At 40.1% G+C, this 576,716-nt stretch overlaps 2 protein-coding genes and 1 non-coding gene across 3 annotated transcripts; 1 reads left to right on the forward strand and 2 right to left on the reverse strand.

Annotated features, from left to right (window-relative positions):
- The first annotated feature begins 202,216 nt into the window (after window positions 1-202,216).
- Window positions 202,217-452,002, forward strand: TTC29 (tetratricopeptide repeat domain 29). The gene is made up of 12 exons (XM_088827845.1): window positions 202,217-202,308; window positions 204,160-204,243; window positions 233,674-233,897; window positions 239,362-239,547; window positions 271,948-272,160; window positions 280,090-280,175; window positions 313,018-313,109; window positions 341,948-342,071; window positions 353,056-353,284; window positions 451,368-451,437; window positions 451,784-451,895; window positions 451,979-452,002. The coding sequence occupies exons 1-12, from the start codon at window positions 202,217-202,219 to the stop codon at window positions 452,000-452,002; spliced, it is 1,536 nt and encodes a 511-aa protein (XP_088683971.1).
- LOC129542914 (U6atac minor spliceosomal RNA) lies at window positions 432,305-432,433 on the reverse strand. The gene has a single exon (XR_008683178.2). It is a non-coding gene; the product is annotated as a U6atac minor spliceosomal RNA (small nuclear RNA).
- A 69,549-nt stretch (window positions 452,003-521,551) lies between the features above and the next one.
- Window positions 521,552-523,226, reverse strand: POU4F2 (POU class 4 homeobox 2). Its single transcript, XM_055405477.1, has 2 exons — window positions 522,942-523,226; window positions 521,552-522,493 (listed from the first exon to the last, which is right to left on the reverse strand). Exons 1-2 carry the CDS (start codon window positions 523,224-523,226, stop codon window positions 521,552-521,554), a joined length of 1,227 nt encoding a protein of 408 aa, XP_055261452.1.
- Between the last annotated feature and the right edge of the window lie 53,490 nt (window positions 523,227-576,716).

A 576,716-nucleotide genomic window follows, 5' to 3' on the forward strand; every position in this document is an offset into this window, starting at 1 on the left:
GAAGTCATCAACGTGCAGCCAGCAGAACTGCAGGCTGATCTGATTTGCTGTTTAAAGGCACCTCTCTCCATGGAGAATGAGATTAGATGGGGGCGATGGTTGGCTTTGGACCAGGGTTGCAGCATCCACAGAGTCAGATGTGTACCTTTCACCGTTCAGCAGCCATACTGAAGGGAATGGTTTGCATTTACATATTTTGGAATATTTCCTTTGGCTTTTTAAAAAAGACCTATTTTTCCCTTGGCTTTAATTTCAACTATTTACTGTATACTTTTGTATCATGTGCCTTGGTTCGTCTCCTGAAATAAATTTTGTGGAATGAGGATGGAGAGAAAGAGAGAAGAAAGAGAGGAGAGGGTACTTATGACCTGATGCCACTTTTAAAAAACACATTCGAATGTATGTGTGTCTCGGCGGTAAAGAATCTGCCTGCAAAGCAGGAGACTTGCAGGAGATGCAGCTTTAATCCCTGGGTCGGGAAAATCCCCTGGAGGAGGAAATGGCAACCCACTCCAGTATTCTTGCCTGGGAAATCCCACGGACAGAGGAGCCTGGCAGGCTGCAGTCCATGGGGTTACAAAGAAGCCAGACACAGTTGAGCGACTAAACACCAACAATGTACATATATTAATAGCTGATTTACTTTGTTGTACAGCGGAAAGTAGCCCAATGTTGTAAAGCAGTTATACTCCAATAAAAAAAATGACAAATTTTAAATTAAAAAAAATTTAAAATACATAACTTCTAAAGAACTGAAGGGTTTCTGTCATGGATGTGACCTGACTTGGGAGAAAGGTCATAGAGCAGACTCCATGGCACGTTTCCACCATCCAGTGCATTATCTTCTTGTTAAAGGTGTGACCTGGAGAGCCTTCCCATTTTAGTCCAGTCCCAGCTTACATCTTCTCTTAAACATCTGACCATAATTCAGAGAAACCTGTGTGTTTAAAGCTGGTGCAGTCAGAACAGTTTATCGAAATCAGAGTTCATCTGCTCTTTACCCAGCAAGGTGTGTCAGAGAGAAAGATTTGTTCAACCAGGTGATATTCAGCTGCATAATAGGCTAACCTGAGCCCTTTGAATTCAAACAAAAGAAGTTCTCAGCCTGATTGGAATTAACCCACTCTGACTTCTGCTTCATCTTCGCTAAAGAAGAGATGATATTGTTGGGCAGGCAGAGAGCCTGTTGGGTGTTAATGGGGGTGGGGTTCCATTTGGTCTCGCTTTTCTTAAACTATTAAGAAAGAACAAAAAACATTATTTCGAATGAAATCAGTTTCCAGGAAGAAGGGGAAAAAAAAAAACCCTGATAATTTATTATTAAAGAAAGAAATAGAGCCAAGGTGCAAAAAAGGCCTCCTCACATCTCCTGGCCAGGTGCTGTGTGCATATAAATGTTTCAAGTTAAGCTTTAAGATCAAGGGGAAGTCTGTAGGGAGCCTTGTTTCCTGGAGATCTGCTTGCTGGAGCTGCTCCTGAATACAGGCTGCCCATTTTTATTTGGTTATTAAGGATTAAAGGGGGCGACGATTCTGGAAAGGTAGTTCCTTGGTTTCCATTAACTTGGTACAAGATAGTGAAACGCAAGTGTCCAAGGGAGAATTTGCATATGTATTCAGGGCTATCAGCTCTCATCCTCCCTGCCATCCTGTGTGTATGTTTAACATGAAATTGCCCTTCCTTGAGTGAGCTCAAGCCAGAAAGCAGCGTTGCTGCAACGACTGAGAATCTCAGTGCCTCTCAGAAATCCTCCTGGTTAGCACAGGAGTGCAGAGGGAAGATGAAAAGAATTTCACATGAGATGGTGGTTGCTCGAGTTACCTCAGCAGAGCAGTCACCTCAGAAAGCAGCTGGCCCTTCCCAAGTTTGCTGGGCTTTCAGCGTCTCTGAACACACGAGTAGGGAGGCCACCCATCACTCCATATCCAGATTCTAAAATTTGGTTTGTTATTGCTTGTGTCGCAGCATGTCTCCCGAACTAAAGTGGGCCTGAAGTTACTTTTGTCAAGTGCCTAAGAAAGCTTAGTGATAAAGTAACATACACTTGAAGAGAAGGCTTTGCCACTGTGGTGGGTCATTTTGTTCCAAAGATCTCAGAGTTTGGGGTCATAAATGCTTATTGCAATAATAGTCTTTAAAATAAAAGTACCAGTGAGGAGATCTGCCATCAAAAAGAACAAAATAACCCCCCCCCAAAAAAAACACCAGTTCCTGATTTCAATCCACTCCTAGCAGAATGAGAACTCAGAGCTTATAAAGATTTACACTTTCTGTCATCAACATTTTTCATCCCCACGACAGCTCAGGAAATTCAGACATAAAGACCAATGGGCTGAGTCTAAGAGACCCAAATGGCTTGTCCCAGATCACGTGACTAGCAACTCATCCACTTTGGAATGGAACCTAGATATTTTGATTCTGATTCTTGTGGCTTTAATACTGCACATTCTTCTTCAATTATTCCCGGGTTTTGTAGCACAGAAATAGGCTGCGTAGTTTGAATAGTGAAAGATCAAAAAAAGAAATACAGATCTGGAGCAATGTCTCTTACTGACCATGTTTTTAATTGAAATTTGAGTGTGCTCAGGGCCTAATTTATTTTATGTTATCACTTGATAGTTTCATGTTCATGACTATCCACTATCATGGAGATTTTAAATGCGTGGGTGCTCAGTCATCCAGTTGTGTCAGACTCTTTGTGACTGCGCTGACTATAGTCTGCCAGGCTCCTCTGTCCATGGGATTTCCCAGGCAAGAATACTGGAGTGGGTTGCCATTTCCTCCTCCAGGGGATTATGCATCCATTACTTCCTAGTAATGAACACAGTTAAAGATTATAGACATGTAGTTTCACTTTGTGGTTATAGCAGTCATCTGCTAAAATGTGAACTGCTTCTGTTTGAGATGGAATAATAACCTAGAAATAAAAACCTAAAAATATTTTACTGCTATGCATACTAGTCCTTAGACCTCTGCAAGGTACTTGCTAGCTCTCTGCTTTTAAAATGTTTCTGAATGCTGCTGTTCCAGTCTGTGATATGGAGGTGTTAGAGAAATTCAGATTGAGAACAGGATTGCTCAGAGCAGTAGACAGTCCACTTTATTATCAGAATATATCTCAAGAAAAAGCCATACACAGGCATTTGACGGTGTTGGGTTTAGCCATGATCAGATGCAGAATCTGACTCCTTCTCTCAGTCCCACCAGCAGTGCCTTAATTTGTGGGTTTTTAAGGAGAAAAGATATGTTGCCTCACTCATCCATGCAACAAGTTTTCACCCCATTTCTACTGGGCATGGGGCACAGGCTGATCACCCAGAAGTCAGCTAGAGATAAGACCTCAAAGAGCTTTGAGTCGGCAGTTCCAGCGGCAAGTAGGAGGCTAGTGGGAAGCGGGCATTCTCAGTGGGCAGCCCAGGACCACTCAGCCCTTTGGGAAAACCCTGAAGAGTCAGTATTGTTTCAGCATGACCATCTCTGTTACTTAAATGTGATGGCAATAACTTATTTTCTACTGTAATTCTTGTTGCCGATGCACATGGTGAAAATTTCTTAAATAATTTACCAATTTTTTTGCTCCAAATTTTTTTTCCTAAATAGTATGAATTATTATAAGACAACTCTGTTTAGGGTTGAATTGTTGGGGGATGAGAATAAGAAAATACAGCTAACAGACAAACTAACAAAATGAAAGTCGCAACTTGTGTGATCTGAGAAACCCCAGGCTGCAAATTCTACCAGAGCCATGGATAGGTTCTCTTTAACTTGTTACTTTTTCAGGAACCTCTGTTTTAGTATTATAACAGCTTAGATCCCAAACACGGGATGGTTTAGAGTTCATTCCCATGAATTTTTATTTCTAGATATTTAAACAACTCTATGACAATGACCTTATCAGAGCAGATGATATTATGGCCATTATACAGAGGAGCAGACTGAGACTTAGGGATAGATTAAAGATACCAGTTAGTAGTAGAGACTGGAATTTAACTTCAAATCCAATCATTTTTCTACTTCCTACCCGGAATTCTAAATTAGGTCTTCAAAAATTTTGAATATTTAAAACACCCAATATGTCTAGTTAAGTAGCTATTTTGGGAACTAAGTGATCTTCGAGTCATCCTTCTCAGAACTGAGAGTGAATTCAGTTTTCCCAGGTTCAGAATAGAGGTGCCTTTGGGAAAATAAGTTTAAAGGTTGTGGGTCACCAGTCACTTTTGACTGGTAATTAAAAAAAATCAAACAAACCATCCGGCAGTTGTGTCTTAACTTCTTCCTGCTGCCAGTAGCTGGACCCATACACATTCAGACCTCACACACAAATGCCAATGTCTGCATATTCTCACTATGAAGAGGCGATTTCAGTCAAAGCAGAGAGAAATGAGGCTCTGCCTGTCTGTTGCAATAACATTAATATTATCTCTGTTCAGATGCTTTTAGAAGTACGAAGTTAAATGCAGAGCCCTGGAGATGCCTAGGAGCACACATGAGATAAGCATAACCATTCACGAAACACCTAAGAAACTGAAAATTTGCAGAATAAACTTCACCATGACTAAGTAGAATAACGTCGCCTTTTCCAACATGAGATTGACAGCAGGAAATAATGATGATGAGGTTAGTGTAGGATGTATTTGTGATGCAGAGATGTGGAAGATATATATATGTTATATATGTTCTTGGTCAGAATAAGCCATGATGTTATTAACTATCCATGTAAATTTAGGCTTGGGAAATAAAAGGCCTGAAATTTGAAGGAGGCAAATTCAGTCTGGCTATAGATAAGCTAAGGAAGAGTAGATACAAAATAAGTGTTCACTGCAGGTGCTTTGACAAGAAAATGTCATTCATATTAGTGGACAGCATTTCGGAATTTAGAGGAGCAGAGGGTCAGCTTTGCAACAAGAGCTTCAACTGCAGAATGGAATGTGCTGAGTAAAACTGGCTTGAGATGGACCTGGCAAAGGCAGTGTTGTTGGCCCCTGGGGACAGGGAAGAAAATGCTGGTGTTCAGTGGCCTACTGACTACTTCAATTCTTATCTTTTCCACTGCTGTTAAGTGAGAAAAGGATTTTACACACACATACACACATCTATATACATGCTTGCTTATTTATATATGTAAGACTTAACTTTTAATTAAAAAAATTTTTTAAGACAATTTTTTTTGTGTGTGCTCTTTTAGGTTCCCAGCAAAATTGAGAATACAGAGATTTTCCATGTACCCGATGTACGTGTGTAGCCTCCACCCTTATCAACATCCTGCCCCAGAGTGGTCCATTTGTCATCATGAATGAACCTACATAACTTATACTCACCCAAAGTCTGTAGTCTGCATGATGTTTCACTCGTGGGCTTGTACATTCTATGGGTTAGGACAAATGTGTAATGACATGTATGCATCATCATAGTATCGTACAGAGACTGTCACTGCCCTTCCCACCCTCTGTGCTCTGCCCATTAATTTCTCTCTACTCCCCTCCCTTCAGTTCCTGGCACCATTGGTTCTTTTGCTGTCTCCATACTTTTGCCTGTTTCCAGAATGTTGGAATTTTATGGTATGCAGTCGTTTCAGATTGGCGTCTTTCACTTAGTAGTATGTGTTTAAGTTTCCTCTGTGACCTTCGTGGTTTGATAGCTCCTGTCTTTCTTGTTGCTGTCCAGTCACTCAGTTGTGTTTGACTCTTTACAACCTCATGGACTGCAGCTCGCCAGGCTTCCCTGGCCTTCACCATCTCCTGGAGCTTGATCAAACCCATGTCCATTGAGTCCGTGATGCCATCCAACCATCTCATCCTCTGTTGTCCTCTTCTCCTCCTGCCTTCAATCTTTCCCAGCATCAGGGTCTTTCCCAGCATCAGAGTCAGCTCTTCGCATCAGGTGGCCAGAGTATTGGAGCTCCAGCTTCATTTCTTTCTAGTGCTGAGTAATGCTTCATTGTCTAGATGTATTACAGTTTACATATCTATTTACCTAATGAAAGACATTTTGGTTGCTTCTAAATTTGCCCTAAATATCAGTGTGCAGGTTTTGGTATAGGCAAAACTTTTCAACCCCTTTTGGTAAATGCCAAGAATGTACTGGATTGTACACTAAGAGTATGTTTGGTTTTGTAAGAAGCTGCAAAATTGCCTTCTAAATGTCTGTACCATCGTGCATCTCTACCATCAACGGCAGAAAGTTCTCGTGGGTCCACACCTCACCCGCATTTGGTATTGCCAGTGTTCTAGATTTTTGGCCATTTTAATAGGTGTGCCCCTGGATCTTATTGTTGTTTTAATTTGCTTTACCCTGATGACATATGACGTGGAGCATCTTTTTCTATGCCTACTTGCCATCTGTATATCTTCTTCGGTGAAGTGTTTGCTCAGCTTTTTGACTCATTTTTTAAAATTGAGCTATTTGTTTTCTTGTTCTTGAGTTTTGGAAGTTTTTTTGTATATTTTAAGTAACAATGCTTTGTCAGATGTGCCTTTTGTAAATATTTTCTCCCAGTCTGTGGTTTGTCATCTTGTTCTCATGATGGTTTCTTTCACAGAGCAGAAGTTTTTAATTTTAATAAAGTCCAGCCTGTTAATTATTTCATAGACCATGCCTTTGATGCTGTATCTGAAAAGTTATCACCATACTCAAGGTCATCTAGAACCTAGATGTTATCTTCTAGAAGTTTTATAGTTTTGCATTTTACATTTAGATTTGTGATCCATTGGGAATTAAGTTTTGTGAAGGGTATAAGGTCTGTGTCTAGATCTATCTTTTTGTATGTGGATGTCCAGTTGTTCCAGCACAGATGGACTATCTTTGCCCCATTGTATTGCCTCTGCTCTTTTGTCCAAGATCAATTGACTATATGTATGGAGTTCTATTTCTTGGCTCTCTATTCTGTTCCATTCATCTATTTGTCTGTTCTTTCACCAATAGCATACTGTTTCACTACTGTAGCTTTTTAATAAGTCTTGAAGTTGAGCAATGTCAATCCTCAGCTTTGTTTTTCTTCAATATTGGGTTGGCTCTTCTGGGTCTTTTATCTTTAATACAGATTTTAGAATCAATTTGTTGGCATCCACAAAACAGCTGGAATTTTGATTGCAATTGCATTGAATCTATAGATCAAGTTGGGAAGAAATGACATCTTGAATCTCCTTATCCATGAATATGGACTATCTCTTCCTTTGTTCAGTGCTTTGATTTCATTTATCAGGGTTTTACAGTTTTTCAAATATAGTTATTATTCCTGTTTTCCTAGCATTATACCTAAGTATCTCCTCTTTTTAGAGTAGTAATATAAATGGTATTTTGTTTTAAATTTCAAATTCTACTTGTTAATTGCTGATATACAGGAAAACAATTGACTTTTATAAATTAACCTTGTATTCTATCCTGAATAGAAGGACTATAAGCCCTTGTTAGTTCCAGGAATTTTTTGTTGTTGATTCTTCCAAATTTTCTATTAATACATAGATGATCATGTCGTCTGTGAACAAAGATAATTTTATTTCTTCTTTTCTAATCTGTGTATCTTTTCTTATCTTGTCTTATTGCATTAGCTAGGACTTTTAGTACGATATTGGAAAGCAGTGGTGAGAGGGGATGTTCTCACTTTTCCTGATCTTAATGGGAAAGTTTCTAATTGTTCATCATTATGTATAATGTTAGAGGTAGGTATTTTGTAAGTGTTTTAGATCAAGTTGAGAAAGTCCCACTCCATTCCTAACTTGCTGAGAGTTTTTAAAATCATGATGGGTATTATATTTTGTCAAAATTTACAGATATGATCATGTGATTTTTCATTTTTAGCCTATTGATGTGATGAATTATACCAACTGATTTTGGAATGTTGAACCAGCCTTGCCTACCTGGGATATATCCAATTTGATCAGAGTATATAATTAGTTTTGATATTGTAAGCATGCATATTTATTTAATTTTGCATTTACCTTTCTAACTATTTTTGTGTGTGTGTTAGTTCTAGAAGGTCTTGTAGGTCTTCACAGAACTGTTCAGCTTCTTCTCCATTAGTGGTTGGGGCATAGATCTGGATTACTGTGATAGTGTATGGTTTCCTTGGAAATGGAACAGAGATCATTCTGTCATTTATGAGATTGCACCCAGGTACTGCATTTTGGACTCTTTTGTTGACTATGATGGCTACTCCATTTCTTCTAAGGGATTCTTGCCCACTGTAGTAGATATAATGATCACTTGAATTAAATTGTCCGTTTAGTTCACTGAATCCTAAAAAGTCGATGTTCACGCTTGCCATCTCCTGTTGGACCACTTCCAATTTACCTTGATTCATGGACCTAACATTCCAGGTTCCTATGCAATATTGTTCTTTATAGCATTGGACTTTACTTCCATCAGAAGTCACATCTACAACTGGGCGTTGTTTTAGATTTGGCTTCAAATCTTCTTTCTTTCTGGAGTTATTTCTCCACTCATCTCTAATAGCATATTGGGGAGTTCATCTTTCAGTGTCATATCTTTTTGCCTTTTCATAGAGTTCATGGGGTTCTCAAGGCAAGAATACTGAAGTGGCTTGCTATTCCTTTCTCCAGTGGGCCACATTTTGTCAGAACTCTCGACCATGACCTGTCCATATTAGGTGACCCTAAACAGCATGACTCGTAGTTTCATAGAGTTAGACAAGGCTGTGATCCAAGTGGTCAGTTTGGTTAGTTTACTGTGATGGTGGTTTCCATTCTATCTGCCCTCTGATGGATAAGGATAAGAGGCTTATAGAATGTTCCTGATGGAAGGGACTGGTTGCTAGGGAATCTGGGTCTTGTTCTGATAGGCAGGGCAGTTCAGTTCAGATGCTCAGTTGTGTCCGACTCTTTGCGACCCATGAATCACAGCACGCCAGGCCTCCCTGTCCATCACCAACTCCCGGAGTTCACCCAAACTCATGTCAATCGAGTCGGTGATGCCATCCAGCCATTTCATCCTCTGTTGTCCCCTTCTCCTCCTGCCCCCAATCCCTCCCAGCATCAGGGTCTTTTCCAATGAGTCAACTCTTCACATGAGGTGGCGAAAGTTTTGGAGTTTCAGCTTTAGCATCAGTCCTTCCAATGAACACCCAGGAATGATCTCCTTTAGAATGAACTGGTTGGATCTCCTTGCAGTTCAAGGGACTCTCAAGAGTCTTCTCCAACACCACAGTTCAAAAGCATCAATTCTTCTTTGTTCAGCTTTCTTCACAGTCCAACTCTCACATCCATACATGACCAATGGAAAAACCATAGCCTTAACTAGACGGACCTTTGTTGGCAAAGTAATGTCTCTGCTTTTTAATGCTATCTAGGTTGGTCATAACTTTCCTTCCAAGGAGTAAGTGTCTTTTAATTTCATGGCTGCAGTCACCATCTGCAGTGATTTTGGAGCCCCCAAAAATAAAGTCTGACATTGTTTCCACTGTTTCCCCATCTATTTGCCATGATGTGATGGGACCGGATGCCATGACCTTAGTTTGCCGAATGTCGAGCCTTAAGCCAACTTTTTGACTCTCCTCTTTCACTTTCATCAAGAGGCTTTTGAATTCGTCTTCACTTTCTGCCATAAGGGTGGTGTCATCTGCATATCTGAGGTTATTGATATTTCTCCCGGTAATCTTGATTCCAGCTTGTGCTTCTTCCAGCCCAGCGTTCCTCATGATGGACTCTGCATAGAAGTTAAATAAGCAGGGTGACAATATACAGCCTTGACGTATTCCTTTTCCTATTTGGAACCAGTCTGTTGTTCCATGTCCAGTTCTAACTGTTGCTTCCTGACCTGCATACAGGTTTCTCAAGAGGCAGGTCAGGTGGTCTGGTATTCCCATCTCTTTCAGAATTTTCCACAGTTTATTGTGATCCACACAGTCAAAGGCTTTGGCATAGTCAATGAAGCAGAAATAGATGTTTTTCTGGAACTCTCTTGCTTTCTCCATGATCCAGTGGATGTTGGCAATTTGATCTCTGGTGCCTCTGCCTTTTCTGAAACCAGCTTGAACTTCTGGAAGCTCATGGTTCATGTATTGCTGAAGCCTGGCTTGGAGAATTTTGAGCATGACTTTACTAGCGTGTGAGATGAGTGCAACTGTGCAATAGTTTGAGCATTCTTTGGCATTGCCTTTCTTTGGGATTGGAATGAAGATTGACCTTTTCCAGTCCTGTGGCCACTGTTGAGTTTTCCAAATTTGCTGGCATATTGAGTGTAGCACTTTCACAGCATCATCTTTCAGGATTTGAATTAGCTCAACTGGAATTCCATCACCTCCACTAGCTTTGTTCGTAGTGATGCTTTCTAAGGCCTACTTGAATTCACATTCCAAGATGTCTGGCTCTAGATAAGTGATCACACTATCGTGATTATCTTGGTCGTGAATCTCTTTTTTGTACAGTGCTCCTGTGTATTCTTGCCACCTCTTCTTAATATCTTCTGCTTCTATTAGGTCCGTACCATTTCTGTCGTTTATCGAGCCCATCTTTGTTTGAAATGTTCCCTTGGTATCTCTAATTTTCTTGAAGAGATCTCTAGTCTTTCCCATTCTGTTGTTTTCCTCTATTTTTTTGCATTGATCACTGAGGAAGGCTTTCTTATCTCTCCTTGCTATTCTTTGAAACTCTGCATTCAGATATTTATATCTTTCCTTTTCTCCTTTGCTTTTCGCTTCTCTTCTTTTCACAGCTATTTGTAAGGCCTCCTCAGACAGCCATTTTGCTTTTTTGTATTTCTTTTTCATGGGGATTGTCTTGATCCCTGTCTCCTGTACAATGTCAGGAACCTCTGTCCATAGTTCATCAGGCACTCTGTCTATTAGTTCTAGTCCCTTAAATCTATTTCTCACTTCTACTGTATAATCATAAGGGATTTGATTTAGGTCATACCTGAATGGTCTGGTGGTTTTCCCTACTTTCTTCAATTTCATTCTGAATTTGGCAATAAGGAGTTCATGATCTGAGCCACAGTCAGCTCCTGGTCTTGTTTTTGCTAACTGTATACAGCTTCTCCATCTTTGGCTGCAAAGAATATAATCAATCTGATTTCGGTGTTGACCATCTGGTGATGTCCATGTGTAGAGTCTTCTCTTGTGTTGTTGGAAGAGGGTGTTCGCTATGACCATTGTGTTCTCTTGACAAAACTCTATTAGACTTTGCCCTGCTTCAATCTGTACTCCAAGGTCAAATTTGCCTGTTACTCCAGGTGTTTCTTAACTTCCTATTTTTCATTCCAATCCCCTATAATGAAAAGGACATCTTTTTTGGGTGTTAGTTCTAAAAGGTTTTGTAGGTCTTCATAGAACCATTCAACTTCGGCTTCTTCAGCATTGCTGGTTGGGGCACAGGCTTGGATTACTGTGATATTGAATGGTTTGCCTTGGAAACGAATAGAGATCATTCTGTTGTTTTTGAGATAGCATCCAAGTACTGCATTTCAGACTCTTTTGTTGACCATGATGGCTACTCCAATTCTTCTAAGGGATCCCTGCCCACAGTAGTAGAGATAATGGTCATCTGAGTTAAATTCACCCGTTCCAGTCCATTTTAGTTCACTGATTCCTAGAATGTCAACGTTCACTCTTGCCATCTCCTGTTTGACCACTTCCAATTTGCCTCGATTCATGGACCTAACATTCCAGGTTCTTATGTTATATTGCTCTTTACAGCATCGGACCTTGCTTCTATCACCAGTCCCATCCACAAGTGGGTATTGTTTTTGCTTTGGCTCCACCCCTTCATTCTTTCTGGGGTTATTTCTCCACTAATCTCCAGTAGCATACTGGGCCTCTACGGACCTGGGGAGTTCCTCTTTCGGTATCCTATCATTGCACCTTTTCATACTGTTCATGGGGTTCTCAAGGCAAGAATACTGAAGTGGTTTGCCATTCCCTTCTCCAGGGGACCACATTCTGTCAGACCTCTCCACCATAATCCACCCATCTTGGGTGGCCCCACATGGCATGGCTTAGTTTCATTGAGTTAGACAAGGCTGTGGTCCATGTGATCAGATTGGCTAGTTTTCTGTGATTATGGTTTCAGTGTGTCTGCTGTCTGATGCCCCCTCGCAACACTTACCATCTTACTTGGGTTTCTCTTACCTTGGACGTGGGGTATCTCTTCAAGGCTGCTCCAGCAAAGTGCAGCCACTGCTACTTACCTTGGACGAGGGGTATCTCCTCACGGCCGGCCCTCTTAACCTTGAACGTGGTGTAGCCCCTCTCAGCCCTCCTGTACCCTCAATGCTCAGTAAATCTTTAATCCAATTCTCTGTTGATGGGCAGGGCTGTTTTCCCTCCCTGTAGTTTGACCTGAGGCCAAACTGTGGCAGTGGTAATGGCACAAATGGTGACCTCCTTCAAAAGGACTTTTGCAAGCATGTCACAGCTCCTAGGACTGTTGTATTTAGTGTCCCTGACCCCATGGCAAGCCACTGTCAACCCATGCCTCCACCAGAGATTCCTGGACATTCACAGGAAAGTCTGGTTCAGTCACTTGTGGGTTCACTGTTCCTTTCTCCTGTGTCCTGGAGTACACAAGGTGTTTTTGTGCCCTACAAGAGTCAGTTTCCTAATTACTGTGGAGGTTTCACCGTCCTGTGGAAGTTCTATGATCAAATCCCTCTGACCTTCAAAGTCAGATTACCTGGGGGTTCTCAGTGCCTTTGCCAGAAAACCAGGTCAGGAAATCTATTGTGGGCCCTAGAACTTTCGTAACAGTGTGAGAACTTCTTTAGTTAACTGTTCTCCAGTTTGTGGGTTGTCTGCTCGGTGGCTCTAAGGTGGGGCTAATGGCGACCTCCTTCAAGAGGACCCATGCTACACACCAAGCACACCAGGTCTGCTGCAGCCAGAGCCCCTGTCCCCGCAGCAGGCCACTGCTGACCCGTGCCTCCACAGGAGACACTCCAACACTCAAAGAGATACCTGGAGTAACAGGCGTGTTTGGCCTTGGAGTACAAAATTAAGCAGCACAAAGGATAACAGAGTTTTGCCAAGAGAACACAATGGTCATAGCAAACACCCTCTTCCAACAACACAAGAGAAGACTCTATACATGGACACCACCAGATGGTCAACACCGAAATCAGATTGATTATATTCTTTGCAGCCAAAGATGGAGAAGCTCTATATAGTCAGCAAAAACAAAACCAGAAGTTGGCTGTGTCTTTGATCATGAACTCCTTATTGCAAAATGAGACTTAAATTGAAAAGAGTAGGGAAAACCACTAGACCATTCAGGTATGTCACAAATAAAATCCCTTATGATTATACACTGGAAGTGCCAAATAGACACAAGGGATTAGATCTGATAGGTGCCTGAAGAACTATGGACAGAGGTTCATAGCATTGTACAGTAGGTGATAATCAAAACCATCCCCAAGAAAAAGAAATGCAAAAAGGCAAAATGGTTGTCTGAGGAGGCCTTACAAATAGCTGAGAAAGAAGAGAACCGAAAGGCAAAGGAGAAAAGGAAAGATATAAGTATCTGAATGCAGAGTTCCAAAGAACAGCAAGGAGAGATAAGAAAGACTTCCTCAGTGATCAGTGCAAAGAAATAGAGGAAAACAATAAAATGGGAAAGACTAGAGATCTCTTCAAGAAAATTAGAGATACCAAGGGACTATTTCATGTAAAGATGGGCTCAATAAAGGACAGAAGCAATGTGGATCTAACAGAAGCAGAAGATATTAAAAGAGGTGGCAAGTATACACAGAGGAACTATACAGAAAAGATCTTAATGAACCAGATAATCGCAATGGTGTGATCACTCATCTAGAGCCAGATCCTAGAGTGCAAAGTCAAGTAGGCCTTAGGAAGCATTATTACAAACACAGCTAGTGGAGGTGATGGAATTCCAGTTAAGCTATTTCAAATGCTAAAAGATGATGCTGTGAAAGTGCTGCACTCAATATGCCAGCAAACTTGGAAAACTCAGCAGTAGCCACAGGACTGGAAAAGGTCAGTTTTCATTCCAATCCCAAAGAAAAGCAATGCCAAAGAATGTACAAACTACTATACAATAGCACTCATCTCACACACTAGCAAAGTAATGCTCAAAGTTCTCCTAAGTAATGCTCAAAATTCTCCAAGCTAGGGTTCAACAGTACATGAACCAAGAACTTCCAGATGTTCAAGCCGGATTTCAAAAAGGCAGAGGAACCAGAGATCAAATTGCCAACATCCATTGTTTCGTATAAAAATCAAGAGAATTCCAGGAAAACATCTACTTCTGCTTCACTGACTACACTAAAACCTTTGACTGTGTGGTTCACAACAAACTGTGGAAAATTCTTGAAGAGATGGGAATACCAGTCACCTTACCTGCCTCCTGAGAAATCTGTATGCAGGTCAGGAAGCAACAGTTAGAACTGGACATGGAACAACAGACTGGTTCCAAATAGGAAAAGGAGTACGTCAAGGTTGTGTATTGTCACCCTGCTTTTTTAACTTATATGCAAAGTACATCATGAGAAATGCTGGGCTGGAGGAAGCACAAGCTGGAATCAAGATCTCTGGGAGAAATATCAATAACCTCAGATATGCAGATGACAGCACCCTTATGGCAGAAAGTGAAGAGGAACTGAAGAGCCTCTTGATGAAAGTGAAAGAGGAGAGTGAAAAAGCTGGCTTAAAGCTCAACGTTCAGAAAACTAAGACCATGGCATCCAGTCTCATCATTGCATGGCAAATAGATGTGGAAACAATGGAAACAGTGACAGATTTTATATTACTAGGCTCCAAAATCACTGAAGATAGTGACTGCAGCCATGAAATTAAAAGATACTTGCTACTTGGAGGAAAAGCTATGGCCAACCCAGACAGCATATTAAAAAGCAGAGACGTTACTTTGCCGACAAAGGTCCCTCTAGTCAAAGCTACAGTTTTTCCAGTAGTCATGCATGGAAGTGAGAGCTGGATCATAAAGAAGGCTGAGCACTGAAGAATTGATGCTTTTGAACTGTGGTGTTGGAAAAGACTCTTGAGAGTTCCTTGGACTGCAAGGAGACCCAACCAGTCAACCTAATATTCAGGAAATCAGTCCTGAATATTCATTGGAAGGACTAATGCTGAAGCTGAAGCTCCAATACTTTGGCCACCTGATGTGAAGAGGTGACTCATTGGAAAAAACCTTGAGGCTGGGAAAGATTGAAGTCAGGAGGAGAAGGGGACGACAGAGGATGAGATGGTAGTATGGCATCACCAACTCTATGGACATACGTTTGAGCAAGCTCTGGGAATTGGTGATGGACAGGGAGGCCTGGCATCTGCAGTCCATGGGTTTGCAGAGTCTGACATGACTGAGTGACTGAACTGAACTGAACTTCTAACTTTATAAGGGAGAGGAGAATATTTCCTGAATATTTAAAAAGATCTAAATATCTGAAACTGTTGGCTTATGTCACAAACTGAATACAAGTTCTGCATTTTCTCATTGATTTTGATCTCTTTATTGAATTCTACAGGTAATGAGACTGGAAGTTTTCTTTTTGAACATGACGGTGGTGATCAGACTATCTGCAATCTTGTACTCACCTAAAATTTGAAGCTATGGCCAAAAATTATATTTATCTTATTTTTAAAAAGTACAAACTGTGTTTTTAGGAATATAATTTTAGGATTTCAAGTTACTAAATGAACTTAGTAAAGATTTCACTATCCTGCAATTCATGTCTTGCTTTTTATTTTCCATGTAAATAGGACCAACATACAGTTATTTCCAAATTAAGGAAGTTAGATACAGGCATCTAGAAGTTAGGAAAGCTGAGGTTCAGTCTTGATTTTGTATTAATACCTTAGCCACTATCTATTTATTGCATGTTATAGTTGGATCATTTCTTTTCCTCAGTATTGTGAAGTAGAAATAAAAGGATTAGTCACACATTACAGAATTTATTCAATGTCTATTGATTGGCAAATATATACCAGGGCTATAATAAATAGCAGGGATCAGAGATTAATAAAACAAGGTCTCTGTTCTAGCAGAGCTCACAGGTAAATGATGCAGGTGAGTAAGTAGATAAATAATTTGAGGCTCTATCTGAGATATGACTAGAGTTTTCTGAAAATTTAGAGGATAATAAATCACTGGTACTTCCCTGGTGGTCCAGTGGTTAAGAATCTGCCTACCAATGCAGGGGACATGGGTTCAGTCCCTGGTTTGGGAAGATTCCACATGCCTGGGGGCAACTAAGCCCCGGTGCCACAACTACTGAAATGCTGAGAGCCTGCAAGTCACAGCAAGAGAAGCCCCTGCAATGAGACACCGACACGCTGCAACTAGGGAGTAACCCCCACTTGGCACAACTAGAAAAACCTGTGCACAGCAATAAAGACTCAGCACAGCCAAAATAAATAGTAACATAAATAAATGTTTTTTATAAAAGAAACTCTGCCTTAGGGAGTTCCATTTGACTTGTGTCATGAGTACTTTTTGTACATGCTCGTCAATTCTCTTAAATGAAGCAAGGATTACTGTCTTCATGCATTTCACAAACCCTCTCCCCAAATGACTGAGATGTACTCCAAACCGACTGCCCCTCCTGTAATAATATGTATTGTTTTCAGTTTACAGAGCATTTTCTCATACAAGTCTTGACACGATGCCTATTGCTCGGATGTGATGCTCCTCATTTCACATGTGAGAAAGCTAAGCCCAGAAAGGTCAGTAATTTGCATGAGGCCCCATTCCATACAGTCTGGCTTTGAACCTGGGCTTCTTTCTGATTCCCTCAAACTGAAGTCTTTCCTCTTGTTTAACTCTGGTTAGCTAAATGGTAAAGTCTAACAGCAGTATTTCATTAAGGTTCCTGTTTAAAATGGAACATTATTCATTTCTGTTTCTATTGAAGAGATGGGCATTCATGGGCCCAGATACGCAGTCTGTTAAAATGAATTTAGGAACCGTTCTGCTGGGCAAGCCGGCTGTTCTATCCAACCCAGTCTAGTGTCGACAACAGAGGCCTCAAGGGGTTTGCCAGGAAAGGACGCAGTTTTCCTCCCTGACATTAACCTTAAAGGTTACGTGTACTCTCAGAAGCCATTTATGGCTCTGACATTCATAAATTTGGTCAAAACCTTTATGAATCCATTTATATTCCTTGCCTGTACCTCTTTTGTGGTAATGAGCTCCACGGGTTTATTATTTTCTTCTACAGTAATACTCCCTTTTATTTGTCCTTAACTCACCTAAGTGTGAAGAAGCTTTCCTCCTCTAGTGAGGAATTGAGGATTCGGAGAATTGAACTTGCATTTATTTGGCATCCGATCTCCCAAATTCTCTAGCACTTTTTTATTTTTTTCTTGAGCAAGAGTAAAGAAAATTGTGAATTCTATTTCTGTTGCAGAGGGACCAATATTTTATTTAAAGATTAAGAATCTATCTTCTGGCATATTTTCTGTGCACTTTTTGATGATGCTTAAACGTGCTCTGGAGTTCTCTTTTAGAATAACCTCATTTTGGTATTCGTAATACATTATTTGCATGTTGAAGGCAGTTCCGATCTGGGCCTAGGGAAGCTTGAGGAAATTTTTGTTCTAATCTACAGCCACTTTTGGAGAATAAGTATACAGTTTATTATGTTGTATGTATTTCATAACTGAGTATAACGGATATATTATAGAAGCTTATCACATAGGAGAAGAACACTGGCCAAGGTGTGAAGGATTTGTTGTTCCAGAACCATCTCTGGATTGTGGCCTCCAACTTTATAAAATTAAGGGTTGAATTAAGTGAATTTCAACACCTCTTCATACTTTAAAATTCAGAGTCCCCAGTTTCCTTGACTGTTGAGTTGCTGGTTTAACTGAACAAACCCAATCCTCTCTTCTCTAAGTCCCAACAGCTTCCCCAAAACTTCATCACGATTCATTTGCTCAAAGGCTTTTTAGTTCAGTTCAGTTCAGTTCAGTCACTCAGTCATGTCCAACTCTTTGGAACCCCATGAATCACAGCACGCCAGGCCTCCCTGTCCATCACCAACTCCTGGAGTTCACTCAAACTCATGTCCATCGAGTCGGTGATGCATCCAGCCATCTCATTCTCTGTCGTCCCCTTTTCCTCCCACCTACAATCCCTCCCAGCATCAGAGTCTTTTCCAGTGAGTCAACTCGTCGCATGAGGTGGCCAAAGTATTGGAGTTTCAGCTTTAGCATCAGTCCTTCCAATGAACACCCAGGGTTGATCTCCTTTAGAATGGACTGGTTGGATCTCCTTGCAGGCCAAGGGACTCTCAAGAGTCTTCTCCAGCACCAAAGTTCAAAAGCATCAATTCTTCAGCGATCAGCTTTCTTCACAATCCAACTCTCACATCCATACATGACCACGGGAAAAACCATAGCCTTGACTAGATGGACCTTGGTTGGCAAAGTAATGTCTCTGCTTTTTAATATGCTATCTAGGTTGGTCATAACTTTCCTTCCAAGGAGTGAGTGTCTGTTAATTTCCTGGCTGCAATCAGCATCTGCAGTGATTTTGGAGCCCCCCAAAAAAAGTCTGACACTGTTTCCACTGTTTCCCCATCTATTTCCCATGAAGTGATGGGACCAGATGCCATGATCTTTGTTTTCTGAATGTTGAGCTTCAAGCCAACCTTTTCACTCTCCTCTTTCATTTTCCTCAAGAGGTTTTTGAGTTCCTCTTCACTTTCTGCCATAAGGGTGGTGTCATCTGCATATCTGAGGTTATTGATATTTCTTCCGGTAATCTTGATTCCACCTTGTGCTTCTTCCAGACCAGCGTTCCTCATGATGTACTCTGCATATAAGTTAAATAAGCAGGGTGACAATATACAGCCTTGGCGTAATCCTTTTCCTATTTGGAACCAGTCTGTTGTTCCATGTCCAGTTCTAACTGTTGCTTCCTGACCTGCATACAGGTTTCTTAGATCTGATAGATAGAGTGCCTGATGAACTCTGGACGGAGATTCGTGACATTGTACAGGAGACAGGGACCAAGACCATCTCCATGAAAAAGAAATGCAAAAAGCAAAATGGCTGTCTGAGGAGGCCTTACAAATAGCTGTGAAAAGAAGAGAAGCGAAAAGCAAAGGAGAAAAGGAAAGATATAAGCATCTGAATGCAGAGTTCCAAAGAATAGCAAGGAGAGATAAGAAACCCTTCCTCAGCAATCAGTGCAAAGAAATAGAGGAAAACAACAGAATAGGAAAAACAAGAGATCTTTTCAAGAAAATTAGAGATATCAAGGGAACATTTCATGCAAAGATGGGCTCGATAAAGAACAGAAATGGTATGGACCTAACAGAAGCAGAAGATATTAAGAAGAGGTGGCTAGAATTCACAGAACTGTACAAAAAGATCTTCACGACCAAGATAATCACGATGGCGTGATCACTCACCTGGAGCCAGACATCTTGGAATGTGAAGTCAAGTGGGCCTTAGAGAGCATCACTACGAACAAAGCTAGTGGAGGTGATGGAATTCCAATTGAGCTATTTCAAATCCTGAAAGATGATGCTGTGAAAGTGATGTGATGATTGCTGCACTCAATATGCCAGCAAATTTGGAAAACTCAGCAGTGGCCACAGGACTGGAAAAGGTCAGTCTTCATTCCAATCCCAAAGAAAGGCAATGCCAAAGAATGCTCAAACTACCGCACAGTTGCACTCATCTCACACGCTAGTAAAGTCATGCTCAAAATTCTCCAAGCCAGTCTTCAGCAATAGGAACCGTGAACTTCCAAATGTTCAAGCAGGTTTTAGAAAAGGCAGAGGCACCAACATCTGCTGGATCATGGAGAAAGCAAGAGAGTTCCAGAAAAACATCTATTTCTGCTTCATTGACTATGCCAAAGCCTTTGACTGTGTGGATCAAAGGCTTTTAGATGGATCAAATACACTGTTTACTTTTCTCCATGTTGCCTATTTGTCACTTCATAGATCTCTTATTAAATGAAAAAAAAATCATAATTTCCCTACCCCACCCCTTTATAGAAATGATGAACTTTCCTGTAGATTATTCTCAAGTGATGGGTTTATTTTAGGTTCCACAAGCTAGTCTAGTTTGGAAGTAAGTCTTAAGGTCTTCTCTGGATCTCTTCTCTTCTAGTTGTTTGCCCTTGTAATTAATCAGCATTTCTCTTTAGGAGCTGCTATTGACAAGGGTAAATATTAACCAAAGGCTCTCCATTTGCATTTTTGAGTTTGCTCAAAATTTTAAGGCCCAGTGGTATCTATCCTAGCTATATTTGTTTGTTGACTAGAGTTGATCTTTTTTTTTTTGGCATTTGCTTCTTACTGGTTTTGCCATGAAGTGTACATATTGGATAAGAATTATTTTCTCCACTTTTTTCCAAATAGCAAATGCAGGGCTGTCAAGTTTTGAATCATTTGAATACATGACTCTACTCAGCAAATGGCACTCATCATCCTTGCATTTGTGACCAGGCATTCTCTACCTGGAGGCTCTGATACTTCCAGCACACAATTCATGCTGTGGTGAAAGCATGTGAACTCGTGGGCCCAACAATGTCATCTGTGAAATGGAGTCAGTGACACCACGTCCTAGGACTGCACGTAAGGAATGCACCTCTGACACACAGAGGGTATTTCAGTTTATGGATGTTTTCCTCCCTGATGCTTTCTAGATCTTTCCTCCCACCCTCCAACAATGCCAGTAGGAACGGACCACAGTGGCAGAGGAGTATGAAAGCCTTAGGACTCCAAGTCCAGAAGAATGGTTCAGATGAATGCTATGAAAATGATTTGTGAAAATATAAGTGGATTTTAATATGACTTACAAAATTGACCAGACTGATGGTCACTGTTTTTAGAAAAGTTGCTTTTTATGGTCAGATCGGCTCTAGTTGTCATCACTTGCTAGGCTCTTCTGCCTCTGCACCTATTAACTGCGATGATCTGAGTCTTTCTCTTCGATCACCGACTTTATTAGACTATAAAGCTTCGTCTGTCCAGGTTTGCAATCAGAGCCCCTGCTCCTTAAATGATTTCATTTGACAGTTGAGCACTTCTCCCAGCCTCTTTGTGCAGTCAGAGCATGCTTTCTACCACCTGCCCTAGGACAACCCTTAAAGGGGCGCTTAATCCCCTCTGTTCACCACCAGTGCTTGTCTCCTTTCTCTGCATCTTTGAATGGAGAGATGAGGGGGCTAGGAAGAGGGGAAAGAGGAAGCATAAATGCTGGCCAGATCTTTAGAAAATCCTAATTTTACATAGCATAGTATTTTGTAAAATTGGTCTCCTTTAGTGTTCCTGCCTGGAGAATCCCAGGGACAGGGGAGCCTGGTGGGCTGCCGTCTATGGGGTCGCACAGAGTCGGACACGACTGAAGCGACTTAGCAGCAGCAGCAGCAGTATCTCTAAAGTTAAAACAAAAATGTAACAGTTCAGAGATATCAATCAGAGAATAATGAATGGCTTCCTTACAGAAATAATAAACTATGTATTTATTCATAAAGATACTCCACTAATGCTAGAGGATTCATGAGGCTGATTTTTGAGTTTTAAAAAGCTTGAATCACTCCTTGAGGTTCCTGGTGCAAAGCATTTTGTAGAGACATTGGAGATTATAATCACAAATAAAACACAGATCTTCCCTTAGTTCCATTTATAGTCTGAGAAAAGAAGCTGAGCATAGACTTATATATCCTAATAAAATTAATATCAAGCCGGTAGCACAATAAAATTCTACATATCATACAGATGAAATGCTACCAGAATGAAACAGAGAGGGAAACCAACTGTGGGGTGGGGCTGGGGGTCTGGGAGATGAGGCTTTTAAAACTGAACCCTGTGGAAGGGATGAGATTTAGGCTGACAAATGGAGGGAAGAGCAGCAGTACTAGAAGAACTAAGTCATTGAGAGATGAGGTTAAATGTTCCCATGTTTGGGGACTTTCTCATGTTCCCCATTGTTTAAAACGATCTGGGGGGTGTGAGGGAAGAATTTGGTGGATGATGGGCCTGGAAAAACTGCCCAATTCTTTTCACCTTTATCTGGCTACTTTTTCTGAAGGTCATTGTCTCACATCCTTGAAGATTTTAGATCTCACACTCTAATTCAGAGAAGTCCAAGTTTTCCCTCATGGCACTTTATGATCTGCTAATCTAAATTCAACTGGGCAGGTTAACAGGGTGATAGCTCAGACATTGACTTCTGAACATTTCTTACTGGGGTATTTTAAAAATTGTTTTTTGTTCTTTTTTAACTTTCCCCCACAACCATAAGTTCATTTTCTAAGTCTGTGAGTCTTTTTCTGTTTTAAGGTCATGTACACATTGCTGTATTTAAAATGAATAACCAACAAGGATCTACTGTATAGCACGTGGAACTCTACTCAATGTTATGTGCCAGCCTGGGTAGGAGGGTGTTGAGAATGAATACATGTGTATGTATGACTGAGCGCCTTTGCTGTTTACCTGAAAGTACCACAACATGTTAATCAACTACACTACAAAGCAAAGTAAAAAGTTGAGTTACAAAAAAAAAAAAGTGGGTTTTTGTGACTAGCCAGAGGAAGCTGGCAAATTTAGGACATGATGGTATTTTATTTTATTATTTTTCTTAAAGAAAATAACTGATGTTATGCAGACAGACTGTTTAGGTTTGAATCCTGATTTCTAAATGCCATGCCTTAGTTTCTCTGAAGTGAAAAGTGAAAGTGAAGTCGCTCAGTTGTGTCCGACTCTTTGCGATCCCGTGGACTGTAGCCCACCAGGCTCCTCCATCCTTGGGATTCTCCAGGCAAGAATACTGGAGTGGGTTGCCATTTCCTTCTTCAGCGGATCTTCCCAACCCAGGGATCGAACCCATGTCTCCAGGATTGCAGGCAGACGCTTTAACCTCTGAGCCATCAAGTGGGTAGATAATAATAGGACCTATTTAGCATACGGTAAAAAGTGAAAAATCTGTTATTTCATAGAACAGGAAACCCAGAGGGAGGGCAGTTTTAGGGCTTACTCACAGTGAGCAAGCACTGCCTTGGGTTGGGCCGGTGTGGGCAGTGGGGCGGATCAGCTCCTTTCTATCTTTTTCTCTGCCATCCTTAGCAAATGGCTTGGTATCTAGGCTTCTCAACTAATGGTCCCAAGCTGACGGCTGCAGTTCCTGGTTTGACATGGCCATTTCCTGCTGGTGCATCTTCTGACCACTGAGGGAAATCTTTCCCGGAAATGCCCAGAAGACCACCTCTCCTTTACCGCTTCTCTAGGTAGAATATGCCTGCCTTGAATCAATTGCTGGCAAAAGGGATAATTGTCAGAGGCCAAGCTCCCTCCACTGGGGCTTGAGGAAGTACCATCTTCTCTGAGCTCTTGGCATGAGGGTGGGAAACAGGGAAAAATACTTGGACTAAGACAGCAAGGAGGAAGAGGAAGCATGGCTTTGGGGCTGGCAGCAGATTCTCTGCCTCATTTCCGCTGTACTGTTTGGAGGATTAAGTGGTAGAAAAGACCATTAAAATAATTAGCAAAGTGACTGACACATAATAAGCCCTCAATAAAATTTAGTGGTTATCCTCATTCTTATTGATATTTATTATTCATCTTAAATTTAAATAATTTAATATTATTTCATTTAAATGGATATTTTCTCTAAGAGATGTGGGCAGAATCACCTTTCTCTTTTTTAATACTTTTTTAAAATGTGGATCGCTTTACTGTCTTTATTGAATTTGCTACACTACTGCTTCTGTGTATTGGTTTCTTTTTTGGCCAAAAGGCATGTGGGATCTTAGTTCCCCAACCAGGGGTAGAACCCACACCCCCTGAATTGGAAGGTGAAGTCTTAACCACTGGACCTCCAGGGAGGTCCCTCATCTTTCCCTTTATAGCAGGTTTTATCTTAAAAAGTGAAAGTTCTAGTCTCTCAGCCCTGTCTGACTGTTTGCAACCCCATGGACTATATAGCTTGCTAGGCTCCACAGTCCATGAAATTCTCCAGACAAGAGTATTGGAGTGGGTAGCCATTCCTTTCTCCAGGACTGGTTTTATCTTCTGGGGTAGTAACTCTGATATTCTCTCAAAGATGCAAATGGGAATTCATCAGTTTCCCAATCTACCTGGAATGGCAGTGATTTTTCCTTCCAAGTACCTACTCTTCAGGGTATACAAGCTGTAGGTTCAGTCTGAGCCATATTGATAATGGTATTGTGCTGCTTATTAGCTGAGTAATCTTGAATTAGTTATTATGTGTCTTCATTGCTTCATCTCTAAATGAGTGTGAACTTGATACTTACCTCATTGGGTTCTTACGAACACTTAGTAAGTTAATTCATTTATAGCCACACTTCAAGGGTGCTTAGTATATAATAAGCAGTCAATAAATGTGAACTATAAGAAAGCGAGCATTGAAGGACTTATCATTTAGATTTTCAACCTGCCTCCTGGAGCATCATTATTGTTTTAGATTTATGCTCAATGCCAGGTAGATTTTGGCCTAACCTCACTCTGTCCTCATGAGTTTCTGGTGACAGTGCATAGGGGAAATAGAATGGACATAACCAACATTTGTTTGTATAGTGACTTGATCAGAGGATAAACAGCTATTTTTATTCTCAGTGCTTTTTGCAGTGAACAACAGAACTGTGGTCTACAAGGTTTAGAGAAACGGGTTTATTTCTGTCCCACAGCAGAATGGTGGTGCTGCCTAGTGATGAAAGAGATGCTTCACAGTCTCAGAATGATGAGTGCAGCTCCAGAAACACATTCTCATTCCAGCAGAAACAAGGGAAAGAAATGTTTTATTTTTAATGAGGAAAGTAAGTGCTTTCCCAGGATTCCCCCAACCCTCACCCCCATAAAATTCTCCTACTGTCCTAGTGGGCAAACCCAGGTGACAAGCCCATGTGAGCTTCAAGGGAAGCTGGGAAAATGAATATTCTGTTTTGGCAATTTCTAAGTTAGAAGCAGGTCAAGAGAGGATGGTGTTGGGAATGGTAATTGGGACAGCCAATCTACGATGTCTGCCATAACAGTTTTATTTATGCATTTGTTTGGCTGCCCCGGGTCTAGTTGCAGCATGCGGGATTTAGTTCCCTGATGAAGGATAGAACCCTGGCCCTGTGCATTGGGAGCACAGGGTCTTAGCCACTGGACCACCAGGGAAGTCCCATGCCATAACAGTTTTAAACGTTAGAGCTTCAAATCAATGCTTCGTGTTTTCACAAAGTCCAAGGCAGAGAAAGCAAAAGGACACAACTGAGTGAAGATATCACTGCTCTGTTGAAATGGCCCATCAGGTATCTTCTAATTTGTATAGTTGCTTTTAGGGGAAAAAAAAATTATCCATTTGGTTTGACCATGCTGGTTTTCCAGAGTCTTTTTCCTTTTCTATAATTTATTATGCAAACGAAAGAACACAAGGCCTGCCATTTGGCATGTGGGAGAAAAGCCTTAAGTTACCTTCTGTTTTAAATATAAAACATCCTCTTGGAGTCCTACCCTGTGGTGCTGGGAAGTCAGAGCCTTCCCCCTACTCACCAAGCTAGGCTCGCACAGCTTTCCAAGAAAGAGTCCATTTCCCATCTCTTGGTATTTGTAAACCCTCTCTTTGAGAAGAAAATGGGCTGGACTAGGAAGTCACATGAAGACAGAAAGGGGATCTAGGCCACCTCAGTAGTAAAAGATTAAGACATTTAAATTCATTTGGTTGAAAAGATAAATACAGATAAGAGTCCAGTAAAAAGGAACCAGATGCCCTGGGCCAGGAAGCAGACAGACAGTGGACTTGGTGGTCATCCACTGGGCCCTTCACCTCTGTTGGTGCTTGGTTCTGAGAAGCTGTAGGTGCCTGCCTACCCAGGGGCTTCACCCTAGTGCCGTGTGGTGAAGAGGAGCACTGGATAATGAGTACTGGGGAAGGTGGGGCAGGGGTGGGCAGAAAGGGTTTCAGGAGGGTGAGGAAGTGGATGGGAGGTGGGGGAGCCTGCAAGGCTTCAAGAGCTACATAGTCGGAAGGGCCTTGGTCCATGGTGCTCAGAAAACTTTTTCAAATATGCCGTTTGCTTTTAGAAAGAAAACTCTGAATACCTCTGTCCTTAGCAGTGGAACATCATGTTAAACTAGAAAATATATTTATTTAGAAAGAACAGAAAGAATGCTATTGACACCGCCTGGGCTGTCTGGCATTTTGCTAGAGCAGTGACATATTTTCTGTGATTCAGATCAATTCATTAAGCACGGGCTGAGTGTAGGTTACAAGCTAAGGTCTCTGCCAGTTTCTAAGTTTAATAAGGTGAAAAAGACAAGGGATAAACCTAGAGTGGTTTATATTATACCTGGGACTAATTTTTTGTCCTCCTGGGGACATCTGGAGATGTTTTGGGTTTTCATGACTTGGAGAGACCCTACTGGAAAGAGGTTGAAAAACTCTGCACTATCTTAAAGATACATGGGGGAAAAAATAAGAATAACTAGTGATATGATTTTAGAAGTGTACACAAAATAAAGAAGTGCCTTGAAGATAGGACCCAGAAATTCCATCCAGAGGAAGCCATGAAGGACATAAAAGTGATGTCAGGTTTTCAGTGAACCTTGAAGTATACTTAGGAGTCCATCAGGAGAAGGGGTGAGAGAGACCTCCTTAAGGGAACACATAAAGAAGAGAAAATAACACTGTAGGCAGAAAGATGTGCAAAAGCAGAGAGCCTCCAGATTGCATAATGTGAGAAGTAAGAAGTACTGGGAAATTATTCTGGGTGGGGTTGGCGGGGAGGCAAGAGTGCGTTATTACCAGCCCAGGAAGCCAGACTAAGAAGACTGAATCCAGTTCTATAACTGATGGGGGACAATTGAAGAACTTCAAGCCAATGAGTGACATAAGCAACATTTTAAGTGAGATAAGTAACTCAGATTCTGAAATAAATGTAAAAGGATTAGAGTGGGGCCCGCTTATTCTAGCCATGAGCATTCCAACAGGTCTTTCTCTCCATCTCTGTCCCTTTCTGCCTTTGTCTCTGCCTCTGTCTCATTCTGTCTCCCTCTCTCACCTTTAATGATATATCTCCAGAACCATCTATACTTTTATACTTTACCAAAATTGTTGGTTATCAACAAAGAAGTCTGGTCTAGAAGGAAAATAAAGTCAACAAGTGTCTAATCACCTGGGAGAATATGGAAGCATTGAGAGCTTAGAGATTTCTGTGAAGTCAAAAGAATAAAGTTTAACAGGAAAGAGACCATGAGAAAAATGATGAAGGACAGGAGGTTGTGGCTACAGTCACTCAGTCGTGTCCAACTCCTTGCGACCCCATGAACTGCAGAACACCAGGCTTCCCTGTCCTTCACCATCTCCCAGATCTTGTTCAAACTCATGTCCATTGAGTTGGTGATGCCATCCAACCATCTCATCCTCTGTTGTCCCCTTCACCTCCTGCCTTCAATCTTGCCCAGCTTCAGGGTCTTTTGCAGTGAGTCAGCTCTTCACATCAGGTAGCCAAAGTACTGAAGCTTCAGCTTCAGCATCAGTCCTTCCAATGAATATTCAGGACTGATTTCCTTTGGGATGGACTGGTTGGATCTCCTTGCAGTCCAAGGGACTCGCAAGAGTCTTCTCCAACACCACAGTTCAAAATCAGCAATTCTTCGGCACTCAGCTTTGCTTATAGTCCAACTCTCACATCCATATATGACTACTGGAAAAACCATAGCCTTGACTAGACAGACCTTTGTTGACAAAGTAATGTCTCTGCTTTTTAATATTCTGTGTAGGTTGGTCATAACTTTCCTTCCAAGGAGCAATTGCCTTTTAATTTCATGGCTGCAGTCAGCATCTGCAGTGATTTTGAAGCCCAAGAAAAGAATCTCTCTTTGTTTCCATTGTTTCCACATCTATTTGCCATGAAGTGATATGACTGGATTCCATGATCTTAGCTTTTTGAATGTTAAGTTTTAAGACAGCTTTTTCACTCTCCTCTTTCACCTTCACCAAGAGGCTCTTCAGTTCCTCTTCACTTTCTGCCATAAGGGTGGAGTCACCAGTTACAGAATATTAGAATTTAATGGCTTGTATGTAGAGCAGATCCAGGCAACACAAGGTGCCTAAGATATTGGTGAATGAAGCAGAGACAGTTGCCACTGGTTTTGAAGAGAGCAATGAGTCATTGGATTGAAGAGTTCACTGGCTTATTCTTGTGACCATCAAAGATGCCTGAGATGATGACAGGGCTTGAGGTAAAGATGAAGAATTTGAAGCAGGTGTTACATGTATCCATGAGCATGACGGAATGGTTGAAGACCACAGGGATGAGATGGGTAGAAGACATCCAGTGGCTTCACCTGCATAACGAGAAGGAATTTGACAACATATCAGGGGGAGTAACTCTCTTGAAATAGCAACAGGGAGTCAAGAATACCAGCTTAATACTTGATGAATAGTACTCAGGAGAATCACATGAAAAGCACCATCCTTAAGGGAGTGCCAGAAATCAAGAAGTTATTTGTGACGAAAACAAAGATGTTGGGACGTTTATTCAGCATGGAATGGAGGGTCTAGGAATCGCAGCTAAACTCCTTGAGAAAAGGAGCTGTGTATTATTCACATGCATCTCCCTATTGCGTGTAGTGTGACACAAAGTTAGTGCCCAATAAATAAATGAGCTAATTCCACTTGCTAATAATATAGGCAAGCTCAAAATTCCCCAAGTGAGAAGTATATAAACCGAGAACTTCCAGATATTCAAACTGGCTTTAGAAAAGGCAGAGGAACCAGAGATCAAATTGCCTGTATCCATTGGATCATAGAAAAAGCAAGAAAGTTCCAGAAAAATGTCTAATTCTGCTTTATTGACTACACCAAAGCCTTTGACTGTGTGGATCACAACAAACTGTGGAAAGTTCTGAAAGAGATGGGAATACCAGACTTCTTTACCTGCCTCCTGAGAAATCTGTATGCAGGTCAAGAAGCAACAGTTAGAACTGGACATGGAACAGCGGACTGGTTCCAAATTAGGAAAGGAGGATGTCAAGGTTATATACTGTCACCCTGCTTATTTAATTTATGTGCAGAGTACATCATGCGAAATGCCAGGCTGGATGAAGCACAAGAATCAAGATTTCCGGGAGAAATATCAGTAACCTCAGATATGCTGATGACACCACCCTTATGGCAGAAAGTGAAGAAGAACTAAAGAACCTCTTGATGAAGGTGAAAGAGGAGAGTCAAAAACCTGGCTTGAAACTTAACATTCTAAAAACTAAGATCATGGAATCCAGTCCCATCACTTCACAGAAAATAGATGGGGAAACAATGGAAAAAGTGAGAAACTTTATTTTCTTGGGCTCCAAAATCACTTCAGATGGTGACTGCAACCATGAAACTAAAAGACCCTTGCTCCTTGGGAAGGAAAGCTATGACCAACCGTAGACAGCATATTGAAAAGCAGAAACATTACTTTGCTGACAAAGGTCCGTCTAGTCAAAGCTTTGGTTTTTCCAGTAGTCATGTATGGATGTGAGAGTTGGACCATAAAGAAAGCTGAGCACCGAAGAATTGATGCTTTTGAACTGTGACTCTTGAGAGTCCCTTGGACTGCAAGGAGATTGAACCAATCCATCCTAAAGGAAATTAGTCCTGAATATTCACTGGAAGGACTGATGCTGAAGCTGAAGCTCCAATACTTTGGCCACCTGATGCGAAGAACTTATTCATTGGAAAAGACCCTGATGCTGGGAAAGATTGAAGGTGGGAGGAGGGGATGACAGAGGATGAGATGGTTGGATGGCATTACTGACTCAATGGACATGAGTTTGAGCAAGCTCTGGGAGTTGGTGATGGACAAGGAAGCCTGGCTTTCTGCCATCCTTGAGGTTGCAAAGAGTCAGACACAACTGAGCGACTGAACTGAACTGAACTGAATAATAAAATCACAGTTAGGTTACAGTGAATTCATAGGGAAATACTGGGAATGGAAATATATTATTCTTGAAAATTAACTCAATATCTTTTATAATATGGCAGATTTTGCTGAAAGATGCAGTATGTCTATGGTTCAGACTTTAGCTGACTCTCTGGAATACATATTTTTTCTCTAATAGAGTCAACTTCCAGAACCATTTGCTACTTGACTGTTTCTAAGAGGTGGCAATCACTTTTATCCAAACAATGTTTGAAAATAAGTATTCTGGTAGGCAAGGTTTTGGGTGTTTTGTGTATGTTTTGTTTTTTGTTGGTTTCTTCTTTTTCAGTATTATAAATTTGATAATTCAGGTTTGCCTGGTTGCACAATAAAACTGTTTCGGCATCATTATCTCAATGGAGAAATTCAAATGCCTCTAATAATGGATTATGGTAGGTAGGTGATCTGATTAGTAGCATCAAGTTAATCTGAAAAGTCATAAACTATTTAGCTGAATTTATCCAGATCATATGAAAAATGGGGAAAAAAAAGTTCTTGAATGATACATTCCAGGATTTTAAACATCAAAATTTTCTAGAAGGTTAAAATTATATATCAGTTAGGATCCTTTTCATTTTGAGTAAGCAGTAAATTCAAATTGAAGTGACCTCAATGTCTTACTGTCTCATATGAGAAGGAGGAGATAAGCTATGCTTGATTGATGGATTCCACATCTCAGGGATGTCACAGTAGATCTGGGTTCATTCTGTACCACCTTCTATCACAAGTCAGGAAATTCCTTTAGTATCACAGGAGGACCATAGCAGCTGTAGGCATAATATATATTCATTTATTCAACAGGCCTTCCCTGGTGGCTCAGATGATAGAGAATCTGCCTGCAATGCAGGAGACTCAGGTTCATTCCCTAGGTTGGGAAGATCTCCTGCAGAATGGAATGGCCACCCACTCTAGTATTCTTCCCTGGAGATTTCCATAGACAGAGGAGCCTGGCAGGCTACAATCCATGGGGTCGCAAAGAGTGGACACAAGTGAACAACCAACATTCAACAGTGATTTATCTAGTGAACTTTATGTGCCAATGTTCTAAGTAGTGGGGGTACGTTGGGACTATGTGGACTCAGTGGAATAAGTTGGCCATGATTTTCAGATAGATTTCTGATGTATTATCAGATAATATTCTCTGTTCTTTTCAAGATAACATTCCAATGGAAACTGAGACCAAAAAGAAGTGGGGTGATAGAATAAATATTTATTTCAAGTAATTAAATAGTAAAGAACAACGAAGCCAGGCTTGGTAATAGAGGCCATTGAAGGGCCTATTTTATAAATGGTTTTCCAGGGGATTTCTTTGGCTACCGTGGAAGACTTGAATGAAGGTAGGGAGTGTGCATGGGAACTTCTTAGGGAAGGGATTCCAAGCAAGCACAAAGCCCCTAGTGTTGTGGTGCGGTTGATGTTTGAGAAACAGCAGGGAGGCCAGTGTGGCTGAAAAGTGGTGAATAGGGAGGGGATTTACAGGACCTGAGATTGCCGAGGTAGGCTAATGTCAGATCCTAAGGGCTCTATAGGCCATGGTCCCAGGTGGTGCAGTGGTTAAGAACCCATCTGCCAATGCAGGAGTCACAGGAAAGGTGAATTCAGTCCGTGCATTTAAAGATCCCCTGGAGAAGGAAATGGCAACCCATTCCAGTATTCTTGCCTGGGAAATCCCATGGACAGGAGCCGGGCGGGTTACAGTCCATGGGGCCATGAACAGTCAGACACAGCTGAGCATGCACATACACACAGAATCTTTTATCATAAGATAAAGTCTGGGGAGAGTTTTAAGCAGGTAGGTGACATGATATATGTTTGTAAAGGATAGATTATTGCTGCTTCATGGAGAATTGACTGTAAAGGGGTGAGAGGAGAAATATGGGGTGGGGGGGTTGCTTATAAGCTACTGAAAGCAGTCCAGGTAAGAGGCGACTGGGTTTTGGTGGTGGAGAGAGGAGAAGTGGTCAGATTCAGGATATAATCAGATAACCATACTCATCAATATCCTGAGACTGGAACAAAAGAAACTTTCCTCCCCTGCTCCTTTTTATATTTGAGGAAAGGTTTTCGAGAAACTTCCCAGCTTATCTCTTCCTTCTCCTCATCTGTTTGAATGGTATCTTCTACCCAGATCTAAACCAATTTCCTGGCAACTGGGGTGAAACTAAAGTGTATGGATCAGATGGATAAAAATGTCCTTTATGTTACAGAGGGGTCTGGACTCACCTGGAGGACTGGTCTACCTGGAGGAGGGAAATGATGAATCTGTGGAGCTCAGTGTGAAATAAAAATGTGAGGCCCTTTGTTGAAAACTGGAGAATTTCAAGCTGGACTGCATGGCACCAAAACATTAAACCAAGTACAGGGTCCTTCTAGATATGGGGGCCTTGTGATGCTGCCAGTGAAGCTAGCCCTGGCTGTTAGCAAAGCAGTGACTTTGGGTGAACAACTAACGTTTTTGTCTCACATCGAAATTGTTTTTTGCGAGTAATTAATTGATCAATACACAATCTTGGCAGCAACATCAAGGCTTTCTTTCAGGTCATTGAGTTCTTGTTTATTGTCCTACTGGCCAGAAGGAGAAATTATTACCTGCTTGATATATCATCCAGCATTAAATTCCTTCTATTTGTATTCCCCTTTCACTGTCATATTGAGGTGAATCCCTTGTCCAAAATCTCAGGAACAGTGAACTCATGTTCTACTCCATTTCCTAACTTAATTCTAACTCCAATGCTTAGACCCTTTTGAGGTCTTGCCCCTCTCCTTAGAATGGATATGTGCTATTGTTTCTCTTTCCCTCTGCCTTGGGATTTCCAGCTATCTTTTTGTTTGTTTGTTTTGGCTGTGGGGCCTTTCTTGTCAAGGCAAGCAGGCTGTTGCCCCAAGGCATGGGAGATCTTAGTTCCTTGACCAGGGATCAAACCTGTGTTTCCTGCATTGGAAGGTGGATTCTTTTTTTTTCTTTTTCCTGAGATGACTTTATATCTTTACTTTAAAAAGGAAAAAAGCTTAAATTTTACTTCACATGACAGAGAAGAATTAATTTGAGATGGGTTAGATGGCTCAGCAGAGAAGGCAATGGCAAGCCACTCCAGTACTCTTGCCTAGAAAATCCCATGGATGGAGGAGCCTGGTAGGCTGTAGTCCATGGGGTCACTAAGGGTCGGACACGACTGAGCGACTTCACTTTCACTTTCACACATTGGAGAAGGAAATGGCAACCCACTCCAGTGTTCTTGCCTGGAGAATCCCAGGGACGGGGGAGCCTGGTGGGCTTACGTCTATGGGGTCACACAGAGTCAGACACGACTGAAGTGACTTAGCAGCAGCAGCAGCAGCAGCAGCAGGTGGCTCAGAAGGTAAAGAATCTGCTGCTTATAATGCAAGAGAGTTCGATCCCTGGGTGGGGAAGATTGGAGAAGGGAATGGCTACCCACTCCAGTATTCTTGCCTGGAGAATTCCATAGACAGAAGAACCTGGTGGGCTACAGTCCATGGGGTCCCAAATGAGTTGGACATGATTAAGCAACTAATTCTCTCTCAGAACCATAAGTCAAACCATAAGTCAAACCATAACATTATAGAAGAAACAGGAGAATATATTTGTAAAGTTAGTGTAGGCAAACATTTCTTAGGACACAAAAATATAGCCATAAACTAAAACTTGATAAAGTAGACTTCATAAAAATCAAGAATATTAACACCTCTTTATAATGGGTGAAAACATCAAAGAGATATTTCACAAGTTATAATCAGATTGGCTGTTTAGCACATAAATAGTTGCTCAATAGAAGGGGATGACAGAGGACGAGATGGTTGGATGGCATCACCAACTTAATGGACCTGAACAAATTCCAGGAGATGGTGAAGGACAGGGAAGCCTGGTATGCTGCAGTCCATGGGGTTGCAAAGAGAAAGACACAACTGAGCGACCGACAACAGTAGAATTAGTCATTGACAAATGCAGATTAAAACACAATGAGGTAAACTACACACCCACTAGAGTTACTACTAAACTTTTTAATATTTAAAAGATTGAAAATACCAAATAGTGAGGCTATAGAGCAAAGGGACCTCATACATTTGTAAAATAATCAAACCCTTTGAAAACTATTTGGCAATTTCTTATAAAATTAAATATATACCCATTCTCAAAATAAATTATACAAGGATATTAATAGCTACTTGTTGAGAGTTTAACTAAAGACAGCAGATTCTTAACTACTAGACCAACAGAGAAGTCTTAGCCCTGTTTTGACAATGCTTTGTGAGATCTTGCAGGATATTTACCTTTAAGAATGAACATTGGCCCCTGGCATTGTGACCAAGGGTTCCTGCAAGGCTTTTCTTCAGCACTCACAGATCCTCTTTCCAGATAATTTTGATTTGTGTGTGTTTTTTTTTTTTTAACTTGGTCACCCTGTTAGTAGGACATCACGGCTTCCCCAGTGACTCAGATGGTAAAGAATCTGCCTGCAATGCAGGAGACCTGGGTTTGAGTCCTGTGTCGGGAGGATCCCCTGAAGAAGGGAATGGCAACCCACTCCAGTACTCTTGCCTGGGAAATCCCATGAACAGCAGAGCCTGGCAGGCTATAGTCCATGGGGCCACAAAGTGTCAGACATGACTAAGCAACTAACACTTTCATTTTCCTGGAAGTACACACTACTTGCCACCTCAGAGGAATTCTTGACACTTGTCACTGAATATATTACTTTAGAGCTTCCCAGAATTTTAGCTATATGGTCATCACTTGTGGGATTTCACCACTGATGGGGACAAGGAAAAGAGGTAGAAAATGTCTCTGAAGAGTCAGTATTGCTACTTTAGAATAAGCAAATTGTTTTCCAGGTGGAAAGTGTGTAACTACTGGCCAGTATGTAGAACAAAAGAAATTGCACTTTGCTTTTTTCTTTAAGATTTTTTTTTTTTAATTTGGACCATTTTTAAAAGGTCTGTACTGAGTTTGTTACAGTATTGCTTCTGTTTTACATTTTTTGGGGTTTTTTTAGCCACAAGGCACATGGGATCTTACCTCCACCACCAGGAATTGAACTTGCATCCCCTGAGTTGGAAGGCAAAGTTTTAACCACTGGGCCACCAAGGAAGTCCCAAGAAATTGCACTTTAAATAGGCAAAATTTGGTTTTTGAGAGGAAAGACTGTCTTCCCTTTTAGCAGATGAATTTTTTTATATCTCTTGAAGGAGAGAACAACCAACTGCTCTGATGATTTAGATATTCACCGGTCAGAATAATTTGGATGTCACTCCCTGAAATCAGCAGTCTTTGATTTTTCTTCCCCCTTGGGTTAGAGCTCCAAGTGAAGGCTGTGGGTTCCCGGGACATTGTTCTTTTGGAATAGGGACAAGCCTGGTAGCTGCCAAGTCAGGGAGACCTCATTCTTGAGGTTTCCAATTGCCCGTGGAATTCAGTGCCCTATATGATCATTCTTGTGATCACCGAGGAATGAAAATTATCTCAATATGTTCACACATCTCTGGCAGCTTGTTTTTTTTTTCTGTAATTATTATCATTGGCCAATCAGAACAAAATATTTATAGAATCATATCTGTATTTTATTATTTTAAAATTTTTAATGAACTCTTTAAATTTCCTTCAGAAAATCAATGATGCCCACCCAACCACTTTTGCTTGGGTTAATTCTTTGCTTGGTCCTGAGTGTAAACCTCTAGTCTCAGCTGTCACTTATGACAAATTAGAGCTTCCAGGCTCACAAACACAGATCTTGCAGGTCACATGTCCCAGAGATGGAGAATGTGATTTCTCCCAAGGGCCAGCTCTGCAGACCCATTATATCATCTCACACTCTGAGTGAGTTTCCCCTTTCCAGACTTCCTGAGCACCCTTTGACTGTACAGCATCTTTGTCTCTGACCTCTAAACAGGGTCAGTGTTGTAACAGCAGAGAGAAAGCTTTCAGGAATGAACAAATGCTCAGAGAAATCAGGTAGCAGACTGTGTCCAGCATGGGGATCATTTCTGACAATGCTGATAGAGGAACTTCCACTGCAGCCCATTGATTTCCGTGTCAGGCAGATGAAAAGAAACATATTGATGAGCCTTTGTCGTTGCTTTGCCAAAGGTGTCTTGTCAGATAAAAGACCAATAGAGGAAACCAACTTAGGACAGGCCATCACATCAATTTTCTTGGTGCTGAAGGGAAGGGAATGAGCTATGATATTTAAACTAATCGATGCCTGTAAAGACATTCTTAAACTCTTACAATAAATTGTTTTGATTTGTTAAAAAACAAAAGAGTGGTCTGCAAAAAGGATAAAGGAAAATGGGCCACAGACGTTGAAATAAGAGATTTCCATTCACAATGACAATGAAGTTACAACATGTAAAAGCATTTTTTAATGTTTGCCCATATTGTGAGGCTTCCCTGATGGCTTGGCAGGTAAAGAATCCGCCTGTAATGCAGGAGACACAGGAGATGTGGTTTTGATCCTTGGGTGAAGACCCCCCTGGAGGAGGAAATGGCAACCCACTCCAGTATTCTTGCCTGGAGAATTCCATGGACAGAGCAGCCTGGCAGGCTGCAATCCAGAGGGTTGCAAAGAGTCAGACATGACTGAATGACTAAGTACACACACATGGGCTTATACTATAGCACGATAGTGTAAAACACTTTGTGGAATCTATTTTAACTTCCCAGTATTGGCTCCTGGAACTCACAGCTGAGAGCAAAGGCCACTATTCTGCATTCTGAAGTCAGAGATGATAACTTCAGGCTGGGGTGCCAATCATCTTTCTAAAAGGCTTGTTGAAAGATACCATTTCAGCAGTGTGTGTGTGCTAAGTCACTTCAGTCATGTCTGACTCTTTGTGACTCCATGAACTGTAGCCTGCCAGGCTCCTCTGTCCATGGAATTCTCCAGGCAAGAATACTGGAGTGGATTGCTTTTCCTCCTCCAGGGGATCTTCCTGACCCAGGGATTGAACCAACATCTCTTGAGTCTCCCGCATTGGCAGGTGGATTCTTTACCACTGAGCCACCTGCAAAGCCCTTTCAGTGGAATCAGAGGTCAACACTGTTTCTAATTTCTCTCATCCCACTCTCCACTCATGTTGTCTTTGTATATGTTTAGAAAACTGGAAAAGGGCCAGGAGATAACTTTCAGAGACCCTGTGATTTCCCTAAAGGAAAGAAGAAGGCACTTGCTGGTTTCTCCTCTGAAACCAAAGGGAGTGGAAGTGAAGATACTTCTTCACAATGTTTGCAGGTGTCAGTGAGAAACAGACACTCTTCCCCATGTGATCCATGTGATGTCTCCTAAGTAACAGGGCTTGCTGGCTTGCTGTGGTGTTTGCGGACTGGTGTACTGGAGAAGGAAATGGCAACCCACTCCAGTACTCTTGCCTGGAGAATCCCAGGGATGGAGGAGCCTGGTGGGCTGTTGTCTATGGGATCGCGCAGAGTCAGACACAACTGAAGCGACTTAGCAGCAGAAGCAGCAGTACTGAGAAAACATGGTAGAATTATAAAGCTGGATGAAGAAGGATGAATTGGTTCTCTTATTTCAGGGTTCCCATGAATGAGCTGGGAAAGGACGCAGAGTAGAGAGGAGGTGGGCAGGGATGCCCATGAACTTGCTGGGGGTCACTGCAGGCTGGGATGTGATATGGTGGCCAGAGAGGCTCAACTTTTGAAGATGTGTTTAGATTTCTCCAAGACTTGAGATCTCAAATAGACTATCATGTTATTTTCTTTAGTGAATTTTTTGCTAGCAGGGTCTAGAGACATCTTCCTACCCACTCCTACTTCAATGATCACAACTTCAGTTCAGTTCAGTTCAGTCGCTCAGTCGTGTCCGACTCTTTGTGACCCCATGAATCACAGCATGCCAGGCCTCCCTGTCCATCACCACCTCCCGGAGTTCACTCAAACTCATGTCTGTCGAGTCGATGATGCCATCCAGCCATCTCATTCTCTGTCGTCCCCTTCTCCTCCTGCCCCCAATAACTCCCAGCATCAGAGTCTTTTCCGGTGAGTCAACTCTTCGCATGAGGTGGCCAAAGTATTGGAGTTTCAGCTTTAGCATCAGTCCTTCCAACTTAGATTAGTGAAATTGACCACAGGAAAGCAACAGGAAGGGACTTCCCTCGTGGTCCAGTGGTTACGAATTCACCTTGCAACGCAGGGGATACAGGTTCGATCCCTGGTTGGGGAACTGGGATCCCATGTGCCACTGAGCAGCTAAGCCCATGCACAGCAACTAGAGAGTCTGTGCACCACAAGGAAATATCCCACTAGATTCAACTGAGACCCAATGCAGCCAAATAAATAAATATTAGAAAAGCAACAGAAAGTTTGCACTTGTGAAATATAGCCGCTCACATAAAAGAAGAGTAGTTTGGTCTAACAAAGGAAAGGACAGCCTATTTGCCAGGCACAGGGATGTCAGGAGACAGATCTCCCTCCCTCTTCCCTGTGCTAACACCAGAGGAAAAGTACAAGGAGGAAGGGGCCCTGCAAGCCACTGGAGACAAAGGCTGAGCAGACTTCATGGATCTGAGGGGGACAGCCTGCATTCTAACTAGGGACCGGTCTGGATCACGTGTGAATCGCTGAAGATGACAACAACGCTATGAGACTGGCATGAGAGATTGTCAGAGGGAAGAGAGTTGGCCGCACAACTGATAGAAATGACTGGAAAATAAAAATTTCCTTTCTTCAAACTCAAGGACTTCAGACCTCAAATAAACTATTAGGTTATCTTTAGTGAATTTTTAAGCTGAATAACTACAGGTTTAACAGGACAAGGAGATTTCATGTGCATCCTCCACAATGAAACCATCCTAAAATCACAACAGCAGCAGTGTAAATTCACACCTTGATGTAGGGAGGACTGGGGTGTCCTAGCTCAGAGTCAGCCTTCTTCTGCTGAACTCACATCTGACTGCTGGCCCAAGAGAACTCAGGTCAGATCGGACAAAGTGGCTGAAACTGCTAACCGCGGATCTGTGAATGAAATAGTTTATTTGTGTTTATGCCCAAAACTTTAAGGGTAGTTTGTTATGCAGGTAAAGCTATAAGATACATTATTATTTTTTAAAATTTATTATTTATTCATTTATTTTTGGCTGCATTGGGTCTTTTTTGCTGCGCACAGGCTTTTTCTAGCTGCAGGGAGTTGGGGAGACAGTGCTTGGGCTTCTCTTACTGCCGAGCGTGGGCTCTAGGTGCATGGGCTTCAGTGGCTGAGGCATGGGGCTGAGATGCCCTCCCCCGGCATTTGGGATCTGCGTTCCCCTCAACAGGGATCAAACCTGTGTCCCCTGCATTGGCAAGCAGATTTTTAATCACTGGACTGCCAGAGAAGCCCGATACATTGTTACTTGATGTTTGAAAATCATAAAACACCTGTAAAATAAAATCACCCCATTGTCTTATCTCCCTAAAATAGCTCAGCACTTAAGCCTTAGTCTGCTACTTACCCTTGGCCTGAATTCCAGTTGGGGATGCTCCTCTTACAGTTTCTGAGATGACATAGATATTCTGGCCAACAACACTTTTTCTAGCATGCATGCCCAGACAGTGCATGTGTGTACGCATGCATTCTCAGCTGTGTCTGGCTCTTTGAGACCCCCTTGAAGCTGTAGCCTGCCAGACTCCACTGTCTGTGGGATTTCCCATGTAAAAATACCAGAGCGGGTTGCCATTTCCTCCACCAGGGGATCTTTCTGACTCAGGGATTGAACCCACATATCCTGTATCTCCTGCATTGGCAGGTGGATTATTTACCACTGCGCCCCCTGGGAAGCCTCAGACATTCAGAATTCCTTTTTAAGACACTGGTGTCATTGAGCAATTGCTCGTGTTGGGTACCTTCCACACCAGTGCTTCAACTTCATGGGGATTTCATCCAATTTTCACCGCTTAGCCTTGTCCTTGGTTGGATCACACCTTGTCTCCTTCCTCTCTCTTTTCTTCCCATTCAAAACAACACTGTAGTTGGTTGCGCTAAATAGAGATTACATTCCTAGATGGCCAACCTGGGACCTTGAATATAAAGGTACCAATTTCAACAATCAAACAAAAACATTTACCAGCTGAGCAAACAAACGTAAGTACACTGCCTAAGAATTATTATCTTTATCAGGACAATGTAATATTCTCATTAAAGTATTTAGAAAACAAAAATAATTTCTGTTAAATAGCAATATGAAAAATAAAATTGTGATCGTAAAAGTCAATACATCCTAAAGAGTGAATATTTATATGTATAGTTCCACTCAGGTCAAACAAAATGAATAAAATACACAACCTAGGCACATCAAAGTTCAGAGAGAAAGTGACGTTGAACTCCAGATTCTAAACATGGCCAAACTACAGTGAATAGATGGGGTAGAAATGAAATAAAAGGGCTATAACAATGCACCAATAAAGAGAATAGGAATGAGGTCATTAGAGGCCCATAAACTTTAACACATATTTGAAAGATTGAGAGAAGGCAGAATCGTGGTTGTTGGTGCAGCAGGGCAGAGAAAGCCGAAGCCTAGAGTGTGGACAGAAGATTTATCCTTCAAGGGAGTTGCTTGTTACAAGTCTAAGGTGCCCAAACATTAATGCCAGTGGGCATCATGCTTGCCAAAACACAGATTGCTAGACCCCCACCCCACAGTTTCTGACTCAGTAGGTCTGAGGTAGAACCTGATAATTTGCATTCCTGATAAGTTCTCAAGTGGTGCTGCTGCTGCAGGTATGAGAACCACATTGGAGAACTCTGGATAATAGTCGTGGGTAGTTTTAGGACATTGAATCATCAGGTGTGATACAGGGCAAGCCTGAGATATAGGCCAGAAAACAGGGTGCTTAGCAAAGGCCTGTGTACAGGACAGTTAATTGCCTGATCAGCTCTTCAAGCTTATTCAGAATGCTAAATAATCAGGAATTGCCTCCAACAAGAAGTCCAGACTTTTTCGACTGAAGCTCGAGTGAAAAGGCCTGGTGGTAACTAGTCTGCACTGTTTGATTTTCCTACAGTGATAATGTATACTCATAGTGTTGGTCACTCAGTTGTGACTGACTCTTTGCTACCCCATGGACTGTAGCCCGCCAGGCTCCTCTGTCCATGGGGTTCTCCAGGAATACTGGAGTGGGTTGCCATGCCTGCCTCCAAGGGATCTTCCCAACCCAGGGACTGAACCTGGGACTCCCGCATTACAGGTAGATTCTTTACCATCTGAGTCACCTGGGAAGCCCCATATTCATGTAGGACTTGTGCCTTAAAAACCAGGTACGGATACTATACAGGGGTGGGATTTCACCCCAGTCTCCATCTTTATCCTGAAAGATCAAGGAATACGCTAAAAGAGCCTTCTTCCTTGAGAAAGAGGTTTTCACAAAATACACTTTTTTGGTCTCTCTAGAGAAATTTAAAAAGGAAAAGAAGACATCTTCACCCACATATGGAAGGGCACGTTTCTCAGTTCTGTCAAGAATCAGATTAGAGCAGGTACATACACGAATGATGAACCTCTTAATATCTGTTTATAATGAAAACTTCTGCTAGTAAGGGCTTGAGTAATTTAACTGCTCTATTTATAACTGTTTGTAATGTGTCTCAGAGCCCAGATTTTCTCACTAAAGTTGCATTATTTAGGGCTAGACAAGAAAGCTATAATTCATGAGACAATAATCATTTCCTCACTAAAAAATGAATGAGCACTAGTGTACATGAATGTGGGCTTATTATTTTAAGCAACTCAAGTCAAATCGTCACATCTTCAAATGATACTTTTGCTTCTAAAAATCCTCAGAGTTAACAAATGTTACTTTAAAAATGTAATTATCCAAATTCTGATCCACTCTAAACTGTATCCATGTTTCCTTGTGTAAATTTCAGTTTTCAGTAGGAGTGTCAATGGAAACCAAATATATATTTTCAAATAGGTTCTAGGAAAAGAATTTTGCCTCTCTGTAGTATGGAACCCTACTAGACCATGTTCACTGGCACCCAAGCTGACATCCAACAGAGCTGTTTTCCTTCCATGGGAGGCACCTTGCAAAACAACTCTTTCCAAGAATTTATGACAGAATCAGTTTGCACTCCAGACGTTTATGCTTTTCCCATATAACTTCATTCTGTTAGCCCATCAGCAGCAGTGTAATGAAAAATGGATGCCAAATACCATGTTGCCAAAATATCATAACTGACATAACGAAAGTCTAGTCTCTGCTGCCTCACTTGGCTGGATGACTCCAAGGAGTCTAAGGCTATTGGTGATCTGACTTGGTCTGTACTCTCAGGAGGGAAGAAGGGTCCTTAGTAGATGAAAGCTTTGACAGAGTACAAAAGAGAGAAAACGAAATAGCCTGTTTAAAAAAAAAAGAGGGGAGAGGGATTTTGTATGCCCTCTACCCCCAAACTCTCAGAGACAATTTAATGTAATTATCATAAGTATTTCTGTCTTTTTTCCAACCTGTGTGGACTTTTACATTGAAATCAGATTACTAATACTAAAATGAGAAATAGAGAATAGCGACTACTCTCCAGACTCCATTCAAAACTTTCAGGTATTCTTCCCTTTAATTCGCATAACTCTTGAGATGAGGGTTGTAAAACCTCATTTGACATATGATGATACTGAGGGACAGAGAGGGGAACTAGCTTGCCTAGAGTGAGGTCGCTATTAATAGTGGGAGTGGAACTCGGTCCCCAGTCGGTCAGATTCTGTCGCCCATGACTTGAATGCAGAGCTATGTGGAAAGCAGTCAATAGGATGCAAATGTCATACCAGTGAAAAACACTTTTAATCAATCACTTTGATATTTCGTGTGCTACAAACTAGCTTCTTATGGGTAAATCGAATTTTACCAGATGCAGGATGATTGATCATTCCTTATTGAAACAAGATGCCCTCATTTTGTCTCTTCCTGGGTCTGGTTTGATAAGAGCTAATTTGTAGAGGCATTGACAGCCAATGTTATCTCGTAACATCTAGGCTGTCCAAACCTCTAAAGCAAATACAGATCTTTCTCATGTCTAGGGTTACTTCATTTTTACAAAAGAGAAACTAAGACGTTTATTTAAATGGAAATAAGTTACTGGGTAAGCTACATACCAGAACCGGATTCATTTTGAAATTCTCTGAAGGATTTTGCTTGATATCAGCTTCTATTTTTTTTTTCCCTTAAAAAAATGTTATAGGCCAGTGGGCATTGTGTGTAGGGCTTCTGCCTCAGGAAAAGTGATACTAGTAATTGTGCCTGAAAAAAAAAAACCTTAATAAAGGGGTGAATGAATGAATGAACGTCCAGATTGTTTGGACAATAGCATGATTCCCAACTTTAGAAATTTCAGAGATAAAAAGTTTTTAAGGGTAAAAAATATGATAAAATTTAAATGGATTAGTAACCAATTCCCTCTTATGAGGTTCTAACGGCAAGTATACTGGGGTGGTTTGCCATTCCCTCCTCTAGTGGATCACATTTTGTCAGAACTCTCCACTATGACCCGTCTGTCTTGGGTGCCCTCACACAGCATGGCTTATAGCTTCATTGAGTTATGCAAGCCCCTTTGCCATGATAAGGCAGCGATCCTTGAAGGGGAGATAGTGAGGGATAGAGTCCTGGCGTGCTGCAGTCCATGGGGTCACACAGAGTTGGACATGACTGGGCGGCTGAACAACAACAACCAATTTTCATTTTACTTTCCTTTCTTGCTTTTTTTCTCTTGAAAAATTTTTACTCTTTATGTGAAAATTCTCTGATATTTACCAACTCTTTAGAAAATGCTCCCTCGCTAATTCTATAGACCAGCTTCTCTGCACTTTCCCAGGCGTTGCTGTCTTGTTGGGATTGATATGATTTCTCATGGTCCTGGGTAGGTAGCCTCAAAGCGTTAGTGTAGTTCCCTGAACCCTTCATTTCATTGGCAGGCAGTGGTGAGACCAGAACATATTCACTGTGAAATTGCTTCAAGGGAAAGTGTATTTACCTACCATATGATCCAGCAACTCACCTTTTGGAACATATCAAAAAGAAGCATAAACAATACCTTGTAAAGAAATCTGAACCCCTACATTCACAGCAACATCATTTATAATCACCAAGACATAGAAACAATCTTAATAAAGAAATAAAAATTGTAATATATATGTTATATAATTCCCCAAGAAGAAGAAATGCAAAAAGGCAAAATGGTTGTCTGAGGAGGCTTTACAAATAGCTGAGAAAAGAAGAGAAGTTAAAGGTAAAGGAGAAAAGGAAAGATATGTCTATCTGAATGCAGAGTTCAAAGAATAGCAAGGAGAGATAAGAGAGCCTTCTTAAGTGATCAATACAAAGAAATACAGGAAAACAATAAAATGGGAAAGACTACAGACCTCTTCAAGAAAATTAGGGAATATTACATGCAAAGATGGGCACAAGGAAGGACAGAAATGTTATGGACCTAATAGTACCAGAAGACATGAAGAACAGATGGAAAGAATACACAGAAGAACCATACAAAAAAGATCTTCATGACCCAGATAACCACGATGGTGAGATCACTCACCTAGAGCCAGACATCCTGGAATGCGAAGTCAAGTAGGCTTTAGGAAGCATCACTATGAACGAAGCTAGTGGAGGTGATGGAATTCCAGTTGAACTATTTCAAATCCTAAAAGATGATGCTGTGAAAGTGCTGCACTCAATATGCCAGCAAATTTGGAAACCTCAGCAGTGGCCACAGGACTGGAAAAGTTCAGTTTTCATTCCAATCCCAAAAAAAGGCAATGCCGAAGAATGCTCAAACTACCGCACAATTGCACTCATCTCACACGCTAGCACAGTAATGCTCAAAATTCTTCAAGCCAGGTTTCAGCAGTACATGAACTGAGAAATTCCAGATATTCAAGCTGGTTTTAGAAAAGGCAGAGGAACCAGAGATCAAATTGCCAACATTTATTGGAGCATAGAAAAAGCAAGAGAATTCCAGAAAAGCATCTACTTCTGCTTCATTATGCTGAAGCCTTTGACTATGTGGATCACAAAAAAATGTAGAAAATTCTTAAAGAGATGGAAATATCAGACCACCTTACCTGCCTCCTGAGAAATCTGTATGCAGTTCAAGAAGCAACATTTAGAACTGGACATGGAACAACAGACTGGTTCCAAATTGGGAAAGGAGTATATCAAGGTTGTATATTGTCACCTTGCTTATTTAACTTGTATAACATCATGTGAAATGCTGGGCTGGATGAAACACAAGCTGGAATCAAGATTACAGGAAGAAATAACAATAACCTCAGTTATGCAGATGACACCGCCCTTATGGCAGAAAGTGAAGAGGAACTAAAGAGCCTCTGAGTGAAGAGGTGAAAGAGGAGCATATAAAAATCTGGCTTGAAACTTAACATTCAGAAAACTAAGATCATGGCATCCAGTCTCATCACTTCATGGCAAATAGATGGAGAAACAATGGAAACAGTGGCAGACTTTATTTTCTTAGGCTCCAAAATCACTGAAGATGGTGACTGCAGCCATGAAATTAAAAGACGCTTGCTCCTTGACAGAAAAGCTATGACAAACCTAGACAGCATATTCAAAAGCAGAAACATTACTTTGCCAACAAAGGTCTATCTAGTCAAAGCTATGTTTTTTCCAGTAGTCATGTATGGATATGAGTTGAATCATAAAGAAAATGAGCATTGAAGAATTGATGCTTTTGAACTGTGGTGTTGGAGAAGACTCTTGAGAGTCCCTTGGACAGCGAGGAGATCTAACCAGTTCATCCTAAAGGAAATCAGTCCTGAATATTCATTGGAAGGACTGATGCTGAAGCTGAAGCTCCAATACTTTGACCACCTGATGGAAATAACTTATTTTTTGGAAAAGACCTTGATGCTGGGAAAGATTGAAGGCAGGAGGAGAAGGGGACAGCAGAGGATGAGATGGTTGGATGGCATCGTGACTCGATGGACATGAGTTTGAGCAAGCCCCGGGAATTGGTGATGGACAGGGCAGCCTATTGTGCTGCAGTCTATGGGGTAGCAAAGGATCGGATACGACTGAGCGACTGACCTGAACTGGATTCAGTCATAAAAAGGAGGGAATTCTACCATAGTGACAACATGGATGAACCTTGAAGTGTTTACGAAAGTGAAAGTTGCTCAGTCGTGTCCAACTCTTTGCGATCCCATGGACTATACAGTCCATGGAATTCTCCAGGCCAGAATACTGGAGTGGGTAGCCATTCCCTTCTCCAGGGGATCTTTCCAACTCGATATCAAACCCAGGTCTCTCGCATTGCAGGCAAATTCTTTACTAGCTGAGCCACCAGGGAAGCCCAAAAAAGGGGACACTGTGGCTGCATGGGTCAGGAAGATGTTATACTAAATGAAAGAAGTCAGACATTGGACAAAAATACTGTATGATCTCCCTTATACACGGGGTCAAAACCAAACAGACAAACAAAAATCCAAACCATCATAGAAAAAAGAAATCAGATTTGTGGTTATGGGGTATGGATGAGGGGAAGTTGGAGGAAGGTGGTCCAAAGCTACAAACTTGCCGTTAAAAGACAAATATGTAGTAGGGCTGTAATGTACAATGATAGATATGTATATTTTATGATATATAGGAAAATTGTGGAGAGTAAATCCTAAAAGTTCTCATCACAAGGAGATTTTTATTCTTTTATTTTTATGTTATGTTAACTAAATCCATTGTGGTAATCATTTTGCAATATATGTGAGATTAAACCATCATACTATACACCTTCAAATTCAAAGATTTTTTAAAACTGTGTTAAAAATTTGTGTGAAAATTAATTAATGTTCATTTCAGTGGCTCAGTCATGTCCGCCTCCTTGCAACCCCGTGAACACGCCAGGCCTTGGAATATTTCATGTGACGTGTAAGACTATCACCACGACAGCTCAGTCTGGTGCTCTGTGACAACCTAGAGGGATAGGATGAGGGGTTGGGAGGAAGGATCAAGAGGCAGGGGATACATGTATACTTATGACTGAGTCACAGTTTTGGACGACAGAATCCAACATTATAAAGCAATTATCCTCCAATTAAAAATAAACTGAAAAGAAGACTGTCACCCCAGGATACCCAATTTCACCTGTTTACTGACCAAATTCTCTGCTGCCTGACAAGCCTCCTCCCTCCTTTGCAGACTTTTCAAATTTTACATTTCCAAAATTTAAATAGCCATGTTTCCTCATTACATAAAGCTTGTTCTTTTATAAAGGAAAAATCCCAATGCTGTGTTACAATCACGTTTTGTGTGCTTTAGGCACAGTTTTGCATACCTTAAAAGATATACCTTTTGTGTGCCTTAGTGGTACACAGATTTGCTGAATTAAAGTATTTGCTAAAGTTAAAAGGTTTTCTACCTAAAACTTGTAAATAATGGTGCTGCCTATAGCTACAATGGGATGGGGATGATGTTCAGAGAATTGTCAGAGATGTAAATAACATACTTTCTGGCTAAGGGACACGAGAGCTCAATTTTTTCATTTTTTTTTTCCCTTCAATTTGTTCAAACTTATTTTTTTGTCGCTCATAACTCAAAAACAGTTTAATGGAAAAACTTCAAGTGCTATAAATATATTAGTCCTTGATGAGAACTCGAATGTAAGAATAATTTTACCAACACTGAATTTAAAGTTTTTTATTTATTGAAGGTTAATTTTTCTTTTCAAGAGAGAGCCCCATGAAGTCCCTATGGATAAAATCATTTCCACCAGGCATCTGGCAATATTTTCACTAATCTAAGGTTTCATTTTGAAAAACTAAAATGCCCAGTCCTTTCTTTGAAAGGACAAACTCTTCACCATAAAACAGTTTCCTGTGGGTCAAAGCTTGTCATATTTACTTCTGTGGAGTGGCAGGTTATCCCACAGGTTCTATTTTCATTTGCTCCATATAGTTCTGCTTCACCTTTGCTTGCAGATCTTTCTAGTGGAAGTCAGCAGAATGCCTCTGTCTGGAGAAATGTGTGTTGGCCAAAGGGAAAGATTGGGTCAAGTAAGAACCATGATGGCTACTAGCATTAGCGCCCTGCTGCTGCTGCTGCTGCTAAATCACTTCAGTCATGTTCGACTCTGTGTGACCCCATAGACAGCAGCCTACCAGTCTTCCCCGTCCCTGGGATTCTCCAGGCAAGAACACTGGAGTGGGTTGCCATTTCCTTCTCCAATGCAGGAAGGTGAAAAGTGAAAGTGAAGTCGCTCAGTCGTGCCCAACTCTTAGCGACCCCATGGACTGCAGCCCACCAGGCTCCTCCCTCCATGGAATTTTCCAGGCAAGAGTACTGGAGTAGGTTGCCATTGCAAAGCAAGGTCAGGCCCTATTCAGGGAGCAGATGCATTTTTTCTCAACTCTCCCATTCAGGTTAATCCTCTCCACCTCAGTGAGCAGGGAAGGTCAGGCTTTCCCCGCAAGAATGGCTGAGCCACATGCTCTGTGACTGAATGCGGTCTACCGCTTTTCCAATGCTTTCTCCAAAGAAGTGTAGGGTCTAATGGAGACTCTTGGACAGCAAGTAGGAAGGAAAATTGAAGTCACAGCTTTCAGGACAAGTGCTTTCTCTTCCCACACACACTGTGGATTGCTTAATGCTCACAAGAAGCCCATGGCCATAAAATTCCCTCCAGAAAGTCCCTACAAGGAAACAGAATAAACCACAACCTGCCCATTATGGAAGGCTAGTAGTCTGCCATTATGCTGCAGGAATGAAGGGCCTTTGGCTCCAGAAAGTCTCAGTCTTTTTTTTTTTTTTTTCAACTTGATTTGTAGAACTGCTGACCCCTTATCCCTAGGAAGAAGGAGATAATAATAAACAGGTAAAAGCTATCGTTAAGGCCAACCTTGCTCACTGATGATGTTTCCTCTACATTTCTCTTATTAAATGCTTTTAAAGCTGGCCACCAAATAGGTTTCGAATGCATTAAAACTCCTGCTGAAAGGATCAGCCTAACATAATATGGAAAAACGATAAAGAGCCATGAAATAGTGCTTTGGGTTTATTGGCTCAGGTGTGGAATCAACATCATCTTTGAGGTTCATGCTGCCATTATAAACTCTTCTTGTGGTAAGTAGTTCTTACCACAGTCAATGCAACTGGCAGACAAGATGTGCACTCTTAAGCTACACGACAAACAAAAGGGTTTTTTTCCTTCCCAGGAAAGCACACCTTCCCGTACACTGTTGTAATGATACACAGGCCTTCATCACCTGGGATGCCCTGTTTTGTCCGGACTATCTTGGTGAACATTTCTATCAGCATCAGTTAATTCTCAACCCTGTCTTGTGTTCCTATTTGGGTTCTTCCAGAGGATGAATCGAGGCTACAGAGCCTCTACTAGTACATTATTGGAAAGGATTCCAAATAGATTCGGTCACATGTGCTGCTGGTGGGGGTTGTGGATTGGAGAACTGTTCACTCCTAGCATTTTTGCACCTGAATGTGATCAGGGAGTCACCAAAAGTTGGTGGAAACAAGCAAATGGTTGTTGACAGCACAGCAGTAATAGTCTTGAAGCTCCAGTTGGGGAATTAGACTGGATTGGAAGAATAGCGGGGCTGACTAGGTCAAAGAGCAATGAACCTTGAAACAATTTTAAAAGCAAACAGATGAAGAGAATGAAGAATCCACCAGGAGATACACAGCCTAAAGGCAGACACACAGGGGTCTTAGCTATACCAAGAGGAAGTATGAACTACTGCCAGAAGTGAAGTGAAGTGAAGTCGCTCAGTCGTGTCCGACTCTTTGCGACCCCAAGGACAGTAGCCAACCGGGATCCTCCTTCCATGGGGTTTTCCAGGCAAGAATACTGGAGTGGGTTGCCATTTCCTTCTCCAGGAGGAGGAGGAAATTCAAACTGGCTGTGGACACTTTTTTCTCTTTTGGCAGGCAGTCAGAAGATACAATATTCTACAATGTATATTTGGGGACTTCTTTGGGAGTCCAGTGCTTAAGATACCATAGTCCCAGTGATGCAGGGGGCATGGGTTCGATCCCTGGTCAGGGAACTAAGATCCCAGTATCAAAATAAAATAAATAAATAAAAATAATACAATTTATATTTCAGCTAACAAGGCATGAAATTGGGTAAACAGATGAATAAGGATGAATGAATAAGCGCCTACCCAGTGGCTCAGTGGTAAAGAATCTGCCTGCCAATGCAGGAGCTGCAGGTTCAGTCCCTGGGTCAGGAAGATCCCCTGAAGAAGGAAATAGCAACCCACTTCAGTATTCTTGCCTGGAAAATTCTGTGGGCAGAGGAGCCTGGCAGGCTACAGTCCATGGGGCTGCAAAGAGACACTACTTAGCAACTAAATAGCAACAATATATATTTCAGCTGATGAGGCATGAAATTGGGTGAATAAGAACTTAACATTATTCGGTTTTGTAAAATAGTAACAAAAATTAGAAATTTCCAAAAAGAACTCAGATTTCCAATCCACTTCCCATCGCATGTCCCATGCCTTTTTGTGTTGCTTCTTGAGCCTATTTTGAATGTAGACTACTTATTTCTTCTCTTTGAAATTTTTAAAAATACATTGTAGATTTCAGTTTGCAGATATACATTTTTAGAAGTTTTGTGTATATTTGTAATAGGCTGTGGTTAAGTCTATTGTGGTTCTAGTGTTGCAATAAAAACAAAATACATTGACACAAAATTGTGCTATCATAGAATAGAAGGGAATTGTTTTATATAATAGTAGAAAGGAAAAGCGGAGAAGGCAATGGCACCCCACTCCAGTACTCTTGCCTGGAAAATCCTATGGATGGAGGAGCCTGGTAGGCTGCAGTCCATGGGGTCGCTAAGAGTCGGACACGACTGAGCGACTTCACTTTCTCTTTTCACTTTCATGCATTGGAGAAGGAAATGGCAACCCACTCTAGTGTTCCTGCCTGGAGAATCCCAGGGATGGGGGAGCCTGGTGGGCTGCCATCTATGGGGTTGCACAGAGTCGGACACGACTGAAGCCACTTAGCAGTAGCAGAAAGGAAAAGAGGGGGCAAAGGATGAGATGGTTCAGTGGATGTGAATTTGAGCAGACTCTGGGAGATAGGGAAGACAGAGGAGCCTGGCATGCTGCAGTTTATGGGATTGCAAAGAATTGGACACGACTGCTGCTGTTCATTGGAGAAGGAAATGGCAACCCACTCCAGTGTTCTTGCCTGGAGAATCCCAGGGACAGGGAGCCTGGTGGGCTGCCGTCTATGGGGTCACACAGAGTCGGACACAACTGAAACGACTTAACAGCAGCAGCAGCAGCTGCTGTTCATGGGGTTGCAAAGAATTGGACACGACTTCGAGACTGAACCACAAGATAAATGATGATACAATCCCTCTCCTTTTCTAACGCACAAATGGAAGCAAGCTGGTGACTTGGGCTTTTTGGATGTGATGAGTTTCTCATCCTACTCTCTCTTCTTTCAAAATAAAACTTAGGAAACACCTCTCAGAGAAACTAGGCAAAGCTGGGAAACTGTATCTACTTTCTCACTTCTGTCTTTATCACATATTTTTTGTTTTAAATGCTTACTGGTTCAACAGGAATTGAAGTGAAGGTCACCATGAATTAAATTTGTCATGATTCCTAGTAGTCTTTGAACTTAAACTTTCTGGTTCAGCTTCACTCTATATTAAAACTGAAATTGGCTTATAATTATTTTTTATACTCTTCTGATTTTGATTTAAACTTATACTAATCTTAAATTACTTGAGATTTTTTTCCCTCTATTGTTTTAAGCTTGGTGTAAATTGCCAATAGAATTACTTGGCCTTGACCTTTTGATATTGTTCTTTGTGTTTGTGTGGGATGGAAGTTATATTAATAGTTTTATCTACTGATTCAATTTCTTTAGTGATCATTAGTTATTTTAAGAATGTTTGTCTTTCTTTTTAAGTTAGTTTTGGTAGGTTATATTTTCCAAGAGGACAATTTCCTTGTCTAAGTTTTCAATTTTTTTAGCTTAAATTCATTTACAGACTGTTTCTTCTTTCTGCCCTCTTGAATGAGGAAAGATGCTATATTAGCTGGGATTCTTTTGTTAATAAATAATCAAATATGACTCCAGCTCTTTTATGTTATTTCTTGGAAGAGGGAAACGTACTGATTCCCAAGGCTGAAGTTCAGATGTGATTGGACCCAGTTGCTCAAAAGGGCATCCCTTGTGGCTCAGTGGTAAAGATTCTGTCTGCCGGTGCAGGAGACACAAGAGATACAGGTTCAGACTCTGGGTTGGAAGGATCCCCTGGAGGAGGGCATGGAAACCCACTCCAGTATTCTTGCCTGGAGAATCCCCATGGACAGAGGAGCCTGGTGGGCTACAGTCCATGGGGTTGCAAAGAGTCAGACACGACTGAGTACATGCAACAGTGCTCAAAAACTGTCATCAAGTATCAGATGTCATTTTTGAAAAATCTCTTGATCCTGCTCTTCTATATAGGCTTCATTCTAGACTACCCTTAATGGGAAAGAAATGTCCACCCCTAACTCCAGGCTTACATCCTAAACACTTATCTGCTCCAGAAATACAAGAATGATACCCCTTTCCCAACTTCTTCAGTAAAATGCCTCACACGTGAGGGATGTCCCTGGAGTGTGTGCATCTTTGATCGGTGAACCCTAGGGAAGTATGGTATGCTGTGCTGCTCTCAGTGGGAGGAAGAATGTATACTGATCAGGTTAAAGAAATGGATGTGCAGTGTATGTGCTCAGCAGCCAGCACCTTTCTCCTTCATCAACTTGCATTGCCTTCATGCTTCACTAAAGCGATGCTTACAAAAATGTAAGGCCTCCTGGAACTGCTTGTTGGCTACAGAAGAGTATATGGGTAATAGATGCTAGAATTTACTCCACTGAATTAACTTCTTTATTAAAAAAGTTAACAGTGAGCTTATACAATGAAGATGAGCCTAGGTGCAGTGGGAGTTGGAATTGCTGCTTTGGGAAATGGGAGAAGTTGATGGAAGACATGTGAAAAATTTACAAGTGGGGTTACAGATGGGAGTTAAGACTGCAAACCATACATTTAGAGTTATTTCAGCTTAATGTGTTTTGAGATGTTTCTCAAGCTCTGAGTGAATAAAATAATATTAAAATTGGATCATGTTGAGATTCTTATGGGGCTTCCCATGTGGCACAGAGGTAAGAATCTGACTGCCAAGGCAAGAGACTCAAGAGACATGGGTTTGATTCCTGGGTCAGGAAGATCCTCAGAAGAAGGAAATGGCACCCTATTCCAGTATTCTATCCTGAAAATATCCCATGCATAAGATATCTTTTCCATTTCTTTGAATTTTGTTCAATTTTCTTCATTAATATTTTATAGCTTTTAGAGTATAGGTCTTTCCTTGGTAGAGTTTATTCCTATTTTATTTTTGATGAGATTTTAAATAAGATTTTTTTACTTTCTATTTCTGATAGTTCATTATTAGTTTAGAAAAGCAACAAATTTCTGTATATTAATTTTGAATTCTACAACTTTGCTGAATTTATTTCCTAGTTCTAATGGCTTTTAGGTGGCAACTATAGGGTTTTCTATATAAAATATCACATCATCTGCAAATAGTGACAGTTTCCCCCTCCAATTTGGATGCCTTTTCTTTCTTTTTCTTGTGTGATTGCTGTGGCTAGGACTTTCGACAGAATAGAAGTGGTGAGAGTGGGCATCCTTGTCTTGTTCCCAAATATAGGGTAAAGGTTTTCAGCTTTTCACATTTGAGTATGATCTTACCTATGTGGTTGTCATAAATGGGTTTTATTATGTTGTTATTTGTTGACCATTTATACCATGAATGGATGTTGAATTTTGTCAAATGCATTTCTGCATTTACTGGGATGATCATGTGATTTTTATAGTTCCTTTTAATAATGTGATATGTTGATTGATTTGCAAATATTGAACCACCCTTGTGTCCCTGGAATGAATCCAACTTGATCATGGTGTATAATCTCGTTTATTTATTGTTGGATTGTGTTTGCTAATATTTTGTTGAAGTTTTTTTGCATCAATATTCATTAAAGATATTGGCCTGTAATTTTCCTTTTCTGTGTGATATCTTTGTCTGCTTTTGGTATTAGGGTAACTGTGGCCTTGTAGAATGCATTTGGGGGTGTTCTACCCTCTTCAATTTTTTGGAATAGTTTGAGGACAGTAGGTAGTACCTTTTTTTCCTACCAATTTGTGAAATCATCCAGTCCTAGACTTTTGTTTGCCATGAGTTTTTCCTTCATTATTACAAATTCAGTTTCACTACTAGTGATCAGTCTGTTCAAATTGTTTGTTTCTTCTTGATTTAGTTGTGGAAGGTTGTATGTTTTTAGAAATTTGTCAGTGGCTTTTAAGTTGTCCAGTTTGTTGGCATAAAATGTTTCATAATATTCTCTTATGGTAGTTCATATTCAGTGGAATTGGCTGTTATTTCTCTTCTTTCATGTCTAATTGTTTATTTGGGTCCTCTCTCTTCTTGGTGAGCCTGGCTAAAGGTTAATCAATTTATCTTCAAAAAACCTGCTTTTGTTTCATTGATTTTTTTTCTACTTTTTTATCTTTATTTCCTCTCTAATCTTTATTATTTCATTCCTCTGCTGACTTTGATTCTGTTTGTTCTTCTTTTTCTTTTTTCTTTAAGTTTGTAGGTTAGCTTGTTTATTTGAAATTTTTCTTGTTTCTTGAGGAAGACCTGCATCACTATAAATTTCCCTTTTAGAATTTTGTTGCATCCCATAGATTTTGGAGTGTTGTGTTTCCATTTTCATTTGTCTCAAAATACTTTCTGATTTCCTTTTTGATTTTTTCATTAGCTATTTTTTAGTGTGTGTTTTTTTTTTCTTTTTTTAGTATCACGTAATTTAGTCTTCATGTGTTCATTGTCTTCCCATTTTCCCTTCTATAATTGATTTCTGTCTTTATACCACTTTGGTCAGAAAAAAAATGCTTCATATAATTTCTATCCCTTTAAATTTATTGAGACTACTTTTGTGGCCTAGTGTGTGATTTATTCTGGAGAATGTTGTATGTACACTTAAAAAGAATGTATATTCTACTATTTTGGAATGTAATGCCCTCTAGGTATATATTAAGTCCAACTGGTCTATTGTGTCATTTAAGACTACTATTGCCTTATTGATTTTCTCTCAAGATGATTTATCCAGTGATCTAAGGGGGAGTGTTAAAGTCCCCTACTATCTTGCTATTATTGTCAATTTCTCCCTGTTAGTATTTCCTTTATGCATTTAAGTGATCCTGTATTAGTACTCTTGCCTGGAAAATCCCATGGATGGAGGAGCCTGGTGGGCTGCAGTCCTTGGGGTCGCTAGGGGTCAGACACAACTGAGCGACTTCACTTTCACTTTACACTTTCATACATTGGAGAAGGAAATGGCAACCCACTCCTGTGTTCTTGCCTGGAGAATCCCAGGGACGGGGGAGCCTGGTGGGCTTCCATCTATGGGGTCACACAGAGTCGGACACGACTGAAGTGACTTAGCAGCATGTTAACAAGTGTAATGTCCCCTTGTTATATTGATCACCATATCATTTTATAATTCCCTTCTTTGTCTTTTGTTATAACCTCTGGTTTAAAGTCTACTTTGTCTGATATGAGTATTGCTATCCAAAAATGGAAGATTATAGTTACTCACAGAAGTAGTTTCAGAAGCAAAAGCTGCCATAAAAGAATATTTACTTTTATCCTGGAATGTCATAAAGACAAAGGTTCCACTGTTTCTATTTATCTGAAGATCTTAAGACACCATTTTCATTAAATTTAAGTTTATTCTTATCCTGTTTTATTCAGATTATATTGTTTTAAAATTTCTTTTCCATGACAGATACATGTTGGTTGTTTTCATTATTATTAATTTCTACTTGGATGAGTCTCTGCACACGACCTGGTCATGCCAAGACAGAAGGGCTCAGACACTGCTCTCAAACTGTCTCTCCACTGTTGTTGGAGGTCAACATATACACACCTTAAAATGATTGCTGCTGCTGCTGCTGCTAAGTCACTTCAGTCGTGTCCGACTCTGTGTGACCCCATAGATGGCAGTCCACCAGGCTCCCCCGTCCCTGGGATTCTCCAGGCAAGAACACTGGAATGTGTTGCCATTTCCTTCTCCAATGTGTGAAAGTGAAAAGTGAAAGTGAAGTCGCTCAGTCGAGTCCAACCCTTAGCGACCCCATGGACTGCAGCCTACCAGGCTCCTCCATCCATGGGATTTTCTAGGCAAGAGTACTGGAGTGGCTTGCCATAAAATGATTAGAGATGTGCAGAAGGTCCAGAGGAGAAGAAAAAAAAATAATACTTAGCTCTTCCTAAGAGAGGCATTCACACAGGTGGTAGTAATTAACTTGGGTCTAAAAGAACAATAAAATGATAATAATCATAATAACATATATTTATACAGTCACAGTTATAAATGCCTTCATATATTAACTCTTCTTTAGTCTTCAGGGCAACCTTACGAGTTTAGGTTCTATTATTATTCTCAATTTACAGATGAGGAAACTAAATCGCAGTAAGCTTAAGTAACTTGACCAAGTTCATATAGCTAGTAAGCGTTGGCACCTGGGTTCAAACCAAGGCAGTCTACCATAAGCACTACCTGGCATCGGGCAAGTAGTTGTTTCCCAGGGAGACAAATACAGGAAAGCATAAGACTATGGAATGCTCTGGAAATCACAAGCAGTTCAGTATTGCTGGATGTAAGTTACATAATTGAAAGTAAAGAGGTAATCAGCGAGAAGGACATCAGCTAAGGGGATTTAGATATTAGTCTGTTGACCATGGGGATCATTGAACAATGTGCAGCCTATCTTAGAAAAACTATTCTGGGGAAAGTATGGAGAGATTGAAAGGAGGCAAAAATTAAAGAAAAAAAGAACTCTATTGAGTTTTTTGACAGATACCAGGGAAAAGTGATGAAGTGAACCAGGCCATTGCAGTAGGCAGTTAGTTTCCCAGGCTGCCTTGGACACATTCTTGCCATTTTTCCTCTCTAGATCTGTTCCCTGCCCTGAGCATCCTTGCTCTGTGTTCTTGAGGTCTAGAATTGGGTTTCTCAGATTTCCTTCCTTCCGGCTTCTGTGTAGCCATGGGAAATGGGAGACAACAGCTGAGAGTAAGGCAAAATCAAGGGCATTTCTTCTTTCTTAACACTGCTGCATCTTCAGGAACATTGCCTCTCCTCCATGGCTCCAGATCAGTTGGACAGCCGCGTCTGCCATGAGCCCAGGTCCCGCTGGAAGCCTTTGCCATGTCGTAGTTCTTGGTCAGAGGTCCCTGCTTCCAGCTGCTGACAGCACTCTCTCTTCTCTTCGTCTCCTCTCTCAGTTAACATTCCGTTCCGTTCCGTTCCTTTCCATCGCTCAGTCGTGTCCGACTCTATGCGACCCCGTGGACTGTAGCCTACGAGGCTTCTCCGTCCATGGGATTCTCCAGGCAAGAGTACTGGAGTGGGTTACCGTTTCCTTCTCCAGGGGGTCTTCCCGACCCAGGGATCGAACCCGGGTCTCCCGCATTGGAGGCAGACGCTTTAACCTCTGAGCCACCAGGGAACGCCTCACAGAGTTACAAAAGATTTTTGTGTGTGTGTGATGAAAAGAAGTATTTTAAAAAATCTTAAAATGTTTTGACCTTTGTTTAGGTAATTTAGATAATATGAAATTAGACCTTGTATGCCTTTTTTTTTCCTTTTTATTTATTTTTTTATTTTTAAAATTTTTATTGGAGGCTAATTATTTTACAATATTATATTGGTTGGTTTTTGCCATACTTTGACATGAATCCGCCCCGGGTGTACATGAGTTCCCCCTCCCAAACTCCCTTCCCACCTCTCTCCTCCCCTTATCCTCCCTCTGGGTCATCCCCGCATACCAGCCCCGAGCATCCTGTAACATGCATCAACCCTGAACTGGCGATTCATTTCACATATGATAATATACATGTTTCAATGCCATTCTCCCAAACCATCCCACCCTCACCCTCTCCCACAGAGTCCCAAAGAATGTTCTATACATCTGTGTCTCTTTTGCTGTCTCCTATACAGGGTTATCATTTGCATCTTTCTAAATTCCATATATATGTGTTAGTATACTGTATTGGTGTTTTTCTTTCTGGCTTATTTCACTCTGTATAATAGGCTCTAGTTTCATCCACCTCATTAGAACTGGTTCAAATGCATTCTTTTTAATGGCTGAGTAATACTCCATTGTGTAAATGTACCAAAGCTTTCTTATCCATTCGTCTGCAGATGGACATCTAGGTTGCTTCCATGTCCTGGCTATTATAAACAGTGCTGCAATGAACATTGGAGTACATGTGTCTCTTTCAATTCTGGTTTCCTTGGTGTGTATGCCCAGGAGTGTGATTGCTGGATCATATGGCAGTTCTATTTCCAGTTTTTTGAGGAATCTCCACACTGTTCTCCATAGTGGCTGAGCTAAAATCACCTAAAGAACTGAAGTACAAGTTGCAGCCAAGAGAATAAACTCTGTTTGAACTCTTGTCACTTTCTTAGCTCTTTTACAAATCTTTGAAGTTTTCATTAGTTATTTATCTGTCACTAGTGTTTTATTCTGAATGTCCTCAGGGAAGATGCTCTTATGTATTTCCAGAGAACTGTGAAAAGCCCCATTTATATATTATTGTCTCTTAATATTAGCAATATTATTGTCATAATGATCAGATTATGAGATTTTTTTGGAAAAACCTCAATTAGGAACACACTATTGGTTATTGTACCATTAGTAATCCTCAATAGGTGAACTCTTCAAAGGGCTTATTTTTTTATGTTTTCAAAAATTACTATCATAATGCCTGTTGTATGTAATATAACAATGTAATATAATTTGGTTATATTGTCATAATTCTAATACAGTATAATGCATTAAATTACAAAATCCAGCAGAAAAAAATGATTATAGAGACTGAATTTTGTCACAAGTTGGCATCATACTCTCTCAATCCTACTGTCACAAGTTGGCATCATACTCTCTCAATCTTACTATATATCTTTTATTTTTAATAACATTTGTGACTCTTCAATTAATGCATCTATTTATATAACATGTATTTTTATTAACAAGAAGGAAATCAAGTGCTGTGTTCTTCTAGGTTCAAGTTGTATGTTTCCTATAATTAGCATCTTACTATTATACAGGAGCTTGGAAATTAAAAAACATTTAAGTTCAACTCAGATGTGCACATGAAGAATATAGCTTAGAACAAAAATCTTGGAGAGTCACCACTTTTTTATGTGACAAGAGTCGCAGTAGTAAAGCAACTAATTGAAATTCTAGCTCTAGGGAAAGCCATTAAGGTTAACATACTTCTTCAGGGGAAAAAATATTCTTGAGGCAAAGGAATGCTTACTTGAAAACCTCATACAGTGTTTTTAAAAGAATCTGGATGTTAGTATTTTTTTTCTGATAGTCTTTAGTATTTCTCTCCTGATTTTTTTTTTTTTTTTTTTTTGGTGTGTGATTCCCTTTTACATTTCCTTGTTCTATTTTCCTTAGAAATATTACAGCAATTTGTACATTTAGGCCAAACAAATTGACACATTTGTCCTAAAAAAGCACTGCTAAGAGGATGAAGCTCATACAGAAGTATATACAGGCAAGAACTTTCATAGTTTGCTTTTATTCACATGATTTACTTTTCTTGTTTGAAGATGCTTTGCTCATGAGATCTTCTTGAGTTACTCATATTTTGTATATTTCCTCTGAGTGGATTTTCCCACCTCCCAAGAATTTTATTTCTTGTGAATTTCTTTGCCATTTTTACCACTATTTTACATTTTCACTTTCAAAATTCTCTAAGTGAACACAGTCAAGGACCCCAAACTGCCAACCATCTGAATTCTCAGAGCCCTAAATGTGTTATTGGATATCTTAGCCTGCAGAATTTGTCATCAGATGTTTTTCAGTTAATCCCACTAATTTGAAGCACTGGTTTTCCCTATTACCCTATACTTCAAGCAGACCTACCAGTGAGCCAAAAATACCATTAGATTAATATTAAGGCAACCAAAATCACATATAATTTTGTGTGTTCTATTTTTAGTCTTACACGTTTTTTTCAATGTCTCATTTTGTGTTTTAAATGGAACCTGCGGAAGTTGTAGCAAGTTCTTCCTTTGAAGACAGGCTGTCTGCACTCCCTCTAGTGATCCCACCATGTATAAACAGTATTTCTGTGTGTGTAGGAGAGAATTTCCCTAGAGGCTCACAAAACACTTAATGAAGTGCGAAGCACAAACATTTCATTACAACATATTGTGTATTTTTGCCTTTAATAACTACATTCTTCATCCAGGAACTCTCTATGGCTTTCAAAAATGAATTACAGTAGTATTATTTTCCTCAGAATATAGTTTCTCCATGACAGAAACAGCACTTTCCTAAACTATTGTATTTATTAGCAACCTGTTGCCCTTCGACACCAGAGCCGTTTTCATCGACCCCGATCGAGTGTGGATCATTTAAACTTCCTTTAAAAATTATTAAAATAGTTTTATGTTATTGGATTCTCTTTTTCTTCACTGTACACAGCACCACCGAAAACAAGGCATGGAGAGGGGAGTGTGAATTCGGGGAGGTTACCTGGAGTGGAGAGCTAGTTCTCCACTGCCAAAGAGCAAGCATTTAATTGAGGAGTGAGCAGATAGTGGGTGGGAGGATCTTTTCTGTGACTGAGCACAAAAGAGTCAGATAAACTCTGGATTCCTGCATTTTACTACTCCTGACTTAGGCCCCTTCAGAGGATCTCCCCATCTTCTGCCTTCTGTTTCTGCCTCTTCAAGGCAGCCTCCCATTGGCTCTCAGGTGATTAGGAAGCAACTAACCCTACTGACTCTGGTCCTGTAGCAGTTAACAGAAGCAGATCACTGTTGAACTCCATAACGCCACATGGACTTTGCAGAACGATCTTAAATGTTCACAGCATGTGTGTGTGTGTGTGTATGTGTGTGCCACTGTATCCCAAATACCAGCTTTTTTACAAAATTAAACCAAGGTAACAACAAAAAAGACCGCACGTGAACCTGTGGTGTGTGAGGAAGCTTGTCCTTTTGTATAGGTGTTTTTTCTTAATTTCAAATGCCACAGGATTTCTCAGATGAAGTAGGTTGTGTAATGTTTTCTATTTTCTTTAAAATCATAGCTGCATCTCATAGCTTCCCTAAATATTGGTTTCTACTGGTAGTCTGTTTATAGAGTTTTGAGAAAATTAAAAGGAAAACTCTGAAGATTATATAGAGTTTTACGGGCTTTAGGTAAATGTTTGTGCAACTGGATATTAAGCTAGCTTCCTTTCTTCCACAATCCTTTTTACTACAGTGAATTGCCATGGAACTTGGAAAAACAACCATCTTACCTCTCTCTTCTCTAACAAAGCAATATGTCAACTAAGCAAAAATATATTTTTACAGTTTCTTGAAATATTTCATTTGTGTTTGCTAGAATGGGAGAGTTTTTTATCCACCTTTATTTCTATTCGATGTGACCCCTAAAGCCGCTTTTGAATCTCTTAACAATCCTGGTGTTAGAGTGATAGGCAGCCATGAACTCATTAGGGAAGGCAGAAGGGATAAAACTTGTTGATAGTTGTGAACTTGGGGATGGCAATATTTAATGGCTGTTATGACTACAACATGAAGTAGTTTGCCTTTGGCCTATGATAGCCTTTCTGTTTATCAGTGAAGTGAGTTATCTAAATGTTGTTAACATCATTGATTTTTAACTCACCTTTAATTGTTAATAATTTATGTCTAAATTATCTTTAATACAAAACATCCATTTTTTTACTTTCTTGGATTTTTTCTTAGAAGGTAACCTTTTAAGAATGTTATCAAAATCTGTTAATAACTTATAAACGAAATTAAATAGGCCCTTGATAATGGTTCTTTCAGACAGATTTTGAATAGATGAAATAAGTAATTTCAGTGATTTACAAATCTACTATATATTACATCAATTAATGTAATCAGTTGTTTCAAGTTTAATTCTTTGGTCTGTAAACTTTCTTAAAAATACAATTTTTTTTTGGAGGCAGAAAGAACAATTTGTTCAAAATAACAATTTGCTATTTTTCTTGCATTAAGAACATCCAAGCAATTTTTCATCAGTGGTTAAAGAAAAAGTAGACAGTTGGTGATGAGGATCCTCTTTCTCTGCCACTTGCTTCTTATAGTTTTCAGTAAATAGAGTTTATTTTAAAGGTTGGTGTGTGTGTGTGTGCTCAGTCAATTCAGTCATGTCCGTCTCTTTACAACCCTATGGACTGTAGCCCACTAGACTCCTCTACCCATGGGATTTCCTAGGCAAGAACACTGGAGTGAGTTGCCATTTCCTCCTCCAGGGGATCTTGCCAATCCAAGGATCAAACGTGATCTCTCGTGTCTCCCACATTGCGGGCAGATTCTTTACTGACTGAGCCAAAGACTGGTAGTTTGGTGATTTAAATAAAACCCTTAAAATGGAACGTTGCGGTTTTACTAACTCTGGCTCCCTTTCCTTCACTCTCTTTGCCCCTATTCTGCATACCGTACTTGCCATATGTGCTCCATAACACACCCATTCATCCTGTACATAGTCATCGAGCACTGCCTGTGGGCAAACGGGAAACAAGGCTGAACAAGACAGGAGTTATGTTCTCAGTATGCCTGCTCGACATGGTGGATATTGTAGACTGGATCAGTGTTCTCCGTCCCAGTTCATGCTTTTCTGTATTACAGAGGATGGATACCTAGAAATAATAATGGATACCTAAAATAAACTCTATTTACTGACCTAGAAATAACATATCAATCAACTACAGATTCCCTTGTAGCTAGAATTCCATGTAGGCACTAACTTTCACTAAATTAACACACCCTACTTAAAACTTTGAAAATGAAAGTAGGTAACATTTTGGGGCTCATGTGTGGGGAGATTGGGAGAAGGCAATGGCAAGCCACTCCAGTACTCTTGCCTGGAGAATCCCAGGGATGGGGGAGCCTGGTGTGCTTCCGTCTATGGGGTCACACAGAGTCGGACACGACTAAAGTGACTTAGCAGTAGCAGCAGCAGTGGGGAGATTGAATGAAAGCATTTGGTTTTCCCAAGGCATTGGGAAATTTTAGACTCTGTTTTTTTCCTGGTAGGTGCCATGAACTGAGAGGAGGCAGTAGAAATGGAATTTCTATGCAAATGGTTTCTTTGGTGAAGACAAACAGTTCTTTTGGCTGCGTTGCTCCTTGGATGTAAATGATCCAAGTTTGATTCCCTGGTCCTGCCAGTAATTCTGTAAATTGTGTAATAATCTGTAATAGATGCCATTCTGTGTAAGCTCGCTGGAGTGGATTCTGTTGTCTGCATTAAAGTACTCCGACCTTTACACTATGCAGTTGGCAGATGTTGTGGGTATAGACTATTTTCATATTAAGTAAACATTAACTAGTGCTATAGAAAGGTGGGGATATGTATGTATGAGAGTTGAAAGGAAGAGATTATTCCTTGCTTGGGTGTTCAGAAAGAAAGAGTTATTGATTCTTGAGAAAGGTTTTGAAAACTTCTGGAATGGGGAAAACAGTACACCAATGAAGGAAGAGCACAGAATAAGATATAATAATAGGAATTAAGCTAGAACACAGACACATAATAAGCAACACACCTGTAATGAGAGAGTGAGATGAAATGTTAGAAAGATAAAAAAGAAAATAATGAGAAACTGACGTTTTTGTGTAGGATGGAAAAGAATCACTGATTGGTTCATTCATTTAACAATCATTTCTTAAGACGCTATCCTGTGCCAGACACTGCCAGACAGAACTCTGCCTCATTAGGATTAATCTAATAGTAAGCTAAACAATGAATTTTAGTGATAAGAGCACTTAACACAGGGAGCCAGAAGGCTTTTACCATAGTCTAATGACAGATAATTATCTGTGGCAATAGGAAGTTTACTATAGTTTTTACTGTCAACTTCTCTACAACTTCTTCAACTTCTGTTTTCTTTACACAGCACAATTTTTGACTTTATTATATTAGTTTAAAAGTTCCATTGTATGTATTGACACACACATGATGAGTTCTGGTTTGTTTATAACGTTTATGTATGCATGCTTTATCACCTCGCATGAGATTGCAAGTTCCCAATGAATAAATGACTCTGGTATTTTAGGCATACACTAGACACTTAATAAAAATCTCCAAATCTACATAAGATTTGCAGAAATTATCCGAGAACTCTGTGATCCCATAAAACCATATACAAGCTAGAGATTAGCACAGGTCACCCAGGCTTTTGTGATTCAAGAAAAATTGGCTCACACCTGCAGTGGAAGACCTGGCCTCCCTGAGAACCTCTGAGGGTCCTCATGGGACAAGTTTGAGGTAGATGAGAAAGGCTGAGATTACCCAGGTCTCATGTGGTCCCAGATTCTGAGTCCTCTAACTGTCCCAGTTTTGCATTCCCATCCCATGGTGAATAGAACCTCAACTCATTCCCTGACCCAAATGTCAATACCAGCCTTGATGTCAACTTACTGATGAGTTTGAGCCACAGATGGCTTATAGTAAAGTAGGCAAATGCTTTTCTGCTGGTTATTAAGAAGTTCTGTTTCTAACAGTCCTTTCGAGCACCTGACCTCTGTCACTCTTTCTCCAGTCATTTCTGTGTCAGATCCAGCTTCTTAACACGCTGCGGTCTTTTTTGGTTCTGTGGTGCTCGCCTTTCCGTCGAGTTTACTCCCATCTCCAGTCCTCATTAATTGTGTGAGTGGAACAATCTGATAATTTGTTGGTTTCCTACTCTCTCCTCCTTTTGCCATCCTCTTGGATTAAGTTAAAACCTAATTTCCTCACTCAAGGAATTTTACCAAAGAAACAGGGAACAAACCTCTTGTGTCATTTTATATAATGTATATTTATTCAGCTATGCAAGCAGTGACAGAGAATCCGTGTATTCCAGATTCTACTGTTGGAGGAGAACTTACATTCCTGTCAGGAAAAAGGATGTAAAACTGGGAGAATAAATTATGCTAATTTGTGAAAACCCATATAGACAGAATTAAAATGTCAATTGTTAAATTGTGATACATTCTTGAGTTCTGTCCCCCATTGGAAAAAGCAGTAAGGTAAGGTATTATTAAAAATTTCTTTCTTTTTTTAAAATTTTGTCTGAAACGGTAAGAAGTGAACCTCGCTTACTAGAATTCCATTAAGACAACATTGAAATCCTGAAATTTACAATAAGATGTAAATTTGTTTCAATGCCTTTAGAATTTTAAATTCTAAATATTAAAATATTTTGCTATGGATCAATCAAACTTTTGAAAATTTAAAAACTCTTCCAAAACATAGGATTTTAATGTATTAGATGGTTTAAAATAAACAAAGAGCTTTATGCCCTTGCCCATCTGTGAGTCAGAAATATATTGGCTGCTGCTGCTGCTGCTGCTGCTAAGTCACTTCAGTCGTGTCCGACTCTGTGTGACCCCATAGACGGAAGCCCTGGAAATCACAAATCAATTAACAAAGGCGTCAGAGATTTCTAAAGCAAGGGAAAGCATTCAATTAAGCCAGAAAAGCTTTATCCCTCTGTCTGATGAGTCTTCTGTGGCTGGTTCACATTGATACTCCACAAAACCTGAAAAGAGAACACCAGACAGTGCCAAATGAGCAATTTTTCTCTGACCTGCTCATTGGCTTCCAAATCTCCTTCTTTGTCTTATGAGAAAACAAGCCTCAGGCATCTTTCCTACTTTGGGTTAAATTCAGACTGTCTGTGATAGATGGTATGAGACCTGTCTCAATTTACTTCTCTCCACATATATGATACTTTCAGTTCAGACTTCTGACTACTTTAGATAACTTAACAGTCATTTATTTTAGAGCGAAAGATATATATACCTAGGGAGGGAAGTGGTCTCAAGCTCCCCTATTTTGAACTAGGGAAAGGCAATTCTCTAAGGCAGTTTTTAACATAGAGTTTGTCATATGCTTTTTCTGAATATGGAAATGATACATTTTCATTTTGGAAAATATTGAAAAAGAAAAAAGTAATTATACCCAGAAATGATCACTGTTATTATTTTTCTTTTACTCTAGTCTTAAAATACATTTAAATGTGTATAAATGTATATATTCTACATAAAAGAAATAAACATTTTTTATAGTATATTATGAGATCATTCTATGTTATTGGATATTCTCCTAGAGTATTAGTTTCATTGGCTAATAATATACACATATACCATAATTTCGGAGAAGGCAATGGCAAGCCACTCCAGTACTCTTGACTAGAAAATCCCATGGATGGAGGAGCCTGGTAGGCTGCAGTCCATGGGGTCGCTAAGGGTCGGACTTGACTGAGCGACTTCACTTTCACTTTTCACACATTGGAGAAGGAAATGGCAACCCACTCCAGTGTTCTTGCCTGGAGAATCCCAGGGACGGGGGAGCCTGGTGGGCTTCCGTCTGTGGGGTCACACAGAGTCGGACACGACTGAAGTGCCTTAGCAGCAGCAGCAGCAGCAGCATACCATAATTTATTTTAATTCACCCCACACTGTTACATATTTTGGGTTTTTTCCTGTTTACTGTTTCAAATCATGCTTCAAAAAAATGCACATGCTTGTGTATCTGTATGAAATTGCAGCCTTTTCATTATAAACAATACTGATAATCACAGTTTCTTCATCGAGAAATATGGTAAGTTTTTTAAGTATTTTCAATAAATAGTGCTCAGTTTTCCTTAAGAAATGCTGTACTGACAGTAGTGCAGGAAAGCGGGCATTTTCTTGGCTATTTTGATTGACATTGTTTACCTTAAGCTTGTTTATTTCACTTTTTATCATTTTTATGCTTTTTCCAGAGATTGCATAAATGGCATTATATTAGTTTTCTGTTACTGCTCTAACAAGTTACCACAGATTTAGTGGCTCTAAAAACTCCCATAAATTTATCATCTTGTAGTGTCATCTTATAGTTCAAGACCAGAAGTTTGAAGTGATCCCATGGGGCTAAAATGAAGGTATCAGTAGAATTCTAGGGGAGAATCAGTTTGCTTGCCTTTCCTTCTAGAGGCTGCCTGCACTCTTTGGCTAGTGGCTCCACTCCATTGTTAAAGCCAGAAAGGATTGGTTGAGTCTTTCTCCTAACACTGTCTCTATGGTTCTGATTCTTCTGCCTCTCTATCCCCATTTTATGAATCACTGTGATTATGTTGGCCTACCTGGATAATCCAGAATGATTTCTAGCTGATTAGCAACCTTAGTTCCATCTGCAACCTTAATTACCCCTTGCCTGCAACATAACATTCCATTCACCAGCTCTTGGGATAAGACATGGATATTTTGGGGTCATGTTATTCTGCCTACAACCTGTTTCATTTCTTACAAGGAAAAATACAGCATAGCAAAGAACTTTTAATGCATAGGTATACGTGCAATTTGAATTCTACATTCATATTACCTATATGCATATATATGTATGTATATGTAAATCATTTTATGTATACAAATGATCCCTAGCTTAGATGGTTCAACTTTCAATTTTTTGATTTTATGATGGTGCAAAAGTGATATGTACTTAGCAAAATCTGTATTCACAGTTTGACTTTTGATCTTTTACTAGGCTAGCGATATATGGTAGGATATGGTATAATCATCAAACCATCATGAGAAATACTGGGCTGGATGAAGCTCAACCTGCAATCAAGATTGCCAGGAGAAATATCAATAACCTCAGGTATGCAGATGATACCACCTTATGGCAGAAAGTGAAGAGGAACTAAAAAGCCTCTAGATGAAAGTGAAAGAGGAGCGTGAAAAGGTTGGCTTGAAGCTCAACATTCAGAAAACTAAGGTCATGGCATCTGGTGCCATCACTTCTTGGCAAATAGATGGGGAAACAATGGAAACAGTGACAGACTTTATTTGGGGGGGCTCCAAAATCACTGCAGATGCTGACTGCAGTCATGAAATTAAAAGGTGCTTGCTCCTTGGAAGAAAAGTTATGACCAACCTAGACAGCATATTCAAAAGCAGAGACATTGCTTTGCTAACAAAGGTCCATCTAGTCAAAGTTATGTTTTCTCCAGTAGTCATGTATAGATGTGAGAGTTGGACTATAAAGAAACCTGAGCACCAAAGAATTGATGCTTTTGAACTGTGGTTTTGGAGAAGACTCTTGAGAGTCCCTTGGACTGCAAGGAGATCTAACTGGTCCATCCTAAAGGAAATCAGTCCTGAATATTCATTGGAAGGACTGATGTTGAAGCTGAAACTCCAATACTTTGGCCACCTGATGCAAAGAACTGACTCATTTGAAAAGACCCTGATGCTGGGAAAGATTTTAGGTGGGAGGAGAAGGGGATGACAGAGGATGAGATGGCTGGATGGCATCACTGACTCAATGGACATGATTCTGAGTAAACTCCGGGTGTTGGTGATGGACAGGGAGGCCTGGCGTGCTGCAGTCCGTGGGGCTGCAAGGAGTCGGACACGACTGAGCGGCTGAACTGAACTGAACTGCTGGTATGATCACAACGGTATAGAGTTGATACACTGACAACCATTCTGCTTTTCACTTTCAATGCAATATTCAGTAATTACATGAAATGTGCAACATCTTATTATAAAATAGGCCTTGTACCGGATGATCTTGCCCAAGTGTAGGCTAATGTGGTGTTCTGAGGACTTTAACATAGGTGAGGCTATACTAAGATATTCAGTAAGTTAGGCACATTCGATGCGTTTTCAACTTACAATATTTTCAGTTTACAGTGGGCTTATCAGAATATAACCCCATTTTAAATCGAGGAGGATCTGAATGGTACTTCTGTATATATGGTTCTAGGCAAAATCCTTAAGCTTCCTTCTGGATAATTTCTCCATTAAAATTAGGACTCTGATACCAGCCCTTTCAACTTCACTGGAATGCCTATACATTTTGATAAGCAATAATGATAGGTGAGATTTACAAAGGAAATCTGGAATAGTCATTATTTGAAAAGAAATTGCTGCATTGGTATGTTCCATATTCCAGCACTAAAAAATAATGTTTTGGTTGTATTTTCTTGGCTTTTTTTTCTGTCATTGATGCCCTGAAGCAGCAGTACCCAACCTTTTTGTCACCAGGGACCAGTTTCATGGGAGACAGTCTTTCCACGGATCCTGGGTGGGGATGATTTCAGGATAAATCGAGTATATTACATTTTTTAAATTGGAATATAATTATTTTACAATGTTGTATTAGTTTCTGCTGTGCAAAAACACGAACCAGCCATGTGTATACATATATCCCCTCCCTCGTGAACCTCCCTCCCACCCTGCCCAACCCCATCCCTCTAGGTCATCACAGAGGACCGAGCTAAGGTCCCTGTGCTATACAGCAGCTTCCTGATACCTGGTGAGACGAATTGAAAGATTAGCATCAACATGTTAATATATACACAACCATGTGCATTACATTTAGCATGTACTTTATTCCTAATATTATTGAAACAGCTCCTCCTCAGGTCATCAGGCATTAGATCCTGGAGGTGGGGGACACCTGCCCTATGGGATCTCAGAGTATTTTCATTATTTTAACATTGCTTCCTGGCAAGGGACAAGCAATACATTGAATTTTGCAGTAGCCATTTGAAATATATTCAAATCCAAAGGTTTAAAGTGTATATTGCTTCTTTTGTGACTATTAAAAATAATTGTGTAACTTTCCATGGACAGGATACACCCCACTGAGATCAGTGATACTGTAGTCTACTGCAATATACCAGGACTGGAGCAGAGTGTCAACAAGAACCAGCCCAAATTAAATGAGTATGAGGAGACTTCCTGTAATAAGTTTTAAAGTGAAGTGATCAGAAATATTTTTCCCTTTAGCATATAGTTGAAAGGAAGGGCAGAAAAAGGGGAAAGCCAACCACCATGCCTCAACTTCACCAAGAAGCACTCCAAAGCAAGAGAGAACAGTCCAGACACAGTTTTAACACCTCTGGTTTTCAGAACACAGTTGGATGTAATGTCAACATCAAGGAACTGACAGAATGAAGCTAACTGGTGTGAGAAAAAAGATCCACCCCACTTCTTGTGAAGACGCTTCTAAATACCACTTGTCTAAACCTATTGATAAGCATGGATGCATTATTAATAAAGCCAGCAGTCTGCCTGGTGCTACTCAGATGGTTCAAGCATTTAGTAGGAAGCATTGCTGTGAAGTTCTGCACAAAATAATGACAGTGTCTGTCTTAAATCGAAACAAATGGCTGTTGCAGGCTCTGGGGAGGCTGGGCGGAAGCAGCTGCTTTCCAGAGAAAGGCAGAGGGCCACCACCTGCTGAAGACAGGCGGGCAAGCAGTGGTCCACTGAACATTGACTACTTAATAATTCAGGATAACAGGAACCCCTGGCTCTTCAAACATGGCACTGCCCCTTCATCATGGGCTTTTCATTCCCCTAATGAGCTCCTTGAAGAATGAGATGCTAAAATGTCTTCCAGCAATTCTCCAAAGACTGGGACTCTGCCATAATGGAAAGTTCTTTGCAACTAAAGGGTCTAATTTCATACTTTCTCTCTCTCTTTCTTTCTCTCTTTTTTTTTCCTTCTCCCTCCTTCTTACCCTCTCATATTCCCTTTCTTTCATTGTTTGTATTGAATATTTCTTCCATACTTCCATGGTCATCATAAGAATGCCAGGTAAAATACTAAGTCAAAGGAAAGCTTGAGAATCACTTTCTCCATAAACTTCTGATGGATTTTAAGTGTTAAAGTGTTAGTCGCTCAGTCATCCAACTCTTTGCAACCCCATGGACTGTAGCCCACCAGGTTCCTCTATCCACGGGATTCTCCAGGCAAGAATACTGGAGTGGGTTGCTATTCCCTTCTCCAGGGGAACTTCCTGACCCAGGGATTGAACCCAGGTTTCCTGCATTGCAGGCAGATTCTTTACCATCTGAGCCATGGATGGGACTTCCCTCTGATCCATTAATGGAACAAAGATACCTGGGTGGTCTGATTAGGTTCCTGTGAGAATCACTTGGAGAAGGTTGTGTGTTCCATGGGGCGTTTCTCACACTTGGAGACTTTCATAGCCAATCTTGAAGATGAATCCAACTTTCCTATCATGTCATGCCAAAGGAGAGAAACTCTTGGGCTCAGCAGAATGATTCTAGCCAACTGAACTGCCTGTGTTGTCACATATGAAGCCTGATTCTCATGACTCAAACAAATCAGAATTGCAAGAGAGAATTTGAGGTTTAACTGGTCACACCAAAGAAAAATAATGGCAAAGTGATCTTTCATTTATTTGTTGAATAACAGTTTCTTAGTTCTTCCCCCATCCACCTTTGTTTAACAAGGATTTATTGGACACTACGATGCATGAGGCATGAAACTGGGTTCTGGGAAAACAACAGTGATGAAGGCCCACCTCTGATCTTACGGGGTTTACACTCTCTTTGTGCTGTGTTTAGTCACTCAGTCGTGTCCGACTCTTTGCGACCCCATGGACTATAGCCCAGGCTCCTCTGTCCATTGGGATTCTCCCGGCAAGAATACTGGAGTAGATTGCCATGTCCTTCTCCAGGAGTGTCCCAACCCAGAGAACACTCTCCTTATGGATATACAAATAACAAACTAGTAAAAATATATAAAGGCAGGAATACTGACTGTGCCAAGTGCTTTGGAAGATGTAGCAGAGTTTCATGGAGGGTATAACAGGATTAGGGAAGGAGGTTCCTACAGACAAGAGTTGTGAGGGCAGTATCACAGAGGCGGTGACATTTTACCCTCGTGAGAAGGAACCAGCCATGAACGAAGTCAGATGACAGACTCTCCATGGAGAAGGAAAGCAGCTGTAGGAATTCTACAGGTCCTACCAGAAAGCTGTTATGTTGGGAGCAGAGTGAGTGAACAGGGTAAGGTTGAAAATATTTATCCTCAAGTACATGTCATTACATCATTACAGGATGTGACTTTCCCAATGTTCATTCTTCTCTCATTCATTAGTAACAAAGTCTTGATTTTTAAAAATAGTAGCATGTCTAAATAAAAGATTACATTTCCTGGCCTCTTTTGGTAAGGATGGTTGGTCAATGAGGTATAAGCAGAAGATATTCAGAAGTTGGGTAGGATTTCTGGGCAATCTTTTAAAGAGAATTGACTCAGCTAGAAAACATGACCTTTTGACCTTCCTTCCCTTCCTCTTTTTTCTCACCTGGAATTCAGGAGTTAAGCCCAAGCTCCGGCAGCCATGTGGGGCCATGTATCAATCTTGAGAATAAAGACTGTGATTAACAATAGTGGAGCACAAACTAGAAGAAGCAGACTTCATGTTGACTAGGGCACCTCCGTATTAGCCTATGAGTGCCTAGCCCCATAAAAGAGAAAAATAAACTTCTATTTTACTCCATCCAATTCAATTTATACTGAATTGTTACAGGCAACAGAATATAATTCTTTCAGAAACACCACACCTACTGCCTTAGACTCTACCTTTTGTATTCAAATACTGGTTATTGAAAGAATGAACATGTTTACTAGGAAAGAAGACATTGGTAAGATTTTTTTTTTTAAAGAAGTATTTTGAAAAGAGTTTTCTCGGTACTAATACTACTCTTGAAAAACTATTTTCAGAGATGATACATATATACATTCTTTCATCCTTTTAATGTTTAAAATGAGACAACTTGAAAGATCTTACAAGTAGAGAAATGAAAATCTCAAAATGTTCAATGAGCCAAGAGGGACTTTGTCAGTTCTAAATCCTTGATCTTTTGAGTTTAATGTGTTATTACTTGTTATAACTATTCTTCTGTGCAGGAATGAAAGTAGGTCATCTAGTCATATTTACCTTTTACCAAAGTCATTCCCAGAATTAGTTGTATAAAATAGTTTTTGAAAATTAATGGATTTTCTTGACTATGTCTTCCTTTTGATATTGTTAAACACCATACATCATCTTAGGACTTATGAACCCATGTTGTAAATGAGACCTCATCATGTTTATAGTCTTATGAAATACCATCCACAGTAGCAACGGCTACTGACAAATTTTTGTTCTCCATGTTTACCCAGAGAAAAGTAAAAATGTAAAGGTGGAAATATAATTGTTCTCCTTCAGTTGCCATTATTTGTCAAATGACATTTGAATTGCTTTACAATTCACCTGTTTATGGTTGAAGTCTCAGATAGCAAAGATTTGAGACATTTAAATGAAAATTCTTATAGAGAAAACCATTGACTTTACCAGTTTTGTTTAGTCAGGGGAAACATCCTTTGTCTACTGTTATACAATTTATTTGTTGAAAGGAGACGAAGCATAAAATCAATGTTGTTTAAAATTTAGGAAACTCATACTGAGAAAAATACCCCAAACCATCAGAGGCATGGTTATGAAGGTGACAAATCTGTGTATAACTAACTTTGGTTCAAACAAAGATGTGTCTGTGTGTTAGTTGCTCAGTTGTGTCCGACTCTTTGCAACCCCATGGACTCCTCTGTCCATAGGATTCTCAAGGAAGAATACTGGAGTGGGTTGCCATTTCTTTCTCCAGGGGATCTTCCCAACCCGGGGATCAAACCTGGGTCTCCTGCATTGCAGGCAGATTCTTTATGATCTGAGCCACCAGGGAAGCCCAAACCAAGATGGGATTAATTCTATAAATAAAGTGATGCTGAAACTCAAGGAGAAATTAATTATGAATATGGGAATCAAAGAAGGCTTCTGAGATGAGAGGGCATTTGATTGGAGTCTTGAAAGACAAAAAAGGGAATTCCCTGGTGGTCCAGTGGTTAGGACTCTGTACTCTCACTGCCTACCTTCTAAGATTTCAGAAGCCAGGTGGTGCATGCCCCCCAAAAGAATACAAAGATGATATTTTGAAAGCCTTCCGTTCGCAGACTGTGAGGGAGCCAGCCAGGCAGAGAGCAGCATATTCACAGAGTCTGGTGAGGTATAATGTTTGGTTAACTGGGGAGATGGGGAAAGGTTCGATTCTTGGAGGCAGGAAATGGGGGAGTAGACGTGGTTTCGGGCTTCGTGTGATTCTTCTTGAAAACCACACGTTATGAAGGATACAGAAATGGGAAAACCTCACTCAAATACCTGAGGGAAGAATGAAAAGGGAAATAGGGTGCTGGGCAAGAGAACAGCCCTGTTCAGGCAGGCAGCCACAGGCACTTCCAGTAGCAGTGAAACTGGAATGAAAGGAACAAGCCATAGATGGTTTGGGAAGGATCGTTGAGGCAGAGAGCAGAGCACAGTGTTTTTAAGAGATTGAAAATGCGTTGAGAGTTGATGGGGGAGTGGCAGGCAGTAAGGTTGGAGGAATGTGTAAGAATCAGATCACGGCCAGCTCCCTGTGCCATGTAAGGAGTTTGGGATTCACTCCGAGTGCACAGGGAACCATGGGAAGGACTTACTCCTGGAGATGGAAGGGTTTAGTTTATGATTTACAAGGTCATTAACTTTGGCCACCTCAGGCGACTAGTTGACTCACTGGAAAAAACTCTGATGCTGGGAGGGATTGGGGGCAGGAGGAGAAGAGGACGACAGAGAATGAGTTGGCTGGATGGCATCCCCGACTCGATGGACATGAGTTTGAGTGAACTCCGGGAGTTGGTGATGGACAGGGAGGCCTGGCGTGCTGTGATTCATGGGGTTGCAAAGAGTCGGACACGACTGAGCAGTCAACTGATCTGAACTGAACTGATTAATGAAGAACAGATTGGAGAGGAAGCAGAGAGCCATTGCAGGAATCTGAGTGAGCCATGGCCATGGTTTAGACTGAGAGACGGCCGTGAATATGAGAGATGTTTGGGAGGTAGTCAAATGTTAGTTGTTCAGTTGTGTCTGATTCCTTGCAACCCCATGGACTGTAGCCCACCAGGTTCCTCTGTCTATGCAGTTCTCCAGGCGAGAATACTGGAGTGAATATGCATTTCCTACTCCAGGGCATCTTCCTGACCCAGGAATTGAACCCAGGTCTCCTGCATTGCAGGCAGAGTCAAAAGGATTTACTAAAAAGACTGAATGCTTTGTCAGTGGAAAGAGAAGAATGAGGGGAATCAAGTATGACTCCCTTAAAGTCTTGGAACTCAAGTTATAGTGAAATTCCTCAAGTCATCAAATTCAGGAAGAGGTTTTTAAAGACGCTGGGAATTCCCTAGAATTTTCAAGATTCCCATTCTACTTAAAAATCATAAAACAATAAACAAAGATAGAGACTCCTATGTTATAAATGCCAGACCTACTTAAGTCATAGTCTCCCTTCAATGGACCCACTGCTCTAAAAATAAATTGTTTTTAATGAATTAATCTCCCTTAAAATCTAAAAGTGAATGTCCGAAAATAAGCATAGTACTTTGTGGTAGTTGTAGGTTAATTTTTGGTTTCTCTTGCCACACTGTTGAACATCTTCTTTAGCCAGTTACATTTTCTTGTTGATTCTGACAATTTATAGCTTAATCTCTTCTTTTTTCCTGATGCTAATGATGAAATCTGAGGTTATTGATATTTCTCCCGGCAATCTTGATTCCAGCTTGTGCATCTTCCAGCCCAGCATTCCTCATGATGTACTCTGCATATAAGTTAAATAAGCAGGGTAACAATATACAGCCTTGATGTACTCCTTTTCCTATTTGGAACCAGTCTGTTGTTCCATGTCCAGTTCTAACTGTTGCCTGACCTGCATATAGGTTTCTCAAGAGGCAGCTCAGGTGGTCTGGTATTCCCATCTCTTTCAGAATGTTCCACAGTTTATTGTGATCCACACAGTCAAAGGCTTTGACACAGTCAATGAAGCAGAAATAGATGTTTTTCTGGAACTCTCTTGCTTTCTCCATGATCCAGCGGATGTTGGCAATTTGATCTCTGTTGCCTCTGCCTTTTCTAAAACCTGCTTGAACATCTGGAAGTTCACGGTTCACATATTGCTGAAGCCTGCCTTGGAGAATTTTGAGCATGACTTTACTAGCGTGTGAGATGAGTGCAATTGTGCGGTAGTTTGAGCATTCTTTGGCATTGCCTTTCTTTGGGATTGGGATGAAGACTGACCTTTTCCAGTCCTGTGGCCACTGCTGAGTCTTCCAAATTTGCTGGCATACTGAGTGCAACACTTTCATAGCATCATCTTTCAGGATTTGAAATAGCTCAACTGGAATTCCATCACCTCCACTAGCTTTGTTCATAGTGATGCTTTCTAAGGCCCACTTGACTTCACATTCCAAGATGTCTGGCTCTAGGTCAGTGATCATGCCATCGTGATCATCTTGGTCATGAAGATCTTTTTTGTACAGTTCTTCTGTGTATTCTTGCCACCTCTTCTTAATATCTTCTGCTTCTGTTAGGTCCATACCATTTCTGTCCTTTATCGAGCCCATCTTTGCATGAAATGTTCCCTTGGAATCTCTAATTTTCTTGAAGAGATCTGTTTTCCCCATTCTGTTGTTTTCCTCTATTTCTTTGCACTGATCACTGAGGAAGGCTTTCTTATCTCTCCTTGCTATTCTTTGGAACTCTGCATTCAGATGCTTATACCTTTCCTTTTCTCCTTTGCTTTTGCTTCTCTTAAATATCAATAACCTCATATATGCAGATGACACCACCCTTATGGCAGAAAGTGAAGAAGAACTCAAAGCCTCTTGATGAAAGTGAAAGAGGAGAGTGAAAAGTTTGGCTTGAAGCTCAACATTCAGAAAACAAAGATCATGGCATCTGGTCCCATCACTTCATGGGAAATAGATGGGGAAACAGTGGAAACAGTGTCAGACTTTATGTTTTTGGGCTCCAAAATCACTGCGGATGCTGATTTCAACCATGAAATTAAAAGACGCTTGCTCCTTGAAAGGAAAGTTATGACCAACCGAGATAGCATATTAAAAAGCAGAGACATTACTTTGCCAACCAAGGTCCATCTAGTCAAGGCTATGGTTTTTCCCGTGGTCATGTATGGATGTGAGAGTTGGACTGTGAAGAAAGCTAATTGCCGAAGAATTGATGCTTTTGAACTGTGGTGCTGGAGAAGACTCTTGAGAGTCCCTTGGACTGCAAGGAGATCCAACCAGTCCATTCTAAAGGAGATCAATCCTGGGTGTTCATTGGAAGGACTGATGCTAAAGCTGAAACTCCAATACTTTGGCCACCTCATGCGATGAGTTGACTCAGTGGAAAAGACTCTGATGCTGGGAGGGATTGTAGGTGGGAGGAAAAGGGGACGACAGAGAATGAGATGGCTGGATGGCATCACTGACTCTGTGGACATGAGTTCGAGTGAACTCCGGGAGTTGGTGATGGACAGGGAGGCCTGGTGTGCTGTGATTCATGGGGTCTCAAAGAGTTGGACACGACTGAGTGACTGAACTGAACTGAACTGAATGATGAAATATTTATCTCCTGTGATGGTGGACAGATCAGTTGAATAACTGAATATTTCAAAACTAATTTTAAGCATCTAATTATTTTCCTACCAAGATTTTGACTGGTTTGTTATAAAGAGTGAATAAAAAAGATTTGTTGCCCTTCTCAGTTTTGCACTTGATTTGGTGGAATGATGTTCTGAGCAAATCCAAAAAGAGAAGAAAAGGATCCATATTGTGTGAGTGCCATGGCTTTACCTATGTAATTGCTTTTTGGCTAAAACCGATCTTTCGATAGTCTATCTGTTACAATCTCTGGCATGCACAGGTTTTTAAACATCTGAAAAGCCACATATCTTTTTGTTTTCAAATTTCAAAATAAAAGTTTTCAGAGCTCAGGTAAATGAGAAGGTCAGTAATGTTTTTCTTGATTACCGCTGTTCCACCATCTAGAAAGAAGAATTTCTTTTGAAAGATGTATTTTTAAGTGTCTTTCAAAGAAGTTTGGATGTGGGCTCCTGGTGGTGCCCAGGAAGTGAAATGAACCATAAATGAGACACATCAAAAGTAACTTACAAAGAACTTTTTTAATATTAAAGTGATGAATCAGAGCTCAAATTAACAAGTAAAGGAGTCCGCCTATATAATGAAAATCTTTTTCCAACATAACACTTCATTATAAAGGGAGTTTTTCTATAATAGAAGCAAGTGTAATTACATTTTTATATATAATTAGGACATTATTATCATTTCACCATATCAAAGTTCATTATAAGACATCTCCGATGCATTTTTCATAGAGCAAAAATAAAAAGAGAACAGGAGTCCTTCAATTAGACTCATATAAGGACATCCACAGAGACTGAGAGAAGCTGATCAAACAGCTTACTTAGCCCAAAAGGGACCAGGTAGAACCCACGTTGCTTTTATGACACAGAAGTTGCTTTTTTCGTATCCCATATAATTTCTAATTATGGTTTTTCACCCCGTTCGTATTCAACCATGAGAAATTAAAGGTGCAATGTTCCCAGCTGGTACCCAACTTTCCCCAATATTTCAAACTCTGCATCAGGGCTCCCTGGTGTTTACTGGGCTGTGTGGAATTCTTACTCTGCTCAACGCAAACACCTGTCAAACAGGAGGCAAGCTACAAACTGTTCTGTTTCACCAGTTTTATGAAAATGAAAAATGTTCCCTTCTTCCCTTGCCCCCATCACCTTGCAATATTTTTGGAAGATAATTAGTGTAGCTTCTAAAAAAATTAAAAAGTTACATATTTTTGGAACAGATAATCTAACAGAAATGTCTAGTTGAGTGTGAAAAATGTGTCGAGTCAGGATTTATAAGTGTGAGAGCAAATAAATTTTGACTTGTCAAAGTAGCATATTAACATGTTCCAAGTTAGTTAACACAGAATGCATTTTTTATACATGAGTTTACAGCAGATGTTGCTTTTGGTGCAGATGAAAATGATGAAGATAGCATGATCTGAGGAACTGACTTAGTACTGCAGCCTCAGAATTCCAGCTTTTCGGCTTATTTAAAGGCCACTCACTAAGAAATGCCCCGGTGAATTTATCATTTATGTTCAGCTTGGTTTTAAGATGTTCAGCCTCTTCTCTATATGCAGGATGTGTGGGATGTGCCAGAGAAAGATTTATCTCTGTCCTTCATGACTGGAACATGGGAAGGTCAGCACTACTGGTCCAGGGCATCCACTTTGTACAGACAGGGAAACTGAAGTCTACAAATTGCTGTTCCTGCCCCTAGAGCTGGCTTTCCCGTCTCCATGCCCAGGGACCTCTCTGTTCCGGCGCATTCCAGTGGCACTTATGTTTCTCTACAGTTCTCACAGTTTCATAGAAGATTTTTAAAAAATCAGTGTGTTATTTCTTCTGCACTAAATAACAGTTTTTGATTGTTTGTTGCTGCACTGCAAGGTATGTAGGATCTTTAGTTCCCCAACCAGAGTTTGAACCTGCATCTCCTGCATTGGAAATGAGGTATCTTAAATGCTGAACCACCAGGGGAGTCCTAATATATTTTTATTTTAGAGATCTTGTGTGTGTATATGTGTGTTTATGGTATACCACTGCAAACTTCCCGCCCTTTTTTTTTTTAGATAACGATTTGGTATGAATTGATATCTGTACACAAACAAAAGACATGTTTGCTATCTCCCAAACTAATGATTCCGAAGATATTTCAAGGATGCCAGATTTATAATTCTGAATACACATTTTTATTATTATTGTTAAACTATTAACAGAAATATCACAATTAATTGGACTTGCTGATGAACAGAATTTAAATAAACAGACAAATTATATATGATGGTTTTACCTGGGCTTTTTTGATCACTTCATTCTGTAATTTTGATTCTTCTGGGTGCATATTACTTCGTATAAAATTCCCATAGACTACATATCAAAATGCTAAAGAAGACTACAAATAAACTGGTCATTTATGGCAGAGATGAATCTGAAATAATGCCTTTATTATAAATCTAAGCACATCCCTTCTTAAAACAAATGGTAACTCACAGATCTTACAACTGTGAGTAACTCATTTGACCAGTCACTTATACAGCTGTAAGTACAGTTAGTCAGACATAGAGAATCCTGTTAGGAATTAACTTGTCTCCCTAATTTCTTTTTTTTTCTTAACTCAAATATAGTGATCAATAACTTCTCAGGGTCCTCACAATCCTGCCTGTAATCCTACCGTGTATACAGTTGTGTCATCATTGTCTTACAGATTAAATCTTTATCAAAAGTAGCAGCCAGTCTTTCTGTACTCAGATAGACCATCTGCTTATTCCTTTTGAATGTTTATGGAATTTGGTTCTAAATATTAGAATTTTCTATTAGAAATTATTTCTTAGAACCAGATGCTTTCTTCTTTCTCCATCCTAACCAAATTCTAAATGTTCAAATTATAATAAAATTAAGATGACAGTCTCTATGTAACAGTCTTAATATAACGGGGAAAATCTGTTTAAATACTTTCTTATTCCTTGCCTCATAAATTTAAAAATCTCAACGTTAGCACAGAGATATGTCACATTTTCCTCCAAATAACCTAAAAAAATATCATATTTCTGGCACATTATTTAAATATGACAAGTTAAAAGTCTACTTCCTTTTTAGCTAAAGAAATAAAATATATTAAAATAAATATAATATTAAAATAGCTAAACCATAGTCTGTTGAGAACAATCAACAGAATAGTGTGTAAATCAATTATTGGATTCATTTTATTAAATTTTTATCATATTATCAAACCATGGAGCTACTCCCTTATCTCATAATAAATAAATGTTTTGACAGAAAATGACTAAGTTTCTGTTGTGGACAGTATTGTCATCCAGCTGTGTTTCTGGGCCTGACAGCCTAAGTTTTGAGGCTGTCTCATATGAATTCAGCCTGCCAGTGAGGTGCCTTTGCACAAATTCGTGCGCATTCACTTGTAATTTGGTTCTGCATGCTCTGATTTTTTTGAGGTTCACATGCATTTGTTTATATATGATTCTTCCATTTGACTTTAGGCCTTTTGAGGAAAAGGAACTATATTTGCTATTTGATTTATACTTTTCCATGGTGCCTGGTAATGAGTTCTGCCCATCACAAATCTTTAGTGAATATTATTGAATCATTTTCTAACTGCTGATCACTATTATATGATGGGTTTTTGTTTGTTTCTTTTACTTTAGTTGTAATGGTACTGCTATCTCTCAAGTCAGCTGAAAACTTTCTTTTTCAGAACATATGCATTTTAAATATAGCAGTGTGTACATGTCGATCCCAAACTGTATAGCACAGGGAATTCTGCTCAATGTTATGTGGCAGCTTGGATGGCAGGAAGTTTGGAGGGAAATGGTTACCTACATATTTAAGGCTGAATCCCTTTGCTGTACACCTGAAACTATCACATTGTTAATTGGCTATACTCTAATTTAAAATAAAAAGTTAAAAAAGTTAAAATGAAAAATGTTATATATATTTCATTCTAAAAATATTTTTATAAAAGAATATTTTTAAAAAAATTTAGTGCTAATAAACTTGGGTTTATACATATTAAAAAAAAAAAAGAACATATGAATGCTGGTGGGAAAACTGGGACTGAAGGACTGTAATGTATTATAATGCCCCCACTGCCTTTGTGATAAATTCTAAGGATTCAGAAGTCTTTCTAAGGAAATGTCAAGTAGGTGCTTCTTATTTACTGCAGATGCATCTTTTCACAAATCAAAGGCAGCATAGGTTTCCCACTTTGCTTTCTGAATGCGGGGCTGGATGAAGTACTCTTTTAACCTATCAAAGGACTGATCCTGCGTTCAGAGTCTAAAGTTATGTGGATTCATATTTAATTATGTTGGCCAATTATTTTGCTACACTCACAGGATGGGGAAGGATGGTGACATAGAAGAGAATTCCCAAACCACATAAACTATTGCTATTCTTCCCTGCCATCACTCCCAGACCATCTACATACTCCTGTACCTTGTCTTTTTTTTTAAAATGAAACTTTCATCTGTGGAAAGAATAGCATTAACATAAAGTGCAACAGAAGGAAGCTGTATTTGGCATAGAGCAATATGCTGGAAGGGCTTGCAGTTTAGAAATGCAGTTTTTGCTTCTTCAGAAAGAAAAATTATTCATCTCATTATGTTTACAAGTGTAAAGCTCCAGACATGTTTTTACAGCGTTAACTCAAAACTGGACTGATTTAGTATACTTGGAAATGGGAACTCTGTTGTTTTTATTCTTTGGCTCCTTGAGGTTACTATTATGTAGTATTTTTCACAAAGAATGTGTGTATTATATTTGTATTTCTTTCTAAGTAGTGGCTATCATTGGAACAGCATTCAGGTGAAATGAAAAAGGTGCTTTGCGAAACTTAATGAAGTCACCAATTCTCAAGTCAGTATGTTACTTTCTTGTGCAAGAAACTAGAAATTTTATGAAGGATAAATATAAGTATCTAGATCTATTCCCTTTTTTTATTTCTGGCCCTAGATAGGGGGCCATTCATAAAAGCCCAGAATGATTTTAAGGTTTTGTTTATGGCTTCATGTTTAAGATAGAGTATATCCTGTTATAATTCTCCAAGTCAACTTCTAACTGTATTTCTCCTCTAGAAAATTAGATAAACAATAGTAAACTATCACTCACAGGGCAGACTTTTTTATTTGACTGTACAACCAAAGAAACATAGACTTAAAATGTTTTTTCTTCCATGAGATTTGTTCTGAAAAAGCTCACTCCTCAACTCTGCACCAAGGTGTATGCGTTTTGCAGTCATCGAGTTATCTGTTTATTCATGCCTGTATGAATGCTTTCATTCGGAGAGTTGCTTAAGGATTTACCACAATGCTAATAGCTCCTCTCATGGAGCTCCCAGCCTGGCAGTAAAGCTCACTAGACAAGCAGAAACATGAGGTTAATGCTTTCCACATTTCAGAAGCAGTGTTTGCTGGCTTTTCCTGCATCCTCCTCCAGGAGGGTTGCTTTGCCTGGGAAATTTGCCACAGGGTTGAAACACCACAGCAGCAGCGATTCTGGTGGGCAGAACCTCCTCTCCAAGAGAAAATGCAGCTCTGACTCCAATGTTGTGAGCTGCATCTCAAAGGCAGCTTGGACAGCTGTCATGGCCAGCTCATCTCTTGTCTTTTTCTGACCTCTTCTGACCTCATTTCATCCATAAGTAATGTCTGAAGTTTCATCCAGTGGCTGGTGCTCTGGCTTCAATAATGTAATTATTAGGGTCCCGCAGTCGACCAGTTGGCCAGATAAGCATGGAGTGCATCTCTCCCAGATGCCCTTGGCACCTGACAGATGGCGGTGTCAATCGTGTTTAAAGACCTTGTGTGCTTCGGTTTCCTTTTAGGTCCCTTTAAAGCTGTACCAGCCAAGTTGAGTGTGAGAGAGAAGGTCCAAACATCAGGGCTGAAATGAAGCTCAAAAACCACTGAGAAAAAATAGGGGGAAAGATACTTTGAAAGGACATGATACAGACTGGGGAGGAGGGCATAGATATGATTGGGTGTTTGTCTGTGAAACTGGTCCCAGCAATACCCTTTTCCATTCATTCTAGTCATCTTAACTCCAGTCCAGGATCCCATTCTCCCATCTAGCTATTAGGTATGATTAAGAAAAAGCCCCCCTCAAGACAGACACAACTTCTCGATTTCACTTGCCCCTTGGCAAAGTGTTCTGGTGCAGTGCCCAACCTACCCAACAGTCCCTGTCAGCCACACCCACCTAGTGTTTCTTTAGTAACATAAGCAGAAGGCAATGAATCTCCTCTCTTGTCTCATCACTCGTCCAAAAAGCCCAGGCCTGGAGAGTCATTTCTTGAAGCACATCTTCCATGTAACCACGTATACCTGCTCTGTGTGTGTCACATGAGAAGCCAAGAAATCAACATTCTAGGTGACCACCTAAATAACATACACTTAGTTTTATTTCTGCAAAGAGATGGAAGACTCATTTCCAAAAAGCACCAGAGGGTAGCATTTTTATCTGTTTACAATAAATTGACTACTTCCCTTCTCTCAAAATTAAAAAAGTAAATACATTTTACAATCCAGCAACTACTTTAAGCAAACACAGTGCTTTTTTTTTTTTTTTTTACAGTCTGGGGCGGGGGAGGTGTTGCATTCAGTTTTGTCACTCATTTTGAGTCATTCTTTTAGGAAAACAACATAAAGTTTATGTTCTCTTCAGTGCTCTATTTAGATGCTGTCTGAGGTAACGGAGGAGATAAGGCATAGCTGCCATCTGTGCTCACAAAGCTCATAGTGTAAGAGGGAAGACGAATGAGCTTCTTTCATGTATCTTATTAGACTCTTAGGCACTGAGTGCCGTTTACCTGGAAAGGAGCTTGGAATTCCCAGCAAGTTCCCTTGGAGCTGAAAGATAGCTGTGAGATTGTCCAGGAGGGACAGGGGACAAGGTGGTCACAGATGATAGAGATTTTGATGCTCAGCTTTGCTCCTCTAAGTTTCTCCATAGTGTATTTTGAATCCAGCCTCTTTTCTTCAGCTGACTGTGGTCATCACAGTCTGGAGAATCGCACATGTCCCTAACAGTCTCTTCTAGAGGGGCCATGTCCTTCCTTTCAGCCAATAATTATCACAGAAAAGACATCAGATTGTGTCACCCTTTTACTTTGGCGAAGCTTTCTGTTGGCTTTCTGTTGCCTGTGGTGTAAATTCTAGAAACCTTAGGTCAGTGTAGGAGGCCTGGTAGAGCCGGATTCAATGACTAATCTTAGGGCCCATCACGCTGTTCCTCTCGCTCAGCCTCCCTCAAATACAGCCTAAGCTCCGGCCATGCTGACGTCCTGCTCACCCGTGACTCCAGGTCTCAACCCCTGCTTCTCCTTCTCAGCTGTCCAGCTGGTACATTTCTCTTCAAACATTAAAGAAGCAGAACTCAGATGTGATCTTGCCCCATTTGGCCTGGCAGACTGTTCTTCCTTCCTGGGAGAACCCACGGCATTTCTTCATTCCTTTAAAAGATGATAGTACAGCTTTTCTGCTTCCACTGGACTATGAGGTCCTTGAGGGAAGGGGTTGTGTCTCACCCGACCTTATATCCTGGGGACCTAGGAAGATCCCCAGCACAGAGTGGCATACTGACAGACCCTCCTTAAATGAACAGATACATGAAAGAGAAATTGACTGTACCTTCTCCAAGGCCTTATGTCATCAATACCCTCCTTTTATTCATTGTTGAAGGGAGCTCAATGACTCATTGAGTCACTCCACGGATGTTTCCAGAGTGAGTGTGTGACCACCTCTGGCACACACCTCATTAAACGTCAGGCTACAGATGCATTGAATATAGCTACACAAAGTCAAGTTCAGAATATGAGCAGATGACTTCTTAAGCCCAGAACTTCTGTCCCTGATTCTCTCAGTTCCCGTATTATTAGCATCTGGGTCAGGTCCCTGTGTACAGAGCTGCTGACAGTCTTTATTTTCTTTATTATTATTTTCCTCTGGCTTGGAAGAAGTGCAGCCGTGCTGTTTGGCTGCTTGTGGTTCTGTGATGCCAAGATGTTTTAGAACAATGTTGTGATGCCTGGTCCACACCTTCTACCACTGAGACAAGCCCAGAAGTTAAATTATGAAGCAAACGTAAGCTTTGAAGAAATTTTTATTTAATCTGTATTCCCCTGTTTCATCTGCACATCCATCCAGCACAATCTGCATCATTATTAGCCACATCAACTTGCTAAAAAAAAAAAAAGAGAGAGAGTAAAAAGTAAGACATCTGTGTTATAGCATTAATATATTCAAAGGTTTTTACTTTCATCTTGCAGGCATTAACAGTGTGTAAATGCAATGTAAGCGCAACCTACAACAGCACAAAGTTAGCAGAAGGAAAATGGACTCGGGAGCCTAGCAAAAGAAGGGAGCCTACAAAAAAAAGCAAACAAGGGGAAAATAAAAGGTATGTCTGTGTGGAGGGGACAGCCAGGTTAGGAATTATGTAAAAAGCAGAGTTTTATCGAGAAATCAAGTATTTTGCCTATTGCTCTCACAGAGCCTTCTAATTGCCAGCACCATTTCTAAGGCACTGAGGCAACCCTCCAGCAGTGTGCTGAAGGTGTGTTTGTGCGGCTATGCCCTCTGGCTTGGCTGCCAGCCTATTTCCTTAGATCAGAGCCAGAAGGCAGACTGTTTTCGAATACCGATCACCTCACCCGGCCCTAATCCTTTGAGTTCCCTTTGGCATCTATTCCTTCTGCCAGTTCCCTCTTCTGTTCCTCTCTTTTCTTCTGAAGTTGACAACAAAGACATCCTCAGGGTCCTCCTTGATGTAAGACCACTCTTGATGTTATTACAGTGTGTTTTTTTTTTTTGTAACCTAAAGTTGCGCTACTTTTATATTCAGCTAGCACAATATTTGCACACCAGAAGATAAAGAAAATGTGAATATGTTATCCAGAGTGATCGTTCCTTTTTAATTTGTACCCCTCAGTGTTTTTTTGATGTAAACCCCTCTCCTTTCCCTGTCACTCATCTCCATACCTGATCAAGAACCCGAAGGTCTCTCTTTAGAGACGACGTTACTTCTATACCTTAAATTGGCCTGACCTGCCAGTTTTAATTTTAAAAATATGGCTGTATGCGATATGGATGAATATGGAATTTCTATGAAGCACAAAACTTTTGAACGGTTCCTGTCCTCTGTGATAGTGGGTTTTTAAAGGGAAATCTCCAAAGAGCTAATTAGTAGACAAGTAGAGCTCAGGCTGAACAAAGCTGAAAAGATAGCAGATAACTAAAAGGACCTGGCCATAGCTGACAAAAATCAAAGCCCTGACAGAGAGCTGGCAGTAACCTTGGGCTGCTAACTGACAGAGACAATAAAAAAAAACCCTCTGAACCTGGTGGAGAGTGACAGCCCCACTAGAGATTCTCGGAAGAGCACAGGATCTCCACCACAAGGAAGCAGGAATCTTCCAGCAGGCAGAACCCAAGGCTCTAGTTGCCCATCTCAACTCCAAAAGATGTGAACTGGCTCCGTTCCGACCGCCCCTTATGGAGGAGACAGAGAGAGAGGAGGCCCAGGAGCTTTTGAAAGTTGCTCAAAAAGTTTCAGGCTGGCCTTGAACTTGAGGGTGGAGTCGTGGGAAGGAAGAATGGGGTTGGGGTCAGCCTGAGATGGAGAAAGAGCCCCCCACCACCCCCCATCCGCCCCTTGGTTGTTGCCTGGGGCTCAGGCGGATGAGCGGTGAATAAGGGCTGAAGGGAAGCGCTGGCTGGGAAAAGCCAGTGCAGGCCAGGACTTAATGAGCCCAACAACCAACGAAATCCAGTCAGAAATACAATGAATGACTCTTGAAAGAAACTTGAGGCATGCCAGAGAAAAAAAGAAAGTGGGGATCAAGGACAAACGTCATGGCAAGGGCAAGAGTCCTTCTATGTTAGAACACAGAATTTATAAGAAGGGTGTGGAGCAGACAGCTGCAACTTCAAACCCCTCGAAGTGAGAAATAACACAAAAATGATGATCTTTTTAAAACCCTCTTTAATTCGCTAAGAAGAGAGAGGAAGCTCTGAGAGGCTGGTTAGTTTTAGGCACTAATGAGCCCGCTTCTAAAGTTCCAAGGGTGTAAAGGGTGGTAAGAAAGGATGCATCTGTTAACTGAGTGATCAGAAAATGTCTCTCTGCATTCATGAGATCCCACGATGTATTTCTGGGCATACAAATAATTTCTGTTTAGGGAGGAAGCCAAGCCCTAACAAAGTGCTACAGCTACGCGGAGGGAAAAAACTTGAAAGCAAGCACTTAAAAAGCGTTCTGCTCTGAAACCCAAATGCTAATATATGTTAGGTGATTTTCATTATCCCTAAAGAAGGTCTTAGTTCCAGACAAGTTCTTCTGGTTCTGTATTTATTCCTTTCTGAGATACTGAACTCTGAATCCGTTGCAGCCCTTGAAGACACGACCAGTGTTTGCAAACCCCAGGGACCTCATCTCAGAGGAAGCAAGCAGACCAGGTGAAAGCTTTAGAAGGATAAACCCGAGGGATGTTTTTAAAAGACAGGCATGTATTTAAAAAAAAAAAAGCATATAAAAATGCTTACATTCAGGGGAAATGTGTCTCAGTTATCTTGTTCAGACTCCAGTGTCTGCCATCATATACTTCAAAATGTTCATCATATTGATATAATTATATTTTTATGGTAAATATGATTATATGTACCATTCATCTTTAGCGTGTCTTTGAATGCTCCCTAAACTGCAGTCGTATTTCCACGAAGAATACATTGGATGAGTTAAGAAGCTTGGCTTGGCTCAGAATGAGTCTGATCTCAGACATTTGTTGGAATCTGAGCAATACTGACAGATAACTGATAAAGGTCTCCCTGAGTTAAGCAAATATTTGAAGACTTGGCTCATGGAAAATCTGCCCTGTATTAAACTTGGAGTAAAGAGGAATTTTTCTCTTTTGATTTGGGTTTGAGATTCAACATCAAGTTTGAAAAAATAAATGTATATCAGAACATGGTATTTTTTAAAATGGATCTGTTCCTATTCAGAGGTGAGAGCACAATCTCTAAAACAAGCTTTTAAAAAAATCATTTATAAAAACAAGGCAAGTAACTTAGAAGCTATTATAAAGCACAGCCTGGCAAACTGGCTTTTGTGGTCTCCTTAACTCATACCTGCAAGAAAAGTTGAGGGTTCTCTGTTTCATATTTAATAATTCAGGCATGATGGAACATGTAGTGAGTTATTTTCTCTAGGAATGGAAATAGATTTTCGGTGAGCCATTGTTAGGGCCAAGCCAAACCTCTTCATCCCAGACCATCGTACATGTTTGAGGTGTCTGCAGGATTCAGAATAATTGTAGGGAGAATCTGAAAGGATTTTGGTCTGTGGCTGTACAGATGAGGTTCCCAAGGCTCAGACGGGTTAGGAAATTGAAGCCACATGTTAAGCTGCACAGTGGCTAAGCAGAATTAGAATGCAGGCCTGATTCTCTTCACCATTTCATTGAGACACGTGAACTATACTGCTTTAGTCCCATCTGGCTTATTGATCTGCTGTGGTGTTAATCAATTACTGCTTTTTAAAAATTATAGATAAACTGTCCAAATATAAAGGCCTTAATGAGCATCTCAAGGTACAATATTATCTTACTGCTGAAATCCGCCTCCTACCTTTCTCTCCTGAAAGTACCTCTCTTGCTCTCTTAGTCTGCTTGGGCTGCTGTGACAAAGTGTCACAATGTGGGTGGCTTAAACAGCAGACCTTTATTTCTCAGTTCTGAGGTCTGGAAATTCTCCGGTGCAGGGTGCCAGCATGGTCAGGTTCTTGGGGAGGGCTTCCTGGCTGCTGTCCTGCAGTGGCCCCACATGGGGGACAGAGAACAAGCTTTCTGGTCTCTTCTTAAAAGGATACTCATTCCATCAGGAGGTTTCTTTGCTCATGACCTCAGCTAATGCTAATCACCTCCCAAAGGCCCTACTTCCAAATACCATCACACTGGGGATTAGGGTTTTAACATGAATTTAGGGGACGACACAAACATACAGTTCATAACACTGGCTATTGTCTGTGGTTCTTGCTTTTATTTATCTTCCTAAGATGTGTCCATTTGAGAAAACACGTCAGTTATTGATTTTTCCCTTCTAGCATGTATAGGGGTATCTGGCACATAGATACAATGATATCGGGCATGCAGAAGGTGTTCAGTAATAATTTTTGAATATGTGGATGAACCAGTTTTCAGTTCTTAGTAAAATCAGACAGTGGCTCACCTGCTTTTTAAAAAATAACTCTCCTTATGAATCTTAGAACTCATGAAAATGTCCCTAACAGGCTCCCTGCTTTCTCTCTCAACTTATGCCTTGCTGATCACCCATCTTACTAATTGGAACCTCTTCTAAGATGGATTGACTGATGCAAATGCTGAAAGTCCTTCGTCTCTGAAAGTGAGTGCTTGTTTGTGCATTTAAGTGGTTTTTCCTTTGTGGCTCCCTGTGACAAAATCTTGATGTATGTCACAGCAAAATGGAAGAAAGAGTGGGAAACACACTATCACATAGGCACCAATTATATATGCCTCCTTTACATAATATTGTACAGATTTTTTTTCTCTGAATTTCTTCAGCGGGAAATCTTTAATGAATTCTTCAAATTCTTCAGTGACTTTGAATAGATGCTTTCCATTCTTTTTCAGTCATCCAACTCAGCTTTTTTTTAACAGTCTCTGTGGCAGGACCCATGTATAATGCTATCAACATAAAATTATACAAATACGATATTTTCCCAGTCTTCACACACTGCAGTGAACTCATCTCAGCATTGACTTTCTTTTCCTTTTAGCTTAGAGAACAAAAATAATTTCTAAAGAACAATATGGCTTAAAAAAATAGGTTGGCCTGAATAGTAAAAGTTTTGCAGCTACCCTATGATAATTTCAATATCCTTTAGGGAAATTCTCAAAAGGTATCAATGTTAAATGCCAAAACATCTCTTAAAAATGACAGAAAGAACATTCAATATCATTATGTTAATATGGAGTGTCAGCCTTCACTCTAAGTAGACAGTGTAATCAAGGTCCATTATTTTCATGGTAGAAGCATAATCTTTCTTTCTTTCTCTCTCTCCTTTCCTTCCTTCCATCTCAATATATCATTTGAAACTATGGAAAAATCGTGTTTGAGATCTTTTAAATACATTTATTAATATAATTTTCTTTGCTACTTTTTAAACATTTACTTAAAGCCTTTTTTTTAAAGTCCATGTATTTCAATGGAGGATATGTTATACCAATCATTAAATTGCATTTAGAGATTATTTATAAGTGAAAATTTCTTATACTACTGATTGACTTTGGGGTAAGGATTCTTGATGGGAAATTTTTGTGTGTATTTTAATGTAAATGCTCCAACATTTCTACAAATTGAATAGATCACAAGGCAGTTATCTATTAAGTTGATGCTACTAAGGAAACTAAGACCTGTGGTTCTTAGAATAACTTTTGCGAGCTATTTAAAAGAATAATTTATTTATTTTTATGATGGATGGTATGTTTTTTCCTAGATATAGAAATGCAGAGAATCCTTTATGATCTTTTTTTAAATTTAATTTTACAAGGTTCTGCCTTATGAAACAAAATAAATAAATTAAAGGTCTTTAATATAAATTGAGTCTATATAATCAAATTAACTTGACAAAACTAGCTGAATTGAATAAAACAGTTATGCTCAGAACAACAAACTGAATTCAATCAAATGCTATTGATAAAAGGACTCTGCTTAATGAACTCTGTTTCATGTGTTTGTGTGTGCATGTGTGTGTACACATATCCACACATAAGTACAAATATGCATATGGAAGAGGTAAATAATCTCCAATTCCCAAAACAGTTCTTCAAAGTACATCACTTCTGAACACACAGCCCCAGAATATGTGGAACAGTCCGAAAAAGCATGGTAGAACAGCTTGTAGAACACAGCATGTAAAACAGTCTGGGAAAGCCTATTTAACGGGAATAGTGAATATTCACAGTGAAAATTTGAATATATCCTCTTAGCCAAAATTTACCTGTATAATTAAAAAAAAAAATTGTGCTTATGACTTGGTTTTGATTGCCCTTTATCATCTAAAATATGATTTATTAAGTTTCTACTTCTCTTTGTAACTGGGTGGGATTAAGAATGAAGTTTATAAACTGATGAGTTATTTATGTCTTGCTGCTGCTGCTGCTGTGTCACTTCAGTCGTGTCAGACTCTGTGTGACCCCACAGATGGCAGCCCACCAGGCTCCCCCATCCCTGGGATTCTCCAGGCAAGAACACAGGAGTGGGTTGCCATTTCGTTCTCCAGTGCATGAAAGTGAACAGTGAAAGTGAAGTAGCTCAGTCGTGTCCGACCCTTAGCGACCCCATGGACTGCAGCCCACCAGGCTCCTCCGCCCATGGGAGCTTCCAGGCAAGAGCACTGGAGTGGGTAACTCACTGTGGCTTTGCAGGTTTCTCCTTTCCTCGGTTATTTGTAAAACAATGATTCCAGTTAGAGATGGGAAATACATACACTCACAAAATACAAGGTGGCATAGACTGCTGCTTGTAATGGTTATATGAGATGCCTCCCAAGCTTTCCCACTTCTCAAAGACTGAACCATCGTAAATAGAATCCATTGAAAGACCTCCAGTTAGTGGCTCCAGATCATAGTGGTGTTTAAAGTTAGGACTGTTCTCTGAGAGCTACACTCTGTGTATATGTGGCAACAGTTTTCATCTTAACGTGCTTCAGTCAGTGCTTGATGATTTTCCCTCCCAACTTAATAGTTGGTGAGAGTAGACAGTGTGTTAAGTCAAGCTTCAGAGTTAAATTCATCATTTCCTGAGTCCCTGTTTATCCATGAGACCCATGTTCATGGTTCAGTTGCCTCTCTGAACATACTGATGAGAAATACACTGTCTCTTCTTTTTTGCCAATAGTCACAGAAAACTATTTAATGCTAACATTTTTTAAATTAATTAAAAAATAAAATAGCTTTCCAGTATAATAGCCTTTTAGTATGATTTCAAAGTTATTATTTTTTTTTAGATGAAGATCAATGTACCATGCTTTTCTCTAGGTAATGCTTTTTTTTTGTTTTATCATCAACTCAAGTGATGCATATATCACAGAGCTGACTAAATGCTCACCATTGTTGGGTGCACTCAGCACTGGATTGAAAGCCTTGTAAAAGCCAGCAGCTGTTCTATGGAAGGGGCAAATTATGCATGATGAGTGTCTAATTTGAGAACAACACAAAGCTCATTTCATCCAAACAGCACAAAGATTGATGTGACATACTCAATGTCTCTCTTATGGATTTTTTGATTGACCTCACTAAGATGAGCAGTGAATGAATGCCGCTCCCTACTCGTGGTTCAGAAACCAGGGAAGGTGGGTACATTTTCCTCTGGGAATGACTTCTGACTTGTTCGTGCTGCTGAGTGATTGATTCTAACTACCTTACTATTTAAATAGGAACTTCTTGGCTCAGTACTGAGATGCTGTACATTGAAACGGAAGGCCTATGACGCCTTTCCTCAATACCTCTGCAAAATACAAAGGTACTCGGTGGGGGTACGCTCATTGATGAATTCAGATAATCAACCATAAACTTTTCCTTTAATGACTTATCTCATATTTATGAAATATCATGGTTAAAATAAATATTTTAAACCTGACTAAATAGAAACATTACTGATCCCGCTGCCTTCTTTAAATCTCATAAATTATTTCAAAGAAGCAGCAGCTATTTGTACTTGACTTCTCATCCTCTGAGGCAGGAGCCATATACCACTTCAGAATCCAGAGGTCGATGTATACTATGCTGTCCTCTGTTGAACATTTCCATCTTGTGTATCACTCTGTCTCAAATGTCTATCCCAGGGCCTGGCACACAGCTGGCAATCAAAATGTTTTTGGTGAAGAAAACATGAATGGATGGAAATAGAGCAATTCTGGCCATTCCTTTGAGTTCTAATGACATGGCTAGGTAGTTGGATAGACACTTTCCATTTTTTATCACTATTTTTTGCCTTCTGCAGGAAATATAGCATCATATATCATGCATGGTGAGGTGAGACCCTTAGAGGGTTGAATCATTCAGATGATGTGTTATCATCAGGTAAGTGATAAGACCACTTGGAGGAAAGAATACATGTTTTTGAAGCAAACAGACTTAGGCTTATATCCCAAGATATTCCAACTCTCAGCCCCTGTGGTCCTTTATCTTAAAATATTCACTGTGAAAATTTTCTTAGAAAATGGATATACACTGTAGCATCACACCTGATTTATGGTAGATTGGGATTACATATCAGCTCCTTCCCAACTATTTATAGGTGATTGTTATATGGAGAATTTGAGGGAAAGAATTAAGAATGCATTAAAATATTAACCTTTCCTTTTAACTTCACGGTAACCTGTGAATGATGCGTCATTCTGTTTCCACTTACAGCTCTGGATAGTCTGTCCCCTGCTTGTTTGATCTCGTCTCTTTACAAAACACAGAACCTGGCTCTGGCCTCCAATGGACTCATCAACCAAATTAAGCATAGACATATAGACATAGATTTTCAGGAAGAAGACAAACAGTTACTTAAAGGAAATCAACACGAAACTCAGCTGGCCATATTAAACACTTACTGAATCCACCTGAGCTGCACTCACTCTCCTCTTGACAGGCTAATTGCAGGGGTGAGTTGTCAGGCTGGAGGGTGAAGTGATCACACAGATGGTGGAAGGGGGTAAGACAGGTGTTTGAGCAGACTCACTAGTCTGTCCAAGTCAATGATTTTCAATATATTGTTTTGCCCTACAAGCTCCGTTTTTTAATTCATATTGGTTCTGCAGATGACCACTAAGTAAACAGATACAAATGACAATAGAGTGTATTTAAATATTAAACATGACATTGACATGGGCTGATCTAACCACTGAGATTGTTAGATCTAACCATGAAATTGTACATGGCATACAAATATTAAACATGACATTGACATGGACTGATTCTAACCATGGAAAATGTACATGGTGTCCTCTTGTGATGAGAGGCTCTTAGTGTTTAATGCCATCATTGAGCATGGATTCTGAAAGCTACAAGCAGGTTTGGCTGTCAGAAGAGAACCACCAAATCCTAATCACCAGTCGTAATTCACAATTATCTGATCACTTATTGTTGCTGTTGTTCAGTCACTAGGTCATGTCCAACTCTTTGCCACCCCATGGACTGCAGTCCTTCTCTGTACTTCAGTATCTCCCGGAGTTTGCTCAAACTCATGTCCATTGAATCAGTGATGCCATCCAACAGTCTTATCCTCTGTCACCCCCTTCTCCTTCTGCCCTCAGTCTTTCCCAGCATTAGGGTCTTTTCTAATGAGTTGGCTTTTCGCATCAGGTGGCCAAAGTATTGGAGCTTCAGCTTCAGCGCCAGTCCTTCTAATGAATATTCAGGGTTTATTTCCTTTAGGATTGACTGGTTGGATCTCCTTGCAGTCCAAGGGACTCTCAAGAGTCTTCTCCAGCACCACAGTTCAAAAGCATCAGTTCTTCTGCACTCAGCCTTTATGGTCCAACTCTTACATTCATACATGACTACTAGAAAAACCATAGCTTTCACTATCTAGACCTTTGTCAACAAAGTGATGTCTCTGGTTTTAAATACACTGTCTAGGTTGCCATAGCTTTTCTTCCAAGGAACAAGCATCTTTTGATTTCTGGCTGCAGTCACCATCTGCAGTGATTTTGGAGTCCAAGAAAATAAAACCTGCCACTCTTTCTACTTTTTTGCCATCTATTTGCCATGAAATGATGGGACCAAATGCCATGATCTTAGTTTTTTGAATGTTGAATTTTAAGCCAGCTTTTTCACTCTCCTCTTTCACTTTCATCAAGAGGCTCCTTTGTTCCCCTTTGCTTTCTGCCATTAGTGTGGTATCATCTGCATATCTGAGGTTGTTGATATTTCTCCTGGCAATCTTGATTCTAGCTTGTGATTCATTCAGCCCAGCACTTCTGTTGGCATTAAAAATGCATTGTCTGCCCAAGTCTTCATCAACACTAGAAAGGAACAAGCCTGTGTAATAGTCCAGCTGATGTCAGTAGCTTTAAAGCAATATTTGGGGACATGGGAGGACAACTGGAAAGTGCATCAGATTGAATCTGGCTCTCCTGGAGAGACTGCCCCAACCCAACTGGCAACATTAGGTCAAAAGTCCTTGAGGATCCTGAGCTATTAGAAATCAGTTATTACACTAAGAAGCACAGATTTTTTTAAAGTTGAAATATAGTTAATTTACAATGTTGTGTTAGTTTCAGGTATACTGCGAGGTGATTCAGTTATATGTGCTGTGCTCAGTCATTTAGTCATATCTGACTCTTTACAATCCCATGGGCGGTAGCCTGCCAGGCTCCTCTGTCTGTGGGATTTTCCAAGGAAGAATACTTGAGTGGGTTGTCATTTTCAGCTCCAGAGGATCTTCCCAATCCAGAAATTGAATCCATGTCTCTTTGGCAGGCAGATTCCTTACCACTGCACCACGTGGAAAACCTTGATTCAGTGATATATATATGTGTGTGTGTATAATTTTATAGATTCTTTTCCATTATAGCTTATTATAATATATATATTCTTTTATAGATTCTTTTCCATTACAATATATTGAGAGATATTGAGTATAGTTCCCAGTGGGGTCCTTATTGGTTACCTATAATATTTTATATGTAGCAGTGTGTATATGCTAATCCGAAACTCCTAATTTATCCTTCCCTATCTTTCCTCTTTGATAACCATAAGTTGTTTTCTATGTCTGTGAGTTGATTTCTGTTTGTAAGTTCATTTGTATTGTTTTATTAGGTTCTACACATAAACGATATAATATGGTACCTGTGTTCCTCTGACTTGCTTGACTTTGTATGATAATCTCTGGATCCATCCATGTTACTGCAAATGGCAGTATTTTATTCCTTTTAATGACTGAGTAATATTCTATTGTATATATATGTACCACACCTTCTTTATCCATTCATCTGTCAATAGATACTTAGGTTAGAAGCACAGGTTTTGGATGCTGTTGTTTCAGAATAAAGCATGAGAGACTGGTGACCAGAATGAAAGAACATGTGCAGCTCACACATCAGGGGAGGGTGACAGGAGACTTGCTGCAAAGAAAGTGGTGTCAAGAAAGTCGAGAACCAAAGGTACTGTTTCCTTATCTCATACAGTGTCCTGGCCATGCTTCTCTTTCCTCCAGTTACATTCTTCCCTTCAGCCAGATTCCACCCTGACTATAAAGCACTGCGACTTAATAAGATTAAAGGGAACACCCAGATGTATCATAAATAGTATAAGCCATCAGAATTGTAAGTGAGCAATGCACATTTGATTTGCTGTCCAGCCTTTCTCACCTCGGGCACTGACAGCTGGCTCCTCCGCGTCTGGGTGCACTGCGTCGTCTTTCTCGTCACCCTGCTCTCTCTGCTGGGCGGTCTCAGTCATCTGGTGGGACCCCCTTCATTTCATCGTCTTCCTCCTGTGCTCATCCTCCTGCTCTCTGCTCTTCCCTTGCATCCTCTCCGTTTTCCCTCTTTGCTTTGCAGTTCTCTCTCTTGTTCTCCCGTTCCCTCTCAGCCTGGCCTGCCCCTTCTCTCCTGCTGCTGCGCCCCGCACTGATCTCTGGTCCACTCCTGCTCTGTGTTCTGCCTTCTTTTCTGTCTTCGCTCAGGGTTTCTCTCAGGAAACTCTGCTACTTTGCAAAGGAGAGAAGGAAGTGAAATTCCAAATTTACCCCGTTGCGAATGAAGCTGGTGTTTCTAACACAATCAAGAGAAAAAACCTCTTGGATGAGAGAGCCACAGTCCTACTTCCAGGAAGCAAAAACAAACTATTGAGTTGGCCAAAAAGTACATATGGATTTTAAAAGTTAGGATGGGTCTTTCTGTAAGATCTTAATATGAACTTTTCAGCCAACCCAATATGCTGACCAGGGATTTTTCAAGTCTCCATCAGCACACATTTCCCCCAAGAAGTTAGCCTTGTTCTACCACTAAAGCTCCTCCTTTGGATGAAGTTTTCCCTTCTTCTTTCCCTTCTTCATTACCAGATAGGGGGCAATTATTAGCATATTTTTTGATAAACTAATATCATCACACACACAGCAAACTCAAACAACCGTACAGTCACACGAGATCAGGGTTTTTAGGACTTAGAATGAAAAGGATGCTAGAAACATTTGAACAGCATGTTAGTTGGCAAGAGTAATTAGATACCACCTACCAAGAAGGAGGCTTTAGGGCAATACAATTAAGGAGTGGTTTCATGCTTGTGAGATGGAGAGGCAAGGCCAGAGTGAATGGAGTGAAGAGTGCCTCGGCTGTCCTCAGGGTCTCTGGGAAGAAGATATCAGGAGAGAAGGCCATCACCGCAATTCGGGGAAAACATTGTAAGTGGTGTCTACATTCTCTCTGGGCATATGGGGGCTTGGGACAAATGGGGACACTAGACCAGGTATGTGCAGCTTTGACAATGGAGACTGTGTTCACCCACTTGTGAATTTTAGCTCTCATATCCCGAAAGTCACAGAAAAAGGAATTTGAAGTCATTTCTGTATTCATGCATTTAACACATGATTATTAAGGCTTTGCTGTGTGCTCTACACTAGCTTTAACTTTTTGGCCATGCCACACGGCATATGGGATTTTAGTTCCCCAACCAGAAATCGAGCCTGTGTCCCCTGCGTTGGAAGCAGGATTCTTAACCACTGGACTGCTAGGGAAGTCCTTCAGTGCTGTTCTTGACAAGGAGAATACACAGTAAACTAAACAGAATTTCTGTCTTTACGGAGCTTATGCTGCAGTGAAGGAGACAGATAATAAACCCCGAAGCAAGTACATGAGCCACTACAACTATTACCACTGTTGTCATCACTACTACTGCCACTCCTGTACTGGAGTGGGCAGCCTTCCCTCCTCCAGGGGATCTTCCCAACCCAAGGATCAAACCCAGGTCTCCCACATTGCAGGGGGATTCTTTATGATCTTAGCTGCAAGGGAAGCCTAAGAATACTGGAGTGGGTAGTGTTTCCCTTCTCCAGGGGATCTTCCCAACCCAGGGATCAAACCCACGTCTCCCACATTGCAGGCGGATTCTTTATGATCTTAGCTGCAAGGGAAGCCTAAGAATACTGGAGTGGGTAGTGTTTCCCTTCTCCAGGGGATCTTCCCAACCCAGGGATCAAACCCACGTCTCCCACATTGCAGGCGGATTCTTTATGACCTTAGCTGCAAGGGAAGCCTAAGAATACTGGAGTGGGCAGCCTTTCCCTCCTCCAGGGGATCTTCCCAACCCAAGGATCAAACCCAGGTCTCCCACATTGCAGGGGGATTCTTTATGATCTTAGCTGCAAGGGAAGCCTAAGAATACTGGAGTGGGTAGCGTTTCCCTTCTCCAGGGGATCGTCCCAACCCAAGGATCAAACCCAGGTCTCCCACATTGCAGGCGGATTCTTTATGATCTTAGCTGCAAGGGAAGCCTAAGAATACTGGAGTGGGTAGTGTTTCCCTTCTCCAGGGGATCTTCCCAACCCAGGGATCAAACCCTGGTCTCCCACACTGCAAACCGATTCTTTACCAGCTGAGCCACAAGAGAAGCCCACTAATAATGATTATCAACCCTTATCTGATGCTTACAATTGGCCAAGCATGGTTCTGATTCTTTTACATAGATTCGCTCTCTTAATTCCCATAACTTTTTTCTAAGGTAGGTGCTAAAATAATACCCTTTTTTATAGATGAAGCATAAATAGATTAAGTAGTTGTGGTATGAAGGTCTTCTGGCCATAAGTGGAAGGGTAACGTAATGTCAGTGGTGAATATTATGAATAAAAAGTCAATACCTACTATCTACAGATGTGGCAGATGGAAGTAATGGAATGTAGAGAGGAACAGCGTAGCATTTGGAATCTGAGATCTTAGGCCAGTGTTCTGTATCTGAGACCTGTGATTTTTGGCAAAAAGTATTATTTATTTGGAACTTCAGATTTCTCATATGTTAAATGAAGATAAGGAAACTAGTTAGCAGGGTTTCTGCAAGCATAAAATAAGATTGTGCAATGATCAAACAGTACTTAGCACAGGCATAGCATTCAATATATACATAAAAATTTTAAAACGGGGCAAAAACAGAGTGAGGAGAAAGCAAATGGCTTGTGGCTGAATATATCTGGGTCAGGAAATAATTGTGTTTCCTTGAGTGAGTGAGTGAGTGAGTGAGTGAAGTCGCTCAATCATGTCTGACTCTTTGCGACCCCATGGACTGTAGTCTCTCAGGCTCCTCCATCCATGGGATTTTCCAGGCAAGAATACTGGAGTGGGTGGCCATTTTCTTCTCCAGGAGATCTTCCCCACCCAGGGATCGAACCCAGGTCTCCCACATTGTAGACAGATGCTTTACTATCTGAGCCACCAGGGAAGTCTGTCCTTTTCATCATAGGGGAATGGGATGAAAAAGTAGGAAGTCAAGAGATACCTGGAATAACCGGTAAGTTTGGCCTTGGAGTACAGAATGAAGCAGGGCAAAGGCCAACAGAGTTTTGCCAAGAGAATACACTGGTCATGGCAAACACCCTCTTCCAATAATACAAGAGACGACTCTCCACATGGACATCACCAGATGGTCAACATCGAAATCAGATTGATTATATTCTTTGCAGCCAAAGATGGTGAAGCTCTATAAAACCAGCAAAAACAAGACTGGGAGCTGACTGTGACTCAGATCATGAACTCCTTATTGCAAAATTCAGACTTAAATTGAAGAAAGTAGGGAAAACCACTAGACCATTCAGTGGTCCTAAATCAAATCCCTTATGATTATATAGTGGAAGTGACAAATAGATTCAAGGGATTAGATCTGATAGAGAGTGCCTGAAGAACTATGGATGGAGGTTTCTTAACATTGCATAGAAAGTGGTGATAAAAAAATAAAAGACATACCAAAGAGGAAGAAATGCAAAAAGGCAAAATGGTTGTCTGAGGAGGCCTTACTTCGTAAGCTGAGAAAAGGAGAAGCTAAAGGCAAAGGAGAAAAGGAAAGATATACCCATTAGCAGGGTTCCAAAGAATAGCAAGGAGAGATAAGAAAGACTTCCTCAGTGATCAGTGCAAAGACATAGAGGAAAACAATAGAATGGGAAAGACTAGAGATCTCTTCAAGAAAATCAGAGATACCAAGGGAAGATTTCATGTGAAGATGGGCACAATAAAGGACAGAAATGGTATGGACCTAACAGAAGAAAAATATATTAAGAAGAGGTGGCAAGAATACACAGAAAGTCTATACGAAAAATATATTCATGACCCAGATAACTACGATGGTGTGATCACTCACCTACAGCCAGACATCCTGGAATGCGAAGTCAAGTGGGACTTAAAAAACTGGAAATAGAATTGCCATACAACCCAGCAATCCCACTTCTGGGCATACACACTGAGGAAACCAGAATTGAGAGAGACACGTGTACCCCAATGTTCATCGCAGTACTCTTTGTAATAGCCAGGACATGGAAGCAACCTAGATATCCATCAGCAGATGAATGGATAAGAAAGCTGTGGTACATATACACAATGGAGTATTACTCAGCCATTAAAAAGAATGCATTTGAATCAGTTCTAATGAGGTGGATGAAACTGGAGCCTATTATACAGAGTGAAGTAAGCCAGAAAGAAAAACAACAATACAGTATACTAACGCATATATATGGAATTTAGAAAGATACAAATGATAACCCTGTATATGAGACAGCAAAAGAGACACAGATGTATAGAACAGTCTTTGGGACTCTGTGGGAGAGGACGAGGGTGGGATGATTTGGGAGAATGGCATTGAAACATGTATATTATCACATGTGAAATGAATTGCCAGTCCAGGTTCGATGCATGATACAGGGTGCTCGGGGCTGGTGCACGGGGTTGACGCAGAGGGATGGGATGGGGAGAGAGGTGGGAGGGGGGTTCAGGATGGGGAACACATGTACACCCATTACTGATTCATGTCAATGTATGGCAGAAACCACTACAGTATTGTAAAGTAACTAGCCTCCAATTAAAATTTAAAAAATTAAAAAAAAAAAAAGAGTAGAGGCTCTGCCTCGCATGGTGTTCTGTGATGACCTAGATGGGTGGGATGGGGGCGGGACTCAAGGGGAGGGGCTATCACCCTGCTTATTTAACTTATATGCAGAGTACATCATGTTAAATGCTGGACTGGATGAAGCACAAGCTAAAAATCAAGATTGTAGGAAGAGATATCAATAACTTCGGTTATGCAGCTGACACCACACTTATGTCAGAAAGCAAAGAGGAACTAAAGAGCCTCTTGATGAAGGTGAAAGTGGAGAGTGGAAAATCTGGCTTAAAACTCAACATTCAAAAAATGATCATGGCATCTGGTCCCATCACTTCATGGCAAATAGATGGGGAAACAATGGAAACAGTGACAGACTTCATTTTCTTGGTCTCCAATCACTGCAGATGCTGACTGCAGCCATGAAATTAAAAGATGCTTGCTTCTTGGAAGAAAAGCTAAATCAAGTCAGATAGAATATTCAAAAGCAGAGATATTACTGTACTATCAAAGGTCCATCTAGTCAAGGCTATGGTTTTTCCAGTAGTCATGTATGGATGTGAAAGTTGGACCATAAAGAAAGCTGAGCACTGAAGAACTGATGCTTTTGAACTGTGGTGTTGGAGAAGACTCCTTAGAGTCCCTTAGACTGCAAGGAGATCTAACCAGTCAATCCTAAAGGAAATCAGTCCTAAATATTCATTGGAAGGACTGATGCTAAAGCTGAAGCTCCAATACTTTGGCCACCAGCTGACTCATTGGAAAAGACCCTGATGCTGGGAAAGATTGAAGGCAGTAAGAAGGGATGACAGAAGATGAGATGGTTGGATGACATCACTACTTGATGGACATGAGTTTGAGCAAGCTCTGGGAGTTGATGATGGACAGGGAGGACTGGCGCGCTGCGGTCCATGGGGTTGCAAAGAATCAGACACAACTGAGTGACTGAAATGACTGACTGACTAAAGAATTAAGTAAGTCAGAAGACTAAGAAGAAATAGAGGAGATTCAGGTCTTTCTGAGGGAAGTGGACTCTTTAAAAAGATGATCATTTCTGGAAGAGGAAATGAAGGTGAGTAGCCTCTGAGGAGCTCAGGCTGTCTAGAAGAGAGCATCAGATCTCTAAACAGGGGTTGAACCTGGGCCTTCTGCATTCAGAGCACAGAGTCTTAGCCACTGGACCACCAGGGAAGTCCCTAAGAATTTATTAAAAAATAAACACAGTCTTTCAAACCACTTGATTTCTTAGTGCATATGAGAAGTATACTAAGTGAAAAGTTTTAGGTGAAGAGTTCCCACATATTTGTCATTAGCAATATTAACATGCTTCAGTTAAATGACCAAGTATATGTGACTCTTTTTTTGGAACACCTAGAAAATGCTTGCAGGTGGCTTGTGTCAGTAAGGCCAGCCTTGATCTAGCCTCCTTGGTCTACCAGATGTTCTGTGGGCACTTGTGAGCATTTTCTAAGTGAGTCAGACCTGGACCTTCCAGTTGCTTCCTGTCTTCTACTTTTTAAATTATAAAATTTATTTTATTTCCAGCCTTGGTCTCTGTATTTTCTCTTGATTCAAATGCTTGACAATTTTTAGTGTAATTTTCTGACACAAATAATGTGGAATGACTAAGTCAAAGTCACCATTGCAGATTCAAACTGTATTCATTAATATACAAATAATTCTTATGGTGCCCAGTATATATGTGTAAGCCTATTAATAGTCATCCCCAGTGTGAGTGATTGGCATTCTCCTCCTTTCTTTGAAAGACCCCATCGTTTGAGTGTGAAGCCATTGGGACATATGAAGATCAGCACTTTATAGAGTGTTGTGATTCACTCCGAGGAGTTACAATAATAGATTCAAAACAAAGACAACATACAAAGAACAAGATTCCTTAAAGGCTTCAGACACACATTAGTAGCTCTAGACAGGACTGATGGACTTGTAGGCAACACCTGAGCAAAAGTGATCCCCTTTTCAGTATAAAAGTCAGTTTCACACTAACTTTACAATTTTTTTTGTTGTTGTTGAGTTTCTAGCATATCAAAAGTATCATCCTCTATTTTTCAAAAAGTAGAGTACAATCTGTGAAATATTTTGAGCTTTGGGGGTTCAAAAAAAGAAGCATTCACTTTCCTTTCTCCCCTAAGTTTATTCGAGTCCACCCTCCAAGAGGGCAGTTACCTGAGTCAGCTCTGCCTCTCTCCCCACCAAGGCCGAAAGTGGGCTATGGAAGGGATGGTGGGGACACCCTGTTCATGAGTTGTGGGTGTTATTATCCTCTACTTTTTGTGTGTCATTACATTCTTTCATTAATTCAACAATTACTTATTCAGAACCTACTATGCCAGACACTGATGTAATCTATGGTTGACATGAGCTCACCAAATCACAGTGGGTTTTTTCACTGTTTCTTATGTAACCCTTTCAAAGAGAAAAACTTACTGTGAAATACCCACACCTATATTCTCCTGTCCTATGAAGACATAATCCTCTTAATATTTAAAAAAATTACACACAAAAATAAAGAATGATCCTTTGCTAGAAACTCAGCAAAAAGTATTGGGAAAATCTAATGTGAAATTGACTTTTTTTAAGTACTGAAAAGGCAATCTTTTTTTCAGATGTTGCCTACTAGAACTAGGGAGGCCGGATGTGGGTGTCCACCCATTCTAGTCCTTGTTTATATTCACGTGCTGCTCTCCTGCTGGAGGTACATCTGCTTCTCTTCCAGGACTGAAATTATGCTATTACAATATGTGTGTGCATGCTCAGTTGGGTCCATCTCTTTGTGACCCCATAGTCACTACAGCCCACCAGGTTTCTCTGTTCAGGCAAGAATACTGGAGTGGGTTGCATTTCCTACTGCAGGGGATCTTCCCGACCCAGGGACTGAACCCATGTCTCTTGCATCTCCTGCATTGGCTGGCAGATCCTCTACCACTGCACCAAAGTATTCTGAGGCAATGCGGAATAAAGGCCAGGCGCTCAGGTCTTGGAGGTACCCTTCATGGATTCCAAGTCTGATTCTCCACATGTGGCTCTGAGACTTTGAGCAATTTGTGTAAACTACAATTTGCTTAAATCTGTAATTCAGATTCTTCCTTATAAAGTAAAATTTCTTCATACAACAATTATCTGCTGTGCTCCTTCTCAGGGAAGGCTGCTGTTTTGGGGACTGCTGAGGATACAGCCATAAGCAAACTAGCTAAGTTCCCTGCTGCCGTGGAACTTAAGTTCTGGAGGGGAGGTAGACAATGCACAAATAAATATTAATATATACTGTCAAAAAGATAAGAGCTATGCAGAAAAATAAAGCATGGTAAGAGAATAAAGAGTACTGAGTGACTTCACTTTCACTTTTCCCTTTCATGCATTGGAGAAGGAAATGGCAACCCACTCCAGTGTTCTTGCCTGGAGAATCCCAGGGACGGTGCAGCCTAGTGGGCTGCCGTCTATGGGGTCACGCAGAGTTGGACATGACTGAAGTGACTTAGCAGCAGCAGCAGCAGCAAGAGAATAAAGAGTATTTAGATAGAGTCATCAGAACAATCTTCTCTTAGAAGATGATATTTGATCAGAGGTCTGAATGATGTGAAGAAGAAATCATGCATGTAACTGGTGCTTCTTTGATAGAAAGGTGCAGGTGCAATGGACCTGAGGCTAACGCATGCCTAAGATAATGATCAGTTCAGTTCAGTTCAGTCGCTCAGTCATGTCCAACTCTTTGCGACGCTATGAATCACAGCACACCAGGCCTCCCTGTCCATCACCAACTCACGGAGTTCACTCAAACTCATGTCCATCGAGTCGATGATGCTATCCAGCCATCTCATTCTCTGTTGTCCCCTTCTCCTCCTGCCCCCAATCCCTCCCAGCATCAGGGTCTTTCCAGTGAGTCAACTCGTCGCATGAGGTGGCCAGAGTATTGGAGTTTCAGTTTTAGCATCAGTCCTTCCAGTGAACACCCAGGATTAATCTCCTTTAGAATGGACTGCTTGGATCTCCTTGCAGTCCAAGGGACTCTCGAGAGTCTTCTCCAGCACCACAGTTCAAAAGCATCAATTCTTCGGCAATCAGCCTTCTTCCCAGTCCAAGATAATGATATTACTGATTAAATACAGTTGTTGGGAGGTTGAATGAGTTAATTGACTTAAGAACTTTAAACAGAGCCTATGTATAAATTTGCTGTTGTTGTTGACTTGCCAAGTAGTGTCTGACTCTTTCGCGACCCTATGGACAGTAGCCCACCAGTCTCCTCTGTCCATGGGGTTTCCTCCTTGATAAATGCTAGCTCTTAGTTTTCTAAGATTGCTATGTATATTCTGGCCCAGCTAGTGCAGGTCCCCACCCGGCTGGAGGCTACCATGGTGTTTGGGGACACTGCCACCTGCTGCTTCCTGCTGGCAAAACTAGTTTGTTCAGGTAACATTTGAGAAGCTGGTGCTGTATCTCACCTGAGGTTCACCCTTCCTTCTTCCCATGTCTTGGTTTCTGCTGGCCAGACATCCACCCAGCTCCTCACATCAATTCCGCCTTCTACTTTGCATAAGATTTCTATCGCCAGTACTGCCGATTCCACCTGCTGTGCTCCAATCCTCTCACCACAGGGATCCAGGATGATTGTCTGTAAGGTAGATGCCTTTAGACACAGGTGACTGCCTCCAGCTCCTGTTTCACTGGGGCCTGTGCTTTTGTCAAATGGCTACCTCCAGGTGGCGCTCGTGGTAAAGAACCCTCTTGCTAGTGCAGGCCACAGGAGACGCAGGTTCTATCCCTGGGTTGGGAAGATCCCCCAGAGGAGGAGTTGGCAACCCACTCCAGTACTCTTGCCTGGAGAATTCCACCGATGGAGGCAGCTGGTGGGCTACAGTGCATGGGGTCGAAAGAGTCGTACTCTACTGTGACACACACACACACCATCTTTGAGCAATAATCCCATAGAAGAATAAAGACACCCAATTATGATGGGGCTTATGAGACTATCCGCCTGCTCCAGGGATGCTCAGGTGGTCTCATGAAAGAAAAAGGGACCAGCTCCTAAAGAGCTGCCGCTGCTTCTGTGCACTCACCAATGGAGGCTTGTACCTGCTCCCACAGACTCGTGACATTCTGAAACACATCTGCTGAATTATCTGTGATTTGTCATTTTTAGAAAAATCACACTTCTGGGTGCCTACAATCTTGCCCGTAGTTGGAAAAGTGACAAGTGGTGAAAAATGACCTCCTAGTCACACCGTGGTCTCACTGTGCACACGATGATGCCATTCGGTGTACCTGGGTATTGGCAGAACTCGCTTAAGGAGCACATATTCTATGACCTTCTGTTCCAGTGCCCTCACATAACCCCCTAATGTGCTAGCCCATGCATGCATACTCAGTGGCTCAACTGTGTCTGACTCTTTGTGGCCCCATAGACTGTAGCCCACCAGGCTCCTCTGTCCATGGGATTCTCCAGGGAAGGATACTGGAGTGGGTTGCCATTTCCTCTTCCAGAGGATCTTCCCCACCCAGGGTTCGCACTCACATCTCCTGCATTGGCAGGTGGATCCTTTGCCACTGAGCCACCTGGGAAGCCTGCTTTCCCATGGTCAATCACAATAACATCAGCTACAGTGGATATTGTCAGCCTATTACAAGTTAGATGTTATGCTAAGACTTTTCATCTGTTATCTCATTTCAACCTCACAACAATCCTATGTAACCCAGGAACTCCATACATTGGTGGGCTATGAGATCACATCTCCCATTTGTCCCCAGGTCACAATCGTCTGGTGTGTACCCCTTGTCACTAGCAGATGTCCAGCATCTTTACCAGTGCTTCTCCCAGAAATTTCTTGAAACCCCAGGAAATTCCTCCCAGCCCCAAACCTGGCTCTCTATGCCATGTTGGTGTGCGCCTTGGCTACTCCTGGCGGTTTTGCTGGTCTCCTTTTCCTGTGCCAAGGATTGTTTCACTTAGGCAGCAGCTGTTGTTCCCTTTGACACAGCTCTGTCTCAACTGTAGGGTCAGATATCTCCCATATTTCCTTCTGTGATAGGGAAAGTTGAGCTGTAATATTTTAGCGAGATGCATGATGACTTTGGGGACCAGAATGGAACAATATATGGAAGACTTCAAATTGGAGGTATGATTGCTCTCCTTGGGCTCAAGACCCTCTGAGGCTCCTGAGATTCTGAGATGCAAGCCTCTACAATACAGTGATCTCCCAGCCCCTTTCTTCCAGCATGTTGCAGAGGCCAACTCATGTTGGCAAGGAGACTTCCTTGCAAATGTGTCTTGTACTCTGATTCCAAATTTCTTCTTCAGTTCTAAAGAAGGACAGTTATGGGGACAGTTATCCCCATTATCTGAAACGTAATCCATGGGCTCTCATTTTGCACTTCAGGAAGAAGAACAACTTGGTCCCTATGTGCAAAGTTTTGCCCTAAGCCTTACCCTCCAAAGGCAATGCATGAAAACACAACAAACCAACATCACGACATTTGCTGATTTCTGAGTTACTTCCTGTTGACTCACCTCCATTTGAGATACAAACAGAGACATTCAAATTGAGTTCCTGCATTCTCAGCCCAATCTCTCATAAACACAAGGCTGAGACTAGTGGCTATACTCCTTGGCACTTCCAGTTTCTGCTCCTCCTAAACCTCACCATTCATATAATCCCAGTGGATTCCCACCACAGCCCTATGGAGTCAGCAGTATTGGTGTCTCTTTGGCATTTATTATGCACAAACACTGATGAGATTGGAGCTATAATTAGGTCTATGTACCAGACAAGGAATACCAGGTTAGAAAGTTTAAACAACTCACCAGTGTGGTGGACACTTGTGCATAGCGCACATCCTGTGTTCTCCACGTTCCCTCATCCGATACTACCCTCTTGGTCAAGGGTAACTTACTACCCTTATGAACTCCTTGGGCATTTTGAGACAAGCTGGGACCTGGAACATAGGACTTTTTGCAGCAGTGCTTGCATCTGGACAGACATCTCCTCAAGCAACAAAATAGAAACTATAAGGGACTAAAAATAACTGCATCCATGTGCAATTAGGCAAATTATGGACAACAAGATACAAAAAAAAAGAAGAACACCCACACCAAAAAACCAACTGCCACTTTTGAAGTGTCGGGAGCAAAAGCAGGGTACTGCACACGACTTCTGCACACAACACTACCTAAGGGGTGGACAAGCCATCTAAACCAGCCCTCTGTCCTTGCCCCTGGACACACCCCTACCCTCATCCCATATAAGGAACCAGCTTGGTCCCCCTTGGAGAGCAAGCCAGGGAACCTGTTACTTGTTTTCATGCCCTCCTGTGGTCCCAGAAGCCCAAATAAAGCCTTGCCTGAATTTCCTGTCTGGCCTCTTATCAATTTCTATGGACTGGGGAAGGCCAAGGATCCTGACTGGTATCAATTTCAGTAACTACCACTGTGTCTAGTTTGCTTTCTGGCTTTGGAGCAGCCTATAGAGATATTCAAGCATGTCTCCAGGTCTATACCTCTGGACTAATCGCCAAATAATGCAAATACCACTTTTTCAAAACATGCCACCCTGATTTGTTACTCATGGACAACACAGCCCTCCTGCCTCAACCCTCGGTTCACTACAAAGACCTTTACAGACTCCTCAATCCAGAGAGACCTTCCTTGTCTGCACTGCAATAAGTACTTCTTTTTATTTTTCTTAAACCACATAACATGGTGTTTTGTTATTTATTACAAAAGGTCTTTATTAATCACTATGTATCACTGTACTTTGTTCCCTGTGCTTTTCATTTTTGTATGTGTTGGATTTGTCTTCCACGTAAAATTAGAACTCCTTTGAAGGTAAAGACCATGTCTTAAACTTCCTTTATGTTTTCTTTGAAGAATTTAATGTTATGGCAAGTTCATACAAAATGCTAAATGCATATTCGCTTGAAATGTTGTTGACAATAATTAACCCAAAAGAGGGAACTGATAGAGATAATTTATAATGTCCCTTGAAGTATGTGTTTTGAATTATTTTCCTACAGACAAAAAAATTCGTAAGTGCTACAAGTTGTTCATGACCATTTTAGAAGCAAGTAGTAAAGCCTTTTTATCTTTATTTTAAAAATTTCAAAGAGATGAATCTTACAGTTCATAGATAAATAGTGAAAGAAACATACACATGGTTTTTAATAACTTGAAAAAAGAGTTACAATATTTTCCTAAGGTTTCTAGGTAATAATTTCACACATTAATTGCTAGGTAGTCTTAGCTCAACATTTTCTAAAGTGTCTCTGGATGTCTTAATCATCCACTTTGTAAAAATATATTAAGAACGTGAGCCTTGCAATTATATATTAAAAGGGAGTGTAGCATTTTGGTTTGATTTTGGTGACAGTATTTGATGAAGGCAAATGCCACTACCTCCTTTTGAAGCATTTCAGTTTAATGAAGTTCCTTTTAACAAGTACTTACTAAAATATTGAATAAAAAGTTCAACTATCTTACTAGGTGGTTAGTGAAGCACTTCTCTTTCTGCCTTTTTGGGAAACTGTGCTGCTTTCTGATTATAAATGATCTATATTTTGTCTTATTTCTTAATGTTTCTGGAGTCTACGGTTAGGAAAAGTTAAACCTCCCTCAAGAACATAAACATATAAAGCCAAAGATTATCTTGCCACGGGCCATCACTCTGCCCTTAAATAATATGAATTTGATCAAAATCAGATATGAAGTAGACGACATTCACTGGAAAGTTTGCATTCCTTTTTCTGTTTTCTTAAAATTCCCAGAAACTTGTTTATTTCCATAAAGAGCCCATCATCTTCCAAACACATCAGCTTTTCTAAAGCTTTATTTAAATACCTCTGCCAAATGAAAGGCTTCTTTCATGCCATTTCAAGCCCTGAAGTACCAAAAGGGTAAATAACCCGAGTATCACTTTTGACTGACTTGACTTTGAAAGAGGCACAGGCTAGGTAAACAGTCACTCAGCCGCCAGACTCTTCCCTGCCGTTCTATACATCATCTGCTAATATTGGGAACAGTGATCAACACCTTAATTCACCGGATTAATGAGTTAGAGCCCACAGAAAAGGACAAAAACCCATAACTTTTCCACAAACTTAGTTAAATGTCAAGGTTTTTAAAGGCCTAGTTAGCAAGTATATTAGATGAGATATGTCAGTTTCCCAATTTACGACTCTGACTTGTCTCTTGTGATTCCTTATAGCCTCTAGCCATTCTCCTCTTACCTGAGGCATTCTCTGGCAAAAACCTGATGCTTCCAGTCATTCTGCATTCTTGTGTTCCTTCAAAAATAATTGGACAGGCACCTTTCCATAAACAATCATCATTAGTTATATACGGTACACAGATCCGAGCACCACACAAATAAGTTTCAATGGAATGTCTTGAGCCAAATAGTAGTAATTTGGTCTGCGTGTTACAGATGTGATTGACAGAGACTTAATGCACTTAGCACTTTTCCAGGAGGCTCTGAGCATCGGCTCCTTGATGCTCAGAAAGTCCTGCTCCCAGAAAAGTGACATAGACATTGACCATTGAGTTTGTTGCTATTCAATAGCCGGTCCGTTTCCAGCCTCTATGATTAAAGTCATTATAGGGACTGTCAGCGGTGGAAAGAAATGGAAACTGTCACAAGAAGCAGCTGTCTGAAATGCTCATGATTCCCTAATGTTTAACAGTTTGAAAGCAGGAAATTTTAAACTAATGAAGATCAACCTAAATTAGAAGCTGCAAGCTTCAAATATTTTCTGCTAGGTGGATGAACCCCACACCACCACCCCGACTTTTTTTTCTTTTAACCTTCTTGGGAAAATTCTGAAAAAAAAAATTAAAATAAACCTTTGTATGCATGACTACGAGTGAAGTTTACAACAAATATGAATTAACACCTTTCAAGGATCTGCTATTAGAAGCAGGCATATTCTACAAAAAGATTGAGGAAATAAATGTTGAAACTGAATAAAATACTGGTACATGATTGGAAAGGTTTGAGTCATTATTTTCATATTCAAAGACCATGATAACTTTAATATTTCCAATTTGACAATGATCCTGGACATGTTTATAAGTTGCTAACAGGTTTTTTTTCCGATATTAAAAATGGAAATTTCTGATGTAAAATAAGAATTTGTTGTGATTTTATAATATTCCACAGAGAGCTTTACAGACATTAAAATGATTTATCAGTTAAACACATTTTTTGAAATGTATTCACTAAAAAATGATTCTAAGAGTTTAGTACTACAAGTAGATTATCAGTGACTAGTCTAGCTCATTTTTTACTGTATTTAAAAACAAATGGCATGTCTGCAAAACTCACAGGCTGTAGGAGCTTGGAAGACAGGATGACTAATTATAATGCGGTATTCTGAATGAGATCCCCAGACAGAAAAAAAGACATTAGGACAGACTAGCGAAACTTGAATAAAACTTAGAGTTTAGCTGACCAGTATTAGTTCCTTAGTAGTGACAAATATGTAATAGCACTTAGAGTATGCCATGGGACATACTTAAACTACAAAAATAATTTGTTATTTATCTGAAATTCCAGTTTAACTGGATGTCCTGTACTTTATCAGCTAAATCTGGCAACCCAAATAGTAATGTAAGATAATAACATTAGGAGAAACTAGGTGAGAGGTATACTGGAATTTTCTCTAATGTCTTTACAACTTTTTTATAAATCTAAAATTATTCTAAAATAAAGTGTATTTACATTTTTAAAGAGCAATGGGGAAACATATAGCCATAAAAGGAAATTTGCTTTAATATTTTAGTTGGAGCATTTATATACCTAAGAAAGATTAAAATCTGACACCAGCCTAAACTTTTTTTTCAATATGTAAACAAGTTTACCCTTTAAAAAAATGTATGGTTTAACCCCATTTGTCAGTAAAAGGAGAGCCTAATAAAATAATGCTAACAGTAATATTCTATTTATTTTTCGTTCCTCACCTGCTATGCCCAGGTTTTGACATTAAGAATATTGTGTTTGATATTTTCTGCATTAAAAACCACTTTAGGCTTTGGTTCCATTTTACTCCCAGTCAGAAAGATCAGAAAAAGCTCAAGTCACACAGTGAGAAACTTTATCCACTGAATGAGACATTACCCATTCCACCAGACTGCAAATCAAAGAGTATCTCTTAGGCTGCTTAAAAATTCATTTTAAAATCTGATCCTGATTGTACTTTTATGGTAATTTCATACCATCAATCATCCTTTTACCTTTAGTCTCTGGGTCCACCGCTCTCCCCATAGATCTCATTCATTCTCCCTCATTATAATTCTTTAGGTGAGAAAACAGGAGAAGAAACCTTAACAGAAAATGAGGGAAAGATGTAAATTTCTCAAGGAAAGTCAGGTTCACTAAGAAGCAGAGCTAATGATATGTTCTGATCTTCCCTTTTATTGGTAATTAAAAGATGGGAGGAAAAAGGGACCCCAAAAAATCAGAAAAAAACCCATGTCTCCCATGCAAATAATATGTTTGTAATCTGCATTCGATTTTATTAATAGGCTTGATAGATTTAAGCTGTCAGCATTCTTACTTGTTTCTCTCATTGGATGTGAACAAAAGAAATATTTTTGAGACTCTCGAGCACGTCTCTTTCATTGTGTGATGCTTGCCTGCCCTTCTTTGGGGTTGCCTCCTTTCTAATTCTGTTTTTAGTAAACGGAATTATCAGAGCGTAGAATTATCAGCAGCAGCTCTGAACCACACAGGGCAGGCCCCTCTCTAGGTATACAGGTTCACACAGAGTTATGGGAAATCAATAACATAACTTTGGTTATTATTCTCCATTTGGCAACATACAGATGCCTGCTCCAGCTAACAATTAATCACTGGAAGGAAGTAGCGTGGGGCTGTGTATCAGCCAGAAAGTGCTCATGGCAAGTGAAATAATTTTTATCATTCAGTTTAAGTCAAACATTCATTCAGCCTTTTCAGCGTGATTCAATTTTCCTAACAATAAATGCTATATTTTGGCTCCATTGATTTGAATGCTGACTCTGGTGTAAAGTATATTTCTTAGAGCAACAAGAAATGTAGCAGGTAATAAACTCAGCAGTGAGCTCAGCCTCGGAACATTTCGATTGGAATAAAAAAAAAAAAGGCCATTAATCACAAGGGAAGCAAAGCCCCAAGTCCAGCTGCATCCTCTTTTCTACTGCCTTTAACAAAATGTTGCCATAAACCACAGCATGCCAATAATAGCAATAATCCCTCCAAAATGGGTTGTTACCAGCAGTTAGTGACCAGTTTCTTAGTTAATGGCCTGAGGGGAAAGGCTTTAAGAAAGCTGTATTCACTATTTCCTCTCAGGCATTTTAACTGGATGCATTAAACTGCATTTTCATTGGGATTTCAAAATGTTTGTGCTCTGACAAGGCATTCATCTTAAGGTCTTTTGATTAAATCTCCATCTCCACAGTTTTAAGAAGAGCAAATTAGCACTGCGTCTAAGTGGGAGGGGGATAATTTGACCAGTGCCTTAATTAATAAGTTCAATGACGGTCAGAAATATGTAAAAATATATGTGCCAGTATCACATGGAGGCTCTTTGTTCTGATGTAGCGGCTTTCTGTGTTGATGAGCCGTAAATAGACCTTCCGTTCATTCATTTCTTCAGGCAGACGATAATCTCCTTGCTGTCTTTGCGGGATGGTTGTGAGAACCAAAGGCGATTCTCTGGTACCTGGTACCAAAGGCAGGGACAGCTAACCAGCCACCACCATCACCACTCGTAACCAGATGTGCTTTGGCATAGCTAACTGGTTAATTTCACGTATGTCCAGAGGGTTAAATGCTAACTCCCTGTTGGAAAGGCAACTGGGGGGTGGGAGTGAGGAAGTGACCAAGGAAATGAGTTTTCCATAACTGCTTCTAGCAAGAGTTTGAACTCATTCACATTTAGATTGCAAACATCAAGATTTAAAGGATTCCATTTTGATCTTAGGGCTTATAAAACATCAGCACTACTTCTTTCGAAAATATAACCTTTTTATCAAATGTCATGAAACACCTGTTTATCATAGTATAGTTTCTGTTAGAAATAAATTGTGCCCAGCATGCAAATTAAGTCAGGTCTATAGCCCTGGGACTTTGAAGTCATTACGAGGAATTTTAAAATTCCACAAGTGAAATTAAGAATGCTGTAATAATTAATATTGGGACAAAACAGTACTGTTCTTTTCTGGCAACCTAATGTACATGAACACAGAGGTGTTTTACTAACATGTGTGGGAGAAGCTGACTTAAATATAATTCGGGTGATAATATAGCATACCATAGGTGAGATGGTCATAACTGAATAATAATAGTAATTAAGAATAACATTTTTCTCTTAGGAACGCCAAAATGCCTCCTTTTTAATGCATTATTTTTTGTATTTACACCTGAAGTAATTTCTTCTGATTCATATTTTATACATGCAGCTAACATATTATCATGAAGCATGGCCATCAAAACACTTTTTTTACTTCACCGCATTAATCACAGAAATACACTTCTAGATTTAAACTCAAACGTTCTGACACTATTTATATACTAACCATTAATCATTCAGAAAGGTGAAGAGGTTACATAGTATTATATAATTCATCAACTTCCACAGTCTATTGGTTCTAGGTGAACCACTTCAATTGTTCATTAATCGCAACCATTCACCTAACTTTGTAAATCAAGACAAAAATGATTGACATTATAAAGGAAATAGCCTGCATCAGGCACAGGTCTGCTCCTACTCATCAAGTTCAGTGCTGTTTGAGATTACCAATGCTCACTTTTATGTGTGCATGGTGGGGAAAATGGTAAAGGGCGTGCCATCTATCTGTCTATCATCTTTTATTACATATTATATGTATACATATTTTTCCATTGTGTGAAAAAAATCAAAGCAATAGAAATGAAACCTTACATAGTAAGTTTATCAAATTGAAATTACATCTCATGAAAAATCAAATATCCGTTTGAAATCAGAATTTCCTGTTTTCCTCATAACCAAAGTTTCAGGCTGGTCTAGCACCAATCCCTTTTAAAGGATGGCTGGAAAATGATGGAGAGCAGGGTTACTCCCCTGAAGGGTACGTGTTATGGATGAATGGAGAGAAAGATGCTGCCCCACCCTGAGGCACCAATTTACCATGTGAAAGTCAGGATGAGATGACCCTGCAGAAGGTAATAGAAACCTTTGCCCCAGAAACAAGGCTGAGCTCGTGCAGAAGAGGGTGGTGCCAAATCTGTCTCATTCAAGCCTGATCTTTCTCCCCCAACTCCCTATATGGCCGTTTTATGAATGTCTGAAGTAAGGGTAGTGGAGACAAAGCTTTTTATGCTGCAATGCATCTCAGAAGAAGGTGATGGTGCAGAAGGTCTGGTTGAAAGGGACAGAGTATGAGGTCGTGGCCTCTACAGGGAAGAACAGAGCAATTCTGAGTGTGGGTGTGAACACGTGAGGGGAGGCAGTGGACGCAGAGACCCAACATGGCAGCTTTTCAGTGTTTCTTCCTTGAGCCAGTCCTTTTCCCTATAAATGCATCTCTCAGGAATGTTACACAGGTTACAACATAGATCAAGAGTCTGAATTTCTCAGGAGGAAGACAAGCAAGCATTCCTCCTCAACCACATCTTGAAAGATTGCAAAGATTGGAGGGAGAATGCCATGTCTTGCATATTAAAACATGACATTAATTCAGAATTCTGCTAACTTAATTTTCTTCTGTTGGACACGGTGCGAATGTATCAAACATCCAAAGAGTAAACAAAACTGTGAAAGGGATGGTAATGAGCACAAACTCTTAGGGAGGACCCAAGTGCTTTGTGTTCCCTCAGCAACATGGCTGGTGGTGGAAGAGAGTGATGCGGGGTCAGAGGGAAGAGCAAGAAAACACACTGATTGTACTGGTCAGTGTTTTCTCACATATTATTATATTTTAGCTTCAACTGTGAGGTAGCTATGATTATCTCCAATTTACAGCTGGGAAAGCCATAGCAATATGTCCAAGCTAGTATTCTGCGCACACTGAGTCCCCAACCCAAAGCCACATTTCCCAGATGCTGACACCGAAGTTCTTTATTCGGTAATAATTTAGGGTCCCAGTGTATGCGAAATCATCTTAGCAGTGTCTCTGAATACAGGCCCGTAGATAACAATTAATTTGAATGATTCAGTTCAGTTCAGTCACTCAGTCGTGTCCGACTCCTTGCGACCCCATGAATGATTAGAGCCTATCTATTACTGCAGTTACATTTTAGAATACCGATTTTAACGTCTACACATTTCCAAAAGAGATTTGCCACAAATATTTTTGATCCTGAGATAAGTTTCCATATCATGTAGGCTGGAAAAAAAAAAGGGTCTTAAAAAGGATGTTTTTACCTCCACTCATGACCCACTTACTTTGCAAAATTATCAAAAGATTAAAAAGAGCGTTTCTGAAAGGTTATTTTTTTCAGATTCTGGTATGTACATTTCTTTCACTCACTGCTCCCTAATCTGCTTTTATTTTCAGAGTTTAAGAGATTTCTGAAAGACATACTTTTCCAAAGAGTCTGACACCAACCCTCAGGCTGCTTATGGAAATGAAATGCAAACACACCGCACTTGTACCTTGGGCTTACCCAAGTGGAAGACGTTTTTCCAATTACAAGATTATTCAGTAACCTAAGCCATTTTTGAACTGAACTAAAGCCACTTCATAGGAATTCACAAAATTTCAGGACTAAAAGGAACCCCTAAGAACATTAAGTCTAACTTCTCAAATAGAGTGAAACACAAGTTACTGAGTAAAGCTGATTTCTTCAAAAGCCTTTATCTCAATGTGAAACCCTCTTGCTAAGGACATTTCACTGTTAATACAAGCAATTCTCAGCATTCTGACTGGAAAGTAGTTCTTGAGTGTGAACAATGTGATCAAATCTGATTTGTGCCCATAAGCCACATTACAACAGGGCAATGAGTTTCCGACTCTGCTCCCACACCATAGGATCTCACTATTAAAATGTAGTGAGAGTGATCTTTTTTCAAATATGTAGGAAATGGCAACCCACTCCAGTGTTCTTGCCTGGAGAATCCCAGGGACAGGGGGCCTGGTGGGCTTCCGTCTATGGGGTCACACAGAGTCGGACACGACTGAAGTGACTTAGCAGCAGCAGCAGCAGGAAAAAATCAAATTGATAGAATTATCTCTGCTGAAATTGTTGCCCCCTCATATTTTTAAAGCCTTCTCTATAATAAGACACTAGTGTAAACGATCTCATTTAGAACGAAATTTCTTTGAAATTGTTGTTTTAATGTTTCATTATGTTTTACATTATGACTTGTAGTTGTTTAACTAGTTGAATATCTTTGGGACTCACAGTAATAGTGGGCTAATTTCCTGACCAAAGATACCACGAAGATACCATTTTTTTTTTTTATTTTACTAAAGTACAGTTGATTTACAATGTTTAATTTCTGCTGTACAGTAAAGTGACTAAGTTATACATATACATTTTTTCATATTATTTTCCAATATGGTTTATCATGATATCATTCCATATTCCATGGCTTATCATGAAATCTGGAATATAGTTCCCTGTGCTATACAGCAGGACCTTGTTGTTTATCCATTTTATGTATAAGGGTTTGCATATGCTCACCCCAACCTCCCAGTCTGTCCCTTCCTCATCCTACCTCCCCCTTGACAACCAAGGTCTGTTTTCTGTATCCGTGGGCCTGTTGTTGTTTTGTAGATATGTTCATCTGTGTCATATTTTAGATTCCACATGTAAGTGATATCATGTGATTGTCTTTTTCTGTCTGACTTACTTCACTTAGTAAGATAATCTCTAGGTCCCGTCCATGTTGCTGTAAATGGCATTGTTTCATTCTCTTTAATGTGCATACTAAGTTGTTTCAGTCATGCCCAACTCTGTGCGACCCTATGGACTGTAGCCTGCCAGACTCCTCTATCCTTGGGCTTCTCCAGGCAAGAATACTGGAATAAGTTGCCATGCCCTCCTCCAGGGGATCATCCCAACTCAGGGACTGAACCTGCGTCTCTTGCATCTTTATTTGAGCAGTAGTCCATTGGATATAAATATATATATATTATGGATATATGTATATGGATATATTACATATATTCCAATGGAATATATGTATGTGTATATATATATACACATACACATGTTATATAATATAGATACAGCACATCTTCTCACAAAGATACCATTTAACAAACTCAGAAATACTTTTATATCACACAGCATCAGTTCAGTACAGTTCAGTCGCTCAGTCATGTCCGACTTTTTGCAACCCCATGAATCACAGCACGCCAGGCCTCCCTGTCCATCACCAACTCCCAGAGTTCACTCAAACTCATGTCCATCGAGTCAGTGATGCCATCCAGCCATCTCATTCTCTGTCATCCCCTTCTCCTCCTGCCCCCAATCCCTCCCAGCATAGAATGTTCTAAATCCATTTCTGTAAATGGTACATTATAAACAATATTTTCCAAGTGTCTGTCAACCAGATAGGGAAGCAAGAAAAGAACCAGTGATGCACATTTATCCATTAGATCCCCAGAGAAGCCTGAGAAAGCACTTGAGGACTCCTGGGCTGGGACCATCCTGGGCAAGCCTGGACTAAGGGGTCATGGCAGCAAATAGGGGAGTTGCACCCCAGCAAGGTGATATAGTTGGTACATTCTCTTTGATAAATGTTGTAAGTAAATAACAGGGGTATGATTTCCAGGATTTTGCCCATATGACTCTCAGTAAAATGAATCATTTGTGAGTCAAGAATGAATCATAGTCTAAGTGATGAAAGCACAAAATAATAGAAAAGACTCTATTGTAAAATACATGAAAAGAAAGTCTAATAGGAAAAATTGAGTTCATAAAATAGAGAGGAAATGGTTGCTGCTAATTCTTCAAAGAACTGACATAGAAATTTGAGGCTATTTTTCTATGGATCTAGAAAGACCTTTAAATTGTGCCTGACCTGGGACTTTTAGAACAAGCTTCTAAGGCTAGGATTGTCTGCTTTTTTGGTAGAGCATTGTGATTCTCATTTAGAATGTCCAAATTTGAGATAGAATTGCAGGATTAACTTCTCTACTTCTATTTATCAAAATGGAGGTTAGATGCTGAAAAATGTCACCTAAGAAAATTGGGCAGAAAGACATGGAAGCAACCTAGATGTCCATCGGCAGATGAATGGAAAAAGAAGTTGTGGGGTACAGAATACAATGAAATGTTACTCAGCCATAAAAAAGGAATGAATTTGAGTCAGTTGAACTGAGGTGGATGAAACTAGAGCCTGTTACACAAAGTATGTCAGAAAGAGGAAAACAAATATCATGTATTAACACACACATGCACCCACACACACATATGTGTATATGTGTGTATATGATTCACTTGGGTGGCTCAGTGGTAAGGAATCTGCCTACAATGCAGGAGATGCAGGGGATGCATGTTTGATCCCTGGGTCAGGAAGGTCCCGGGGAGAAAGACATGGCAACCTGCTCCAGTATTCTAGCCCGGAGAATCCTATGGACAGAGGAGCCCGGTGAGCTACAGTCCATGGGGTCACACAGTCGGATACAACTGAAGTGATAGCATGCACACGTATATGGATTCTAGGAAAATGGTACTGATGAACCTATTTGCATGGCAGGAATAGAGATACAGACATACAGAACAGACTTTGAACACAGCAGGGGAAGGAGAGGGTGAGATGAACTGAGACAGTAGCCTTGAAACATACACATTACTATATGTAAAACAGACAGCTAGTGGGAAATTGGCATATAACACGGGGAGCTCAACTCCATGCTCTGTGACATCCTAGAGGCGTGGGAGGGAGGTTCACGAGGGCGGGGACGTATGTGTACTTATGACTGATTCACACTGTTGTATGGCAGAAACCAGTACAACATTGTAAAGCAATTACCCTCCAATTAAAAATAAATTGAAAAGAAAATGTGGCAGAGAGGTGGCTTGTTTTTCAGTCACTAAGTTGTGTCCAACTCTTTGCGATCTCGTGGGGGTGCAGCCCACCAGACTCCTCTGTTAATGGGATTTTCCAGGCAAGAATACCTGAGTTGGTTGCCATTTCCTTCTCCAAGGGTCTTCCAGGGATTGAACCTACTCCTCCAGTGTCTCCTGCATTGGCAGGCAGATTCTTTACCACTGAGTTACCTGGGGAGCTCTAGAGAGATGGTAGTAACATTATGTTAAGATTCAAGCCTACGAAGCAAGGTTTATGGGTGGGGAGCATAAATCTCATCAGCAAAGCAGGTGGGGAGCTGAAAACAGGAACAACTCTTTACTAGCAATTGTCTGGGGAAGATCCCCTAGTGGTCCTCTTATTGACTATGAAGATGGATAAGAAGATATGAATGAGATGAAATCAGCAAATAAAATTCTGTGGAATAAGGATATATACCCAGCAAAATTAAACTAAGGAAGAGAATTATTTTGCTTATAAGTTATAATCCCCCATGTTTGTCTTATGTCTTCTCTATGCAAGGCTAAAGAATAAAATAGTATCTCATTCAGAACTTGTTTCTTAGGATTAAGTGGTTTGGTCTTGACGACTGAGCAAAATGATTTGTTGGAAACAGCTGAAACAGCTGTTGGAAACACTGCAATAAATTATTGTTAATGATAAATAAATGGGTGAATGCTGTGTGTGTGGGATTCTGATGACTGCAGAGGGAGTGGAGTGTGAGGTAGAATATTAGGACTATCTTAAAAGTGTCATAATTTCAGAATTTCTTTCCATTTCCATTTCTACCACCTTGGTCCAAATGTTATCATCTTTCACATAAACTACCACAGGAGCCTCTTACTTGGCCTTCCTGCTTTTACTCTTGCCCTTTACATCATTATATTCTCCAAAGAAAGGTAGAGGTGACCTTGTTAAACTATAAATTGCATCATGTCACTCTCTTGCTTTAAAGCCTTGCATGGCTTCCTGTAGCATTTGAAGTACAATCCAACCTCCTCACTGGGCCGACAAAGGCCCAGCCTCACCTGACATCTGCCTAACTTTCTTACATGTCATCCTTTACTATCTGCTTTAACCACTGTGCTCATCTTCTTCCTATGCCAACTATGTGCCAAACTTATTCCCACCACAGGGCCTTTGCACCAGCTGTTCTCCCTACCTGGTAAGCCCAGTTGCTCACAAAGCATGCTCCTTCTTATCATGAGGGCTCGTCTTACAATACCTTTTTGGAGAAGCCTTCTCTGAACACTGACCACGCATCCAGAAAAAGTCTCTAGGTGTTCTCTGGGACATCACTCTAATTATATTCATCATTTGGCACTTGTCATCCCCTGCTACTTTCTTGTTTACTTTTTTATTGTCTGTCTCCCCTGTGTTAAAGAAAAAGTACAATGAGAATTTATTCAAACATGTATCCCCAAAAGCCAGACAGTCTGGCATTTAATAAGAGTGCAGTGAAAAGTGTTGAAAAAAGGAATGAACAAATGAGTCACTATCTTGGCTTGACAAGGCACCACAATGGAGAATCTTGACCAAAAATGAATGTTCTGTAGGTTTATAAGTCCTTCTGTGCACGTCCCAAATGCCAAGCAATGAATTAGCCCAAGGAGGAAAATCATTTAAGCAAGAATATTTTTGGTGCTATACATAGAGGTTCTCAGATGGCACTAGTGGAAAAGAATCTGCCTGCAATGCAGGAGACTAAGAGATGTGGGTTCCATCCCCGGATTGGGTAGATCCTCGGGAGGAGGAAATGGCAACCCACTCCAGGATTCTTGCCAGGAGAATCCCATGGACAGAGGAGCCTGATGGGCTACAGTCCATGGGATCGCAGAGTCGGACACGACTGAGCATCTGAGCACTTAGAGATCCTTATTGCTGTTGTTCAGTCACTAAGTTGTGTCCAACTCCTTGTGACCCCATGGACTGCAGCACACCAGGCTTGCTGCCCTTCACTGTCTCCCGGAGTTTGCTCAGATTCATGTCCATTGAGTTGGTGATGCCATCCAACCATCTCATCCTCTGCTGCCCCCTTCTCCTCCTGCCCTCAGTCTTTCCCAGCACCAGGATCTTTTCTAGTAAGTTGGCTCTTTGCATCAGGTGACCAAAGTATTGGAGCTTCTGCTTCATCATCAGTCCTTACAATGAATATTATAGATGCTATGGGTGAACAAACTAATCATCTTTGCTTGAGAAGGATCCATATTGGGAAATCTTGACCCAAAATAAATGTTCTGTGGGTTTATAGGTATTTCTGTGCATGTCCCAAATGCCAAGCAACAAATTAACCCAAACAGGAAAATCATTTAAGCAAGAATATTTTCGGTATCATGTAGGTAATGCTATGGTTCCATGTATGGGATTCGTCTCTTTTCAGTCTTCTATTTGAAATATTCCTCAAATATGAACTGCTTAAATTTCATTCAAGCACATGTAAAACTTAAAGTTTTCAAGTGGCTATTTTCTCATAACTTCTGAACTGTTTCACAAAATCTATAGTGTTTTTGTGTGAGACTCTCCTGCCAGTGTAGACAGGTTGGTTTTCTGTGTTGCAGGTTTATAAAATTGTTGACAAATAAACACAGACTGCGTCGGGGGGTAGTGTATTCTTAGGTAGGATGTTCTAATAGGAATGTGTGATGGGCTGGGGGAAGCGGTGCAGATGATGAAGTGGGAATCTGTCCACCCACACTGGTTGGAAAACCTACTTTAAAACTCACCCAGCACCAACTGAGCTTAATGCGGTTGTTACAGGGAGAGTGTGCGCTGTGATGGCAATGTGTCAGGCCTAATTGGGACCTTCTGAGAGCTAAGAGGACATGTAATTCTAGCAGGAAAATGGTAATCCACTCACAAGCACTGTGTTCACAGGAAAACTTCCCTTCAGCCCTCCCTGCCTTCCTTGCTTAGCTATTCAAGGCAAGTGATCGGTGCATGCAAACTTATAAAAATTTAAACTATTTGGGTGCTTTTAGAAATGAGTTACAGACCTTGACTAAACAAACAAAAAAAAAAGTTCCTCCGTGAAAATGAGGAACTGAATAGGTATGACTGACTCCTCTCTCACATAAGGGCAGGTCCAGCCAGTCAGAAAACTACCTGGATTTACAGGAGTGACATTTACAGGTGATTCCAATTCAAACTGTGAACCTAAGCCCCAAGGAATTCATGTTAAATGTTAGTTGCTCAACTGTGTCTGACTCTTGGTGACCCCGTGGACTGTAGCCCTCCAGGCTCCTCCGTCCACGGAATTCTCCAGGAAAGAATACTGGAGTGGGTAGCCATGACCTACTCCAGGGATCAAACCCAGGTCTCTTTCATTGCAGGCAGATTCTTTACCATCTGAGACACCAGGGAAGTTCTCTGCATTAACCCCAATTTCCAATTTTAATAAATGTCCACCAAACCCTTTCTGGAACAACAAATGGGAAGTGATGTAAGACAGACACCTCTCCTCTGGCTTAGAGAGAAGCTGAAGTGGGCTAGAAGGTTGCGTATGTTGATATAATCAATCCTGATGTCATTAACACCGAGAGAGGTGGCCATTCTCAGTAGGGTGCTGACCAAGCTTCTAGTCTCCACTGATCTTTTGCTGGAGTGGAGGCGTGGGATCAAGGTACTTCTTGGAAACACAGGGTCAAAGTACTTCTCAGATCTGAGCTGACTCCAGCTGTCATGACCTTCATCTCACCTGGCTAATTAAATTGTTGTTGTTCAGTTATTTGGTTTTGTCTGACTTTTTGTGACCCCGTGGACTGTGGCATGCCAGCTGTGTCTGCCACTACCTCCCAGAGTTTACTCAATTTCATGTTCATTGAGCTGGACATAGTGAGCAAGAAAAGCAACCACTCATAGATTCAAAGAAATAGTTTCCATCTCTCACTTGTGGGTCATAGAGTGTGGTCCACCGTGAAAAGAAGCTTTGACCAATAAACTGTGTTCCCCATAAAGATGAATCTAAAGGGAATAAATCTAGAGAACTTAGGGAAATGTATTTTTACCATGCTTCTCCTTTTTGTTTGCAAACCAAACAAACTCTAGTGGGTTTCATTGGGAATCTAGATGTTTTGGGGGAAGCTTGTTGTAACTGTTGAATATTTTTATCTTGGCCTGGTTTTTATTAACATTTATTGATCACATGCTATGTGCCAGATACGACTCCTGTGCTTTATACACGTGAACTCCAAGAAGCAAGTTTATCACTATACCCAAGGTTATCATTTTCACAGACAAAGGAGATGCACAAACCAGGTAGTGCTAGTGGTAAAGACCCTGCCTGCCAGTGCAAGTAGATGTAAGAGACCTGGGTTCAGTGCTTGGAGTGGGAAGATCCCCTGAGACGGCCACCCATTCCAGTATTCTTGCCTGGAGAATCCTACGGACAGAGGAGCCTGGCGGGCTTCACAGAGTTGGACACAACAGAAGCGACTTAGCACGCACACAGTGAGAGTAAAACAGCACCCAATGTGTTATTTTCAAAAGAGGATTTGAGTAAAACTGGAGAAAATGTTTGACTTGTAAGGATTCCAGACTAGACGATACTTAGGAAAAGACATTGGCAATGACAAGGAGAAAGAAAGCAGTGTTCCAGACTTAAATGAGACTTTCAGACACTGGGTAGGAACAAACAGTGATGAGTCAGAACCAAAGCTTCCATAGATGAGGAATCTTGCAGCCAGACCATTTCCCCCGCTACCTAAAGCAAATGAAACCGCGGTTCATAGTATTTGCCTGGAGAGCTGACCCGTGTCCTGTTAGTTGTTGACTCAAGTGTTTGCTTTGTTTTGTATACACATGCTATCTCAGGGGCTAGGAGAGGAGCGACATGGTAAATCTCCCTAACAAGAGCTCTCCCAGCAGTCATTTGTTCCCCTGAGTCTAGTGTGTAACTACAAGTCACTTTCTGATCAGTTCCTCTTAGAACGAGGTGGCGTGATGTGTCCTGCCAGGTTACCCAGAAGCAATTCTTTATTTATCCAGATTTCTCCCAGATCATTTCCAAAGATCTGTCTACTTGTGTTTTAGTTCACCAATGTTTTATTTACAGCATCTCACCGAGACCAGGGAGTACAGAAAGGGACCCTGTGTTTTGTGATAAGTTTTCCTTTCAAAGCTTCGTGCTCAAAGAGAATTGACTAGAGGGTCAGGTGACCTTTAGCTGAGGCTTAACAAGCCAGTACCGTGCTATGAACAGAAAACAGCTTCATTGGACATCACCAACCAAACAAAACAGCATCTCAAACTGTTCTTAAGGATTCAAAGTTAGAATAACGCCTATTATAAACTAAATTTTAAAACATTCACTTGGGGAACTTGATTTTGTCCCTTAAAATATTTTTCTTCTCTGATGAAACTTATAAGAAGTAGTCAACATTACTTTTCCTTTCCTCCATATTCAGCTTGGTACAAAAATAATGTCAGCCAGAGACATTAACTCCCGCCTTGTCATACATGCTAAAGTGTTCTCATTATCTGCCTTGCCAGCTCTAAACTTATTCAACAAAAAAAAGATCTCAGCATGAAACTCATTCTGACTATGGGGAGCCCCATGAACCGTGTTTAAAAATTCAGCACGAAATGTCCTCATCTTATATATGAAATTCTTTTTATAAATGCCTAATGCTTTGAAATGTAGGAGCCACTTTCAGTATTGTGTTTCTGGGGCATCTATGAAATCAAGAAAAGATGCAACTATAGGTGGCATTTTCTGAGCCTATGGCATGTTCCTGGTTTAAGAAGACCAGGCAGATGCCACTGGTCCTTGCTGGATTCACACAATGAATGTTTTTAACATTAGCCTGTGTTGCTTATCTCTGAAACCGAAGAAGCAGCCAGTGGCAAAATGGGGAATGTCAGCAAATAGTTCAGACACAGAAAAGTGATGAGTGCATAAGACACCTGGACAACCCTGTCTATACCTGCACACAACCCACATCCCCCATTAAGGTGGAAGGACACAACAATGAGGTCTCCAATGTGTAGGGTAATGCATTCAAGGACAGCAGTGGGTGCTATTTGGATTCTCCGTCCTCAGTAGTAAATGTAGAATTTCCTCTCTCTCTCATTTAAAAAAAAATTTATTGGCGTTCAATTGCTTTACAATGTCGTGTTAGTTTCTGCTGTACCGCAAAGTGAACCATCTATATGTATATATAAAATCCCCTCTTTGGGGGGTTTCCTTCCCATTTAGGTCACCACAGAGCATTGAGTAGAGTTCCCTGAACTGCAGAGTAGGTTCTCATTAGCTATCTATTTTATATAGAGCAGTGTGCTTATGTCAATTCCGATCTCCCAGTTCATCCCAGCCCCCTTTCCCACTTTGGTATCCCTAAGTTTGTTCTCTATGTCTGGGTCTCTTCTTCTTTACCAAGAGCTGTACCATTTTTCTAGCATCCACATGAAGAACACCGTGGTGGTTTCTTTAGAAGCTATAGCACTACCATACAACCCAGCAATCACACTCCTGGCCGCATACCTGGAGAAAACCATAATTCCAAAAGATACGTGCACCACAATGTTTGAAAGTGAAAGTCGCTCAGTCATGTTTGACTCTGCGACCCCATGGACTACAGTCCATGGAATTCTCCAGGCCAGAATACTGGAGTGGGTAGCCTTTCCCTTCTCCAGGGGATCTTCTCAACCCAGGGATTGAACCCAGGTCTCCCGCATTGCGGGCGGATTCTTTAGCAGCTGAGCCACGAGGGAAGCCCAAGAGTACTGCAGTTGCAGCACTATTTACAATAGCCAAGACAGGGAAGCAACCTAAATGTTCATCAACAGAGGCAAGGACAAAGAAGATGTGGCACATCTATACAATGGGGTATCACTCAGCCATGAGAAGGAATACTCACTCTTTTCTACTTGCTCTTCCCCATTCACCTCAGGCATCTCTGCTTTAGTTCATATGCATCCATGTCAAGACCTTCTAAAACACAGGCCCAGGGCAATTTCTCTCCTTTCTTTGGTGTGACATAGGTCACAATTCTCCTACAGAGCTGAATGGATATGATGGGATACCTACATTTAAGGCAAAAAAAGGAGAAGCAAAACTATAGATTCTAATGATCCAAGAGAATTGACTAACTCACCAGGCCCTGATGGTTTTCCATGGGGACCCACTCAGCACCCCTTCTAGACAGCAAGGGTTCTTTATTACTTACCATAATGTAATTTTTATAATCCACCGATCCTCTTGGAACAAAAATCCCTTACCGTAGATACTCACTGATCTGGGTCCATGGTAGTGAAAAGGTGTCGGAGGATTTGGGTGTGGCTGGGATGGAGGCGTAGGCTGTCTATGACATGAACATCTCTAGTTCTAACTTTGGTTTTCTAACTTTGTTGTGTGTTTGAGTCACTTGATTCCTGATATTCCTGTGGTATGCTCAGTCATGTCTGACTCTTTGTGATCCCATGGACTGTAGTTCACAAGGCTCCTCTGTATATGGAATTTTCCAGGCAAGAATACTGGAATGGGTTGCCATTTTCTACTCCAGGGGATCTTTCTGACCCAGGGATCGAACCCACATCTCTTGTGTCTCCTGCACTGAGAGGAGGATTCTTTACCAGCTGAGCCACCAGCGAATCCCCGTGAAGAGCAGGCATGGGGCTTCCTCCTATTGGAGGAAGACAAGGATGGGAAGCCAGGCACCAGTCAGTGTGACATCAGGAATCATGCCTCATACATAGTAGGGCCTGGCACACAGTAGGTACTTTGTGATCATTTGCTGCTACTGCTACTGCTAAGTCACTTCAGTCGTGTCCGACTCTGTGTGACCCCATAGACGGAAGCCCACCAGGCTCCCCCTTCCCTGGGATTCTCCAGGCAAGAACACTGGAGTGGGTTGCCATTTCTTTCTCCAATGTGTGAAAGTGAAAAGTGAAAGTGAAGTCGCTCAGTCGTGTCCGACCCATAGCGACCCCACGGACTGCAGCTTACCAGACTCCTCCATCCATGGGATTTTCTAGGCAAGAGTACTGGAGTGGCTTGCCATTGCCTTCTCCTATCATTTAATGAAGGAATGATTGAAAGAAAATACAAAGGTGAAACACATAGAGACTATTTAAGAAACCACAAGTTGTCCGGTTTGGCCAGAGAATAAGGTAGGTTAGGTTTTTCCAACCTTGGTACTAACAATGGTTTGGATCAGATAATTCATTGTTGTGGGAAGTGATGGTCCTTTGCATTTCAGAGTGCTTAGCAGGGTCACTGACTTCTCCCTATGAGATGCCAGTAACATCTCTTAAGTTGTGAGAGCCCAAAACATCTGCAGATATTGGTAAATATCCCCCAATGGGGGAGAAACTGTGCCTGGATGAGGAACATCATGATAGGAAATTGTTGGAAAACAGGAGGAGAAAGGATGTAGGATCAAAATTTGAGAGCTCTGATATGTCAGGATAGGGTATTTACACTTCATTTAATAGACAAAGCATATTTATTAAAGATTTCTGGGCTAGGGAATTACAGAATCACGGTTGTGATTTAGGGAGAATAATTTGGCAGTTTGTATAACTGTCTGCATTTTATAAAATATACGTATATTAAATATACAAAACAACAAAATTACTTAACATTCTTGTGCCTCGGTTTTCTCATATGAATAATGGTGATAATTATGGCTTTATTATAGTGAGGATTAAATGAGGTAATTCATGTAAGTACTTGAAACAGTGCCTGGTAAACTTTAAGCAACAAATAATTTTTCTTATTTTTAACATTATCTTTTTTATAATTGAATTTATTTATTTTTATTTAAAGGATAACTGCTCTACAATATTGTGTTGATTTCTGCCAATATTATCAAGAAATAAGGCACTTAGCTCAAACAGCTTTGAAACATTTTTGAGATCCAGCTACCAGTTCTCATATGAATCAGTATCAAAGCATTTGTTCCAAAACTAGTCCAAGTATAAGCCAAATCAGCACACTCAGAGGGATTGATATTCTTATTTCTCCTTACATCCTGGGTAAAAAGCTCATCAAATCACAGTTAAGAAAGAAATGGGAGACAATGTGGAAAAAAGAAAGAAAAGTGATTTTAAAGCTTCTTCTCGTGCACGTTAACAGAGAGCCTTGGAACCATGCAAAGATAGACTGAAGGCACCAGCAGACAACTGCTTGCTCTACAGGGGCATCTTTGAATGGGCTGGCTTCCACGTGTAATTGCTAACAAGCCACAGGTGCCAAGCCACAGGAGCCCGGGTTAGCCTGATTTTAAGAAGAGAAGTGACAATTCTCTACCCGTCATTCATCCCAAGGTGTGCTTGTCATCTCTCATAGCACATGGTGAGTTACCTTTTTATTAGTGGCTTTGGAAATATTTTCATGAGTGAGAAGCTGCAACACTCTTACCTGCAAAACCGCTCACCTGCAAAACCGCTCGTAAATGAGACTATGCTGGCTGGAGGATGTGCGATCCACCTGCCAGGAGATGAAAGGTGTGCATTCACGCTCTCAGACAATCGGATTAGGGCCTCTTTCCTTCCTGCCTGTCTCTTCACATTGGTCAGAATGATGGGCACACACGGTTCTCCTATCTCACTTTATTCTCTTCCCTATTTCCCTAAGCATTTAAACTAGCCAGCTTGAAATCAAGATACCTGCAAAAATCAAGTTAATCTCAGGGGTTTGTTTAATAATATCATCGGACATTTTGAAGTTTTCAAAATGCTTTCCCATAAGTCATTTTGCTTGAGCCCAGCCAAAGCCCTTAAAATGAACATTCTGCACTCCTTACAGAAAGAGACTGAGGTTCAGTGAAGTCTAATGCCTTGTCCATGGAAATCATGGAAACTGAGAATAGAAGATAGGTTTTCTGACTCATGGTTCTAACATTGTGATCATCTCTTAATTATTCTGCACCACCATGTCCAACAATATTTACATATTTCTTCCTCTTTTATTCTAGCCAGAGTCATACTTCCAATGAACACTTATAAGAATAATTAGACCCGTCTCATCCTTTGACTGATCTTCATAAACTTTTGCTAGGTCTTCATGTCATGCCTTTATCTGGAGAAGGAAATGGCACCCCACTCCAGTGTTCTTGCCTGGAGAATCCCAGGGACGGGAGAGCCTGGTGGGCTGCCGTCTATGGGGTCGCAGAGTCGGACACGACTGAAGCGACGTAGCAGCAGCAGCAGCAGCAGCATGCCTTTATCATGACGGCTTTAAATTCCTCATCACCCACTGCAATCAAAGTTGACCTCTCTGCAACACTGTGGCGGGATCCCATCAGTTTTCAGGTACTTTCAGAACTATTTGTGTATTTAACAACCATCTGTGTATTTAAGATTTGTCCTTCTCATCTTATCTTTGCTCTCAATCATGTCCAAAACTCTTCTTTCGTACTTCTAATTTAAGTGGGATTTATGACTGTAAGTTCTAACATGGTGGTAAAAACATGGCCTGGGTCTCCCATCCCTCTCTCCTAGGTTGGTTCCTCTAGTTTGGGGATGGAAAAGGGGGAGAAAATAAAGGATGTCTCCTAACTTTCCTAAATTGTAAAGACTCTGGACAGCAGAGGGGAAGAAACATTGTCAACTCTTTCCATATTCTGGACCTTCAGCGATCTCCGTGTGCTGCTGGTTCATTTCCTTGGTGTGAAGCAACAGCTGGGCCTTCAGTTACTCTCTTTTTGCCATTCAGTCTTTCTTCATGTTCTCTCACTCTTGGGATCAGGTGTGTGTGTGTTCACCTCCGTGAAAAAGAGTCGTGGTTCCTGAAGGAGACCTTCGTCATCAAGGTCAGAGGCGAGAAGAATGGACACAAGTTTCAGTCTGGCCTTGTGGAGGTCCACCACCTTCCCTTCTCGAGTGCCTGCCCACGTTCTTCAGGCTCCAGCATTTGACAGAGACATTGTCACAAAGACAGTTCAGCCAGCCCCTGCAACTGTATAAACCAATTCTGCCTCTCATGGAAATCCATGGATGTGTATGTGTATGTCTGTGTATAGCCTACTGCATCTACTTCTCTGGCTGAACCCTAATCATACAAAATTTGGAGGTGGGGTCAAGAGACCATTGTTTTAAGAACAATATAAATAATTGCATACTTGCCAAAGATGGAGAAGCTCTATACAATTAGCAAAAACAAGACCAGGAGCTGACCGTGGCTCAGATCATGAGCTCATTATTGCCAAATTCAGACTTAAAATTGAAGAAAGTAGGGAAAACCACTAGACCATTCAGATATGACCTAAATCAAATCCTTTATGATTATACAGTGGAAGTGAGAAATAGATTTAAGGGACTAGATCTGATAGAGTGCTTGATGAACTATGGACGGAGGTTCGTGACTTGTACAGGAGACAGGGACCAAGATCATCCCCGTGGAAAAGAAATGCAAAAAAGCAAAATGGCTGTCTGAGGAGGCCTTACAAATAGCTGTGAAAAGAAGAGAAGCGAAAAGCAAAGGAGAAAAGGAAAGATATAAGCATCTGAATGCAGAGTTCCAAAGAATAGCAAGGAGAGAGAAAGCCTTCCTCAGTGATCAATGCAAAGAAATAGAGGAAAACAACAGAATAGGAAAGACAAGAGATGTCTTCAAAAAAATTAGAGATACCAAGGGAACATTTCATGCAAAGATGGGCTCGATAAAGGACAGAAATGGTATGGACCTAACAGAAGCAGAAGATATTAAGAAGAGGTGGCAAGAATACACAGAAGAACTGTACAAAAAGATCTTCACAACCAAGATGGTGTGATCACTGACCTAGAGCCAGACATCTTGGAATGTGAAGTCAAGTGGGCCTTGAAAGCATCACTACGAACAAAGCTAGTGGAGGTGATGGAATTCCAGTTGAGTTATTTCAAATCCTGAAAGATGATGCTGTGAAAGTGCTACACTCAATATGCCAGCAAATTTGGAAAACTTAGCAGTGGCCAGAGGACTGAAAAAGGTCAGTTTTCATTCCAATCCCAAAGAAAGGCAATGCCAAACAATGCTCAAACTACCACACAATTGCACTCATCTCACATGCTAGTAAAGTCATGCTCAAAATTCTCCAAGCCAGGCTTCAGCAATACGTGAACTGTGAACTTCCAGATGTTCAAGCTGGTTTTAGAAAAGGCAGAGGCACCAGAGATCAAATTGCCAATATCCACTGGATCATGGAGAAAGCAAGAGAGTTCCAGAAAAACATCTATTTCTGCTTCATTGACTATACCAAAGCCTTTGAGTGTGTGGATCACAATAAACTGTGGAACATTCTGAAAGAGATGGGAATACCAGACCACCTGACCTGCCTCTTGAGAAACCTGTATACAGGTCAGGAAGCAACAGTCAGAACTGTACATGGAACAACAGACTGGTTCCAAATAGAAAAAGGAGTATGTCAAGGTTGTATATTGTCACCCTGCTTATTTAACTTATATGCAGAGTCCATCATAAGGAACACTGGGCTGGAAGAAACACAAGCTGGAATCAAGATTGCTGGGAGAAATATCAATAACCTCAGATATGCAGATGACACCACCCTTATGGCAGAAAGTGAAGAGGAACTCAAAAGCCTCTTGATGAAAGTGAAAGAGGAGAGTGAAAAAGTTGGCTTGAAGCTCAACATTCAGAATACAAAGATCGTGGCATCTTGTCTCATCACTTCATGGGAAATAGATGGGGAAACAGTGGAAACTGTCAGACTTTATTTTTTGGGGCTCCAAAATCACTGCGGATGCTGATTGCAGCCATGAAATTAAAAGAGGCTTACTCCTTGGAAGGAAAGTTATGGCCAACCGAGATAGCATATTAAAAAGCAAAGACATTACTTTGCCACCCAAGGTCCATCTAGTCCAGGCTATGGTTTTTCCAGTGGTCATGTATGGATGTGAGAGTTGGACTGTGAAGAAAGCTGGTCACTGAAGAATTGATGGTTTTGAACTGTGGTGTTGGAAAAAACTCTTGAGAGTCCCTTGGACTGCAAGGAGATCCAACCAGTCCATTCTAAAGGAGATCAGTCCTGGGTGTTCATTGGAAGGACTGATGCTGAAGCTGAAGCTCTAATACTTTGGCCACCTCATGAGAAGTGTTGACTCACTGGACTCTGAGGCTGGGAGGGATTGGGGGCAGGAGGAGAAGGGGACAACAGAGAATGAGATGGCTGGATGGCATCATCGACTCAATGGAGGTGAGTTTGAGTAAACTCCAGGAGTTGGTGATGGACAGGGAGGCCTGGCGTGCTGTGATTCATGGGGTCGCAAAGAGTCGGACACTACTGAGCGACTGAACTGAACTGATGCTGATCGGAATGAACCCAAAAATATAGTGTAGTGGGAGAAAAAAGGCTCAAGTCACATCCTTGAATAGAAACAGAGGTTGAAGTACAGTGTACAAGAGGAAGTTCTGGCCCTAGCTAGGGACACAGAAAGGTCATCTACATCAACAACAACAAAAAAAACTGTACAGCTACAGGTGCTAGTAATTGGGTAAATTACTGGCACCCTGGAGAAGTTTTCTTCTGAGCGCTGTAAATGGAATTTGTAAAATATTTACTTCAAAAAGAAGGAAAATAATATGAACTTTTAAAGAAAATCTGAGCTATAAAAAGTAATAATAATAAAAGAAAATGATAAAGTTTGTGTGTGCTAATTCGCTTCAGACTCTTTGCGACCCCATGGACTGTAGCTCACCAGGTTCCTCTGTCAATGGGATTCTCCAGGCAAGAATACTAGAGTGGGCTGCCATGCCTTCCTCCAGGGGATCTTCCCTACCCAGGGATCAAACCCATGTCTCTTTTGTTTCCTGTATTGGGAGGTAGGTTCTTTATCACTCGTGCGCCTGGGAAGCCCAGATAAAATACTAGTTTTACCTAAAATATTCTAGATCATAGAATAAGAGGGAAAACCTCTCAACTCACTCTATGCAACCAGCATTATACTAGTACCAAAACCAGACAAAAACTCTTACAATTTTAACCGATCAAATCCAGTAATACATTAGAGGGATAATACATCATAACAAAAGGAATTTAACTTAGAAATGTGATATTACCTTAACATCAGTTCAGTTCAGTTCAGTTCAGTCACTCAGTCGTGTCCGACTCTCTGCGACCCCATGAATCACAGCACGCCAGGCCTCCCTGTCCATCACCAACTCCCTGAGTTCACTCAAACTCATGTCCATCGAGTCGGTGATGCCATCCAGCCATCTCATTCTCTGTTGTCCCCGTCTCCTCCCACCCCCAATCCCTCCTAGCATCAGACTCTTTTCCATTGAGTCAACTCGTTGCATGAGGTGGCCAAAGTATTGGAGTTTCAGCTTTAGCATCATATATAAACTATTATAATTCACAATATACAGTTTAAGTAAAGGTAAAATATTTGGTAAAATGTATCACCCATTTGTAAGGGCTTCCCAGATAGCTCAGTGTTAAAGAATCCACTTGCCAAGCAGGAGACACAGATTTGATCCCTCAGCGGGGAAGATGCCCTGGAGGAGGAAATGGCAACCCACTCCAGGATTCTTGCCTGGGAAATCCCATGGACAGAGGAGACTGGTGGGCTCCTGTGGGGTCCATGGGGTCACAAAGAGTCAGATACGACTTACAACTAAACAATAACAGCAACCACAAAATCACCCATTGTAGTAAAACTTCTCAGTAAAGGAGACAAAAACTTGTTTAAACTGATCAACAACATCTACTAAAGCATGCAGCTAACATCTTACTAAATGGTAAGAGACTGAGTGCTTTTCCCATAATATCAGGAACAAGGTAAAGATATCTGCCTTTCTAGTTTGGAAATGTTTAAGTTTTTATTTATAAACAATGTAATGTCTATGTAGAAACAAACAAGAAATGCCAGTATTAGTAAATAAGTTAAGCAATGCTGCAGCATTCAAAAATTAATTGAGTAAGAAGCAATTATAAATTGAAATTCATAAAATAAGCTCATACAAAATAGCATTAAAAATGTGAAATACATAGGGAAATTTTAACAAAATATGCACAAGACCTGAACACTGAAAACGGCGATATATTATAAAATCAAGGAATACCTAAGTAAATGAGAAGTATGCCTTTTCCATGGGTCAGAAGACTCAATATTACTAAAATGTCAATTATCCTAAAACTTAAGGCGATTCTGATAAAAATCCCAGAATTTTTATTGAAAACTGACAGGCTAATTCTAGAAGTGCCTGGAAACCAAAGAACCAATACTCAAAACTATTCAGACAACAAAAAAATAAAAATAAAACCAACAAATTCAGATGACTTACATTATTTTATTTGAAAACTTATTATAAAGCTAACAAGAGTATTAGTAAGGCTTAACATACAAATCAGTGGAATAAAATAAAAGAGTTGAGAAACAGACTCATATATAGATGGTTAATTGAATTTCCATAAAAGGACCATGGACAGTCAAATAAAGAAAGAAAAGCTGAAGCAATTGGGTAATCTTAAGAGAAAGAAAAAAAGAACCTCAATTATTGCCTTACTCCATACATATAATATTAAATTGAAATGGATTGCAGTCTTAAATGCAAGGGTAAATTTATAAAATTTCTAGAAGAAAACACAAAAATTTTTGTGACCTTGAATGAGACAAAGATTTCTAACTAATTTTTGTGTCTCATTTCAAAGATACAAAAAGCACAGATCATAAAAGAAAAAAAAATTGAGTTCATCAAAATTAAAAACATTTTCTCTTTGAAAACCACTGTTAAGATAAAAAAACAAACCACAGACTGAGAGAATACATTCACAAAACATATATCTGGTAAAAGACTTGTTTTTATGTATAAAGAATATATAAAGAACTTTTACAACTTAATAAGACAACAAAGTAACCCAATTAAAAAGCAGCAAAAACCTTTGCATTGAACTCTTCACCAAAGAATATATGCAAAATACAAAAATAATGACAAACGTGCAAGAAAAGATGTAATATTGTTAGTCATTAGGGAAATGCAGATTACACTTACATTAAAAAGGCTATAGTAGAAAGAATGGCTGCTGCTGCTACTGCTGCTAAGTCACTTCAGTCGTGTCCGACTCTGTGTGACCCCATAGACGGCAGCCCACCAGCCTCCCCCGTGCCTGGGATTTTCCAGGCAAAAACACTGGAGTGGGTTGCCATTTCCTTCTCCAATGTGTAAAAGTGAAAGTGAAGTCACTCAGTCGTGTCTGACCCCTAGAGAATCCATGGACTGCAGTCCACCAGGCTCCTCCATCCATGGGATTTTCCAGGCAAGAGTACTGGAGTGGCTTGCCGTTGCGTTCTCCGAGAAAGAATGGCAATAAGTACCAAATATTGCACAGAACTGGAGCAGTAGGAACTCCTGGATGTTGCTGTTGGGAATGTGAAATTCTACAGCTACTTGAAAAATAGCTTGACACCCCAAAAGTGAACCATATGTTTATTATATAACTCAGTAATGCTATTCCTAAGTGTTTTCCCAAGATTAAAAAAAAAGTCCACACAAGGATTTGGACTCAAGGGATCACAACAGGTTTATGACAAATTCAAAAATACAAACTTGTCAAATATCCATAAACCCATGAATCAATAAAAAATTACGGCATATTCATACAGTGGAATATTATCCAACAACAATAAAAGCTACAAGGACTTCCCAGGTGGCTCAGTGGTAAAGAATCTGCCTGCCAATGCCGGAGACGTGGGTTTGATCGCTGGGTCGGGAAGATCCCCCAGAAGGAGATAGCAAACCACTCCAGTATTCTTGCCTGGGAAATCCCATGGACAGAGGAGCCTGGCAGGCTATTGCCCATGGGGTCGCAAAAGAGTCAGATATGACTTAGCAACTAAACAATAACAAAAGCTACAAACTCTAATTTAAAAAGATGTATGCACCCCAGTTTTCATAGTAGCACTGTTAATAGTCAATAGTCAAGACATGGAAGCAGCCTAAGTGTCCATTGACCAATGAATGGATAAAGAAGATGTGGTGCATGTATTAATGGAACACTACTCAGCCATAAAAAGGAGTGAAATAATGCCATTTGCAGAGCAACACGGGTGAACAAAGAGATTATCATACTAAGTGAAGAACGTCAGACAGAGAAAGTCAAATACCATATGATAGCCCTTACATGTGGAATCTAAAAAAGAAACAAATGGACTTGTTTACAAAGCAGGAGACTGGCAGACACTGAAAACAAACCATGGCTATCAATGGGGAGGGGAGGCGGAGGACGGATCAGGAGTCTGGGACTGGCAGATGCAAGCCAATGTGTATAAAATTGATAAACAATAAGGTCCTCCTATATAAGCACAGGGAACTGTATTTGATACCTTGCGATAAACTGTAACGAAAAAGAATTTTTTTAGAAAAGACCCACTCCCTAGCTCACTCCAGCTTAAACAGACATTTATTCAGGACTCGATTTGCCTGTTTGGCCAAATTAAATTATTGAATTGTAGAACAGAAAGAATAGGTGAAGGATAATCAAATGCCAAATCAATTACCTAGACCAGGGAGATAAATTTTCCTTTGTCATTTATAGTATGTGTTGTTTATTTAATAGTAAGCCCACCAGGCAGAAGACTTATGTTTCTGGAAATGTATCATGGAGTCAAAGTTTCATCAGCACTCACTGAAAAAAAGTAATATATAGAAACACCCTATTGATAATTGTTCATAATATTGCATTATATCCAGACCATACAAGCAATTATGTACCATAAAGTAGAGCTTTTTGTGTGTGTGTGTGGCTCTTGATGAACTATCATATGAATTTTTCTCTAAAGTCATCATAGCAAACATTTAGCATTTATTGCATGCTGACAGTATTCTGAGCACTATACCAAAAGGAAAAATGACAATCTTTCCTGTACTATATTTGCTATCTATAATTCACAGGAGACAAAAAGAAAAAAAAAATTACTCAAACCCACAAGAAAGCTCACTCACGAGCTGTGCAGAGAATGTTCAGTGGCCTTCTCTGATAGGGCAGGCAGTTAGCTGGGACAGCGGGGGAGCCCGGACTTTCCCTCTGCTCAGTTCACCTATTCAGAGACTAGAATATTCTTAACCTTTTCTGGGTAGGTGAACAACAGATTAGGAATTTCTAATTGCCTTCTCTCTGAGGGCTCTCTCCCAACCAAGTGGCGAAGGTATTAGCAGAAAGTGCTGTGCATCCAAGGTGATGTTAACTTTTTGTGAAATTAAGAGACCTTTATTTGAAAACAGCTTCAATAGCTGGAGGCGTAGAATAGAAGAAAGGTCCTTCAGGCTGTAATAATTGCCGGCTGCCCTGGGAAATGGCTTCAAGGCCGGAGCAGTCGTGGCTTCATGCAAGCACATCCTCTAATTATTGAAAAACCTGTGTAGAGTCTCCATGTTAATCAGTCTCTCAGAGACTTCAGCTTTATGTGGTTAGTGCAGATTTATGGCATTTTTCTTTTCCTGTTATTAAAACTGATATTTCACAAGGAAGAAACTATCTCCAGACAACAGTTAAAATGCAAAGTTTCAGTCATAAAAGAAAACTGCAAGATTATTCTGAGAAGATTCCACAGAGATTTCCAAACAAGGATAAGAAAAAACACATCAAAGACAGGGGGTGGGGGGTAGAATTCAAAAATAAAAAAGCATGAGTTTAAAATATTAACCAAAAGACTCAACAGTTGGCCCATAGAATCAAGAGGTTAGAGTGTAATTAATTTAAGTGCTTGTTACAATTATGGAAATAAACATTTCATGCATAAATGCAAACTGAATTATACATAATTATGAAAGCACTAAACTAATTGGAACATTTGGATTAACATAGTAGAAGCCAAATTGGCTTTTTAAACCAATGATACAGTGCTTTGCACGTATCCTGTGTGTATGTGGCAAATATTAGTTACTATGACTGAGCAACCTCACTTTCACTTTTCACTTTCATGCATTGGAGAAGGAAATGGCAACCCACTCCAGTGTTCTTGCCTGGAGAATCCCAGGGACGGGGGAGCCTGGTGGGCTGCTGTCTGTGGGGTCGCACAGAGTCAGACATGACTGAAGCGACTTAGCAGCAGCAGCAGTAGCATGGGTAAGAAGCGTATTTAGAAACATACATTTCTTTCAAGTAAGTGTTTTGTTTCTCTTGTAAAGTACTGTTGTTTTAGTTGCTAAGTCGTGTCTGACTCTTTGTGACCCTTTGGACTATAGCCTGCCAGGCTCCTCTGTCCATGGGATTTCCCAGGCAAGAATATTGGAGTGGGTTGCTATTTCCTTCTTCAGGGGATCTTTCTGACCCAGGGATCACACCCACATTGGCAGGTGGATTCTTTACCACTGAGCCATCGGGGAAGGCCTCTTGGAAAGTATAGAGAGATATTTACGTATTAAACTGTGCGACTCTCATTGAAGAAGAACAGGCTAGAGCTATCTGGTTGTGCCCACTATGTGCCAGACTCAAGTCTCCTTCCTCCCTCACCACTTCATAACCAAAGCTTGATGGGATGCATGAAGGTAGGTGGCAGGAACTGGCAAACTGAGAAAAGTTTAAAGAAATTTGTGCTTAATAGAGATGAGGCCAAAGAGATTGAAAATGAAGTCTCCATTAAGTTTAAATTTAAAAGCTTTTTTAATAGATCATATAGCTACTTTTATTTTTTTTTAATTTTATTGGAATATATTTATTCACAGTGTTGTGTTAATTTCAGGTGTAGAACACAGTGAATCAGTTATATGTATACATATATCCTCTCTTTTATAAGATTCTTTTCCCATATAGGCCATGGCAGAGTGTTGAGTAGAGTTCCCTGTGTTACACGTGTGTGCGTGCTCAGTCGTTCAGTTGTGTCCAACATTTTAGTGACCCCACAAACTGTAGCCCGCCAGACTCCTCTGTCCATGGGATTCTCCAGGCAAGAACACTGGAGTGGGTTGCCGTTTCCTCCTCAAGGAGATCTTCCTGACCCAGAGATCAAACCCATGTCTCCTACATCTACTACATTGGCAAGTGGATTCTTTACCACTGAACCACCATGCTGTGCAGTTGGTCCTTTCATAAATAGTCATGTGTATTGTCATTACCAATCTCCCGATTTATCCCTTCCCCCACTTATCCCCTGGTAACATAAGTTTGTATTCTACATCTGCGACTCTACTACTCTTTTGTAAATAAGTTAATTTGTACCTTTTTTTTTTTTAGATTCCACATATAAAAGCTTGTCTGTGCCTTCCTTGCTACCTTTTGCCATTTTTCAACATTAATCTGTCACATTTGTTTATTAATGTGCTTTTTCCTCTCCCACATGTACTGCATCACTGTATGACTGTATGCAAATCTTTGTCAGTGTATGTAAACATGACCCTCCTTGAAATGTCCGATCCTACTAAAGCAAAGTGAAAAACAAACAATTATAGTGATAAAACTGTTCTTTCCCCTCTTCTCCTGTCATTAAAGTTCACATTCCTATAGAGAAGCAGAATCGGATCTTGGCTTGATTTCAGGAAAGCCATCTGATTAAACTACATCGTACTACCATTGAAGTGACTAACGAAGCTCCCAGTGATATCCTGTTGCGAGTACATGTGAATCTGTAAGTGGAAGGAAACACTTCCCCAGTTCAGTTCAGTTCAGTTCAGCCGCTCAGTCGTGTCCGACTCTTTACGACCCCATGAATCACAGCACGCCAGGCCTCCCTGTCCATCACCAACTCCCGGAGTTCACTCAAACTCATGCCCATCGAGTCGGTGATGCCATCCAGCCATCTCATTCTCTGTCGTCCCCTTCTCCTCCTGTGAGTCTTTTCCAGTGAGTCTACTCATCACATGAGGTGGCCAAAATATTGGAGTTTCAGATTTAGCATCAGTCCTTCCAATGAACACCCAGGATTAATCTCCTTTAGAATGGATTGGTTGGGTCTCCTTGCAGTCCAAGGGACTCTCTAGAGTCTTCTCCAACACCACAGTTCAAAAGCATCAATTCTTCGGCGATCAGCTTTCTTCACAGTCCAACTCTCACATCCATACATGACCACTTGAAAAACCATATCCTTGACTAGACGGACCTTTGTTGACAAAGTAATGTCTCTGCTTTTTAATATGCTGTCTAGGTAGGTCATCGGAGAAGGCAATGGCACCCCACTCCAGTACTCTTGCCTTGAAAATCCCATGGATAAGGAGCCTGGTAGGCTGTAGTCCATGGGGTTGTTAAGAGTCGGACACGACTGAGCGACTTCACTTTCTCTTTTCCTTTCATGCATTGGAGAAGGAAATGGCAACCCACTCCAATGTTCTTGCCTGGAGAATCCAAGGGATGGGGGAGCCTGGTGGACTGCCATCTATGGGGTTGCACAGAGTCGGACACGACTGAAGCGACTTAGAGCAGGTTGGTCATAACTTTCCTTCCAAGGAATAAGCGTCTTTTAATTTCCTGGCTGCAATCAGCATCTGCAGTGATTTTGGAGCCCAAAAACATAAAGTCTGACACTGTTTCCACTGTTTCCCCATCTATTTCCCATGAAGTGATGGGACCAGATGCCATGATCTTTGTTTTCTGAATGTTGAGCTTCAAGGCAACCTTTTCACTCTCCTCTTTCACTTTCATCAAGAGGCTTTTTAGTTCCTCTTCACTTTTGGCCATAAGGGTGGTGTCATCTGAGGTTATTGATATTTCTCCCAGCAATCTTGATTCCAGCTTGTGCTTCTTCCAGCCCAGCGTTCCTCATGATGTACTCTGCATATAATTTAAATAAGCAGGGTGATGATATACAACCTTGACGTACTTCTTTTCCTGTTTGGAACCAGTCTGCTGTTCCATGTCCAGTTCTAACTGTTGCTTCCTGACCTGCATACAGGTTTCTCAAGAGGCAGGCCAGGTGGTCTGGGATTCCCATCTCTTTCAGAATGTTCCACAGTTTATTGTGATCCACACAGTCAAAGGCTTTGGCATAGTCAATGAAGCAGAAATAGATGTTTTTCTGGAACTCTCTTGCTTTCTCCATGATCCAGCAGATGTTGGCACTTCCCAGACTTGACAATTACATCAGATAACGGATCATGTTCGGAGAAGGCAATGGCAAGCCACTCCAGTACTCTTGCCTAGAAAATCCCATGGACGGAGGAGCCTGGCGGGCTGCCATCTATGGGATCGCACAGAGTCAGACACGACTGAAGTGACTTAGCAGCAGCAAGGGATCATGTTAACACTGTCGACTCTTATCTCCCTGACTTGGACTCTATGTGCCCATGCATTATCTCATTTCCTTGCAAGATCTCACTCCACGATTTCTAAATTCCTGGGGAGTTTATTTCCTGTGTCTAGGTATGAGATAGCTGGCTACAATCTGCAGTGTTTGCACTGTGGTCCTCCTGTCCAACTGTGGCCTTTTTCGTTTATTTGCTTTCTGCAAAGCCCTTCACTAGGACCATTGTTCCTGCTGCTCTTTAAGAATCTTGGCACCTAAACCGAAAGCACTACACACTCCTTGAGGGTATTAGGCACACAGTCATTGAGGTCTTCAGTGATTTAAAGCCATTCTATCTAGGAGAAGGAAATGGCAACCCACTCCAGTACTATTGCCTGGAAAATCCCATGGACGGAGGAGCCTGGTAGGTTACAGTCCATATGGTTGCAAAGAGTCGGACATGACTGAGTGACTTCACTTCACTTCATCTAGTAGTGAGGACAGTGTTTTCATTTCTAACCCTGGGTCCTTATAGACACCAGAATAACCCCCATGAACCTATGTCTCCTGTAATCCCATAAAAATAGTTTCTTGAGATTTTTGCTTCAAGCCGTGTTGACTCAGGGCTCTGACACAAATGTCTAGAGGTGGATTGCATGAAGCAATAGACACAACCTTCAAGCTCGTTCCCCACTTCCCTAACTCTTTTATCCAGACTCTCAACCCCACAAAACTCAGTTTATAAAAGTAGTGGCCTGTGGGCCTTCACTCAGTAAATGTTCTGACCTTCAAGCCTATAACTATGTCTGGTAGATAGCAAGGGTTTGATGAATCTTTGTAGAATTCACGAATAAATGAGTCAGGAAAAAAAATCAAGTACTATGGCTCCCAGTAGCAGACATAGTTCAGGCTGTGGCCAGAGCCACAGTTATAAGCAAATTTCCAGAGGAATATTTAAAAAGTATAGAGACCTTTCTGAGACTCCTAAAGCCCATTTGGCCCCTCCACCTGAATACATACACAAACACACACATATATATGGGATTCCAAAGAAGGAAAAGAAAATTCTTGGAAGTTCTGGTGCCTCCTTCTCTTTTAAGAAGAAAGGGCAATTCTCTTCCTTCTGATAATGTTTGCCCTTGTATTGCCAGTTAATGCTAGGTTAGATGACTGTGGGTTGTGGTCTACGTGATGGACCAGGACAAGAAGATCTGTCTTGTGCTTAGGAGTTGAGGACTTCAAAGCAAAGAAGAAACTGCACAAAGATAATCAAAGCTTTGAAGGGAAACAATCAGACCAGGAGTCAGCTACTGACTTTTATTTTTTATTTGGCTGTGCTGAGTCTTAGTTGCAGCTTGTGGGACATATAATAGTTCCCTGACCAGGGATCCAATCCAGGCCCCCTGAATTGGGAACACAGAGTCTTAACCCCTGGACTGCCAGGGAAGTCCCTGGAGTCAGCTACTTACTGAGGACTGAATATTTTATTATCATTATCTGAGTCTCTGAGATATTATATAACTTTCCCAGAGTCACACATCTAGTGAGATTCAACTGTAGTCTGTCTGAATCTAGAACTTAAGCAATTTCTGCTCCCATGCAACCTCAAAGCTAGCACATATATCATACAGTCTGATCCACACTGAGTCATTGAACAGAAGACTAATTCAATGCTATAAATGTTACTTTTATCAATGTTCCTCTCATCCTGAATAGTTTTCTTTTCATTTACAGAATTTTCAGAGCAGACTAAAGTATTATGCATTAAAATAAGATGAGATTTTTATCTTTCTCTGGCATCCTATTTACTTAAAAATTTTAAGCTTTAGTTAACTTTAGTTAAAAATGTATTTTATTCTTTCTATTATCTATTCTTATCAAAATCTCTAAACTTTATTCAATAATTGCTCTATGTCTGGCTCTTTATACAGAATATTTTCTTTAATTCTTTTCCTGCTCCTGTTCAACCACCAAGTCATGTCAGATTCTTTGTGACCCCATGAACTGCAGCACACTAGGCTTCGCTGTCCTTCACTATTTCCTGGAGTTTGCTCAAACTCGTGTCCTTTGAGTCAGAGATGCTATCTAACCATCTCATCCTCTGCCACCCTCTTCTCCTTTACCATTAATTTTTTTTTTACTTTAATTTTTTATTTTTAAACCTTAATTCCTTTCCCATTGTTGTAAAACTATTATCTTTATTCCCATGAAGTAGATAAATGAATGTCTTGAAAGTTTCTTTCCCAGGACTAAATAAAGAGAAGTGACAGGGCTGGAATATGCATTTTTTATTTTTAATGATAGATTTTATATTATTTTTAATTTTTATTGGAGTATAGTCTCTTTTACAGTGTTGTGTTACAGAATGTGAACTCAGGTTAGCAAAATCTGTGCTCCTCTCTGGATGGAGATTTTAACTATCCTTCTCCTCCTGAATTCCCACTTACCATTTTACTGACAGCATTCTGAAAGTCATTATCCCTCACTGTGTACCCTTTTGCAATGTAATATTTAATATGTTGATTGATTACAGTTTATAGCATTCCTCTTAGACATCCAGGAGTTCAGCAGTGGACTCTCAGCGGTCTTTTAAATCTCACCACCATTCCCCCTTTTCTCAGCTTCCTTAGACAACGTTCATCCTTTGCTACTCTCTGTGCTTTACGTTTTCTACTTCCTCTCTCCTACTGCATACTGAGCCCACAATAGAGAAATTTGGATATGATTTATTAGATGGTTTTAACCAGAAACATTTATCCAAAAACAGATAGATGGACTGCTTTGCCCTGGGCAGACTTCTCAGACCAAGTGTGTTTCCCTGGAGGGGCTTCAATGGGATGGGACAGGTAAGCCAAGGTTTTCTACCATAGTTGACTCCCAACCATCTATGGAGCAGCATCTGCTGCTGTACAGCAGTCTATCTACTCACCGTGGATTTTAGCATCCACTTACACTTTTTAAAAGTTACATAGAATTTTTATTAGAGCTAGAATTGCCTAAAGAGGCAATATCCCCCAGTGGCCATCAGTGGACAGTCTTTCAGTGCAATGGCTGATTGATTTAAACATTAACTCTTTCAGAAGATTTTTTAAAATCATAAGAATAAAAATAAGCCAATCTTATAACAAAAGGATAAACATATGCATAAAATTTATCAGTTTATCTTAATCATATTAAGTTCAGTAGCTCCAAATGAATCTACCATTTAGCAATTAAAGATATTTTTCAACAGATCACCGAAAGGTTAACATATTCATGGACCCAGCCCTGTATATTCTGATTTAGTACTTCTCAGGTAGGACTTGGTGCCCATATTAAAAATAAAAACAACTCATAGGTGAAACAGTACACTGATGCATATATAATCGAACATCTATTCAGGATTGAGAAGCACTGATATACTATGTACTGATTCTTAATAGATACCACTTGCCTCTACAATGTCTCTTAAGTAGAAACAGTGGGCTGGGACAGCTCTTTGTGAAAAAAATAAGTCATCCATCTTTGTTGGCCTCTCCCTCCTCCCTTGTATCTATCAAAGTCCAGGGCTGGGTGGGGTGGGACACTTACCCTCAGGCAGCCCAGACGTTAATGACCCAGCTGTTTGCTCTGTGAGCAATGAAGCTACACTCCAGAAAGTGCTTTGGTTCTCTCAGAAGGAGCCGAAGGGAACACGACATCTGATCCAGCTTGTGAGGTAGTCGTTCTTTCCGGGGGTCTCCAAGTTACTAGAACCACTTAACCCATCCTGCCAGGACCGTGAAACTGTTTTTCACTCTATCCAGAAGAGTGAAATAAAATCCTCTCATCTTCTTTGAGGTGGGGAAGCTCTCCCTGGGTGTGGAGAAGGTGGGAGAGCATTAATGCTTGTTTGGGTTTCACTCTGTTGCAGGGTCTGGGCAGCCTGTGTGAAAGGTTTGATCATACTGGGAATGAGAAAATGAGCATTTCATAAGACAAAAACATCACCCTAGTTCTCTGTCTATCTGACCTGGAATTGCTATCATTAGAACTACTTCTGCAAATTCAGAACACAATGTGGGGGCTTTATCCCCAAGAAATCAAAGCCAATTTTGTGCAGGTCACTTCAGATGGGACAGTGTGAAAGCTAAAGTGTCAGTTAATCAGTTGTGTTTGACTCTTCGCGACCCCATGGACTGTAGCCCCCAAAGCTTCCCTGTCCATGGAATTCTCCAGGCAAGAATACTAAAGTGTGTTGTCATTTTCTTCTCCAGGAGACCTTCCTGACCCAGAGATCAAACCTGTGTCTCCTGCATTGTGGGCAAATTCTTTACTCTCTGAGCCACCAGGGAAGTCCACAGATGGGAAGGGAGTAGAAAAATCATTAGCTCTCCAGTTAACTTTGATATTGTCAGGTCCCAACTAAAGAGGTAATGAGTCAGGCAAAACTGGATGGGATATGTTGCCAGGGAAAAGAAACCTAACAGGGAAATAAACACCTTAATTCTAATTTCAGACTGGCTACCAGTTCACTTAAAGACCCATGCAGAGTAGAAAGGCACTGGATTATGTCACTGATTTTTGCCATCTCGGTTGCAATGCAAATACATAGGGCGTGGACACCTACAAAAAATATTATGTCAGATAGAATTCTAATTAATTTAGAATGATTAAATCCTGGTATCCCATTGCTGAAAATGAACACAGAAATCATTGATTCACATATAGAGGAGATGGCCACCCCTGAAGTTAAACAATATGTATCAGGCACCACAAAGTATTGATCCTACTAGAACCTTGGTGGTTGGATTCTCCCAGTTTAAAATTTTCCAGTTGGTTTAGAGCCAGTCCTGATTTCCAGATAAAATTTTTCTTTGTAAGACTTTCAGCGTAACATAGTTACTCTTAGAGGTATTTTTAATCAGCTGTCCATGTGATTGTCAATAAGTTACTTAGCCCCTCTAAACCTCAGTTTCCACATTTGTGACAGGATTGGACCAATTTTCCCTAGTATGTTAATAGGTCCTCTAGAATTTCACACCACAATTCTTTTTTTAAAATTAATTTTTAGTGAAGTATATTTGCTTTATAATGTTCTGTTAGTTTCTACTGCACAGCAAGGTGAATCAGTTATATATATATATCCCCTCCTTTTCAAACTTCCTTCCCAAAGGAGGAATGGATAAAGAAGATGTGGTACATATATACAATGGGATATTATTCAGCCATAAAAAGGAACAAAATTGGGTCATTTGTAGAGACATGGATGGACCTAGAGACTGTCAGACAGACTGAACTAAGTCAGAAAGAGAAAAACAAATATCATATATTAACACATATATGGGTCCACGATTTTTGAAAGTGAAGTCGTTTTTCAATCATCAGAAAAGAGCAAAGGTAGCAACATTTGCTATGTGCATGCAGACTTTGTGAGCATATGTGTTGGAAGCTGGACGAATCCAAGTCTTAGGTGATCTTTCTTGTCTCCAATTCTTGTTGCACTTACTGCTCATGTCTCCAGGCATGTATCACTTCCCTTACATGTATTTGAAAGTACATATATATACATGTTTCAGAAAAGGCAATGGCATCCCACTCCAGTACTCTTGCCTGGAAAATCCCATGGGCAGAGGAGCCTACCAGCCTGCAGTCCATGGGGTTGCTAAGAGTTGGACACGACTGAACGACTTCACTTTCCCTTTTCACTTTCATGCATTGGAGAAGGAAATGGCAACCCACTCCAGCGTTCTTGCCTGGAGAATCCCAGGGACGGGGGAGCCTGGTGGACTGCTGTCTATGGGGTCGCACAGAGTCGGACATGACTGAAGTGACTTAGCAGCAGCAGCAGCAGCATATATACATGTTTACACGCAGATTTATTTGGAGTCCCCAGAAAGCAGGAACTGTGACTTATAGTTCTTCAGATTCTCAATGCTTTCTATGTAAGAGCAAATGATAACATTTCCCTGGCATGAACTTATTACTACTTTCTTAGTTACTGAGGACATAAATAGTAAAAGGTATCTGGCATGGACAATTTCCCTACAACTACTGCAGGTTCCAATTGGTATGGGATGCACCTCTTTTTTTTTTCATTGGGGTATAGTTGCTTTAGAATGTTGTGTTAGTTTCTGCTGTACAACACTGTGAATCAGCTGTATTTACACTTACATCCCCTCCTCCCACCGAGAGCTCCCATCACAGAGCACCGAGCTGAACTCCCTGTGCTATACAGCAGCTTCGCACTAGCTATCTATCGCACCTCTTTAGATTTCCTTCTCATTGCAAAGAATATGAATGAGAGCAAGAACGGACCTAAATGCAGAACCTAAGTGCAGATCGTTAGGCAATCTAATGACTTCCTTCTCCTTTTCTTTTTTAACAAAAGGAAATGAAGGTAGTGTGATTTTTGCCATATTCACTTTGTTTCATGAAAATATACACCATATAAGCAAGTAAAAATAATTTCTAGCACAATACTAGAAAGTTGCATTACAAGACCTTTCCTCAGCAGACTCCCCTTTTCATCTCTCAAAGGGCATGGAGGTATGTATGATGGGAAGAGTTTGGGTTTATATCAGACAAGGCAATGTGACTTAATTTCTCCGAGTCTCTGAATCTCCTTTCTGAAACAGAGGTAACAATGCTTTTCAGGAAATTTTTACGAGGATCGAATGAAATAGTCCAGATCCATGTGCCTGATTTATGACTGGTCCTCAATAAATGACTTGCGTTTGCAAGAAAAATGGACAAGACCGCTGTGCTGTTTGTCACTGTTTCCCAGTCAGCCACTTTTCTCCTGAAAATACTTACCACGATACTTAATTTTCTGCAGATCTCCCTAATGAAGTGGAATTGATCCTTCATGACAGGGGAGCCAACTACATACAAATACACACATGTATACATACACACTGCTGTTCTCTGAGGCTAAGAAAATTTTAATATTTATGCATACATATGATCCACAGTTTTAAATAAATATGTATATATTATATACATATTATGCAGTCATTTAGACTATGACTTCTTTAAAGACAATGAATCTTGTGCTAGTTTAATTCTGTTTAGTTACCGAGTATATGAGAATACTACATGAATGCTGTTGTGGTTGCATTTTGTTAGAATGAGAGTCTCACTCACCACAGACTCATTCCCCGAGTGTTTCATATTGTAAGCATTTTTTTTTCCTCCCCAATCCTTCTGCCTTTTCCACGCATCTGTTTTTATATTTGCACTGTCTGGTAATTTGGATATTTTCATTTGAGATTATTTGGCCTGTGTCAGGTATTCTTCTCTGTGGTCCCCAGGGTCTTGTATCCTGTTTTTAACTTCTCCTCTTGCCTTGCTCTCTTTTTATCAGATGTCATCTATTGTGCCTCCCTATTTTACCCTTGGGTGTTTCAATTATGCATGAATGAGATCTGCCTCACAGTCGCACGTTTCCATTTTCAGTCTAAATAACTGCTCACAGGATGAAAAATCTCTGCGCCGAACTGGAGAGGCTCTCCGCGGCTCCTGGGTTTCATGTGGGCTCATTCTGGTCCTCTGATCCCAGTAGTCACTGTAGGGTCGTGTTGATGTCAACTGTCCTTAGCATTCACCTCTGCTTTTACTATCACCAAAGCTCTTGCATCCAGCTCTCTCCAGCTCTTCCTCCAATATTCCAGCTAAGACACTATTTCCACATTCGTATTTTTGTGATGACTATGGTTCCTTTGCCACTCCAGTATTCTTGCCTGGAGAATCCCATGGAAAGAGGAGCATGGCAGGCTATAGTCCATAGGGTTGCAAAGTCAGACACGAATGAAGTTTCTGAGTACACATGCATGCCTGGTTCCTTTGAGTTTCCTTTCAAACAAGCACCAGATAATTCAGCAGCAGGTTCTCTAAGAGTCTTAAATCAATGACTACTGTTTCAGCAATACCGATAAATCACTATTCCCCTAGAAAGCCCCATGGTTTAAATAAGTCAGAATTTCTCAAGATTTCAAACTTACTATGTTTCTGAGGAGGCAGGATAGAAAGGAATGGGAAAATATCATGTTAGTTAGCATGAAAAGGTGTATGTGCCTGAAGTAAGTATGGTATAGAACAAAAAGGGGATGAAGGTTCAGGTCGGTTTCCTTTTGTGAATCATTAATCTGGCCATGAATATAAGATCTTAGCTGTCTCAGCTTATGCCTGACATAGAATTACCACTTCTTATTACTTACTGTATTGCGTTTATATGATTCTGTGTCTCTAGTATTCAGTACAATGCCCAACCCATAAAAGAAACTCAAGGATGAAATCACAAGGATGTTACAATTGTGACAATAAAACAAAGTATTATGTTATGCATTTTAAGTGTAAATTGGTAAAGTAAATCTGAAGTCATCAACCTAAACAGCTGACCTCTAAAATTGATAGCTTTGTAACTGGAACAATTTAAGGTGACCATGATTCTTGGAAGTAATCCATTGAGTCCTACACAGAAAATCATTTAAAATACACCAGGTTCGATCCTGAAGTTGGGAAGATCCCCTGGGGAAGGGAATGGCTACCCACTCTAGTATTCTTGCCTGGAGAATTCCATGGACAGAGGAGCCTGGTGGGCTACAGTCCACAGGGTTGCGCACGACTGAGCAACTAACACTCCACCATCTTTATATAAGAAGGCTTATCTACAAATACAATGGGAGTAACTTGTGTGATCAGAGAAATGCAATATAAAGTAAACCCTCTCTTGAGAGAATAAGGTGGTTATGCCTGCACATAAAGTAATACCTCAGAGCCTTTGTAGGGTGTTTTTCAGTCCAGTTAATGGTTTAATTCTCCTCACTCTGCACAGCCCCAGATACTAGCCCACGTTGTGTAAACAATCCTTAGAGCCAACCTATAGAGCAGAGTTGATGGAGGTCTTGCTAGCAGTCTTACTTAGATGAGAAGCAAGTGCTCTCCAGGAAAATGTGTGTGCAGATTCCTGAGCTGTTCTAGCTCCACTCCATTACAGGAGAGCAGATCTTTGAACAGCTTTGTGTCAAGCCTTCCAGCAGGGCTGTCTGGTCACAAAGATCAGCACTCTGCCGTGGAGATGATGAACAATCCCATGTTTTCCAGTGCGTAGACACACATTCTTATAACATCAGAGGGGTAACCAGAATTTGGAAGCTGCAGCACCAATTATAAGCAAGAAAGCTGTATGTAGGCCAGCATTTCCCAGGCACTTTTATGAGACAGAAAATTTCAAAATATTTTTTAAAAGTATGGGCAGAGCCAATATAGAGGCCATGAGAAAAACACATATGCACTTGCCTATGGCCGGACAGTTAAAGAATCTGCCTGCTATAAAGGAGACCTGGGTTCCATCTTTGGGTAGGGAATATCCCCTGGAGAAGGGAATAGCGACCCACTCCAGTATTTTTGCCTGGAAAATTCCATGGACAGAGGAGCTTGGTGGGCTACAGTCCTTGGGGTTGCAAAGAGTTAGAAACGACTGAGGAACCATCACTTTCACTTTCACACCCACCTATTAACTGTCACCATCATAAATGAAAAGATAGGTAATACCAATAAATAAATAAATTGGGAAAGACATCATTTCAGTAGTTCTATAAGTGTAAGTGTTTTGTTCTTTTTCACAGGGTTTGGCCTCTGTGGTTGATGGTTCAGCCTTGGCAACTGCTCGGGGAAGCTGCCTGCCCCAGCCTCGTAGAGAACAATCTCACAAGCCCTGTATTGAGGACCTCATCAGCCACTTCTGTTTAGTCCTGGGTGACCATGCAAGACATGTTTAGATTTTTACTGTTTCTTTAAATAACCAAATAGAAGTCTGTATTTGTCCTTAAAGAAAACATTCAAAACCCACTCCACCAATATCAGGTGACCCTCTTCTGTGGAAATTTACAGAACAGCAGGACAAGAAAATCCCTCAGAAATAAAAGCGTGTAAAAAAAGATGGAAAACTGAGTTTTGTTCACCTATCAGCTTTTTTTTTCTCTTAAGAGTCTTCATTGTCATTCAATATGGTCAATAATTACTCTTGAGTATACATTTTCAAGGATACTAAACAAAAGCGTTCATCTGTGCTGTGATCAGCAGTGTTTCTAATGGGATATGGAGGAGAAGCAAAGTAAATACAAATCAACACATGAATTTAGAAAAAATAACACTGTCCCTCTGGGGAACTTGAGAGAAAAAAACAAAACAGAAAGCAATCAACTTGCTCAAAGTCTAGGTATAAGCGACATAATGATTAGTTAAATCATCTTAATGAAATGTACAGACCTATGTGCTCTTGGATAGATAATTCATATGCAATTTTATTATCTCTCAAGGTTTAATTAAATATTTGCCTTTTGGCTAATCAACAACAATTAATAAGAAATGCTTTTAGTCATACAGCTTATAAGAAATATGGACATGGCCCACACTGGAATTTCATTGGTCTCTTAAGGAAGGCAAGACTGTTCAGTAACATGAGACCATGGATCTCAAGCCAGGGCCAGGCCACGGTTCTCTGGGGAAACAGAACCCACAGGGTGTGTGTGGGGCTCTCCAGGGGGCATGAGTTGTAAAGAATCTTCCTGCCAATGCAGGAGATGCAAGAGACAGTTCAATCCCTGTTTACATGCATGAGGGACAACCTCTCAGGTCAGGAGTGATGAACAAATTAAACTTTTCAGACACCATCTTTCAGCCTCCCAAGATATATTTCTAAAAAGTGCCTTGCCCCAGGGTTCTCTTTCAGCAGCTGTCTGCCCTTGAATCTGTCTTAACTGGCTTCCCTGGTGACTCAGTGGTAAAGAATCTGCCTGCCAATGCAGGAGACGTAGGTTCAATGCCTGGGCTGAGAAGATCCCTGGGATAAAGAAATGGCAACCTACTCCAGATTCTTGTCTGGGAAACCCCATGGACAGAGGAGCCTGGCAGCTGCAGTCCATGGGATTGCAGAGAGTTGGACACAACTTAGTGACTAAACAACAACAACAGGGTGTGTGTATGTGTGGAGAAGGAGACAGAGAGATTTATTTTAAGGAACTGACTCCTGTGATTGTGGAGGCTGGCAAGTCTAAATTCTATAGGTCAACCTAGCAGGCTGGAGATCCAGGGAAGAGCTGATATAACAGCACTAGTCCAAGGAAGTCTGGAGGCAGAGTTCATTCTTCTTCCAGGGATTTCAGTTTTTCATTTATCTGTTTTACTAAAAGATTACTGATTATAAATGTTAATCTCATATGTTGGGATTAACTCATGCACACTACGATATATAAAATAAGTCACCAACAAAGATCTACTCTATAGCACAGGGAACTATACTCAGTTATTTTTATAACGTAGCTCAGTCAACGGAGAAGGCAATGGCAAGCCACTCCAGTACTATTGCCTAGAAAATCCCATGGATGGAGGAGCCTGGTAGGCTGCAGTCCGTGGGGTCGCTATGGGTCGGACACGACTGAGCGACTTCACTTTCATTTTTCACTTTCACACATTAGAGAAGGAAATGGCAACCCACTCCAGTGTTCCTGCCTGGAGAATCCCAGGGATGGGGGAGCGTGGTGGGCTTCCGTCTATGGGGTCACACAGAGTTGAACACAACTGAAGTGACTTAGCAGCAGCAGCAGCAGCTCAGTCAATAAAGAATCTGCCTTCAATGTAAGACATCTGGGTTTGATCCCTGGGTTAGGTAGATCCTCTAGAGAAAGAAATGGCTACCCACTCCAGTATTCTTGCCTGGAGAATCCCATGGACAGAGGAGCCTGGTGGGCTACAGTCCTTGGGGTTGCAAGAGTCAGACAGGGCTTAGTGACTAAATCACCATCCTAAGGGAAAAGAATCTGAAAAGAAATATATGTGTATATGTGTGTATGTGTGTGTGTAATGAATCATTGGGCTGTGCATCTGAAACTAGCATGATATTGCAAATCAGCCATACTTCAATTAAAAAACAATAACCTCAGGGACTTCCCTGGTGGTCCATTGGTTAATTTGCCTTCTAATGCAGGGGATATGGATGTGATCCCTGGTCAGGGGACTAAGATTCTGTATGCTGTGGGGCAATTAAGCCTGAATGTCACAACAAGAGAAGTCCAGGGGCCTCACCTCCTGAGCCTGAGCACTCTAGAGCCCTTGCTCCATAACAGGAGAAGTCCGTGGGCCACAGTGAAGACCCAAGTGCAGCCAAAAACGATAATAAAACATTATAATCTTATCTACAGAACACCTCGGCAATATTGAAACTGGTGTTTGATCGAATACCTGGGTTCTGTGAGTTAAGTAGACACACAAAATTAATCATTGCAATCCTGGAAAGAAAAAAAAAAGAGACTATTTTAGAACAGCAGGCTTAAAATAGGTGAGAAAGTAAATATAACACTTGCTAAAGTCTCAGTATCAAACTAGGAAAAGGAGTTTGGGTGGAAAAAAGAAAAAAGTAATATTGGGTAACTGATATGGAGTCAGCTTAAGAATGTCATCCTATGTTTTATGTACAGATATGCACTCATAGCACCTAAAATATGCACATGTAGTATACTTCAACTGTCACCATGCAAAGCATAAAACTGCACTGTAAAAAGAAGGGGCACTTATTAAAAACATAAAGAACCAAGAAAGTCATTTGTTTCCTAACTTGTCATGAAATAAATAATGACCTTTTGATCCTCAGCTTAGTACTACCATTTCATGCAAGCAAGATCACTGTTTTTACAGTCCTAGTTCCCTTGGAAAATAGAAAATCAATGCAGGAAGAGAATAGTGAATGACAACAGATTACCAGTATACTTTGTACACCTGGACAGTGGTAAGTGATTTGGGCATATAAAAAGAAACTTTGAGTTATTCTTGGTGGAAATTTATTTGCCAGAGTTTAAGCTAGCTGATGCTTCATTAAAAGTAATTTTTAGCAAGGTAAATTCTTAAACTGCAGTCAACAATAAAGCATGGTTTGAGGGAAGAGAAAGTCAAACCCCTATGCAGAATTTAATTAGGATTCATTTGTAAAATTGATTTCGCTTCCAGAGAAAACTTGGAAAGTCTCTATTGATCTCATGACTTCATTTGAAGACATTATAATTTAAGGGGGAATTCCTTGGTGGACAAGTGGTTAAGATGCCACACTTTCAGTGCAAGAGGTGCAGGTCAGTCCTTGGTGGGGGAACTAAGGCAAATGAAAGCAAATTAAGGACAAATTAAGCCAAAATAAAACAAAAAGGCATTATAATTTTTAGTATGTCCATAAAATGAGCACAGAATTGATCCTGCAGCAGCTGATACGAAGCTTGGCCGACCAAAGGGGACTTTGCAAGACGAAATATGTCACATAAGAGTGACCCCATTTTTGAAGGGGTTCAAAAAGTTGCTCCTTGGAAGGAAAGTTATGACCAACCTAGACAGCATATTCAAAAGCAGAGAAATTACTTTGCCAACAAAGGTCCATCTAGTCAAGGCTATAGTTTTTCCAGTGGTCATGTATGGATGTGAGAGTTGGACTATAAAGAGCGCCGAAGAATTGATGCTTTTGAACTGTGGTGCTGGAGAAGACTCTTGAGAGTCCCTTGGACTGCAAGGAGATCCAACCAGTCCATCCTAAAGGAAATCAGTCCTGAATATTCACTGGAAGGACTGATGCTGAACCTGAAACTCCAATACTTTGGCCACCTGATGTGAAGAGCTGACTCATTTGAAAAGACCCTGATGCTGGGAAAGATTGAAGGCAGGAGGAGAGGGGATGACAGAGGATGAGATGGTTGGGTGGCATCACTGACTCAATGGACATGGGTTTGGGTAAACTCCAGGAGTTGGTGATGGATAGGGAGGCCTGGTGTGCTGCGGTTCATGGAGTCACAAAGAGTCGGACACGACTGAGACTCTGAATTGAACTGAAAAGGTAAAAAAATGAAAAAATAATAAAATATAATGATAATATGATAAAGTATAATAATGGAAGCACTTCATTAATTTGTTCACAGATTCTGAGCTACAACACAGAAAAGTGCTCAGTGCAGTGCCTGGCTTATGTAAGCATCCCTTCCGTGTCTATTACTCTTGAGGTGGTGAGGGGCTTGTCAAAAACCTGGCTGCTGATCTCATTCAGCCCAGTTGCTCTCCATATCTGAACAAGGTTGCTCTTCTTGCACTTTCCATACACAGAATATTCATTAAAGATCAAACTTAGTTTTCCCTTTAGAAGAAGAAACAGAAATTTCCCAGTCTTGGGTACTAGAGAAATAGAAAGAAATTGTTTTTAAAAATAAACAGGAAGAAGAAGTCACCCCTTTCTGCGGGGAGTAGTCCTGACTGGAATACAAGGTAGACCAGTGGAAATGGACTGGATTTCGTCTCCACTTTACATCCCCTGCCCTCAGGAGCCTTTGTGACAGATCGGAGACACACAGTGGTGTCTTTGACCCTGTCCTCATGTAGCAGAGGGGTCTGATGAGATATTTCACATGCCTATATGTGCTAGGTCAATTAAATTTGGTGTCTCTATTTCTGCCAGTGGAGTTTATATCAAATTACACAACATTATCCAATTAGATGGATATATAACGCTTTTAAAATTTTATTATTTTTTTCAATTTTTTCTTTTCCCTTTTACTTCCAGTGCTATTTCTTGCTCAGTCAAGTCCACTGACGACCACTGGGTCTACTCTTTGTGACCCCATGGATGGGAGCCCACCAGGCTCCTCTGTCCATGGGATTCTCCAGGCAAGAATACTGGAGTGGGTCGTCATTTCCTTCTCCAAGGGATCTTCCTGACCCAGGGATCGAAGGCATCACCTGTATTGCAGGAAAATTCTTTACCATCTGAGCTACAGGGCTTGAAGTAAGTGTATTTTTAAGATAATACTGGATCACTTTTTTTTTTTTTTTGCCTTTAAACACGATTATATTTATTTTTAGATTGAAGGATAATTCAGTTCAGTTCAGTTCAGTCGCTCAGTCGTGTCTGACTCTCCGCGACCCCATGAATTGCAGCATGCCAGGCCTCCCTGTCCATCACCAACTCCCGGAGTTCACTCAAACTCATGTCCACAGAGACGGTGATGCCATCCAGCCATCTCATTCTCTGTTGTCCCCTTCTCCTCCCGCCCCCAACCTTTCCCAACATCAGAGTGTTTTCCAGTGAGTCAACTCATCGCATGAGGTGGCCAAAGTATTGGAGTTTCAGCTTTAGCATCAGTCCTTCCAATGAACACCCAGGATTGATCTCCTTTAGAATGGACTGGTTGGATCTCCTTGCAGTCCAAGGGACTCTCAAGAGTCTTCTCCAACACCACAGTTCAAAAGCATCGATTCTTTGGCACTCAGCTTTCTTCACAGTCCAACTCTCACATCCATACATGACCATGGGAAAAACCATAGCCCTTGACTAGACGGACCTTTGTAGGCAAAGTAATGTCTCTGCTTTTTAATATACTATCAACGTTGGTCATAACTTTCCTTCCAAGGAGTAAGCGTCTTTTAATTTCATGGCTGCAATCAGCATCCGCAGTGATTTTGGAGCCCCAAAAAATAAAGTCTGACACTGTTTCCACTCTTTTTCCATCTATTTCCCACTATGCCAAAGCCTTTGACTGTGTAGATCACAATAAACTGTGGAAAATTCTGAAAGAGATGGGAATACCAGACCACCTGACCTGCCTCTTGAGAAACCTGTATGCAGGTTAGGAAGCAACAGTTAGAACTGGACATGGAACAACAGACTGGTTCTAAATAGGAAAAGGAGAATGTCAAGGCTGTATATTGTCACCCTGCTTATTTAACTTATATGCAGAGTACATCATGAGGAACGCTGGGCTGGAAGAAGCACAAGCTGGAATCAAGATTGCCGGGAGAAATATCAATAACCTCAGATATGCAGATGACACTACCCTTATGGCAGAAAGTGAAGAGGAACTCAAAAGCCTCTTGATGAAAGTGAAAGAGGAGAGTGAAAAGGTTGGCTTGAAGCTCAACATTCAGAAAACGAAGATCATGGCATCTGGTCCCATCACTTCATGGGAAATAGATGGAAAAACAGAAGGATAATTGATTTACAGAATTTTGTTGGTTTCTGCCAAACATCAGCATCAATCAGCCATAGGTATACGTATGTCCCATCACTCTTGAACTAAGCTCCCACCTCCCACCCCATCCGCCGCTGCTTCTAGGTTGTCACAGAGCACTGGGCTTCTGCTTCCTGCCTCATACAGCAAATTCCCACTGGGTATCTGCTTTACATACGGTAATATATGTGTTTCCATTCTACTCTCTCAATTTGTCCCACCCTCTCCTTCCCCACTGTGTCCAGAAGTCTGTTCTCTATGTCTGCATCTCCATTGCTGCCCTGCAGATGGGTTCATCTGTATCCTCTAACCAGACTCCATATATATGCATTAATACACATTTTTTATTTTTCTGTTGCTGATTTTCTTCGCTCTGTATAATAGGCTCTAGGTTCATTCACCTCATTAAAACTGACTCAAATGTGTTCGTTTTGCAGGGTATAAAGAAAACTTCAACTGATGCAGCAACAACCAGAAATGGATTATTTAAGGGGAAATATATATATATATATACATTTTCTGTTCTTATGTTCTGCCCACCCTTCCTGGATTCTGCACCTAATAGCCAGGGGGATAGATACTCACAGATACAGGAGATGGGCCACCAGAAAAGTCACCCTGGCTGGGAGATAGGGCTGTTTTGTTGGATATTTCACCTTTGGGACAGCCCTTTTGAAGAGTCTCTTTCTTTTTCTCGGCCCGTCTATCCTTTGCTCTCAGAATTATAAAATTTCTCTTTGTCCTTGATACCCGGGAAACAAATCGGTGGAAAATACCTGAAACTCTGGGTATAGCCTGGGCAACAGGAGTGGGCAGTGGCTTGGAAAGATGGGAGGAAATGGTTTTAAAGGCCAAGGGATGGGGTTGTCTGGAATTGGGAGGTTGGGGCTGAGATAAAAGAGGGTCAAGAAAAATAGACTCAGTAATGACCATGGACGCTCTCTGTGGGGGAAAGGAGGGTTAGCTGCATGCCTGTGAAAGGCAGCAAGGGTAAGTTAGCCACCCCAGGAAAATGCCCTCCAGGCCATTAGCCCTTTGGCATTTATCCATATCGGTGTGAATGGAATGGCAGCTTTTCCAGAAGGAGCCAGCTAATTACATGGCCCACTTGTGCATGGGCACATGCTCAGAAGTGGGGTGGACCACCTCACTCCTTAGGAGGCCTCATGACAAAGAAAGCTAGTGGGGGTGATGGAACTCCAGTTGGCTATTTCAAATCCTAAAAGATGATGCTGTGACAGTGCTGCATTCAATATGCCAGCCAATTTGGGAAACTCAGCAGTGGCCACAGGACTGGAAAACATTAGTTTTCATTCCAACCCCAAAGAAAAACAATGCCAAAGAATGTTGAAATTACCATACAATTGCACTCATCTCACACGCTACTAAAGTCATGCTCAAAATTCTCCAAGCTTCAATAGGACGTGAACCATGAACTTGCAGATGTTCAAGTTGGATTTAGAAAAGGCAGAGGAACCAGAGATTAAATTGCCAACATCCTCTGAATCATGGAGAAAGCAAGAGAGTTCCAGAAAAACATCTATTTCGGCTTTATTGACTATGCCAAAGCCTTTGACTATAAGGACCACAACAAACTCTGGAAAATTCTTCCGTTCCGTTCCGTCTCTCAGTCGTGTCCGACTCTTTGCGACCCCATGGACTGTAGCCTACCAGGCTTCTCCGTCCATGGGATTCTCCAGGCAAGAATACTGGAGTGGGTTACCGTTTCCTTCTCCAAGGGATCTTCCCGACCCAGGGATCGAACCCGGGTCTCCCGCATTGGAGGCAGATGCTTTAACCTCTGAGCCAGCAAATTCTTAAAGAGATGGAAATACCAAACCACCTGACCTGCCTCTTGAGAAATCTGTGTGCAGGTCAGGAAGCAAGAGTTAGAACTGGACATGGGATAACAGACTGGTTCCAAATTGGGAAAGGAGTGCAGGCAAGGCTGTATATTGCCACCTTGCTTATTTAACTTATATGCAGAGTACAGCATGACAAACGCTGGGCTGGAAGAAGCACAAGCTGGAATCAAGATTACCGGGAGAAATATCAATAACCTCAGATATGCAGATGACACCACCCTTATGGCAGAAAGCAAAGAAGAACTAAAGAGTCTCTTGTTGAAAGTGAAAGAAGAGAGTGAAAAAGCTGGCTTAAAACTCAACATTCAAAAAAGCAAGATCATGGCATCTGGTCCCATCACTTCATGGGAAATAGATGGGGAAACAATGGAAGCAGTGACAGACTTTATTTTGGGGGCTCCAAAATCACTGCAGATGGTGACTACAGCCATGAAATTAAAAAACACTTGCTCCTTGGAAGAAAAGTTATGACCAAACTAGACAGCATATTCAAAAGCAGAGACATTACTTTGCCAACGAAGGTCCATCTAGTCAAAGCTTTGGTTTTTCCAGTAGTCACATATGAACGTGAGAGTTGGACTATAAAGAAAGCTGAGCACCAAAGAATTGATGCTTTTGAACTGTGGTGTTGGAGAACACTCTTGAGAGTCCCTTGGACTGCAAGGAAATCCAACCAGTCCATCCTAAAGGAAATCAGTCCTGAATATTCATTGGAAAGACTGATGCTTAAGCTGAAACTCCAATACTTTGGCCACCTGATGCGAAGAACTGACTCATTTGAAAAGACCCTGATGCTGGGAAAGATTGAAGGCAGGAGGAGAGGGGATGACAGAGGATGAGATGGTTGGGTGGCATCACTGACTCAATGGACATGAGTTTGAGTAAACTCTGGGAGTTGGTGATGGACAGGGAGGACTGGCATGCTACAGTTCATGGGATCGCAGGGAGTTGGACAAGACTGAGTGACTGAACTGAACTGATGGAAGGAATCAGTGATCTTTATGAAGAAGAAGTGGCATCTTTCCCTGTGTTAGAGAGAGGCCTGACCTTTTAAGAGGCAAAGGGCCTGTGTTCTACTGCCTTTCTTTTTAGCTGGAGCCTCAAGTTATCCTTTGCACCTCTATTTCCTCAGTTGGGATTTGAATTGGATGATCTCTATGTGCCTAGAAACCTTTTGTGGAGCCAGCGGCAGCTCCTGAAACTTATTGGCAACTTAGAGTCTTTACATCTGTCTAACTCCTTTGTGGTGGACAGGGAGGTGATGGACAGGGAGGCCTGGAGTGCTGCGGTTCATGGGGTCGCAAAGAGTCGGACACGCCTGAGCGACTGAACTGAACTGAACCTCCTTGTGACTCTTTCCCATCATTTTATGAGAAAGGCATCATTTTATGGACCTTTGGTGCAACTTGGGGTCATAGAACAGAACCAGAAGTCCGGTGTGGCTCCCTTTAATTCTTTGCTCCTGTTCGTGTTCTCCCTGCAGACCTCTAGCCAGTTCCTGTGGCCGGGCCTCACGTTCCTTGCTCTGGAGTGCTGATTAGAAGTGGCCTCCTCTTCCATCCTCAGTGCTGGACAAGTGAACTTTACTGCGACTAAATCCCTCATCAGGGACCTGGCTACCAAATCTACCTCTTTAGCATCTCCAGGCTTCAAGTTCTATAAATGTTAACTGTTACTCTAACAAAATTCAAACATTTATTCTAAATAGTCCTCTTATTCTAGCATAAATCCAACATGCTCTTTCTACCTTTTTTAACACTTAATTTTTTTTCTCCCAAATAATCCTGTAGAGTCTTTAGCCAGAGAACACAATTTTGGTCTGTGTCTGAGTCTTTTGGGATTCCCTTTGACTTTATCCTAACTTAATTCATGTATGATGTATTTTCATACATCATAGGGAGCCAGAGTTCATAGCCAACTATATGAATGAGTTGATAAAAGAAATTCAAAAATAATATAGTTCATTTAAATACACTTAAATGCAGTCCATGGGGTCGCTAAGAGTCCGGCTCGACTGAGCGACTTCACTTTCTCTTTTCACTCTCATGCATTGGAGAAGGAAATGGCAACCCACTCCAGTGTTCTTGCATGGAGAATCCCAGGGATGGGGGAGCCTGGTGGGCTGCCGTCTATGGGGTCGCACAGAGTCGGACACGACTGAAGCGACTTAGCAGCAGCAGCAGCAAACACCAAATTCACTCGTTGTATGCTATGAACTAGAGTGACTGTAGAAATGTAGGTCAAATGGGGTATAGCTTAATTTCTTCTGTAAAACTGTATTCATATTGAATAAATATTTTTATTCCCCACCAACTGTCCTTCACCTTATTAGATTTTGCTAATTCACAAACTTTTTAGTTCTTACTTTTAAAATAATTATTATAAAATTTTAAAAGTTAATTTAAAAATTAAATTTTAGATTAAAAATTGAAATTAAAATGATAACTAGAAACAGTTTCCTTCTGGTTTTCTGAGGGTGAACTGTCTTTGTCATGCATCAGATTAGGTTCTTTTTTTCTTTGCTACTTTTTCATTTTATTTCACTCTTTTTTTTTTTTTTACCATAAACCCTTTCTTTTCATTCTCTCTCTGAAAAAGTATATTGAAGTTTCTAAAGGTTTCAGACCCATACCGCACACCTGTGTCTTGAGAAATAGATGCAATGAAGGAAGTTTGATATCTTTGTAATGATAATTTAATGACTGTACTACTTGATGTTAGAAAATTCCTCAAAGTAAAATAGTCCTAATGTGATTACAATGTGTGCAGTCATTAAGAATATTGATAGGCATGGTATGAATCATATATTAAAATATGTTCTGACTTAAATTTAAAGGATTAGCTTAAACAATTCTCTGTAGAATAAATAGTATCTTGACCTAGATTTTTATTGTTATCTTTCATTCAATCTTGAAGAAGACCTTCAAACTCACTTGCCTGAGGCACTGCTGTTGCCAAGGTTTTTTTCATGCTCATGAAAGAAAGATAAGAGTTACTCTTGAGAAGTCAGAAATCCTACAGTAAAAACTCAGTGTGGGATTAATCTGTTTCCTTTATCCAAATCACATCTTTGTAGACCCTTGGTTTATTTTTATCAATTTGTTTGACTCTTGAACCATAATCCATGGTTGTCATGTGTTAGCATCATTACAACTAAAGAGTGGGAGAGGGTATGGTTCAAATGTATTCCATCAAGTAATTTAATTTTGGAGACAATCATTTCTAACTACTACGTTAAAATGGCAGTTCAACAAGTATGACTAATGGTTGAAAGCCTAGAAGCAAAGAGATCACAGAAAACCAGGAAAGAGTGGAGGTAGACTAATAGAGTGGCTCACCAAGTTTGAATCAATGGCTCAATATAAAGAGGGGTGGAGGTGAGCGGGCAACTGGAAGGCCTGGCCAGGGAGGAGCTGGCCGCCAAGATGACTGCAGTGGGACCAGCCAACCTTGGTTTCACTGTATCTGCACATCACTCCCATCCTTCGTATTCTAAGCAAATGCTAAGTGCACATGAGATAATTATCCTATGAATGCTGTTGTACATAGTGATAATAGCCTACTGATAGTATATCTTCTGATAATGTATCAATTTCTTCCCACCTTCCCGGTTCCTCCAACCCACTTCTGGTCTGCTGCTGCTGCTTCTGCTAAATCACTTCAGTCATGTCCGACTCTGTGTGACCCCATAGACGGAAGCCCAACAGGCTCCCCTGTCCCTGGGATTCTCCAGGCAAGAACACTGGAGTGGGTTGCCATTTCCTTCTCCAATGTGTGAAAAGTAAAAGTGAAGTCGCTCAGTCATGTCCGACCCTTAGCGACCCCACAGACTGTCTACTCTCCAACTGTTGAAGGGATAGCTTGAACCCTACAGCTTCTATCACTTTTCATTTATGCCTGCTTAACATGCTCTTTCTCCCCGACCTGCTTGCCCTTCACCCATCTTTCTCAGAACCACCTGACATATGTCCTTTGGACCAAGTTCTTCAGGGATACCCATGCTCCACCATCCCCCAGCTCCTCTTGGCATTGATACTCAGTTCAGCCTGGGAGCTGCAGTCTGGGTGTTCAGGGCCATCTTGCCTCAGTTTTATGATTTCCCATGGGCTTCATTTTGCCCTAAGTAGTTGAGCAAAACTCTGTGCTGACCCAGAAAAAAAGCACAAGGGCAGGGAGCTCTGTGCATGGAGCTCTCTGCACACCCACATAGCTGGGCTCCACTTGCACCCCTTGGAGCCCAGAACTTTCCAGTACTCGAAGGAGGCATCAGAAAAAAAAGACACCCTGAGTTTAACTGGCCTGACACACTTCTCCAGGGGAAACTTGTGAACCTGAGCCAAAGGGCTGGTGTACATTTGTTTACTGTGTAAGCAAGAAAACACGTGGAAGTAAGTAATGTGTGATTTGTGAATAAGGAAGTTTGATGTAGAGTGGAAACTTGTACAGAATAAACAGTAGCTTTGAAAAATTTTTAAAAATGATGTTTACATAGCAAGATTCTCTATTCAGTGTCAGAAGCAAGTTTATATATTTATTTAACTTTTTTCCTATTATGTATCAGGTTAACACTTCCTCCTTTGATGGTTTTCATCCCTTTTCTGGCTTTAACAACCGTCAGTGTTTTAATTACTTCCAAATATATATCACTCATCCTGAGCTCCAGTCCTGTTTATTCAGCAGCTTCCTTGACCTCTTACCCTTGCACATCTCATTTACATCTCAAATCTAACATGCCGATATAGCACCCTGGATTTGCCCTCTTTCTGTTCTGAGACCTCCAGCTTTTCCTCTCTCAGGTTTCTCCATTCAAAAAGAAATCACCATATTTCGAGCTGCTGAGTCCAAAGATCTAGGATATGGCGACTGCATTCAAGCGCTTCCTGACTTCTCTCTCTCTCTTTTTACCATACTCTGCTTCCACCACCCTCATCCCAGCCACTTCTTTTCTCACCGAGATCAATGAAAGCCGCTGCCTTCTGAGGAGTCTTCCTGTTCACTCTGGTCACCCTATATCCTACCCTTGATAAGTAACCAGGAAACTTTTAACCATGTCACTCGCTTGCTCTTGAGTCTCCATGATGACTTTTTAATATACTCATAGTAAAATCGAATTTTCTTACCATGGCCTAAGGGTCTATGGAGCCACCCTTCTACTTCATTTCAAATGCACTCCTATCCCTGTTAGCACTACCCCAACCAAATGTGTATTCTGACTGTTGGGCTGTCAATTTGACTTCTATGTTCTGTATCAGAGTGCTACAAATTAAACAAGTTAGAACAACACATCTATTATCTCCTAGTTTCTGTGAGTCAGAAGTTTAGGCATGGTTTACCTGGATCCTCTGCTTAGGGTCTCATCAGCTGCAACCAAGGGATTGGCTAGGGCTGTGTTCTCATCTGGAGGCCCAGCTAAGGAAGCATCAGTTTCCCCACTGGTGTGGTTTTTGCAAGTGTTCACTTCCCTGTGGCTGTGGTTTTCCCAAAGCCAACAGCAGAAAAAGTCTAGGCTGAGTCTGATAGCAAGATAGAGTCCTATATCACATAAAATAATAATGGATGGGATAGCTCACCATTTTATTGGTTAGAAGTAGATCACAGATATTACCTACACATATGGGAAGAAGACTATCCAAAGATATAAACACCAGAAACAGTCAATTAAAGGAGGCCCCTGAGTCGTTGTATGCCACAGGCCACCATACTGACTCTGCTCTCACCTCTGGAACTTTGCTTGTTCTATTCCATCTGCCCGTGATGCTCTTTCCCCAGATCTGTGCCTGACTGCTCCATTCTATTGTTCACTCAGGGTTCAGCTCAAATGACACTTACACATGGAAGCCTTCTCTCAGGGTTCATCCCCCAATACACACATACAGGCACACAAATTTATATCACCTTGTTTTATCTTATTCATAGCCCTGAAATCATCTTGTTTACTTCTCTGTCTCCCAGTCCCCTCACTTGAATGTAACATCTAAAAATCTTGTCTTGTTTCACACTGTATTTTCAGCACTTAGAAATGGTATGAACTAGCATAAATAATGTTGTTGGGTAAATTTTAAATAACATTAAATAAATAGCTGATAGTTCATAATGGGATAAAGGACTGATAGAATTATAAGATTCCTCATCTGAAAAAAATTTTTTAAATGGGTAAGTTTATCAAAACCCTGTTCTAAAAATTAATCTGCTAATGTGAGCAACAAAGTGTAAAATGCAATACTTGGACTTCCAAAGTCTGAGTTGTAAAAAATATTTATTTTATTTATTTATTTGGTAGCATTGGGTCTTGGTTGTGGCATGCAGGACCTTCATTGCAGTGCAGGAACTCTCTAGATGTGGTATGCAGGCTTAGTAATTGTGCATTCAGACTTTAGTTGCTCCATGGCATCTGGGCTCTTAGTTCCCTAACCAGGGGTCAAACCTGGGTCCCCTGCATTGGAAGGAGGATTCTTATCCACTGAACCACAAGGGAAATCCCCAAAGTCTGAGTTAAAGTTTATAATTACTTATTTATTTACTTATTTTTTAGTCACTCAGGCATGTCTGACTCTTTGTGACCCCATGGACTGTAGCCCACCAGGCTCCTCTGTCCTTTAAATTCTGCAGGTATGAATAAAAGAGTGGATAGCCTTTCCCTTCTCTAGAGGATCTTCCTGACTCAGGGATCAAACCCGGGTCTCCCACGTTCCAGGAAGATTCTTTACCATCTGAGCTAACAGGGAAGCCCCTCTATTTAAAAGGATTATGAAGACAAAAGATAGGATTTATAAAATTTTATCTCTGCAGTGATAATTCTATTCCTAAATATATTATACTTATTTATATGAAGGCTAGTCTCTTCATGTATATATGGTAGTGTGTCATTTTGTGAATTTTGCAGACTCTAATCACAGAATTTCATCTTAATTTAGATAACTCTTATTCCTTTCCAAGTTGGAAGAATAGAAAAATTGAATGGCTGTAATACTAGCATAACAGACATACTGAGGTAGGCTGCTCTGTAGAGTTTCACAGAAAGACAGTTTCTGGTGGAAACATCAGCTCAGTGTCTAGTTTACAGCCCTACAGATTCCAAAAAGAAGAATATTTACCAGTTCACCATGAAATAATCCGGAAGCAAAAGCTGTTTTACATTAACCAAACATTTTAAAAGCTAGTTTATATACCACCTTGCCAATTAATGTTCAAATCTGTATTTAACTGGGCAACAAATCCTTACTTACTTAAGAGGTAATTTTCCATTTCACAGTAGAAAGCAACTTGGGAGTCAGAAGTGAGAAAGGTGTCAGATGTCCTTACAAGATATGCCTGCCAGACTTTGGCCCCCTTTAGTACTGCATTACTCCAGGGAGATCTCTGGCCAGATGATTGTAATTTGCCATTGGAGTCAACCCGTTTCCCTGGAAATGTGACAAATTCTTCCTCATCCACTGCCTTCCACTTTTATCAGTCATGATATTATCTCTTCTAGGCAACTTCCCTCGTGGCTCAGTTGGTAAAGAATTTTCCTGCAATGCAAGAGAGCTGTGTTCGATTCCTGGGTCAGGAAGAACCCATCGAGAAGGAAATGGCAACCCACTCCAGTGTTCTTGTCTGGAGAACTCCGTGATCAGAGGAGCCTGGTGGGCTATATTCCATGGGGTCCTAAAGAGTCGGAGACAACTGAGTGACTAACCCTGGTTAGGAAACTTATATCTCAGTGGAATCAATTACAGGCACGATTTTCTAAAAATGCTACTAGGTTTTGACAACCCTAAGTCCTCAGTCTCAGAGGCAACACGTTTATAAGCCATTTTGTATAATGGGCTACGTTTACAGAGACTTCGTCTGCCCATGAGAGTCGATTTTCACAGCTCTCCGTTTCATCTGATAACCCTGTTCTTCTCACAGTTGTCACATGCTCTTGATACAACCTCCTTGGTCGCTGTAGCTTCCCATGAACTGACTATATATGTTGTTCTTTATTACATAATTATCTGCTTTGATCGTTTTGGGGGTGCTAACAGAAAAACTGAAAAATATTTTTCACTCTGAATTTCATCAGTGTTTTCGAAGAATAAGCTATTGGAAAACATCTGAAATTTTCTATCACGGCTTTCAGCTTTCTATCTCTGGAACAGAAGGTGATGAAGAGAAAAATGAAAACACTGAAACATGTAATTTGGGTGTCAAATTTATGGAGAATATTTTACCCTTCTTTCAATGTGTCATTGCAGCAGTGAAATATGACACTGGTGTGCTCTTCTGGAATTTACATATGTAATGACTTATCTACAGAGGACGCTTACAATGGTAGTTTATTTGATCCTCAACAGCACTGCTTTCTCCATCTCATCTTTCAATCTGAACATTTTTCAAGAAGAGAGGTGGTTTGCAATGCAAACAAAATGTGTGAATGGTGAATCATTTCTCTCTGCGGTACTAAGAACTCTAACTCAGCACATCTTGGAATTCTAAATTTTTACAAATGGGACACTAGGTATAAAACCAAGCAGTACCATTCCCTCTTCTATCTCTTGGTTGTTGTTGGATTCAGGGATACTGGCTCTGGGGGAAAAACACCATCTGTCAATTCTTGGTTTGGAGTACATAGTGTATCCTATAGCACAGCACCCCAAACTTAGAAAGTAGTATGTGCCAGCTATTCAAACCTTCATTTGTTTCCTTTTATAAGCTCAAGAGTTTGTGGATAACAGGTTATGTGTAAAAGCAGCTTATCTGTGAGTATCAAGTCCCCTGACTTATTCCCTAGAAGCCATTGGTACTGTGGCCGTAAAGAAGGCATTTATGACGCATAGGTGATACTGCTTTTAGAAATATAGCCAATAAGGAAGGCAAACCTTTACAGAATATGCATCTATTCTAATTAAGACAAAATACTCTCTCCTTTTTGATGAAGGGGATATAATATGACTAAATTGCTACCAGGTAGTAGATTGGCCCTTCCATGGTAAGGGATCCTGAACATGGGGTTGCCACATAGTCTCTTAGCAATAGGAAAGACCCAGTCATCCTTGGGGAGAGCAAATCCTTGCCACTGTGCTTATCCATGGGCAACCTCCATTCCTATGAATATGATCACATTGTTCATAAGTTATTTAGTAAGCACTGGAATAAGTTTACCTCTACTGAGCAGGAAAGTTTATCTACCTTGTTATTAAGAGCCTTTTCTGTCCATTCTGCATCCATTCTTGGTAGTCAGCTCAGGTAATTCTCCCCAGACCCCTTGCGTCTTCCATGTCTCTGATCATTCAGAAAAGCAACTAGAAAATGCCCGTATATCAGTGTGGACTTTTTTCTCAGACACTTTCTCCATCTAGGTGAAGTGGACAAGAGTAAATGCCATTTAACACCCATGGGGAGCATTAGCCCAATTTCCATTCTAACTTCAAATATCAAGACATAAAATGTTGAAGAGAATTTAGTAAAGTTTTTAAACATATTGGTCAGGATCCTTCAAAAGCTGGTGCAAAAATGGGGTAATATGCAAGGGTCTTATTTGAAGATGTTCCTGCTCGAGCAAAAATAGGGTAGGAGCTGAAGAAGGCTAGGAGAACTATCAGACTGTGATGCAATTCTCACCCCAAGGAGAGAAGGAGAGCCATAGTTTTAGACTGCTAGAAAACCAGAGGGGACTCCTTTAGCCAAAGTTGGCTTTCATGGGAGTTCAGTGTCTCTCAGGAATGGGTTTGCCTTAGTACATATGAGGCAGAGTCATTGGCTGTGAGTGATCCATGAAAGGTGGGGAAGCAAATTTGAAAACACAGTAACTGGGACGCATGATTAATTATACACCCTGTAGTGAGCAGCCTACAAGATACAGTCTCATGATCACTGCAGTGTGTCCTTAATTATCTTATTATCTCAGAAAAATATTAAGATGGTACTATTAAAATTGTTCACAGAACCACTGAAGTTATTTTTTTTAGCATTTTAACTTGTAATATCCAAAATTCTATCTTCCTGGTTATGTTATCAATTAAGTTTAATTGATTTTCTATTTTCTCTTATCGTCCTTTACAGTACTCAAATTTTTTTAATAAATCACATGGACTCATTATTATTATAGTAATAAAGAGGGTCGTATAGAGGTATGAACAGAAATCTCAGTGGTCACTAAACTGGCCTGTACAGATGGCTCTTTTTGGAGCCTTAGTTAAGGGCTTCCTTGGTGGCTCCGGAGAATGAGATAGCTGGATGGCATCACCGACTCTGTGGACATGAGTTTGAGTGAACTCCGGGAGTTGGTGATGGACAGGGAGGCCTGGCATGCTGTGATTCATGGGGTCGCGAAGAGTCGGACACGACTGAGCGACTGAACTGAACTGAACTGAACTGGTGGCTCAGACTGTAAAGAATCTGTCTGCAATTAAGGAAACACAGGAGATGTGGGTTCGATTCCTGGGTCAGGAAGATTCCCCTGGAGAAGGGAATGGCAACCCACTCCAGTATTCTTGCCTGGAGAATTCCATGGACAGAGGAGCCTGGCAGGATATAGTCCATGGTATAGCAAAGAGTTAGGCACAACTGAGTGACTAATACACACACCCCTTGTCAAAGACCTATTCCTCAGTTTTGAAGATGCAGAAATGTGACTTTGAAGCATACCCAGTGGTGATCAATCTTAGGCTTTAACCCCACATAACTAAACTCACACATGTTGACACACAAACCAAATGTCAGTATCTTAATTTACAGTGAGAATATAATTTCCAGGAGAACATAAACATTCATGTGAGTTATTTAGCCAGACCATAGTTTTCATCCATTGGTGGCTCAGAGGTTAAAGCATCTGCCTCCAATGCGGGAGACCCGGGTTCGATCCCTGGGTCAGGAAGATCCCCTGGAGAAGGAAACGGTAACCCACTCCAGTATTCTTGCCTGGAGAATCCCACGGACGGAGAAGCCTGGTAGGCTACAGTCCACGGGGTCGCAAGGAGTCAGACACGACTGAGCGACGGAACGGAACGGAACATAGAGAAGGAAATTCTACTTATGAGATTTCTTGATAAGCATGGAAAAGAGTTAATTAAAATCATGACTTAGGGGAATATCTTTGGGGAGGTGGGAGGGGGGTTCAGGAAGGGGAACTCATGTACACCTAGGTCGGATTCATGTCAATGTATGGCAAAACCAACCAATATAATATTGTAAAATAATTAGCCTCCAATAAAAAAAAGAAAAAGAAAACAAACAAACAAACAAAAAAAACCTTTGGAGTCAGCTAGACCAAAGTTATATGTAGACCATTCTGTAAGTAACCAATTTCACCCTTAAAGGGCTGATAAATTTTATTTTCAAATGTTAACTTTATTTCAATCTTATTGAAGGTTATTCATAATTTCCCCATGCCCTAGTTACAACAAATTCTATAAAATTGACATCTGTTTCAACTATAATCCTGAATATCCTAGATCAATAAATATGTTGTTGTGTGTTTAGGTTTTCCTTGCTTTTGATGGAACTCAGAATATTTTATCGCTGTATTATTTCACAGGGTAAGCTCTTCTTCCACAGCTTTCTGCGTCTCTATTGTAAAACTGATCATACATCCAAAGAGCCATGGTCTTCTGCTCTTCTAGTCCCTTTGGTACACCTGACAGACCTCTACTCTTTTTCGAGGCTCAAAGTCACATTCAAGCACTATCCCCTCTGTGAACACTTCTGTGACTGCCAAACCTCCACTCAGTCCTGTCCACATGTGTGGTCCCTCCTTGGGGCACCAAATGTGATGTCACCTTTACAGCACTTGCCACATGGACTGTGGACGTCCACAGGATTGGATGGTCCAGGGTGGAACATCAGCCACAGTGGTCTGTGCTATACCAGGTTCCATTGGGTTAACTGATTACATCAGCTGGTTGGAGGCAGGTAATCAGTGGGGTAGAGGCGGGAATACTTGGGAGGCCTGAGGTCAATACCAGAGAAGATCCTATCTCAGTGTTAAGTTTATCATCTTATATAAGAAGCAAGTTAGGAGCAAAGAGGATTGAGAACAGAAGAGGGAGCTGAATATAATGGCAGGAGACAAGGACCTCAGTCCAGTTCTCCCTTTTTCTGGTGAAGATGGGACATGGAGCTTGAGAGCAAAGGAATAGTTGTCTCTGTGGTACCTCTGCCTTCACTTCCAGGCTGTGAGTTCACTTTGGACATGACTTACCTTTATATTCCTACCCTAGCAGACCACCCAGTTTGTTGAAATGATGGATGGATGGATAGATGGATTTGTAAATTTAGACTTTCAAATTTAGTGTTTAGGACCGTTACTTTATATATATATATTTTTTTTTTTTCTGCTGTATCTAATTCAGCTTTTATTTATACTTTTATTTAATATGTTGCTTCCCTCCGAGACTGAACTGGAAGTGTTAGTAGAATTTTACCAAATGTGATATTTGTCATCTTGTTTATAAGTCTTTGTAAAATGTCATTATAGTCTATATTTTTGTTCATAAACGTACAATTCCCCTTGCATATAAACAGTTAGATCTCTGTCTTTGGAAAATGGGAAATTTCATTTCTGAATTGCATTAGAAAAATACTGATATGCCTCTTAATGTCTTAGAAGGATATTTATATACATGTAAGTAGCTGGATGAAAGTATAGACATGAGTATGTTTCTTATTGGACTTCCCGGGTGGCACTAGTGGTAAAGAACCTGTCTGCAGTGCAGGAGACATAAGAGCTGGGTTCAGTCCCTGGACCAGGAAGACCTCTGGAGGAGGGCATGGCAACCCACTCCAGTGTTCTCGCCTGGATAATCTAATGGACAGAGGAGCCTGGCAGGCTGCAGTCCACAGAGTTGCAAAGAGTTCAACACAACTGAATGACAGCACGCACACATGTTTCTTATTATAGACACACAAAACTAAGTTTTCAAGAGATTTGACAACTATTGAAACAGATTATTTTGTGGAAATTTGTCTTCACTTGTAGAAAACATTGCTGCTGTACCTTGACCCAGTGTGTGAAGGCACAAAATAATGAGTAAAATTAACAATGAAGCATATATGTATGTTCAAGTTCAAATGGTACTGGTTTAATTAGCAGATTTAGGAGTCTGAGAAAATAGAATTGTACCAATCAGAACCAAAAGTATGAAAATGCTGAAAGAAATGAGGAAATAAGTTTTAATACTGATATTTATAAGACATGGTTTAAGGAGGTTGTTTTTTGTATACTTCATATTTTAAAACAATGTGGTTTGTACACATTAAGAAAAAAAAAAAGAGCTAAAACTATATTTAAACCAACGAAATACACATTAGATGTTAAAAAAGGTAGTTTAGGTTTTCAAGGTAGGTCCTGAAGACCGTCCAGGCCTCTTAAATGTTGATGGTGTTAAGGAAATCTTTTTCCAGACCCTTGACTTTCATATGTGCTTTTTCCTGATCTTGGTATGCCTGCTTGTTAAGCCTTCAGTCTGCTCCTTCTCCTTCTCCAATCCCTTTTCATGTTACAAAATCTTGACTAATAAAGGGTCCATTTGAGAATGCATAATTCAAAAACTTTTCGCTGATTCTATTCAATTAAATCTTAAAAGGTATCTGTCTAGGTTCTTTTAACTGCAGAACAATTCAAGGGTGAATGTGGCTCAGACAGTAAAGAATCTGCCTGCAATGCAGGAGGCCCTGTGTTCGATCCCTGGGTCAGGAAGATTCCCTGGAGAAGGGAATGGCAATTCTCTCCAGTATTCTTGCCTGGAGAATCCCATGGCAGAGAAACTTGGCAGGCTACAGTTTATGTGGTTGCAGAGTCGGACACGACTGAGGGACTATTATACCTTGATGGCTTAGCTGGGAAAGTATATTCTTGAAATGCAGGAGACACAGGAGGCGCGAGTTTAGTCCCTGGGTCAGGAAGATCCTCTGGAGGAGGAAATAGCAACCCACTCCAGTATTCTTGCCAGAAAAATCTCCTGGATAGAGGAGCATGGCAGGCTACAGTCCAAAGGGTTGCAAAAAGTTGGAAATGACTTAGCAATTATGCACACACATGCATATATATTGGTAAAATCTTTTACCAAAAGGCATTCAACTCTAAATTCAGTGTAAAAATGATTACTTGAGAGCGTTGATAAGCAAACGGCTTTTTGTTTTTACCTTAGAATATTTAGTGCAGTGCCCTGTTTATGGATGATCAATAAATATTGACTAGGTTTCTCCACCTGATTTATTGCACAAATAGAAAATATTTAAACATCAAAAGCATTTTCTAATATTTTCAGCCAGATCAAAATCACATCAGTTGACTATATAAGTAGGATATTTTGGCCTCAAATTTTTAAACAAATTTTATCAAATCTCTATGTAATAATAGAAAAATAAATGTAATAACATATGCTTTTTAATGCAATTTCTTAATAGAATTTTAAGAGTCTCAGCTATTACTTTAGAAAACACAATGTTCTCACGTGTTTAATGTGAATAATCAATATTATCTTTAATTAATACATACTATTTCACAATAACATTTTATCTCATTTGTAATACTTAACTACTGTGTAAATTGCTTTACTTGTAAGTAATAAAATCAACTCTGGCTAACTTTAGAAAAATTAGTTTATTGGAGTGATATTAGAAGCCAAAAAGTCATTGTGAAACTGTGAAAGAGAAATGGGAAGGGCCCCAGGGCAGAACCTGGGGCAAGAAAATAAGAATTATAGTTATTATGTCAGGGCAGGTTACAGCTTCAAACCTGATGAGAGGCATAATTCATATCATATCAGGCTCCAAAATCCAAAGATATGTAAATAAGCATTTGGGTTTGATGTGCAAATTTCAATGACCCGTACTTTACTTTGGATTGGAGTATCCATCCACCTAAACCACCCCCCACCAAACTTCATGGAGGTGAAAGACTCCTGTATTTTCACAAGATATTTATGCTTCCTTTTGGCATGCATTTATAGCACCAAGGCATGGAGGGTGCATGCTAATTTTTGTTCTCCGATTCTATTAGAGAACCTCCTAGTGCAGTGATCTAGGCTGGAATTCTGTAAGACGGTGAGGTAATTAAGGTACCTGTGCACTAAGTTGCAGCAAGGAGCCAGAGATGACAGATTACTGAGTTGAAAATAAAGCATACTGCTGTCCTTGCTGCTGCTGCTGCTGCTAAGTCGCTTCAGTCGTGTCCGACTCTGTGCGACCCCATAGACGTCAGTCCACCAGGCTCCCCCGTCCCTGGGATTCTCCAGGCAAGAACACTGGAGTGGGTTGCCATTTCCTTCTCCACAGCAAATTGTTTCTGTTTGTTTGGGTTTTTTTCAAATTAATCAAAATATAGGGGGTAGAGGAGTCTATGCTGCGTACTAGTTTATCCCAGCAAGAAGGCTCTATTAGAAACAGCAGCATTATGAGAGCTACCACCTGATTAGCCTTTTATTCTTCAGAACATAAATCTATTTTGGTCAGATAACCCCTAGAGTTAAATGGAAATGTACAAGGAATTGGGGCTTCCCTGGTGGCTCAGTGGTAAAGAATCCACCTGCAATGAAAGAGATGCAGGAGACTCAGGTTTGATCCCTGTGTTGGGAAGATCCCCTGGAGGAGGACGTGGCAACCCACTCCAGTGTTCTTGTCTGGAGTATCCCATGGATAGAGGAGCCTGGCAGGCTGCAGTTCACAGGGTCGCAAAGAGTTGGACACGACTGAAGCAACTGGACATGCACACAAGGAATTATCACTCTTAAATTTTTCAACTCCGAAATTCCATCATGATGCAATAGTACTTTTGATTCACTATTTTGGTAGGAAAGTGTAGGCTTAGTTTGAAACTGACCCATGGTAGCTTTCTATCTATCTCTAGGGACACCTGCACCCATGGTACTTTCCAGTGCTGACCAAGATAGGAATGAAATGTACTGGCTAGTGATATATAATGTGCTGTGTAATGTGCCCTTGAAGGCACTGTGGACTAGCTTGTCTACATTATTTATGAAAAATATATAGACTGTCAATCTGCACCTGTTTTACTTAGTTACATGGCTTATTTTGTCTATAAGATTGGTAGAATTTTCCCTTTGGTGAAAAGGGAATCCCAGCACACTGTTGATGAGAACGTGAATTGGTAGTCATTACAGAAAAAAATAAGGAACTTCCTCAAAAAATAAACCATAGAATTAACTTATGATGTAGCGATTCTAATTTTGGGTATAAATCCAGAGAAGACAAGAAATCAGTATCTTGGAAGGATATCTGCCCTCCCACTTTCAAGGCAGCATTATTTTATAATTGCCAAGATATGTAAACAATCTAAGTGCCTTCAGTGGGTGAATAAATAAAATGTGATACATAGCATATATAATAATATATATAATGTTTCATATTCTCTAATGGAATATTACTCAGCCATAAAAAGAAAAAAATCTTGCCATCTGCAATAATATAGATAAATTTGTGGGGCATTATGCCAACTGAAATAAGCCAAACAGGGATGGACAAATACTGTATGGTATCACTCATATGTAGAATCTGATAAAATGGCCTATTACACTGAAGCAGAGAATGGAACGGTGGTTGCCAGGGGTTGCGGGCAGGAGGAAATGGGGAGATGTAGGTCAAAGGACACAAGCTTTCAGTTATAAGAAGACTAAATTCGGAGGAACTCATGTACAGCATGGTGATCAGGGTTACTACTAATACAGGATTGTATGCTTGAGATGTGCTGAGAGTAGCTGTTAAGTGATCTTACCACATACCCGAAGAGTTAACTGTGTGAGGCGATGAAAGTGTTCATGATCCTGATAATCACTTAACAACATACAGGTATATCAAGTCATCACATTATACACTTTAAATATTCTTATTCAGCTCAGTTCAGTTCAGTTCAGTTGCTCAGTCATGTCCGACTCTGCGACCCCATGAATCACAGCACGCCAGGCCTCCCCGTCCATCACCAACTCCCGGAGTTCACTCAACTCATGTCCATTGAGTCGGTGAGGCCATCCAGCCATCTCATTCTGTCGTCCCCATCTCCTTCCGCCCCCAATCACTCCCAGCATCAGAGTCTTTTCCATTGAGTCAACTCGTCACATGAGGTGGCCAAAGTATTGGAGTTTCAGCTTCAGCATCAGTCCTTCCAATGAACACCCAGGATTGATCTCCTTTAGAATGGACTGGTTGGATCTCCTTGCAGTCCAAAGGACTCTCAAGAGTCTTCTCCAGCACCACAGTTCAAAAGCATCAATTCTTCGGCGATCAGCTTTCTTCACAGTCCAACTCTCACATCCATACATGACTACTGGAAAAACCATAGCCTACTTAAAAATTTTATCTTTTCAGTTATTCCTCAACAAAGCTAAAAAAACAAGATTAGAAAAAAGAAATTATGTATTGTTTTAAATCTAAAAAATAGTAAATAAAAGATCCCTTGGTACATTTTTGTTCTGGAGGCAAAGTACATCCTGTACAACTGGGGGAGGATGAGATAAGTTGTCTCTGGATGTTCAGGACCAATCTGAAGCTGCCTTATATATGTTGTCTCTGCTTCTCTGTGTCCTCTGCCTATAGGAACTCTTTCTGAGTAAGCTGTGCAGGAGTCTATTAAATCTTTTCAGTTATCTCTCCCAGTGTAATTGCTGCATGAAGGGAGACTTTCAAGAGCTTTCTCTTGACTTCCTCTTACCATTCAGTTCAGTTCAGTCACTCTGCTGCTGCTGCAAGGGATCCAAGGGATCTTTTATTTACTATTTTTTAGATTTAAAACAATACATAATTTCTTTTTTCTAATCTTGTTTTTTTTAGCTTTGTTGAGGAATAACTGAAAAGATAAAATTTTTAAGTAGGCTATGGTTTTTCCAGTAGTCACTTCAGTTGTGTCTGACTCTATGTGACCCCATAGACAGAAGCCCACCAGGGTCTCCCGTCCCTGGGATTCTCCAGGCAAGAACACTGACTGGAGTGGGTGTTCTCTGTGTCCTCTGCCTATAGGAACTCTTTCTGAGTAAGCTGTGCAGGAGTCTATTAAATCTTTTCAGTTATCTCTCCCAGTGTAATTGCTGCATGAAGGGAGATTTTCAAGAGCTTTCTCTTGACTTCCTCTTACCACAGTTCAGTTCAGTCGCTCAGTCGTGTCCAACTCTTTTCGACCCCATTGACTGCAGCACGCGAGGCTTCCCTGTCCTCCACCAACTCCCAGAGTTTGCTCAAACTCATGTCCATGGAGTCGGTGATGCCATCCAACCATCTCATCCTCTGTCATCCCCTTCTCCTCCTGCCTTCAATCTTTCCCAGCATCAGGGACTTTTCCAAAGAGTCAGCTCTTTGCATCAGGTGGCCAAAGTATTGGAGTTTCAGCTTCAGCATCAGTCCTTCCAATGAATATTCCAGACTGATTTCCTTTGGGATGGACAGGTTGGTTCTCTTTGAAGTCCAAGGGACTCTCAAGAGTCTTCTCCAACACCACAGTTCAAAAGCATTGATACTTTCGTGCTCACCTTTCTTTGTAGTCCAACTCTCACATCCATACGTGACTACTGGAAAAACCATAGCCTTGACTAAACGGACCTTTGTTGGCAAAGTAATGTCTCTGGTTTTTAATATATTGTCTAGGTTTGTCATTGCTCTTCTTCCAAGGAGCAAGTGTCTTTTAATTTCATGGCTGCAATCACCATCTGCAGTGATTTTGGAGCCCCCAAAATAAAGTCTGTCGTAGTTTCCATTGTTTCCCCGTCTATTTGCCATGAAGTGATGGGACCAGATGCCATGATCTTAGTTTTCTGAATGTTGAGTTTTAAACCAGCTTTTCACTCTCCTCTTTCACTTTCGTCAAGAGGCTCTTTAGTTCTTCTTTGCTTTCTGTCATAAAGGTGGTGTCATCTGCATATCTGAGGTTATTGATATTTCTCCCAGCAATCTTGATTCCAGCTCATGATTCACCCAGCCCAGCATTTCTCATGATGTACTCTACAAAGAAGTTAAATAAGCAGGATGACAATATATAGCCTTGACATACTCCTTTCCCAATTTGGAACCAGTCTGTTGTTCCATGTCCAGTTCTAACTGTTGCTTCTTGGCCTTCACACAGATTTCTCAAGAGGCAGGTCAGGTGGTCTGGTACTTGTATCTCTTTAAGAATTTTCCACAGTTTGTTGTGATCCACACAGTCAAAGGCTTTGGCATAGACAACAAAGGAGAAATAGATGCTTTTTTGGAACTCTTTTGCTTTTTTTATGCTCCAATGAATGTTGGCAATTTGATCTCTGGTTCCTCTGCCTTTTCTAAATCCTGCTTGAACAACTGCAAGTTCATGGTTCATGTACTGTTGAAGCCTGGCTTGGAGAATTTTGAGCCCAGTATTCTTGCCTGGAGAATCCCATGGACAGAGGAACCTTGTGGGCTACAGTCCATGGGGTCGCAAGAGTTGGACACGACTGAGTGACTTTCACTGCCACTACTCCTACTTAGTAGTGTGTGAGACGAGTGCAATTGTGCTGTAGTTTGAGCATTCTTTGGCATTGCCTTTCTTTGGGATTGGAATGAAAACTGATGTTTTCCATTCATGGGACCACTGCTGAGTTTCCCAAATGTGTTGGCATATTGAGTGCAGCACTTTCCCAGCATCGTCTTTTAGGATTTGAAATAGCTCAACTAGAATTCCATCACCTTCACTAGCTTTGTTCGCAGTGATGCTTCCTAAGGCCCACTTGACTTCGCATTCCCGGATGTCTGTCTCTTACCATAGTCAGTTTTATTTAATAGGTCAGGTGGTCACTAAAAAAAATCCTGCCATTGTTCTGTATATATTTACAAATGTAAGGGGAATAATCATAGCATGGGTGTGGTGCCTATTTTAGAACGTTAAAAGAAAAACAATTAACTTACCTTAACTGTTTATAATGGTATTCTTCACCCTTAAAAAATAGCATTACCTCAGAATTAGTGTCCAGTGTCTAGCTCAAAAGTTTTGAATATATTCTCTTTGCCATTGTAGCTACCTAATTAAATAATTATCTCAGGGCAAGAAAAGAAATTCACAGTGTGCGTTGTGGCGTTATTTCTGGACCCCATGGTACATACAGAGCTTTCATTGAAGAGGCTGTGGGTCTAATCCTGGGATAAAAGAGAGACCAGTACTTTCCACTCTCCATTTTGGTAGTTCAAGTCAGGTCTCTGTTTATCAGCTTTAGGAGATGTTTTTTCTTCTCATACAAATCAGTTTCTAAGTAAAATGGTTACTCATTAACTTGATTCCAAGCAATGTCATGAGCAGTGAATCACAGCCACAGTTCTCTGTAGGTGAGGTTATTCTAATGAACACAGCAGTGTGGCTGTGTATCACGGTGAATACACCTAATCTCCCATTGAGCTGTAATAACCTGATTTCCCTCACCCTGGAAACAGTGCGTTTCCACTGAAGCCGTGGTGCTCATTTCAATGATAACATTTCCCACCAACACTCTTAACGTTGGGAAATAATTTAGTAGAGAACTTACAGAGTCTATGGCATTTTCCTCCATAAATGGTTGGTGAAGGAAAAATTTTCAAGACTTTCTTAGGGAACAGAGTTCAGAGGTGAGACATATAATATTGTATCCCAGCATTCCTTTCTCTGAAAGACTTCAAGTTACTTCCTTTAAAGTAAACTAATGCAACACAACTTACTTTCCAGTTGGCCAGATAGTCATTAACTAAACCAGTTCAGTTCAGTTCAGTTCAGTTCAGTCGCTCAGTCGTGTCCGACTCTCCGCGACCCCATGAATCACAGCACGCCAGGCCTCCCTGTCCATCACCAACTCCCGGAGTACACTCAAACTCATGTTCACAGAGTCGGTGATGCCATCCAGCCATCTCATTCTCCGTCGTCCCCTTCTCCTCCCGCCCCCAACCTTTCCCAGCATCAGAGTCTTTTCCAGTGAGTCAACTCGTCGCATGAGGTGGCCAAAGTATTGCAGTTTCAGCTTTAGCATCAGTCCCTCCAATGAACATCCAGGATTGATCTCCTTTAGAATGGACTGGTTGGATCTCCCTGCAGTATAAGGGACTCTCAAAAGTCTTCTCCAACACCACAGTTCAAAAGCATCGATTCTTCGGCGATCAGCTTTCTTCACAGTCCAACTCTCACATCCATACATGACCACGGGAAAAACCATTGCCTTGACTAGACGGACCTTGGTTGGCAAAGGAATGTCTCTGCTTTTTAATATACTATCAAGGTTGGTCATAACTTTCCTTCCAAGGAGCAAGCGTCTTTTAATTTCATGGCTGCAATCACAGACAACTGGACACTTAATATTAGAAACCATATAAATTCCCATGACTATCCAGCTAGTTTATCCATACAACAGATGGATATCCATACAATAGACTGTTGCTCAGTCGCTAAGTCGTATCCAACTCTGTGACCCCATGGACTGTAGCCCACCAGGTTCCTCTATACATAGGATTTCCCAGGCAAGAATACTGGAGTGGGTTGCCATGTCCTCCTCCAGGGAATTTTGCAAACCCAGGGATCAGAACCCACATCTCCTGCATTGGAAGGCAGAATTTTTACTACTGAGCCAACTGGAAACAATAAACTGTTACATAAATGTTAAAAAGGATAAAGAGTCCCTGTAGGCGTTGGTATAAAATTATGATTGAAATATAACTAAACCAAGAAACTATTAAATAAAATATACCTAGTCACCCAAAATAGCATGTGGAATCTAGAGCTTTTGACCGAAAAAAAAAAACCCACATTGACAATTTTATTCTTTATAATTTTATTGTTTCACCTTTTTCATTCAAGAGTCCCCAAACTCCATTCTGAAGGAGAAATGAGGTATCTAGAGTTTGGCTGACATAAACTAGCAAACTCCTTGTATGTGTGTGAGGTTTTTTCAATGTAAACTAACAATTTCTCCGTGTGTGTGTGTGTGTGTGTGTGTGTGTGTGTGTGTGTGTGTGTGTGTACACACAAGCCTGCTCAGAGCTTGAGGTTTTCATTTTTGTCCTCCAGGATATGATGGGGTATACTTCTAAGTATAGATCTGTGAATATTATGAGATGTTTCATAAGAAAGAACTTAGTCCTCAAGCTGCTTTCTCTTCAAGGAAACGACCTTGGGCAAAGAAATAACATGGTCTTCAAGCAAGGGAAAATAGCTACCTCAGACAAAGGAAGGACATTTTTCTGAGCAAATATACCTCAGTGGAAGATGTGTAAGAGGGAATTCCAACTTTAGGTTGCTCAGAGTCTTCTGAATATGCCACTGTGTTCCCAATTCCATTGTTAAAATGCCACTCTTTTCTCATGAATGCCCTAACGTTCATATGGGAACTCATCTCTGGCTGCACAATCAACTCTTAGTAGAATTAAGTCACTTGACTTTTTTCTAGAATGATTATATAAAGGGTTTCAGTCCATGTTTTGAGAACAGAACTTACTATTTTGAATTTGTCATTCTCTTGTTTGTATACATATATATTTTTCTGGCCATGCCTTCCATGGATCCATGTAGGGTTTCGACAGCTGTTAGAGGAGTACCTGTGTGTGTGCTAAGTCGCTCAGTCGTGTCTGACTCTTTGTGAACCAATGGACTGTATCCTGCCAAGCTCCTCTGTCCATGGGATTCTCCAGCAAGAATACTGGAGTGGGTTGCCATGCCCTCCTCCAGAGGATCTTTCCAACACAGGGACTGAACTGGTGTCTCTTATGTCTCCTGTATTGGCAAGCAGGGTTTTTTGTTTGTTTGTTTGTGTCTTCAAAAGCAGGCACTCATCCTCAAATGCTTGAATTCCTCATTTTCTCATGAGGCCCTTTGGTGGTAGCGCCATGATCTGTTGGAGTTTCACCCTCAGTGAGCATTGATTACAAGTAATCTCAGTTGATAATTACTGTTTCACAAAAGTTGTCACAGCTTGCTGCTTCATTACAAAACTATAAATTAAAGCCTTATTGCTTTTCACATTAATGTAGGTGGCCAATCCCAAGAATCTTACATTTTCCTGAGGATCATTTCCCACTATCCAGCCACTAGTACCAATATTTATATCAGTTAGAATTCAATACTAATGAATAGAATTTTACTGTACAGTTAGTCCCCTACATACGAACCTTCAAGTTTTGAACTTTGAAAGATGTGACTGTATATTTGCATGTCTAGTCACATAAGTTAGTTCACATGTCTGCATACATTGTCACCTGTGTGTATCATCTACAAGTGGTTGTGCTTTTGCGTACTTAACTGTACAGTACTGTATAGAATGCAGTAGGACACTATCTTTATTTCAAGCCCAGGAAGTCCAGAAGCAAGTGTAAAAGCAACAGTGTTGTTGCTGGTCCTGGTAATAAATGCCAGCTATTGAATTGTACTGCAAGATTCCTTGGTGGCTCAGACAGTGAAGAATCTTCCTGCAATGCAGGAGACCCAGGTTGACCCCTGGGTTAGGAAGATCCCCTGGAGAAGGAAATAGCAACCCACTCCAGTATTCTTGCCTGGAAAATCCCATGGAAAGAGGAGTCCATGGGGTCACAGAGTCGGACTCGATTGAGCGACTAACACACACACTGTAGGATTAATAATGCTTTCTTTCTTGTTTGTGTATGTTTGTTTCTTATGTATTATTTCTGTGAAAACTATTATAAACCTACTATAGTACAATTCTATATAGCTGAAATTGTTATTGAGTACCTAGACTAACTTTGTTGGACCTAGGAACAAATTGGACTTACAAAGGTACTCTTGAAAAGGAACTCATTTGTATGTAGGGGACTTATTTTAATGAAAATTTACTGTAAATTGAACAAAAGGGAATGGACAGGGATCTGAAAAATCAGGGCTTGGAACTGGCAAGAATCAATGCAGATTCTGAGACTAAGAAAGTAGAAACTACAATGATCTAAAAAGCTCAAAACTGGCCTTGCTTATGTCATATTCGGCTTTCTTGGCTAGAGGAGAATAGAATACCTAAATATGTCCCCCTGTGTCTGATGGAAAGTTGACAATTTCTTAAGACACATTTTCAGAAATAAGAAAAAGATGCAATAACAACCAACCCACATGCAAATTTTTGGTTGTACACAAAAGCTCTTGTAGAGGAGGCACACAAATGACAGTGTACGTCAGAGGATTCCTAATAACCAACCCACATACAAATAAATTAATTTGATTCAGATTTTTAGAAAATTATTTTAGTTCATTTTTCTACTACAAATTTAAGACAGGTAGTTTGTGACTTGGCTATTATGAGTTCATCAAGGCCTTCTTGTCACTTTTCACCAGTTTTTATACTTGTTCTATATTTTATCTTCCTCTATTTTATACCCTTTAATTTTCACTTTGTCTTAATTTAGTATTCCATTCCTAAGAAAGGTTCAGAGGATGACACACAGCACATATATTTATCTCTCTTAATAAAAATGTTTAAGTAACTAAAATAATAATATTAATAATAGTGATAAAAATAGGGTAGGAATTGTCAATGGATGAGGGATTTTTTAAACTGTCAGAAGATACACAGTGGAAGGGAGCAGAGTGAAAGGTAAGACAGTCAAGAAAACCACAGCACTCAAGTGGCTGAGGATAATCTTCTAACAAAACTCTGGTGTCACTGCTCAGTATCAACAGGGGAAGAAGAGTAGGAGAAGTGGGTGTGAAAATAAGGGGAAGACTCCGAACATGATTTAGTTTAACTGCTCAACACCCTATGTAACCCCCTCACCCCCAGGCAGAGAGCAGGAAGGAGCCCTGTAAACCATAGCACCTTTAATAAAGACTTTCAGTGCCATTTCAAGGGGAAGTTTAGGCACCAGATGGACTCCTTGTTATTCTGGCATAGAGGATACAGCCTGAGCATGGATTCTCTAAGTTCTCATCCGAAAAAAATCTCAAGGAGGTGTAGCTTGCCCACCTTATCCACAGCTATGGAGACTCTCACTTAAGGAAGAAACTTGGAGAACAGTCCTATTCAAACAAGGAAGGAAACTTACACAGAGATACAGTCCTTCTCTCTTAAATATGAACCAACGTCTTTAGCACTGATGCTGAATCCCCCCCCTCCTTATTTTCTAAATTCCATAGTTGAAGATCTTGATTTTTAGCATTCATATGACTACTCAAAATAAAGATCATGTTTTCCAGCTGCTCTTGAAGCTAAAGATGACAATGTGATAAAGTTCTTGCCAATGGGGTGTAGCAAGAATCCACGCATTCATCTTCTTGGAAAGACTATGGCATTATTCCCAATTCTAGGTGGGGAAGGCAGAGGAAGTAATGAGAGGAATTACGTATGGAAGAATCAGTTCTAGGCATCTCTGTTTATTCTGTTACTCATTCAATTAATTTAAAAAATATTTTTGAACACATACTATATATGAACTCCAGTACCACCAGTCCAGGGAATTTAGAGAAAAGTAAGACAAAAATAAGAGCTCTTGCTCTTAAAGAGATCCCAATCTTTCAGTGGAAATTTACTAATATAAACCAAGCACTACACAAAGTAATGGGCTTTCCTGGTACCTCAGTTGGTAAAGAATTTGCCTGCAATGTGGGAGACCACCTGCAGTGCAGGAGACTTGGATTTGATCTCTGGGTCAGGAAGATTCCCCTGAGAAGGAAATGGCAATCCATTCCATGATTCTTGCCTGGGAAATCCTATGGACAGAGGAGCCTGGCAGGTTGCAGTCCCCATGGGGTCACAAGAGTTGGACACAACTTAGTGACTAAACCAACTCATGCAAAGTAATATTTTTAATAATGAAAGTAGGCCTAAGGGGAAGGAGTTGAGAGAGAGAGTTTAATTCTGTGAGGCTGTTGTAGAGTCCTCAAAGTTTTCAGAAGGGTCAGTCTCTAGATATTAACCTCATGCGACGAGTTGACTCACTGGAAAAGACTCTGATGCTAGGAAAGGTTGGGGACGGGAGGAGAAGGGGACGACAGAGAATGAGATGGCTGGATGGCATCACCGACTCTGTGAACATGAGTTTGAGTGAACTCCGGGAGTTGGTGATGGACAGGGAGGCCTGGCATGCTGTGATTCATGGGGTCGCGGAGAGTCGGACACGACTGAGCGACTGAACTGAACTGAACTGAACTGAAAGCTGGCATCTTTGTGTTGCAGAAAACAATGTTTCCATTTTTGCTTAAACCAATTTGAACCAGGAGTCTGTCACTTACAAATAACATTCTCTGAGCTCCTTAGCTCTATGAACTCTCAGGCTAAGAAGTGGACAAAGAGAATAACTGCCAGTGAAAAACAGCAAACAGGAGGAATAAATCCAAAGAGGCTGGAGGAACCTCCTAGAATGCCACACTAGGACAGCCTCATGCTGGAAGGAAGGTACATGGAATTTACATACCTCAAAGATGAAAAGGCAGGAAGAACTTGAACAGAATTCACACAGTCACCTGTGAAGCTGTGTTAAGATGTTTCTGGAAACTGAGAAATGAGTTCATGAGAACAGAATTTGAGGGGTCCCACGGAGCCCAGTCACAGGTAGTCACAGTGATCGATTGAGTGTTTTCAATATAATGTAAATTTACTTGGTGGAAGTAATGTAGTAATTTATTGCAGCAAATTAGATGTTCGAATGAACGTGTGGCTATGGTTGTTATGCTTGTAATCCAAATAGAATCGATTTATGATTAATAGAATGGTGTGAGCAGTACAGCTGACTCACTTTCTTGCAGTGCGTGACAGTAGCTAATGAATAAAAGCTTAGCTTTCCAGCACATCTATATTTGCGGAGTAATAAGCAATAAGCTTCACTGTCTTGCCCTCTAGCTGTACGAGACAACGAGCCAGGAAGTTCACTTTGTTATATTTACATGTGAGAGAAGGGGTGGAACCTTGGACTGCGATTAACTGGCTGACATTAAGTGGGTGTAAATATAAAATCCCGAGTTTCAGAGGAAGTTTTAAAATATTTATGTAAAGACAGGACGCAGGGAGAGTCTATGAAACAGACCTAATTGGATTCTTTCTGAAGACAGGATTGGGAAAAGTGTTTGCGTGGAACATGAAAAAGATGGTTCTGAGAGCAACAGAGGAAGATGAGAATGAACGACTTATCCAGCTGGATAAAGTCGGGGGTCTTTGGGGTCTTGAACGCCAAGCTGAGCGTTTTTCCATCAATGTGTGGACGATAGGGCAATGTTGCAAAATATTGAGAATGCAGTGCCGTGAGGGAAATGATTCAGGGCGGCAAATTAGAGGCCTCTTGGATAAGGTGAATTAATTTCTGAAAGCTGTCTAACTTCTGAGAGCCGTCTGGAGGGCAAAAGCTGGCGGGTGCAGAAGTCCCCAGCACTGCGCTCACTAGGCCCCGCCCCTACAAGGCTCCGCCCCCGAGTCCGAGGCGAGTGGAAGCTGCACCAATCCAGAATCTCAGTTTAGCATAACCCCGCCCCCTCCGCCCCGCCCCGCCCCCTCTGTATCCCTGGAGACGCTCTCGCGTCCTCTCTCTGCGCCTGCTCCGCAGTGTCTGGGAACCACCGCGGGAGGAGAGGGCAGCGCCGGCGCCCAGCACCTGCCACGGGTGAGGGACATACTTCGGCGGAACAGAAGACCAGAGTTGCTCCCCAGGACCAATCCATCTAGATTCGTGGCGGACTCCAAGAAGAAGATGGGTTGTTTTTCCAGGCAGACCCTCCTCTGACCCATACAGACCTTCCTCAGTCAGTCGAGCGACAAGCTTACTGAGCCAGGGCCCTCGCCATTTATTTCAAGAAATGCAGAGAAGGAGGAGCACAGAAAGGCGCTCTCCTCGCCGCCCAGTTCACCCTTTGAGGGCAGTGGGAAAAATCAATTAGTCCTGTTTAGAACTGGGTAGGAACTGAGCTGCCCTCGCTTTTGGTAGATAACGAGTTTGAGAGATCACATTATCCCTAATGTCACATCTACATAAGAATACATCGATTTTTGTTGTTGTTTAGTCGCTAAGTCGTGTCTGACTTTTGGGAAATCCCATGGACAGTGGAGCCTGAAGGGCTGCAGACCATGGGGTCACAAAAGAGCCCCAAAAGAATAGATCAATAGTATTTCAGATGTATTGATATTTCATGGAATTAGTAATTAGTGGCTCAGATGGTAAAGCGTCTGTCTACAATGTGGGAGACTCGGGTTCGAGCCCTGGGTTGCGAAGATCCCCTGGAGAAGGAAATGGCAATCCACTCCAGTACTATTGCCTGGAAAATCCCATGGACAGAGAAAGTACAGTCTATGGGGTCACAAAGAATCGGACACAACTGAGCGACTTCACTTCACTTTCATTTTATAGGAGATATAATTTGGGTGTTTTTTTTTTAAATTATAGTTTGCATCTTTAATCATTGACAAACCAGTCTGCTGTCACAGCAGGATTCTTTTTTTTTTTTAAGTTTATAAAACTACAAGTAGATACCTGGTGTTTTGTGGTACGAATAAATCTTATTCCATGGTTTGGAGCAGTGAGGGGAGTTAGTGAGTTAGTCTGTTGAATAATTTTTAACTTTTTCTCTTCTCTCCTTTGTCATTATTCTTTGCTTACAATTTTTCAGGCTGAAGTCTGTAAACCTGAAGAGACCTTCAGCAATAATATCCAAATGTAAGTCGAGTGAAACCTGGCCCACTTTCAAACACTTTTCCTGCTTTAAGTTTTGATTTAACTCTGAATACATGTCAGTTAGCAGGAAATGTGTGGTTTCTATTTATTTAACAACCTATTTACCTATCATAGAATACTAAATGTGTCGGAAAATACAGGGATAAACATTTACTGAGTTTTAAATTTTATGTGATTTTTTTTTTTTTTACTCTTTTCAGGAGCAGATTACTGGCATTTTTTCTGTAGTTTTCTTTAAACTTTCATAGTAAAAGAGCTTGTGGTGATAATATGAAAAGTTCCAATTCTTATCGATGATCTTGTTGATGATAGTAAAATCATATTTATTTTGAACTCTCTTGATGACATATGATACATTTACTTACTGTGTGTTTATTGGTTTTAATTCTCACATTTCAGCTTTTTCCCCCAAGGTGACTGAATTCTGGAGATAGTGGTCAGCCTCAAACATAGTTACTCCCCAGGTAGCCTGTGTCTATACAACTCTAGGTTTCCCCTTCCTTTGTGTTTCTTGATAAGAGTATCTCTGGGGATTGTGGGGAAAAGAGGGTTACTCTTTGAAGAATTTTACTTGGGGGCCAGAAACTTAAACTCACCATGGGACACATTCAGCCAGATCCACCCCTCTCAAACCTTTCATCCTGTAGTTCTCCATTCTCATTTGTCTTTGCATGTGGGGGCCAAACTTAGAGATTGTAACTGTGATACAGAAGCCAACCAGCAGATCAAAGAATCCACCAAATCTCCTCTGAACACCAGCAGTGGAATGGCTTAAGGCAGCCTTTTGATCTTTGCCTCAGCTCCTGTGGTGCCTAGAGTACACTGCCCATTTGGTAGCACTGGGGGAGCTGCCTCTGGGTCCCCTAACAGACAGCTTCACCCTGACCTCCTAGGGCTAGGCTCATTTGGGTACCAGCCAGGGAAGTACCGCTCATTATTCTCCAAATAATGTGTGATTATTTGGAGAATAATCCACCTGCGGTAGCACCCACCATGTGTGATTTCCCGTGTGGTGTGGAGCTGGGAGGACCCTGATGAAGTATCAGTTGTCAAGGACGATAGCTTCCATTTCTGCTTCAGGCCTCGGTCAGCCACTCCCAGCACTAGTCCCATTCCTTCTGGATGGAGCCCACTAGAAAGCAGGGAACACTCTCTAGTCCACACCAGGAAAATGATACTGTTCATATTAACAAAGAACAAAAGGCTTTCTTCACTCAACAGGTATGATTTCAGCCTGAAATGACAGGCCCCTGAGTGTGCTTGCATTTTTTTCTCACTTATTTTCCCCTTGGTTTGCTTCTGTATGCCAAAATGTAGCTATTTCCTGCTCTAAGAACATTCAACAGAAATAAGACTGAACTGATCAGACATAAAAGAGATGGTGATTACTTAGATAGGAAAATAATGTTACAGGATCCTGTTACATATTTGATGCATTTCAAATATTATGTGTGTCATAAAATTCAGTTCAACAGCTACCTATTATGTAAAACAAAATATCTTTACATAGCCATGTATGGATTATAAAAAACAAATCCCCCTTTCCCAACAGGCATAGGCTAGGGAGGATGTGGGGCTTAGAGCAGTGAAGGGAGCCCGTCACATTCCACCCTAACTCTGAGCTTAAACTTTCAACATAGATTGGTTGAGGGATATTTTTTCCAGCACACAGTTAATAATTTTTTTCCACTTTATCATTCAGTTCTGACCACCCCCCATTCAGAGTTGTGCCTTGAGGCTTGCCAGCAGGGCTTGCAATACTTACATTAAACTAAATTTAAGAGTAAAGGTGCTCCTGCTGCTAATGTTCTTAGATCAGAGGAGAGCAAAATGAAGGAACTGGCAGCTGAAACTTTAATGGTTGGAAACGTTGACTCAGATTTAAAAAAAAAAATCGCAGTTGATCTGCGTGACAAAGAAGACATGTTCCTCTCCACATCTAACATGTGCATAAGATTTTATTAGATGCTTGTATTTTCCATCAAAACTGGTCTAACCCAAGTAAATATCAGTGAGGATTAATTTTATATCACAACCTGGTAGGCCAGCTCTTGGGAGGCTTATACACGCCTTGATGGAATATGTGAGATGGAACTGAGTTCCTGGGGTTTGGTCCCTCTGTATGCGAGCTAAGTTGCTTAGTCATGTCTGAGTCTTTGTGACCCCATGGACTATAGCCCACCGGGCTCCTGTGTCCATAAGATTTTCCAGGCAAGAATACTGGAGGGGGTAGCCATTCCCTTCTCCAAGAGATCTTCCCAACCCAGGGATTGAACCTGCGTGGACAGGTGGGTTCTTTACTACTGGTGCCACCTGGGAAGTATATTTGGTCCCACTGTGTACAAGTGTCTGGGTCTTCCTAGTGTTTGAAGAAATTGCAAGTACCTTTTTCTGGTTTTGAAGTTCCTTGAGACCCCTTCAAAGGTCTCTAAGATTATGCAGAGATCACCTCTGCCCGATGCCTTTGGTAAGCATAGGGGCTGTCAGAACAGAGTCTTCATTTGTCAGGGAAGGAATGTCCACGCTGAATCAAGGACAGGCTTCCTTTCTTTCCCTTTCCAAATCCCCTGGAGCAGACAGGTCTGGGTTAGGAGCTGAGATGGCCCAGATTTGCTCTGATTTGCTCCATAACAGCAGAGGACTCTGCAATCTAGAGTCTTTGCAGCTTCTCTGAAACAGGCTCACAAGGAGCCTGTTGCCCTTTAAATCTGTCCACCAGGTCTAATTCTGCCTTAGCTTTAACTTCTCACTACATGTTCTATATAATATTGTCATTTAATAAGTTCGGTTTATCCAGTTAACTCAACAAGTTGATATAACATCTGATCAGAAAAATACAAATTTTTAAATACAAAAAAGTTAAGTATCTTTCTTATGAAGTTATGGCATATAATACATTGTTTCTTTTTTTTGAGGTTTTTTTAAAAATTTATTTATTTTAATTGGAGGCTAATTACTTTACATTATTGTATTGGTTTTGCCATACATTGACATGAATCTGCCCCGGGTGTACATATGTTCCCCATCTTGAACCCCCCTCCCACCTCCCTCCCCATCCCATCCCTCTGGTTCATCCCAGTACACCAGCCCCAAGCATCCTATATCATGCATCGAACTTGGACTGGCAATTGGTTTCACATATGATAATGTACATGTTTCAATGCCATTCTCCCAAATCATCCCACCCTCGCCCTCTCCCACAGAGTCCAAAAGACTGTTCTATACATCTGTGTCTCTTTTGCTGATACAGGGTTATCATTATCATCTTTCTAAATTCCATATATATGCGTTAATATACTGCATTGGCGCTTTTCTTTCTGACTTACTTCACTCTGTATAATAGGCTCCAGTTTCATCCACCTCATTAGAACTGATTCAAATGTATTCTTTTTAATGGCTGAATAATACTCCATTGTGTAAGTGTACCACAGCTTTCTTATCTATTTGTCTGCAGATGGACATCTAGGTTGCTTCTATGTCCTGGCTATTATAAACAGTGCTGTGATGAACATTGGAGTACATGTGTCTCTTTCAATTCTGGTTTCCTCAGTGTGTATGCCCAGGAGTGCGATTGCTGGATCATATGGCAGTTCTATTTCCAGTGTTTTGAGGAATTTCCACACTGTTCTCCATAGTGGCTGTACTAGTTTGCATTCCCACCAACAGTGTAAGAGGGTTCCCTTCTCTCCACACCCTCTCCAGCATTTATTGCTTGTAGACGTTTGGATAGCAGCCATTCTGACTGGTGTGAAATGGTATCTCATTGTGGTTTTGATTTGATTTCTCTGATTACGAGTGATGTTGAGGATCTTTTCATGTGTTTGTTAGCCATCTGTATGTCTTCTTTAGAGAAATGTCTGTTTAGTTCTTTGGCCCATTTTTTGATTGGGTTGTTTATTTTTCTGGAATTGAGCTGCAGGAGTTGCTTATATATTTTGAGATTAATCTTTTGTCAGCTGCTTCATTTGCTATTATTTTCTCCCATTCTGAAGGCTGTCTTCTCACCTTGCTTATAGTTTCCTTTGCTGTGCAGAAGCCTTTGATTTTAATTAGGTCCCATTTGTTTATTTTTGCTTTTATTTCCAATATTCTGGGAGGTGGGTCTTGGAGGATCCTGCTGTGATTTATGTTGGAGAGTGTTTTGCCTATGTTCTCCTCTAGGAGTTTTTAGTTTCTGGTCTTACATTTAGATCTTTAATCCATTTTGAGTTAATTTTTGTGTATGGTGTTAGGGAGTGTTCTAGTTTCATTCTTTTACAAGTGGTTGACCAGTTTTCCCAGCACCACTTGTTAAAGAAATTGTCTTTTCTCCATTGAATATTCTTGCTTCCCTTGTCAAAGATAAGGTGTCCATAGGTGCATGGATTTATCTCTGGGCTTTCTATTTTGTTCCATTGATCTATATTTCTGTCTTTATGCCAGTACCATACTGTCTTGATGACTGTGGCTTTGTAGTAGAGCCTGAAGTCCGGCAGGTTGATTCCCCCAGTTCCATTCTTCTTTCTCAAGATTGCTTTGGCTATGTGAGGTTTTTTGTATTTCCATACAAATTGTGAAATTATTTGTTCTAGCTCTGTGAAAAACACCATTGGTAGCTTGATAGGGATTGCATTGAACTTATATATTACTTTGGGTAATATATTCATTTTCACAATATTTATTCTTCCAATCCATGAACAGAGTATATTTCTCTATCTATTAGTGTCCTCTCTGATTTCTTTCACCAGTGTTTTATAGTTTTCTATATATAGGTCTTTTGTTTCTTTAGGTAGATATATTCCTATTTTATTTTTTTCATTGCAATGGTGAATGGAATTGTTTCCTTAATTTCTCTTTCTATTTTCTCATTATTAGTGCATAGGAATGCAAGGGATTTCTGTGTGTTGATTTTATATTCTGCAACTTTACTATATTCATTGATTAGCTCTAGTAATTTTCTGGCAGAGTCTTTAGGGTTTTCTGTGTAGAGGATCATGTCATCTGCAAACAGTGAGAGTTTTACTTCTTCCTTTCCGATTTGGATTCCTTTTATGTCTTTTTTTGCTCTGATTGCTGTGACCAAAACTTCCAAAACTATGTTGAATAGTAGTGGTGAGAGTGGGCACCCTTGTCTTGTTCCTGACTTTAGGGGAAAATCTTTCAATTTTTCACCATTGAGGATAATGTTTGCTGTGGGTTTGTCATATATAGCTTTTATTATGTTGAGGTATGTTCCTTCTATTCCTGCTTTCTGGAGGGTTTTGATCATAAATGGATGTTGAATTTTGTCAAAGGCTTTCCCTGCATCTATTGAGATAATCATATGTCTTTTATTTTTCAATTTGTTAATGTGGTGTATTACATTGATTGATTTGCGGATATTGAAGAATCCTTGCATCCCTGGGATAAAGCCCACTTGGTCATGATGTATGATCTTCTTAATGTGTTGTTGGATTCTGATTGCTAGAATTTTGTTAAGGATTTTTGCATCTATGTTCATCAGTGATATTGGCCTCTAGTTCTCTTTGTGTGCGCATCTTTGTCAGGTTTTAGTATTAGGGTGATGGTGGCCTCATAGAATGAGTTTGGAAGTTTGCCTTCCTCTGCAATTTTCTGGATGAGTTTGAGTAGGGTAGGTGTTAGCTCTTCTCTAAATTTTTGGTAGAATTCAACTGTGAAGCTGTCTGGACCTGGGCTTTTGTTTTCTAGGAGATTTTTAATTACAGTTTCAATTTCCGTGCTTGTGGTGGGTCTGTTAAGATTTTCTATTTCTTCCTGGTTCAGTTTTGGAAAGTTGTACTTTTCTAAGAATTTGTCCATTTCTTCCAAGTTGTCCATTTTATTGGCATATAATTGCTGATAGTAGTCTCTTATGATCCTTTGTATTTCTGTGTTGTCTGTTGTGATCTCTCCCTTTTCATTTCTAATTTTATTGATTTGGTTTTCCTCCCTTTGTTTCTTGACGAGTCTGGCTAGTGGTTTGTCAATTTTATTTACCCTCTCAAAGAACCAGCTTTGGGCTTTGTTGATTTTTGCTATGGTCTCTTTTGTTTCTTTGGAATTTATTTCTGCCCTAATTTTTAAGAAATCTTTCCTTCTACTGACCCTGGGGTTCTTCATTTCTTCCTTTTCTAGTTGCTTTAGGTGTAGAGTTAGGTTATTTAGTTGGCTTTTTTCTTGTTTCTTGAGGTGTGCCTGTATTGCTATGAACCTTCCCCTCAGCACTGCTTTTACAGTGTCCCAAAGGTTTTGGGTTGTTGTGTTTTCATTTTCATTCATTTCTATGCATTTTTTGATTTCTTCTATGATTTGTTCGTTATTCAGCAGCATGTTGTTCAGCCTCCATATGTTGGAATTTTTAATAGGTTTTCTCCCGTAATTGAGATCTAGTCTTACTGCATTGTGGTCAGAAAAGATGCTTGGAATGATTTCAATTTTTTTGAATTTACCAAGGCTAGATTTATGGCCCAGGATGTGATCTATCCTGGAAAAGGTTCCGTGTGCGCTTGAGAAAAAGGTGAAGTTCATTGTTCTGGGGTGAAATGTTCTAGAGATATCTATTAGGTCTAACTGGTCTATTGTATCATTTAACGTTTGTGTTTCCTTGTTCATTTTCTGTTTAGTTGATCTATCCATAGGTGTGAGTGGGGTATTAAAGTCTCCCACTATTATTGTGTTATTGTTAATTTCCCCCTTCATACTTGTTAGCATTTGTCTTACATATTTAGGTGCTCCTATGTTGGGTGCATATATATTTATAATTGTTATATCTTCTTGGATTGATCCTTTGATCATTCTGTAGTGTCCTTCTTTGTCTCTTTTCAGAGCCTTTGTCTTAAAGTCTATTTTATCTGATATGAGTATTGCTACTCCTGCTTTCTTTTGGTCTCTATTTGCGTGGAATGTCTTTTTCCAGCCCTTCACTTTCAGTCTGTATGTGTCCCTCATTTTGAGGTGGGTCTCTTGTAGACAACATATATGGGGGTCTTGTTTTTGTATCCATTCAGCCAGTCTTTGTCTTTTGGTTGGGGCATTCAACCCATTTACGTTTAGGGTAATTATTGATAAGTATGATCCTGTTGCCATTTTCTTTATTGTTTTGGGTTTGAGTTTATACACTCATTCTGTGTTTCCTGTCTAGAGAAGGTCCTTTAGCATTTGTTGGAGAGCTGGTTTGGTGATGCTGAATTCTCTCAGCTTTTGCTTGTCTGTAAAGCTTTTGATTTCTCCTTCATATTTGAATGAGATCCTTGCTGGGTACAGTAATCTGGGCTGTAAGTTATTTTCTTTCATCACTTTAAGTATTCCCTGCCATTCCCTCCTGGCCTGAAGTGTTTCTATTGAAAGATCAGCTGTTATCCTTATGGGGATCCCCTTGTGTGTCATTTGCTGCTTTTCCCTTGCTGCTTTTAATATTTGTTCTTTGTGTTTGATCTTTGTTAATTTGATTACTATGTGTCTTGGGGTATTTCACCTTGTGTTTATCCTGTTTGGGACTCTCTGGGTTTCTTGGAATTGGGTGATTATTTCTTTCCCCATTTTAGGGAAATTTTCAACTATTATCTCCTCAAGTATTTTCTTATGGTCTTTCTTCTTGTCTTCTTCTTCTGGGACTCCTATGATTCAGATATTGGGGCATTTAACATTGTCCTAGAGCTCGATGGACATGAGTTTGAGTGAACTCCGGGAGTTGGTGATGGACAGGGAGGACTGGCGTTCTGTGATTCATGGGGTCGCAAAGAGTCGGACACAACTGAGCGACTGAACTGAACTGAACTGAGAGGTCTCTGAGATTTTCCTCATTTCTTTTAATTCGTTTTTCTTTTTTTCTCTCTGCTTCATTTATTTCTACCATTCTATCTTCTAACTCACTTATTCTATCTTCTGCCTCCATTATTCTACTGTTGGTTCCCTCCAGAGTGTTTTTGATCTCATCTATTGCATTATTCATTGTATATTGACTCTTTTTTTATTTCTTCTAGATCCTTGTTAAACCTTTCTTGCATCTTCTCAATCCTTGTCTCCAGGTTATTTATCTGTAACTCCAATTTGTTTTCAAGATTTTGGATCAATTTCACTATCATTATTCAGAATTCTTGATCAGGTAGGTTCCCTATCTGTTCCTCTTTTGTGTGGGTTGGTAGGCATTTATCCCGTTCCTTTATTTGCTGGGTATTTCTCTGCCTCTTCATCTTGCTTATATTGCTGTGTTTGGGGTGGACTTTCTGTCTTCTGGCAGTTTGTGGAGTTCTCTTTATTGTGGAGTTTCCTCGCTGTGGGTGAGGTTGGAAGGGTGGCTTGTCAAGGTTCCCTGGTTAGGGAAGCTTGTGTCGGTGTTCTGGTGGGTGGGGCTGGATTTCTTCTCTCTGGAGTTCAATGAAGTGTCCAGTAATGATTTATGAGATGTCAATGGGTTTGGAGTGACTTTGGGCAGCCTGTATATTGAAGCTCAGGGCTATTTTCCTGTGTTGCTGGAGAATTTGTGTGGTATGTCTTGCTCTGGAACTTGTTGACCCTTGGGTGGTGCTTGGTTTCAGTGTAGGTATGGAGGCGTTTGATGAGCTCCTATCAATTAATGTTCCCTGGAGTCAGGAGTTCTCTGGTGTTCTCAGGATTCGGGCTTAAGCCTCTTGCCTCTGGTTTTTGGTCTTATTCTTGGAGTACCCTCTAGACTTCTCTATCTGTCATTTCCAAGGTGGTTCCCTCTGTTTTAGCTTCTGTTTGCTGGTCTCTTCAGTGTCTAATTTCTGCCCTGACACTAGAGGGCGGAGGTGGACACTTTTTAAGGCTCATTTGTTCAGTCCTGTTCTGGGAAGGGAGGAACGCTGCAAACAAATATCTCTGGCATCTGTGGGGAGTGCTCGCAGTGTCCCACCCACACTGGGTTTGCCCCTGTTCACAGCGCATGTGCTGTCCCAGTCTACACTGCACAGGCTCTAGGTTGCTCTGCTGAGAACTGTCTGAGGCCAGCACTGGGTTGCATGCACGTCCCAGGTCTAAGCTGCTCAGGTTCAGGTACTCGGGTACTCCCAGGCGCAGACTTGGTTGGGCCTGAGTTTTGTGCCCTTCACTGGTCTGAGCAGCTCAGGTGACCAGGTGTTTGGCGAGCACAGTCGCTGCGACTTATCGCCTTCCTGGTCCCTCCCGCTCAGTTTTCTGGGTGTACAACCTTTTCAGGTGGATGTCGACCGGCCAGAAACCGAAGAAGTCTTGATTAGCAATGAAGACTGTTTGCAGTTTGATATTGGATGCCTCTCTGGGGTCATGATTGCCCCCTTCCGGCTCTGGCCGCCCTCCCCTGACTGTCTCAGTGGGGGATGGGCTGTTCGCAGCCAGCTAGCTCTGCTCAGTCCTTTGTTCTGTGAGCAGGGCTGGCGGAGTCTTAGGTTAGGGCTTTTCGCCTTTTCGCAGGGTAGTTATCCCACAGTCTGCTCTGCTCTCTCCAGTTAGCTGTCTCAGATTGCCCTTGCGGCATTTGGCCCGGTCCTCACTCTAAGCAGTTCAGCCGGCTCCTCCCTGCCCAGCCCCTGGTTGCTTATGGCAGATGCAGGCATCTGCTCTGCTTCTCTGCTGGGAGTTACTGTTGGGCGCATAGTCTGTGGGTTTTAATTATTTCTTTCTTTTTCCTCCCGGTTATGTGGCCCTCTGAGGTTCCAAGGCTCACCACAGACTCGCCAGTGAGAGTGTTTCCTGGTGTTTGGAAACTTCTCTTTTTTTAAAGTCTCTCTTCCCTGGACAGAGCTCTGTCCCTACCTCTTTTGTCTCTCTTTTTATCTTTTATGTTTTTTTCTACCTCCTTTCAAAGACAATGGTCTGCTTTTCTGGGTGCCTGAATGCCGGCATTCAGAAGTTGTTTTGTGGTATTTACTCAATGTTCAAATGTTCTTTTGATGAATTTGTGGGGGAGAAAGTGGTTTTGCCATCCTATTCCTCCGCCATCTTGTTCCCTCTCCATTATATTTCTTAAATGTTTGTTTTGGAGGAGATGACTGACATTTGCTATTTAGACTGAGTTCTTTAAAACTGTAACTGTATAAAAATAAGTAGACCTTATGTTTCATGGATCATATCATGCACTGATAATCTGGGCAATATTAGGATTCTATAGACTTCCCCAGTGCCTCAGTAGTAAAGAATCACTTGCTGTGCAGGAGACACAGGAGATGTGGGTTTGATCCCTGGGTCAAGAAGATCCCTTGGAGGAGGAAATGACAATCCACCCGAGTATTCTTGCCTGGAGAATCCCATGGACAGAGTAGACTGGCGGGCTACAGTCCAAAAGGTCACAGAAAGTCAGACACGACTGAGCACACACACACACACACACACACATTATATCTAAAAGATGACACTTATCTCCATTAGAATTTTCTCTTTATTATGCAAATAGTTATTTTCAGGTCAAGGTAATAATCTTTTTTTTTTTTTTCAGAAACACTAGACTGCCTATTTCCACACTGAATTTCAAAAGACTTTTCCTCAAATCTCATTGCTTTTGCAACCTCCATCTTGCCATGGCTTTGTACGCAGCACTAGAGGAATAACTTGCAGGCCGCAGGCAGTCCTATCTTGAGTCTGACCACATCTCTCCACCTCTACCTAAACCACCATCCTCTGTCATCCAGATTTCATAGCAACCTCCAGCTGGTCTCCATGTCTTCCTTTCTGCCCGCTACAGTCTAAGTCCAAGAGAGATGCCAGAATAATCCTTTCAAGGTAGAAGTCAAACTGTGTCACTCCTGGGCTCAAACCCTCCAATCAGAGTAAAAGTCCTAGTTTTTTACGGTAATCTTCAAGACCCCGTATCATTAGAACACCACCAAATTTCTCCTTAACTTCTCTGATGTCATATTTTTCTGCTGTAATTTGTACCTGGCTACTGGTGAGCACTGGGTACTTTTTAGTTCCCTGCGTGATTTTCAGCTATAGATCCCATCATCATCTGATCTTCTGTGTTATTTTTGCTTGTTTTTGTATTATCTGTTTCCCCACCATACTGACCCTGTAATATAGATTCTGTGAGGTTAGAGATTTTTGTCTTTTTGTTCACTGACTCATCTTCAGCACCTAAAATAGTACCTGGCACTAAGGAGTAACTTAATGCATATTTGTTGATTATATTTAAGGCCCAGATTGATGGTGATTTACCCTAGGTCACACAGATAATAAATACTGGAGGAAGTGATTTAGAACCTGGAACAAGCCTTGCTTATGGGTATGTGACCCATAATGGTAGAGGTAGAAGTCAAATGGTAGAGGTCAAAACCTGTGGAAATAGTGGTGGTAGAATCAAGAGGTTCTGGTCTTCTGAACGCCTCTCCAACAGGAGAAGGTGAATTCTTTTGTATCTGAAAGTGCTTGCAGCATGCGACAATTTTCCACTATAAGTCCATCAACATCATGCCCACACTTTTTCCTTTTTCGAGTAAGATTTTGATAACTTGATTTTATAGATCCACCTTCAATATGGCTCACTTCCTTTCTCCATTGTGGCGTATAGCACTTCCCCAAGATAGCCACAACAATATCTCCCATCCCACATCTTCCTCTTAGAATGTGCCTTCAGTGCTTTCCCCTCAGTCTATTTCATTAGCTTAAATCTAGGCAGCCTATTTTTACAATAGAAGTCATGCTATGTGACTTCCAAAGCCAGACCCTGGGAATACAGCCTCCACTTGGCTTTTCTTTGGGTACTTGCCTTTCTAGTCCTGAGCAACCACTTATGAAGTATGAGACTGCCATGCTAAGAGGAAACCCAAGCCATATGAGGAGGTCACATGTATGTGTTCTGATAGATAGCCCCAGCTGAGGTCCCAGCTAATAGAATTCACCACCAGATATGTGACTGAAGCCCTTAAAGGTATTTCCTGTTTCCCACCACTGAGTTACCCCGAAACTTCTGAGTCTTCTCAGCAGAGGCCCCAGTCAAAATGGAGTAGGGAAAAGCTATCCCCACTGTGCCTTCTCCTAACTCCTGACCCACATAAAATGAAAGGTAATACATTGAATGTTGTTTTAAGCTATCTTTTTTAAACCACAACATTTTTAAATTGAAGTATAGTTGATTTACAATGTTTCAAGCATATAGCAAAGTGATCAGTTATATGTATCTGAATATATGTATGAAGTGAAGTGAAGTTGCTCAGTCATGTCTGACTCTTTGCAACCCTGTGGACTGTAACTTACCAGGCTCCTCTGTCCATGGGTTTTTCCAGGCAAGAGTACTAGAGTGGGTTACCATTTCCTTCTCCAGGGGATATTCCCAATCTGGGGATCGAACCTGGGCCTCCCATATTGCAGGCAGACGCTTTACCATATGAGCCACCAGGGAAGCCCCTATATACATATAATATATGTATACTCTTTTTCAAATTATTTTCCAGTATAGGTGATTACAAGATATTGAATATGGTTCCTTGTGCTACACAGTAGATTCTTTTATTTATTTTATATGTAGTAATGTGTATTTGTTTATTCCAAATTTCTAATTTATCCTTCTCCCCTTTCCCTTTTGGTAGTCATAAGTTTGCTTACCACATCTGTGAGTCTGTTTCTATTTTGTAAGTAAGGTAATTTGTATAGTTTTTTAAAAGATTCCACATATAAAGATTCCACATTCCACATATATCACATATAAGTGATATCACATGATATTTGTCTTTCTCTGTCTGACTTCTTCACTTAGTATGATAATCTCTAGGTCCATCCATTGTTGCTGTAAATGGCATTATTTCATTCTTTTCTGTGACTGAGTAATATTCCATTGTGTATGGAATATTATCTTCTTTATCCATATCTTTTTTATCCATTCTTTGCTCGATAGGCATATAGTTTGCTTCCGCATCTTAGTCATTATAAATAGTGTTGCTGCAAACATTGGTACATATGTTTCTTTTTGATTTAGAGTTTTCATCTTTTCCAGATATATGCCCAGCTGTCTCCTTGTTGAGAATTGTTCTTAGCATTTAGCACTTCTAAGGGAAAGCCTTTATTTGTGAGAAAGTTTTTAGAAAACAGCAAAGTATGAACAATTTTTAGTTATTGTTTGTAACAGGAGAGCAAAGCATCCATAGCTGCCCTAAAAACCTTCACTTTTTAAGTGCAACCAGCTCTACTAACAAAACCCATACCAAAGCTCCTAATTGAATCTTCAACACATTTATCAGATTTTCTCTTCTCTACTTTGTGATGGAGATGCAGACAAGTAATAAATTGGCCAAAAGGCAGATAGTAAGAAAAATAATGAGAGAAGCAACCTGCAGAATTCACTCACTGAGCTTCATGCCTGAATAACAGTGCTATAGATCTACACGCAGAGGCATTCTCAGCTCAGATGACTGACTAGATCTCTATAAAAGATTCTTTGAATGATTTACTGTTTAAAATACCATTTCTGTTTATTTATTTTTTTGGCAGTCCAAAATGACTGCCCTGCCCCCGCTGCCCATGACACGCCCAAAGCTTACAGCCTTGGCTAGACAGAAGCTGCCGTGCTCACCAAGAACAATTCCAAGGTATGTGACCCTGGCTTTCTTTTTTTTTTTTCCCTACAGAAGAAATTTCTTGCAGTAAGAAATGTCAGTAACATACCTCAGCAATAAAAATTGTTTAAAGACAAAAAACATTTTTATATTCAGAATATTCAAATTTGCTGTTTCAGAAAGATTTATCAATCTTATTCAAGGATTAAGAATATATTTATTTAGCAGGCAAGTGCTCATTTGGTCATTTTATTTCCTATTGCCATTATATTGTGGTTCCTGCAAAGCTTTGGAAATACATTTCCTTTTTAAAATATGTGTGGAAAAACTGAAAGCAGAAGCTTTAGGCGTGAAAGTTGTATGGCATCTAAACCACAAGATCCCGATCCTGATTTCTGTTTTGGAGGGAGGAAGACACAATCTTACTCCAAGGGTAAACTAGCAGTCATGATTTAGCTCCTGAAATGATCCTAGAGCTTGAAAATACATCAAACCTCCTCTGCCTGTGAATGGCTGCTGAATTCAGGGAGTTTTCGATTTGGGCTGAAAACCTGCAGGGCAGGAACTTGATGTTTTTGATTGTAATTATGCATATTAACTAAGACTGTGTTACTTAGAAGTTTCCACTTCTAGTTTTATTGATTTTTAGTTATGCACATATTATTTATCAACATAAATAATTTGCATACGTAGGTTTGATTATCTTTTTATGCATGCCTTTCAATTCCTACAAGGCATAATGATCAAAGTATTATGAGACTGCTTTGTTCGAAGAAGGACCATACCTCATTTTTGGTATTTCTGGCAGAGACCAAAGCCCCTGGACCAAAATAAATACATTCAGCTAAACTGGCACCAAAGGTCTTTTGTAATAGAAATGAAATTTGTAGAAACTGTAAAATAGAATTGCAGAAAATGATGTTTACTTTCAAATAATTTGAAAAGCAACATTTTCGATAGAGGTATAACTTCAGTATGTACATTCTTATTTTCCATTTTCCTTTTGAATAACATGAAATATTTGCAAAATCTGAAAAAGTTATCTTCTTCCTCCTGTCATTTTGTAATAACTGAGTTTACATTTTCTTTTCAACGTGAGCAAAAACATAACTCAGTGTCATATCCCTAGGATAAGACAGATTTTAAAGAAAAAAAAATTGAATTCTTTTTATTAAAGAAAAACATTTTTATCATAACCATTTAAGGCAAATTTTTGAATCAACATTCTCCATTAGCTTCTGAATAAAAAGAGATACTTGTGTATCCTGTACTTCAGTTGTCACGATATGTTAATAGTCTGCTTATTTTTAAAGGTGCAAGGGGTATGAAGAATGAATATATTACATGTGTAATATATTTCTCATTAAAGTCTTCATAAAATCACTTTCAGCTTGAACTTTTAATAGCAATTTGAGTTTTATGTGTGATTTTTAAAAACCACTCAAACAGAATGTCAGAGCAAAATTCTATGTTTTCAACCAATAAATTCAACACATTTGTATCAAATCGGGGTTTTTTAGTTCACGATACTGTGCTGAAAACAATCTGACTTCTGTAGCTGGAAAGTTGTGAGAGAACATGAGTAAAATGGAAGATCTTAAAAGTTTTGAGGAGAAAACCCCATTTATTTAAGAATGTAGACTATTTTAGTGTGTTGGTATTTTATTTGTTTACACACTGAGTTCAGTATTATTCCCTTTTTCCATTCAAGAAAGTTAAAAATTTGAAATTATCAATGAATAGCCCAACTCTGTAGCTCTTGCAGAACATTTATTACCTAAGATATTATACCCTGAATATTCCTGTTCTGGTGGCATTTTATATGTTTAGTAGCTTTTCACCTCGATAAGGCAGTTCTTTATTATTTCTTTACATTTCATTTAGGTCTGAACTGATCAAAGAAAAAGATGACATAGATCATTATCTGGAGGTAAATTTCAAAGGATTGTCAAAAGAGGAGGTTGCTGCGTAAGTATATAACTCTTAAAGGTACTTTAATATAAAGTTTGTTTTTTTGTCTTGATTCTTTGTTGAAATTTCAGTTTTCCTGTGCAGTTCATTTTTTCAGTGGAACGTGGCATTTAAAAATTAAAGCTTGTATTAAATAGTGATAAGTCATGTCTATTGATCTTATAAGTATCAAAGTCTTTAATTTTATGACTTTCAAAATTCTCATATTTACTAAGGTATTATACTATCGTATTTGCAATATTTTAGTTAAGTCTGTGTCATTGATTGCTTAATAGCTTCCATTTTAGGGTATATTGCCTCCATGGGGGAAAAATGCTTTAAGAGAAAGAGTTGTGTTATCTTTTTTCCTGGTGATTAAAAAGAAATCCCTGACTAATGTATATTTTCTCTCCCATCAAAAACCTACAAAAAGAAATAATGGATCATAGTTTATTGGTTAATTTAAAAATAATTCCATGTATTTTTTTAATGAACAATATAAACTTTGCCATTTTATTGCTAGTTAGAACCTAATATGTGGTCTGAGTAAAAATAGTATAAAAATCCATGTAAGTTAGTGAGAAATAAATAGAAACCTAGAATAATAGCTAAACAGGCTTAATATTTCTTACCTATAGACATGGTGACTCTGCTATTATCAGATTTTTAGATGTAAGTAATCTTATATATGCAAATGCATCTTATGGAATTTATTAAATGTCTAAAATATTAAAATATTTTATACAACAAATGCTTTCAAAAGAGTCTCTCTATGTATATTGTCTAGTGCTATGGGAGTCCACTGAAAAGGTATTCCTATTGATGGTTTTGGTGTAGGTTTTCATACAGTTTAAAATTCTAAGTCTCTTGATACATTTCATTAGATAATTGTCAATATGCATATAGCATGGAAGAATGAAATAATTCATTCTATCCATAGCCATTTTATTTTATAGAGTGACAAAATTTACAGTAAATATAACTACTGTCTTTCTTGGAATTCTATTGACTGCCAAGTGTAATATCTGGGACCTTTGGTTTTTAAATGCTATTCTAGTTGCTAATTCATTAACTTTCCATGGTTGGATAAAATTAAAGGTCAATTAAAGATCAATATAGTCTGATGGTGTGATTCCTTCTTAAAAGAAAAATATATGTGAGTGAAATTTTCATTTTAATTTAAATATGGGATATCTAAAAAAATAAATATAATGACCAGCTATAATTCACTTAAGAATTAGGAATTAAATTTGGAGTTAAACTTAGGCTTCACTTATTTTAACAAACTAGACACCTTTATACTTAAAATTTGCTTTCAGTCTGCACTGAAGAAAACATTATTCTAAGACAGTCTAGCATAGGCTTTACTGATGAGTGTTCTCTTACAAATATACTTTTCACTAAAGAAGTGAAAGTGAAATTGTTAGTTACTCAGTCATGTCCAACTCTGTAACCCCATGGACTGCAGCCTGCCAGGCTCCTCTGTCCATGGGATTTGCCAGGCAAGAATACTGGAGTGGATAGCCATTCCCTTCTCCAGGGGATCTTCCAGACCCAGGGATTGAACCTGGGTCTCCTGCATTGCAGGTAGATTCTTTACACAAAACAAGTAGCACTGGGTAGTTCTCAATCTTTAATATTGAATTCTATTTAAACCTACCTATTATACACTTGAATACTTTTTTAGATGAGACTTCTTTCCCTAAGATAGTGGGATACAAATCTTAGTTGGAAGTTCTTGTACTTGACTCACTATTATGCTTCTGAATGATACACATTCTATAACTTGCCCTAAACAAACTAATTGAATAGCATGTAAAGGACAAAATTGATTTCAGCATCTCCCAGCAATACCCAACAGATGCCATGAGGAATTATGCATATTCCAAGCAGTTTCTGCATACAGCTTTTAATCAGCCATTCTACTCTAAAAAGATGAAAGATAAATGCAGAAAGCATTTATTAAGTGCCTACTTTATATCTAATACTAGGATTTTCACAGAGCGAGAAATAGTGTTATTTTATTGTAAAATATTTGGTCTCATCTTTATCTCTATTTGAGACAGTACAAGTAGGGAATAAATATGCAGTGAATGAATACTGATTATACTGTGAGATGTAGCCTAGAGGTCTGGAAAAAAAATCAGAGAAAACTAAGATGTTGGATAAAACTTGCCAAAAAGACATACTCCAAGTTTGGCTCCTTATCTGTTAGCATTGTATAATGAAAAACTGGTGAGTCACAGGTTCTCACTATACAAGGACATAATGGGGAGAAATGGATGAATCAGATTTTCAATCAGGCAAAGCAATATCTAAGATATATCCTCAAATGCCTCTCTAGACTGCCTTATTCCCTAAGATGATAATAGAAATGTATACTTACATAATTCATGTCCATTAGCTTTGATATCCTGTAATGTGGATGTGTTCTTTGTCTAGTCCCAGAATAACCCTTCACTGTCTACTCTAAAATCTACCAAACTATTGGTACTAATACATAAACTCACACTCCGTGTCCCTCCTATTGCAATGGGTTGGAAAGTTCCTGTTCTTGTCTAAGGATTATGTCTCTACTTATACTCCTGGTGCCATCCCCTCTTACTTGTTCCAAGGCTTTCCCCAGCAGTTAAACATGTTTAATTGCTACATCACCAATTTCTTCTTTTGCACTGATTCAGTCTCATCAGCATTCATATCTACTCTAGTATTTACCTTGACTTCTTATCCTCTTCCAGATTCTACCCCATTTTTCTCTACCCTTCTCAGTAACCAGAAGCACTGTTTCCATATTTCTATATCCCCTTCTGAGACCAGCAGAGATTGACTCTAAATAGATTTCCAGACCCGGAACTCACTGAAATCTGTTTATTGTGATCAGTATCCTCCTTTTTAATCACATGTAATGGTCATGTGTCTGTCCTTATCTTACTTGATGTCTTCACATTATTTGATAGAGTTGAGTTCTCTCTTTGAACATTCCGTGCTTGTAGCTTCCAGGATGGCATGTTCCATGGTTTTCCTCCAGACTGTTTGACCACAGGCAGAGCTCAATAGCTAAACATTAAATGAATAAATGGGTGAAGAATAACTGTTGGATTACTAACACCATGAAATAGGTATTGTGCTATGATATTCTTTGATTACAGCGTTTTTAGTTCGGTATTGTAGATAGCTGGTTCACTGTTGTATTGAGGAAGTTTAATTCCTCAAAAGTATTATGTTTACAAGTTAGAGTGTAAAATTTAAATGAATAGTTGAGCAGGACAGGCTAAAGTAGTTGTTACTGGAATGGCCAAACCCAATTGATGGGGAATTATTTTATTTTGGATTGGGTAAAATGGTTCAAAGGCAAAGGGCTTCTGAGTTTTTTATCATCTACATTTACAGAAGGAATTCTAGTATAGTATTCTATACTTAAGTGACCAAATTATTGCTGTGCCTAATAATGATATTTTGACTTTCTTATATAAGTGGTTGAATAGTTCATTGATAGTATTTGACTAATCTTTAACAACTAAAGATTATGTTGTATTTCTGTACTTTGTGCTTTTTTATTCTGTATTATATTATCAGAGTGCATTATTTAAGTGATACTTAAAGTACACTTATTATCATAATTGCTTTGAGTAGCTAAATAATAAAAGTGTCATCTATAGATTCAAATAAAATTTTCTTGGGGGCATTTTTTACAGCTTTAGCTATGTATAAGGATACAAATAAGAAAAATTATCAAGAGACAGAGAATGTTAATCTGCTCAATATTATTTTCTGCTTCAGATATCAAATTCTATTATACAGAAGAAAAGATTTAGTTCAAAATTGTGTGCATCTCTAAGATATTTTCTTCTTTCAGAATATCTTTCAGTGTCACCAGTTGGTATTTACTGTCACTTGATCAATACAACCTTTCTATCCTGCCTTTGAATTGTACCTTACTTACTCAGTTAAGGTCCTGGAGAAGGGAAAGGCTACCCACTCCAGTATTCTGGCCTGGAGAATTCCATGGACTGTATAGTCCATTGGGTCACAAAGAGTTGGACACGACTGAGTGACTCGCTACTCAGTTAAGGTAAATTAGTATTTTCAGTCTTAGATTTTCATCTTGAAAATGTTTCAAAACTGTCTTCTAAAAGTGCTTTTATAAATGACAGACATACTTGTTATGGGGCTTCCCATGTGCCTCAGATAGTAAAGAATCTGCCTGTAATGCAAGAGACCAGGGTCTGATCCCTGAATTGGGAGGATCCTCTGGAGAAGGAAATGGCTACTCACTCCAGTATCCTTGTTTGGAAGATCCCATGGACAGAGGAGCCATGGGATTGCAGAGTTGTACACGACTGAGTGACTGAAACTTTCACTTTTATCCTTGCTGTGAGCAAATTTAGCATTTGGCTTTGCAGAATGGTCAGGCTCTTAGAATATCTATAACAAGGTGAAGGTGTTTATTCAGAATATAATATTTCAAGATAACATTAGGGGAATTTAGGCCTTTTAGGTGAGCTCTTCCTCTGCTTCATTCATCTTGTTTACTTTTAAATAATTTTGTGATATTTTGTTTTTTCTTCAAAACACTTTGCTCCTCTTTTTAAAGTAATAAATTAAATTCATACAGAGTTTTGACAATTAAACTTTCTGAAGATGCCAGTTGCCAAGTAAATGGCTACATGACTAACAGGAATAGGCAGAAGAGAGAAGGAAAGGACAATGACCCCCTTTCCTTCTCAGAAGCAAGCTGGATTTTAAGATTTTCTTCCTTGAGTACTCGTGGCTGATTCATGTTGTTGTAAGGCAGAGACCAGCACAACACTGTAAAACGGTTGTCCTCCAATTAAAAACAAAATTTCAAAAAAAGATCTTCTTCCTGATTTAAGAAAGAGAGACAGGATTCTTAAGACAGGTGTTCTTAAGTGGAGAGACAATTAATCCTTACTTTCTCCTGAATGTAAACAAAATAAGCAATAGCAGAGAACACAGATGGAAATAGAAGAGAGATGCCACTCCTTTTTATTTTTATTAATTTACTTATTTACAATCTGGTGCTGTTTTCCACAGCAGATCCCTAAGATGTGAAACTAGGAAAGAAAAGAATTTTTGACCATAATTTTTTGAAAAAGAATATTGATATCAATAAAGTTTACAGTTTGGGAATATAAAAAAAGTGCAGAGGAAAGGAACTTTTAAAAATTGTTTGATGGATACAAAAGGGATCTCAAGTTTACACCAAAACCAAATCTAAGTAAATAAAAAGGAAAGATTTTAAATGTCAACAAAACAGAGAAATGCCAATTTCTTAGGCATTTATATCTTTATGTCCTTTAAAAGTTTGCTTTAAAATGTTCATTTTCACATATGGTGTTTAAATTTATCAGCTTTAAGTAAACTTAAAAAAGCTTTATAAGAGAAAAGCATGGGAATCATAGGAATCATGACATTAAAGTTCTAGCTATTACGGGATATTTCTTCCTCAGCTGGAAATTTGGCTTTGCTACTTAAAACCTGGGAATTTGTTGCAGGTCACTTGACTTCACCAATCTTTGATTTCCACAACTACTGTGAGACTGTAATAATAGAAAATTCTTATGAAAGTTAAAAAGAGATTCTGTATATGAAACACATGTAGACAGTTTCACTTTCTTTAACCGCCATCGATCATTTTTCTTTGGCTTTTAAAACATTCGTTAATGTAAATGAACTAGACATTTTGCACTGACATTAAGTGTAGATTTAGGTAGCAATATTAATTTATCTTTTTTTAAAAATATTTATAGTTACGTATTTTATTTTGTACCAGATATCATTTTCATCATGTTTAGAAGACAGATTTTAGTAAGAGATACATTTCAAACTCAGTAGTGCTAACCAAGTAGGGGAAATGTTTTTAATTTCAACTTACAGAAAACTTTTCAGAAATTTTTTATGCTGTACCAAACAACATAATTTGCATAGCTTGCTAAGCTGTGCAGTTTTCTAAAATGTCTATAAGCTGCTTAAATTTATTGTTAGCATGATAAGATTGCTTTGAATTTAAACCTGCTGTTTCAGAAGTGTGTAGAATATAGTTAAAGAATGTGACTCTTCCTACAATAGCTCATAAACCTGGAAGTGCATAATGGCACTGTATTTCGAAATCATTTGGGAGATTTAGTAATGAAGAACAAAGTGATAAAAGGGGATAAGCACCCAGGTACCACAGAGGTTGAATCAGTTGAAATTCAAAGTGGGGTAAACAATGACCCAGACACATCATATGTAATTTGTGAAGCCAGATGATTTTACTCTGTGAGCTTTGTCTCTGATGTTGTGTTCTGTCCCTCTTAAGAAAAACTTGCATGGGAATATCTGAAACTGATTTGACTCTGTTCCGTTCTCTGTTATGTTCATCTTGCTTCAGTTCTATAAAAATCATCCCCCTGACTCATATTCATACCCTGTTCTGTTTTCTGTGTTGGAAAATGGAGATGTGATAAACCGTGTCTTCTCAGTGCTTAAAGTAAAATCAGGCGATGGACTCACAAATGCTTGTATACTTTCCTAGGGCCTACAGGGTCCTCAGGGTTCTTCCATGTTGTAGCATTTGTAACAATTCCCTTCCTTTTTTAAGGCTGAATAGTATTCCACTGTATGTTTATACCATATTTTGCTTATCCATTCATCTGTCAATGGCACTTGGCTTGCTTCAGTGTTTTTCCTGTTATGAGTAAGGTTAATGTGAACATGCGTGTACAAATATCTCTTTAAGACCCTGTTCTCAATTCTTCTCTGTATATACTCAGACGTAGAATTGCTAAATGAATTTAGTAACTCTATTTTAAATTTTTTGAGAACCACCATGCTGCCACCACAATGGCTATACAATTTTTAATTCTCACCAACAATGCACAATGTTTATGTGTTCCAATAACATAAACTGATCATTTTGTTATAGAAAGACTTTATTTTTTACAGTTTTTGGTTCACAGCAAAACTGAGGGGAAGTTTCCCAGATACCCCTTGCTCCCACACATATTAATACATTGTTTTTTAATGCTGTATCCTAAATTACGTACAAAACAAAATGTGGAGTTATATATCAAAGTTATAATAATATTAACTCTTAGAATAATTATTTGTATAAGTTAATTATACAAGTTAATTACATCTCTTAAATTATGTAAAAAACAGAATGTAAAGTTACCAACTATTATTAGTATTACAAAAATCCTAGCTTATATAATTGACTATGTGTCTATCTTTACTGAGACCTTTATTTCTTTATGTGATTTCACGTTACTGTCTATTGTCCTTTTATTTCAATTTGCAAGACTGCTTTTAGCATTTCTTGAAGGGCAGGTCCAATAAAAATAAAGTTCCTCAGTTTTGGTTTATCTGGGAACATTCTTAATTTCTCCCTCATTTGAGAAGTACAGTTTGGCCAGATGTAGAATTATTGGTTGACAATTTTTTTCTTTTAGCATTTTGGACATTTTAGACCCTGCTTCCTGGCTTCCAAAGTTTCTAGTGAGAAATCTGCTTAGAAACTTATTGATGATCCTGTATATCTAATGAGTTGCTCCTCTGTTGCCACTTTAAAGATTCACACTTTGCCTTTGGGAGTTTGATGGTAATGTGTTTCAGTGTGGATCTCTTTGAATTTTCCCACATAGAGTTTATTGAACTTCTCAACTATTTATATTCATGACATTTATCGAACTTGGGAAATTTTTATCATTTTTCTGAAAAGAATCTATCTACCCATCCTCTGTCCTCTTCTCCTAGGACTCCCACAATGCATTGTTGTTGTTGTTCAGACTCAGTCATATCTGATTGTTTGTGACCCCATAAACTGCAGCATTCCAGGCTTCCCTGTCCTTTACCATCACCCTGAGTTTGCTCAAATTCACGTCCATAGAGTCAAGGATGCCATCCAGCCATCTCATCCTCTGTTGTCCCCTTCTCCTCCTGCCCTCAATCTTTCCCAGGATCAGGGTCTTTTCCAATGAGTCAGCTCTACATATCAGGTGACCAAAGTATTGGAACTTCAGCTTTAGCATCAGTCCTTCCAATGAATATTCAGGGTGGATTTCCTTTAGGGTTGACTAGTTTGATCTCCTTGCAGTGGGGGGACTCTCAAGAGTCTTCTCCAACACCACAGTTCAAAAGCATCAATTCTTCGGTGCTCAGCTTTCTTTATGGTCCAACTCTCACATCCATACATGACTACTGGAAAAACCATGGTTTTGACTATATGGATCTTTGTCAGCAAAGTGATGTCTCTGATTTTGAATATGCTGTCTAGGTTTGTCATGGCTTTTCTTCAAAGGAGCAAGTGTCTTTTAATTTCATGGCTGCAGTCACCATCCACAGTGATTTTGGAGCTCAAGAAAATAAAGTTTGTCACTATTTCCATTTTTTCACTATTTATTTTCCACAAGGTGACAGGACTGGATGCCATGATCTTAGTTTTTTGAATGTTGAGTTTTAAGCCAGCTTTTTCACTTTCCTCTTTCACCTTCAACAAGAGGCCCCTTAGTTCCTCTTTAGTTTCTGCCATTAGAGTGGTATCATTTGTGTATCTGAGGTTATTGATATTTTTCCCAGAAGTCTTGATTCCAGCTTGTGATTCATCTAGCCCAGCATTTCACATGATGTATGCTGCATATAAGTTAAATAAATAGGGTGACAATATACAGCCTTGACATACTCCTTTCTCAATTTTGAACCAGTCCATTGTTCCATGACCAGTTCTAAGTGTTGCATCTTAACATGCATACAGGTTTCTTAGGAGGCAGGTAAGGTGGTCTGGTATTTCCATCTGTTTAATAATTTTCCACAGTTTCTTGTGATCCACATACTTAAGTGGATCAAATGTGTAGTCAATGAAGCAGAAGTAGATATTTTTATGAAATTCCTTTGCTTTTTTTGTGATCCAGTTGGCAATTTGACCTCTGGTTCCTCTGCATTTTCTAAATCCAGCTTGTACATCTGGGTGTTCTCAGTTCATGTATTGTTGAAGCCTAACTTGAAGGATTTTGAGCATTACTTTGCTAGCGTGTGGAAATGAGAACCATTTTGCAGTAGTTTAAACATTCTTTGGCATTGCCTTTCTTTGGGACTGGAATGAAACTGACCTTTTCCAGTCCTGTGGCGACTGCTGAATTTTCCAAATTTGCTTGTATATTGAGTGCAGCACTTTCACAGCATCATCTTTTAGGATTTGACATAGCTCAGCTGAAATTCCATCACCTCCACTAGCTTTGTTCATAGTAATGCTTCCTAAGGCCCACTTGACTTTGCACTCCAGGATGTCTGGCTCTAGGTGAGTGATCATACCATCATGGTTATCTGGATCATCAAGATCTTTTTGTACAGTTCTTCTGTGTATTCTTGCCACCTTTTAAAAATATCTTCTGCTTCTGTTAGGTCCATACCACTTCTGTCCTTTATTGTGCCCATCTTTGCATGGAATGTTCCCTTGGTATCTCTAATATTCTTGAAGAGATCTCTAGTCTTTCCCATTCTATTGTTTTCCTCTATTTCTTTGCATCGATCACTGAGGAAGGCTTTCTTATCTTTCTTTGCTGTTCTTTGGAACTCTGCATTCAGATGTTTATATCTTTCCTTTTCTCTTTTGCTTCTTTTCTTTGCTCAGCTATTTGTAAGGCCTCCTCAGACAACTATTTTGCTTTTTTGCATTTCTTTTTCTTGGGCATGGTTTTGATCACTGCCTCCTGTACAGTGTTACAAACCTCCATCCATAGTTCTTCAGGCACTCTGTCTATCAGATCTAATCCCTTGAATCTATTTGTCACTTCCATTGTATAATTGTAAGGGATTTGATTTAGGTCTTATCTGAATGGCCAAAGTGGTTTTCCCTAGGTTCTTCAATTTAAGTCTGAATTTTGCAATAAGGAGTTCATATCTGAGCCACAGTCAGTGTCAGGTCTTGTTTTTACTGACTGTATAGAGCTTCTTCATCCTTGGCTGCAAAGAATATAATCAGTCTGATTTCAGTATTGACCTTCTGGTGACATCAATGTGTAGGGTCATCTCTTGTGTTTTTGGAAGAGGGTGTTTGCCATGACCAATGCACTCTCTTGGCAAAACTCTGTTAGCCTTTGCCCTGCTTCATTTTGTTCACCAAGGCCAAACTTGCCTGTTATTCCAGGTATCTTTTGACTTCCTACTTTTGCATTCCAGTCCCCTGTGATGAAAAGGACGTCTCTTTTTGGTGGTCATTCTAGAAGGTTGTTTAGGTCTACGGTTGTTTAGGTCTACATAGAACCGTTCGACTTCAGCTTCTTCAGCATTAGTGGTTGGGTCATAGACTTGGATTACTGTGATATTGTACGGCTTGCCTTAGAAATGAAACAATGCATATTTTGGTCTATTAATTAAATGTACACATTTGTAGATGATAATTTTCCTTGATTATTTTTAATTAGATTATTTGGAAACGTTCAGAATTTGTACTGGGATGAGTCTGAGATCATTTTAAATACTCTGAGCTGGGAAGTGTGCATTTAGAAATACACACATTTATAAATAAGTATATTTAGTGTGTATTTGTGGTTCATATGGAACGATGGCTGCTATGCTCACATCTGCATCCGTGCTTGGCGCACGGGTGTTGGGGCAGTTGATGAATGGGGATCTTTTACTGCTTTGCACATGTGCTCTGCCTGAAATGCCCGCTCCTTCTCCCATGCCTTGTCTACTTGTTAAACTTCTCTACCAGCCTCAACTTAACTGTTCCTTGCTCTGTGAGGCCTCCTTTGATCCATCCTCATTCACATGGTAGGGTTCAGAGTGCCTGCTTGAATTTTCTTAATAGCCATTGATGACCATGAACTTGTGGATTTTTTTTCCTTCTTGATTAAAAATATAATATTGTGGTCCACTAGTGGATAGTGATTATGACCCATCAGTTTGGCGATCATGAGTGTGTGTGCTCTAAGTGCTAGGTCGCTTCAGTCATGTCCAACTCTTTTCAACCAGCATTTAAAATATGAAAGAGAGTACAGTAAGATAGAATTAGAAGAGGGTGCATTTCATAGAGAGGTTCTGCCACATGTAATGAAATAGGGTGTGGGTTCTGAAAACAGACTCTCAGGACTCCAAACCCCAGCTTTACACTTAATAACAAGGTAACTGATCATCTTTGACCAAGTAACTTAACATTTCTGTGCCTCAGTGTTCTCATCTGAAAAAAATACGGATGATTATTGGGCCAGGCTCATGGAATGGTTATGAGGATTAATCGAGTTAATATTTATAAAAAGATCAGAACATTTTGAGTATTAGTGCTTTTAAATTTTGTTTCATATAATGTACATATATATGTGAAATATACATGTACATTTACTGAACTGCAATGTAAAATGTCTTTCTTGCTGTGAATTGCCATATGGAAAGGACTCTGCTCTAGACTCAGAGTTCTTTGAAAGCAGTTTTTTGTTCTCCTTTAAGACTTGACTTACATAGGATAATGCTTTATTTCTTGCTAACTTCCTTTCTAGAGAGGATTGAAGAAACTTAGTGTTTTACATAGCTGTCAGATATGTGTAGTAAATTAAAGGCTAGTATGGGAGAAGTATGTAAATATGCTCCCCACTAGAGTTAATACAGTTCCTCTGAATAAAAGATTAAATTTAATTCTGAATTTCTGGGCAGACTAGGAAAAGGGAGAGATGATGGACTGGAGAGTTCTCATTATCTGATGAAAAGAAGCATATCAGTTCTTCAAAAGAGATAAACTTTTTCCTGATAAAATTCTAAAAGAAAGTTATCACATGACCTTATCTAAGACAAATGGAGCAATGTAATAAAGTTTTGCACACCTAATGAAATGGGTGTATCGACAGCTTGTCATAAATATTACATCTCCTAGCTAGGTTTTATTTCCTGCCTAATAGTAATCCATAAAACAGATTAAATTAATACTGTGTGCTGCTCTGTGTTTTAAGAGAACGTCACAATAAACCTGTGAAGAGTTGTTACTGCTCTCAGAGACCAATGCATGGAGAGGTTAAGTAGTTTGACTGAGGCAGTCTAATGCTATAAAGAAGCACAAATGGTAAGATCGAAAAAATAATTCATAGAGAGGGAAGAGTGAGTAAGCTAGAAAAAAAATGAATCAGGCATATGTCAGAGATCCAATTTCTAGACTCCTCCTGAATAGCCAGTGCTATTAGGGATCTAGAACCTCCCTCTAGGGTCCTCTCATAAGGACCCAGTTATTCTATAACCCAGACTCATATGTCCATAAAATCTCCTTAAGCTTGTCTGAAACAATCCCTATCCTGCAGCCCAATAACCAGAGAAATACATTACTGAATAAGGGAATTGTCTTGAGAGTTTAATTTAGGGTTTGTTTTTTTTTTTCCACTTCAAGATCAATATGGATGGCTAAACAAACATCCTTCCTATGTTTGAAATGATGGCACAAAAGTCCAAAATATAGAAAATTCTTAACATGTTGAAAAAGAAAGGAAGAAAACTGAGAATTTCCCAGATTTTCAGGAATCTATTTTCAGAAAGCAGTTTGAAAATTACCAGAGATAATAATGATAAAAGAAGTTGGTTCATCAAGAAGTTGTTCAGTCGCCCAGTCATATCCAACTCTTTGCGATTCCATGGAAAGCTGCATGGCAGGCTGCTTTGTAGATTCATCAAGAAGATATAATCATAAATGTGCTTGTGTTCCTATGACAGAACTTTGAAATACATAAAACAAAGACTGATGGAAAGAAAAGGAAAAACAGAGAAGTCCACAATTACAGTTGAATATTTTAACACCACTCTTTCAATGATTGATTAAAAATCAGTAGAATATTGAGGAGCTAAAAAATACCATTGATAAACTTACTTAGCATTTACATACATTCCAACAAGCAGTAGCAGAACACACATTATTTTCAAGTACACATAGAACATTTTTCAAAAGTGATGATATTCTGAGCCATAAAACAAATTTTTATATACTTAAGAGGGTTTAAATCCTAAAAATTTTCTCTTACAACAATGGAATTAGAAATAAAAGCAGAAAGATCTCTGAAAGATCCCCACAAATTTAGAAACTAGACAGTGTATTTCTGAATAAACCATGGATCAAAGAAGAAATCAGAGCATTTAAAAATCCTTTGAAGTGAATTTTTAAAAAAATGACATTAACAAAATTTTCAGCTAAAGCAGAGCTTAAAGGGAGGTTTACAGCATTAAAATGTTTATATTAGAAAAATAAAAATATCTAAAGTTATTGCCCTAAGTTTTCATTTTAAAAAAAACTAGAAAAAAACTGAAATTATAGCAAAAAGAGTAGTAAAATGGGGACAGAAAACAGAAAACAGTAGAGAAAATTGGTGAAACTAAAAACTGCTTCTTTGAAAAGATCAATAAAATTGATCAATCTTTAGTCATAATGATTAGAGGAAAAAAGACACAATTTACCAATTTCAGAAATAAAAGAGGGGATACATCACTACAGATTACATGAATATTAAAATGATAATTAGGAAATAAACTATATACTGATAAACTCAACAACTTATAGAAATGGTTAGCTTTCTTGAGACACTGCCAAAGTTCACTTAAACAGAAATAGATATGACAATGGATCACTAAATATATTGAATTAATAGTTTAAAAACTTTCCACAAAGAAAATTCCAGGTCCATTTGGCTTCACTGTGAATTCTAACTAACATTTAAGAAAAACAAAAAATTAAAAAACCCCATCAATTTGGCCCAAACTGTTCAAGAAAATAGAAGAGGAAACGCTTTTCAACTCATTCTATGAGATCAGAAAAACCCTGATACCAATACCATTAAAGGCCATTACATTAAAAAAAAAATAATAGAGTAATAATATTCCTCATGAATGTTGATGCAAAAAATCTTCGAAAAAGGTAACAGCTGGTCTGAGCTCCTATCAGGGAAGCTGGTGTACAATGCAAAGTCCATTCCATTTGGCATCAGTGCAAGGAACAGCCAACTCGTGCTCTCCTGCACCAATGCCTCAGGATGAAGCCTACAAACAGAGGAAAACCAAACACACTGCCTGTGTTAAGAAATTTAGAACTTTATTATTTTGAATAGACAAATAGCCTCTGATTATTTGAAAAAATATTGCAAAAGAGTAGAAGATTAACAAAGAGAACATTCAACATGAGCCGAAACAAAGTTCCTGTAGAGAAAAAGAACAGCTTTGGGTGATTTCCCATTTCTTTCCTTACAGACATGGTAGATAATCTTACATCCTTCAAATGTAACTTGAATAGAACAGTCTTTGGGACTCTGTGGGAGAGGGTGAGGGTGGGATGATTTGGGAGAATGGCATTGAAACACGTATGTTGTCATATGTGAAACAAATCACTAGTTCAGGGTCGATGCATGTTATAGGATGCTCGGGGCTGGCATGAGGGGATGACCCAGAGGGAGGATAAAGGGAGGAGGGAGGTGGGAGGGGGGTTCAGGAGGGGGAACTTATGTAAACCCGGGGCGAATTCATGTCAATGTATGGCAAAACCAACCAATATAATATTGTAAAATAATTTGCCTCCAATAAAAAATAAATTAATTACAAATGTAACTTGATGCTATGAAATCAGAGAAAAAGAATTCTTTAAAAGTTGCTGAAATATTTTTTAAAACTCAAAGGATGGAAGAGAAAGATAAGGAAAGTTCTTAACATGTGGAATAAAAACACGAAAGATATAGAAATATTTCAAACGGCTTGACAGAACATAGTCTGGGTGGAGGATATTTATCTTAGAGAAATAGAGAAGAGAAAATGGAGAGAATGCAAAATAATAACTACATAGAGATGTAGACATAGAAATCTTAGATTGGAAAAAAAAACTACAGATCTTTGGACTGTGATTACCAAAAACAAACAAACAAACAAACAAACCAGAAATTAATAACCAAAAAAAAAAAAAAAGAAAGAAAAAACCCACTTGGATATATCTTTATGAAATTTCAAAATACTAAGTATAAAGAGAAGATACTAGAAGCTTGCAGAGTTTGGAGGAATGGTTGTCATCAAGAAATAAAGATCTGACAACCATCACAATTGTCAGTAATAACACTTGGTTCCAGAAAAAAAAAAGAATAGATGTCTTATGCAGAATAATTATTTTAACTTAGGATACTGTCGGAGAAGGCGATAGCAAGCCATTCCAGTACTCTTGCCTAGAAAATCTCATGGACAGAGGAGCCTGGTAGGCTGCAGTCCATGGGGTCGCTACTAGTCGGACACGACTGAGCGACTTCACTTTCACTTTTCACTTTCACACATGGAGAAGGAAATGGCAACCCACTCCAGTGTTCTTGCCTGGAGAATCCCAGGGACGGCGGAGCCTGGTCGGCTGCCATCTATGGGGTCTCACAGAGTCGGACACGACTGAAGCTACTTAGCAGCAGCAGCAGCAGGATACTGTACCCAGGTAAACTATTCATCAAAACTGAGGGCAAAACAAAAATCGTTTCAGGTATTATGAGAATTGGTAAGCGTCTCTTCCTACGCAGTCTTTTTGGATACTTTATCCCTGCTCCAAATGATCACTGCAGAGCCTGGGGCAGAGGTCCCCAACCCCCAGGCCATGGACCAGTACTGGTCTGTGGCCCCTTAGGAACCGGGCTGCACAGCGGGAGGTGAGCCGCAGTGGATTGAGCGAAGCTTCAATGCAGCCGCTCCCCATCTCTCAGTTACGACCTGAGCTCCGCCTCCTATCAGGTTAGTGGTGACGTTAGATTGTTACAGGAACAAGAACCCTATTGTGAACTGTACGTGCAGGGGATGCAGGGTGCATGCTCCCTATGAGAATCTAATGCCTCATGATCTGAAGGGGAGCTGGGGTGGTGATAGTGCTGGAGAGCAATAGCAAATACAGATTATCATTAGCAGAGAGGTTTGACTGCACAGAGACCATAATAAATCAATTGCTTGCAGGCTCCTATCAAAACCATAAAAGTGAGTGGCAAGTGATGGCGAGTTGTATAATTATTTCATATTTTATATCACAGTATAATAATACAGAAATAAAGTACACCATAAATGTAATGTACTTGAATCATCCCAAAACCATAACCTTCCCATCCGTGGAAAAATTATTTGGATGAAACCAGTCCCTGGTGCCAAAAATCTTAGGGACTACTAGGGAAATGAAAGGGATTTCCTGGTGGCTCAGTGGTGAAGAATCCGCCTGCTAATGCAAGAGACATGGATCTTATACCTGCATCAGTAAAACCTGGAGAAGGAAATGGGAGCCCACTCCTGTATTCTTGCCTGGCAAATCCCATTGACAGAGGAGCCTGGAGGGCTGCAGTCCATGGGGTCACAGAAGAGTTGGACGTGACTAGTGACTAAACAACAGCAACAGCAGCAAGGGGGAAGAAAAGAGGATTCGAGAAAGAGGGCATTACGGGGTCTAAGAAAAAACAGCCCCTAACATTGAAGTTCAAAGTAAATGATGTGATTAAGCACCTAAAAGTTCTTAGTTATAATGGTTTAATATATAACATATCACACATATTAAGGTTAGGAAAATGATTGGGAAATTGAGATTTAAGTGTATTAAGTATTCTATTAAGTGCAGAAAGGTAGTATAACGTATACTATCATCTATATTCTATAAAAATAAGTATAGAAATATCAATGTATAAAAAAATAAAACCAACAAAATTTGCAAATAGACCAGTTGTCCCCTAGAATTGAAATGCCATCTCTATTAAATACTAATTTTCATGTGTGTATACATACACATGTACATACATATTCTGTTCCACTGACTTGTCTTTCCTTGTATTGGTGTCATAACTTATTTTATTTATACAGTTTACGTATATTTTATATCTGACAGCCTCCTTCTTTGATCGAAATGTTCAGGTTTTTCTTGTACATTAACCATTTTATATGCATTTTAGAATTATCTTGCCAAGAGTCAGGAAATATCATTGAGGTTTTGTTAGGACTGCCTTGATTTTACATGTTATTTTAGGAGACTTGTTATCATCAAAATATTGAGTCCCACGCCAGCACGAACATCCAGTTAACACTCCATGGTGTTGAATAATACGAGTGACAGCAGTCGTCTCTTCAAATTCCTGACTTTAATGGAAATGATTCTAATGTATCATAAAACAGGAAATTTATGCTATACGTTTGTAATAGACACATATTACCAAAATAAAGAATTCATTTTCTAGTTTCCACTTTTCTTAATCATGAATGAGTTTTGAACTTTACTAAATAATTTTCTAGCATCTACTGAGATTATCATAAAGTTAAGAGATTTTCTAATTTTGAACCATTCTTAGAACTCTGGGATAAACCCTACTTATTCATTATGGTTTTAGTTTGCTATGAGATCTTTTTGGTGGGGGAGTATTATTGGGGGAATTTTGTATCTAAATTATGATAATATAATATAATAATAATTTTCTTTTCTTTTGCTATACAAAAAATTAGCAGTTACCATAATTAGAAAATATATTATCTATTTAGTTCCTGGTACTTTGATGACTCCTGCTTTTGTCGATTATAAACTGGTTGCAAAATTTGTCTTGTCACAAAATCAAAGTTTTTTTGCTTTATGGATCACATTTTTTTACTATTTTACTAATTTATGCATTTGCCTTTAATACTTCCCTCCCTGTCATTTATTTGATTTCATGACATTGTTATTTTATTAGAAATTTTTTTCTAGCATCCCGAGCTGAAAGCTAGCTTCGTAACTAATGTTACTCTTGGTTTTCTAACAAATGCACTTAATTATAAATTTCTTTTCTAATACCATGATGGTTTCTTCCCCCAGGGTTTAATATTTAATTTTTTCTTTCAGTTTCATATATTTAATATGAAAAATTCTACAGTGATTTCCCCTTTTGTCCATGAATAAATTAGAAATATATTTATACATTTGCAAAAGTGTATAGTTTTTCCTGTGGCTTTTTTTTTTTTTGCAAGGGAGAATGCAGGATTTGGGACTGAATATATATTTGTGCTCAGTAAATATACCATGTGTCATATCAGTTTATGAAATGTTTAGTGTGGCCAGTACTTGATTAACTTTTATAAATATGCCATGTATGTCTGAAACGTAAGTATATATTCTCTATTTGGTAGTAGTTCTTGGATAGAAAGCAGTCAGAATCTAATTATTAGATTGAGTCTATTATTTCAATCAAACTAGACAATTGTTAGTCAAATATTTTCCCCTCTATTTTTATAATTTTCTGAAAGAAATGCCCTTTTTGGCTGATTTTACATATTTTGAAGTTATTGTTATTAGGAGTATTATTTTTAGCTGCCATATTTCTCAGTAAAATAATCTTTTTATTAATCTCTGATATTTGTATGCCTGTTTCATTTTTTTGCCCAAATTCTATTTTATTTGCTACTAATAATGTTATATGAACTTCATTTTTATTGGAATTTTTTCTATTGTGTAAAAATACAAAAGGAACAAATTGCATGTTGTTCTCTGTCTTAAGGAAGTTGTAATCCTACTTTATGTCTAACTTGTGTAATTTTTTTAAAGTTCGAATTCAAGGCTATTTTATTTTCTCACAAATACTTCTTTTTGTTCTTCCAATATTCTTCATGATGCACATATTTAATTTGATATACCCTAAACTCTTAGTTGGAGAGGAAATGGCAACCCACTCCAGTGTTCTTGCCTGGAGAATCCCATGGACGGGAGAGCCTGGTGGGCTGCTGTCTATGGAGTCGCAGAGTCGGACACAAATGAAGCGACTTAGCAGCAGCAGCAGCAGCAAACTCTTAGTTACAAGTAGGAATTTTCTAAATGTTTGAGATAGCTGCAGTAAAATGAATGAAACATTCAGGAAAATAAGATATTTATATATAGATGTTGTCTGACCAAAGCTTCAAAATGATCAGTTTATGTTTTGTTTTTATTAATTCAGTTTTTACTAAAGATATAATAAAAACTATGTTCTGGAAGTTTGACCACTGTGTATGTACAGCTTGTAAGAAATCCTGGCTTCACTGTTTTTATCTGTAATACACACCCCCTTTGCAACAGTAGTTAAAGATCCCACAGCCTGAAAGGTTTCTTCATAGGACTTACAGCATGGAAGTTATCTTTTAAGCATTCAAGTTTGAAGGGAGAAAATATATTCTTAATTTATTTTTTGATATGGGGAAAATTGAAATATATTTATTGAAAAAGATTACTCCACAAAAAATTTTTAAAGACATAATGAAGTCGCCAGCTGCTCTAAAATAATCAGAAGTTAACATTTCTCTTCAGTTAAATTTACTCTAGATTTCTTATTCAAGAAAGAAAGAATGATAGCGCTGGAATGAGCCTAAAAATCATTTATTTTTTGTCTGGAAAAAAAAAAAGACAAAAGATAAAGAATGTAGTTAACAGAGCCCAATGGATAGTTTGCAAGGAAAAGTTTTTTAAAGCTATATGTATTTTTTTCTCATGATAAAATATTAACTCACGAGAAGAAATGTCATAGTAAGAGAAATTGAAGTACAGGTTTTGTTATTTATCCTCACGCTATCCTAATGCTATTACATTGCTGAAAAGAGCACAGATAATGTTTTGTTTTCATTTCTAATTCATGTAATTTTCCCTTTGTAATTTAAACATGTTATATTTTTCTTTTAGATACTTGTCATATTTGTAGGCCAATGTACACTATTTTCTTGCCATCATTTTAATAGCTATTTATACATTATAAAGGGATATATGTTTGGAAGGAACAGCATTAGAATATATTATGATAAAGTCACAGGTATAAGGAATTGATTGGTTTACTTTTCCCAAAGAAACCTCCTCATGCAGTTGTTTAATGTGAAAGGTTTTTCTTGAAAAGGTTAAAAAAGTTCTAATCAACTTTTGTACATTATGTAGAACTTCATTTTCTAAACTCTGCAAAAGAAAGTTTCATATTTAATGGGAAATCATGAATTATTCCATTTATTATCTACTTCCTCCTTTCAAAGACATGATCTGGATAAAAGGCGGGGTGAATAATTTCAAAAAAATACAATACATTTTTAATGGGAAGGTGCAAACTACAGATTCTCATGACTATTAGCAAGTGTAGAGGAAACAGAATTTTACTTGCAAAACTCGTCAAACTCTTGCAAAGATAAAATGCATGACATACTTTAGTTAAAAAAAAAAACAAAACATAGTGAGTTGAAGTTTTCTTTTTAATGCAACTTGTTGTTTTTACTAAGTTTTGTCTTTATATTCTCCAGCTTTCCATCTTTATTAAAGTTTGATTGTTTCCCTCAATATATGTGGAGAATTGATAGTTCTTTTATTTATAAAGATATGAAGATGAATAATTCAAATAAAAGTTTTAAATGATATTATCTGTGACAAAATTTCCTAAATAATAGAATTTCACAAAATTTGAAGAGCAGTCACAGAATTGTTTAAGAAAAAACAGAGTGACTCTTGTATGGAGTTTTATATTAATTTAAAAATTACAAATATTAATTTAGACACAAATATGGAGTTGAACTAGCATGCTGTGTTTACACATGTGTGTAGTCCATTGTTTGTAGCATGAAGCTTATTTTTTGTTTTTCTCCTCTTTTTCTTATTGCCATTATAATAGCATGTAGAATCTGACAGGATTATATTACTTATTCAGATTTTTTATCATTATAACTTAATACAAAAGCTACAATTATTTTTAGGTTTTGTTTTTAAGCCTATATTTAATTGGATAAATAACAATATAATCAGTATAAACTGGTTATATAATTATGTTTTCCTGTAGTGGAAAGTTACAATGCAAACTGAAAAAACAAGATTTGGTATGATTTTCTCTTGGTTAGCCAGAGGTGTTTGGATTCAAATGTGATATATCTGGGTTGGAAATAGTTTCCCTGAAAATTCTTCTTAAACAATGACCTTCATTTATATCTTTCCTTGTTTGATCTTTGGCTTAAAACATTGTTTCATTAAAAAGTCTGAATTTCTTAAAGGGGTTTGCAACTAATAAGACCATGTATAAAGATTATGTGTGTGATTAGTCTCACATAAGGCGGTGTCTTCGGGTGTTTTTTCACTGAACTGCTAAGGAAACAGGTTAAAAATGATGTTTAGGTTTTAGATTTTTTCCGGTAAAGAAAATCTTTCAGTAAAGAAAATGTATGTGACAGCTACATGGATAAATATTTTAGTGATATTTTATATTGATTGATTGATGAATAGTTTATTCCTTCCTGATTGATGACGATCACTGTACTTCAAATATTTGATTGAATGGAAATCATTTGAGTAAATCATTCTTACAGCGTACACACATAAACAATACCTTTATATTATTAAGGAAATCATTTAAAGTCATTTTAAGGATCGCACTCGGTACTGTTTGCTGAATAACCAGTTTTCCTCTGCTAAAGGGTAATACTCACCATCAAAAATACTGTTTCACATTTATTGATCTCACAAAAGTTACTCCCTGTTGTGCTAAGAACCGGCTGTGACATAACTGAAACTGAGAAACCATCTTTGTTCCATTCTTCACAAACAACCCATATATCCTGAAATAAAAACCACGCATATTGAAGTGAATTCTTGCTGTGCTATTATTGGCAGAATTCTTTGCTGATCAAATTTTTTAATATTTTATTTTTTGTTGAAAGAGTTATATTAGTAATAGTCCCATTGACTATTATTATTACATTTTTAAAAAAAGAATTAAAGGTTCAACTTAGAAGTAGTTTTTTTCCAAATGGAATTTTTCAATGTGCATATACTTATACTTTTAAAATGTTGAAAATCCAACTGTGCTAACTTTGATTATTAACAGATGAAAATTTGTATTTTCCAAAAATGCAAGCAAAAATTGTATATGTAACAGTTTCCTCTAAAGATTCAATTTAGCAAATAGAATTGTTTAGAAAATCACAAAAAATTCTGTTCCATAACCTTTGGGGTTGGAATTTATTTTTTTCAGTTATCAAGTACAACCAGCTATAAAATGAATCAAAATCTGAACTGAAACAAAAGTCCTGCTATATTAATAACTTACATTCTGATTTTTTACTACCATTTCATGGTGATTAGTTTTTTCAGTTTATACAATTAAAGATGATAACACATTTATTTGAATAGTAATTCTAGTGAAATTCCCAGAAACTATAAACTTATACCTGCATTAGTGATATTTCTTTGGAATGAAGCCAAAATGTTAAATATTTTTCAGCCTTTATATAAAATTATAGCAATAAAAATGTATTATAGTACAATTAAGTATAGCACAATAGATACACTTTCATAATTATTTTTAAATTTTTCTCTTAAAGTAAATACGACCAATCTGTTTTACAAAGAAAATCGAGATTGTTTAATGGCTGTGATGTTAACATTCCTATTGCAAGATTAGTCACAGCTACAATTATAAGTTATTTGGTTTATTTTAAATATATGTTAAAGGTATAAATAAGCTGCAGTGATTATATTATGTTCATCATATGTTCATTTTCCTTAAAGAAGTTCTCCAAAAATGTGTAGGGGAAATTAATAATAATATTTATATTAATAACTAATTCTAATTGTAATATTAATTATAACGATAGATCCTTTTGTTCCAAGCATAACAAATTCTACTTTTTGAGACAGTAACATATGTCTTAATACAGTAAAATTAAGTTGTATAGAAAATAAGCAGTGATTACCAGGTTATTTGTGGTTAGTGGGCATACTGAGATAGAAAACGAGTATGCTTTAGAGAAATCATCATCATTTTAAAAGTTCTCTTAACATACATTTAATTTGGATTAATAAAAATGCCTTAATAAGTATGTATATGTTTCTCTCTAGAATATATTTTTAATTTTTCCAACCTTCAGAATGGAATGGTTTGAAAACTGTGAATGTGTGATATGCCACCTGCCCTATTTACATTTTTAACAGTTGAGTATTTGTTAACTGATCCCATAGACAGCTACATGTTTTGCTGTTACCAGATGGATGAGATAGAATGCCATGCATAACTTTACATTTATCTTCTTTGAGTGTCACCTTATTTGCATATCAATTAAAATAATATCTGTATTAAAATGGATAATGAAAGTTATCAAATTTACATGATGTGACTGCAGTTTGCAAAATTTCCAGTAGATGCCCCCAGAGACCAGTCAACTCGTTGGAAATACTTGAAATTTAAAAGAAGTCTTTTTCATATCGAAACTTTTTTGATATGAAATTAGAAGTCCTAAAAAAATTCTCAACTCCAATAGTTTAAAGCACAAAATTATATATGAGTGATAGTCATGTATTTGTAATCCATATTAATCAACTCTAATAATTGTTAAAATTCTACATGTGCAATATTAAGAAAAATGCTGTCAGTTTTCATTGTAAAAGCATTCTGTATGCTTTTAAAGCAAAATCATTTCAAACATAATTTTTCTTTCTAACTCCTCTTTCTATATTTACATGACTAAAGAAATGCTGTATCCTTGTTTTAGCATTTTAGAAATAAGTATGCTTTTCACACACATAAAAACTATAAAACATACCTATATAACATGATTCTTATCAGTGTGTGTGTGTGAGTCAAGAAACAGATTTGTTCCTCCTTCTAATTATACATAATATCTACCTTCACTGGAAAGTATGAGTAAGAATGGTGACTCACTGTATTCCACAGAAATTATATTAACTGAAGCTATTTAAGTATTAATTTGAGTCAATGTAATTATCCCGTAGGTGATTCTAATAACATTTATCCCTACAATACGAATTTAAGACTGTTATTACTGACACATAGATAACCCAATACTGACTTATAAATATTAACTTAGTGGAATAAAAGTATTATACTGCCTTTTGATTAGATATAACATATCTTTTGAGTTTATCTTTGTCATATTAAGTAAAAAAATTTTATGATCTTGTTTTAGAGTATTGAGCTTATTGAACTGCTTTTGAAATATTTTACTGAATGTGAAGCGTCACCTTGATTCAGTATTTCAGTTTGACTTATGAAAATGTTAAATTACATTAATCATAGAATAATTGATAATGCATTTTCATTTTGAAAACCTATCTAATAGCTAGTATAAATATTTGTAAGTGCAAAGAGAAGAAGATAAATTGGCATTCTGCTCATTTGTGTTTTTCATATTCATACAGTTTCATCCTTTTATATGTTTGTCTAATGTGTTTGTCAGTGTTACCCCATTAGACTTAACATCTCTGTGTGGGGATCACGTCTATTCAGTTTGCTTTGCCTGGATGCTGCTGATTGTCTGCTGCCTTGTTTTAAGGAAAGGGATTCTCTCTGGAAGAGTCACAAAGTGACAGCAGTGTTTTTCCCCAATCCAGCACAAACATTCATTAACATGGATAAAGAAAATGGCTTTCTTTTTTTTTTTCCTTTTTTTAAACTGAAGCATATTTGATTTACAGTGTTGTGTTAGTTTCAGGTGTACAGCAAAGTAACTCACACACACACTTATATATATATATTTATTTCTTTTCATTTTCTTTTCCCATGTAGGTTATTACAAATTATCGAGTATAGTTCCTTGTGTTATACAGTAGGTCCTTGTTGTTTATTCTATATATAGTAGTGTGTATATGTTACTCCCAAAAGACAATGGCTTTCTCACTGGAGTCACATCATAATTGTATAATGACGTCAAATTTCTAAACAGTCCATACAGGTAACAAAAAAAATGTGTGAAGGAGGAAGAGAAATAGGAAATTAACATTATTTGATATAATCGGAGGCAATGTGGTCAAGTGAAAAAAATTCAGAATTTCTAATCAGAGAAACCTGATTATGAAAGCCACCCCAGCTACTTATTATCATGTATGACTTTGGGCAAACCAAAACCTCACCGAAGAGGGTTTCCTTATCTGTATAAATGGAAGTCGTAGTTTTAGAGTTAGCGTGTGATTTATAAGTGATATCTGACACATAGTACATGCTCTGTAAACAGTAGCTATTCAAAATGGTTTAAGGCAGAATTTTAAAATGGTATAATATCTCCGTGGCTATTTAATAGAAAGCTCTCTATTTCCTAGCATCTTCACACATTCAGCTGCTAAAGAGTTCTGTCTTGATCTAGGACCTTGTGATAGACTCTAAACTTGCCTGGTATCCATTTCTCCTCTCTTTACTAACACAATTCCAGTTTCATCTGGGGCAACAATGTGCCTCCAAACAGGCAGGATATTTGTTTTTCTAGTCTTTGCAGCCAGGGATGTCCATGTGACACAGTTCTCACCGGTGGAACAAAGTGGAATTCCAATAGTAGTTGCAGGAATAAAAGTATCCCCAATAATAGAGAAAGATACAGCTGATGTCACCCGCCTATCCCATTTCTTCTTGCCTGGAAGGGGCACCTGATGTCTGGACTGGGGCAGCCCTCCAGTGACCAAGGACAGAAAGGAAATAATCCCTGAAGCACAGGCCTTGAGCTTGCCAGGCCATGGAACCAAGGCTTACAGCTGCCTCCCTTTAGGCATCTTGTGCTGTGAGCAGTACAAACTTCTAGTTTCGAAGGCACCATGAGCCAGGTTTTCTCTTCCTTGGAGTTGAATGGGTTCCTAGTCTCTGGGATGCTGCCCAGGGCTCTGTCATCCTTGATTCATCCTTTTCCGTCAGCTCTTGAAATATGCTGACCTGACTCTTTGAGTAGCACCCCGGTGCTTCTTACTCACAGAGTTACAGCTGTGTCCCCATTCAGTCCCCAGTGGGCAGCACATCTGACAGCCTTTTAGCACACATGCCCTTGCTAGGGCCAGTGACATTGTGTTGGACATCCCAGCCCTCGCTTCCCTTTAACTTTGATGTCACACCCGGAGGCCACCAGACAATTCTTGGTCTTTGGCCCATACTGTCCAGGGGCCGTGGGGCATCACACGGGCTGGTTCTGGTTTTCTTCTGCTCAGAAGCTCTATGCAGTGACTTTTGCTGCCTTTCCATGCCCTGTGTTGGGGTGGTGGGGAGGGGAGGGAGAGACACAACCTGCTTCATCTTACATCTCACACTTTCCTTCTCCACACTCTCGGCCAGAGGGCAGAAGCAAAAATCTGTGCTTCTCTCTTCTCCATTTCAAATATTTTTGGTCATCGTTTTGACAAGATGGTGGCTTTTGACTTGTGGACCTGGGAATGTGGTTTCCTTACTGTCTTTATGGACTAGTCCTGTAACAATAGGTGCCTTGCATTGGCCACTAGGTTGAGGAGGATTGCAATTCAGTTGGGAATCCACTTCCAAGTAATTTTTCTAATATATTGGGTTGGCCAAAATGTTTGTTTGAGTTTTTCTATGCAGCTTATAGAAAAACCCAAAATAATTTTTTGGCCAACTCAATACAGAAATGTGAGCACCATTGATGCTTTTGAACTGTGGTGTTGGAGAAGACTCCTGAGAAAGTCCCTTGGACTGCAAGGAGATCCAACCAGTCCATCCTACAGGAGATCAGTCCTGGGTGTTCATTGGAGGGACTGATGTTGAAGCTGAAACTCCAAATGCTTTGGCCACTTGATGCAAAGAGCTGACTCATTTGAAAAGACCCTGATGCTGGGAAAGACTGAGGGCATGAAGAGAAGGGGATGACAGAGGATAAGATGGTTGGATGGCATCACCAACTCAGTGGACATGGGTTTGGGTGAACTCTGGGAGTTGGTGATGGACAGGGAGGCCTGGCGTGCTGCGGTTCATGGGGTCGCAAAGAGTCAGACATGACTGAGCGACTGAACTGAACTGAAAACAATCTCACTGAGTCATTTCCCAGACTCAAATACTTCTATGACTCTATCCCACTCCTAGCTTGGAGTCCAAACTACTTACTGTGCTCTGGGGTCTCCACAGTATGGGTTCTGCCCTCCCCATTTTTTAACTTCCCTCTTCCACTCCCTTCCTCATCACTGTATGTATTTAGTTCTAGAGCAAAGCTGATCCACTGAGTAAAAAATTCTGGGTGTATGGCACCTGGGCATTTTTGTTTTGTTTGCTTTTTAAACTCTGTAGGGTGAGTCTGTTGCTGGACTTCATGTTTCTCAGAGAATCTTCACATAAATATTTTTGCTTGGTTCTTAGAAGAATCCTGTGATATAGGTATCAGTTCAGTTCAGTTCAGTTCAGTCGCTCAGTCGTGTCCAACTCTCCGCGACCCCATGAATCACAGCACGCCAGGCCTCCCTGTCCATCACCAACTCCCGGAGTACACTCAAACCCATGTCCACAGAGTCGGTGATGCCATCCAGCCATCTCATTCTCGGTCGTCCCCTTCTCCTCCCGCCCCCAACCCTTCCCAGCATCAGAGTCTTTTCCAGTGAGTCAACCTGTCGCATGAGGTGGCCAAAGTACTGCAGTTTCAGCTTTAGCATCAGTCCCTCCAATGAACATCCAGGACTGATCTCCTTTAGAATGGACTGGTTGGATCTCCTTGCAGTATAAGGGACTCTCAAGAGTCTTCTCCAACACCACTGTTCAAAAGCATCGATTCTTCGGCGATCAGCCTTCTTTACAGTCCAACTCTCACATCCATACATGACCACGGGAAAAACCATAGCCTTGACTAGATGGACCTTGGTTGGCAAAGTAATGTCTCTGCTTTTCAGTATACTATCAAGGTTGGTCATAACTTTCCTCCAAAGGAGCAAGCGTCTTTTAATTTCATGGCTGCAATCAGCATCTGCAGTGATTTTGGAGCCCAAAAAAATAGCAAAGATTAATATACATATTTCACAGATAAGAAGAAGTGAAGTCCAGAAAAGTTAGGAAGAAATGACCTGAACCTCAAGGGTGTTAATTCTAGACTGTCACCACTCCACACTGAAATGCTTATTGATGGTAACATCACATCTTGTCAGTTCTAAATATTTAATTGTCCCCTATTTAAAAATGTAAAATAATTAGTATAAAGTGATGTCATTTGGACTCTGATTACTTGCTTAGTAAAATAATAGCCACCACACAGCTATTATTCCATAACCCTGTTTATTTCCTATATAGCAGTGTTCATGCTCTAAAATTATTTATGATTTGTTTACTTACTTGTTGGTTGTGTTCTTCCACTAGAATATACACTTCACAAGGGTATTGAATCTATTTGATCTAGAACAGTGCCTGGCACTTAATAGGAAACTCAATAGCTATTGATTGAATAAATAAATACACTATTCAACTGTTTGAATAGTGTATTTGATCTGCAAGGAGATGAGACTAGTCAATCCTAAAGGAAATCAACCCTGAATATTCATTGGAAGGACTGATGATGAAGCTGAAACTCCAATACTTTGGCCACCTAATGCAAAGAGCTGACTCGTTAGAAAAGACCCTGAAGCTGGGAAAGACTGGAGGCAGGAGGAGAAGGGGACGGCAGAGGACAAGATGATTGGATGGGATCACCGATTCAATGGACGTGAGACGGTGATGGACAGGGAAGCCTGGAGTGCTGCAGTCCATGGGGTTGCAAACTGTCAGACATGACTGAGCGGCTGAAAAACAACAACAGCTTTCAATTGTCATTTTATCTCTTTGCATATGATTTATTATTGTCAGAAGTGAAGTGGTAATCTAACAAGTCATTAAGTTAATCCTAACTGAAAATAAGTTTAAAAATATATTTAGCAAGAGATATCCATAAACTCTTTCTGCATAAATGAATGAATGAATGAACCTTCGTAACATACAGAGAAGCCACTTAATAGAGCTTTGTTTTGATATTCAATGACACATTTAAATTATGTTTGCCTTACTGGCTTTTTGTGTTGTTTTGGTGGGAGGCTAACTTATTAACTATTTTGGGATATTGTCAATTGCTATGGTCTGAATGTTGTGTTCCTAAAATTCATATATTGAAATCCCATTCCCTGGAAGTGTAGGTAAATTGGGTTTTTAGAAGGTTATTAGGTTATGAGGGTGGGGCACTCATGAGTAGGATTAGTGCTTTTATAAAAGAGGCTCCAGAGAGTGCTCTAGCTTCTTACATTATGTGAGGACATGACTAAAAGTTCAGGCTATGAACCAGGAGGGCAACCTTCCTGGAGCCTTGATCTTAGACTTCTGGCCTCCAGAACTGTAAGCAATAAATTTCAGTTGTTTATAAGCTACTCAGTTAGTGGTATACTGTCGTTGTTCGGTTGCTCAGTGGCGTCTGACTCTTTGTGACCCCATGGACTGCATACTCTGCTACATCAGCCCAGATGGACTGAGACATCCATCAACTAGCTTATTTGTCCTTATCAAAGGGAGCTCAGCTCTGGAACTGATATATTTATAATGTAATTTCCATAAAATTACGATATTTAGACAGCTCTTGGCATCTTTCATTAAACTGGAGTTGTTCAATTATAAGTGAGGTCAAGATAGTTTTCAGCCCTTTCACTGAGGGGAAAAAAAAAGGCAGCATGATCCAACCTTTAATTATTATAGGATCAAAAAAATCAAAAGATTTGAAGGATTAAAATAATGAGTTCAGTGTTCTGATTCTTATTCCCAGTTACCGGAACTCGTACAAGAAGAACGTCTGTGTGGACATGCTGCGGGATGGTTATCATAAGTCCTTTACCGAGCTCTTCGCACTGACAGAGAAGTGGGATGCCCTGAGGGAGGCTGCGAGGGTCCGATCCCTCTCCTGGGCACAGAGACCCCTGGAAGAGCAGCCCGACAAGCTGGATCACTTCTACTACTACCTGACCAGGGCTGAGACAGCGGAAAGGAAAGGTACGTGGAGGGGTTTGGGGGAGCAGCACTGCTGAAAGCAGAGCAGGGAGCAGCTGCGGGCAAGTTCCCAATCGCTTCATATGTGAATTTAAGAGAGGAGGACACCTCAGCACAATTCAGCCTAGTCAACTAGGCACCTTCATGGAATGGACAGTAGAGAATGCTGACTCACAAGAGCGCCCAGACACATGGCCCTCCTGGTGATGTCACTCTAAGCCTGGGTAGACAGTAAACAAATAGCACCTATAACATCTCCAGGGCTTCCCAATGTATTAAAATCTTTGGTATCATTAATTATACGTCTTTATATAGTTTTTTTCTTCATCCGTAATCTGAATATTGGCTTTCACTGAGTAGCCCTTTGCAGAGTATTGTAATTTGCCAATTATACTTATTTTCTAGGATTTATAGAATGGAATTTGAAGGTTTTATCCTTAAGTTCTATGCTTAAGATTTCTATCAGAGAATTTTTATTAGTGAATTGTGAGGAAACAGGAGAAGTCTGTAATCCACAATTATGAATAAAATTGTTAATTTTTTATTTTCCATCACATCATCGCTCGTTAATTCCTGTTTGATACTCTGAATTTTTCCAGAAGGTCAGTGTTTCAGGTTTTAAAGAAAAGAGTTTGCTCGCTACTACAGTTAAAGTAAGACCTTTGTCATAAGTGTTTCTTAGTTACGTGTCCAGGAGTGGTCATTTTGTATAGTCAAAGAGAGGAAATCCCCAAATTTGGCATATACATTTGGTATTCTCAGTCATCTTCTTCTTTGACTTTTTTGTGTGAAAATACCATAGGACTCAAAGAGAGACGCTTTAGGCTCCACCATGACAATGTCTTTGCTTCACTGTACAGCATAATACATGAGTGACCTTGTGTGTGCATGTGTGTATGTGAGGACAAGAGGTGATTATTTGTATAATGAAAATATTTAACTGCAGAGTTGACTTTGAAAAGAGTCCTTTGGTGAATTTTAAAATGTGATTTACACATAAGCTCTCAAGAAATTCAGTTCAGTTCAGTTCAGTTCAGTCGCTCAGTCGTGTCCGACTCTCCGCGACCCCATGAATCACAGCACGCCAGGCCTCCCTGTCCATCACCAACTTCCGGAGTTCACGCAAACTCATGTCCACAGAGTTGGTGATGCCATCCAGCCATCTCATTCTCGGTCATCCCCTTCTCCTCCCACCCCCAACCTTTCCTAGCATCAGAGTCTTTAGCTGTTTTAAATTTTAAAATGCTATGGTAAAAAAACTTATTTTCTAGGTCAGCCCCAAATTCTGAGGTGATATTTACACTGAAAATAGAATTGATCAAGATAAAATTTGTCCATAAGTCATTTTTTTTCAAGTTGACTTAATTTGATTGCCTAAACATTTTAAATAGAAGCATTCATTTCAGTAGCATAATAGCATAAATTTAGGCCAAACACATCAATGGTCATAAAGTATCATAAAAGAAGCTTATAAAGCATTTTATAATTATAAAGAAACTAGAATGCTAAATAATCTATTTGAAGGTAGAAAACTTTTACAATACTTTATTTGAAAAAGTAACTATATTATGTATAAATTAAAATGATTCTCCAATACCCCAAATTTAAAAAGTCCAAGCTTCATAATAGCCAGTGTCTTATACACATGTACAAGTAATGAAATATTTTTCTTACTGAGTAGTTTGTCACATGTTCATTTGATAAATGGAATAAAATTACTTCTTGCTCAGAACAACTCTTTTGTACGGTTATTGACTTCAAAATGCTGTGGCTTTTGCCTGGTTAAAATACAAAAAATTGAAATTATTGCAGAAAAACATTATTGGAAATACATCAGTTGAAGGACAAGTAAACATTTATATGCGTCTTAAAAGAAATGTGTAATTTTTTCACATTTAACACATGAAGTTTATAGAAGCAAAATTGTGACTTAAGAATGTCTTAGAAAGTAGTGCAGGGAATATGTACAGAAACTCTTATTAACTTGAATTAATTCTAAATCTTAAAACCCACGTATACCACACACTTAATCTAGAATATAGAAATCTGTTAATAGTTCCTGGACGATTTCACCCCATATGGTTGTGGAATCTGAGACAATTATCTTGAAGCAGCGTTATATCTCTGAGTATTCTCATTGCTTCTCATTGGAAAGACCCATCACTCTAGGGTCACAATGAAGTTCATTTAATCAAAGCTATGGCACTAACAATAGTCATCTCGGGTCAGTTCTGTCTCTTGAGACTCACAGAGCAGAAACCTAGAGTTATTTAAATTACTTTTCAAAATATTACTTTCTGTTTTATAGCAAAGAAGTGTTTAAAGGAAGCCAGTCATTCTTTTTGTATTATTTTCCATTTGTTACAGAGTATTTCTTTGTCCCTGATATCATTCTTATACGACCCAATGTGAGTCATCTCTGTACCGTCTGTAACATTAGGGCCTGGTGCCCCATGGGGCTGAGGAGGAGATGGCAATAATGGTAATGGGTCACCGAATCAATAGATAATTCAAACGGTATTTACACTTGACTTCAGATTATTGTCAAGGGTTAGGCAGCAATTTGTTTCTCTAATAACATTTATTTAAGGTACCCAAAGTATGTTTTACTCAAGCAGAGTCCCACTGGATGTTTATACAGTTTATGTAAAGAAAAACAAAAGTGAGTGTCTGGTGAAATGAGTCTGAGAAACAACCATGTGAATTAACATATACATTAAGCAGGTTGGTTTGTTGCAGGACTTATCAGAGCCTTTGACATGTTAATGTGTTGTGTGTTTCACTGCAAGAGAGAAATTAGTAGGAGCATTTTCCAATTTATTTCATCACGAGATCTCCTTTTAAGGTAGCATGGTGAGTATTTGTCTAAAGAATAAATCCACAATAAAATTGATTTTCATCTTATTAATATACCTGCTGACAATTTGAGGAAATGTTGTGCAAGCAAGGAGAAAAGGCTGCTTAGAATGTAAAGGGTATAAACCATGTATTTGGGTTATCCAAAGGTTCAAAACTTTCCATTTTTCCATAGAAGAATAGCTTAGCTGACAAGCAAAACCAAAAACTTTATCAAATGTTGGAAATGTTTTTCTATTAAAGCTTAATTACTGAAAAACAGAAAATTAGGTTTACATATATATTTTTTAAAAGCTCTTTGTATGATGTTTTAAAATGGAAGATATGAAATGTTTTATTTACAGGTTTTAAAAATAGCAGAGCAACTGAACTGAACTGAACTGAATCACTATGTATATGGGCTTCCGTAGTGGCTCAGATGGCAAAGAGTCTGCCCGTGGTGTGGGAGACCAGTGTTCGATACCTGGGTCGGGAAGATCCTCTGGAGAAGGAAATGGAAACCCACTCCAGTATTCTTGCCTGGAAAATCCCATGGGTGGAGGAGCCTGGCAGGCTACAGTCCATGGGGTCGCAAAGAGTCGGACACTACTGAGCGACTTCACTTTCACTTTCAATCACTATATTCAAGAAAGAATATAAAATATTACAAAACAGATTTTAATGCTCTATTCATATTAGGCACAGGTCCATAACAGAAAGATAAAGCACAAGAGAAGTCAGTTCTGAAATGAGAGTATTTGTTTTAAGTAAATTGCTCAGGGTTTTACCCCCTACTTTTCACCTAAGCTATTGCCTATTGTGAATAACCTTAAAAAGCAAAAAGTCTCTGCAGAATCTCCAGTTCCTTCAAAACTGGGGAATAAGGAGAATGTATTTTAAGTTTAATTTTTAGTTCTAAAACTTATTTTGAGATAAATCTTAATTTCCTGTGGAATTATGAAGCAGCGGTTTCCCGGGTGGCATAGTGATAAAGAATCTATCCACCGACGCAGGAGACGCAAGAGACGTGGATTAGATCTCTGGGTCAAGAAGATCTCCTGGAGGAGGAAATGGCAACCTATGTTAGTATTCTTGAGCTTCCCTTGTGGCTCAGCTGGTAAAGAATCCTCCTGCAATGTGGGAGACCTGGGTTTGATCCCTGGGTTGGAAAAATACCCTGGAGAAGGGAAAGGCTACCCATTCCATTATTCTGGCCTGGAGAATTCCATGGACCATATAGTCAAAGAGGTTGCAAAGAGTCAGACATGACTAAGCGACTTTCAGTTACACTTTCCAATATTCTTGCCTGGAAAATTTCTATGGACAGAGATGCCTCGCAGGCTGCATGATTTTGCAAAGAGTTGGACACAAGTGAGCACAGCACAGCACACACACAGTGTGTAAAAGCTGACATTACGTAAGTCTTAAATTTCTTTGGGAACTTTGGAGTGACTTATGTACAGTTTTCAAAAGTTAATTTTTGTTGTAATCAGCCTAATGTCAATTTTTTATGAGCCTTTTGACTTTAATCTTATAGGAGTACCAATGGGCAATATATAAATGCTTTTCATAATTGTAATTCTTTCAGGCGTATATAGATTGACTCTTCTGATTGTAGTGAGCAATTAATATCACTTAATTCCAACAGATAGTGATTGCTGTAAAAAGTCCTTGGAAGGGTAATCCATAGCCTACCATTTATTTATGACTGTGTTTTTAGCACAAATGCAAAGAAATGCAAAGATTATGTATTTTTTCATGTCCACCAATAGAATGAAATCTACAAGAGTGAAGCACAATTTAGCACAAACATTTTTGTTTAAGTTTATGACTGCAGTGGAGTTTGTAAGACTGATTCACAGTTTATCAGTATACTATTTTGTGTACAAATAGGTCAAATGTTTGCCACTTTAGGGGAAAAAAGAGGGATTTAATAAACTGACAACTATTAAACTAGTAACTTTCTGAATGAGAGGGATGACTAGTATTAACACATTTTCAGCAGAAGATATTCATAGAAAAGATAATGCTAGAAATCCACTGTTTCTTAACGCTGCTAGTAACTTGTACTGTCAGAAATGGTGCAGTAAAGTGTATGGAACATACAGTGATCATCATTTCTTGTATCTATCTGTAAGCTGCATGCTTGCTTTTTCTTTTGGGTGAAAATACCTTGACATTTTTAGATTTCCTTTATCTTTTTGCCATGGTTAGGAGACATTGCTTTCTCTGGAATCTCTAAATACTTTTCAGATCTTCAGTGGGATAAGTACTTGCTGATACCATATACTCATTTATTCCAAAAGAACTGAGCGCATTGCTAGCAGACGCCATTCTGGTTTTTGTCTTATATAAAGAGTATATCTTTATATCTTTCAAACAAAGAGTATATCAGTCTAAGCGCTCCAGAATTTTTGTTGTTGTTGTTTTTCTCATGTGTGCATCCTTTAATTAATATGACTAGTTTAATAGTTAAAACACATTAATTTTTACATTTCCAGTTTTTAAATAGTTAATCATGCTTTTAAAGAAAAACGGAAACTAAAATGTCACTGTATTGGTTTGCCATTTGAAGAGACGTGCCTTGAGACATTTTTCTAATGCATTTTCTGATGTTTTTCTCTCTTTGAAGAATACTTTGAAGAGGTCTATAATAACTTGTACGCTCTGGCCTGTTACTTCAATAATTCTGAAGACAAGTGGGTTAGAAACCACTTCTATGAACGATGTTTTAAGATTGCCCAAGTCATCAAAATTGACGGTGGGAAGAAGGAAGCCGAGGCGCATGGACACATGGGACTGCTCTTCGAGGAGGACGGTGAGGAGCCCTTTGCCAGGCTGCCCTAGGGGTTTTGGAGGCTCTTGAGTCCAGGCAACCAGAAAGCATGTAGGGGTGGAGAAAAAGACCCGAGGCTTGGTGTTAAGAATGTAAGTTGTGTGTGCTGTGTGCTCAGTCTTGTCCAACTCTTTGCTACCCCATGGGCTGTAGCTTGCCAGGGTCCTCTGTCCATGGATACTCCAGGCAAGAATACTGGAGTGGGTTGCCATTTCCTCATCCACGGGATCTTCCTGATCCAGGAATTGGATTGAGCCTCTTGCATCTCCTGCCTTTACCACTGTGCCACCTGGGAAGAATGTAAGTTATTGAGATTAAAAAGCAAAGGGGTGACTTTGGACTCACCCTCTGTATGGCTACACTCATACCCCAGCTGGGCATTCAGCCTAGAGTTCCCGCAGCATCATCACGGAGAGAAAACTGCCCAGTCTTCCACCTACATCTTTCATCTGCATTGCACTGTTTCGAATTATTTTTCCTTTTGTATAGACCTTTTCATTCATTTTAACTTGATTTCTCATGTTTGAAAATGGGAAAGATGAACGGCACACATAGTGATTTTCCTAACATGCCAAATCCCATATATACAATCTCTATAACTCAGAGACCACTTGTTGTGGTTTTATAATAATTTCTGAAAGAAATATTTCTTTATAAATAATGACATGCTTAATAATATTATATTAAGACAAGCCAAGGTCTGAGACAAAACCACAAATTCATCAGAAACATATTTCTTATGGTGGTTTAATACAGATTGTGAGTAGAAATTTAAGAATTAACGTTATTTGTGGAAGAATAGTGTTTAAGATCATTTACAAACCAAATATATGGGAAGATGAAAATATTTGATCAGAAATAATTCTATTTCTCCCCTCAGAGCACTCTCATTTCCACGAGAGTTTTTAGCAATAGGACTAAAGTTAGAAAATATTTGCTATTTTATGGCTAGAACTGCCTAGAACTTTGAGAAAGGAGGGAAAAAAAGGCTTTCATGCCTCAGGAAATTGCACATTGTATTCTACAGCATGGTGGGTACAGGAACGTGGCTGATGGTCAAGGGCTCTCCTGGGTGATAGGTATGAAGAAGAGCAGAACAATTCAAAGAAGTGAGAGATCATAGGTACTAGATTCAAGGAAGGCAAGATGGAGCCAGATGGAACTGGTGTGGGGAGGACTTCACTGGTGGGCCAGTGGCTAAAGCTCCAGGTTTCAAATGCAAGTTTGATCCCTGGTCGGGGAACTAGATCCCACATGGTACACAGAGGAGCAAAAAAAAAAAAAAGTAACATGTGAAAAAAGAAGAAGCAGAAGGGACTTGTGGGGTCGTGAAAGATGAGTATAATTTAGGCAGGTAAAGAAACAGGATTAGACTCTGTAAGGCGGAACTACACAGACCAAAGCAAAATTAGAGAAAACGATAGGTGCAGCAGCTTGGTTAAAGTGGCAAGTATATTTCTGAGCAGTGACGGGGACTGAGTGTGTGTGGAAAGGCAAACTGGAAACATGCCGGCATTCAGAGTTTGGGCTTCTGTCCTTTCAGTCTAAGGAAAGCCGTGTGATAGGAGTCTCACTGTGAGACACCCCACGGGAAGAGGAAGGGGAAATGGTTAGGAAGCTGCTGCATTAACTCCACATTGAAGGAACAATCCAGGAGTATTCTAAAAGAATATATTTGAGCATATCCATAGCAAAAAAAAAAAAAACACATTTTTTTTTTTTTGCTGTACCTGTGGCATGTGGGATGTCAGTTCCCCAACCAGCGCTTGAACTGGTGCCCCCTGCCTTGGGAGCATGGAGTCTTAATCGCTGTACCACCAGAGAAGTCCCTATGGTACAATTTATGATGTCTCAAAGTAAAGGATTAGCAACATTAAGCAATACCTATACAACAGAGTTCTGTGCAGTCACAAAATTACAAATTAGAGCCAAATTCATTCGTTTAGCAAGTATCTGTTTAAGACCTAATGTCTAGAGATAAAACAGCTAGCAAGATAGACAAGATATTTTCCTTGTGAAACTAAGATTCTACTGGGAAAAACAGGACTTAACTATTCCTAGCTATTGTAACGTGTGAACTAGTGGTAAATGCTGTGATGAAAAATAAGGCAAAGGAATAGTTAGCATTGCTACTTTACATACAATATTCACCTTTTAGAAGATGAGGCATGAAGAAGGTGAGGGAGTGAGCCTTGTAAAAATCTGGAGGAAGAGGTTTTAGAGAGAGGACGTACGGAGTGCCAGGTGAAGGCTCAGCACTGTCTGGAACTCAGTGAGGAAGGTGGGGGAGGAGAGGAGCCAAGTTTAAACCAGGAGGTTGGGATCACATGGGAGCTTGTAGGCCAAGCTGAGGACTTTGGATTTTATTCTAAATTGTATGAAAAGTGAAAGTGAAAATGTTAGTTGCACAGTCATGTCTGACTCTTTGCAACCCCTGCAACCCCTTGGACAGTAGCCTGCCAGGCTCCTCTGTCCATGACATTTTCTAGGCAGGAATACTGGAATGCTGCCATTTCCTTCTCCTGGGGATCTTCCCAACCCAGGGATCGAACCTGGGTCTCCCTCATTGCAGGCAGGTTCTTACCGTCTGAGCCACCAGGAAATCTCAAAATATATATCAGTTTAAGAAAATGCTCATGGTACATTAAAGAGAAAATAAGATCCAAACGCAAGGTAAAATATAATTATATTTGGTATGTGTCATGTACCAACCAAGTGTTCACAGTGGTTGTTTTTTGAATGTGGGGATCATACATAGATGATTATAGAATTATGTACTGAAGAGTTATTACTTACTGTAATTGAGAAGTTACTTGTTAAAACTCTAGAACCTATTGTTAAAAGTAAAGTTTAGTTTTCCAGTTTGTAAAAATGGAATAAATTCTTAAGTAAAATTCAAAGTAAAATCTTTGCGTAAGCTTTTTAAAATGATTATTCTCATTTCATAAGTGAGGTAAATTGTTTTTTAAGCTCTTAAAAAATGATTACCTTTTTTTGAAGATGAGGAAACTGTGGCACAAGGAAATTGAGTTTGTCAGTGCTGGGGCCAGTGCTGACTCAGCTGGCTTCAGAGCCTGTGTTGGCAGCCACTGCCCTACGCAAACCAAGAACTGCTTTACTTTCAACTGTAAAAATCCCTGAAAATTATACACTACAGTGTAATTTAGCACTTTCTTTTTCTCTACTGTAAGTATATCTCACAGATGTTGTCTGTCTTATTTTGTATTTATAATTGGAACCATCATATTCTCCAATTATGAGAAATCAAATAATGGAACTTTCAATTACAGACTCCAGAAAAAAAGAATTAAAGAAAGAAATAACAAATAATATATGAAAATGAAAACTGAAGAAGCCAGGGCTTCCCTGATGAAAGTTTAAGAGTGGCCTCATTGAGCTTCAGACAGCTACCATAGACATATTCTGAACTCTTTTATACATTTTATTTCTGATTGTTAAAACTTGGTGTGATATTTTTTAATTTATTGCAGTAAAAAACACATAATAGAATTTACCATCCTAGCTATTTGTGAGTTCAGTAGTGTTAAGTGTATTCTCACTGTTGTGTAACCACAGTTCTGGTCTCCAGAACTTTTTCATCTAGCAAGCCTGGATCTCAATACCCATGAATCAACAATTTCTGATGTTTTAAAATCTGTGAATATGTTTGTATTGGAGGATTTCTTAATTGTTTTCTTTCTTTCTTTATTCATTCTGCTATTCATTCACTTATTCAACAAATGTTAGAGCTACTTACTGATTACTAATACAATTAGTAACCACTGCACCATATCATGGAGAAGGAAATGGCAACCCACTCCAGTGTTCTTGCCTGGAGAATCCCAGGGACGGGGGAGCCTGGTGGGCTGCCGTCTATGGGGTCGCACAGAGTCGGACACGACTGAAGCGACTTAGCAGCAGCAGCAGCAGCAGCATATCAACTTAGTGGCTGAGAGTGAAAATGAGTTTGGGAAATGTGACCAGGGTGGGGCTGCTGTGAGATTACATTCAGTGGCTTACTCACAATTAGATGCCCCGCCCTATAGCATGAAAAAATGCACCCAAATTCCATAATAAATAGAATGTTTTGTCTATAAACCTATTCTTAAGTTAGATTGTGTTTGTTTGGGTTTTTTTTGCAAATCCTTTTTAAAAGATCTGAACTCATTTTCTATGCCCTTAATCTATGCCATTGGCCACAATACCCATGCCTTTATTGCCTGATTGATAAAATGATTTGAGTTGATATTGATGAAAGTTTTAGAGATTCAGTTTCTAAGTTCATTCATTCATTCATAAGTTCAATGTACTTATGAGGAGGATAAACTAGGACTACTTAAAATATGGGACTAGAGTGACATGAGGGCTCACCTGAACACAGGGTCCCCCTGAGGTGATGGTGTGTAGCTTCCGCATATCTGATCTGATGGGTCCAGACAAGCCCCGTGGAGGCCCCGCAGCAACAGCTAGGTGGCAGCTGTGCCCAGAGGCAGGTGGCAGCCTCCTGGTTCCAGGGCTCCCATTCAGGTTAAAGCAGGGTACCAGCCGGCAGATGGCAAAGGGCAGTTTGTCACAGCGCAGTGAAGCAGGCTGCAGTCCAGGGCATGGCTCCAGCACCCTTGGGGAACTAAAGAGCAAATGAACATGAGCAGAAACCATGTCATGGGGACTAGGCACCTGGGTGCAGTCGGGGCCATTGTTCAGCCCACAAGTACCCACATGACCAGAGCACAAACTCTAGTCTCCACTGCTGCTAAAGATGGTGCTGGTATGCAATGTGGACTGGCTTCCACTGACTCAAAGGCTGGCTGTCTATCTCCAGTTCAGGTGTCTGCTAGGGTAGCAGGCATGGAGTACTCATGGTCTGACAAACACTTGTAGCAGATCAGTGGCCGTGTCTTCTCTCAGAATTGTCACCTGCTTGGAAGGACAGATGCACAAGCAGCATTCACGCCACATCTGTGGAGAACTGGAGAAAGTTCTCAGACCCTGCGCTGGTAGGAAACATTCCCATACATTCTAGAGCCACACACAGAGGTCTGGCAGGGCTGGATGGCAGAGTCTGGGGGAGAGATGGTTTTCTAAGAGCTGTGATTAAGGAAGTACCAGTCTTCTCCCTGGGTATAGTCTGGGACCAATAACAAGATGATGTGCCAGAACCTTAACTTCAGTCCTCTCTTGCCAGGTCACTATTTAGTGGTTGGGTCAGGGAACTCGGATCGAAGTCTTGCAGTTGCATTTTTATTGGTGGTAAGCAAAGAACTGGTGGGGTTGAGCACATCAGCATTCAGAGTTGAGCAAGAACCAACAGCTGCTACCTTCCTTGCTTCCACTGATTTAGGATCTGAGTCCAAGCCTTGCCTTTGACCAAACTAATGAACTTAGCACTGAGACTAGCCAGTTTCCTTGGAGTCTTGTAAGGGTTGAGTCTGTTTTCTGGGAGAGTTAACCTGGAGGATTAGAATTGGTCAAAGAAACACTTGATTTCTATCTAGCTCTCTGTCCTGTCCTGTCTCCCCCTAGTTCAAAGAGGGCTGGCTTCGAGCAGCATCTCTCACTCTGCCAACAATCTATTCCATTTCAGCTCATATGGACTTGGAATATAGACCTCCCCTCTCGGGAGGCAGAAGGATGATTAGAGTAGACGTTGGGTGACCACCCTGGGTCCTAACATTCTTCCCTGAGAACAGGCAGGGGGAGGCCCTTGTAGGAAAGGCTTAGGAAGTGCACATCTTCCAGTTCCAAAGTTCTTCGTCTGTAACTGTAGCACAGGGATTGAGTAACAGCTGACCCAGACCCATAGCGTTAATCCCAGATTCTGCTAGTAACTGGGACTTCTGAAGAAGAGTTGTCCTGGTTGGCTTGCTCAGTTCAGGGCCTACAATTTACTAGTGACAGCCAATTCTTTGGGCAAATTCTGAATGGTGTATTCCAGTGGGATTTGCCAGGGGGGCAGAAGTAACCAGAAGGAGGGTGGTGTTATGAAGGTACAGTGGAATGGCTCCCCCTACCCCAGACCATCTAGTAGTGCAAGACAGATCCAACACAGGAGGCCACCACTATATGGGATTCCCTGGTACTTCAGGTGGTAAAGAATCTGCCTGCAATGTAGGAGACCCGGGTTCAATCCCTGGGTTGGGAAGATCCCCTGGAGAAGGGCATGGCAACCCACTCCAGTATTCTTGCCTGAAGAGTTCTATGGGCAGAAGAGCCTGGTGGGCTACAGTCCATGGGGTCGCAAAGAGTTGGATACGACTGAGTGACTAACACACACACACACCATTGTCAAGGACTGTCCCCTTTACCATCTTGATCTCATGGAGCGGGGTAGAATTTGGAAGCCTACTTTTCTTGTCTTGTACATGGATTTGATGGTGATTTAGTCACTAAGTCAGGTCTGACTCTTGTAATGTCATGGACTGTAACCCTCCAGGCTCCTCTGTCCACGGGATTCTCCAGGTAAGCATACTGGAGTGGGTTGCCATTTCATTCTCCAGGGGATCTTCCTGACCCAGGAATCAAATCCAGGTCTCCTACATTGCAGGCAGTTCTTGCTTCCCTGGTGGCTCAAAAAGTAGAGAATCCAACTGCAGTACGGGAGATGTGGGTTTGATCCCTGGGTTGGGAATATCTGCTGGAGAAGGGAATGGCTACTTACTCCAATATTTTGGCCTGGAGAATTCCATGAACTGTATAGTCCATGAGGTCTCAAAGAGTCAGAAATGACTGAATGACTTTCACATTCACTTTATCCTGTCTTGTAATAGTCAGCCCTTTCCTAACACATCCTCTACCCATTGTAAGAAAGATGCCCCTTTTCATTTTATTTGCATGAATTTTATGAGGGGCAGTAGTTCAGCTTTCCTCTCAGTGAAGTGTCCACTGTGTATTAGGTAATTACTTTCAAGATCATACACACACACACCACCAATGGAATTCTATCACTGAGAGTCCTAACCCCATAGGGCTTCCACTGCTAAAGATTGTTCGAAGCTAGTTCCTGCTAATGATCTCTAGCCAGCCATCCTGAAGGCTGACCACAGTATCACTAGTATTCTCTTCCTACTCCCATCTTGGTCTTTGATTTCTTTCCAGCCCCCCTGACTTGCTTCCAGAAGGCCATGTTATTGGCCTGGAGAGATGCCCGGTTTGCTGGGACAACTGCCATGCTAACAAAGTAATTGGTCAGCCGCACTCACAGCAGGCCTACCAGAGCCGCGCTGCTCTGAGAAAACTCAGAGAGACAGGAGCAGAGCAGGTGTGCAGGTCTCCCATTGCCCTTCCATTGGATGCTCCATGTTTAGGGAACTGTTGTCACACTCTTGGTATAATTGGGGACCAGACCCATAACAACATGACATGGCAGAGCCTTGACACAAGCTCTATCCTGTCACCTCAGAATTCATCGTTTGATGTCAGATCAGCGAGTCCTTCCCCTGTGATTGGTATGGAGGAGCGAATGAGGTCTCTGCATTGTGATTGCGGTCACAGGATTGTTTGTTGTTTGGAGAAGGAAATGGCAACCCACTCCAGTTGTCTTGCCTGGAGAATCCCATGGAAAAAGGAGCCTGGTGGGCTACTGTCCATGGAGTCACAAAGAGTCGGACACGACTGAGCAACTAACACACATAGAGTGTGGCAAAGAAAAGTATAGGATATGTCACAAGACTTGCCACGTAGGCATTCATAATTTGGGGAGCCCCAACCTCTTTCCTGTCAGGAGAGAACTCTAGGGTCTAAGCCTTCACCATAAGTCAGGATTCATTGCCCTAAAAACACTAAACCTAACTGGCTTCTCTGGAACTTTGCCAGAGTCCATCTCTTTTTCTAGGAAACTAGTCTTCAAGGTATCAGCTCTGGACAAGTTAACCATTCCTTATTTGTTAAATCTGGAAGTTCTGTGTAAGGAGTGATATGAACATGCAGAAACTAGGGTCAGATTATAAACACAGAACTGCTATCCTTTAAAGACTAGGACAAAATTGGTAAGACGGTAAGTTTCAAAAGGACCTCTACCACCAAAGACTCGCTATTTTAAAGAGTTAAACTAGAAGACCCCTGTGCTGTACCGTATGTTCTCATTAGTTGCTTGTCTTCTGTGGAGTGTCAGTAGTGTACATGCGGAGACCTGAACGGGAAGGAAGTCCAAAAGGGAGGGGGTGTATGTGTATGTGTGACTGATTCATTTTGCTGTTCAGTAGCAACTGACACACTGTAAAGAAACTATACTCCAATAAAAATTAACTAAGAACAAATGAATGAACAAAAGTAAGAGAAGATCCACTTTCAGTCCTCGAAGAATGCCTGCTAGATGCTGGAATTGAGTGAGTGCTAGTCCTACCAGTGAGCAGACCCATGGGCAGACTGTCCATTCTGCTTGCCTTTAAATACCTAGACTAAATATTCCTAACTGAGAGATGTAGAAAATGAAAAAAAAACAAAGCATTAAAGTGAAAAACAAACCTATAAATGGAACAATTAGAAAAATTCCTAGTGTCTTTAGGAAGATAGAAGAAGACAGTAAAGTTTAAGGATAAAACCTAATGAGATGACAGTGAGACCCAGATGAAGTAAGGAAGGCTTTCAATGAAATACAGTTTTCATTTAAATGAAATGAAATTATTCATAATTTCAATGAAATGAAATTAATTGGTGGAATTAAACTACAGAGGAGAAACAGAAAACAGCAGGATTGTGTGCATGCTCAGTCACTTCAGTCGTGTCCAGCTCTTTGCAACACTATGGACTGTAGCCCACCAGGCTCTTTTGTCCATGGAATTTTCCTGTCAAGAATACATGCCTTCCTCCAGGCGATCTTCCCAATCCAGAGATCAAACTGTGTCTCCTGCATCTCTAGCACTGCAGACGGATTCTTTACTACTGAGCCACAGGGAAAACCCTAGTGTATAAAAAGTTGACACCACGGACTATTGAATCAGTGGTGTTGAGGGTAGGCAGACTTGAAACGTTTTCCTGAAATGCAGGTGAAAGACTAAGAAATGAAAGCAATGACATTATAAATTTGGAAGTTTCTGAGATAGAATAGTTGATGATGCTAAGTCACTTCAGTCGTGTCTGACTCTGTGCGAACCCATAGACGGCAGCCCACCAGGCTCCATCATCCCTGGGATTCTCCAGGCAAGAATACTGGCGTGGGTTGCCATTTCCTTCTCCAGTGCATGCAAGTGAAACATGAAAGTGAAGTCGCTCAGTCGTGTCCGACTCTTCGCAACCCCATGGACTGCAGCCTACCAGGCTCCTCCGTCCATGGGATTTTCCAGGCAAGAGTACTGGAGTGGGGTGCCATCGCCTTCTCCGAGAATAGATGATAGTTGGAATGAAAACAATAATCAAAGATATTTTAAGAAAGCTTTCTTGACCCCCCCAAAAGATCTGAGTATGCAGGTTGAAATAGCTATTTATATTCTCATCGAAAATATAAGGAATTATCATAGCTTGATAATTCTCAGGAAATTTTTTGAACGACTCAGATTAAGACAGATTCCCACCTTTATCTGAAGAGAAAACACAGATTGCCTGCATTGAAAGCAAAATTAGATGGACTCATTTTTTTCTCCTTTGCAACAAAAATGCCATGAAACAAGCAAAAAAGTAGAGTCCAGGGGATTTGAGGGTAGGGGAAAGAGAATGGGCTGCTATAAATTTGAGAATATTCTACAGAAATAAGTTTTATTCCCATGTGAAGCAACTGAAAGATACTCTTACATATGCAACCTTCAGAAAGTACACTGTGGATGTAGTTTCCCTGTATGCTATATTCTGTAACCCAACAAGAGATAAATCAAAATTAAAAATATTAAGAAGAAGGAAGTCCTAATATAAAAGAACTGACAGTATACACCGGAACTAGTTAAATGTTAAGTGTATACAAAATGTCAATAATTTTGGAGATAGAAAATACAAAGTATAAAAATTGTGTTGTATACAACATACACTCCTTTGAAGGAATGTTTAAAATTGTGTGATTTAAATTTTTCTCTTTATTATTTTTTAAACATTTTATGGTAATGTTAATTACTTCAATGTCTTATTTTAAGATTAAATTTTATAAGAAACAGTTAAACATAATCTATAAAAGATAGAAACTATAAGCAAGTATTTATTTTAGTCTTAGATGGGAAAGACCTTTGAAACATAAAAAAAATGGAACAAAGCACAAAGAAAAGTGATGGAATTTATGGAAAGGTAATTATATCTTCTCACTGCTCCAAGTTCAGAACCAATTCAGAAGAAATACTGGAATCAAACAGATCATAATCGCTAAGGCTAGGTGGGGAACAGAGCTTGTATCTGTTCAAATCAGATCTATTATCTCACAGAGTTCATCATAACCACCTAGTTGCTGAAAGTCAGCTCATGCTGACTCTCCTGTGGGTTCTAAGCTTGTGCCTGTGAACTTCGGCATGGCACTTGAGGACAGAGTCTAGAGAAAATGAAAGTTCAGGATTTCATCAGTCAGATATATTGTTGTTCCTTCTGTGTGGTAAGAAGTAAACAGGGAAGGAAACAGGAGGTCCCCTCACGGAAACAGAAAGCTAGCGAAATAGCTTCCCCTCTTTCAGAAATACTGACAGATTTGATACATACTTCAAGAAAAATAATTTATTGAAGACCTCATGTAATTAAAGAGAAGCTAAAACTTGAAATTATTGGAAAGAAATATGATAACAGATTAGTACTATATAAAGAACATGTACAAGTTGGTAAGAAGAAAACACTTAACACACATAGTATTACTACAAACAATGCTAGTAGAGGTGATGGAATTCCCACTGAGCTCTTTCAAATCCTAAAAGATTATGCTGTGAAAGTGCTGCACTCAATATGCCAGCAAATTTAGAAAACTCAACAGTGGCCACAGGACTGGAAAGCTCAGTTTTCATTCCAGTCCCAAAGAAAGGCAGTGCCAAAGAATGTTCAAACTATCATACAACTGCACTTATTTCAGATGCTAGCAAAATTATGCTCAAAATCCTTCAAGCTAGGCTTCAGCAGTACACAAACTGAGAAATTCCAGATGTACATTCTGGATTTAGAAAAGGCAAAGGAACCGGAGATCAAATTGCCAGCATCTGCTGGATCATAGGAAAAGCAAAGGAATTTCAGAAAAACATCTACTTATGGCCTCACGACTATGCTAAAGCCTTTGACTGTGTCACAACAAATGATGCACATTTGATGAAACACAACAAACTGTGGAATATTCTTAAAGAGATGGGAATACCAGCCCACCTTACTTGACTACCGAGAAACCTGTATGTAGGTTGAGAAGCAGTGGTTAGAACTGAACGTGGAACAGCTGACTGGTACAAAATTGGGAAAGGAGTACATCAAGAGTACATCAGGTGACCGATATATTGTCACCCTGCTTATTTAACTTATATGTAGAGTACATCATGTGAAACGCTGGGCTGGATGAATCACAAGCTGGAGTCAACAACCTCAGATATGCAGATGATACCACTTTAATGGCAGAAAGCAAAGAGGAACTAAAGAGCCTCTTGATGAAGGCGAAAGAGAAGAGTGAAAAAGCTGGCTTAAAACTCAACATTCAAAAAACTAATATCATGACATCTGGTCCCATCACTTCATGGAAAATAGAGGGGGGAAAAGTGGAAGCAATGGCATTCTATTTTCTTGATCTCCAAAATCACTGTGGATGGTGACTGCAGCCATGATGTTAAAAGATGCTTGCTCCTTGGAATAAAAGCCATGACAAACCTAGACAGCTTTTTAAAAGGGAGAGGCATTTGCTGACAGAGGTTTGTCTAGTCAAAGCTCTGGTTTTTCCAGTAGTCATGTATGAATGTGAGAGTTGGACCATAAAGAAGGCTGAGAGATAAAGAATTGATGCTTTCAAACTGTGATGTTGGAGAAAACTCTTGAGAGTCCCTTGGACAGCAAGGAGATCAAACCAGCCAATCCTAAAGGAAATCAATCCTGAATATTCATTAGAAGGACTGATGCTGAAGCTGAAGCTCCAATATTTTTGGCCACCTGATGGGAAGCGCCGACTCACTGGAAAAGACCCAATGGCTGGGAACAATTGAAGGCAGGAGAAGGGGGCGACAGAGGATGAGATGATTGGATGGCATCACGGACTCAATGGACATGAGTTCAAGCAAACTCAGGGAGATAGTGAAGGGCAGGGAAGCCAGCCTCGCTGCAGTCACAAAGAGTCATGCACAGAAAGAAAATAGAATGCCATGACTTAGCAGCTGAACAACAACAAATTGTATACAATAAACTCTTATCTAACCAGTCTAAATGCTATTTTCCAATGATTATAGTAAAAAGAGCCACCACTTATTGAGTGCTGTGTGTTAGTCACTATAAAAGTGCAAATTCTGACCAATGGTTTATGAGTACTCACTTCCAGGCTGAAGCTTGGAGGAGCAACTATGAGTCCTTCCTTTTACTTCTGTTTTTGCCATGGTGGCCATGGAGGAATTATGATGAGATGGTGAAATCTTGAGTTGGAAGCAGCCTGTTCCCTGAATGAGCACTTGGAGGGGAGCTGCTCAAGAGAGTCACCCAACCCTAAGGGGACTTCACCCGAATAAGAAAATTCTGTTTCCGTTTCGTCGCTCAGTCGTGTCCGACTGTATGCCACCCCTTGGACTGTAGTCTACCAGGCTTCTCCGTCCATGGGATTCTCCAGGCAAGAATAATGGAGTGGGTTACCGTTTCCTTCTCCAGGGGATCTTCCCGACCCAGGGATCAAACCCGGGTCTCCCGCATTGGAGGCAGACGCTTTAACCTCTGAGCCACCAGGGAAGCTTTACTTTCTCTAAGCCCCTGGGATTTCAGGGTCTGTTTACTACCATGGTGCAGCCTCATCTAACTTTGACTGATACAGTCTCCAACACTTCAGTTCAGTTCAGTTCAGTTCAGTTCAGTCACTCAGTCGTGTCCGACTCTCCGCGACCCCATGAATCACAGCACGCCAGGCCTCCCTGTCCATCACCAACTCCCGGAGTTCACTCAAACTCATATCACAGAGTCGGTGATGCCATCCAGCCATCTCATTCTCCGTCGTCCCCTTCTCCTCCCGCCCCCAACCTTTCCCATCTCCAACACTTACATGCCCTCATTTGAATGAAGGATTTCACAAGTCCTGTGAATGGCTTTTGGCTATTTCTCTGAAAAAGTCACACTAAAGCTTTCCTTTGGGATGTGATACATAATGTCTTTGAGCTTTTCCAAAAACTTTAATTTTAACATTTTGAGACACTTTACAAATCTTTCTTAGTTTACTAACATAACTTAGTCTCCCCAAAATTCCATTTCTATTTTTAATGTAGAAAACATAGATGCATTTCTATGTTTTCTGTGTTACAGCACGTTTCTGTGTTGTTTGAATATAATAGATGAGCAACATATTTATAATCCAGAAAATAAAAATGGGTGACTTTTAAAGCTCGCTGATCTAGAATCAGTCCTTCACAAGTCTGCAGTAGTGTTTTGCCTGCTATCCAGGGTCCTAAACTATTTCAAGATCCCATGATTATCATCATTGAAGACTAAATCCAGGAGGAAATAGTGGTCTACTTGGCCGATCCAGTCTTGAAGTGTTAGCACAGAGACTACCTGATCTTGGGTCTTGAAATTGGGATCCAAAACTTGAGCTCGCTCACTCAGTCTGGACTTCTCATTCCCTTCGCTGAAATCTCTCAAAGTTCCCTCTAATTCAGTAACTCAGTGTGGAAGAACCACCAACTGTGAGAGCAAAGACATCAAAAGTACACAAATAGCAGATGTGATTGTCAGCACTGAAGACTGCTCACAGACGCCTCAGACCCTCATCAGTCACAGATTCTCTAGATGCCTTCTCTAAGAAGTCAAGGGAGTCTGATCTGCTATCCTCAAGATAACCTGCCCTGAAAGTATCTCTGCCACTCAGCCCCACTGAGCCGTCATCTCAGGAAACATCCAGCTATCTGTGGACATTCTCAGAACAGGTTTTCACTGCTGAAGTGCAGCTTTAGAGACACACATGTTACATGTAGATCCTTGCCATGAATATACAGACTCTCATTCTATGCCTGTAGGGACGCTGTTGTTTTGTCACTCAGTCATGTCCAACTCTTTGCGACCCCATGCAAAGCCCAAATACTGAAGTGGGTTGCCATTCCCTTCTCCAGGGGATCTTCCCAACCCAGGCATAAGACCCAAGTCTCCCACACTGCATGCAGGTTTTTTTTTTTTTACTGTCTGAGCCACCAGGGAAGCCTAGAGACATTGGGTGGTCTCGAACCATACCAGTATCTCTGATCAAAGAAAAAAGCCCTGTAGCCCTGCTCACCACCTAATATTCATAGGCTTCTGTATCCTTATATTTTTATCTTCTAGCTGCCCCAGCCTTGGGGCAGAGATTCTGTGCAGGATGGTTGCCATTCTCAGCCTGTTTTCTCAAGCAACAAATGTGATTGTTAATGTTGACTTGGACAACATTTTTATGAAAATGCTGAGATCTCAACCCACACATCCTGCCCCTGAAGCAGAAGTAGTAACGCCACCACAGATCATGGGCTGTGGTAAAAGGAGAGCAGGCCAAGGGTCTTATGCTCCCTGAAGTTCTACAGTCTCTCTCTCCCACCTAGAAAAAGCACCGGGATTCAAATGAGTAGGACTTTTAAAAATGTGTGCTCATTCACTCAGTCATGTCCGACTCTGTGTGACGCCATGAACTGTAGCCCACCAGGCTCTCCTATCCATGGGATTCTCCAGGCAAGAATGCTGGAGTGGGGTACCATTTCCTTCTCCAAGGAACTTTTAAAAATAGGTAAATCATTGTTATATGTTAAAAAAAAAAGTAAAGCATTCCAAAATTAAAAATTATTGGCAACACTTTTAGAATTGATCATGACACACAATTGGGCCTCAACACTCTTTAGGGTAGAGTTTCTGGCTGTGCTCAACCTGGAGTTTGACTCATAAATTTCTGGGACCCTTTTCATTGTTGCCATCATCAGCCTGGCTTTCTTCCCTCCCACCTTGCCTTCTGTATCTCTCTGTGCGTTCGTATTTTCAGATCATCATCTGCCAGACCATTAGACCCCCGTCCTTCATTGGATGCCTCTTCAGAAAGTAAAGGAGCCCTCTAGTCCCCACCCTGTCTCCTCTCTGCTGGAGCTCAGATTCGCCACCGGCCTGGGCTCCCACATGCACCTCACTCGTAGCCATGTCTGGGATACTAGTTGTGTCTGGGTTTAGTGGGGTAATAAGCCTTTTTCCCCCCGCCTGCAGCCTCTTATTCTGGAGTCACATGTGCTGCCCTGCCTTCCTTTGCTTCCCCAGCGTTGGTGCTGACCGCTCTCAGTACCTTGCACAACCGAGACGGGACCATACTGCATGTGAATCTGACACTCATTTGAGAGAAATTTCAATCCTATTTGCTATGGATGGAATTGGGATCCATCAAGAGATGTTGATTTTATTTTTTTAAGAGAAGGCCTTCTTTTTAAAAAATTTATTTGCTTGTTTGTTTTTGTCTGTCCTGCGTCTCCATTGCTGCGCATCGACTTCCCCTGCTTGTGGTCAGTGGGCTCCTCGCTAGTTGTGGTACGTGGGCTTCTCACTGTAGCGCCTTCTCTTGTGGAGGAGCGTACTCCCCGCCACCAGGGAAGCCCTTCTAGGTGCGGGCTTCAGTAATTTTGGCTTATGGGCTCTACAGCGTGGGTTCAGTAGTTAAGGCACACGAACCCAGTTGCTCCCGTGGCATTTGGAATCTCCCCTGACCAGGGATCAAACCCATGTCCCCTGCATTGGCAGGCAGACTCTTAACCACTGGACCATCAGGGAAGTCCCCAAGAGGTTGAATTCTCAACCTCAAGTATGTGTGAATGTGACCTTATTTGGAAATAGAGTCTTGGTGAACGATCAAGTTGAAATGAGGTAGTTAGGTGGCCCCAATCCGATATGACCAGCATCCTTATAAAAAGAGGAAATTTGGGTGCAGGGAAAGACATGTACAGAGGGAAGATGTGAAGACATAAGGAGAACCTCATCTACAGGCCAAGGGCCAGGGGACCTCCCTGGTGGTCCAGTGGTTGAGGCTCACCTTCCAATGCCAAGAGTACAGACTCCACCCCTGGTTGGGGAGCTAAGATTCCACGTGCCTTGGCAAAAAAAAAAAAAAAAATCCAAAGAACACCTACTAGGAGTGAGGTATTGAACAGATTCTCCCCCACAAGCTCCAGGAGGAACTAGCCTTGCTAACCCACACCTTGATTTTGGACTTCCAGCCTCCAGGACTATGAGAGAGTAGATTCTGTTATTTAAGCCTCCCAGTTTGTGGTCCTCGGTTATCGTAGCCTCAGGAAATGAATACAATACTCGATATTGTGATTTAGTGTCAGTGATTTTTATTAACTAAAAAAAGTGTAATTTTAGGGAAAAATAAAGGAAAATAATAGTGGTGGGTGATATAATTTGATATAAGAAGGATGTAATGTTCTCTCATTTTAAACACTTATTGTGGGTGGTGATCAATTGAATATTATCTAAAACAATATAAGGAGATTTTTTTATAAAACTTCTTAATATCTAATATAAACCATCTCTTCCTAGAGTTTTGGTTTTTTACCTTACTCTATATTCCATTACAAAAATGACTTCATTTGGTGAATATTTTTATTCTTCAGCATTTGAAATGAAATTTATCATCCCAGTATTCAGTTCTCAAAAAAAAGGTTAAAATATAATAATATAATCAAAGATTTTAATATTGTCAAAGATGCTACATCTAATGGATAGAAATTTCATGGTAATTTCTTATTTGTCATGGAATAATGTTTGCCAGTTTATTAGAAAAACAGCCTTAATAATTAAAATAAATGCAAAGGATATATCAGTTTTTAGTGTGGTATTTTATTTTCTCTTTCATTTTATTAAAAATTAATAGCGATGTAAGCTCTGTTGAGAGGATTTAAAACCAATCAAATATATAAAATCTCAACTGAGGCAGCCCTGGAGAAGGGCACCAGTGCTGTGGAATGGTGGCAGACTTATTTTGCTTTAAATGCTATTTCACACTATAGAATTGGTTCTTGTGTGTGTGCTATCTTTTATTTGGAAGGGGAAACTAGCTAATTATAAAGATTTCATTGAATTGTGAAGGAAAGAGAAGGACAGAAGGTTTTTACAGTTGGTAAAAATAATAATGATGAAGATTAAAGAACTATTAGAGATCCAAACATATTGTTAATCATGAAGAAAAGTGGGGGAAGATGTTAATTATTGATTGGTTCTTTGGAGAGCAAGGGAAGTCCAAATTTACAAGGATATTAGAAACATGGGACAAAATCTTTAATAAAGATATAAGATATACAATAAGTTTTTTATATAAAGATATAATAAAGATACAAGGCAAATATTAGTCATGGTTGATAGACATTGGATGACCATCTTGGTCTGCATGGTTAACCGAAGGGCATCTGAGCATCAGGCTAGAGATGAAGTCTAGCAGAAGAAAAACTGTTAGATTGGACAATAACCTTAGGTTCTCTTTTGACACTGCTGTGTGCTAGACAACTATGTGTATCTGGGTGAGTTGTTTAATCATGGTAGATCTTGCTCTCCTTGTCTCTACAATGAGGGAGTGGGAGCAGGATTGCTCTGAGTTCACTTCCAGCTCTACTTTGTATGGTCACTTAAATAGCTATCGAAAGATCAGTCCTTAAAAACTGTCTTTAATTTTCTTTTAAAACATTAAGTGTATTTGAAAGGGGAGGCCTTGCTTCCATGAATAACTTTTCTGCTGCCTTTCCAAGTGGTGGGATTACTATTGTGTGTGCAGTAGGTGCTTAGTAGGTACATATTCTCCTCGTCTCAAGGGCCTGCAGGCTTTATCTGCTCATCCCTGTTGTTCCATTTGGATGCTGGGCTACTGCCTACAAACAAGGAAATTCTTTGAAGCATGATAACTTGGGTGGGAAATAGAAGAAGAAAATTGTTCCCTGGGGATTAATTTTATAAGTGTTCATGAGCTTTACAGTTGATATTCAAGAAGAGATGCTATAGGGGTGACACTAAGGGTCAGGGAAAAGACCATTTAACACTTCTTAAAATGCAAAAACAAAGCAATCTTGGTTCCTTAAAATAATGCTTATATATAGTGCTGGTGATAATGCGAACCATTTAAATGGTTTTGGAAAGTAATATAGCAATGCATAGCAACTACAAAATTTTCCATACATCTTTATCTGCTAATTTCACTTCTAGAAATTAAAAAATATATATGGAAAAATACTCAGAGGTTAATTGTAACATCATTTATAATGGAGAAATAATCTAAATATTGAAGCACTAGACAAATGATTAAAATGTACATCTGTGCTTCCCAGGTGGCACTAGTGGTAAAGAACTTATGTGCAGGTAACATAAGAGACCTGGGTTCAATCCCTGGGTGGGGAAGATACCCAGAAGGAAGGCATGGCAACCCACTCCAGTATTCTTGCCTGGAGAATCCCATGGACAGAGGAGCCTGGCAGGCTGCATGCCATGGGTCACAAAGAGTTGGACACAACTGAAGCTACTTAGGATGCATGCACGCCTCCCAAAATAAGGGGCAGCCTTTCATAATGCAATTATGAAAATATTTAATATGGAGAGTATATCTAATAAAATAATTTAGGTAAGCAAACTTACCCAAATTATAGTAATCTCTTTATAACTGTGTAATTATTATGCATGGATAGAAAAGTAGAATGACACTTGATCAAAGTAAAAACATTTTGATTGACTGATGGTGTCATTGTTAGTAATTTTTGAAATTTTTCCTTGTAGTGTTTCCTTCATGCTGATATACTTTTGCCCATAAAATAAGTAAAATATATATTTCATATACTTTTGCTAAATATCACTTTTGTGTTTTATTAAATTATATTTTCAAAATTTTTTCATAGCATTCTGAGTCAATGTTAGGGTCACTAATCATCCCAGTTTGCCTGAGACTGAGGGAGTTCCCAGGGCTCCAGATGTTTAGTGCAGGAACGAAAAAAGTTCTGGTAAACCTGGAGGAATTGGTCATCCTAAAGCATAGTGGTGGTGCTAGTGGTAAAGAACCTGCCTGCCAATGCAGGAGACTTAAGCGAATGCATGGATCCCTGGGTTGGGAAGATCCCCTGGAGGAGAAAATGGCAACCCACTGCAGTGTCCTTGCCTGGAGAATCCTGTGGAGAGAGGAGCCTAGCGGGCTACAGTCCATGGGGTCACAAAGAGTCAACTGAAAGCAGTTTAGCACGCACACACAAGTACATTAACATTGTTGTGCAACTCTCACCATCATCCAGTTCCTGAATTTTTCACCTTCCTAAACTGAGACTCAGTCCCCATTGAACACTAAGTCCCCATTCCCCCTCCCCACCCCAGTCCCCAGCATCTGCCAGTGTACGTTCTGACCCTGTGAATTTGACTAGTTCTAGGTACCTCATCTAGAACTAGTCAAATTGCACTTAGCAGCAGCAGCAGGTACTCATCGGAGAAAGCAATGGCACCCCACTCCAGTTTTCTTGCCTGGAAAATCCCATGGATGGAGGAGCCTGGTAGACTGCAGTCCATGGGGTCGCGAAGAGTCAGACACGACTGAGCGACTTCACTTTCACTTTTCACTTTCATGCTTTGGAGAAGGAAATAGCAACCCCCTCCAGTGTTATTGCCTTGAGAATCCCAGGGACGGGGGAGCCTGGTGGGCTGCCATCTATGGGGCTGCACAGAGTTGGACACGACTGAAGTGACTTCGCAGCAGTAGCAGGAACAGGTACCTGATATGGGCTTCCCTGGTGGCTCAGACGGTAAATCTGCCTGCAATGTTGGAGACCTGGATTTGATCCCTGGGTCAGGAAGATCCCCTGGAGAAGGAAATGGCAACCCACTCCAGTATTCTTGACTGGAGAATCCCATGGACAGAGAAGCCTGGTGGGCTATAGTCCATAGGGTGGCCAAGAGTCAGACACAACTGAGTGCCATATAAGTAGAATCAAACCGTATTTGTCTTCACATACTGCGTATTGAAATGCATTTTTAAGGTTTACTTAAAAGGCCCTCGCATCTTAAAAGTCCCTTTGGAGGAAACTTTTCCAGAAAGATTCTCTGGAAGAGCAAACACATAATTCTGTTCAGGTTTCCTAGTAACCATGTGAAATAAATCCAGTCCAGAAAGTGTCTAGGTAAGAGCATCGATTACTCTCAACATCTACCCTTCACTGAGGCTGTTAGACTGACTGCTGGTCTGTGAAAGCAGCTCCTCTTTAATCTCTGCATGATTTCAAGACTTACTACTTCTAGGATTTCATTTACTGGGTAAATTCCAAGACTGGATTTCGAAAATGGGCACTGTTATACATTATCTAAGGTGCATCTGACTTGATCAATATTAGAAACTGAGTCACTTTATATTTGAATAAAAGTGAATGTCATAGTTTAAAAGGCTTTTTTTTTTTTTTGAAGTTAAGTGATTAGCATTGCTATTTCTACATAAATTAATTGTCACTTTTTGGGGCATGTCAGTTTATTCTCCATCTACCGTATGTACATGTTCCTAAGACCTTATAGTATTTAATGAAGAGATCCTTTTTAAGTATTGATAGCCACAAGAAAATTATTCCATGTTTGATCTGTGTTAAAGAATCAAAGTCCAAGATCTTTGAATGGAACTTAGAATAAAAATGTAATTAGGTTACATCCCTAAAGTCTGATATATCTTTAAACAAGACTGCAAATGAAACTTTATTAGAGCTTCAAATGAATTATTTCATTGCTTTTTTTTTAAATTCATTTTCTTCCCCTTCTCTTTCATGTCTGTGTTACTGACATTGCGGCTTGTATTTTACCTGTCTTTTTCAGGGTGATTTAATTATTTACCGCTTAACGAGTAGTACAGAGAGGAAGCTTCATTCAGAGGCGCCTTCTCTGTAGTGGGTTTCTCTTTTTCAAAGCTTTGCGAGGAGGTCTTGTATAGAGGCACCAAGGCTGCAGTTCTTGCCCCACTGGATACACCATTCTGAAAGCAATATTTCCTCTTGTCTCTCTGAGCAGAGGTACTGCCCCAGAAATATCTCCCAGGAGGGGCCACTGTCCAAGAGAGGGGTGCTGGGCACAAGCTGGATGAAGTGTGCTGTTTCCAACTAGTGTCTTAAAGGCTTTCCATTTGAATAAGTGATACTGTTCCATAGTATTTTGTATTTGAAGCATTCTATAGAAGAGGCTCATCCAGGGTGCTGACACAGCTTTTTCAGTGCCCTTTTCAGCCACACCCTGAGGTTGGCACTGCTGTCCTCGTCTCAGAACCTTTAAGAAAGGGTGGAAGAGGTCCGATGATATCATGGCGTTGGTGTCTTTGCTTTTAAGTCAAACATTGGGCAGTTTCCAAAAATGGGTCACCTTGAACAAGTAAAGTCATCATGAGCTTTGGGCGTCAGCTCTGCCACCTGCTTGGTATGTGAATTTAGGCCATAGAACCTCTGATGCTCATTTTCTTTACCCCTAAAATGTAGATACTATTATCACACACATGTGGAATCTAAAAAAAAAATGAAGATAACAAAATGGGAGCAGACTCCCAGATACCAAGAACAAACTAGGGGTTACCAGTGAAGAGATGAAAGCGAAGAGGGACAAGAGAGGAGTAGGGAATTAAGTGGTACAAACTGCAATGCACAAAACAAGTAAGCTGTAAGGGCATATTGCACAGCACAGGGAATGTAGCCAATTTTCATAACGATAATCTATAAAAATTTGGAACACTGTTGTACAACAGAACTAATATAGTATTGTAAATCAACTATACCTCAATGAAAAATAAAGATTTTAAATAAGATGAAGATGCATATATATGCGTATATGCACATCTGATATATTGGGTTGGCCAATATATATGTGTATATGTATGTATGTGTCTATATATGTTAACCACTATTAGTGCTTGGCACATGGTGAAGTGAAGTAAAGTCGCTCAGTCGTGTCCGACTCTTTGCGACCCCATAGACTGTAGCCTACCAGGCTCCTCCATCCATGGTGTTTTCCAGGCAAGAGTACTGGAGTGGGTTGCCATGGTAAGGACTCCATTAAAGTTATTTTTCTCCCTTCATACTCACCTAAATAGATTACTTTGTTAGTTGCTGTTGTTTAGTCGCTAAGTTGTGCCGAGCTCTTTGCAGTACCGTGGACTGTAGCCCATCAGTCTCCTCTGTCCCTGGAATTCTCCAGGCAAGAACACTGGGGTGTGATGCCATTTCCTTCGCCAGGGGATCTTCAAGACCCAGGGATCGAACCCGTGTCTTCTTTACCACAGGCGGATTCTTAACCGCTGAGATACCAGGGAAGGCCTTCAGTTAGTTAGGTTTTTGTAATACCGAAAATTAGCAGATACTGATTTCAGTCAGAACAGCCACACCACGTATGGGGAAAATCCTCCTCCTCCCCCTCCATCTCCCATAAGAGAATCAATAGCGATACTTCAGCATCTACACGCCGCACCTTTCTCTTGGCTCATGTAACCATAGTACACGTCATCAGAACGTGGTTTATTTAAAATCGTGAGCAACCTGAAATTCAAGTAAGAATTGCGTGATTGATCAAGTCCAGAGCAAAATAATTCATTGGTGGATCTAATGTCAATATTGACTGTATTTCTCCTTAGACTTTTATGTTTGTCAGCACTTTTTACTTAGGATTTTTCAGATGAGGTGGAAAGCTCTATAAGCTTTTTAATGGCTAGTATTAATTTCCTGTTGTTTATACAAGTGGTTTACCCTTTAAAAATTGTTGGAGTGATTTCAATACTTCCAAGTATGAACATTTAAGAGCAAAGCTGCCTAATGCTTAGTCCTCAGAAATGATAACACTTGGATAGAAAGAACCATCTGAGCATAATGATAAGTGTAGTTTAAGTGTGCACCATGTCCACCACTGACCACAATTCAACTATCCAAACTCACAAGCAACCACAGTCAATAACAGTTCCTGCAGGATATTTTAGAAGTCCAGGCAAATTGTTTGGAATTTAAAAATTAACTCACCAGCATTGCCAACATCAGTGATAAAGGCTTTGGTCCTTTTCTCCCATGCCTGCCTTCCTGTCTTCCTGGGACCTGTTTTCACTATTTGGTTTGGTGACCTGTATTCTTTAAAAGAGGCATGGCAGCACACCTCCAACATCCCTCTGAAATCTTTGCTCAAAACAATAAGGAAAGGATTCCAGTTTTTAAATAGCACCTTGAAAGTGAAAGTGTTAGTCATTCAGTCATGTCCGACTCTTTGTGACCCCACGGAATGTAGCCTGCCAAGCTCCTCAGCCCATGGAATTGTCCAGGCAAAAATACTGGAGTGGTTTGCTATTTCCTTCTCCAGGGATTTTTTTCTTCCCAACCCAGGGATTGAACCCAGGTATCCTGCATACTGGAGTGGTTTGCTATTTCCTTCTCCAGGGATTTTTTTCTTCCCAACCCAGGGATTGAACCCAGGTATCCTGCATTGCAGGCAGATTCTTTACCGACTGAACCACCACCTTGCATTTTCTCTAGACATCCCAGAGAAGCTACTCAAAAGTTACGGGCACATTGTCTTCCCAGTTTATTAGGGATGCTATTGAATTTCAGAATCAAAATCTTTGTTTTCTGGCATTCCATCTTGCACTGGTGTGCAGTGGGTGAGAACACAGAACAGATCTCCCCTGATAAGAGATAAATCCTTAAAAGTGATAGTTTCCATTGGGAAGTATGACAGACCTTTAATATTTCAGCATGGATCATGCCGTTATAATTATCATAATTGAATGTTAAAACCCAAATATAAATTGTTCATGCAGTTAAACTGAAATGGAAAGCAGTGTCTTTTGTTTTAATAAAAAGGCAATAATAACATTTTTCTCTTTTTGCTGCTGTTCAATATTGCTTCTAACAGAGTTTATGCCTACATCATACGGAATAGTACCAACTGCCAAAGATGTCCAGTAGCTTCAGATTAAAATGTAATATAAGATACATAAAGCTTTATTGTTCCTTTAGGTTGTTGTTTTAGGCCAAAGTGGAATATTTCCTTAAATTCTTCAGCAAATGTGCACCATTTACAACTAAATATGCTTATGACTTATACCAGGGCTGCTGAAGAAATAGGCTTTATGGGCCTGTCAAATTATTCTCATGCAATTGTTCCTGTAGCATTATTTTTACTGGCAAATGTACAAGTTGATAGAAAAGGAAATAATTAGCTACTTTCAGAATTGCTGATGCATGGAGCTAAAGCAGGCCAGCCTGGGCGTCTTAGAGATTGTGACATTTGAAATTGCCTGAACAATACCAGAGCCATCTTTGGACATAATTAACACCTTGCCTAATTAATGTCAAGTCTAGATAGAGTCACAGCCTATTTATGAAATATTATTTTATTTCAAACTTGCTTTCACCCTTATTATATTGCAAACTTTAGATCCGTGTGCTGTTTTCTTAAGTGGAGCAACTTCTTTTTTTTTTCTTTTCCCTCCCCCTTCGAGTAATCAATGCACTGCTGAATGAGTTCATTTTAATGCACTCAATCATGCCTCTAATGTTCGTAGCTTACGGGCGCAAGCATCAGTAATGCAGGAATGTTATATGGCTTTAGTTTGGGCCATTTCATAAAATATTCATGGAATCAAAAATGTGCATCAAAATAGCGGCTGGGAGAATTACATTTATGTTCCTGCTTTTATGGCAGCTTCACATTTAAACCCATTTGTGTTAATATCTAGTCAATCTTCCTACTTTAAAAAAAAAAAACCTAAAATGGGAGAGGCCGTATACATTCTCCTTTGCTTAATATTTGTTCTAGACATCTGCTGTCGTCCAACAAATATCTATAAACTTTCAGAGATGTTGTGCCAGGAAAGAGGGGTAAGCAGCAATCTGGGTAACACCCAAATGTGTGAAACCTCGTTTTCTCTACATAGTGTTTGTCTTAACATCCTACCAAGCATTGTGCAGTTTACAACACTGTCCAGGTTTTTGTTTGTATTTTTAAATAAACGGGGGGATTTCTTGTTTATGTGGGCTTTGGGTAAAGGGAACTCCTTTGTAGTAGTTTTATTTTAAGAGTACACTTTCTTTTAGATGAAAAACTGTAAACATATACCAACCTTGTTGTTTCTGTAGAAAAAGCAAAAACAAACCAGAAACGTCAAGAAACGGTTGAGACTGAGCCTGCTTCTGTGCACGTCTGGGTTCTTCTAGTTTGCAGGTGTTCACAGTGTGTCTCCCCCTGTGGTATGTCTTGTGATATGTTTTCTGATAGTATCTCATGTTCTTGAGATAAATTGATTATTGATGGAAGGCCATCTCCAATCACTCCCACAAAACATCTTGGCTCCATTTTCTTCCCTGATCAACTTGAAATATGAGTGGCTGCTCTGGGTTTTTGTTCTGGTGTAGAACCAGGCACTCCTAGTGATGAGACACGGCATGGCTTCCTCATCACAGTTACTCCTGTAACTCCTGTGATCTTCGTTGCTCATAGTGATGAGTAGTTCCTGGTGCAAGAAGATAAAGCTCATGTCCCCATACCTTTACCATCTATGAATGTGCCTGAACCCTCCTCTCTTTGGTTTTCAGTAAACGTTTACTTTTGTGATACCTTGTTCTAATTGTTTTTCTTCTCTCTGCCCTCTTTCTCAATGAAAAGCAACGTTAATGCCTGAAAATGCCAGAGAAGGATGATTGTCTAGACACTTGTCCTTCAGCAAGATTGATGGTGGGATCTGGGAATCTTGCCTGGCCCTGATATAAAGCTCATTTGGTCACAAAGGGCAGACACACTGAACAAGCTGAAGAAGCTGTAAAGGGCTTCCATGAGCCAAACTTGAAAATCTGACTTAAGATCTTCATTTATAGTTACATTTTACTTTGTCAAAATAATCACTGGGTTGAAGACCTTTTATACTATTTCTCTCAGGTATATTAAATTTAGAATTTTTAGATAAAAACGGGATGCATTATGTCCTAATAAATATCTAACTTATATGAGTCTTTACTCATAAAGTAAGAAAATCTTTAAAATCCTGTTCACCATTGGAAATATAAATTGGATGGAAATGATAACTTTGTTAGTCATGCTTAAAGGAAAATATTTTCCTATTTAAATTCATATGCTCCCTTCATAGACATTTTAATATTTTTAAATCAAATATTATATACCATATCATAATATGTACTTTCACATTCTGACCAGCATTTAGAAATTACAGTCAGGTCATTTGTATGCTTATGATTATTTGGATCAAATCCTTGCTGGCTTACTTACTCTCCTATTTACCACTTTAGAAATGATTCCCTACATTCAAGAAGGACTGGAAAACTCTTCTTCCTCTATGTAAGCACCTCAGTTTAAAACAGTGCTGATCACTACTATATATAAAATAGATAACTAATAACTAATAAGGACCTACTGTATAGCACAGGGAATTCAATGCTCAAAATAACCTATATGGAAAGAGAATCTAAGAATGGATATATGTATATGAATAACTGATTTCCTGTGCCTTACACCTGAAACTATCACAACGTTATAAATGAACTATGCTCCAATAAAAATTTAAAAATAAATAAATAAACAGGGCTGATCAGAACCCCCCGGGACCTCCTCTGTGGCAAAGTGGTTGGGGAAGCAGACATAAAGCCATGAGGAGCTGGATGTGATCACAAGTTGGGACTATGTATGTGACATCCTAGGTACCCTCACCCCACGAATGTCACCTCACAGTTTAGGTTAAAGTAGAGAATTTAGATGCTGACTACAGAGCTGGTTGTACATTAGACTCCGTCAGGGAGAGCAGTGAGAAGCACATCAGTATGTAGTATCTGTTCATTCATGTTGGAAGTTCTTGTGACTACCTGAATAGGGGCACAGAGTTATAGACCTGGAAGATACTAGAAATCATGTAACTCCAGCATTGTTTTAACTTGAGAGCTTTATGTCCAGACAATCTGACTTACTCCATCTAAGTTTTCCAACTTGTTCTAATATGGTAAAACCAAGCTCTATGGGTGGTTTGGTGACCCTGGATTTAAACCTTAAACATCATCTTTTAGCAGTTTGAGTCATTTAATGTTTGTGAGCCTTAGTGTCCTCTTTGGTGTAAAACTAAAAATCATATTTATCGCACCTGTTTTGAAAGGTTAAATAGGATGATATATGAGGGAAAAAAACCTTTTTTGACCAGCAGCCATCGCTTTTTGAGAAACAGTAGTTCTCTGTATCTTTTACTGAGTATCTTGGCCTAGGCTCCTTTCTAATAGAAGTACACTAGTAATTATCAGCTAGGCAGTACACTGATACTAGTCCCCACTGCTTAATCAAAAATCAAACTCAACTGAAAACTCTATTTCTCAATCATTCCAAGGCTCCCTTCCATACTAATCAACTGAAACCGATGCCCAAGAACCTCTCTTATTTCCTTTCTGCATAGACAGCCTGTGCAGAAATCTGATGACATCAGTTACCGGGAGAGAAGTCTGGCTTGTTTGGAATACCGAGACACAGCCCCCACCCTTCTCTCTGCCTTCCCCATCTTCACCCCCTTCCCCATTTCCTCGACATCTCCTTTCCCCACTTTCCCCCTCCCTTCCCCTTACTTCCCCTTTCTGCCTGATGTGGATCAAATCTTGAACCCAGTTGTCACTTCTCATATACTGTCTACATCATTATGCATTGTTTGCATCTCATTATAATTAGTCGGGTTACCCAGAGCTTCCTCTCCTGGCTCTCCTTCTGGAATGCTTAGTGAATCTGTTATTGTATAACACACCTCTGGACCCTCTTTCCTTATGGTTACTGTGTGTGACCACAGATGCTGTCAGGCCCTTCTTAGTCTCCTTATACTCCCCAATTTTTTTTTTGGAAAACTCTGGTTTACTCACAGTTCCCTGTATCCAACCATCCCTATTCACATGACCAAAGAGAAATATGTATCCATACGTTATGAATAAATGGATGCTGGATGAAAAGAAAGAACTCTGATATACAATCTTTCCAGGGATACGGAGCTATACTTTACAGGCAGAAATATAGTTAACAGAGGAAACATAACACACATATATGTCAATGCTCCATTCGAGTTTTAAAAAAGAAATGAGAGTCATGGGTATTTGGAGAAAGGTGTTTCTACTGAGTGGCACTGCCGGAGAAGTGAAAGCCTGTGCCCGCTTTTGTGGGAGGTGAGAGATTTGTCAGTGAGACGTAAGGACAGAACAGGGAGCTTCAGCCGGGAATATCTGTATCAGAATGGAAAAGAACCTGGCATTATTTTAAGATAGCTCCTGTTACATATTTCTTTTAACACACTGAATATTTTGATGCTAGAAAGAGTAGCAAATGCCAGTAATCGGAAAGAAAATCAGAAAACAAACCATTCATCACCCAGATAACACTGATACTGCTTTGTCAATGTTTTCTGATGATTCTCAGTATTTTCACTTATCATAAACACCTGTCCATGTAATCAAATATTCTTCTGTAATATAAGTTGACTCACTGGAAAAGACTCTGATGCTGGGAAAGGTTGGGGGCAGGAGGAGAAGGGGACGACGGAGAATGAGATGGCTGGATGCCATCACCGACTCTGTGGACATGAGTTTGAGTGTACTCCGGGAGTTGGTGATGGACAGGGAGGCCTGGCGTGCTGTGATTCATGGGGTCGCGGAGAGTCGGACACGACTGAGCGACTGAACTGAACTGAACTGAACGGAATATCATATTTATGGCTTTGCAGTCCTTTATCACGGAGAAGGCAATGGCAAGCCACTCCAGTACTCTTGCCTAGAAAATCCCATGGATGGAGGAGCCTGGTAGGCTGCAGTCCGTGGGGTCGCTTAGGGTCGGACACAACTGAACAACTTCACTTTCACTTTTCACTTTCATGCATTGGAGAAGGAAATGGCAGCCCGCTCCTGTGTTCTTGCCTGGAGAATCCCAGGGACGGGGGAGCCTGGTGGGCTTCTGTCTATGGGGTCACACAGAGTCGGACACGACTGAAGTGACTAAGCAGCAGCAGCAGCAGTCCTTTATCATGTGAAAATTTCATAATACAAGTTTATAAATAGCGCAGCATCACAAGCCACCCCTTCCCATGTTTCTTTGCTGATACACCCTCCTTCTGCAGGGTGCTCAGATTGGTCATGTCTTTACTGAATTTTTGTATAGATCATTTCCTGATTATATATCTCTGTTGTGTTTCTTTGAAAATACCACTTATTTATATGTGCACTTTAATATTTATTTTGATAACAAATTCAGTGCAAAAATCAGTTCAGTTCAGTCGCTCAGTCCTGTCCAACTCTTTGCGACCCCATGGACTGCAGCACGCCAGGCTTTCTTGTCCATCACCAACTCCCAGAGTTTACTCAAACTCCTGTCCATTGAGTAGGTGATGCCATCCAACCATCTCATCCTCTGTCATCCCCTTCTTCTTCCGCCTTCAATCTTCCCCAGCATCAGTGTCTTTTCTAGTGAGTCAGTAGGAAGAAATTATACGCAATAGTCATAGCAGGGGAGTATCCAACCTGTACTGTGCAATGCATCTTATTTTCCGTTGTGTATTTTTATAGCTTTATTGAGATGCAGTTGACATATAATATTATAGAGGTTTAATGTGTACAATGTGTTGATTTGATATAGTTACATGTTGCAAAATGATTCTGACTGTAGTGTTAGCTAACACCTCTATCGTGCATCTTATTTAAGGAAATTGAGCCTAATATGTCCTACATAGGTTCCTGTCCTTTAATCAGTCATGATAAGATTTTCATCAGGACTCAACTATGTATTTTGTTGGAAGAATATGTTGTACTTAAAAGAAAAATAAATAGTGGTTATATTTCATTTGGCCTGTGGATTTTTTAAAAATATCACTATGCCAGCTGTTAAAGTAGCTTTGTTTACTGAGCACTTGCTCTGTATCAGATATTGAACACATATTAATTCATTTCTCACAATAACACCTTGAATAGTTACACTATAATCTTGTTTGCAGAAGCCTTAAATTTGGGCACAGAGAGGGTAGTAATTAGCCTGAGGCTAAACAGCAGAAGGGCTTCCCAGGTGGTGCTAGTGGTAAAGAACCTACCCGCCAGTGCAGGTAGACGTAAGAGATGCAAGTTCGATCCCTGGGTCAGGAAGATACCTTGGAAGAGAGCATGGCAATCCACTCCAGTAGTCTTGCTTGGAGAATCCCATGGACAGAGGAGCCTGGTGAGCTATGATCCATTGGGTCACATAGAGTTGAACACGACTGAAGTGACTTAGCACACATGCATGCCAACAGCAGAAATGGTAAAAGTGGCGTAGGAACTCAGACTGCCTAATTGGAGCCTACAGTTACTCTTAAATACTATTATTGGAGTATCTAGATATAAGTGCTTTTTCAGTTAATTCCAGTTAAGTAACTCCAATACCATAAGAGAGTATTTATATTACAGGATTTTCTGCACATTTCTACAAGTCAATTCACAACCAAAATACAGTCTGTAGTGGGGAACTACAAACTACCCTTCCAGAAATGTGCTTGCTCACATTTTAAGGAATCAAATGACTGTAAGTTAGTGTTTTGACTTTGAGAAGATATATGTTCAACTATATTATAAAATATAATTCAGAAGGGCAGTTGTTACCTTTTATTATTTAAAATTAAGCAGAGTATACAGAGTCTCCTCGGAAAGTTCAGACTTTCAGAAGTAGTTTAAAGCTCCATAATATTTACATTTGAAATCTGTAGCAGATGCACCCTCTCTCAAGATACCTCAGTTATTGAGAATGAATTGCTGCTTTACTGGGATAACAGGACAGCGGAGGGGTTTAGAACATTGGCTCTGAAATCAGACTGCCCGGATCTGCTAAGCCCCTGGCCATGCAATCTTGGGCAAAATCGTTTTGTAAAACTGGTTATTTATTTATTTTTCAGCTGGGCAGTTTCTTTGTTTCTGCACGGGATTTTCTCTAGTTGCAGCAAACAGGGGCTGCCCTCTAGATAAGTGCTTGGGTTCTCACTGTGGTGGGTTCTCCTGCAGAGCACGCAGCTCTAGGGTGCTCAGGCTTCAGTAGTTGTGGCCCGTGGGCTCAGCAGTTGTGATTCCCAGGCTCTAGAGCACAGACTTGATAGTTGTGGCCGACAGACTCAGTTGCTGCACAGCATGTGGGGTATTCCCGAGTCAGGGATCAAACTCGTGTCTCCTGCATTGGCAAGTGAATTCTTTACCACTGAGCCACCAGGGAAGCCCACAGGCAAAATTCTTAACGTCACTCTTTTCTTCTGTAAAATGGAATCACAACAGATCTATATTCCATAGGACTGTTTTGATGATTAAATGAGTGCATATATAGTACATAGCAACCATCCCTTGCATGCATCATGTTGAATAAATGTTAGCTAATATGATTCTCATTAATAATTATTACTTAACATTCACACTGTCTCCAAACATATTCAATTCTCGTTAATTTCTACTAGCCCAAGTATATCCCTTTAACAAGTGTCCGTCCAAAATCAGTGCTGACTGTTCTCAATAGCTAGGACATGGAAGCAACCTAGATGTCCATCTGCAGACGAATGGATAAGAAAGCTGTGGTACATATACACAATGGAGTATTACTCAGCTATTAAAAAGAACTCATTTGAATGAGTTCTAATGAGGTGGATGAAACTGGAGCCTATTATACAGAATGAAGTAAGTCAGAAAGAAAAGCACCAATGCAGTATATTAACACATATATATGGAATTTAGAAAGGTGGTAACTTGATTCATGGGGTCGCAAAGAGTCGGACATGACTGAGTGACTGGACTGAACTGAACTGAATGATGACCCTATATGCAAGACACCAAAAGAGACACAAAGAACAGACTTTTGGACTCTGTGGGAGAAGGCGAGGGTGGGATGCTTAGAGAGAATAGCATTGAAACACGTATATTACCGTGTGTGAAATAGATCACCAGTCCAAGTTCGATGTATGAAACAGGGCACTCAAAGCCGGGTCACTGGGACAACCCTGAGGGATGGGATGGGGAGGGAGGTGGAAGGGGGGTTCAGGATTGGGGACACATGTACACCCATGGCTGATTCATGTCAATGTATGGCAAAGCCACCACAATATTGTAGTTAGCCTCCAATTAAAGAAATTAATTTAAAAAAAAACAGTGCTGAATCTCCGTTCCATATTGAGATAGCTCCTTTCAATCAGCTGAAGTCCTCTTCAGCCTTTTTAGAAAGACTTGAATGCATTCCGTGGCTCCACCCTCCTCCACGCCACTTGAATAGTAAAGTACAAGAAGTATTAAAAATATTTGAAGCTATATTCTGGTCTGTGGTTGGTATTTATGAATGGCTTTTATTCCTCAGGTCAGCTTCTGGAAGCTGCGGAGCATTATGAAGCCTTTCATCAATTGACGCAAGGGCGGATATGGAAGGATGAGACAGGCCGTGTTCTCAACTTGTTGGCCTGCGAGAGTCTCCTGAGGACCTACAGATTACTCTCAGACAAAATGCTGGAAAATAAAGAATACAAACAGGCCATCAGAATTCTAATAAAAGCTTGTGAAATAGCCAAAGAAGGTGGGTGGAAAAGAGCACTCTCACACTGCTGCCTTTAATGGGCAGATGCTGCTTCTCCCAAGAGGGAGGTAAAAACCGTCAAGTGTTTGGGTGATTATTTCCTATGAAATGCAGAGACAAATGCCATCAATATACTTTCAAGTTTCACTGTAAAACAGAGGGGCCTTAGTGCTGACAACAAGAAATCCATTAGTTTCTTGAAAGCTTTATCTCCCAAATTGCAACCCTCTGGGAGTAATGTGATAAACCAATAAACCCATAATGAGAAGGTAAGGTCATTTGCAAAAGTTAAGGGTGTGTGTGTATGTGTGTGTGTGTGAGCGCACGCTTAAAGTCATATATTTCTTAAAATCTGAGAGACCTTTCACTGTTTGTAAATTCCCTTTTGTCAGGTAATAGGAAATATATGATGGATATTAAGTTAGGAATAACAGGAAGATGAGGTTTAGTATACATTAGACCCTTGCCTGTCAAAGTGTGTGGCCTTTGGACTGACAGCATCAGCATCACCTTGAAGCTTGTAAGAAACGTAGCATCTCCGACCCCACTCCAGACCGACTACATCGGGATCTGCAGGTTTGCAAGACCCCCAGGTGATTCATACGCACACTCACAGCAGTGAAAATGCTTTTGTGAGAGCTGTTCACATGCTTGATAGTCTATATCATTTGCATATGGATAAAATATAAAGAAAAATTTGGAACATACATTCATAAGCTTTTACTTTGTGAGATGCAAAGTAAAATAAATTACCTCAGAGTAATTTATTAATCGAGTAGCCCTTTCATGAAGGAGGAAAAGATGGAAGTTATGCCCTTGAACCAAAGTTCATTAGCTTGTGTTTATATTTAATCAGCTGGTTTACTGAGTAACAAATGGGTTAGTTGGAGTAAATAGGACTGATTTTCTGGGTTTGATTTTAATTTTTTAAAGAGTGAAAGTAAAAGCTTATTCTCTCTGTTACTTTTTAAAAATATTATTAGTTGAAATATAACATTGAAAGATGTATCCCATTGAATGAACTGCTCTTGAATGAATGGTGATCGAGTACCTTCCCCAAAGGGGTAAACACTGACATGAATAGTTAGCTCTTAGATCAATTTCAGCAGCTAACTTTAGTCATGTGAAAAGTCATGTGGAATTTTAATGTAAGTTAATGTTATTGGTTAGGAAAAGGTATTTCACTTTAGGTTCATATTTGCTAAATCATAAGGTAATTCATAAAGAAAGCAAAGTTCTTAGGGTCTCTTCCAACAGTCAGAGCCTGTCAAGCAGTCTTCTTTCTGAAAGCATCTCTCACTTTCCAAAGGACAGATAAAGAGAGTTGGAGAAAGCCAACTTCTTATGCTGTAATAATTTTGAGTATCCTTTGAAACCAATAAATATTTGTGCCCATATTTTTCATATAAGGAAGAACAACAGGTTAAAAGATGGCACAGTATTTCACAGAGCCCTGACCACTACTGAAATGCTCTGGAACAAATCACCCCTTCTTGTTGCCTTCTACTTTGGTCAAGGAGCCTGAAGCCGCAAGCTGATGATTGCATGCCTTGCCTCCCACATTGGAATACATTGCATTTGAAGAAGACTGATATCCATAGTGCACCAGCTCCTTTGTTAGGGCGCCTTCGTGCAATGCGCAAGTATAGCATCAGCCATACAGTGGTCTCATGACTCTAGTGTTCTATTATTTTCATAGTTCAATCATCATTGGCCTTTAATAAATTCACAAAGCTGTACAAACATCAGCACTAACCCCATACTCTCTAAAGTCACGCCCCACACCTTTCTTCCCCTGTCCCCTGGTAACCACTCATCTTCTTTCTGTCTCTGTGCATTTGCCTCTTCTGGATAGTCCACACAAATGGAATCATACTGTGTATGTTCTTTTGTGTCCAGCTTCTTTCACTTAGCATCATGTTTTCAAAGTTTATTCATCTTGTAATGTGTATCACTACTTCATTCATATTTATGGCCAAATAATACACTATTGTGTGATTACTATCACGTTTCTTTATCCATTCATCAGTTGATGGACATTTATGTTGCTCCCACCTTTTGTCTGTTGGGAATAATGCTACTCTGAACATTTGTGTACATGTTTTCAGTTACTCTGGGTATATACCTAGTTGTGGAATTGCTGGGTCATATAACTCTATGTTTAACTTACTGTTGTTGTTTTTGTTCAGTCACTTGGTCATGTCTGACTCTTTGCGACCCCATGGACTGCAGCACGCCAGGCTTCCCTGTCTTTCACCATCTCCCGGAGCTTGCTCAAACTCATGTCCATTGAGTCAGTGATGCCATCCAACCATCTCGTCCTCTGTCATCCCCTTCTCCTCCTGCCTTCAGTCTTTCCCAGGATCAAGGCCTTTTCTAATGAGTCAGCTCTTCGCATCAGTTGGCCCAAGTATTGGAGCTTCAGCTTCAGCATCAGTCCTTCCAACGAATATTTAGGACTAACTTACTGAGGAACTGGCAAAGAGTTTTCCCAAGTCACTGAATTGTTTTCCATTCCCATCAACAATGTATAAAGGGTTTCACTTTAGCCACCTCCTCGCCAGCACTTGTTGCTCTGTCTTTTTATTATAGTCATCTTTAGTAGGTATAAAGTGATATCTCACTGAATTTATTTTGCCTGTCCCTGTTGGTTAATGATGTTGAACATCTCCGTGTGCTTACTGTCCATTTGTATATCTTCTTTACAGAAATGTGTATTCAATTTCTTTGCCCATTTTTAATTGGGTTATTTTTCTTTTTATTATTGAGTTATAAGAATCCTCTAATATTCTAGAGCAAGTCCTTCATCAGATTTGTGATTTGAAAACACTGGGTTTTCTTTTCCCTTTCTGATGGTATCCACTGAGACTCAATTTTTTTTTTTTTTATAAAGTGCAAAGTAATCCTTCTGTTGTTTGTGCTTTTGATATCATAACTATGAAGGTTTTCACTAATCCAAAGTCATAAAGATTTACTTCTATATTTTATTCTAAGAGTTTTATAGTTTTAAGTCCTATATTTAGGGGTGTGTGTGTGTGTGTGTGTGTGTGTGTGTAAAGAGGGTCCACCTTCATGCTTTGCATGTAGGTATCCAGTTGCCCAGTACTAGTTGTTGAAAATGCTCTTCTTTCTCAGTCTTGTCTTGGGATTCTTGATAAGTTTCAGTTCAGTTCAGTTCAGTCACTCAGTCGTGTCCAACTCTCTGCGACCCTATGAATCACAGCATGCCAGGCCTCCCTGTCAATTACCAGCTCCCGGAGTTCACTCAAACTCATGTCCACAGAGTCAGTGATGCCATCCAGCCATCTCATTCTCTGACGTCCCCTTCTCCTCCCGCCCCCAGCCTTTCCCAGCAAATGTGAGGGCTCGTGTCAGGGGCCATCTTTGTCTTATTCTTGATCTTAAGACAAAAGCTGTCAGTCTTTTGCCATTAAGTTTAACATTAGCTGTGGGGGTTTTTGTAGATACTTTTTTTAACAAGTTGAGGAAGTTCCCCTCTATTCTGAATTTGTTGAGGGTTTTTTAATCATAAAAAAAGGGTTGGATTTTGTGAAATGTCTTTTTCTGCATCTATTGAGATGAAAATGTGGTGTATCCTTTCTATTGAACATAGTGTATTACATGGACTGATTTGCACATGTTGAATCAACCCTGAATTCCTGGGATAAATCCAGCTCAATCCTGGTGTTTAATCCTTTTTATATACTCCTGCATTGGCTTTGCTAGTAATTGTTGGGAATTGTCTATATTTATGATGGATGTTGGCTTGTAGTTTTCTTTTCTTGTGGTGTATTTTGATGTCAGAATAATAGTAACTTCATAGAATGATTTGGGAAGTGTTTTCGCTTAGTTTTTGGAGGAGTCTGTGAAGAATTGGTGTTGAATGTATTTTTAATATTCGATAGACTTCATCATTGAAGCTATCTGGGCTTCTTTTGTGGGAAGTACTTGATTTCTAATTTAAGTTCTTTACTTATTGTGAATCTATTCATATTTTCCCTCTCTTCTTGAGTCAGTTTCAGTAATTTGTGTCTTTCTATTTTTCCATTTTATCAACTGTATCTAATTTGTTGGTATACCATTGTCCATAATATTTCTTTATCTCTGTAAGAACTGTCGTGATTTCCCTCATTCATTCCTGATTTTCATAATTTGAGGATTTTCTTTTTTTCCTTGTTCAGTCTAGCTAAAGGTCTGTCAATTTTGTTGGCTTTTTCAATGAACCAACTTTTGGTTTTGTTGATAACCTATTTTTTTTTCTATTCTCTATTTCACTTATTTCCTCTCTAGTCTTTATTATTTCCTTCTGCTTGCTTTAAGTTTAATTAGTTATTCTTTTTCTACTTTTGTAAAGTGAAAAGTTGTTTCCGTTTTTAAAAAACAGGCATTATAGCTGTACATATCCCTCTATGCTCTGCTTTAGCTGAATCCCACAAGTTTGGGGGTTTTGTATCTTCATTTCCATTCATCTCAAGGTATTTTCTAGTTTACCTTCTCATTTCTTCTTTGATCCAATGATTATTTAGAAGTGTGTTTAATTTCCACACAGTTGTGAGTTTCTCAAATTTTTCTATTATCTTTAATTTAATTTTCTTGTGGATACCATCTCCTCAGTGAGATCTACTACCCTGACAACTGTATTTAATATTGAAACCTGCTTTTTACTTTGTACCCCTACTTAGCAATCTCAAATCCGCTTAACCTGCTTAATTTTTCCCCTAAAATACTTATCACCCTGAAAATTACCATATAGTTTATTATGTTTATTTTGAATTTTCTGTCTTTTTCTTTTATTTCTCTAAAACATAAACTCCCCAAGGACAGGGAATTTGTCTGGTTAATGTACTGATGGATTCCAAGTGTTGGGAGTTGTGCCTGGTATTCGTTTTTCAGTCACTCAGTTGTGTCTGACTCTTTGCGACCCCGTGGACTGCAGCACGCCAGGCTTCCGTGTCCTTCACTATCTCCCAGAGTTTGCTCAAACTCATGTCCATTGAGTCCATGATGCCATCCAACCATCTCAGCCTCTGTCGCCCCCTTCTACCTTGTATCAGTTCAGTTCAGTTCAGTTCAGTCGCTCAGTAGTGTCCGACTCTTTGCGACCCCATGAATCACAGCACGCCAAGCCTCCCTGTCCATCACCAACTCCCGGAGTTCACTCAAACTCATGTCCATCGAGCTGGTGATGCCGTTCAGCCATCTCATTCTCTGTCGTCCCCGTCTCCTCCCGCCCCCAATCCCTCCCAGCATCAGAGTCTTTTCCAGTGAGTCAACTCGTCGCATGAGGTGGCCAAAGTATTGGAGTTTCAGCTTTAGCATCAGTCCTTCCAGTGAACACCCAGGATTGATCTCCTCTAGAATGGACTGGTTGGATCTCCTTGCAGTCCTTGTATGCTGCTGCTGCTGCTAAGTCGCTTCAGTCGTGTCTGACTCTGTGCGACCCCATAGACAGAAGCCCACCAGGCTCCCCTGTCCCTGGGATTCTCCAGGCAGGAACACTGGAGTGGGTTGCCATTTCATGGTCCTAATAAATAAGCACTGAATAAATGAGTGAGTGAATATGTGTTAGCCAAATAACAAAAGGAAGGTTTAGGGAACATTTTAATAAAACATTTGAGTTGTTCCCAAAAACATTGACTCTGTCTATTATTCCACCTGGGATGACTTCCTCTTTGGATTCTCTAGTAAACATACTAGTGTAAGAATGAACAATTTAGTTTTGAAAATAAAAACATACTAATTACTTTAAGATAAATGATTATTGACTTGGATAGCATGGCTAATGTAAATTTAACCCACACAGGTAAACATCACAATATAAATAATATCTGACACTTTTTTTGGTATGTCACTGTTGAATGTGTCATTCAACTGTAATACGTTTTCCTTCATTATTTTATTACTTTCAGTTTATCTTAACTTCGTCTCAATTAGTAAACAGGAAGTTCTTATACTTAAATCCTATTTTAAAACTATTATTGGGTGTGATCTATTTCAATTAGCTGTTTCAAAATCTTTCTGTCTACAGGAATAGATTTTTTTTTCTACTTTTCTGGGTTGCTTTTACATAAAGTTTAATGCAAATGATGATCCTGTATGTAAACATGCAGTTGTCACTGCTTTATACCATTTAACACAGCAAGTACAAGTCTCCAGTAATCAACCTTTAATTATCAAAGAGGCAACTTCCCACCATAGTCTCTACCTTCTACCCCTTCTTTTCCTTCCCTAGTCCCACCTTTTCCCCCAGCAGTCATAAGCCTAAGCAGAGAAAAAGTGAGGACCCAGCTGAATTATGGGTTCAAATTTCCCAGGCTGAATCTCTAGCATTATCAACTCTGCTGAAGTGAGATCTTGAGGGTATAATTCTCTGCAATTGATGAAATTGTCAGAGAAGAAAGAATATACTGTTACTGGCATTTGCTGTCCTGTTTCCTTGCAGTCTTCCAGTTGAGCCACTGCTTCACAAGAGGTAATTCAGTGAGTGCTGAGCAGAGAATTGCTAGCTCCTGTGGAAATCCATCATGGTGGGAATGCAGAGTGCTTTACTTTCCAAAGATAAAAAATGAGGGTATATCTGTCAGCATTTGCATTACCCAGGAGTTAGGTAACATTAAAAGGCAAAGACTTCCAAAAGTAAAAGAGAATAGTATTATTTTTTAAAATAAAAACCTCCCGTGGTTCTTGTAAGTATATTAGATTTACATGTTAAATTTTGTACGTTAAATGTTAGTAAATTATCTATTTATTAGACAGTGTGATGTATGTCTTGTTGAAGCACATGTTACATGTTTACACATTTTGGGAAGAAAAATTTGATAATGCCTGGAATAAAGCACATCCTACAAAAATTAGAAAGGCTAAATTTCCTTGTGAAAAGATGGTGAAAAGCATTTACCAGTCACTAGCAAGGGAAAATGTGTTTGGATTTCAAAATATGCATGGAACTTTATACCAAGAAACCAAGCTCCGGCATTCTTACCCAAGTTTTAAGCAATAACTTTACAACTAAACCCAGTCAAGGCAATAGTTCCTTAATTTGCTAATTACTGCCTTATTGGAGACTTAGCTCAATGCCAGTCTGTGTGTGTATGTGTATTTGTGCATCAAGTAAGGCTGATACTCTATCAATTATTTCATGTCTGTAGTCACAGCTATGGTGAATGGCTGTAGGTTTTACATATTGGTGCATGCATACTAAGTTGCTTTCATCGTGTCTGACTCTTGGCGACCCTATGAACTGCCAGACTCCTCTGTCGATGGGATTCTCCCAGCAAAAATACTGGAGTGGGTTGCATGCCCTTCTCCAGGGGATCTTCCCGACCCATGGATCAAACCTGTGCCTCTTATGTCTCCTGCATTGGTAGGCAGGTTCTTTACCACTAACCCTACCTGGGAAGCCCTTATGTGGGTAACTGGTATAGAAATTATATATGTATGTCAAAATGCTAAGACCAGATTTTGTATACAGAGGAAACTCATCACAATTATATTGCTAATACACTTTAACATCTGTGACACAGGTAAATTGTACTAATGTCAGCCTTTTTGATCAGTACACAGCTAGGCTTCAGGGGTTGTTGATATAAATCTGTATGTGAAGTGAAGTGAAGTCGCTCAGTCGTGTCCAACTCTTTGCGATCCCATGGACTGTAGTCTACCAGGCTTCTCTGTCCATGGGATTTTCCAGGCTAGAGTACTGGAGTGGGTTGCCATTTCCTTCTCCAGGGGATCTTCCTGACCCAGGGATTAAACCCAGGTCTCCTGCATTGCAGGCAGATACTTTACCCTCTGAGCCACCAGGGAAGCCCATAAATCTGTATACTTTGTTATAATAACTTTTCACTGTCTTGAAAAGCAGAGATTCTGTTTGTGGTAATAAGCCAGGTTCTTCAATACCATAATATTTTTTCTACATTTTTGTTTTAGGAAATGACAAAAAGATGGAAGGAGAGGCTTCCTATTACTTGGGCTTAGCGCACTTGGCTGCTGGAGAGTATGAAACAGCATTAGCAGTAAGTTCAAGGAGACTTTTCATCACTGCCACTTTTAATTTTTATTTTATTATATTTGTTTTATTGTATGTTGTTATAAGGCCAAGAGGAATGAGATGGGCCTGATGTCAGTGTACCTGTTTATAGAGACTAAAGCGGAATAGCAATATTCTAGAAGCATTAGAAATTGGTTTTACTGATGAAGTTTAAGTTATCGAATAATGGGGCCCTCCACTCCCGTAGCACCAGGGACAAGAGAAAATGGATTTAAATTACAGCAAAAAGTATACAGTAAAAAAAAAATTATAATAAACTTATGATGTGACTTGGGACATTTTTCTTAGAAAAGACAGTGGTTAATAAGAAACAGATTGAATTCCATTGTTGTGGACTTTTCATCTGTGGGAGTTAGGGGAGAGGGCACCAAGTGGGGAAGGCATGGCTAGTCCCAATCTGAGAAGTAGCCTGTTTCATGATAAAAATCACTATTTGCCTATTTTATGATCAGGCTTGATGTGTTTGACACACAAAAAAATGTCAAGAGCTATCTTTTCTATAACAGAAATAATTTTTCTCCCACTCTTCTTTTACCTCTAATACATTTCAAGCGTAGCTTCATATTTAATTTTGTTTACATCTCAGGTAATAGTCCTATTTGACATGGAGTACTGGCTTTATTTTCAGCTTTAAGGAGCGCTTACTGGCTCTTTTAGGTATTCATGCTATGTAGCATTCCTATAATTGGGCTAGATACATTCTTTAAAATTGGGTCATCATAGGGAACTTGGGTTTTCCTAGTTGACTCTTCTGCCTAATATTTTTTAGTTAATGACATGCATTCAGCAAGGCTGTTGTGTTCCAGATACTTTCAGGAGCACAGAAGCCAACAAGATGCACATTTCCCTTTAGGAGCTAATTTAATGAGGGTGACCAACTTGTAAACAACTATAATTCAAAGCAGGGTGGACAGGGGTTTTCTGAATTCAGAGATAAGTATGTATTTAGTTCCATACTGAAATAAAGAGGGTTGCACAGAAGAACTTTTGAGGGGTGGGATATCTACAGGCGGAAAGTGTGAGAGTCATGGATAATGGAATATTAGACACACACTCAACAGAACATTTGAGAAGGTTTGAGAAGCATTGAATTGTTATGTGCAAAGTAGGATACAGTAGGAGATCAAGCTGGAACATTAAGTGAAAACTAGCTTAAAGATATTCCCCCCACCTCATCACATGGCAAGTGCATGATGAAATAAATTCAAACAATACCATAGTGTTTACAGTGAAAATAAATCTTCCTTCCACCCCTATACTCAGTCTCACAGTTTTCTTAAAGGCAATTATAGTTACAAGTTTCTGGTTTATCCTGCCAAAATGTATATGCCTGGCATATAAGTGCACATGTATGTGTGTCCATTTTGTTGTTTACAGAATAGTAAGTTTTTATACACACCGTTCTGCCTCCTGAATTAACTTCCTCCATACTAATGCGTATCTAGACAGGTCTCATTTTTAAAAGGACTCATGGTGTCCCATGGTATAGCTATACTATAAGGGATTTAACCATCTCCTGTTGGTGGGCATTTAGGTTATCTCCAATCAGTTTTTTTTTTCTTTTTTAAAAAATTTATTTTAATTACTTTACAATTTTGTAGTGCTTTTTGCCATACATTGACATGAATCAGTCACGGGTGCACATGTGTCCTCCCATCCTGAACCCCTCTCCCACCTCCCTCTCCATCCCATCCCTCTGGGGTGGCCCAGAGCACCTCCCGGCTTTGAGTGCCCTTCTTCATGCCTCGAACTTGCACTGGTCATCTGTATTACACATGGTAATATACATGTTTCAATGCTATTCTGTCATCTCATCTCACCCTTGCCTTCTCCCACAGAGTCCAAAAGTCTGTTCTTTACATCTGTGTCTCTTTTGCTGCCTTGCATGTAGAATCGTTATTACAGTCTTGGTAAATTCCATATATATTGCTTTAATATACTGTATTGGTGTTTCTCTCTCTGACTCGACTTCACTCTGCATAATAGGCTCCAGTTTCATCCATCTCATTAGAACTGACCCAGATGCGTTCTTTTTTATAGCTAAATAACATTTCATTGTGTATATGAACACAACTTCCTTATCCATTTGTCTGTCGATGGGCATCTAGGCTGCTTCCATGTCCTGGCTACTGTAAACAGTGCTGCAATGAACACTGAGGTACACATGTCTCTTTCAATTCTGGTTTCCTCAGTGTGTATGCCCAGCACTGGGATTGCTGGGTCGTATGACAGCTCTATTTCCAGGTTTTTAAGGACTCTCCACACAGTTTTCTATAGCAACTGTACCAGTTTGCATTCCCACCAATCAGTTTTGATCACAAACAGTATAGCAGTGAACAGCTTTGTGCTGAAGTGAGGGATGTTCTACAGAGTAAATTCCTACAGGTGGAAATGCTGAGTCAGAGAAAAGGTGGATGATTTGGGAGAATGGCATTGTAGCATGTATATTATCATATGTGAAATGAATCACCAGTCCAGGTTCAATGCATGATACAGGATGCTTGGGGTTGGTGCACAGGGATGACCTGGAGGGAGGATATGGGGAAAAGGGACGTGGGAGGGGGGTTCAAGAAGGGGAACACATGTACACCTGGGGCGGATTCGTGTCAATGTATGGCAAAACCAACCAATATATTAATATAAGGTAATTTGCCTCCATTAAAATAAAAAAAAAAGGAATAACAAAAAATAAATTTATTTTTATCTCTGATCTTCACTTCAAAGACACTTCACAAATTTGTAGTCATATAACAATAACAATAAGTGAAAGTGCCAGCTTTCTCAGGAGCTATTTGTATTTTAAGAATTTAAACATATAGTTAATATGTGTTGTGAATGTTTTTCCAGGCTGTTTTTTAAGGTATTGTTTTATTAATTGGAGGATAATTTCTTTACAATGTTGTGTTAGTTTTTGCCGTACAACAAGGTGAATCAGCCATAAGTACAGGCTATTGTTGTTTTTTTTTTTACCTTATTATGAAATTCTTCCATCCCGAGCTTTTAGATATGTATGTGGCCAAATTTATCAATTTCTTCTTGTATGATTTCTGGACATTCTTAGAAAGACTACTCATTCCAAATACAGTTTTTCTTTTAAGAATTAAAAATTCATTCTAATTCCAAGATCATATTTTTTAATCTGTTGGAGGACTGGAGAGTCTTAAATACTTTGCTGGGGAATGTGAAGCTCATTTTTTAAGCAGTGTGGAATATTTGATGACTTTGATGAGGCTGGTGACATGATCTCCTTAATTCACTCACAGTTGTTTACTGAGCACCGTGTGACAGAGCCATCACGCTGGGCACTGGGTCTGATCATCCTCACGCTGACAAAGTGCTCTGTTAGTTTCAGCCTTTGCCTTCTTAAATTCAGTCTATCATTAATTCCTATCGTCAACGCCATACACTCTTTTTATTCTCTCACTCGAAATTTAAATTTATGTTGGAATATTTTCAGATTTTCAATATCTTGCCCCTATATTCAACTACTATCTCTCACAAATTTCTTCTCCTTTCCAAAATGTTGTCCATCTGTTTAAAGATTTGTATGTGATTTTTTTCCCAAAGAATCTTGACTTAGAAGAACCTGTCACACGTAACTATCCCTAATTAATGGTTCTCATGATGTGAAAAAGAAGGGACTCTGAAATTTTGCTAATTTTGATCTTGATTTAAAGGCTTTAATTTATTAATAAATGATTAATACATGTAATTGGAGAAGGAAATGGCAACCCACTCTAGTATTCTTGCCTATAGAATCCTGTGGACAGAGGAGCCTGATGGGCTGCTGTCCGTGGGGTCACACAGAGTCAGACATGACTGAAGCGACTTAACAGCAGCAGCATCAATACATGGAACAGAAGAATATGTTGACAAATATATGAGTGAGATTTGGCCATCCATTCCTTGCTGACAAAGCATTCTTTATTGAATTATGAACTAGCACTAAACTAAAAACAAATAGAGTATTTTTTTAGAGCTGAAGTACCTACTAATGGGGAAAGTCCATTTAGTGAAGAGAAGCGATGGTTCCTATAATAAACCTGTGCAGAAGGTCACAGAGACCCTGACATTTAAAAGAGAAGAAAGCTACCCATATACATCAGGTGCTGAGGCAAGAAGTAGTAATTCCCTTCACCCATTGTCAATTTCTACCTTAAAGTTTCCAAGTAGAGTAAATTCTTAATTTTAGAAAATAAATGTGTCTTATGAAGTCCTAAGATTTCAAAGAGGAAAATGTTTTACCAAAAATCACAGTCAAGACCATATGCAAATTTGGCCCAGCTCCTACAATCAAACATTGCAACCATAAAGTTATTTTAAGAAAAAGGATGGTCCTATCTAAGTAAATTGTTTTTGTGCAGGAATTTTCTTTCTCTGTAAATACTTCATTCCACTTCTTAATCTTAGGAACATCAACTTAGATCAGTCTTTAGTACATTATTGAGGTATTTTCCATTATTTAGTAATTTCCCATTATTAAGCAGAACTTACCCTCTGAAAGGAGAATTCCCCACATTGATACTTCATTTGATTTTATAGTACTAAATTCTTGTACTATATTTAATTATTCCATATATAAAACATATCAATTTCTATGTTTGAGACATGTCAGAATCTTTATAATAACTCATAATGCTTCTAACATTGATGTTAGCACTTATATATATGGGTAACCCAAATCTCTAGCCTTATCAGCAACATCCTATAGGAAAATGCAAATAAATAATGTATCTGAAAAATAGTTATACTAATATTCTAGTGACTTATGGATTGTTGATAAATATTAACAATGAAGGATATGGATTATATTTGTAAAATGATGTCATCTTAAGGTTTCACTAAATAATGGTAATCAAATTTTAGTTATTCTTTGACTCAACAGATATGAAGATATTATATATATATATATCAGGAAGCATTCCTATCAAAGGATAATTTATCTTATTTCCAGTGTTTAGGGCACAGAAAGTTTGGGGCAAGAGGTTTCTTATAACTTGTTCCCATTTAGTTCCTTTCTCGTTTCATTTGTTACCGTCTCCCTTAATAGTAACTCCCTCTTTCGTAACAGTAAGCTCTTCACCTAAATGATAATCTAGCTGACATACACATGCTTGGCAGATTCTGCAATAACATGCATAAAACAGGTTTTCCTTTTAATCAATTTTATAAGTGATGATTTTTATGTACCACTGAAACGATGATGCAACCCAAATAAATGTGAGCTCTTCACAGCTCTCTTAGGGGATACCATGTTAAAAGGAAAACATCCAGCAAGCTAAAAGAAAAGTAATTTCAATTTTTCCATAGTTGTCCTGAGAGAACTCGAGATAAAATTCTTAACTCACAGCAACATTATTTTTTAAAAATTCCTCTCTCCTCCCATTAAAAAAAAAAAATCAGTTTGTCTTTCTCTAAATATCCTGAAGGTTGTATTTTCATGTCACTTCCTGGACACAAAACGTCCCTCCTGTGTTCCACTCACAGATGTTTAATCACCCCTCTCTCTTCCATCTCTCCTTCTTCCTGCTTTTCTCTCATGGGTCAAAAAATCATGACTCTTCAAAAGGCACATGAGATGTTCAACTTTGATAATTTGTGTGTGTGTGTGTGTGTGTGCATGCACATGTGTGTGCTCAGTCATGTCTGACTCTTTACAGAGCCAGGTTCCTCTGTCCATGGAATGACATGTCCAGACAAGAATACTGAAGCAGGTTGCCATTTCCTTCTCCAGGGAATATTCCCAACCCAGGAATCCAACCTTCCTCTCTTGTGTTTCCTGCATTAGCAGGCAGATTATTTAATACTCTCATAACCTGGGAAGCTCCTGCTAATTGTTAGAGAAATGCAAATCAAAACTGCAATGAGGTACCACCTCACACTGTTCAAATGGGCCACCATTAAAAAGTCTACACATAACAAATGCTGGAGAGGATATGGTAAAAAGGAAACCTTCCTACACAATTGGTGGGAATGTAAATTGGTACAACCGCTGGAAAACAGTGTGGAGGTTCCTCAAAAAACTCAAAGTGGAGTTGCCTTGTGGTCCTGCAATCCCATTCCTGGGCAGAGAAAACTCTAATTCAAAAATATACATGAACCCCATTGTTCACAGAAGCACTATTTACAATAGCTACCACATGGAAGCAATCTAAATGTCTGTCGACAGAGGAACAGATAAAGAAGATGTGGTACGTATGGACTGTTACCAGAAAAAGCAAGGGAATTCCAGGAAAACATCTACTTCTACTTCATTAACTACACTAAATCCTTTGACTGTGTGGATCACAACGAACTGGAAAATTCTTAAAGAGATGGGAATACCAGACAACCTTACCTGCTTCCTGAGAAACCTGTATGCAGGTGAAGTAGCAACAGTTAGAACTTTACATGGAACAACTAACTGGTTTGAAATTGGGAAAGGGATACAACAAGGCTGTATATTGTCACCCTGCTTATTTAACTACTATGCAGAGTACATCATGTGAAATGCCAGGCTAGATGAATCACAAGCTGGAATCAGGGTTTCTGGGAGAAATATCAACAGCCTCAGATATGCAGTTCATACTCTCTAATGGACATGAGTTTGAGTGTACTCCAGGAGTTGGTGATGGACAGGGAGGCCTGGCGTGCTGTGATTCATGGGGTCGCGGAGAGTCGGACACGACTGAGCGACTGAACTGAACTGAACTGAACTGAATGGCAGAAAGTGAAGAGGAACTAAAGAGCCTCTTGTTGCGGGTGAAAGAGGAGAGTGAAAAAGCTGACTTAAAACTCAGCATTCAAAAAACTAAGATCATGGCATCCAGTCCCATCACTTCATAGCAAATAGAAAGGGAAAAAGTGGAAACAATGAGATTATTTTCTTGGGCTCCAGAATCACTGCAGACGGTGATCACAGCCAAAAAATTAAAAGATGCTTTCTCCTTGGAAGTAAAGCTATGACAAACCTAGACAGCATATTAAAAAGCAGAGACATCACTTTGCTGACAAAGGTCTGTCTGGTCAAAGCTATGGTTTTTCCAGTAGTCATGTACGGATGTAAGAGTTGGACCATAAAGAAGGCTGAGCACTTAAGAATTGATGCTTTTAAATTGTGATGTTGGAGAAGACTCTTGAGAGTGCTCTGGATAGCAAAGAGATAAAACCAGTCAATTGTAAAGGAAATCAACCCTGAAGGGCTGATGTGTGTGTGTGGAAGGGCTGATGCTGAAGCTGAAGCTCCAATACTTTGGTCACCTGATGGGAAGAGCTGATTCACTGGAAAAGACCCTGATGATGGAAAAGATTGAGGGCAAGAGGAGAAGGGGCAGCAGAAAATGAGATGGTTGGATGACATCACTGATTCAATAGATGGGAGTTTGCGCAAACTCCAAGAGATAGTGAAGGACAGGGAAGCCCCGCGTGCTACATTTCATGGGGTCACAAAGAGTCAGACATGACTTAGCAACTGAACCACCACTGTATATGTATATATATATTTTTTTCTTTTTCAGATTCTTTTACAGTGTAGATTATTTCAAGATATTGAGTAGAGTTCCCTGTGCTGTACAGCAGGTTCTTGTTGCTTATTTATCTTATATATAGCAGCATATATTGGGCTGCCGTCTATGGGGTCGCACAGAGTCGGACATGACTGAAGTGATGCAGCAGCAGCAGCAGTGGATATCTATTAATGCAAAATTCATAATTTATCCATCCCTCCCCTTTCTCTTTTGGTACTCATTAGTTTGTTTTCTATGTTTGTCTTGTTTTTGTTTTGTAAATAAGTTCATTTGCATCATTTTTTTAGACTCCACATATATGTGATATCTCTAATTGCCAAGTGGTTAAATATTTGAACTAATAGTAGGTTTTGAACTGGTCTTCATATGGAAGGTAACTACGGTATAGAAGAGTAGGTGAGAGTTGAACTTAGAAGACATGGATCTTAGTCCCTCTGCCACATTCGAGCTGCTAATTTTAGCTTAGTCACTTAACTTCTTGGAAGCTCAGTTTTATTTGTAAAATAAGGGTTACAAATGGCAGTTTCTTTGTGAAAATCAAAAGAAAAAAAACATAGGTTTACACTTTAGACTATCAACAGTTTTCAAATGTGAGATACCGTTATTACTACAGATTGTGATGTAATTAGCACTGAACAATGACAGCAACAATACTCTAGCGTGTTAGGCTTCCCTGGTGGCTCAGACAGTCCTCTACTAGGTAACATACTAGGTGACATATATTCAATATCCATCCAGAGTGCCTGCTTTGTACTTTTTTTTCTTACCTGTAATTCACTAGTTGTATCATAGGTAAATTACATAGTACTTACATTTATCTTTGTAATAGCATATTTTTATAATAAAAATATAATAGACCATCATTTTATGGAAATACTAATTTATTAATAACTTTTCCTTGAATAAAAAAGGCATTTATCTTTTTTAAAAAAAGGAATTGAAGTCATTTCTTTATTTAAAGATCAGACCTCTTCACTACCCTTTAAATATAAGCCGTCTTTCCTTGTAATTTAGAAATCATTACCTAAAAGTGACCCTTCTGTTCCTGTCTAATAGCCTCAGTGTCTGAGGGGAGCTCAGATGCAGGCACGGAGGAAGTCATGACCTCCTGCTCCCAGAGGGCTGCTGGGCATCATTATACAAAACATGCAGACAGTCCTGCATGCAGCCAGTGAGCCTCTTGGTCCCTGCGTAGCTCATCACCAGCTTGGAAAGTATTCACCAGATTCATAGCAGATTTGCCATGCAGTGTTGAGACAGGTCAGGTATAAGCTCAGGGGTTCAGCAGTCATTTGCCTGCTTGACATTCAAGTTTTCATCGCTTTACCCTTTTGTCCTGTGACCACCTCAGGCAGTCTCCTTGTCGAGAATCTAAGGGAGCAGCTGTTCCATACCCCTCTCCCAGTTGTTGCCATGAAGATTCTTCTCTACTCAGGACCATATCCCCTCAACACACATCCCCACTAGTATCCAAACTGAAAGAGACACGTGTTCCCCATGTTCATCCCAGCACTGTTTATAATAGCCAGGACATGGAAGCAACCTAGATGTTCATCAGCAGATGAATGGATAAGAAAGTTGTGGTACATATACACAATGGAGTATTACTCAGCCATTAGAAAGAATGCATTTGAGTCAGTTCTAATGAGGTGGATGAAACCGGAGCCTATTATACAGAGCAAAGTAAGTCAGAAAGAAAAACACCAATACAGTGTACTAACACATATATATGGAATTTAGAAAGATGGTAACAATAACCCTGTATGTGAGACAGCAGAAGAGACACAGATGTATAGAACAGCCTTTGGACTCTGTGGGAGAGGGGGAGGGTGGAATGATTTGGGAGAATGGCATTGAAACATGTATATTATCATATGTGAAACAAATCGCCAGTCCACATTCGATGCATGATACAGGGTGCTCGGGGCTGGTGCACTGGGATGACCCAGAGGGATGGGATGGGGAGGGAGGTGGGAGGGGGTTCAAGATGGGGAACACATGTACACCCATGGTGGATTCATGTCAATGTATGGCAAAACTAATACAATATTGTGAAGTAATTAGCTTCCAATTAAAATCAATAAATTTATATTTAAAAAAGTATCCAAGTAGCACTTCCTTCCTTTCCATTTCGTACCTTTTGCTAAGAAAAGAAATATTCAAAATATCCATTGTCTGACAAGCCAAAGAAAGGTCATTGGATTAGAAAAAACACTGACAGAGGAAGTCATATTTCCTAATTAAAAAAAAAAAAGGATGTATTTCCAAATCATAGCATTACATTACCCCAAATTATTAAGCAATAACTTCAAGTGTGGTGTAAGCAAGTAGTCCATATCTGATCTTATTTGAAAGTGAAGTGAAAGTGAAAGTCACTCAGTCGTGTCTGACTCTTTGCAACCCCATGGACTGTATAGTCCATGGAATTCTCCAGGCCAAAATACTGGAGTGGGTAGCCATTCCCTTTTTCAGGGGATCTTCCCAACCCAGGGATCGAACCCAGATCTCCCACATTGCAGGCGGATTCTTTACCAGCTGAGCCACCAGCCCTCTGATCTTATTTAATACCTTTAAACAGCTTTATTAAGAAAATAGTATTTTATATAGATTATTAAAAATGTTTTAATTTAAGCACATTTTAAACACATAAGAAATGTAAAAATGTGTTTTAAATAATTTGTAGATTATGAGAACATGTTTTACTAATAACTTTGTGGCTATTACCTCTCTGTTTAAAGTCATGACCTTTCTAAAGCATTAAAACAAATAACCTTACAGTAGCAATTTAGTATAAATTTCTGTAGCAAAGACTGCAGACTAAAATCTTAGTAAATTACACTTTAATTTTAAAATTTCCCTTTAATGGGGAGCTAACTATCCTTAAGCCTTTTTTTATTTTTAATTTTCCTAATTTTTTTTTCTTTATGGTATTACAGCTTAGGAAAATTGCCCGTGTAGTTTTCCTTCTTTATAAATGATAACTACATGATGGTATTTTTCACATAAATAACAGTATTTGTCACTTAAGTGACAAAAGTATTATGGAAAAATTTAAAGGCTCAAGAAAAAGTGAAATTTGTATTTTAAAAAACAGTAATCTGTATGTCAAAATCTACAAATTGTAGACTTTCATGAAAATGAAGAGATGTTATATGTCAAAAAATAATGTTCATGGCCTATATGAATATAAACACTGATGAAATGAAATTTATTTGATAAATAAATTTTTTTTTAAATTTATTGATTTTTTTAAAAAATGTGAAAGCTCATTTTAAATTCCTTTGAGATATAGAATACCACTTTAACCAAAACTTTGTGATTATTGTCATTTATTGTAAAAATTAAAAAGTACCACTAGAGTAGCTGTTTACAAAGCTGCTGAAATTTTTGTTTCCAGTCATTCACATTTTAAGAAATAGTGTAAAAATTTCTAATATCTGTTTTGAGAGCAAATGAAGAGAAGGATAATTATTTTTATTTGGTTCATTCTAAAGAGGATGAACTTCAAGACTCTGAAAATTGAGACTCTAATCAACTATCCTGAACAGTGACATATGGAACATAATGTATGTAGATTCCTTAAAGTTCAAGGCCTAGCATATGAAAATGTTCTCTAGAGCAATAAAGCAACCTGCATAGTTCATCAGAAGACTAATTGTATGACAGACCTAGAGGCAACAGCACAGCTGTTAGGACATGTGGATCCAGAGGCCCACAAAGAAGTCATCACACCTGCAAGGACCTGGAGATGATTATAGGATTAGATGGGCTAAATCACAATCATGTGCAGATCAGACTTCATCATTATCAGTTCAGTTCAGTTCAGTAGCTCAGTCATGTCTGACTCTCTGCGACCCCATGAATCACAGCACGCCAGGCCTCCCTGTCCATCACCAACTCCCAGAGTTCACTCAAACTCATGTCCACAGAGTCGGTGATGCCATCCAGCCATCTCATTCTCTGTCCTCCCCTTCTCCTCCCACCCCCAACCTTTCCCAGCATCAGAGTCTTTTCCAGTGAGTCAACTCATCGCATGAGGTGGCCAAAGTATTGGAGTTTCAGCTTTAGCATCAATCCTTCCAATAAACACCCAGGATTGATCTCCCTTAGAATGGACTGGTTGGATCTCCTTGCAGTCCAAGGGACTCTCAAGAGTCTTCTCCAACACCACAGTTCAAAAGCATCAATTCTTCGGTGATCAGCTTTCTTCACAGTCCAACTCTCGCATCCATACATGACCACGGGAATACAGCCAAATTGCATCTATTTCCTCTACAACATGCAAGGTAACTTCAGAAAGAAAATATAATTCAACATCTTAAAATTTATCCAGAGTATTCTCAAATCTATCTGTAGTGTAGACAGTTACATGATCTTCAACTAACTGCTGCATTTTTAAAGATTATCAGTGTAAATAATGCTGCTGATAGTTCAGTCGGTAAAGAATTTGCCTGCAACACAGGAGACCACCTACGATGTAGGAGACTGTCTGCAATGCACGAGACCTGGGTTTGATCCCTAGGTCAGGGAAGTCCCCTGGAGAAGGAAATAGCAACCCACTCCAGTATTCTTACCTGGGAAATCCCATGGACAGAGGAGCCTGGTGGGCTAAAGTCCATGGGGTCACAAGAGTTGGACACAACTTAGTGACTAAACCACCACTATCAGTGTGCAATAGTAGCAACATATACTAGACTCTAAAAAAAATGCCATTAATACTATACTCCTAATTTTCAATCTGTATCCTTAAAAAACTATGTAAAAACTATTCTACCCAGTAATTTCAACTTTCTCCTTAAATAATCATGCAAAAGTTTAGTTGATAACTAATAAAGTAAATTCACTGAAGATTAAACCACTGTTTTTTTTTCCCTGAATGTCTTCTATTGACCCTATTTTTTTTTCTAAATGATAATGCTGATGGCCAGGGATAGAGAAAAAGAAGGAAGACAGTGAAAAAACTAACCAATCCAGAAAATGATGTTTAGTTCTTGAATAATCAAGGGTTGATTACATAGATGTGTGTAACAGCTTTCATTACTGAGCATTTCAAGGGAGAAGGTTGAGGTTCTTTTACATAAAAGTGTGACTTAGAGGCAAAAGATTAGAAAGTCAAATTGTGTCAAAAGTTGGCAAGGATGTGAAACAGCAGGAACAATGGTTAGAAGTGGAGTCCGGTTTAGAGTGTTGGGATGCGCAAGAGTCAGTGTGTGATTACCCTGTGGTGCCAGCCCCACTCCACAGAGAAACTCTTCAGCAACACATTAGAGAGGGCCTTTGAGTGGAAAGGGAATAAAAGACGGAAGGAGAATGGAGGGGAACATATGTACTAAAAATAATCAGGGGGACATGCACAGGTCAGTAGTGTGCCCTGCTCTAAAGAGTGTGGCTAACTTGACTGTATGTGCTGTCCTTAGTCGCTCAGTCATGTCCAACTCTTTGCAACCTGATGGACTGTAGCCCACCAGGCACCTTCGTCCATGGGGATTCTCCAGGAAAGAATACTGGAGTGGGTTGCCATGCCCTCCTCCAGGGGATCTTCCCAGCCCAGGGATCGAACCCAGGTCTCGCACATTGCAGGCAGATTCTTTACTGTCTGAGCCACCAGGGAAGCCCATGAATACTGGAGGGGTTAGCCTATTCCTTCTCCAGGGGATCTTCCTCATCCAGGAATCGATCCAGGGTCTCTTGCATTACAGGAAGATTCTTTACCAGCTAAGTTATAAATCACATAAAACAACAGTTCACAGAATGCTTTTGATTGCAACCTGAATGTGTCTAATGGTTCTTGCTCAAATATGCATTTTCAGATATTTTTTGCAGAGCTTCCAAAGTGTTCTTTGAGTTCCCGGTGTACATTTTTGCACTGCTATTCGACTTAGAATCTTGACATTGTGATTGGGGCTCCCCAGTCCAGACTTGGATATATGGATTGGAGGACAACTTGTTTGTCTGGGAGAGGTTCCACCGGCAGGATCATCAGGCAAAAGAAGGAGCCCACAGAGTTGTGTTGCCATCAGCTGGCACTCTCTGGAAACCAACCAGTTATCCCAACAGAGGAACAAGGGACCTGGTGTATTTACCCATGAATTCCTGTCCTCTGTCTTCCAAGGACACTAATTCTCTGGCATTTCCACTTTACCATGAACCCAGCCATCAGACAGGAAGTTCCAGGTGCTGCCTCAGCAGCCCCTGGCTGCACAGATTATGGGAGCAGCACTGATGTCGCCAAATACATCCATGCAGATCACTTGGCTCCTAAGCTTCCTTTTCCACCCCATAAAATGGGGTGATAAAGTTACTGTGAGGGTGAGATGAGACAAGATAGTAATGTGCTTGGCACTTAGTGAGCATTCAATAAATGGTAGCTTTGTTCTGTTTTAAGAACACTCATAATTTTGCATATCTTCTGACTCAGGAATTATCCACTTAAAGAATTTATCTAGAGGAAATAATTATTAATGTATAAATATTTAGTTATAGTATTCTTTGTAATTATTAATATAGTCAGAAATTTAGCTGTAACTTTTATACACAATGTCATGTGTTGTTTATAAGGGGGAAAAATCCAAAAACAAAGTAAATGTTCAATAGCAAATTGATTAAACACTGTTAAGTACCCTATGGTACAAAAATAAATATTTTATAACAATAAAAATATTATTGCCATATTTAGCAAAACATAGGCATACAGTACAGTGTATATTATGGCTATACTTATACATATTTACATTGCATACATATATATGAAAATAATGGAGCTTTCCCAGTGGCTCAGCTGGTAGAGAACCCACCTGCCAATGCAGGAGTTGCTAGAGATGTTAATTCTATGTCTGGGTGGGGAAGATCCCCTGGAGAAAGAAATGACCACCTGCTCTAGTATTCTTGCCTGGAAAATTCCACAGAGAGAGGAGCCTGGTCGTCTACAGTCCATGGAGTCCCAAAGAATCAGACACGACTGAGCACGCGTGCACACCATGTATGGAAATACTGGAAACACCAAATTATTTTCAGTGGTTATCCTGGAAGCTGGAATAATGGATGACTTTAATTTTCAATTTTGGGGGAGTGATGGATCTGTATTCCCCCAAATTTCTAACAGCATATATTGCTTTTGTAATAAGAAAAAGTAAGCTATTATTTCTTTCTATTCCATGAAAATTTAAAGACTTTAATTAATGTTTTCAGTAGATTTTATATAGACTGTTTGTAGTAAAAATCTCCTGCACAGTATTGATCATAGCATCTGGTCATTTCTGCAGCTCATCTTATCCCAAAACATTAAAGAAAGTTATTAAATGCTTAAAAAGTAATAAATGACATTCAAAGATGACCTGAAAAAGTGAAAAGAAAATCATATAAATTACAAAATATAAAACAATGTACACAGGGAGAAAAATACAGCCCTATGGCTTTTGGTATCCTGAGTTAATCTGGCCAAAGTCCATATGAGCAAGAATAGTAATTACTCTGTTGATCTTGGACTATATTTATGTATTTTAAAAAAATGTTTTATTGAAATATAGTTGATTTACAAAGTTGTGTTTCAGGTGTATAGCACAGTGATATATGCATATATATTAATATTGTGACTGAATATGTATATACAAATATTATAACTGCATCACTGTTCATATATGTTCAATATATTATAATATCAATATATTGAAGGCTCAGTCCTGTCCAACTCTTTGCAACCCCATGGACTCTACAGTCCATGGAATTCTCCAGGCCAGAATACTGGAGTGGGTAGCCATTCCTTTCTCCAGGGGATCTTCCCAACCCACTGATCAAACCCAGGTCTCCCACACTGCAGGCAGATTCTTTACCAGTTGAACCACCAGGGAAGATTTTCTGTTATATGTAATATTGTAATATACATATTATGTATATTACATAATATATGTAATATTAATATGTATGGATATATATACTTTTTCTGATTCTTTTCCATTATAGGTTATTGTAAGATATTGAAGATAGTTCCCTGTGCTAGTCAATAGACCTTGCTAGTTTTTTTTTAAATTTAAGAATTATTTTAATTAATTTTTTTTTTTTTTGCCGTACCACATGCCTTATCGGGGTCTTAATTCTCTGACCAGGGTTTTGGAAGACCATCGGGCAGTCGTGTGTAGGACAAATCAAAAAGAAAGAATCGAGGGGGAAGACTAATTATGGGGCTCTTCTGAAATCTTTCCAGTGAAGAAAGATGAGCCCTTGAACTTGCTGATGATGGTGTAAATCCTAATAGACACATTTGAGAGATATTACACAATTTTACAGTTTTGCTGTCTGGGTAGATAAAAGTATGGAGACAGGGTGGGAGTCCAAGTTGAATCTGGGTTTTTTATTCAAGTAATCCTAAGTATGATAGTATTGTTAACTGAGATAAAGCCACAGGAGGAGAAGCAGCTGTGCAGAGGATTTAATAGCAATTTGGAAGACATCTATCATCTGTGTCTTTCCAGAACATCGCACCATTCCAACTGCCACCTTGCTGCTGGCTACAGCCTCATTTCTAACCTTGGGTTACAGATATTACCAACACCACTGCATCTTGCCCCAGTGAATTCCTAGTAGAGGGTCCTGAAATATTGCTTCACTTTTATGTTTTGGCTCTTTGGCCATGAAGCATGTGGGATCTTAGTTCCTGGACCCACATCCCCTGTTTGGGAAGGTGAAGTCTTAACCACTAGACTGCCATGAAATTCCCAATATATTTGCTTAATCAGAGCCAGCCTTCTGTGGTGTGCCTGGGAGCTTCTATAGCCACGGAGGCTGGTGGGCTGAGAGAATACAGTTACACAGAGAGAGAAAAACCAAGGTAAGAAATCAAGAGGACAGTTCCTAGCAGCATCTGAGTCCCCATTTTCCCCTTTGGTCTAAATTAGATTGGGGTGGATTTTGTCCCATGATTTCAAATGAGCCCTAACTGAACAGAATCATCCTGAGCAATAACAACTGATATGTCTTGCATGTTATGTGTCTAGAACCGTATTCAGCCTTATTATTTATATGCTTTGCCTCGTTTAATACTCACAAGAACCTTACGAGGCAGATATTACTGGTATTTCCTGTGTACTCCCATTTCACAGTTGAAGAAGGTTGAGACTTAGACTAAGTGGCCTCCTCATGGTCACAAAGCCAGCAAATGCAGAGCCAAGACTGACGGAGGAGTCAGCGCCATACATAACTGCTGATGCTGTTGCAACTGGGGGAGTTGTCAGTAAGATGATTTTAAACTCCCTTGTTGAGTCTCATCTCAAATCTGTCACATACACTTTTAATAACATTCTCATCTGCCAATCAGTAACTACTGATTGACATAAATAACATTTTGTTATTCATGCCCAATAGAAGTTAGTATTGAATAATGCTTGATGATTAAAAAGAAAAATCACCTCTCAAGTGCCGGGCCAATTCAGAATGAGCACAGAATTGGGAAAAGAGGGTGTGAGGATGCAGGAAGTAGTAGTGTCAAATGGTATTAGGCTAGTAGTGACCCACTGCTTTGTAACTTCTCCGGAGAAGATGTCAGGAGTTCTTCCCTCTCGTTTTCATCTTCCATCTCCCTTTTACGCTCATAGATAATGGGGTACCATGGATTCCTCTTTGTTATGACTTACCCGCTTAGCTGAATTTGCCTTGTTTCCTCTGGCTGTTTAGCTGGCAGTGAACTATGTAGCAGCACTAGTGTTAATACATCTGTAAAATAGAAAAAGTAATTGAATTCTTTTTTGAAAGCAGCGTGTTTAAACACATTCCTACAACCCCTGGTCTCTCCTTGCTACTGATACAGATCTTCTATCTACCAGAAACTCTCAGGAAATGCAAGCGGGTGAGCATTAAAAGGATCTTTCACTAGATTTGTCGCTGAAACATCGGATAGGGCAGAATGATTATAATTTTTGAATAAAATAAAATAGGGGGAAGGAGATAAGGTCCTTCCAGTAGATTTCAGTTCATTCTGTTGCTATCTCAACCATTATCACAGTGTGATGTAGTCGTTAAGAGGAGGGCCCCTAGAGTCACATTGCCTGATTCCAGATCCTGGTCCTGCCACTTCTGATCCTGTGACCTTGGATGAGCTACTTAAGCTCTCTTGAGCTTCTGTTTCTCACCTGCAGCTTAAGGATTACATTAGTAATAGTTAGGTACTAATAGGTACTCATAAGATGGTTGTGAAGGTTAAATGGGTTAATATGCAGAAAATACTTAGAACTATGCCTGACATAGTGCACTCCTTCGGTAAATGCTGGTGAATAGTATGGAAGAGTAGAAGTGGTTTTGTTTTGTTTTTTGTGTTAGTGCAAGGATTATGTTATTCCCGCTACCACTGCTAACTTAGCAGATCATTGACAAATCTCTCAATGTCTCACTTTGTAAAATGAAGATGGTATTTATTAATATAGCATGTAGCTGACAATTCCAATGGAATAGTAAGAAGTTAATGGTTTATTGGTCCTTATTATTGTATTGCAAATGATTTAACTATACCTTTTCCCTAAATTTAATTAAACATATTCATTTTCCCTATGAGCTTATATTAGCTTACAGCAGAGTGACTGTTTATGATGTTCATTTTATATGTTATAATATCATGGATATTACCAAAATAAACATTTTCCCTTTAAAATGTTACATAAATATTCATGAATAATTGTCGCGAGTCTGCAAAGTGAAAATGACTTTTTAATTGTTTTTTGTAATAGTTTATGTAGGAATGGAAAAGTACTGCCCAAACAGTCACTCTGATCTTAAAAATCAGTTCTGAATGTACCAGAAAGACCACCAAACTGGGAGTCAGACTTCCTGAGTTCTAGTTGTGGTTCTGTTAACAAGCGCTTTGGCCTTGGGCCAGTCATTAAGCCTTGTTCAGTTTCCTTAACGACATTGTTGTAGGACGTTACAGTTATAATCTTGGTTGACACCGGGACAGGTGGTCCCAAAAGGAACCAGAACTTGGAGCCCCGTCTGCACGGCGGCGCTGTCAGCAGCCTTGTGGTGCGGAAGTGGGGGAGAGGGCCGGGTAACAGCACTGCCTCTGAAATCAGGTGACCTGGGTCCCTGTGTTTCCTTGATAACGTGCCATTTGTATGATCTTGGCCCAGGGGCTTACCTCGTTGTGCCTCAGTTTCCTCATCTTTCAAAAAAGTAGTAATGGTAATAATAATAACAATAATGCCTACCTGTGGATATTGGGGAGATTAGTTAATATGTATAATCTCAAGATAAGTCTATGACATAGTCATCCAGCAAATCGTTTCGGAGCACCTATTGCCAAATCCTGTTCCAGGCACTTGAAATACATCAACAGCCAAGAGACAAAGGCCTTTCTCCTCAGGGAGCTTCCACACCAGTGGAGAAAGACAAGGAACGTGAAATACAATGAACAATTGATAGTTCGTTAGACCATCATAAACCATAGAGGAATAAAGAAAACATACAAAGGAATAATTCAGGCATGCCAAAGCAAGTGGTAGGTGGGAGGAATTTTAAATAGATGATCAGAGGCCTTGCTGAGAGGTTGACATTGGCCGGAAGACTGGAAGCAAGTGAGAGAGTTAGTCATGCAGGTGAGGGAAGGACATTCCAAGCGAGGGTGATGGTCAGGATCAAATCCTCAAGGCAGCAATATGCCCCAGAGGCTTGGGGCCAGTTAGGCTGAGGAGAAGCAAAAGGGGAGCAGAGGAAAAAGAGCTAAAGTCAGACAGGTAAAGGTGGGATCACAGAAGGCTTTGTGGGCCATTGTAATGTGACGTGCTTTGTGTCTGAGTGAAAAGGGGGTCACTGAGGCAGAGGAGAGACACAGGAGATACTCAGTGTTAAGAATTCTCTGGTGGTCTAGTGGTTAGGGCTCTGTGCTTCCACTGCAGAGGGCCGGGTTCAATCCCTGATCAGGAAACTAAGATCCTGCAAGCCATGTGGCGCACCCCAAAACATGAAAAAGGAAAAAAGGAGGAGGATTAGTTAGTACAAAGTACTGTCATTAGCCATGTGGTGAAAAGTAGCATGTGGTTCTAGACGAAGTTGTAACTGGGCGAGCATGAGGTTACCATCTAGAACAGTGGATGCTGGGGAGTGGGTACCCCCGTAGCTGAGCGGAGGGTACCTTGTGGGAATGGTGCCAGGAGGCAGTGAGCTGTGAGGTCTAGGTCAGCACGACCAGGCTCGGGGTTACCTGGCGGCAGCCCTATCACAGTGCTTAAGGAAGAAAGGCAGGATTTTAAGTCCCATAAACCCAGTTCAAATCCTTTCTTCTCTTCCTACTCTAGCACTGTGTATACCAGCACGAGTTAACCTCTCTGCACTTCTATTTCTCATTTGTGCAATGGGAATGTTACTATTTGTCTTAGAGGGCTCTGTGAAGACCAAATATATCAAAACTGTAAAATACGGCACACATGTAGTTTTTGGTCAATTAATGGTACGTGCATGCTACATCGCTTCAGTCATGTCCAAATCTGTGTGACCCCATGGATTGTAGCCTGCCAGGCTCCTCTGTCCATGGGATTCTCCAGGCAAGAATACTGGAGTGGGTTGCCATACTCTCCTCCAGGGGATCTTCCTGACCCAGGGATCGAACCTATATCTCATCTCCTGTGTCTCCTGCATTGACAGGTGGGTTCTTTACCACTAGCGCCACCCAGGAAGCCAATTAAAGTCGATTAATGGTAGTGACTGCCATTGGCAAGTGACACGCACCAGGTCACAGGGACAGGGGTTCAGGAGTGGAACTTCTGATGGGAGCATGCTGATGGTAGTAAGGAAGGTCTCCAGACTCATAGCAAGTAGGGACCCGACCAGGTACCAAGACAGGGATTCAGGTAAGAAGGCAGGGATGCAGCTCCAAAGCCTGGGACAGTTGCTGGGGACTTGGTTTCAAGGCACATGGCAAGAACCCAGTCACTTTTAATAAAGTTTGAAGTCAAAGCATAATTTGCAGCAAACCAACTTTGGCCACCTCATGCGACGAGTTGACTCACTGGAAAAGACTCTGATGCTGGGAAGGGTTGGGGGCGGGAGGAGAAGGGGACGACCGAGGATGAGATGGCTGGATGGCATCACCGAGTCTGTGGACTTGAGTCTGAGTGAACTCCGGGAGTTGGTGATGGACAGGGAGGCCTGGCGTGCTGTGATTCATGGGGTCGCGGAGAGTCGGACACGACTGAGCGACTGAACTGAACTGAACTGAACTGAATCTGATACAAAGCTTCTGCCCTGGAAGACCATGGGTAGGAATGGTTCCAGGGTCTGGGGTAGGTCGAAGTTGCTAACTAGGGAGACCCCAGCAGGGCAGATGGCAGAGCTCAGGAAGCCGAGTCACTAGAACCTTATTACAGAAATTATATTTTGGGCTCTATAATTCTCTGTTTGTAGGTATTGATAAATAATTTGAAAATGCCCAATATAATGGTAATTTAGCCTATAAAGCCTAAAACTTACTGTAAGAATGTTAGCAGTAATCTGTTTTGCCTTTTTATTTTCAGCTCATATGTTATTTCAGGGCTGATCAAAGGCATTGGTTGCAGAGTATAAAATAAATCACACTTCTAAATAAACCACTGAAGAGTGTTAAATTGATTTAAGTGATTTTCTGAATATTAATATTTAAAACAGCTCTGTCCCAAGCCTCTTTATGGCTACCTATAGCAGTAATAAGTATCATTTCATTCTACCATTCTTCATCTTATATTACATAGAAAACTGTAAAAAACATTATTTTTTAGCACTGGAGTAGAAATGTAAGATTTCAGCTGTTTATTTACGTTTAAATATCTTGAATTTTATTCAGTCAATAAAAGTATACTCGATTATTGCATTTCTTATACTCTCTGCCTAGGGTGAGGTGACTAGAGTGTCATGTTTGTCTTTTTACTGTTAAAGAAAACTTTGCCTTCAACTCACAGTCCTTAGCACTAAATTTGATTTTAGTCAGCATGTATTTCAGGATTAGTCTCAGTCTTGAGAAACTGGGCAGCTGCACAATTATGCATTTTTGGCTTATCTGAAAATACTAAAATTGCATACATGATTTTCCTAGATTATTTTTACTATATAGGAAAAAATGGCATCTGCAGTGTTAAATGGAATATCAGTGAATATCCCTCAGTGGGAGGGTTTGGGCACCAAGGTGTCCCATGCATCCACTTTGGTGGTCGAGTCATCCAGGCAGCGCAGAGTGACAGCCAGCGATGTGAGCAAAGACACACTGATGATGAAAGCAGCCAGCCAGCTGGGTCGCAGCACACGCATTCAAAGGCATTTCTGAACCACACACATTTGTACTTACCTGGGTCCCCAGCCTTGCCCTAGGCTCACTTAACCATTTCTTCTCTGCCTCCAACCGTCTTCTCCTCCTCTTCCTTCTTCTTCTTCTTTTTTTTGTGTGTGTGTGCTTCAGCAACCTCCCTTTTCTTTTCCAAGGCCCCTGTTCATGTGTCAGTGTGGCCCTCCTGCCACTCAGCTCACCCGCCAAGAAATCCGAATCGTCCTCCCGGCCTCCGCTCAGCCTTGCCGCCCGCCTGTCACTGCTCCGCGCTCTGCACCACGCTGGCTTGTTTTGTCAATAACCATTTATTTGTTGCTGGAATAGCAGCAGCCATTACATCTGACCTCCCTGTTTCATCAATTATGGATAGATTATTGGATGTGAACATCTGCAAAAGCTTGCTGTTGAACTCACCTCCTGGCTAGGATTAGATAAAGTACTAAACTGTTGTTTATTGTCAGGCCAAAACTCTACTGGGAAGGCAGGGAATTCCAAGAGTCACAGAGCCCCCATCCGAAGGACCAAACATCGTTTCATATTGCCACCGTTTCCCCTAAGATTCCAGCCATTTATTATTTACACTTATTACTCGTCGTTATAACCTAGTTGATAAAAGCTCTTGGCAGGCATCGCATTTCCCATCATTGTCACATCTGTCAGAATGGAAATGACTCATAAATTGTTTTCTCGTCTCTTCTCTCACGGTGAAAGGGAAATAGATGAAGCTTCCTCTGTGCGCAAGCCTTCAGAGGAAGACTTTCCTACCATGTTTTATTTTCAAGAAACATGTTCATGCAGCCAGATAGGAAAGCATTACACTGTGGATCTAAATTAGGGTTTACTGAGTTTACCAGAGTAATGGCCTGTGGTAGAAAGGATATCAAATTGTACAGAGACAATATGCTCAAAATGTTTTCTCAAGGCTTTTATGGATATCTGAGAAGGGGGAACCAGAATGAAATTTTATTGAATCCAGCCTTAAATGAGGAAAAAATCTAGTAAGAGGGATTATGGATAGATGATGGTTTTTCTGCCACAGGAAAGGCAAATCTCCTAGTGGTAATTGGTTCATGCAGAAATACAGAAATTGTTGCAGGATCAGTGTTTATTAAAACCTTCCAGGTTGTCACTTGTTAATATTGAACCCTCCATGAGCCTTCCCCATGGAACCAGAAACCGTTTTGTGCAAAATGATCCAATGGAGGGAGGTTGGTAAGTGGCCATTTCAGGGGAAGCTGAGGAGCTTGGTGTGTCACTGAACTAGTGCTTTTCACTGCTCAGCTCTCCGACTTGTTGCTTTTAGAGTAGAAACTGTAGTTGTCTAGATTAAAAGAGAGGAAAAAAGTGATCTCTAGTCCTTCCACAGGCAGGAAGAATGACTCCTCAAAATGCCATGACGAATCTAACATAATTTCAGCCTCTAATCTGCCTCCTCGCTAAATTCCACTTGGGCTCATAATGAGGGGAAGTTGTTTATTTAGAAATGTGACTGGATGAAATAGGCACACATTTAGATAGGGGTCTTGTCATTTAAAAATGTCATATAGGGACTTCCCTGGCATTCCAATGGTTAGGACTCACAGCTTTCACTGCTGCAGACCCAGGTTTAATCCCTGGTTGGGGAACTAAAATCCCACAAGCCATGTGGCACAGCAAAATAAATAAATAAATAAATGTCATTTGAATCTTCCTTTAGGAGTCTGACTTGTTTGCTGTTCTGATCCTCGAACTTTCCAGGATGGCTGTTAACTAAAAATGTTAACTAAAACCTATTTACCATAGTTTTAAAGTGCTGTATTTTTTCCTTATTGAGTGAGCTACAAGGCAAAACATTATATAACATAATTAATATATATTAAGCTCTGGTATACATTATACGTAATATATTAATATTATATAATAATATATGAGCTTATTTCCTTTGAGCCAAGTAAATATTTATATATAATATTATATTATGTGATACAGCAGCTCATTACATCCACATGGATGTTCCTGCAGGTACTGTATTACCAGGACCTTCCAAAACTCTACCACATTCATTCAACAATTGTGTGTGTACTCAGTTGTTTCCGACTCTGTGTGACCCTATGGACCGTAGCCCACCAAACTCACCATGGGATTTCCCAGGCAAGAATACTGGAGTGGGTTGCCATTTCCTCCTCCAAGGGATCTTCCTGACCCAGGGATCAAACCTGCGTCTTGTCACTTCTACATTATCATGAGACTAGGAGCTAAGGGTACAGCAGAGAGAAAAACAGATATTGTTCCTGATCTTGTGGCACCTGTGATCTAATTGGAGAGAGAGAAACATTATTAAGTAGATATGTACAGTGCTTTACTCAGCGGTGAAACTGCACAAAGTAGAGTGTGTGTGTGTGTGTGTGTTTGTGTCTGCCCACCAGAATAGTCGTGCATGAAGTCAGAAAGAGCAGTTCAGGCAGAGGGGCATGGAGATGGAGAGATCTGAGTTGATTCCTGACAGCAGGAGGTCTTTGTGGCTGGAGGGAGGTTTCCAGAGTCCTGCACGTTCCAGTAAGACATACATGTTGCCATTTCTGCATGGGCGAAGTGACAGTACCTGTTTGGCCAAATTAAATTTGATGGGCTCTTCATCTGATTCTGTTTGCCACCACCCCTTTAGTCTCCATAAATAGCAGAGAACTGGAATGACTGGTAATGTCATCGTAAGTATAACACAGTCATTCTTCACACTCCCTTTTCCTCCTCCTATAAACATTGTTGTCCTAAGGCTCCTGCAGGTACTGTATTCCCAGTGCCTTCCATAACTCAACCACAGTCATTCAACAATTGTGTGTGTGTACTCAGTCCAGTCCAACTCTGTGTGACCCCATGGACTGCAACAGGCCAGGCCTCCCTGTACCTCACCATCTCCCGGAGTTTGCCCAAGTCCATGTCCATTGAATCGGTGATGCTATCCAACCATCACATCCTCTGCCACCCTCTTCTCTTTTTGCCTTCAATCTTTGCCAGCATCAGGGTCTTTTCCAATGAGTGGAACTGGAGACTTTGTTAGTTTAAAAAATATGCAAAAATTCCCCTTCAAATCTTTTCTGACAGTGAAATCTCTAATCATTTTATATAACCTGCATCAACTCTCGCAGTAGAAAGAATCCGCCTATATTGTTTTTCACTGATAAACATGGAAGGGGAGAAAGGCTTGAAGTTATTTACTTGCCACTTTAGTTCCAGAGAACTCTTTTACCTCTCAGTACTTCTCAGATTTTTCCTTTGGGTGCAAGAAAGAGGCTCATGCAGATGATCTCTTGCAGGTCACTGATTGTAAAGATTCCCGTGGCCACAAGCGAGGTCATAGCCCGTGAGTCCCTAGGGTCAGTGGACAGCTGGGCTTCACAAACTGAAAGACTCTCGGGAACTGGAGGTGCCCTGGGAGAAGAGGGGCTCAGTTTCCTTATTACCTCCTTAGCAGGAGTCGTCAGCCTGACCCAATCTGTTGACGTGACTTGACCACACTCTTGGGGGCCTTTGAGCACCTTCTCACTTCTGCCGTTATCCTCTGTGTGGTGTGTCTGAATTTCCTAAGAGAACATGACTGAGCTAACTGATCACTCTATTCTTCCACTGAATAGAACTTTTCATGTCTGGCCACCTCAGTGATGCCTTTGGTCAAGGGCCTTCTACAAAATATACAGCAAATCCTCCTGTGGATTTCCCAAGCAGGAAATAAAGGGCAGGGAAATTTTCTTTTCAAGGAGCTACAAATATAACTCACATGATGATTGGGCTGTACAAGATAAATGTTTCCATGCTTTCTGATTTACCACATAGAAAATAATCATTGAGAATTCAAATAAAAATTCTTTGTGAACATGTCTGTTGTTAGTATCGTACACACATATATTGGCTGATTTAGAAAATGACAGTTTTAAGTAATATGTTCCAATTTACTACTGAGGAAACTTTTGTTTGTAAGTGGAATTCTGTTTCATTGTTTTGGAGTTTGAGGGTCATCTCTATATTGAATGTATATATAGAGAGCTTTTAGTGAAAGAAAATTCTTTGAAATTTTTGAGATTTATTTCTACCCTTATAGCTTTTGAAAATGCAACGTAAACTCCTAGTATGTGAGAGACTAACCAGCAATTCTAATTCGGTTTATGAAATTAAGTGAAATTCACAGTAAATTTTCATCCAATTTTTAAATATTTCAAGGTATAAAATGTTTACTATCTTTGAACAGCACTGATCATTGTATATGTAACAATCACTATTAAATATGAACCAAAAGCTTTGTAGATTTAGCCTTTCTTGTTATCACTTACTCCATGGTAGGGATATTTTTTTAAAAGCAGTTCATTAAGAATACGCAATATTTTTCAAATAAGGGAGAAAGGTTGAAAAGAAAATTTCAAATGAATGAAATGACTTATCATTTTGTTTCTTTTGTTTTAAACAAATTAAACATAAATTCATCAGGGATTTTTAAGTCAAAGATAAATGATAGAAAATAATTAGGACCTATCTTCAACTACTTAATATATCAACATAGTATAAAATCAAAGTCATATTTCTGGAACAGAGAATTCTAGATCTTTTGGTCCTACCCCTTTATCTTTCAGACTTGGAAACTGAAGCTCAAAGTAACCAAGTGACCTGTCCAAGGTCACACTCTGAGCTCGAGGCCCTTAAGAAGCAAGAACTCATGTCTTTTAACACTGAGTTCTTTCTGCACTGGGCCATCAGCCTTCACTTTCTGTGTCAGGTGATGTAACGGTTCAAATGATGAGTAATGCATTTCAGGGAGAAAGAATACACAGTCCAAATGATCAGTATAAATAGTCAGGCTGGACTACTCCTGACTTAAGGGTATAGTTTCAGCAGAATGCAAAATATTTAACTACTTTCGTGTGTCATCGTTTGCAGAGCTGCACACGTGATTGTCCTCAGTGTTCATTCAATATAACATATTTGAAGCAAAAGATTACTGTATTCACTGCATGGCAGATACTTGCCCTTGCAGAAAGCGTATCGGAGGCTTTCGGTGATGGGGAAGCAGCTCTGCTCACCCTCACTTTTGTCGTCCTCCCCACCACCTATTGCCATCCCTCGTAAAATGCTGGCCAGTCTGGTCCTCAGCCTGTTACTGCAGCGCTTGTCAGAAACCATTAGCCACTGATTTCTTTGACTAATGTTGCAGTTGATTGTCTGAATCATGTTCAGATGCTGTAAATGAGGCAGAAACATCCTTTCTGCTCACCAACTGTGAAATGGCTAAAGGGGGTTAGATTGCCAGAAATCAGAATAAATGTATTTCCGATAAGATTTGACAATGATTTCAAGCTCAAGATGGCTTTTTTATTTCTGTATTTCTTATTGCACAAGAATAAATCTGTATCATTTCCTTTTTCTCTTCAAAGTAATGCACAGTGTTGAGCTCCGTGCTGCACCTTTGTTATGAAGTGGCACAATTTGGGTTTTGTGTAGGGCTGTATAACAAAATGTTGGCTCTGCTGCCTTTTTATGGTGGGCAGGGAAGAAAAAGATTTTAAAAAATGCACCCCAGGCAATGGGCTCATAACTTCTTATTTATAGACAAGTCCGATGGATCCCTGTTGTGGTTTTATAGATGTATTTTGGTACAGTTGGGTTTATTTAAACTCTTCTAGAACTCTTAGACAGAATTTGAAATAAAATGTTCAAATGTTGAGCAAAACTGTTGGGGTTTCATCCTCACTTGTTTCGGAGTGTCCTGGATGCCTCTGTGAGTTTGGAGACTTTAAGGAGGAAAAATAGCTCTTTCAGGTATTGGAAGAACCATCACATGATAGAGGAATGGACTTATCTTGTCCCACAAAACACAACCTTGGCTAGCAGGCAGAGTCATAGATTTTGATTCAACTTAACTAAAAATTTTTTTCACGTCACTTTCCAATGATTCAGTGCCTGGTCTCACAGGAGGATAGTCTCCCATCAGGAAAATCGTTCAAGCGAAGACTAGATGAGAATTTCTCAGTGGCAGTGCTATTTACGTTTGGAACTGGTCACTTCTTTGTCGTGGGAGAAGGGGTTATATCGTGAATTATAGGCTGTTGGGTTGCATCCCTGCTGCTGCTGCTGCTAAGTTGCTTCAGTCGTGTCCAACTCTGTGCGACCCCATAGACGGCAGCCGACCAGGCTCCGCCGTCCCTGGGATTCTCCAGGCAAGAACACTGGAGTGGGTTGCCATTTCCTTCTCCAATGTGTGAAAGTGAAGTCGCTCAGTCGTGTCCGACTAGTAGCGACTCCATGGACTGCAGCCCACCAGGCTCCTCTGTCCATGTGATTTTCTAGGCAAGAGTACTGGAGTGGCTTGCCATTGCCTTCTGGCTTCTCCTAATTATGACAGCCTAAAAGGTTGGGGGTGGGAGGAGAAGGGGACGACAGAGAATGAGATGGCTGGATGGCATCACCAACTCTGTGGACATGAGTTTGAGTGAACTCCAGGAGTAGGTGATGGACAGGGAGGCCTGGCATGCTGTGATTCATGGGGTCGCGGAGAGTCGGACACAACTGAGCGACTGAACTGAACTGAACTGAAAACATGTCCAGACATTGCCAGATATCCCCTATGAGGCAAACAACCCCTGTATGAGAACCACTCAGTTACATAAGACTTGGGAAAACTAAGCAGGTACTTCATTCAAATCCTTAGTAGTAGAACCTTATAACATATTTTCAAGGTAGACTATTCATTTCAATTTTACACCCAAGGAAATAAAACTCACAGATACTAAGTCACTTGACACATGTCACTTGGCTCAGTAGTAAGCCTGTCTGACTCGAGTCTAAGGTATTTAAAGAAAATTTTAGCACCCAGAGGGAGATTTGATTAATTTCCCACAAGGCCCTTCAAAAGTCTGGTTGATGCCCTCAGAGTAAAAGTCCCAACAGGTTTCAAGTATTGAATTAAATAAGGAAGGGAGTAGTGGGGGGAAGGTAGTAAGTGGAGAAAGAAATATATATAGAAAAAAATATAAAAAATGTGAAATAAAAGAAGTGGAGTTTACTGAAATTTTTGAAAAGCTACAAAATTTCCATCTCAGATGGGCTCGATGCTGTAACTTGTTTTAGTTGTTATTTTCCATGGGTTATTTTCCTACAGAAACAATGGCAGTTTGAGTCACCAGCCAGAGTACGGAAGCCCATTTTAAACTTCATGTCAGTGATCTGTATTAGTTTGAGTTGTGCATGCTCAGTGCCATGTCAGAAGGAGACAGAAAAGTATTTCCCCTCCTTTCCCTAAGCATTAAATCTTGAAATCTTGGAATGATGGGAAACTAGGCAGCCAACTGCACAATCTTTGATGTGGCGTTTTCACCAAACACATTGAGCTGCCTAGAAAGTAGAAAAGACAAAAACTATGAATTTTGCTTCCCCTAGACTTAGCAACTAAATGACCACCACGACAATGAGTTTTTAATGCATCAAAATACTTTGCACCTGATATTCTTTTTTCTTTTCTCTTATATTTGATTTGTGATGAAAGAATTTAACCTTCCGGACACTAGATTTGTTTCCAATAAATTGCATGCCACAGGGATATTCAATCAAATACAGTGGATCCTTCAGATTTCTACACTGTATTTTCTCACTTAAAGTATTCTTTGTAAAGAAGATTCTACTATTTGTCTAGTGATTTAAGTTGATTGATATTCATTAATTTGAAAATTGTACCTTAATTAAAAAGCAGGTAACATTACTTACTGTAAGGTCAATGTAACACATCTTTATTTTCTACACAATTTGAGTTTATTGAGGTATTTAATATTCATTTTTTTTAATTGAAGAATAATTGATTTACAATATGTTGTTAGTTTCAGACATACAGCAACGTGAATCAGTTTTGTATTTTTTTCAGATTATTTTCCATTATAAGTTACTACAAGATATTGAATAGTGTCCCCAAAGTAAACCTTTGTTGCTTATCTATTTTATGTATAGCAGTGTGTACCTGTTAATCCTGTACTCCTAATTTATCTCTCCCTTTCCTCTTTGATGATTAACAGCTTGTTTTCTATGTCTGTGAGTCTGTTTCTATTTTGTACATAGATACTTTTGTATTATTTCTTGGATTCCACATATAAGTGATATCCTATTTTATCTTTGTCTGACTTACTTCACTTCATATGTTAATCTCTAGGTTCATCCACGTTGCTGCAAATGGCATTGTTTCACTTTTCATGGCTCAGTAGTATTCCACTGTGTACATATACCACATCTTGTTTATCCATTCATCTGTCGATGGACATTTAGGTGGCTTCCATGTCTTGGCTATTGTAAACAGTACTTCAGTGCACACTGGAGTGCATGTATCTTTTCAAATTAGAGATTTTGTATTTTCTGGATAGAAGCCCAGGAGTGGGATTGCTGGATCATATGGTAGCTCTACTTTTAGTTTTTTAGGGAAACTCCCTACTGTTTTCCATAGTGGCTGCACCAATTTACATTCCACCAACAGTTATTTTCTACACAATTTATAATGCTATTTTTCCACATACCATATTTATGTATATTATATACATGTGTGTGTGTATATATATATATGTATTCCCCTTTGGGCCAGTAATGAACTATATTTTTCCCACTGCCTGTATATTTCCTATTTTTAGGTAAAGTGTTTAAGCTCAGTGATGAACTCTCTCAAGTCACAAATAGAATGTGTTGTCTTTACTCTGAGGAAGGGGTTCTCCAGGAGCTCTTTGCTGATGGCTGGTTACAGAGTCCCAGAAAATTCTCACCCCTAAGTTCAGATAGCTCTCTGTATTATCCCACACCCCTCAGAGGGAGGTTTTCATTTTCGCTTCTGAGGAAAGCTTCTCAGGGAGATTTCTTAGGCCAGATGTGTTGGGTGTAGTAGAAGTACATCTTGCATCCCAGTCTTCTTACTCTAAGGTGAGTGTTCATTCCAGCCAACCCCATCGTGTTCCATGAGGAAGCTTCTGTAAAATCAAGTCCAACGTCAAAACTAGAAGCCCAGACTGAGCTGGTATTTGCTCCAGTCGCTCCCTGGGAGTGCTGTATACTTGTGTGGGAGAGGAGCCATCAATACTGAAGTGTTTACCTATGATTTCTTGGGCACCTACCCTTCCAACTGTGGTCAAAGGAGGCACAGTCCTGACATAATGCTGGGTACTTCCAGATGTTGCATTACTGCTTCCGGGTTCACAGTGGCCAGGGACATGGGAGCATGGTGCAGGACAAGCAGTTGAAGCCCTGGAGAAACTTCTCTTCAGTCATCACTAATTCACACAGCTGCATCAGTGCAAACCTCTGTTCCACTCGACTGTAAATGCCTTGAAGGTCTGTAGGCATACTCTCTTCTCTGTGAGATGTTCCAGGGTCTAATAGGGGGCATCCCCAGTGGCTCAGTGGTAAAAAATCCACCTGCAGCACAGGAGCTGCAGGAGACCCAGGTTAGATCTCTGGGTCAGAAAGATTCCCTTGGAGGAGGGCATGGCGACCACACTCCAATATTCTTGCCTGGAGAATTCCATGGACAGAGGAGCCTGGCAGGCTATATGTAATAGTCCATGGGGTCGCAAAGAATCAGACGTGACTGGAGCAACTTGGCACACAAACATGCAGGGTCTATCACAGCACTGGCATCCAATAATAATATTTACTGAATAAATTATTTTTGACACAAAAATATAGTAATATTTGATCTTTAAATTTCTAGAATGTCATATAAAACATGTATAGACCAAAAGAGACACTAGACAGTCTCTTCCTTAATATTTTGATGTTTGGATTTAATAAAGTCTCTTACAAATTCACAAAATTCAAAGATTCTGTCCTTTAACTTAGAAAGCTCTATGTCATGTCATATCAGACAGTCTAAGTGCTGTCATTTGTGCAGGACAGAGTGAACAGAAAATTCTCAGGTTCATACGAGACTTACTAAGAGGCTTAAAAATAAGAACTGAATTGTTGAACTTTGCCAGTTTAACAAGAATTACAACACCGGGTCAAGATGTATCAGTAAGTTTTAATATCAGCATTATGTCACACAGTCACTAGTAAACCACATGCAGACACACACAGGTTAGGAGGTGTCACCGTGGCCTCACTAAGATTATTTCCTAAATATTAACTTTAAGAAAGTAAAGATGGAACAACACTGTCTCTAGCATGCAAACTTTCTGAGATGCCTAATTCAGGCTGAAGGCTCATCCTGCATGTCCATCTTCCCTCATGCTGACTGTCTCTCTCAACGCTGTCAAATGACTTTCACTAATTCTTTCTTCGAAAATGTGCAAAAAGGATTTCCATAGAGGTCTTTGGAGACTTCCTGTGTCTTCATGTGTGTAATAGGTTGGGTCAAGTAACAATGAAGGAGGAAGAAGGAATTTTATTTTCCTTCTTCTAGCCCTTGAAAGGGAAATAGAATAAAAAGGAAAATCATGCTATGCAGATGTCAGTGTTAAATTAAGATCATATGTTTGGCTGTGGCAGCCCTAATCTTTTGATTATTGAAGAGATTGTTGGTAATGAAGTACATTTGTAAGAAATAGTTTTAGTGTATTCTGAACACGTGTACAAACTGTGAGATATGCCTCTAATAAAATGATAGATTTAGAAATTGCCTGGAACCTAAATTCATGCTTTTCAAACAGCTATTTATAGGAGAAGTGATATTTGACCTACCCTAGTAGACTATTATAATCTGCTTTATATTACCTAAGATAATAGTTCTATATTTTCAAATAATGGTATAACCCATTCAGTTATTTATTCACACCTAAGTTATATCAATTGGAAGATTTTGGATTGTGCAGGAAAAGAATTATTTTTACAAAAGTAAGACTTCACTGTCAAGGCTCAAAGAGATTGCTGTGAAACGAGTAATACAATAGATAAAAATAAACCAAACCAACATGAATTTTTAATAAAAAATTTTATGGTGACATGAAAAACAACTATTAATTTGGATCTTTTCTGGTTTGAAATGAAACACCAGTGAATCTGGTCATGTTATATGTTTAATACGTATTGCTCTTTCCCCTTAGGTCCTCAACACTTACGGCAAAATCTCTACAGACCTGGATGATGATCTCAGCCTGGGGAGAGCCTATGAAGCCACGGCCAAGGTCCTGCAGAGGTAAGTTTGCACATCCTTGTCTTGCTGTCACTGTGAATTCACTCAACTGTGAAAGACTTAAATTGTTTGAGGTCTGTCGCTTTCCATTACTGCCTGCTTAAATTTTAAGCAGTGCCCTTCTTAAGTGACCCTTTCATCATAAGTTATTTTAAACCAAGGTGGCATTTTTAAACTTGCACCTAAACCCTTCTTTGTCTGTTCCTCCTCCGTATTATTTTACTTTTTGATTTTCTGGAAGTTTGGTGATGACCTTGAGTGAGGGGGGAAAATCAGGTCACCTCTCACAGACAGTACGCTTCAGTGACTGGCTCACCGTGACCTTTCCAGATCTCGTCTGTGAGGAAAGTTTCCATTTTATGCTTCTTCCATTAAGACATCCATCTCTCCTTTGAGCACATCTGGATAAACGATCAGGGGCAAAACCAATATTCCCAATGTTTCATTTAAAACAGAAAAATTGAACAAATACATAAACAACTTGTGATACAAATGTTTCCATGGAAAATATATGATATGGCATTCACTCATCATATTGTGATCGCTGTGTACTCCATGTAATCACTGCATTATATTTAGCCAAGACAGAGTAAGAATAAGAAAAGTTATCAAAGTTATGGCCTTGGTTTTTGGTACGTTACCTTATATCCAAGATATAGCTTTTAAATAATTTTGTAGTAGTAGTATTAACTATGTGGTAGTAATAGTAATAGTAAATATTGTTGTTATTGTTGTTTAGTCCAGTTGGGTCCAACCCTCTTGCAACCCCATGGGCTGTAGCCCTCCAGGCTACTCTGTCCATGGGACTTCCCAGGCAAGAATACTTGACTGGGTTGCCCTTTCCTTCTCCAGGGGATCTTCCCAACCCAGGGATCAAACCTGTGTTTCCTACATTGGCAGGCAGATTCTTTACTGCTGAGCCACCAGGGAAACCCAGTAGTAAATATAGATTGTGTGAAATTCTGATTTGTTTCTATCTGTATTTCAGTTGTAAATACATATAACTGGTGGTGTTTTAAAAGGTAAAATTATTATTCCAAAGGTACTTAGAATGTCTAATGCATTGAAAATGGATCTTCATTATGTAATTATCATTGCCAATATAATAATCATTAAATATTAAATAAATAATTAAATATCAAAACACCAACACCAATGAAGTGTAAAATGCTGAACAAAATAAATTAAATGCACTGCAGTCTTCACTGGATGAATGATTGGGACAGACATATTTATAAGAAGGGTATGGACATATACTCTAGGAAGGCAGGGCCAGCTGTGAGTAAAGCAAGCAACCTGTGAGCTTTGTGGTCCCTTCAAATGAAGGTTGATAACCGTCCTGTGGATGATCAACCTAGCTATCCCTTAAACTTTTCTTTTCCAAATAATCACTGGAAAGAAGCAGATGTTTGGACACACAAAAAAGAGATACATAAGGATTCAATTTAATGTCTGTTTGGAGCACACTAACTCTGTATCCTTTTGTCCAGCTCATTTTGAGTATTTAATTGCTTGAGTCTGCTGTGAACCCTGTTTAGAATCAGTAGGAAACAATTGGATGATTTGTCTTCCCTTGTAGCAGCAGACCTAGCCTAAGCCTAAACAGTTAAATAAATGCATCCCTTAACATGCTTATAAAATAATTTCTACAAAATGACATTGTGTTCTAATATAACCAAAGAGATAAAACTTCAGCGAAAAATCTTTTCTTCTATAACCTATTATATTGGGCACTAACTGTGTCACAAAACAAGTGCTGGTCTTCACCTTTGGTTACTGATAGTCTTTATAGTTATTTTTGAAACTTCTGAAAACCTGTGGTCATCTTAAAATACTTTTCAAGTGTAAACTGGATGTTTAAACTGGTGTTAACTGGGATCTCATCTGGAATATTTTATTTTCCACTCCACGATGTGAATTTCTCATCTATATTGCATACCTTTTGATGAAGGTGAAAGAGGAGAGAGAAAAACCTGGCTTAAAATTCAACACTCAAAAAACTAAGATCATGGCATCTGACCCCATCACTTTATGGCAGATAGATAGGGAAAAAATGGAAACGGTGACAGACTTCATTTTCTTTGGCTCCAAAACCAATGCAGACGGTGACTGCAGCCACAAAATTAAAAGACACTTGTTTGTTGGAAGTAAAGTTATGGCAAAGCTAGACAGTGTATTAAAAAGCAGAGACATTACTTTGCTGACAAAGGTCTGTATAGTCAAAGCTGTAGTTTTTCCAGTAGTCACATATAGATGTTAGAGTTGGACCGTAAAGAAAACTGAGCACTGAAGAATTGATGATTTCAAACTGTGGTGCTGAAGAAGACTCTTGAGAGTCCCTTGGACTGCAGATATCAAACCAGTCAATCTTAAAGAAAATCAACTCTGAATATTCATTGGAAGGACTGATGCTGAACTCCAATACTTGGGCCACCTGATGGGAAGAGCTGACTCACTGGAAAAGATCGAGGGCAAGAGAAGAAGGGGATGACAGAGTATGAGATGGCTGCATGGCATCATGGACTCAATGGACATGAGTTTGAGCAAAATCGGTGAGATGGTGAAGGACAGGGAAACCTGGCTTGCTGCAGTTTATGGGGTCCCAAAGAATTAGACGCAACTTAACGAGTAAATAGCAACAATACCATAAAACCTAAGGAGAGAGTCGAACAATTAGTTTTACAACAACAACAGTCAAATGTTTTAATTTAGCTGCTTAAGCATTATTTGAGAAAAAGGATCCATATATATATCCATATATATATATATAAATCAACTCTACTTCAACTATATATATATATATATTGATTTACAACATTGTGGCAGTATCTGATATATAGCAAAATGATTCAGATATATATATAGATATGCTTTTTTATATTCTTTTCCATTATGGTTTGTTACAGGATATTGAATACAGTTCCCTGTGATATATAGTAGGACTTTGTTGTTTATTTTATATATAGTAGTTTGTATCTGCTAATCTGAAACTCCCATTTTACTCTTTCACCCTCTTCCCCTTTGGTAACCATAAGTTTATTTTCTATGTCTGTGAGTCTGTTTCTGTTTTATAAATTCGTTTGCATCATATTTTAAATTCCACATATAAGTGATATCATGTGATATTTGTCTTTCTCTGACTAACTTCACCTCATATGATAATCTCTAGGTCCATCCATGTTGCTGCAAATGGTGTTATTTCATTCTTTTTTATGATTGAGTAATATTCTGTTGCATATATATACCACATCTTTATCCATTCATCTGTTGATAGACCCTCAGGTTGCTTCCATGGCTGTTATAAATAGTGCTGCTATAAACTTTGTGGTTCATGAATCTTTTAGAGTGAGAATTTTTGTTTTTTCTGGATAGAAGCCCAGGAATGGGATTGCTGGCTCATATGGTAGTACTGTTTTTAGTTTTTTAAGCAGCCTCCGTACTGTTTTCCATAGTGGCTGCACTAATTTATATTCCCACCAACACATGTAGGAGAATTCCCTTTTCTCCATACTCTCTCCACCATTTATTATTTGTAGACTTTTTAATGTTGGACATTCTAATCAGTGTGAGGTGATTGTAGTTTTGTTTTGCATTTCTCTAACAATTAGAAAAGTTAATCATTTTTTCATGTCTCTATTGGCCATCTGTATGTCTTCTTTGGAGAAATGTTTATTTAGGTCTTCTGCCCATTTTTGCTTGAGTTGTTCATTTTTAAGTTATTGAGTTGTATGCACTATTTGTATATTTTGGAAATTAAGCCCTGTTGTCTGCATGATTTACAAATATTTTCTCACAGTCTATAGGTTATCTTATCATTTTGTTAATGGTTTCCTTTGCTGTGCAAAAAAGTAAGTTTAATTCAGTCCCATTTGTTTAATAGCCTTGCTTTTATTTACTTTGAGCTTCCCTGGTGGCTCAGACTGTAAAGCATTTGCCTGATATGTGGGAGACCCGGGTTCGATCCCTGGGTCAGGAAGATCCGCTGAAGAAGGAAATGGCAACCCGCTCCAGTATTATTGCCTGGAAAATTCCATGGACGGAGGAGCCTGGTGGGCTACAGTCCATGGGGTCGCAAAAGAGTCGAACACAACTGAATGACTTCGCTTTTATTTACATCGACTTGGGAGACTGATCTACAAAAACATGCTATAATTTATGTCAGAGACTGTTTTGCCCATGTTGTCTTCTAGGAGTTTTATAGTATCATGTCTTATATTTAAATCTTTAGGCCATTTTGAGTTTGTTTTTGTGAACAGTGCAAGGGATTGTTCTAATATCATTGATTTAAAAGTGTCTGTCCAACTTTCTCAACACAACTTGCTGAAGAGACTTTTTCTCCACTGTACTTTCTTTGTCAAAGATTAATTGACAATAGGTGTGTTGGTTTACTTCTGGGCTCTCTATTTTGTTCCATTAATACATCTGCCTGCTCTTGTGCAAATAGCACACTCTTTGAATTACTTTAGCTTTGTAGTATTGTCTTAAATCTTGGAGGGTTATAGCTCCTGCTTTGTTCTTTTCGCTCAAGATTGCTATGGCAACTCTGGGTCTTTTATGGCTCCATATAAGTTCTAAGATTATATGTTTTAATTCTGTGAAAAATGTCATGGATAATTTGATAGGGATCTCATTAAATCTGTAGATTGCTTTGGGAAGTATGGCCATTTTAACAATATTAATTCCTCCAATCCAAGAGTATGAGTTATCTTTCCGTCTCTTTGTATTATCTTCAATTAATCAGTGTTTTATAATTCTCAGCATATAGATCTTTCACCTTTGTAGGGTTTATTCCTAAGTATTTTATTTTTTTATATGTTCAAAAGGGATTTTTTTAACATGTTGTTCTTACTGTTTTTATGTGTTGTTGGATTCAGTTTGCTAATATTTTGTGAAGAATTTTTGCATCTACACTTATAAAAAATACTGGCCTTTAATTTTCTTTTTTGGTAGTATCTTTGTCTGGTTTTGGTGTCAGGGTAATGCCTTCATAGAATGATATTGGAGGGGTATCCCCTTCTTTCAGTCTTTTGGAAGAGTTTGAGAACAATTGGTATGAGTTCTTTGTATGTTCAGTATAATTCTACGTTGAAGCCATCTGGGACTGTAGTTTGCAGGGAGTTTTGTTTTTGTTTTGACATATTCTATTTCACTTCCAGTGATCAGTAAGTTCAAATTACTATATCTTCTTGATTCAGCTTTGGTGTACTATATGTTTCTAGAAGCTAGTTCATTTTTCTAGACTGTCAAATTCGTTGGCATATCCATCGTTATTCATAGTATTCTCTTATTTTTCTGAATTTCTGTGGTATCGGTTGTTATTTATCCTCTTTCATTTCTTATTTTGTTTATTTGGGTCCTTTCTGCAGAACCAGAGCACTCCCACTGGGAGAAAAGCCACTGAGTATTCCTCCTCAGGGACTGTCCACCAGGAAGTGAATTCTGTGGTGTCACCTCTCGTTCATTGTGTGGGCTTACAAAGTACACTGTTTGGGGAACTGCTCTGGACAGTGCCTTGACCACAGGAATGCAGGCAGTGTGCCCTGGCGTCCCTGAGGCACTGCATTCACAGAGCCACCAGTGCAGATGTGTAGGCACAGATCCACTGAAGTCAGGTGCCAGAACCGCAGTAATGTCAATACCACACTGTTTCAATTACTGTAGCTTTGTAATGTTGTCTGAAGTCTGGGAGGGTTATGCCTCCTGCCTGGACCTGCCGTGGGAGCCATGGAAGCATCCCAGACTCTGGCCCCATCCCAATGTGTGTGTATCCTCAGAGTCCACAGCTACTAACCCCAGACCCACCCCAGCCAATGGGAGCATCCTTAATCCACCTGGATATTCCACAGTAATTTATGAATCCAGCAGCAGGAGCAGTGGCAAAAATTTACAGATCACGCAAACATGGTTCGAGGACTCAGATTTCAGCCCTGCTTCCTAAGTGGTGTGGCCCCAGGGGACTGGTGCTGATTTCAGCCCTGTGCCCATGTGTGGGCAGCCTTCTGGCACCTGCATGTTCCCAAACTTGTAGAAGCAGAGCCGCACAGGCCGTGAGCGCTCCAAGTGTGAGCCTGCTTTGGCGGGGCCCCGGCCCCTCCCTTTGTGTGTCTGTTAATAGCAGTGCTTCACTTCTAGGCTCCTTCTGAACACACGCCCTAGTGCAGTCTGTCCCACACTCGAGCCCCCTTAGGCTGTCTCTGCACAGCCAATCCCAGTCCTTCCCCCAGGTCTGTCCCCTGAAGCCTGAGTTTCAGCGCTCAACTCCTGTGCACACCCGCAAATATGCATCTTGGGTTGGGGAGTGCAGCGAGGTGACATGGACCGTCTGTGCAGGTCTCTCTCTCTGTTCTACCTGCTGCAAGCTGGTTGCTGCATGCTCGTCTAATTCTCGGAGGCTGCCTTTCTGTCCAGCTGATCTCCTTGCCAGTGAAGAGGCTTCTCAGGGTGAGGGAACTCCTCCTCTTGCACAGTTCCCTGTGTCCCATAACAGTTCCTTTGCCCTCCTTTTTGCATCCTCCCTGGTTATGTGGTCATCTTTCCTAAATTTTGGCTGTTGGAGATCTGCCAGCACTCAGTAGGCATTCTGTCAGAACTGCTTCACATGTAGGTGTATTTTTGATGTATTTGTGAAAGAAGGTGAGCTCCCCATCCTTCTATTCCACCATCTTGATTGGAGACCCTCAGATCCAGCTGTATTTGATTTATCATGAAGTATGATGTGTTTGGGGGAGGAATAGAGGCGACCTAGTAACAACAGTCTAATAACTGTTAGACTGTTTCAACAGTCTAACAACCTACCTTGGGGCAAACATATAATGGACAAGAAAATGTATCCTCATCTCACTTTTATACTAAATGAAGTTAATTCCACTTGTAAGAATCCCTATCTATTAAAATACCAATGAAGTCATCAGTGATTTGAATAGTTGACATGGTTTCTTAACTGTATAAATGTAAGGAAATGGCAACCCACTCCAGTGTTCTTGCCTGGAGAATCCCAAGGACCGGGGAGCCTGGTGGGCTTCCGTCTATGGGGTCACACAGAGTCAGACACGACTGAAGTGACTTAGCAGCAGCAGCAGCAGCACAATGGTAAAGAATCCACCTGCCAATGCAGGAGACACAGGTTCGACCTCTGGGTCAGGAAGATCCCCTGGAGGAGGAAGTGGTAAATCACTGTATTCTTGCCTGGAAAATTCTGTGAACAGAGGAGCCTGGTGCGCTACAGTCCATGGGGTAACAAAGGGTTGAACTCAACTGAGAACATGCATAGCCAGGTAATGCACAAAAGAGTATGGAAAAGGCTTCCTCCAAGGTCTTGAGGAAACTGTGTCCCAAGGCCACTGCAAGCTTTCCAATCTAAATCTGCCATTTTTGCAGCTGTTTTGCTGTTTTTGGAGGACCAATCAGGGGAGTGTAAACCACTGCATATTCTTTCACTCTTTGTGCAAAGTAACTCTAGAAACATTTCAAAAATAATTCTATACATGTAGGAAAAGAGCATTCTAGATACCTGATTGTTGTTGTTGTTTAGTCTCTAAGTCATGTCCAACTATTTTGTGACCCTATGGACTCTAGCCTGCCAGGCTTCTCTATCCATGGGATTTTCCAGGCAAGAATACTGGAGTAGCTTGCCATTTCCTTCTCCTGTGGATCTTCCCAACCCAGGGATCAAACTCATGAGATATCTGATACACATTATTAAATTGAGTCCACTCATCACCAGAAATACTTTGAAATACATTCTCTGTTCATTTTTAGAAACTTTCACTTCAAGAGCTTAGTGTTCTCTGGCATGTACCTGCATACATACATACATACATACACACACACACCCTTTCATAGTCCTAAACTGTCCTAAGATAAGTAGTAACATGCAAGAAATGGAGCACAACCAAAATAGAGGAAATTATGGTGGTGGCGACTGGAAAATAAATCAAGCTGCACATGAAGCTTAGCATCACCTCTAAATCTCTCTCTCCTACCCTGGGCAATTGCACAAGTTTCACTAATGGGAGTCCTATCTCTATAAACATATTTCATCTCTTTAAAGGAAATGGAAGAGGATAGCCATGTCTAGGATAAGTGTGTGTTTAAGGCCATCAGCTGAGCGTGCATGAAAGGTGAATAAGCTGCAAGGCTGGAAGGTTCTAAAATGGTTATAAGAATTTATACTAAGCTTTCAATTGAAAAACATGCCACATTCCCTCAAGACTAGGGACTTGGTAATACAGTTGCCTGTTTGGTAATGGTAGACTCAGCCCTGGTGTTAGGGTTATTGATGAAGGTTTTAATAGTGAGCAGGGCTTGTTATTTTTGCTGTTGGTCTGAATAATATTAATTGCACAGGGGTTTAAGTAGCATAACAGAAAATAAGCATTTACAATGTCTTTTCCCTCCTACTTGGAATCTAGTGAAAAAAAAGTCAGTGTTCTAAAATGAGAACAATTGCCTATGACAGAGCTATAAAAGCCAGAATTATAGTCCATAAAACAAAGACAGACTGAGTTGAGAAATTACCAAGTAAATATTATTATTTTATAGATAAACAATTTGAGTAAATACAGAGGGAAATACCCTTATTTTCCTTATGGCATTTTCCCCCCTCGTTTACTGAAATTCTTCAAATAATCAGAATGATTTTTTTTTTTAATCTAGGGGAAAAAAATCACAAAAAGGAGAGTTGTTGAAGACATACTGGTCACCACTAGCCCATCTCTGGGTTTGCTGCTGCTGCTGCTGCTAAGTCGCTTCAGTCGTGTTCGACTCTGTTTATTCCTTACCAATTGTACATTTTTTTGCAAACTCGGGTTAGACTATTTCCTCGAAAACTTTCCACAGTAGAGATCTTCAAATCAATCAGTACAAAGTTTCAAGTGTGAAAATTGCCTTTCTGTTATAGCTGAAAATTAATTTCTTCTTGCTTGACAGAAATGATATGCCCTAGTAATTTTCATATATTCTTTAAAATGGAACATCCAGGCTTTGATGCAAAATTTCCTAAAAATGACCCTGCAACATACATCAAAACATTTCTATTAATTCATGAAATTAAGAATAGCTTTTAACATTTTCTCCTGTCACTGATTCCATTTGCCTTATTACTTTCATCTGTGGCCCACAAACTTGGTGGCACAATCCACAAACCCCTCAGTGGCTGTTTCATCTCTGCTTTATTTGATTTTTTCTCTCTGAGTAAATGATTAAGTTTTCATGCATTGGTTCAACCAAAATCTATGTTCACTCAACCACATCCTTTATTGATTACTTCTACTGCAAACAGTAGGCCAAGTGTGATATACATAATTGGACAGTTGTCAGGGGATGTGGGTGTTAACAGTCCTGTTTTCCCAGTTGGAAACTGGAATCACCTTGATACACAAATATTCTGCACTATTTCATTCGCATTCTTTGGACCGAGGAGTCCTGTTCCTCAGAATATATGTCTTTAACTCTCTAAGGTCTGGTTGAATGAGTTTAATGATTATGCCATATAATATGCTGCTCCAATTGCACCTGTGCACTGCATATAGAAAACTGGAATGAATCTTTGTCTAACACTTTAACCTTGTCCTTTAATTTATACAAATAATCTGTAGCTTTCCTGTAAGAAAATATTTGATTCTTCCCCTTGCAAAGAAAGACTGGTGTCTAAAGCTATTGCTAACTTTTAAATGTGCACATCCTTTAAGCAGCATATAATGCTTATGTTTCAGACGTTATATTAACGACTGTACTGGCTTTAGCACTGCACATTCATTGAGTGGGGCATACAGTTTATAATAGGAAGGCTTTTTCTCTAGCATTATTTGTTAGAGCAAGTTCCAGATAATTTTGGATGTTTTGGAGATCTGTAGCTCCTTTGGGGGAAAAACAACTTGACTCACCTAGCGGTAGTTTTATTTATACTGTTTTGGGTTTCTTGTTCACTGAACTTGTTTTTTGGTTTGTGTATATTGCAGTTTAACAATCCTCAGCCGTCTAAACCTAATGCAAAATGTTCGTCCATCAAAAATAGATCAGCTTTCACAAACACAAACATAAAAAGCTTCGGTGAATCCATTTTTACTAAATAAAAATAATTTCCCCTATGATTTTGATAAATAGTTACACAAAATCTTCACTATCTCATTTCATCCATTTTTTCTTGAATATTACAGTTCAAGAAAGATCTTTGAGAGTTAAATTAAATGATCAATTTAGTCCTAGATATCTGCAAATTTGCCTAAAATTCTAAGTAAAATAATTATTTTATTTACTAATTTGCCTATACTGTCAAGCTTTCTCAATACCATTTTAGTTGTTCCACAAAACAAATATTATAAAGTAATGAGTGTGCCTTTCATGATATCTGCATTTGAAATATTCCCAAAACACTTCATGATTTTTTTTTGGAGAACTGAACTATTCCTGCGTGTGGAAGAAGATTATTCATAATTTTGTTATAAAAAAGTGAGAACAGAATTATAAAATGCAATATTCACAACTTCAGTAATATAAGATTCCGTTCCATTTCTGAAACATAGAACATTCTTTTCCCAATAAGAAAGGAAAAAAGAATGCATTGGCAGTACCTAATACTCAGGTAAACAGTGTTAGTTCTTTCACTCTGTCCCCTGGAAAATAGATACCAAGACTTTATGTGCCTGTCTTGCAGAGTGTGTGTTCAAATTATAGTGTTTAATTCATTGCATAATGGAAGATTTTCAGAAAACAGTGCTTAGCTAAATTGATTTTCTTCTCAGCCATTGACAAATAATACCACGTAGCAGAGCTATAGGTCTGATAGCTTTTTATTTCACTGAGAGGTAATAATAATGCTGGTGTGTGTCTGTTAGTTGCTTAGTCATGAACTCTTTGCGACCCCATAGACTGTAGCCCACCAGGCTTCTCTGTCCATGGGGTTCTCCAGGCAAGAATACTAGAGTGGGTTGCCTATTCCTTCTCCAGGGGATCTTCCTGACCCCAGGATTGAACCTGGGTCTCCTACATTGCAGGCAGATTATTTACCATCTGAGCTATCATTTACTGAGTTTTTACTGTGTGCCAAGCTATACATATATGTAATTTTTCATCTCACAATGCATATGACCATTTCAAAAATGAGGACACAGAAGCTAAGAAATAGTGCTGCTGCTGCTGCTGCTGCTAAGTCACGTCAGTCGTGTCCGACTCTGTGTGACCCCATAGATGGAAGCCCACCAGGCTCCCCCATCCCTGGGATTCTCCAGGCAAGAACACTGGACTGGGTTGCCATTGCCTTCTCCTATGTGTGAAAGTGAAAGTGAAGTCGCTTAGTCGTGTCCGACCCTTAGCGATCCCACAGACTGCAGCCTACCAGGCTCCTCCATCCATGGGATCTTCTAGGCAAGAGTACTGGAGTGGCTTGCCATTGCCTTCTCTGAAGAAATAGTGCAGATGTCATCAAAGTTATTTATCTAACAGGCCAAGCTGGGATTCAGGCTTAGATCTTTCTACCATCTACCATAGCACATATCATTATTTTAAAGCAATTTAGTTTAGTTTTACAAGTATACCACAGCTTCTCTATGAAAATGGATGTTGTTCCCAACAAACTTTGGGAGGTTATGCAAGTTTATACCTCTAATCCTGCCACTATCTTTTAAAAATTAAACTCTGTTGAAGCTCTTTCTGAGCTTGTGGCATGTCCGTTTGCACAGCTCCTGTTCAACATCGTAGATGGAGAGATGGGCTTGATCTTTCAAAACAGCCAAACTCATCTAGAGACACATTTAGAAAACATAGAAAATAGTCTTTGAGGGTAACCCCATTTTTAGAGCAAAACACATTAAATGACTTGTGAATGCTTTGTATCACTCCACTATGAAGTAGTTTCCTGAAGATTAATCCCAAAAATGCCATTGGTGTCATTATTAGATGATATCACATGGAAGGAACTGTCTTTCTTAACATACCAACTATGTCTGGACAATTGGAAATACAGGGTGAAATCAGGGCTGGAAATATAGATGTGCCAGGCATGTGCCTATGGGAATTAGTACATACGTAATAGGTAGTGGTACATGAAATTAAGAAATTGCCCATGAGTTAAGTTCATTTCAGTCACTCAGTCATGTCCGACTCTTTGTGACCACATGGACTGCAGCACGTCAGGCCTCCCTGTCCATCACCAACTCCCAGAGCTTGCTCAAACTCATGTCCATCGACTCGGTGATGCCATCCAACCATTTCATCCTCTGTCATCCCCTTCTCTTCCAACCTTCAATCTTTCCACTCATCAGGGTCTCTTCCAATGAGTCAGTTCTTTGCATCAGGTGGCCAAAGTATTGGAGCTTAAACTTCAGCATTAGGCCTTTCAATGAATATTTGGGACTGATTTCCTTTAGGATTGACTAGTGATCTCTTTGCTGTCCAAGGGACTGTCAAGAGTCTTCTCCAACACCACAGTTCAAAGGCATCGATTCTGTGTACTACATAAGTGTTTCACTTCTCAAATTTTCAACCATGTCTTTATTCAAAAATATATGAAGACCTAATATATACTAAGCACTCAACTAGAACTCGTTTGTCTTTCTAAGCATTTTGCCACTTATATAGATGACATCGGGGCTTCCCAGGTGGCGCAGTGGTAAAGAATATGCCAGCCAATGCAGGAGACCCAAGAGACGCGAATTGGATCCCTGGGTCGGGACGACACCTGGGAAATTCCGTGGACATCAGAGCCTGACAGGCTACAGTTCTTGGCATCCAAATGAGTCGGACAGAGCTGAATGACTGAGAACGCACTTGCATAGGTGACTTTCAGTTTGGGTCAGTCCCTCAGTCATGCCCGACTCTTTGTGACTCCATGGACTGCAGCACGCCAGGCTTCCCTGTTCATCACCAACTCCTAGAGCCTGCTCAAACTCACCACGTCAGTGATGCCATCCCACCATCTCATCCTCTGTCATCCCCTTCTCCTCCTGCCTTCTATCTTTCCCAGCATCAGGGTCTTTTCCAGTCAGTTAGTTTTTCACATCAGGTGGCCAAAGTACTGGAGTTTCAGCTTCAGCATCAGTCTTTCTAATAAATATTCAGGACTGATTTTCTTTAGGATGGACTGGTTTGATCTCCTTGCAGTCCAGGAGACTCTCAAGAGTCTTCTCCAACACCACAGTTCAAAAGCATCAATTCTTCAGCACTCAGCTTTCTTTATAGTTCAACTCTCACATCCATATGTGACTACTGGAAAAACCATAGCTTTGACTAGATGGAGCTTTGTTGATAAAGTAATATCTCTGCTATTTTTTTTAATTGGAGGCTAATTACTTTACAATATTATATTGGTTGGTTTTGCCATATTTGACATGAACCTGCCCTGGGTGTACATGTGTTCCCCATCTTGAACCCCCCTCCCACCTCCCTCCTCCCCATACCCTCCCTCTGGGTCATCCCCGTGCACCAGCCCCGAGCATCCTGTATCATGTGTCGAACCTGGACTGGTGATACGTTTCACATATGATAATATACATGTTTCAATGCCATTCTCCCAAATCATCCCACACTCACCCTCTCCCACAGGGTCCCAAAGACTGTTCTATACACATGTGTCTCTTTTGCTGTCTCGTATACAGGGTTAAGGTTCAGTTCAGTTCAGTTCAGTCGCTCAGTCGTGTCTGACTCTCCATTAAGGTTACCATCTTTCTAAATTCCATATATATACGTTAGTATACTGTATTGGTGTTTTTCTTTCTGGCTTACTTCACTCTGTATAATAGGCTCCAATTTCATCCACCTCATTAGAACTGATTCAAATGTATTCTTTTTAATGGCTGAATAATACTCCATTGTGTATATGTACCAAAGCTTTCTTATCCATTTGTCTGCAGATGGACTTCTAGGTTGCTTCCATGTCCTGGCTATTATAAACAGTGCTGCAATGAACATTGGAGTACATGTGTCTCTTTCAATTCTGGTTTCCTCGGTGTGTATGCCCAGGAGTGCGATTGCTGGATCATATGGCAGTTCTATTTCCAGTGTTTTGAGGAATCTCCACACTGTTCTCCATAGTGGCTGTACTAGTTTGCATTCCCACCAACAGTGTAAGAGGGTTCCCTTCTCTCCACACCCTCTCCAGCATTTATTGCATGTAGACTTTTGGATAGCAGCCATTCTGACTGGTGTGAAATGGTATTTCATTGTGGTTTTGATTTGCATTTCTCTGATGTTGAGCATCTTTTCATGTGTTTGTTAGCTATCTGTATGTCTTCTTTGGAGAAATGTCTGTTTAGTTCTTTGGCCCATTTTTTGATTGGGTCGTTTATTTTTCTGGAATTGAGCTGCAGGAGTTGCTTGTATATTTTTGAGATTAATCCTTTGTCAGCTGCTTCATTTGCTATTATTTTGTCCCATTCTGAAGGCTGTCTTTTCACCTTACTTATAGTTTCCTTTGCTGTGCAGAAGCTTTTGATTTTAATTAGGTCCCATTTGTTTATTTTTGCTTTTATTTCCAATATTCTGGGAGGTGGGTCTTGGAGGATCCTGCTGTGATTTATGTCGGAGAGTGTTTTGCCTATGTTCTCCTCTAGGAGTTTTACAGTTTCTGGTCTTACATTTAGATCTTTAATCCATTTTGAGTTTATTTTTGTGTTTGGTGTTAGGAAGTGCTCTAGTTTCATTCTTTTACAAGTGGCTGACCAGTTTTCCCAGCACCACTTGTTAAAGAGACTGTCTTTTCTCCATTTTATATTCTTGCCTCCTTTGTCAAAGGTAAGGTGTCCATAGGTGCATGGATTTATCTCTGGGCTTTCTATTTTGTTCCATTGATCTATATTTCTGTCTTTATGCCAGTACCATACTGTCTTGATGACTGTGGCTTTGTAGTAGAGCCTGAAGTCCAGCAGGTTGATTCCCCCAGTTCCATTCATTTTCTTCAAGACTGCTTTGGCTATTCGAGGTTTTTTGTATTTCCATACAAATTGTGAGATTATTTGTTCTAGTTCTGTGAAAAATATCTTTGGTAGCTTGATAGGGATTGCATTGAATGTATAAATTACTTTGGGTAATATACTCATTTTTACAATATTTATTTTTCCAATCCACGAACACGGTATATTTCTCCATCTATCAGTGTCCTCTTTGATTACTTTCACTAGTGTTTTATAGTTTTCTATGTACAAGTCTTTTGTTTCCTTAGGTAGATATATTCCTAAGTGTTTAATTCTTTTCATTGCAACAGTGAATGGAATAGTTTCCTTAATTTCTCTTTCTATTTTCTCATTATTAGCATATAGGAATGCAAATGATTTCTGTGTGTTGATTTTATATCCTGCAACTTTACTGTATTCATTGATTAGATCTAGTAGTTTTCTGGTAGAGTCTTTAGGGTTTTCTGTGTAGAGGATCATGTCATCAGCGAACAGTGAAAGTTTTACTTCTTCTTTTCCAATTTGTATTCCTTTTATGCCTTTTTCTGCTCTGATTGCTGTAGCCAAAACTTCCAGAACTATGTTGAATAGTAGTGGTGAGAGTGGGCACCCTTGTCTTGTTCCTGACTTTAGGGGAAATACTTTCAGTTTTTCACCATTGAGGATAATGTTTGCTGTGGGTTTGTCATATATAGCTTTTATTATGCTGAGGTATGTCCCTTCTATTCCCACTTTCTGGAGGGTTTTTATCATAAATGGATGTTGAATTTTGTCGAAGGCTTTCTCTGCATCTATTGAGATAATCATATGATTTTTATCTTTCAGTTTGTTAATGTTGTGTATTACATTGATTGATTTGTGGATATTGAAGAATCCTTGCATCCCTGGGATAAAGCCCACTTGGTCATGATGTATGATCTTCTTAATGTGTTGTTGGATTCTGATTGTTAGAATTTTGTTAAGGATTTTTGCATCTATGTTCATCAGTGATATTGGCCTGAAGTTCTCTTTTTTTGTGGGATCTTTACCAGGTTTTGGGATTAGGGTGATGGTGGCCTCATAGAATGAGTTTGGAAGTTTCCCTTCCTTAGCAATTTTCTGGAAGAATTTGAGTAGAATATGTGTTAGCTCTTTTCTCAATTTTTGGTAGAATTCAGCTGTGAAGCCATCTGGACCTGGGCTTTTGTTTGCTGGAAGATTTCTGATTACAGCTTCTGTTTCCATGCTTGTGATGGGTCTGTTCAGATTTTCTATTTCTTCCTGGTTCAGTTTTGGCAAGCTGTACTTTTCTAGGAATTTGTCCATTTCTTCCAAGTTATCCATTTTATTGCCATATAATCGCTGATAGTATTCTCTAATAATCCTTTGTATTTCTGTGTTGTCGGTTGTGATCTCTCCATTTTCATTTCTAATTTTATTGATTTGGTTCTTTTCCCTTTGTTTCTTGACGAGTCTGGCTAGTGGTTTGTCAATTTTATTTTCCTTCTCAAAGAACCAGCTTTTGGCTTTGTTGATTTTTGCTATGGTTTCTTTTGTTTCTTTTGCATTTATTTCTGCCCTAATTTTTACAATTTCTTTCCTTCTACTAACCCTGGGGTTCTTCATTTCTTCCTTTTCTAGTTGCTTTAGATGTAGAGTTAGGTTATTTAGTTGAATTTTTTCTTGTTTCTTGAGGTGTGCCTGTATTGCTATGAACCTTCCCCTTAGCACTGCTTTTACAGTGTCCCAGAGGTTTGGGGTTGTTGTGTTTTCATTTTCATTAATTTCTATGCATATTTTGATTTCTCTTTTGATTTCTTCTATGATTTGTTTATTATTCAGCAGCGTGTTGTTCAGCCTCCATATGTTGGCATTTTTAATAGGTTTTGTCCTGTAATTGAGATCTAATCTTACTGCATTGTGGTCAGAAAAGATGCTTGGAATGATTTCAATTCTTTTTTAATTTACCAAGGCTAGATTTATGGCCCGGGATATGGTCTATCCTGGAAAAGATTACTTGTGCACTTGAGAAAAAGGTGAAATTCATTGTTTTGGGGTGAAATGTCCTATAGAGATCTATTAGGTCTAACTGGTCTATTGTATCATTTAAAGTTTGTATTTCCTTGTTCATTTTCTGTTTAGTTGATCTATCCATAGGTGTGAGTGGGGAATTAAAGTCTCCCACTATTATTGCACTGTTGTTAATTTCCCCTTTCATACTTGTTAGTAATTGTCTTACATATTGCAGTGCTCCTATGTTGGGTGCATAAACATTTATAATTGTTATATCTTCTTCTTGGATTGATCCTTTGATCATTATGTAGTTTCCTCCTTTGTCTCTTTTCACAGCCTTTGTTTTAAAATCGATTTAATCTGATATGAGTATTGCTACTCCTGCTTTTTTTTGGTCTCTATTTGCGTGGAATATCTTTTTCCAGCCCTTCACTTTCAGTCTGTATGTGTCCCTCATTTTGAGGTGGGTCTCTTGTAGACAACATATATGGGGGTCTTGTTTTTGAATCCATTCAGTCAGCCTTTGTCTTTTGGTTGGGGCATTCAACCCATTTACGTTTAAGGTGATTATTGAGAAGTATGATCCTGTTCTTTATTGTTTTGGGTTCGAGTTTATATACCTTTTCTGTGTTTCCTATCTAGAGAAGATCCTTTAGCATTTGTTGGAGAGCTGGTTTGGTGATGCTGAATTCTCTCAGCTTTTGCTTGTCTGTAAAGTTTTTGATTTCTCCTTCATATTTGAATGAGATCCTTGCTGGGTATAGTAATCTGGGCTGTAGGTTACTTTCTTTCATCACTTTAAGTATGTCTTGCCATTCCCTCCTGGCCTGAAGAGTTTCTATTGAAAGATCAGCTGTTATCCTTATGGGAATCCCCTTGTGTGTTATTTGTTGCTTTTCCCTTGCTGCTTTTAATATGTGTTCTTTGTGTTTGATCTTTGTTAATTTGATTAATATGAGGTTTCGTGTATTTCACCTTGGCATTTATCCTGTTAGGGACTCTCTGGGTTTCTTGGACTTGGGTGATTATTTCTTTCCCCATTTTAGGGAAGTTTTCAACTATTATCTCCTCAAGTATTCTCTCATGATCTTTCTTTTTGTCTTCTTCTTCTGGGACTCCTATGATTCGAATGTTGGGGTGTTTAACATTGTCCCAGAGGTCTCTAATATTGTCCTCATTTCTTTTAATTTGTTTTTCTTTTTTTCTCTCTGTTTCATTTATTTCTACAGTTCTATATTCTAGCTCATTTATCCTGTCTTCTGCCTCCATTATTCTACTGTTTGTTCCAGCCAGAGTGTTTTTGATCTCATCTATTGCATTATTCATTGTATATTGACTCTTTTATTTCCTCTAAATCCTTATTAAACATTTCTTGCATTTTCTCAATCCTTTTCTCCAGTTTATTTTTCTGTAACTCCATTTTGCTTTCCAGATTTTGAATCATTTTCACAATTAAAATTCGAAATTCTTTATCAGGTATGTTCCCTATATCTTCCTCTTTTGTTTGTGTTGGTGGGCATTTATCCTGTTCCTTTACTTACTGGGTATTTCTCTGCCTCTTCATCTTGCTTATATTGCTGTGCTTGGGGTGGCCTTTCCGTCTTCTGACAGTTTATGGAGTTCTCTTTATAATGTAGTTTCCTCGCTGTGTGTGGGGTTGGACGGGTGGCTTGTCAGGGTTCCCTGGTTAGGGAAGCTTGTGTCAGTGTTCTGGTGGGTGGAGCTGGATTTCTTTTCTCTGGAGTGCAATGATGTGTCCAGTAATGAGTTTGAGATGTCAGTGGGTATGGAGTGGCTTTGGGAAGCCTGTATATTGAAGTTCAGGGCTATTCTCCTGTGTTGCTGGAGAATTTGCGTGGTATGTCTTTCTCTGAAAGTTGTTGACCCTTGGGTGGTGCCTGGTTTCAGTGTATATTTGGAGGCATTTGGTGAGCTCCTATCAATTAATGTTCCCTGGAACAGGAGATCTCTGGTGTTCTCAGGATTTGGACTTAAGCCTCTGCCTCTGGTTTTCAGTCTTATTCTTGCAGTAGGCTCAAGACTTCTCCATCTGTCACTTCCAAGGCAGTTCCTTCTGTTTAAGGTCTTCTGTTTGCTGGTCTCTTCAGTGTCTGATTCCCGTCCTGACACAAGGGAGTGATGGTGGATGCTTTTTTCGGCTCACCTGTTCAGTCCTGCTGTGGGGAGGGAGGTACGCTGCTAACAAATATCACTGGCGTCTGCGGGGAGTGCTCACAGTGTCTCGGCTACACTGGGATTGCTCCCGCTCACGGTGTGTGTGCTTTCCCTGTTTATGCTTCTCAGGCTCTAGGTTGCTCTGCCGGGAGCTGTCCGCGGCCGGCGCTGGGTTGCATGCACTTCCCAGGTCTAAGTGGCACAGGTTCAGGTACTCAGGTACCCCACAAAGGCGCAGACTTGGTTGGGCCTGTGTTTTGTGCCTCCCCGGACTGAGCAACTCAGGTGACCAGACGTGTGGCGAGCATGGTCACTGCAACTTATCGCCTCTCCAGTCCCTGCCGCTCGGTTTTCTGGGTGTACAGATGGCACACCTTCTCAGGTGGATATCTACCGGCCAGAACCCAAGGAGTCTTGGTTAGCAATGAAGCCTTCCTGCAGCTTGGTATGGGAGGCTTCTCTGGGGCCACGGTTGCCCCATCCTGGCTCTGGCTGCCTCCCCTGCCTGTCTCGGCGGGGGATGGGGGGGTGGGCCGACCGCAGCCAGCTCTCTCTGCTCAGTCCTTTGTTCTGTGAGAGGGGCTGGCGGAGTCTTAGGTTGGGGCTTTTCGCCTTTCCGCAGGCTTTTCGCCTTTCCGCAGGGTTGCTATCCCACAGTCTGCTTAGCTATCTCCCATTAGCACACTCAGATTGCCCTCGGGGCGTTCAGGCCCAGTCCTCTCTCTAAGCGCTGGCCAGCGCCTCTCTGCCCAGCCCCCGCTTGTTGGTGGGGGGTGCGGGTGTCTGCGCCACTTCTCCGCTGCGAGTTTCCTCTGGGCACTTAGTCTATGGATTTTAATTATTTATTTCTTTTTTCTCCCGGTTATGTTGCCCTTTGAGTTTACAAGGCTTGCTACAGACTCGTTAGTGAGTGTTTCCAGGTGTTTGGAAACTTCTTTTTTTTTTTATTTTTTAGGCCTCCCTTCCTGGGATGGAGCGCTGTCCCTCCCTCTTTTGTCTATCTTTTTATCTTTATACTATTTCCTACCTCCTTTCGAAGACAATGGGCTGCTTTTCTGGGTGCCTGATGTCCTCTGCCAGCATTCAGAAGTTGTTTTGTGGGATTTACTCAGCGTTCAAATGTTCTTTTGCTGAATTTGTGGGGGAGAAAGTGGTCGCCCCATCCTATTTCTGTGCCATCTTCCTGTCCTCCTCTATGCTTTTTAATATGCTGTCTAGGTTGGTTGTAGCTTTTCTTCCAAGGAGCAAGCGTCTTTTAAATTTATGGCTGCAGTCACAATCTGCAGTGATTTTGGAGCCCAAGAAAATAAAGTCTGTCACTGTTTCCATTGTTTACCCAAATATTTACCATGAAGTGATGGGACCAGATGCCATGATCTTAGTTTTCTGAATGTTGAGTTTTAAGCCAACTTTCTCACTCTCCTCTTTCACTTCCATCAGGAGGTTCTTCAGTTCTTCTTCACTCTCTGCTATAAGGGTGGTGTCATCTGCATGTCTGAGGTTATTGATATTTCTCCTGGCAGTCTTGAATCCATCTTGTGCTTCCTCCAGTCCAGCATTTAGCATGATGTATTCTGGAAAAGGTGTACGTCAAGGTTGTATATTGTCACCTTGCTTATTTAACTTATATGCAGAGTACATCATGAGGAACGCTGGGCTGGAAGAAGCACAAGCTGGAATCAAGATTGCTGGGAGAAATATCAATAACCTCAGATATGCAGATGACACCACCCTTATGGCATAAAGTGAAGAGGAACTCAAAAGCCTCTTGATGAAAGTGAAAGAGGAGAGTGAAAAGGTTGGCTTGAAGCTCAACATTCAGAAAACAAAGATCATGGCATCTGGTCCCATCACTTCATGGGAAATAGATGGAAAAACAGTGGAAACAGTGTCAGACTTTGTTTTTTGGGGCTCCAAAATCACTGCAGATGCTGATTTCAGCCATGAAATTAAAAGATGCTTGCTCCTTGGAAGGAAAGTTGTGACCAACCTTGATAGTATATTAAAAAGCAGAGACATTACTTTGCCAACCAAGGTCCGTCTAGTCAAGGCTATAGTTTTTCCCGTGGTCATGTATGGATGTGAGAGTTGGACTGTGAAGAAGGCTGATCGCCAAAGAATCGATGCTTTTGAACTGTGGTGTTGGAGAAGACTCTTGAGAGTCCCTTATACTGCAAGGAGATCCAACCAGTCCATTCTAAAGGAGATCAATCCTGGATGTTTATTGGAGGGACTGATGCTAAAGCTGAAACTCCAATACTTTGGCCACCTCATGCGACAAGTTGACTCACTGGAAAAGACTCTGATGCTGGGAAAGGTTGGGGGCAGGAGGAGAAGGGGACGACAGAGAATGAGATGGCTGGATGGCATCACCGACTCTGTGGACATGAGTTTGAGTGAACTCCGGGAGTTGGTGATGGACAGGGAGGCCTAGCGTGCTGTGATTCATGGGGTCACGGAGAGTCGGACACGACTGAGCGACTGAACTGAACTGAACTGAACTGATTCTGCAAATAAGTTAAATAAGAAGGGTGACAATACACAACCTTGACGTTCTCCTTTCCTGATTTGGAACCAGTCTGTTGTTCCATGTCCAGTTCTAACTGTTGTTTCTTGATCTGCATATGGATTTCTAAAGAGGCAGGTCAGATGTTCTGGTATTCCCATCTCTTTAAGAGTTTTCCAGTTTGTTGTGATCCACATTGTCAGAGGTTTGGGGTAGTCAATAGAGCAAAAGTAGATGTTTTCCTGGAATTTTCTTGCTTTTTTAATGATCCAGTGGATGATGGCAATTTGACCTCTGGTTTCTCTGCCTTTTCTAAAACCAGCTTGAACATCTGGAAGTTCACAGTTTAAGTACTGTTGAAGCCTGGCCTGGAGAATTTTGAGCATTACTTTGCTAGTGTGTGAGATGATTGCAATTGTGTGGTAATTTGAACATTCTTTGGCATTGTCTTTCTTTGATTGGAATGAAAAGTGACCTCTTCCAGTCCTGTGGCCACTGCTGAGTTTTCCAAATTTGCTGGCATATTGAGTGCAGCACTTTCACAACACCATCTTTTAGGATTTGAAATACCTCAGCTGGAATTCCATCACCTCCACTAGCTTTGTTCGTAGTGATGTTTCCTAAGACCCACTTGACTTCGCATTCCAAGATGTCTGGCTCTAGGTGAATGATCATACCATCGTGATTATCTGGGTCATGGTCTTTTTTGTGTAGTTCTTCTGTGTATTCTTCCACCTCTTCTTATATCTTCTTCTTCTGTTAGGTCCATACTGTTTCTGTCCTTTACTGTACCCATCTTTGCATGAAATGTCCCCTTGATATCTCTAATTTTCTTGAAGAGCTCTCTAGTCTTTCCCATTCTATTGCTTTCCTCTATTTCTTTGGTCACTGAGGAAGGCTTTATTATCTCTCCTTGCTATTCTTGGAACTTGCATTCAAATGGGTATCTTTTTCCTTTTCTCCTTTGCCTTTCACTTCTTTTCTTTTCTCAGCTGTTTGTAAGGCCTCCTCAGACAACCATGTTGCCTTTTTGCATTTATTTTCCTTGGGGATGGTCTTGGTCCCTGTCTCATGTACAGTGTCACCAACCTCCGCCCATAGTTCTTCAGGCACTCTGTCTATCAGATCTAATCCCTTGAATCTATTTCTCACTTCCACTGTATAATCGTAAGGGATTTGATTTAGGTCATTCCTGAATGGTCTACTGATTTTCCCTACTTTCTTTGATTTCAGTCTGAATTTGGCAATAAGGAGTTCATGATCTGAGCCACAGTCAGCTCCTGGTCTTGTTTTTGCTGACTGTATACAGCTTCTCCATCTTTGGCTGCAAAGAATATAATCAATCTGATTTCGTTATTGACCATCTGGTGATGTCCGTGTGTAGAGTCGTTGTTGGTGTTTGCTATAACCAGTGCATTTTCTTGGCAAAACTCCGTTAGGTGACTTATTGATACAGATTTCACTGATGAGGGATGCTTGCAAAAACAAACTACCATTCACCCATTATAAACTTTTTAAAGGTTCTATTTTTTTTAACAGCTTTATTGAGATATCATTCCTATACCATACAATTCACCCCTCTTTTTTGACATTAAAGACTAGTTTTATTAAATGTTTAGTATAGATCAAACACTGTGGATTAATGATATTCAGTTTTTCCTCAGAGCTGCTGTGTTTATTTCCATACTGATCACAGAAAAATAGCATTTAGATAAACTAGCTCATTTTAGTCAATGTTTCAAGGCAGGTTGACATTTTTTCCAAGGTGAATATGAGTTCTAATCTTAGATAATTCCTCCTTGGTATAAACATAATTTTCTAACTCATTTTAATTGATTTTGTGAAGAAGCCAAACAAATTTTAATTTTCCTAATGGTGATGCTAACACACACACCCCATTATATAATAATGGGATTATTTTATGAAAATTCGAAATGTATGAAAATGTTTTTGCATTAACTTATTTATTCCATATATGACCATTTCTGGTGTGACAGATCTCAAGGCCTTACCACTAATAATCAAATATTATCTTTTATATTATTTTGTCAAGAAGTGTTTTTCCAACTATTTATTACAATATTACAAGCTCACCAATTATGATTATAGACATTCATGGAAGAAATGATTCCACAGTGAGTTCTATTTGTTCAGAGATTTGGGTGAATGTTAGATTTTACTCTTTTACCTGCAACCAGGAAAATTAAGGCCATTTTGCAAATGAATGTGTAAAGTGAGAACTGTTAATATTTTGATGCCCAACATACAAACAGAACAGTGTTGAATATTTGATTGCTTTATGGATATATACACATGACATAAACAGAAACATGAAAAATTAGATAAGTTAATTTTTGCAAAAAATTAAGCTGAGTCAATTCAGATAGAGATTTATTAGGACCATAAATAATTAGACCAGGTTTAGAGTTGTTTGATCTCATTATGTCCTAGTCATTTCATGTATATACATATAAATTCAAAGTGAATTTCACACTTCCTAGAAATTTTTAATCAAAAAGTCATCAACCAGTGAACTAACTGAATCCATTATACTGAACAAGTAGCTTTATTTTCAGATTTCACTGAATCTAACATTCTTCCTATTGGACTACACATTGTACATATCCAATAAATAAAAATATTCCAACTAAACTGTGAAATAATGCTTTCTTTTTGCTTAGAATTTGTATTTTATACTTAGTAAAAGAGCTGTTTTAGACTTATTTACAATAAGTATTTTTACAATGATTCTTGAGCATTCTTGTAAAAAGAAACTATAAACAAAGTAAATTCATATTCAGTGAACATCTTTGCATTCAAAGTCCAGTTCTTCTGAATCACCATTAAACTCAAATTGTCACTATTTTTTTTCTCATCCGTATCTTTTTTATGTCATCAAGAACATTGGTGTTATGTAGCCATTCTTCAAATAGGGCTCCAGTGTCCCCTGCCTTCAGTATTTCTCCCAAGTCGTGGGCTACCAATCTGCCAGTCTTGAAGCTGGTACTTTCTTATCTTCCAGGATTTCAGAAAACAACCAATCCTCATATTTCTTTCTAAAATTATCATTAAATAGTTGTCAACAGAGGATCAAGGCATTATGATCATGGGTCATGTCCAAAGACATGGACAAGTTCAGCAACAGCTATGACTTGACCACTCCTGTCTATGAAAAATTATAAGATGCCACCTGTTCTCAGGGAGGGATCTCAATTTCTGGAATGTTAAAATATGGGAAACTGTGTGTTTTAGAATCAATGAAATATGGTTTTAATATTGCTGAATTTTTCTATAGTTGCAATAATTAAAAAATTTGTTAGTAAAACTTCTCCATATGCCATATTTGACACCATCCTATCTGGAGCTCCTCTGAGTAAATCTTTGCTGTATAAACATAAAGAAATGCCCTTCTTGGGCTTTCCTGGTGGCTCAGATGGTAAAGAGTCTGCCTGCAATACAGGAGACCTGGGTTCAATACTTGGGTTGGGAAGACCCCCTGGAGAAGGAAATGGTGACCCACTCCAGTATTCTTGCCTGGAGAATTCCATGGATGAGGACCCTGGTGGGCTACATTCAATGGGGATGCAAAGAGTCAGACATGACTGAGTGACAAACATTTTCATGCAAGATCGCAAAAGAAATTCTGAGTTTCAGAATTTCATCTTGTTATTTATTAAGGGTCGGAGCACAGATGCTCACTGGTAACTGCTGACCTATGAAAGCAAAGAAAGGTGGTTCTAGGAATTCAGAGACTTTCAGGAGTAGGGGTTTTCCTTTGTTATGCTCCTTTGAAGAATACAATGACAGCATTTTCTGTTACTTTAAAAACCTCTAAATTTTGGATTTTGTCACTTCAGTTAAAAATTTCAACATTTCTAAGATGATTTAACAATGGAATTTGTATCATCTTAGATTCATATCATTCTTTTTTAGGGATTGACCCAAAAAATGTCAGATATTCAAAAGATATTGAATTTCTTCAGGATGCTTAATTTGGAGTCATTATTTTGAAATCAGTTCTGGCCTTGTCTTTAATGTTATGCCTGTAATTCTTTATGGCTCTGAATCAGCAGTCTTTGAGTCAGCAGTCTTTGAATCAGCAGTTAAATGTCCCTTGAGTTGTTGAAGGTAGCTTCAGCTACATTTATTAAAAAATACTCACAGCATATGATACGTTGGATGGAGCCGTTTACAAAAATTACTGTCTTTTTCATTGGTTGCTCAAGGATTTTTCACCTTTGTTCTTGATCTCATAGGCCCCCAAGTGTTCTTCGCATAGGACATCACTACAACTAGCTCCTCAAAGAAAAGACCTGTCTCTTTAGACTGGCTTCCAAACAACTGGCTCTTTTAGAGAGATTTTTAGACCCTTTCCACTTGTTGTTTAGTCACTTAGTTGTGTCCGACTTTGGCAATCCCATGGATTGTAGCCTGCCAGGCTCCTCTGTCCATGGGATTTCCCAGGCAAGAATAGTTGGAGTGGGTTGCCGTTTCCTTCTCCAGGGGACCTTCCCAACACAGGGATCAAACCCACTTGGCAGGCAAATTCTTTACCACTGAACCACCAGGGAAGCCCCATTCCCCTTGTTATTATACTTTACTGTTTAGCTCTTACTTATATGAAACTAAGATTTGTATATCTCTCGGGTAGCACGCAGATCATGAGGAACTAATGAGTACTTGGGACTCATTTATATTAATAAAATGAGCGTAGAATTCAAATAATAGAAGTTTCTTTAATATAATTCATTGAAATCTTTAAAATGATGTGCCTCTCTTCTTCTTTGTGTTTTTTTTTTTTTTTTTTGGTCAGTGCTCCCCACATGTTATTTATCAGTTTGTTTAATATTCTAAATACAAGTACTGTATTATTTTTCCTTCCAGTGTTATTGAGATGTGATTGACATGCAACACTAAGTTTACAGCATAATGATGTACAATATGATGATTTGACCCCTCTTCTTTATGAAAGAAGAAAATAGCCAAACATGTTTTAGTCACTTTGGATCATTTGAGCTGCTCTCAGTTCAGTTCAGTTCAGTTCAGTAGCTCAGTCGTGTCCGACTCTTTGCGACCCCATGAATCACAGCACACCAGGCCTCCCTGTCCATCACCAAATCCGGGAGTTCACTCAAACTCATGTCCATCGAGTCGGTGATGCCATCCAGCCATCTCATTCTCTGTCGTCCCCTTCTCCTCCTGCCCCCAATTCCTCCCAGCATCAGAGTCTTTTCCAGTGAGTCAACTCTTCCCCCTTATGGCAGAAAGTGAAAAGGGACTAAAAAGCCTCCTGATGAAAGTGAAAGAGGAGAGTAAAAAAGTTGGCTTGAAGCTCAACATTTAGAAAACTAAGATCATGGCATCTGGTCCCATCACTTCATGGAAGATAGATGGGGAAACAGTGGAAACAGTGTCAGACTTTATTTTTGGGGGCTCCAAAATCACTGCAGATGCTGATTGCAGTCATGAAATTAAAAGACTCTTACTCCTTGGAAGGAAAGTTTTGATCAACCTAGATAGCATATTAAAAAGCAGAGACATTACTTTGCCAACCAAGATCCGTCTAGTCAAGGCTATGGTTTCTCCAGTGGTCATGTATGGATGTGAGAGTTGGACTGTGAAGAAAGCTGATCGCCGAGAATTGATGCTTTTGAACTGTGGTGTTGGAGAAGATTCTGTAGAGTCCCTTGGACTGCAAGGAGATCCAACCAGTCCATTCTAAAGGAAATCAGTCCTGGGTGTTCATTGGAAGGACTGATGCTAAAGCTGAAACTCCAATACTTTGACCACCTCATGCTCTCTAACAGTCTCCAAAATCTCAGTGACTTATGAAAATTAGGTCTTACTTCTTGTTTATATAAATTCTTGCCATTTGCTAGAAGCTTATGCCAGGAGCCAGGCACCTTCCATCTCCAGGATTTATCTTTCCTTTCTTGAATCCTGGTTAAGAGATTTAACAATCCTCTATTTTCATTATATTTTTTCTAATACCTCCAGCAAATATTTTATGAATCACATATGTCTCCCTCTCAAAGAATTGGTTTCATTTGCAAAGAAATGTATAAATTTTCAACCTTTTTAGAGGTTTTATTTTTAAAAAATATAACAGCTTTACGGAGATGTAATTAATACAGCATACATTTTACATTTAGATTTTAGGATTCAGTAGTTCTTAGTATGTTCACAGAGTTGTGCAACCATCAGCTCTATTTAATTTCAGATCATTTTCTTCATTTCAAAAAGAAACCCACACCTGTTAGCAGCCACACCCAGTTCCCTACCTGCCCCTACTCCCCGCCTCCATCACCCCAGCCTCTGATAACTATTAACTTGCTTTCTATCATTGTTATATTGGGCTTCCCTGGTGGCTCAGATGGTAAAGCGCCTGTCCACCAATGGGGGCGACCTGGGTTCAATCCCTGGGTCGGGAAGACTCCCTGGAGAAGGAAATGGCAACCCACTCCAGTACTCTTGCCTAGAAAATCCCATGGACAGAGGAGCCTGGTGCAGGCTACCGTCCATGGGGTCGCAAAGAGTCGAACACGACCGAGCGATTTCACTATCATTTTTGTGTTAGCTGCTCAGTCGTGTCTGACTCTTTGGGACCCCATGGATTGCAGCCTTCTAGGTTCTTCTGTCCATGGAACTCTCCAGGGAGTAGGTAGCCCCTGTAGATTTGCATTTCTGCACATTTCATGTAGATAGAATCATATCGTATGTGAATGTTTTTGTGTGTAGCTGGCTTCTTTCATTTAGTATGTTTTCAAAGTTTATCCATGTTTTAGCATGTATCACTACTTCATTCTTTTTTATGGCTGAATAACATTCCATGATATGAATATAGCACATTTTGCTTATCCCTTCAATTGATAGACATTTGGATTGTTTCCACTTCTTAGCTATTATCATGATTATTGATATGAAGATTTATGTACAAGTTTTTGAGTGAACGTGTGTTTTCATTTCTCTTGGGTATATACATAGGAGTAATTCTTGGGTTATTTGGTAACTATTACATTTTTTGAAGAATTTACAAGTTGTTTTTCCAAGCAATGGCACCATTTTACAATCCTACCAGTAATCCATAAGTTTAAAGGCTCACGTTCTAACTCACCGTACCCTCCATCAAAGATGAGCAACATGTTTTTAAAATTTACACCCTACATTTCATTATCCTGATAACTGTCTTAACACTTTCTAAAGCAAAGACACAAAGAAATCTTCTCTTAATGTGATATTAAATGAGATGAGACTTTAATGGTTTCTTATATTTTTTATTCTAGCCAAGGACAAATGGCAGAAGCAGTCAAATACTTGAAAAAAGTTGTGAAAATCGCAAGAAACAACTTTCAAAACCTGGATTTTGTGAGAGCAAGTACAATGCTTGGGGACATCTACAACGAAAAAGTGAGCATACTGTGTTTCTTGCTTATAAAGGGAAAATTTGCAGAATTTTAAACTTCTGTTTTTATTTGATCCTCATCTGCCCATAGTATGTTGCCCAGAATGGCCCCAGGAAAGCAGGACTTCGTCAATGCAGAAGGCAGTGGCTGGGAAGAGAAATGCCTGTCCCTTCTTCCTCTTCTAGGTTGTTATTGTCGTTCAGTAGCTCAGTCATGTTCAACTCTTTGTGACCCCGTTTACTACAGGGCACCCAGTTTCCCTTTCCTGCGCTATCTCTCAGAGTTTGCTCAAACTCACGTCTGTTGAGTCGGTGATGCTGTCTAACCATCTCACCTTTGCTGCCCCCTTCCCCTTTTGCTTTCGATCTTTCCCAGCATCAAGTTCTTTTCCAATAAGTTGGCTCGTCACATCAGGTGGCCAAAGTAATGGAGCTTCAGCGTCAGTCCTTCCAGTCAAAATTCAGAGTTGATTTCCTTTAGGATTGACTGGTTTGATCTCCTTGCAGTCCAAGGGACTCTCAAGAGTCTTCTCCAGCATCACAATTCAAAAGCATCAATTCTTTGGCACTCAGCCTTCTTTATGGTCCAACTCTCTCCAGTACGACTACTGAAAAAACCGTAGCTTTGACTATATAGACCTTTGTAATAAGCAAATTGATGTCTCTGCTTTTTAATAAAATATCTAGGTTTGTCATAGCTTTCCTTTCAAAGAGCAAATATCTTTTAATTTCGTGACTGCAGTTGCTGTCTGCAGTGATTTTGGAGCCCAAGAAAATAAAATCTGTTACTGTTTCCACTTTTTCCCATCCTATTTGCCATGAAGTGTTGGGACCAGGTGCCATGATCTTTGTTTTTTGAATCTTGAGGTTTAAGCCAGCTTTTTCAGTCTCCTCTTTCACCCTCTTCAAGAGGCTCTTTATTTCCTCTTCACTTTCTGCCATTAGAGTAGTATCATCTGCATATCTGAGATTGTTGATATTTCTGCCAGCAATCTTGTGTTGCTGGATGAAACCCAGATCAGGTTGGGTTTCATCCAGCCCAGCATTTCACATGATGCCCTCTGCATAGAAGTTAAATAAGCAGGGTGACAATATACATCCTTGTCATACTCCTTTCCTAATTTTGAACCTGTCAGTGGTCCCATGTCTGGTTCTAAGTGTTGCTCTCACATGGTATCACACAATTACCTTTTTTCCAAGCTCAGAGTGCTTGAGTAACCTGCCCCAGCTCACCAAGCTTCTAGGTGGCAGTGGTATTCAAACTCATCCACTGAACCACTATATTTGCCATATCAGTGATTTTAATCATTTCAGAATTATTTAGACTTTTTATTAAGAAAGCAAGAGTCTGAAATTAATTTGAATGAATAAAATTACCATATTTAGTTTCTACAGTGGGAAACATGCTTTCACACAGGGCATCTCATTTCTGTTTACGCCCTTCTCTCTTGCTCGCCCTGGCTCCTTGGCCGTCTGCCTGTCCTCTCGTTCAGTAATACTGTTCTGTGCCCGTTTGTCGTGACTGTCGCCCTCTCTCCTCTCCTCCTCGCTCACGCCTTGCCTGCCTCTCGCCGGCGCTGTCTTTCTGGAGCCACCCTGCCCCCTGTGGTTGCCCTCTCCCTCTCCTCACTTTGTTGCCCTTCCTTGTGCCCTCCCCACCATGTGTCACCCCCAGGGCTCGCTCTCTGTTGGGTGCCTGCCAGCCCCATCTCTGTGTTCTGCTCTCTGCCTCTGGTGACCCTGTGTCACTGATTTTGTGTTTCCTTTTGTGTACTTTTGCAGGATATAGTGATGAAAACAAGAGTCAAAGCTTATGCCCTTGTGCAGCTCACCATCTAATGGGCAAGCTTATCCTAGGGTAGCAGAATTGACATTCCTAATAAATGTATGTAGTCTTTTGCGGGGGGGGGGGGGTTGGAGAAAAGTGTGGACAGTTTTCTTGAAAGTCTTTATTGAATTTGTTATAATAATGCTTTGTTTTAAGTTTTAAGACCAAGAGGCATGTGGGATCTTAGTTCCCTGACCAGAGATCGAACCCACACCCCCTGCATTGGAAGGCAAAGCCTTAACCGCTGGACCCCCAGAGAAGTCCCAAAACATGTGTAGTCTTACCTTTTAAAAGGACTGTCCTTCAAAAGAGAGGTTCAAAAAGCACAAATTGTTTTACCCTCCTACCAAACACTACCCGGAATACAGTTGTGTGTGTGTGTTTTTTTTTTAACTATAACGTGGACATCGAATATCAGCCTGTATTTTCCCAATTACAGAAAGCATAAGGAAGGTAAAAGCCATAAACATATCTAAGGGGTAATATTTTTGTAAGGGCTTCCCAGGTGGCACTAGTGGTAAAGAACCCGCATGCCAATGCAGGAGACATGAGATACAGGTTCAATCCCTGGGTCGGAAAAATCCCCTGGAGGAGGACATAGCAACCCACTCCACTGTTGCTGCCTGGAGAATTCCATGGACGGAGGAGCCTGGTGGGCTACAGTCCATAGGGTTGCACAGAGTTGGACATGACTGAAGTGACTTAGCATGCATGCCATATTTTTATACTCACATTTTCTTAATATTTTACCAAGAGTATCTTATCCACATGTACTTTATTCTCTGATTAGTAATTTTTGAAGAAGAATTTAATTTCTAAAGCTAGAAACGAATAATATCCAAAGGCTGTGTCAAGTACCAAAAGTTGATATTTTTTAGTGTATCCCTATTCTGTTATAAAATTTGGAGGATTCTAGGTATCGTGCTGTCTTCAAATATGCATACCTTCAATGATACAAGTAGATTCATCTGCCTTTGTGATTGCTTTTATCTTAACGTAGTAAATAGTCACTGATAGTGCAATATTAAGAACATAATACTGTAATGTTTTTATGACATCACAGACAAAGCTTTGACACTAAAATCATTAATGTTATGCTCAGTTTGTGTGCAGTTTTGTGATTCTCTGCTGGTATTTTCTCAAGTCAGAAAACCTACTGATGACTTCTCAGGCTGAGTCTGAGATGTTAAATCATTACTCTAAAAGTATGATTTGAAAATGTATAGCTAAGTGGATTAGAACTAAATGATAGCTATTTTTTCTTCTCCTTGTCTTTTTGAGGCATCCTGAATTTCCTCCTAGTCCTCCAAAGTCATTTCCTAGAAAAAGCATCAATCGTTATTAGCATTATTTCATATATCTGCTATTCAGTTGCTTATAAATGATTCCTAATTGTATTAAATGCATTTGTTCCAGTTTACCTACCCAAACAATTTCACAAGCTGTTTGGAACACACACTATCTATTAATGTTAAGCTTTTCCTTGAATAAAACTATAGCAGGACACAGGAACCATACCAGGCTTTGCCCACCTGACTTTGAACCTGCCCTCAGTTGTTTCTTACCTGTGACCTTGGGCAAGTTAATTCTTTCATCCTCAGTTTCCTCATCTTTCATATATCAGTAACAAGACACCTTGAAGACTGGTTATCTGAGGATGAGAAATTTTAAAATATGCACATGGTTCCTGGCATATATTGGATACACAGTAGCATTTAACTTAGTTTCTTAAACTCAGGTCTCTCTCCTTCATGTAGGCTCATTCTCACTGCCTATTTGACATCTTCAGTTCAGTTCAGTCGCTCAGTCGTGTCCGACTCTTTGCAACCCCATGAATCACAGCACGCCAGGCCTCCCTGTCCATCACCAACTCCCGGAGTTCACTCAAACTCATGTCCATCGAGTCGGTGATGCCATCCAGCCATCTCATTCTCTGTCGTTCCCTTCTCCTCCTGCCCCCAATCCCTCCCAGCATCAGACTCTTTTCCAGTGAGTCAACTCGTATCATGAGGTGGCCAAAGTATTGGAGTTTCAGCTTTAGCATCAGTCCTTCCAATGAACACCCAGGACTGATCTCCTTTAGAATGGACTGGTTTGATCTCCTAGATCTCTTCAAATATAACCTATTAAAAACTGAACTCAACGCATCCACCTTTCTCCCTAAATTCTATTTCTCTCCCTACTTAGTGTTTAAGCAGGATAGAATACTATTCAGGCATTCTGTAGGCAACCTTCTCTTCTCAGTCTGTGAGCTCTTCTTATCTGACCTCAGGTAAGCCCATGGCTTTAAATACCATCCAAATGTATATCTCCAACTCTGATCTCGCCTTGGGACTCAGGACGTGTGAAGAGAGCTGTCCCCCTAGCATCTCTCCCTGGATGTCTCCTAATAGACATCTCAGATTTCATGTGTCTCCTTCCTCCCTTGACCTACCTCTCCCAAGGCTTCCACATCTCAATAAATGACAACCATTATCCGTCAGCTCCATTGCTCAAGCCATTCATCTGGATAGTCTTGATTCTTCTTTCCCATCCTGCTTTATATCTGATCCAGAAGCAAACCCTGACCTTCCTGCCACCAAAACACACCTCAAATCCACCCTCCTCTGTCCAGTGACCCACTTCTGGTCAGGACACTAACAGATAGAAAACATTAATAGAAAACATTCTCATGTGTACTCTTGAAGTAAGCTCTGAACCTCTTTCCCCATTTCTCCTCCATCTAATCCAGTCTGCACACAGAAGCCCAAGTAATTGTTTCAAAATGTGAATAAAATTGCTTCCCAGGTGCACTAGTGCTAAAGAACCTGCCTGCCAATGCAGGAGATGTAAAAGATGTGTGTTCAATACTTGGATCAGGAAGATCCCCTGGAGGAGGGCATGGCAACCCACTCCAATGTTCTTGCTGGAGAATCCCATGGACAGAGGAGCCTGGCGGGCTACAGTCCATGGGGTCGCAAAGGGTCGGACACAACTGAAGTGACTTAACACGCACTCATGTAAATAAAATCATGTTATTTCTTGTATTGAAATATTTCCATTGCTTCTCAGGCTTCTGGGAACATAAATATAAATCCTCACCCTGCCTTGAAAGTCTGTATGAGATGCATTACCTCCCCCACTCCCAATCTCTGATTTCATCGCTTCCCTCTCTCCTTATCCTCTCCACCTTGGCTTTCAAGGAGTTCTTCAAACATGCTGAGCTGGTTTCTACCTGAGGACATTTGTCTCAGCCAGAATGCTTTGTATGGACAGCTCCCCACACGGAACTTCACATGGCTAGCTTCTTGTCGCTCAGAACTCAGCTAAACACATCTTCAGAGAGGTCTTCCTTGGGGCAGCCTAATCAAAAGTAGCCACCAGCTCACCCTTTCGTGTGACTATAGTTTGCCATGCAGCACTTATCACCATTTTCTTGTTTATGATGTTTTTCTTCTCCTTGTTGAATGTGTCTAGAATGGGAGCTTAATGAAAACAGAGAACAGGTCTGCCCTTTTTTAATTTCTTTCCGATTTCTAGAAGAGTACCTGGCAGAGTTCAAAATATTTTTGTGAACAAAAATACGAGTTCATTGAATTGATCCATAAATTTGTAACCAATTTTATACTGGTTGAGAGTAAGTAGTCCCTTTTAAAATTCCAGGCTTCTGCTTCATTTTTGTCCAATATTTTGACATTTTGAAAAACTGCACTGAATCTTTAAAAGCAACTCTAACCGTGCTGGTACCTGTCAGTCTACCTTTTAAGGACCTCTATAAACAGCCCTCGTCATCCCTTTTTTTGGCTTTATATTATTCATGAAATATATTCTAATTGTATTTTTTCAATATTTACTTATTTTTATTTATTTGGCTGCACCAGATCTTAGTTCACAACATGTGGGATCTTTAGTTGTGGCATTTGAACTCTTAGTTGCGGCATGTGGAATCTAGTTCCCAGCCAGGGATCAAATCCAGGCCCCCTGCACTGGGAACACAAAGTGTTAGCTATTGGACGACCAAGGAAGTCCCTCTGACTGTATTCTTAACAGTAATTTCCAAGAAAAAGTATTATTTATAAGACCACAATTATAATATTAAACTTTGGAAATATACAGTTTTCTCTAATGATTATAGTGCTATTATAATTAAAGTTAACACATCTTAAAAACATCCTAATTAATTTACCTTTTTCTGTATAATGATAGAAGATGGACCACCCACGCTCCCAATGTGATTGGTTTTTAATTGAAAATATATCATCAATATAAAGGAGTCAGATGAGAATATTTTAGGGAAAATAAATAGATGTAGACCCTTTATGAGATCTTTTATCCTCTAATGAGGTCAGAGCATAATCACATAATTAAAACAATGGTAGTTCCAACAGTAACATGATAAGGAAAATGTGTAAGAAATGATTCCTCCTTTATACTAAGAAAATGCCCATTTACTTTGAGCTTGCTCATTGGACAGAGCGATGACAATTTAGACACTAAGAAGGATCAAAATAATGCATGAAAATTCTCTTATAGTGTAATAATGCAAGTTTTGTTTCAAGGCCTATGATGTCATCAAGATCCTGTCCTGAAATTGTCCACTAAATGCTTGTTACTGATATTTATAACATTAAATGAAGTTGTTTCTTCCAATAAAATGCACTTATGAGATGCATAAATTCATTTCTATGTTTCACTTCTGTATCCTCAGACTCATATTTGAGATTACCAGGATTAATTACTGGAATCTTCTGAATTTTATAATAGAATATGAAGATTCACTGATAACAGGAACTGTGGAAGGTTGGACAGAACCTTTGGAGAGGGGATTAAATTTAGGTGGTAAACTCTTTAAGAGTGAAAATCTAGAATTACAAAGCACACTAATGAAACCTTGCTCTGAAAAGGTATGTATCAAAATCTTTGCATCACAGAATTGATATCGTATTACTTACGAGAACTTTAAACTAGAGAAGTCTAGGTTGATAGCAGTTTTAAGACAGGTATGTGTGTCTCGAGGTTGAACTCTAGGCACAATTTGATGGAAGAATGATTACCTGATATAGAAGTATTTAGGGGAGAAAGCATTTGTTTTTAAAAAAAGCCTAATGAAAGTTAGAATACTAATAAATGAATACTTCCACTAGCAGTAGAGCTTCCCTTGTGGCTCATCTGGTAAGGAATCTGCCTTCAATGCAGGAGACCTAGGTTCAATCCCTGGGTTGGGAAAATCCCCTGGAGAAGGGAAAGGCTACCCACTTCCGTATTCCGGCCTGGAGAATTCCGTGGACTAGAGTCACTAGAGAATTCCATGGGGTCACAAAGAGTGGAACACAACTGAACTAACTTCACTTTCACTTTTTCACTAGCAGTAAGCTTGCCTGCTTGTATAAACTTTATTCATTGCTGAATCTCTACTGCCTGGCATGGGCCTGGCAAATAATAGCTGTTCATTGGATGAATGAGCTTGTTTCAACATAATAATATGTCAAAATAATTCTAGAAATTCAAATATACGTTTATTTATTCATGAATAATTCTCCTAAATTGATATTACCACCTGAAACAGTCCAGTGGTTAAGACTTGCACTTCCAGTGCACTTCCAGTGCAGGAGGTACACATTTGATCCCTGGTGGTAGAGATAAGATCCCACATGCATCTCAGCCAAAAAAAACAAAACATAACCAACAGACATAGTATTGTAACAAATTCAGTAAAGAATTTAAGAAAAAAATGAACAGCCTAAAGCTCAGGATGAACAATAATTAGATACTTATACTTCTCTGTTTTTAAAAATAGAAACGTTTGGTCTAGTCATGTATTTTCATCTATTTTGTCCCATATCTTTGATATCTAACAGAACAATTTATAATTTTAAGTAGTTTTATTTTCATATTCAATATTGATATTATTTTCCAATCATATAATTTATTTAATTGGCATCAGTTCAGTTCAGTTCAGTTCAGTCGCTCAGTCGTGACCGACTCTTTGCAACCCCATGAATCACAGCACGCCAGGCCTCCCTGTCCATCACCAACTCCCGGAGTTCACTCAAACTCATGTCCATCGAGTCGGTGATGAAATCCAGCCATCTCATTCTCTGTCGTCCCCTTCTCCTCCTGCCCCCAATCCTTCCCAGCATCAGAGTCTTTTCCAGTGAGTCAACTCTTCGCATGAGGTGGCCAAAGTATTGAAGTTTCAGCTTTAACATCAGACCTTCCAATGAACACCCAGGATCGATCTCCTTTAGAATGGACTGGTTAGATCTCCTTTAGAATGGACTGGTTGGATCTCTCAAGAGTCTTCTCCAATACCACAGTTCAAAAGCATCAATTCTTCAGCAATCAGCTGTCGTCACAGTCCAACTCTCACATCCATACATGACCACTGGAAAAACCATAACCTTGACTAGACGGACCTTTGTTGGCAAAGTAACGTCTCTGCTTTTTAATACACTATCTAGGTTGGTCATAACTTTCCTTCTAAGGAGTAAACATCTTTTAATTTCATGGCTGCAATCAGCATCTGCAGTGATTTTGGAGCCCAAAAAAATAAAGTCTGACAGTTTCCACTGTTTCCCCATCTATTTCCCATGAAGTGATGGGACCAGATGCCATGATCTTAGTTTTCTGAATGTTGAGCTTCAAGCCAACCTTTTCACTCTCCTCTTTCACTTTCATCAAGAGGCTTTTGAGTTCCTCTTCACTTTCTGCCATAAGGGTGGTGTCATCTGCATATCTGAGGTTATTGATATTTCTCCCGGCAATCTTGATTCCAGCTTGTGCTCCTTCCATCCCAGCGTTCCTCATGATGTACTCTGCATATGAGTTAAATAAACAGGGTGACAATATACAACCTTGACGTACTCCTTTTCCTATTTGGAACCAGTCTGTTGTTCCATGTCCAGTTCTAACTGTTGCTTCCTGACCTGCATACAGGTTTCTCAAGAGGCAGGTCAGGTGGTCTGGTATTCCCATCTCTTTCAGAATGTTCCACAGTTTATTGTGATCCACACAGTCAAAGGCTTTGGCATAGTCAATGAAGCAGAAATAGATGTTTTTCTGGAACTCTCTTGCTTTCTCCATGATCTAGCGGATGTTGGCAATTTGATCTCTGGTGCCTTTGCTTTTTCTAAAACCTGCTTGAACATCTGGAAGTTCACGGTTCACATATTGCTGAAGCCTGGCTTGGAGAATTTTGAGCATGACTTTACTAGCGTGTGAGATGAGTGCAATTGTGCGATAGTTTGAGCTTTACCTTTCTTTGGGATTGGAATGAAGACTGACCTTTTCCAGTCCTGTGGCCACTGCTGAGTTTTCCAATTTTGCTGGCATACTGAATGCAGCACTTTCACAGCATCATGTTTCAGGATTTGAAATAGTTCCACTGGAATTCCATCACCTCCACTGGTTGACATACAGATGTATTTGCCACAGTTTTATATTTTCTTAATTGCAAAATCTAATTCTCATATAAATCCTGTTTTAGAGGACTTCCTCAGCAGTCCAGTGGTTAAGACTCTGTGCTTCCACTGCCTAGGGTGCGAGTTTGATCCCTGGTTGGGAAACTGAGATCTCACATGCCTCAGAGTGTGGTCAAAAAAAGGATCTAAAAAAAATCCTGTTTTATATTTTGAAATAAGAGAAAGAATTGTTCATCTTAACAGACAAAAATTGTTATTGATGAGGGAGTCTGTTTAAATTAGAAAATTTAATTAGAGTGAGCCATTTGAATAGTTCCCCTCAACTGTCCCTGTGGGCATGTAACAGTGTTAAATGTGCTGCCCATGTATATAACATAGCTGTCACAAAGCCCTACTCTTTCTCTCCTCCTCGCCTTGCTAGCAGCCTCTCTATTCAGTTTTTCTGCTCTTTGGGTTCTGATTGTACAGAGGTGCATGGTTGTTGAGTATGCATTTTACCTGTACTGACATATGGTATAAAGCTGTTTCAGTGGTGATTTTTATTTCCAGTTACTTCATAAAATGCCATGAGAAAAATGACTTGAAAGCTTATAGTAAATAAAACTTCTCTTCAAAAGTCTGTGCATTCATGAGTTTTCGTGTGTATGAAAGCGAGAAGAAAAGAAAGGAGAGGGGAGAGGAGTTAAGAGAATGGACTTGCCAGGGTAATAAATCAGTGAAGAAAGGAAATTTTCATTCCCTGGAGTCTTTACTAGTATAGCTAATCCTAAAAATAATACCCTCTTTTGAGGAAGGGTTTTAAGGAAGATTTTTAGAAGACTTGCAGGCGGCAGAAATAGTCCCCTCTCAGGCTCAGTTTCATTATTTATAAAAAGGAATAATATTTCCTCATAAGGTGACCTATGAAAACTAATGACGTAATACCTGTGACACACTTAGCACTGGTCCTCACACTTCACGAGAGTTAGGCAAATGTTCCTTATTTGTAGACAGTAGGTTTTAGAAGGAGCAATGAGAATGAGAAAGGAAAGAAGGAAGGGAGGAAGAGAGAGAAGGAAGGAAGGAAGGGGATGGGAAGGGAAAAGAAAAAGCCTTGCATTTTTATAATTTAAAGTGTTGCAAAGGATTTGGAGGGAAAAAAAGACATTTAAATGACCCTCTGAGTTATGTTAGTGCTGTTGTCACGATCATATTTTTTCAAAATATTGTCTTCTTCCACATTCTGGGTCAAGAATGACCTTGCACATGGGAAAACACAAAAACCAAAGGGCAGGAATATTCATCCATTTTCACTTGCCTTCGATTAAATGAGTTGACTAGGATGATCTCTTGCTGTGACTGAAAACAAAAGCCGGTTAAAAAGATTTCATTTGGTAAATCCAATGCTACAAGTAAGAAAATTCTATCCAAATCAATGTGAATTGGTTCACTTTCACAAACTTCTTTTTGCTTCTATATATTAGATTGAACCATACAAAAAATGCTAATATTTGACCATTTTTTATCTTAAAAACTTAGGTTTCGTAGCAATCCACCTGGTTGATACACCTTTCTTGGTGAATTAATTTTAAGATTTTGCATGGTTAGTAATCACAACTTTTAAAACAAAACTTACTCTAAGAGAGATCCTGCTTGTCATCTTTCTTCTTGAAGATAAACTGCTAAAACTATTGAAAGATCAGTGTGGCACATGCCACGGTGGGCAGATATGTGGAAGAGTAAAATAAAAATTAAGAAAAAATATTTCTCTTATGTCTTTAGGGCCACTACAATAAAGCTTCTGAATACTTTCAGCAAGCTTTCAACACAACAACAGACATAATGAACATACCTCTGATGGATGAAACTAAAGTTCATTATGGAATAGCAAAAGCTCATCAAATGATGCTGACGGTTAACAGTTGTATAGAATCTGCAGATCTCACCAGCCTTGACTACCTGCTGTCATGGAAGGAGAGTAGAAGTGACATTGCGCCTGATCCAGCTTCTGGTAAGGCATTTTGGTTGTTTGTTTCAACTGGAGGATAATTGCTTTAGAATGCTCTGTTAGTGTCTGCTGTGCAACAGCATGAAACAGCTGAATGTGTAGATATATCCGCTCCCTCTCGGGCCTCCCTCCATTCCCCCCACCCATGTTGTCACAGAGCAGCGAGCAGAGCTCCCCGTGCTGTCCAGCAGCTTCCCACTAGCTCTCTGTTTCACACATGGCAGTGTGCGTATGTCACTGCCACTCTCTGCCTGTCCCAACTGTGTCTCCTTCCCCACTGTGTTCAGCTCAGTTCTCTGCATCTATGTCTCTACTCCTGCCCTGCAAATTTATTTTCATTCGTACCCGTTTGCTCGATTCCATATATGTGTGTTAATATACAATATTTGTTTTTCTCTTTCTGATTTGCTTCACTCTGTATGACAAACTCTATATTCATCCACATCACTACAAATGACCCAATTTTGTTCCTTTTATGGCTGAGTAATATTCCATTGTATATATGTATCACAGCTTCTTCTCTGCTTTTTGAGAACACTGTAGATTTTTGTATGAATATGGCTAAGTCATTTTCGTTATAAAAGTTTATTCAACCATTGGCGATTTTAATTTTAGTGGTAATTTTATTTTTATTTATTCATCACGATGTGAATGTTGAATGCATTTTCATGCTATATTGTAACTTCATTGTTTAAGGAAAGCATACAATACTGATAATGACTTATTCAACTTGACAAATCACCATTTTTTTCAGTTATCTTAAATACTCAACAGTAGGTACTGATCAGTTGTAAGGAATATGAAATAGGTTTATGTTTTAAAAAATGTTCAGTGTTGTACCTTACTTACAAGAGCAAGTGTACGTAGATGCTAATTATATGCTATTATACTCTTACTTTTCTTATGATAGTCAGTTTTCCTATCTTTCTCTAATTCAGTTGTGATTATTAATTGACAAAATATTCCTACATAACTTTCTTATGATAATTACTCAGAATAGTCTATTAAAAACAAATAACTAGAAGTGGATGTAAGGGTCAATTTTATATATCAGCTTGACTGGGTTCTAGTCCCCATTTAAGAACTTTAGGATTTTTAAACAATTTTTTAAAATGCTGCCTATGAAAGACCTTTGGATTACATAGCTATTTGCTTGTAAATCAGATTTTCAAAGCAAAATATTTTAAATGTTTGGGAACTCAAATCATAAGTCAAAATTTCATAATGTAAAGGGGTATCTCCTGTCTGTATTTTAACTTTTTACACAATTTTTAGAGGTTACTTTCCCTTTACAGTTATAAAACATCTATAAAATATTGGCTGTGTTCCTCATGTGGTACCATATATCCTTGAGTCTCTCTTACACTCAATAGTTTGTACCTTTCACTCCTCCACCCCTTGTGGCCCCTTCCCCATACTGCTCACCAGTAGTTTGTTTTCTGTATTTGTGCGTCAGCCTCTTTTTTGTACTATTTACTAGTTGTGTTTTTTAGATTCCACCTGTAAGTGATTTTATATGGTATTTGTCTTTCTCTATATGACTTTACTTAGAATGCCCTCCAAGTTCACCCATGATGCTGCAGAAGGCAAAGTTTCATGCTTTTTTATGACTGAGCAGTGCTCCTGTGTGTGTGGTGTGTGTGGGGGGTATTGGTTCTCCATCCATTCAACTGTTGATGGATACCTAGGTTGCTTCCATATCTTGGCAGTTGTAAGTAACGCCAATATGAACATTGGGCTGTTCTTTTTGAATGAGTCCTTTTTTCGGCTATATATTCAGGAGTGGAATTACTGGATATCTCCTATTTAGTATTCTTTTTCTCTCCTTAGGTCATTTACATGAAACAATAGTTTGTTTGGCTGTTTCTTTCCTCCATAGAATAAGTAGTAAATAGTAGTAAACTTGGCACAAAGAAATTTTATTGACTCTTTTACATCAATAGAATACTGCTTTGTGACTATCTGTCCTCTAGGTAGAAAATAAAGAAAGGTCTCATTTAATAGAAGCACAGTAAGAGGAAGCAAGATGAAATCTTCAGAAGTGGATGGCTTGCTGAATTTCAATGTGCAATTTCAAGTGCTCAAAAAATATTTACAGTCAACTGTTAACTTTCACATAATACTTTGCTTATTCGGGATGTTGTCTTGTCATATATTTGGGCATTTGTTCTGTAGTTTTGAATTATCTTCCCTTTAGGCTCTCACCTTTTCTGCCCAGGGGCTAAAGCAGTGAAATTATGATCCATTTATTAGAATACTTGTTTTGACGAATGGTTTAGTGCAGAAAGTTTGAGTGAACTCCGGGAGTTGGTGATGGACAGGGAGGCCTGGTGTGCTGTGATTCATGGGGTCGCAAAGAGTCGGACATGACTGAGCCACTGAACTGACTGACTGACTGACTGACTTAGTGCAGAATAAGTTGAGTTACTCACATTTTCAGATTTAGTTGGGATAAACTATAACTAACACAGTGATAATCATGAAAAATATATATACTCCTCAAAACTAGCTTCAGATCAGAGTCATGTGTTCATTTATTGCAGTCTTGGTTTTGGCTTTTAAAAAATCTCTTGTTTTGCTTTAGTCTATAAAGCAGCTTGTGTTTCTATTCTTTTTACATTTTATCTCCTCACTTTTTATAAGGGCATGTTGTGTTCTAAAGGGCTTAAGAGCAAGCAAAAATGCACTTCAAAATATTGTTTAGACGTATAAAATACAAACAAAAAGCAGAACGAATGAATAAAAACAAACATACAGATACAGGAACAGAGTAGTGGTCGTTGGTGGTGGTGGTGGTGGTTTGGTCACTAAGTCGTGTCCAACTCTTGTGACCCCGTGGACTGTAGCCCACCAGGCTCCTCTGTCCATGGGATTTCCCAGGCAAGAACACTGGAGTGGGTTGCCACTTCCTTCTCCAGGAGATCTTCCAGGGTCAGGGATCAATCCTGGGTCTCCTGCGTTGGCAGGTAGACTCTTTGCTGACTGAGCCATCAGGGAAGCCTTAGAGTAGTGGTGTTACCACAGGGGAGGTGGGGGAGCAAAATGGGTGAAGGGGATCAACTATATGGTGATGGACAAAAACTAAATTTTTGGTGGTAAGCATGCTGTAAAGTATATACAGAAGTAAAAACAGGGTGTTCTGCACATGCAAGTTATGTTATAAAACAGTGTTACCGTAATAAAAAAATAAAAAGTATTATTCAGACAGTAAAAATTCAGGTATTCATGTGGTGGAGAAGATTAAATTCTCCATAACTCTATAAAATTATACCCCCTTATTGATTCATTTGACCAAAACTAGAAATTTATGCCTGAATGAGCTACATCATTATAAAAGTGAAAAATAATAATCTTTCAGATTCATGGCAAATGAGAATTCACATACTACTGGTATAGTCAACATTTTTAGTGGTAGGTATTTTGTTTGTACATAAAACCTGTAGGACATTATCAAACACCTTGTTTGTTTGACACTAAAATTTTGTTGTTTTCAGTCACTAAGTCATGTCCAACTCTTTTGCAACCCCATGGCCAAAGCCCAACAGGCTCCTCTGTCTATGGGATTTCCTGGGCAAGAATACTGGAGTGGGTTGCCATTTCTTTCTCCAGGGGTTCTTCCTGACCCAGGGATTGAACCTATGTCTCGTGCATTGGCAGGCAGATTCTTTACCATCCAGCCACCAGAGAAGCTCCACTAAAATTTTAAAATACTTCAAAATTATTTCTTAAACCATAACTCTTATTATTCTGTCTTTGCTCTGTTTAAACATTTTCATGGCGTCATTCCTGTTCACAAGTTAATACAAGCCTCTTAACCTTTTTTGACCACCTCCCTCCCCTGTCTCCACACACACATACATACACACCATAACCCTATTATGGCCTTACTTTCAGCTAAGGCCAGCCCCTTCTGGGGAAATCTCACCCACCTTGAAAGGTCTTTCTCAAACACTGAGATCTTCCCTCATTCTCTTCTCACTTAATATTGTTTCTTCTCTCTCTTCTCATATTAAATATCATCCATTTCTCTCAAGTATTTTTCATTTGTCATATTCTGCATCTTATCATGGCCATTTCTATACTTGCCTTGTCTGCCTGATCAGAGTAAGAGTCTCTTGAAATCATATTCAGATTCTTGATATTCCCTACAAAAGAAGGCATGTCTGACACCTACTAGGTACCAAGTAAATATTTGTCAAATTAAATGGAATTCAAAGTGTTTATGTATGCCCTCGGCATGAGCTAGTTTGTTTTAACTACTGTTGAAAACAAGATTTGTAGTTCCCTGCCTCCTTGGAAAATATGGGGGAAAAAACTGTAATGATCCAATACTGTATTTTTGATTTACCGTCCAATTACAACATGAATGGAGGATAACACCAATATGATGTTGACAAAATGAAGAAATGCAGAAATATTATTTGGAAATCTGCAGAGCTTTTAGTTTTTCAAATTTCACCTTTCTTCTCTGAAGAGGCATCTTTAATCTTGCTATTGCGGGGTCCCAGATATTCAGTAAAAAGCAGATCAAAGATTTGAAAGATACATTATAAAAGCCGTGAGGTTATCTTCACCTCTGAGACTTACATCCTCCAAACAAATCATTAGCTCACAGAGCAGGCAATATTCTTTTAAGCAAAGGAACATGACCTCCTAAGGGAATAAAGCCGTGAGAGCACTCGGGTCTCTAGATAAAATAGAACAGCGATTCACCAGAATCACCTCTCATCTCTGTGTCTTTCAGAAGGAACATAGCAAATATAGACACCTCTATACTCTTCTAATACATTTAGATATGGTGGGAATGATTTCATATTTCTCCTTCCCCTACCAATAGTAAAATAAGAAGAGATTCTCCTCCCAAATTTGAGAATTTAGAAGGAATTCAAATTTTATTACAGTTCAATAGAATTATTCAAATCTGAAGCAACAGAAATTCCTTGGCTCTGGAAAGCTTAATCTAAGAATTTCTGCTGATTTCTCCACAATATAGTTTATTTTCCTTACCAGAACTAGTATCTGTACCATCATGAAATTTTTTTTAATGAAAAGCTAATTCATCTTGCCTTTTGGAGATCACAGACCCCGATGAGGAGCAGTGACACAGAAGCTCAAGCTTTCTTTATCCAACTTAATAGAGCTGTTAACCTAGAAATGTGATTGTGCATGCTAAGTCACCTTAGTCATATCTGACTGTGTGAGACCCAGTGGACTGTAGTCCACCAGGCTCTTCTGTCCATGGGATTCTCTAGGCAAGAACACTGGAGTGGGTTGCCATGCCCTCCTCCAGAGGATCTTCCCAACCCAGAGATCAAACCCGAGTCTCTTATGTTTACTGCATTGGCAGGCAGGTTCTTTACCACTCGTGCCACCTGGAAAGCAAACATGGTTGGGTGCTTCACTGATGACCTCAGTATCGTGATCTTCATGCACATTCTTATTGTAACCAAGTGTAAATTATATCAGGTAAATAGGATACAAACCCTCAGCATAGAAATAGATGGACACACTGGCTAGTCAGTAAAGATACGTACTGTTTTCTACAAAAAGGCATGTGAAGGTTTCTTTGACTGCCAGAACTCTCATCCTAGTTTTATAAATCATTTAACATTCTTAAAGGAAAACAATAAAAAGCTTGAATTTGTCTCCCAGCCTTGGTTTGCGTCGGCTTGATGTGTGGTTCTTGGTTTAATGTCAAGCCACATTTTCTCACCCTATCCATTTTTTTATTTTTCACTGATGAAAATAAAGAATTTTTCCATTATAAAGAATGTGAAAAAGCCACATTGACATGTTTGTCTCATGTTCTCTTATGCTTTGATTGCTACTTCTGGAGGGAGATGTTATGAAATTAGCCAAAAAGTCAGCAAGCAGGTTTTATATCATCCTATGGTCACCTAGGATGACCCGTTGCAACCTCTCTCCAATCATGTGTTCAAAAACATGACACATAAAAAGATTCTAGTGAAAACCATGGCTGAATCAATGCTCAGCCTACTGGCAGCTTAGTATTATTGAGAGAGACTGTTACTCAAGAATCTGATGACCTGGATCCTAATACCACATTGAGCATTAATCTGCTTTGTGACTTTTGGCAAAAGATTCAAGTCTCTTTAGCCTGTTATCTCAGGTGCAAAATAGGTCATTTTAAGATTCCTCTGGGAACAGACCACAGTTCTACCATAAGAACATCTTCTACATAAGTATTCTCTAGTCCTTACAAATACAATCTAAATCTTCATGAGCATTTTATCTGTTGTTTTTCCCTCATAAACCCTGGTTTCTGAGAGTTTCCACAAGAGGTAATTTTATTATTATTATATCAAGTAGCTGTCTGAATGCTAGGTGTATTATTTGACCCTTCTGCTAGAATTTATAATAAAAGAGTTTCTAGATATCAGATATCACATGCAATCTAACTTCTCCCTGATTGGCACTGCTGAGGTTGCTAAACCTAGCTAACCATTTTATCTACAGTCTTTCAATTCATCTACCACCATCAACCTTATGTCACATTTCCCCTCAGTATTTCTTCAGCCCCTGCATTTTCCCCACTGTTAGTGAAGCTTCCAATTCCTATACACACCTGCCTCTCTGCTCATCATTAGCCCCTCTTCATGCACTTTAGTCTGTGGGTATCTCTGAGCCCCTAAATTTGATTCCACCCCTACCGTCTCACTTAGTTGTGTCCAACTCTTTGTAACCCCATGGACTATACAGTCCATGGAATTCTCCAGGCCAGAATAATGGAGTGGGTTTGAATGCTGAGTTTTAAGCCAGCTTTTTCACTCTCTTCTTTCACCTTCATCAACAGGATCTTTCGTTCCTCTTCGCTTTCTGCCATTAGGGTGATATCATCTGTATATCATGGTTGATATTTCTCCCGGCAATGACATACTCTGCCTATAAGTTAAATAAGCAAAGTGGCAATATACAGCCTTGACATACTCCTTTCCCAATTTGGAACCAGTCCATTATTCCATGTCCAGTTTTAACTGTTGCTTCTTGACCTGCATACAGGTTTCTCAGGGGGCAGGTAGAGTGGCCTGGTATTCCCATCTCTTGAAGAATTTTCCACAGCTTGTTGTGATCCACACAGTCAAAGGCTTTAGTGTAATCAGTGAAGCAGAAGTAGATATTCTTCTGAAATTCTCTTGCTTTTTCTATGATCCAGTGGATGTTGGCAATTTAATCTCTGGTTCTTCTGCTTTTTCTGAATCCAGCTTGAACATCTGGAAGTTCTCTGTTCAAGTACTGTTCAAGCCTAACTTGGAGAATTTTGAGCATTACTTTGCTAGCATGGGAATAAGTGCAATTGTGTGGTAGTTTGAACATTCTTTGGCATTTTCCTTCTTTGAGATTGGAATGAAAACTGACCTTTTCCAATCTTGTGGTGACTGCTGAATTTTAAAACGTGTCAAATGGATCAAACTGTTTCTAAGTAACTTAACTGAATCCTAGAACAAAACTCAAGAATATTTCTAGGAATAAGAAATATTTAGCACCCAAAGTAAAATACAGGGCTTCCCTGGTGGTTCAGTGGTAAAGTATCTGAATACCATGGAGGAGAGGGGAGTTTGATCCCTGAGTTGGAAATATCCCCTGGAGAAGGAAATGGTAACCCACTGCAGTATTTTTGCCTGGGAAATCCCATGGACAGAGGAGCCTGGGGAGTTACAAGTCCATGGGGTCACAAGAGTTGGACATGACTTAGCAACCAAACAAGAAACAAAACAAAAGGTAAAATACATAGTATCTGGCATCCAATCAAAACTATGTAGACATGCCAAGAAACCAATATAACTCATAAAGAGGAGAAAAAATATACATAGAAACTAACCCAGAAATGCAACAGGTAATAGAATTAATAGACCAGGACAGAAACAGAATATTAAAGCTATATTCCATATATTCAAGGATATAGTAGAGATTAGACATATAGAGTCTGAAAAGATTTTAAAAAGCCAAACTGAATTTCTAGAAGCAAGACCATGCCCAAGATGAATAATAATAATAATAATGAAAACTTCGATGGATTAGCAGCAGATTTAGATAATGCAAAGGAAAAGATCAGCTTTGGAGACATAGCAGTAGAACTATCCAAAATGAAATACAGAGAAAACATACTGAAAGGATATGAATAGAGCATGTTAGAGAACCATGGGTCACTTCAAGAAGCCTAATGTGTGAGTGGGCTTCCCTGGTGGCTCAGAGGTTAAAGCGTCTGCCTCCAATGTGGGAGACCCGGGTTCAATCCCTGGGTCGGGAAGATCCCCTGGAGAAGGAAATGGTAACCCACTCCAGTATTCTTGCTTGGAGAATCCCATGGACGGAGAAGCCTGATAGGCTACAGTCCACGGGGTCGCATAGAGTCGGACACGACTGAGCGACGGAATGGAACGGAACAGAATGTGTGAGTAATTTGGAGACCCCCCAAAGAAGAGAAAAAGAAGAGGGACTTGAAACATATTTTAAAAAATAATGAAAGGCTGATTTTTTTCTGAATTTGATGAAAACTATAAACCCACAGATCTAAGAAGCTCAATTAACCCTAAGCAGAAAAACATGAAAATTAAACCAGGGAGCATCATAATCACAGTGTTTAAAATGAATGATAAAGAGAAAAATCTTAAAAGGTTCTTTGTAAAGGGTGAGGTGGAACAAACATAATAAGACCTGAAATCTCCCTGGAACCATGTAAATCAAAAGAGAATAAATAAAGTAACTTAAAGTACTAAAAGAAAAAAGGACCATCAAAATTGAAATTCCACACCCAATGAAAATATCTTTCAAAACATAGGTAAAATATTTTTCCAAGCACACAAAAGCTGAGAAAATTCATCTCACCAGTATGTGAATTCCATGCTTAGTCACTCAGTCATGTCCAACTGTTTAGAACCCATTGGACTGTAGCCCGCTAGGCTCCTCTCTCCATAGGACTTTTTTCAGGCAGGAATAGCGGAGCGGGTTGCCGTTTCCTCCTCCAGGGAATCTTTCCGACCAAGGGATCAAACCTTGTCTCCTCTGTCTCCCGCATTGCAGGTGGATTCTTTACCTGCTGAGCAATCAGGGAAGCCCAACAAATGTTTCACTCCAGGCAGAAAAAAACAGGAAATCCAGTTAGAAACCTGGATGTACGTAAAGCATGAATAAGAAAATGAGAAATATTTTAGCAAAAATAAAATCTTCTTCTTTTTTAAATTCCTTGAAAAAAATAATAGTTGAAAACAAAAGTAATAACAAAGTATTGAAGAATTTATAACAAATATGGAATTCAATTGAATTAAATAGAGAGATCTTGTTTTATAAAAAGCACATTCAGTTTCAACCGGGCAGATAACTGTCTACTTAGGGACCACAATAGCACCATATTTCAACAGAATTTCTTATTGCTCTTCCCCATCTCGTTGTGAGGAAGCCCCTGTTTTAAAAGTATATTCTCATTTGCTAGTGGTCAGCTCTCTTTAAAGGGAATTTAGTTTTATTTCCATCTTGTTTTTTCTTGGATTGAAAAAAGCAATCTGGCTTAGGATAAGTGATCCATTTTTATCTGAGTATCTTTTGGCCCCAAATCATCCCAGCCTCCCACAAAAACCCTTCGGTGTAAGCTTTGTGAATTTCAATGGCTTCCTTGTTATCTGGTGTGATAACTGTTTTGGGCTCAATGTACGCATCTGTGACTTCAGAACTGCCATCCACCATTTCTCCAAGGAGCCCTAACAAAAGTAAACTTTGTAAAAGCAATCACTAAAAATCAAAAATAAATTAAAATTAATGATCTAAATATGTATCCAGTTGGTGATATAGTTGCAGAGAAATAAAATATTCCAAGTAGCTTTAAAAGGCACTCCCCCTACCCACCCCCCAAAAAAAACGTAATCTGTTTTCAGTAGTCATATTATTGGTACTTATGTTGGTTTTATTATTGTGAGACTGTGTTGTGTGTGATGCATCAAATAGATAATTGCTTTATACTAAGTCTTTTATTCCCAATATCTTTGCAAACTGGGATTTTTCAGTGTTACACAAATTTCCTCATTTGTAAAATCAGTGTAGGAAGGGAATTAAACTATATCACCTCTGAATTTCTTTTTAGTTTTCTAAATCTATGACTCCTAGGTTTCTAAGAAAATTTTTAAGCTTTTAAAATTACTTTGCTTTAATTAAATTTAAGGAAATCTTGAAAAACCATAAGAATTAGTATGGGTTTCAAAAGCATCATGTTCTCAACATGATTTGCTGTAGACCCCATATAACAATAGGGGTTTCCCAGGTGGCACTGGTGGCAAAGAACCCGCCTGACAATACAGGAGACATAAGAGGTGAAGGTTCGATTCCTGGATGGGTAAGATCCCCTGGAGGAGGGCATGCAACCCACTGAAGTATTCTTGCCTGGAGAAGTCCACGGACAGAGGAGCCTTGCAGGCTACAGTGCATGCGGTTACAGAGTCGGACATGACTGAAGCAGCTTACATGGCACACAATGTAATGACTTACGCACACATGCCATATAATAACTCCTTTATATTGTTTTTGCCGTAATATTACAAGTATATCAACCTATAGTTAAGGAGAAGGATGTAGATTTATGAGAAGAATCATTACATAAACTGAAGCATAGTTACTTCAAAGTTCCTAACATACTCTACAGTAACACATCTCTACAGATTTTTCTGATGAACTGAGGGACCGAATTAAGGCGCATTCAAAAGAGAAACCACCCTCAAGAAAAAGAAATGCAAAAAGGAAACATGGTTGTCTGAGGAGGTCTTACAAAGAGCTGAGAAAAGAAGAGATGCTAAAGGCAAAGGAGAAAAGGAGAGATATACCCACTGAATGCAGAGTTCCAAAGAAAAGCAAGGTGAGATAAGAAAGCCTTTCTAAGTGAACAGTGCAAAGAAATAGAGGAAAACAATGGAATGGGAAAGACTAGAGATCTCTTCAAGAAAATGAGAGATACCAAGGGAATATTTCATGCAAAGATGGGCTCAATAAAGGACATAAATAATAAGAAGAGGTGACAGGAATACACAGAACTATAAAAAAAGATCTTAATGACCAGATAACCACGATGATGTGACCACTCACCTAGAGCCAGACATCCTGGAATACAAAGTCAAGTGGGCCTTAGGAAGCATCACTACGAATAAAGCTAGTGGAGGTGATGGAATTCCAGCTGAGGTATTTCAAATCCTAAGAGATGATGCTGTGAAAGTACTGCACTCAATATGCCAGCAAATTTGGAAAACTCAGCAGTGACCACAGGACTGAAAAAGGTCAGTTTCCATTTTAATTCCAAAGAAAGGCAATGCCAAAGAATGTTCAAACTACCACACAATTGCACTCATTTCACATGCTAGAAAGTAATACTCAAAATTCTCCAAGCTAGGCTTCAACAGTACTTGAACGGAGGACTTCCAGATGTTCACGCTGGATTTAGAAGACACAGAAGAATCAGAGATCAAATTGCCAACATACACTGGATCATAGAAAAAGCAAGAGAATTCCAGAAGAATTCTGGTTCTGCTTCATTGACTATGCTAAAGCCTTTGACTGTGTGGATCACAACAAACTGTGGAAAATTCTTCAAGAGGTGGAAATACCAGACAACCTTTACCTGCCTCCTGAGAAACCTGTGTGCAGGTCAAGAAGCAACAGAACCAGACATGGTACAGCAGACTCGTTACAACCTGGGAAAGATATACCTCAAGGGTGTACGTCAAGGCTGTCACCCTGCTTATTTAACTTATATGCAGAGTACATCATGTAAAATACCAGGCTGGATGAAGCACAAGCTAGAATCAAGATTGCCAGGAAAAATATCAATAACCTCAGATATGGAGATGACACCACCCTTATGGCAGAAAGTGAAGAGGAACTTAAAAGCCTCTTGATGAAAGTGAAAGAGGAGAGTGAAAAAGCTGGCTTAAAACTCAACATTCAGAAAACTAAGACCATGGCATCTGGTCCCATCACTTCATGGCAAATAGATGGGGAAACAATGGAAGCAGTGACCGATTTTATTTTGGGGGGCTCCCAAATCACTGCTGATGGTGACTGCAGCATTGAAATTAAAAGACCCTTGCTCCTTGGAAGAAAAGCTAGATAGCATATTAAAAAGCAGAGACATTACTTTGCCAAATAAGGTCCATCTAGTCAAAGCTATAGTTTTTCCAGTAGTCATGTTTTGATGTGAGAGCTGGACCCTAAAGAAGGTTGAACATTGAAGAATTGATGCTTTTGAACTGTGGTGTTGGAGAACACGTGAGCGTCCCTTGGACAGCAAAAAGATCAAACCAGTCAATCCTAAAGGAAATCAGTCCTGAATATTCATTGGAAGGGCTGATGCTGAAGATGAAGCTCCAATACTCTGGCCAGCTGATGCAAAGAGCTGACTCATTAGAAAAAACCGTGATACTGGGAAAGATTGAGGGCAGGAGGAGAAGGGGACCACAGAGGACAAGATTTTTGGAGGACAAGTTGGCATCACTGACTCAATGGACATGAGTTTGAGCAAGCTCCAGGAGATGGTGAAGGACAGGGAAGACTGTGCTACAGTCCATGGGGTCACAAAGAGTGGGACCCAACTGAGACAGTGAACAGCAACAACAAAAGAGACACAGCTATGAATTTGGAAAAAAAACACATTTCAATGATGAGCAGTTTTCTGTGACCAAATTCATCATACTGCGTGGTGAGGAATTTGGGCTTTAAAGTCAGGCAATCTCTTCCAGCTCCCTCACTTTATAGACTGTTGACCTGGGTAACTTTACTTCTGTCACCTCATCTGTAAAGGAAGATGATGGTCCAACAGGTTGCCTTGACAACCTAGTCAAGGTCTAGTGACATAATGCATCTGTGGGGAAGATCCCATTGATTTCCTACCCAGCAGCCATTGCCTAACTTCCTTCCTGGTAACAGAGTCCTGATTGTTCTCTCTCTTGAAGTCCTTATGTTCTTGCAGAGGGTTAGGGTTAGGGTTAGGGTTAGGAATGACCCTTCTCCATCCCCAGTGTTTGAGTGTCTACTAATGTCAGGGACCATGACCTCATTATTACTTGCCAAGTGATAGCTTTCTGGAGGATATGTAACACAATTGTAATTAATAATATAAGAGAAGAAGATCTCCTGAGGAACTCCTTGAAACATTTTCTTCATTCTTAAAAAGATGTGCAAACAAGGAGATTCCCCCTTATTTCTGATGTTAAATGTTGATGTGGAGCTGCCATAGCCAACATACAACGAAGATATCAAAATGATGAGGATGGCAGTGGGGAAGCATAGAAAGAATCTAGAGCCTTAATGACTCCTTGCGTGCTAAATTATCTAATCCTGTGGTTGCCACCACCACTTTTTAAAAAAATCTTTAGAACATTTGGTTTAATATTGCACCTATATCCATCAAAATCACAGTCCAGCAGAAGTGTTTTTATTGTATTTTTAATATATATGCTCAGGGGAAGTGAAAAAATAAAAACCATATTCAGTACTTTAAGAACTACTGAAGAAAATACACAACAGTTAAGTATACCACCACTTTTTTATGTGACGTAACTTTCCTTACTTAGGCACTTTCAGTGGTTTAAATTATTGTTGAGTGAGTGAAGTCTCTCAGTTGTGTCTGAGTCTTTGTGACTCCGTGGACTGTAGCCTGCCAGGTTCTTCCATCCATGGGATTTTCCAGGAAGAATACTGGAGTGGGTTGCCATTTCCTTCTCCAGGAGATCTTCCCTGCCCAGGGATCGAACCTGGGTGTCCTGTGGGCAGACTCCTTATGATCTGAACCACCAGGGAAGTCCTATGACTTATGACAGTACTATACTAACAACTCTTATTCACAATTAATTGCATACTACTTAAAAAAAAAATCACCCTACTATCATTTCTTCAGTTCAGTCGCTCAGTCGTGTCCGACTCTGTGACCCCATGAATCACAGCACGCCAGGCCTCCCTGTCCATCACCAACTCCTGGAGTTCACTCAAACTCATGTCCATCGAGTCAGTGATGCCATCCAGCCATCTCATTCTCTGTCGTCCCCTTCTCCTCCTGCCCTCAATCCCTCCAAGCATCAGGGTCTTTTCCAGTAAGTCAACTCTTCGCATGAGGTGGCCAAAGTATTGGAGTTTCAGCTTTGGCATCAATCTTTCCAATGAACACCCAGGACTGATCTCCTTTAGAATGGACTGGTTGGATCTCCTTGCAGTCCAAGGGACTCTCAAGAGTCTTCTCCAACGCCACAGTTCAAAAGCATCAATTCTTCGGCAATCAGCTTTCTTCACAGTCCAACTCTCACATCCATACATGACCACTGGAAAAACCATAGCCTTGACTAGACGGACCTTTGTTGGCAAATGAGGAACGCTGGGCTGGAAGAAGCACAAACTGGAATCAAGATTGCTGGGAGAAATATCAATAACCTTAGATATGCAGATGACACCACCCTTATGGCAGAAAGTGAAGAGGAACTCAAAAGCCTCTTGATGAAAGTGAAAGCGGAGAGTGAAAAAGTTGGCTTGAAGCTCAACATTCAGAAAACTAAGATCACGGCATCTGGTCCCATCACTTCATGGGAAATAAATGGAGAAACAGTGGAAACAGTGTCAGACTTTATTTTTTGGGGCACCAAAATCACTGCAGATGCTGACTGCAGTCATGAAATTAAAAGACGCTTACTCCTTGAAAGGAAAGTTATGATCAACCTGGATAGCATATTAAAAAGCAGAGACATTACTTTGCCAACAAAGGTACGCTGGAGTAACAGGCAAATTTGGCCTTGGAGTACAGAATGAAGCAGGGCAAAGGCTAATAGAGTTTTGCCAAGAGAATACACTGGTCATAGCAGACACCATCTTCCAACAACACAAGAGAAGACTCTACACATGGACATCACCAGATGGTCAACACCAAAATCAGATTGATAATATTCTTTGCAGCCAAAGATGGAGAAGCTCTATACAGTTAGCAGAAACAAGACCAGGAGCTGACTGTGGCTCAGATCATGAACTCCCTATTGCCAAATTCAGACTTAAATTGAAGAAAGTAGGGAAAACCACTAGACCATTCATATATGACCTAAATCAAATCATTTCTTACTTGCAGCTAAAAGCACTCTACAAAAAAATGCCAAGTAGTGCTGGCACATTATCATGGCACAGAGTGGCACATGTGGTTGTGTCATAGCCCCGGCACTAGCACAGTGCCTGGCACATAATAGTGTCCAAGGCATACTCAACTGTGGACTATTGATTGAAAAACCTACTTTTTTTTATTTTTATTAAGCTCAGGTTTCAAGCATTAAGTAGTATCTCAGAATCCTGACATTCTTTCCAAATTTTACAAATGCCCCACGTTTTAAATTTACTTATCCCTCCTCTCAACTTAACTCTTTTCTTAGTTCAGATACCTATTGTTCAGAGGATTGAAATCATGAACAATGTTAGGAAGAAATCATCTGATTGAACCAATTCATACCTTATTACAAATGACTGAAAGCACTTTAACCTATTCAGAGCAACTGGGGTTTTTTACATGTTAGAAGATTACCTATTGTCAGAACTTAGTTGTACTACAGCATGCAATTGAATCATTCAGAGAATGTCGAGTAGGCTAATTATGAATAATGAGGCCCACACATAGCCCAGTCCTCGAGAGTCTTGGAGTTTGCCCTAAACTCAGCTTCTCTCAGCTATTCCTGAATTTCTTCTTCATTGTATTTTGTTTATTTTTGCTAGTGCTGATTCTTCATTGCTGCGGGAAGGCTTTCTCTAATTGCGGCCAGCAAGGGCTACTTTCTAGTTGTGGTGTGTGGGCTTCTCGCTGCAGTGGCTTCTCTTGCAGAGACGAGCAGAGCAGAGGCTCTAGAGCATGGGCTCAGTAGTTGTGAAGAAAAGGCCTAGCTGCCCCTGGGCATGTGGGATCTTCCCCGACCAGGGATAGAACCTGTAGAAGGCTGCATTTCTTAGCCGTGGGCAACTTGGCATGGTGCTGTGACTACTTCTGGCAGAAATTATTTTCGGGCCAAAGTTACCTCCAGGCGAAAGCAAAACAAAGCCCACCTGAGATATTGCAGCTGATGCTCTCCCTCCTGTAGGGATCATGGAGAAAGTTTTAATAAACATTATGGAGACACAAGATCGAAGCAGCTTGGATCACTAAATCTCTGCATATAAACAGTTGTCCTAGAAAGCCATTCATAAGTGCAGTGAACACAGAATAATCGTTTATGGTGGTGAACCCCTGAGACTTCAGAGTTGTCTGTTGCCACGGCTTAATTTAAACTTCCCTGATGTCCACAAACTTCGGGATTCTTCCTGACAGATCCGTCAATAGAAGCAGTGGGAACGCCAGTGGGAGAGCTGGGCTGGCATTTCTCTATATGACAATTTACAAATTGTGTATTTATAGGTTGTAGATCTGCCTATAATTTTTTAAAGGCAGAGATCCCAGAAATCCTTTGTTTTTCACTTCCATTCCTACTCACAGGAAACAAGTTGATAAGACAAATAGAAGATAAAGCATGAAAATGTGTCCCATGTATATTCTATGCTACTGTCAAAAAATTCAAGAAAGATAAGCATCTTTTCTGTTAATCTCCTTCCAATCACAATAGGTTAATCAAAGTCTATGTCTAATAAATTTCAAGAAAGAGCTTAGAGAATTCAATGGCTTCCACACCTGATAAGAAAATAATTCCAAAGATGAAACATGCTGAAAAAGGCAAGTCAATACTTAATTGTAGCCATATTTTTAAATAAAAAAAAGACCACAGAGCTAGAGCATGAATTTCAAATTTCCTTACTCTAATGCAGTTCATCCATCTTCATATGTTTTCTATAAGTGACAACTTTTCTTCCTTAGGAATCAAGTGTGACTTCAGAAAGCTAATGCTCACTTCATTGGGAAATAATAATGTACCTCTAGATCCCTTGGGTTGAAAGATCTTTTTTTTTTTTCTTTTTCTTTTTTTCCCCCTCTGAGAGCCTCCTTCTCTATCTGCTGCCTTGGTTCAATAAAAGAGAATTCTTGATTGCTCAGACAAAAACTATACTTCTTTTAGATTCTGCTCACAGTTCTTGGTAGCTGGTGGTGTTACCAGTTTTAACTTTCCAATGTACACTGAACTCACTATATCTAAGAAAAATGTAGCTGGGTTTCTCTAGTCTGATTTAATTTGTCTTTAATTGCTAGCTTGAAGAGCTTATGAAAATCCTGTCGATTGGTTAGACCACGTAAAACTGGAGCAAACGCTGCAGCTCTACCAGCGGAAGGCTAGGCTTTGGAGTCCCAGCGGAACCCTGTTGTCACCTGTTTATGTCTGTCTCATTCCCAGAGAGGGGGTCTTACCTTTGCGTCTAGCTAATACAAATGCAGTCAATTTAGCTAAGCACTTTCTGCCATTGCTAGAATTTGGAAGCGAAAAAAAAAAAGCCTCTCCTGTGTATATTTGATTCTTCTTTGGTAAGGCTCTATTAGGACAATTCCATATTGTCTTTATGAAATTCCAATAGCTTTCCTCTGAATAAAGAAGTTAACGCTAACATTATGAACATACTGAAGGCACAATTCTGTTGGATTCTAATTTTTTTTCCAAAGTTTCCTTGTTTGGGGGTATTGTCTGGGAGCTTTGCTTTCTAACTACTTCTTTCCTTGGTATTTTCATTATTGTGAATTTTGATTTTTTTTTTAACCATAACATCAATCAAAAATTATATCCATGGTCCCAGGATTTGCTTTCCTTTGAATTCTTTTACTCTGTCCTCCTTGTATTTTTAACTCCCAGACATGAGTAAATGTTTTTATAATCTAGGTTCCCCAGCATAATTAATATAAAAATAAATACTTTTCATGATGAATATTCTTTTAGAAATTAGAAATCATTTATAATGCCTGGTTATGATGACTGACTTAGCTAAAAGTCCTTGAATGTATATTTCACTCCTCATGGGTAATGTCTGTCTCCCAGGAATAGGTAAAATGTGCTCAGTATGGGAAATATGGAGTAAGAGTCTAATCAGATGAAATGCTAGTATATTTCTTAATTTTAATGCCAGATCATCTCAACTGGTGTCTTGAGCTTCTGGAAGTGAATCCTTGAAAACACTGCAAATGTACCCGAATTCATTTACTTTTTTAATCCCTGAGCCACTGTAGCAATGAAATAACTGTTAAAAACACTAATATTCATCATCCCAAATCCTTTAACATAGCAGCATACTCAGGATTTTTTCTTCCTTTCAGTGCCTTCTAACCTTCAATCAAAAAATCTGAGGCAAATAGATGTTCTTTCACCATGCCCTCAAGATAAACAAAGTTGGACTTTGTCAAACCAGTAGGGGAAACTAAAGTTAGCTAATTTAAGTGCTGTGCCTCTAAGGGACTGTATTTATTGACTTGTAACGTGGAATCAGGCACTCAAAATGAGAAAAGACCAGTTAATTTTAGCCTTTAGTGAGACCTGTCTTATTTCTCAGAATTAAGACTACATATACACTTCATTGTATCAGTAGCTAATAAAGTGTATTCTGTACTCTTAATCAAAGGAAGCTCGATTAACACCTTCAAAGATCTAGTTTTGCTTATCGAATATGCTTCTGGGAAAAGATACAGTTTTCCTCGAGTCTCCACATTTTTGTAACACAGGTATAAAAATAGCAATGAAGAAATATGAAATGAAATGAAGGTTCAGAATCAACAGTCAGGAAGATGATTAATGAGAAAAACCAGGGGAGAAATTTGGGCCAAAATAACTATCATAAAGTTGTGAGGTTAACATTTTTGCTATTCAGATTTGTTTGGCCCACGTTTTTATTACTACCCACAAACTGGGTTATAAAAAGGAGAAAATCTACCATACTGGAGGAAGCTGTTATGTCCAACCTTTAGGTATGAATTAAAATTTAAAACTAAATGAATAAAAATAAACCTAAATGAGAAGGACATCCAAAAAAGAGGGGATATATGTATATGTATAGCTACAGCAGAAACTAACACAACACTGTAAATCAACTATACTCCAATAAAAATTAATTTTAAAAAATAAATACATTTGAAAATTTAAAAATAAAAAAGCTAATTGTGTTGAATACAACATTAAGAAAAGAAACAATCTTTTACATAAAATCTTTAGTAGAGACAGATAAACAGAATGATATGACTTTATCATAGGAATACTCCCTAAAATATTGATGTTCAATAGATGTGTGTGTGTGTGTGTGTGTGTGTGTGTGTGTAACCTGAATGAATTCACTTGTTCACTCACTTTCATCCAGGGCTTTACAGTTGTAATCTTATTTGAAGATTTATATGATGAAATGTGAACATAGTATATTCCTTAGTAATTCGATTTGCAGGAAGCATAGAACAAAACATTACACACACAACTTTTAAATAATTTATAATTACTTACATGAATCTACTAAGTATAGGCACACAATTATATGACTAATTATGTTGAAAATCCAAGTGGATGCTTAAATAGATGACCATGCCCTGAGGCCTTTCCAGTTGTTTCTGCTGTCTCATTTAACCATGCAAATGTTATTAAGGATTTCCTGGCTAAAAATTTTCAAGCATGTGCAAGTGTAATTGCATAGATAATTATGCATAATACTGTCACTTTCTATATTTAATGTAGAATTTTCCCCTAAAAAAATACAACAGCTTTCTACTGATAGCCTTTTCAATACATGCCAAGAAAAATATACTTTGTAAAAGATAGGTCGATCAAAACCAATCTATTATATTTTCTCCAGGAGGAATCTTGACTCTCTTTAGTATATCAATTTGAAGAGAAAAATCAAGCCATATACTAAAATTAAAGCAAATTTTAAACACCCATAAATGAAATGATCTATACTTATAATAATCCGGTAACTGTTTTTAGACCCACATAAATATTTATACAAACTTGATACCAGAGGATATAAGAGAACTAACTATCCTGTTCTACGACTAAATATGTATACAGCAAATCTTTCAGGTTTGCAGATACTAAGGCCAGTTTATACAACAGCAAAAAATGTTCAGAAAAAAATCAATGAGCACATAGACATTATGGCAGGTTAATTTCTTGTCGGGAGAATCTTAAGGAAGTACAATGTAGAATTCTGCCTGGTGCCATGCTTGGATTCCGCACAGCCCTGCAGATCCCGGTGCAGAGTTCAGCATGCATGCAACTGATTGGTAGAACCTGGCTCACGTGACTCTGCACAGCCCAAGGGAAGCCGAGAAAGTGAATATCTGGCTTTTCAATGACTAAAGTGAGAACAAGTCCTAATTTGCCACTTAAATGTATAAAGCAGAGAATTTCTCAAGCATGGAAACAGTTGCTGGCAGGGAACCACTAGAAATAGTGCTGAGTGCCATGAAGGAAAAATAAAGTTGGGCAAGAGGAGATAAAGTGATTAGGTTGGGGAGGGCTATTTTAAACAGAAGGTTCAGAGAAGTCTTTCAAAATAGGTATGGTTTATAGAGAAGCCTGATTTGAAATGATGAAGCTGTCTAAAAGGGTGGGGAAAAGATGTCCAGGTAAAGCCAGGCTTGTTTGAGTAACAAGAAGACCCGTATGGTAGAAGCAAACTGAGTATAAGGACAAGGAAGAATTCAAGTTCCAGGGATAGCTAGTTAATTTAGACCTTTCAGGCCATAGTGATGACTTTGGTTTTTATTCCAGTTGTGGTGGAAAATTGTCACTAAGGTCTGAGAATGGGACTCTGACTCTAAAAAGATCACTTTGACTGCTGTGTGAAGAACAGGTTGTCAAGCAGTGGTCTTTTGGATTAAAACCTACATTAAGAAATATATCTTACCTTGTGATGTGATGTAGAATATGGGATTGAATCAAGACTTTGACAAAACCATGCTTACTACATGTGATGCACTCTGGTATTCTTCTGTTGTAACTTAGTCTATTATATTTTTTAATGATTTTAAAGAAAATCGCAAGTAGAAGATTCTTATGAGGAAAAACGACATTGAGATTAGAATTGTTCATTGGTAATTCAAGATATTCTGTATTTCTAATTTGATTCAAGTAATTGAAGATACCCTGTGTAAAATTAAACTTCACAATAAGCCTTAGGCAGTTTCTCAAGAATACAACTCAAGGGCCACTTGCATCAGAAACTACCTGATTGGTGGTGGTGGGAGATGGTGTTATAAATGCATATTCTAGAGCCTTGTGTGCCATGCCAAGTCACTTCAGTCATGTCTGACTCTGCGACCCCATGCACTCTAGTGTACTAACTCATCTATCCATGGGATTCTCCAAGCAAGAATACTGGAATGGGTTGCCATGCCCACCTCCAAGGGATCTTCCTGACTCAGGGTTCGAACCCACATCGTCTCCTGCATTGGCAGGTGGCTTCTTTACCATTAGCACCACCTGGAAAGCCTTACCACAGACTTACTGATTCCCGAATCTCCAGTCAAGGGACTTGAGAATCTGCTTTCAACAAGCTCACCAGGTGATTCTCATGTGTGAGAATGCTCTTAAATTTTTTCAGTATTTTAAGGTGATAATGCAAGGTTATCTTTTCCTCGTGAATACATGGTATTTCCCTAATATATGTAAACAAATTTAGTGAGTCTTCAGGTACTATTTCTTAGCGGTATTAAAAATTTACATATGATAAATGGAAAGCACTTTAAATCAATACATCTCTTCCCTTGGCCTTCTTTATATACCTATTTAGTATTTTAAAATCAAACGAAGGCCTTTGAATTCTTCCTTCTTAATTCTAGCTGTTATTTGCTCACATCATTTATCAAAAATTATCATCTTTTTCTCTGCTCAGTTACCTTCCCTTTTCCTTCTAAATGTTTCTAAAATTTCACTTCCTTAAGTCTATTTACCCATGTTGAAAGGACACAACTGAACGACTGAACTGAACTGAACCACATATTCACAACTCCACAATTCCAAGTGGTATATGGCAGTGGTTGGTATATGGTGTGCTGGGAAAGACTGAGGGCAGGAAGAGAAGGGGGCGACAGAATATGAGATGGTTGGATGGAGTCACAGACCCAGTGGACCTGGGTTTGAGCAAACTCCAGAAGATGGTGAAGGACAGAGAAGCCTGGCGTGCTGCAGTCCATGGGGTCGCAAAGAATTGGACATGACTTCACAACTGAACAACAAACAATGACAAAATATCATTTTTCAGTAGGTTTGCATGTCCTTGATATTTACTAAACATTATCCACCACTGTGGCTCAGGCCATGTCATGTCATTCTGTTTTGATGCATTCTGGATACAATAAGTTAGAAGGTTTCTCTAGAAAAAGGTTTCTCTAGAAAAAGGTTTCTCTAGAAAAAGGTTAAAGTGTGTGGGAAGTTTGTCTGTAGCTAAGCAGCTGTCCTGTGGGTCACTTGCATGCGAAATCAGGCTTCGGTCTGGCACATTCGATATCGGTAAAGAATGGGGTTTGAGATTAGGTCATAAAGTCACTTTGTAAAATGTTTTCCAATTTCACATTCGATTTTGTTCTGGGTAGAACAATGTGCCCCACTGCTGGGGTCACCACAGCAGTCGGTCCGGAGGACATATCCACAACCTTTACCTAAAGCCGAGCGTCCCTACCTGTACGTCAGAGGCATCCTCTCCCATCAACTCTACTTTGGATGCACAAAAAGTGACAGAATCCCTACGTTCCTGGGGAAACATGGGGTTAAAGTGGACTGCCTTTCGGGGAGCGTTCAGCTGACTTGCCCAGTGGTGGGAGGCTGCGGTCCTAGCTAATGACTTGTAGGTACGGAATCCCCAGTTCTCTCAGGTGCTTTCAGTCGATCAGTTTCAGCAGAATGATGAAAAGGTTGAGATAAAATAAACTGACAGTTGCTGCTCATCGTAGGCAGCAGGCAGTACCCAGGCAGCTGAGACCCTGGGAGCCCTCTTTCTTAAACAAAGGCTTTCACTGCAGTGAGCAATGAACTCCAAATAAAAAAAAGGGCGGGGGGGGGGGGTGGTGCAGATTGGCAGCTGGTGACCGACAGGAGGAGGGAAAGGAGGGAAACTGGGAACCACAGCAATTGTTGGCTAATTAGCAGCCATTCCCACCTACTTAATACCAACCCATTAAGCAGAAAATACTTTTCATCTTTCTCTCCTGCTACACATGACATTATACTCCGATCAGTGCCCTCCCGCTGGCTGCCTCAGTGCCCACAAATGAACACACTGCAAGTTTAAGAATGTGGTAATTGATTGGGGACAATGAAACTGCAACTTTCACAGTGTATTTTCTGAAGACCCGACTGCAGTGTTTGTGATGCTTAGATCAGGTCATCATATCTGGAAACTGGCAGTTGTCAAAATTGAAAAACAGAAGAGAGGACAGACTCGTGGTAGCGTTTTCGGAGCCTCAATAGCAAACAATTGCGTAAATCAATTTCCCCCTTTTTGGGGAACAACTCAGTATTTGGCTTACTAAATTCACGGTCACTACCTCCATTTCAGTCTTACACACACACACACACGAAATATATAAAGTGACTTGTGGGAAGTGTAATAGGTGTACATAAAATCATCTTGCATTATGTTTGAACAGGATATTAATCAAATTATTTCATTAGTCCCATTTTTAAACTTAGGAGGCTTTATCTCAACAACTTAAATAAACTACTAGAAATTGATCCTAACTCAGTAGGATGATACTTGTGTACCACTACCTTCATGTTATTTGAACAATTTCGCATATTCCGTTTGCAAGTGTTTGATTATTCTCAGAAACAGATCCTGTCTTAAATAACATTTACATGAAAATAGTATATATAATGTTATTTTCCCTGTTTCAGTTTTGTGACATTTATAAAGCATTTTTTTCTGAACCTAAATATCAACTTCCAAATTTTATAGTTTTCTAACTAATGTTCAATCCCTCCACACTGCTTCTGAGACACTGATCACAGTGTTAGCCAAATACTTAGATTTTGGAGTTGTAGGTAACAGAAAGGAAAACATTGCTTTCTATGTTTTGTCAACATAACTAGGAATGTCTTTGAAGAACAAATCAGATTTCAGAAACTGGGGTTTAATGTTGTATAGAAGACGGTGATGATACAAGAAGACTGCCTTTGGATTTCAGTATAGGACCGTAAGTAGGGAAAACTAACTGGAAGTTATGCTGTTCCAAGGGCTTCCCAAGTGGTGCTAGTGGTAAAAAGTCCACCTACGATGCAGGAGATGCAAGAGACATGGGTTCAATCCCTGGGTTGGGAGGATCCCCTGGAGGAGGCAATGGCAACCTGCTCCAGTGTTCTTGCCTGGAGAATCCCATGGATAGAGGAGCCTGGTGGGCTACAGTCCTTGGGGCCACAAAGAGCAGATATGACTGGGCACAGCACAACACAGCACAGCATGCTATTCCGAAGAGGAGAACATGGTACTCTGGTTTCATTTGTGTGCATAAAACAAATGAGTGAAATCCAAATTATCTTTTATTGAGTGTGAGTAGCATGGATAAGCTTTACATGTTGACTCAACCGTGTTATTTTAAAGCACACATTTCAAACATAGGCATGATTATTACCCAAAGTATTGTCTGGAAGCGCCAGATGTTTGTAGAAGAACACATATATAAACCACCTCTGCATTACAATTTACACACACCTGTAAGAGGAGACTTCTAAGGATGACACACTGCAGGAAGAGGAAAAGGAGAACGTAGTCTTCTTACCTAAAAATTATGACCTAATTCAAAAACACAGTGCCATTCATTAGTTTTGTCAGAAAAATTTAAATTAGATATCAAGCCTTGTAAGTAACTCAGAAAAATTCTTCTGATCTCTCTAGTCAACCAAGTTTACTGTTTCACATAGGAGTGTGTGTGTGTATGTGTGTGTGTATGCATGCAGGTTCATGGCTATGTATAATTGTAGATTCTATTAGAAAGGTGAAAATGGCAGTAAAATTGTTAATATCACTTTAAGATTTATTAACAGAAATGTTAACAGAAATAGCAAGACTTTTAATGTTAGACTGCAGTTTTTGTTTTGAAACCAAACAGCTTAAAAGACATGTGAAAGCCCTGAGAAGGATTTACAAAATCATAATGAAAAATTTTAATCATTGGGAAAATGTGGCAAACAGGTAAAGGTTGAGGCTACTTTAGACTGTAGGGAGAGAATAATTACTGACTTCAAGTAGGTGTCATTAAGATAAGGCTACTTTAACAACTGCCTTCCATCTTCTCAGGGAAGAAGCAAAAGAAAATGGATTAACTACTAGAGCATATAAATCACTTATCGATCAGTCAAACTTTGATGACTTCAACAAGCCAAACATTTACTTTGTCATTGCTGTTGAAGCAATTTTAACATACTTTATAGAAGGGTATATTTACCCACTAATAAGTATATTAAAAACAAGGCAGCATGGTATAAACAGGACAGGGACAGCATCAATAAACATTAGCTGAAAATAAGAATGTTCACATACACACATAAATACACATTCATACAAACACTCAATAGTCCGAGGTCATTTTATGTGGGAGCAAAGAAACCTTACAGACTGAAGTATGTTATTTTTCTATCATTTTTTCACATATGTTATTTTTTCTATTGATGACCCTTAGTCACCAAGAAAAGATTAAATTACATTCATTTATAGTCGATTTAAACATGCAGGGGAATCTCAAGGAAATTTTCTTTTGTAGAACTTCAGTGTTGTAAAAGAATCCCATATTTGTAGTTGAGTCTTCATTTTAAAGATGAAGAAACTTATGTTTACAGGAGGTGAGCTGTCCTACCCGAGGCCAGAGGAAGTGGCAGGGTCAGACCTTGAATGGATATCCTAAAGGCATACCCCACACTCTTTCCATTTTACTGTGCTGCATGCAATAATCATATGACCATTTAATTTTTTAAATTTTGGGTACCTAACAGTGAAAGTAAAAGTCACTCAGTTGTTGTCTGACTCCTTGGAACCCAATGAACTATAGCCCACCAGGCTCCTCTGTCCTTGGGATTCTCCAAGCAAGAATACTGGAGTGGGTTGCCATTTCCTTCTCCAGGAGATCTTCCCAACCGTTCCCGAGGGATCGAACATTGGTCTCCTGCATTGCAGGCAGATTCTTTACCATCTGAGTCACCAGGGAAGTCAAAAAGAAAAAAGGAAAAAAAGTTTACCCTCTGCCTTCTAGACAAAGATCAACAACATAAGGGGCTTTGAAAACTAATTCAAGCTACGGAGTTAATTGTTTAATCTACTTCACAAGTTTTCAGAAAGTTTAGAGACAGAAGTGAGTCTTAGGGAGAGAAAGATGATCATAGATAAAGATAGCAGCATGGAAAAATCCTGAACTCATCTCCTCCGTGGACACACAAAGTCTGCAGTTACCTGTGGGATACCGTTTGCTGAAAAAGAGCTGAAAGCAAGCTTCACAGCCTCCTCCACCACAAGGAACAGAAGAACACATTGAGATACTGGGAAAGGCACAGACATGACCTCACCAAAACCCCCACTCCTCATGCAACGACACACACTAGGGAAGAATCTCACAGACCTGGAGCCTCTCCCCTGAGGACCAGGAGTTTGTGCCCCACGCTGGGCAACCCAGCCCTGGGAACCTGCAGCAGAGAAACAGGGACCCCAAAATATCTGACTTTGGAGACAAGCAGAACTTGCATCTAGGGGACCTGGAGTATTGTAGGGATCTGAGGGGCTAACATGCAGACTTATTTATCCCAGGAGGCAGTACAAAAGCAAGAGTTTGAGAGATGATGGAAATACACATGAAGGAGATTCAGCTGCCAATCTTTTTGTAGTTAGTTTTTATTGGAGTAGAGTTGCTTGACAATGTTGTGTTAGTTTCTTCTGTACAAAAAAGGGAATCAGCTAAATATATATATATATATCCTCTTTTGGATTACCTTCCCATTTAGGTCACCACAGATGATCTTATTTGCAAATTAGTTGCAAACCTTAAATTGTCTGATGGAGGGGCAGGGGTTACCTGGAATCTTCCTCAGGGACAGAGGTGCTAGGAAGCACTGTTTTTCACATTCTCCCTTTACTTTGCTAGCATGGTAGGCATGGGTAGATACAAACTTAATAACACTGAGCATATGCTGCACCCTCAGTGCTCACCCCAGGCCTTGCAAAAGCCATAGGTGTGCTCCCCCCAGAACTCTTTTCTGGCGTCACTAAAACTAAGGGCATGTCCAGTCTACAGCCTCACTGAAGCTGGTGGGCCAGCACAGTGCATGCACGGCACACCTCTTGATTGCCTGGCTCAGATGGACAGAGGTGTATGCTCCTGGCTCTGATGGACAGAGGTTTATGCTCCTGGACTATAATAATTGGACAGACAGAGTTCTGGGCAGGCTCCAACACCCAAAACATTCCACAGACAGCAAACTGAAACACATCACCAGGCTGCAAGTGAAAAAGGTCCATTTAATTGTCCTGGAACTTTAACCTGAGGGACAGACTTCAGGTTTGTGACACATCTAGCAGCTACAGATGTGCACCATCTATGTGCCCTCCCTTGACCTCACCACAGCTCCCTGGTATCTCTCAGAAATGAAACTCTACATTTAAATGAAGCCCTGATTCTTGCAACTGTTGCCTCAAGGACATCTCCAGATCTTCTAAAGGTTATCAGGGTCCACAACTTTGGCTCCACAGGACTGCATCTATCTGTGTACTTTAAAGCTGCTGCCTGAGAATCTAGATTCCAATAAACCTGGAAGTGCTGACCAAGATCACTCCCTTTGGAACACTGAGGTCTTGGCACACCCTCAACAACTGACACCTACTAAGAATATGTGTGATGGAATCACTTTGTTTGTGTACCTGAGACTAACACAGCATTGTTAATCAACTGTACTCCAATATAAAAAAGTTAAAAAATAAAGATGGCAAAGGCAGAAGAAAAGAAAAGAATAAATCTGGCTACTGAAACAATTACAAAGGTTCAAGAGACAATCAAGAACTAGGACGGGGATAAATGATAAGGTTCATCTCCTACACAAGGCCCCTCCTTCTAGACTAGGAGAGGTATTTGCTTTACCTAACACATAGAAACAACACAAGATTCAAGGAAATGAGAAAACAGAGGAATATGTTCCAAACCAAAGAACCAGACAAAACCTCAGAAACAGACCTTTAAATAAAAATAAGTAGTCTACATGATAAAGAGGTCAAAATAATGATCACAAAAGATGCTTACAAAACTCAAGAGAAGAATGGTTGAACATGTGAGAGTGTCAACATCGAGATAGGAAATATAAGAAAGTACCAAGTAGAAGTCACAGAGTTGAAGAACTGAACTGAAAAATATACTAGAGGCATTTAATAGCAGATTAGATGAAGTAGAAGAACAAATCAGTGACCTGGAAGACATGGCATTGGAACTCACCCAAATAGAGCAGCAAAAAGAAAAGAGAAGTTTATAAAAGTTAAGAAAACTTAAGACCTGTGGGACAACATCAAGTGGAATCACATTCACATTACTGGGGTCCATCCAAAAGCAGCAGAATACACATTTCTATCAAGTGCACACAGAACATTCTCCAGGTTAGATTATATGTTAGGTTACAAGTCTGAATAAATTTAAGAAAATTGAAATCACATCAAGCACCTTTTCCAACCACAATGAAATGATGCCAGAAATCCATTTAAAGAAGAAAACTGAAAAAAAAAGGTAGAGATTAAACAACATGTGGGTCGGTTAAAAAAAAAAAAAGTAGATCAGTAAGAATAAAAGGAGAAACTAAAATACCTAGAGACAAATGAAAATAGAAACACAAGACACCCAAAATCTATGGGATGCAGCATAAGCAAATCTAAGAGGAAAGTTCATAGTGTTACAACCCCAGGTTGTAGCCTGCCAGGCTCCTCCGTCCATGGGATTTTCCAGGCAAGAATACTGGAGTGGGTTGCCATTTCCTTCTCCGGGGATCTTCCTGTCCCAAGAATTGAACCCAGGTCTCTCCCGCATGGCAGGAAGACTCTACCATCTGAGCCATCAAGGAAGTTCCTCAAGAAACAAGAGAAATATCAAATAATTAAACTTTCTACTTAAAGGAACTAGAAAAAGAAGGCAAATTAAGCCCAAATTAAGCTTTAGTATAAAGTAGGACATAATAAATCAGAGTGGCAATAAATGAAATAGAGACTGAAAAAAGCACTAGAAAAGACTAGTGAAGTTAAGAGCTGGTTCTTTGAAAGGATAAACAAAATTGATGATTTAACGGTACTCACTAAGATAAAAGGAGTGTGTGTGTGTTAGTCAGTCATGTCCAACTCTTTGCGACCCCATGGACTGTGGCCTGCCAAGCTCCTCCATCCATGAGATTTTCCAGGCAAGAATACTGGAGTGGATTGCCATTTCCTTCTCCAGGGGATCTTCCCGACCCAGGGTTGAACCCAGGTCTCCCACATTGCAGGCAGACTCTTTACCATCTAAGACACCAGGAAAAGAAAAAGGAGAGAGTTCAAACAAATCAGAAATGAAAGAAGAGAAGTTACAACTGATACTTATTGAAATACAGAGGTTCATAAGAGAATACTATGAATAACTACACACCAATAAACTGGACAATGGGCTTCCCAGGTGACACTAGTGGTAAAGAATCCACTCCTTCCCAAGGCAGGAGACGTAAGAGACACAGTTTCAATCCCTGGGTCAGGGAGATCACCTGGAGGAGTACATGGCAAAGCACTCCAGTATTCTTGCCTGGAGAATCCCATGGACAGAGGAACATGGTGGGTTACAGTCCAAAGGGTTGCAAAGAGTAAGACATGACTGAAGCGACTTAACACACACACACACACACAAAGTGGACAATAGATAAGAAATTAATAAAATCCTAGAAACATACAATCTTCTAAAACTGAATCTCCAAGACATAGAAAATGTGAATAAAACAATTACTAGTAAGGAGATTGAATCAGTATCAAACACCTCCTAACAAATAAGAGTCTAAAACCAGACAGATTAATTCTATCAGACATTCAAAGAAGATTTGATACCTGTTCTACTCAAATTTTCCCATAAAGTTCAAAAAGAAGAAGTGCTTCCAAACACTTTCTATAAGGCCAGAATTACCCAGATACAAAAACCAAAAAAAAAGGACATCACATTAAAAAGTTGCAGACCAATATCCCTGATGAGTAAAAAGATGCGTAAATTCTCAGCAAAGTATTTGCAAACTGAGTTTAATAGTACGTTTAGAGGTTCACACACCGTGATCTAGTGAGATTTGTTCCAGGCGTGCAGTTCAACATTTGTAAATCAATCAAGATAATACACCACAACAACAAAATTAAGGATAAAAAATCACAAGGTCATCTCAAAAGAGGCAGAAAAAGTGACAAAATTCAACATTTGCTCATGATAAAAACTCTCAGTAAAGTGAGTATAAAGGGAGTGCACCTCAACATAGTAAAGGTCCCATGTTACAAGCCTGCAGCTAACTTCATACTCAATGATAAAAAACTGAAAATATTTCCTCTAAGATGCGGAACAAGACAAGATTGTCCACTCTCCACTTTTATTCAACATAGTACTGAAAGTCCTAGTCCTAGCAGTTAGGCAAGAAAAAGAAATTCAAAAATCCAAATAGGAAAGAAAGAAATAAAACTGTCACAATTCGCAGAAAACCCCAAAGACTCCACTGAAAAATCTTAGAATTAATAGTAAATTCAGTAAAATTTCAGGATACAAAATCAGTATTCAGAAATCAGTTGTGTGTCTATTCTATACACTAAAAACAAACTAACCGAGGAATTAGAAAAGCAATCTGATCTGCAATTGCAGCAAAACAATTTAATACCTATGAATAAATTTCAGCAAAGAGGTAAAAGAACTGTACACTGAAAACTATAAGACACTGATGAAAGAAACTGAAGAAGACACAAATATATGGAAACATATTTCATGCTCATAAATTTGAAGAATTATGTTGGCGAAATGTCCATGTTCATATTACTCAAGCAATCCATACATTGAGTAAAATTTCTATCAAAATTCCAATAGCAAAAAAAAAATAATAATAAAAAATGTAATGTTAAAAAATTCCAATGGCAATTTTTGCAGGAATAAAACAAACAATCCTGAAGTGTCCATGAACCACAAAAGATCCCAAATAGCCAAAGCAACCTTGAAAAGAAGAACAAAGCTGGAGGTATCACTTTCTAATTTCAAGCTACAAAGCTACAGTAATATAAAGCTACAAAGCTACAGTAATATAAATAGCATGGGATTGGCATTAAAATAAGTCATATCAATGGAACAAATTAATGAACCTGGAAATAAACCTATGCTTATATGACCAATTAATTTACAACAAAAGAACCAATAATGTACAATGAGGAAAGGACAGTCTCTTGAATAAATGATGTTGGAAAATTGGACAACCACATGCATAAGAATGAAACTACACCACTATCTTACACCATACACAAAAATTAACTCAAAATGAATTAAAGGATTAATTGTAAAACTCCTAGAAGAAAACATAGCTGGTAAGTTCTTTAACATCACTCTTAGCAATATTTTTTTTAGATCTCACTCCAAATGCAATGACAACGAAAGCAAATATAAACAAGTAGGTCTATATAAAACTATAAAGCTTCTGCACAGCAGAGGAGACCACAATAAAACAAAAGGCAGCCTACTGAACGGGAGAATATATTTGCAAATCATATATCTGATAGGGGATTAATATTAAAATATATAAATAATTCCTATAGGTCAATAACCAAAAGGCAAACAATTAAAAATGGGCAAATGAACTGAATAGACATTTTCCCAGACAAGACATACAGATGGCCAACAGGCACATGAAAAGGTGCTCAATATCACTAATCATCTGAGCAACGCAAACCAAGACCAGGGTAAGTTGTCATTGCTCAGCTGTCAGAATGGCTGTTACCAAAATGGCAAGAAACAACAAGTGTTGGAGAGGTTATGGAGAAGAGAAAACCCTCTGACTCAACCAGTGGAACTGTGAAATGATACAGCCACTATGGAAAACAGCCTGGAAGTTCCTCAAAAGCTTAAAAACAAAGCCAGCATATGATCCAGCAACCCCGGTTCACTGGGTGGTCAGAAGAAAACAAAGCACTATCTCAGAAAGATATATATATACTCCCATGTTGATTGCAGCACAATTTATAATAGCCAAGACATGAAAATAACCTAAGCTTCCATCAATGGATGAATACATAAAGAAAGTGTGGTAAAAATACACAGTGGAATACCACTCAGCAATAAAAATTAAAGAAATCTTGCTGTTAGTGACAACACAGGTGGACATTGAGGGTATTATACTAAGTGAACTAAGTCGTTCAGAGAAAGACTGACACTGTATGGTTTCACTTATATGTGGGATCTAAAAAAGAAAACTAATGAACAAAACAAAGCTCATAGATACAGAGAAGAAACTGGTGGTTAACAAAGAGGAAGGGGTCAACTTTATGGTGACAAATGGTAACTAGATTTATTGTGGTGATGACCTTGTAGTATATATAAGCATCAAACTATTATGTTATACACCTGAAACTAATATTATGCTCCAATTTTGCCTCTATATGTTAGAAAAGGAAAAATGAGTCTTAGGTTAGTTGAACGTACCATTTAAGAGTAGGGTCTGAGGTTAATTCCTCTATTTATGAAGAATCCGCCTGCAGTGCAGGAAACATAAGAGATACAGGTTCAATCCTGTGTTGGGAAGATCCCCTGGAGGAGGAAATGGCAACCCACTCCAATATTCTTTCTTGGTAAAGCCCAAGGACAGAAGATCCTGGTGGGCTACATACAGTCCGTGAAGTCACAAAGAGTCGGACATGATTAATTGTATGGCACATAAAAGACCTTGTCTTTTCCTTTTTATCTTGAAAAATAATTGAGATAATATTTTTAAAATGTGTTATGTTACATTCTGAAAGAAATGGTATTATAGGTATTATATGGTTCTTTCAAAAATAAACACTATGCATGCTAATAAAGTGGCAGACTTTATTTTGGGGGGCCTCCAAAATCACTACAGATGATGACTGCAGCCATAAAATTAAAAGATGCTTGCTCCTTGGAAGAAAAGTTATGACCGACCTAAACAGCATATTAAAAAAGAGACATTACTTTGCCAACAAAGGTCCATCTAATCAAGGCTATGGTTTGTCCAATAGTCATGTATGGATGTGAGAGTTGGACTATAAAGAAAGCTGAGCGCCAAAGAATTGATGCTTTTGAACTGTGGTGTTGGAGAAGACCCTTGAGAGTCCCTTGGACTACAAGGAGATCCAGCCAGTCCATCCTAAAGGAAATCAATCCTGAATGTTCATTGGAAGGACTGATGTTGAAGCTGAAACTCCAATACTTTGGCCACCTCATGCGAAGAGCTGACTCATTTGAAAAGATCCTGATGCTGGGAAAGATTGGAGGCAGGAGGAGAAGGGGACCACAGAGGATGAGATGATTGGATGGCATCACCAACTCAATGAGCATGAGTTTGAGTAAACTCCGGGAGTTGGTGATTGACAGGAAGGGCTGGTGTGCTGCAGTTCATGGGGTCGCAAAGAGTTGAACACGACTGAGCGACTGAACTAACTGATGCATGCTGTCGCTTCAGTTGTGTCAGACTCTTTGCGACCCCACGGACTGTAGCCTGCCAAGCCCCTCTGTCCATGGGATTCTCCAGGAAAGAATACTGATCTGGGTTGCCATTTCCTACTCCAGGGGATCTTCTTGACCCAGGGATTGAACCCATGTCTCTTATCTCTCTTGCATTGGCAGATGGATTCTTTATCACTAGTGCCATCTGCGAAGCCTCCCAAACACTATAATGGATAGCATTTTACATTATAGAATTGATTGCAGTAGCAAAATCAGTCACTGTCATTTCTTCTTAAATGAAAACAATGGACTAGTTGTTGCACTGAATGTGGTATTCCAAAATTTATTTCTCTGTACATTTCACCAACACAATAAACGCATGATAGTTTATTTCTTATGTAACACAGGAATATAATTTAACAATCATTTTATCTTGTTATTTACTTGACTTTTCCCTTCTCTTGATAATGCATTCTCAACAACCATTAATTTTAAATAATAATATTTTCCATTCATATGGTCAAGATATAATGTTTAATATCTATAAAATAATGAACTCAATAATTTATTTTAAAATTGGTCACTTTCTGCACTGAGGAGACAGGGAAGGGACTATTAGGAGACCAGATAAGACTTCAGTGCTGTGTAAAACAAGTGAAGAAATGTACTACAGAGTATAAAGGTTTTAGTGTCTTCTGCGTGTATTAGATCAGATGTCAGAAATCAATTTGTACAATAGAAGTAAAACTAAAGAAAGGGAATTTGTAATTAACAGTTTCAGCACAAGATTTACTTATAAATGAGGGCATTACATCTCAAAAGATGTCATTGTTGATACCATGTTTTAATTAGCCTTGCAGTGTAGTGCATGCTGAAATAGAAATGTAATATTGTATGCATGGAACTTACATAACATTGTAAACCAATGTTATCTCAATAAAAATAAATTTAAGAAAATGAAGTTTTCTCTTAGCTACCCAAATACTCATCTGGCTTACCATTGAATCTCTACTATCACCACATTTCTTTAATAATCCATACATGTATACAAAGAATTTTGTAAAGAGGCACTCCATGTGCACAGTTAGGTGTATTTCATTTTCTACAGATTATAAAGTGAAAATGTTTCAAAAGACTACTGTGATAAAATTTCATTTTCTGGTAGTCCTACATCAGAGGTGAATAATTTGAGGTAATGCTGTATGTATGTATAACATGTATGTAAGCATGTTAGTAAACCTTGCTTGTAATGATGTCTTAGTAAACTCAAAATATAGCGAGTTGGTTTTATATAATGCTTGGTTTTATTGAACGAAACTTTCAGAATACAGTCCTTGTATTAACTTTACATTGTAACAAGCAAATTTTATAGTCTGCTGGTTTGTTTTTCATGTGCATTTCAAGATTTAAATCTCAAACTATGAAATTACATGTTTTCGACCATCATTTGCCTAGGAATATTGGAGTCGCACCATATTTTAAATTTTTATTTCAAAATCTCAGCTTCAGGAGTCAAAAAAAAGGAATCTATTCACAGTTTGATTCTTTGAATCCCTTTTCTTCAGGTTACTATAAATTAACTCATTTCAATGCGATGTAAACTATATATTTTTATTCAAAATATATTTTTGATTGGGAAAGATGTATAGCCACCTAATACTGGATAATCCAATCAAGCAATTTTTCTACTCCCATTTTTTGTCCCATACTATATTGTCAGGTGTATTTCTGAACATTGTTATTTCAAGAAGGAGAACAGATATTTTTATAAACAATGTCTCCTGACATTCTTTTCCCTTATAAAATCACTGCCTTTCTTGTGTCGCTTTTGTTGTCTGTCTAAATAGTAAATTACACAGAGTTTATCTAGTTTAAATCCTCAGTCCCAAGATTGTCAGGATATTTTTATGTTTGTGAGATTCATGCAGATCCACAAGCTCCATTAACCTGGGATGTAATCAAGAGAAGTTATCTCTGTAGTGAGACAGAAGAGATGAGAATTCTGATTCAAATCCAGCCATTTATTGTCTGATCTTCATTTTCTAACTCATTATATGAGCAAATTGTTCCAACTTTATAGGACTATTGAAAACCGCTGGCACAGTGATGGCTTTCATACATAAACATATAGAGAGAGCGCGAAAGAGAGAGAGACCCCATATATATGTAGACTCTCTCTATAGAGAGAGAGACTTCCCTCATAGCTCAGTTGATAAAGAATCTGCCTGCAATGCAGGAGACCCCAGTTCGATTCCTGGGTTGGGACCTGCTGGAGAAGGGATAGGCTACCCACTCCAGTTTTCTTAGGCTTCCCTTGCAGCTCAGCTCATAAAGAATCTGCCTGCAACGTGGGAGACCCGGGTTTGATCCCTGGGTTGGGAAGACCCTGGAGAAGGGAAAGGCTACCCACTCCAGTATTCTGGCCTGAAGAATTCCATGGACTGTATATAGTCCATGGGGTCACAAAGAGTAGGACATGACTGAGCAACTTTCACTCTCATATATATGACGGGAGAGAGAATATGAGCTAAATATTAGATCAACTGTTTAATAGATGGACTTCTGGAAAGGCAAATCTATGAGAAGCCCCACAGAGTGAAAGCTGAAATTAACCCATGGAAGAGATCTTAGTCTTAAGAGAAAAAGAAATTGCTTACAGATATTGTCTACTACAAACATGCCTGAATGTCTTATCTCTTTTTCCAAATTGGGACACATGATCCTAAGAAGAGAGCTGGAGATTGACGTTCTCAAGAGATTGTACAGTGGAATATACTTTTTTTTCCTGTACTTACAAAATTGTTTAAGCAATTTAAATAATAAAAAGATATATGTATAATGCAGAAAAGGAAGATACTCATAACATCACACACACATCACACACACACACACACACACACATAACATCACACACACATCACACACACACACACACACACACACCAAGTTTAGAAAGGTTCCTTTAGAAAATTACTCACTCACTTGACCATGCTATATCCATGAAGGTGCCCAACCCTTGTGTATTACTGAGATGCCTGAGACATTGTGATTTTTACCCATAAATGGTGTCTGAAATGTGCATGTAAAAATGTATTCCACTGGGTTTAATTTGGGGAAAGCAGGCAGAATCTAGCAGATCTGGAAGGATATATCAATTCTGGGAATCTCATATCTCTAAAATTGCCCTTTCACAACTGTTAAATTTGATTAAAATATTTTAAAAGTTCTACTACAAAGCATAAAGTCACATTTACTTCAAATGGGAGAATTTTAGAAAGAAGAAGATAACTTTATGTTTTAAACATTATTTCCTTTTATCTCTAGTATTGAAAACTGATACACATTTAAACATCTTTGCTTTCTCTTAAAGCTAAAATTTTGACTTAGAATTGTGTTTACTATCCTTGACACTTCAAAGAAAAGTAAAAATGTATATAATACTTTCAAATTGTAAAATATTCCAACTTTTGAGAATCTCTACGGGTTTAGAATCCCAAGGAGCTATAAATGTCGTTACTGAGATGGGGTGGGAGTGAAATATAACATCTTATCAGCCAAAAAGATGATTTGAATGTAGTACTGAATTTAAGATTCACTTTTGAGCTTCAGCTATCTAGTTATAAGAAGCTCTAAAAGCAGTGGAAATAGCAGGTGGTTTCATTCTACATGAAAACCTATAAATTCAGTCTTATTTTGACTAGCTTCCAGGGTGGTCTTCCATTAAGAGGAGATTCAGAACCAATGTAAAGGAAGTAAAATGAGCCCTTGGCAGTATCACCAGTAGTTGAGAGCCAATGACTAGGGTAAGTGTCGTGATGCTCAAACTCAGTCAGATAAAGCCAAATCTAATCTAATTCTAATCTGTCCTAAAGCTCCAGTCTGTAATGGCTGTCATGACAGAAATTAAAACAGAACCATGTCATCTTTCTATTTAAAATATTAAGTCAATATTTTTAAATTACTGATCGAACTCAAATATTGTACAATATTTACCAATGGATCCAGCTAAAAAATATGTTACGTATTTTACTTAAATTCAATTTGAAATATTATTTCAAAGCTTCTCCTAAGCTGCAGTGAATTCCTTTTAGAAACTTATTGCTCCTATTTGTTTAATGTATCAAGCTATCCCTAAACACTGGGATAGGTAGAAGTTATTTGGGAAAATCTGGATGTTAATGGAGAGGATTCAAAAATATAAAGAAATGCTATAAATTATAACCAGGAGATATTCCATTGAGGTTGGCGATGAATGAGTATAAAATAGTTCTCAGAAGTCCTCAAATAATAATTCTGGACTGAGATATGTATTATTTTATTCTTATATTTTTTTCATGATCTTTATGGGTATTCCAACCAGGTTATATTGAAACCAAACACACTTCAGATTTCAAGTTCCTTCTTTTACAGTTCATAGTCTTTGCTGCTCAGCCTACAAATCTCAAAACAGTGTTTCAAAGCTGCTTTTTAGAAACTTGCTCTTGGTTGCTCATCATTTCTAAAAATTAACTTAGTGTGTGCTCTGTTTCTTTGCTGATGTGGAATGTGCAATCACGTCTCTACATTTACAAGCATAAGATGTAGTTATGCCTGAATATGGGTGTGGCAGTTGCCGTTTGATATGTGTACACGTGCAGCTGCTTTTCTACCACAGAGAATCTGTAAGAACCTAAGCATGCAGAATGCAGAGAGCAAAGTAGGAAGGGAATTTTTCATCTAAATTCCCACCAAAAGAAAACTGAATTTAAAAAAAGGCTAAATGACATGCTGAAATTCTGTCCTTCTCTGAGAATTTTACTGGAATCAAGGTGGTGGCCCAGATGTAGTGATAAAAAGAAGCAGACAAACTTGGGACGTGTTTTTGTATAGAACCAGGGAAATGGCAACCCACTCCAGTATTCATGCCTGGAAAATCCCATGGGCCGATTATCCTGGTGGGCTACAGTCCATGGGGTCGCAAAGAGTCGGACACGACTGAGCGACCTCACTTTAATTTCACTTTAGGGTCTGTTGAGGGATTATATTTAAGGATGAACAACAAAGAGAAATAAAGGATGATTGTTACAATTTTGGCTTGTCGACATGATTTTGACTGGGAGAAACCAGAAGTTCTGTTTTGGGTATATTGTTTTAGATGTTTAAGATTTTTTTAGATCCTCAACTACAGGTTTCAAACGAGAGCTGGATATGTAAGTCTGGAGCTCAAAGGGAAGGACTGGGCTGCAGATACAAATTTAGAGTCACGGCTTACAGATAGTACTTGAAGTCATTTACTTCATGAAGTAAGCTTGAGAGAGCCTAAGCGGAAAGGAGAAAATGAGATCACTGCAAGCAAAAGTTGGGATTTATGTCTTCTTTGGAGAAATGTCTGTTTAGTTCTTTGGCCCATTTTTTGATTGGGTCACTTAGTTTTCTGGAATTGAGCTGCAGGAGCTGCTTGTATATTTTGGAGATTAATCCTTTATCAGTTGCTTCATTTGCTATTATTTTCTCCCATTCTGAAGGCTGTCTTTTCACCTTGCTTATAGTTTCCTTTGCTGTGCAGAAGCTTTTGATTTTAATTAGGTCCCATTTGTTTATTTTTGCTTTTATTTCCAATATTCTGGGAGGTGGGTCTTGGAGGATCTTGCTATGATTTATGTCGGAGAGTGTTTTGCCTACGTTCTCCTCTAGGAGTTTTATAGAATCTGGTCTTACATTTAACTTTCTAATCCATTTTGAGTTTATTTTGGTGTATGGTGTTAGGAAGTGTTCTAGTTTCATTCTTTTACAAGTGGCTGACCAGTTTTCCCAGCACCACTTGTTAAAGAGACTGTCTTTTGTCCATTTTATATTCTTGCCTCCTTTGTCGAAGATGAGGTGTCCATAGGTGCGAGGATTTATCTCTGGGCTTTCTATTTTGTTCCATTGATCTATATTTCTGTCTTTATGCCAGTACCATACTGTCTTGATGACTGTGGCTTTGTAGTAGAGCCTGAAGTCTGGCAGGTTAATTCCTCCAGTTCCATTCTTCTTCCTCAAGATTGCTTTGGCTATTCGAGGTTTTTTGTATTTCCATACAAATTGTGAGATTATTTGTTCTAGTTCTGTGAAAAATATCATTGGTAGCTTGATAGGGATTGCATTGAATGTATAAATTACTTTGGGTAGTATACTCATTTTTACAATATTTATTCTTCCAATCCACGAACACGGTATATTTCTCCATCTATTAGTGTCCTCTTTGATTACTTCCACTAGTGTTTTATAGTTTTCTATGTACAAGTCTTTTGTTTCCTTAGGTAGATATATTCCTAAGTATTTAATTCTTTTCATTGCAACAGTGAATGGAATAGTTTCCTTAATTTCTCTTTCTATTTTCTCATTATTAGTGTACAGGAATGCAAGGGATTTCTGTGTGTTGATTTTATAAAGATGGCTAACAAACACATGAAAAAATGCTCAACATCCCTCATAATCAGAGAAATGCAAATCAAAACCACAATGAGATACCATTTCACACCTGTCAGAATGGCTGCTATCCAAAAGTCTACATGCAATAAATGCTGGAGAGGGTGTGGAGAAAAGGGAACCCTCTTACACTGTTGGTGGGAATGCAAACTAGTTCAGCCACTATGGAGAACAGTATGGAGATTCCTCAAAAAACTGGAAATAGAACTGCCATATGATCCAGCAATCGCACTCCTGGGCATACACACCGAGTAAACCAGAATTGAAGGAGACACATGTACTCCAATGTTCATTGCAGCACTGTTTATAATAGCCAGGACATGGAAGCAACCTAGATGTCCATCTGCAGACGAATGGATAAGAAAGCTTTAGTACATATACACAATGGAGTATTTTTCAGCCATCAAAAAGAATGCATTTGAATCAGTTCTAATGAGGTGGATGAAATTGGAGCCAATTATACAGAGTGAAGTAAGCCAGAAAGAAAAACATCAATACAGTATACTAACGCATATATATGGAATTTAGAAAGATGGTAACCTTAACCCTGTATACGAGACTACGAAAGAGACATAGGTATATAGAACAGTCTTCGGGACTCTGTGGGAGAGGGTGAAGGTGGGATGATTGGGGAGAACGGCATTGTAGCATGTATATTATCATATGTGACCAGTCCAGGTTCGACGCATGATACAAGATGCTTGGGGCTGGTGCACGGGGATGACCTGGAGGGAGGATATGGGGAAGAGGGAGGTGGGAGGGGGGTTCAAGAAAGGGAACACATGTACACCCGGGGCGAATTCGTGTCAATGTATGGCAAAACCAACCAATATATTAATGTAAGGTAATTTGCCTCCAATAAAATAAATTTTTAAAAAAAAGTGAAAAGTAAAAATAAATAAATAAATAAATATCTTTTCAAATCACACACACAAAAAAAAGTTGGGATTTAGAAGCCATAGCAGTAGAGGACAGGGGAAGAGCACAGATGACTGTGTATTCATGACATACTTTTTTTCCATTGAAATGCAGAATAAATTATTTTTGACTTTAAAAACAAATGGCCAGGACTTCCCCGATGGCTCAGTGTTAAGGAAGCCCCCTGCTAACGTAGGGTATATGGGTTTGATCCCTAGTCCAGGAGAATCCCACATGCCGAGGAGCAGCTAAGCCCTGCACCCCAACTATTGAGCCTGTGCCCTAGAGCCTGTGCTTCTGTAACAAGGGAAACCACCAGTGAGAAGCCAGTGCTCTGCAACTGGGAAGAAGCCCCAGCTCACCACAGCTAGAGAAAGCCCGCCCACCGCAACGGAGACCCAGTACAGCTAAAAATAAACAAGTAAACAAAAATATTTTTAAAAATAAATGGCCAAATTAGAAAAAAATAAAGAAAATACTCAAGGATCTAAAAGATGATCTACTAGTTATGCTTAAAGTTGTTTTTTCTTAAGAGGTGTGAGCAAGAAAGCAAGTAAGAGCATATGAGATCCCAGACTTAGGGGCTTCCCAGGTGGCTCAGTGGGTAAAGAATCCGCCTGCCAATGCAGGAGACTTAAGAGAAACAAGTTCGATCCCTAGATCAAGAAAATCCCCTGGAGGAGGGCACGGCAGCCCACTTCAGTATCCTTGCCTGAAGAATCCCATGACAGAGGAACCTGGCAGGCTACAGTCCATAGGGTTGCAGAGTAGAACATGACTGAAGCGACTGAGCACACATGCATATGTTGCTCAGCCATAAAAAATAAATAAATCTTGCCCTTTGCAACACTTACATGTGGAAACTAAAAAACAAACACAGAAAACAAAATATAACTAATAGGTAGAGAGGACGAATCGGTGGTTACCAGAGGAGAGGAAATTTGGGGGCTAGACAGAAGGGGATCACGAAGTACAATCTTCCAATTATAAAATAAATGTCATAAGGATGTAATATACAGCGTGGTGACTATAATCAGGAATCTTGTATTGAATGTTTGAAAGTTTCTAAGAGGGTATATCTTAAAAGTTTTTGTCATACACAAACAAATTGTAATGTTATATGGTGACAGACGGTAACTAGACTTATTGTGGTAATCATTTCACAGTAAATACAAATGTCAAATTATTATGTTGTACACCTGAAACTAACATGATATGTCGGTTATACCAACTGTACCTCAACTTAAAAAAAAAAAAACTGTATCTCTTTTAAAACATGAAAAAGAAAATCTGCTTTAAAAACTATTTCATAATTAAATGAGCCATCATCAACAACACTAAGCTAATGAGATGCAAAGCTTTTATCAATGAATTTGCATTCAAGGAAATGTAAATCTTTTTTCACTATTGCCACTGATTGCCTTTACTGATCACTTTACAGGCATACATGCTCATCAGTTTCATTTGAAACATCTGAACAACATATAACCTTTGACCAAAAATTGACCACAAAACTAAGAACTAAAGTCCACACATTTTGTAATAATGAAGGTTTAAGCTCTCTCCTCCTGGTCATATTCACATTATGTGCCTGTAAGCTCTTTTCTGTATCCAAAATTATGATTAGTATATTTAATCAATGGTTCCTGTCCTTATTGGGGCTATCAACATATCAAAACGGCATGTGCTAATTGGATATAATAACAGCTAAGTCTTAGAGCTAATATAAAATAATGACTAACATTTATTGAGCCCTTACATGTTAGGTCACATAGTAAGCAATTTCTAGGCAGTATCTCTTTTATTCCTGCAAAGAATTATAAGTTAGGTACAGGTAAGCTTCTTAGTGGCAAGGCCTTGGCTGCCTTCACCACTGAGTATCAGTGCCTGGCATTGAGTAGGCTTTGAATGTATTTATCGAATAAATGAACGAATATTATTAGCGCAACTATTTTACACATTAAAAACCAGAAGTTTAGAAGGTTAGAAGACTCAGTGAGTGACAGAGCTGGAATCTGAACCCAGGTTTGTTTGATGGCAGAGTCCCCGCATTGAACCACTGTGCTAAGTGTGTTAAGTCACTTCAGTCATGTCCGATTCTGCAGCGCTATGGACTGTAGCCCGCCAGACTCCTCTGTCCTTGGGACTCTCCAGGCAACAATAGTGGAGTGGGTTGCCATTTCCTTTTGCCTATTTGATCATTGATCCCAAATTTTCTAAATTTGGAGTTTGTTATCTCTTATTAGATTATGCTTAATTTTGAACCCTTTAAAAATCAGAATTCAGTTGAGTGTATTTTTGTCAAGCAAATTGTAATGTATTTAAGTCAAAGAAATTATAGAACTACTTGAGGAAATACTTGCCTCCAACTCCTTGAATATAAAAGATCCTGTTTTTCAGAAAGTTGATGATGTTCTACGTTTTCCCATCAAAGTGGTAATAGAAACTGATGTGAAGGAGGAAGTATGGCCTTGTTACGCAAAACATTTGGACATCACCGAGGAGTATTTTAGAAATGCAGCAGCTCAGTCTACCCAGATCTACTGTTTTGGAATCTGCATTTTAACAAGTTCCCTAGGGTTCTTAATGCAGGCTACACGTGAGAATCCTCTGTCAGCTTCGATTCTTTTTGAGCCACAATATATATTAACAAAAGGTTAAAACACGAATATTCTGATTTCAACCACAAACCATTTACTTTAAAAGATTTATTCAAACAGTATTGAACACGTGATTTCAAAGCATACTCCCAAGAATACTTGCTAAATTATCATTAAGCTAATTAGTCATCTTTTTCATTAAGTTCATCAGCTGACTTCCAGAAATATCCATGAACTAGCATTGACTAAAGTGAGCGACTTCACTTTCACTTTTCACTTTCATGCATTGGAGAAGGAATTGGCAACCCACTCCAGTGTTCTTGCCTGGAGAATCCCAGGGACAGGGGAGCCTGGTGGGCTGCCATCTATGGGGTTGCACAGAGTCGGACACAACTGAAGTGACTTAGCGGCAGCAGCAGCATTGACTAAGATCATTCAGGATGAATGCCTCTTCACTAAACTATACTTAAGTGTGCAAAATCATAGTATTGTTTTGTATTATGCGACCTTTACCATAGTAAAAAAAAAATTTTTTAATACCATAAACGATATCACAATGTTGTTGTTGTTCACTTGCTAAGTCGCTAATATTGCAGTGCTGTGGACTGTAGCCCATACTACTTTTATACAATTATTTGATTTTGCACTTTATGTCAGCTTTTTAAAACTACTAATGCAGAGACCTCATATCTTAGGATTTGGGTTTAAATGGACATTCATTGGGTGGCATCCAGACAATAGTATTTTTTTAAAGCTTCCTAAGTGATTTCTCAGGAGAGCTAGAATGGAGAACCACTAGAATTGTAAGTCTGAGAAATCTAGATTCTTTTCCCAGTGCCCCCACTAGCTGAACAAATCAGCTAACTTCTATAAGTCTGCCTTTTAATCTGTTCAACAAAGATGATATATATACCCTGCCTACTTCAGGGGAGTTGCAACAGAAACAAAAGGCTTTAAGCACAATATGGATGTTAATTTTGTCTTTTTGAACTACATGTATAATTTCTAATGTTCATCATTTGAACGTTATTTTAAATGACCCAGACTATGTAGTGTAATATTTTTTTTAGAAATTATTAAAGCAACTAAAGACATATACCCTCCTTAAACTTTGTAAGAGTAACAGAGAAGTATCTGAATGAAAGCCAGTTCTGGGTCATTTTTGTGTGACACCGATTATCAGCCCCAAGTGTAACTAAGGTAATAATTGGAACTAAGGCACACCCACTATGTGAAGATGTATTTCTTCTGTCCTGCTAAAATCACAGCAGAAATAAGGGACTGACTTTGTTTTTAAGAAATGTGTAAAGTGCTTTTGAATTTACGTCTTTATTTGGGATATATATGGAAAATGTATTCTTTATTTTAGTATCTAAAAGCTATAAATAGCCAATGGCAGGGCTTTTTACTAACTTTCACTATTATATTTTTTGTAGATATGCCTTAGTAAAAGCCCATAATATATAAAACAAGAAGGAATTCTTTTAATCCTCAAAATCAGGGAAATATTCTGAAACATGATTTAAAAGCTTGAGTATTTGACTTTACCAGATATGGTATTTTTTATTTTGTATATGTCAATGTCTATCTAAAAGGAGGTAAAAATATTTGCAATCATTAACATAAAACATTTATGACATTATGTCATGTGTACTTTTAGAATTTCAGTCCTCAATATTGACACTAGGATTTGATTCAAAAGTGTGGTATTATAGGGCAATATGCAGTTTTAAGAAAAGAAGGATTTGAAGAGAAGAGAAATGCTTGAAAGCAACCATTTTGTTGCTGAAAGTTAGGCATAGTTAATAGGTTAATTTCTGTTTATTGAATAAGAGCACCCAATGCTGATTGATATAGTAATTTCAGTGTTTGCTATGGCAAATATTTAGCTCATTATCAGTTTTAATAGCATTTTGCAGAACAAGCCTTTTCTTGACATCTAGAAAATACTATTAAATTTCCCTGCATAGATACATTGTTATGACATGCAATAACTACTTGAATATAAAGGGGATTAATAATTTAAAAGGTGTTAACAAATTAGGGCCATCATTAAAAATAGACTTTGAACCATTTTGTAGCAAAATCAGATTGAGGTAATGCTCTGCTCTTATGATAAAGAATTACTGCATTAATTCTGCAAAGTGAACTTATTGCTCCTATTCGTCTCCAAAACCCTGGAGCATTAAAAGACAGGAAGAATGAAATGATCACTGCTTTTTTTTCAGACACAACAGCTCTAATATTTCCATCACAGTTTCACAGCTCAGCCAGCCTAGTTGTGTTAATGGGGGAGGAAAAACCCTTCAAAATGTCATCTTTTTCTTTAATTTTGCTTTTAGCCTATGCTATAAAATTGGGCCAGATTTTCTCGGACAGTTTATAATAATAATAGAGAATTGTATTTCACTTAGGCCACATCAGCACTGACTACACGGCTTAACACTGTTTTACATCTGACTTTTTAAAATTTGATCCACAAGTATGAGGGTCTTATTTCCACATGTCTTTATTTGCACATTTCCAATTCCTAATGGCCCGAGTTGATCTGGCTGATTGGGATGGCTAAGTGATGGCCCCCATCATTCTCCATGTACATCCCTCTCAAAATTAAGCATTTTTCCCCATAGAAGATTACCCCACAGAAGTTGTTTGGTCAGGAGAAATTGGTATCTACGCCTTCCTATTTGAATCTTTTAAATTTAGTGCTCAATTTACTCTTTCCCCTTATCTCTCAAAAATACACGTGATAACATTTTTAAACACTTTTATACTTTCTGGTAACTAAGTTCTCAGTGTAAACTATTGCCAGAAACTGAAAAGAAAGTGAAAAATGGTATAGAAACTGCATCTGTGATGCTAATGCTCAGAGAATCATGGAATGTTAAAGCTGAAATGAATCTAAGAGGTCACCTTGTCCAACCTTTGAGTTTGAAAGATGCAGAGACGGAGGCATAGACAGGTTAAATAGATTAGCTTAGAACACATGGCTCTGAGTGAGGAGCAGGGTCCCTCCCCTGCTTATTTCTGCATTATCAGCCATCCCTCAGGTTTGAGAGTCCCGCACTTCTCACTACTGCCTTATGACAGCTGTGAAGTGGAATGAATACTGCCCTAGGGTCAGCAGGCCTAGAACTTGAATCTCAAATTATGCATGTATGCTTAAGAAAATCTCTTGACCTCTTGTTAGTGTCTGTTTCCTCATCTACTAGATATAGATAACAATATCTGACTCCAGGGATGCTCTGTGAGTTAACTGGGATTATATTGATATATGTATAGGCACTATAGGCTTCCTCGATGGCACAAGCGGTAAAGAGTCCACCTGCCGAAGCAGGAGACTTAAGAGACACAAGTTTGGCCCCTGGATTGGGAAGATCCACTGGAGGAGGGCATGGCCACTCACTCTAGTATTCTTGCCTGGAGAATCCTTTGGACAAGGGGAGCCTGGTGGGCTACAGTTCATAGGGTCACGAAGAGTTGGACATGACTGAACTGACTCCTCACGCATACACGCATAGGCACTATAAACTGCAAATTGGTACACAAATATAAGTTATTATCATTAAGAAATTTCTGCTTCCACTAAATTAAGGCATTTTGTTATCTGGGAGGGGCATTATTATTAGTTAGCGAACACGTTGGTGAGGCCTTCAGGCAATGGGACTAAACAGTATGTTTCTCTCTGGGGGAGAAGAGAGGTGGAGAAAGGCCTAAGGCACATAGAGCAGAAGAGAGGCAGCGAGGCCCACCGTCAGAGACAGGAGCGAGGCAGCAGAGGAGGTGGGCACTCCTGTTTATAATTGAGACAATGTAGGTTTTGGAGAGAGGTTAAGTATGGGGAAAGGTTCAAGTTTTTCCCTGAGATCTTACAGAAAAACCCAATTTTACTTTCTGGCAAACCCGATAATTTGGCCCCAGTGACCCAGCCAAAGAGTGATAGGACTAGGACTGAACCCAAGCCATTCTGGATTGGGTTTCAGTCAGTTCAGTCACTGAGTCATGTCCGACTGTTTGTGACCCCATGGACCGCAGCACGCCAGGCTTCCCTGTCCATCACCAACTCTCAAAGATTGCTCAAACACATGTCCATCAAGTCAGTGATGCCATCCAACCGTCTCATCCTCTGTCATCCCCTTCTCCTCCTGCCTTCAATCTTTCCCAGCATCAGGGTCTTTTCCAATGAATCAATTCTTCGCATCAGGTGGCTAAACTGATATAATTAACTATGGGGGGAATAAATTACAGTATCATAAGTTGAATGAAGGACAGGGAAGCCTGGCGTGCTGCAGTTCATGCATTCTCAAAGAGTCAGACACAACTTAGCAACTGAATGAATAGAATCAAATGTTTATGCTAAGATCGTAAGAAAGCATTTTTTTCTTATATCCAAAGCTGGAGGTGAAAAATATTATGAAGGAAACCTCAGGAATCTCTAAAGATCTATAATGCCAACTGGCTAAAGCAATGATGTTCCATTTACAGCACAATTTTGTGAATGATTCCAAAAGAATTCCGGTTGAAATTTGTCAATGATCTTTGCTGCTGCTGTTAAGTCTCATCAGTCGTGTCCGACTCTGTGCGACCCCATAGACGGAAGCCCACCAGGCTCTCCCGTCCCTGGGATTCTCCAGGCAAGAACACTGGAGTGGGTTGCCATTTCCTTCTCCAATGCATGAAAGTGAAAAGTGAAAGTGAAGTCGCTCAGTCATGTCCAACTCTTAGCGACCCCATGGACTGCAGCCTACCAGGCTCCTCTGTCCGTGGGATTTCCCAGGCAAGAGTACTGGAGTGGGGTGCTGTTCCCTTCTCCTAATGATCTTCTTTAACCTTAAACAATTCATTGAAGACCTGAACAGCTTCTAAATGTTCTGAGAACACTGTGTTTGCCTACCAAGGCTTCCTCTCAACTCACAGTCCTTCTAACAATATCTCTAACCCAACTAGAGGCCATATTTTCTTCTTGGGGTATAAATAGACTATGAAAAAGTTATTTAAGAATTGTTTAAATCTTGTGAATTAGCCCTCTGTCAAAGGTCCCATAAAACCTAATGCTGAAATGTGTTTATACATAATGTCATTTAACCCAGTTATAGGTATCACTTGCAGTGGAATTTAGCAGTTATGAGACTAATGACTTTTATCACAAACCTACTTTTAAAAAATACTATTTAAATTTTCTTGTTTAATTCTTCTGTCAGACAGGTGTGATAAATCTAGCATTAAAATATTCACTTAGAAACATTTAGCTCTGCCTGTTCCATCCACACAGTGAAGCTTCCTCATCCGCCATCAGTGCCATAAGAATGTTAAAATGAATGTAACCTTTTGAGAGTACCTGTTAGTACAGAAGTAAAGAAAGAGGGAGGCAGCTCTGAAAATAGCAATAAATTAAGGAGAGATTTATTCCGTGGTAGACGCTAACCCCGGAGAAGGCAATGGCAAGCCACTCCAGTACTCTCGCCTAGAAAATCCCATGGATGGAGCAGCCTGGTAGGCTGCAGTCCGTGGGGTCGCTAAGGGTCGGACACGACTGAGCGACTTCACTTTCACTTTTCACTTTCCACTTTCACACATTGGAGAAGGAAATGGCAACCCTCTCCAGTGTTCTTGCCTGGAGAATCCCAGGGACGGGGGAGCCTGGTGGGCTTCAGTCTATGTGGTCACACAGAGTCGGACACGACTGAAGTGACTTAGCAGCAGCAGCAGCAGCAGACGCTAACCCAAAGACCAGTCTTATACACAATGATCTCCTAATCAAAAGCATCTTTTCTCACATGTAAAGATTATTTGCTTACAAATACTTGCTTCTCTATTTGAGGTTACATAATTAGGTATTTCTTTAACTTAACAAACATTTGTTTTTAAATGCCACCATCTGTAAAGTCATGCCCATTCACACATTAAAATGTACGGGCTTAATCTGTTGCTTTTCCCCTAACATTTAGTGGAGACACAGTGAGTCTGAGTAAATAATTTTTTGACTCAAGACCTCTCTGCTCCCCAGATGTACTCCATTTCTGAAACCCCCAACTTGCCCTTAGCATTCTGCGCTCCTTGAGAATTCAGCTATCTGACCTGCATATGTGCCTATGGCAGAGGCCATATATTCTGAGCAGTAGTCCCCTCTAGAGAGTGGAAGCTTTAAAAACATTTCAGTCAATATTATTGACAGTTGATTTATATCCTTTGAATGTGCAGTCCTAGGTGAAGATTTTTTTTTAATTTCCAGCCATAGAGTATCATCATAATTTAAAATGGTGAATCTGGGCAAGCGCCAAGGTCTGCCTGTCTTTTGAAGGCTGCCTGTCTAATCGATTCACTCGGTTTGAGGCCTCAGTACAAGCCAAATCAACTGCATTAGGGTTGAAACAAGATGATGAATACCTCGTTATCACTGAGGGATTGTCCTCATATGCAGAGGTGCTCACAGGGAGAAATTACATAGAATGCTCTCAATTTTGTAGGTAAGATATAAATTAGGGTCTTATTTTCAAACTTAGCCCATCCTTTGATTTAGAAATGAAAACCTGGAAGGTTGAATGCATTTTACTAAAAGTTAACTTGTGATTTGGGTTTCTCTTAAAGAAGTAACTAGACATTTTAAATTATAATTTAAGTTGTAAGGAATTATTTTCTATGAAAATTTTACCTCTTCCATGAGAATATACCTTAGTATAAACTTGGCTCCTTTTTTATACTGAGGATGTAATGTTCTAAATGTTTTTTAAAAAATAACATACAATTACCTTTTAAAGCATCTCTATACATAGATACATTTAACATACACAAGGCTAATAATGTTTAAATAAGCCCTAAACTTCTTCTAAACCTTTAGGTGCAATTTTATGATCTATAGAATGATGAAATCACACCTTAAGATCTGATTTATTAATGATTCTTTGGTAAAATAAGAAATATACAAAATATATAAGAAATATACAAATAATGGTTGTAGTCAAGCTTAAAGTCAACAAGCCTTTGCATGAAAAGTGAAATAGTCTAATCAGTAAACTGGAAGCTGATGATCTTTGTGGGAAAAAAATTTGAAAAAAAAAATCTCTTTATAGTTGTGGTCACTTTTAGCAGACAGTAAGAAAAACAACTCACATTAGTGTAACCTTGGGACCTGATCATCCTTTTTGAACTGAATTTATTCAGTGCATTTCTGTTCCTCAGTGTCTTGCCTCTAAGCATCTCTTTGCTCACCATTGTTAAAAGCCTCAGTCTGGAGGTGATCACTTTATTATATTCTGATCATCTGTAGATAAAATGTCAAGCACAAGTGATATAACAGAAGCAAAGGATATCAATGTTAGAACATGATAAAAACAACAAAATCCTCTTACCTCACTAAGCCTATATATATGTACTCTCCTAAATAGATTCTACTATAAAGTGTTTTTCTTTCTTTCTAAAATTAATTATTCTTATTGAAATACTTATTAACCAACTAACCAGGGAACTGCATGTCAGTAATGCCTCAAGGAATATTTCTTATTGGGGTGATGGAGGCTTGGAATTGGGATTGGATATGATGCTATCATTCCCCTCCCCCACCAGCCCCATGAGAGGGGTGAAGGCTTCATCTCTCTCTAGTAGCCCCTTGAGGTTAGCTTAGAGCAGCACTTCTGCTTTGGAAGAGGCTGTAAGCCCTCTGGGCTACAGGAATATGCTGTTTTTAATAAGAACCTTGCACAAGACAGTAGCTATGATTTGGAGTCTATTTTCTCCCCTCTACCACTCTTGAAATGGAACAGATCACAAGGTGATTGAATACTTAATGCCAAACTAGTTCTGAGCATTAGAAATCACTAAGAACATCAAACTCATAAGTTAGACTTTTTAAAAAATGGCTTGATTAAGATGCTTTGGGGTGCATCCTTCGCTTTATGCTCTGGGAGCATCACTCTGTTGCTTTGCCAGACAAGACGGGCGTAAATGTGAGAATTACATGTGGGTTGCTGACGTCATTGTCCTCCCCTCTGGCTTAGCAATCATCCACCCTGTTATATAGTGTCATCTTTTCTCTAGAACAAAGTTTAGAACTCACACGGAGTCAGCCTATAAATATTAATGTGCCATCTCTGAAAAAGGAATAAGGTGGAGATGGGGAAAGAAAGGGAAGGTTTTTTGGTGAAGTCTGTAAGTGCAGCAAATTTGGAGGTCACGGTCTATGACATCTACTTTCAGAGTTCACTTTAGATGGTGACTAAAGTAAAAAAAAAATAATATAGCCTCTATTTCTCTCTTTGCTATGCTCTCTGCCTTCAAACAGTTAACCACTGAAAGAGTTTGCCTTTTTGAAAAATGTGTCATTTAACTCAGCTTGTCTGAAAGTTATGACCTGAGTACATCTGCTCATTGTGTTACCTTAAAAACTGAAATGCAAGCATTAGTTGCTCAGTTGTGTTTGACTCTTCGCAACCCCACAGACTACTCCACCAGGCTCCTCTGTCCATGGAATTCTCCAGGCAAGAATACTGGAGCGGGTAGCCATTCCCTTCTCTTAAGAGATTTTCCCAACCTAGGGATTGAACCCTACTGGAGAAGGAAATGGCAACCCACTCCAGTATTCTTGCCTGGAGAATCCCAGGGACAGAGGAGCCTGGTGGGCTGCCATCTATGGGGTCACACAGAGTTGGACACGACTGAAGCCACTTAGCAGCAGCAGTAGCAGGGATTGAACCCTGATCTCCTGCATTGCAGGAAGATTCTTTACTGTCTGAGCCACCAGGGACCGCCCCCCCCCCACCTTAAAAGCTCCAGCTTAAATTCCATCGCTCACCACCTTTAACAAACCTTTTGCAATCTCACAGTACGTACACTAATTTACATTGAGTGAATGTTATGTTCTACCACACTGTCCACTACATTCCAATGAAAGTGGAAATGCTGAGACTTATAGCCACCACGCAATGAGGTGGACTTTGACTTGGATTGCCTTTTACTTAGAAAAATAAGAAATAGGAGAACCAGGTATCTGTAGAGGAGATTAGGCAATTTTTCATCCCTATCCCCAAGAATATATGGCCCTTCAACATAAAGCAAATGAAGAGATAAAGAAGAGCTCATTGGCTTTTCAGAGGAGCTTCTTTATTGACCTAAAGTATTAATAGTTCAGAGGGTGGTGGTGTTGAGGGACAAAGAACAAAGCAGTAGAGTACAAACAAGCAAGAAGAGAATGTTTGATTTCAGCTTGACTAAAGAGCCTCGTACTTTCACCTAAGAAACTGAAGCCAGGCAATTAAAATAGAGACAGAGAAGTCTGAAAGTCTTAACTCTGAGTAACCAAAGAGGGGAGAGAACGATTGAAAAAGCAAAAGCACTGACTGCTAGGAAAACTTCATTCCTAGGGAACTGACTTCAAGTCCCAAACCAAGAAATAACTTTAGTTTAAATATTTCTGCTCCAAACTCAAATAACAAAGCTTTGTTTGTTGGTCAGACTTGACAACTAATGTAGAGCATGGGTGTACATTATTATTTTTTTAGAGGACGGTGTTCATGTCATTGTGGAAATGTATCAGAAGTCAGAAAAAGTGACAAATCATATTTCATCTGCACTCCTTAGTATCAGATAAGCCAGTTAAGTTTAGTTCAGTTCCTCAGTCATGTCCGACTCTTTGCAACCCCATGGAATGCAGCACGCCAGGCTTCCCTGTCCATCACCAACACAGGAGATTGCTCAAAATCATGTTCATTGAGTCGTGGATGCCATCCAACCACCTCATCCGCTGTCTTCCCCTTCTCTTCCTGCCTTCAGTCTTTCCCAGCAACAGGGTCCTTTCCAATGAATCAGTTCCTGGCACCAGTGACCAAAGTATTGGAGTTTCAGCTTAAGCATCAGTTCTTCCAATGAATATTCAGGACTGATTTCCTGTAGGATTGATTGGTTTGATCTCCTTTCAGTCCAAGGGACTCTCAAGAGATTTCTCCCATACCACAGTTCAAAAGAATCAGTTCTTTGGTCCTCAAATTTCTTTATAGTCCAACTCTCACATCCATAAATGACTACTGAAAAAATCATTGCTTTGACTAGACAGACCTTTGTTGGCAATGTAATGTCTCTGCTTTTTAATATACCGTCATAGCTTTTCTTCCAAGGAGCAAGTGTATTTTAATTTCATGGCTACAGTCACCATCTGCAGTGATTTTGGAGCACAAAAAAATAAAGTCTGTCACTGTTTCCATTGTTTCCCCATCTATTTGCCATGAAGTGATGGGACTGGATGCCATGATCTTTGTTTTTTTAATGTTGAGTTTTAAGTCAACTTTTTCACTCTCCTCTTTCACTTTCGTCAGGAGGCTCTTTAGTTCCTCTTCACTTTCTGCCTTAAGGGTGGTGTCATCTGTATACCTGAGTTTATTGATATTTCTCCCGGCACTCTTGATTCCAGCTTGTGCTTTATCCAGCCCAGCATTTCGCATGATGTACCCATATAAGTTAAATAAGCAGGGTGACAATATACAGCCTTGACATACTCCTTTCCCAATCTGGAACCAGTCTGTTGTTCCATGTCTGGTTCTAACTGTTGCTCCTTGACCTGCATACAGATTTCTCAGGAGGCAGGTCAGGTGGTCTGGTATTCCTATCTCTTTCAGAATTTTCCACGGTTTGTTGTGATCGACACAAAGACATTGACGTAGTCAATAAAGCAGAAGTAGATGTTTTTCTGGAACTCTCTTGCTTTTTCAATGATTCAGTGGATGTTGGCAATTTGATCTCTGGTTCCTCTGCCTTTTCTAAATCCAGCTTGAACAACTGGAAGTTCATGATTCAAGTTCTGTTGAAGCCTGGCCTGGAGAATTTTGAGCATTACTTTGCTAGCATATGAAATAGGTGCAATTGTGTGGCACTTTGAGCATTCTTTGGCATTGCCTTTTTTGGGGATTGGAATGAAAAGTGACTTTTTCCAGTCCTGCTGGAAAAAAAAAAAACTGCTGAGTTTTCCAAATTTGCTGGCATATTGAGTACAGCACTTTCACAGCATCATCTTTTAGGATTTGAAATAACTCAACTGGAATTCCATCACCTCCACTAGCTTTGTTAATAGTGATGCTTCCTAAGGCCCATGTTACTTTGCACTCCAGGATGTCTGGCTCTAGGTGAGTGATCACACCATAGTTGTTATCTGAGTCATTAAGATCTTTTTGTATAGTTCTGTGTATTCTTGCCACCTCTTTTTAATATCTTCTGCTTCTGTTAGGTCTGTACCATTTCTGTCCTTTATTGTGCCCATCTTTGCATGAAATGTTCCCTTGGTATCTCTAATTTTCTTAATAAGATCTCTAGTCTTTCCCATTCTATTTTTTCCTCTATTTCTTTGCATTGATCTCTGAGGAAGACTTTCTTATCTCTCCTTGCTATTCTTTGGAACTCTGCATTCAGATGGATATATCTTTCCTTTTCTCCTTTTCCTTTTGCTTCTTTTCTTTTCTCAGCTATTTGTAAGGCCTCCTCAGACAACTATTTTGCCTTTTTGCATTATTTTTCTGAGGGATGATCTTGATCACTGCCTCCTGTACAACATCACAAACCTCAGTCCATAGTTCTTCACGCACTCTATCAGATCTAATCCCTTGAATCTATTTGTCATTTCCACTGTATAATCATAACGGATTTGATTTAGGTCATATCTGAATGTTCTAGTGGTTTTCCCTACTTTCTTCAATTTAAGTCTGAATTTGGCAATAAGGAGTTCATGATCTGAGCCACAGTCAGCTCCCGGTCTTGTTTTTGCTGACTGTATAGCGCTTCTCCATCTTTGACTGCAAAGAATATAATTAGTTTGATTTCAGTATTGACATCTGGTGAGGTCCATATGTAGAGTCATCTCTTGTGTTGTTGGAAGAGGGTGTTTTCTATGACCAGTGCATTCTCTTGGCAAAACTCTGTTAGCCTTTGCCATGCTTTGTTTTGTACTCCAAGGCCAAATTTGCCTGTTACTCCAGGTATCTCTTGATTCCTACTTTGCATTCCAGTCCCCTATGATGAAAAAGATATTTTTGGGGGTGTTAGTTCTAGAAGGTCTTGTAGATCTTCATAGTACCATTCAACTTCAGCTTCTTCAGCATTGGGGAATAGAGTTGGATTACTGTGATATTAAATTGTTTTTCTTGGAAATGAACAGAGATCATTCTGTAATTTTTGTGATTGCACCCAAGTACTGCAGTTTGGACTCTTTTGTTGACTATCAGGGCTACTCCATTTCTTCTTAGGGATTCCTGCCCATAGTAGTAGATATAATGGTCATCTGAGTTAAATTCACCCATTCCAGTCCATTTTAGTTCACTGATTTCTAAAATGTCTACTTTCACTCTTGCCATCTCCTGTTTGACCACTCTTAATTTATCTTGATTCATGGACCTAACATTAAAGGCTCCTATGCAACATTGCATCGGACTTTACTTCCATCACCAGTTACATCCACAACTCGACATTGCTTTCACTTTGGCTCCGTCTCTTCAGCTCCATCTCTTCATTCTTTCTGGAGTCATTTCTCTGCTCTTCTCCAGTAGCATGTTGGGCACCTACCAACCTAGGGAGTTCATCTTTCAGTGTCCTATCTTTTTGTCTTTTCATACTGTTCATGCAGTTCTCAAGGCAAAAATACTGAAGTAAACGGTTTGCCATTCCCTTCTCCAGTGGATCACGTTTTGTCAGAACTGTCCACCATGACCCATATGTCTTGGGTGGCCCTACACAGCATGGCTCATAGTTTCATTGAGTTAGACAAGGCTGTGGTCCATGTGATCAGTTTGATTAGTTTTCTGTTATTGTGGTTTTCATTCTGTCATAGAGAATCAGATAAGCCCGACAAGCTATAAGTCTGAGGTCACTGAGAACTCAATTCTCATCTCTTTTTCAGCCCTGAATTCCTTTATGCCTATATTTCAGTAATAAAAAATTTTGAAACTATACTAATGTGCGTTTGTGAAAAGTACACTCTTCTTTAAAAGATATTTGTGAATTAACAAGTAGAAGCTAAAATATATATATACATTAAGCACTCATTGGAAAAGACCCTGATGCTAGGAAAGATTGAAGGCAAAAGGAGAAGGAGGGCAGCAGAGAATGAGATGGTTGATGGCGTCACCAACTCAATGGACATGAACTTGAGCAAAGTCCGGAGATAATGGAGGACAGAGAAGCCAGGCGTGCTGCAGTCCATGGGGTTGCAGAGTAGTCCATAGAGCCACAAAGACTTAGCAAGTGAATGACAGCAGCAACAAAACACTACATGCATTTTATCATTCCTTGAATTAATGTGGTGTGGGCAGAGGCGTAGAGATTGCCTGGGTTAGTCAAATCGTCCATAAATCCGGAAGACTCAAAGAGGTTCGTTACTATTTTCCTGAAACCAAAATTGAACACAGTTACTAAAACTGATGTTCCATGGAAGCCTCATTGTGTGTTTAACAGTTGTCTGCTGCTGCTGCTGCTAAGTCGCTTCAGTCGTGTCCGACTCTGTGCGACCCCACAGATGGCAGCCCACCAGGCTCCGCTGTCCCTGGGATTCTCCAGGCAAGAACACTGGAGTGGGTTGCCATTTCCTTCTGCAGTGCACGAAAGTGAAAAGTGAAAGTGAAGTCACTCAGCCGTGTCCGACTCTTCGCGACCCCATGGACTGCAGCCCACCAAGCTCCTCCGCCCATGGGATTTTCCAGGCAAGAGTACTGGAGTGGGTGCCATTGCCTTCTCTGTAACAGTTGTCTGCTGTATTCTTATTTGCGAAGGTGATCCTTGAGTGGTTCTAATATCAGTGGAGTCACGGCAGAGAGAAACGGCCAGCTCGTTGTCTGTGCGCTCCACTGCCTTAAAAGATACTGAGACCAGCGGACAATGAAGTTACACTGAGCCAGCAGACCTGCCACTGAGAGCTTTCTATTCTATTCCTACCTCAGATATTGTACCATCATTAAATTCACACATTCAAGTCCTGGGAATCTAGCCAACCTGACACAGAACTTGGGCTAAAATATATCTACTGTATTAGTTTTGGGGAAAGTGATTAAGCTCTATGGATTCAAGATCAGTTCTGTTTTTCAAGCAGTCAAAAGCAAATAAACCCTAATGTAAGAGACAAAATGAGAAGAAGCCTGGCAGAGATAAAATCGAATCGCAGAGGGAAACAAGCCGCCATAAGACATGATCTGAGCCAGAAAACAACACAAGGTCATCAATTTGGCCATTGGTTTCGTTTCTTTTTTTTTAAATCTGCTAACAGGCAATATTTTTTTTAAGTCATTTGAGGAGACTGTCCATCACAAAGGCATAATTTTAATCAGAATTCTTGCAACGTTTCCCAAATTCCTAAAGGCAATCAGCTCTACTCAAATTAGTAACTCAGATAAATCACCATTAATTAGCTAATATAAGCCAGCAGGTGGTTTTGAGCCCAGAGACATTCCCTAGTTATTTAAATTATGTATACTACACCACAGTAAAGAAAGTAAGTAAAAGGGAATAAAGAGATACGTCTATAAAAAAAAATCTGTTTAGGAATAATACTCAACTAAAATCTCCTGCAACTTCCACATCATACCCAGAGGAATACAAGGCAGCCTTGACCCCTGACTCAAAAAATATCATTCACCAACAGCCAGCTCTCATTTCAACACTGATTATGCATGCGATGTACAAAGTGTGTGTTGGAGCTTACTTGAATATATTTGTTCTAGAAAGATTACCAATTACTAAAGAATAGGACAGGAAGAATTGTTTTTCATGCATAATTTGTGACATAAGAGAGTCTTCTTCATAATCTTTATGCCCTGGTGTTCTTTAATTGACCTACTCTAATTCATGTAATTGAGGGTTATTTCCTAGACTACAAAATAAGAAAGAGGCACGGCATAGCTGCTAACCGTCTAAGAGTGCCTTTGCAATGGAAATGGTATATAGAAGATGGTAGTTTGTATTGAATATTCCCTTATCCATATAGGGGCAACTTTTCTTAATCCTGTTAAACACCTGCCCAGTGACTTTCTTAAACAGTGAACTTTTTGACAGTCTAACCACAGAATAATTTTTGGATAAAATAATGTTAGATTTCAGACACCTAATTTTATTCTATTCTGTAAATGATGTCCACTTGTCCGTGTATTATTTCAAACTTCATAGCTGTGATGTCTACTTCCGTTTCCGTTCTGTCGCTCAGTCATGTCCGACTCTTTGCGACCCCGTGGACTGAAGCCTACCAGGCTTCTCCGTCCATGGGATTCTCCAGGCAAGAATACTGGAGTGGGTTACCGTTTCCTTCTCCAGGGGATCTTCCCGACCCAGGGATCGAACCCGGGTGTCCCGCATTGGAGGCAGACGCTTTAACCTCTGAGCCACCAGGTAGGACTCATAAAACTTGAGCATGAGAAAATTAGTAGACATCTGACCCTGACTGATGCCTTCGCTGAAGAAAATCAGCGTCTGACTCTGTAAACATGAAGGGTGAATTTCAGTTAACTATGATATATTGAACCAGGAGATATGCATTTGCTTTAAGAAGACCAAAAGTCTATTTGAATTGAAGCTTCCAGAAATAATCTAGCTCCTGGGATAGGCTGGACTTGGACTTGGGTCTGGATCATTCTCTGAGCTACTTTTGGACCTGTGATGCAGAACCTTAATATATGTATCTCAGTTATGCCTGGAAAGAGGCAGAAACCACACCAACCTATGAAATTGGGGAAGCAAGGAATGGTCCCCTCTAGCATTCTCTAAATATACTTTGATCTCAGTGGGGGAGGGAAAGAGAATAACCCAACAACAACAAATAAAAATCACCTGAAAGTAGTATTTTTCGTTAAAACTAAAATTATCTGGAAAATACTCGTAAACCATTATTTCATTGTGTTTTAATATTTTCCACAGGATCAAATGAAAGGGAAAATCATGACTGATTTCTCAAGTTAGAGTTCACTATCAAACAGCATAATTGCTTCCCAAATACAAATAGCTAACGGCATATTGTTAAGGCAATTGGAAAGTTGTCACCAGTATACTGGGAATGTGTGACACTTTTACCATCCCCTCTTTAATACTACTTTCCATCATTTTTTGAGTACACTAACAAGTCCTGCATCGTGGTACAGCCCTGCATAGTTCAGAGAAGCAAATGCTGGCTTGTTGCTGGTTTCATGTAACCGTGCCCTTTGATATCTTTTTTTTTTTAAGTTTGTAATAATGCTGTGACTACTGCTGTTCACAAATATTTTATTTATAAAATCTATCCTCCCCTAGGGCTGGTACAGAGGCTCTACAAGCTGAAGGCTAGTCTATAAACTCCACTCACTCTAGGAGACTGAGCTTCTTTCTCTAACATCAATCGCTGAGCTGGGTGTTTAAACAGAGTAAACTAGCTGTGCTTCCCAATCGCAACAGAGAAAGCAAAGCATCTCTTTGCAAATAGGTTTTCCTGTTGTAGCATTCCTTAGACAAAACACATTTAGAGAAATGCCTTGTGAATAACAGGGCCTTGTCTTTCAGTGGGAGTGCTAGAGGCCAGTGCTAAAGGCAAGAGCAAAAATAAAAACAAAAAGCCTTTTTAAAAACCTATCAGCATCTCTAGATAAACATTTGAATAATAACCCTTAGGGACTTCATACTATTGACACGTGACCATGTTGTTCCAGAGATTATTGAAAACACTGGTATAGCATGAGTTAAGGTCAGGTGGGTAGAAGGGAACTACATTTTGTACCAGAAGACCTGGGGTCTCAAGAGCACAGAGATTGTTCCTATCAGCTCTCATTTACGTGGACTTCCATCATCTATGGTTAATGGTGGCTCAGTCAGTAAAGAATCTGCCTGCCTATGCAGCAGACCTGGGTTTTGATCCCTGGGTCAGGAAGATCCCCTGGAGTAGGAAATGGTAACCCAGTCTAGTATTCTTGCCTGGGAAATCCCATGGGGAGAGGAGCCTGGCAGGCTGCAGTCCATGGGGACGCAAAGAGTCGGAGACAACTGAGCAACTAAACCACCATAGTTAATACTAAACTATGAGCTGTATTTCAGACTTCAGTTAAATTTTATTTACTAGCTAAAGCAGGAAGAAAAAGGCATTCTTCATTTCCTCTCTTGATTTCCTAGCCACACTTTATTTACCGCAACCAACAGAGAACATGGCCACAGCCAACCACTGGAGGTTAGCACCCCCTGACACCCATGGCCAGTCCCAGTTTCATGACCTGGCTGCTCTTTCTGCCTGCCTGCATGTCTTTCCCTACTTCTGTATCCAGGAGGCATTGGTTTTTTTCCAACAAATTTCTGCTTTCTCTCAGTCCACTCAGAGTGCCCCATGCCCTTTTGTCTCTAGGCTCTTGCCTCGTTTTGGTCCACCAGTTTCTGTCCACATCTGTCTTAGATCCTTCATCTAATATCCCCAACCAAACATGGCAGGAGCTTGATCAAAATCGGTGATAGTTCAACACCCATACCAGATACCTGGGTGTTAATGTTCAGCATTGTTTTCTCTCTGTTTTGTTTTTATTTTCACGCTGCACAGCATGTGGAATCTTAGTTCCCTTACCAGGGATAGAACCTGTGTCCCTTGCATTGGGAGCTCAGAGTCTTAACCACTGGACTTCCAAGGAAGTCCCTGCTCTCTGGTTCTTGATCTATTGATGATGAAAGGGAACCTCTCTCCACTTTCTTCTTAATATTTTACTCCTGAAATATTATAGGACTGGGGGATCACTCCCCATCTTCACCTCTAAAACTTCCCCACAGGGAGTAGGCCGCTAGCCAGTCACTCATCAAACTTGAATACAAACCATAAGCCAGACATTTTCTAGACCCTGGAAACAGAATATGAATAAAATACAAATCCTGCCATCAAAGAGCTCATATTCAGACCAGTGAGCAGATGACAGCATACTCCAGTGGTTGATGAGCGAGGCATTCACACTGTGGGAGCACTGAGAGCCCACCACCTGCCCATCAGAGATAGTTACTGGGTCTCCACATGAAGCACAGGGAGTAATTCAGTAACTGGGCTCCACCCTTTGTGGGACTAGAACGTATGCAAGAAGACAGCTTGGGTGGTTTAATAGGCATTTACTCCATCAGATCCAAACTGAGGAATCTCTCGTTTCTACCTCTGCTCTTGGTTACCTATTCACTTTTCATTTCTCTCCTCTGCTCCCCTCCACTCCCCCTCCTGCCTTCCCGCCATCTCTCACTTGCTCTCTCTCTCTCTCACACACACACACACATACACACCCAACACCCACTCTGCATGGAAGCCATCTAGAAAAAGCTGCCTTCATTCAAGGTACAGAGAAGCAGCAACCAGATATGTTATTAATCATACAGACATAGAGGTATTTCAGAGGATTATCAAGGATATCCATACTCATTCCTTTCCCCTGTTTGCTCCCCTCAAAGCCATGCTGGCAACACTCTTCCTTATTGATAAATAAGCCACTCTTATCAATACGCCACTCTTCCTTATTGATAAATCAAGTCTGGGTGACTTGGGTTTGCGGGCACCTGCTCCTCATAGTGAATGGATGCTCTAAATGCCCCCATTACAAAGCTCAGTCTGCTTCTTTGATGAACAGTTCCATGTGAGGGAAGCTCTCACAGTGCAATTTGTAGTTCTTTCCTTTCAATCAATCCCAGGTATAAAGGATGCACACTCCACTGATGGACCAATTCAATAACCGAGCCGCCTCCCCCTTTACGGGACAATGCAGATGAAATGCTCTGTCAATTTAAATTGCTAGACAAATCTTGATTTTTCCAAAGCTACGTGAGAGGCAAAATGCCCAGCAGAAGGAAATCAAACTATAATCATCCTCAAAGAAGATGTATTTATGACCCCTGAACTGACACTTGAAGGAAACTGATGGGCTAAAGATATATGAGTGAAATTGGACCAAGTATTTCTTTGGGTACCATAAAACTGAAAGGCGTCTTATATCCCATGTTTTGTTGTCTTTAAGACATGAAAAGAAAAAAAAAAAAACAGAAAAGGCAGTCTGGCCATGCTGCTTGCTCACTGTTGAACTCTCTAAACCATCTACCTCTAATTCAACCTGACACTGCTAATTTTGGCATTAGAGTTTGAAACGAAAATCAATATCTGTTTTGAGCTTGAAAACAGAGCGACTGTACCTTGGGTAGAGCATGGGCCAGGCACTTATTTTCAGTGATCTGTAAGGAAGGTAATAGAAATTTTCCAATTTGGGGCATTGAAAAGGCTTATCCAGATGAAATCTGATTGTCTTGAAATTTACTGTGAACTGGGTTCTTTCAGTGCTCTTAAGGCCTATTATAAAATGCTCTTCAAGCTTCCTTGCATGTTTTTCTTTTTAAAAAACCATGTTCCTGAACATGTTTCCCACATGAGATTTGGAGACTTTGCCTGCCTTTCCTGCTAGGACAAAAGGTCTTCGACTGATGCAGATGGAAAGTGAAAGGCTCCAGACCAGAAGAGTGATTTATCCTGTGCTGTCAGGCTGAGAACTCACTGACTGCTTTTGCTGAAAAAAGGAAACTCCTGTCTGCGGAGTTTATTTTGCATTGTGTTCTCTATTATCTTCACTTGTTTTCTATTACATTCAAATCTCTCCGAAGAAAATTAGATCACTAAAAGATGTTTTATAGAACATAGGCTGCTCTAATCTAACCTTTACTTCAATCTAGTCCTCTGATCAACCATTTTGTTTCACCTTAGGAAGTAAGAGGAAGGAGGAAGTGAAAGGAAAAGGGAGGGGGAGAGAGAAAGGAAGCAGGGAAGAAGAGAGGAGAGTTAGTTCACACCGATGTGTCTAAACAAAAAAATTTTTAGTGTTTTGAAATATTTCTTGTTTAAGATTTTTTTTTTTTGATGTGGACCATTTTGAAAGTCTTTATTGAATTTGTTACAGTATTATTTCTGCTTTACACTTTGGTTTTTTGGCCATGAGGCATATGGGAGTCTTAGCTCCCCCACCAGGGATTCAACCCACACCCTCTGCATGGGAAGCGTAGAGTCTTAATCACTGGATCACCAGGGAAGCTCCTTTTATTTCTAATTATTAGATATATTTGCTATATATACTGAATTCTATACCATCCAAGCTGCAAAGACTGCAAGATTTCTCTCCTCCCAGTGTTCTTGCTTGGAGAATCCCAGGGACAGGGGAGCCTGGTGGGCTGCCCTCTATGGGGTCGCACAGAGTCAGACACTACTGAAGTGACTTAGCAGCAGCAGAAAGAGAGAAGTATGGGAAGAATCCTTGTGTGCCCCTCTATAAAATTATCTAGTAACTCCAGCAATATATGCTCTATTACTATTCCAAAAGGGACACAAATAAATTCTTTTTTCAACCAAAATGTCACATTCCTTACTACTCCATATCTGATCTTAACTTTTAAATTGAGCCTCCACACACACCCATTAATACTTAGATAGCATCCTTTCCCCAAATGCTCTACGAAAGAAAATGTAGATGGTCAAGAGTCAAAGTGCCTTCCACGCAGATACTTTCTTGAGGAGTAATACTATTGACAGCTTATGGTGTGTCCTCCCAGGCATGTTTCTAGGCAGCTGAGTTCATGGTTTTGCTTTTTCTTTGTTTTTGTTTCGTCTTATTTTGGAGGATAATTGGCGTAGAACACTATGTAGATCCAGGTGCACAGCAAAGTGGTTGGACATTTCTCTGCATTCCAAAATGATCAGCACAAGTCTGCTTACCGTCTGCCACCATACAAAGACATTACAGTGCTGCTGGATATTCCCCATGCTGCACATTTTATCCATGTGACTCATTTATTTTGTAACTGGAAGTCTGTACCTCCTAATCTCCTTCATCTATTTCACTCATTCCCTGTTTGTTCTCTGTATCTGCGAGTCTATCTCTGGTTTTTGATGTTTGTTCATTTATTCTGTTTTTGTGGTGCTGGAGAAGACTCTTGAGAGTCCCTTGGACTGCAAGGAGATCCAACCAGTCCATCCTAAAGGAGATCACTCCTGGGTGTTCATTGGAAGGACTGATGCTAAAGCTGAAACTCCAATACTTTGGCCACCTCATACGACGAGTTGACTCACTGGAAAAGAGTCTGATGCTGGGAAGGATTGGGGGCGGGAGGAGAAGGGGACGACAGAGAATGAGATGGCTGGATGGCATCAGCAGCTTGATGGATATGAGTTTGAGTGAACTCCAGGAGTTGGTGATAGACAGGGAGGCCTGGTGTGCTGTGATTCATGGGGTCGCAAAGAGTCAGTCACCACTGAGCAACTGAACTGAACTGAACAAATGAAATAAAATGGTATTTGTCTTTTCCTCTTCTGACTTATTTCACGTAGCATGATACCCTCTAGGTTTATCCATGTTGCTGCAAATGGTAAAACTTCATTATTTTGTATAGCTGAGCAATATTCCATTGTATATATGTATCACATCTTCTTTATCCATTTATTTAATCAATGGACACTTAGGTTGCTTCCATATTTTGGCTATTGTAAATAGTGCTGCAGTGAACATAGGGTTGCATATATCCATTCAAATCATTGTTTTTGTTTTCTTTAGAAAAATACCCAAAAGTAGGATTGCTGAAACCCATATAGTAGTTTTCATTTTTTGAGGAACCTCCATACTATTTTGCATAACAGTTTTAACAGTTTACATTCCTACCAAGAATGCATGAAAATTCCTTTTTATCCACACGCTTCAGTTCAGTTCAGTTCAGTTGTGTCCGACTCTTCGCGACCCCATGAATCACAGCACGCCAGGCCTCCCTGTCCATCACCAACTCCCGGAGTTCACTCAAACTCATGTCCACAGAGTCGGTGATGCCATCCAGCCATCTCATTCTCTGTTGTCCCCTTCTCCTCCCATCCCCAACCTTTCCCAGCATCAGAGTCTTTTCTAGTGAGTCAATTCTTCACATGAGGTGGCCAAAGTATTGGAGTTTCAGCTTCAGCATCAGTCCTTCCAATGAACACCCAGGACTGATGTCCTTTAGAATGGACTGGTTGGATCTCTTTGCAGTCCAAGGGACTCTCAAGAGTCTTCTGCAACACCACAGTTCAAAAGCATCAATTCTTCGGCGATCAGCCCTCTTCACAGTCCAACTCTCACATCCATACATGACCACTGAAAAAACCATAGCCTTGACTAGACGGACACTTATTTGTTTTCTTTTTTAAGTTAACCATTCTAATTGGCGTGAGGTGGTATCTCACAGTGGTTTTGATTGCATTTCTTTGATGATTAGTTATGTTGAGCATCTTTTCGTGTGTCTGTTAGTTATCTGTGTGTCTTCTTTGGAAAAAGGTCTATTCAGGTCCTCTGATCATTTTTAATTGGACTGTTTTTTATGTTAAATTGCATGAGTTCTTTTTATATTTTGAATATTATCAGATATGTCATTTGGAAATATCTTCTCCCATTCAGTAGGCTACCTTTTAATTTTGTTAAGAGTTTCCTTGGCATGCAAAAACATTTTAGTTTGATGCAGCCCCATTTGTTTATTTTTGCTTTTGTTTCCCTTGCCTAAGGAGACATATCAAATATATATATATATATATATATATTACTATGATCGGTGTCAAAGAGAGAACTGCCTGTGCTTTCTTCTAGGAGTTTTAAGGTTTCAGGCCTTACACTTAGGTTTTAAATACATTTTGAATTTATTTTTGCACTTGGTGTGAGAAAGTAATACAGTTTGACTCTTTTACAGGCAGCTGTCCAGTTTTCCCAACACAGTTTTTTGAAGAAACTATATGTTCTTGCTTCTTTTGACAAAGATTAATGGACCATATAAACATGTGTTTATTTCTGGGCTTTCTCTTCTGTTCCATTGATCTGTGTCTGTTTCTGTGCCAGTACCATACTGTTTTAATGATGGTAGCTTTGTAGTATAGTTTTGAACCAGAGAGTGTGATACCTTTAACTATGTTCTTCCTCAAGATTTTTTTGACTATTCAGCATCTGTTGTGTTTCTATGCAAATTTTAAAGTTATTTGTTCTAGTTCTATGAAAAATATCATTAGTATTTTGATGGGGTTTGTACTGAATCTGTAGAATGCTTTGTGCTATATAGTCATGTTAACATTATTAATTCTCCCAGTCCACGAGCACAGTATATCTTTCCATTTGTTTGATCATTTGCAATTTTTTTATTAATGTCTTAAGGTTTTCCCACTTCAAGAAACAACCCATGGACTGTAGCCTGCCAGGCTCCTCTGTCCATGGCATTTTCCAGGCAAGAATACTGGAGTGGATTGCCATTTCCTTCTCCAGGGGATCTTCCCAACCCAGGAATTGAACCCAGGTTTCCCGGGTTGCAGACAGACTCTTTACCATCTGAACAATCAGGGAAGCTCCTCTGGAGAATCCCATGGACAGAGGAGCCTGGCAGGCTACAGTCCACAGGGTTGCAAGAGTCAGACATGATTTAGTGACTAAACCACTACCAAGGTTTTCTATGTACAGGTCTTTCACTTCCTTGATTAGATTTATTCATTTTGATGCAAAATTGTAAATGGAATTTTTTTCTTAATTTCTCTTTCTGATACCTCATTGTTAGTGTATAGAAATGCAACATATTTGCATGTTAATTTGTATCCTACAATTTTTTTGAATTCAGATTGCCTGCACCAGTGTCCTGAGGTATAATGAACTCCCCAAAATCGCTGCCACTGTGCTCAGGGGAAGTCCCAGTTGCCTCCTATCTCTCCTGGAGGCTCTCCACGATCAGCAAGGGGGTCTGACCCAGGACCTTTTCTAATTAGTGCCTCTGTCTTAGGTCTCAGAGCTTGGGAGATTCTGCGGAAGGCCCTTAAGAGCAGAGTCTCTGTTTCCTACAGCTGTGTGGCACTCTTCTACACAAGCCTTGATGGCCTCCAAAGCCAGGTGTTCTGGGGGCTTGTATTCTGGTACAGTGCCAACAGGCTGTAGCTCCCACTACCAGGCTCCTTGGAGAGAACCTCTGCATTTAAAAAAAATACCTCACTGATAACGTAAAGGAGATTGCAGTGGTCTCCCAGAAGCAAATGTATAGGTACACTGGAAAGCCATAATATTATATTTACATGCTAATAACAGCCTGGCTTGTTCAAATATGACCTGAAAATCATCAGTGTAATATTTCCTCCAGCTCCTATTTGACACCTTGAGAAAGCCATTCTGGAAGACATTTTTGGTAGGCAATTGTCATTCTCAAGATGAAAACCAGTGATTTAAACAATAAGTTATCCATACTCTAGCTAGATAACATAATAACATAAAATAGGGTAAGTAAATAGACTCTATTTAAATAATAGGTCTAATAATACTTTAAAGTATGCCTCTTAAAGTCCATTAAGTATTAAGCTATGATTTTTTCAAGGAAAACATATTTGAAATTAGGTCTATGACTGCCATTATTTCATGCAAGCTCATGAATTTTTGTAATTGTGATATATATCATACTTACAGAAGTGTGTAAAATATATATTTCATCCAAATGTTCATGTATTAATCAAAACATGATGCTAAATTCCATAGCATGTCAAATCCATACTAAGTGAGAATGTTCAGAATTTACCTTAAATTGTTAGAATAAATCATTGTCAGTTTTTAGATCTATTCACTCACCCATTCAAAAATTTATTATTGAATAAATGCTGTTAAGTGTTGTAAAGATCTCTAAGTCAGGATTCTTACTTCAAGAAGTTTTCATTTTGCTAGAGGATACAAGATACTCCCACATGATTTTTTTCAAATAACTATGAGAAATAATTCTGTCTTCATGAGTGGATTCATGGGAGAGTTGAGCTGGAGGAATGAGCTTGATTCTTTGTCCCAGTGAGTCAGGAAGATCCCCTGGTGTAGAAAATGGTAACCCACTCCAGTATTCCTGCCTGTAAAATTCCATGCCTGGTGGTCAACATTCTGCTGCTGCTGCTAAGTCACTTCAGTTGTGTCCGACTCTGTGCGACCCCATAGACAGCAACCCACCAGGCTCCCCCATCCCTGGGATTCTCCAGGCAAGAACACTGGAGTGGGTTGCCGTTTCCTTCTCCAATCCATGAAAGTGAAAAGTGAAAGTGAAGCCGCTCAGTCGTGTCTGACTCTTAGCGACCCCATGGACTGCAGCCTACCTGGCTCCTCGGTCCATGGGATTTTCCAGGCAAGAGTACTGGAGTGGGGTGCCATTGCCTTCTCCAGGTCAACATTCTATAGGGCCACAAAGAGTTGGAAGCAACTGAGAACTAAGCGTGCATGCACACACACACACACACACACACACACACACACACCCCCAAGGGTAGGGGAATAGGAAAAAAAAGGTCTAAATAACTAGTAGAGGCTTCCCGGATGGCTCAGTGGTAAAGAATTCACCTGCCAGTGCAGGAGATGCAGGAAACACAGATTCAATGTCTGTGTTGAGAAGATCCCCTGGAGCAGGAAATGGCAACCCACTCCAGTACTCTTGCCTGGAAAATTCCATGGACAGAGGAGCCTGGTGGGCTATGTCCATGGGGTCACAGGGAGTCTGATGTGAATGAGCAGCCAGGCAGCAGGCACAATAACGAAGGTGTATGAATCTTCTTAGAACATAAATAAATAAACAGTGGAACAGCATGAACAAAGAACAGAAATAAAAAGACAAAAATTGTTTGGGAAACGGCAAGGAGCCCAGCTTACCAAAACATACTGTGTCTATGGGAAAATGATGAAAGAGAAAGGGGAGATGGATTGAGGTAGAGAGCAGTGAAAAGTTTGGACTTGTGTTTTAGTCACTGGGAAGCTTCTCAAAGTTTTTAATGCAAAGGTTGGATGGACCTGGAGATTATCATACTAAGTGAGTCAGGCAGAGAAAAGCAAATACCATATAATGTAACTTATATTTAAAGTCTAAAATATGACACAAATGAACTTATCTACAAAACAGAAACAGACTCATAGACATAGAGAACAGACTTGTGGTTGCCAAGGGAAAGGGGAGGTGGGATACTGAGGTTCAGTTCAGTTCAGTCGCTCAGTAGTGTCCGACTCTTTGCGACCCCATGAATCACAGCACGCCAGGCCTCCCTGTCCATCACCAACTCCCGGAGTTCACTCAAACTCATGTCCATCAAGTCGGTGATGCCATCCAGCCATCTCATTCTCTGTCGTCCCCTTCTCCTCCCATCCCCAACCTTTCCCAGCATCAGAGTCTTTTCCAGTGAGTCAACACATCGCATGAGGTGACCAAAGTATTGGAGTTTCAGCTTTAGCATTAGTCCTTCCAATGAACACCCAGGATTGATCTCCTTTAGAATGGACTGGTTGGATCTCCTTGCAGTCCAAGGGACTCTCAAGAGTCTTCTCCAACACCACAGTTCAAAAGCATCGATTCTTCGGCGATCAGCCTTCTTCACAGTCCAACTCTCACATCCATACATGACCATGGGAAAAACAATAGCCTTGACTAGATGGACCTTGGTTGGCAAAGTAATGCCTCTGCTTTTTAATATAAAATCAAGGTTGGTCATAACTTTCCTTCCAAGGAGTAAGCGTCTTTTAATTTCATGGCTGCAAGCAGCATCTGCAGTGATTTTGGAGCCCAAAAAAATAAAGTCTGACACTGTTTCCACTGTTTTTCCATCTATTTCCAATGAAGTGATGGGACCAGATGCCATAATCTTTGTTTTCTGAGTGTTGAGCTTTAAGCCAACCTTTTCACTCTCCTCTTTCACTTTCTTCAAGAGGCTTTTTGGTTCCTCTTCACTTTCTGCCATAAGGGTAGTGTAATACATCAGCATGCTAAATAACACACTCACAGATGCCGTGACATTTCTGAGGCTAATCATAAAAGGCCAAAGAGTGAGCAGAGATCCAATTCCTAGAAATCTCTGCCCCTTTCTCAAAATAGTTGGAATAATCTTCCCATCCATTCACCTATGAAATTACCCAACCTATATAAAGAGGTAAGAGATGGATCACAGACTTTAAACTGCTTAAAAACAGAGGAAAGAAAGGTAATAAATTGGGGAAACAGGTAAAAGTATTAGGATTCTCCTGTGAGACTTAAGGCTTAACAATGTGGAGATGTTAGTTTTGGGGAAGAAATCTACCAGCATCAAGTTGAAAGCAAGAGAGAGCAGGAAATGCTGACACTTGGGATCAAAGTTAAGGTTGACATTGCTGGAAACTTAATGAGAGCAACTTAAGTCTGTGATCCATCCCTTACCTCTCTGTCTTCTGCATACTTGCCTGATAAAACCATTGCATTAATAACTGAACTCTCTGCCTACTTCCTATTTGTATCTTTACCACAGAATGTCACTGCAGAAAAATATACAGCCAAGTGGTTGGCCTCGTTTTAAATTCATGATCACTAACCTCAAGTGGGCTCTTAATGCTAACTCTGATCACTATATTCCCTGAGTTCATTCTCTCTTCCCTTCTCCTGGACCGTTATGTCACATTTTGTCCCCTTTCCCTAAAGCTCCAACACTTTCTTGTCCATCCTTGCTATCAATTGATGACCCTATTTCTTATTTCATTTAAGAAAAGAAATCAAAAGAATACTTCAGTGAAATATCGTCACATCTACTCATTCACTGACATCTCTGCTCAATGTGCATTCTCTCCTTTTACTGAGGATTGACTGTTAAGCTCGTAGCCTAGGCCAACCTGTCCACCTGTGTACTGTGTCTCATCCGTTCTCATTTTCTCAAAGCCATTACCTCCAACAGCTCTCCCCTCCCTCTCCATCTGCATTAAATGGCCTGTAGATCATTCTTATCAGTATATGAGTGTACTGTCATTTCTCTCATCTCTAAAAAAAAGTCTTTTGACCTCACAACTTCTCACCAGTTACTGTCTCATTTCTCTATTCCATTTTATCACAATTTAAAGAATCATCTGTGTTAGTTGTCTGTAATTACTGTCTTCCCATTTGCTCCTGAACCACTTGTTTTCCGTCCCACCTTCTACCAAGATTGCTCTTCTCGGGCTCGTCAATGAGTTTCACGTCACCAAACCCAGCCGTCATTTCTCAGCCCTCCTCATCTTATTTGACCTATCAGCAAGCCTGAGCAGGGTTGATTACTCCCTCCTCCTTTGTCCTTTTTTTTAATATTTCTTTATTTATTTGGCTGAACCAGGTTTTAGTTGGGACACTCAGGAGCTCTGATCTTTGTTGTGGCATGTGGGATCTAGTTCCCTGACCAGGGATTGAACCCAAGCCCCCTGCCTTGGGAGCTTGGAGTCTTAGCCACTGGACCACCGGGGAAGTCCCACTCCCTCTTCTTTAAATATTCTTCTCAGCGGCTCACCTTCCTGGCTCCTCCTTCCTCCCTAGCCACTCCTTCTCAGTCTCCTTTGCTGATTCCACCTAATCTACCTGATCTTTAAATATTAGACTGACCCATGGCTCAAGTTTAGTTTCTTCTCCTTTCTGTTTGCACTCATTCTCTTATTGTTCTCACCCAGTTTCATGACTTAAGTATTATTTATTCACTAATAATGCTCAAATGTATATATGCTGCTTGGAGCCCTCCCCTGAATTCTGGGCTTCTGTACACAAATTCTTTCTTGACATCTTCACTTGGATATCTAGCAGACATCTCAGATTTGGAAGGTGCAAAATCATCCTCTCATCACTTAACTACAAATGAGCCCAAAGAGTGCTCCCCTAGGCTTTCAGGTCCCAGTTAATGGATGCTTCATTTGTGCGTGCGTGCTAATCTGCTTCAGTCATGTCTGACTCTTTGTGACCCTATGGACTGTAGCCCACCAGGTTCCTCTGTCCATGGGGTTCTCCATGGACAAGAATACTGGAGCGGGTTTCCATGCCCTCCTCCAGAGGATCTTCCTGACTCAGGGATCGAACCCATGTCTGATAATGTCTCTTGCATTGGCAGGCAGGTTCTTTACCACTAGTGCCACCTGGGAAGCCCATTCATGTACAGATTTAAAACTTGAGTGTCATCCTTAGTCTCCTCACATCCACATCAAGTCTGCCAACAAATCCTGTTCCTTAAAAATGTATCCAGTATCATGTAACGTCTTATGATCTCCCTGCTACCAGCATGGTCCAAGCCATCCTATACCTTGCTTGGACTGTTAAAATAGCTTCCTATACAATCTACTCGACAGCTTTCAGAGTTGTCCTTTTAAAATAGAGTTAGATTACATCACTTCTCTGCTTAAAATCCCTCCCAATGATTTCCTGTCTCACGTGGAGTACAAGCTAACGTGCCCACAATGGCCTGTGAGACCAGGCGTGACCTGGCCCTCTGTCACCTCTCTGATAATCTTCCTACTCATCTCACCAACCCATGCCTCTCTTCCTCTCCCCATATGGATCTCCTTTCTGTTCCTGGACCACACCAGGCATGCTTCCATACCAGGACCTTCGTATTTGCTTGTGCAGTGCTCCTTCAAGATATTCCAAAGCTTATTTCCCTTAGAATTGTAGTCAAATATCATCAGGTCATACTTTTTAATTGGAGTATAATTGCTTTACAATGTTGTTGGTTTCTGCTGTACAGCAATGTGAATCAGCTATATATCCCCTCCCATTTGGGCCTCCCTCCCACTCTCCGTGGTCATACTTTTAAAAGTTGCAAACCACTCCCCACACACATATATACATTCCCTCTAGGTGTACACTTTGCTTCCCCTATAGCGTATATTATCATCTGACATAACATGTTTTATTTATTTGCTGTCTGTCTTTAACCTCTAGAGATATAAACTCCATGACAACAAGATTCTTTCCATTTCCTTTCCTCAGTGTTGTATCCCCAAGACTTAGAACATAGACACGCTATGTGGGGCTCACCAATTTGCTGGACGCATGAACAACTGGAGAGAAAGATCACTTGACTATTCCAATGGAGCTCACAGTACATTTGACGAAATTCATTATCTATGAGAGGAATAATTCCAGTAAAGATGACAATAACATAAAGATACCCACTATCATACCCTTGTCATAGAAAAAAAAAAGAAAATATATAAGAACTAGAAAAGGATGAGAAGAGTGCATGCTTATTTATGTAGATATAATCACTTAATTGAAAAACGAAGGAAAAGCAAATGAAAATCCTTATAAACAACTTGATGACTAGATGCAAAATTAATATGTAAAAATAAATAGTCTTCTAACTTCTGCTTAAATGTAGAAAGCTAGAAAGAATGTCATTCTCATCCTTATAGCAACAACAAAACTACAAAATCTGCAAAACAAATTTTTCTTGAGCTCATAAGCGACCTGAGATCACAGAGCAACCAACCGAAGTCTACAACCAGAAGAGGAAAACTCGCAATGTGCCTTTATAAAAATAAAGTAGTACTACGTGACAACATGCCACAAACAAGTTTTTTTTTTTTAAAGTTTTAAATGAAACTCAGGAAAAAAAATCTGTAAATATCACAAAGATTTCATCTGTTTTATAAAAAGAGATCATAAATCAGTAAGGCAAAGACCAATAACTCCATTTTTTAATGAAAAAAAAAAGGATATGGAGCATTTACTGAAAAGTGAATTTTAAAATTGTGTAAAATTTTAAAAAGTGAAAAAATGCTGATATTTACTCATGATAAGAAAAATGTGAATGAAAAGTATAGGAAGAAATTTTTAGCTCTCAAATTGGCAAGTTTGATAATGCACTATGTTTGGTGAGCATGTGATGATACAGTTATATCCCTTGTGTTATTGGTAAAAGACTAAATACAACCTCGAGGGAGAGTAGTCTGGCAGTTATAGAAATTTAAAGTGCACACAGCCTTGACCCATAGTTCTATGTTTACTCAACGCATTCACTCATTTATTTGCTTGTTCATTCTTTCACCTGTTTACTAAGCATCTCTATGTGCTAAGCATTGTCTGAGGCACTGGAGATACAGCAGCAAATAAAGTCTCCATTCTCATGCAACTTATTCACTAGACGGGAATCTAGACAGCTGCAAACATAAGCATATAACATGACATAATACATTATAATGCAATATGCAGTAAAATATGATATATATATCCCACTGTGTATGGACAGAGAGTGATGGAATAGGACAATTCTACTATAGATAGAATGGATAAAGAAGACCTTTCAGAGGAGGTAACATTTCAGGAGCGACCTGGTTAAAGTAAGGGAGTGAGCGTAAGCGTCTCTTTGTGGGGGGAAGGGTGAGGGACAATCCAGACTGAAGGAAGAACAAATGCAAAAGCCTTACAAACGCCTAAGTATTGATTTACAGTATTGTAACTATAAAAGGTTGCAAACAGTTTAAATGTTCAGCAAGGCATGAAGTGACTGGTTAAATTATGGTGCATCCGTAGGTGAGACACTCTTACACCATTAGCAATGAATGAAGCAACTCCGTATGTACTAAAAAATGATAGTCAAGAGACTGGGAAGACCAGCCGCAGACTGGGAGAAAATATCTGCAAAAGACACTTCTGAGAAAGAACCTTATTCACAATATACAAAGAACTCTTAAAACTCAACAGTAAGAAAAGAAACGACCTAGTTTTAAAAAAAGCCAGAGATCTGGAGATACACTTCACCAAATATCATAAAATATTTGTGTCTCTGTGTCTGACTTAATTCACCTAGTATGGAAAATCTCTAGGTCCATCCATGTGGCTACAAGTAGCATTATTTTGTTCTTTTTAATGGTTGAGTAATATTCCATTGTATATAGGTACCACATCTTCTTTATCTATTCTTCCATCAATAGACATTTACATTTCCATGTTCGGGCTATTGTAAATAGTGCTGCAATGAACATTAGTGTGTATATCTTTTCAAATTATGGTTTTCTCTGACTATGCCCAGGAGTGGGATTGTTGGGCCATGTAGTAGTTTTATTTTTAGTTTCTGGAAGGACTGATGCTAAAGCTGAAACTGCAATACTTTGGCCACCTCATACGACGAGTTGACTCACTGGAAAAAACTCTGATGCTGGGAAAGGTTGGGGGCGGGAGGAGACGGGGACAACAGAGAATGAGATGGCTGGATGGCATCACCGACTCTGTGGACGTGAGTTTGAGTGAACTCCGGGAGTTGGTGATGGACAGGGAGGCCTGGCGTGCTGTGATTCATGGGGTCGTGGAGAGTCGGACACGACTGAGCGACTGAACTGAACTGAACTGAAGTAACCTCAATACTGTTCTCCATAGTGGCTGTACCAATTTACATTCCCACCCGCAGTGTGGGAGGGTCCCCTTCTCTCCACATCCTCTCCAGCATTATGTCATCTGTTAAATAAGAAAACAGATCAGCATGAGTGACAGAGAACTGAGATATGAGGGCAAGGTTGTGTCAGAGAAGTTTTTTGGATAGGTGGTTTAAATGTAAAGCTACAAGGGACTCTACTCAAATTGTTATGTAACTCACTTGACATTCCCAGCACATATGATAAAATGCTGCAAGATGCAGGAACAGATTCACACAACTTCAAACTGCCTGAAGTATTTGGTTTTTTACTCCCACTTTCTTAAATAAAAATTGCAATGAATATATATATGTATACATATACATACTTTGTATCTATACTATACATGTTTTAATATATTTATATTATGTTCACTTATATGTCCCTATTAGTTATATATTAAATATTCATATAATTATATATTGTATATATGCTTATAAATTTGATGTGGCCTTTTTAAAAATTTGATATAGTCCTATCACTGAAAATCTTATTTTATATTTTTCTTCAACTTAATTCATTCTTAATGGGATTAACCATAAAAAATAATTCTTTTCCAATAATTTTTGTCATCTGAATATGTATTGTCATCATTTTTAATAGCTTCCCATTCATAAAAACATAATTTATGTGTTGTCTTTCCACACATAAATTGTCAGTTTTAAAATATGGTACTTTTTCTTTCCCCCAGCCACATTGCAAGAGAGCCAAAGAAGGTAGGCTTGACAGGAGGAGGTTATTTGTGTAGTAAGGAGAAGCAGTCTTCCAATTCTGCTATCTTCCTCTTTTCTCTTCTCTATGCCCAATACAGTTCCATAACTTAAACACACAAAAGTGACTCCACATCCTCTTTGCTCTTTGAAACAATGTAATCCATAAAAATTAAGATACTTTGTGTAGCTTAAACCTTCTTTCATTAAAATGAAAGTGTTAGTCACTCAGTCGTGTCTGACTGTTTATGACCCCATGGACTGTAGCCTCTGTCCACAGAATTCTATAGGCAAGAATACTGGAGTGGGTTGCCATTCCCTTCTCCAGGGGATCCTCCTGACCCAGGGATCGAACCTGGGTCTCCTGTATTGCAAGCAGGTTCTTTACTGTCTGAGCCACCAGGGAAAAGAAACAAATTTTGAATAAGTGGGATTTTTTCTTATATACAAAACAGAAATGAACCCACAGATACAGAAAACAAACTTATGGTTACCAGAGGGAAGGGAGAAAAGGATAAGTTAGGGGTTTTGGATTAACATATACACACTACCGTATATAAAATAGATAACCACCAGAACTTAATGCATAGCATAGAGAACCATACTCAATATTTTGCAATAACCTACAAGGGAAAATAACCTGGGAAAAATGTATGTATGTATAACTGAACACAACATTGTAAATCAACCATACTTCAATTAAAAAATGAGTATAATGCTCCCCTCCAGAAAATAAGTAGTTCTTTCAAATTTAACTGTTTTAAATTTTTAGCAACTATGCATAAAGATCCTTTTTCTTCTCTGAAGCACTTCAGATATATAAACTAAGAAATTAGACTTTTTCTGCTTTTCTAGAAAGATGAGAAAATAATATATTTAAGAAGAGAGCAAATTCTTTAAAGCTGAGTAGTTCTTATGTATTCATTAAAGAGAAGAGATGGCTGGATGGCATCACCGACTCGATGGACATGAGTTTGAGTGAACTCCGGGAGTTGGTGATGGACAGGGAGGCCTGGCGTGCTGTGATTCATGGGGTCGCAAGGAGTCGGACACGACTGAGCGACTGAACTGAACTGAACTGAACTGAAAAAGTTATCTACAGATCTTGCTGGAGAACTTTTTTCTAAATTAGCTGGCTTTTCAGACCAATAGTTTTTTCTTTATCTTTTGTGCTCTCACCTGAACTTTTAAGGGCAGACATAAGTCATTCTGTTTTTCAATAGATATTTATTGGTCATCTAGTTTGTGCCAAGCAATACTTTATTATATCATATTTTTTAAGTATAAGCAGAGTTGAGATTTTTTTAAATTAAAGTATATCTGATTTACAATGTTGTATTAATTTCTGCTGTACAGCAAAGTGATTCAGTTATACATATATGTTCTTTTTTATATTCTTTTTCATTATGCTTTATCACAGGATATTGGATATAGTTCCCTATGCTATACAATGAACCTTGTTTATCCATTCTATATATAATAGTTCACATCTGCTAATCCCCAAATCCCCGTCCATCCCTCCCTCACTCCGCCTCAGCAACAAGCCTATTCTCTATGTCTATGAGTCTGCTACTGTTTTGTAGGCAAGTTCACTTGTGTCATATTTTAGATTCCACATATAAGTACGTCATATGATATTTGCCTTTCTCTTTCTAACTTATTTCACTCAGTATGGCACTCTCTGGGTCCATCCACATTACTACAGATGGCATTAATTCCTTTTTATGGCTGAGTAATATTCCATTGTGTACATGTATTGCATCTTCTTTATCCATTGCTCGGTCAATGATATGTTGCATTTTCTTTTTAACTTATCGAAGTTTAGTTGTTTTACAATGTTGTGTTAGTTTCAGGTGTAGAGCAACGTGTACTCTTATAAATATATACAATCCACTCTTTTTTTAGATTCTTTCCCATATAGGTTATTACAGAGTATTGAGTAGAGTTATCCATGTTATATAGTAGGTCCTCATAAGTTATTTATTTTATATGTAATATATGTGTATATGTCAGTCCCAAACTTCCAGTTATCACTTGTCACATTTTTAAAACTAAACCATAAGCTACAAGCTGTGTTCATTCAGGAAACATTAAGTATATACTATCTCCAAGATACCATGCAAGGTACAGGGATGAATATATTACTTTTCAGAAGAGAAAAGTCTATAATCTGAAAATTACAAAAAATTGTGATTACATACTTATATTCAAGTCACAAAAATTTGTTCAAACATGACTTATCTGTAAGTCAAAATTCACGTGCCTGTGTATAATGTACACACATTAAGGATACAAACTCTAACACAGAGATTCTTTGCTCCTCAAATTTTTGACCCGCCAATCAACCTATCAAAGAATCTAAATCTGACCATGGGAAACCCAACAGGCTTATTTCCCCTGATACAAGCACTTAAATGCATGCATATGTGTTCTGTTAATGTTTTAGTGGTTTTCTTTTTCAGACCCTCCGCTACCTCATGGTTGTTTGTTCAGTCATTCAGTCTTGACCAACTCTTTGCAACCCTTTGGACTGTAGCCCGCCAGGCTCCTCTGTCCATGAGATTCTCCAGGGAAGAATACTGCAGTGGGTTGCCATTTCCTCCTCCAGGGGATCTTCCTGACCCAGAGATTGAACCCACGTCTCCTGTGTTGGCAGGAGGATTCTTTACCACTGTGCCACCAGGGGGCCAGAGGCAATGACTTAACCGTATGCGTGTTGTCAGGCCTGAGGACCTCTTCCATCCTTTTCCAGGGGAGTGCTAACCTTCTCTCCTTTCATATAGCACCATTAATTGCTTTAACGAATTGTGCAGAAGACTCATTTCTTCTCTGAAGACCAGGCCCTAGTATACAGAATCATGCTGTGATTATAGATTGAGTCCTCCACTACAACCCTCTTCCCAGACATGGACTCCTGAATCCATCTCACCTGAACACGACTACCAGCTGTACCCCAGCCTCTGTCACTCTCAAATGTATATTTTTCACTCAGGTGGTACTCAGTGAATATCTGTTGAATGAATGACAACTGAAAAGGGATTACCAGTGGCCAGACACAGTGTGTGTTCAACATGAGCTCTACCCACAATTGGAAAAGCCCCGTTCAAAATTTATGTCATCTGAACAGTTCAGTTCAGTTGCTCAGTCGTGTCCGACTCTTTGCGACCCCATGAATCACAGCACGCCAGGCCTCCCTGTCCATCACCAACTCCCGGAGCTCACTCAAACTCACATCCATCGAGTCGGTGATGCCATCTAGCCATCTCATTCTCTGTCGTCCCCTTCTCCTCCCGCCCCCAATCCTTCCCAGTATCAGAGTCTTTTCCAGTGAGTCAACTCTTCGCATGAGGTGGCCAAAGTATTGGAGTTTCAGCTTTAGCATCAGTCCTTCCAGTGAACACCCAGGACTGATCTCCTTTAGAATGGACTGGTTGGTACTCCTTACAGTCGAAGGGACTCTCAAGAGTCTTCTCCAGCACCACAGTTCAAAAGCCATAATTCTTCGGCAATCAGCTTTCTTCACAGTCCAACTCTCACATCCATACATGACCACTGGAAAAACCATAGCCTTGGCTAGACGGACCTTTGTTGGCAAAGTAATGTCTCTGCTTTTTAATATACTATCTAGGTTGGTCATATCTTTCCTTCCAAGGAGTAAGCGTCTTTTAATTTCATGGCTGCAGTCAGCATCTGCAGTGATTTTGGAGCCCAAAAAAATAAAGTCTGACACTGTTTCCACTGTTTCCCCATCTATTTCCCATGAAGTGATGGGACCAGATGCCATGATCTTAGTTTTCTGAATGTTGAGCTTCAAGCCAACATTTTCACTCTCCTCTTTCACTTTCCTTTGAGTTCCTCTTCACTTTCTGCCATAAGGGTGGTGTCATCTGCATAGCTGAGGTTATTGATATTTCTCCCAGCAATCTTGATTCCAGTTTGTGCTTCTTCCAGCCCAGCGTTCCTCATGATGTACTCTGCATCTAAGTTAAATAAGCAAGGTGACAATATACAGCCTTGACGTACTCCTTTTCCTATTTGGAACCAGTCTGTTGTTCCATGTACAGTTCTGACTGTTGCTTCTTGACCTGCATACAGGTTTCTCAAGAGGCAGGTCAGGTAGTCTGGTAGTCCCATCTCTTTCAGAATGTTCCACAGTTTATTGTGATCCACACAGTCAAAGGCATTGGCATAGTCAATGAAGCAGAAATAGATGTTTTTCTGGAACTCTCTTGCTTTCTCCATGATCCAGCGGATGTTGGCAATTTGATCCCTGGTTCCTCTGCCTTTTCTAAAACCTGCTTGAACATCTGAGAGTTCACGGTTCACATATTGCTGAAGCCTAGCTTGGAGAATTTTGAGCATGACTTTACTAGCGTGTGAGATAAGTGCAATTGTGTGGTAGTTTGAGCATTCTTTGGCATTGCCTTTCTTTGGGATTGGAATGAAGACTGACCTTTTCCAGTCCTGTGACCATTGCTGAGTTTTCCAAATTTGCTGGCATATTGAGTGCAGCACTTTCACAGCATCATCTTTCAAGATTTGAAATAGCTCAACTGGAATTCCATCATCTCCACTAGCTTTGTTCGTAGTGATGCTTTCTAAGGCCCAGTTGACTTCACATTCCAAGATGTCTGGCTCTAGGTCAGTGATCACGTTATCGTGACTATCTTGGTCGTGAAGATCTTTTCTGTACAGTTCATCTGTGTATTCTTGCCACCTCTTCTTAATATCTTCTGCTTCTGTTAGGTCCATACCATTTCTGTCCTTTATCGAGCCCATCTTTGCATGAAATGTTCCCTTGGTATCTCTAATTTTCTTGAAGAGTTCTCTTATTTTTCCTATTCTGTTCTTTTCCTCTATTTCTTTGCATTGATCGCTGAGGAAGGCTTTCTTATCTCTCCTTGCTATTCTTTGGAACTCTGCATTCAGATGTTTATATCTTTCCTTTTCTCCTTTGCTTTTCGCTTCTCTTCTTTTCACAGCTATTTGTAAGGCCTCCTTAGACAGCCATTTTGCTTTTTTGCATTTCTTTTCCATGGGGATGGTCTTGGTCCCTGTCTCCTGTACAATGTCACGAACCTCCGTCCAGAGTTCATCAGGCACTCTATCTATCAGATCTAGTCCCTTAAATCTATTTCTCACTTCCACTGTATAATCATAAGGGATTTGATTTAGGTCATATCTGAATGGTCTAGTGGTTTTCCCTACTTTCTTCAATTTAAGTCTGAATTTGGCAATAAGGAGTTCATGATCTGAGCCACAGTCAGCTCCTGGTCTTGTTTTTGCTAACTGTATAGGGCTTCTCCATCTTTGGCTGCAAAGAATATACTCAATCTGATTTCGGTGTTGACCATCTGCTGATGTCCATGTGTAGAGTCTTCTCTTGTGTTGCTGGAAGTGGGTGTTTGCTATGAACAGTGTGTTCTCTTGGCAAAACTCTATTAGCCTTTGCCCTGCTTCATTCCATGCTCCAAGGCCAAATTTGCCTGTTACTCCAGGTGTTTCTCGACTTCCTACTTTTGCATTCCAGTCCCCTAGAATGAAAAGGACATCTTTTTTGGGTGTTAGTTCTAAAAGGTCTTGTAGGTTTTCATAGAACCATTCAACTTCGGCTTCTTCAGTGTTACTGGTTGGGGCATAGGTCTGGATTACTGTAATATTGAATGGTTTGCCTTGGAAACAAACAGAGATCATTCTGTCGTTTTTAAGATTGCATCCAAGTACTGCATTTCAGACTCTTTTGTTGACCATGATGGCTAGTCCATTTCTTCTAAGGGATTCCTGCCCACAGTAGTAAATATAATGGTCATCTGAGTTAAATTCACCCATTCCAGTCCATTTTAGTTCACTGATTCCTAGAATGTCTGCATTCACTCTTGCCATCTCCTGTTTGACCACTTCCGATTTGCCTTGATTCATGGACCTAACATTCCAGGTTCCTATGCAATATTGCTCTTTACAGCATCAGACCTTGCTTCTATCACCAGTCACATCCACAACTGGGTATTGGTTTTGCTTTGGCTCCATCCCTTCATTCCTTCTAGAGTTATTTCTCCACTATCTCCAGTAGCATTTGAACAGTAAAGTAGCATTAATCTTCTTCTCACTCATTTTTATGCAAGGGGAATTTAAAATATGCTTAATCAAAAGTGTTCAGAACAATTGGATTGCTATTTGGGTTCTACAAAACACCTATGGTTTTAGACCCAGAGGTGGTCTAAGCAGCATTTCAGAAGTCTTTGTGTATACATTTTATTTCTCATTGTCTTCACCTTCTCTGAAAAGAATGGCTGACAACCTTTCCTTGTGGTATCTGAGCTTTTAAGAATGTTGTTTTATCTATTTTTTATGACAAACCTTACACTTGTTAAGTGTGATTTTGGCTTTATGTAACATGAAAAATCTGCGATAGGGTGCTCTGTGAATTAACAAGATTGGCTGGACAAAAGACAGGAAATCATTTAAAAACAAATATTCACATTAAATACCTTGGATAGGTAGGCCTTCTGGGGATTTTTCTTTAATGCAGCAAAAGCACACCATTTCTGTTTTCAGAAATAGTTTCTTTCAGATCCAGAGCTCGTCTAAAGCCATATTACATAAGTAAGGGCTTTGTTTGTACATTGGCATTTTACCTCTTACAATCTTACTAAATCCTTTTTTGATCAATCTGATATTGAACAGATCTATATTGATTTCTTGTACACTTGTTTATGGTATTTGTTTTGCTATATCTAGGATTAAAAGCCAAATTAACAAGTGTAATCAATTTTCTTAGTGATAAAGAAAAGTCCTCTAGTACCCTTAGACACATTCATCTAGGGATTAAAAGGAAAACTTAAGTGAAGATGTTGTAATAAATAGATCGATTTATTCAATCACTGGGCAGAAGAACATTAGCTCTGGGAAAGGGCTTTCCTCTAAGAGCTTTAGTTACCGAGTTTCTCTTGTGTTGCCCCAAATGATTTGCATTTTTAGAGAAATTTCATGTCTGCAGCGAGTTCCAGCGAAAACATGAATAAATTGCTTTTCTTTCTCTCTTTTTCTGACTTTATGAAGCTGAATCCATTAGGGGTTGAGTCAAAGTATAATGAAATAAAGGCAGCAACACATCTGATGGAAACCCTGGCTTAAGTTTCTCATTGCCCAAGCCGTTGTCCTGTTAGTGGTCTTCAGGGAGATCCCTGGGGCATGTTGCAAATTTTTTAAACCACTACTTTAGAAACCATCTCTAGAAGACAAGAAAATAGACAAACAACAATTAGGAACTTGACAGGCTTTCCATAGCAATTCTTCGCAAGGTCAAATAAATCCTCCTCTCTGAGCCTGACACAATACAGCTACCTAAGAGGCTTTCCTGTACTCACCTTCCTTCTTTTGAATTCACTGGAGCGAGGGTGAATATGGCCTTCCCATTTGGTGCTAGTGTTAAAGAACGTGCCTGCCAATGCAAGAGATGTGGGTTCTATTCCTGGGTCAGGAAGATCCCCTGGAGGGAGGCATAGCAACCCACTCCAATATTCTTGCTTGGAGAATCCCATGGACAGAGGAGCTTGGCAGGCTACAGTCCATGGGGTCACAAAGAGCTGGATACGGCTGAAGCAATTTAGCATGCATGAAATAGAATACGAAAAAGAATATATATCTATGTATTATGTGTGTACAACCAAATTACTTTGCTGTGAAGAGTTGACTCCCTGGAAAAGACTCTGATGCTGGGAGGGATTAGGGGCAGAAGAAGGGGACGACAGTGAATGAGATGGCTGGATGGCATCACCGACTCAATGGACATGACTTTGAGTGAACTCCGGGAGTTGGTGATGGACAGGGAGGCCTGGTGTGCTGTGATTCATGGGGTTGCAAAGAGTCGGACACGACTAAGCGACTGAACCGAACTGAACAGCAGAAACTAACACAGCATTGTTCATCATCTACTCTTCAATAAAATATATATCTGACAATAATTAAGATATGATTTTTTTAATTTTTTATTTTAAATTTTTATTAAAAATGTTAAATTTTTTAATTTAAAAATTTTGAAAAGGTCTATCACATCCCCTCATACAAAATACACTCTCAATCCACAGAAACAACTTTCATTTTTACTCATGATCTGAATGTTGCAGCTGAACAAAAGACAACCTGGTCTCCTTCCTCCTCTTACCAAATGGGCTATTTTGCTCCAATGTTAAATACTAGATATAAGAAAGAAGAAATTTATACAAAACAGTGAATCTCAAACTTTGGTGAGCAAGCAGATGACCTTGGTATCCATTTAAAATGCAGATTCTGATTTACTAGATCTAGATTGGGAGATTTACAGGGTTTGGGAGGGAGATAGGGGGTGGTTTCATAGAAAATGCTAATCTGATTTTGGTTATTCCATCTTAACTAGAAAAAAAATGCAGAATCTGCAATGTGGCCTTCACTGGAGAAATTTTTAAAACTGTATGAAGACATCAACACTATATTTCTTTATCTTAAGAAAGTGTCAGGGCAGATTGATAGATGTGGATCAAATACTCTGATTAAAAGTTTTAGTTCAGTTCAGTTCAGTCGCTAAATCGTGTCTGACTCTTTGCGACCGCATGAATCACAGCACGCCAGGCCTCCCTGTCCATCACCAACTCCCGGAGTTCACTCAAACTCATGTCCATCGAGTCGGTGAGGCCATCCAGCCATCTCATTCTCTGTCGTCCCCGTCTCCTCCCACCCCCAATCCTTCCTAGCCTCAGACTCTTTTCCAGTGAGTCAACTCGACGCAGATTAAAAGTTTAGATATCCTGAAAAAGAAATGTAGGATAATTCTGTGTCAATGTAATCAATTCGGTTCTTCATCCAGTCTGGCTCCATTCTGTATTTAAGATAATGATGCTTAAGAGGGAAAAAGAACCTATAATTTTGAGTTTGAATATACTTCTGATCCTTGTATAAATTTTAATAGACTTCAAATATTAACGGAACCCTTTGAAAATGGAATTGCTATGTACCAGAACCTGTAATGGTATGACCTAAATCAAATCCCTGACGATTATACAGTGGAAGTGAGAAATAGATTCAAGGGATTAGATCTGATAGACAGAGTGCCTCATGAACTATGGATGGAGGTTCGTGACATTGTATAGGAGACAGGGATCAAGACCATCCCCAAGAAACAGAAATGAAAAAAGAAAAATGGCTGTCTGAGGAGGCCATAGCTGAGAAAAGAAAAGAAGTGAAAAGCAAAGGAGAAGAGGAAAGACACACCCATTTGAATGTAGACTTCCAAAGAATAGCAAGAGGAGATAAGAAAGTCTTCCTTGGTGATCAGTGCAAAGAAACAGAGGAAAACAATAGAATGTGAAAGACTAGAGATCTCTTCAAAAAAATGAGAGATACCAAAGGAACATTTCATGCAAAGATGGGAAAAATAAAGGACAGAAACGGTATGGACCTAACAGAAGCAGAAAATATTAAGAAGAGGTGGCAAGAATACACAGAAGAACTATACAAAAAAGATCTTCACGACCCAGATAATCACGATGTTATGATCACTCACCTAGAGCCAGACATCCTGGAGTGCGAAGTCAAGTGGGCCTTAGGAAGCATCACGATAAACAAAAATAGTGGTGGTGAGGGAATTCCAGTTGAGCTCTTTCAAATCCTAAAAGATGATGCTGTGAAAGTGCTGCACTCAATATGTCAGCAAATTTGGAAAATGCAGCAGTGGCCACAGGACTGGAAAAGGTCACTTTTCATTACAATCCCAAAAAAAGGCAATGTCAAAGAATGTTCAAACTGCCACACAATTGCATGCATCTCACAAGCTAGTAAAGCAATGCTCAAAATTCTCCAAGCCAGGCTTCAACAATACGTGAACCATGAACTTCCAGATGTTCAAGCTGGTTTTAAAAAAGGCAAAGGAACCAGAGATCAAATTGCCAACATCTGTTGAATTATCAAAAAAGCAAGAGAGTTCCAAAAAAATATCTATTTCTGCTTTATTGACAATGCCAAAGTCTTTGTGTGGATCACAACAAACTGTGGAAAATTCTTAAAGAAATGAGAATACCAGACCACCTGATCTGCCTCTTAAGAAACCTGTATGCAGGTCAGGAAGCAACAGTTAGAACTGGACATGGAACAACAGACTGGTTCCAAATCAGGAAAGGAGTACATCAAGGCTGTATGTTGTCACCCTGCTTATTTAACTTACATGCAGTGTACATCATGAGGAACTCTGGGCTGGAAGAAGCACAAGCTGGAATCAAGATTGCCAGGAGAAATATCAGTAACCTCAGATACTCAGATGATACCACTCTTATGACAAAAATTGAAGAAGTAAGGAGCCTCTTGATGAAAGAGAAAGGAGAGTTAAAAAGTTGGCTTAAAGCTCAACATTCAGAAAACTAAGATCGTGGCATCCAGTCCCATCACTTCATGGCAAATAGATGGAGAAACAGTGACAGACTTTTTTTGGGGGGGTTCCAATATCACCGCAATGGTGACTCCAGCCATGAAATTAAAAGACGCTTGCTCCTTGGAAGTAAAGTTATGACCAACCTAGACAACATATTAAAAAGCAGAGACATTACTTTGCCAACAAAGGTCCATTTAGTCAAGGCTATGGTTTTTCCAGTAGTCGTGTATGGTTGTGAGAGTTGGACTATAAAGAAAGTTGTATGCCAAAGAATTGATGCTTTTGCACTGTGGTTTTGGAGAAGATTCTTGAGAGTCCTGTGGACTGTGAGGAGATCCAACCAGTCCATCCTAAAGGAAATCAGTCCTGAATATTCACTGGAAGGACTGATGAAGCTGAAACTCCAGTACTTTGACCACCTGATGCAAGGAACTGACTGATTTGAAAAGACCTTGATGCTGGGAAAGATTGAAGGCAGGAGGAGAAGGGGACGACAAAGGATGAGATGGTTGGATGGCATCACCAACTCAATGGGCATGAATCTGAGTGAACTCCGGGAGTTGGTGATGGACAGGGAGGCCTGGCGTGCTGCAGTCCATGGGGTCTCAAAGAGTCAGACACGACCGAGTGGCTGCACTGAGCTGAACTGAGAACTGCATTATAAAAGACCACAGGTCAGTTTAAGAGCATCTACCAAATCCACCCAAACTTAAAAGATGTGTCCTGCTTTAAAATTTGTTATATCTTGACTGTTATACTCTTCAGTTATAGAATAACCACATCATGATTTCTGCCTCAAAACACAAATGGAACAAATTACCTTGTTAACAGAAAGTAGGAAAGTATTACCAAGAAAATGCTGATGGTTTTGTTTTGTTTTGGTCAAGGGTGGGGATTGTTTGGTTGGTTTTCATTGTTGTTTTTGTTTTGTCTGTGTGGTAAAGTGGGATTAACTCTGTAACACTTTTGTTCACAGAATTGTTATAGACTATAAAATGAGAACTTCCATGAATGACAAACCAGTATTACCAAAAACAGGGATGGGGGTAAAAAAAGAGAAAAGGGATAGAAAGTCAAGGAAAAAAAGAAGCATCAAATCATATACTACCATCACGGATGTTGACACTTAAACCATACTTCATGTGACCAAACTGGTGACATTTGCACTTTGTGATTATTAATTTCTTTCTCTCACACACACAAAATCCATTCTCACACTTTGCTCTGTATCCCAAGAGGCTGACTTCAGACTGCATCTCACAATTTCATTGCCTTCTCTCTTCCTAGTTTGGATTTATCCAAAGGAGTCATCAGTCGGGGATCAGAGGTTAGGTGGTAAAAAGGTCAGGAGTTACTCACTTACCCCTGCCTTCAGCTCAGCTCTGACACCTGTGACAGCACAGCCGCTGCTTCTGGGCTCGGCTGGGTGAGCCCTGTTCTAAACTTTCATCCCTCACTCCCAAGTCCAGCAACACCCCCCTCTTCCCCTTTACTCTTGGCCTGGGGAAGATAATGGCGTAGCATCCTTCCACTGCCAGTCACCGAGTGCCTCAGCATCCCTTGTTGTTCAAGTTCTGCTCTTGTCTCTCTCTCCTTTTTAATTTAATTAGAGAATAATTACAGTATTGTGATTGTTTTTGTGATATATCAACAAGAATCAGCCATAGGCATACATTTGTCCCCTCCCTCCTGAACCCCCCTCCCGCCTCCCTCCACCCCCAGCCCTCCAAGCTGTCACAAAGCGCTGGCTCTGGATGCCCTGTGTCATATATCCAACTTCCGCTGGATATTTTACCTATGGTAATGTGTATATTTCAATGCTATTCTCTCAAAGCATCCCACCCTCTCCTTCCACTGAGTCCAAAAATCTGTTCTCTGTGTCTCCTTTGCTGCCCTGCACATAGGATCATCGGTACCACCTTTCTAGATTCCATATATATGTGTTAATATGTGATATTTGTCTTTCTCGTTCTGACTTACTTCAGAACTCTGTATAATAGGTTCTAGGTTCATCCACCTCATTAGAACTGACTCAAATAAGTTTCTTTTTACAGCTGAGTAATATTCCACTGCGTATATACACCACAACTTCCTTATCCATTCACCTGCCGATGGACATCTAAGATGCTTCCATGTCCTATCTGTTGTAAGCAGTGCTGCAGTGAACACTGGGGTACCTATGTGTTTTTCAGTTCTGGTTTCCTCAGGGTATATGACCAGTAGTGGAATTTCTGGGTTGTATGGTAGTTTTATTTCTAGTTTTTTTAAGGAATCTCCATATTGTTCTCCTGGAGAAGGAAATGGCAACCCACTCCAGTATTCTTGCCTGGAGAATCCCAGGGACAGAGGAGCCTGGTGGGCTGCCGTCTATGGGGTCGCACAGAGTCGGACACAACTGATGCGAGTTAGCAGCAGCAGCTCACTGTTCTCCACAGTGGTTGGATGAGTTTGCATTCCCACCACCAGTGTAAGAGGGTTCCCTTCTCTCCACACCCTCTTCAGCATTTAATGCCCTTGTCTCTTAACAGCCCCTTCGTTAATGTCTTCAGAATCCCAGGTGAATGTGCCGTCTGCTTCCTCCTGACTGATACCCACTCCTCCTCCACTGTGAGTATCAAGTGAGGTGGCTAAAGGCGAGTGAGTACAAGGAATATTAGGAAGCTTTCCCTTGCTGAAGAGGTCAGTCGATGAGAAAACAGTGCTAATGAGGCCATAATGTGTGTCTGGCTGCGCTCCAGGCTCACAGGCTGTATCTCTGACCAGCCGTTTTACACACCATCAGTGACAAGGAGGACCACGCCCAAAAGGACATAAGAGTCTGTGCCAACCCATCACCACTCCTGGGAATAATAATTCAGGGATGAGCAGTTCAGTTGCGATAGCTTCAAAATCATCTTGGTTCCCAAAGGAAAGCTTTTGTAATGTGATTCTAGTGAAAATTTTATATAGGTTATTTTAAATAATAAAACCATCCCTGTCAATATCTTCGTCCAAGATCTAATTTCATTTTGTTACTTAATCTGTAGCTCATTCCTAATGACATAGGCTAAAAGTCAAGTTTATTAAAATATGCCCTATATTGGCAATTGGACTCAGGATTATAAGTATATATATATATTCAACTCGCTTCTTTAAAATATTTTTACTGTTGTGATTAACTGAATTGAAATGATATAATGCTGTCTAGAGGATAAGCAGTTAAATTTTAATTTATTTAAAGTGATTTTCTGATTATCAAGTGTGAATGACAAATGTCAGTGTATGTACTCTGTTCTCCATGTGATTCATGGGGTCGCGGAGAGTTGGACACGACTGAGCGACTGAACTGAACTGAACTGACTCTGTTCTCAGTTCACTTACCTTTTAAAACCACATTGTAATAGGCCATTGTAGATGTACTACTGTATTAATGCTGATATACTGGGCTTACTTCCATGGTGTTAATTCTATATGCTCTGAATACATGGGGCAAGGATAGTGACTTCTCCATTTTTTTGGAAATCAGTTTCTGAGACTCTACTCTCGGCATGAAAAAGAGCTGTTTCTACTAGAATTGAATCCATGGCTTTAAGTGAATTGTGCTGCAATGCAAAAGTAAAACATAAGCTTCTCATTAACAATGCCATAATGCTACAATCACCCAGAAGATGCGAGCAGTTTTCATACATGGTATTTATTCTTAATCATTTTCATAAAACACAATCTGAATTTTATTTTTTAACAAAAACCTTTGAGACATTTTGATAAGGTCAACAGAAAGCACAGTCTTTTAACATGAGGTGATCAACTTTTTGACAATAGCAGGACCAGCAGACCTGATGGAGTAATAGCCTGCAGGGTCCAGCTAAATATAATATACGAACGTAATCAACCTCTGTGATGACTATTCAGAAGTAATCCCTTTAGCTTTGAACTGCAACACATATTTCAACAAGGCAAAAACCTTATGAAGAAATTCTCTGCAGACCACACTGATACAATACAGCCTTCATATCCTGCTCAATGTGTTTGCTGCTTATAGTGAGTTTTAAATTTAAGGTAATGACTGCTGTATATTCATGTGAGCATACAACAATACTTTTGATTTGTTGTGGAAAGGTTGAATCCATTACCAGGGGTCTAGTCTATAAACTCTGACACAACCTTTACATATGAGTTATTATTTACCCTTTTCTAGTAAGGCCACTAAAGATGTTTTGCATGACAAAATGATAAAATTTCATTCACCTTTTCAGCCACAGAACTCCCAGGTAACATCTTTTCCATTTCAATTTATACTCACTTACAGATAGCATTTTAAAAACCTCATTTGTGTATCATACTGTATATATGAAAATTATATGCCATTGTCTTCGTGTAAAGGAATGGGATTGTAGGTTTATTGCAATTCAGCATCGTTGACTTATTCTATTGCTCTTTGGTAGAAGGTTAAGCTAAAAGCTGGTGAAATCAGATCCTTTTCTTCCCCACTTATGGGAATCTATGCTTTGAGAGTCTTTGGCTCAGATGGTAAAGAATCTGCATGCAATGCAGGAGACCCAGGTTTGATTCCTGGGTGGGGTAGATCCTATGGAGAAGGGAACAGCAACCCACTCCAGTATTCTCGCTTGGAGAATTCCAGGGACAGAGGAGCCTGGCGGGCTACAATCCATGGGGTCTCAAAGAGTTGGACACGACTAAGACTTTTACTTTCACTATTATCAACAAGGAGATACCTGTTTCTATTGAAATGGTAAGCGGTGTAAGCAAATACCACACTCTCAAGTTTTCACTGTTTCTGGTCTCCCTTGCTGGAGTGATATGGGTCCTAATCTTCCAGCTTCCTTGAAGACCTACAGATCAAACATCTCAAATCATACCTTAAGTCAGACCTACAGCAGGAAAACTAGGTTAGGAATCAAATTGAGTGCTTTTGCAAGATGGAACCAAGAGTCAACTGTCCCATGATACTCACCTTTTTGCAAGTGAACAGAAATCTCCACACACCTGAATGATAACTTCAAATGTTCCTTTATGTAAGTTAACCTTTGTTAAGGTTTCCTACAACAGTGAGAAAAAAGATGTCCCTTTCAACATAGGGGACTGGAATGCAAAAGTCAAGAGATACGTGAAGTAACAGGCAAGTTTGGTCTTGGAGTACAAAATGAAGCAGGGCAAAAGCTAACAGAATTTTGCCAAAAGAACACACTGATCATAGCAAACACCCTCTTCCTACAATACAAGAAATGACTCTACACATAGATATCACCAGATGGTCAACACTGAAATCAGATTGATTATATTCTTTGCAGCCGAAGATGGAGAAGCTCTATACAGTCAACAAAAACAAGACCAGGAGCTGACTGTGGCTCAGATCATGAACTCCTTAAAGTGAAGAAAGTGGGGGAAACCATTAGACCATTCATATATGACCTAAATTAAATCCCTTATGATTATCCAGTGGAAATGACAAATAGATTCAAGAGATTAGATCTGATAGAGTGCCTGAAGAACTATGGATGGAGGTTCATTGTACAAGAGGCCATGATCAAAACCATCCCAAGAAAAATAAATGCAAAAAGGCAAAATGGTTGTCTAGGAGGCCTTATAAATAGCTGAGAAAAGAAAATAAGAAAAGGCAAAGGAGAAAAGGAAAGATATATCCATCTGAATGCAGAGTTCCAAAGAATAGCAAGCAGAGATTTAAAAAAAAAAGAAAGCCTTCCTAAGTGAACAGTGCAAAGAGAAAGAGGAAAACATCAGAATGGGAAAGACTAGAGATCTCTTCAAGAAAATGAGAGATACCAAGGGAACATTCCATGCAAAGATGGGAACAATAAAGGACAGAAATGGTATGGACCTAAGAAGCAGAAGATATTAAGAAGAGGTGGCAAGAATACACAGAAGAACTGTACAAAAAAGATCTTCACAACCCGGATAATCACAATGGTGTGATCACTCACCTAGAGCCAGACATCCTGGAAGGTGAAGTCAAGTGGGCCTTAGAAAGCATCACTACGAACAAAGCTAGTGGAGGTGATACAATTCCAGTTGAGCTATTTCAAATCCTGAAAGATGATGCTGTGAAAGTGCTGCACTCAATATGCCAGCAAATTTGGAAAACTCAGCAGTGGCCACAGGACTGGAAAAGGTCACTTTTCATTCCAATCCCAAAGAAAGGCAATGCCAAAGAATGTTCAAACTACCACACAATTGCACTCGTTTCACACACTAGCAAAGTAATGCTCAAAATTTTCCAAGCTAGGCTTCAACAGTACTTGAAGCAAGAACTTCCAGATGTTCAAGCTGGATTTAGAAAAGGCAAAGGAACCAGAGATCAAATTGCCAATATCTGTTGGGCCATAGAAAAAAATCAAAAGAATTCCAGAAAAACATCTACTTCTGCTTCATGGACTATTGTAAAGCCTTTATCTGTGTGGATCACAGCAAACTGTAGAAAATTCTAAAAGAGATAGGAAATCCAGACCACTTGACCTGCCTCCTGAGAAACCTGTATGCAGGTCAAGAGGGAACAGTTAAGAACTGGTCATGGAACAACAGACTGGTTTCAAATTGGGAAAGGAGTACACCAAGGCTATACGTTGTCACCCTGCTTTTTTAACTTATATGCAGAGTACATCATGCAAAATGCTGGGCTGGATGAAGTGCAAGCTGGAATCAAGATTGCCAGGAGAAATATCAATAACCTCAGACATGAAGATGACACCATCCTAATGGCAAAAAGTGAAGAGGAACTAAAGAGCCTCTTGATGAAAGTGAAAGAGGAGAGTGAAAAAGCTGGCTTAAAACTCAGCATTCAAAAAATGATGATCATGGCATCTGGTCCCATCACTTCATGGTAAATAGTTGGGGAAACAATGGAAATAGTAACAGACTTATTTTCTTGGGCTCCAAAATCTCTGCAGATGGTGACTGCAGCCATAAAATTAAAAGATGCTTGCTCCTTGGAAGAAAAGTTATGACCAACCTAGGCAATGTAACCAACCAAAAGCAGAGACATTACTTTGCCAGCAAAGGTCTATATAGTCAAAGCTATGGTTTTTCCAGTAGTCATGCGTGGATCATAAAGAAGGGAGTGTTGGATCATAAAGAAGGCTGAGCACTAAAGAGTTGATGCTTTTGAGCTGTGGTGTTGGAGAAGACTCTCGAGAGTCCATTGGGCTACAAGAAGATCAAACCAGTCAATCCTCAAGGAAATCAATCCTGAATATTTATTGGAAGGACTGATGCTTAAGCTGAAGCTCCAATACTTTGGCCACCTGATGCGAAGAGCTGACTTATTAGCAAAGACCCTGAAACTGCGAAAAACTGAAGGCAGGAGGAAAAGGGGATGACAGGGGACAAGATGGTTGGATGGCATCACCAACTCAATGGACGTGAGTTTGAGCAAGCTCCAAGAGATGGTGAAGGACGGGGAAGCCTGGTGTGCTGCAGTCCCTAGGGTCAGAAAGAGCCGGACATGACTGAGTGACTGAAGAACAACACAGCAAGTGTGAATGTTTTTTATTTAAACCAGAAATTGTGACCCAAGTTGAGTAAAAGAAAAGCTGTAGATACAGTTATTCTTCTCAGAGAATCTACTTGGAAATATTTTGCAATAAAAATCACCTTGGCTCAACACCTGGGAAATGAATGTTAAACAATTATTTGAGACCAACCAGCTATAATTTTAAAGTTGGAAAGTCCAGGAACAATTTCTCCAGTTTAAGAAATATTGTTACACCCTGCCAAACCAAAGGGAATGCTGAATTGAAGACATTAGATAGTATAAAACAGGCATTAGGATGTCTGGATGGTTCTCTATATTGTGATGCATTGAAAATATTCAACTGGGAAGCCCAAGGTAGTTCTTTACTTCAAAGAGTGATGGAATATATTAGTTAAAGTAAAGGCTAAGCTTCTATTACAAAGAGTCCCAAAGGTACAGTAGCTTAAGTATATGGAAGTTTGTTTCTTCCCTAATTCTGAAGTGAGCTGTCTACATTTACAAGGTAGTCCCACAGGCATTCAAAAGGTCATGACCTTCTGTCTTATTGCTCCACCATCCTCCAGGGCAGGGTTTCTCAATATTGCACTATTAAAATTTTGAGCTGAATAATTTTTTTGTTGGGGAGAATGGTATGACTGTCGTGAGCATTGTAAGATATTTAGCAGCATCCTTAGTCTCTACACACTAGAAGCCAATTGCACTTCCACCTACCAGTTTTAACAACAAAAATGTCTGCAGATGTTTCCCAATCTTCCCTGTGGAGAAAAATCATCCAGTTGAGAACCACTGACTTGGATGTCATTATCATCTGCATGGTCAGAACCAAATCATAATTTTCCATGTTCAAGATTGAGAAAATAGAAAGTTTAAGGAGAAATGAATGCCCATTGCCTAATGCTCAGACCCAGAAGCAGTTTGTATCATTCTGTCCACACTCATTGATGAGAACTTATCCAACCAAATGTGTATATGCTGATGGGGCAGATTTAGTCGAGTACAAAAAAACTGATGAGTGAAAGGCAGAAGGAATTACTGGAGCCATGTCTTGTGTATTCAAGAGAGAATGAGATCTAGTGAAGAAGCAGAGGGGTTGGCCTGAGATAGGCGCATGGGGACATGAAACACACAGAACAGAATTAAGAGAATAACTCTTGACACAGAGCTTGTAGAAGCTTTTTCCTACTATGTTTTATTTCCTCTATGAAAATGGAAAATAAATCATCAGATAAGAATTAGGATGCATATGGAGAGTTGTAGGTTTTGGAAAATGAGGAAAAAAAAGAGTAATTCATCTAGGAAAATGGAAGAATGAGTGGACTTAGAAACATTTAATAGGACAGCCTGAACATATTCATGACATGACATGCATGCAGGGTCAGTCTTGTCCAACTCTTGGAGACCCCATGGACTGTAGCCTACCAGGCTCCTTTGTCCATGGAATTCTCCAAGCAAGAATACTGGACCAAGTTGCCATTTTCTACTCCCGGGGATCTCCCCAATCCAGGGATTGAGCCTGCATATCATGCGTCTCCTGTATTGGCGGGCAGATTCTTTACCACTATGCCACCTGGGAAGCCGTTAAGGGTTCCCCCTAATGTCTGTGACCATGAATTTAAAGTGAAACCCTCTTGTATGTTTTTTCAGCTGAGCCTTATGCTTCAGGACAGGAACAGGCAGAATGTTGGATTTACCTAGGGTAAACTCCAATACTTTGGCCACCTCATGCGACGACGAGCTGACTCACTGGAAAAGACTCTGATGCTGGGAGGGATTGGGGGCGGGAGGAGAAGGGGACGACAGAGGATGAGATGGCTGGATGGCATCATCGACTCGATGGACATGAGTTTGAGTGAACTCCAGGAGTTGGTGATGGACAGGGAGGCCTGGCATGCTGTGATTCATGGGGTTGCAAAGAGTCGGACATGACTGAGCGACTGAACTGAACTGACAGTTTTGTCAAGTGAGTACAACAAAGTGAGAAAAGGGTAAGGGAGTCAGCGTTTATGCAAGAAGGTGAAAGACCGTGGGATTTAAATGGTACGAAGAAGGGAAAGAGGGAATCACAACAGAGAGGATGATAGAACTGGAAACCCCAGGAGGGTTGGAGAATTGCCGGTGGTGGGGTAATAGAGGCAGTGATCTAGAAAGGATAAAAGCTGGTAGTCAGCTAGTTTCATGCAGGAAATGGAAGGGGGCCTGCAGTTACTGGTAGTGACAAAGAGGATGAGCATGGGAACTGGTGGCTGCAATAAGGCAAAGACACAGTCTAAAAGAGCAGAGCTCAAGGAATTGAGATCCAAGGTGAAAGAGTCTCCTACACGAACATTTAAATTGCTAAATTAAGGAAGTAGTCGGAAAGTGGCAATAAGCCAATGATCCAATGAACTGAGGATACTGCAGCTGCAGTTAGATCACAACAATCGAGTCTGTAACTGACGATGCGAGTTTCAGGAAGAGAAGGGAAGGCACGTGCCCTGAAAGGGAATCATAGGGAGGAGGCCAGCTGCCCGTCTCCAAGTCCAGGAGGAAGAGGACCAAGGAAAAGAAAAAGTAAAAGGGGTTCTGGGCTGGCAGTATCCTCAGAGGACAGCCAGGTTTCTGTCAGAGCAAGAAAGGTAAAGAGATCTCAGAAAATAAAGTGATAATACAGTGGAAATATTTCAGGAGTTGTGGTAAGTGAGAGATAGGGACCAAATATGAAATGTGCCAAACCTTATGAAAAGTAGAATGCAGGAAATGAAGGGGGACATGGACCCCTGTCATCAGGAAGGATGAAGGGCATCTTATTAGATACATCCCAGTGCATTCAAGTCAAAAGTAGAAGGGCAGATTAGAAGGTTAAGTAACAAATTAGCGTATCTATTCATGTCTAAGTTTCCTAAGTCTTATTTATTTGGATGCTTTATATCGGTCTCTAAATTAATTGTCCTTCTCAGTTTTTGTTTAACGAGTCATCTGATCCCCAAACAGTGGCTATTCCGGTTGCTGTTTCATATATCACAAGAATTCTGTGGGTTAGGAATTCCAATATGGCTTGGCTGGACATCAGTTGAGGTTACCTAGTGATGGTACTCAACTGACAGATGCGTGGATTTACTAACTGACTGGAGCTTTGGTGGGATGGTTAGAAGGTCATCTGGGACTGTCAACTGGTGCATCTATATATGGCCTTGCAGGACGGCAGTCTCAGGGTGGTAGGATTTCTTATGTGGCAACTGGCTTCCTCCAAAGAAAGCATCCTAAGGGGATCGAATGGAAGCAGCATAGCTTTTTCTGATCGAGCTTCAGAAGTCATGCAGTCACTTCCTCCACATGCTATTGATTATAAAAGAGTCCTGAGCCTAGCTCAGTTTCAGCAGGAGGGAAAGTGGATTCTACCTCTTGAAGGGGGAATGGCAAGGTCATACTTCTAAGGAACATGCAGAGTGGGAGATATCATCGTGGCCATCTTTGACCAGTATTATCTGCCCTTTTAACGCAAGTGATACATAACAGCTGTGTTTGTATAACATTACACTACACACAGTTGATAAGGGTAAAAGTTGTTGTGTTGTGTTAATCCCTCAGTTCTTTGCGACCCCATGGATTGTAGCCTGCCAAGCTCCTCTGTCCAAGGGATTCTCCAAGCAAGAATACTGGAGTGGGTTGCCATTCTCTTCTCCAGGAGATCTTCGTAACCCAAAGATCAAACCTGGGTCTCCTGCATTGCAGGCAGTTTCTTTACTGTCTGAGACATCAGATACCCCTGAAAAGGGATTTCCAGGTTCAAACTCAAAAGAACTGTAACTGTATTTGAGATAAAACTTTAAATGTATACATCTTTTTTCTTTAGAAGAGCTTAGAAGATCCACAATGGAAAGTTTATATCACACCTCAGAGTTTTCGGAAGAGGAATCCAGTGAGTATGATAAATCAAGTTAAACTTTTAATTAAGTAGCCACGTTATACAAGATACTAAATATTAATACAATTTAATTCTCCAAACACACAGAAAAAGTAACTTCATCTAACACTTGATAAGTAATAGATAATACTGAAACACCATTTTTTAAAAAAAATCACAAATGTACTTTACATAAGGTTAAGTACTTTAAATCTTTTCCGCTATGTCTAAAAATTACAGAATACAAAATGCAGTCAGTCCTTGAACAACATGGAGGTCAGGGGTGCTAACCCTCCTCACGCAGTGGAAAGTATCCGTGTAACCTATAGTCAGCCCTCATATACTTGTTTCCTCCATACCCTCAGCTCTGCATCTGCAGATTCAACCAGCCAGCAATTGTATAGTACTGCAGCATTTACTGCTGAAAAAAGTCTGCATATAAGTGGACTCCCAAAGTTCAAACTCGTGTTGTTCAAGGTCAATTATAATGTGGCAAGTGTGTGTGTGTGTTTAACTTTCTAGCCCAATATAAAATATCATGTTTTATTTCATATTTTCAGGTAATCAAAAAAAATGACACTTAAACCAGCTTTTGATTCAGCAACAAAGGAAGAAGAAATTTACCATACCACCTCACTCTTCGATACCTGTTACAGGAGTATGTTACAAACAATACAGATAGAATTATAATAAAGATAGGGTTATAACAAAACTATGACTACGTTTTTATTGGAATTTGTATTACAATTTACTACAAATTTAGTCTAAAACATTTAAATTCTTGAAAAATAAATTTATCTCAAATGCTTAGGAATACCAATAATTATCCATAAGCTAAACTGTAAAATTTTCCTCTTATCCATTATCCTACAAGAAATAGTGCTACTTTAGAATCAAAATTTGGTTGCGTCTAATGAGAAAATCATTTTAAGCTTAAGGAAATCTATGCTGAATAAAGGTGGGTAAAGATTTATTGAAATTCCAGAGAACCTTTTTAATATACATAAAAGGATTATAAGCAATAGAGACTACCATATTGATAACTACTGCTCCAATAGTTTGCTTTACCTGGGAAAGTGAGAATAATTTTACTTTTTATACATAATTGGTTAAAATTTTTCCACATACATGACTATATATAATGTATAGTACATTTTATTGTTTTAACAATAAAAACTATTAAAGACCAAAATGATTCTGTTACCATAGTGTTAAGTGTTTCCTTAGGCATTTTCTTTACAAATACACCATCTCATCTCACTCTGTTTAAAAAGACTGACTAGGAGAAAACTTTTATTTGCTTTAGAAGAACAATTCTAGTTTGAAGTTCTAAATCCAAATAACAGATGCTTGTTTTTACCCTCTAAAACCATTTCTGTAATAGCAACCTTTTGCCAGAGTGTCTTCTTAAACTAATTTTAAGATCCTTTAAAAAGATGTTTGGAAAGTAATGTGGGAATATTTCTAATTCCCACATTTTTGAAAACACTTCAGGACACTAGATGTATGAAATATAAGCCTGTCGGGAAGGTCAGCAGAAACTAGAATTTACAATCAAATGCTAAACAGCCACACTGCTCTCCCTTCTGATAGATTTAATCAAAAGGTTTCTTTGGTGGTTTCTCCTTAAATTTCAATTTGAGTCATTTTCATTTGTGAAACTGAAAACAAAATCAAGCTCTTATGATTACAGATGCAAATCACAATCGCATCAAATGCTAGTTCTTACCTGTAAAAGGCCCTTCCATAAATAATGCAGCGAGGACCACTCACTGAGAAGGTATAAGTATTTACAATGGTCTCTAATTCCTTTTTTATCAAAATGACAGCACCTAAAATACAGCATTCCATAATGTACCACAATTACTTGAGCTTTCAGGTTCTTCTTTAAAAAACTGGTACAATATCATCATGCCTTTTCAACGTTTCATACTTTCTCATAAGAATCCCTGAAAGTGGTAAAAAAAAAAAAAAAATGTATCCCAGGTTACAAAAAACAAGTATTTTTGTGCTTCCACATTTTAGGTTAACATTGATAATATCCTGGGGTAGATATGTGCGGATATAATTTTTAAAGGACCCTTTATCTTTATTCTCTTCCTTTATTTCTTCCCTTCTAGGGACCTTCCTTTCCTCTCATAGGGCAGTGACAGTGTCTGCACAGGAATGATAGTATATATAGAAATGTAGAAGACATTTCTGGTTCTTTCAAGAGTCTCCTTTAAAGGTGAAATATAGGGAGTCTCTAGAAAAAGAAATGACCATCACTTCCATTAAGTTGAAAAGTTTTAAATGCCTTCTTTCTGAAGTTACTTTGCTCAGATATTTTTCAAGGAATGTATTATATCAACATTGTTACTAATTGATATTTATCGCTTCTCCCCCTGCCCCTTACATACATACCACAGAAATTATAAACGGTGACCTGGAGAATAATGTGGTCATGTAATTATTTGGAGATCCTTATTTTGTTAAAAAAAAAAAAAAGAAGGAAAAGAAATGACCCAAATTGACTGAAAATCAAATAAAGAAAGAGATCCAAATGCTCTCGATTTGGTTTATATATTACTAAAAATTGATTTTGTTTCCAAACATCTTGCTTTTGTTTCTAACTTCTCAAGCTCTGTCTGACATAACAGTTCATAAAATCATACCCACAAACAATAAGATTGCAAATGATTATACTGTTATTGTCTCCAAATTTTTGAATGTATATATAATAACTTTACATTTTATATAGCTGTAATTATATGTATATATAAACAGGAATTGTATCAATATTTTAAAAAGTTTTTCATCATTATTTGCTTAGACAATAAAGAATTTACCAGGGTGAATAACTTTGGCATCAGAGAACAATTAGCTTGTCACCATTTGTAATCCTTAAACTTTAAAACATGTTCAGAATGCACTAGTGGTCAAAGAAATACAAATTGAAGCAGCAGTGTAATCCTAACATTTTGTCTACCATATGATCAATACTTAAAAAAATAAAAAATAACCAGTGTTACAATGGTAGGTAAAACAAAGCAGTAGAAGTGTAAGTTGTGAAAAATAAATTTTTTTCTTAATCTCAGAGCAAATTGACAGCATGTATCAAAAGCCTTTAAACTTTTGACCCTGAAATTTCACCTCTAAGAATTTGTCTCAGGAAATAATTAGACAAGTGAGAAATATTGAAGAGGCAAAGTTATTTATTGAAGCTCCTTTTGCAAGCTAGTATATGAATAAGCAAAACCTATTAATAGATTCAACCTAAATACCCAATAATAAGTAATTAGTCAAATAATTTATAGTAGTATTAGTATCTTCATGGGCTTCCCTGGTGGCTCAGGGGTAAAGCATTTTCCTGCCAATGCGGGTGATGCCAGTTAGATCTTTGGGTCTCCCCTGGAGAAGAAAATGACAACCCATTCCAGTATTCTTGTGGAAATCCCCATGGACAGAGAAACCTGGCAGGCTACAGTCCATGGGGTCACAAAAGAGTCAGACTCCACTTAGCAATTAAGCAACAACAACAGTAACACCTTCATACTAGGCATATTAGTTTGCTATTGCTGTTACAACAAACTACCACAAATTTCGTATTTATATTTACATTTATATATATATGCATAGAAACAATTCCGGAAAGATATACCCCTGAATGTTAATAGTTACTTATAAAAGCTACAGTTACAAGTGATAGAATTTTTTTTCATTTTCTGTATTTAAATCCATGAGCATGTATTGTTGGCATATTAATACATAAATAAATATAAAACAAAATAATTTCTCTACTTTTTCTTCTGTGACCTTGGGAGAAAAATTCCCTCATTTTTTGCCCCCCCTTTTTTTTTTAAGATTTATTTATTTACTTTTGGTTGTGCTGGGTCCTCAGTGGGGCACACAGGCTTTCTCTGGTTGTGGCTAGCAGAGTCTACTCTTCGTTGGGGTGCATGGGATTCTCCTTGCAGCGGCTTCCCTTGTCGCAGAGCACAGGCTGTTAGGAGAGTGGACTTCAGCAGTCACAGCACAGGGAATCAGTAACTGCGGCTCACAGGCTCTAGAGCACTGGCTCAGCAGCTGTGGCCCTCCGGGCCTAGCTATTCCATGGCATGTGAGAAGTTTCCGGACCAGGAATTGAACCCATGACCCCTGCATTGGCAGGCAGATTCTCACCCACTAGACCACCAGAGGGGCCCCCTGACCCCTATTTCTTAATCAGAAAAATGAGCTACATGATATTTTTCTCATCCTTTCCAACTCTAAGACTTTCTGATTCGAAATCAGCCACTCAACTCAGGTTCGATCTAAACTTAAAAAGAAAAAGGGGGGAAATTTTAAGGACGGAAGGAAGCCGTCAAAGGATATAAGAAATCCTCTTCATCTTGCCAATTTCACACACCGTAGAAAACTATAATCACTTTTTAAGGCAACATAATTCATTCAAGACTGAGGTTCCCAATGAAGTTCTTTATTCACCTTTGCTAATTGTCAAGATGCTCTTGATTTATTCTAGCTTTTAAACTACATGTCCTGAACTGTTCTTATTAAAGCAACAGCACTGAGGACATCGTAAATTATCAGAGACAAGACAGAGAAGCTATTAATGCATCCATGGAGCCAACATTCATGATGGAGAACACAATACACGTCTTTTCAAATGAGTAAATAAACAAGACACATTGTTATAAAAAGTTGAAGGATATAAATGAGATGTGATAGATATTAATGGAGAAGGGCCATAAGGGAAGGGCTCTCTGAGGAAGTAACATTTGAACAGAGACCTGCAAGATCACTTCATCTCCATTTGGCTAACTGTAACAAAAAATGGACAATAACAAGTGATCAGGACAATGCAGAGAAACTGGTGCCCTCACACGTTACCGATAGGAATATCAAATGACGCAGCTTCTTTCGAAAGAGTTTTGCAGTGCCTCAAAAAATTAAATATGGAATTAACTTATAACTCAGAAATTCCAATTCTACCCCTAGATATCTTCCCAAAAGAATTAGAAATATATATTTAAACAAAAATGTGTACATAAATGTTCATAGCAGCATTACTCATAATAGCTAAAAAGTAGAACAACCCAAATGTCCATAAACTGACAGATGGATAAATAAAATGTAGTCTATCATGAAATGGGATGTATAAAGGTTGCACACCTTTGTGAATGTACTAAAACCACTGAATTGCGCAATTTTTAAAAGTGTGAGCTTTATGTTTATAAATAAGTGATAAGAAAATTGTATCTCAATAAATCTGTTCCTTTTGAAGTAACAATAAAAATAATACGGGATAATGATAGCATCTTTTTCACCTTCCTCATGAGTTTTATCAAATTTAAAATGAGTTAATATGTATAAAGTACTTCAGTTCAGTTCAGTTCAGTCGCTCAGTCGTGTCCGACTCTCTGCGACCCCATGAATCACAGCATGCCAGGCCTCGCTGTCTATCACCAACTCCCGGAGTCCACTCAAACTCATGTCCATACAGTACTTAAAGGAAAATATTTGACCCTTGTAAGTGCTATGGAACTGATAATAAAATTTCCTGTCAAGGTAAAAGTTTATGTTTTGATATACATTCCCACCCCTTCCAAACACATAGTATTAATGGAATAAATATAAAAATAATTTGAAATATATACAACCAATAAACTACTAATATTTAGAATGTAAGAAATCTACAAGATCAATAAGAAACATTATAACAGAAAAATGAGCAGAATATAAGAATAATCCATAGGCAAAGGACTCCAAATAGTCAATAAAATATGAAAATATCAACTCTACAGTTAATCAGGAAAATCATAGTAAACTAAGAAAATGCATTTTATACTCACCCACTTTGACAAAAAAATAAAAAATTCTAACAACATCAAGTGTGGATGAGGATACGGAGAAATAAACATTTTAGAGAACAATGGGACACTATCTAGTAGATCTGACACTGTCTTGGATAATAAAGTTAAAGACACTTAGAATGTATGAACCAGAAATTCCATTTCTAAGCACATTCCCTGAAGAAATGAGACAAACAGAATTTTTATTGTATCCTTGTTTATGGTAGTGAAACTTGAAAAGTATCTATTAAAATGAGTATGGATTCACCATGGTATTGGTACAATAGAGACCACATAGGGGAGTTAATAAATGAATAAATGAACTAGTATGCTTAGCAAGAACAGATCTCCAAAAACTAATTTTGTACAAAAAGAAATGTTTCAGAATAATTTGTACATTATATGTGTACATATAGAACAATGTGTGTATTTTAAACATTTTTAACATGTGAAACAATGCTATATATTTTATACACTCATATATATGCTGCTGCTGCTGCTAAGTCGCTTCAGTCGTGTCCGACTCTGTGTGACCCCATAGACGGCAGCCCACAAGGCTCCGCCATCCCTGAGATTCTCCAGGCAAGAACACTGGAGTGGGTTGCCATTTCCTTCTCCAATGCGTGAAAGTGAAAAGTGAAAGTGAAGTCGCTCAGTCGTGTCCAACTGGTAGCGACCCCATGGACTGCAGCCTACCAGGCTCCTCCGTCCATGGGATTTTCTAAGCAAGAGTACTGGAGTGGCTTGCCATTGCCTTCTCCGCATATACATGCATATAGCTACAAAACAAAAATAGCTTGAAAATAATTAACAACAAATTCCGAATAGTGATTATCTCTATGGAAGGAAGGAAGAAATGAGATCATAGAGGGATACACATAAGACAGCCTCTGTATCTGTAATGTTGTATTTCTTTAAAAATTCCTGAACTAAGTACAGAGTAAGACAAAGATTTGATAAAGTTGACTGATGGAAATAGGGATATACATATATTTTCCAAATGTGTCTATATAGCAATAAAAAAAGAAATAACAGGCCCAAGGTGGAGTCATCCCACATGACAGCAAACCGAGACTCAACTGTCGTTTCAACCTCTCCCAGGATCTTGGCATTTAAAGAGACAATCTGAAATTTCCTGGTATGCACTAGTGAAGTAACCAGTGTAATAGAACCCTGCCCTTCCTTTTCCCCAAGAAGATGACCTGGCATGAAACAAGTCTGTCTTTTCTTTTGCTAATAATTTCCTTGCCCACCCTCCTTCCGCTTATAAAAAACTCCCGATGTGGTAGAATCACCCTTCTGTGTACTAGATGGGATGCTGCTTGATCCATGCATTGCTGAATAAAGTCAATTAGATTTTCAAATTTACTCCATTGAATTTTGCTTTTTAACAGATTGTTTGGCAGTGACGTGACCAACATCTGGGGACAATGAGAAATACAGGTGTGGCAACCGGAGAACACTTTTGAGTTCTCTGTCTTTCCCATCATTTCCAAGGGGCCCTTTGCTGAGTTCCCCCTGTTTTGAGCTCTGCTCTTCTTGCATGCAAGTTCCTGGTCTAATTGGTTTTCCTTTACTGGACAGGTCAACTTGAACTGGTACATGATTCAGCCTGGAGCCCAGTTGAACTGGCAGACAATTCTGCCTAGACCCCAGCCCCTAGCCTTTCAGACTGAAATTCCCAGGTTTTTGAGTGGATAACACAGCTCAGATTCCACCTTGGGAACTGTCAGTGGTTTAGTCCACAATACCCCATCTCTTTGGAATCCATCCCCAGACGTCACACTGGGAACTTGGTGGCAGCTGCAGTTCTCCATTTTGAATCAGTCCACAATTCCCAGTCCTTGGGGTTTATTGGTTCAGTCCTTTCCTATGTCCAAAGTTCCACAGGTACACAAAGGGTTTCCTTTTGGCCAGCATGCAGTAACATTTCTTGGTTCTTTCCAATATAATCATATGTTCATTTGTCTTGTTTCATGTAGATAAAGGCAAGCTGATAATGGGATCCTTTGTATTCAAAGAGTTAGGCGCTATAACTTTTGGCCCACCTGTCTGGAACAATGATGTCAAAAGCCGTGGATATCTACAAAGATGGACAAGTTTTACTCCAATTAGACAAGATCACTCATTTAAAGGAGTTTCCCAGGTGGCTCAAGTGGTTAAAAAAAAAATCCTCCTGCCAATGCAGGAGCCATGGGTTCGATCCCTGGGTTGGGAAGATACCCTGGAGTAAGAAATGGCAACCCCCTCCAGTATTCTTGCCTGGAAAATCCCATGGACAGAGGAACCTGGTAGGCTACAGTCTATGGGGTTGCAAAGAGTGGGACACAACTTAGGGTCCGAGCACACACATTTTAAAAAATGCCCTTGATTTTCTATTTCTTCCTAGATCAGTTTTGGAAGGTTATACTTTTCTAAGAATTCATCCATTTTGTCCAAGTTGTCCATTTTATTGGCATATAGTTACTATTGGCAGATAGTAGTCTCTTATGATCCTTTGTATTTCTGTGTTGTCTGTAGCGATTTCTCCATTTTTGTTTCTAATTTTATTGATTTGATTCTTCTCCATTTTTTTCTTGATGAGTTTCTGTGGGAGAAGGTGAAGGTGGGATGATGTAGCACTGAAACATGTATATGACCATATGTGAAACAGATGACCAGTCCAAGTTCGATGCATGACACAGGGCACTCAAAGCCAGTGCACGGGGACAGCCCAAAGGGATGGGATGGGGAGGGAGTTCAGAGAGGGGTTCGGGACGGGGGCAGGGGCGGGACACATGTACACTCGTGGCTGATCCATGTCAATGTATGGCAAAAATCACCACAATATTGTAACATAATTATCCTCTAATTAAAATAAATAATTTTTAAAAATAAAATAAAAAATGCACTCAAGAGCAGGGGATCCCAAGCTGAACAAATAGAATGGGAGGCCTATTTTAATTGGTACATAGAAACTTATAAAAGACATGAAAAATTAAAGAGGCAAAAGGCACCTAGGCAACTCCTAGTTCTCACCCATGACATCTCCAAGGTTTCATCATCAGAACACTTGCCCAGAAACCAATGTTTCAATTGTAATTTACTGGGGTATTGGAAAAGCAATTGTTCTTAAAGGCCCTGTGCAAATTCTTCAGTGCCCTCTTACCTACCCTCTGAGGAAAACCTCTTCCCGCCCCTCCCAAAGTTGCTGGGACTCAGGGATTTTTCTGGTAAAACTGTCCGGTTATTCTCTTAAACAGCCAAAGAAAACTAAAAATTAATGAAGTTGTTTAATACTACCAGAAATATTTACTGCTTGTCCTAGCCAAAACCTGACAAGATATTTGAAAGGGTTTAATCAGTCCTGGGTGTTCATTGGAAGGATTGATGCTAAAGCTGAAACTCCAATACTTTGGCCACCTCATGCGAAGAGTTGACTCACTGGAAATCCTCTGATGCTGGGAGGGATTGGGGGCAGGAGGAGACGGGGACAACAGAGAATGAGATGGCTGGATGGCATCACTGACTTGATGGACGTGAGTTTGAGTGAACTCCGGGAGTTGGTGATGGACAGGGAGGCCTGGCGTGCTGTGATTCATGGGGTCGCAAAGAGTCGGACACGACTGAGTGACTGAACTGAACTGAACTGACTGAATAACTTTTATGATCTGAAATTTGGCCAAATTGGAAGCTGATAATCAGAGCCTGATAGGAAAATTTTTTCAGGCAGGCCCTCTCCTCCAAACTAAAATAAACTGTATGCCCAGAGGTAAATAAGCAAATTGGAGAAAATGTAGTTGGAAGGGTTGGAAGAACCTGTTCTTTGGGGAATTGAAAACAACTGTCTTTCTCTCACAAATTTCTGCTGCAAGGTCAAAGGTGTGGTTCCAAAAGTTCAAAGTTCACCTTTTTTTTAAACCAATTTCCCAAACCTCACCTATTCCCTTTCAAAATGCTAAAAAAAAAAAAAAATCAAAACATCTTTAATGTTTTTCTTAGATTTAATGAAATCTACTCTGATGCTACCAATGATTTGGTAAGATATATTTTGGGGAACAAAGATGAAACAGTTGCTTTTTCTCCCTTTCTAATCCCTCCAGAATTCAGAAGCTTAAAGTATTCTCATTATTAACAAATCAGTCTTAAAAAGAACTTGTATGGTAAATTACTATTCTAGCTGCACTTATATAAATGATCAGGCCAAGTTTAATACAAATAAATTAGTTTTACTATGATTATCTTTGGTAAAAATGAGGCAAACTGTAGAGGGGAAAATTATCATTGCACTTCTGTGGATATTAGAGTCTAGTCCTGTTAATTGTCTTTGAAATTTTATTATTTCCCTGTAAACTGAGGTGCTCAGTCACTAAGTGGTGTCCAGTTCTTTGCCACACCAGGAAGTACTCAAGAAGTTTAGTTTTGCTACCCCAGAATTGTAATTCTATTTCAGTCTTTCTTCAACAGCCAGACTCCCTCACGATCTTATTTATCTATTTTACACTATGTGTCAGATACACTATGTGTCAGTTCAAAATAGCCATATTTAATGATAAGCATTTTAAAAATACTAAGATTAGGCTACATAATACAGTAGTAAGGAATCACCCCAAATTTCAATGGCTCACAACAAAGTAGATTTCTCACTTGTATTATATATTGACTTTGGGTGTGGTTCTACTTCATAATCTCTTTACTGCAGGATCCAGGTTGAGGAATCCCCAATCTGAGACATAGAGCATGGTGGCCATATAGGATGACTCAAAAATCTCTACTTATGAGTTCTGTATAGAACATCCACTGACATTTCACAGGCCCTCCTTCTGCACCTGGGCCATGGAGAGATCAGAAATCCAGACCTTCAGATCAAGGCCAGCTGTCCTCATTGATCAGAATGAAGCCCAATTCTGATTCTATTTTATTCAAGTCTGTATTTCTTCCTTCCACCATCTATCTCAAAGCTCACTACTTTCTTTAGGCACATCACCTCCTACTCCAGCGTGTTTGGAATATGCCTTAATGTGTGTGCCCTTGACAAACATAAAGAGTTGTTAGGTCAATGTTTGTGTCTGCAGTGAACAGAGACATCGTGCCAGATGATGTGTCCACTGCATGATAGCTTTCCATTCCCCTAGGATTAAACCTGCACGTTGCTTCCAGTTTCCCATCCTACAATATTCGATGAGAACCCTAGTAGAAATCCGTCCGGGACTACGTGGAAAGGTCTGAAAGGTATGCTCCAGAGTAGGGGTATTGGCTGAAGGGTGCCCAGGTAATATTACAGAGGGCTGTCCGAAGGTTCTCTTCAGCCAGTTACCCTCCCACAGTAGTATGCTGGAGCCAGTTTACACAGGTTTGCAAGTGCCAACTATTGTTAAGAATTCTACAAGCTTGTCATTAAACACAGCCATTATTAAAAATTAAACTCCATTTTATTGTATTCATTTTACTGCTTCACCTTTTATCATGTATTTTACCTAATTTCACAGTTACCCAGCCTCTGGATACTATCTACATCTATTATAACTGAATGATGGAATTGCTATATAACATTGTACTAGTGACATCTCATCCCAATTCCACCTTCATTGATGTCCCATTGGCAGCTTGAACTCAGCAACAATGAAAGCATTTACACCATGTGCATGCATGCTAAGTTGCTTCAGTCATGTCCAACTCTGCAACCCTATGGACTGTAACCCGCCAGGTTCCTCTGTCCACATGATTCTCCAGGCAAGAATACTGGAGTGAAGACCTCCTCCTCAAGGAGATCTTCCCGAAACCATCAGCTCAGTTCAATTCAGTTCAGTCGCTCAGTCGTGTCTGACTCTCCACGACCCCACGAATCACAGCACGCCAGGCCTCCCTGTCCATCACCAACTCCCGGAGTTCACTCAAACTCATGTCCACAGAGTCAGTGATGCCATCCAGCCATCTCATTCTCTGTCATCCCCTTCTCCTCCCGCCCCCAACCTTTCCCAGCATCAGAGTCTTTTCCAGTGAGTCAACTCGTCGCATGAGGTGACCAACGTATTGCAGTTTCAGCTTTAGCCTCAGTCCTTCCAATGAACACCCAGGATTAATCTCCTTTAGAATGGACTGGTTGGATCTCCTTGCAGTCCAAGGGACTCTCAAGAGTCTTCTCCAACACCACAGTTCAAAAGCATCAATTCTTCGGCAATCAGCTTTCTTCACAGTCCAACTCTCACATCCATACATGACCACTGGAAAAACCATAGCCTTGACTAGATGGACCTTTGTTGGCAAAGTAATGTCTCTGCTTTTTAATATACTATCCAGGTTGGTCATAACTTTCCTTCCAAGGAGTAAGCGTCTTTTAATTTCATGGCTGCAATCAGCATCTACAGTGATTTTGGAGCCCCCAAAAATAAAGTCTGACACTGTTTCCACTGTTTTTCCATCTATTTCCCATGAAGTGATGGGACCAGATGCCATGATCTTTGTTTTCTGAATGTTGAGCTTCAAGCCAACCTTTTCACTCTCCTCTTTCACTTTCATCAAGAGGCTTTTGAGTTCCTCTTCACTTTCTGCCTTAAGGGTAGTGTCATCTGCCTATCTGAGGTTATTGATATTTCTCCCAGCAATCTTGATTCCAGTTTGTGCTTCTTCCAGCCCAGCGTTCCTCATGATGTACTCTGCATATAAGTTAAATAAGCAAGGTGACAATATACAGCCTTGGCGTAACCCTTTTCCTATTTGGAACCAGTCTGTTGTTCCATGTACAGTTCTGACTGTTGCTTCCTGACCTGCATACAGGTTTCTCAAGAGGCAGGTCAGGTGGTCTGGGATTCCCATCTCTTTCAGAATGTTCCACAGTTTATTGTGATCCACACAGTCAAAGGCTTTGGCATAGTCAATGAAGCAGAAATAGATGTTTTTCTGGAACTCTCTTGCTTTTTCCATGATCCAGCGGATGTTGGCAATTTGATCCCTGGTTCCTCTGCCTTTTCTAAAACCTGCTTGAACATCTGGAAGTTCATGGTTCACGTATTGCTGAAGCCTGGCTTGGAGAATTTTGAGTACGACTTTACTAGCGTGTGAGATGAGTGCCATTGTGTGGTAGTTTGAACATTCTTTGGCATTGCCTTTCTTTGGGATTGGGATGAAGACTGACCTTTTCCAGTCCTGTGGCCATTGCTGAGTTTTCCAAATTTGCATATTGAGTGCAGCACTTTCACAGCATCATCTTTCAAGATTTGAAATAGCTCAACTGGAATTCCATCACCTCCACTAGCTTTGTTCGTAGTGATGATTTCTAAGGCCCTCTTGACTTCACATTTCAAGATGTCTGGCTCTAGGTCAGTGATCACGTTATTGACTATCTTGGTCATGAAGATCTTTTTTGTACAGTTCTTCTGTGTATTCTTGCCACCTCTTCTTAATATCTTCTGCTTCTGTTAGGTCCATACCATTTCTGTCGTTTATCGAGCCCATCTTTGCATGAAATCTTCCCTTGGTATCTCTAATTTTCTTGAAGAGATCTCTTGTTTTTCCTATTCTGTTCTTTTCCTCTATTTCTTTGCATTGATCGCTGAGGAAGGCTTTCTTATCTCTCCTTGCTATTCTTTGGAACTCTGCATTCAGATGCTTATATCTTTCCTTTTCTCCTTTGCTTTTCACTTCTCTTCTTTTCACAGCTATTTGTAAGGCCTCCTCAGACAGCCATTTGCTTTTTTGCATTTCTTTTCCACGGGGATGGTTTTGGTCCCTGTCTCCTGTACAATGTCACGAACCTCTGTCCAGAGTTCATCAGGCACTCTATCTATCAGATCTAGTCAGTTGTGGATGTGACCGGTGATAGGAGCAAGGTCCGGTGCTGTAAAGAGCAATATTGCATAGGAACCTGGAATGTTAGGTCCATGAATCAAGGCAAATCGGAAGTGGTCAAACAGGAGATGGCAAGAGTGAACATAGACATTCTAGGAATCAGTGAATTAAAATGGACTGGAATGGGTGAATTTATCTCAGATGACCATTATATCTACTACTGTGGGCAGGAATCCCTTAGAAGGAATGGAGTAGCCATCATGGTCAACAAAAGAGTCTGAAATGCAGTACTTGGATGCAATCTTAAAAATGACAGGATTATTTCTGTTCGTTTCCAAGGTAAACCATTCAATATTACAGTAATCCAGGCCTATGCCCCAACCAGTAACGCTGAAGAAGCCAAAGTTGAATGGTTCTATGAAGACCTACAAGACCTTTTAGAACTAACACCCAAAAAAGATGTCCTTTTCATTCTAGGGGACTGGAATGCAAAAGTAGGAAGTCAAGAAACACCTGGAGTAACAGGCAAATTTAGCCTTGGAGCACGGAATGAAGCAGGGCAAAGGCTAATAGAGTTTTGCCAAGAGAATGCACTGGTCATAGCAAACACCTTCTTCCAATAACACAAGAGAAGACTCTACACATGGACATGACCAGGTGGTCAACACCGAAATCAGACTGATTACATTCTTTGTAGGCAAAGATGGAGAAGCTGTATACGGTTAGCAAAAACAAGACCAGGAGCTGACTGTGGCTCAGATCATGAACTCCTTATTGCCAAATTCAGACTTAAATTGAAGAAAGTAGGGAAAACCACTAGACCATTCAGATATGACCTAAATCAAATCCTGACACCATAGGTATTGGCAAATGCTACATATCAGGGCTTGACTGATTGCTTAAGGACTTTGCTCAAATATCACCTACTGATACAAGCCTTTCTTCACACCTCTATTGTTAAGAATACACATGCATCTTTGTCACAGTAACTACCTTCTTTATTCTTTAACTTCATAGAATACCCAGTTTGTCTATGAAGTTACTTGTTCATTCTCCTATTATTCAGTTCAGTTCAGTCGCTCAGTCGTGTCTGACTCTTTGCGACCCCATGAATCACAGCACGCCAGGCCTCCCTGTCCATCACCAACTCCTGGAGTTCACTCAAACTCATGTCCATCGAGTCAGTGATGCCATCCAGCCATCTCATTCTCTGTCGTCCCCATCTCCTCCCACCCCCAATCCCTCCTAGCATCAGATTCTTTTCCAGTGAGTCAACTCGTTGCATGAAGTGTCCGACCCCATGAATCACAGCACACCAGGAAATAATTAAATTACCATTTGTTAACTGTTACTCAGTCGTGTCCAACTCTGCAACCCCATGGACTGTAGCCTGCCAGGCTCCTCTGTCCATGGAATTCTCCAGGCAAGAAAACTAGAGTGGATTGCCATTCCCTTCTCCAGAGGATGTTTCTGACCCAAGGATTGAACCCTGGTCTCCTACACTGCAGGCAGATTCTTTACTTGCTGAACCACCAAAGAAGCCTGTTTGTTAACTGGCAAATGTTAAATTAACGTTTGTTAAATGGCAACCCACTCCAGTACTCTTGCCTGGAAAAATCCCATGGATGGAGGAGCCTGGTAGGCTGCAGTCCATGGAGTCGCACAGAGTCGGACATGACTGAAGCGCCTTAGCAGCAAGTAGAGCACAGGATGCCAGATGACAAGCAACAGAAGACCAGAAGCTAAATTGAAATAAAGAATTTCACTGCTCACAGGTCCTGGAAGAAGTGCACAGGCCGTTCTGAGTGGCCTCACTGGGAGGCCAGGGTGCAAGCAGAGAAGGGGATGGACTCTGGGGCACCAGCCTTTATTAGCACCCACGGGGTTTGAGGCTGTGCTTTGAGCTCTCCAGGCTGAGATCAGATCGGTCAGTTCAAATCAGAAGAAGCAGCATTTCAGTAAGCTCCACAGGGGTCTTACCTGAGAAGCACAAAAAAGGAGGGTCCTGGGAGGTCAGGAAGACTGCTTATCACAAGGGCTCTTGGGGAAATCATATCAAGAACTTAAAATTACTTCTGACTCTGTTATCTAGGGCATGCTCTTACATGAAGGGAATAATGTCCATTTAAGGCTCTTGCAGGCTGGTTGGCCAAACAAAATGGATGCCAAGGAAGCAATACCATGGAGTAACTTGGCTAAACTCTCAAAAACCACAAACTCCTAACTTCTTTGAGAGTGTGAACATTGTTCAACTAATTCACTGCTGTAATCACAGCATCAGAATAAGAACTGGGATATAGTAGGTCTTCAATAAATATTTGGTGAATGAACAGATCAGTGGATGTGTGAGAGTGAGTGAATGAATGAACTCAGTGTTAATACTCATAACATGGGAATAAATCTAACTATGGAAGAAATGCTGGAGCAAAACCCAAAGGACCACAGCAAGATATCCTTCATATTCATTAAAACAATAACTTTTATTGAAAGCCAGCTGTGTGTCATATCCTATGACTATGAAAAGCTATCAAATGAAGATCCCTCCCTGGGGGGTCACAAGGTAATTAAAGAAATAGAACATACATAGAAAGAAATTAATAATAGAATATAATAATTTCATGATTAGTGAAATATCTTCAAGTGGTACAAGACATTTCAACTTCATACAAATAGGTGTGTGTAAATATATGAGAGATTTTTTTAATTTTCATAAATAATTGTGATATAGGGGAAAAAAAATCAAAACACACTTGTCAAAACCAAAAAGATTTGCCAGTAACTTGTACTCTTATAACACAGTACTCAACAGCATTCCAAAAAAAAAAAAATCCAGCCTCTCCAAAGTGGATCATAACAATGCCCAGCATACAATAGTGAATTATTACATATATGAAAAATTGGAAAATTATGACTTATAACCAAGAAAAATAGCAGGCAATAAACATAGATCCGATCTGGATTTTAGTACTAGCAGATAAGCATTTTGAGATAGGTATTATAAATTTGTTCATATTTTTATGGAAAAGAGGATCATGATGAGTAAGCATATGAGAAATTGCAGCAAAGAAATAGAAACTGTCAAAGAAGAGCTGAATGGAAGCCTTATAACTGTAAATTATGCTAATATATTTTTAAAGGGGCTTCCCTGGTGGCTCAGATGGTAAAGAATCTGCCTGCAGTGCGAGACTCCAGTTCAATCATTGGGTCAGGAAAATCCCCTGGAGAAAGGAATGGCAACCCACTCCAGTATTCTTGCCTGGAGAATTCCATGGACAGAGAAGCCTGGCAGGCTACAGCCCATGGGATCACAAAGAGTTGGACATGACTGAGCAACTTTCACACACACACACTTTTTTTTTTTAATTCCCAGATGGGCTTAAAAGTATATTGGAGACTGTAGAAGAAAGTTAAAATGAAGGCAAATCAAAAAGAATTATCCAACAGAGCAAAGAGAAAGTACTTGAGAAAAATTAAGTGTGACCTGAAGGACAATATAAAATAGTCTAATGCATAAAGTGTAACTAGAGTCCCAGATGGAGGAGAGAAGACAAGGGAAAAAATAATTATAGATAGATTTATGCATATATACATATGTGAGTGCATGCCTGCTAAGTCGCATCCAATTCTATGTGACCCCATGGACTATAGCCCACCAGGCTCCTCTGTCCATGGGATTCTCCAGGCAAGAATACCAGGTAGGTTGCCGTGCCCTCCTCCAGGAGATCTTCCTGACCCAGGGAGTGAACCCATGTCTCTCTTGTCTCCTACATTGGCAGGCAGGTTCTTTACCATGCACACCACCTGGGAAGCCCATATATATACACATACACATATATGTGAAAAAATAATGGCCAAAATTTTACAACTGGTGGAAAACATCAACTTATAGCTCCCAAAACTTTGTGTTCCCCAAATAAAATAAATGCAAAGGGAACAAAACCTAGGTACATGGTAGTCAAACTGCTGACAAGTGAAGTTAAAGAGAAAATCTAATAGAGAAAAAAAGTACATAATATACAACAACACAAGCCATGACAGAGTTCATATCAGAAATAATAGAAGTCAGAAGACAATGAAATTATATTTTTAAACTGCTGAAGGAAGAAACTGTCAAACTAGAACTCTTTGTCAAGTGAACATTTCCCAAATGATTAGAATAAAGGCTGTTGAAAATGAACAAAATCACAGACAATTCAAAATTAGCAGCACTCAACTGCTAATGAAAACTGTTATGAAAATAAACTCAAAACCACAGATTGGGAGAAACTATTCACAATACAAGTATATGACAAAGATCTTATATCCAGGATACAGAAGGAACTCATACAACTCAATAATATCAAGACACAATTCCAACGGAATAAATAGGCAAAAACTTGAACAGACACTTCACCAAAGAACATCTACAGGACTTTCCTGGTGGTACAGTGGATAGCAATCTGCCTGCCAATGCAGGGGACATGGATTCGATCCCTGGTCTGGGAAGAGTCCACACTCTGAGGAGCAACTAAGCCCATGGGCCACCACTACTGAGCCTGTGCTCTAGAGCCTGCAAGCCACAATTACTGAAACCCTTGCACCTAGAACCTGTGTTCCACAACAAGAGAAGCCACAACAATGAGAAGCCCCAAAACCCAACGAAGACTAGCCCCCACATGCTGCAACTAGAGAAAGCATGCACACAGCAACAAAGACCCAGGACAACCAAAATTAAGACAATAATGAAGAGTAAAACTTCCCTTTGCTTCCTAAAAAAACCCAAACATCTACAAATGAACAAGAAACAGGGTGCACAACACTACTACTCACCAGGGTGCTGTGAAAGAAAACACAATGAGATATTACCTCACACCCACTAAAATGGCCGAAATTGAAGACTGGTACTCCTAAACGCTGGGCAGGGATGTGAGCAACGGGAACTCTCATGCATCGCGTGGGGGAATGGAAAACCACACAACTACTTAGGAAACTATGTGGAAGTTTCTCATAAATCTAAACATACTTCTATGCTATCACCCTCCAACTCCAGTTTTAGGTAGTTACCAACAGAAATGAAAATATATGTCCATACAAAATGAATATTTAGAGCAGCTTTATGAATTATAGCCAGAAACTGAAAACAAACCAAATGACCATCAGTGTGAGAATGGACTAACAAATTGTGAGATATCCACGCAATGGAAAATCACTCAACAATTTTAGAAAACAAGTATTTGTGTTCAGATATACACAAAACATGAATAAATCTCAAAAACATGTTGAGCAAGAGAGTCAGAAAAAGGGTATGTACCAAATGAATTTATTTTATTTAAGATTCCAACAACACACAATACAACTAATGATAATAGAAAACCAGGACAGTGGTTGCTTCTGGCAAGTAGAGAGGAACTGAAAGGGATCACAAGGGAACTTTCTGAGGTGAGAGAAATATTCTACATCTTGACTGGCTACTGGCTATATATGGTTATGTGGCTCCCCAGGTGGCTCAGTGGTAAAAAACCCATCTGCCAACGTAAGAGACGCCAGAGATGCAAAGTTCAACCCCTGGGTTGGGAAGATCCCTTGGAGGAGGCAATGGCAACCCACTCCAGTATTCTTGCCTGGAAAATCCCATGGACAAAGGAACCTGGGGGGCTACAGTCCATGAGGTTGCAAAAAAGTTAGATACAACTTAGCAACTAAGCAATACACTTGTACACATTTGGTTATACACTTTTCAAAACTCATTGAATCGTACATTAAAATTCTGTATTTTATGGTATGTAAAGTTGGCTAGATGGCATCACCGACTCGATGGACATGAGTTTGAGTGAACTCCAGGAGTTGGTGATGGACAGGGAGGCCTGGCGTGCTGTGATTCATGGGGTCAAAGAGTCGGACACGACTGAACTGAACTGAAAGTTTACTTCAAGAGACAAAAATTTCAAATAAGTTGACAATCGAACTTTTAAATTTATAAGGAGAAGCGAAGCTTACATATAGTTGAGATACTGTTGAAAAAGAAATGAGAACAAGTTAGGAACACAGTTTTTGCACCAAAATCAAGACACTATAAATCCATGGTAGTTTTAAAATTTAGTATTTGTACATGAATAAATAAATTGATCAAGGGAAGAGAGGCCAAACGCAGACCCACACACAGATTGGAGCTTGATTTATGCCAGAGATGACACTTAAGGTCACTGATCAGACTATTCAGTGACTAGTACCAAAAGAACTGGCTATTCAAATGGAAATACAATTTGATCCTTGTCATAATACAGACACACAAAAAATAAAGTTTTGAACTGATTGAAGCTTTAAATATGAAGGGCAAAACTTCAAAACTTTTAGAAAAAAAATATAGGTGAATGCCTTTCTAACCTCATGTTAGGAAAGAACTTTTGAAACAAAATATACCAATAAAACTGACAAATTAAATTTTAAATTTCTGTTCATCAAAAGAAGAGTGGAGAAACAAAAGCTACAAAATGATAAAACACAGATAAATAAAATTGAAGAACTCTTACTGTAAGAAAAGAAAAGATAACCATCACCTCTTAAGAAATGAACAAAAATGAAACAAAAACAAAGAAAATGAACAAAAACAAACATTTCAGAGAAGAAAAAAAATCACAAGGTGGATCAATAACAAAGAAAAATGCAGAGGAAAGATGTCCTGTCTCATTAGTAGCACTGTGAGCTCATTTTTCACTATTATTTTAAAGCAGGGAAAGTGTAGTGCTCTAAAAACAGTAGATGTGCACCAAATTATGTGGTTTCACAAAATAAACATGTTGTAAACAATATTCAGCCAAATCTAAGACCAAACCCTTAGGTCACCACCATAGACTGAATTTCTTAGATGACAAAATCGTGGGATTTTTGCCCCCAAAGTAGTTTTTAACTAAAACTTTTCATTAAAACCACCAGTAAATTATTTAAAATTTAACATAAGAAGAACAGTTCCTTGAAACTGTCAGCTGATGGATTGTTCCTGTGTTCACCATATGCGTCACGCATGAGACTAAATAGATTTATTCTTTCAACTGAGGTTGGTGGAGGGGCATAGTTAGGAGTTCTTCGTTTTTGTTTAATGCTGTCTCCCTTTCTGTATATTCTCTGTTATGTCTAGATCAAAGATTGTTTAGTCCAGATAGTGTACATGATTTGGGTTGTTTTCCCACCTTGTCAAACTGAATAGGTCAAACTTTTTATCCATCCTTCAAGATGTGAAAATTTTCTAAAGAGAATTTTTTCCTGAACGACTCATGGCCTAAACAGAATTAAATAACTAAAAAATACTATACAATAAGAATAGTTTTAAAGATTATTTTCATTAATATTTGAATAGTAATACAACTTCAAAGAGTAATTCTAATCTCTGTGCTATGATTTCTATTATTTTTTCTTGTACTATTTAAATTTTATAAATATTCACAGACTCTAAGAGGATGTAATATTCTTTCTGAATTATCTAGCCAACATGTTCTATCTTAATATTAATCTTTAGCTCTATTTCCATATACATTTATTATTTGAAATATTATGATTATTCTAATAATTTTAATTTCTACAATCATTAAGTATTGGTGCATTTCACTCTGGCAGTAACATTTATATTTATACTTCAACAGATGGATAGACTCTCAACATCTAGAATCTACAGAGATTTTTTTCATCACGAACTACAAATAGAATGTAATCTGCTTGAAAGTGAATATCCAGGGTGCTGTTCACCCAGTCGTGTCTGACTCTTCATGACCCCATAGACTGCAGCACGCCAGGCCTCCCTGTCCTTCACCATCTCCTGGAGATTGCTCAAACTTATGTCTATTGAGTCAGTGATGCCGTCCAACCATCTTGTCCTCTGTCGTCCCTTCTCCTCCTGCCTTCTATTTTTCCCAGAAGCAGGGTCTTTTCTAATGAGTCGGTTCTTCACATCAAGTGGCCAAAGTATTGGAGCTTCAACTTCAGCATCATTCCTACCAGTGAATATTCAGAGTTGATTTCCTTTAGGATTGATCCAGGTAGTGGCAGTAAATCTGAATTATGTGCCTTGTTCATATTGTTGGCATTGTTTTGATGATTCAACATGACCACACTGCTGAATGTTTAGGGATGACAACTGAAATAGACATTCATCTAGTCATCCTTCCAAAAGCCTTAGCCTGAACCAAAGTCAAAAATATTGGCCGAATATTTTAGTTAACAACAAGCTACAGTGCATCCCCAAAAGGAAGTATGTAACCAAACATCCATCTCCTAGACAGAACCTTATCCCATATCCAAACAAATAATACAGAAATTCTCTATCTCCAAACTTTAAATTTTCCCAGATACAAAAACAGAGATGGAATGTAAAGATGCTCAATAGATCATCTGATGGTTGTTCTTGTTCTTGTTGATAATGATGACTTCTTATCCATAACCCTCTGCCACTTGCTGGGCTTCCCAGGTGGTGCTAGTGGTAAAGAACCTGTCTGCCAATGCAGGAGACATAAGAGACGCAGCTTCAATCTCTGGGTTGGGAAGATCAGCTGGAGAAAGGCAAGGTAACCCACTCCAGTATTCTTGCCTGGAAAATCCCATGGACAGAGGAGCCTTGTGGGCTATGGTCCATAGGGCTGCAAGAGTTGGACATGACTGAATCGACTTAGCAAGCATGCACTGCCACTTATGAAACTTCATAGCAGCCTCTCAAGAAACATCACACACAGCCACAGCCCATGTTCCACATACTCCCCCCATGGCGATGGCACCGCTTGAGAAGAGACTTGGAAAGTAGACTTCTTGGTGAATTCTGAATAAAAGAATAAAAATAAAATTATTTAAGGCATAAAAAGTATTGATATAAATAGGAAATAAACCCATATAAATACAGTCAACAGATCTCTGACAAAGGGGCAAAGGCAATACAATGGAGCAAAAGTCATATTTTCAACAAAGGTGCTACACCAATTGGACATCCACATGCAAAAAAATTAATCCAGACCCAACTTCATACCCTTCACAAGAACTAACTCAAAATGGATTGTAGACCTAAAGATAAAATGCAAAAAACTAATTTCTAGAACATAACGTAGAAGGGAACCTATATGACCTGGAGTATGATGATGACTTTTTAGATACAGTAGCAAAGGCATGATCAACTGAAGAGCAGAACTTAACTAAAATTGAAAACTTCTGCTCTGCAAAAGACAACACCAAGAGAATGAGAAGTCATGGACTGGGACAATATTTGCAAAATACACATCTGACAAAGGACTATTACCCAACATATAGAGAGAACTTTAAAACTCAGCAGTAAGAAAAAAAAAAAAAACAGAATAATTTTTAAATGGGCCAAAAACCAAAGAGATACCTCACCACAGAAGATAAACAGAAGGAAAATAAACATGAAAAAGATGTTACACATTATTTGTCATCAGAAAAATGCAAATGAGATACTAATGTAACTATTTGGTCATTCTTGGCCAAAATCCAGAAAAATTATAACATTCTCGTATACTGTTGATGGGACTAGCAAATGGCACAGCCACTTTGGAAGAGACTTGGCTGCTGCCTGTAAAAGTAAACATACCGTTTGTCATACCATCCAGCAATTACACCTCTTGGTGATTTACACAAAGGAGTTGCAAGCTTATGTCCACACAAAAACCTGCACATAAGTATTTATAGCAGCTTTATTCATAACTACCAAAACTCGGAAGCAAGCATAGTGTCCTTCAGTAGGTAAATGGATAAATAAACCATGGCACATCCAGACAGTGGAATATTATTCGGTACTAAAAAGAAACGGACTATCAAGCCATGAAAAGACATGGAGTAATATTAAATGCATATTACTAAGGGAACGAAGTCAATGTGAAAAGGCCATACGCTGCAGGAGTCCAAATATATGACATTCTGGAAAAGGAAAAACCATGGAAACGGTAAAAAAATCAGTGGTTGCCAGGGGTTAAGGGTGGGGAGAGGGATGAAAAGGCAGGGCACAGAAGATTCTTTAGGCAGTGAAAATACCCTGTGTGATACAATAATGGTGGATTGGCTTCATTATAAATTTGTACAAGCCCACAGAATATACAACACCAAGGGTAAACCCTGATACAAACTACAGACTTTGGGTGATAATGATGTGTCAATGATGTGTCAATGTAGAGTCATCCATCGTAACAAATGTACTCTCCGGTGGGGGATGTTGATAGTGGGGGAGGCTGTGCATGTGTGTGGACACAGGGGTACCAAAATCTCTGCACCTTTCTCTCAATTTCCCTGCCAATCTAAAACTGCTCTAAAAATTAATATCTTTTAAGTTTATTTTATTTTAAAAAGCAGTGGAAGAATACACACAAATCTGATAAAAGTAGATTTTAGTTATCAAGAAAACAGACATGAATGAAAGCTAGACTTGGAGATGTACACTTTCGTAGATTTTAATTTTTGTTTCACAAAAGTTATGTACTAACTCACAGCAAAATCACAAATGCATAATAAAATCTTTCTATAAGCACACAGAGCAAAATATCAATGATATTCATCTCTTTATGATTTTCTTGTTAATTTACTTATCTAATTTTTATTCTGTTTACTTATTTGTATTTTGTGAGCTTTCTGCAATAAGTATGTATTTTCTACAATAAATATGTATGTGATTTTCAGTAATTTCAAAAACTCATCATCCCACTTCCCTAAATTAATGGAAAATAATTTCAATAGTATCTCAGTGTAAGCACTTTGAGCAACCTCAGAAATGTTTATAAACTCCCTGACCCCCAAAGTAAATTGCTCTACCTGAGATCTACTGAAGACCCCGTCACTGAAGAACACTCTTTACTAACTTTAAAAGAGCAAAGTGCTTATTATTTTCAAGCCACCAAATGCATTTTCAATTTTTTAAATCATTTTTATATTTTACTCAAAGTATAGTTGTTTTACAGTACTGTGTTAGTTTCAGGTATATGGCACAGCTATTCAGATATATATATTCTTCAGATTCTCTTCCCTCATAGGTTATTACAGTATATTGAGCACAGTTGCCTGTGCTGTACAGTAGGTCCCTCTTGATTATCTGTTTTACATTTGGTTGTGTATCTGTTAATCCCATCCTCCTAATTTATCCCTCGCCCTACGCCTCCATCCCCTATGGTAACTGTCCATTTGTCTTCTATGTTTGTGTTTTGGAGATAAGTTCACATATCTTTTTTTAATGTTCCACATACAAGCGATCATTTTTCTAATTTCACACCAATCTACTTTCTTTTAAACAAACCAATTTTACTTAATATCTAGTTAGTGATACAAGTTACATTATATGTCCATTCACATTTATTTCTGTGTTTAAAGATAAACAGAAATACTTCATTTTCATAGATGCCCCTAGAATGTGTTTGATCGATAGCCTCGTCTTCCCACTTAAGCACAGTTGGATTCTCTTCTAATACTTGTCCATTCACAAAGATGAAAAGTGTAAAACTACTTTATTAGAAATATTGATTTTAAATTTAAAACTGTTGAGAATAAATTGCTTGTTTAAGAAAAGCCAGAGGGGAAACAGGGAGCTGGGGTGTTCTGTGTAAATAAGCACTGTTAGTGCATGGCATTCTCCTTATAATTTTTATGGGAGATATTGTGCAATCAAACATAGTTTCTGTCTCTGAAGCTCAGCTGCAAGGAACAAAAAAGTCTGTGGCACAGTATTGTTATAGTCAATGTCGATCAACAACTTACTTTTGTGGCACATACGTAATACCAGCACATTCATTGTTCTCCATGCTCGTCCACTGAATTCACTGGCAAATAAACATTTTGCCAGAGGAAGATCACAAAATCATTTCAGGAAATGTCTAAATAAAATGAAGGAAGACATTAATCAAATCCAATAAGCAATGATCCAGCTAGTCAATATTCTTCAACAAGCACTGTTTCAGCTCCCTCAAAACTGGTCGTTAGTGGGCAGGAATGATTCTCCCATCAAACATAAAAGCAACCTTTACCAGGGTGATCTGAGTTCCTCCTAGTACTAGTCTTTTAGTGAGGAGATAAACACTTGTCTCCAAAGGACTTCCTAGAACTCCATGCAGTAAGGGGAGGAGAATGCTGAAAAAGTACAGCCTCCTTTCAAAGAGAAACAAGTCATGCTGTGCAGGATTTTAAGTATAAGAATGATAATTCTTATGCTGTTGAACGCCATTAATCCATTAAGTTTTCAGCAACTACTAAATACATGAATGTCTTTGTTAGATATTCCGGGCTTTCCTGGTGGCTCAGATGGTAAAGAATCTGCCTGCAATGCAGGAGACCTGGGTTCAATCCCTGGGTTGGGAAGATCCCCTGGAGAAGAAAATGGCTACCCACTCCAGTATTCTTGCCTGGAGAATTCCATGGACACAGGAGCCTGGCGGGCTACAGTCCATGGGGTCTCAAAGGGTCGGACACGACTGAATGACTAACACTTTCACTTGTTAGATATTCCACGTAGGTGAATGTTGCTGATAACAGAAGCCCTTATTTCAAAGCAGTGTTTTTCCACTCTAAATATGCAAAAGAGTCCATTGCACCACAGTATCATTTTTTAAGTAAAGAGTATTATAAAAGTAAATTCTCTCTTTAAATCTATTAGAGACTCAAGTAAAGTCCTATGAGACAAGGGCTGAAGGGTGTAAGGCCGTCCATTCCTATATACTGCATGCCACCGATGGCAGGGCTGTACTGTTATAGTTTCTCTGTCAACTTTTTGCATTCCTCTTTTTTCTTGCTAACTGCTATTAATTCAATTTCCTAACAGTACACGCTGCCCCCTTTTCAAACACTAAGTGAGGCTGGTAATGCTCAACTTCTCTTACAGAACCCAGTGTGCTCTGAGCAGGCCTTTGATGTTCAGAAGCTTTTATCAAGTACTTCTAGGCTTAAGAAGAAATATGTTATAGTTTAAATCTGACTTCTGGAAAACAGGTGAATTCATTTAATATAATTCCAGAGTTATAGGAACTGTTTCAACATTCTAATCTGCATCTTGTCACAAAAGATAACACTATATTTAAATCAAAATTCTATGGCATGAAAAAAAAATCCACAACACAACAAAATTCTATGCACGATCTTCTCAAGGTTGTTACAAAATGATGAACTCAATCAGGTTCCTAAAGCACATCCCTCAGAACACAGGTGATCCAGAGCTGATGCAGTGGGAAGCAGTACTTGGAACCCAGCTCTGGGGCCTCTGCCCTAGGCACTCCCCACCACCCTCACTGCTCTGTCTTCCTCAGGACCAGGAGGGTAGATTTAGGATGAAAAACACATGCCAGCAAAGCTTCTCCTGGGGTGAGAAGAGAAGTGGGAAAGAGACTCAGAAGCAGAGAGCCAGGCAGGGCACCAAATGCCAAGATACCAAAAAATTCTAAACGAAAGTCTGCATTCCAGGTCATTTTGCATGTATGCCCATTAAGGTAAGAGCACTGGACACATTTTAATAATTTGCTAGCTCAATGGATAGCTTTTGAGTATACAGGCATATAATATTTAGCTGCTTATTTGTACTCTTGTTCCAGCAAGGCAAATAACCAGTCCACTGTAAGTTCTACAAATTCAGTGAAAGCAGAGAAACGTTTTACCTTGCTCACTACTATACTTCCAGGAGCAGACACAAAGCTAATGATGAAAAATGTGCCCCATGGTTAGAAAAATGTTTGAGAAAAGCTAGCTTCCTCAGTTACCTTTGGAGGATTGTACATTTTAAAGGCTTTGAGAAACTACAGTTGTAAGCAAGCCCCTCCTACCTTTTCCTCCAGAGACCTTCTCACAGCTACCTTATGGTCGAGGTCCTTTAGGAATGTTTCAAATCAATGATGTATATCAACTAGCCCACATTGGGAGCAACTCAAGACACCAGGAAAGGACATAATTTACCCTCAAACATGGTCCCAGATACAATTCAAACATTACAAAAACTAAGAAATATATTGGGTACTCTAAAGGAAATAGAAGATTTTTCATGAACAAACCAAGAATTTAATGAAGGCAAAAAAAATAATATTTTACTGTAATTTTTCTACCTGAGAATAGACCGTTTAGAGAAGAATGCAGAGAGAAAAAGTAACAAACCTATCACAGTAAATTCAAGGTGAAGAATAAATGTCCTATAAACTTTTAACACTCATTTTAACACTTCGTTTATTCATTCAGAGTGTATCTACTTCTGCTGTCACTAATTGGGATTCAAACGTTGACCAATTCAGCACTTTTAGTTTAGTCATGGACACCAACTGTAATTAATACTAACACTGATGATGACTAACAGCATCAGAGGAAGGCAGAGTAGGAAACATACACTATAGACTTTTAAACTATAACTATAGGGAAAAAACAGTGGGGATGGATACCAGGACTCTTTCAGAGACGAGTCAAAGATAACCTAATCAAACTAACTTAACCACATAAAAGGAGTTCCTGGCTGATGTAACTAGGAAGGATATGGATGCCGTTAATCTCAGAAATCACGGAATTAAGGAACTCAGCTCACTCCATCCTCCTCTGTTCTTCTGTTTCTCTTCCCCATCCCTTTCTCCCCTCTCCTCACATCTCTTGCCTTTCACACATCTCCAAGTAACAGACATCATCACAGTTTAGAAACCGCAAAGGACACAATTCTCAACTGTCAATATACAAACACTCAAGGCATGAGGTCTCACTGGACTAGCTTGGGTCACATGCCCCATTAGACCAATTGCTACAACCTAGGAAGGTAGGCTGCGGCTTCCCTGGTGGCTCAGATGGTAACGAATCTGCCTGCAATGCAGGAGATGTGGGTTTAATCTCAGGGTCGGGAAAATGCCCTGGAGAAGGGCATGGCTACCCACTCCAGTATTCTTGCCTGGAGAATTCCATGGACAGAGAGCCTGATGAGACATAGTCCTTGGAGTCCCAAAGAGTTGGATACAACTGACATTAATCATATCATGAGGTGAGATCACTCAGCACAATGCAGATACTCTTACCAAAAGAGCGTACAGGGATGCCTAACATACAGAACTTCTGATGTCCCACGCAGCATGTAATTCACAGCACTCTTCAAGTGTCTACAAAGGAGAATAAAGAATGTCTTTAAGAACATCTTCTAAGATAGAACTGATGATCCTATTTGCAGGGCAGCATAGGAGAAGCAAACATAAAGAACAGACTTAGGGTCACAATAGGGGGGGCAGAGGGTGGGATCGAGTAGTACTGAAACATATACATTGCCAAATGCAAAGCAGAGAGCCAGTGGAATTTGCTGTATGATCCAGAGAACCCAAGGCAGAAGCTCTGTGATAACCTAGAGGGGTGAACTGGGGAGGGAGGTTTAAGAAGGAGGGAACATGTGTATACCTACGGTTGATTCATGCTGATGTATGGAAGAAGCCATCACAATACTGTAAAGTAATTATCTTCCAATTAAAAATAAAATTAAATTTAAAAAAAAACAAATTATCTTCTAGGACTTCCCTGATGGTCAGCGGTTAAGCATCTGCCTGCTAATGTAGGGGACACAGGTTCTATTCCTGGTCTGGGAAGATTCCGCGTGCCTTGGGGCAATTAAGCCTGGGGCGCCACAGCAAGAGGAGCCGCCACTATGAGAAGCCCATGCACGGCAACCAGAGAGCTGCTCCCGCTTCCTGCAGCTACAGAAAGTCCACATGCAGCAACGAAGGTCCAGCACAGCCATAAATAAATAAGTGTAAAATAGACACACTCAAAACAAAATATTTGTTTAAAAAAAAGGTCTCCTCGAGTCAAGAGGTCAACAAGGGAAGACGGGAAGAGACAACTTCAGAGACAGAGGCGCACACAGCAGCTGTCCCTTCCTACTTACGCTCCTGAGACAGCATACACTGGCCTCTTGTCTCGGTCTCCCCGAGGTCAGCCTCACAGTCAGCAAACTGAAAAACTGCCTTGAAAATCATTGTAATGAAGGTGCAAATACAGTGACTGATATTGGTAACAATTTATTTTGCTTTCCTTGGTGGCTCAGACGGTAAAGCATCTGCCTACAATGTGGGAGACCCAGGTGCGATCCCTGGGTTGGGAAGATCCTCTGGAGAAGGAAATGGCAACCCACTCCAGTACTCTTGCCTGGAAAATCCCGTGGATGGAGAAGCCTGGTAGTCTGTAGTCCATGGGGTCGCAAAGAGCTGGACACGACTGAGTGACTAAACTTTCAAACTTTATGTTACCCTAATTTCCTATGAGGTCATTATCTGACTAAATGGCACATAATAAAGGATCCTTCTACAGGAATTTAACCATTGCTAACTTGCCATGTGATCTCAGACAAGTCACTTCATCTCTTTGTTCCTATGAGAAGTTTGGACTAAATCATCTCTCAAACTTTTTTTGATTATAACATTTTATTATTCTATGGAGGGCTTCCCTGGTGACTCAGACAGTAAAGAATCTACCTGCAATGCAGGAGACCTGGGTTCGATCCCTGTGTCAGGAAGATCCCCTGGAGAAGGGAATATCTACCCACTCCAGTATTCTTGCCTGGGAAATCCCATGGACAGAGAAGACTGGTGAGCTAGAGTCCATGGGGTCACAAAGTATCAGACATGACTGGGTGACAAACGCACACACACATTCTATAGAAGTCTTTTTACAAAGCTTTAGCTACTGTGCTTCAAAATAGAGGGCATAAGAAATCCAACCTCTTTCGTTCGTGCTTGCTAGTTCTGCTTTCCTTGGGTCTTTCTCACAGCATGAATCTGAAACTTCAGTTGACCAATGTGCTTCTTATATATACTAAGACTTTAAGCTCAAGTCTAAACTCAAAATGCTAGTATTAAAAACAAAAAGAATCACTTTCCTTTAACATTTTCACAGAAAAAGTTCAGCTATTAAAATTTAGCTAGATGATTAAAATTTAAATAACCACTCTAAATAAAATAGATTTCAGATAAAATCTCTTCTAAGAAAAAGATGGAAGAGAGCTCTGAGGGAGAGATTGAATATGGGGAATCAGATGTTTAGGGAGGGAGAGGAACCAAGGAAGAAGTAAAGGAAGAAGAGAAAAAAAGTTCCTTACCTTTAGGTAACATGGAAAGAGCATTTGAAAACCAAAAGCTTAGTTAAAATTCTCATTTGAATTTGAAAAATACAACCAGGGAACTCAAATTTTATCATTCCTTATATCATATGTTCAGTTCAGTTCAGTCGCTCAGTCTTGTCCAACTCTTTGCGACCCCATGAATCACAGCATGCCAGGCCTCTCTGTCCATCATCAACTCCGGGAGTTCACACAAACTCATGTCCATCGAGTCGGTGATGCCATCCAGCCATCTCATTCTCTGTTGTCCCCTTCTCCTCCCGCCCCCAATCCTTCCCAGCATCAGAGTCTTTTCCAGTGAGTCAACTCTTCGCATGAGGTGGCCAAAGTATTGCAGTTTCAGCTTTAGCATCAGTCCTTCCAATGAACACCCAGGACTGATCTCCTTTAGAATGGACTGGTCGGATCTCCTTGCAGTCCAAGGGACTCAAGAGTCTTCCCCAGCATCACAGTTCAAAAGCATCAATTCTTCGGCGATCAGCTTTCTTCACAGTCCAACTCTCACATCCATACATGACCACGGGAAAAACCATAGCCTATATATACATATACATATATATATATATATATATATATATCATATGTAATATCTACTAAATCTCCCAGACAATAGAGATCAAATTATCTTTATAAAGCACACTTTTGCTTCTCAGCTTCTTCCCCAGCCTCCCCACAGAATACAAAAGTCTCAGGCAGCTGACTTAGCCGCTGAGTCTTAATCCCACCTTTCCTACCCACAGCTAGTGCTGGGCTGCACGCATTAATGAGCCTGAGGGGCAAATGACCACTTCTACTCTGTAGATGGTGCTTGACAACGCACTAAGCAGTAGCCATAACATTTTGCTTTCCCATGAGATGAACCAACTTTATATATTTTAGCTGGAGGACAATTGCTTCACAATGTGTTTGTTTCTGCTGCACCACAAGAATCAGCTGTTATGTACACATATAGCCCCTCCTTCCTGAACCTCCCTCCCACAATCCCATCCCACTCTAGGTCATCACAAAGCACTGAGCTAAGCTCCCTGTGCTAAACAGCAACTTCCCTCCAGCTATCTATTTTACACATGGTACTCTGTCTATGTCAATGACACTTTGGAGGAACCAACTTTAGAGTGCCCTTTCTCAGGACTTCGCCTATTATGTGAGAACAATAAACAGTTCTTCTTATAAAAAATGTAAAAGTTGACTTCAGAGACAGGGGCCACCTGAGTATATGACCACTCAAAATTTGTAATCTATAAGAATTGGAGGATTTAAAAGGACCTTTGTACGGATAACAGGTCCAGACTGAGGAACCTGCCAGGGCAATAGTCCACAGGTAAAAATAAACAATGTCTGGATAAACCCAGGTTCAGTTCAGTTCAGTTCAGTCGCTCAGTCGTGTCTCACTCTTTGCAACCCCATGAATCACAGCACGCCAGGCTTCCCTGTCCATCACCAACTCCCAGAGTTCACTCAAACTCATGTCCATCGAGTCGGTGATGCCATCCGGCCATCTCATTCTCTGTCGTCCCCTTCTCCTCCTGCCCCCAATCCTTCCCAGCATCAGAGTCTTTTCCAGTGAGTCAACTCTTCCCATGAGGTGGCCAAAGTATTGCAGTTTCAGCTTTAGCATCAGTCCTTCCAATGAACACCCAGGACTGATCTTTAGAATGGACTGCTTGGATCTCCTTGCAGTACAAGGGACTCTCAAGAGTCTTCTCCAACACCACAGTTCAAAAGCATCAATTCTTCGGCGATCAGCTTTCTTCACAGTCCAACTCTCACATCCATACATGACCACTGGAAAAACCATAGCCTTGACTAGACGGACCTTTGTTGGCAAAATAATGTCTCTGCTTTTTAATATACTATCTAGGTTGGTCATAACTTTCCTTCCAAGGAGTAAGCGTCTTTTAATTTCATGGCTGCAATCACCATCTGCAGTGATTTTGGAGCCCAAAAAAATAAAGTCTGACACTGTTTCCACTGTTTCCCCATCTTAGCTGCATACAAATATGTAAGTGGAATGTGTTCAAATGTCATATTACTTTGATAAATGCCACCTCTGCTTCCTATGCCCAGAAGGGTGGCTACGCTAACTGGAACAGAGCTCCCAACTCCTTGAGGTGCCTCAGATCTCTCATCTCTATACAAACTCTTGCAGGTTCCTAGGTCTCTATACAATAGTTCCTAGGTCTCTATTCTCATCTCTATACAAATTCTTGCAGGTTCCTCTTTAAAACCTTGCTATTGTGGTGCTAGAGAAACCCTTGAGAGTCCCTTGGACTGCAAGGAGATCAAACCAGTCAACCGTAAAGGAATATTCATTGGATATTCCTGAATATTCATTGGAAGGACTGATGCTGAAGCTGAAGTTCCAATACTTTGGCCACCTGATGTGAAGAGCTGACTCACTGGAAAAGACCCTGATGCTGGGAAAGATTGAAGGCAGGAGGAGAAGCAGCAACAGAGGATGAGATGGTTGGATGGCATCACGACTCGATGGATGTGGGTTTGAGCAAGCTCAGGGAGATAGTGCAGGAAAGGGAAGCCTGATGTGCTGCAGTCCATGGGGTCACAAATAATCAGATACGACTCAGCGACTAAACAAAGACAACATATATACCTCTATCAAGCTCAGTAAACTGTTACCGCTTACTTCAATAAGTGGGCTCGCTGAGCATTTGAAGGATAACTGAAGATTTGAGTCTCTGTACATCTCTGCAACAGGAAAGAGTGAGTTAATTAAAAGCTTAACTAATTCTCCTCACCAGACTTCCACATGGCCTTTCCTTGTGGCCTGGCTTCCAGCCAAGTCCTGAAGGGCAGTCAAGGCTGCCAAAGCCAGCTCCCAGCTGCTAGGAAATGCGGGGCTCATATTATTAAAGAGTGGCCAGATTATCATATGTTAAAAGTGAATAAAAATAGATGTATAATAGAGAACTGATGCTGACTAACAAGCTAGCATTTTCTTAAATGTATTGGCAGTATGTGCTTCGCATCTCAAAAAACCACCACTCTTCAAGTCCATAGCCATTAAAGCATGGAGTGACTGCTTCTCTCCCCAAAACATTTCCCCCAAATATTGAACTGACATGTTTTGCAAATAATAAAAATGAAGTGCCTTTGAAGCAGTAGCATAGAAAATATAATCATACTGTCCCACAAAGAGAGGAAAAGAAACTCTGTCCAGTAGGTGACCTACTAAATTTCTCAAAACTGCGTTGATTTAAAAATAAAATCATACCATTTTTGTAAAATAAAGACAGGAAAATCTTTTCTCCTTCTACTATTCTGCTATCTAGAAACCAAATGAAATTATCTATTTTCACTCAAGGGGTAGTTGATGGAGTATTATTTTCCCTGAGCAGAGACAGTAAATGTGAATAAATCTAAAATTCTTGAGCAAATGTATGTATCAAAATGTATGTTAGTTGAAATGACAAAGGCAGGCAAAGTTCAATGGTGAAATGGAAGCTTTTTTTGAACCTCCATGATGGTTATCTCATTTCTCTACTTGACCTTAACAAATAATATCATTTCATGTGAGCCAAAATAGGCCCCAAAGAAAAGAAATTCTTCATTCGGCCTGTGTTAGTTCAAGAGTTGCAGAGGTGAAGGGGAGGGCTGGTATAAACCACTATCTGTTCTTTCTTTCTTTTTGCTTTGACCACACCATGGGGCATGTGGGATCTTTTTTTCCTTTCTATCTTTCACTGTTAATAACTTTACTGAGATGTGATTTATATGTAATTCACCCATTGTCAGTATACAGATCCTCGATTTCTAGTAAATTTACACATTTGTACAAAAGTAACCTGTCTTATATTTTTATAAAAGTATAGTTGATGTACAACATTGTATAAATATAGATATACAATATAGTAATTCACAGTTTTTATTTTATGTATTTTATTTTTTAATTGGAGTATAATTGCTTTACAATGTTGTGTTAGTTTTTGCTGTACAACAACATAAATCAGCTATGGTACGTGCAATCTTCTCTAAGTTTCCTGATCATACACCAAACCTCCGCCCCCTGCAGTGCACACCCAGAGTCTTAACCACTGGGCCACCAGGAAAGTCCTTTAAGTCCCTTAAACCACCGTCTGATGAAATGTAGTTGCTGTCCCAGGTTCCGTCCTGCCAAAGCACATGGGACTTAACTCCACCACTCTCACCATTTGCTCATCATTTTCTTGAGGTGTCTCTCTCTCCCTAGATGCATGAATTTTTCAAAGGTAAAATATGTCTTTTATCCTCAGCATCTCTCAAAATATCTGAAACAAAGTTTGTTAAACTAATGATTCCAATGTTCAATTTATTCATTAATATAGTATCCCAGGAATCTTGGTTTTTTTTCAAAAAAACCTCATGTAATGGAGAAGAGAAGATCTCATATTGAACTCCAACCATAAATATAATCACAGAATTCCCTAATGGGTAATTACTCCCAGAATGTACCTTCAACCACAGGTTCATGTACAGAGCCCCAAAAGTATAAAAGAAACTAGAGAAAAACACTCTACTCATTTCCATTCTCTGCATATGTTGATGATATCATATTTTGAGTTCTCTTCATTCTTTGCATGTTGAACTCTTGCCTAGCTGGAACATCCAAACCAGTTTCTTATTCCCTGATTATTGACATCCTAGATTCCAGGCATTCAGCTTGTTTCTCATACATGGTTTTGCTAGAAGCCTGTGTGGTTGCCTCACCAGTTCTGCTGGGCTTCTATTTAAATCCTAGTATTAGGGACTTCTCTAGTGGCCCAGTGGTTAAGACTCCATGCTTCCACTGCACGGAACTCAGATTCCATCCCTCGTCAGGGAACTAGGATCCCACATGCTGTATGGCACAAAAAAATAAAAATCCTAGAGTTATAGTGCTTAAGCCAATACTTACATCCACCTCGAGAGTGGTAGAATGTGATTTACCTTTAATTTTCTCAAAAAACATAAGCTGGAGAGAACAAGGTGGCAGAGGAGCAGGTGGACATGGAGTACCTCTCCTTCCACAGTTACATCAGGAATATACCTTCAGACACAGAAGTGCATGCAGAATACCAGCTGAGGGTGGACAGGAGTACCTGGCCAGTGGGAAAGAACATGTGGAACCATGCAAAACTGAGTAGGATGGAGGAACTAGGGGGAAAAACAGGAGCGTAGTAGGACCGGGCCTGCCCTCGGTGGGTGGGGGAACTGAGGCAGGGGTCCAATCCCCACAGCGGGGCAACTGTCAGAGTCAGAGGAGAAACAGTGAGGCTGAGAGTGAAACGGCTGATCTATGGCAGCCTAAATGGAATGAGAATCAGATAGTCCTTGCTGCAGCCATACATACCCCGGACAGGGACGCAGGTCCCCTGAGCAATCCCAGGGCAAAGGCTGCTGTTGACTGCAGAGAGATGGATGGAGGGGATGTGAGGGAGAAGATTGGTGGGAAGTGCCTGTGGAGGAAAGCCAGGCAGCCATGGAAGCAAGGTGGTACAGTTGAGTCACATGTAAAGGCTAGAGCCATCACCATAGCCTCTCTCTCCCAACATGCGAGCATCCGGAGCTAAACAACAGAGAGGCTGGCCCATCAAACGCCTGACACACTGAACTACAGAGTAGGACCCCACCCAGGGTGCCCCTTTAAGTGCCTGATGCGCCAATCTACAGAGTAGGACCCCAGTCAGGAGGGCCCCTCTATGTGCCTGATGCACCGAACAACAGAGAAGGACCCCAGCAAGGGAGCCCATTAAGTGCCTGAATGGTTGACGCTACGGAGAAAGACTGGCCAAAGGGGCCTTCTGATCACCAGGTACAAGAGGCTCGAAAAAAAAGACTCTGATAGGGCCATAACTCCTGTGGTAGAGGCAGTCCGTGTCCCTGCACACTTGGCACCACCAGGGTCCCCACAAGCCAAGCAGCTGAGCCACCTTCACGCTCAACCCTCACTGGGGCAGAGCTGCCACAGGCAAAAAATGTCTTGCCTCTATGCACACAGGGTTGCTTCAGTCGTGTCCAACTCTTTGCGATCCTGTGGACTGTGGCCTGCCAGGCTTCTCTGTCAGAGAGGGGGTTCGCCAGACAAGAATACTGGAGCGTATTGGCCAATACTGGTTGCCATACCCTTCTAGAGCACTGTATTTCCTGCTACCCTAGCCACCAACTGCCCTGAGTACCTGGTGCTGCCACCTCCACACGTGGCCCTCAGAGGGGCAAACCTAAGCTCTACAGGGCAGCCTCAGGAGCAAACCCCATATGGACAACCCAGATGCAGAGGTGGAAATAAAACCACAGTTGAAACCCAGTATCAGTGTAGCTAAGGAAGAAGACCCAAAACCTTCCCACCAGCTGTACAAGCTACAGATTAAATCCACATGACCAATTAGGCAGACTCAGTGTCTATGGAATATATAAAAAGACATTAAGAGTTCCCACAAAAGAAAGCGCACTAGTTCTGATAGCTGTGGACATTAGAGGCAAGAAAACACAGGAGTAGGACCAGATTAGAATCAGAGCTGCCCCCCACAGCAGGTCCAGAGACCAGCACGGTGTCGAGGGCATTCTAGGGAGGTGAGGTGGACTACGACTCCCAGCGAGGGAAAGGACTCTGACAGCAGTGACCCAAGAAAAACATTTATTATTCTTATGTTTTGACTCGTTCTGTAGATTCTTTGGGATTGTTTTTCTTTTTTTTTTCCATTTTCCCCTCTCTGTTGTAGTGCTCAATTTTATTGGCACTATGAAATCTAATTAAGCTTTTGAGCTTTTTTTTCCCCCCTCAGTCACATTTTTTATTGTTGTTATAAACCTCTGCCTCTGTATTGGGCTTTTGCAGTTCTGTGGCGTTTTCCTCTTTTTTTTCTTTCTTCTTCCTTTTTCTTTTCTATTTTTTTTAATTTTAATTTTTTAAAACCTACCATTTTTTTTCTATATTTATTCCTTTGTTTGCTTTTCCTACTGTCTTTTCCCCTTGCAGTTAATCTTTAATGTATAGAAATCTTCTTTATCTACCTCTATTTCACTTTGCGTATCTATTCTTTCATTTGTTTCTTTCCTTTCTGCTCAACATATTTGTTAGTTTTGTTTTCATTGCTTTATTCCCCACCTGTCAGTCCTTTAATTTTGTTTTCCAGTTTGTGCTTTAGTTAGTTTTGTTCTTAACTGGTAGATATAATTTTTTATTTCTTTTGTTCACTAGGTCAATTTACTGCAATTTATTTTTGATGGACTGTTTTGATTGTGCTTGTATCCATACAAGAGACTGACCCAGACTTGCCTGTGAGTGTCCAGGAGTCTCCAGCACTGGCATTGGCGGGGTCCTGCTGCAGGGTTGGGGGCACTGAGTGTAGCAGTACGTGCATGCTATTTTTCATAATGATCTTTTGAAGGAGGTCACCATTATCTTCATTGTCCACCATCGTTCGGCCCCAGGTAAACAGCACGGAGGGAACACAGCTCCACCCATCAACAGAAAATTGGAATAAAGATTTACTGTATGCAGGTCAGGAAGCAACAGTCAGAACTGGACATGGAACAACAGACTGGTTCCAAATAGGAAAAGGAGTACGTCAAGGCTGTATATTGTCACCCTGCTTATTTAACTTATATGCGGAGTACATCATGAGGAACGCTGGGCTGGAAGAAGCACAAGCTGGAATCAAGATTGCTGGGAGAAATATCAATAACCTCAGATATGCAGATGACACCACCCTTATGGCAGAAAGTGAAGAGGAACTCAAAAGCCTCTTGATGAAAGTGAAAGAGGAGAGTGAAAAGGTTGGCTTGAAGCTCAACATTCAGAAAACTAAGATCATGGCATCTGGTCCCATCACTTCATGGGAAATAGATGGAAAAACAGTGGAAACAGTGTCAGACTTTATTTTTTTGGGCTCCAAAATCACCGCAGATGCTGATTGCAGCCATGAAATTAAAAGACGCTTGCTCCTTGGAAGGAAAGTTATGGCCAACCTTGATAGTATATTAAAAAGCAGAGACATTACTTTGCCAACCAAGGTCTGTCTAGTCAGGGCTATGGTTTTTCCCGTGGTCATGCATGGATGTGAGAGTTGGACTGTGAAGAAAGCTGATCGCTGAAGAATTGATGCTTTTGAACTGTGGTGTTGAAGAAGACTCTTGAGAGTCCCTTGGACTGCAAAGAGATCCAACCAGTCCATTCTAGAGGAGATCAATCCTGGGTGTTCATTGGAAGGACTGATGCTAAAGCTGAAACTGCAATACTTTGGCCACCTCATGCGATGAGTTGACTCACTGGAAAAGACTCTGATGCTGGGAAAGGTTGGGGGCGGGAGGAGAAGGGGACGACAGAGAATGAGATGGCTGGATGGCATCACCGACTCTGTGGACATGAGTTTTAGTGAACTCCAGGAGTTGGTGATGGACAGGGAGGCCTGGCGTTCTGTGATTCATGGGGTAGCGGAGAGTTGGACACGACTGAGCGACTGAACTGAACTGAGCATGGCCCCATCCATCAGAACAAGACCCAGTTTCCCCCTCAGTCAGTCTCTCCCATCAGGAAGCTTCCATAAGTTTCTTATCCTTCTCCATAAGACGGCAGACAGACTGAAAACCACAATTACAGAAAACTAACCAGTCTAATCACAACTAACTAAGCCTTGTCTAACTCAATGAAACTATGAGCCAGGTCGGGTAGAGCCATCCAAGACGGATGGGTCATGGTGGAGAGTTCTGACAAAACGTGGTCCACTGGAGAAGGGAATGGCAAACCACTTCAGTATACTTGCCTTGAAAACACCATGAACAGTATGAAAAGGCAAAAAGACAGGACACTGAAAGATGAACTCCCCAGGTCAGTAGGTGCCCGATATGCTACTGGAGATCAGTGGAGAAATAACTCCAGAAAGAATGAAGAGACAGAGCCAAAGCAAAAACAGCACCCAGTTTTGGATGTGACTGCTGATGGGAACAAGGTACGATGCTGTAAAGAGCAATATTGCATAGGAACGTGGAATGTTAGGTCCATGAATCAAGGCAAATTGGAAGTGGTCAAACAGGAGATGGCAAGAGTGACATAGACATTCTAGGAATCAGCGAACTAAAATGGACTGGAATGGGTGAATTTAACTCAGATGACCATTATATCTACTACTGTGGGCAGGAATCCCTTAGAAGAAATGGAGTAGCCATCATGGTCGACAAAAGAGTCTGAAATGCAATACTTGGATGCAGTCTCAAAAACTACACAATAATCTCTGTTTGTCTCCAAGGCAAACCATTCAATGTCACGGTAATCCAAGTGTATGCCCTGACCAGGCATACTGAAAAAGCTCAAGTTGAATGGTTCTATGAAGACCTACAAGACCTTTTAGAACTAACACCCAAAAAAGATGTCCTTTTCATTATAAGGGATTGAAATGAAAAAGTAGGAAGTTAAGAAACACCTGGAGTAACAGGCAAATTTGGCCTTGGAATACAGAATGACAGAGTGAAGCAGGGCAAAGGCTAATAGAGTTTTGCCAAGAGAACGCAACAGTCATAGCAAACACCCTCTTCCAACAATACAAGAGAAGACTCTACACATGGGCATCACCAGATGGTCAACACCAAAATCAGATTGGTTATATATTTACAGCCAAACATGGAGAAGCACTATACAGTCAGTGAAAACAAGACCAGGAGCCAACTGTGGCTCAGATCATGAACTCCTTATTGCCAAATTCAGACTTAAGTTAAAGAAAGTAGGGAAAACCACTAGACCATTCAGGTATGACTTAAATCAAATCCCTTATGATTATACAGTGGAAGTGACAAATAGATTCAAGGGACTAGATCTGATAGACAGAGTGCCTGATAAACTATGGACGGAGGTTCATGACATTGTACAGGAGACAGGGATCAAGACCATCCCAAAGAAAAAGAAATGCAAAAAAGCAAACTAGTTCTCTGAGGAAGACTTACAAATAACTGAAAAGAAGAGAAATGAAAAGCAAAGGAGAAAAGGAAAGATATACCCATTTGAATGCAGAGTTCCAAAGAACTGCAAGGAGAGATTAGAAAGCCTTCCTCAGTGATCAGTGCAAAGAAATAGAGGAAAAAATAGAATGGGAAAGACTAGAGATCACTTTAGGAAAATTAGAGATACCAAGGACATCTTTTTTGGGTATTAGTTCTAAAAGGTCTTGTAGGTCTTCATAGAACCACTCAACTTCAGCTTCTTCAGCGTTACTGGTTGGGGCATAGGCTTCGATTACTGTAATACTGAATGGTTTGCCTTGGAAATGAACAGAGATCATTCAGTTGTTTTTGAGATTGCATCCAAGTACTGCATTTCAGACTCTTTTGTTGACCATGATGGCTACTCCATTTCTTCTAAGGGATTCCTGCCCACAGTAGTAGATATAATGGTCATCTGATTTAAATTCACCCATTCCAGTCCATTTTAGTTCACTGATTCCTAGAATGTCTACATTCACTCTTGCCATCTCCTGTTTGACCACTTCCAATTTGCCTTGATTCATGGACCTAACATTCCACGTTCCTATGCAATATTGCTCTTTATAGCATCGGACCTTGCTTCTATCACCAGTCACATCCACAACTGGGTATTGGTTTTGCTTTGGCTCTATCTCTTCATTCTTTCTGGAGCTATTTCTCCACTGATCTCCAGTAGTACTTACCGACCTAGGGAATTCCTCATTCAGTATCCTATCATTTTGCCTTTTCATACTGTTCATGGGGTTCTCAAAGCAAGTATACTGAAGTGGTTTGCCATTCCCTTCTCCAGTGGACCACATTCGGTCAGACCTCTCTACCATGACCCGCCCATCTTGGGTGTCCCCACACGGCATGAGTTAGACAAGGCTGTGGTCCGTGTGATCAGATCGACTAGTTTTCTGTGATTATGATTTCACTTTGTCTGCCCTCTGATGCCCTCTCGCAATGCACCTTACCTTGGACGAGGGGGTATCTCCTCATGGCCGCCCCTCCTGACTTTGAATGTGGAGTAGCTCCTCTCAGCCCTCCTGCACCCACGCAGCCACCGCCACTTGGACTTGGGGTTGTTCCTCTCAGCCACCACCCCTGGCCTCAGGCATGGTGTAGCTCCTCTCGGCTGCCACCCTGGCCTCGGGCGTGGGGTAGCTCCACTCAGCCACTGCCCCTGACCTCAGGTGAGGGGTACCGCCTCTCGGCTGCCGCCCCTGACCTCGGTCGTGGGGTACCTCCTCTCGGCTGCTGCCTTGGAGCACAGAATGAAGCAGGGCAAAGGCTAACAGAGTTTTGCCAAGAGAACACAGTGGTCATGGCAAACACCCTCTTTCAACAACACAAGAGAAGACTCTACACATGGACATCACCAGATGGTCAACACCGAAATCAGATTGATTATATTCTTTGCAGCCAAAGATGGAGAAGCTGTATACAGTTAGCAAAAACAAGAACGGCAGCTGACTGTGGCTCAGATCATGAACTCCCTATTGCCAAATTCAGACTTAAATTGAAGAAAGTAGGGAAAACCACTAGACCATGCAGGTATGACCTAAATCAAAACCCTTATGATTATACAGTGGAAGTGAGAAATAGATTTAAGGGACTAGATCTGATAGACTGCCTGATGAACTATGGACGGAGGTTCGTGACATTGTACAGGAGACAGGGACCAATACCATTCCCATGGAAGAGAAATGCAAAAAAGCAAAATGGCTGTCTGAGGAAGCCTTACAAATAGCTGTAAAAAGAAGACAAGTGAAAAGCAAAGGAGAAAAGGAAAGATATATCCATCTGAATGCAGAGTTCCAAAGAATAGCAAGGAGTGAAAAGAAAGCCTTCCTCAGCGATCAATGCAAAGAAATAGAGGAAAACAACAGAATGGGCAAGACAAGAGATCTCTTCAAGAAAATTAGAGATACCAAGGGAACATTTCATGCAAAGATGGGCTCAATAAAGGACAGAAATGGTGTGGACCTAACAGAAGCAGACGATATTAAGAAGAGGTGGCAAGAATACACAGAAGAACTGTACAGAAAAGATCTTCACAACCAAGATAATCACGATGGTGTGATCACTGACCTAGAGCCAGACATCTTGGAATGTGAAGTCAAGTGGGCCTTAGAAAGCGTCACTAGGAACAAAGCAAGTGGAGGTGATGGATTTCCAGTTGAACTATTTCAAATCTTGAAAGATGATGCTGTGAAAGTGCTGCACTCAATATGCCAGCAAATATGGAAAACTCAGCAGTGGCAATAGGACTGGAAAAGGTCAGTCTTCATCCCAATCCCAAAGAAAGGCAATGCTAAAGAATGCTCAAACTACCACACAATGGCACTCATCTCACACGCTAGTAAAGTCGTGCTCAAAATTCTCCAAGCCAGGCTTCAGCAATACGTGAACCATGAACTTCCAGATGTTCAAGCAGGTTTTAGAAAAGGCAGAGGAACCAGGGATCAAATTGCCAACATCCGCTGGATCATGGAAAAAGCAAGAGAGTTCCAGAAAAACATCTATTTCTGCTTCATTGACTATGCCAAAGCCTTTGACTGTGTGGATCACAATAAACTGTGGAAAATTCTGAAAGAGATGGGAATACCAGAACACCTGACCTGCCTCTTGAGAAACCTGTATACCGGTCAGGAAGCAACAGTTAGAACTGGACATGGAACAACAGACTGGTTCCAAATAGGAAAAGGAGTACATCAAGGCTGTATATTGTCACCCTGCTTATTTAATGTATATACAGGGTACATCATGAGGAACACTGGGCTGGAAGAAGCATAGGCTGGAATCAAGATTGCTGGGAGAAATATTAATAACCTCAGCTATGCAGATGACACCACCCTTATGGCAGAAAGTGAAGAGGAACTCAAAAGCCTCTGATGAAAGTGAAAGAGGAGAGTGAAAAAGTTGGCTTGAAGCTCAACATTCAGAAAGCTAAGATCATGGCATCTGGTCCCATCACTTCATGGGAAATAGATGGGGAAACAGTGGAAACAGTGTCAGACTTTATTTTTGGGGGCTCCAAAATCACTGCGGATGCTGATTGCAGCCATGAAATTGAAACACGCTTACTCCTTGGAAGGAAAGTTATGACCAACCTAGATAGCATATTAAAAAGCAAAGACATTACTTTGTCAACAAAGGTCCATCTAGCCAAGGCCATTGTTTTTCCCGTGATCATGTATGGATATGAGAGTTGGACTGTGAAGAAAGCTGATTGCCAAAGAATTGATGCTTTTGAACTGTGGTGTTGGAGAAGACTCTTGAGAGTCCCTTGGACTGCAAGGAGATCCAACCCGTCCAAAGGTCTCCAAAGGAGACCTCAAACACAATAAGTTTTTTTAAAAAGGCAGAGAAATACTACACAAACGAAGTAACAAACTAGAAACAGATAAGTCCAAATAAATGAAGAGGAAATAGGCAAACTACCTGAAAAAGAATTAAAAACAATGATAGTAAAGATGATCCAAAATCTTGAAAATAGGATGGAGAAAATTCAAGAATCAATTAACAAAGCCCCAGAAGAATAAAAGAATAAACATACACAGACAAACAATACAATTACTGAAATTAAAAATACTCTAGAAGGAATCAATAGCAGAATGTCTAAAGCAGAAGAATATATCAGTGAGCTGTAAGAAAAAATGTTGGAAATAACTTCTGAAGAGCAGAATAAAGTAAAAAAAATGAAAAGAACTGAGGACAACCTCAGATACCTCTGGGACAATATCAAACACACCATTCGAATTATAGGGGTCCGAGAAGAAGAAGCAGAGAAGGCAATGGCAACCCACTCCAGTACTCTTGCCTGGAAAATCCCATGGACTGGGAAGCCTGGTGGGCTGCCCTCTATGGGGTCGCATAGAGTTGGACATGACTGAAGCGACCTAGTAACAGCAGCAGCAGCAGCAGAAGAGTAAAAGAAAGGCTATGAGAAAATTTTTGATGAAATTATAGTTGAAAATTTCCCCAATATGGAAAAGAAAATAGTCAATCAAGTCCAAGAGGCATAAAGAGTCCCATACAGGATAAACCCAAGGAGAAACACGCCAAGACACATACTAATCAAACTAACAAAGATTAAACACAAAGAAAGAATATTAAAAGCAGCAAGGGAAAAGCAACAAGTAAAAGTAACATACAAGGGAAACCCCATACATTTAAGAGCTAATCTTTCAGCAGAAACTCTGCAAGCCAGAAGGGAATGACAGGATATATTCAAAGTACTGAAAGGGAAAAATCTACAACCAAGATTATTGTACCTGGCAAGGATCTCATTCAAAATTGATGGAGAAATAAAAAGCTTTTCAGACAAGCAAAAGTTCAAAGAATTCGTACCACCAAACCAGCTTTACAACAAATGTTAAAGAGACTTATACAGTCAAGAAACACGAGAAGAAAAAGATCTACAAAATCAAACCCCAAACAATTAAGAAAATGGAAATAGGAACATATATATCAATAATTACTTTAAATGTAAACAGATTAAATTCTCCAGTGAAAAGACACAGATTGGCTGAATGGATAAAAAAACAAGACCCATATATGTGTTGTCTACAAGAAACCCACTTCAGACCTAAAGACACATATAGACTGAAAGTGAGAGGATGGAAAAATATATTGCATGCAAATGGGAAGCAAAAGAAAGCTGGAGTAGCAATCCTCGCATCAGACAAAATAGACCTTAAAATAAATAATATTACAAGAGATAAGGAAGGACACTACATAATGATCAAGGGATCAATCCAACAGGAAAACATAACAATTGTAAATATCTATGCACCCAACATAGGAGCATCTCAATACATAAGACAAACACTAACAGACATAAAAGGAGAAATTGACAGTAATACAATAATAGTAGGAGATTTTAACACTCCACTCACACCAATGGACACATCATCAAAACAGAAAGTTAATAAGGAAACAAAAGTCTTAAATGATACCTTAGATGAGATGGATCTCATTGATGTCTTCAGGACATTTGGTCCAAATGTAGAAAAATACACCATCTTCTCAAGTGCACATGGAACATCCTCCAGGATAGACCACATCTTGGGTCACAAATCAAACCTCAGTAAATTTAAGAAAATTGAAATCACATCAAGCATCTTCTTTGACCACAATGCTATGAGACTAGATATCAATTACAAGAAATAAACTGTAAAAAACACAAACACATGGAGATGAAACAGTACACTTCTAAATAACCAAAAGGTTACTGAAAAAATCAAAAGGGAAATCAAAAAATTTCTAGAAAGAAATGACAATAAAAACATGACTAGTCAAAACCTATGGAATGCAGCAAAAGCAGTTCTAAGAGGGAAGTTTATAGCAGTACAATCCTACCTCAAGAAACAAAAACAACGCTGAATAGACAACCTAACTTTACACCTAAAACAACTGGAAAAAGAAGAACAAAAAAAAACACCCAAAATTAGTAGAAGGAAAGAAATCATAAAGATCAGAGCAGAAATAAATGAAAAGTAAATTAAAGAGGCAATAATGAAGACTAATAAAACTAAAAGCTAGTTCTTTGAGAAGATAAACAAAATTGACGAACATTTAGCCAGACTCATCAAGAGAAAAAGAGAGAAGGATCAAATCAACAAAATTAGAAACTAAAAAGGAAAGGTTACAACAGACAATGCAGAAATACAAAGGATTATAAGAGACTATTATGAACAACTATATGGAAATAAAATAGATAACCTGGGAAAAATGGACAGATTCTTAGAAAAGTTCAATCTTCCAAGACTGAACCAGGAAGAAATAGAAATTATGAACAACCAAATTACAAGCACTGAAATTGAAGCTATAATCAAAAATCTCCCAAAAATCAAAAGCCCAGGACCAGATAGCTTCACAGAAGAATTCTATCAACCATTTAAAGAAGAGCTAATGCCTATCCTTCTAAAACTCTTCCAAAAAACTGCAGAAGGAACACTTCCAAACTCATTCTCCGAGGCCACCATCACCCTGACACCAAAGACAACACAAAAAAGAAATCCACATGCCAATGCCACTGATGAACATAGATGCAAAATCCTCAACAAAACTTTAGCAAACAGAATTCAGCAACACATCGAAAAGCTCACACACCATGATCAAGCTGGGTTTATTCCAAGGATGCAAGGATTCGTCAATACATGCAAATCAATCAATGTGATATACCATATTAACAAATTGAAAGATAAAAACCATGTGATAATCTCAATAGATGCAGAAAAAGCCTTTGACAAAATTCAGCACCCATTTATGATTAAAACTCTTCAAAAAATGGGCATACAAGGAACCGACCTCAACACAGTAAAGGCCATATATGATAAGCCTACAGCAAACATTATTCTCAATGGTGAAAAACTGAAAGCATTCCCCGTAAGATCAAGAAGAAGACAAAGGCGTCCACTTTCACCACTATTATTCAACATAATTCTGGAAGTCCTAGCTATAGCAATCAGAGAAGAAAAAGAAATAAAAGGAATCCAGATTGGAAAAGGAGAGGTAAAGCTCTCATTGTTTGTAGATGACATGATACTTACATAGAAAATCCTAAAGATAGTTTCAGAAAATTACTAGAGCTAATCAGTGAATTTAGCAAAGTTGCAGGATACAAAATCAATACACAGAAATCACTTGCATTTCTAAATACTAACAATGAAAAATCAGAAATTATGGAATCAATCCTATTCACTATTGCAACAAAAAGAATTAAATATCTAGGAATAAACTTACCTAACAGTACACAGAAAATTATAAGACACTAGTGAAAGAAATCAAAGACAGCATAAACAGGTGGAGAGATAGTCCTTGTTCCTGAGCAGGAAGAATCAATATTGTGAAAATGACTATAATACCAAACACAACCTACAGATTCAGTGTGATCCCTATCAAATAACCAAAGGCATTTTTCACAGAACTAGAACAAAAAAAATTCACAATTCATATGGAAACACAAAAGATCCCAAATAACCAAAGCAGTCTTGAGAAAGAAGAATGGAGCTGGAGAAATCAACCTTCCTGACTTTAGATTATACTACAAAGCTACAGTTATCAAGATAGTATGGTACTGGCACAAAGACAGAAATACAGACCAATGGAACAAGATAGAAAGCCCAAAAATAAACCATGCACTTACAGATATCTTATTTTTGACAAAGGAAGCAAGAATATACAATGGGGCAAAGACAGCCTCTTCAATAAATGGTACTGGGAAAACTGAACAGCTACCTGTAAAAGAATGAAATTAGAACACTTCCTAACACCATACACAAAGATAAACTCAAATGGATTAAAGACCTAAATGTAAGACCAGAAACTATAAAACTCTTAGAGTAAAACATAGGCAGAATACTCAATGACATAAATCAAAGCAAGATTCTCTATGACCCACCTCCTAGAGTAATGGAAATAAAAACAAAAGTAAACAAGTGGGACCTGATTAAACTTAAAAGTTTTTGCACAGCAAAGGAAACTATAAGCAAGGTGAAAAGACAACCCTCAGAATGGGAGAAAATAATAGCAAATGAAACAACTGACAGAGGAGTAATTTCCAAAATATAGAAGCAGCTCATACAGCTCAATGCCAGAAAAACAAACCCAATCAAAAAGTGGGCAAAAGACCTAAACAGACATTTCTCCAAAGAAGACATACAGAAGGCTAACAAACACATGAAAAGATGCTCAACATAGCTCATTATTAGAGAAATGTGAATCAAAACTACAATGAGATATCACCTCTCACCGGTCAGAATGGTCATCATAAAAAAGTCTAAAAACAATAAATGCTGGAAAGGGTGTGGAGAAAAGGGAATGCTCTTGCACTGTTGGTGGGAATGTAAATTGATGCAGCCACTATGGAAGATGGTATGGAGATTCCTTAAAACACTAGGAATAAAATCACCATATGACCCAGCAATCCCACTCCTAGGCATACACCCTGAGGAAACCAAAATTGAAAAAGACACATGTATCCCATTGTTCATTGCAGCACTATTTACAACAGCTAGAACATGTAAGCAACCTAGATGTCCATCAACAGATAAATGGTTAAGAAAGTTGTGTTACATATATACAATGGAGTATTACTCAGCCATAAAGAGTAATGCACTTGAGTCAGTTCTAATGAAGTGGATGAACCTAGAATCTATTATACAGAGTGAAGTAAGTCAGAAAGAGAAAGGTAAATATCATATTCTAATGCATATGTATGAAATCTAGGAAAATGGCACTGAAGAATGTATTTGCATGGCAGCAGTGGAGAAACAGACATAGAGAATAGGCTTATGGACACGGGGAGAGGGGAGGAGAGGGTGAGATGTATGCAGAGAGTGACATGGACACTTACATCCCCATAAGTAAAATAGATAGCCAGTGCAAATTTGCTGTATGGCTCAGGAAACATCAGCCTAGAGGGGTGGGATGGGGAGGAAGATGGGAGAGAGGTTCAAAAGGAAGGGGATATATGCATACCTATGGCTGAGTCATGCTAAAGTTTGACAGAAAACAGCAAAACTCTGTAAAGCGCCTATCCTTCAATAAAAAATAAATTAATTAAAAAAAATAAGATGAACTTCCACCTAAAACTTCCACTAGTTTTTTTTTTTAATTTATTTTATTGGAGGCAAATTACCTTACATTAATATATTGGCTGGTTTTGCCATACATTGACATGAATCCGCCCCGGGTGTACATGTGTTCCCTCTCTTGAACCCCTCTCCCACCTCCCTCTTCGAACTGCATTTTATGTGATTAACACAAAAACTTGATTATTGAAACCAGAAATGACATTTCAGCACATCAAGTTACCTCTTTCTGTTCTTTTCACAATTATCCTTGAGAAAACATATGAGCATCTTCAAATAATGTACACATCAATATTATTAACAAATAATTCTCTGAGGTGATATACAAAGATTGTTAATTTCTGCATTTTTTAGATAAAGTAATTGAGAGAAACAAGATTATTTTCCCAACTTCTAAAAAAAAAGAAAGAAAATATAATATTAACACACTAAACTCTCTGGTTATCACAGATCTGACTTACCTCCCTCCAAAAAGGATTTGAATTTATATACCACAAATGGAAAGAGAAAGGACTAAAGTTTTCGGAGTACCGAAAATGTGCTGAGTTCTGTACTAATAATTCAGATAATTATTAAAACAATTTTTTAAAAAAAAAAAGTAGTATCAGCATCATTTTACAGATGAGAAGAGTAAGACACAGAGAGGTTTCTTTTCCAGGATCCCATAACTAGGAAGTTTTACAAGTCAAATTTGGTCAGAATTTGAATCCAGGTTTACCCAACAACAAAGCTGATACCATTTCCTCTACAGTATGCTAACAGAAGGCTAATTAAACAAGAAAACACATAATCACACATGAATGAGTGAATACATACATACATAAATACGAAGACAAATCACAAAAAAAGCAAGCTGTTGAAGGATGGAGAATGAGAGGATAAACACATATTCTCAAAATATATACTGAAAAAACCTATATTTTAACCCAAATCTTAGGTCTATATTAGGATGCAAGGCAGAGAGGGAAATCATAGGGAAGTAGTTCTCATTTATGTAATATAAAGACTATCAGTCTATCAAGAAGGAGGAGCAGCTTACAAGTTCTAAGAAGGATTTTTTATACATGTCAAAAACTGAACATCATACAATAGAATCCATGTCCTCCATAGCAGTTGTTCAAAGACTGCAGAGATGTCATTCACATAGCTGTTTCTTTCACCAACCCACTTCTATAGCCAGGTAGAGGCAGACCAAACTAAAGTGCTGATAGCATAATTGAAGAAAATATACAACGTCACCATACTAAGTTTTAATTTCCTCAGATCTGAGACTTCCCTTCTCATCCCGCATTCATTCACAAAACACCTTCCTAATAAAAAGTAAGAATGGGTCTGCTGTCTCTGCCAGAACTACTGGCCACTCTTTAATTCATTGAGCCCATCAATCAATCAGTCAACAAATACTTATGAGGTGACCATCACTTGCCAAGTACTGTGCTTGGTACAAGTGAGCTCAACAGATCTGGTCCACTTTGATGAGGCTGACACTCTGGTGGAGGAAACAATTTACCAAGTCACACAAATAGTTGTATGCCAACTCCAGGAAGTGTTATGAAGGCATGACAAAGCGCTATGAGAGGCGTAACAGGGACAGGATTTAGCTTAGAGCAAAGACAGACAAAAGTTTTAAGAAACGCATTCCTGAAGGGATTTCTCTGATGGTCCAGTGACAAAGACTCTGCACTTCCAATGCAGGGGGCCTGGATTTGATCCCTGGTCAAGGAACTAGACCCCATATGACACAACTAAAGAGTTTGCATGCCTTGTAGCTAAGACCTGGTGTGGCCAAATAAATTTAAATTTTTTTTTAAAGAAAATGCAACCCTGAAAAAGTGGCATATGAGCTGAGATCTGACTTGCTCTCATTAAATACATAATTAGCCACTGACTTTTGCTAATTAGGCATCATGTGTACAGTTGTTGTTGTTCAGTTGCTAAGTCATGTCCGATGCTTTGCAACCCCATGAACTGCAGCACACCAGGCTTCCCTGTCCTTCACTATCTCCCAGAGCTTACTCAAACTCATATCCATTAAGTAAACAATGCCCTGCAACCATCTCATCCTCTGTCAATCCCGTCTTCTCATGCCCTCAATCTTCCCAGCATCAGTTGGCCAGAGTATTGGAGCTTCAGCTTCAGCATCAGACCTTTCAATGAATATGTGTACAGTGCCACCTTAGAGACTAAGAAGTTACAAAGAAGCCCAACATTTGAAGAAGTTTAAATTCATTTACTTTGCCAACAAAGGTCCGTCTAGTCAAGGTTATGGTTTTTCCAGTGGTCATGTATGGATGTGAGAGTTGGACTATAAAGAAAGCTGAGCGCCGAAGAATTGATGCTTTAGAACTGTGGTGCTGGAGAAGACTCTTGAGAGTCCCTTGGACTGCAAGGAGATGCAACCAGTCCATCCTAAAGGAGATCAGTCCTGGGTGTTCACTGGAGGGACTGACGTTGAAGCTGAAACTCCAATACTTTGACCACCTAATTTGAAGAGCTGACTCATTTGAAAAGACCCTGATGCTGGGAAAGATTGAGGGCAGGAGGAAAAGGGGATGACAGAGGGTGAAATGGTTGGATGGCATCACCAACACAATGGACATGGGTTTGGGTAGACTCCGGGAGTTGGTGATGGACAGGGAGGCCTGGTGTGCATGGGGTTGCAAAGAGTCGGACACGACTGAGCGACTGAACTGAACTGAACTGAAATTCATTTACACAGAAGAGACATGAGAACTCAGTCATGACAAAGGCATCAAATACTTGGCACAAATAAATTATAATGGGAAAAGGGATTGATGACTCATTAGGGGCTGGGATAACCCAGGAAGAGTTCTCAGAGAAGGTAGGACATGATGTAGACCTTTCAACAATGGTTTTTTAAATGTTTTTGATTAAAATACACAATAAGAAATACATTTTACTGAGTCACTTTACTGTACATCAGAAATTAACACAACATTGTAAGTCACCTACACTTCGATAAAAATGTTTCAAAAAAATTTTTTTAAGAGAAAAATGCATTTGACACTGTAGGCCAATATAAATAGACAGATATTAACACAAGCAAAACTCAAACTTTGAGAAACAAACCTTGTCCTCACAAAAATGAATTCCAATTGATTATTTCTATTCTATTTCATTTTCTTAAATTTTTCTTTCTGCTGGTCACAATCCACTAAATTAAGTTCATTATGCACTAATGAATCATAACCTAAGGTTTGAAATGTCTCTAACAGAATATTTCTACACAGAGTGAAGATTCTTTGAAATAAAGAGAAACCTGAAAGTAATTCTCACCTCCCACAAAAGTGACTCAAGCCAGCATGACCTCTACTTTTCCCCCCATTCCTCCTGCTTCTCCTCATTTCCAGTTGCATAGCTACCTTAACAATAAAAGGACTTCCCGGGTGGTGCAGTGGTAAAGAATCCACCTGCCAGTGCAGAGGACACAGGTTTGATCCTTGGTCCAGGAAGATCCCACAAGCCACAGAGCAACTAAGCCCATGCACCACAACTACTGAGCCTGTGCTCTAGAGAGCGGGTATCAAAACTATTGAGCCCGTGTGCTGCAACTGCTGAAGCCCACGGGCCCTAGGGCCCCGGCTCCACAGCAAGAGGAGCCACCACAGTGAGAAGCCTGAGCACTGCAGCAAAGGGTACCCCCCACTGGCTGCAACTAGAGAAAAGCCCACCCAGCAATGAAGAGCCAGCGCAGCCAAAAATACACACATAAGTAAAATTATATAAAAAATAAGAAATCCACACCTGGAATGTGGCTACACCACATACTTACATGATTTCTCCTAGGCGTTATATTCTCTGCCACCTTCTACCACCAGCATTGGCACCAGCCTGATTCTTAGTTGGAAGGCATAAAGCTTCTTCATACAAGCAAAAGTGAAGACTGCTATCAGAGGTAGGACTAGATCAAAATTTCAGATCAGACCTACAGGTCAAGTCCTGAGACTACACATGGAAAGAGGGAATTCATCCATTAGACCTGTGTGTTTCTTCATGAGCATTAATTTCCAACCCAGCTCAGTTTTCCAAGATCAGGCCTTTAAAAATTGATCAGACTTCCAGTTACTAGAGACAGAAAAATATATGTCATGCAGAGTAAGCTACCAATCTTCCATGAGCTTTATGGTGATCCCTCATCAATACCCACCAATGTCAATAAACTTCTCATCTGGGAAGGAGCTTTCCTTCTTTAGTCATGCTGATCTGTAATACTCACTTTCTGTTATATATATATAGTAAACTTTTTATTTTGTATTGGGGTATAGCTGATTAACAAAGTTGTGAAAGTTTCAGGTGAACAGTGAAGGGATTATGCCATACATATACATGCATCCATTCTCCCCCAAACTTTCCTCCCATCCAGGCTGCCACATAACACTGAGCAGAGTTCCATGTACTATACAGTAGGTCCTTGCTGGCTATTCATTTAAAATATAGTAGTGTGTATATGTCCATTCCCAGCTCCCTAACCCTTCTTCCCTTCTCCCCCTTCCACAACCATAAGTTCATTCTCTAAGTCTGTGAGTCCCTGTTTCGTGAAATACTCACTTTCATCAAGTATAGACTTAACAAAGCCTCCTGAAATTTGCCCTACAGATTTGACCTAAGAACCTCAGAGGAACAGAACTCATCATTACCAACTTCAAAAATAATCCACAGACATTCCCCAGCAGTTTGTTGGTTTTTTTTAAGGAAGAGACAGTTGTTTCAAAATAAAGTGTTAACTCAAAATAATAATCAGTCTGAATCAGGCAGGAAACAGGTTCAGAAATTTATCCACTGTGCTTATTGATACAAATAATGAAAATATATTTACTGATTAGGTACTAAAAGTTAAAGGGCTTCCCAAATGGCTCAGTGGCAAAGAATCCGCCTGCCAAGCAGGAGATGCAGGTTCGATCCCTGGGTTGGGAAGATCCCCTGAAGAAGGAAATGGTAACCCACTCAAGTATTCTTGCCTGGGAAATTCCATGGACAGAGGAGCCTGGTGGGCTGCAGTCCCTGGGGTCACAAGAGTCAGATGTGACGTAGTGACTAAAGAGCAACAACAATTAAAAATTAAAACAAAATTAATAAAAATGAATTTATCTAGAGACACAGATGTAGAAAAACCAAGGGGCAGAAGGTGGGGAGGTGGGATGGAATTGGGAGATCGGGACTGACATATACAGTACTGATACTATATATATATAATAGATAACGAATGAGCACCTACTGCATAGCTTAGGGAACTCTGCTCAGTGCTCTGTGGTGGCCTAAATGGGAAGAAATCCCAAAAAAAAGATAGGATATGTGTATACATACAGCTGACTCACTTCACTGTACAGCAGAAACTAACACAACATTGTAAAGCAACTATACTCCAATAAAAATTAATGTAAAATATATATACATATATATTTCTCATTCTTCCCTGCTATTTACAGGCCTTCTTTAAAAATATGGGAGAGTTGTTATCTCGGTCTGCTGATAGGCGTAACTAATGTTAGCAATCTGGCAAGTAACAGAGGAATTCCTCAGCTGACATATGTGTCACTGTGTTTCATACACAACTGCTAACTTACCAGGGTACCAACATTACCAGGGGAGATTGGAGCTGCCTCCTGGCCTAGTTTGGCTCACTTAGGGGGCTTTTGTTTGTTTAATGTGTGTATGTAATCTGAAGAGTACTGATGCTAAAATAAGACATTTGATGCTCTAAAGTTAAAGCGTGAAAAAGAGAATGGATGCTCACTTCTGGCTACTCCTAACCATGTCACTCCAGAGGGCGGCAGCACTCCTAGGATTATCATTCTCCCTAAAATGAATCTTCAAACCCACGTAGGCCCCAATTTCAGGACTAAGTTTCTTCAAAGTATGAAAAAGGTCTGTCTGGCAACCAGATCCGGAAAGTTACCTATGGTGCTGGAGAAGGAAATGGTAACCTACTCCAGTATTCTTTCCTAGAAAATATGGATGGAGGAGCCTGGTAGGCTACAGTCCATGAGGTCGAAAAGAGTCGGACACGACTGGGCGACTTCACTTTTTTAGTGACTAAACGACCTGTTAATGAGATTTGAATCAGATCTGACCATTCTTCCTTCTCTAACGCCAAAGATAGTGGTTAAGTAGTATTTACATTTTTAAACTTCCGTATAACAAACTTGAGACAAGACTGCTGTCCATGTAAATTATACATTCTCTGACTAATTACCGATTTGCTCTCCTACGCGCCTCGCTGTTGATAGGTCAGGCCTGGGAAACACAAGTTGTTGCTGTTACATCTTTCAATCAAAAGGCAAGGTGGGTTGTTTTTCTCGGGTTCTTCGTGCGGTAACTTGCACATTTACATCAGGAAGGGCTGGCTTCCGCCAGGTGTGGCCTCAGAAGGGAGTCCAAGAAAACCGTATAATGCACTTCCAGGGCCGGAGTCTCCGGAGGAAAAGGGCCTTGAAGACCCCGGCGTTGCTGGGCCGCTCCCCGGGCTTGGGGCCTCAGCCGTGTGGTCACCTAGGCGCCAGGGCGGGCCTGGGATTTCTCAGCCAAAGTGCGCAGTGAAGGCACCTCCGCGGCCTCTTCGCTCTGGTTTGGGAGAAAAAAGGCGACAGAGGCCCCGAAGGCAGCCATGCGAGGACCGAGCGGCTGCAGCGCGCAGCCACCGCGCCGGCAGTACCCGGGGCCCCGGGGCTGCGGCGACCCGGCAGACCCTCCCGGCGGCCTGGGAGAGACCCCGGGAAGGCCCTGGCGCCCGAGTGGCGCCCGCCTCGCGGCCGATCGGTGGATGAGCCTGTGGCTCCCGAGGCTCGAAGCTCGAGACGCCCCCCGCGCGGCTTCCCAAGCCCGCAGCCGCGCTCCGCCTCCCGAATGCAATTTGACCGGAGTGTCCCCGGCCGGCCGCCTAAGGCCACGGCGGCGAGGACCGAGAGGCCGAAAGAGAAAAGGGGAAGGGGGTGGGGGAGGGGACCGGGAGCGGGGAAGCGGGGTCGTTTCCACCAACTGGGCTCTTTCCTGACCCAGCCGCTCATCTGTCTCCGCTGTCTCATTCCTGTTATTTACATCTGTCTTTAGCATTCTAATTACTCGCTTTATTACTTTAGCCTGAAGGAATCCTGTAAAAAACAACGGAGATGAGGATCCTACCACACAATAAAACTGCCCAAAATCCCCACTGCACATTATACAGAGCACTTGAGAATATTTGTGCTGTTATATGACCTCAATATGTCCTTAGATTGATCTTATTATATCTTTCTCCCTTCTCTTTCTCCCAGTGTGTATGTGATGACTCTTTTAGGGTGTGGAGCATGAGAATAAACTGTTTAACAAATGATGAAAACAAGATTATTCTTGAAGCAGGAGATAAAGGGGGAGATGGGGTTTCTCTAAAAAGACTTTTCCAACCAACCCCATCTAGGTCCAGTTCCAGTTCCTAAACTCTTGGTTTTATTTTTTCCTTCAATCTGATAAAGTAGAGCTATCTTCACACACAGGCTTCTAAGGCTGAAAGAATCTTGGAAATTTAGAGGAGAGAATAAAATGCCTAATGTCTTTCATTATCTGGCATTAATCTCTGAGCTCCCAGAAGATCTCAGGAGGGGAAGAGAATTTAGAGATCAGAAGTGGGGTTCAAAAATCATGGTGGTTTGAATGCTTTTTTAATGTGAGACTTAGAAGAGGGTGCAATATCTTGCTAAAGCCCTGATAGCAAGATTCACAGATACACTCAATACTTGAATCCAAAGGAGGCCGATGGAACCTATCCGAAAATCCAGGACAAAGTGCAGCTTTCTAACTGCTATGTATTCCTGCTAGTGGAATTATCCTTGCGCTCAGTTGCCATTTGCTGCCTGTGCTAATGGTTTTCTTTATTGTGTTACACTAACACAATCTCCTCGAGAAAGAACATGACAAAATATATGGATTTTCAGATAAATAGCTGAGGTAATTTATTGGCCTTTATGCTCTTCTGATGGCGTGGTTGATAGATAATGTAATAATATGTACATAATTAAGCAGGTTTACTGTACCTCAGTCAAAATAAGTCCAAGGGCAGTGTCTCTGTCTTTAGGCCTATGGTTTTTCTCAATAGATATTTACTTCCTCCACCTTGTGTATAAAGGGCAGAACCTCAGGAGGTAAACAGCTAGGCAATAACTGAGAACTGGAGGTGTGAAGAAATAAGAAAGGAAAACTGGCAAATTATCTCACAAAGGATCTTAGATTGGAGCCCATTCTTTCATACCACCCAAACCTCATAAGATTCAGTGAACTGATAAGAAATAAAATGAAACATTGAAGACAAACATACCACTTCCAGAAACTTACACCCAGTTAGGGAGTGAGGCTTCGAAAACACCTTTGCAGGACCCAGAGGCCTTCTGTCAAGAAAGCACAAAGGCTTCTGGGAAATTAATAGTGAACTTGGTCACCACATGCCCCTTTGCCCTGGCTTCTGGAGGTTGCCCATTCAAGGCATGGTGTACTTGCTCTTCCAAACTCATCTAAATTACATCAATAACAGAGCGCACTCTTTAATGAGCTCTCAACTTTAAAGACTTGAAGGATATTAACAAGCCGCTTGACAAATGGTGCTTAGAAGCACATTAAAGACGCTGCTAATGGAGCGCATAATGACGGCTAATTTTCGATCAGATATAAATTAGAGCCCCAACAGTTATTTGCCTTAAGGACTTTATGTAAATGATTCTGTTCTGTATAAACTGAAAAGCGAAGAGAGCCCTGCCATTTTGGCAATCCTCATGGATATGATTAATAGATCTGCAACAGAACTGGGCAGAGACAACTGATGGCATTTCCATCTAAAAGTCAGTGTGTTTAGGCAGTAAATATGATAGCTTCTAGACTTCATGTGCACTTCTTCTTCAACCAAAAGAGTAAAAACGTCCTTGGCATCTCCTCCACATGGTTAAAGAGATTCACAAAAGAAGGGCATCAAGACTCACCTCCCTTAGACCTGTACCTCACACCCACCAAGATGCCCAGGACATATGCCCAGTCATAACTTTGTTCTACACTGGGACCCAATTCTCCATTTTATATGCTCCCTAAACACACATCCTGCACCATCTTCAAAGACACGTCCACTCTACTGAGATCCAAGCTCTAGTGATCACTGTTTTTAATCCTCTCGCTGCGAAATTGCTTGAGCACTCACTCCCAGCTTTACATGCAACTCAAGTTCTCCAAGAGCATGCTGGGAACAGGAAGGGTTGGGAGAAGGAACGAGAAGGGGAGGAGGAGTAGGGGATGGGGGGAAATGATGAAGAGATACGGAGAAGGGGAGTGGAAAAGAATGTGACAGCAGAAGGGACTCAGGCAGGAAAGATTAGAGGAACTGTAATATCGAACCAATTTTAAATGGAGGAAACATTTTGGGGCTTTGCTTTTTGCTTGCTTGTTTTTTCTCTTCTGAGCCTCCACATTGTAAGTGTTAAGTCTCAAGCCATCAGAATGAATAAAAGGGTTTGGGGACTGATTCTACAAATTGATTTCTTCCAGCCTATTCCTGCTCTGGTGGCTCATATAAAGCCTGGAAGAAGAGTTACCCTAAGATGATGTCACCTGTGTCCAGTTTCTTCTCTACCACATCTGCTTGCTGTCAGCTGGGGTGGATGTCATGCTTAAGGCTGGGATTTCTTACAGTTACAACTGGCAGCAGATTCATGAATAGCATCCTTTCCTGGACAAGAGGAGAAAAAGTTTGTGTAAGAGGAAGATTGCAAAACCTGAAAAACCAGAGAACTTTAGCTTGTCAATGATTTATTCCAACAAGTCGAAAGAACAAACATTACCAAAAAAGCAAAACCTCAGCCTTTCTGCTGCAGGGAAGTCAAGTATTACTGCATCTCAGGGCAGTTTTCTCTGTCTTACACACACCAGATAAATGTGGATTTGGGGGAGGGTCATTTTTTATAAGCAACTCTTAGGCAGTGTTCAAGTTAAAACAGAAATCCTGCCTCAACAAGGGAACTATTTCTACCAGTGACACCAGCTTCTAAGATTTCCTCATCCAAGCCATTTGAGAGATGAGAACAATGACAAGCGGGCAGGGGAGGGGAAAATGGAAGGGTGATGGGTTGAGCATTAAAAGAGATTCCTCCTAGACTGATTAAATCATTTTATCTTGCAGTAACTGATACCTATTAGCCAGGAGTAAATGGCAGAGAGTAAGGATGCTTCTTACCCTCATTACTGAGTTATGAAGTAGTTTTAAATGGGGGCACAATAAATAAGATTGTTCTCATCTTCCATTAAGTCTGTCTACTCTTCTGTCCAACCCTCCTTTCCAGTCACGCACACCTCAAGGGCTAAAGGGACATGCAGGAAACCTCTGGACATTTCTTCTAGCCACCAGTATAGGATTCTGTAGCAATGGGAGCAAAGCAGAAAGAGCAGCCTCAGCTCTCATTTTGTCTGCCAGCAACATCCGGCTCCCCTCTGTTTTCCACTGGCTATCAGAGGCTCTGTGTGATGGCAGAATTGGGTGGTAAAACCCAACTTTGAAAAATAAAACTTGGAGTTATGGGACCAGCAAAATGAATCACAAAACTGCAGAATTCTTATCTCACTGGGTTGTGAGAGGGAAAATTGCTGGGTTTTTCAGAATGGTGAGCGATGTTTGGCACATTTCAGCCCAGAGAAACGTTTCTTCTTCCAATTTGTTCTCCTGCTCAGAATGGATAATTCATGTCACATTTAGGGAATTTTATGATTTTTATTTACAGTGAGTGAGCTCATATTATCAAGACTAATTCCCAGCTACACGTAGCACTTCCACTCCTCCTGGAGACACATGGAGGATGCCTGACTCAATGGAGCCGGTATGGTTCCCTGTGATGTGCCCTTTCTGTGTTATTATAGCTCGCTTTTCTTTTGGGGGCATCGACACTGTCTCACATAGGGAGATGGCAGACCAAGTGTGATCACTCTGCATGTCTTCCTCTCCCCAGGGAGAGGTAGGTATCCTCTCCTATTAACCACCCATCTCCCCCGCAATTCCCTCTTTTTCCCTGTTCATCTCCCAAACTCTGAGTGAATTCCCATGTAGGGAGGTGGGGGCTGGAGGGATAAATCTTACTGAAAAAGAAAGCAGCATGAGGGGAGAGGGGAAATCAATGAAATTATTTAGGAATTGGAAGAATGGGCCCCTTTGACAATACTGACTGTAATTAAAAGCTCTCAGGGCTGCAAAGTGAAAAGTTGAGGAAAGAGCAACTTGCCAAGTGACTCTTAACTAACCCATTTAGGACCATTTCTCGAAAGCCAGAGACTTAATTTAGGGATGTGAACCCCACATCCTCAAAAATGACTTTCCTCTCAGAATGTGTCAGAAGTCCTAGTTGGGCAGCCAGGGCTTGAGTTCTCTTCTCCACTCACCCCCATCTCTACCCCAAAGACCAGCAATTCTGGAAGAAGTGGAGAAAGTGCTTTCCTTCATTCTGGTTCCAGGTAAAGATGTAGCATTGTTAGTTACCACCTCAAAGTTGGTATCAAAATGACACAACCGGCAAGCCAGGCCACCCTGTTTGAAAGCTATGCCAAAATCGGGAGAGCCCAGAGCCTGAAGCACTGAACCCTGATTTCTCAGGGATCCCTGATCTAATCCCGGCTCCCCCATCCCGGCTGAGCCCAGCACCCGCCAGCCTGGTCCTCGCGATCATCCTGGGCATTACAGACGGTTTCCGCCCCACCTCACTGGGGGAAACAGAAACGCTGCCTCCAAGACACCATATTTGAGCTCCACGCCAAGGCAGAATAGGCAGGAAGGACACACACCTGTGGCAAACAGAAGGTCAGAACCTGTCGGTACTCTAAAAGAGGCCCGCAGGGAATCTGGAGCATCTTCCTAGGGGAATCACGTGACTTGGATAGACTAAGGAGAGATTTTGGGTGAGTTTGAAAAGTTTCACCAAGGCATGTGGGCTCCAGGGAACGGTCTGAGTGTACCTCTGTGTTGGTCTGTGAACATGTGTGTTGCTGGATGACAAGAAGCCAGGAAAAGAGGATCTCTCCTTCTCTTCCGGTCTGTGGTTTCAGGCCAAGCCCGCGGAGGCTCGGGGTACTCTGGACGGAAGTGTGGCTCCTCACGCTGCAAAGTGATTTGGTTCATCTAGGACTGGAGCAGAAAAAGTGATGAGGAGTCTGGGCGAGGGTCAGGGGCCTTCCTGCGAAGTCTACCCTTATGTCCTTACAACATATCTGGACCCTTGTTCTGCTGTTGAACTTGGAGCATAAAGTGACTCCCCACCACCACCACGCCCAAAGGGATTACTGTCTTCCCTCACCTCCACTACCAACACCTTACACCACTAGGCCAATAATTCCAAGGACCCACTCTAGAAATCAGGGAGCTTCCACCCCGTTTAACCAAAATGCACAGACGTGCAGACTGCCATTTAGCAAAGCCCCAGAGGCCCACTGAGAAAGTAGGACTTTCTTTCTCAGTGTGTATTAACCCTCCATCTCCCAGCGAGTCCACCAACCTCCCAGTCACACAGGCCTTCGGAAAATACACTGCCCCAGCCACTCATGTAGAAGATGTGGACTTATGCCTGTCAATCACTTATAAACCCATCAAATACTTGTTTGTTTTATTCTTTTTAACCAAAGCTCATTGATTAACAGGACGACTCTGGCATCTTACAAGTATTCCAAAAGCCAGATGGCTTCTTTCAAAACTATTGGACACAGACTTCTGATCTTCTTGTGGCCTTCCATTACTCAGGGAAGCCTGGAAACTACAAGAGAACCCGCCGGACAGAAACAAAAAACCGAAACTCACCAGTAGACACAGATAAGACTCTGAATATGCTCCCAGGGCCTAGATAATGGGAGGGTTTGGGGGAAAGAGGTTTATGAAAAATTATACCTAAATTTTAAAGATCCACGACTCAGACCCTGGTGGGGGGAGGGTGTGTGTGTGGAGGGGGGAGGTTTCCGATGGCTACGGCGGGGTCTGGGGACGGAGGAGGGCTCTCGCTTTCCGCCGAGTGACAGCTGGAGTAATGGCTGCAGAGCCAGAGCGGCGGTGGGGCCGGGTGAGGCTGGGTGGGGGCAGTAATTACCAGCCCTGCTTACCCGCCTCCCTGCTTTAGAGCGAGCACGTTCTTTTTGAGCGTCCCCGGCGCGCTCGGCTCGCGCGCGGCCTCGGGGCATCCTGGAGCCTGGATTGGGGGGTGGAGAGCGAGGGGGAAGTGCTAGAGGACTTTAAATCGTGGTTCCTAAAAGGCTTCTGAACTAGAATGTCCCCAAGGCCTCAGCCTTGCAGGCCTGTGGAGTAAAAGAAGACCGAGCAGAGACTGCTCCGTGCCCAGCAGCCCCCAACGACCCGGCCCGCATTAGTGACCCGGCAGAAAGTGCTGAAGCGGGTAGCCGCCTGGAAAACGGTGATCCATTTGATCTGGTTGCACAGGACCGAAACCTTTCCACGAGGGTGAAAGGAAACGCGAGGCCAGGTCTCAGCCTACACCCACCACCTCCCCTCCTGGTCCGCAGAGCGCAGACCCTCAGAGGGCGCGCCCACTCCCTTGGGCCCCAGAACCCCGAAGTTAAGTGTCCACCGAGGGATCCGCTCTGGGGAGGGCGGAGAGGAGGGGTGAGGAGTCGGGGCTAGGCTCTCCACCTCCTCCCGCCGCCTCCCTCCCGCAGGCTGGAAGCCTCACGTAGTCTGGGATTTTTTCAGAATAATTGATGGGTCCAGTTCTCCAGAGCTTTCCCGGTGAGAGCGCGGCAGACCGCGCTAGAATTTAAATAGACGTGATTAGTAAAATGCAAGGGGGCGAGGAGCCTGGGCAGCTTTTCCTCGCAGGTTCCTGGCTGCGCGCCTGGTAAGGCGGCTGCTACCCGCCCCCCGCCGCCCCCAGGCTCTCGGGGCCACGCGAGGCCGGGGCAAGCGCGTCCCTACTCCCTAACACTGTGGTTCTAACACTCGGCCCCTCCCAACCAGTTTCTCAGCAGCTTGCACCCCGAACTGGAGGAGAGGGGAGTCGAGGCTGGCAGGGAACCCGAGCTCGGCGGGTACAAAGTGGTGGGAAGCCAGCGGGTGGGTGCGAAGATCTCGGTTCCCCCGCACCGCTGGAGCGGGCCAGGCGAGCACGAAGCCCTGGCCTTGAGCAGAGAGGGAGGCCTCTCTGTGATCACGGTCCCCACGTCCTGCTTCTCACTGTCACCGCTCCCCACCCCTACCTCCGCCCTCGCCCGTAGCCCTTGCTCCTGCCTGCTGAGACCGCAAACCCCGCTCTCAGAACTCAAGGCACCCCTTCACTTACCCAAAGCTCTAAGAAGGTCCCCTCCACAAAGAAGTGACCTAGGCTGGGGGAAGCCTTAGCCTTCGCTCCCTATCTCATCGATTTGTTCCTGAAAAGGGGGCTGTGCATTCTTATAACATCTACAGCCAATTAATATTGCATTAACTCTATTAAAAAAAAACAAAAGCACCAGAATACTGCACCCTATCAAAGCCATCTATTATTCACGGAAATGTAATTGGAGACCTAAGAAATGTGTTACGGGCCAGTGGAGGAAAACAGAGTCGTGACAATATTTCAGAAAGGAAGGGAATCCGAAGGTATCTAATATTTAATTTCAAGTCTGTGGTTTTCTAATTCGAGATTAAAAGCAGTCACGTCTTTGAAGCCAGACAGTTGGTATAAATGTACAGTTAAAATATTCTATTCCACGGTCCCTAGACAGAGCTCTCTGCTCGTCCCAGGCTTCATTAAATTTTTATTATCATCCCAGACTAGAGCAGGGAATGAGCGGAAAGACTGTCCATCTAATTGCAATTGATAAAAAAAAAATAGCTCTTAGATTTCCCTCCTCATTTTAATATATTAACAGCAGTTTTCTTCGTATGTCCAGTCTTTCTTAGTCCTGTGATGTACACACTTTATCACACAGGTACATTTCCCACTTCCCAACAGGCATGGAGCTTGGCTGTCTTCTCTGCCCTTTGAGAAGGCCTGGGGGTGGGGGGGTTGTTGATGGGAGTGGAGGGAGAAAGGGTAGTGGGGACCAGCTTCAGAAAGTGATGCTATATGCTGAGGGTTGGGGGGTGGGGGGAGGCGACATCAGTTCTTGAAGCATCTGGTGAAAGATCAACTAGAGACAACATTTGCACAAAGCTGGTTCTTCCAGTGGCACGATGAAAGCATATTGTTACCCAAACAAAACAAACAGATTATTAGACCAGACTGCACTTTTTGACAGCCTTTCCACTGTGTGGGATGAAAGCAAGGTGTAATATTTTCATTTTATTTCTTTCTTTCTCACTGCTGCCCCCAAACACACACACACACACCCCTCAAACCATTTGTTCTTCTTGAGCCTTCTTCCTGTGCTATTTATCTGTCACACCAGAGGACTAGGCTCTGTGTGTGTGTGTGTGTGTATTCAGGAAGCCTGTCTCAACAAGGGTACTTCAAAAAAAAAAAAAATTGAAACTGGTATAAATAAAGCTTTTCATCTCCAGGCAGAATAAAACCCACAGTTTGCTTTCTGAGCAGCTTCCTATTATCACATCGCCACTTAATTTTATTTCTATTCTCTCCAAGTTAAATAGAAAGACTGGCTCACAAGGGAGCTGCCATGTGCCTACAGACTGGGGATGTCAAGCAGAGAGACTCACTGTGCAAAGTTAATTTCAATTCCCGAGGAGGATTTCACATTCCGGCTGGCTGTGACCCACAGTAATTAGCTGAGATAACTAATGATTACTTACTTATTCCTTGTAATTATCTGGATTTAATAATTCGCTGTGTAATTTATTAATTCGCTCATAATAGCCTTTCAGGACTGGGAATGGCTCCTTTAAAGGAGCAAAGCAGGGGGAAATTTAGTGATTTTTTTCTCATTGTCATAAATCTGTCTCCTGACAAATGTAGACTTCAGAAACATTTCTATCATCATAACTATCCAGGAACCTTTGTCTTCCTTTTTGTCCTACTAGGATACCAATCCAACTTCTTTTTTTTTTTTCCTTCTGTTGCAGGCCCTCTCCTTAAGATCAAATGAAAAGTAAAGCGCAGTTTCAAGTTCTAATGTAGACCATTTACCTAGAAATATAAATTGTTGTTGCCAAATAATTGAAAGAATGAATTTCTAAACTTACTGTCATAGCTTGCTTAGAAAAATTTGAGCTTCATTCCCTGAATAATATGCCTTTTAAGTCAAGCAAATTTTTTAATGCCTTTTCCACCAACTCTTAAAGAGCTGCCCCAACAGATGAAATTATGAATTGATTCATTTAAAGTTTAAAATAAAGTATTTTTACCCCTCCCCCAAATTCCAGTTCTCTTGGCAAAAATGAACATCTAGAATCTCTCCTTGATAGTAAAAGACTTAGTTATATATTGTTATTTACTTTTAAAATACATTTTCTAGAAGTTAGGATAGGGTTCCTTTGAACATAAAGCCCAATTACTTCATTTGCTTTTCACATTTCCATTCTATTTCCCCAAGCTGTGTGTCAATGAAACTCAATCTATAAAGGATTGACCAACTGATTTAATGTCAAATATAAAAAGAAAGGTGCATTCTTTCTGGATAATAGTATTATCCAATTGGTATAGATTGTACTTAGCTATCAACCAGGTCTTAACGATCTTTGCTATTCTCCTTTCCACTTTAAGGAGTCACTTACTCCTTAAAGTTTACATTTTAGACTTAAATGATTGCACCCAAAAAATGGGATCATATGCCATTAAAGAATTTACAGGAAAATAAACTACATAGTTCTGAAACATCAGATTGAGGAAGGCTAGGTATGTGGCTAAGTCAATTCATAAAATATCTTTTCCCAATAAAATAGTCATTGTGTACCTTAGGAGAAAAAAATCAGGAAATGAGTCATGAATGCCAATAGATTTGATTAATATGACAAGGATCATCAGGCACAATCTGCTATTTATCCACCTGAGTATTTTGAAAGCCAGTATCAAATGGATATTTCTCAACAATTTGTACACAGTTCCTTCTTGTCTTACCTTTAATTTTGTCTTTAAGACCAAGCCTCTTCTTTTCAAATCCCTTTGTTTTGATATTTCTCTGTAACTAACATTAATAGAAAACTTTCAGAATACATTTCTTTTAAAAAGTTCACTTTTTCATAAAATAAGCATATTTAAGCAGGCTTAAATAATAGATAAAATTTCCATTTTGTAGGCAAGAAAGTTTTTTTTTCACCCTTGTAATAACATAAAGAAGATGAACTTAAAATGTGATAGTTGTAAAAGTCCAGGAACACAGGAGATAAAGAACCCTTGATGAATGAAGGAGTATATCTAGGCCTTCACTCAACTGTTGAAGTAAATGGATAGTTGCTTTTCTGTCACTTCACTTACAAAAACTTAGGACAAACATACAACATGGAAGCTGTCATATATTTCAAAATGCACTAAAAAGAACACCTATGTTATTTCTATCCATTATATTTCTCAGTTTCTACTATTTTACTAGATTTTTCTCTTCATTTAAAAATGTTATATTTGTAGAGAGAAAATACAAGCGCACCTGTCTGTCCCTTAACTGACTCCCCTTTCTCTTAACACACACTAGATAACAGCTACACATAGGAGGAAGGAGGTGTTATTTATTGAAGATAATTTTTATCCTAGATCAGCAGTCTGGTTTTCTATATATTCAAGCCACTTAATTCATTTTCTCCACTCAAGAAAAAGTAAGCAAGCAGAAAGTTCTCCTACTGGTTAGAACTGTACAGTCAAACGTGTTGGAGCAAGAATGAGTCATGTGGTTACTATCCGTGGTGCTGAAATCAGTATCCATTACAGTGAGATTGAAGGTAGGCTGAAAAGACTTTCAGGAAAACTGAATCTAATAATAGGCGGTAAAGTGGAGAAATGGGGCATTCAGCCTTCAAAACACAGAAATAAAATCAAACCATCAATATCACTATATATAGGATTACAGTTTTTTCTTTTAAATCCCACAACTTTCTATATTTCCTTAGATATCTTTGCAGTGTATCTGGTTATTTCTAAATGGACATATGAATTTTGTTCTTTTGGTTATCTTTTTTATTTCAGTTATAGATAAGGAAGTCCTTTCACCCATTATCCTTCCAACTTTCACAACTCTGTTTACTTCTGAAAGTCATAATCAATTTTCCAACCATACTTAATTCCAACTTGAGCCACTATAACAATTTTCACTGGCACATAGGATATTTTGTAACCTCATCAAATAAGAAATATTCCAAGACAGTTCCATATTAGAGGGGTAACATCTCAGGTTAGCAGAATTACCCATGGAGGATGGCCTGTTTCCTCCCTCTTGTTGGACCTATAGTTAACATGATATTTTAATCATAGAAATAATATAAATATTTAAACCAGAACTTTCCTGGGGAAAGAGACATTAAAAACTTAATATGTTGCCCAACTGTTGTAAGAAGTCTGAAAATTATTAAAATTGGTGAGGAGGTTTCTTGAAACCAGGATCAGAAAAAGAGAAGTTGATGTATCAAATGGGCAGAATTTCTTTGTCCCAAACCTCTAGTAGACAGCTTTCACCAACTTTGGTGTCTGGATGAGTCATAGAAAGGGGGCAAAATTTTGCTTCCCTAACCACCTAAGATTTCTTCCTCAGCCCCACTCTGCCTCTTGCAGAATGTGAGTTTCCTTCAAGGCCATGGAAAAAGAGAGAAAGAGAGAGAGAGAGCTTTACTTCATAACCCAGTAACCTAGGTGCTTCCTGCTCTGACTGTGGAGCACTGCTCTTTAGGAGTGGTGACTGAACTGAGAAGTATAGTGGGCTAACCCCTAGGCCTCAACCAGGGTGTCCCACTCCCCCAAACAGGCCTTAACATTTGCCACACCCAGTCTCCCAGTGCTGCTAAAAGCTGAACTGAGCACCCTTCTTCCTTTTACCTGTGCAATATCTCTGCTCATAAAGATTCTCTTCACAGAATTTTGCCGATCTGGAAAAAGAACTCCAAGTGAGGTATTTGGAGCCACATGTTTTAACCTCATCTGCCCAGAAAAGCAAAGCACCCTGTGAGATGAGCTTGGCTATTATAAACCCTGTTGTTTTCTACTTTCCTAGAGAAACACCCTCCACTAAATCCAAGTCAAACTTTGGCAACAATCACTGCATAATAAACCATCAAAATGTGTTTCTGCTTTAAAAAAATCCCTCATCAAAATAATTCCCAGGTAAATGATTTAAAACAACATCACATTTTAAAAGCCATTTAATTTTAATAGCATATTTTAATGAAAAAAGCAGCATACTTTGCCAGTAAAACATTAAAATCATCTCTTCAATGAAAGACAATCAAACAACACCAAAAATAACTTAGTACATTACCATAGTAAATAAACCATCTATTAACAGAAACAAGAAACCAGGTCATATACAGAATTCAAGACTTCAGAAAGCCTTAAATGGAACAGCAATACAGCAAAATTTGTAAGAATATATCTATATGTGCATCATTTTGAATGAAATATTTACAATAGATAAGGTACCAGTCATCATGTACCTAATTTTTTTTGTTGTTCCAAAAGAATTCTACCAAACAATGTGAATTTACAAGCAGTGCACTGTCTTTCTTATAGTTCAAATTAGTTTTTCTACAAACAAACCTCCAAAAGGAAAAACGGAAGGAGGAAGGATTCTTGTAAATGTTAAAATGTAGTCCACAAAGCAACTGAAAACTAGAAGACTGACATACCTTGGTGAAATCTTAAAATCTGTAAGGGCAAACACCAAGTGACAGATGCACCCAAAGCTAGAAAACGATGCATCATATTCATGCTTCCAACTGCTTGACTTCTCTTCCATTAGAGGGCTGTGTGTGTGTGTGTGTGTGTGTGTGTGTGTGTGTGTAAGAGTGAGTGAGAGAGTGCATGTGTAGCAGGGACAGTGTGGGAATCCCCATTAAATATGTAACAAAGTAAACAATACTTTGGACAGTGAATCAGGTCTATACGGTTAAGACATCCATTACTGAGTATTGACTCACAAATCAGAACACTACCAGTGAAAACAAAGAAAGAAAAAAACAATCTTCATTCAAAGTGAGAATATACAAATGGGCCAAAAGGAACACAGTATAAGAGGAAAACTGTATAAATTCAGTAAACTCATTCAACGTAAAAAAAATTTTAACTTCACTAGCTATACGTCCCCCCCGTTTGTTAAGACTAAAGAAGTTTAATTAATTAGAATGTGCACAAATTAAGTTGCTAGAGAGATAAATTAATAATTTACAGAGGGTTGTTCAGCAATAATCTAATAATAGCTTTCAAGATCAGTGAACACAGCAGGCGCAACTCCTTTCTTAAGCATTAACACTTCAGAGAAGGAAGAAGGGGGTAAGAACCACAATAAAAATATATATATAATATACAGTGTAAATGCAGAAAATCTGCCATCTTTTTTTTAAATTCAAAATACTTTAGAGATGTCTCTATCACATTAAGCATCAACTCTAGTTTAAAGTTTCAGTCCTGAATCAATTTCTATTTCTGAAAAATAGCTGCAAAGTGTACTTTTAAACTCGAACAAGGGTGACGTCTTTAGGAATAAAAACAAATCTTACTTGATCATTCTGGGGGCCTTTTAAAAGGCTGTCTCGTCTGCCTTCCTGCAAACAGCCAGCTCCAGACTTCCTCTGAAGAGGCCGAGGTGCCTTTTCCGAGTGGGTGGGGTTGAAAGGGACAACTTTGCTGCAACTTGACAAATTTCTTCTTTTGTTTTTCTTTCCTTTGAGAAATCGTTTCACATTCTCACCGGGCTTGGGCTCAGTAGCTCACGCGTTCGCTCGCACGCCAATCCTCGTTTTCTCCGGATTCACATTTACTGGAATTGTTTTCTGGTTGCGAAAAATGGAAAGAAAAGAGGCAAGGGTGGGGAGGGGGGAGATGAGGAAGAGGCCTGTCCCTGGAGAGGCCTAAAGTGGGTCTTCTAAATGCCCGCGGAATATTTCATTCTTTTCTGTTTCTGCCTCTGATTGCAGAACCAGACGCGCACCACGTTTTTCTTAAGGTCCAGCTTCTCGGCGATCGCGGCGATCTTTTCCGAGGAGGGCCGCGGCTGGATGGCGAAGTAGGCTTCCAGCGAACGCTTCTCCGGCGCCGCGATGGACGTGCGCTTGCGCTTCTTCTCCGCGCCATTGAAGAGCTCCGGCTTGGTGAGCTTCTCACGGTGAGACTTCTCCGCCTCCTCTAGCCACGCTTGCAGGATGGGTTTGAGCGCGATCATATTGTTGTGAGACAAAGTGAGGGACTCGAACCTGCAGATGGTGCTCTGGCTGAGCGAGCCCACGCCGGGGATCTTGAGGTTGGCCAGCGCGGAGCCCACATCGGCCTGGGTCACTCCCAGCTTGATGCGTCGCTGCTTGAAGCGCTCGGCGAATGCCTCCAGGTCCCGGGGGTCGGCGTCCACGTCGCTCATGCAGCCCATGTGTGAGGGCAGCCCGTGCGCGTGAGCCATGCTGAGGGCAGCTTGGTGCATGGGGTTCATGGTGGCCATGTGCGGCGCGTGAGCTGGAGTGGACACCACGGCGCCGTCGGGGCCCGCCATGGCACCTAGCGCCAGGCCGGGACTCAGGTGCTCCAGCAGCTCGCCCTCCAGCGCCTGGTGCGGCTGGTGGTGGTGGTGATGGTGGTGGTGGTGGTGGTGGTGCGTGCCCGCCAACGCGGACGGGTGCGAGATGGGTACCGACGAGGAGGAGGCAGCCGACGTGCACGGGATGGTGTTCATGGTGTGGTAGGTGGCGTCCGGCTTGAATGGGCTGTGGTGGGGCGGGTGATGGTGGTGGCTCTTGCTCTGGGAGACGATGTCCACCGCCGCCAGAGCCTCGGCGCGGGCCAGCAGACTCTCATCCAGCCCGCCGAATATATTGCTCTGCAATTGCAAGTAAAAGGCACACATTACTCTCAGTAGGGAATTGCACGCACTCTCTCCGGAAGCTCCGGCCCAGCGCTCCGCACCGCCGCCGCGCCTACAACATTCCCAGAACGTTAAAATAATAATAGTAATAATGATAACAATAATCCTGAAACGAGCGGGTGAGGAGGAGAGGAGGGAAGCCACGGAGAGAAACCAAGAGTACACGAGGAGGAGGAAAGTGAGCCTGCAAACACAACACAACACAACACGCGCACAGGCAACATTCCAGGTCATAAAAATTAATATGAAAGGAAAGACCCGCTGAATACATAAGCGAGAGAGAGGGGGGAAAATTGGTTGGAGGTGTGGGGTGATTTGCTGTGCAGACATGAAAAAAACATCAAGCAGATAAAGGGGGCTGTCAAAATGTGCCTTTAAGCGGTGATTATGCAGAAATACGCACCGGTGGGGTTGGAAGACACGCTCTCCGCATCGCCTCGGAGCCCCCGCCGCTGCCGCCGCTGCTGCCACTGCTACTGGAGCTGCTGCTCCGGCCTCCACCGCCCCCGCCACTCCCGCCGCCTCCGCCAGCATTGCTCGAGCTGCTCGGAGAGCTGGCGGAGGGCGCCGCGGGTGCAGAGGACCCGGGCGAGGCGCTGTGCAAGGCCGAGTACTTGGGCTCCACGTGCAGGCTGCCGCCGTGCGGCATGCTGAACGCCTGCTTGCTGTTCAAGGACATCATCATCATCTTCCCCGCCCGCTCGGGCGCCGGTCCGAGGCGCACGCACTGGCCCCGGCTGCTGGGACCCTCCCGAGAAGTGCTGGGCGACAGCCGAAGCGGGGAAAGGCGATGCAAAGTTGTGCGCACTCGCCGTCGCCCCGAGCTCTGAGCGCCTGGCCCCGGCTACGCGCTCCACCGCGGGCTACTGAGGTCAGTCTGAGCGGATGCTGGGATCGGCTTGGCGCTGGCTGCAGAACCTGGGCGCCCGAAACTGCCCCCGCTCTTCGCGGCCGCAGAGTTATACTCCCCTCTCCCCGCGCCTGCCCCCGCACACCCCGCCCTCCCTCCCTCCCGCGCGCCTCCGCCCTCCCCTGCCTGGAAGCGCTGGTTTCTCCTGCTCGGATTCTAGCGTCGCCCCTGCTCCCTCTTGGCTTCCTCCAGGCTTTGGTCCTTTCTGCTCTCCTGACACCCCCTTCCCGCTCCCCGCGCCGCTCCCCTCCCCTCGCCCTCCGCCTCCCCTTCCTGCCCCCGCCCGCGCGCTGACGCCGCGTCCTTTCCCCGAGCCCCACAGCACTCACTACAGCAGACCCCTGCTCAACTCTACCGGCTTGGCCAGGTCCGCGCTCCAGTCGCTGGGCGGTTCCTATCTAAGAGCCGACCTCCAGCCCCTCCGGCTTCCTGAGCCCAGTACGCGCCTCGCCGGGAAAAGAAACTACTAAATAAAGTTGCGGGCCAAAGCGGCCTCGGCTGAGTTTTCCCCTACACTATAACGAAAGCCTCTTACCTGGCTGCCTCCCCCGCCTCCTGCTTACTGCGAAGTTGCAGGCCTCCGCCCCCAATTCGGTCCGCCCCTCCCTGCCGCTCGGGTGACCCCGATCCTTGGCTCGCGACCACAGTGTCGAGAACCTGGACCTTGCCGCGGACCTGGATGCTCCGTGCTGCTCTGCGCTTCCGGCTGGTAGCGCAGTGGTTGGCGCTTGGCTCTGCGCCCCCTCGGCCCGGCGGGTGCCTGGTGCCGAAGAGACCTGGGGTCGACAGGGCTGCAGGGCTTTCTCCGACGCTCGGTTTTTCACTGCTCTCAGCGGATTGGACGGCGGAGGAGCCGGCTCCCGTCGCCTATGCGCATGCGACTCCCCCCTACGCGGTGCCCGCCAGGCCCCCGGGTACTCCCCTCAGCACCACCACCGACAGACACTCCTCTCCACCCTCTTTTCTCTTCCTCCGGATCTTCCTTCTCCTCCTCCCTGTCTCCAGTTCAGTGTGAGTTAGGTCTTGGGCGGATCCACTGGCAAGCCCTGCTACTGGATTTATTATTCTTCATTAGCCACAATCAAAGAAGGAAGGGGCAACTGACGACAGGCAGGGCCAGAGATCACAGAGCGCATGTGCTGCAAAAAGTCCTCCCCACCCGAATACACACAAACACACACACACACACACACACGCCCTCAGGGGCTGGCACGAGCCCCACTTATCTTCATTTCCACAGCCGCTCCGTGCAGAGAGCGCCTATTTTTAGCCAACACTTTGCTCGCACTTTTGTCCCAGAGCGAACCACTTTTATTAGAAGTGGACATACACTCTTAGTTCCAGCTGTAAAAGAAGCAGGCAATCTCCTACGACAAGACAGGCGCGCACACACGCACCCCACCTTCCTTCTACTTCTCTCGGTGTTGGGGACTGCTGTCACACACACACATCCCCAGAGTGCGGAGGGAGCGGGGTACCGGCGGGGGTGAGAAGGCCCTGACACCCGCACGCTAGAGCCCGCGAGTGGCCCGAACCGGACGCGGGTGGCTGGGAGCAGGTGCAGGCACACGGTGCCTGGGGAAGGCGAGCAGGTGCGAGAGCAGGCGGTAGGCCTGAGAGGCTCTGGCGCGAGCTGGGACAAAACAGAGTGGCAAGGAGCGTGGCGAAGGGGGGCCCTCGAGTGGCTGGCGCCTGGAAGCCCTGCGGCGGTGGCAAGTAGGGGGGTCTCTCGTTCACCCATGACCTCTGCGGGGCAGGATAGCAGGTTCAAGTCGGGAGCTCAGTCCTCGGGAGTCGCCAGAACTAGGAAAGCTGAAACAAACGGCGCGCGACGGGCTCTGTCCATGGTGCTTAAGCCCCTTGCAACTCCGAGGCTTGCCTTCCTCCTCCCGTACAGGGAGGAAAAGAATAAATAGTAGCCGAAGGAAATTCCTACTAGCAGTGTTCCCGAGAAGAAGCCCAGGAGAACCTGGACGCGGGACTGCTGAGAGGTGTTGACATGAATGAATGTGGCTTGCGCCGGTCGGTTCAAGTAAATGCTTAGGTGTTTAATTTCTACCTCAACAACAGCCAGGGTAATTTCAAGGAAATAAATAATAAAAAAATAAAGGGACATTGTACAGCTCTCACTGTCTCAAGCTTCGAGAAATGAAATAAATCAAAGTTAAAGGCTTGAGTATCATTTAATTATAGTGCGAATAGCGCTTTGAAAGAAGTAGAACAACATCTCTAAACAAATTATGACTGGGCCAGGAAGGAATTATTAGATTGAAATTTCATTTAGGCTCGGGAGACACTGCGCTTCACTGTGTAATCTGCTATGCCTCATCTGATTTGTATGCTTAATTCAGCTTGACGAATTTATTAGTTTTCATAATAGTGAAAAAATTGAGCAGTACTATGGGCTAATGCATTGTGTGTACTATAAATTGTATGTCATCGTGGAAAGACTAAAGTCTATAGAAATCTTTTATTAATGTCGGTATAGGAGGGAGGATTTTTGTGCAAACGTTGGAGAGGTTCAAGCCAAACTCCAGTGTTGCTGGGTCTCACTGGTCCATTAACATATCATCATATTAATTAGACTACTTCATCAATGATATAATTTCAAACTTCAAATTATGTTCTAATTAACAAGGGTTGTCCAATTTGCTTAATCTTCAAAAGGCTTTGAATGATCTAATTAGTATAAACTGTTGAGCATCTCTAAAACCTAAAAGAAATCCATTAAAATATTTTTGGTGTGTACTCTATCTGTACTCTATCTGTTTAAGAACCAAAGGACTAAAAGTAAGAGTGAAGGAGGAAAATAACTGGAAGGCAAAGGTGTGCATATACCTAGTTCTTCCAGATTATAACACTAAGGCAATCACAGGAGAAACTTTGGGGTATTGCACCTCATAAACAATGTGTTTATGTATTTAAATAAAGGCATAAGAATATCAAGGAGAAAAAAACCCACAAGGGGAAAAATTCTTCTCTTTCATTAGGTGCCTAATTAGATGTAAAGTGAAAAGCAACCCTGAGGAGTTTCCCAAGCATTATTGTGGCATCAGTCAGCTGAACTTGGATTGCAAAATCAAATATTTGGGGGTGTTTTGAACCTCTCCCTGTCCCCTCCCCCTTCATTGAGCTTAATTACTTGCCGTAGTTGTTTTAATGTATGTTGTCACCTGGGAGTATTGAGAAATGCATATCGTTAATATGAATTAATCTTGATTTTAATAGCAACTGACAACTGATCTCCAAAATGCTAAACACTTGTCACCATTTCATATGGTAAATAAGATAGTATAATAAATTCATGAAATAAAGGGGGCACTGTTAAAATGACTGGACAAACTTTGTTTGATATGAAGTTTAGTGATTAAAACTATTTTAAGCAGGACAACTCCCAAGAGAAAATTTTCCTGGTGTCTAAAATCTATATATCACTGAATTAATTTAATACAGCTTTTAAAAATCTTTCTGATACTTCTCAATGGCATCTCTAATTCCAGATCAAAAAAGGGGGGAGCCCTTTATTCTAATTATCAAGGTGAGACAAATTAATATGTAGTTGTAAATAAATTCAAGAGTTTATTTACCTGCATTCACATCCTCGTAGAAAAGACACACTTTTTTTTCCCCAAAAAACAGGTGAGAGTTAGATTTCTCCTTTTCTCACTCAATAAGAAAATGAACAGTAGTGATCACGTTGTATTAGAGGGGAAATGCAATTCTTCCTTCGTCACCACGACTTGCAATCTTGAAATCCCTCCTACCAGAAGTGTCCAGAGTACCAAGCTCTTTGCGGTGTTATCAATAAAACCCATTTTGGTTTTGCCCACAGGCAGTGTTGCAAAGTGCACCAGCAAGTGTGGAAGTTGCTTTCTGAGGAAGTGAGACTCCAGTCCCCCAGGTAGCAGAAACCATCTCAACAACAGGAAAGTTGAGAATAAACCCAAGGGACAGCAGCAAATGGCCCAGCCTTGGGAATCTGCTTCATATGCCCTCCACATACACTTCTGTGTCCAACCATTTATCTGCCCTGGTGCCTATGCACACCTTCAGACCCACCTAATAAACTGAAAGCAGAGAAGTGATTTTCTTTTTTCTGTAAGAAATAGAAAATGAATCAACTACATGTGTGTCACATGTGTGTGACTACCAGAGGGGCGCCTTTCTTTTCTCCAAGCCTCTTTGTTTGACAATAGCTTCTGTCCCATCGCTGCCAGATGCGATAGATGTGACCAACTTCCCTCCCGCGGGCAAAGAATCGCTTGAGGTTCCACTCAAGCTCCCTGGCAGCGGGGTCCCTGAGGTAGGCACCCCCTCCCACTCCGAAATCAGCCCGCAGCCATCCCGAGAGGAGAAATCACTGTCTCCTCTCCTGTATCTGGGACCTAATTTACTATTAAAATTTTAAGCAGTGCATTCATATTTTACTGGACCTAATGCGTTTTATTAAATTTTAATCCATTAAGGGCAGTGTGATTTCTCTGTATTTCAAACAGAATTGAGTTGGATTACAAGGAAGATTTTTTAAAAAGAGAGATCTGACCCCTTTCATGCTCCATCCCGACCTCGGGTTGTTAGGGCTTCAGGGAGGAAAGGGAGAGAGGATGGATTCTCCCGCGTCCCATCTTCTCAAGGTCAATCTGCTCTGGATCTGAACAGACTCCGACCCCCTGAGCTCTCTCTGCACTCTGTAGCTTAGGGCATAAACTCCTCCGTGGCCTCCGCTGTTCCAAGGAAGAAAAGAGAAGGAAGAAATTAGCCCTGAAATGGAGCCCTCTGAGAGCGCCCAGAGAGCCCAGCTACAGCGCAGAAGGGGTGGGAAGGAGGGCTCGCCTGGACTTCTTACGGCCTGGGGCTATTTCGAGGAGTAGGGGTGCGTTTTGCTCAAACACCTTTCCTCTTCCCAGCAAGTCCACCACTGTTCTTGTGTTTGTCTCTAACTTTCTCTCTCCACTGGCTCCCCCCACCCCTGAGTCCCAAGTCCCCTTCGCTTAGAGGTCGGAAGGAGTACCTCTTTTCCCCAAAGCTCCCAGGCACCGCCCGTGCGCGAGGGCGCACTCTGGCCTCAGTGCTTTCCTGGCTAACTCACTCTCCACGCCTCCGGCTGCAAGCACCCAGCAAGTGTCTCCGGAAACCTCTACATCCGGCAGTTCCCAGGCTCTCCGGGATCGAAATTCGGGCTCGCAAACTCCTGCTCTCCCAACAACGCCTGGCAGGGCTAATGGAGGGGGGCCATTGGCGCTCGGGAGCGCGCACTTTGAGGGTAGAGAGAGACTGGCTCCCGGGCCAGAGCCCTGTAGTGGCCGGACAAGCCAAGTGGGACTCTCTAGATAATTCTGGACTGAGGACAGTGGCCGGGCAGGGGACCAGAGGATGAGAAAAGGCAAGGTAGAAAAGGAAGGCAACGCTTCCCCTTTCCCTGGTGGAGGGAATGGCACGGAGCTGAATTTCAAATAAAGCAGGCTGGCTGGGAAGAGGGAACGCGGGGCTCGCCAGCCCCAGGCCCGCTGGATGCTAGCAAAGCTCCTAGACGCCTTCACGATTCCGGCTGGTAGGTTGACTGAGGTCCAAGTGGGGCGAGCACTGGCGACGACCAAGCTTCGGAGCAAACACAACAGGCGCCAAGAAATTAACAGCCGCCCGAGGGAAAGAGTGAGTCCTCCGTTTCCAACTCTTTACTCCCCAGAGCTCCAGGGCGCGAATCACACTCTTAGGCACGGACACACACAGAGACACGCTTACACCCACGCATGCAAACACACAAGTGCTAACACTCACGCACACTCACTCAGATTCACACCTGTTTCTCCCCTCCCCACTCTCCGTGCAAAGGGGAGGGGGCAGATCTCCGCGTTCTGTGCCCAAGCAAGCGCCCCTATGTTTACTTTCCCCGATGAAACTGTTATTTTTCGTCGTAGTGAATTTCCCTGGTCCGTGTGTTTACCTCTTCCCCAAGTTAAGTCCAGTCACGAAATCAAACTTAAGGCATTGGAACAATCAATGAAGACTTTTTGCAGTCCATGGCGCCTTGTGCTTCCTGGAACTAAAATAAATGCAAGAAATCGAAACTTAATTACTTGAAAGAAATCCAGAAATCCCTCTGCATAATTTATCCAGTCATTTTTCGTAGCGTTCGTGTTCGGTGCAGTGTATGTTAACTTTATACTTCGGGCTAAGATCTGGTTTCCTTCGCCAATTCCTTGGGGGTGACTCCACCCGACCTCAGCCAGGAATTTTGCCTTGCACTAGATCCCCCTTCTTCTTTATCCCCAGAGCTGATCTAGTAACTTTTTTTTTTTTTAATTCCGAGGTCACCAACTGTAATGGTACAAGAATTCCTGGGGCTGAGTGTTCTGTGTAGTTAAAAGATGAAAAAAAAAGAAAATCTCACCCTTTTCCTCTTCTTTTTGCTCACTGGGGCTATGGTCTAATTTGTGTGAGTTGCCTAACACTAGATCTGAAACCAGGACCCTTAGTCAATACAAGGCAGGAACATTTCTCTGAAGGAACAGTGCCCCATCAGAAAGTGCCAATCTGCTGGTGATGAAAAAATTGATTAAAAGGTAGACTTCCCCCATCTCTCCAGGGAAATTCTCCCTCTCCCCCCGCCCCCCGTCTCTCTCATTATCTTCCTAAGGCACACTACTTGAATATCTGTTCCTACCACACTACTCTTCAAGGTATACAGCGAGACCACAAACCCAGCACATTAATTTTTTGCCTCTGATATCTGTTCCTTGCAGATGCATTCATTTTCTCCTTTGGTTTCTAGTTAATTGAGAACCTTCCTATCCATAAAGTGCCAAAAGATCTTCATGGGAGGGGGTTACGAATGGCGTTCATGTTCCTGTGTTCAGTTTAAAGATACTGGCTAATATCGAGTGAATTTGGTACATATTGTGATTCTGATGTTGAGTCCTATTGGGAATTTAGAAATTTCATGATTACTAAAGCTATGGCTAGTGGTTTGCAGAACAGAACGGTCCCTGAATCTATTAGCGTGGGGAGGGTGTTTCCAGAAAGACAAGCTTTCTACAGACATCTTATAGAAATCTGAAGTAGTGTTATGAAAGAATGAAAAATACATTGGGGAACAGCTTGGAAACTGAAGTACATTTTGATTTAACTTACATTAACAGAAATGTAATGTAAAAGTGAAAGGATCTAACAAAACCATTAATAATTAAAAAATAATTACAGATAGTCTATCCTTACTATTCATAACCACTCAACACTTTAGACAAAGAAAACGGAATACTCTTAATGGGAAAGAGATGTGAGCAGACTGTTAATGAGAAGTTAACCAAGGACTGTGAATTTGTCAAAGGAGACGAGTTTCCTTGTTCCCCTCACACCGCCCTCCCACACACACACTTTAATGCTCTCAGAGTTGGCTTGGACCTTCCTTTTCCATCAGCATATACACTGAGTGTCGGTTTATGCAACAGGAATCTCTTGAGCAATAACAATACAGACCTTATCAAATTGTGAAGATCAGGGGCACCAGGTGGTTTGCCTATTAACCATCCTCACTGACAAATATTTATAGGTGCCTAAGAGATCCATGTTTCTGTAATAGATTTTGGTTGGACAATTCCATCCCACAAGGATTTCACAAACCAATGACCCTCTGAAGACTGCATTTGTTTCTGTTCCTTGCTTGTGACCACTTTTTTAAAAAGATGTCATTCTTTGAGGATTCATTGTCATCCTTTTTCTTTGTACTTTAGACATTCATTGTACTCCTCACCAGAGGAGTTGCATTCCAGTATTTTTTTAAATGTGCATATTAATTTTTTTGTTACCTAAATTACATTTATTTTCTTTCCAGTGTGAGTTTTCCAATGTTCCAAGGCTTTAGAGCAGTTTTCCTCATATAATCATGCAGTAAACTTTTAATCATGCAATAGACCTTTAAAAAGATGTTGGGAGGGAAGATACAGTGACTCCATTCTGATTTACACTGCATATTCTTCTTTATTTTGTTTGAGAGTCACATGGGACTGCCCTAGAGTGCTTCGTTGATGTCTGGAGACACTGGGAGGAAATCAAAGGAGCCTTGCGGAAAGCAAACTTCACTGCCTCTTTGCAGAGATAAAGGGAATTCTTACAAAAGGAGAGATTTGCAGACATACAACTGGAATTCAATGAAGTCATGGCTGAGGCATCTGCTGAGAAACTACCAGGAAGTGGAGACCTACAGCCCATGTCAAATCTTTCCAATCTAAAGAATTTGAAGCTTCCTTCCTTCCCCATCCCCAGATGAATTAGAAACAAAACAGCATGCCTTTTGTAGGAAACAAAAAACCTAAGGAGAGATGCTAATGGACTGCCCAAAAAGATTATAAACACTTCTTAGCTGTTTAAATATGACCTGAGTGCATAAAGCATGATACAGTGCATGTAAGCATTCAGGCTCAGTTTCTGTTTAATGCAGTAGAAGGACATTGTGACAGTAATGACAGCAAACACATTTAAACACTTTATCCTTTCTTGAAATTTCATGTATTGTCCGTGACTTGCCTGTAAATCTTGTATGTATAGAAATGAGCGGATCAGCCGGAGAATTTTAATATTTCGAGCCAAGTATGTGTCAGTGTCTCTGTCCACCGCTCTCTCCTTTAGATGCCTGTGTAGATCTTCAAGATAAGACTTCAGCTAACTTGTGCTCTGGGAGATGTTCTAATCTGGTGCTTTGACTAGATTTTCCTGATATGCACTTAAGACATGAAATTGCTCTAGTATTGTGACAGTCAAGCTTTATTTGAAAGCCTTAAGATCTCTCCTCTTCAAAATACAAATTCTATATGCTCTGTTGTTGTTCAGTCGCTAAGTCATGTGACTCCACGGACTGGAGCACTCTAGGCTTCCCTGTCCTTCACTATCTCTTGGAGTTGGCTCAGATTTATGTCCATTAAGTCAGTGATGCTGTCCAGCCATCTCATCCTCTGCCTCTGCCTTCTCCTTTTGCCCTCAATCTTTCCCAACATCAGGCTCTTTTCCAATGAGTCAGCTCTTTGCACCGGGTGGCCAAATTATTATGATACTTCATGATGCCATGTGCTTATTGCACCCCTTCTTTGCTTGTCAAGGGTAAGACCAGAGAAGGTGTTGTCAGTATTGTGCTTATCTGACATATTCCTATATTCGTAGTCCATTGGTTTCTCCTGGACTGCACTGTCTAGTCTGCACCACATGATCAGTCATTTCTATAATAACCGTGCTAGCCATGGTGATCTCTTTACTCCCTTGCCTTCCCTTATCAAATTTAACCCATCCTGTTTTCTCCACTTTTGCCAATAGGCTGCTGATTGGACTGGCAATAAGAGAATAGGCTACTTTCTCTTTAAATTGTAATTTAGGAACTTCCCAGGTGGCTCTAGTGGCGAAGAATTTGCCTGCCAGTGTAGGAGATGAAGGAGATCTTCCTTCCTGGGATTGGGAAGATCCCCTGGTGGAGGGCATGGCAGCCCCCTCCAGTATTCTTGCCTGGAGAATCCCATGGACAGAGGAAACTGGTGAAGTACAGTCCATGTCATCACAAAGAGTCAGATATGATTATAATTGATTGTATATATTATATATCACATATGTATAGATATGTCTATCTGCAATATCTTGAATCTTGGTTTCCTTCTGATGCTCCTTCGTCTACTACACAACCTGTGATGCTGAAAGCAACATTTCTCAGGGTCTCCTACAGTTTGGGTACGGGCTGTGAGGCAGAGGTGTGGCTCAGTTATTCTCTATTGGTCTGAACCCAAGAGGAGTGGATCTTTCTTGCAGCCAACAGTTATTGCTTAGAATGGTATATCCCTGAAGTCTGTAGTTTCACCAGTGTCTTCCTTATTTTCCTCCCGTGGTAGAGCTGATGACTTTTCTGACAAAGTAGTTCTGCACTAATTCTGGGAGTTGTTCCCAGAAGTTCAGTGTAGAGTCTAATGCTTCATTCTTTTAAAAGCTGTGTAAGCACATGCCTGCCTGAAATCTGTGTTTGTTTAAAACAGATAAAGTAGTTTCTGTGACCTGCAGCTGTGCCCCCTGATCTCAGGGCTTCCCAGGTGGTGCTAGTGGTAAATAGCCCACCTGCCAGAGACGTGGATTTGATCTTTGGATCAGGAAGATCCCCTGGAGGAGGGCATGGCAACCCACTCCAGTATTCTTGCCTGGAGAATCCCACAGACAGAGGAGCCTGGCGGGCTACAGTCTATAGAGTGGCAAAGAGTCGGACACAACTGAACTGACTGAGCACTACCCCATCTACTCCATCCTTAACCTTGTTTTCTCTCCTGCTCAGTATTTTTTACTCACCTTTAATTGACTCCCATCTCACTCCCTAGAGAATCTACTGCAAACATTTCCGCTTCTGCCATCATGACTTTGAGCATATAACCTCACCTCACAGTTTACTGAGAAAATAGTTCACTACCACATATTTCCTTTTCTACTGTCACTGAGGAATGTTTCCTGGGTTTTTACCCAGCCTCTCCTTGGATTCTCTCATAAGTTCACCTCCTCCCTCGAGTTAATCCTTTATTTAACTCATGATTTCCCAGCCTCTCACTGCCTTCTAAACCTTGGTCTGTCAATTTACTCTTTTTCCTGCATCTTTAATTTTTCGTCTCCCGTCTATCTCTCTTTACCCTACTAATATATTCAAGATGCTTTGGCCGTAACATTTATTTTATTTATTAGTTGTGGCATGTTGTATTTAGCCCCCTGACCAGGGATCAGACCCAGGCCCCCTGCATTGGGAGCTTGGAATCTCAGCCACTGGGCCACCAGGGAAATCTCTGGCTGTATAATTTAAATAAAACAGAAACTCTTTACATTTCTTTCCTCAAATATCTCTCTTCTTTTCACCATCAAATTTTGCAAATGTCAGTTGCACTTACTGCTTTCTTCTCCTCACTATCCAGTGACTTCTTAACTTCTTAACTTGCTACTGATGCTGCTGCCACAGAGAATACCAATGGCCTCCTAGCTTACACACTCTGGTATTTTTCCCAAAAGCACGGGTTTCAGTAAGAAATTTTGTGCTGGTTCTACCAGTTATTGATTCCAATTCCATTTTACCCCTCTGAAAATTGTGGCTAATGATAGCATGTTTTTCCCCCAGAGTACTTAGTGGATGGTATGTAAAGGGCTTAGCATATTTCCTTGGATGTGATAAGTACTTGATAAGCACTGCTGCTACTGCTAAGTCACTTCAGTCGTGTCCGACTCTGTGTGACCCCATAGACGGAAGCCCACCAGGCTCCCCCGTCCCTGGGATTCTCCAGGCAAGAACACTGGAGTGGGTTGCCATTTCCTTCTCCAATGTGTGAAAGTGAAAAGTGAAAGTGAAGTCACTCAGTCGTGTCCGACCCTTAGCGACCCCATGTACTACAGCCTACCAGGCTGCTCCATCCATGGGATTTTCTAGGCAATAGTACTGGAGTGGCTTGCCATTGCCTTCTCCGTGATAAGCACTAGCTAATGATACAAAACCAATAATAGTCCTTGTGGAATGTGAGTGTTGGCAGTTCTCTCTTTCCTAAATAGATTGGCTTGGATCTCATCATATGATCTATAAAGGAAGGATTAGCAGCCTCAGCAGACTCAAACTTTAAACCAGATTTTGGCTTTTCTTGGTATTCTTTTCCACTGTCATCTGTTCATCAAACAAGGCCAGACCCCAGTGACCCATCTCCCCAAGGCTGTTATATCAAAAATGTGGGCTTGTGTATCATTTATTTGTTAACTCAAAGACACATTCAGATAAACCAGTGGTTAATTATTATTGATTAAATGCTCAGAAAGACCCAAAATTTTGTCACCAGACTTCCCCTACCATTCTACCATAATTTCTAGCTTATTTCCTCAAAAAGTAAAGTTTTGAAAGACTACCCAGTATCTACAGCTGAGCATATGGGTCTTTTCCTCAAGTCAAAAGTATTCTGCACATATACCTTCTGAAACATGTTTCCTTTCTTCTTTTCCTTGGCTGTTCTATTTGCTGAAAGGTCTTGATTACCTAAGGATCTATCAACTCTATTTCTGCCTCTCCCTCGCTAATTCCATCATTTTCATAGTTCCTGTGTATGTACATGCTAAGTCGCTTCAGTCATGCCCGACTCTTTGTGATCCTATGGATCGCCAGGCTTCTCTGTCCCTAGGATTCTCCAGGCAAGAATACTGGAGAGGGTTGCGGTGCCCTCCTCCAGGTGATCTTTCCAACGCAGGGATCGAGCCCACATCTCTTGTGTCTCCTGCATTGGCAGGTGGGTTCTTTACCACTAGCGCCACCTGAGAAGCCCTTCATAGTTCCTGCTCTCACCCAAATGCCTCCACACACTGTATTACCCTGATCTCTTCTGAAAGGCAGTTTCACATCGCAACAGTTTACTCGATTTCTCCACCTGGATATCTGCTTTACCTTCAAACCCAATCCCGACAGACCCGTACCACTTCATTGATATTTCACTCATGAAATTTACTACTTTCCATTTGTATAATTTTTTACTCTTGCTTGATCTCCCAGATGAGACTGTGAGATCCCTGAAGACAGAGTCTATATTCAGTTCCTCCTATGCCCTTAACGAGCTTATCGTCGCATCCTGTATAGAGTAAGTGCTTGATACCTATTCAATGATGGGCTGAATTACTGATAGTTATGATAGCAAATGATGTGAATGTTGTACATAAAAATCTCACTAGTACTTGTTCTTTTCTGAATCTTTTTAGAACTTGACCCCAAATTAACAGGTAAATGAGGGACTGAAAAAAAAAACAAAAAACATTTTCATTGACTAAAAAAGGCAAAGAAAAACTAGATTATACAAGGTACCCTTGCAGACTAACATGAAAAGAAATATATCAATAATATAGAAAGATGCAAATAAGCCATTTATAGACTATCAAAGCGAAATGTTAACGAAGATTTGAGAAATGCCAAATCTCACTTAAGTAACCACACAAATATTAATTAAAACAGTGAGGTACCAATTTATAGGTATCATCATCATAAAACTGAAAAGTTGGATAATATCTGAAGTCATTAACAGTGTGGGTTAGAAACCATAACACAATACTGACAGAAGTATAATTATTGGAAGGCCATTGTGGAATGCAAATTGATAATTTCTAGTAAACAGCACTATACAAATACATTCTGACCTACCAATTCCATTGCTGGGTTTTAATCCAAAGAAATTTTTCTACAGATCCAAAAGATGATATTTGAAGATGTTCCTATCAGTGTTGTTTATAATATCAGAGAGGTAGAGGCAGGAGTAAAAGTAATGACTCTAGGGCAGTATAGAAAAGCCTTAAAAAGTTGAGTGAAAATTGAACAACGTATGTAATATAATGCTATTTTTATACTTGAACACAAAAAAATCTGTGTATTTTTCAAAGAAAAAATATATATACACAAAGATAGATTCAGCTCATTAGCCTAAGCGCCATTGGCTAGCAGGAATGTAACCGGGAAAAAAGTTCATGAAGACACATCAAAAGCATTAAAGGATCATTTTCTCCTATGAATCCTACTTCTAGGAATTTCTCCTAAAAAAAAAAAGAGGTAAACAACATTATGCCCCTGAAGATGAAAGGCAGTTTTCCTTTAAGGCAAAAATTGGAATGTCCAGTAACAGAAAAACAGTTTAAAAACTGTAGTATAGCCATATTGTTAAATACATACTACAATCAGGTTTTCAGAGAATACTTAATGACTTGGGAAAATATATTCCTTAAGAAAAAGCAAACATGATAAAAAACGGAGATCCTTCCTGTTTAAAAGATATATATAGATACAGAAAATAGGGGGAAAATATTTCATTTAAAAGGTTACATTGTGAGAGATTTTAATTTCCCAAATTGTTCGTGATGAATTGTGTTCTTCTTCTGACCAGAATTACATGTGTATACAGATTTAGATCATGGCACCTGGTCCCATCACTTCATGGCAAATAGATGGGGAAACAATGGAAACAATGACTGACTTTGTTTTGGGGGCTCCAAAATCACTGCAGATGGTGACTGCTGCTGCTAAGTCACGTCAGTCGTGTCCGACTCTGTGTGACCCCATAGACGGAAGCCCACCAGGCTCCCCTGTCCCTGGGATTCTCCAGGCAGGAACACTGGAGTGGGTCGCCATTTCCTCCAATGTGTGAAAGTGAAAAGTGAAAGTGAAGTCGCTCAGTTGTGTTCGACCCTTAGCGACCCCACGGACTGCAGCCTACCAGGCTCCTCCATCCATGGGATTTTCTAGGTAACAGTACTGGAGACTGCAGCCATGAAATTAAAAGATGCTTGCTCCTTGGAAGAAAAGTTATGACCAATCTAGACAGCATATTAAAAAGCAGAGACATTACTTTGCCAATAAAGGTCCATCTAGTCAAAGCTTTGGTTTTGATAGTCATGTATGGATGTGAGAGTTGGACTATAAAGAAAGCTGAACACTGAAGAATTGATGCTTTTGAACTGTGGTGTTGGAGAAGACTCTTGAGAGTCCCTTGGACAGTGAGGAGATCCAACCAGTCCATCGTAAAGGAAATCAGTCCTGAATATTCATTGGAAGGACTGATGCTGAAGCTGAAACTCGAATACTTTGGCTACCTGATGTGAAGAACTGCTCATTTGAAAAGATCCTGATGTTGGGAAAGATCGAAGGTGGGAGGAGAAGGGGACAACAGAGGATGAGATGGTAGGATGGCATCACTGACTCAATGGACATGAGTTTGAGTAAACTCCGGGAGTTAGTGATGGACAAGGAAGCCTGGCATGCTGCAGTCCATCGGGTCACAAAGAGTCAGACACGACTGAACTGAACTGAACAGACTTAAATATGGTTATAGGTATAACTTTCCCAGGTTGAATACTTTTTTCATGTAAGATTCACTGTACCTCTTATTTAAAGTGCTATAACTAAGCAATCTATCAGCTGAACCATCAGCTGAAGTCATTCAACTAGTATTAGCTCTACTGAATATTTATAGATTGGAAAATGGTATTTAATTAACTTGAAAGGGATGTATTTTGCTATCTAAGTTTTATCTTTTCCATGTCTCTGAATGTGGAAAAAATCACAGGATTTCATATAGAAGCCAGTCTTGACTTCTTAGCCATGCTTAGCTGGGGACTCCACAAAATAACCCTCTAAACAAGGCCTATATTATTTTAACTGCAATCCAGCGCACCTCTCTTTGCTTAGACTGGGACCAACACGATCCCTAGGTATAAGAAGGGGTATATTATTGGATTCCTTATTTTCATCCTTTCCAGTATTTTATCAGGGAAAAAAATGCATACTTGGTTAGTTTCAGGGGAAAAAAAGAAACTTTACTAAGAAAGAGTTAAAATAGCATCTCAGTTCTCAGAGTCAGGATCCATTATATTCTCTACCTTGGTTCCCAAGCTGATGTACACTTGGAGAGCTTTTGTAAACTAGTTGCTATTGTGTTTAATTGAAAAACTAACACACGATGATTGAATTCATGCTCAAGATGATGCAGTAACTTCAGTCTTTGACTACCCCATTAGTTGCAAACCCATGCCAATGTTAGATAAGAAAAGAAAACCTCATAAGGATTTGTCTATATAAATAATTTGATTAAGGATATATTTCGTCTCTCTTCTTTTTATAGCTATTTGTAAGGCCTCCTCAGACAGCCATTTCGCTCTTTTGCATTTCTTTTCCATGGGGATGGTCTTGGTCCCTGTCTCCTGTACAATGTCACGAACCTCCGTCCAGAGTTCATCAGGCACTCTATCAATCAGATCTAAAAAAGAGCGAAATGGCTGTCTGAGGAGGCCTTACAAATAGCTATAAAAAGAAGAGAGACGAAAAGCAAAGGAGAAAAGGAAAGATATAAGCATCTGAATGCAGAGTTCCAAAGAATAGCAAGGAGAGATAAGAAAGCCTTCCTCAGTGATCAATGCAAAGAAATAGAGGAAAACAACAGAATAGGAAAAACAAGAGACCTCTTCAAGAAAATTAGAGATTCCAAGGGAACTTTTCATGCAAAGATGGGCTCGATAAAGGACAGAAATGGGATGGACCTAACAGAAGCAGAAGATATTAAGAAGAGGTGGCAGGAATACACAGAAGAACTGTACAAAAAAGATCTTCACGACCAAGATAGTCACGATAATGTGATCACTGACCTAGAGCCAGACATCTTGGAATGTGAAGTCAAGTGGGCCTTAGAAAGCATCACTACGAACAAAGCTAGTGGAGGTGATGGAATTCCAGTTGAGCTATTTCAAGTCTTGAAAGATGATGCTGTGAAAGTGCTGCACTCAATATGCCAGCAGATTTGGAAAACTCAGCAGTGGCCACAGGACTGGAAGAGGTCAGTCTTCATTCCAATCCCAAAGAAAGGCAATGCCAAAGAATGCTCAAACTACCGCACAATTGCACTCATCTCACACGCTAGTAAAGTCATGCTCAAAATTCTCCAAGCCAGGCTTCAGCAGTATGTAAACCGTGAACTCCCAGATGTTCAAGCAGGTTTTAGAAAAGGCAGAGGCACCAGAGATCAAATTGCCAACATCCGCTGGATCATGGAGAAAGCAAGAGAGTTTCAGAAAAACATCTATTTCTGCTTCATTGACTATGCCAAAGCCTTTGACTGTGTGGATCACAATAAACTGTGGAACATTCTGAAAGAGATGGGAATCCCAGACCACCTGACCTGCCTCTTGAGAAACCTGTATGCAGGTCAGGAAGCAACAGTTAGAACCGGTCATGGAACAACAGACTGGTTCCAAATAGGAAAAGGTGTACGTCAAGGTTGTATATTGTCACCTTGCTTATTTAACTTATATGCAGAGTACATCATGAGGAACGCTGGGCTGGAAGAAGCACAAGCTGGAATCAAGATTGCTGGGAGAAATATCAATAACCTCAGATATGCAGATGACACTACCCTTATGGCAGAAAGTGAAGAGGAACTCAAAAGCCTCTTGATGAAAGTGAAAGAGGAGAGTCAAAAGGTTGGCTTGAAGCTCAACATTCAGAAAACAAAGATCATGGCATCTGGTCCCATCACTTCATGGGAAATAGATGGAAAAACAGTGGAAACAGTGTCAGACTTTGTTTTTTTGGGCTCCAAAATCACTGCAGATGCTGATTGCAGCCATGAAATTAAAAGACGCTTGCTCCTTGGAAGGAAAGTTATGACCAACCTTGATAGTATATTAAAAAGCAGAGACATTACTTTGCCGACCAAGGTCCGTCTAGTCAAGGCAATGGTTTTTCCCGTGGTCATGTATGGATGTGAGAGTTGGACTGTGAAGAAAGCTGATCGCCGAAGAATCGATGCTTTTGAACTGTGGTGTTGGAGAAGACTCTTGAGAGTCCCTTATACTGCAAGGAGATCCAACCAGTCCATTCTAAAGGAGATCAATCCTGGATGTTCATTGGAGGGACTGATGCTAAAGCTGAAACTCCAATACTTTGGCCACCTCATGCGACGAGTTGACTCACTGGAAAAGACTCTGATGCTGGGAAAGGTTGGGGGCGGGAGGAGAAGGGGACGACGGAGAATGAGATGGCTGGATGGCATCACCGACTCTGTGGACATGAGTTTGAGTGTGCTCCAGGAGTTGGTGATCGACAGGGAGGCCTGGCGTGCTGTGATTCATGGGGTCGCGGAGAGTCGGACACGACTGAGCGACTGAACTGAAGGATATATTATGATATTCATAAGCCTACGTAAGATAGAGGGATTTATTGATGGAGCTTTAGAATGATGGATAGAGAAGAGGTACTTACATACATGTTTATTGCCAAGCAGTAAATGTGAATACTCTTTCTTTATACCACACAGGCACCATCCCTTCCTGTATATGACCAGAAACCACCTCTTCATGTTCTTTATTCTTAAATATGCTCTTTCTGGCTGATTTCATATATCCCATGATAGGAAAAGCATAGCTTTTTGGAATATGTTTATTTTCATGAAGCAATAGATTTTCTTTCTCTATAGTGTCCTAAAGTGGGTGCATGTTAGTCGCTCAGTCGTGTCTCACTATTTGTGACCCCATGGACAGCAGCACGCCAGGCCTCCCTGTCCATCACCAACAACCGGAGTTTACTCAAACTCATGTCCATTGAGTCAGTGATGCCATCCAACCATCTCATCCTCTGTTGTCCCCTTCTCCTCCCACCTTCGATCTTTCCCAACATCAGGATCTTTTCAAATGAGCAGTTCTTCACATCAGGTAGCCAAAGTATTCGAGTTTCAGCTTCAGCATCAGTCCTTCCAATGAATATTCAGGACTGATTTCCTTTACGATGGACTGGTTGGATCTCCTCACAGTCCAAGGGACTCTCAAGAGTCTTCTCCAACACCACAGTTCAAAAGCATCAATTCTTCGGTGCTCAGCTTTCTTTATAGTCCAGCTCTCACATCCAGACATGACTACTGGAAAAACCATAGCTTTGACTGCATGGACCTTTGTCGGCAAAGTGATGTCTCTGCTTTTTAATATGCTGTCTAGTTTGGTCATAACTTTTCTTCCAAGGAGCAAGCATCTTTTAATTTCATGGCTGCAGTCACCATCTGCAGTGATTTTGGAACCCAAAAACATAAAGTCTGCAACTGTTTCCACTCTTTCCCCATCTTTTTGCCATGAACTTATGGGACCAGATACCATGATCTTAGTTTTCTGAATGTTGAGTTTTGAGCCAACTTTTTCACTCTCCTCTTTTACTTTCATCAAGAGGCTCTTTAGTTGTTCTTCACTCTCTGCCATAAGGGTGGTGTCATCTGCATATCTGAGGTTATTGATATTTCTCCTGGCAATCTTGATTCTGGCTTGTGCTTTATCCAGCCCAGCATTTCTCATGATGTACTCTGCATATAAGTTAAATAAGCAGGCTAACAATATACATACTTGACAATATACTTGATGTACTCCTTTTCCTATTTGGAACCAGTCTGTTGTTCCATGTCCAGTTCTAACTGTTGCTTCCTGACCTGCATACATGTTTCTCAAGAGGCAGGTCAGGTCATCTGTTATTCCCCTCTCTTTCAGAATTTTCCACAATTTGTTGTAATCACATAGTCAAAGGCTTTGGCATAGTCAATAAAGCAGAAGTAGATGTTTTTCTGGAACTCTGTTGCTTTCTTGATGATACAAAGGATGTTGGCCATTTGATCTCTGGTCCCTCTGCCTTTTCTAAAACCATCTTGAACATTTGGAAGTTCACGGTGCACATACTGTTGAAGCCTGGCTTGGAAAATTTTGAGCATGACTTTACTAGCGTGTGAGATCAGTGCAATTGTGTGGTAGTTTGAGCATTCTTTGGCATTGCCTTTCTTTGGGATTGGAATGAAAACTGACCTTTTCCATTCCCATGACCACGGCTGAGTTTTCCCAATTTGCTGGCATATTGAGTGCAGCACTTTCACAGCATCATCTTTCAGGATTTGAAATAGCTCAACTGGAATTCCATCACCTCCACTAGCTTTGTTCGTAGTGATGCTTTCTAAGGCCCACTTGACTTCACATTCCAGGGTGTCTAGCTTTAGGTGAATGATCATGCCATTGTGGTTATCTGGGTCTTGAAGATCTTTTTTGTATAGTTTTTCTGTGTATTCTTGCCACCTTTTCTGAGTACCTTCTGCTTCTGTTAGGTCCATACCATTTCAGTCCTTTATTGTGCCCATCTTTGCATGAAATCTTCCCTTGCTATCTCTAATTTTATTGAAGCGATCTCTAGTCTTTCCCATTCTATTGTTTTCCTCTATTTCTTTGCATTGATTACTGAGGAAGGCTTTCTTATCTTTCCTTGCTATTCTTTGAACTCTCCATTCAAATGGGTATATCTTTCCTTTTCTCTTTTGCCTTTCGTATCTCTTCTTTTCTCAGCTATTTGTAAGGCTTCCTCAGACAACCATTTTGAATTTCTTTTTCTTGGGGATGGTCTTGATCCCTGCCTCCTGTGCAATGTCATGAACCTCCGTCCATAGTTCTTCAGGCACTCTATCAGATCTAATCCCTTGAATCTATTTGTCACTTCCACTGTATAATCATAAGGGATTTGATTTAGGTCATACCTGAATGGTCTAGTGGTTTCCCTACTTTCTGCCATTTAAGTCTGAATTTGGCAATAAGGAGTTCATGATCTGAGCCACAGTCAGCTCCCTGTCTTGTTTTTGCTAACTGTATAGAGCTTCTCCATCATTGGCTGCAAAGAATATAATCAATCTGATTTCTGTATTGACCATCTGGTGATGTCCATATGTAGAGTCTTCTCTTGTGTTGTTGGAAGAGGGTGTTTGCTATGATCAGTGCATTCTCTTGAAAAAACTCTATTAGCCTTTGCCTTGCTTTGTTTGTACTCCAAGGCCAAATTTGCCTGTTAATCCAGGCATCTCTTGACTTCCTACTTTTTCATTTCAGTCCCCTATAATGAAAAGGACATCATTTTTGAGTGTTAGTTCTAGAATGTCTTGTAGGTCTTCATAGAACCATTCAACTTCAGCTTCTTCAGCATTACTGGTCGGGGCATAGACTTGGATTACTGTGATATTGAATGGTTTGCCTTGGAAATGAACTAACCTTCTTATCAAGTTGATTAGTGGCCAATATGTGGTTCACAGGAAATCAGTAGCATAGGATTAGAAGGATCTTGTATCCTAAGGTTAGAGAATAGGAATTTCTGGGAACTTGAAATATTCTAAACAAACTCCAGATTTCAGCAAGAATCATCAGTTCTTGCAGTAATCAAGGCTGCTGATGTATGCTACTTTTATGCTACTTCTTATAGTAGCTCAGAATCTATTTTCCTTTGTCAAATTTAAATTTTTTCAGTCTTCATGAAAGGACATTTCTATGATATCTCTTGTCCCAACATGATGCTGATCTGTGTTGGATTTTAAGACACTCTAGTCACAGCAGCAGCAGTCAACTGCCCATTTCGTTTCTCCAATCTTTCAGATAGGAATGGATCAATGGTACCAAGTCAGCCTATAAATTTCTTGTAGCTGTTGATCCAGGTTAACCTGAAAACGGCTTGGAAGTTTGTAAAGTTGAAGTCTGTGTTTCAACTAACAACACTTTCTCTGTGTTTTTAAAAAGATAACAACTAAAAAATTAAGTTGTTTCTTTCTCAAGTTACACATTAATATCTTTATTAGTGTGTAATGTTTAAATGTTTATCCAAGATCAATATGCAAATACCAATTTCAAAATCTTTTAAGTTTCTTTTTATTTCTCAAAAATCTTATCGAAGAAAAGTGGATACACACACACACACATATACACACATTACTCAGCCTGCACATCTCTTGAAAAGAATTGCCTGGATCCTCTGTCTATTCTCTTTTTTTATCCAAATTACTTCATTCTCTTTATCTTTCGGAGGGTCCTTTGTTCCCACCATTTTCAAAAAGGCTCAGAGACGGCTCTGACACATTTGTTCACATTAAAGTGTAACTGACTTTTTGCTCTATCGGGCAAGTATCATGAATCACTTTTTTGTAGTGGTTTAGTCACTATGTTGTGTACGACACTTTGTGACCCCATGGACTGTAGCCACCAGGCTTCTCTGTCCATGGGTTTCTCCAAACAAGGATATTGGAGTGGGTTGCCGTTTTTTCCTCCATGGGATCTTCCCAGCCCAGGGATCGAACCTGAGTCTCCTGCCTTGCAGGCAGATTCTTTACCAAAGTAACCCTGACATCGTAATATGCAAATTATTGTTCAGTCTACCTACTTGTTAGAATGGACATGACAAAAAGAGGCTAGACTACTTGAAATCTCTTTTTAAAATGAGCAGAGAGTTGATCTATTGGAACTTAAACCTGTGAATAGGCAGCATGTGTTGATAAAACTGAAGACAATATTGAGATGTTGTCTTCAATAATTCAACATGACTATAAGTATCCACAATCGTATAAGAGTGATGAGAGATACACTTATCAAAGTAAATATACATTTATATGTTACCCTGTTGGCCTTATTACTTTATTCAATTATTCTGCCATTTTTACAGATTGAACCACTGAGTTGAAGGAAAACATAACCTTAAGATGGTAAAGAGAATTCCCTGGTGATCCAATGGTTAGGACTTGGCAGTTTCACTGTCCCATGCGGAACAGCCAAAAAATAAAATGAAGTAACTAAAATGGTAAAAAAAAAAAAAAAAAAAATCAGAAGTATAGCTGGAGCTCCTTCTTAAGAAAAGCGATTTTGTGACTTGTGCAATTTGAAATGGCAGCAATTAGTTTCTTAGTGGGACTAATCACTTGCACATAGAGAAAACATATCATTTTAGATACAGAATCAGCATTTGATTTGATCAGCAAATTCCTAATTTGAAGAAAGAAAAATAGCTTCAGAGTCTGGGTGGGCCAGAGTAGTGAACTGTGAATGTAAAATACTGAGCCTTTGATTGAGAATATAAATAACTATTAACTTATACCACACAGTGTTTCTCCTTTTTCTCTCTCATGCTCTGTGTCTGCAGGGTATTTTATAAAGTTTAACTGTGGGGTGGCAGACAAGCAAGGGCGGGGCCCTGACCCTTGATTATCTCTGTTAACAGGGAATGCTGAATACCTTATTAAACGCAGATTCCTCTTGTCAGAGGGGTAAGAAAACCGTACATGTCAGCTGTGGACAGAATATAGTAACATTTGGGAGATTCTAAGACACCTTGTTTCTTTTTTTTTTTTTTGCTTGTTTTTGTCCACTTTTACTAATTGTTTTATTAGCAAATTATATATATATGTATTTTTAAAAAGTACATAATGTGGATTATTTTTTTAAATCAACCATAATCCCGTTATACTGAGATACTGATTGTTGAAGATGTAATGTCTAATCTTCACAGTGTGCTAAAGCTTTTCTTTAGGAAATCAAGTCTCTGTGCTTTAGCTTGCTTATAATAGGAAAAAATAAAAAGAAATATCCTTAATGTCCAGCTATAAGTAATCCAGTAATGAGAAATATTGTTATGTGCAAGTACCTATGTATTTATATGCCCGAAGATTATTTAAATGGTATCAGGCTATACATATTGTAAGATCTCTTGTTTCTCATTCCTTTTTTTCTAAAATGACAAGTACCTGTATGTTTAAAAACTAAATATGGACATGTTCAGTTTTAGGTAATAGGGTTTTCATGCCAAAATTACCATTGACATTATGCAGTCTTTTTTTTTTCTCAGACTTTTTATTATGGAATCAATTTTATTTAAGTAATTCTATTCCTTTCCAGTGATATAAAGCACTGTTATCTCAGTTTCGTTTACGTATTTATTTATTTTGGGCTGTGCTGGGTCTTCGTTGCTGCACGCGGGCTTTCTCTAGTTTCAGAGAGCAAGGGGCTTCTTTGTAGCTGCAGAGCCTGGGCTTCTCTTCTTCTGGAGCATGGGCTCTAGGGCGTGCAAACTTCAATAGGTGCATCTTGTGGGCCCTGGAGCATGTGCTCAGTAGTTGTGGCACACGAGCTCAGTTGCTCCCTGGCATGTGGAATCTTTCTGGACCAGGGACGGAACCCATGTCCCCTGCATTGGTAGGGGAATTCTTAATCACTGGATCTCCAGGGAAGTCCTCAGTTACTTAGTAAAAGAAAAAGGTGTATTTTGGCTAAGTATTTTTTCTGAGAGTCGAAACATTGAAATTTGAGGGAGTGACTTTTAGAAAAATGTATTCCATTGAAACTTGAAGAAACTCTGCCTGAATATACAGACATACAGAATAATATGGACCTTGAGAGCTTGCTTGGAGGTTCTAGCAGAGGTGGGCGGCTACCCGTATACCCTTAACCGAAGACCGGTCCTCCTCTATTGGGGATGGTCATCCTCTTTGACCCAGCGTGCAGCTTTAGGAGGGAGAAAGGGGAAACCCACCTAGCCAGCCAGATCAGCCGAATCAATGGGGTGAAAATTCTTTAGAAAGAATTAATCTAAATACTAGTTAGTCCACAATATATTGTGTGTGTCAACTGCAGGGATAAATTTCCTAACAGAAATGAGAGTTAAAGAGCCATAATGCACTTAATATTTCTGCTTCTGGGGACGTGATTGTCAGAACAAATTTCCCAGCTCATGTCCTTAACATCTGGAGGAACTGTGTTTGCTGAGTACTTCACTGAGACAACGAATGTGTAAATTAACTGCAACCCTATTATGAGCAGTTTGTTTTCAGGTAATCTGACAATCGCGTTCCCAGTGTTGATCTGTGGTTTACCTCCAAGCCCCATCCTGAGGGTGCAGTTATTTCTGAACTAGTGCCCAGCGGGATTTTCACGGGTCATTGTCTTAGCTGTATGCCTCTGACCCAACCTTTATTCCTCATTTTACTTTGACCTGCAGTTACCTGGCCATTTACAAATACTAACACTTATTTAGTAATTGTAGAGAATTTGAGTCACTTTGTGGGTAACTATTGTACGTTCTTTCCTTAGATAATAAAAGGTTTTCTGTTTCTTGGCAGAGTTCTTTTTTTTTTTTTCGCCTTCTCTGTTTTAATCTTGGCCCTGATTTACATTATTCAAAAGTGTACAACTCAAGACATGTAGGAGGAAGACTCCTGGGTTATGCTCTGTCTATGATTTTCCCCTCTTGTCTGTTTCCTAAAATTTGGAAAGGGACTTTACAGTCTACCGTGGATATAGGTAGGGAAAGAAAAAAAATCTTTAAACCCAGAGCTGTGTGGAAATCTTTTCAAATTTTTCATTTATTCTCATTCACGTGAAAGGTCCCTAATGCCAAGAAAGTGTTTTCCATGGTGGAGATAATTTCATGAGTATGTGTATAGGTGTGATCATTAATAACGTGGTCCATGATCCATATCTCTTATCAAAAGAATAATTTTGTCTGGAATCTTTTATATCAGAAATAGAACACATCATCAGAAAGGTCAACTTTAGACATATGATATAGAGGTTTTGAGGTGTGTGTATATTTTAAAATACAAAGAACAGATTTTTTGGAATTGCATTTATTTATTGTTGGCCACACTGGGCCTTTGCTGCTTTGCACTGGCTGTCTCCAGCTGTGGCGCACGGCTTCTCACTGCACTGGGTTCTTCTTTTGTGGTGCACAGGAGAGTGTGGAGCACGGGTGTGCCAGTTTCAGTAGCTGTGGGTCCAATAGACCCAGGTGCCCCATGGCATGTGGGATCTTCCCAGACCAGGGATCGAACCCATGACTCCTGCATTGGCAGGCAGACTCTCAACCACTGGACCACCAGGGAAGACCTAAAGAACAGGTATGTGTTTTAAAATTTCTCATCTTGACCTGGATTGGAGGGAAAATGAAAGTGGAGGTTTAACGTGTTATATGTTCTTCATACCAGTCATTCAGCCATACAAGCTTTGTAAGATTAAAAATAAAGAAACCTTTAATTCACTTGAAAAAAATTTATCAAATGCCCACTAAGTGTTATATATCACTTAGGTGCTATGGAATCATGAAGAAGATAAGCTCCAGAGCTTCTTTCTGGGAGATGGCCAGAAAATTAACAAATAATAAATATAAATATAAAAACAGATGCTTAAAAACAAGAAAGAAAATTAAAAGACAGTAAGGAGATAGCGGAGATCAGGGTGTGCTAGATAAAGTGGGTTTGGGAAAGCCTAACTATGGAGGGAGAGCAGCCAGGAAGATGGAAGAGAAGCACTAAGGCTGGAGGCAGAAAAGGACGTGATTCTTGAAGGACAGCAGTGAATATTCAGGACTGATCTCCTTTTGGATGGACTGGCTTGATCTCCTTGCTGTCCAAGGGACTCTCAAGAGTTGTCTCCAACACCACAATTCAAAAGCATCAGTTCTTCAGTGCTCAGCCTTCTTTATGGTCCAACTCTCACATCCAGACATGACCACTGGAAAAACCATAGCTTTGACTGCATGGACCTTTGTCGGCAAAGTGATGTCTCTCCTTTTAATACGTTGTGTAGATCCGTCATAGTTTTTCTTCCATGGAGCAAGCGTCTTTTAATTTCATGGTTGCAGTCACTGTCCGTAGTGATTTTGGAGCCCCAAAACATAAAGTCTGCAACTGTTTCCACTCTTTCCCCATCTATTTGCCATGGACTTATGGGACCAGATACCATGATCTTAGTTTTCTGAATGTTGAGTTTTGAGCCAACTTTTTCACGCTCCTCTTTCACTTTCATCAAGAGGCTCTTTAGTTCCTCTTTGCTTTCTGCCATAAGGGTGGTATCATCTGCATGTCTGAAGTTGTTGATATTTCTCCCGACAATCTTGATTGCAGCTTGGGCTTCATCCAGTGCAGCGTTTCTCATGATGTACTCTGCATATAAGTTAAATAAGCAGGGTGACAATACAGAGTCTTGATGTTCTTTCCCAATTTAGAACCAGTCCCTTGTTCCATGTCCAGTTCTAACTGTTGCTTCTTGACCTGTACACAGGTTTCTCAGGAGGCATAGTCAGGTGTTCTGGTATTCCCACACCTTGAAGAATTTTCCAGTTTGTTGTGATATACACAGTCAAATGCTTTACATAGTCAATGAAGCAGAAGTAGATGTTTTTCTGGAATTCCCTTGCTTTTTTCTATGATCCAGTGGATGCTGACAATTTGATCTCTGGTTCCTCTGCCTTTTCTAAATCAGTTTGAACATCTGAAAGTTCTCTGTTCACATAATGTTGAAACCTAGCTTGAAGGATTTTGAGCATTACCTTGCTAGCATGTGAGATGAGAGCAATTGCCAACATTCTTGGCAAAACTCTGTTAGACTTTGCCCTGCTTCATTTTGTACTCCAAGGCCAAATTTGCCTGTTACTCCAGGTAACTCTTGACTTCTACTTTTTTCCTACTTTTTCCCTGTGTTGAAAATGACATCTTTTTGGATGTTAGTTCTTCATGACCCATATAAGCAGTTCTTCAAAAAGATCTTCATGATCCAGATAACCATGATGGTGTGATCACTGGACTAAAGCCAGACATCCTGGAATGTGAAATCAAGTGGGCCTTCAGTTCAGTTCAGTTCAGTTCAGTCGCTCAGTCGTGTCCAACTCTCCACGACCCCATGAATCACAGCACGCCAGGTCTCCCTGTCCGTCACCAACTCCCAGAGTTCACTCGAACTCATGTCCACAGAGTCGGTGATGCCATCCAGCCATCTCATTCTCTGTCATCCCCTTCTCCTCCCACCCCCAACCTTTCCCAGCATCAGAGTCTTTTCCAGTGAGTCAACTTGTCGCATGAGGTGGCCAAAGTATTGCAGTTTCAGCTTTAGCATCAGTCCTTCCAATGAACACCCAGGATTAATCTCCTTTAGAATGGACTGGCTGGATCTCCTTGCAGTCCAAGGGACTCTCAAGAGTCTTCTCCAACACCACAGTTCAAAAGCATCAATTCTTTGGCGATCAGCTTTCTTCACAGTCCAACTCTCACATCCATACATGACCATGGGAAAAACCATAGCCTTGACTAGATGGACCTTTGTTGGCAAAGTAATGTCTCTGCTTTTTAATATGCTATCTAGGTTGGTCATAACTTTCCTTCCAAGGAGTAAGCGTCTTTTAATTTCATGGCTGCGATCAGCATCCGCAGTGATTTTGGAGCCCAAAAAAATAAAGTCTGACACTGTTTCCACTGTTTTTCCATCTATTTCCCATGAAGTGATGGGACCAGATGCCATGATCTTAGTTTTCTGAATGTTGAGCTTCAAGCCAACCTTTTCACTCTCCTCTTTCACTTTCATCAAGAGACTTTTTAGTTCCTCTTCACTTTCTGCCATAAGGGTGGTGTCATCTGCATATCTGAGATTATTGATATTTCTCCCAGCAATCTTGATTCCAGCTTGTGCTTCTTCCAGCCCAGCGTTCCTCATGATGTACTCTGCATATAAGTTAAATAAGCAAGGTGACAATATACAGCCTTGACGTACTCCTTTTCCAATTTGGAACCTTATAATTGGGCCTTAGGAAGCATTTTTATGAACAAAACAAGTGGAGGTGATAGAATTTCAGTTGAGCTATTTCATATCCTAAGAGATGATGCTATGAAAGTGTGCACTCAATATGCCAGCAAATTTGGAAAACTCAGCTGTGGCCACGGTGCTGGGAAAGGTCACTTTTCATTCCAATCCCAAAAAAAGGCAATGCCAAAGAATGTTCAAACTACCGCATCATTGCACTCATCTCACACGCTAGTAAAGTCATGCTCAAAATTCTTCAAGCCAGGCTTCAGCAATACGTGAACCGTGAACTTCCAGATGTTCAAGCTGGTTTTAGGAAAGGCAGAGGAACCAGAGATCAAATGGCCAACATCCTTTGGATCATTGAGAAAGCAGCAGAGTTCCAGAAAAACATCTACTTCTGTTTTATTGACTATTCCAAAGTCTTTGACTGTGTGGTTCACAACAAACTGTTGAAAATTCTTCAAGAGATGGGAACACCAGACCACCTGACCTGCCTCCTGAGAAATCTGTATGCAGGTCAAGAAGCAACAGTTAGAACCGGACATGGAACAACAGACTGGATCCAAATAGGGAAAGGAGTATGTCAAGGCTGTATATTGTCACCCTGCTTATTTAACTTATATGCAGAGTACATCATGAGAAGTGACGGTCTGCATAAAGCAAAGCTAGAATTAGGATTGCTGGGAAAAATATCAATAACCTTAGATAGGCATATGACACCACCCTTATGGCAGAAAACAAAGGAGAACTAAAGAGCCTCTTGTTGAAAATGAAAGAAGAGAGTAAAAAATTGGCTTAAAACTCAACATTCAGAAAACTAAGATCATGGCATCTGGTCCCATCACTTCATGGGAAATAGATGGGGAAACAATGGAAACAGTGACAGATTTTATTTTGGGGGGCTCCAAAATCACTGCAGATGCTGATGGCAGTCATGAAATTAAATGATACTTGCTCCTTGGAGAAAAGCTATGACCAACCTAGATAACATATTAAAAAGCAGAGACATTACTTTGCCAACAAAGGTCCATCTAGTCAAAGCTATGGTTTTTTTCAGAAGTCATGTATGAAAGTGAGAGTTGGACTATAAAGAAAGCTGAATGCCGAAGAATTGATGCTTTTGAACTGTGGTGTTGGAGAAGACTCTTTTTGAGAGTCCCTTGAAACTGCAAGCAGATCAAACCAGTCAATCCTAAAGGAAATCAGTCCTGAATGTTCATTGGAAGGACTGATGCTGAAGCTGAAACCCCAATACTTAGGCCACCTGATGTGAAGAACTTATTCCTTGGAAAAGACCCTGTTGCTGGGCAAGATTGAAGGCAGGAGGAGAAGGGAACAACAGAGGATGAGATGGTTGAATGGCATCATCGATTCGATGGACATGAGTTCGAGCAGGCTCCTGGAGTTGATGGACAGGGAAGCTTGGCGTGCTGCAGTCCATGGGATTGGCAAGAGTCGGACATGACTGAGTGATTGAGCTTAACTGAACTGAACATGAACATTCTTTGGCATTGCCCTTCTTTGAGATTGGAATGAAAACTGACCTTTTCCAGTCCTGTGGCCACTGCTGAATTTTCCAAATTTGCTGGCATATTGAGGGCAGCACTTAAACAGATCTTGTAGAGCCCTGTAAACCAAAGTAAAAGTGGATTCATTCCCAGTGTAAGAAGAAATCACGGGACGGCTGAAGTCAGAGAAGGGAATGTGATTCAAACTAAGTTTTGGCTTTAAAAGATCATTCTAGTTGCTGTGTTAAGATGAGCCTATAGAAAATCAAGCTGGGAGCAGGGAATCTAATTGACAGCCTATAGCTATAGTCTTGGAGAAGGAAATGGCAACCCACTCCACTGTTCTTGCCTGGAGAATCCCAGGGACAGGGGAGCCTGATGGGCTTCCGTCTATGGGGTCACACAGAGTCGGACACAACTGAAGTGACTTAGCAGTAGCAGCTATAGTCTAGATGAGAGATGAGTGCAGCTTAGATTAGGATATTAGCAATGAAGTGGTGAGAAATGGTCAGTTTCTGCTTCATGATATTAGTATTTGAAAGTGGCCAGACAAATGCAGGTCAAAATAAAATGAATAAATGGTGGGTCAGAGACACACATCTAAGACAATGACCCATGAAGATTGTGTCAGATACTGATTCATAAATTACCACACCCTCAAGACAGGGACTTGGAGATTAACTACAAATCAACACCGGGCATATATTTACAAAGTAGAAGCCATGGGATTGGCTAATACATTAAATATGAGACAGAGAGAAAAAGAGATTCAAAAATGACTCCTAGTATCTGGCCTGAACACTGAGATGTATGGACATCCCATTTACTGAAAGGGAGAACTTTGAGAGAGAAAGAAGTTTAAAGAATGAAATCAATTAGAAAAAAAATTAGAAGTTGAGCTCCAAAGGTTGTGGTGTATCTCCTATTTTTTTAAAGACTTATTTTACTATGAAATAAAATCTTCACCCAGAGAAGAACATAAACCACAGATGTACAGTTTAACAAATAGTAATAAAACAAACACCTGTACACATACTGCCTGGGTCCCCGATGTTTTAAACCTTCCCTGATGGCTTAATACGTAGCCAGAGTTGAAAATGACTACTTGATGATGGTTGCAAATTTAATAAACAATTACAGTCTCTGAGATAACTTTGGAACAATTTTTCTTCAGACCAGAGGTTAGGAGTAGATGAATTTGGACAATTCTTTTGAGTCTGTGATGAGGTGAAGCAAAATTAGAATATTAGATTGCTGCTAAGTCACTTCTGTCGTGTCCGACTCTGTGCGACCCCATAGATGGCAGCCCAACAGGCTCCTCTGTCCCTGGGATTCTCCAGGCAAGAACTCTGGAGTGGGTTGCCATTTCCTTCTCCAATGCATGAAAGTGAAAAGTGAAAGTGAAGTCACTCAGTGGTGTCCGACTCTTAGCGACCCCATGGACTGTAGCCTACCAGCCTCCTCCACCCATGGGATTCACCAGGAAAGAGTACTGGAGTGGGTTGCCATTGCCTTCTCCAGAATATTAGATTAGATTAATCTAATTAGCAAATTTAAATTAATTAGAATACTCAGTTGTGAGATGTGGTAGTTAATTGGTGTTTCTGGTCAAAATTTGTTCTGATTCTTACAGTTAAGGATGCTTTGAGAAGGAATACAGTGTTTCTGATTATAGTAACACAAGCAGAATAACCCTTTGTGCCTCTTTACCACTGTTGAAAACTGTATCTAGATGATACGATACTATTGTTTTCAGTATTATGGTTGTGCTGCTTGGTGGGTAGGGCTAAAAGTGTTTGAATCTCTTCTGGGCTAAATATACAACAATACCTCTTTGAACCAATAAAATTAGAACTGATAACTAGATACAACCCGTTCTTAATCTTTATTTCTACCATTGATACAATAGTCTGTGTGGTGGCCATACATTCAGAATTTTAAAGGAGAACCATTAATATCTATTACTTTTGTTAGAATTTGTCTTGGTCATCTAATAATACCATAAAGAGTATTCCAAAAAAGTAATTAGGGCTTACAGTTGGCTGTGTCTTAAATAAGAGACATTTGCTTCCAAACCAGCAAACCCTTCACTCATTATAGTTGGCTATCTCATCTCTCCTCCTGCTCTGTTCTCCTTCCCTTTCCAACGCCTCATATTTCATAATGGTCTTTATAGTATGCATAGATAGTTCACATGCATGAAGCAAAAAGTCCAGAATATCTAATACCACACGACCATAAATTCCTTCCATATAAATGGCTCTGGCAATTGGGAACAGGGTGGGGGCAGGAGACTATATATTCTTACAAATGTAGTTAAAATCTAAGATTATTATATTTTGTTCCAAAGGGGAAAGTAGTCAACTTTTCAAAATAATTGCATGTTTTCTTTAAAATTACAAAACCCATGTATTTAACATTTCACACAATAGAATTATTAATAACTTAAAATATGTCTTTTCACCAAAAGTCTCATGACACATATTAGTAGTGCAGTAAAAATTGTTGACTATACGAAAACTGTTTTTAAGGCTATCTATCACCATTTCTGGCAATGCCTAGAAAAAAGAGGAAGCCTATCAATCAAGAGGTACTGCATCACACACAATGTCAGCAGCACCTTCAAAAAGTGTTGGGAGAGCCCATAAATCATCTAAGATAGTTCTCAGATGATCAGGGTGGAAAGGTCTCCTGGTATATCTAGTCCATCTGGGAGCACTGACTGTAGACCTGGAGCACCTGCTAAGTCTCTGGTGTTTACCTGCTCTGTACCCATTTGATGTTGGCCTGGCAGCTGTCTTCTTTGGTCATTTTTAACTTTGTGAGCATCCAATGATACATTAGGTCTTGCATGACAGAAGCTTAGACTGTTTTGGGGGTCTAGACTTCTGTATGTATTTATTAAATAAATCTTATTAATTGACCTCTTCAAATCTTGTTTGTTTACTAATTCTTTGTTTCATCTATCAGTCAATCTTTAGGAAAGTGCATTTATTAGTTTCTCCTCCAGTTTTATAAATTTATCTTTATGCATTTTGAAGTCAATTTATTATCAGAGACATGTTACTTAAGAATTGTTATATCTTTTGTTATCAAGAAGTGAATGTGTTATCATTATATAATGACATATCTTATCCTTAAGATTAGTTTTTAAGATAAAGTCTATTTAGTATGATATTATATAGAAACTCCAGCTATCTTTTGTTATATTTCTGACTTTTTAAATTTTTCCCTCTTACTTTGTTTTCTCATTTTATTATTTACTGTTTATTTGTTTAGTAATCTTTGAAATTTTAATCTTTTAGTAATCTTTGAAATTTTACCATGGTTACTTAACTTGAGAAAGCTTCAAGCTAATCAATATATTAACTCCTCTTCTCCCAAAATAGAAGTACCTTAGAATGATTTTATTTCAATTGTCCTCTCCCCAGATTGTATTGATTTGTTTTTAACAGGATAACTTTGGCTTCTGTGTGGAGAATGGAGGCGGGAAGAGCAAATGTGAATATGATGAAACCAGGCAGGAGGCGCTGGCACTAGTCCAGGCAAATGATGATGGCAGCTTAGATTGATGGATTGGGTGCAGTAAGACAATTAGCTGCAATTGCTTCCCAGCAGAAGATAGAACCAGAGTACTGCTTCATGCTATGTAGCTGACTTCAGTGTTACCATAAATAATAGCTATTAATATTATTAATTGAAGGTCTCTATGGGCCATGGAATAGGACTTAAAATACATTTCTCCTTTAATTCTCACAAGAATCCTGTAAGATAGATTTTTTTTTTTTTTTTTTGCTTTACCCAGAGACCCAAGATTGCAGACTAAGTGCTTGGCCACATTAGGAAGGCAAGAAATCAGACCACGGTGTAGATAGCTGAGCCAAGTTCTATGATTCATAACAGGAATAAAATCATCTCCTTGAGAACCAGAGATCTAATATCACCTTGCTTTTGTTTGTTTGTTTATGTTTTGGTAGTGGGTTGTTATTGTTGTTTGGTTTTGGGTTTTTTAGCTGCACCAGGATCTTAGTTCTCTGACCAAGGATTGAACCCTGGCCCTCAGCAGTGAGAGCATGGAGCCTTAACCACTGGACCACCAGGCAAGTCCCTGATTGTTTGTGTTATATTTCAAAGTAAGGTTAAATATCCTTGTCCTTCCATTCTTGAAACTACAAAGCATGCTATGGAACTGGAATAATGGTAAAAATAGAGACTTTTCTTTTTTGGCTATGTTAGGGTAGAAAGATAAGTATTAGATTTTTCTGTGAATATACTCCATTATTTTATAAACATATGCAGTATCTATTTTGCATTTCATGATTACAACTCTAAGTTAATAGCTATTGAAGACTCTCCTTTGTATTAAAAGTGTGGAAAATTTGAAAGGATGTCCCACATTAAACAGTTGTTTTGTCAGTATATATTAAGAATGATGAAAAATGTTAGTGAGGTATTGATTATGGATAGTCCCAATTTATAAATAGCCAGTGTTCCCAAAATTGGCTTGAAATCTCATTTGCATATCCATGTAAAACAATAATTATAGTCAGCATATATAAAGTGTCTGCTATGTATTGGGCGGTTTACTAGAAAATATGATTTTCTAGTCTCCCAGAAAATATTATAAAGTATGTTAATTACTCCCATTTTACAGATAAGGAAACTGAAACTGAAAGAGGTCAAATAACTTGCTGATGGTCATGTAGCTACAAATAGCAGAGTTGGGATTTTAACCCAGGTCAACTCCAAGTCTTGCCCTCTTCACACCAAAAAGCTCAAAAAGGCTATTGAAGTCATAAATGCAGCCAGGCTTAATGTATGAGATTTGTCTGCATATTTTCCTTTCGTACTCCTTCCAAAGATACCCTATTGGGAATTAAATGTATTTCAGAAAAGAGGAAGGTGAATGAATTTTGGCAAAATAACTCAGAACTAGATCTCCCTGTCCTGTGTGACCATAGGATTATTTCTATACAAGACCAGGTCCAATTTATTTTTATACTTTCTATACGTAATGAAGGGAGCTGAAATCCTGATGACCAACATGATGAGATCAGAAATACATTTTCCTAATAGACTGCACTGAAAATGTTTGAGGAAGACAGGATTACAAAGGTAGACAGCATTGCCATACATTTGCAAGGCTGAATCTGCCAGTTTTACACTAAGTAGAGTGTTTCCAGCTACCTCTTAAAATTACCAACAATCTTAGATCTTTCTGCTGAAACATAGGATGCCATTGCCTAAAGTCCACGGAATCCCCTGGCTGTCCAGTGATTAGGACTACACACTCTCACTGCCGAAGGCCCAGGTTCAATCCCTGGTCACAGAACTAGGGTCCCACAAGCTGAGTGATGTGGCCAAAAATAAATAAATAAATGAAGTCCAAACTGTTCATCATACCTTACTTGGTTCATCAAGGTTCTGGGCAGAAGGAAGAGCATGTCTGAAGACTACCAAGGTGAGAAGGATCTGTTCTGTGAACAGAGGTCAGTGTGGCCTCTCAACATTACTAATAATCAAAGAAAAGTGAGTCAAAAATTTTAAAAGATTGATAAACCATTTTGGATGAAATGTTTGGAAAGTGGGAAAACATACAATGTTGGCAGGCGTGTAATAATTTTTCTGAAGGCAGGTTGGCAGCATGTATCAATTTTTGAAAGGTGTGCAGTTTTGACTATGAAATGCCCTGGTTCAGATTTTAACCAACAAGAACCACTCAAACACCCAAAGACCCAGGTACTCAAAGCAGCTCACTATAATGTTATTTTTATTAGCAAATATTTGGAAACTATTTAAATATTCATCAGTAGGGAATCAGTGAATTAAATTACAAAACTAACTGGGCTTTAGAAATGAATCTGTACAACTATATTTATCATTGAACAAAAAGAAAAAATTTTAACACCACATTTTTTTTAACTTTATTTTGGAGTATAGTTGATTAGCGATTCCCTGGTGGCTCAGATGGTACAAAATCTGCCTGCAATGCAGGAGACCTGGGTTTGATCCCTGAGTTGGGAAGATCCCCTAGAGAAGGGCATGGCTACCCACTCCAGGACTGTTGTCTGGGCAATTCCACAGACAGGGATCAGCAGGCTACAGTCCATTAGGTTGCAAAGGGTTGGATAGGACTGAGCGACTAACACCTTCACCTTCACCATAGCTGATTAACAATGTTGCGATAGTTTCAGGGGCACAGCTAAGCGACTCAGCCATACACTGACGTGTATCCATTCTCCCCCAGGCTCCCCTCCCATCCAGGGGCCACATGACACTGAGCAGAGTACCCTGTGCTGTACAGTAAGCCCTTGTTGGTTCCTCATCTTATATATAGCAGTCAACACGAAGTTTATAAGGTAATCCCATTTTGTAAAGAACGTGGTGTGGTTTTCCAGTCAAGAGAACACTGAAACTTCAGGATGATCTGACACAAGGAAGAAATTGATATTCAGGGAGAAAGAAATTGGATCCAGAGAGATACACAGGGAACACATAAACTGAAAATTTTAATGGTAAATTTGTATTCATAAGTCAAAATGACATTCCAAGCAACAGTAAAAGGAAAGATGAGAGAAGGGTTTCCAGTGTGTGTTTGGAGCTGGCCAAGGTCTTTATCCTGAGGAGGACGGAGGCAGCAGGAAGCTTGAGATGACTGCAGAACCTTACTGCTGTTTTTAAAAAATTTTAGATGAAATAATGGTGTATTAAGTTTTAATTAGACACAACAAAGCCTGGTATGTACTGGAAAATATTGATCAGTTCCATAGTATGGTATTTTGTATTATTGTTGTTTAGTTGATAAGTCACGTCCAACTCTTTCGTAACTCCATGTACTATAGCCTGTAAGGGCTCCCCGTCCATGGGATTTCCCAGGTAAGAACACTGGAGAGGGTTGCCGTTTCATTCTTCAGAAAATTATTGTTGAGTAAGCATATTAAAACTTTAAATGTAAGTAAGGAAAGTTATGACCAACCTTGATAATATATTAAAAAGCAGAGACATTACTTTGCCAACAAAGGTCTGTCTAGTCAAGGCTATGGTTTTTCCCATGGTCATGTATGGATGTGAGAGTTGGACTGTGAAGAAAGCTGATCGCCGAAGAATTGATGCTTTTGAACTGTGGTGTTGGAGAAGACTCTTGAGAGTCCCTTGGACTGCAAGGAGATCCAACCAGTCCATTCTAAAGGAGAACAATCCTGGGTATTCATTGAAAGGACTGATGCTAAAGCTGAAACTGCGATACTTTGGCCACCTCATGTGACGAGTTGACTCACTGGAAAAGACTCTGATGCTGGGAAAGGTTGGGGGCGGGAGGAGAAGGGGACGACAGAGAATGAGATGGCTGGATGGCATCACCGACTCTGTGGACATGAGTTTGAGTGAACTCTGGGAGTTGGTGATGGACAGGGAGGCCTGGCATGCTGTGATTCATGGGGTCGCGGAGAGTTGGACACGACTAAGCGACTGAACTGAACTGAACTGAACCACCATATATAGCTACTTATAAGCCTGCTGCTGCTACTGCTGCTAAGTCACTTCAGTCGTGTCCGACTCTGTGTGACCCCATAGACGGAAGCCCACCAGGCTCCCCCGTCCCTGGGATTCTCCAGGCAAGAACACTGGAGTGGGTTGCCATTTCCTTCTCCAATGTGTGAAAGTGAAAAGTGAAAGTGAAGTTGCTCAGTCGTGTCCAACTCTTAGCGATCCCACAGACTGTAGCCTACCAGGCTCCTCCATCCATGGGATTTTCTAGGCAGGAGTACTGGAGTGTCTTGCCATTGCCTTCTCTGACTTATAAGTCTAGGAAACATAATTTTAAGTGGACAAAGGACAGAATAATATAGAGAAAATAATACCATTCATTTAAAGCTTAAAAATTTATAAGACCATACCCTATTCCTTAGAAGTTCAAAAATTTCTAGTAAAAATATGAAAACATGAATAAAAATAATGCATACTAACCTCAGATAATGTAACTGCTGAAAATAAAGGGAAGAGAAAAGAGCCTGGGATCATGGAAGGGTACAAAGTTCGCTATAGCACATTTTATTTCCTAAAAATAAAATATGTATGTAAAGCAAATACAGTAAAATGCTAACATTGATTAAATCCTGAGGTGGGTATGTGAATTTTGCCCTTGTGATTTGTGGCCTCCACAAATTTGAGCAATGGGGTGGCCCTGAGTTGAATGAATGTCATCACAGCCATGGATACCTTCAGACTTCTGGGTGTGTAGTGAAATGAGACAGAAATGAGATTGAGGGCCTCACCAGGTGCTTATCTTGGTGGGGCTAGTGTACTTCAAGTCCTAATGCTGACTCTGTACATCAAGAAATGTGATTTTCCTCAATTTACCCTGAGATTGAAGCTTCCCAAGTGGTGCTAGTGGGAAAGAAACTGCCTGCCAATGCAGGAAATGCTAGAGATGCAGGTTCAATCCCTGGGTCAGAAAGATCCCCTGGAGGAGGGCACGGCAACCCACTCCAGTATTCTTGCCTGGAGAATTCCATGGACAGAGTAGCCTGGTGGGCTATACAGTCCATGGGGTCACAGAGAGTCTGACACAACTGAAGCAACTTAGCACGCATGCACCCTGAGGTGAGGACCAGGTTTAAAGCTCCTAAGTTACACCAACCCAGCAGAGAAGAGGAATGCATTCATTAAAGAAATATACAACCTTTTCACTCAGACAGCCAACTCTGCCTTCATAGATTACACCCCGGGAAACCAGATTATAATCAAAGGCTTATTTAGTGACTGTGAAATTTTTGTTCTTTGGCCAGGCAGCAGGAGTTGTAGGATTTTAGTTCCGTCGACCAGGAATGGAAGCCATGGCCCTCTGAAGTAGAAGCACCGAGTTCTAACCACTGGACCACCAGGGAATTCTTGAGCCAGGGATATTCTTAATAGTTAGTGTTATTGCATTGTGTTAGGTTAATGTATCCATTTCAAATAGAATTAATTAAATTCAGTGATTGCTGAGCACCCTCCAAAACCCCACAAGGAAGACCCAGCGATCGTGATGGGCTGTGTGTGCAGCCTCTTCCCTGACAGCCCTGGAGATTTGATGACAGATACTTCATCTCTGCCTCTCCACTCTCCGACCTTCCTGGCGCCACACCTCTGGTGGTCCTTTCCATGGACCAGCCAGTGCAGGGTGTTAGTTCAAAACTTTCCTGATGCTATTGCTTTCCATGTAACATGTGTTCACATCACCCCAACAGAACTTGGGTCCCCAGTTACTTTTTGCCACACTTCACAGTCACTTCAATTATTAGCACAGTGGTAATTTTATTCATTGGTTGATGCTCACTAGATTTGTTCCTTTAAAATAAAACAATTATTCTTTTTAAAAGTTAACTTTTTAATATGCATAATACATGCACATCGTATGAAGTGCAACAAAACAAAAGGTGAAACCTCCACTCCGTTCCTCCTTTGTCACCTATTTTTTAATTTATTTTCATCTTCTTCCAGTTGTCTTCCTGCTGCCAAAATCTGAGAAATTGCTTAGAAAACACATTCCAAGTTAGGATCTTCTCATGCTTGTTCTCCCAGCAATTCGTTCTTGCTCACTTGTTTGTCCCTATTTATAGATTATCAGCTTAATGGATGGGATATTATTTACCTTGTTTTATTCCTAGCACCTAGCACAATAAATATACCTTGGTACATGGTACAATAAATATTTGTTGAATGAGTATATATTATCAGTAATCAACATTTACTAAATGGGTAGGATAAATTGGAATAAGATATTGTACTAAGATCATTATTTATGGCAGAAGACAGATACACCTTACCCATATTCCCCATGTCTTTGTTATTTGGGTACATACAGGGCCAACTTTCAAATGTGTTTTTTCCCTTAGGGCTTTCTCTGATCATTCAAGCCCAAGATGTAAAGGATTAATGATCCCCTCCCACTACCACCAGTGCATGGGTGCTAAGTTGCTTTAGTCATCTCCAACTCTTTGTGACCCTGTGGACTGTAGCCCGCCAGGCTCCTCTGTCCATGGGATTCTCCAGGCAGCAATGCTGGAGTGAGGTGCCATTTCCTTCTCCAGGGGATCTTCCTGACCCTGGGATTGTACCCTGTCTCTTTATGTCTCCTGCATTGGCAGGCAGGTTCTTTACCACTAGTGCCACCTGTGAACCCCTACTCCACCAGTAGCTCTCAGCGAATGACTAACGGGAGGCAGAGTAAAAATACCCAATTCTTTGCCCTTGGGTGGTATAACTCTGAGGTATGTGTCCTATGTTTACTTCCAGGATTTCAAAGCAAGATTAAGCCCCAGTGACCTATAATGATAACTTGTATGAAAATGTACCAGCTGATACTGATGACGTTGAAATTAGCATTGTTATCTCTAATTGTTCTAACTTGTATCATGTGATGTTTCTGAACTAATCACCATCCCTGGTCTGGTTGATCAGACTTGGGTCACATGTCCACCCTTAGAATAAATTTCACCAGAATCACAAAAGATTGAGGATGAGAAAGAGAAAGAAATCAGAGGCCATTTCCAGAAAGTATTGCGATTAGATGTGGAACAGTCAAAGAACAACTATGTTCCATTACAGACAGAGGACTGAGATTCACTGAAAAAGAAAAAAAATTTTTTTCATTAAGATTTATAGCTAGTCTGAATTATTTATCAGGCCTTCTAAGGAAAATAATATTTCTCTATTTTAAACTTTCCCATAGAGCATAAAATGAAAGATTTCTTTTTAAAATAAGATAGATACTTTTCTTTGGTGGGAGCATGATAATATTCACTCTCAGTGAGGCCATAGGCCAAGCAGTTAGCTTTTACAAACATATTGAAGTATTATTCACCTCTGCAAATATACCTGAGTGGACAGAATTTTTTGAGACACTATTTAAAGGAGTTTTCATAAAGAGAGAAATATTTTGAGCATCTGAATGCAGAAAGTTTGAGGTGTCAGCAATCCAACGTACTTGAAGTTTCTCACATTCGAAGGCCTTAACCTGAGATTTCCTCCCTAAAATGTCTTGTTTTTGCTGTTAGTAAATTCTTCAAATCTGAAGGATTAAGTTTCTCACTGAACATTCCTATTCTTTTATTCTTCTACCTCCCACTGTCCTAGAAATACTAAATTTCTCATTAATTCAGTAGGTTCAAGTACAGGAATAATTACGCTACCCAACCTATTAGTTAAGGAACCACTGGTCCTGTGGAATGGATGTGGAACTCAGTCTTACCTGGAGGTTGTGCATGCCCAGTCATGTCTGACTCTTTGAGACCCCATGGATTGTAGCCCACCAGGCTCCTCAGTCCATGGAGTTCTCTAGGCAAGAATACTGGTGTGGGTTGCCATTTTCCTACTCCAGGGGATCTTCCTGACCCAGGCATCAAACCTGACTCTCCTGCGTCTCCTGCACTGGCAGGCAGATTCTTTACCACTAGCGCCACCTGGGAAACAATACGTGCATGCAATCTTACATTTTCCACGTGCAGAAATCCCGCCCTTTCTTTCTCTCCAGGGCTGGCTTGGATATCTGCGGCCCCAGGGTGACTGACTGAAGCATAGTTCAGGTCTGCTTGACTTTTAGTTATAGCAATATAAAGGAAAGCTTCTTTTCAATAGAAAAGACTTTGTAGTGATGGTCCGTCCGTCCGTCCGTTTCGTCGCTCAGTCGTGTCCGACTCTATGCGACCCCATGGACTGTAGCTTACCAGGCTTCTCCGTCCATGGGATTCTCCAGGCAAGAATACTGGAGTGGGTAGTGATGGTAATTGCTGGAATGAATTTTCAGCTTGACAACAGCTTCACTTCCAGCTGTTGCTTACCTACTTAGAGGCAGCTGGTGACGGGACAAAGCACAAGATGTGTGAGAGAAGGAGCTAGGAAAACTAAACCTTTCTATGTCACCATCCCCTGCGCCCCAGGCTGAGTTACGAAGGGATCACACAATCATTCTTTCTACACAGTGTCCTTAATCTGCACATTAGAATCACTTGGAAGCTTTAAAAATTCTGACATCCAATCTACACCCTAGACCTCTAAGAATCTCTAAGAGTGCGATCCAAGCATTAATAGTTTGTAAAGCTCCCAGGGTGGTTACGATGTATAGTTAAGCGCTGAGAGTCATTGTCTGGAACCCTAGGATTGTTGCTCCATTCCCAGCGGAAGTTAGAAAGAATGAAGTTAAAAAGAACAGAGGGGTCTGGGAAAAGACAAGGGGCCAAAGGTAAAGAAAGTCTGCATTTGTAAAGATTTGACCATCAAGGAACTTCCCTGATGGTTCAATGGCCAAGACACCACACTCCCAGTGCAGGCAGCCCTGGGTTTGATCCCTGGATGGGGAACTAGATCTCACATGTTGCAACTGAAAATCCAACATGCCACAATTAAGAGCTGGTGCAACCAGATAAATAAATGAACTTTTAAAAAATTACTTTAAAAAAAGATTTGATTGTCATGGAGAAGATACATACTTTTGGAAAAACATTGCAGTTAAGATTTGGAGAAATAGAGGATAAAAGGTCTCACAATTAGAAAAAACCAAGATATGTTTCAAGCTTGGAAAGAAGCAGCCCATGAGAAGCATGAATCCAGCCTCTATTCTAATACTGACGGTGAGGGGTACTCAGTCAGCATCTTCCTTTGGAAAGGTCTTTGTATTACCAACTCAGCATCTACCTTCTTTCTAAATTATATTCATGTTTCCATTTCTGCTCTTTAAACGATTCAGAATAAATCCAATTCTCTTCTCTCCAGAAACTCTTTGTACAGAAGGTAACTCTCTCCTATCCCTACACACATACCCCCTGCATTCCAATTAGTGCTAATATTAAAACATCAACTCAGATGTTTAAAAAGCCCTTCATATTCATTGTTATTTGGTCCTCACCATGCTCTACAAAGTAAGCATTACTTTAGTTTTCCAATTTACACATCATAAATGCAAAGTTCAGAGAACATAATACTTGGCCAAAATCACATAAACAAATGCCAGAGTCACGACTTGAACCCAGACCTTCTGACCCTAGATGTGTGTCTTTTCCACCGTATTTGTTATAGACTCTAGTCTTTGGTTAAGCCATCAGGGGTTCTTTTTTTTCCCCTCAGTTTTTTATAGAAGTTTTATTGAGATATAATTTACATACCATGAACCTCACCTTTTTAAAATATACAATTCCGTGGTTTTAGTATATTCACAGAGTTGTGCAACTATAGCAAAAATCTAATTTTAGAACATTTTCATCACTCCCCCAAAGAAACTTCATGTCCCTTAAAAGTTACTCTCCGTTACCTCTTCCCTCCAGCTCCTAGAAAGAATCTGGTTTATCCATACAATGGAAGATTATTCAATTATAAAAATGGATGAAGTATTGACACATACTATAACATGAATGAACTTTGAAGCATCACAGGGGGTAAAAGAAGCCAGAAACAAAAGATGACAAACTGTATGATCCCATTGATATGGAATGCCCAGAACAGGCAAATCCATAGAACCATTAGCCTGTTTTTAATTGTGATAAAATACATGTAACATAAAATTTGCCATTATAACCAATTTTAAGTGTATAATTCAGTGTTATTAATTTCATTCACGTTACTGTTCAATCATCACCATTATCCATCTCCAGAACTTTTTCATCATCCCCAAATAAAACACTTTACTCCTTAAACCATGACTTCCCGGTCTCTCCTCCCCCAGTCCCTGGCAACCACCCTTCTGCTTTGAGTCTATGGATTCAACTCCTCTAAGTCTCGTGTAAGTGGAGTCGTACAGTGTTTGTTCTTAGGTGTCTGGCTTACTTCGTATAGCGTAACATAAGATACAAGCATGTTGTAGCATGTGTCAGAATTTCCTTCTTTTTTAAAATCTATGTAATATTTCACTGTACATATATACCACACTTTATTTACCCACTAATCTATCAATGGACATTTGCATTGCTTCCACCTTACGCTATGGTGAATAATGCTGCCATGAACTTGAGTATGCTGCTGCTGCTAAGTTGCTTCAGTCGTGTCTGACTCTTTGCGACCCCATAGACAGCAGCCCATCAGGCTCCCCCATCCCTGTGATTCTCCAGGCAAGAACACTGGAGTGGGTTGCCATTTCCTTCTCCAATGCATGGAAGTGGAAAGTGAAAGTGAAGCCGCTCAGTCATGTCAGACTCTCAGCGACCCCATGGACTACAGCCTACCAGGCTCCTCCATCCATGGGATTTTCCAGGCAAGAGTACTGGAGTGGGGTGCCATTGCCTTCTCTGGAACTTGAGTATACAGAGAGTAAAACTATCTCTGAGATCCTGCTCTCAGTTCTTTCAGTTGTATATCCAGAAAAGAATTGCTGGCACATATGGTAATCTGTGATGACCTGCGGATGCAATCACTGTGGATGGTGATTGCAGCCATGAAATTAAAAGACGCTTACTCCTTGGAAGGAAAGTTATGACCAACCTAGACAACACATTAAAAAGCAGAGACATCACTTTGCCAGCGAAGGTCCGTCTAGTCAAGGCTGTGGTTTTTCCAGTGGTCATGTATGGATGTGAGAGTTGGACTGTGAAGAAAGCTGATCGCCGAAGAATTGATGCTTTTGAACTGTGGTGTTGGAGAAGACTCTTGAGAGTCCCTTGGACTGCAAGGAGATCTAACCAGTCCATCCTAAAGGAGATCAGTCCTGGGTGTTCATTGGAGGAACTGGTGTTGAAGCTGAAACTCCAATACTTTGGCCACCTGATGCGAAGAGCTGACTCATTTGAAGAGACCCTAATCCTGGGAAAGATTGAGGTCAGGAGGAGAAGGGGACGACAGAGGGTGAGATGGTTGGATGGCATCGCCAACACAATGGACATGGGTTTGGGTGGACTCCGGGAGTTGGTGATGGACAGGGAGGCTTGGTGTGCTGCGGTTCATGGGATCACAAAGAGTCAGACACAACTGAGTGACTTAACTGAACTGATGGTAATCTGTTTTTAGTTTTTTCAAGGAACAGCAGCACTATTCCCATCAGTATTTGTAAGAAGTCACAGGAGCTTATAGTAACTGAATGCTTCCATTCTATCCGTCTTTTGTGTGGAGGGAGGACAAACCTGCCTGACAACAGTGCAATCCCATGTCCCCAAACAATGAGTAAGAAGCAAGCAATCTATTCCTCATCACTTGCACTGTTTTTCACAAACTATCATGTTAATCAGATGTCTCATTTTTCAAACTTCAGTGAATAAAGCTGATATCATCCTCAATGTATTATCAGCTAACTTAAGGGAAAAATTAAAGTGTATTTCTTCATTTGTAATAATCCTGAGAGTATAAGTTTTCTCCTTGCTTGAGCAGAGCCTGCCTGTGAATGTTCAGAGGAAAAACCTGTTTGTGAGTGGGTGGTGTCTACATGTGGCCCAAAGAGTATGTTATACACTGAATTTTAGTCCAAGAGGATTCAATTTGCAACCCCTAATGGTTTAGTTACACTCATGCCTCAAGGCATAGGAATAGACTGGATTTTGTATCACTTTATTTTTCTGACTCATGAGAGAAGAGGCAGATTTAAGCTGTTTCTGATTTGGAAAGAAGGAAAGGATGGCCTACCCATTTTCCCTCACCCTCTAGTGTTTTCCTTTTTTTTTCCATCCCAAATGTCTTTCTCCCCAAAAAAGAAATATTCAGTCTCAAATTCCTCAATTTATTACTAACATTTTCTTTGAAGAAGTAATGGAAAGAAAACCACCAGATGATCCGACTGGTTATCAGTGCCCTTTGCGGAGGACATTCAGCAACACAAATAATCTTCCTGTGTTGGGAAGCCCTTCTAGGCCCCCTAAAATGGGCTCCAACTTAATAAGCCAGTGCACGTCTTCCATGAAAAAGTCATCTCCTTCTCAATGAAACTCATATTAAACCATCTCAGAATCATTCATCTCTCAAATTCCATGCCAACAAAACCAAGAATCTCAAGTGGGTTTTTTTTTGGTTTTGTTTCTTTTGAGCCACATAGTGTGGCATGTGGGATCTTAGTTCCCCAACCAGGGATGGAAGCCATACCCATTGCAGTGGAAGCTCAGAGTCTTAAATCACTGGGCCACCAGGGAAGTCCCCAGTAACTTTTTAAATTAACTAGTTTGCCTTGATTATGTGGTTTGTGCAACCTCATCTTCTTACTGAAGAGAAATCCGTCAAACCCTCCCTCCTGGTTGTGTAGAGTGACATAAGTGCTCCCGGGAGTGAACTCCAGGGGAAACACAGGTTACGTTTGTTAATCTTTTAGATGGAGAAACAATTCTGCCCAAGCTGACGGAAGGCTGTCATGAACTTCCCTCCGTCTGCTCCGAAGGTCCCACTGCATCAAGTGACTGTGTCAAAGTCCCCAGGATCCCTGGTGCCACTACATTTGCATCAAACTCAAAGTCACCATCAGAATGACTGAACTCTGAGTCCTCAGAGCTCTACCTGCTGTGGGCAGGAGCCTTGACTTCACTTTCAATGAACTCTCAGCCTCTGCAGCTTTATCTGCCCAAGAATCTCCTAGGAAAAATCTCATATTCTCCATCCCTATTCACTTCGACAACTCTGAGAAAGCCAAGGCTCCCAGATCATGCTACTTCACTCTAGCACTGACTCCCTCTGTGAATCCCATAATAATCTGACCAATTTTTCTTCCCTCTGCAATCATAGTCTTTTTTGCTGTAACCTCCAGAACTGGCTCAGTGGTAAAGAATCTGCCTGCCAATGTAAGAGATGCAGGTTCGATCCCTGAGTTGGGAAGATCCCATAGAGTAGGAAATGGCACCCCACCCCAGAACTCTTACCTGGAAAATTCCATGAGCAGAGGAGCCTGGCAGGCTACAGTTGATGGATTGCAAAGAGCGATTGAGCACACCAGAATTCAGATCTGTATCAACAACATCTCCTAGAGATGTCCCTTGAGGTCCAGTGGTTATGACTCTCTGTTCTCACCGCCAAGGGTCCAGTTCAATCCCTGGGCAGGGACCTAAAATCCCATGAGCTGTGCAGTGCCACCAAAAAAATAAAACAGATCAAAGTCTTCTATATCCTCAATCTTGTCTTGCTGCAGCTGTAACCCAGCACTCCCCTGAAAACACTACATCTCCTAAAGTCGCCTAAGGTAGTGATTGTTTTTGTTTCCTATCCTAAGCCCAGAAGTGGTAGCTAGCCTTTGTGTCCTTCATGGCCACTTCCATACCGTGCTTTCTCCTCTTTCCTAAACCTACTAACTCCTTGGAAGCTCATGCCTGCGCGTGTGCTAAGTCGCTTCCGTCATGCCCGACTCTTTGTGACTCCTATGGACTGTAGCCCTCCAGGCTCCTCTGTCCATGGGATTCTCCAGGCAAGAATACTGGAGTGGGTTGCCATGCCTTCCTCCAGGGGATCTTCCCAACCCAGGGATTGAACCCACATCTCCCACTGCTCCTGCATTGCAGGCAGATTCTTTACTGAGTCACGGGGCAAGCCCTGGAAGCTCATATTTTTGCCACTTCCTCCACAATGCCTCCACGTTGTCATCAGCTACAGCTCTCCAGGTCCCTCCCCATGAGTGCTTAGAGACTTTAGCTCTTGCCTCACCGCCCGCCTCTTCAGTCCATCTCGTTATCACTGAGATGATCCTTCCATTGCCGTGAGTTCTTGGGTCCTTGACTGCCTCCCTCCAAGGATTTTGTCCCTCACACTGTTCAGCCACCCACCTCCAAAGTTATCTAGACTTCATCACTGCCTTTCCCATGACTCATTTTCAAGCACTTTTCACTCCAATGCCACTTCATTTTCGCTACTATCCAGATACAGGCCGTTTTTCATCCCCTCCAGAACCTCCACATCCATTGTTTCAGCCAGCTTTTTACTCAGCCTCACTCTCCTCAAACCTTCTTTTTTTTTTTTTTTTTGACCACACCAAATGGCTCGTGGGATATTAGTTCTTCGACCAAGGATTGAACATGAGCCCTCAGCAGTGAAAGCATGGAGGTTGTATTCAGGAAGACCACCAGGGTACGTCCCTTCTGACATAGTTTTGGCTCAGTTATTCTTCATTAAAATTACTCCTTAGGCATATATTCAAATCTCTTGCTTTTCTTTCTTCAAGCAGTGGTTATGTGGAAAAGTGCCCACTTGGCTAAATCCAACCCCTCCCTCCCTTGCTGGTCTCACTGCCAACTCATCACTGCCCTCTCAGTGCCCAGCTGGTACTGCTCCTGCCTCACCTCCCCAGTCCAGTCACCCTAAGTGCCCCCAGATGATCACTTCTCACTCAATCTTCTTCCCTTCTCCTGCTCTTTCTCAGCTTGCAACTGCTGACCTTGAGTCTTATTTCATCGTGGAAATAGAAACAATCAGAAAACATTTATTATTGGCTCCTACAACCAAATTTACAAAACCAGCTGTATTGGTTCCCACCTCTTTTTTGGGGCAATTCCCAGGTCCTTCTCACATCCAAGGATCTCACTCGTCTAGAGGTCTCTTCTCCTGCATCATTGCCTTCCTCCTTACTGCACTCTTCCCATGGGCCTGTAAACAAACAATAATATTGCCCAACTTAAATTTAAGAAAGAAATCTCTTGATCCCACATCTCCATTCAGCTATAGACTCGTTCTTTTCTCCTTTCTGCAGCAAAATTCTTAGGCTAATTAGTCTTATTCTCACAGCTCCATTTCCTCAAAGAATGGGTTCTTTTTCTGAGCCCACTTTTATCAGACTGGAGGCCATTCTCAGCACAGAGTTAGCTTGAAAACACTGAAGGCTAGTGATGTGTTTATCTGCTCCAACTTTCTCATTACTTCAAGTCCAAGACAACTTGCTCACTGTTACCTGCAAGGTGGCCCCTTTCCCTCTTCATCACCTACCCTCTCCCTTGTCCTCTCTGCAGCAGCTACACAGGCCTCCCTGTGGGTCCTAGAAGATGCCATTTATGCTCTCAAGTTTGTTTTTTTTTTTCATATGCTTTATCACTTTGCTAGCTCTCTCACATCTTTCAAAAACTGAACTTCTCTTTAAGGCATTCCCTGGTCACCCTGTTGAAAATTTCAATTTCCTCAATCCTTGCTATTTTGTGCCTCTTTTCCTTCATTTATTTTTTCTTTTTTCACACTTAATGTTAACATGTATGCCAAATATTTTACTTATTTGTCTTGTTTATTCAGTACCTTCTTCGTGAGGGCATTTTTTTAGTTGTGTTTACTATTATCCTAGCACCTAGGATATGTCTGGCACATAGTAGGTATTCGCTGAATTTTGACTAAATAATGCTTTGAGATGTTGATATGGATCATTCCTGCCATAGAAGATCAAATGATGATAATAAAAGCGATGAGAATATGATATAAAGTGATAGAGAATGCTTTTATGGAATTCAGCATTAGGATGAATGATAACCTTTGTTTTTGTGGGAGGAGATAGTAATAAATAAACGAATAAATAAAGGAGAGCACATAGCGCATCAAATGATAAATGCTGTGAAAAAGAAAATGGTGGGTGGAATTCTCTGGCAGTCCAGTGCTTTAGGACTCTGAAGTCTCAGTGCTGAGGGCCCAAGTTTGATCCCTGGTCAAGGAACTAAGATCCCATAAGCTGGGTGACTTGGCCAAAAACAAAAAAGAAAAAAAGAAAATGGTAGATAAAGGGAAAGAGAGTGTGGTGTGGGTGTATTTTTTTTTATTTATTATTTTATCGAGGTGTAATTGCCATGTAACACCCTATTACTTTCAGATGTGCAACATAATGATTCTCTGTTTGTATACATGGCAAAGTGATCTACACAGTAAGTCTAGTTACCATCAGTCCCATACAAAGTTAACCATTTTTTTTTCCTGGTGCTGAGATCCTCTAAGATTTACCCTCTTGGCAGCTCTAGTCACCGTGCTGGACATTATGGATGTGTTATTTTAGACTGGTGACCATGGAAGGCCTCTTAGAGGAGGTGATGTTTGAACAGAGACCGAAAGGAAGTGGGAAAGGAAGCCAAGCGGATGTTTCAGTGAACGTTCCACACAGAAGAGATCACAAGTACAAACGCCCTGAAGCACATGTGTACCCGGTAGGGAGGGCTGCAGTGACCATAGTGAGTCTAAGGAGGATGGGGCAGAGGGAGCCCGACACAGAGAGAGGGGTCTAGATGGAAAGGCGAGGGACACTCTGGGCTCAGCTCATTTGAGTTCTTGTAGGCTGGGGTATTAAAAAGCAAAGACATCACTTTGCCAACAAAGGTCTCTCTAGTCAAAGCTATGGTTTTTCCAGTAGACATGTACGAATGTGAGAGTTGGACCATAAAGAAGACTGAGCACCAAAGAATTGATGCTTTGGAGCTGTGGTGTTGGAGAAGACTCTTGAGAGTCCCTTGGACTGCAAGGAGATCCAGCCAGTCAATCCTAAAGAAAAACAATCCTGAATATTCATTGGAAGGACTGATGCTGAAGCTAAAACTGCAATACTCTGGCCACCTGATGCAAAGAGCCACTTCATTGGAAAAGACCCTAATGCTGGGAAAGATTGAGGGGAAGAGGAAAAGAGGGCAACAGAGGATGAGATGGTTGGATGGCATCACCAACTCAATGGACACGAATTTGAGCCAAGCTGTGGGAGATGGTGAAGGACAGGGAAGCCTGGTGTGCTGCAGTCCAGGGGTCATGACTGAGAGACTGAGCAACAGCAAAGGCTGGGGTAAAGCTTTTGGACTATTACTTGGAGTGAGCTGGGAAGTCATTGGAGAGTTTTGAGTAGAAGAGAGTCATGATCTGACTTGAATGTTAAAAACTCCCCCAGGCTGCTGGGTGGAGAGTAGGATGTAGGGAGTTAAGGACAACAATGAGGAAGTCAATGACCATGTAAAGCAGGAGTTGATGGTATTAACAGAAAGACTAAAGAGTGGCCAAGTTTGGAAATGAATTGAATGTAGAGCCAACGGCATGTGAGATTAGACGCGATGATAGAAAAGATTTAAGACAGCTCCAATACTTTAGGAGACTGGAGTTGCCACATCATAAGAAGGGGCATATTTTGAAGGGTGGGGTGATAGCTTAAATCAAAAAATTTTTTTTCAAGCTAAGTTTGAGATTCTCAAATTCTCAAGCCAAGCGTTTCAGTATGTAGTTCGTTATATGGATTTGAAGTCTAGGGAATAGATAGAGGCTGAAGACACAAATTTGAGAAGCCTCAATAGATAGTATTTAAATCCTGGTGTTGGATGGCTTTACATTCCAGATAGTGAGTATAACAGAGAGAGGATCTGAAGAGATCTCAAAGATGGGAAGGAATCAGCAAAAGAGCCTGGAAATTAGAAAGAGAATATGGAAAGGATGGAGTCCTTAGGCTAAGTACAGAAAGTGTTTCAAGATGGAAAGAGCAATTATCTCTGTCTGACAGGTAAGAGGACTGAGAAACATGGAGACCATTAGTGACCTTGACAAGAGCACCTTCACAAAATGGGAAGCCCATCGCAAAATTCTGAACAGATAAATGACATCATTGCCTTCAGTTTTCAAGCTAACTCTAACCACTGTGCTGAGAATAGCCTGCAGAGGTTAAGAGAAGAGAGAGTAAGGCTTTTCATAATCCAGATGAGAGATGAGTGGTTTGGGCCAGAGAGATGGATGGTAAAGCAGGTACTGAAAAGTGGTCTTATGCTAGATGTACTTTAAAAGTAGAGCTGTGGCTCCAGCGGCGCAGCCGCGAGAGACGCCCGGCTCCGGCGGCGCAGCCGCGAGAGACGCCCGGCTCCGGCGCAACCGACCACGTGCAGAATCGTGGCTGAGAGGAGCTACCCCGCGCCCAGGGTTAGGGCGGTGGCCGAGAGGAGCTGTACCACGTCCAGGAGGCGGTGGCTGCTTGGGCACCGGAGGGCCGAGAGGAGCTGATCCACATTCAAAGCAGGAGGGGCGGCCTTGAGGAGATACCCCTCATCCAAGGTAAGGTACAGCGGCTGCACCTTGCTGGAGCAGCTGGGAAGAGATACTCCACGACCAAGTGGAATATAAGAATCCAGTGTTCTGGGGAGGAAGGAACAAGATGGCGGAGGGATAAGACGGCGAGACCACTTTCTCCCCTACAAATTCATCAAAAGAACATTTGAACGCGGAGTAAGGTCCACAAAACAACTTCTGAATACTGACAGAGGACATCAGGCTCCCAGAAAAGCAGCCCATTGTCTTCTAAAGGAGAGAGAAGAAATCCAGCTCCACCCACCAGAACACCGACACATGCTTCCCTAACCAGGGAACCCGGACAAGTCACCTGTCCAACCCCACACACAGCGAAGAAACTACATAATAAAGAGAACTCCACAAACTGCAAGAAGAGGGAAAGGCCACCCCAAGCAAAGCAGTATAAGCAAGATGAAGAGGCAGAGAAATACCCAGCAAGTAAAGCAACAAGATAATTGCCCACCAATACAAACAAAAGAAGAAGATATAGGGAATTTACCTGATAAAGAATTTCAAATTTTGATGGTGAAAATGATTCAAAATCTTGAAAGCAAAATGGAGTTACAGATAAATAACCTGGAGAAAAGGATTGAGAAGATGGAAGAAAGATTTAATAAGGACTTAGAAGAAATAAAAAAGAGTCAATATACAATGAATAATGCAATAGATGAGATCAGAAACACTCTGGAGGGAACAAACAGTAGAATAACAGAGGCAGAAGACAGGATAAGCGAACTAGAAGATAGAATTGTAGAAATAAATGAAACAGAGAGGAAAAAAGAAAAACGAATTAAAAGAAATGAGGACAATATTAGAGACCTCTGGGAGGATGTTAAACGCTCCAACATTCGAATCATAGGAGTCCCAGAAGAAGAAGACAAAAAGAAAGACCATGAGAGAATACTTGAGGAGATAATAGTTGAAAACTTCCCTAAAATAGGGAAAGAAATAATCACCCAAGTCCAAGAAACCCAGAGAGTCCCCAACAGGATAAACCCAAGGCGAAATACTCCAAGACACATATTAATCAAATTAACAAAGATCAAACACAAAGAACAAATATTAAAAGCAGCAAGGGAAAAGCAGCAAATAACACATAAGGGGATTCCCATAAGGATAACAGCTGATCTTTCAACAGAAACTCTTCAGGCCAGAAGGGAGTGGCAAGACATACTTAAAGTGATGAAAGAAAATACCCTACAGCCCAGATTACTATACCCAGCAAGGATCTCATTCAAATATGAAGGAGAAATCAAAAGCTTTACAGACAAGCAAAAGCTGAGGGAATTCAGCATCACCAAACCAGCTCTCCAACAAATGTTAAAGGATCTTCTATAGACAGGAAACACAGAAAGAGTGTATAAACTTGAACCCAAAGCAATAAAGAAAATGGCTACGGGATCGTACTTATCAATAATTACCTTAAACGTAAATGGGTTGAAATTTTCAAAAAGGCTAGGAAACAATTCTCATAGCCATCAATAGTTCAGTGTTGAGTTCATGAATAGTTTTTAAAGTTTGGGACAAACTGTAGTATTTGCTATTTGAAGTACTATTTGTAATTGGCATATTACGATGTAACATTGGTCTTCATTTCCAACTTAAAACGCCTAAAAATGCCTAACAGGTTTTTAGATTTGTGAATTTTAGTTGAAATGTATTTTACGATGTTACTAAACCTGCAGAAATATTGAAATATTTCAGAGAACTTATTCACTGTACATTTAATTTATTTTATTTATAAAAGTTATGAACTGTAGAAAGTTTTACTTGTTGGGTCAAATGCTTGTTGCTTCAAATGCTTGTTGCATTTGAAGTGCTAGTTACAAGAAAATCAAATACCTTCAATGTATAAATGCTATTAAGTTTTTAAAGGACTCTGGAATATAAGTAAGTTTGTTTAAAGAAATTTAGTCTGTTCAACTTGAATCAGCTCTGTCAAACATTAATTAAA

Source organism: Moschus berezovskii, chromosome 19, assembly GCF_049115385.1.
Source record: "Moschus berezovskii isolate FMDL1 chromosome 19, NW_MosBer_1.0, whole genome shotgun sequence".
NCBI classification, from domain to species: Eukaryota; Metazoa; Chordata; class Mammalia; order Artiodactyla; family Moschidae; genus Moschus; species Moschus berezovskii.

Coding starts and splice junctions, on each gene's coding strand:
- TTC29 (XM_088827845.1), top strand. CDS start 202,217: ATGACTGCCCTGCCCCCGCTGCCCATGACACGCCCAAAGCTTACAGCC. Junction 204,244..233,673: donor TCAAAAGAGGAGGTTGCTGC/GTAAGTATATAA, acceptor TCTTATTCCCAG/TTACCGGAACTCGTACAAGA. Junction 451,438..451,783: donor TCGGAAGAGGAATCCAGTGA/GTATGATAAATC, acceptor CCATACCCTCAG/CTCTGCATCTGCAGATTCAA.
- POU4F2 (XM_055405477.1), bottom strand. CDS start 523,226: ATGATGATGATGTCCTTGAACAGCAAGCAGGCGTTCAGCATGCCGCAC. Junction 522,494..522,941: donor CGTGTCTTCCAACCCCACCG/GTGCGTATTTCT, acceptor TTGCAATTGCAG/AGCAATATATTCGGCGGGCT.